Raw genomic sequence first — 562,303 nt, 5'->3', positions numbered from 1 at the left:
GCAGCCGATTAGCTTGCAGCTTGGCAAGCTTCTCTTCCCCCCTCCCAAAACAAGAAGCTTGCCGGGCCGCGAGCTAATCAGCCGCTTCGGCGGCCGATTTGCTAGCGGCATGGCGAGCTTCTCGCTTCGGGGGGGGGGGGAGAGGGAGCTTCGGCCTGGTGCCGGGCCGCGGCCCGCGGGTTGGGAACCACTGCCCTAGAGTCACCAATTCGCAGTTGGGAAATTCCTGCTGATTTGGGTGTGGAGCCTGGGCAGGTAACTTGGAAATCCATGGTCCACATTCGCCATTTCTTTCAGTGGACTTGATATCTGTGGCCTGACGATCAGTTGTCATTCTGAGAGAACAGATGTAGCTGCCTTCAACTCAGTCAGGGCCTTGGCCCAGCCAAGTCAGGAGTGTCTACTGTTAAGTGTGCGGGTTCAGTGAACACAGACACAGTAGTTCTCTAAAAACAGCTCTCTTTGTTAGTAGTAATAGCAATGAACTCCAACAATACGGAACAAGGAGCATGGGAGCACGTCCCAATTAGGTACGCTTTTAGACCATCTGCCAAGAGCCCTGATAGGCCCTTACTGGAGCCCACTGATAGGTCCATACGTTTCAGATATTGTCTGTTTTGTCTGTGGGCATTTGGCCACTGATGCAAATGAGGGCTTCTGCCAGCCAAGGAACTAAACAGTCAAAGGAACCTGATTGCTCTGCTTAGGGCCAATGGGATTGCTCTGCTTAGGGCCAATTGGATTGCTCCACTAGGACCAATCGGATTGCTCTGCTTAGAGCCAATCAGAGGCAGCAGCTGGCTGCCTGAAAGGTATAAAAGTGCATGAGTTTCCTGGTTTTCTCTGTTCAGTATTTGGAGTTTGTTGCTGGAGTTGCTAAATAAAAAGAGCTGTTCTGAAGAACTGGAGTCTGTGATCACTGAAGCTGCAGACTTAATATTGTCCCTGCGCATTGGTTTCTCAAGCCCTAGTTTCTCCATTAGCACTACTTCACCCACATCTGCTCAGACTGTGTGGTGAAATAATGGCTTCAGTTCTTGTTTCTATAAAACTTTGGTTCAGGCATTAGGCCTGTGGATTTTCTAGTAGGCCACAAAAGAAGATCTTTGTTTCTTGGTACAAGCTTGTGCTGGCCAATTATCTCCACCTTATCAAAAAGCGAATACTCTCAGAGCTACTCTGATAAGGTAACGAGTTGCTGAAGTTCCCAAGTAACTTGTTTTGAGAAATGGGCTTTGTTGTGTATGTAACACTTGGTGATCCTACAGAAGACCGAGTACATTGTCCGTGGTAGGATCGAGTAGACCTGGGCTGATTCTGCACTTTGTTTATTCCGTTGTGGATCCTGCTGAATTCAGATTGATTTGAACTCGGGTCTTCCTCTATTGCCCCCCTCTTGATTGAAACAGAAATGTGTTCTGCATGTGATTAGGGAAGCTCAGAAGAGGGAGAGGGGAGCCAAGTGCAGAAGGAATCTCTTTCTTTTCTTGAATGGGGGGGGGGGGGAGAGGATTGGAGACAGCAGAGAAGGGAGAATAAGTCCAAGAGGAAAATCTCTGCCGAGAGAAGTTAGGGCTTTTGGAGCTTCTGCTGAGAGGCTTCCCCTTTAAGGGAAGCCTTGCAACCTGGGAACGAGGAAGCCTTTGAATTGACGCCCTGGCCAATCAGGGCTTTTCTTCAGTGTTCTTCAGGCTCAAAGCAGCAAGTTAGTTTGGGAAAAGCAGAGAGCTGCACCTTTATTCATGCTGATTTTTCAAATATCGAGTGTTATATCCACTCCAGGATATCACAGGGAAAAGGTAGGGTCACTCCAGATCAATCATGCAGATGAAAAAATTTAAATCGCACAAAATCAAAATTGAAATTGCATTCAGTGGAGATGGCAGGGACTGAATCGACCTGGGATTGGAATAAAAGCTCCCTGCAGATTCAGCCCTGGACTCTAACTGTTGCAGCCACCGCGACAGCCAATCAGTTCAAACTAATCAAGGGGTCTGGGCCAATGGCTCGCCACCCTGACTGGCCCCATAGTCCTCACTCTGTATATATGTTGGGGTTTTTCGGGGGGTTAGTTAGTGAACTCTTGGTGCTGCTTCTCTCTGTCTCTCCTCCTTCCCTCTTCCCTCCCCTCTCTCTTTTTATTGTACTGAAGTGATAATATTTATGCCTGCTGTCAACAGACTCTGCATCCATTCTGGCCATATGAGGTTAGCTGGAGATTTACAAGAAGAACTTCTGCTTTGCAGCAGGAGACAAACAAAAAATTTGAAATGTGTTTCAGCTGGTTGACAAGGCAGGGACTGGGAATCAAGTGAGCTCAGTTTTCACGCAGAACAAGAACTAGTCAGTGCTCAAAAATTAAAGGCTGAAGGACGCGGACCAAAAAGACGCCATATGCCCATAAATTCCATTGTGTGTGTGTGGGGGGGAACTCCCTGCAATGCTGTTAAATAATTTGTCACGAATATGTTTAGTTAAAATATAAGGGTTTTGTCTGCTTCAAATGAAAATTCAGGGACCGCTCCCAAGCGAACAGCCGACGCAACAGACTGTAGTATTTCTCTCTGGCAATAGCCCATAAAACATTCATGCTTCTGTTGCAGTATTAGGGTCCTTATTCTTTGCAAAGTGAAGTTGCTATTTATTTAGTTTGATTTATGAAATGTGCCTAACCTACTCTTATCACAATACAGGGGAAAATATTTTTACACGAAACGCATTTAACCAAAATTACAAATGGGACCTGTCTAGGCCAATACAGTCTTTTCTGTTTATGGAGAGCATCAGACCTAGTCAAGGGCACACCTGGGGCTGTGAGAACATCGGTCTGGTCACAACGGCTTACAGCAGGAATAGCCAAACTGTGGCTCTCTGGATGTCCATGGACTACAATCCCCGTGAGCCCCTAGGGCTCACGGGAATTGTAGTCCAAAGACATCCGGAAAGCCACAGTATGGCCACCCTTGGCCTACAGAAAGAAGAAGAAAAGTTGGTTCTCATATGCCACTTTTCTCTGCCTGAAGGAGGCTCAAAGTGGCTTACAGTTGCCTTCCCTTTCTTCTCCCCACAACAGACACCCTGTGAGGTGGGTGAGGCTGAGAGAGCCCTGATATCACTGCCCGGTCAGAACAGCAAACTCAAGGTCACCCAGCTGGCTGCATGTGGGGGAGTGCAGAATCGAACCCAGCGTGCCAGATTAGAAGTCCGCCACTGCTTGAAGACCACCAGTGAGGGGGAGCTCACCACCTCCTTAAACAGCCTATTCCACTGCTGAACTACTCTGACTGTGAATTCCCCCCCACCCCTATATCTAGCCGGGAGTGTTCTAAAGGTAAAGGTAAAGGTATCCCCTGGGCAAGCACTGGGTCATGTCTGACCCTTGGGGTGAGGGGTGGTTTGCCAGTGCCTTCCCCAGTCATTACCGTTTACCCCCCATGAGGGAGTGTTCTACACGTAGTTTAAAGCCATTATTTGGGGGTCCTTTTCCTCTGCTGCCAACAGGAGCCACTCCCTGCCCTCCTCCAAGCGACAACCTTTCAAATACTTAACAGAGAGCAAATGATGATGATCCCTCTCCATCTCCTCTTCTCCAGGCCAAACATCCCCAAGAAATATATGATGAATGGTGTAATATATTGTTACTAAAATTGAAGCCCGTTGTAGCCCTGGCCCTGGTCAAGGCCAGTCGAGCTTCCCTGGGGCCAGGAATAACCAACAAATTAGTACCTTCAAGCCCTGTAGTGTAAGCCCTGCGGGAGGGGGGGGCATAGGGCGACAGGTTGGTCCCTCAGATATGTGGATCCCAGATTGCGAAGGGCCTTAAAGGTTAAAACCAAAACCTTAAACCGGATCCGGGCGGCAACCGGTAGCCAATGCAGCTGCCTCAGCAAAGGCTGGATAAGGGCCCACCTGTGAGGCAGCAGCTGCATTTTGCACCACCTGCAATTTCCGGATCAAGCCCAAGGGCAGGCCCGCGTAGAGCGAGTTACAGAAATCTCTATATAAGCTCCTTTACACAGGCAAGAACCTTAAGAGACATAAACAATGCATTTGGCCTCCCTACTTGACTGGAGGACACTAATGTGGACGCTGAAAGGGCAAACTGGGACAGGATTAATACTTTGACTGGAGCCTGTTGTTGAGAATTTAGAGGCCTCCATTTATTTTATCAGGCCCACTGGTCCACGTATGTGACGAACAGTCCACCCAGTGTCCGTTGTTTATGTCTGTTAAGGTTCTGTCTGTGTAAAGGAGCGAATATATTACAGAATTCATTGTACATTTCTTGGATGCTGCACTTCGATGTATGCCAGACCACTGATAAAAGGCGGCAACGCCGAAACAAGTTTTGTCAGTGGCACTGAGACGTTAGGATCGGGTTTTATCTGAGGCTATGCACAGGGCCTTTGGATGTTTCATTATTAATAGATGAAGATGTCAGCCATTCAGTTGTGCTCGACTCTTGGCACTCCTATGGCTCATCTGTCGCCATGTCTTTCCATCTTACACCGCTTTTTTTAGTTGTTTAATGCTCTGGGCCTATGTCCATTGTGATCATGTCTAACCACATGTTCTTTGCCGGCCTGGTTTCCTTTGACCACTGACCAGTCCTGGCCCAATTGCTCTCTCCATTGATCGGGCAACAGTAAGTGAGCCAGAGTTTTGTGATTTTGCCTTCTAATGATAGATCAGGCTTGATGTGCTCTTGTATTTCCTTGTTTGTGACTTTTGCTGGCCGTGCAATCTGCAGAAGCCTTCTCCAGCACTGGAGTTCAAACCCAGCCATGCACAAGCTGGTCTCAAGCCTGGATATATGGTCTGACTTAAGGAAAGATCTGGCAACCTACCTGGTATTTTAATAACTGATGATGATGTTATCCGTTCAGTCATGTCTGACCCTCGGCGATTCTATAGGAAAGTTTTCTCCATACGCCCCTGTCTTTGACTGCTTCTTTTAGTTGGTTCATGGTCATCCCTGTATCGGCTTTGATCGTGTCGAGCCAGCGGATCCTTTGGCGACCACGTTTCCTTTTGCCGCTGACCATGCCGAGCATTAATAATTTTTCTAGTGAGTCTGATCGCATGATGTGTCCAAAGTAAGTGAGCTTTAGCTGCAATATCTTGCCTTCTAATGACATAGTTGGTTTGCTCCTCTCTAAAACAGTCTTGTTGGTAATAACTACATTCTATTTTAATAACATCATGATGCCACCCCCACTAGGCCTACAGGCATTTCCATTTCTGTTGACCTTTTTTGGTTCCTGGACTCTTGTTTGGGTTAAGATTTTTCTCCCTTTTGTTGTGAAGGATCCTTCAGGACGCTCCCATGCGAGAGCTGAGGCCGGTAGAGTTACATTCTGGGTTACCCCCCACCCCTTCCAGATTCTCCCCTCACTTGGAATTCTTCTTAGTCACAAGGAACCCTTGTGAAGTTCATTCAAGGATGAAAGTTTTGTCATTGAACTAAATGGCGACATTCCATAGCCCATCTGCTTTAGCCCCCTTGGTGTGAGCAATAAATGCCAGCAGGGCACACCTAGGTGGGGGGCTGTATATATCAGTGGTTCCCAAATTTTTTCAGGCTGTCGCTCTCTTGGCTTCCAGGTCACATACCTAGTGCCTCCCCCCCACACACACACACATACAAACACACACTTCCTTCCTGTTGTTAGGTCTACTGTAAATCTAAAACTCACTATATTGCCTACATGTCTTTTTTTGTTGTTGTTGTTATGCAGCAGCCTTATTTTAGTCTGGGCAAAAAAATAAGTTCTTTGCAAAAGTAATTTGTAAAAGCCATTTTGCTTCCTTATAAGGGAAGAAAGACAGATGGGGAAAGAGAGAGAGAGAGAGAGAAGCAAGCAATGGAAAATCCCATGGCCAGGAACAAGCAGGAGAAGGCCTTCTCAGCCTCCTGAAGATGGAGATTTTTGGGGAAGGGTTGCCAACCCTGGGTTAAGAAATTCCTGGAGATCTGGGCTGGAGCCTGGGACAGAGCTCAGTAGGAATATGTTCTCATCCAGCCTACCCTCTGAAGCTGTCATTTTTTTTCAGGAAGCTAAGCAGGGTTGGCCCTGGTCAGCACTGGGATGGGAGACCACCAAGGATGTCCAGGGTCACTACTACCCACAGGAAGGCCAAGGCAAGGCACCTTGGAAGGTCTCTCGCTAGGAAAACACAGCCACAGCAGGAAGAGGAAATTCCCTTGGATCCTTCCACTGCCTACAGGGGGGGGGCATACCACCCTCTTTGCAAACCTCAAGTCTAAAGGAAGCCCAGGGCAAGACCCAGGGGCCCTTGAGAGACCCAGGCAAAGAGAGCAGCAATTTTGCTACTCACCCAACAATTCACACTCAACAATTGGACAGAAAAAGAGCTTGGGTGAGGGCCGAGTCAATTTCTGCACTTCAGACATCCCACCAATTGCCACAGGGAAACCGTTAGAAGTTCTTGGCTCTTTTGTAATGGGATCCACTTCTAGATGTCTTCTGCTTTTTAGGCTGCTTCTTAGTCTTTTTCTTGCTACTTCTGTCAACATAAAATGTGAGAATTTCATAGTCAACAGTAAACAAGGGCATTTCTGCACATAGAAAAAAATAGCGTTACACCAACGTATTACCCTAAAAATTATTGCACCTCCGGCCATTCCTCACCTTCTTTCTGTCTCAATTCCATCTGCCGCCTTTTTGCGCTTCCACGTGCCTGCTTGAAATGGCAGAAGAGAGCAAGGCACTTCACACGCAACTCTCTTCCGTCTGTCAATCAAGCCAGGCAACCAATCCCCTTTCTCAATGTTTTAAAGGGCCTGTGATGTCCGCTAATATTTTTTAATAAATTCAATCCTTCTCCATTGAAACGACTATACATCTTGTCATAGGTGCATAGTGCTTTTTGAAAACCACCCCTTATGGAATCACAAGTTTTGAATCTTTTAAAAATTAATCTAGTTCCCGATTTGCGGGGGGGGGGGGATTTCAGAGAGGCATGCTTTGTCTTTAAACTGTAGGGGAAAAATCTTGTTGGCTTTGCCTGCACGATTGTACTTCTATTCATTGCTCCAGGCAGTTTGCTCTAAAAAAAACCCCAAACCCATTTCCAGGAGAAGAGAGAGGAAGGCAGGTGCAAGGGCCGGACATTGGAGGTGGAGAAAGTGCTCTTCGCCTCCATACATTTCTTTAGCATGTGGTTTGGTGGTTGCTCTCCTGTAGCTTGCACTACATAGGTTGCAATTCCCCAGCTAGCGCTTTAAAATGGCGCATGTGGCATTAGATTTGCTGGTCAGATGCGGGAGGTTGACAATGTTGTGTAAAATGCCAAAAATGTAGCATCTTCATATGGTAAGGATAATGTTACATTAATGGGGTGTGGAATGGCCCCAGGTTTATTCTTGCTTTCATACAAGTTTCTATTTATTTGAACTGATGCCCTGGCCAATCAGGGAAGTCTACTTTGCTACGAGGCACGGAGCAGGAAGTTAATTTGCATAAAGGAGAAATCAACATAGTTACCGGTGGCGATTTTTTCAAATATTGATACTTATATCCACTCCTGGATATTGCTGGGGAAAGGTAGGGTTACTGCAGATCAATCATGCATGTTGTAGAGGAAAAATTTAAAGCATCCAAAATCAAGATGGAAATCAAATTTAGTGTAGATAGGAAGGATTTATTCGGATAGGGAGTAGATAAAAAGCCCCATGAAGACTCGTCCCTGGAGGTTAAAACAATCCACTGTGTATTTAAGACCAATAATATATTCCCAGATTCTACCATCAGTGCAGATTTATTTAAAAGGCATTAATTCATATTCAGTGCACAAATACACTCAACAGTACATGTGTAATTAAAAGAACAAGTGCAAATAACTATCCCAAAACCTTTTTCTTTTGCTGGCACAGTGTCTTAGAACCTGGCACCATGCCCAGCTTACAGTACATGGCTATCATAGTACTTTCAACTGCTTGACAATAGACTTGTAGAAATGTATTTTGCAAATGCTGGATATTAGACTTACAAATGCTTAACAGACATTATTAGACTTTCAAATGCTTGATAGACATGACAAGAATTCCGGATATTTCCCTGTTTCACTGATGCTTCTTCATATGTCCAAAAAAACATCACAATAATTTGATAAACAGTACAAATTCAGTGGCCAGCAAGCTTTCCTACTTTGCTATGCGCTTATATACATAGTGGATTTTCTTTTGTTTTTTTTTGTATCTTCACTGTGTACTGTTGTTGAGATAGTGAGCTAGCTGGAAGTCGGCAACCCCATATTGTGTGGTGAAAATGTGGCAGCTGACTGATGGCCATCCCTTAGTGTTTTCAAAGCAGTTTGTCGTTGCCTGTCTCTGTATTGCAACCCTCGACTTCTTGGTGGTTTCCCATCTAACTACTGACCAGGACCAACCTTGCTTTAGCTTCTGACATCTGACAAGATCAGGCTAGTCTGGGCTATCAATGGCAGGGCACCCTATGTATATGCATGTATTATTCAGGATGCATTGAGATGTACTTGAAAGCAGGAGCCATTGAGAATTTGCCTTTTGCCTAGAGTTCCCCTGAATGTGTAATGACAACAACAGATGTAGTTAGCTGAAATTTACAGTCCGATAAATGTGTGCCCCACCCACCTCAAGAGCCAGCTTGGTGTAGTGGTTAAGAGCAGTGCCTCTGATGTCGAGAACCGAATTTGATTCCTCACCCTTCCACATACAGCAAGCTGGCTGACCTTGGGCCACTCACTATTTTCCCAGAGCTTTCTTAGCCCCGCCTACCTCACAGGGTGTCTGTTGTGGGGAGAGGAAGGGAAGGTGATTATAAGTCACTTTGAGACTCATGAGGCCTGCTGGGGGACCCTGGGCCAGACAGTTCTCTCCGAACTCTCTCAGCCTCATCTACATTGCAGGGTGTCTGTTGTGGGAAGAGGGAGGGAAGGCGACTGCAAGCCACTTTCTTTGGGTAGTAAAGTAGGGAACCCCCCCCCCCCCAGCTCTTCTTTGTCTGCACAGCATTGTTTCCTAGATCTTGCTCTGCTGTTTTTTTCCTGATTTTTCTGTGATTTTTTTCTCCTGACGACCTTTGCATCAGTGTTTCTGGAAGGAACAAACCTGAAATATTTGTGTGTGTATACACAAATTTGGAGTCAGTACAGTTGACTGAACTTTTAAAAGTTCCTTCCTGCATCCAAACAGATTCAAATGGGTAGCCATGTTGGTCTGAAGCAGCAAAGCAAATTTAGAGTCTAGGGGCACATCTTTAAGACCAACGAAGTTTTATTCAAGGTATGAGCTTGAATGAGCCTCTTGTGGAACAGAGTGGTAAGGCAGGCAACATGCTGTCTGAAGCTCTGACCATGAGGCTGGGAGTTCGATCCCAGCAGCCAGCTCAAGGTTGATTCAGCCATCCATCCTTCCAAGGTCGGTAAACTGAGTACCCAGCTTGCTGGGGGGTAAACAGTAATGACCGGGGAAGGGAATGGCAAACCACCCCGTATTGAGTCTGCCAAGAAAACCCCAAGGGTCAGACATGACTTGGTGCTTGCCCAGGGGATACCTTTACCTTTACCTGTATGAGCTTGTATCTGAGGAAGTGCACATGCACACAAAAGCTCATACCTTGAATAAAACTTTGTTGGTCTTAAAGGTGCCCCTGGTCTTTTAATTATTTCAGAGATTATTATGGTGTTCTGCAAAGATTCCTTGGCCATGCTCCCATTCTGCAAACAGCTGGATTGGAGTCTAGTATATCTTATAGAACAACAAAATTTTGGGGGAGATATAAGATTCTGAGATTCAAACATCCCTTGGTTCTGCAAACATGGCTTATACCACACACAGGTGAGCTGTACCGATGTGCATTTCCCAAGTACAACACTAGATGCCGCAATAAGCTTTCCAAATTATGTTATAGTAGTATTTCAAATCTATGGACCAGAGGGATCTTTGCTGTACAGCAGCGGTGCCCAATCTTTTTATCACCAGGGACCGGTCAACACTTGACAATTTTACTGAGGCCCGGACAGGGGGTAGTCTTTTGCCGAGGGATGTCGCTGCAGCCTGAGTCCCTGCTCCACTTGCTTTCCCACCGTCCACTGGGGGGCGTTGCCTGCAGCAGCTGCGCAGTGCCACACCAAGGGGAAGCCCCAGCCATGATGACCGCCAGAGAGCACCAAAGGTGAGCTGGTGGCAGAGTGGCAGGGCAGGCCCCCAGCCAGCAGCCAGGAAGGAGGAAAAGGAGGAGTCGCGGATCGGCACCAACTGATCCTCGGACCGGCACCGGTCCCCAGACCAGGGGTTGGGGACCACTGCTGTACAGACTGCAATGATAGATTCAAGTGGGTAGCCATGTTGGTCTGAAGTAGCATGCCCTTGAAAGCTCACGTCTTGAATAAATCTTTGTTGGTCATAAAGGTTCCATTGGACGCAGACTGCAAAGAGAAATGTTCAGTGTTGATCTGCCAGCTTCTTCCTTTCCTAGGCTGGATGAAAGTTGCAAGCGGCATGGAAATAACATGCTGTTGCAGCAAGCAGTAACTTTGTGTGGTGGTCAGAGTGTCAAACTTTGATCTGGGAGACCCATGTTCAAATCCCACCTCTACCATGGAAATTTGCTGGGGTAGCCTTGGGCCATTCAATGAAGGAGAGGAGAATGATACAGTCCATTGTAGATCCCCAATGGGGAGAAAGGCGGAGTATCGATATATATAATTGTGTGCATGTACTACCCAATGATGTGCTAAGCCTCTGATTGGCCCTCACTGGGGGACATGCCCCCAGTAAGGAGAGGGCACTCCCTCACTGAGAACCAATCAGAGTCTCTTCCCCACCCGTCTTCCTCTTCTTCCTCCATGCTGCTTCCTGGCACTTAGCATGAGGAGGAAGAGTCGGCTGGAGGTAAGCTGGGAGAGTGGGGGAAGGTTGTCTGAGCATGGTCCGATGCAGGTGCACAATACTCCCAGACCACCGGAAGACCAGGGGAAGTCATCTAGGCCCCACTCCATCACGGTTATGCTTCCCTCTTGGGTCTCCTGCCTGATGGGGGAGGCTATTTGGTTGCCCTGTGCTGTGCCATGCTACCAGACCTCCTGGCTGTTAGAAGACTGGGAGAATCTGTCCGGGCCCACTCCACAGCGCCAACCTGGGCAGCCTGCCTCAGTGTCTGGACCGCCCTGCTACCCTCCCTCTGCCTTTCTACAGCCCATTTTGAAAACAGGCTTTCCACCTAGTCTTTAAGTAAATTGAGTCCATGCAGTTTCAGTTCTGTGTTGAACATTCTAAAGCCTCCAGAATGAGCCCTGCCCACCAGGAGGCTTTGGAACATTCTGCACATGGCAGAAGCAAGGATGGGAGTGAGTATTTAAAGGGACTGCGCCCCTGCATTACCTTATTTTTCTGAAGGTGGGGAGGGGGAGGGGAGGGGGCAGCAGCAGCCTCACAGAGAAAAATAAATCCAAGTGGCAAATCTCTGCTGAGAGAAGTGTGGGCTTCTGGAGCACAGTCACTTTAAAACAGATCCCAAAATGAGGGCAAAAATAAGCTTTGTAAGGGAAGTCTTCCAACAGGGAACCAGGCAGTCTTTGAATTGATGCTCTGACCAATCAGCACCAGACTGGTTGGAGGCAAAGGGCAGGAAGTTAATCTGGCAAAATGCAGAAGATCTTTACTTAATACTGGGGGTTCTCAGTGGGTTCCTCAAATATAGCGACTTATATCCACTCCTGGGTATCACGGGGGAAAGGGAGGGTCACCACGGATCAATCATGGATGTTGTAGAGGGAAAATTTAAAGCACCCCAAATCAAAATGGAAATTGAATACAATGCAAAGGGGAGCAATCTATTCGGGCTGGGAGAGGATAAAAAGCCCCGTGCAGACTTGACTTGGGTCTCAAAGTCAACAGCAGAACAGGGAGATCTCAATGTGAATCGTGCTTGTGAGAAGAATCTTCTTTTCCTCCAAAGAACTGCGCATGCACAGAAAAGCTTATACCTGAAATAAAACGTTGTTGGTCTTAAAGGTGCCATGGCTCCAACTTTGTTCTCCCTCTTTCCTTCCCACTCTCTTCCTTCCCAAAGGAGAAGGGGGGGAGACCTCAGCCAATGGAGAGAAGGGAGACTTAGCTTTGCATCTCTCCCATGGAATTGATGAAGTCTCGCAAAAGCAAGCTGCAACATTGCTGAGAAGTAATCAGGAGAGAGTGGGTGAATGAGTGGGCAGGAAGGGATGGGCCCGTGTTTGTCTCTTGTGGCCCTTCCTTGCATACGCAGGGAATTGCTAATTGCCACTGAGGGTAGGTGAATTTCTTCCAGGCCAGGCTGGATTCTGGAGATTTTTGGTGGAGGGATCACTTGGGCATGAACTTGGGGTCACCGTGGGTGGGCAGGTAGTTGTGAGTGTCCTACATTGTGCAGAGGCTTGAACAGAGGTTACTGTGCATGGAAAAGAAGGTGAGGCCTGGTCACCTACTTCTGCCTCAAACTGCCTCCTTTCTCTCCCCCCCCCCTCAGTCCTTCTTGAGCGTGGCCAGCTGTCATCACTTCCGGCCCGGTTCCCAGACTCCTTGAACCTGAAAATCTGTCAGGAGGTCCTCAGCCGTCAAAAGGTTGAAAACAGCTTGTCTTCAGTGAATCTATGGGAAACCATCCAGTTGTGGAAGCAGCCTTGGTGTGTGAGTCTCATAATTCATCCTCCCTTTTTATGTCTTCCCTCGCAAAATCTGACATTTGCTTTTATGATAGTTTTATACCCATTTAATTACAGCAAATCTAGCTCTGAGCCTTCAGTCCATTTGGGAAGAAAATCCATATTCTTGAAACAAACTGGAAATTTCTGAATACAGCAAACAAAAGTTGGGAATCAAACCAGTTTTTAAATTCCGTAACATTGCAAAGTTCAGAGACCTTGCTTTTCTGCATAGCTTACAGAAATTTAATTATTTCATGTTTTCACAAAGACGTTTCCTACTCAGCATTCTTTGGTTAAGGGTGTTGCTTGGATGTTTGGTGGTTACCATGACCTTAATTGAATGGCATGTCCCACTTGTCACATAGACTTCCCTGAGGCCATCTGCACCTGTACGTGGTCGACTGGCACGTCTTCAGGCGTTAAAGATGAACACACCGAAGTTATTGTGAAAAGGTCAAGGAATAACTGAGCATGAATCACACACTTGTCTAGAGAGACGTGGAGATTTTTAATGTTACAAGGCAATTTTTAATACTATGAGTGTCAAAGATTTGTATGCCACTCATCCAACTTGTATGGTCAAAGCCTTAGCAACATCTCTTGGTTAAAAGGGAGCCAGCTCCAGGTTTGGAAATACCTGTAGATTTTGGAGGTGGAACCAACAGAAGACAGGGTTTAGGGAAGGGAGAGTCCATCTTCCAAACTGGCCATTTTCTCCAGGTGAATTGATCTCTGTAATTCCAGATCTTCAGTCAAAATCATTTTTAAACATTATGGTCATTGACCAGCAATAAAAAAGAACAAGTGAAATAATACTAAGAATAACCGTTAGGTTTCAAAGTTAGTTAAAATGAGCTTTTAACAATTAATTAAAAATTCATTAATACTTCATGAGATGTTCGACCGGGTTTTTCTAATTCTAGTAGCTACCCAAGCATAGTTGGCGATCTTACTTGTTAGCTCACGGTTAGTTTTAGATTATATTTTCTCTGGACATTCAGTGAGAATTTAAGCTTATGGTCCTACTCGAATGTCAGCGTACAGCTTACACTCGAATACTACACATTCAGTTGACTCTGTTCGACCTTCATTACAAATACAGTTACGCTCTTTTGTTAAGGATCTATTATAGTTTGCTTTCAGGTGTACAGAGGGGTAAAGCATTATAGCGAAGCAAGGTGAAAGGGGAATTGTAATCCCAGAAGATCTCCAGTCGCCACCTGGAGGTTGGCAACCCTACTTTGCTAAGCTAATTCATGTTTGGGAACAATCTGTCATTGAATGCCAGCTGCTGGGAGTAAAGAGTGCAGAGAGCTGGTGCTGTCATGTCTTATTTGGACTTCCCAGAGGCCTCAGGCCTACCTCTGTTTGGGACAGGATGAATCATAGAATCATAGAGTTGGAAGGGGCCACACAGGCCATCTAGTCCAACCCCCTGCTCAACACAGGATCAGCCCTAAGCATCCTAAAGCATCCAAGAATAGTGTGTATTCAACCTTTGCTTGAAGACTGCCAGTGAGGGGGAGCTCACCACCTCCTTAGGCAGCCTATTCCACTGTTGAACTACTCTGACTGTGAAAATTTTTTTCCTGATATCTAGCCTATATCGTTGTACTTGGAGTTTAAACCCATTACTGCGTGTCCTCTCCTCTGCAGCCAACAGAAACAGCATCCTGCCCTCCTCCAAGTGACAACCTTTCAAATACTTAAAGAATACTTAAAATGAGGGGGAGAAAAGTTTACCTCAGGTCTGCCACTGTTTGGGACAGGATAAGGGGCAGATGCATCCATCTTGGCAGCGTCTGTGGTCCGACCAGCTTGGGGGCTGTTGTAAACCACCCCCGGACAGTGAGTCCGAGGGGGGAGGTAGAGAAATCAAATTATGAATAAATATAAATAAATAAGTAGTGGTTAAGAGCCGCAGATTCTAATCTGGATAACTGAGTTTGCTTCCCCACTCCTCCACATGCAGCCAGCTGGGTGACCTTTGGTCAGTCCCAGTTCTCTTAGGGCTCTCTCAGCCCTACCTGCCTCACAGGGTATCTGTTGTGGGGAGGGAAAGGGAAGGCAATTGTAGGGTTACCTACAAAGGGAAGGCACTTAGAGATTTTATGATGCTTGCTGGGTGGCCTTGAGCCGCCATAGTTCTCTCCAAGCTCTCTCAGCATCACCGGCCTCACCGGGTGTCTGTTGAGGGAGAGGAAGGGGAGGTGATTAAAGCCACTTAGAGACTCCTTCAGGGAGTGAAAAGCGAGGTTTAAAAAAAACAAACAGCTCTTCCTTTTCTATTGCTAATCTTATGCTCTTGGCCAGGGGTAGTCAAACTGCGGCCCTCCAGATGTCTATGGACTACAATTCCCAGAAGCCCCTGCCAGCGAATGCTGGCAGGGGCTTCTGGGAATTGTAGTCCATGGACATCTGGAGGGCCACAGTTTGACTACCCCTGCTCTTGGCACTGAAGATGGCTTTTAGTTTAAAAACCTGCACAGGACACAAATTATTCTAACACGGATTTTTTTCAGAGTTACCTATTATTCCCTTTTTGTCCAGCCTTCCCCTGTGAGACTGGCTACTTCTGTGATGACATTTCAGGGAGAGGAGCTGTGAGGATCACTTGCCCAGGACCCTGCAATGGAAGAAGGCCCTGAAATTCAAGCTCCAGTGCTTTACTCACTGGGCCTCAATGAGTCTCCAACCATAGTGCTTCCAAACAATCAGAGAACAATTTTGGACACCGATCTCGGAATAAAACAGACTCGATGACTGAACTGCCCCGATGACTTCCCCTGTGTGAATATTGCAAAATTCTGCATTCGGCAGTACAACATTCCAGGAAACCTGACATTTAGCTCTGAATGAGACTAGGCCTTGGGGCACATTCCTTTGAAAGGGACAGTGCAGGTTGTGTCCTGGGTTGGATCCCGGGGTTGATTTCGGTTCTCAGGACTCCCTCGCCTCCTTTGTCCTGCTGTAGCCTGAGATGCTGCCTGAAATGCCCCTCCGAGGACAGGGGGCCCCTAAGGACATCATGCTGGGTGAATCCAGGGTCATGCAGCAGGGGAAGGGGGAGAAATGACTAAACCTGCCTCCCACTTATATGAGTGAGTCAGGATCCCCTTCCCCCTCTGGGCCACCAGCAGCCGCACATCCCCTTGGCTCAGAGGCACCTGCCTTTCCCCTGCCCCCCTTCCATCTTCCAGGGTAGGGCACAGGGAGAAAACACAGCAGTCAGTCTATGGGAGATCCCAGTTGGCTGCCAAGTTCTCCCCCCCCCCACCCCTCCTGGAAGTGCTTAACCTCCTTCAGCTCTGAGCCAGGCAGCCTGGATCCTCCTTCCCGTCTCTCCTCCTCACCAGACACATAGGGGCAGGACAGTGGCAGAGCTGCCCTCCCCATGGCGGCAGGTGTCAGAACCCGGAGTAATGCCCTGATGACTCCATCTTTGCTCAAGTTAATTTAAGTTACATTCTTTGCCTTGTTTTAGTTATGCTGTTGCCTAGTTTGTTATGCTCTTTGTCTTCTTTTATTTATGCTGCTACCTAGTTATGCCCCTTGTCTTTTTTTAGTTATGCTGTTGCCTAGTTTAAGTTATGCTCAGTTATGTTCTTTGTCTTCTTTTAGTTATGCTGTTGCCTAGTTTAAGTTACGCTCTTTGTCTTCTTTTTGTTATGCTGTTGCCTAGTTTAAATTGTTCTTTGTCTTCTTTTAGTTATGCTGTTGCCTAGTTTAAGTTATGCTCAGTTATGTTCTTTGTCTTCTTTTAGTTATGCTGTTGCCTAGTTTAAGTTATGCTCTTTGTCTTCTTTTTGTTATGCTGTTGCCTAGTTTAAGTTATGCTCTTTGTCTTCTTTTTGTTATGCTGTTGCCTAGTTTAAATTGTTCTTTGTCTTCTTTTAGTTATGCTGTTGCCTAGTTTAAGTTACGCTCTTTGTCTTCTTTTTGTTATGCTGTTGCCTAGTTTAAGTTACGCTCTTTGTCTTCTTTTTGTTATGCTGTTGCCTAGTTTAAATTGTTCTTTGTCTTCTTTTAGTTATGCTGTTGCCTAGTTTAAGTTATGCTCAGTTATGTTCTTTGTCTTCTTTTAGTTATGCTGTTGCCTAGTTTAAGTTATGCTCTTTGTCTTCTTTTTGTTATGCTGTTGCCTAGTTTAAGTTACGCTCTTTGTCTTCTTTTTGTTATGCTGTTGCCTAGTTTAAGTTACACTCTTTGTCTTCTTTTTGTTATGCTGTTGCCTAGTTTAAGTTATGCTCTTTGTCTTCTTTTTGTTATGCTGTTGCCTAGTTTAAGTTACGCTCTTTGTCTTCTTTTTGTTATGCTGTTGCCTAGTTTAAGTTACGCTCTTTGTCTTCTTTTTGTTATGCTGTTGCCTAGTTTAAGTTATGCTCTTTGTCTAGCCAAGCTCTGATGTGTGCATGTGCATGTGTATGTGTGTGTGTCTGTCTCGGCACTTGGCGGATTAGAGTTTAGACTTGATTCTGCTTAAATAACATAGATTATTAAATCTCTCCTCTTAAATTAACCCAGATATTTCTTGTACCTTACTTACCTGTGCGTGGCTACCCCTTGGGATCCTAGTGGATGAACTGATGTACCTGTGGGGCCTAAAATCTGGGAGAGGTTTGCCATAGAGTGTGGACTTCTCTCCTGGTGGTATAGTCCTCCCAAGTGTTTGACCAACAGTACTTGGTGCCCTGTCTGTGTCTTGCCCACCACTGAGGTCCACATGGCAGGGACCTGTCAGCATTCTGTGCTGCTTGTCCTATCTCTGGAATTGTGGGGTGACCTCCTAGAACCATTTTAGGGCAGTATGGGCTGTCATTGGGTGCCAGAGAGGGGCGAGGCGAGTGTGTGTGTGTCAGTTCTGATTGGGTCCACACTTGGTCAGTATCCTGAGCTGCTTGGGTTCCAAAGGACGTAGCCACAGCTGGGGGGCAGGGTCAAAGACAAGGGTAGGCCCACGTAAAGCGAGTTACAGAAGTCTAACCTGGAAGTGACCATTGCATGGATCACTGTGGCCAAGTGATCCGAGGACAGGTAGGGCGCTAGTAGCTGCGGTTTGCGCAGATGAAAAAATACCATCAGGGCCACCTTCATGATCTGAGCCCCTATAGAAAGAGAGGCATCAAAGTTCACCCACAAATTCCTAGCTGTTGGTGCAGGTGTTAAATGCACCTCAGGCATAGTAAATATGCTGCCTGATCCTAGTTGCACCAGCAAAGGGGGCAGTTGGCTCTCTATTCAGATGTGGGACCCCTCTGCAGGATTGCTCGGTAAAAGATCCTTGAAATCTGTTTCTTGAACTCTGGTCTCCTTATTAGGAATTTGGCTGAATGACGAGGCTAGTTAGTCATCCAGGGGTTATGGCTCCTCCACAAAAGAAGGAAGCAGTTAGAGGAGGACTGACAGGTGAAGGTCATTCTCCCAGCCCAACATCTGGGTGGTTTCTTCATCTTGCTACTGTAAATTTCTTGGTGTTTCACTTCCGTCTACCGTTTGGAACAGATGTGGATTGGCCTTGATAAACGATGTGGATTGGCCTTGATCTTACATCACACTTTCTGCCTGGCAGAGACATTCTTCGCAAATTACTGTGAGGGAAGGTGGTAAAATCATAAGATAAATGGAAAGTAGAATTCCAAACATCTAGATGTTTGGTTTAGTCGCTTATCTCTCTCCATCTATCATAACAACGTTGTTTATCTTTTAATTTGTCATAATGACATTGTCTAGACCAGGCTTTCTCAACAAGGGTTTTGTGAAACCCTGCGGTTTCTTGATGGCCCTGGGAAGATTTCTTGAATGGGGAGGAGTTGATTAATTAGTAATCTATTTTAAAAATTAGTTAAACATTCATTATGTGATAGTATTATTAATTAATTAATTAATTTAATTTGTATATTGCCCTCCTTTGCAGGCTCACATATGGTCATGTTGACCCTTCCCCTCCCCCGAAATGGCCAATGATGTTCCTGGAAGGGGTTGGGAGGGGTACCCAGTGTGCATGTACACAGTTGGCCTTCCCAACCATATTCTGCACAATCGCACCACTTCTGGGGTTTCTCAAAGCCTGAAGAATGTTTCAGGGGCTTCTCAATGGTAAAAAAGTTGAGAAAGGCTGGTCTAGACCAGTGATCTGCAACCCTTTTCAGGCTGCGGACTGGCGGTGGCGGGGAGGGCGATTGCCCGGCCGCGCATGCTGTGCATGTGCGGCCAGGTCGTGCATGCGCATGCCGTGCATGCGCGGACGCAAATGCGCATGCGCGGCACTCCCGCAAAGGAGACAATATGCAAATTAAATTAATTAATTAATAATACTATCACATAATGAACGTATAACTAATCTTTAAACAGCCCGGCGGCGAAGCCGTTCCGGTGGCCGGGAGAAGCCGCCAATCGCCGCCTCCCCATCCGCCCGCATGTTGAGGGACCTTGCCGCCTCCCCCCGCCAGGGCGGGGCACGATGCGCCGGAAGCCACTGCCCAGCCTGGCCCGCCTCCTCCGTTACCAGCCGCAACTTCCAGCCACTGCGCCGCGCCCACTCTCCTTCGCCCCGCCAACTGCGCCCCATGCCCATCAATGGCTCGGGGGCGGCCGCGGCCAGCACTAGCCCACCCGCTTTCCCGCCATTGCAGACCAGCCCCCGGGCTGCAGCCCCCGGGCTGCAGCATCGTCGCCGGCGCCGCTTCCAGCAGCAGCTTCTTACTTCAGCCCTTGGCCCCTGCCTGCGTGGCCAGCAACAGGCCGCCCTGCCACCTGCAGCCGCCAGCAACCCTACCTACACTGTCACCGCTGCCCGACCCGGATGCACCCACCAACCTGGTAAGCCTCCCCACCACACTGCGTGCCCCAGCTAGAGCCCGCAGCGAGCTTATTTTCTAGTTTTTAAAATAGATTACTAATTAATTAACTCCTCCCCATTCAGGAAATCTTCCCAGGGCCATCAAGAAACTGCAGGGTTTCACAAAACCCTTGTTGAGAAAGCCTGGTCTAGATAAACAACGTTGTTTGGAATTTTACTTTCCATTTGTCTTATGACCAACTTCCCTCATGGTGCAAATGCGCATGTGTGGCCCAGTGCGGCCTGGTGGAGGCAAGGAGCCGTAGCCCGGTGCCAGGGCTTTCGCAGCCTAGCACCGGGCCGCGGCCCGGTGGTTGGGGACCACTGGTCTAGACAATTAGGGCCACTTTGGGCTAGTTTTTGTTATGGTGCTCCACCCCCAACCCCACAACAGACACCCTCTGAGGTGGGTGAGGCTGAGAGAGCCCTGATATTCCTGCTCGGTCAGAACAGCTTTATCAGCGCTGTGGCAAGCCCAAAGTCACCCAGCTGGCTGCATGTGGAGGAGGAGCAGAGAATCGAACCCGGCTCGCCAGATTAGAAGTCCGCACTCCTAACCACTACACCAAGCCGGCTCTCAAGAAGAACAAGAGGAACTTGCTGCAATGTTAGCTGGATGACTGGTTAACCACACAAATTGATTATATCAGGCAGATTCTCCCTCATCAAACGCTGAGACCCAGCTTGGTGTCGTGGTTAAGAGCAGCGGCCTCTAATCTGGAGAACCCAGTTTGATTTCCCACACTCCTCCTCCATGTGTAGCCAGCTTGGTGACCCTTGGGTATCTCAGCCTTACCTACCTCATAGGGTGTCTGTTGCGGGGAGAGGAAGGGTAGGTGATTATAAGCCACTTTGACTCATTTTTGTAGCAAAAAGCGAGGTACAAAAAAACCCACTCTTCTTTTTCCTGCAAGTTCTATCCAACTTCTGTTCACCTGCTGTTAAAATAAAAGCTGTAAATTACTTATTGGCAACATTAATTAAGATGACTTACTTAACATTTGGGAGTAAGCTCCCTTGAATATAACAGGAATGGTTTCTGAGTAGCCATGCGCAGGGTTCTCTCTGAAACTCAAGATGGCAGGTGGGACGGCCATTGGTATTCTTGGCTTCTTTTGTGTTGGCATTTGTGCCTAGTAGAAGGTACTCACAGGTGGCTATAGGTAGAGTTGCCCACTCTGGTTGGGGAAATTCCTGCATGCTTGTTGCTTACTACAACTTTCACTCATGCTGAGATCTCGATAAAGAACTGTTCGTAGACCCAGTAGCCTGGTTTTCTTCCATGAACCTACAAATTTAACAGATCCTGGGGAAGGCAGGAAGACATAACATCTCAGCAGGGTGTAATGCCACAAAGTTCATCTTCCAAAGCAGCCATTTCCAAGGGAACCCGACTCCTTAGTCTTAAAGATCAGTTGTAATTCCAGGAGATCTCCAAGCCCCACCAAGAGGTTGTCAGCCTTAACAATAGGTCATTAACTCTTGTTCAGGAAGGCCTGCTCTGGTTATGGCTAAATGTTGACGTCATGAATTAGAACTTTTAAGTATCATTTCGATGTTTGAATGTTTAGTTTGATTTAAAAGTACAACAGCATAAAAGTTGCCAATTTCTTCTCTCCCCCCATTTTTTCTCATGAAACATGTCCCACAGAAAAATAATCCCATGTCAACCTAGGAATTATTTAAAGCACGCTATAATTAAGGTTTTGCAACAATGTTAATAATTTCTGGAATCCTCTAACTTTCTTACCCACACCCTTAAAATTCTTAAACTCAAGAGAGACGTGTTTTTATGGGAAAATGGCACACAGTGTTACCTGCTGCTGTCATTTCAGTCTATGAAATATTAGTGTAGTAATGAGCTTGTACTCTGGGCTGAATACTCCGACTTGCAAGATCTTGTAAGATGTCAGAAGTTAAGCAAGGTCAGCTTTTGCTAGCAGTTGGATGGGAGACCTCTAAGGGATGTTAGGGTCATGATGCAGAAATGGGCAATGGTAGACCACCGCTGAACGTCTCTTGCCTTGAAAACCTTGGAGTGGATTTTATTAGCACTACTTTCAGGAAAAGCGGGTTATTGTTTTTCCTTTAAAGGGCATAGAGGGGGCTCTAGATAGAAATAAAACCCAGAACCGTGCTAGCCTGTTACAATCCTTCTCGACTTTTTTACTGTTGGAAAACCCCTGAAACATTTTTCAGCCTCCGAGAAACTCCAGAAGTGGCGTGATCGAGCGGAATATGGTTGGGAAGTAGAGCTGTGGACAAGCCCACCCGGGGCCCCTCCCCTCCCCCCCTCAAGCCCATCATTGTCCATTGTGAGGGAGTAGAGGTCAACATGACCATATCACCCAATAAATGTTTAACACATTTTAAAAAAAATAATTAACTCCCACCCATTCAGGAAACCCTTCTAGTACCGCCCAGAAACTCCACTACATATTAGACAAACAAGCAAGAAAAAAGTTCTCTCTTCCTCAAAAATCTTCAGTTAGTATAACTGTCTATTTTACCATTATCTTTTGCCACTGTATTATTATTTTCATCATTTTCATAATCTTAACACAGCCTAAATAAAGCTGTAAGGGCTTAGTGGGAGGAGTTAGGGCGGGACAGACCATCGGAGCGCGACTGCCGGGGGCTCCCTTGCCTAGCGCCCACTGTATTTTAATTACAGCGGGCTTGATTACTAGTTATTATATATGCCATGTTACATAACACATCAGATATTAACTGTGGTAATATATAAAAATAAATTAAGAAAACCCATAAGGTGTTTCATATTTAAAAAGCAAATTAAAAATCAAGGATATTGTTTGATTTTTAATTCTTTATACATTTAGGTTCAAATTTTATTCTTATTCTGCTTTAACAGAGTACTACATTTATTATAGAATTATATATACTATTTAAAATTTTTATTTGATCATTGTTATAACTTTATCTCCTGCTTTCATAGTAAACTTTCCTTTTTTCCTCAAATTTCTAATCTATTTTTCAAAAATGAGGGTAACTTTGCTATTATACTCAGCCAGCTTATTATTCCATTATTCTAAATTTGGCCAGACCTCAAATTTAAGGTGACCAGATTGTCCCACTTTTGGAAGGACATCTGGGGGCACCAGGCAAATTGTACTTATGTTGAAATTAAAAAAATATGCATTACAATACTATTTTTGCGTTCTATGAAAAAAATTTTTTGCTCCATACACATCAAATTTTTAATCAAGAGCCCCTCCCCCCCTGTCAATGGTGTCCCTCTTTACCAATGTTACAATCTGGTCACCTTAATCAAATTTCTGTTGTGCTGTGTAAATATTTCTAGCAGTGTCATCATATATTCATGTATCTCTAAAAACGTTTGGTAGTTTATTAGGCAATATTCCTTATAACATATTCTTGGCTTCCATATGGAATTTATCTTCTAATATATTCTGCATTTTCCCATGCATTTCCTTCCAATTTTTTTTCCAAGTCCACCAAATATGATTTTAAAAGTTCCATCTATTTCTTGGCATTTCCGACATTTCCATTTATAATTTTAATCTATTTTCTCAATATCCCTTGGGTTAATGCGCTATCTAAGAAAACCTTTTATACCAATTTTCTTTTAATGTCTGGCTGGCTGTGAATTGGATTCCCCCCCCCCCTTAATCATTCCCATTGGTATATTGATATTTGCTTTATAAAATTCTGCATCCATTTAATCATAGATTTTTTTACTTGTTCTTCCATTTCCAAGTGAAACAGTAACTTATACTTCCATTATAATAAATGATATTTTGTTTTTAAATTATCTTTTCAAACTTGGTCTTCTCTCTTGGACCATTTTCCTTTTAAATTATTTTCCTTAATCTTGATATTGATTGATAATATATTAGCCCATTTATATTGATTCCTTCATTGTTTATATCTTGCCAAGATTTAAACTTGCTCTGAGCATTTAACATAATATTATAGTTTTAAAAGACAGTTTTCCTTCCTAATGTTTTTATTGTGATACTAGGGGTCAAGTCCGTTGCATTAAGGAATACAGTGGGTGCTAGATTTGGGGTGGGTGGGGTGGAAGTACTCTGCAACTACAATAATAATATTTATTTATTTATTTATTTATTTAGATTTATATACCGCCCTCCCCGAAGGCTCAAAAATAATTCAAAAATAGCAAAAAGAAAAAAAATCATATTAACATGAGTAAAATCAGTATATTATTTTAAATTATGTTAAAGATAAAAAGGAAAAAGAGAAAGAGAAAGAAACCAGTATGTATGTAACTAACTATGGTTGCCAGCTCCAGATTGGGGGAAAACAGGAGACTTTGGGGGTGGAGCCTGCAAAGGATAGAGTTTGTGGAGGGGAGGGACCAACAGGGCATAATGCCACAGTCCCCCGTGACTTCTTTGGGTAGTTCCCCTTCCAAACAGCCATTTTCTCCTGGGGAACTGAACTGTCTTGTCTGGAGATGAGCTGTAATTCTGGGGGGCATTTCCACACATCAGCTTAAAAAGTGTTATGCCAGCTGAATGGCAAATCGCTATCTCCCCCCCCCCCCCCACTTCCGAGCCTCTCCTCACCTTTTCTTCTGTCTCACCTTCGGCTGCACCTTTTCGCATGTCTCACCCTTCACAACTGCTGTTGGAAATGGCGGAAGAGAACAATCCGCCTTATATGCATTGTGCTTCCACCTGTCATTCAATGCAGGGAACCAATCCCCTGTCTCCATATTTTAACGGTCCCGTAATGCCCGCTAATTTTTTTAAAAAATGCATACTTCTCCGTTGAAACGCCTGTGCCTAGAATCATAGATGTATAGTGCTTTTTGAACGCCACCCTTTATGGGATCATGAGTCCTTTGAGACATTTAAAAGTTAATATCGTTCCTAATTTTTTTTTGGGGGGGAAGAAAACTTTTGAGAGGCATACTTTGTGTTACAACTTTGAAAAAAAAAATATTTTATTTCTGGCATCGGCTGCATGCTTGTCCGCCAATTTGTTGCTCCAGGAAGTTAACCATTAAAAAAAAAAGAAATTCCCATTCCTGGGTAACAAGGGAGAGGGAGGTGGGTGTGAGGTTGGGACTAGGCAGGCGTGGTTGAGCCTCCATACCTTTTCTCTGCTGGTTGCTCTCCTGTAGCTACCGCTAAATAAGTTGATAACTCCATTTTATGTGATTCCGCAACTAGTGCTTTAAAATGGAGGATGTAATCAGCTGATTACGCTGGATGTTGGGGACGTTATGTGGAGGGGCCGGAATGTAATGACTACATCAGGTAAGCATTTCACTACATTTAATGGGTCCGGAAATGCCCTGGGGATTCTCCAGGTCCCCCTGGAGGATGGCATCCCTGTGAACTTTGAAGTGCAGCTCAATCTCCTGGATCCTTACTTACTAAAAACCTTCAAATTCAAGGGGCCCTACTCCCAAGTAAGTGGGCTCTAGGTCAATGCAGCTAGCAACTCAATGTACACTTTGTTCCCATCCATGTACACAGAGATGAGGCAGACTGAATGTTCTCCGGGCTCCACCCAGTGGTTCCAGCACTGTGCCTGGTGAGCAGCTTGTCAAACTGGATCCCAAATCCAAGAGCTCTTCTTCAGACATGGCAGGAAAAGCCAGGTTACAGCCTTGGGAGGATGATTGCCTTCTGAGCAAAGAAAGGGTTAAGTGCTTGGAAGTGGGCCCAGGAGCAGAAGGCATCAGGCAAGCAGGCATTGCCGGTCTGCCTGAAGAGAACATCTGGAAGGCATCCATCACAACTGGCTCGTTGGTCTAGGGGTATGATTCTCGCTTAGGGTGCGAGAGGTCCCGGGTTCAAATCCCGGACGAGCCCTACTTTTTGTCCGGCAGCAGAGAAAGAAGCAGAATTAAGTCAGATCCTTGCATTCTAGTTTCTCAACCAAACTGTACCAACCAGTTTCTCTCTGCAGGCCAGGCATGTCAAAGGGCTCTGGGGGAATTTAGTCATTTTGCAGATTAATTCTCCCTCACTTAAGGTCTCTTTAGGCGTGCAGTTTTACACCTATGCTGCCACTGAGGGAATCTGCGGGAGTTACTTGGGAGTGAATATTTTCTTTCTTTAATTCATTTGTACCCAAATCAGTTGACAGTATTCTGCCTTCTACTATTTTCATCCTGCGAGGTGGGCTCGGCTGAGAGAACTCAATTGGCCCAGGATCACCCAGCAATCTTCCACGACAAGAATTTGGATTTGTACTCGGGTCTCGGAGACAATAATATGATACTTTCAGCCACCAGCTCCTCTGTGTCTGTTGTTATTTATTTGTAAAGCTCCTGCAGGCTGAAATGTGAGATTAGGGAGGCAAAAGAAGGGAAGAAGTCAATATTCATTGCAGTTTGGGGGCAGGAAAGAATTTTCCTCCAGGTCAGATTGGCCCAGGGATCCTTCTCTTGGCATCAGTCAGGGTCCCTGGGGGCGGGAGAGGTAATTGTGAATGTCCTGCATTGTGCAGGGGATTGGACTCGATGACCCCTGGAGGTTCCTTCCAGCTCTGTACTTCTATGTTTCCTGTACTTTTGCCTCAGGATGAATGGAGAAAGATGAGCCAAAAAGCCATTGAAAGGCCTGGTTCTCAGGATGCACAAACAGCTTCAGGAAATACATGTGGCAAATTTGAAAAATTGTACCAGAAGTTTTTTCTGTCTCCACAAGTACACATTTACTTGATGGATGATCTCTGGGCAATGCCAGCATGTAAAACATCTGGCAAACCACTGCTGCAGCTGGCTTGTTGGTCTAGGGGTATGATTCTTGCTTAGAGTGTGAGAAGTCCTGGGTTCAAATCCTAGATAAATCCTGTTTTTTGCCTAAAGAGATAAGCTTCACAGTTCTTCACCAATGGCATGCACACAGCACTGGCAAAATATGCCAGTGATACAAACAGATGTTTTAATTCATTGGGTGCCAGCTCTAAAGAAACTAAATTTATTTTTTATTTTATTATTATATACTGCTCCCGCCTGAGGCTCAGGATGGTTTACATGGAACTGGAGGGGGGAAGAACAGTACAAATAACATGATAAGTTGAACAATAGCAATACAGCCATAACAAGAGAACAATAACATAATGGAACAAACATGGTAAGAACGTCCATTTTAATTGTAACATACTGGCAGTCCCGTGGGATGGACATATCGGTGGTGGTTTTCATGGGAGGGGAGGCTCAGGGGCCAATGGGAAGTGGTTGAATTCAGGTCGACCTCAACCAAAAGCCTGGCGGAAGTGCTCCCTTTTGCAGGTCCTGCGGAATTGTTCAAGTTCTGTCAGGGCTCTGATCTCCTCTGAGAGCTCATTCCACCAGGTGGGGGCCAGGATGGAAAAAGCTCTGGCCCTGGTTGAGGACAAGCGAGCTTCTTTGGGGCCAGGGATCACTAGGCAGTTGGTAGTAGCAAAGCGTAAGGCTCTTTGAGGGGTGTAGGCTAACAATATTGATTGGCTAACCAATGTGCCCTTGTTGCAGAAAAGTGGTCAGTGCCTCTAGACCACAGGAGGACACATCACCTGAGATTTTACAGAGTTAATCTGTTATCCAAAATAGTACTCTCAAGGGGAATTATGGGGAATTATAGATAACAAGAATTTAAGCCTGCTGTAAGCTTAACACAGTGGACACTAGCGGGGGGCACAGGATCAGCCTAGCTGCGTCCGCAACATGGCAAAGTTGTTCCCGAGGCCAGGAGAAGGCCGCCGCCCACCCACCCACCCAGAAGCGACCTGGTGCCTTCTCACGGCCCTAGGAGCAGCCTCGCCGTGTCCCTGCTCCTTTCCCAAGGGCGAGGGGAAGCCGGCCGGCGGACTTACCGTCGGGGAAGGCTTCTTCCTCTGAGTGGTGAGTCTCCGGCTGGCCCAGGCCAGGCCAGGCCAAGCAAAAGTGCGGCTCCCCATTGGCTGCTTGGCCCTGGATGAACACTCGGAGGGCCCAATCAGGATTGGGCCCTCCGAGTTTTTATCCCAGACAGGGCCCGCCCTTTCTCCTCCCACATTGCCCTTACTCAATTATTACTACCTGCAGAGCGGTTACAGATTGAGGCCAGGTAACTGCAGGGTCTTTTAACCAGCATTTATGGGGTCCTTTTCTCAGGTAGAAATCCTTTTAGATAAAGAATAAACTTAGCTTTCACTCAAGGATATTTGGGAAGATGTTGGGAGTACACCAGGCCATCTTGAGTTGTGTGAAATCCTGGGATTTCTTGGGGGCCTTGGAAGGGTTTCCTGAATGGGTAGTTAATGAATTTTTAATATGTGGTCATGTTGACCCCCCCCCCCAAATGGCCACTGATAGGACTGGAAACGGTTGGAAGGGCCTTGGGGGTGGGCATGTACACAGCTCTGCTTCCCAACCATATTTTGCACAATTGTGCCACTTCTGGGGTTTCTTGAAGTCTGAGGAATGTTTCATGGGTTTTTGCTTGGTAAAAAAGTTGAGCAAGGCTGGGGTACACACTCAAAACACACAAGAACAAATATACAAATTCTTAAGAAATGAAATGAAGGAAAATTGGTAGATTCAGAGTAGGGTTGGGTGATATTTACTTATTCCAGAAGAATTGACAATAAGAGGGGATTGACCAGCAGCATGACAGTGGAGGCTGAAGTCAGGAGATAGCAAGAAGACAGGTGAATGGATCACTGGGCACACCATAAGGGGCTGACAGCCAAATCTTATTGCCCGAGGCTAAGATCTACATGACGGAAACCCAAACAATAGCTGATGGGTTTGTTCCTGAGTACTGGAAGTTTCCCAAGAAAAGGCTAACTGTCGAGTATCGGCAAATATATGAGATGGTTTGACCAAATGTTTGCCTAGGCTGATAGACCCAAGTTATTCAAAAGGAGGATGAGGGAAATCAATAACAGGAAGGAGCGTCAATATGGGGATGCTAGTAATACCAAAGGCCGATAGATATGCTATATCAGGAGTAGTCAACCTGTGGTCCTCCAGATGTTCATGGACTACAATTCCCATGAGCGCCTGGCATGAGCTCATGGGAATTGTAGTCCATGAACATCTGGAGGACCACAGGTTGACTACCCCTGCGCTATATTATTCAATAGAGGTTGAATTTCACAATTTGGATATTCATGATATTTACATTCAAAGGACAACCATTGAGGAAAATTTCCATTTGAAAACAGGACATATCTAGAAACCGTTCTGGTTGGATCCTATACGACAGTGGTCCCCAACCTTTATGAGGCTGGGGACCGGCAGGGCATTGGTCCGCGCCCGTGGGCCATGCCCGCGCATCGGTCCGCGCCCGTGGGCCACGCCTGGTGATGCGCGGCCCGGCCCTGATTCCTCCTCCCCACCCTCCCACAGTAAGAAGCTTCCCGGGCCGCAAGCTTGTGGCCTGGGAAGTTTTTTACTGGGGGGGGGCGGGGAGAGGGAGCCACGGCCCGGCGCCATGGCCTTCACGGCCCGCGCCATGGCCTTCACGGCCCGGCACCGGGCTGTGGCCCGCAGGTTGGGGACCACTGCTATACGAGAATAAACAAATAAGAACAAAGAACCCTTTACTCCATTTATTCTGTAATAATTTTAGTAACGTGTTTGGGATGGGTTTTTTCTTCCTCTTATTGTATTCACTACAAACTGCCCCACTTTGTCTATATTTGCTTGTACAGCAAAGATTAATCAACACAAATGCTTGGGCAACATAACACGAGCCTTGAACTTGAAAACAAATTTTTTTCAACAAATAAATGATAGTGCATACAGATTAGAATGAGGCCTCCAGGCAACTGCATGTGCCCTTGCATTATGACAGCCCCGATTATACCCTCCTCTGGTCCCTTGCCTCCCCAAACCTCACATCTCTGAAATCTGCGGGTACTTCTAAACCAGAGCTGGCAACTCTAGAATCATAGAGTTGGAAGGGACCTCCTGGGTCATCTAGTCCAACCCCCTGCACTATGCAGGACACTCACAACCCTATCGCTCATCCACTGTAACCTGCCACCCCCTTGAACCTTCACAGAATCAGCCTCTCTGTCAGATGGCTATCCTGCCTCTGTTTAAAAATCTCCAAAGATGGAGAACCCACCACCTCCCGAGGAAGCCTGTTCCACTGAGGAACCCCTCTAACTGTCAGGAACTTCTTCCGGATGTTTAGATGGAATTTCTTTTGAATTAATTTTATCCCATTGGTTCTGGCCCATCCCTCCGGGGCAAGAGAGAACAACTCTGCTCCATCCTTGATGCGGCAGCCTTTTATGGCAGCCTCTACTTGGGATTTTTAAAACGTAAATGTGACCAAGTGGGTTGTTTGGGAGGTGAAAACTTTTCTAGGTAGCAGGGGTGTCTCTTATGCTTTGCTTCTTTGCACACCTTTGCATGAATGTTATGTGCCCGTTTGGGCTGCCATCTTGGAAGTCCATTTCATTGACAAACAAATCCCCTGTCTACGTTCTTTGCGTCATTCCGACTGGTACCGGGAAGCACCAACGGTTATCTTTATAGAAGGTTATCAATGTGAAAGTAATTTGGGAAACCCATTTGCGTCACTCTGAGCAGTGTGTCCTGATGGGTGTAAAGCTAATAAAGCCGAGCTTTTGGCCCCTTGTTGTTCACAACTATGGGAAATAAATAAACGATGCTGCCAGACGGGAATCTTCTTTATCACGTCAGATATTAAACGTAGATTTTTCTTCCTAATTATGATGTCCATCTGGGCTGCCAGAGCACCAAATGAAGCATTAAAGGATTACTTCTCTTTAGGCTGCGAGAGTGTTTGGTGAGGCGCATTTCCTAGTATTATCATATATTATTCATTGAGAAATCAAATGCACAAGGTGCTTTTCAAACAAATTACTTTAGGTTGCATATTCTTCACCCTGGATGATGTACAGGCTGTGGTGGTGTTTCTCATAGCATTCAACCCCAGGGTTGTGAACTTGATAGCCTCTAAAATTCCCTGAAGTGGAAAAAAAAAAGCTCTTTGTTTTCTTTATTTCAGCTCCTGTGCCAAGAAACAGGCTGTAATCCATGCACATTTATGTTGGGATAAAATTAGTCTTCTTGCAGTCATTTGGGGCCATTTTGCAACTTCATTTCTGAAAGAAAGAGCACCTTGGGGAGTGAATATATCTCTTTTCTTGTCATCTACTTCCTTAAGCTGCTTTCCTTGGGAGAGAAAATAATGGGTACCCGTATCTAACCCTCCCCCCCAGAATCATATATGCGCAAGGGTAGAATTATAGAATCATAGAGTTGGAAGGGGCCATACAGACCATCTAGTCCAACCCCCAGCTCAACGCAGGATTAGCCCTAAGCATCCTAAAGCATCCAAGAAAAGTGTGTATCCAACCTTTGCTTGAAGACTTCCAGTGGGGGGGAGCTCACCACCTCCTTAGGCAGCCTATTCCACTGCTGAACTACTCTGTGAAAAACTTTTTCCTGATATCTAGCCTATATCGTTGTACTTGAAGTTTAAACCCATTACTGCATGTCCTCTCCTCTGCAGCCAGCAGAAACAGCATCCTGCCCTCCTCCAAGTGACAACCTTTCAAATACTTAAAGAGGGCTTTCATGTCCCCTCTCAACCTCCTTTTCTCCAGGCTGAACATTCCCAAGTCCCTCAACTTATCTTCATAGGGCTTGGTCCCTTGGCCCCAGATCATCTTCATCGCTCTCCTCTGTGCCCTTTCAATTTTATCGACGTCCTTCTTGAAGTGAGGCCTCCAGAACTGCACACAGTACTCCAGGTGTGGTCTGACCAGTGCCGTATACAATGGGACTATGACATCTTGTGATTTTGATGTGATGCCTGTTGATACAGCCCAAAATGGCATTTGCCTTTCTTACCGCTGCATCACACTGCCTGCTCATGTTTAGTTTACAATCCACAAGTACCCCAAGGTCTCGTTCACACACAGTGCTACCTAGAAGTGTATCCCCCATCCAGTAGGCATGCTTTTCATTTTTCTGACCCAGATGCAGAACTTTACACTTATCTTTATTGAATTGCATCTTGTTCTCATTTGCCCATTTTTCCATTGTGTTCAGATCTCGTTGAACTCTGTCTCTATCTTCCGGAGTATTTGTCAGTCCTCCCAATTTGGTGTCATCTGCAAACTTGATGAGTAGTCCCTCCACCCCCTCATCTAGATCATTAATAAATATATTAAAAAGTACCGAGCCGAGCACCAAGCCCTGAGGTACACCGCTACTCACCTCTCTCCAGTCTGATGAAACACCATTGACAACAACTCTTTGAGTGCGGTTCTCTAACCAATACCCTATCCACCTAACTATCTGAAAATCCAGATTGCAGTCCTTCAACTTATCCATCAGAACATCATGGGGAACCTTGCTTTACTAAAATCCAAGTAAATGACATCAACCGAATTTCCCCGATCCAGCAAACCTGTTACTTGGTCAAAAAAGGAAACTAGGGGGGGTGTGGCTAAAGATGTCGTCCTGAGAGGGTGGCAGGGCATCTGCTCTGCTATCTCTGAAGCCTGACAGGGGTCAATTGTGCAAGCAATTGGCAGAAAAGAGGAGGGGTACGCAAACCTCACCTCACCTTTCTACCCAGGAAGTTCTTGGGGCCGTCTCCAATCCTTTAGGGAGTATATCTCCCTGGATTATAGGCTGTCAGCGTTCCAGGTCCAGAGGACGACTGCCATTTTCTACCTCGGACTTTCTTTTCTTTCTTTAATCTTAAAGTATCTGCTTCAACCCTACATGATGATTTACCACAAATGAACGCTTTGAACTGAGGGGAGGACTTCGGCTGAGTTCCAAAACATCATTTACTGCAAGTATCTCTCGCTTTTTTTTTCTCCGTCTCTCTTCCTGCATCAAAGCCCTTTGTTTCCCCCCTCCTCTTACTCTGCTCTGCCTGAAGCCACCTCGTTAAGAGGCAGGCTAATTCTCCTAACTAAGCAGAAGAAGGATTCAAATCAACTCGAATTAATTGGCAAAAGCTCTTATTGTAATTGTTTTGGTTTTCGGAGATAGAGATAAGAGCAGTGAATGTGAAAATCTCACGAGAACTTTGTGCCAGTACGAGAATCCCTGCCTTAACCGGCTTCAATACGTCACATGCCTGTGCCGGAACATTAGAGGATAAAACAGAGGACCTCTACTGGCCACTTGTAAAATTGTTTGGGGCCGGGTTTTTTTAAAGTCAAAATCATGTCTATGTTAAAAAGATTGGCTCATCTAATAGAGATACAAACCCAAGATTACAAAGTATTCTTAGATGGATTGATCAAAAATATCTCCAAGGAGATCCAAGATGGCAAGGAAGAAGTCTTCAATAGGAATGATGGATCAATAACAGTGACTGATGACAGCTTTAAACAAGGTGGAAAACCAACAGCAGAAGAGAAATCTGAAATTCATATCTTCAAGGAGATCCAAGATGCCAAGGAAGACGTCTTTAACAGGAATAATGGATCAATAACAGTGGCTGATGACAGCTCTAAACAAGGTGGAAAACCAACAGTAGAAGAGAAATCTGAAATTCTGGAGACGGAAAATGGGATGCCGGAGTTCTGCAGCCCAGATAAGGACACCCTTTTTAAAAAGACATACAGCCATCTCAAAGCAAGAGTGTACAAAAATCAATCAAAAGAAATATGGATCTGCAGTGAAAGTAACCGATTTAAAGGATCTCTCTGGGGAAAAAATTGTATTGATACTGGAGTCCAGGAGGTGCAACGGCCTCAAGATTTATCGATGCATATTTTGCGGGAAAGAGTACAACTGCACTTTCTACGCCAAAGGCCAATGGGACAGAATATAATTTTACGGGAACGACAAGATGTAGCAAGCCTCGAGATGAGACCCCCTTAAGAAGACCGAAAGCTCATATTGTTTTATGTTTAATGTTATACCGTATTCTATATTTCCATTTTTATGAAAAAGGGGAAGCAGTGTCTCTTTCGCTCTTGTTTTTTTTTTTTTGTCTCTTTTCTTTTATAGGCATATAGGTAATATAATCATTAGTGCTGAAAATGTAAAATGGGGTTCTCCCCCCTTATTTTTTCTTTCTTCTATTAGTGAATTGTCCTAGGACTAAAGCCTACACTGGATGGTTCTTAGAATGGGTCAAGCAAAAATTGTTTTGTAGATGTATTAGAACCAAGGATAAGGAGAAGCTATAGAAGACTGAAAGCTTATATTGTTCTATGTTTAATGTTAAGCATTTAATCTAAACCTGGAAATCTTATTATTCTCTGTATTAACAACATATACTGTATCCTATATTGCTATTTTTATGAAAAAGGGGAAGCAGTGCCTTTTTTCTCTCTTGTTTCTTTTTCTTAGTAGGCATATAGGTAATATAATCGTTAGCGTTGGAAATATAAAATGGGGCTTTCCCCTCTTATTATTTTTTTTATTGGTGTATTGTTATAGGGCCAAAGCTCATATTGATCTGTAGAAAATGCAAAGCTCTCAACTTATACCTGTCAGGATGGCTCTTAGAATGGGCCAAGTATAAATGGTTTGTAGATGTATCTGTATTAAGGATAAGGAGAAATTATGAAATCCTTTTGTAATTTTTTTTCTTTGTACATCTTTAAGGCAAAGCCCTACTTTCCTCTCCCTTTATCAGGGTATTGATACAGGGCCAAAACTAATACTGTGCTATAAGAAATGTTTAATGTTAAGCATCTAACTCAAACCTAGAAATATCTGCTAGGATAGCTCTCAGATTGTATCAAGCAGTTAATGTGAGGTCTACGATCTCTCAAGTAAGTTGATTAATAATAACTTTTCTTTTGTATATCTAAACAGGCTTTTTTTTTTTTTAATGTAGTGGAAATGTGGATGGCTCTTAGACTCATGGCTCTTAGAGTTTTGGGCAAAAGTTTATATCACTGTGGAGTCAATGTGGGGTCGTATATTCTCAAATGATGACTATATTTCTATCTTTATGAAAATAAAAAAAAATCATTATTAAAAAAAAAAAAAAAAAAAAAAAAAAAGGAAACTAGGTTGGTCTGGCAGGACCTGTTGGAGACAAATCCATGCTGACTTCCTTGGATCACCAAATTGTCCTCCAGATGCTTGCAGATCGCTCCCTTTAATATCTGCTCCATTATCTTCCCCACAACAGAGGTCAGACTCACTGGTCTGTAGTTTCCTGGGTCATCCTTCCTCCCTTTTTTGAAGATCGGAATAACGTTTACTCTTTTCCAGTCCTCCGGGACATCTCCAGTCCTTAAAGAGGTTCCGAAGATGATGGACAGGGTCTGTGCAAGTTCTCTGGAAAGTTCTTTGAGTACTCTCGGGTGCATTTCATCTGGACCAGGGGATTTGAACTCATCCAGTGCAGCTAAATGCCTCTCGACAACCTCTCTATCCATGTTAACCTGCCACCCAGACACTATCCTTTGGCTACGGCCATCTCTAGATGTGCCTAAACACTTTGACCTGTGGGAAAAAACAGATGTAAAATAGGCACTAAGCCTTTCTGCTTTCTCTGCATCTTTCGTTAGAGTTTGTCCATCCGCACCCAACAGTGGGCCTATTGCCTCCTTTACTTTACGTTTGCTCCTCACATAACTGAAAAATCTTTTCTTGTTACAATGGGCTTCCCTGGCCAATCTTAGCTCACTCTCAGCTTTGGCCTTTCTGATGATTGATCTACAGTGCCTAGTAACCTGTAGGTACTCTTCTTTAGAGCTCTGTCCTTCCCTCCATTTCCTGAACATTTTCCTTTTCTTTCTTAGTTCCTCTTGAAGTTCTCTGTTCATCCAAATAGGCTTCTTAGAGCTCCTGCAGTGTTTTCGTCTTTCTGGGATAGCCATTGGGTAGACTTATGGTATCTGTTAAATCCGTGGGTTCAGAGGTGGACGCAGACGCTGGTAGTGATTTGAGCTCTTTATTGTGCCCCCTGCATGGTACAGGAAGAACGGAAACTGTCCCACCCCCTACCCCATAAATACCCCAACTTATATGCATGCACAGATGATAGGATCTTCCTGCCAGTGCACGGTATTGGCCAGTTTCGCTTTAAACCGACAGGATCCTGCAGACGGGATCTAGCCATGCTTTGGCTAACTGCAGTGCAGACCACGACCCTGCCTCAAACCTCAAGCTCGGTCCGCAGCAGGTCGACCAACACAACAGCATCATTCTTGGTTGCAATTTTTTTTTTCATTTGCAAAATTTCAGAGAAGCCAGATGTGTATATCTATTTCATACAATAGGTTTCAGCAGCAAATTATCATTTTGCCTTGACCTGAGTTTACACGGGCATGAACTACATATACTCAGAAGAGTAAAGAATAGAATTTAAACATGATTTTTTAAAAAGAAGGTGGATATTGGCAAGGGGTTGAGTTTCACCACAGAGCACAGCCGGAAGTGTGGGAGTACCTGGTGTTCTGGGAGGAAAGCGTTCACATGGGACAAACTGCAAGTACGGAAAATAAACGGCAGGCTATTGGCTGGCTGCTTTCCATGTTCAGGACTAGCTGGCTTGTCCCTTGTGGTGTAACAGGGACAGAAACTACCAGATGCCTGGCTGCTCAGTCAAGACTGCCACATCGATCTCTGTCCCTGCCCCCCATCAACATAGAACCTGGCTGGTTTCTAACTCCCAAATGTATCAGAGAGCATTTACTGCTTAGTTGCATGTTTACATTTTTTTAGAAATAGGAAACACCTTTTTTTTGTTTTTGTTTTTTTTGCATTTTAATAAGATCAGTTCATGATTCATCGGTCCCAGGGAAATTGCGGTTCTTATCAGTTGCTAACGAGGAAAGTGTAAAACTGTGACAGATAGGGGTGGGCACGAACCAGCTCATGAATGCAAGTTGGTGAAGAATTTGTGGTTAGCTAATGGAATTTCATGGCAGGTCAACTAGCACAAACTTTCCAGAAACCTTGAAACAGTTTGTGAAGGTTTGTACATTTCTTCACAGACTGTCTCCACTTAAACAAAACCTTTACCAAGCTTCAAAGCAACCGGGGCTGGGGGTGGAATTTGCCAGCCCTGGAAACATTATTATCAGTTTCAAACTATTCATGTCAGTTTAAAGAAAGTCTCTCCTCCCCTTTACAGGCGTTCCTTTGTGTTCACTTCCCATTTTCTTGCAAATTCCCTTCCTGCTCGTATTTGTGACTTTGTGCCTTGAGATTACTCCTTTTAAGCTTACAGTGCCAGTGGCATCGGGTCTGCTGGGTGATCTGTGGCTGCATTAGTCCTGCTGGGCACAATGAACATTGTACTGGTTCCGCTGGGCTTGCAAGAACAGCCCCTCTTGCTAGGATTGTGATTGAGTTTGAGTTGGCACTGGGTTCAGCTGGGCATTAGTGTATTGCACTAGTTCTGCTGTGCTCCCACCCACCCCTGCTTGGATTGTGATTCTTTGTTTGACTTCAGTCCTGCTGAACTGGAATTGCCACATTGCCACTGGGTTTCATTGGCTACTCTGTGAATGCACTGGTATTTCTGGGTTCTCTGTACATTACACTGGTTCTGCAGGGCTTGCAAAAAATTCCCCCTCTTGCTTGGATTGTGATTGAGCTGGCATTGCCACATTGGCACTGGGTTCTGTTGGGCACTAATACATTGCACTGGTTCTGCTCAGAAACCAAGCATGCCACGAATCTAGAACTAAAATTAGCTGTATTTACCTAGTTCACACCCGTCCCTGCCAAGAAGCCCAGAAGAGACAGTGTGGCAGGTAGGCAGATGAACTGAAGTATTAGTATACAAGCTGGGAGAATGCAACATTAAGCAGCATCGCACCCTTCTAAGCCCATTGACTCCAATGAATTTAAAATAGCTCTTTTTAGGTTGGCACAGTTGAGTGTTGCTTTTTTTGCTTTCTCTCTGATGTATGTGTGTGTTGTGTTCATGTCTGTATGCTGGGCAGCACTGATGAATTTATGCACAGTACAAGCAAAATGCAAAACAAGTTTGGTGTAGGGAGGCAGAGACAGAATTAGCAAAATGTCCAGGGTAGCTGGACTACGGATGGCCTGCTCCCCAGCCTAATGAAACCCAAGGGTGCCAGCAATACTGGAATGTGCACCATAGTGATGCCAGCCTCCAGTTGGGACCTGGGGATCCCTTGGTATTACAACTCATCTCCAGACTACATAGATCAATTCCCTGGGAAAATTGTTCCCATAGATCAATTCCCTGGGATGCTTTGGAGGGTGGACTCTGTAGCATTGTAGCCCACTGAGGTCTCTGTCCTCCCCAGACTCCATCCTCAAATCTCCAGCTTGGATCTGGCAGCCCAAGCCCCCATCCCCCACTGGTGGCCAGGGGGACCTGACAACTCTAGTGAGACCCCACCCTAGATGTGCCAGCTTTGGGCTGGGAAATACTTAAATATTTTGGGGGTAGAGCTGAAGGAATGTGGGGTTTGTGACATAATGTCATAGTTCAGCTTTCAAATAGGCCATTATCTCCAGGTGAACAGATCTTCGTTACCTGGAAATCAGTTATAGTAGTGGGAGATCTTCAGCCACCACTTGGAGGTTGGGAATCCTACATCATCCATAATTTAACTTTAATGCTAGGAAACCTCAAAACTTCTGATCCAACCCTAAATATGATAACCCTTAATTCCCAAGTGGCATTTGCAGTCTGGTAACCATATTTCATTTTAAAACTTGAATAAGATTATTTAATTTTAAATATATATAATCCTGAACAATCATCTCAGAGCGCATGGATAAATAATCTTACACAGTGGGGCCATATACAAACCGGGTGTATTTTTATGCAAGCCTGGGAGAAACCACAGGTTTGCAGAACAATATGAAAAAAAATTTAAAACACAAGAGTGTTTAAATATTTTTAAAGCAAAGATCTGCTTCTTTAATAAAAGGATGTCACCAAGGTCCCACAAGATGGGAGTTGTGAGATGCTGGCAGCAATCTGAGGGATTGCTGGACATTGCTGAGCCTTGTCATGTCAATGGTGCAGGAGAGATAAAGTTAAGAAGGTAAAAGACAGGAGAAAGGGAAGACAAAGCAAGGAAGGTGGAAGAACAGGAGAGGTTAAAAGAGAAAGCTGAAGACGGGGTGGAGGGAAACAGAATGGTAGCTAGGAGGGGAGAGGTTGCAGATCTTTCTGAGGAGAAGCAAAGAGGAGCACCGATAGAGAGGGTGGGAATGAGGGACTAAGATTCCCCCACCCTCACAGGTCCCCCACTTGTCCAAATTAAACTAGTTGTTTTAGGAAATACATTTCTGACTGTAACTTCATACACACATAGAATTGGGAAGACGTTCTCATCTCAATGGTGATTCAAGATCGATACTCTTGATTCAAAGATTCCCTCTTCCCAAGTTTTGAGTGGGTAGGAGAAATTTGGACCCAGAGCTACATGGAATCAGAATTACTTCCTAGAGCCAGTGAGATAGTGAAAGAATTAAGGAAAGGTGGCAGCTGGATTAGCTGCCATGACCCCCGCCCTCAATTGCTCATGCTCAATCAATTGAGCAGTGGGAGAAAAAAATGGGGCAGGGGTGATGTCAAGGATGCTGTGCTTTCAACCCCAGCGGTGATATCACGGTATCTACAACAGTCTAGCAATTTCCCCCCCGATCCCTATGGTCTTTACCATAGCGATTGGGGAAATTCTTAGAATGTGAATCATTTCTTGTGATCACCCAGAAGTGATGTCACAGTGCCTGTGATGCTCCTCCTTCCCAGACTCCACTCTCTAAAATCTCCCAGCATATACCAGGCTGGCCACCCTAGTGGAAATACCAATGTATATCAAGTATAAACCAGATTAATAGCATTGGGTGGAGTGGGGGAGGCCCACTCTTAATAAATTTGAGTAAAGTCAGCATTGACTGGGATGATGAAAAAGTCAACCGTTCATCACCTAAAAAACCAAAACGTTTCGAATTAATTCAGTTGTATCATTTTTTAATTTCCTGCGCAAACCAAAAAAAAAAAGGTTTGACCATCCCTAATTCCAATTTATTGCTTCCAAAGTGTTCAATTTTTCAAATATAGCCACCCTCAGGAGACCTAGCTGGAATCCTAGGAGCACGCAGATTTCCTCACAAACGGATGACCTCACAAACAGAAGACCTCACAAACGGATGGCTAACAGATTTCCTCACAAACCAAATCCCAGTAGATTGAGTGAGTGGTGAGTGTCATGAGCCAAAATGTTAACCTGCTTGTTCCCTTCAGGTGAGTGTGTAGATATTTTTTTAAGCTGTAAAGGATGTTGACTGGTCAATGGAAACTGCTCCTGAGACATTAATTCCAACACAAAGGACATGTGGATGGTCCACAGAGTTGCAGTTCCATGTTGGGTGCTCAGGTCCCAGGTACTTGGAAGCTAAATTCAGATTGGGATTCTGTGAGGCTTTCAGTGAGGGACTGCCGACCTGAATACTCTATGCTCTGCCAACGCCAACTGGCAAATGATCCCTGGCCCTAAAGAAGTACGCTTGACTTCAACCAGATCCAGGGCCTTCTCAGCTCTGGCTCCCACCTGCTGGAATGAGCTCTCTGAGGAGATCAGGGCCCTGATGAAGCTTACTAAATTCCGCCGGGACTGCAAGATGGAGCTCTTCTGCTGGGCTTTTGGTTAAGACCAGTCATGACATTCTCCAAAAGAACTGATTGGACTTCTCTTCCTCTTCTCCTCAGTCTCCCACCACCTACTTGCCTTTCTAACTTTGACAGGCCAGTAATTTTCCCTCACTGGTGCTGAGAATCTGCATTTTATTTACAATCTTTAAAATTTTACATAGTTCTATTGTGTTGCTTTATTGTTTTTACTACCTAATCTATAATGTAATATGGTTTTTGAATCTGCTGTTAACCGCCCTGAGATGGTGAGTCCAAGAGGGGCAATATAAAAATAAAATACTAATTCTAAGAGTTGGTTTTTATATCCTGTTTTTCTCTACCCGAAGGAGTCTCAAAGTGGCTTACAATTGCCTTCCCTTTCCTCTCCCCACAACAGACACCCTGTGAGGGAGGTGGGGCTGAGAGAGAACAGGTCTATCAGGGCTGTGATAGCCAAGTTCCCCTAGCTGGCTGCATGTGGAGGAGCGGGGAATCAAACCCAGCTCGCCAGATTAAAAGCTGCCGCCCTTAACCATTTCACCAAAGTGGCACCACTACACCAAGATTATGCCACGCAGGAGAAGGCCTAGAATGTAGTAGAAGAAGAGTTGGGATTTATACTCCACTTTTCTCTATTTCAAGGAATCTCAAAGTGGCTTTCAATTGCCTTCCCTTCCTTGTGAGGCAGGTGGAACTGAGAGAGTTCTGAGAGGCTGGCCCCAGGTCACCCAGCAGGCTTAATGTGAAGGAGTGGGGAATCAAACCCGGTTCTCCAAATTTGAGTCTGCTGCTCTGAACTGCTACATCACACTGAAGTAACTCTGAGTAGGAAAGCACTCTTATTCCTAAAGTGTAAGCTCCAATGAGCTCAATAGGACTTACTTCTGAGCCCATGTGCTTTGGGTTGCATTTTGAGTTGCCAACTCTAGGATAGAAAATACCTGATGGCGGCAGCCACACATCTTATAATGTGCTGGCAGGGGGCTCATGGGTATTGTAGTCCGTGAACATCTGGAGAGCTGCATTTTGGCTTTAGTGGTGGAGCCGGGAGTGGGTGGATTTTTTTGGGGGGGGGGGTTCTTTAGCTCAGTTTTGGTTCTCTGTACCTTTGAGCTGAGGTCTTTAAAGAGCTGAAATGAACTGCCAGTGTCCTCGTCTGAACCCACTGATATAACAGGGACTGGCTAATAATGATAATAATAATAATAATAATAATAATAAAGGCAATAAAGGTAATACATTTATTTATTATTATTATTATTATTATTATTATTATTATTATTATTATTATTATTATTATTACATTTATTCCCCGCTAATCCCAGCTCGTGGCGGGTTACAGATGTCCCATAAAAACCCATTAAAGCGCCCATTAAAAGGACACAAAAACTCAAAAGATCAGTCACAATAAAAATGAAAAACATGGCAGAATATTCCTCCACCCAACCCTGCCTCTAGAGGTGGGAGGAAGGAAGGTTAAGATGACTCAGTTGTTGCTTAACACGGAGGGGGGGGGGCTCCATTCTCCAAAGCAGACCACCCTCCAAAGCAGCCGTTTTCTTCAGGGGAACTGATCTCTTCCATCTGGAGATGAGCTATAATTCCAGGGATCCCCGTGTTTTCCAAAGCAAAGCAATGAGAATTGTGTACGGATCTGGCCCTGGTTCAGATACCAAACAATGACAAGAGATGATGTTCTCGCCAAGAGTTCCTTTAATCATAGGATCGTAGAATCATAGAGTTGGAAGGGGCCATACAGGCCATCTAGTCCAACCCCCTGCTCAACGCAGGATCAGCCCTAAGCATCCTAAAGCATCCAAGAAAAGTGTGTATCCAACCTTTGCTTGAAGACTGCCACTGAGGGGGAGCTCACCACCTCCTTAGGCAGCCTATTCCACTGCTGAACTACTCTGACTGTGAAAAACTTTTTCCTGATATCTAGCCTATATCGTTGTAGTTTAAACCCATTACTGCGTGTCCTCTCCTCTGCAGCCAACAGAAAAAGCATCCTGCCCTCCTTTCAAATACTTAAAGAGGGCTATCATGTCCCCTCAACCTCCTTTTCTCCAGGCTGAACATTCCCAAGTCCCTCAACCTATCTTCATAGGACTTGGTCCCTTGGCCCCAGATCATCCTCGTTGCTCTCCTCTGTACCCTTTCAATTTTATCGACGTCCTTCTTGAAGTGAGGCCTCCAGAACTGCACACAGTACTCCAGGTGTGGTCTGACCAGTGCCGTATACAATGGGACTATGACATCTTGGGATTTTGATGTGATGCCCCTGTTGATACAGCCCAAAATGGCATTTGCGTTTTTTACCGCTGCATCACACTGCCTGCTCATGTTTAGTTTACAATCCACAAGTACCCCAAGGTCTCGTTCACACACAGTGTTACCTAGAAGCGTATCCCCCATCCAGTAGGTGTGCTTTTCATTTTTCTGACCCAGATGCAGGACTTTACACTTATCTTCATTAAATTGCATCTTGTTCTCATTTGCCCATTTTTCCATTGTGTTCAGATCTCGTTGAACTCTGTCTCTATCTTCCGGAGTATTTGCCAGTCCTCCCAGTGCCAAAGCCCAGAAGAGAAAGGGGCCAGTTCTGAAGCCTTTGAAGAGAACAGATCTGCAGGCAGGTGGCAGGAACAGTCTGTGATGATGTAACTGAGGGGAAAAAGGTCTGGCTCAAAATGTCTGAACATAAATGATGTTTTGGGTTGGGACGATGCCGAGAGGGGAGGGGACTCGTGAATCATGTTGCAGGTAAAAGTCCTGGGCAGAAGCTGCTTAAACCCACACTGAGCGTTTGCTTGGAGGAAAGGGGGAAATCTCTACTCACAGAGAACACGTGTGGAGGAGAAGTCCTGATCAGACGACTGAGAATTCCCTGCGTCCGAACAAAGACCGAAGGTGACTGAGCTCAGTCTGCAGGGCCTGAAGTAGGCTATCGGTTGCAGCAGAACAAAGGCAGGCGGTGAGTTAATTGGGCTTTTGTTGGCGGAGTCCACTTGTAGGTCCTGACTGAGCAGCTGGATGGTTCCCTCAGCCTTCCATCTGAGTTCTTGCCTGCAATGCTGGCCAATGGGCTGACCGGTCCGGTAGAGAGATGGCCGATCTGTGGGAAAGATGAGCTGAATGTACTCGTACTTCCCCCAGCCCCTTTCCCTGAAGCGTTTGGCTTCGAGCAAGACATGCCATGGCAGCAGCTCAGAGGGAAGCTGACGCCGGTAGTGATTTTTCATTGCCTGACGGAGGGAAATGCACAAGAGAGGAGGAACCGGCGTCATGGGAGGGTGGTTGTGGTGGAGAGAAAAGAAAAGGAGAAAGGGAAGGAAGAATTCAGTCGTGCTATTGCTGTCTGACCTGGATGGGCCAGGCTAGCTTGATCTCATCAGATCTCAGAAGCTAAGCAGGGCTGGCCCTGGCTTATATTTGGATCTCTGACGTGCATAGTCTAGGCAAACCCGACCTCATCAGATCTCGGTAGCTAAGCAGGGCTGGAAGTTCTCCATGGACTGCTAGGGTCAGGACACAGAGGCGGGCAATGGCAAACCACTCCAAAATGTATCTTGTCTGGCCGAAAGACAATCATAGGATCTCTTGGTTATGCTACACATGCTTTACAATAAATAATAATAGTATACTTGGATGGGAGACCACCAAGGAAGTCCAGAGTCTCAACACAGAGACGAGCAATGGCAAACCACCTCTGAACGTCTCTTGACTTGTGTGTTTTGCCATAAGCCAGCTGTGATTCGACGGCACTTTCCACGTTGCCATCTGTCTGAGGTCTCCTAGTCTCCAAAAACATTCCGGGGTTGAGCTTTGGTCTCTTAGGGCTGCTGTTCAGGGTATCTGCTGGGGTATCTACCAAGGGAGGCCTGTGGAACATCAAAACATTTGGCCTCCACCAGGTGATTCAGGACAAAGCCGTCACCTTGTTGTTTATACGGAGTGTTGGCTAGATGAGTCTAGGCCAGTCTGTCTGGGCTTTCCTGTCCCTTGCTGCAAGTCTGCATGGCTTGCTAAGAACACAAGGGGGATGAAGCAGGAAAGAGAATTGGCTCAGGCACAGCTGGCCGATGACTCAAGCCAAAGCCAGCTGGACTAGATCACTTTTCAAGACTGGCACGTGGTCCTGCAATGCTGCTTCGTGGGATGAATAGCCTGGCTGTCTCCTGCCAAGCCTAAGGATGACACTGACCTCTGTCCTCCTTGCATGACCTCTCCTGGCCTCCTCATGCCTCTGTCAAAAAGAGTGGGCGACTGAAACTTGGCAAATCCTGTAGGGCAACTTCTATGAGGTGGAGTCGCAATCATCTCCTGCGTCCTCCCCAGCCAGTGGAACCACCACCTCTGGGTGGTACATCCAACGCCCATCCCTAATGGGTATAGCAAAAGGTCAACGGTACTGAGCTTTGCCAGAGGTCTTTCCCAGAAGAGCTAAGGGCCCTGTCGAAACTAACTCAGTTCTGCAGGACCTGTAAGACGGAGCTCTTCTGCCAGGCATTTGGTTGAGGCTAGGCTGACAGAAGAACTTGCCCCTCCTCTGGTGCCTCCTAATAGTAATATCGTCCCTGGAGACTGGCAAATTGGGGGAAGTAGGGCGGAGTTTTTTGGCTAGCTTAATGGGGTTGGTGAATTGCATGGTTTCATGTACCGTATTTTATCTGAACTGGCCTAGAAGAAGAAGAAGAAGAAGAACTTCTTCTTCTTCTTCTTCTTCTTCTTCTTCTTCTTCTTCTTCTTCTTCTTCTTCTTCTTCTTCTTCTTGGGAAGGTTTCTTTTTGTACTGTACTGCCATATTGATGATGTTTAGATTTTAACTGTGGGTTTGGAAAGAGCCTCTTTTTGTAAGAGCCTCTTGTGGCGCAGAGTGGTAAGGCAGCAGTCATGTAGTCTGAAAGCTCTGCCCATGAGGCTGGGAGTTCAATCCCAGCAGCCGGCTCAAGGTTGACTCAGCCTTCCATCCTTCTTACCAAGTCGGTAAAATTACCCAGCTTGCTGGGGGTAAATGGTAACGACAGGGGAAGGCACTGGCAAACCACCCCGTATTGAGTCTGCCATGAAAACACTAGAGGGCGTCACCCCAAGGGTCAGACATGACTTGGTGCTTGCACAGGGGATACCTTTACCTTTACCTTGGAATATGTTTAAACTATTGAAATGTGTCAGAATGTCATTTTATCATTTTATTGCGAGCCGCCTCGAGTCAGCTATTGTTGGGAGAGGCAGGAGATAAATTCAAAAATAAATAAATAAAAATATTGAGGGGTTTGGAGACAATGTCATATGAAGAAAGGTTGAGGGAGCTTGGTGTGTTTAGCCTCGAGAGAAGACAACTAAGAGGTGATATGATAACCATCTTCAAGTACTTGAATGGTTGTAATAAGGAAGATGGAGCAGAGTTGTTGATGTGGAAACACATCTCCTGGTGTGCTCCCTGAAAGGGAAATGACTATGGATGTGATGTCTGCTTGTCCTGCCCCAGGGAACATTGCAGTAAATGCAAAGGAAGCAGCGGGGCAGGTGGCTGAGGCAGCTGCGGATGCTGTAAAATATGGCCAACATGGCCGCAAACCCAACTGAGATCCCAGTGGCACTTGAAAGACTAACAGTCAACGTTGCCTTTGGAGTTGGTTTCATTGGCTAGCAACATCAGTGCGCTCACACCCTACTTCTCCCCACCTGTGAGGCTAGCTGAAGCACCAGAGAGAAGGAAGGCATGCTTCCTGCTTCCATGCTTTCCGCCAGCTTCCCTCCACCGCTCCTGGTACCCCCCCCCACGAGCGGCATTTGCATGGTCACGATCAGCGCCTCCCCACCCCTGTGAGGCCAGCTGAAGCACCAGAGAGGAGAAAAGTGCCATGTCCATGTCCATGCCTCCTGCCACCTTCCCTTCGCTGTCCCTGGTGCCTGCCCCCGGCCCCTTGTTCCCAGGAGGGTCCAGCATGCTCTCTGTGAACCCAGGAGACCCAAAGCACATATGGTTTTGCCGGGACAGTAAAGGAGGCCACCTGGGCCTAGGGAGAGAGGACCATGGGAAAGGAGCGAGCAAGGTGAGTGGAGCAGCCAGAGCTGCTGCGGGGATCAAAGAGGATGAGGGTCCCCTGGAGTGGTGTGGATGGATGGGTTGGTTAAGGCAGCCATTGTCAGGAAAGGGCAGGACTGATGGGCTAAAGGGCAGAGCTTTAGGAGAGCAGGGAGGCACTTGTACTTTGGAAATGTTATCCCCCCTCTGTCCTTTTCTAGGCTTGTAGACAAATGGGGTTGGCAAGATATAGCTAGGTCACTTCCAGGTCCATCTAATCGGTTTCCTGTTTCTGACATTGGTCAGCTTCTGGGAACTGCAGAGGTGTGCGAGTAAAGGCAGCCGCATTCACAGCTTACAACTTTCGCTGGAGCAAGTATGTATTTCCACATAACCTATGATAATCAGATTCTCACTATTGTTTTTTCCTGTTGCCCCAGAGGGTCATAGCAGATCCAATGGGATGAGATTAATTCAAAAGAAATTCCATCTAAACATCCAGAAGGAGTTCCTGACAGTCAGAGCAGTTTCTCAGTGGAACAGGCTTCCTTGGGAGGTGGTGGGTTCTCCATCTTTGGAAGTTTGCAAGGCAGAGGCTGACAGAAATGCTGTTCCGTGAACATTTCTTTTTCAATATCCCGTTTTCAAAGTTGTTTTCCTCCTCAGTGGTTATTATCATATTAGTAGTCCTTCAGGCTCAGTGTTTCATGGAGGTTTCTTTACTGCTCCTTGGCTATGCAAACCTCCTGCCAAGCAAACAACAGTAAGTCTGCCTTCCACACAGTATTAATATGTAGTGTCTGCAGAGAGGTATTGTGGTTCTAAAGTTACTAAAGGTCTTTGGAGTTAGAATCATAGAACCATAGAGTTGGAAGGGACCTCATGGGTCATCTAGTCCATCCCTCTGCACTATGAAGGACACTCACAACCCTATCGCTCATCCTCTGTTACCTGCCAACCCCTTAAGGCTTCACAGAATCAGCCTCTCTGTCAGATGGCTCTCCAGCCTCTGTATAAAAATTTCCAAAGATGGAGAACCCACCACCTCCTGAGGAAGCCTGTTCCACTGAGAAACCGCTCTAACTGTCAGGAACTCCTTCCTGATGTTTAGACAGAATTTCTTTTGAATTAATTTCATCCCCTTGGTTCTGGTCCATCCCTCCGGGGCAAGAGAGAACAATTCTTCTCAATCCTCTACATGGCAGCCTTTTAAATACTTGATGGTTATCAGATCCCCCTTCAGTCGTTTCCTCTCCAGGCTAAACAGACCAAGCTCTCCCAACCTTTCTTCTCCAAACCTCTTACCATCTTTGTTGCCCTCCTCTGGACACGTTACAGTTCGTCTACATCCCTCTTCAACTGGGGTGCCTTGGAGTTGGGGAGCAAAAGCCTATTCAACTTTAAAAAGGCAACCACAGCAGCATTAAGGTTTCCCAATCGGAAATAAATGTCTGCACACACTATACACACTGTTGTAAAGTATCACTTGATGCGTGACCTAACTTAGAAAGGCATAAAAGGAGTACTGTTCAACCGAAGAGGGTGGTGTCCAACATCTTGAACAACTCACTATTGAGACAGATTGGGAAAACTGTGAGATAATTGGATGTCGTAACTCTTCAGGCAAAAGAAGATTTGGGAGGGAAAGGGTTAAGAAAAGTCACTCACCCAGGTACAATTGGTAGTTGACCCTACCCTTTCATTGGTTAGATCAGCCTTTCTCAATGTTTTTACTGTTGAGAAATCCTTGAAACATTCTTCAGTCTTCAAGAAACCCCAGAAGTGGCGTGATCATGCAGAATATGGTTGGGAAGCAGAGCTGTGCACATGCCCACCCGGGCCCCTCCCCTTCCCACCCCCTCGAGGCCCATCATTGCCCATTTTGGGAGAGGGGTGGGCGGACAGACATGACCATATATGGTCCTATCACCTGATAAAGGTTTAACACATTTTAAAATATATATAAATAATTAACTCCTGTCCATTTGTAAAACCCTTTTAGGGCTGTCAAGAATCCCCAAGTTTTCATGAAACTCTGGTGGAGATAGCCTTGGTTAGAGGTTGAACCTTTTTGTTCATTACTTGCCTTATCTTATGTAGGACCTCTCTTCTTCTCTAGCTTACCGGGGCTTGGAACTGTAGCAAGTTAAATTTTTTGAAGGTAATCTGTTTGCAGTGAGTTAAATGTGCTTACACGAATAAGTCATGGCAGGTATGTTTCTATTTTTGGAAGTACAATTGCTGTCTCTTGTTACTGTTGGGGGTCAATTTTTGGAATATTTTCCCTTAACGGAGAAATGTGGAGGATCAGGCATACTATGTAAAGCTGCTGTGCTTCCAAGGCACTTTTTTTGTTTTTAAATGTTTAATCCAATACATCGTTCCACTTTGGAGCACAAAAGGTGATGAGTTGGATAGCACAGAACAGTCCTACATCGGGAGAAGGCTAACTGATTGTATTCTTCATGCTCAGATGAACTCAATCCTATGTTACTTCAAAGACTGAAACCAAGAGGCACGTCTCCTTCCAGAAAAGTCAACGAAACTACTTTAAACTATAGCAAATTCCCCCTGGTATTCCAAACAACAATACCTCCTGGGCATGACTCAATGGCCTACACAAGTCCACCCCTTGCTTTGAAGCTTTTTTGTACAACATGGAGGGCAACAATACAGTTTAATTGATGCCTTGACAAGAGCTATCACGGCTGGCTTTGTAGTTCACACATTTTTACTGAATTTTAGGGATTGGGTAGGTGGTAAACACTGGCAACCATAGGCTGCTGCAGTCTCATGTGAATAGACTGGTTGAAGCATAAACTTCAATGAATCTGTTAATCTTTAAACTGCTATGAACGTCTTGTGTTAGCAGTCAACAAAGGTGTATTGGCATGTATGAGAAAGTTAATGTTGGATGATGCAGGCACCTGCAAAGCTTTGGTCACCTGATCCACTGAATGTTAACTGCACATATGAAGAATCGCATTTTACATTCTGAGACGTTTTCGTTGACTTATGCTCAATCTACAGTGTGCATGATTGAACAGAATATAAAAAATGTCCTGGAGGGGGCATCAGAAAAGATGTGTATTTAGCATAGTTAGTGCAGGAACTTCCTGATACTTTTCAAATTACCTCTCTGGTGTTCGGATTGACTCAAAGGGAAATGTCCTCCTCCTCTGAGCTTCAACAAGATCAAAGCAATTGTCATAATAGATGTAGGATCTGTCTCACTTCACATGATCTTTATCCAATGTTGCTTGTCTGTACAAAGGAGAAATGATGGTTGGCTAGTGAGGATGACCAGTTAGAGCAGTTATTTAGGTCTCTCCCTTTGTTCTACAAAAAGTTGTTTCTTTTCTTTTTCTTTTCAATAAAACTATTTTATTCCTTTAAGCAGCCTGGTGCTCTGTTCCTTTGCATATTCAACCTGCCAACAGTTTTGAAGGAAATGATTGGTTTATAATGCAACTGAGCATTGTGAATTTGACACATTTGTATTCCCAACCAGATAATGACATCTTTGGTGACATTAGTAATTTAAGATGCATTGTGCAGATGTTGCATGTATCTGCACAATGCATCTTAAATTACAATGCATCTTAAATGTACGTACCCTGAGTTTACAGGGTTTCATGCAGCATATACTGAAGCTGAAAATCCACATGTAGAATCATAGAATAGAATCGTTGAGTTGGAAGGGGCCATACAGGCCATCTAGACCAACCCCCTGCTCAATGCAAGATCAGCCTAAAGCATCCAGGATAAGTATCTGTTCAGCCACTGCTTAAAGATTGCCAATGGTGGGGAGCTCATCATCTCCTTAGGCAGCCTATTCCGCTGCTGAACTATGACTATGAAATTTCCCCTCCTGATATCTGGCCAATATCATTCTACACATAGTTTAAACCCATTACTCTTGCAGTATGATGACTTCACATACCAGGAAGATGTAACTCTATTAGCTAGGTTTCTGCTCAGCATGAACCAAAATGTTCAAAGGACGTACGTGAACCATGCCTCTAGGATGTTTATCATTAAAAAAGCTTATGACTCAAAACAAGGGTTAGGCTAAGGTTAGCATTTTGTTCAGCAGCAGTGACCAGTCCGGAAAGATATAACTCCGGCACAAACACACACAATCCCAGATGGGTAACTCTGTTAGTCCGTAGACAAAGCAGAAGTCCGGAGATGCCTTGGTGGTGGTGGAACGTGCTATTAAGTCTGATTTATGGTGACCTAGCAAGGTTTCAAGGCAAGAGACAGAACAGAGATGACTTCCTTGGTGACTAACCCAGGTCAACTCTGTTTAGTTCCCAAGATCTAAATGAGACTAGGCTAACCTGGACCATCCAGATCAGTGCTGGGCCACCTTGCAGATGAGCAAAGTTTATTCCCACGCAAGTTCTCAAGAGTCAGAGCTCTCTCCATCAGGCACATGTGATGGACCATCCATAAGGCAGATATGTTATGCAACGGTGGCAGCTAAACTTATAGACGCATCAAAATGGAAGCACCAAGGGCTACCTACTCATGGCTGGAGAAGACTAGAGAGTTTGCTGTAATGACAAAGTTGACTTAGTCAACAGAAGGCCATCCGAAGAATTTAATGAGTTCTGGGACTTTTGTCCCTAGAGTTTGTGGATAAATAAAATCATTATACAATGTCCTGTACTCGCTGGAGAGGAATATCTTGCCCAGTGGTTTTATAGAATCTGGAATGAATGGCAGGCGGGGGACAGATGTAACAAAGGGAAGGTGGTCTCAACTCATTTTAATCTGTCTGCATTGGGTTCTCTTTGTATTGTCTTCCTACTCGAGAATGTGGATGAGGCAATGGTACGGGGGGGGGGAGGGGGGGTTAAGCATGTTAGGCATTGGGATGCTTTTGGGAACAAGCAAGACCGATACAAAAGAGACGGCCTCTGCTTCTCATGAAGCGGAACCAGGGTGTCTGCGGTGGGGAGAGGAAGGGAAGGCAATTGTAAGCTACTTTTGGACTCCTTTGGGTAGTGAAAAGCGGGGTATAAAAGTCGCCTTCATCCCTTGATAAGGAGAGCTCTGGCTCACATAAGGTTAGGCTGGAGACCCTGGTCTCCTGTTTTGTTTCTACCACACACAACCGAGCTCGTTGTCATAAACGGTTGCACTTCCTCCAAATGCTCAGACTGAAATATTTCTGTTTTATTTCACAGATCACTGATAAGGGAACCGTCACAGCCAGCGGCGAAACACGCTTCACAAATGTGCTGCTGTCATCCCCCCTCCGTCAGCGTGTGGCTTTTTCTTCTGTTTCAAGGGTAGGTTGAAATATAGGAGGCTCCCTGTGGTGGAGCTAAACCATTTATGGAAGACAAATGAGCCTTGTTGGTTATCTCAACCAAGGGCTGAGTGTAAAAGCACTCAAGGGCAGTTTTCTGGGGCTGTGACCGGACTGTGGGAAGATTCTGGGCAAGGTTTTTGAAGAGCTTTGAGAGATATAAAGATGGGATTGCAGATGAGTTCAAGAATAAGACAATGTGGGGGAAGCTGGGGGTTTTCTCATGGGTATAGTTGTTTTTTCCCATTAGGTAGCTTGGTGTAGTGGTTAAGAGTGGCGGTTTCTAATGTGGTGAGCTGAGCTTGATTCCCCGCTCCTCCACATGTAGCCAGCTGGGTGACCTTGGGCTAATCACAACCCTGAAAATGCTGTTCTGACCGAGCAGTCCTGTCAGGGCTCTCTCAGCCCCATCTACCTCACAGGGTGTCTGTTGTGGGAAAAAGAAAGGAGAACGATTGAGACTTCTTTAGGGAGTGAAAAACAGCATATAAGAACCAACTCTTCTTCTTCTTCTTCATTATTTTCATTCTTCTAAGCTTGGACAAATATCTAATTTCCATTTTGCTGCATAGATCAATCCAACTGCTGTCATCATATATTTAATTTTTTTGTAATTTATCGGGCCAGTTATCCAATAGCATGTTCTTATCTCCCATAGGGAATTTTAATTTTAATATGTTCTGCATTTTCTCATGTATTTCCTTCCAGTATTTTTTTCTTTTTTACATGTTCACCACTTTTGGTAAAAGGTTCCATCTATGACTTGACATTTCCAGCATTTTCCCTTGTAGTTTGGTCTACTTTCTCAATATCCTTTAGAGTTGTAAACCATATAAAAAAACATTTGGTACCAGTTTTCTCTTAATACCTGGCTGGCTGTAAACTAAATTTCTTCCCCCCTTAATCAGTCCCATTGGTGCATAGGTATCTGTTCTTTAAAATTCTGCATCCATTTAATGATACATTTTTCACTTGATCATATGTTTCTAACTAAAATAACCTGTATATAATTAGCCGTTTGAACTCAGTCACCTCTCTTAGAGTTGATATATATTAATTCCTTCATCTCTAATATCTTCCCAGGACTTGATTTCCCCCTGAGCATTTACCATACTGTAATATATAAAAACCCCACTTTTATTTCTTGTGTTCTTATCACAATAAGCTTCTGCTGGGGACATGACTGGAGAATTTGGGGGCCTCAATAAAATTCTGAAAAATCCATCTCTAATTATATGACTCCATTTATTTTTATTTTATTTATTTGTATTATCTTGTGTTATGATCATTTTAATTGATTTCTTAATTCATAAATAATTATGAAAGCCTTCTGTTTAATCCAATCCACAATCCAAACCAAGCCTGCCGCTTGGTAATATAATTTTATATTTGGAACTGCTAACCCTACTAAATTTTTTCTCATCTTGTAATATTTTAAAGCTTACTGTTGGTTTCTTGCTATTCCAACTAAAATTTTTATCTATCTTGGACGCTCTATCAATATTCTTTCTTTTATATGCATAAGTAGCATTTGGAATTTAAAAAAATGGTTTTGGCAGTACATTCATACTGATTGCAGAAATTCTCCTCAGCCATGAGATTTTAAAACTTTTTTCCATATGGAGAAATCTGCTTGTATCAATTGCCAGGTCTTCTGGTCATTGTTTTTTAAAAGATTACAGCTTTGCCCAGTCATGGTGCATCTCAGTGTTAACAATCAACAGGTGAGAACTCAGAAATTAGAAACTAAAGTGCGAAGAGTTCAGAGTTTGCCTCATACCTGAAGTTCTTTAGTTGTTTCATTATTATTATTATTATTATTATTATTATTATTATCATCATCATTCGATTTATTTCCCGCCTCTCCCTGCAGGCTCGACGCAGGTGACAATAATATCAACCCCATTAAACCCCATTAAAACCCATTAAAACCCCCATTAAAACTATAAGATACTAACATGACGGCAGAAAATCCCCATCGCTCCCCATACTAATATCGGAGATAATGGAGGAGTGCGATGTACACTTCCTAACTCCCGGGGGGGGGGTGATGTCCCTAGTTCGCTGGCCCCAGCCTCAACCATAAACCTGGTGGAAGAGCTCCGTTTTGCAGGCCCTGCGGAAAGCTGACAAATCCCGCAGGGCCCACAGCTCACCCGGGAGCTCATTCTACCAGGTAGGAGCCAGGACCGAAAAGGCCCTGGCTCTGGTCGAGGCTAGGCGCGCTTCCTTAGGGCCGGGAATGATTAATAGGTTCTTACCCCCAGAGCGTAAAGCCCTGCAGGGAGCATAGACTTACAGCTGAGTTATTTGAATTTATGAGATTTGGGATTGAATTACACACCCAAGATATTATAGAGACTAAGTTATGTTCAACAATCAAAAAACATTATTAGAGGATTGAGTTTTTACAATATTGAGATTTAGAATTCACTGATGAAGAAATCGAAAACGGACATATATCTGGGAATCCGTTTTGAAATTTTGAATATTGTGAATTTGGTTTGAACATTAAATCACTTCGCCATCACCCGCTTGAGACTTTTTTCTTCTACAGTAATGCTTCAGGAGACAGGAATCTCAGAGTTCAAAACAATTAAAAACAGCAATAATTCACTCTGAAGCACTTCTTGCAGGCAAAAAGGAAGTTTGAAGTAGTCTGTGAACTGGATTCAAACCGTTTATTCACCACCAGAGGAATAAAGAAAACTTATTGAAAGCAAGGGGAAAGGAGGTTACCATCAAGCGCCTGCTCAGTTGGTCTGATGCATTCAGAAGAAATGCCTATAGCTTCTTTGAGAGCTTTATGGCACAAAAATGTGGAAGATCCTGTTAAATCTGTGGCTTCAGAGATCAGGGCTGATTCTGCACTTACTTTTTTTTTCTGTTGCGGATACTGCTGAATTCAGATCTCGGGTTTTCCTCTACCCCTCCTCCCCAATTGAAACAGAAAGTGTTCTGCACTCAGTTGGGAAAGCTCAGAGCGGGAAGAGGGCCCAAGCTCAGCAGGAGTCTCTTTCTTTTTTTGAATGAAGGGGGGGGGGAAGTATTGGAGACAGCAGAGGAGGGTGGAATAAACCCAAGAAGCAAACCTCTGTTGAGAGAAGTTACGGCTTCTGGAGCGCAGTCACTTTAAGACAAGCCTTGCAACTGAGAACCAGGAAGACTTTGAACTCATGCCCTGGCCAATCAGGGAAGTCTGCTTTGTTACAGTGTTGGAGGCACAAGGCATTAGGCAGAGTTAATTCGCAAAAAAAAAAGAGAGCTGCTCATTTATTGATGCCGATTTTTCAAATATCGAGGCTTATATCCACTTCTGGATATCATGGGGGAAAGGTAGGGTCACCACGAATCAATCATGGATGTTGCAGAGGGAATATTTAAAGCACCCCAAATCAAAATGCAAATCGAATTCAGACGGGAGGGATTAGTTCGAACTGGGACTGGGGGAAAAGCTCTGTGCAGACTACACCCAGGACACTGGGAGTTCATTTCAGCTCTTTACAGTGACCCCTACATGATCATTCAAGTAACAGGAGAACAAAACTAAACTAGAGAAACGAGAGAAACCCACCGCAAACCCACACAGAAACAAAGATATTCTCACCAGTGCACACTGCTGGTCAGTTTCAGTTTGAACTGACTGGATCTGGCAGATGAGATCTGACCATGCACTGGCCAATCACTTTCCCAAAATTACGATCCTGTTTTGGACCACAAACTCAGTCTTCGGCAGTGCTACAGACAACAGGTACTATTTTATAAATTGCCTCAAAATAATACAGATTGCCACCTAATTTGACCCAAGATTTCAGCAGAGTGTTCTACTGTGGTGAAAGGGCAACTTTTGATGTATTTATCTCAGCCGCAGTGGGCAAGAATTTGACAAAATTATGTTGATCTTTCTAGCTTTCTTGTAAGTGCACATACAGTTACAGCCACAGTAACCTTCAAGTGTTGTCTTCCATGCTTCCAGGAAACCCATGAGCTGATCTTCCGAGCATTTGAAAGAGAATTCTTGCACAGATATTACACACAGGCTGACTGTGTCTCTGCTGGGTTTCCTGAATAAGTGGGAGTTAATTAATTTTAATGTATTTTTTAAATTGGTTAAACATCAGGTGATATGACCATTTATGGTCATGTAGACCCTCCCTTCCAAAATGGCCAGCGATGGACTTGCAGGGGCTGGGAAGGGGAGGGCCCCCAGGTTGCCATGTACACAGCTATGCTCCGCAACCATATTCTATACGATCATGCCACTTCTGGGGTTTCTTGAACCCTGAAGAATTTTCAGGGCTTTCTCAATGGTGATAAAGTCGAGAAAGGCTGCCCCAAAAGGTTGGCTTCAGTGTTCGAGGGTGGACAAATGCTATGCAAAATAGAGGTTGCTATGAAGAGGCGGAATTGGACAAGATCGCCCCCTGCTGGGGGAGGCAGCTTGGAGGAGTAAGCAGCAGAATCACCTGGGAGCTCAGCTCTGGAAGGAAAGATATGGCCAGTTCTTACCAAGGCGTACTGCTTTTTTGGGATCTGTGGTAGCATATTTAGGATGGGTTTAAGGATGGGTTTACACTGGAAAGTAAGGTCACATTCCAACACACAGTATTAGCTGTCCCTTACACTAAGCATCCTTGCACAATTGTCCGAGTCCCAAGCATGGTAGGAATGCTGCTCTGACCTCACTGGTCCTCCAGCGCAGAGTTTGTCATCGAGGAATAACCTCGAGCAGCAACAAAAACAGATGTGGATCTTCCCCCTGCCAGAGTGTTGAAGTTTTAATAAAAAATTATCCCTCCTCCATGGGATTTGTGCCATGAGCTCTGACACTAGAAGCCAGGCAGAGAGGCCAAAGATTTATGGAGGGGACAGAGACAGGGAGGAGTTCTTTGGCAGATGTTTACCACATTGTTTCATACTTACTGTCCTAGAATGTTGGCACCAGCCTCAGTGATTATGCCGTTCTCTGCTGCACAGTAAATCTCCACAAAAGGGGATCGTTGGGAATTCAGATAGGGCGAGAAACCCAGTCTGTTGCCCTTTGTGTCGTGATGTCCTGGTTAAGAGCAGTGCACTCTCATCTGGAGAACTGGGTTCTCGTCTGTTCCATGGTTGGGGTGGTGGTGTTTGAGGTAGAGGCACCAAATTTGCAGCATTGCTGTGGGAGCCTCTCCTCAAAAGAACCCTCAAGTCCCCAAAAGATTGGACCAAGGGGTCAAGTTCTACAGGCACCCAAAGAGGGTTCTCCCATCTGACCTCCATTGTTGGCTCCTCCTCCATATGCAGCCAGCTGACTGACCTTGGGCCCCTGGGGCTCATTCTAATTGTTGTCCATGGACCCCTGGAGAGCCACAGTTTGGTCACCCCTAATCTATCCTATGAGTAGTTATCTCCTTCCTGTTCTTTCTCTGACCATCAAATTCTGCCTGTGCAATTGGGCAGAATTCTAACTTAAGAGAAGGGAGGCCCCCCCATAGATATGGGCCTACCTCTATCATAAGAACATAAACAGAGCCCTGCTGGATCTAACCGGTTGTCCATTCGCAAAGCAGCCAAACATTAGCATTGGGAATTCCACAAAGAGGCATAGAGGCCAAGGCCTTCCCCAGATGTTGCCTCCTAGCACTGGGTTTCAGAGGTTTATTGTCTACATATATGGAGGTTCTCATTGCTCTCCATGGCTCATACCCATTGATGGATCTCTCCTCCATGAATTTCTACCCCCCCCTTCAAAGTAATCTATGCTTGTCACCCACAATTTCATTATGCATCGAATAAAGAATCATTTCCTTTCGTCTGTCCTATATCTATTGCCCATCAATTTAACTATGTCCCTGAATTCTAGCGTTATGGGAGAAAAAGAAAAAAAAACTTCTTCGATCCATTTCTCCCACCCCAGGCATAATTTGATAAATGTATGTCATGTTCCTCTTCACTGGAATATTCTTGTTATTTTGATGGACTGTGTTTCTGTGGCCTCAGAGACGTTCAAATATTTCATGCAGTGAAAGAGCTAGTGTGGTGTAGTGGTTAAGAGCGGCGTCTTCTAATCTGGCAAGTCAGGTTTGATTCCCCGCTCCTCCGCATGCAGCAATCTGGGTGACCTTGGGCTTGTCACAGCACTGATAAAGCTGTTCTGACTGAGCAGTAATATCAGGGCTCTCTCAGCCTCACCTCCCTCACAGGGTGTCTATTGTGGGGAGAGGAAAGGGAAGGCGATTGTAAGCTGCTTTGAGACTCCTTCAGGTAGTGAAAAGTGGGGTATAGAAACCAATTCTTCCTCCTCCTCCTCCTCTTCCTCCTCCTCTTCTTTTCCTGTTGTTATTGTTGTTGTTATTATTGTTATTTTATTTCCCGCTGCTCCCGGCAAGCCATCTTGTGGCAGGTTACAGGATGAAACCCCACAATAAAATCTGTATCCCCATTAAAACTAGATATAACCAGTCAGCAAAATATTTCCCACCCACCCCTAGCCACTAACAGCTATCTCTCAGTGCACCATAGGGCTACGGTGCTGGCGATCCACCAGTGGCCATGGTCTGGCCAGGTGGTGCTTTATCTAGGGGGCCCACGAGATCTTCCATGCCTCAACCATAAACCTGGCGGAAGAGCTCCATTTTGCAAGCCCTGCGGAATGCTGGAACTTCCCGCAGGGCCCTTAGCATTCTCTAGAGGTGCTAGAAAGTTCCAGATAGTCACCGCTGACTTATGATGACCCTATAGGGCAGGGATTCCAAACCAGGGCTCCCTAGAACCCTGTGACAGTTCCCTAGGGGGTCCCCAGCCTTTCCCCTATATTCTGCCATAATGGCCACAAGCTATTCCCAGCATTGCTGTGAAAGCAGGGAACTGGCCGCTTCCATTGACCTGTAGGTGACGTTCTCACAGGGTTATGATGCTTGGGACAGGGGGTGGAGCCTGGACTCCTGCCTAAAACCGCTTCCTTTCTCTCCCTCCCCCAGTCTTGCTCAGACATGGCAGGGAGGCGGGGTTAGATGACATCACTTCTGGCCTGGTTCCAGATCTCCTTGAAGTCTGAAAAATATTTCAGGGACTCCTTTACAGTCAAAAGGTTGAAAACGGCTGCGGTAGAGTGTCCATGGCTTTGCATACTGACTCTGAACTTCCTTGGGGGTCTCCCATCCAAGTACTAACCAGGGCTGACCCTGCATAGCTTCCAAGCTCTGAGGGGACCAGGGCCAATTCTGCACACATTGGATAATGCACTTTCAAAGTGCTTTTCGAAGTAGATTATCTGTTCTGCATGGGGAAATCCAGCTGCAAAAGCTCTTTGAAAGTGCATTATCCAATGTGTGCAGAATAGGCCCTGGCTAGACTGAGCTATCCAGGTTAGGGGGGACACTTCTCTATTCCCACCACAGCTAAATTTCACTCCCAAGTGTGCCTCTGTGACTGGCCAGAGCCATTTTGTTCTATTTTCTCCTTCCTCTGTTCCTCACAAGGTCTAGATGTATCCGTGAACGGAGGCACAGAGGAAGCACAGGGCACAAGCACTCTCAAGCTGTCAGAAAGCTCCTTCTGCTGGTAGAAAATTGAAATGCTGGAACATGTAGGAAATCGGCTCTGTCTTCCAACCCAATGTGTGTTTCTGGGAAAGAATTTAGCACTAATAGGTACTTCTGGAGTTCAGATTCTAGGTGTTTCTGCCCATGTGGATCTCTAATATCAGATCACTGATCCTCTAACTCAGGGTTGTCTCCTCTGTCTAGAAATTGTTCTCCTTTCAAGTCCTGGTACCTAAGATCTTTGCGTTAACTGTGGGTGTCAGAGCCTGCATTCTATACTGTAGTACTGACTTATGGCCTGTGCTCAGCATGATCCCGCTATCACAACTAAATGTATTGTTTTGTCTGTAAAGGGAAAGTATACATGTCACGTTAATTGTATTAAAAGATAGAAGCAAAGGCAAAACGTTTTTGAGATTTTTCAGATTTGCTCCTGGAATCTGAAACTCTGCATCATACGTTTCGATATGCAGTCAGTTTTTCTGTAAATCTTCCCTCTCTCCCATATTCTGTTCTGTTCTACTCTGTGAATATCACAATTTGTGTGGTTCTTAATCATAGATGAGAAGAAGAGCTGGGTTTTTTTAATACCCTGCTTTTCACTGCCCACAGCAGCTTACAAACACCTTTCCCTTCCTCCCCCCCACAACAGACACCATGTGAGGTAGGTGGGGCTGAGAGAACACTAAGAGAACTGCTCTGTGAGAACAGCTCTAAGAGAACTGGTGAGACTCAAATCTAGTTCACCAGATTAGAGTCTGCTGCTCTTAACAACACCACGCTGGCTCACATACATATGTGTCCTTCTTAGATCTACCAATTGCTAATTGGACACAACGCACCTTTCTCTACAACTACAAGCAGCATAAAAACGGTTGTTTGCTCAGGTTACAAAATGGTGCCTCAATGTTGCATGAAGATTCTGTTTAGTTAGCGTATAAGAGAAAGGATGCAGCTGTACAACAGATGGGCTGGGTATCTGCTGCCACATATAATAATTCTCTTTCCCCCCCAGAAAGTGCATCCTGGGTCACAGCGCTGACAGCACTGCGGAGTATCGGATTGCATCGTCCCTCCCTGGCTTTGGGAATCTCACCCAGGGATACAACAAATATCTCAGGCCGAACTTTGGTGGTAGGTCATCTTTTGCAGCCATGTAGGACTCATGAAACAGGCCGTCATCCTTTGGAAGGAGGAAGCCGTTTCTTGGCCTTCATGATTTATAGTTTGTGTATCTGCCCGTTTGAGATCAGCTTCAGTTTAGGAGTCGGCCCTGGTTCAAAACTTGTTCTTTCTTTTCTTTTAAATGACAAAGGTCTTTCACATCTCCACTGTCTGGTCCTTTTACCTGGAAATGCCAAGGACTGAACCTGGGACTTTATCACTGAGCCACAGCCCCTCCTGGGTCATGCTGTTGCACAAAATCCCTTTCCGCTAGGTTGCTAACTCTAGGTTAGGATGGAAAGTACACAGTTTACAGAAGGGAGGAAATCCCCTCTCCAAAGCAGCCATGTTCTCTGTAGTCTGGAGATCTGTTGTAATTCTCAAAGATCTCCAAGGGCCCTGATTCCCAAAGATCTGCAGGTAGACAGCCTCACTTTGGGCATAGAACTGGAAGGGATGTCATGGAGTCAGGGTGACCCTGTGAGGATCACCCAAAACTTAAGAATGTAGTCCCTGAAAATGACATTCTGTTTGATTTTGTTCCAGATGTGGTTGGGAGATCTTCATATGGATCTCCCAATTTATGGAACTTTGTGTTTAGTTTGCCCCCAACCTCCCTAAAGTCAGTGACTGATTTTGGAAGCACATAGGGATAATCTGATAGCGTCTGCCTGGGCATAGTAAAAAGGTAAAGGTAAAGGTATCCCCTGTGCAAGCACCGGGTCATGTCTGACCCTTGGGGTGACACCCTCTAGCGTTTTCATGGCAGACTCAATACGGGGTGGTTTGCCAGTGCCTTCCCCAGTCATTACCGTTTACCCCCCAGCAAGCTGGGTACTCGTTTTACCAACCTCAGAAGGATGAAAGGCCGAGTCAACCTTGAGCCGGCTGCTGGGATTGAACTCCCAGCCTCATGGGCAGAGCTTCAGACCGCATGTCGCTGCCTTACCACTCTGCGTCACAAGAGGCTCTTTGGGCATGGTAGATAAATACAGAATAGCTCTGTCTCTATATCCATGTAACACACAGCTTTTGCTTCCTGTAAATCAGACTTCATTTTAACTTCTGCAGGAAAGCCTGTGATGATAGCCATGAGCGTGAACATTGCAAGTATTTCCAGCATTTCGGAAACTGATATGGTAAGCACAAAGAGCACCCCATGTCACAGCCTGGCACTGTGCCTTTTCTTTTGATAATACTGCCTTGCTCAGGTTCTTGTTTTCCTCAGAGTGACTTTTCCTGATAAATAATTTTTAGGTGGTCTACTGGGTGAATTTAAACGGTTTTAGAATACAAGTTTCTGATTCACGTTCAGGATTCCCACGTCCATTTTCCCAACGGGACTTCCTGAGCAGGATCAGAATTAAAACAGCCCTGAAAGCAAAGCAAGGCTATATCTGTGGTCATCTTGCCACAGATTCTGTTCAAACTGACTGCCCACCTGCAGTCCTCTGCAGTTTGGATATGACAGTTACCTCTGCACCCTTCCCCACACTGAGGTAAATTTTCCCTCCAAAAATAAGTGGTGTTTCAGAGACCTCTGGGCCCATTCTGCACACATAGGATAATGCACTTTCAATGTGCTTTGGCAGCTGGATTTTCCTGTGCAGAACAGGAAAATCTACTTCTAAAGTGCATTAAAAGTGCATTATCTGTTGTGTGCAGAATAGGCCCAAGTTAGCCTCATAGCATGATTTCCTTTGTTAACAAGTGAAGCTCCCTATCCCACGTCACTGTTAGAGCTTCTCAGCTTGATTTACACCTGGAACTTTCTGGAAAGGTGTAGAGCCACCTATTCTTAACAGATCCTTTCTCACAATGGCACTGAGGCATTTTTAATAACAAAAAATTTATTTTGGGAGAGAGAAAGGGACATTAGAAGGAGGGATCAAATTTCTTTATACAAATCAATTAATTACTGGCTTTTCAGTTGTCCGCAGGCTGTTCTGTCAGATGTTACGGTTTCTTTACACTGAGAGGTTTTTGTACTGTGTTGGGGATCTTATAGTTTTAATGGGAATTTTAACGGGGTTAACGATGTCTGTTACCCACCACGAGCCTTTTAGGGAGTGGCAGGAAATAAATCCAATAATAATAACAACAACAACAACAATAATAGTAATCCCACAACATGTTCATTTTTCTTTGTATTCTGGAGTTCAGAAGAACTCCCTGGTTCTTAGAAAGTGGACCCTCTCAGCTGGTGACACAACTTTTTACCTTCCTGGATGAACCAGTCGTCCACTACCTTCTGAGGTGACTAAAGCTCTACCTCACACAAATGTATCTTAGGAAATACACCCTTGATGTCCCCTTACAACTAGGCAGCATCCTCCCTCTCTCCCTTAGATGGATTCTCCTACCAACTTGGCTTAATTTGGAAATAAACACCTGACTACTCAAATTCTCTCTGCCAAATTACTACATGAGTTGACCAGACACTCTACTCTCCCACTAGAGTTTCTCCTCAGGGAAGTTTGTCAGCTAAGAATCAAACCTCTCAGACTAAACTCTCCTCAGATTGGCCTCTCCAGCCCACAGCCAGTGTAACTCTGCTGTAGCTAGCCAGTTACAAGGCTCAGAGCAGCCTGTAGCCCTGGATCTTTCAGTCTAGTGAAGATTTTAAACCCCTCAGAGACTGTTGCTGTTGTTTCATAAGAGGGACCGCTTGTCTCCTTATGTTCCCAGCAGGTGTCTTCACTCTGCAGATACTAATCTGCTAGAGGTCCCTGACCCCAGGGAGGTGCGCCTGGCCTCAACCTCAGCCAGGGCCTTTTTGGTCCTGGCCCTGACCTGGTGGAATGAGCTCGCAGAAAAGCTGAGGGCCCTGTTGCAGGGCCTGCAAGACAGAGGTCTTCCACCAGGTCTTTGGGTGAGGCCAGGGTGCCAGCTTAAGATCAGCTGGGCCCCTCCATGGGATCAGGCCGCCACACTTACACCTGTGCATCCCCTCAAGGGGTGGCTTGGCGAGGGGGTGAGAGACTTGTTCTATAACAATCTTGCTGCTGCTTTTAGGGGGTACAGTTATTAGGGGTTTTATGGGGTTTTATGGTTTTATCTTGTAACCTGCCATGAGTCTTTTTGAGAAGTGCCAGGATAGAAATCCAATCATAATAAATAAATCACTTGAAGCCTTGTATTTCTAAGTGCGGTCCATCACACAGGGCTTCACCGGAAACTCTCCTTGTACGCTAAAGAGCTAGTCTTCAGCTGCCCCCCCCCCAAGCTACTGGTGAGCTCAAGGGACCCTCAAGAAAGGTGTATGATATGCACAGTGGGCTTCAAATGGATACATTACACTTGCCTTTGTGCAAGCTCTCGTTCCCTTTGTGTAGCATCCTGAACCAGCAGGAGTCGATTTTTGCCAAATCCCCCTTCACTGTATACTGCTCCCCCAAGGGACTCTTCAGAGCCCACGAATGAACACTTTTCTGTACTATTCATGGTCCACAGAATTCAAACAATAGATCAGAGAGATCCAAAGTGTTGGACTGCGCCTGTACAATGCCATACCCCTTTCCTGTTCATCCATGTCTACAGAAGACTGAAGCCCTGCCAACACATAGGAAATCTTCAGCAAGTTGACGCAACCTCTCATGAAGCTAACTTCCCAAGTATCCGAAAGCTATTAATCAACAAATCTTTCCTCGGACTAGAATGTTCTCATCCCTGTACCACTTACATTGTTTTCTTTTCCCCAAGTCTCACACAGAACATTATAGAGATGTACTCTCTCTGGCTCGATAAATAATTGAAGTACAAATGACCCAGGGGTGTTCACCTTCATTGCTGGGATGAATAATTCACTGCTTTGAAATACATAATGGTGCATCGTCTCAATCGTTTAGGTGAGGAAGTTTCCCCTCCCTAACAGCAGGAGAATAAAATCTGAAGGGGAATGATGATATACATGGAGTCTCTGGCTTTTGCTGCTGGTATTTAACACCCTTTGTCCAAAAGCTCCTTAACATTCTCCGCACTGTTTATCCAGAATTTGCAGTGGAGTGGACATTTGCCGTTGGACATTTCACCGCCGTAATCATTTGCCCCCTGAATTTTCATAGAATCATAGAGTTGGAAGGGGCCATACAGGCCATCTAGTCCAACCCCCTGCTCAACGCAGGATCAGCCCTAAGCATCCTAAAGCATCCAAGAAAAGTGTGCATCCAACCTTTGCTTGAAAACTGCCAGTGAGGGGGAGCTCACCACCTCCTTAGGCAGCCTATTCCACTGCTGAACTACTCTGAATGTGAAAATTTTTTTCCTGTCCATCGAATAGCACAATAGTATGTGGAACAGGCAAGGCCACTCCGGTTTATCCAACTGAGGACAAGGCTGTGAATATTATTTTATTTTATTCATTTGCACCTTACCTTTCTCCCTAACGGGAACCCAAAACAACTTACGTATTTCTCCTCTTGTCCACTTTTTCCTCACAACCCTGTGAGGTACCTTAGGCTGAAAGAGTGTGACAGGCCCAAAGTCACCCAGCAAGCCTCCATGGCATGTCAGGATTTGAAACTAGGGCTGAATCTGCACGGAGCTTTTATTCCAATCCCAGGTCAATTCATTCCCTGCCACCTACACTGAATGCAATTTCCATTTTGATTTTTGCCGATTTAAATTTTCCCTCTGCAACAACGTGTTTGATCCAGAGGGACCCTACCTTTCCCTTGCAATATCCTGGAGTGAATATTTGAAAAATCAGCATGAGTAAAGGTGCAGCTCTCTGCTTTTCCTGAACTAACTTGCTGCCTGGAACCTCCAATGCTGTAGAAGAGCCCTGATTGGCCATGGCATCGGTTCAAAGGCTTCCTCATTCCCAGGTTGCAAGGCTTCCCTTAAAGGGGAAGCCCCAACTTCTCTCATCAGAAGCTCCAGAAGCCCTAACTTTTCTCAGCAGAGATTTTCCTCTTGGATTTATTCCCCCTCCTCTGTTGTCTATATCCTCTTCTCCCCCCACCCCCCTTCAAGAAAAGAAAGAAAGAGGTTCCTGCTGCACTTAGCTCCCCCCCCCCACTTCTGAACTTTCTTTGGGGCTGCCCTGCATTTTCAGATTTGAGAGCTGAACTGGTTTTTCCTTTATCTTAGACTCTACCTCTCTAGAAGCTAAATGTTCTTGGTTATTAAGAGATTAAGATTTACAAGTAACTTTGTGTGTGGCTAAATTTCTGGTGGCTGTAGTAAAATCACATTGTGATTCAGGTAGTAATCCTTAGGCTTCCTTAACTAAGTCTGAGTCCAGGGGCACGATATCAGCCTTTGGGTGCATGCACACTTTTTCACATGAAAACTTACACCTTGAATGAAACATTTCTGGTCTTCAAGGAGCCCCCTGCTCTCCAACTTTGTTCTGCTGCTTCAGACCAACATAGCCACACACCGGAATCCATCCTAGGCTTGCTTGTCACCATGTGATGACTTGTTTTTATGACTTTTGTCATGAAAACAGTAGTTAAGGAGAAGAAGAGAGGCTGTTTTTTTTTAATTCATTTCCCACCCTACATTTCTATGATCAGAGCGCATACAAACAGAATTACCTTTCATTAATACTTGTGGTGATGGTATAGGAAAATGCGATCATCATGGCTGACTTATGGGAACCCTGCAGGATTTTCTTTCTTTTTTATCTCCTATTTTTAAATCATTTTAGCACAGAGGACAGAAAAAGGAAGAAAAAAAAAAGCAAACGAATAAAAAACCAAGAACGGACATCTGACATCACTTACATTACATTATAACATTAGGTTATAGTTATTGTTGATTTTTTGGCTTCTCCCTCCCACCATATTTAAATCATAAATTATTTTTGGTTATTTTTTGGCTTCTCCCTCCTACCATATTATAAATCATAAATCATAAACTATACATTCCATTCTGAATATGCCATACATATATTTCTTCATATTCAATTAATAAGCAAGTCTACATTTAGTTTCTTTAATCTTCAGAGTTACAGGTTATCCAATCATCTTTTTCTCTTTCCTGCAAGAAGTCTGCAAAAGGGTTCCATTGCATCATAAAGGAAGTAGTTGTTTTCTTTATGACCAGTGCCGTGACTTTGGCCATGTCAGCTCATTCTAGAAGTTTAACAACCCAGCCTTCTACTGTAGGCAAATTTGTAGTTTTCCAGTTCTGAGCATATAAGAGTCTCCCAGGTATTACCGTGCGCCTAAACAAGGTACCGTGTTTAATTTCCAGATCATTGTCAAGCAAGCCCAATAGAAATGCTTCTGGTGTCTCAGGAGGTTTTTCAAGATAAGGTTGTTTGCCATTGTTTGCCTCTATGTTGCAACTCTGGTATTACTTGATGGTCTCCCTTCCAAGTCCTAACCAGGGTCGAGTCTGCACTTTGCTTTTTATCCTCTCCCAGCTTGAATAAATCCCTTCCCTGATTGGCTAGGGTGTCAGTTCAAAGACTTCCTGGTTCACAGTTGCAAGGCTTCCCTCCCAAGACTTAGGGCCTTTTCGCACAGGGATCTTTGTTGCAAATTGTTTGCAGAATGAAAAATCGCCATTTAAAATAGTGGAATTCGTCGTTATGCATACCTGCCTTTGTAGTGGAATCAGTTGCGTTTTTTAGCGTTTCCCACAGGCTTCCGGTCTCGGCAGAAATCGCTAGAAAGGAAGCGCTATTGCCAAGCTCGTCCCGCCCCTGGCCGTCAAGCAGCCAATGGGCAGCCGTTAGCATGCTCCCAAACAGCCCCTTTCCCTTTAAGAAAGGTTTTTTAAAAAAAAAAAAACGACCCATAGCAATGAATCTAGGTAGATTCGTTGCTACGGAGAGACCCATCCAGCTGCCTAATGTGAGCTGTCGTTTGATTGTATGATCATTTGCACGCTGCCTCGAGTGATAAAAAAAAAAATCCCCCCCCCCCTCTCACGGGCACGATTTTCGGCTGAATTTATTTGTAAAAAATAAAGGGACTTTATTTCAGCAAACGGGCTTTTCAGTTGTTTGTGCTTAGTGACTAAAGGTGAAGGACTGAAGCCAGGGAAGCCTCTAAACAGAAAGAGGCTCGCCGGTGCGTTTATCCCCGCTCGCTCGGAGAAAAAAAAATGGCGATCGCTTCGCCGGAAGTTTGGAGGAGAGAGCCAGGGGGAGGGACTTTGAAGAACCAGCAACAATGGTAACGCACAGGTCTTTAGCGCTACTGTTGCAGATTGGTTGCAGGAGTGTATCGCTATCCGGAGGGTGAATCCACTTTTCTGGATTCCCCTGAAAGCGCCACAACGAAGCGCTTTTTGCTGATTGGTTTCAGGATTGTTGCAGATTGTCTACGACGTCGTGGGTTATGTCAAATTAGTAGCGTTTCCAAATAGCAACCATTCTGCTACTTTGAAGCCATGCGAAATGGCCCTTATTTTTGCCCTCACTTTGGGATCTCCAGAAGCCCACACTTCTCTCAGCAGAGATTTGCCTCTTGGATTTATTTCCTCCTGTGAGGCTGCTGTCTCCAATCCTCTCTCCCCCCCCCCCCGCCGCTTCAGGAAAAGAAAGGCTCCCCTCCCCATTCTGAGCTTTTCCAACCAAGTGCAGAGCACTTTCTGTTTCAATTGGGGGGAGGAAGACCTGGGTTCAATTCGATCTGAATTCAGCAGGATCGACAATGGAAAAAACAAAGTAAGTGCAGAATCAGCCTAGGAATCAGCCTCTATTTAGCATCTGAATCCAGACAGATTGAACTAGCTTGGGCCATCCATACCAGGGCTTTCAATAATACTTAGCCGCTTAGAAACATGTCTTTGGGAGAGGCTTCAGCAGTCCAGATCCAGGCATGGACCGAAGCCAGTCCTCCGACGTTATTTCTAGCTTGTAAAGAAGAATACAGTAGAAAAACAGACCGACTTTTCATGTACTAGCTTAGAACTCCATATTCAAGATGCCCTGAACAGGAACCATATCTATGGGAATTCATAGATCGTTCAGTAAACATATGCTCAGATGACGTTAGCAGAAAACAGAAGCATCCTTAGAGGAAACGACATTCCACAGGTCTACAGACAGCAATCTTAAGTAAATACATTCTCATGATTTTCTTTCTTTGTCTAGGACTACACAGCTACAATATATTTGCGGCAGTGCTGGACAGATCCCCGCCTGGTTTTTAAAGGGAACAAAAGCTTTACTCTGGATGCCCGGCTGGTGAAATACCTGTGGGTACCCGACACATATATTGTGGACTCTAAAAGGTCTTTCTTGCATGAGGTCACCGTAGAGAATCGACTCATACGGCTGTTCTCCAATGGTACCGTCTTGTATGCTTTACGGTAAGTCTTGTGGTGTTGTGGCTCTAATCTGGCGAGCCAGGTTTGATTCCCCGTTCCTCCAGATGCAGCCAGCTGGGTGACCTTGGGCTCATCACAGTGCTGGTAGAGCAGTTTCTCTCAGAGCTCTCTCAGACTCACCTCCCTCACAGGGTGTCTGTTGTGGGGAGAGGGAGGGAAGGCAATTGTAAGCCGCTTTGAGCCTCCTTTGGGCAGTAAACGCGGGGTATAAAAAACAACTCTTCTTCTTGTGTGTACCTATTATTTATTTGGTGTGCGTTGTGTAGCCAGGAGATCTGAGGATTGCCTGTCAGGCAGGCAAGGGATGTTCAGAGGTGGTTGACCCCCGAGCGTTCCTTGGAAAAACTCCATCCAAATCCACTCTAGGAGCGGAGAGCAGAAAATGAAGTGGAGGGCAAGAATTTGGGATACGATAGACATCGTGTCCAGATTATTCCCGCCCACCTCATTCCATCACTCAATTTTATGCTCGTAGCTTTAGTTTCTTGAGAGAGTGTGTGTGAAAAAGTATACACCAAGCAGTGTGTCGCTCAATGTACAGCGGTTAGAGTGCCTGACTAGAACTCGGGTGACCTGGGCAGAGTCTGCACTTACTTTGTTTATTCCATTGTCAATCCTGTTGAATTCAGATCGCTTTGAATTCGGGTCTTCCTCTCCCCCCCCCCCCCGTTGAAACAGAAAAGTCTTCTGCACGTGGTTAGGGAGGCTCATAAGGGGGGGGGGGAGCCAAGCCTCTTTCTTTCTTTTCTTGAAGGGGGTGGGGGGAGAAGATAGAAAAAGGCAGGGGAGGGAGGAAAAATCCAGGACCGACAGAAGTTGAGAGAAATTAGGGGCTTCTCCTTTAAGGCAAGCGTGTCACATGACCAAGTGTAGCCTATCAGAGGTTCTCTACCACGGAGCTTTCTTTCCCAATGGATATTGAGCATTAAAAGCACTTCAAGATATCGCACAATAAAGGTAGGGTCACTCCGGATCAATCCTTCTTGCTGCAGAAGGAAAATTTAAATCGCCCAAAATCCAAACGGAAATCGCATTCTGTGTAGAGGGCAGGGACTGAATCGACCTGGGATTGGAATAAAAGCTCCGTGCAGTTTACACCCTGGGTTAGAATTCCTATGCTGCCATGAATCTCCTTGGATTACCTTGTCTCAGCCTAACTTGCCTCACAGAGTGATCGTGAGAATAAAATGAAGGATCTTCTAGAACAACGGTTCTCAACTGCGGCAGGGGAGGCGTGCGCATGCGTGCAGGCGAATGCGCAGGCGCTCAACCATCTGGAGGCGGCATGGAGGTGGCCAGTACCATGGCGCCACTGCCGCCCGCCACCAACCTGTCCTGGCAACCCCATTGGAGGGGCCAGGTGACCCCACTTGGGGTCGGGACCCCAGGGTTTGAGAACCAGTGTTCTAGAAAGAAGGATGGCTTAAAGAGAAACGTTCAGATAAAACTGGCCAATTCATTTATCTCTACAGTCATGGATCAGAATATAAAATTAGATATAGTAAAACATTAGGATTGTAAAACATGCTGGAGGGGGTGTAGAAAATTTGTCCTTGTAAAAAATGTTAAAGGTGTTTTGTTTGTCTCTGGCGGCCATGAATTGCACAAGCCCAAAATGTTACTGTCTGGGAAGTCCAGATAGTTTAGGACTCACCCAGCTGAATGGTTCTGCAATCGTACAAGCCAACACTGCAGGGCCACTTAGCCCTCACCAGCAGTGCCAGCTACGTTCACCTGTTGCCGCCTCCTACAAAGCTGTGGTAGAACAGGAGGAAACTAGCAAGTTGACACTGATCATTGTCAAGCAGCCCCTGTGGTCCTGGAAGATCTATTGGGGTGAAGTTGTTTTTGTCCTGGCTATCAGGAGCCTTCTAGGACTGCCCTACCGATGCCCTACCAATGAGTTTCCCGTTAAGTTAAGAGACCAGTCCATCTATGATTACAAAGCATTACATCAGCTACATATGCTATTATTTTTTTTCTAAATGGGGTTATCCAGAGCGACAGTGGCCAAGATATCAACTGAAGGCTCAGACAGCAATTCCTAAAAGCTTTAACGGTGTTCGTTCTTGGACTCCTATGGAAAGTGCAGTTGCTTTTTTTTACAATGTTCTCTCCTCCGCAGTTTTTCAGGGTAAAGGTAAAGGTAAGGGTATCCCCTGTGCAAGCACCGGGTCATGCCTGACCCTTGGGGTGACGCCCTCTAGCGTTTTCATGGCAGACTCAATACGGGGTGGTTTGCCAGTGCCTTCCCCAGTCATTACCGTTTACCCCCCAGCAAGCTGGGTACTCATTTTACCGACCTCGGAAGGATGGAAGGCTGAGTCAACCTTGAGCTGGCTGCTGGGATCGAACTCCCAGCCTCATGGGCAGAGCTTTCAGACGGCTGCCTTACCACAAGAGGCTCTAGGGTAGATTCTCCCAAATCCCTGTGCAGTCATGGCATTGTCTCTGCTCGATAAACGCAATAGAGACAATCGCTCACATTTTATTCTACTGCTACCAATATGTTGACCTCTCCTCCTCCTCATACCCCATCATCATACTCTTGAGCTGTAGCAAAGTTCTGTCATATAGTTCTGTCATATAATGATCTGAAAACGCGAACAATGTAACTTTTACCACCAGGTTTCTATTTTATATTTACGCTTACTTCACTGCTTAGAAGATATTTCATCATATGCATAGCTGATCAGACTGCACCATTTTTTAAGGTGTGTTTTATCAGAGAATGTGTACTTGTATAAAACTTACACAGCCAAATAGTCTAATGTGTTTTCTTATTGGTATGTTGGAAGTCTGCTGGCCGATGACCGTATTAAACTGATTGATTGCTGTGTTTTCTCTTTCCACAGAATTACTACAACTGTTGCCTGTAACATGGACCTGTCAAAATATCCTCTGGATATGCAGACGTGCCGATTGCAGCTGGAAAGCTGTAAGTATTACATTCTGCAGGAAGATGGAAATATTTCCCGAGCTGGGCTGGAACGTGGTGATTCATATTTATCTGACCTGCTCAAATCTCTCTTTTGTCTCTTTGACGTCCTAAAACGTTGGCTGGCCCTTCTAAAATACGAGGAAAACGGCAGCCCCTCATCTCCTTGCATATATGGATGCTGTTCTGTATTTTTTAGTTCTGCCGACTCCTTGAGAAGGTTTTAAATAGGTAGACAGGGAAACTAGCAATATAATGTCCAAAACAAGTGTGAAAAAATATCCGTGGCAACCCTGCCCCCCCCTTCTTATCCATTTTTGTGAGCTTTGCTGTTGGCTTTCTAAGATCACTGCAGACATAGTTATCGCTATTTGACAACTCACTGGAGACGTAGAGGTTTGTATGGTTTTGATACAAGTCACATGGAGTTGTGAAGCTGTCTTATGCCAACAGGCCTGTGAGCTTGTCTACTCTGTTAGTAACTCTCTGGAATCTCAGGCAGTGATGGGTCTTTGGTAACAGGCAGCAGGAGTTAGGATCATTCAACCAGATCAAGACCTGGGATCTTCTTCATACCACCAGCATGTTCTCCTGCCACTGAACCATGCCCCTCTCCAAAATGGTTTCTTCTAGGCATGCTAGCTCCAGGAGATTTTGGGGGTGGAGCCTGAAGAGGATAGGGCTTGGGAAGGGGAGGGACTTCAATGGGGTATATTGCCAGAGAGCCCGCCTTCCAAGGAAGCCATTGTCTCCAGGCGATCTGATCTCTATCTCCTGGAAATCAATTGTGACCCCAGGGGATCTCCAGCCAGTCTCTAACTCAGCCTTTCTCAACTGAGAAACCCTTGAAATATTTCTCAGGCTTCGAGAAACCCTAGGCATGGCTTGATGGTGCAGAATATGGTTGGGAAGCATAATTGTGTACATGCCCACTCGGGGGCCTCCCCTTCCCACCCCCTCCAGGCCCATCATTGGCCATTTTGGGACAGGTGGGTGGGATGACATTGACGTTCTATGGTCATATCACCTGATAAATGTTTAACCAATTAAAATATATTAAAATTAATTAACTCCTACTGATTCGGGAAATCCTTCCAGGGCCATCAAGAAACCAAGAGGGATCCTCTGTAAATCCCAAAACTCTGTGTTTCTTATAAGGAAATGCCTCTAAATTGCAACCAACTCTGCAGATATTTCTTTAGCAATCAGCACGATCTCCACTGAGATCTCACACACCTACAATATGGGGTGGTTTACTAAGGTGAAAAGGAAGATTGACAGACATTCTCACGTGCGATGGGGATGGTCCCAGCATTCATTTGCTGCACTTTGTGGCCTTTGCATCCCAAAGATGCTCAAAGGACTTCTTTGAATGGGCATCACTGTAGACATAGTTTGGGGAACGCTTATGTAAAAGTTGTGCAAATCTCATTGCCAGCTTGGTGTAGTGGTTCAAAGTGGTGGCTTCTAATCTGGAAAGTCGAGTTTAATTCCCTGCTCCTCCACATGCTGCCAGCTGGGTGACCTTGGGCTAATCACAGTCCTGATAGTGCTGTTCTCACGGAGCAGTCTCTCACAGCCTCACCTACCTCACAGGGTGTCTGTTGTGGGGAGAGGAAAAGAAGGGGATTATAAGCTGCTTTGAGATTCCTTCGGGTAGTGAAAAGTGGGGTATAAAAACCAGCTCTTCTTCTTCTCCTCCTCCTCCCTCCTCCCTCCCCCTCCTCCTCCTCCTGGTACAGGATCCTTTGTTTTAAACACACGCACACACTGCATGTTAAGTCAACAAGGCAAATTTGCTCTAAACCATGACTACATAAATCACAAATACCTTTCCATTTAGTTCTGTGTTTTGTTAACCAACTGAGCCATTTCAGGAAGGAAGCTTTAATGTGTTTGCCAGCTGGACGAGTATCCACCCTGCATACATGAGCAATACATTTTCATTTACAATAACCGCTCCCATTTTAATTACACAAATAGGCTTGTTGGTTTGCATCTAAACAGCTGCAGGCCTATGCATACATTGGCACCAAATTCATTTCAGCAGTTAGGTGTGTGTGTGTGTGTATTTGTGTGTGAATGTTTGCATACCTTAAATCAGAAAATGTCAGATCTGGGAGCAGGCTTCTGAAGTCTGTCCGGAACTGTGCATAAAGCTAGTGCAGACTGAGACATATGCAGGGCAAGCTTTTCTACGTCTGCCTTGCAGAATAGACACTCCTTGTTTCCGGAACCCTCATTGCATGGATCTCGTTGTCAGTCACGATAGCTGGTTAACTTAAAAAACAACAGCCCATAAATCAGAGTTCAGCGCATTGCAAGAACATCCCAATGAACCTGTGTGAAAGGTAAAAAAAAAAACACTCTAGGGAACATGCTGGTTTGACATGCCTGTTATGGTAATCCAAAGCACCTGATTTGACCTAGCCTGGGTTTTCTAAATATGCTGACAGGCAATATGATTTCCATATGATTTCCTCTTTTAAACAATACAAGAAGATATATTCAGGCACCACTGCCGGAGTTCGGAGTTTCCCAAAACATCTGCTAACCGTGGACTGGCTTATTTTTTTTAGAGCTAAAGTTAGATGCAGCCATTGTGAATGAGTTTAGAAACAGTTGTGTTCATAGAATGATCATGACTAGCCAGGACTGGCCATGCAGATGGCACAGGAAGTACTTAAATAGGCTAAATGTATTATTATTATTCGTGATTTTATGGAATTTTTTAATACTAGTAAGCTGCCTTGAGAGACAGTATATAAATTCCTGTAAATAAATAGGTTGCTTTTTACTGATATGTCACTGAACCCGTTTCACTACAAAGCACGGCAATATTGCATTCAGCATGCAATTCTCGATTGGCTGGGATCGCTTGAACGGGGGGAAAGGACACTGAAACAACAACAGAAGGAATATACTATACCAGCATGGTTCCCATGAAGCCTGCTGGGTGACCTTGAACCAGTCACAATTCTCTTAAAACTCCTTCAGCCCCACCTGGCTCACCAAATGGCTGTTGTGGGGAGAGAAGGAGGAGAGGGTTTTTTTTTGTGTGCCCTGCTTTTTGTCGCCTTTGCATGTAGCCAACTGGGTGACCTTGGGCTAGTCACAGTCCTCATCGTTCTGTTCTCACAGAGCTGTCCTGTCAGATCTCTCTTAGCCCCATCTACCTCGCAGGATTGTGGGGCTGTTGTGGGGAGAGGAAAGGAAGCTGATTAAACTGCTTTGAGATTCCTTTGGGTAGTGGAAAGCAGGGTATAAAATCCAACTCTTCTCCTTCTACTACTTCTTGGAGTCTCAACGTGGCTTACAGTCACCTGCCCTTCCTCTCCCCACAACAGATACCCAGTAAGACCATTTATGCACTGGGAACTTCACTGCCCCAGCTGTCATGCAGGAGTACAAATTGAGGGCCGATGAGGTGCACCGGGCCAAATGCTCCCCTGTGTAGGTGCAGGAAGAAGTGGGGCAACCTGCCATGACTAAAACTCCAGCCTGCAACCCAGGCATGAAACCTCCAGTGCATAAACGGTCTAAGGGAGGTGAGGCTGAGAGAGCTCTGAGAAAGCTGTGGCTGGCCCAAGTTCACCCAGCTGGTTGCATGTGGAGGAGGAGTGGGTAATCAAAGCTGGTTCTCCAGGTTAGAGGCTGCTGTTCTTCACCACCACATCACACTAGGTCTTGAGGGAAGGAAATAGGAAGCCATTCTGAGACTCCTTAAGGCAGGAGTGGGCAAACTGTGGCCCTCCAGATGTCCATGAACTACAATTCCCATGAGCCCCAGGGGCTCATGGGAATTGTAGTCCATGGACATCTGGAGGGCCACAGGTTGCCCACCCCTGCCTTAATGTATAGAAAAATAAAGTCTAAACCCCACTCCTCTTCGTCTACTATGGGGAAAGAATGTCTGTGAACAGTTGTGAGCAACTGTAAAGGGTTCGAATCAAGGTGTTTTCCTTTTTCCCCTACCCATTGCTATTTTTCATGCAAAAATTGAACTTGGATAGCGAGCTGATTTGTTACCATAGGAAATTCCTCAAGAGATGCTTTTTAGTTTGATTTATAGGATAAAAGCAGGAGGAACCGGTTTGCAGTCTAGAGAGACACCTGGCCACACGTGAAGACTGATAATCTTGAGGACCGGTTTCTTGGGGTTTTTTTGTTTTCAATTCAAGTAATGTCTGAAATCTCATTATGTTAAGACCAGGCTCTGACTTGCCAGCTCCTCGGATGGTTCCTAGGAAAGGGCCTATTATTTTCACATTAAAATCATATTAGTTTACCGTGATTAACTTGATTACAACAAGCAGCAACTGAAATAATAATGATTAGCCCCTTATTTTAAAATGTAGCTTGGTTTAGCCTTTTCTGAGGATGTAATTGGGCTCTGCGTCAAGCTCCCATGGCATTTTTCTTATGGAATTACATGCCCATTGCCAGGCGGAGATGTCATTAGGATAAATGCCTGGAATCAATGCTATTTAAATAATATGTGATACGAATTAACAGCAGTCAGTCATTTATTTCCAAGTTCCGCCAAGTAGCCACAAATATCATTCTTACAACCTGGGAAGAAGCTTTGCAAAAAGAAATATTGGGATGATTTATACCTGGGGAATTGACATATCCTATATTAGATGCAAGATTTAGTCATTTGTGTTAAATGGGAAACACAGTTTGGGGCTATTCATTTTGCCAGTCAACCACTGAATCTCAGTCTTACCAATTTTGTTGAAAGCTAGATCATTTAATTAAAATGTTACTGGTTTGTTTTTTCAAGTAATATGGAGAATTATAAAACTGTTTGCATTTGAAATACCTTTCGTTCATTCGTTCGTTCGTTCGTTCGTTCGTTCGTTCGTTCGTTCGTTCATTCATTCATTCATTCATTCAATTTATATACCGCCCTCCCCGAAGGCTCAGGGCAGTTTACACGTAACAGAAACAATACAGATAATTCCTGTACAATACATTCCGGAACAATACATTTATGGAAGAAAACCATGTTGAAATGGCAAACTTTACGTACAGGGGTTATAAATCTTTGTGCTATGGGTAGAGAGTTGCAAGTCATTACAGCACCCCTAAAACAAGGGAATCTCCAGGACTCAACAGGGATATTGGTTTGTTATCTGACTCCATATTCTAATAATCCCCCCCCCCAAAGGGCCATAAATCCTCTTCATTTTTTTTTTGAGATAATAGATTTGAATAGTGATTGTAATAGACTTAAATGCACTGTAAATTAAAATGGGAGACTGAAATTTAATTCTCAGGTCTGGGGACAGAACTCTCCATGCTAGGATAGAGATGGATTAAACATATTGACAGGTTCTCATTTAATTACCCCCAGGCTTCACACAAGGTATCTGTCCATTAATTTTGAATCTTGACATTTTTATTCCCTTAAAATGTTTCTTTCAACCTTAGTTGAACCCAGATGAAATGAACCTAGTTTGTTATTCCTGTTAGGCCTGTGGATCTGGTAAACATCTTCATTATGCTGTGTACCAGTCTATGACCAACTATCTCCTTATATATGTGGCCTGGTTATTTCTGCTTAATTTTCTGAGGAAGTGTTCTGTGCACACAAAAGCTTACAACTTGAATAAAACGTTGTTGTGCTGAATTACATAAAAGGTAGACATGTTGGAGAGGTGTTAACTGCAGCTTTAGAGTCAAGGACTATGAGTAATGGGTTTAAATTGCAAGAAAGGAGGTTCCACAAATATAAAAAAGCGTTTTCTGATGGTGAGGGCTGTTCATAGATGGAATATGCTGCCTCGGAGAATGCAGATTTCTAAATCTGGTTAGCCAGGTTTGATTCCACGCTCCCTCACATGCAACCAGCTGGGTGACCTTGGGCTGCCCACAGCACTGATAAAGCTGTTCTGACTGAGCAGTAATATCAGGGCTCTCTCAGCCTCACCTCCCTCACAGGGTGTCTGTTATGGGAGAGGAAACGGAAGGTGACTATAAGCCGCTTTGAGCATCCTTCAGGTAGAGAAAAGTGGCATTCAAGAACCAACTTCTTCTTCAGTAATATCTGGGCTCTTCAGCCTCACCTCCCTCACAGAGTGTCTGTTGTGGGGAGAGGAAAGGGAAGGTGAATGTAAGCCGCTTTGAGACTCCTTCATATAGAGCAAAATGGCATATAAAAACCAACTCCTCCTCCCTCCTCCTCTCCTCCTCCTCCTGTTGCTACATACAGAAACTGATTTTATTTTCATAACCAAGTAAATCAGATCATATTGAACAAAAAGTGAGTTTTTGGATGCCTTTTATTTTTTTTTTTTTTCAATTAGTTTTGTAATTACCCCAAACAGGGGTGGAAAACTATAACAAAATGTATCCACCATGGTGGTGGGCCTACAATGGGTGTAAGATATCTGTCTTCATAAGAAAAGATTTCGTGTTTGGAAACAAGAACTGCCGGATCAACGTGGTATCCCTTAAAACAAAGAATAGCGCTTTTATTCAGAGATCTTTTAAAATATGCAACACAGACAAAAAAAGGGGGGGGGGTTTACAAACAGAAAAAAAAAGAAATAAAAAGAGACATAATAAAGAGGCCTCCGATCTTATCTGTGACTTTTATAAATCAAATTATTATCGGTTTCACTTTGCTAATATAAAAACAAAAATCTAAAAAACTCTTTTTTTTGATATGTTCTTATTTCCCCCCTTAGTCCTCAAAACCACAAACCATTTCATTCAATCACTGTGTAAACCCTTAAGCAGGAGTCCTTGAGTGCACAGGAAGGGGCTTGGGAAATGTGCAGCAACTTATCGACGAATATCATGCTACTTTTCTTCGTTATCTCTAGGGGGATATGATGAGAATGATGTCTTGTTCACATGGCAGAAGGGAAACGATTCCATACGTGGCCTTGAGAACTTGCGTCTCTCTCAGTACACTGTAGAGCGCTACTACACCTTTGAAACCAGATCCCAGCACGAAACAGGTAATGGATGACAACAGAGGAGGAGAAAAATCAGTTCTAAAGCTTTCGATTGGTCCAGATCCAGATGATAGACCTAGTAAAATTCATGTACATGGTGGCCAAAAAGCTATCAACCAGTCACAGTGACTGAACCTAACCAAGCTGAGATACCAGTGTCTGAGATACTGATGATAGTACCATGTTGTCAAGTCATGTGATGTCAAATTACCCTTCATTATGTTGCCTTGAAAATCCAGCAGAATGGCCATAAGTTACAGCTTGGCAAAAAAAGAGAAAAAGCCTCCAAAGGCAAATGGGGAAATACCCCATAGTTCATGGGGAAATGCCCCATAGTACATGAGCCAGGTTGGTGTAGTGGTTAGGAGTGCGGACTTCTAATCTGGCATGCCGGGTTCGATTCTGCACTCCCCCACATGCAGCCAGCTGGGTGACCCTGGGCTTGCCATGGGGCTGATAAAACTGTTCTGACCGAGCAGGAATATCAGGGCCCTTTCAGCCTCACCCACCCCACAGGGTGTCTGTTGTGGGGAGAAGAATGGGAAGGCGACTGTAAGCCGCTTTGAGCCTCCTTCGGGTAGGGAAAAGCGGCATATAAGAACCAACTCTTCTTCTTCTTCTCTGTGGACATCCAGCAGTTGTGAGGAACAGTTCCTTAGGCACTACTTCTGAACCACGTGAAAAGTCCATCTCTGTCTATCGCCTCCACAACAGTGGACCTCTTGCTCATTTCTGTGTCCTGAAGGATGTCCCACCTTTCTATTCACTGTCACCAAGCATACCCTCTTTCCAGTTATAAGATGACGAACTTCAGTGATTCCAAAATTTGAAGAAATAACTATTGTTGGGAGCCAATGGGTCCTTCTGTATTAATTTCAACGTGTCTCCTTTCTTTTCCATTGTGTCTTTTTTTTTTCTCTACCTAGGCAATTACCCGAGACTGATAGTGCAGTTTGAGCTCAAGAGAAATATCCTTTATTTCCTTCTGGAGACTTATGTGCCATCGACTCTGCTGGTCGTTTTGTCCTGGGTTTCTTTTTGGATCACCTTGGATTCCGTTCCTGCAAGGACATGTATTGGTGAGGACATCCATGGAGTATAATAATAATATAATAATAAGCATGTTGAGGGGGAAAGCAGAAATGTTGTTTAGGAAGAGGTTAGGTTTGGATATATCCAGCTTTTGCATTGTTGAAAAAGGGAGCAGGATGTTCCCTTTAACCATGAAAAGGCTATGCCAGGAATCATGCAACTTGCATGGAGTAAAGCAGTGGTTCCCAACCTGCGGCCCGCGGCCCAGTGCAGGGCCGTGAAGGCCATGGCACCAGGCCGCGGCTCCCTCTCCCCGCCCCCCCCCCCGCAGTAAAAAACTTCCCAGGCCGCAAGCTTGCGGCCCGGGAAGCTTCTTACTGCGGGAGGGCAGGGAGAGGGAATCAGGGCCGGGCCGTGTGGCCCGTGGGCGCGGCCCGATGCACGGGCGCGGCCCGATGCACGGGCATGGCCCGCGGGGGCGCGGCCCGATGCCCTGCCGGTCCCCAGCCTCAGAAAGGTTGGGGACCACTGGAGTAAAGGTAAAGGTATATGGGACAGAGTTTATCATAAGGAGGATTCAACTGGGTAGCCTTGTAGGTCTGAAGTAGCGCAACAAAATTTGAGGCCAACGACACCTTTAAGACCAACAAAGATTTATTCAAGATAGGAGCTTTCATGTGCATACACACTTCCTCAGACAATTGAACAGGGATCATAAGAATGCAGCTATAAGGAGAAAGTAAATTAGTAGCAAAATTAGTAAACAGCATCACAATATCCAAAATATGCAGTATGATAATTCCTTGCTAAAAAAGCAAATCAGTCCTTTGGGTTCAATTGTCATTCACAAAAACACTGGGGGAATAAAAATGTTAAGGTCAGTGATTAATGGCAGATACTTTCCCAGTTGTGAAAAGAAGTAATTAAAAGAGACTTGTTGCTAGCCCCATGCATCTCCATTGAGTAGTACAGGCAACTGAGCATGGAAGGCTTGCAAGTAGAAGAAGGAGACATGGGCAGGTGGGTGATTTACTGGTGTGGGGTTGGAAAGAAAGGTCTGGGAGGCCTGGTAGTGAGCAGATCGGGTCCCACGGGCCCCAACATGTCCTGATTCTGATGCACTAGATAGGCAACCATGCTTCCTATTTGATTCTGCAAGCCACTTCCAAGGAGGTCAAAGGTGAAAGGTCAGAAGGGGGAAGTCTTGTTTGTCTAAACACAGACTATTTTTTCACTTGGAACCCTAGCCTCCTATCTTAACTTGAGTTGCCTGCAATCTCTTAGCCTTCCTGATTAGTCTTTAATTTTTTTAATTTTTGAGATTGTGGGAGTGTTTAGTTTGTGGGTGGGGTCATTTTATATATATTTAAATTTAGTTATATATAATTTTGTTTTGTCTCAAAGTCTATCAGCTATATAGGCACACCTGTTAATATGAGGCTTGGATTAGTTTATCCATTAATTTTAGGCAATGCAAATCAAAAAGTTGGGGACCCTGAGCCTTGTGGGGCCCCCCACAATAGGGTTGCGAACTCTGGGTTGGGAGGAGGGCAGGGTTTGAAGATGGGAGGAATTTCAATGGGATATAATTCCATAGGGTCATTATACCTCCGAAGCAGCCATCAGCTGTGATCCTGGAAGATCTCTGATCCCCACACAAATCCTTTCCTGGGGTCATTTACCCACTTCTATCCCATTTTATCCTCAATGGCAGAATGGATTCCTGAGATCCCGTCAATTTTGATGGCAGTGTAGAGAAATCATGATTTGTTTTGTGTCTTAGGGACTGTAGGGGAACGATCGGATTTTGTTTTTGTTTTTTTGCTACCCCAGTTAAGAATGTGGATGAAGCCTTCCCACTGCAAAGCCCCCCACAAAACACTCTTCTAGTAAATGTGTTTCCAATTTTACCTTTCTAGGGGTGACGACGGTTCTATCAATGACCACCTTGATGATGGGCTCGCGGAACTCCGTTACGAAAACAAACGGTTTCATCAAGGCCATTGACATTTACCTCGGCATCTGCTTCAGTTTCATATTTGGAGCTTTAGTGGAGTACGCCTTTGCTCATTATATCCTGTCTCAGAAAAGCACAGCGAAAAATCCACCAAAGGTAACAGTCGGAAAAATTTCTGAGGAACGTGTGTTCAGTTGGATCTTTCTATACATGCAACAAGAAGTTAGAATCCCCTGAAGCCTTGTGTTCCAATTTCTCATGCACAGGTCTAATACTCTTTCTTGTACAGTTCTGGTAGCAAAGAGGCCGAGACAAATTAAAATTGCATCAGTCCCATTTATATATGAGGTGAGCATATTTATATATGAGGTGGAATAGGCTGCCTAAGGAGGTGGTGAGCTCCCCCTCACTGGCAGTCTTCAAGCAAAGGTTGGATACACACTTTTCTTGGATGCTTTAGGATGCTTTGGGCTGATCCTGCATTGAGCAGGGGGCTGGACTAGATGGCCTGTATGGCCCCTTCCAACTCTATGATTCTATGATTCTATGATTCTATGAGGAGCTGAAATGTTAAAGGGATAGCAAACATGGAAACTTGCTGGGTCATTATGAGACAGAAACAAAAAAGAAAGATATTACACAAAGTCAAAGCATTGAGGCCTTTCGGAGATAATGTGGCTAATATAAAAATCCAAAAGGCCTCTGTCTGAAACAATGACTTGTCAATAATATGAGACTGATAAGGCATAGATTGAATTTTTTTCAGTATCAAATTATTTATTATTTATAAATGACTTGTATGAAGGAATAGAGGGACTGCTCATTAAATTTACATTTGATACTACAATGGGCGGGGTAGCAAACACAGCAGAAGACAGAATCAGGATACAGGATGATCTTGACAGGCTAAAATGAATGAAATGAATTTCAGTAGTGATAAATGTAAAGTTCTGCATGTAGGCAGGAAAAATCAGATGCATTGTTATAAAATGAGGGAGACTTGTCTTGTGCAAAGAGGATCTAGGGGTGTTAGCAGACCATAAACTGAACATGACTCAGCAATGTGACTTGGTGGCAAAAAGGCAAATGCAATTTTGGGTCATATCAAAAGAAGTATACTTCCTGGATCACACAAGGTACTGCTTTTCTTTGCTCTGGTTAGACCTCACTTAGAGTACTGTGTTCTGTTTTGGGTACCACAATTGAAGAAGGATGTAAACAAACTGTAGCATGTCCAGAGGAGGGCAACAAAAGTGGTGAGAGGTTTGGCGACCAAGACATATGAGGAAAGATTGAGAGAACTTGGTCTGTTTAGCCTAGAGAGAAGACTAAATTATGATAGCCTTGTGAAGTGGTGGATTCCTTGTGAAGTTTATAAGCAAAGGCTAGATAGCCACCTCACAGAAATGCTGATTCTGTGAACTTAGGCAGATTGTGAGTGCATGGGCAGAAGGGATTGTGTCAGTGCTTGGCACTTGTGGCCCTCTCTTGCATGACCAGGGAAATGCTAATTGCTACTTTTTGATCAGGAAGTGAATTTCTTCCAGGCCAGACTGGCCAGGGTTTCTAGTTGGGGGGGGGGGTTATCTGGGCATGGAATTGGGGCCACTGAGGGTGGGCAGGTAGTTGTGAATTTCCTGCATTCTTCAGTGGGTTGGACTAGATGAGCATGGAGCTCCTTTTCAACACTATGATGCTATGCATTAAAAAAAACAACAACACCCGTGTGTTGATGTTTGTCACCAAAGTGTGTCACCAAAGGATCTTCCCAACTGAGATTCCTAATTTTTCTGCGATGTTCGGGCAGTCTGTTTTTCAAAGTATGGTTTTGTTGCTCCCACATCCAAAAGATCACATGGACCTATTAAAACAGCAACAACTCAAGAGGATGGACACTTGGAAAAGATGATTTGTAGGGAAAACTTTTTTGCTGAGTGGATGTGTAAAACTTTTGATCTCAGCTGCCTGGACATAGTTAATTCATTCATTGCCTTTGAAGTATGACGCATATAGAGTAGCAAGGAGATTCAAGGATTGTCTGGCAGCCAGGCAGGGGGCCTTTCAAAATAGGCAGTGCCTCCACTGTCTTCAAATCAGCATGTACCGGTAAGTCCTTAATGAATTGTGACTAATTAAAACCAATGATAGGTTGTGTTTCACAGGATGGTAATATAATTTAGAAGATGTCTATGTCTAAGCATTAGGCTCTCCATCCATAAAGCGAGTGGGGAATTTTCACTGGAAAAAATCTCTGCACCTTCCTTATTTGGCTTCAAATGAACAAACAATTTCTTCCTTGGTTTGTATCAGTTTGGATCAAAGTGGATGTCACCCCTTGTCACCCATGCTGTTAACATTTCTGAACCTAGGTCTCAGTTTCAGCAGAGCAGACTGAAGGAAAGGCAGTGTTGCGGTTAATGCATAAAAAGAACTGAAAGGAAGGTTCCTGATCAGCCATAATGGATGAAAACTGGAATAATGCAAAAATGAATTTTTATCTGTAGGCTTCATGAAAGGTTGAACACATAAATTGCTTTTATAAACTAATATGTCCCAAAAAGAAATCTGAGTGAAGTCATAAGAAAACTTAATAGTGAGATGTAGGCTATTCAACCACTTCACAAAATTTTACATCCTCATTGAAAGTAATGAAAATGTCATCAATATATCTGTAATAAACTTTCAGATGATTCAATAAGGAGGAAGAAAATTGAAAAATAAATTGTCCTTCAAAATTGGAGATCAATAAATTGCCCATAGTAGACTTCCCATAGCAACTTCCCTTAATTTGAAATTAAAATTGATCTTGAAAACAAAAATAATTTTTCTGTAGTATATTTTTAAGGATTCATATAAAAAAGATGTAAATGTAAAGAAGAATTGATGCTTCCCAAGCAATTTTATTTGCTTTATTTGTCCCTGTTATCTCACAGAATTAAAATGAACTCCCCCTGCCCCCCGCCCTTACAGCTAACTGAGGTAGGTTCAGAGGATTTAAATTCTATTTCAGATGTAGGAAGTAATTTCAGCTCCTGTACTGGAAACTCAAAGCTGTTACCTGACCTCAGAACAATACACATTCCAGTTGTAGAAGAGTTCATGATAAAAATATAATCGGACTTTAAAGAACAGAACCATTCACTCATTCAGTGAAAATGCATTCTTTGGATAGAGTTTATGACAATATGATTCTGGCTGAAAGCAAAAATGATTGGGTCAGTAGAAGTTGATAGATTTTTTTAAATCGATCGGGTTGTTTTGCATAGTTTATGAGATTTCAATGGCATGAGAAAAGCACATTTTCAAAACTCACTGACGTAAGGCATAGGTCCACTTAACAACCCTTCAGTTACGTTATTATAATCTGGGTTTAGCACTCCCCAAGGAGAGGCGTACCACTTGAATGTACCGCTTCAGACTGCAGCTAAAATATACTTTCATGGTGGGGAGGAGGAATCATCTTCATTAAACATAATAAAGCTCAAGCTCACAACTAACTCCCTATATGATTGGCCCTCCCTGGGGGTATGGTGCCAATAGTGAGAGAGCAATCTCCCAATAAGGGCAATCAGTTCAAATTGCATGCAAGCAACTCAATCCCTACCTGGTGGGTCCTCCCTTGGGGGTGTGGCGCCAATAGAGAGAGAGCACTTTTCCAACGAGGGCCAGTTGTGGGGTTTATCTGCCCTCCTCTTCTTCCTGTTGCTTGCTGGGGGGAAGAGGTGCCAGCCTCTCTGAAAGCCCCTCCTGCTGGTAAGTTGCCCCATCCTCAGCCTATTCCTTCCCTCCATTTCCCTCAGCCAAGGGGGTGGGGGGAAGCTAGTTGCTTCCTTGGCCTCCTGTGTTGGTCTCAGGTTTTAGCTCTCTGCTGGAGGGAAACACAGATGAGCTTACAAGAAGGCAGAGAAAATCAGTATTTCATCAGCAGAATGCTAAGGGAACAGACAGAATGCAATGAATGTCTTAACTCAGCCCAGTGAAGGGTTCATTTAGGGTTCGTTCAGGCAGTCCAAGAGCATCAGCAGAAAGTGCGGGTCACAGGTATCCAGAACCCAGGACTCCCAATATAGGCTGTCAGTAGCCTGTCTGTCCTCGCTCTGTGATGACTCACTTGGCTCTGCTTACTTCCAGCCATCCCTATGGCAATGGGCCACTAGTAATTTCACCAGTAAGTTAAAGGGCCGATCCAACCCGTTCCCTTGTGGGGCCTGACTACTGCCTACTTCTGTGCCTGGAAACATAATGGACTTGGCCTTTTAGGCATTTACATTCTCAGGAATGAGAATGCTGCAGTCTCAGAGACCAAAACGGAAGCCACCAAACTGATAGTAATTTAAGCAGATTTAATCTGCTTCAGTCTCCTCTAAGTGGACATACTGTCCATCTAGTCCAACCCCTTCTCGATGCAGGATCAGCCTAAAACATCCATGAGAAGTATCTGTCCAGCTGCTGCTTGAAGACTGCCAGTGAGAGGGAGCTCACCACCTCCTTGGCAGCCGATTCCACAGTTGTACTACTCTGACAGTGAATTTTTTTCTAGATACCTAGCCAGTACTTTTCTGCTTGTAGTTTAAAGCAGGGGTAGTCAACCTGTGGTCCTCCAGATGTTCATGGACTACAATTCCCATGAGCCCCTGCCAGCATTTGCTGGCAGGGGCTTGTGGGAATTGTAGTCCATGAACATCTGGAGGACCACAGGTTAACTACCCCTGTTTTAAAGCCATGGCTGTGCGTCCGATCCTCTGCTGCCAACAGGAACCACTCCCTGCCCTCCTTCAAGTGATAACTTTTCAGATACTTCAAGAGAGCAATTGTGTTTCCTCTCGGCCTCCTCTTCTTCAGGCTGAACATTCTCAAGTCCCTCAGCCTTCCCACAAAGACTTGGTCCCCAGGCCCCGGATCATTCTTGTCGCTCTCTTCTGAACCTTCTCAATTTTGTCCACATCTTATTTGAAGTGAAGCCTTCAGAACTGCACACAGTTCTCTAGGTGGGGTCTGACCAATGTGGTATACAGGAGGATTTTGTGATTTTGATGTGATGCCTCTCTTGATACAGCCTAAGACTGCATTTACCTTCTTTATTGCCGTATCACATTGTTTGCTCATAGCTTACAGTCCACAAGTTCCCCAAAATCTTGTTCATGCACATGGCAGCTCAGAAGTGTACCTCCCATCCAGTATACATGCTTCTCCTTTTTGTGACCCAGATGTAGAACTCTGCCTTCTCCTTATTGTATTGCATCTTGTTCTCATTTACCCACTTTTCCAGCATGTTCAGATCCCATTGAACTCTGTCTTCCCTTTAGTTAGGGTTAGGAGCTTCCATGTTCCTACCTCCACCGTCAAATAGGGCAGACCATCCAAGGCTATGAGTATTAGGACAGGATATTCAGTTCTGGCCCCTTGGGCTTTGGTATTTGGCTTGTTCTACAACTTGCAGGGATGTTTTTAATCCTAAAATAACAGTATTTTGGCAAGAACACCCCAACCTGCCTCTCTGGTTGGTGGTGTTTTGGTGGACTGTCTATTGAGTGGTAATTCCATATGACCAAATCATCCATCATTGCAACTTTGTCTTATTTTAGGATTCTACAAATGACATCTCAAGGGAAACAGGAGAGATCAGCATTGTTGACATCCTGAACACTTCCGTCGCCAGCTACAGTAAAAAACTGAACTTTCCCGCCCTTGATAACAGCTTAACCCTGAACCCAAAGGACAAAATTCGGTTCATCTTGAAGAACAAAATACGCAAAGCCAGCAACTATTTCACTATCCACAATCCAAGCAACATCGATCACTATTCAAAGCTGCTATTTCCTTTGTTTTTCATAGTGGTCAATTTCCTTTACTGGGCCTATTACTTGTGTTTTTAGAAAAGTGGGACGTGAGTCATTTCAACGCCGTCATGGCGCGTTCTGGAGTTCACTCTCAGCTGGTGTGGATGATCTCGTGGACATTGAGTGGCTGGGAAAGTTCCTTTTCACTGGCAACTGAAGGCCTCTTCATATGACTTTTGTAGCAGGTGGTGTTTTTTTGGGGGGGAAATCTTGCCTAAGTGGGGCTCCCAGCTATGGCAAGCATGTCAACAGGTGCTCTCACCTGGTGCATTTGTCGAAAACTCAGTGTTGTCAGTGACATACTAGACTGTGCACTTGTGTTCGATTCAATCCCCTGGGGTTGAAGTGACTTGGAGCCAACTAGAATAAGCTGTTTCCTATGGCTGCTGTATGCTGGAACAAAGATCCCTTGCGGCCTTCTGTTTCAAGGCTATGTCACCAGCTTGCCATTTTTGTCACAGGCATTTTGCATTCGGGTAAACATGATGGCTTTCAGCCTGTGGCTGCTGATTGCTTTCTGCTGGTCTTGGATAATCGGAATCAGCGTGGCCTGCAAGAAGCGCTTTCCCCCTTCTTTATCCATGGCAAGCCTGGCATTGGGAACTGATAATGAGCCTCTTGTGGCGCAGAGTGGTAAGGCAGCCGCCTGAAAGCTTTGCCCATGAGGTTGGGAGTTCGATCCCAGCAGCCGGCTCAAGGTTGACTCAGCCTTCCATCCTTCCGAGGTCGGTAAAATGAGTACCCAGCTTGCTGCTGGGGGGTAAATGGTCATGACTGGGGAAGGCACTGGCAAACCACCCCGTATTGAGTCTGCCAAGAAAACGCTAGAGGGCATCACCCCAAGGGTCAGACATGACTCGGTGCTTGCACAGGGGATACCTTTACCTTTACCTTTTTAAACATGATGGCTTTCAGCCTGTGGCTGCTGATTGCTTTCTGCTGGTCTTGGATAATCGGAATCAGCGTGGCCTGCAAGAAGCGCTTTCCCCCTTCTTTATCCATGGCAAGCCTGGCATTGGGAACTGATGATACATTTCCTATTAAATGTCTATCGGAATCAGTGCTTCACGATCTCCCTTAGAAATGGTTTGCTCAGAGACAGCGTGATGGAATGGTTATGAGGGGCGGCTTCTAATCTGGTGAGCTGGATTTGATTCCCTGCCCCTTCACCTGCAACCAGCTGGGTGACCTTGGGCTAGTCACAGTCCTGTTAGAGCTATTCTATCCAAGCAGTCCTGTCAGAGCTCTCTCAGCCTCACTCACCTCACAGGGTGTCTGTGGTGGGGAGATGAAGGGGAGGTGATTGTAAGCCGCTTTGAGACTCCTTTGGACAGTGAAAAGCAAGGTATAAAAAACAACTCTTCTAATTCTGTTGGGGAGGGATGCAAGCTTCCAGGTGGGATCTGAAGAGTCTGGCTCACATAGGGACAGCAGGGAGGTTTTGGTCCCTTTCCTCCTCCTCCTTTTTTTTTTGGGGGGGGGTTGCAGAATCTAACCCTCCCTGCTTTTTAATTTTTCTGGAAACCTGTCCCCCCCCCAAGTCTGGCCCCATTCTCTGTGTTTTTCTTTCCCTAAGAAGGCCAGGTTCAGAATTAGATACATGAAAATACACACTAGAGTAAAATAACAGATTGTGTTGCTTGAATTTACATAGATTCTCAGAGAGAATTCCCCTTTCTTTGGCCGTATGGCTTCCCCATTCAGGGAAAGAAGGTTTCAACTTGCCTTAGCAGTTTTGAGCTGATGTTAGAGCATGGCCTGTTTAGTTAGCAAGTGTGATTGATCAAAGTCACTCAAGCCTCCTGCTCTACGGCACAAGGACCACATACGAAACATTATGGATTTGTATTTAATAACTTTTTTATCGAACCATTTTCCCGTTGTACTTTGTGAAGGACCAAAACCATCTATTCATAAATCACACATTTTTCAAAGTGCAGCTCTTCAGCAAAAAAGAAAAGAAAAGAAAGAGACTTGAATAACAATGAATAGTGAATAAGCACTAGTAATTCAAGGTGGGCTTGGCATTTTAATCTATATAAAATGTAATAAAGTGAACAGGTATTTTAAAAGCCTGAGACAAAAAGGAACTGTTTGCATAATTTTTTGAAGTCTCACTAAGTGAAATCACATTGCTCCATTCTTGCAACATTAGAGCCCCCAAAGAAACTTCTTTCAGAAAAGAGGTCATTCCTTGCATTTAATTTTGTATTGATCTTCTTTTGTTTGCTCCACTTACATTCGTGAGTGGCTCAACAAACTGTGCCAAAGAAGAGGGACAGCAGCTAATATTGAACGTGGCAGACAGATTCATGACCATCTACACCAGTGGTTCTCAACCTTCCTAATGCCACGACCCTTGAATCCAGTTCCTCGTGTTGTGGTGACCCCCAACCATAACTTTATGCAAGTGTTCTTTCACAGAAATTAAACCGAAACTGACCAATGGCGTGAAGATCCATTGTTCATGACTGTATATAAATTGTTTTTTTCTCCGGGGTTTCTCAGTTCAGTTCTGCCTCTTGTCCCACCATGCTGATCTTGCTCTTTTCTGCTGCTCCAGACAGACAAACACTCTGTCTTGATCTACCCCGCAAGGCTGCTGTGTGGATGGCGCCCCCCCCCCGGCCAAGCTGCTTGCCTTGCCACGACCCCCATGAAAGGGTCATTCAACCCCCAAAGGGGTCCCAACTCCCAGGTTGAGAACCACTGATCTACATAATGCCTGCTTCTGAAATACAATCAATCCATCAATCAATCTGATAGCTGAGCTCAGTGATGGAGGGAATCAGGACATTTCAGAAAGTCTTTGGGCAGAGTCAAGTAATTTTCCAACTAAACTCCTCCTGTGTCCTCTGATTGGCTGAACTGAAGACTTCCTGCTCCCTTGAGCGCACTTCTTCCTGTTTGCCTTCAGATGAAGAAGAACAGTTAGCCAGCTAGGACTTGGGATGGATGATTCGGCTCGAATAAGCCTGAAAATATTCAAATCAATGCCGATTCAAATTCTTTTCAGGCATATCGGAGCTGAATTGCACATCCCATCAGTTTAAAGAAGCTGGACCAGAGAAGCCCGAATCAATCTGGGTTTGATTCCGCTGATTGAGAACGACCACTGAAACAAACTTTTGCAGGGGTTGAATGGAAGCTGAGCTCCATGGGAAGCTGATGGGCACAAAGACCCTGCTGCCTATATGAGGCAGTTTGTGACACCCAGACGAAAGGTGATCTGAACTTATGGCTGAGCAGAAAGTAAGGCAAGCTGCTCAGTATAAGAAGTCATCCAAAGACCTTCCTAAGCTGCAGGGCACGCGGGGACAATTAAGCTTGGATACAACCTGTAGAGCAGGGGTAGTCAAACTGTGGCCCTCCAGATGTCCATGGACTACAATTCCCAGGAGCCCCTGCAAGGGAAAGCTGGCAGGGGCTCCTGGGAATTGTAGTCCATGGGCATCTGGAGGGCTGCAGTTTGACTACCCCTGCTGTAGAGCAATACAACAGGGAATGGAAAGGAGCTGAAGGTCAGTGCCAAATATCCGTATGATCGTTTGAAGTGCAGAGGCCAGAGGGGCAAATTTTGAGAAGACACCTGTAAAGCCACAGGAAACCGATACTTTTTGTATTTTGTTTATTGTTGCTAAAAGGAAAGATGTAACAATATATATGTGGAACTGCGTGGCTCAGGAAAGGATGGGGACTACTCCAGGGGAAGAGAAAGCGCAAGGGAACCATTACAGGAAGTGACTCTGCAGGAGGAAGAAGTGGAAATTAGCAGGGAGAGCTAAGGAGGCACAAGCAGTTTTGTTAATGACCTTCAATGTCATTATGGTCTGACTCTCAACTATATATGGCCTCCCATGAAACTGGGCAATTCTGTTTTCACAAAAACGAATACAAGCCAGGCTGCTTGTGTATGCGTGTGTTTGAGTGGGGAGAGGGTTGAGGGGTGTCTCATGAATAAAACCCGGGGGGGCAGCTTACCCCTGAGGCCTGTGCAACTGTGCTAATCATAATAATGATGATAATAATTATTTTTAAAGCTCGCTCTTCTCACTAGCCTTGAGCCAGGTGACATCTTTAAACCTCCCCCCGCTCCAGAGGAGCGGGAGGAATAAAGGAGTAAGGGCAAGTGGGGAGGAGTTAGGGCGGGCCCTGTCCGTGATAAAAACTCGGAGGGCCCAATCAGGAGCCGCAAAGCGGCTCCTGATTGGGCCCTCCGAGTGTCACTCGGGGGCCAAGCAGCCAGCCTCGCCTGGCCCGGCCAGAGAGTCACCGCTCAGAGGAAGAAGGCTTCCCCAGTGGTAAGTCCTCCGGCCGGCTTCCCCTTGCCCACAGAGCCTTCTGCCAGGCCCTGGGGCAGGCTCGCCTGCCCTTGGCCCCGCCAGAAGGCCACAAAGCCCACTCCCACCATCTTAAGCCTTCTGCCAGGCCCTGGGGCAGCTGAGACTGCTCCTTGGCCCGGCAGTAGGCCTCAAAGCCTGCTGCCACCTTCCCGAGCCTTCTGCTGTGCCCTGGAGCAGCCAAACCTGCCCCTGGCCCCAGCAGGAGGTCCCAAGGCCATCTACCTTCCTCTGTTCCTCCTTTCCTCCCAGCATTCCCTTTGTCCTTCCCTTCCTCCCAGCATTCCCTTTGTTTTTCCCTTCCTCCCTTCCTCCCTCTCTTCCATCTGCCTCTTTCTGGCTACCTGTTTCTCTCCCTCTTCTTCTGTCTCTATCTTCCTCCCTTTCTTTCTGTCTTTCTGTCTCTCTTTCTCCTCTTCCTCCTTCCTTCGCCCCATCCCTCCACCCACCCATCATGCTAGGGCCCGCTGTATTTTGCCCACAGCGGGCTTAATATCTAGTCAATAAAATAATAGCAGAGTACAGTAGTAGAGAATACTATTTAATTAAATAATCAAATAATTAAAGAATTGGATTTAAAAATAATTAAAGACATTTTTTAAGCAACCTAATTTATAGTTTTGACTACTGAGGGGTAATTAATGTTTTGATTGTTGGAGGCGAGGTGGGTGCTTGAGCAGGGAGGCAGGGTTCTTCAGGATGTCCTTTCCTGGCCTCAGCCCTGGCAGAACAGCTCTGTCTTACAGGCCCTCTGGAACCATTTAAGGTCCCAGAGGGCCCTTAGGGATGCCAGACTCCAGGTGAGATTTTGAGATCCCCTGGATTTTCAGCTCATCTCCAAGTAACCGAGATCAGTTCCCCTGGAGAAAATGGCTGCTTGGGAGGGTGGACACCATAGCATTATACTCCACTGAGATCTCAAATCCCGCCCACTCCCCGTTCCACCCCCAAAGTCTCCAGGTATTTCCCAACCCAGAGGTGGCAACCCTAGCCCTGATCTCACTAGGGAGAGCGTTCCACCATGGATTGGTTTCCATACGATGACTGGGTTGGGCCTGGTTGGTTGAGGGGTGAGGCCCAGAGGGAAATCTATGATGGGGAGGGGGGGCACAATGGTGGCTCTCAACAGCCTTGACAGAAACACAGATGCCAAGCTGACTAAGTTTATGCTTTGGAGCTTAGAGTAAACAATGCCTTCAAAGAACAGCTATTTAGATATTTATTAACTTGTGTGGAGACTTCTACTGAAGCCAAGGATTTCCCTAGTCCCATCCCCCCCTCGCCTCAAGCATGCAGTTGAAAAAAGCAGCCCCAACTGCTGAATATTCAGACATGGTAATTATCGCCTGCTGCATTCGTACAGATTTACTCATGTGTTATTCCTTGTGCTCGGCGCAAGAAACAATCGCTTTCCTTAAAGTAGCGTGTGACCAGACAGAAACAAAACAAAGCTAATAGAAATGCCTCCTACAGTTGACATACAAGTAGTAGCCTGAGTTTGGGGGGGGACAGGTAACCCCAAAGATTTCAAATTGCATTGGAAATTTTCTCAGAACTTGTTATATGCTTATTTGCTATATATTTGCCCCACTTTTCTTCCCAAAATGGCTTACAGTGTTGCTCTCCCATCCTTTGTTTCAATTCTCAAAGCAAGAAGAAGAGTTGGTTCTTATATGCCGCTTTCCTCTAACCAAAGGAGTCTCAAAGCGGCTTACAATCACCTTCCCTTTCCCCTCCCCACAACAGACACCCTGTGAGGCTGAGAGAACCCTGATATTACTGCTCGGTCAGAACAGCTTCATCAGTGCTGTGGTGAGCCCAAGCTGGCTGCATGTGAGGAGGAGTGGGGAATCAAACCCGACTTGCCAGATCAGAAGCTGCTGATCTTCACCACTGGCAACAACCCTGTGAGGTAGTTCAGACTGAGAGAGAGAGAGAGAGAGAGAGCAACTGGCCCAGGGTCGGCCACCAAGTTTTCATGGCAAAGTAGAGATCTGAACCTGGTTCTCCCAGATCCTTCTCTGACACCCTATGCTCTATACCAGGGGTAGTCAACCTGTGGTCCTCCAGATGTCCGTGGACTACGATTTCCATGAGCCCCTGCCAGCGTTCGCTGGCAGGGGCTCATGGGAATTGTAGTCCACGGACATCTGGAGGACCACAGGTTGACTACCCCTGCTCTATACCACACTGCAGTTAATAGATCAAACAGGCTGCCCTGTTCTAGGTAAAATATCCTGAAGTTATGGAATCCCAATAATAGAGTTTTTGCACTACTACGGACTAGAAGCTGGCTTGGTTTAGTGATTAAGAAGGATGGCCTCAAATCTGGAGGTTTGATTCTCTGTTCTTCCACATGCAGCCGGCTGGGTTCCTTTGGGCCAGATACAGTTCTCTCAGAGATCCCTCAGTCCCACCTACCTCACAGGGTTGTTGTGGGGAGAGGAAGGGAAGGTGATTGTAAGCCACTTTGAGACTCCTTTGGGCAGTAAAAAGTGGGGTACAAAAACCTTAACTCTCATCTTTTCTAGAATATTACTTGAAACTTTTAATGCATATCTTGATGACGTAGGTATTTTGTATATGAATCAGACGTGACTAAAGATCCCAGTAAGTAAAATCAGGGCTGCTAATGAGAACTCCTTTATGAGCAGGGCCTGCAAATTCTCACATCTGCCATTTGTCATGGATGTAATGTTTTTTATGATTGAATTCTGCCCACATTTTAAAATGTACACAGTCCTAGGCTTTGATCTCATGTCATATGTTTCCCAGTCAAAGTCTGCCCCCTCCCCCACTGTTGTACACCCATCTAGGTAAAACAATCACTGTATTCTTGTCCGGTGGGGTGAGGCATTCTGTTCTCCACCCAATGCCCCAAAGCCACCAACTGCATAATAAAGTTGGCACCTTTGAGCAATCAAAGCTTTCTTCTTACAGAGCACATGTGCTCCCTTTGGGCATGCAGACAGGTTGATTTGGATCAGGGGTAGTCAAACTGCGGCCCTCCAGATGTCCATGGACTACAATTCCCAGGAGCCCCTGCCAGCATTCGCTGGCAGGGGCTCCTGGGAATTGTAGTCCATGGACATCTGGAGGGCCGCAGTTTGACTACCCCTGATTTGGATGGTATGTGCAAGAGCCAGAAAGAGAGAAGCTAAGGGTGAAATTGAGTTGATGCTCTCCAGCTAGTGGCTAGAGATCTCTCGGGATTAGAACGATCTCCAAGTGACAGAGATCAATTCACCTGGAGAAAACTGGCTGCTTTGAAAGGTAGACTGTAAGGCTGGGATGGCCAAACTGGGTCTCCAGATGTCCATGGACTACAATTAACATGAGCTGGAAATCTATGGACATTTGGAGAGTCACAGTTTGGCCACCCCTGTTCTAAGGCATTATACTCCCTTCCCTGCCCAAACTTCCCCCTTCCCCAGGCTCCTCCCCAATCTCCAAGTATTTCCCAACCTGGGTGTAGTCTGCACGGGGCTTTTTACCCGCTGCCAGCTTGAACAAATACCTGCCATCCTCACTGAATTTGATTTCCACTTTGATTTCAGACACTTTAAATTTTCCCTCTGCAACATGCCTGATTGATCTGGAGTGACCCTATCTTTCCCCTGTAATATCCAGAAATGGATATAACCCTTGGTTATATAGATCTGCAGGGCCATTCAGAGAGGCCGGCACCTCTTTCATCCGGACAAACACCAGGAAGAAGAGGAAGAGGAAGAAGAAGAAGAGCAGTAGCAGCAGCAGCAGCAGCTTCTTATATGCCGCTTTTCCCTACCCGAAGGAGGCTTAAAGTGGCTTACAACAGGGTGGGTGAGTCGGGTGGGTGAGGCTGAGAGAGCCCTGATATCACTGCTCAGTCAGAACAGCTTTATCAGGGCCATGGCGAGCCCAAGGTCACCCAGCTGGTTGCATGTGGGGGAGCGCAGAATTGAACCCGGCATGCCAGATTAGAAGTCCGCACTCCTCCCACTACACCAAACTGACTCTCTATACTACATCACTACACCAAACTGGAAGAGGAAGAGAGGACAGATAAGCCCCAAAATTGGCCCTAATTGGAAGAGTACTCTCTCCCTGTTAGCAACACACCACCATGGAGGGCCAATCAGGTATGGAGTGAGTTGTCTGCCTGCAACTTGAGCTTTATTATGTTTATTACTAGAAAATAAGCCCGCTGTAATCCAAATACAGCGGGCTCTAGGGAGGCTGTGGAGGTAGAGGTGCCAGCGGGGCCAGAGCACCGAGGACAGGTGTTGGCCATCTGGGGAGGCGGCAGCGAGTAATCCTGGCCCGCCCCCCGGCCCGTGGCTTACCGGAGTGCGTGTGCAAGGCAGGAAGCGGAGGCAGCCGGGCTGGAGGCAGGAGAGAGCTGGTTACTGGAGTCTGGAGACGCTCAGCCCGTTGTTGGTGGCGGCCGCGCCCGCGCATCGAGCCGCACCCGGCTCGGATCGGGCCGCGCCCGGAAGCCACGCCCGCGGATCGGGCCGCGCCCGGAAGCCACGCCCGCGGATCGGGCCGCGCCCGGAAGCCACGCCCGCGGATCGGGCCGCGCCCGGAAGCCACGCCCGCGGATCGGGCCGCGCCCGGAAGCCACGCCCGCGGATCGGGCCGCGCCCGCGAGCCACGCCCACGGATCGGGCCGCGCCCGCGAGCCACGCCCACGGATCGGGCCGCGCCCGCGAGCCGCGCCTGCGGATCGGGCCGCGCGGGCGCGGCCTGCACGGGCACAGCCCGGCCCTGATTCCCTCTCCCCGCCCTCTCGCAGTAAGTAGCTTCCCGGGCCGCAAGCTTGCGGCCTGGGAAGTTTTTTACTGCGGGGGGGGGGGGGCGGGGAGAGGGAGCTGCGGCCCGGCGCCATGGCCTTCGCGACCCGGCGCCAGGCCGCAGCCCGCAGGTTGGGGACCACTGCATAGACGGCGAGCCAGGTAATGTTGCTTTTCGGGTTTTTTTTTTTTTTTTTTTTTTATGTCGGTGTCTCCCCGGAGGTTTCCATTGCGGCCATGCGGGCTGGGAGCCCCCTGGCCGGCTGCTTAATGCGAGGCTCGCCAGGGAATGGTGCGTTTGTTTTTGGTTTTTTTTGTATGTCTGTTTCTCCTCGGAAGTTTCCTTAGCGGCCATGTGGGCTGGGAGCCCCCAGGCCGGCGGCTTAATGCGAGGCGCGCTAAGGAATGGGGCTTTTCGTCTGGTTTTTTTTTTTTATGTTGGTGTTTCCCCGGAGGTTTCTGTTGGGGCCATGCGGGCTGGGCTCTCGGGGCGTCAGTCCGGGGGCTCCCTAGCGGCCGGGTTTTTTTTTTTTTTATGTTGGTGTTTCCCAGGAGGTCTCCTTAGCGGCCATGTGGGCTGGGAGCCCCCAGGCCGGCTGCTTAATGCGAGGCGCGCCAGGGAATGGCGCTTTTCGTCTGTTTATTTTTCTTTTTATGTTGGTGTTTACCCGGAGGTTTCTGTTGGGGCCATGCGGGCTGGGCTCTCGGGGCGTCAGTCCGGGGGCTCCCTAGCGGCCGGGTTTTTTTTTTTTTTATGTTGGTGTTTCCCAGGAGGTCTCCTTAGCGGCCATGTGGGCTGGGAGCCCCCAGGCCGGCTGCTTAATGCGAGGCGCGCCAGGGAATGTTTCTGTTTCTGTTGGGGCCATGCGGGCTGGCCTCTCGGGGCGTCAGGCCGGCGGCAAAGAAGCAACTGCGAGCCGCGCTGCGCGCGGCTCGCAATTGCTCGGGGCTGGGAATCGGAGGGACCAATCGGCAGGCGCGATTGGTCCCTCCGATTGTCTGTCCAGAGGAAGGGTCCAATCTGGACCCTTCCTCATCCCGGACACATCCCGCCTCAGAACGCCTTACCGTTTTATTTAGTCCGTGGCGCCCGTGGCGCCACGGGCGGTGTTAAGATGTTTAGTGATGGTTAAATTGTGGGATTTCCTGCTAGTGGGCATGGTAATCCCTACGTGCATAGATGGCTCTGTGTATTCTGGTGGTACTACACCAGGCTGTTCCCTTTCACAGATGGAAGTGGTGCTGGGAGACAATTGCTGTTGATTCTGGAACTGTCAAAAAGGGTGCTTCAGAGGCTACTTTTTGCATCAACATTTTCTAAACAAATTTTTATTTAATAGAGAAGATGAAAAACAAAACCTTACCCAAGTTAAAATATTGGGAATTTATATACAATGTTCTTAAAAATGTAAACAATGAATTGAAAGCCACCACACACATGCATAAAAATGCATAAGTGTTGCTAGTTAACGTGAAATGTTATTAGTACTGTTAACCTGATCTTATTAGTGACCAAATTAATTCACCCAACATTCTAACAGGCGATAATATTTATTTACTTGTTTATATGCTGCCTCTCTGAAGTACACCTCAAGGCAATTCACAATTAACAACACTGTTAAACCATTTTAAAAGAATAAATTCACAATATAGAACAAAACAAGCCATTTTTTTAAAAAAAAAGCTTTTAAAACATATTGTATGACACATCACAAAACCACTTTTGTGAAGCCTTTTTTAAAAAATCCATAAAACAGACTGCAGACCAGAAGCATTTGAAAAGATAAAACCTCTTAATTAAAAGCCTGGGATGTAAAGAGAAATGTTTTGGCCTGGCACCTAAAAGACATCATGGCAGGCACCAGGTATAACTTAAGGCAGGCAAACACTGTCAGGGGCTCATGGGAATTTGTAGTCCATGGACATCTGGAGAGAGACCACAGGTTGACTACCCCTGCCTTGAGGCATTTCAACTGTGAGGTGCCACCACTGAAAAAGCCCAGTCACTATGTGCCACCCATCTCAGCTTTGAAGACCAGGGCTTGGAAGGTAGATCCTAACTAGGAGGCTGGACGCTGTGAACAGGCCAATTGTACAACAGTAGACTGGACAGACAGTGGTGGTTTCCACACAGGGACAGGTTTGTGTGGTTCCCTTTTGCTGGTGCAGTTGCTGATATAATCCAGTGGCAACAGGCATTTCGCATGGCAAGTTTTTCTACCCTGGCCCCTAGCAGCAACTAGATACCGTCCCCAGGCTATCCTTCATTTTTAGAAATGGGCGGTTGATAGCAGCATGTTGATATACCAATATAACAATATGTACAACAGTTTCTGTGAATTTCCAGCCTTCATTCTTTGAAAAGGTAAGTCTCTCGTGCCTTCTGCTGCAGATATATCCCTTTTCCTTTTATATCTCTGCAATGGAAGGAGATAGAGGCTTACTTTATAGGACTCCTCGGCAGAAATACAAACACAACACCGTGGACCATCCAAAACAGTGGTCCCCAACCCCCGATCCGGAGACCGGTGCCGGTCCGTAGATCAGTCGGTACCGGGCCACAGCTCCTCCTCATCCTCCTCCCCAGCTGCTGCCTCAGCGGCTGCCCTGCCACTCTGCTCACTTTTGGTGCTCGCCAGCGGCCACCATGGCTGGGGCTCCCGCTCAGCGTGGCACTGTGCGGCTGCTGCTGGCAGGGTCGCCCGCAGGAAAACAAGTGGAACAGGGGCTCAGGCGGTGGCAGTGACGTCCCTTGGCAAAAGACTACCCCCCCCGGGCCTCAGTAAAATTGTCAAGTGTTGACCGGTCCCCAGTGATAAAAAGGTTGGGGACCACTGATCCAAAAGACACACAAGGGGTTTCTAGATGAAATCAAGCCTGAACTCTCCCTAGACAGACTTGATGATCAAGTGGGCTCAATGGACCATTTAGAAAGGGAAAGGTCAGTCACAAGGACTGCGGCAAGAGCGGCTTTTAAGCTTCGTGCATAACAGCACTTATTCTTGGGTTAGTGATCTTTTCCACACTCTCATTTTCCTTGCTTGTTGCTTTGGGTTGGGGGTGAGGTCTCTGATTCACATGTGTTTTGTTCCCTCTAGTGGCTGATTTGATATTGGATCACTTTCTACCCAGCATCAAAACCTGGGGGCTTTTTGCACGCCTTCAAAATAGCACAATGGTTGCCAATTGAAAACGCTACTGATTTGCTGTTTTGCACAACGTCGTCGACAATCTGCCACACACCTGAAACCAATCTGCAAAAAGCGCTTCCTTGTAGCGCTTTCAGGGAAATCCCCAAAAGTGGATTCACCCTCCGGAAAGCGATACACTCCTGCAACCAATCTGCAACACTAGCGAAAAAGACCTGTGCGTTAACATTGTTGCGGTTTCTACAAAGTCCCTCCCCCTGGTTCTCTTCTCTGATCTTCCGGCGAAGCGATTGCCATTTTTTTTTCTCCGAGCGAGCGGGGATAAACGCACCAGTGAGCCTCTTTCAGTTTAGAGGCTTCCCCGGCTTCAGTCCCTCCCCTTCAGTCACTAAGCACACAGAACAGAGAAGGACGTTTGCTCATGTATTTTCCCTTTATTTTTTACACATTCATTCAGCCGAAAATCGGGCCTGTGAGAGGGGGGGGGGGATTTTTTTTTTTCACTCGGAGGAAGCGTGGCAACGATCAAACGATCAAACGACAGCTCAAACACACTAGGCAGCTGGATGGGTCTCTCCGTTGCAACGAATCTACACAGATTCATTGCTATGGGTCTGTTTTTTTTTTTTTTTAAACCTTTCTTAAAGGGAAAGGGGCTGTTTGGGAGCATGCTAACGGCTGCCCATTGGCTGCTTGACGGCCAGGGGCGGGACGAGCTTGGCAATAGCGCTTCCTTTCTAGCGATTTCTGCCGAGACCGGAAGCCTGTGGGAAACGCTACAAAACGCAACTGATTCCACTACAAAGGCAGGTATGCATAACGACGAATTCCACTATTTTAAATGGCGATTTTTCATTCAGCAACCAATTTGCTACAAAGATCCCGGTGCGTTAAGCCCCCTGTAATCTATACAAGGAATAACATGATGTAATATTGAATTGACCACTAGAGGGAGCAAAACGTATGCAGAGCAGACACTCCCTTCACCAAAACAAAGAATCTCAGAATGCAGAAAAGCCCATAGTTGATGCATAGAGCCCCATCCACTTACAAGGGATATTAAAGGCGATTCTTGGTATGTGCAGTCTTTCTTGAGCAGAGACCGTTTCTGCATTAGGAAACATACCTTGTTTTAGCCTTGCTTTTGATTTCCTTTGGATGCTGTGATGCTAGCACTTCCACATTTGGGTTTTCTTCCCCTTATTTCCCAGGCTGAAATTTGTGACATGCTTTCTGCACTGAGTCTGACTGAGGCAGCCTCCCATGATGCTTTGCTCCTTTCTAAAAAACAATGTTTCTTGCAAAATGATGCCTGCTTCCACCTTTGTTTTTGCTGTGCCCCTTAATCCCACCATTCTGCACCCTTGATTGCCTCCCTCCTTCCCCCCAAAGTGTCCTGAATGTAATTTAAAAAAAACACCTGGGTTATGACATTATAACATTTTAACACTGCTGTGGAAGACTGCAAGACTGTTTTTTTAAACTTAGAAACAGCAATGTAACTTGATCACCCTTTTAAAAAAGCAGATTTTTCAGAATGGTGTGAGGGAGGGAGGATGAAGGTGAAGAAAGGGGCATTCCCAAATAACTCAAAATCGTGGCCGTGGGGAAAAACCAAATTGCACACATTTCCTCATCGGGCATATCAAATTTGGCCCCACTTGAAAAGCTGATTGTGGCGCAGGGTGGTAAGGCAGCCGACATGCTGTCTGAAGCTCTGTCCATGAGGCTGGGAGTTCGGTCCCAGCTGCCGGCTCAAGGTTGACTCAGCCTTCCATCCTTCCGAGGTTGGTAAAATGAGTACTCAGCTTGCTGGGGAGTAAAATGGTAATGACTGGGGAAGGCACTGGCAAACCACCCCGTATTGAATCTGCCAAGAAAACGCTAGAGGGCGTCACCCCAAGGGTCAGACATGACTCGGTGCTTGCACAGGGCATACCTTTACCTTTACCTGTAAAGCTGAAATCTGATTTTCTGGGGTTTCCTTTGCTGCAGGGGAAGTGATGGGGCAATTTGGGACTGCACCCGAAGAAGCAAATTTTAGTGCAGAAACATAACAAAAAAATCAACCCTTTAAAAATGCAAATCTGAACAGTATCGCTAGTGCAGAGGTAGTCAGAATTACCCCCTTCTGTATTATTTGGAGTCAGTGGGCTTGGAAGGGTATAATTTAGGATTGAACTGCCAGCTGCCTGAGTATTATTGAGCTCACAGTTGGAATCTATCTAAATAACACCCCCCTTCCCAATACTCCAGATAAAAAGGCACTTAATGTTGTCATCAGTAACAGGAATGCTTCCCCTTTATGCCATTATCAAAGCCATATTCCTCGGGGACAGTTGTGCCTTTGAGCGAATTGTTTAGGAAATTGCATTTTTATTCATTTCCTGCCTTTTTGCCATGCTTTGATTCCTGTGGCATCGTTCAACATTGCAGGGTAACGCGTGGCATATGGGTAAGGCCCCTGTGTTTTGCCAGGAACGTTTTTTTTGGAAGTCTAAATCAGAGCCGGGTGCTGCTGATTACAGATCAGACCAAGAATCTCCACTGAAGTCAGCAAGACTGTGCAAGGGCTGAATTTGAATCAGGGTCTAGATAAGCATTAAATACGCAATCTTTTCATGCCTTTCTAGACCAGAACAAGCCTGAACTCCCTAGAAGCTAAAATGATTAACTGTGGCTATCGTACTTTGGTCGCATCATGAGAATGGCAGACTCACTGGAAAAGACAATTGTAGTCCGTGGACATCTGGAAAGCCACAGTTTGGCTACCCCTCTAATGCAACATTTTGGCATTCAGGATAAGATCGCCAGCTCTGGCCTGAGAAATACCTGGAGAATTTGGGGGTAGAGCTAAGAGCAGGCAGGATTTGTGGTAAGGAGGGACCTTAGTGAAGTATAAAACTATTGCCATGGATCAGCTAGCCTCAGCAGAGTCAAGTGAAGAAGAGGACTCTGCAGAGGAAGGGGTTGCTAGTGGACTGGACCCAATCCCGCAGCCAGAGACAGGGATGCTGCAGGAGGAGGCAGTCTCTGAGGACCCAGACATGGCTCCACAACCATGTCCCTGTACAATGGCCTTGCAGCCCCACAGCCCTGAGTTAGCAGCTGGGAGTCATCTGTCACCAGAGCCTCAGGAACAACAAAGGAGAAAGATAAGAGGGGAGCTGCAGGACAGGAGGTCAGTGCTAAATTGGCTGCGCAGCACTGGCTCCCTATCAGCAATGAGGATAAGTGGTTGCAGGAGCAGGACTGAGATGGCTGGCAGCCAGCAAAGGAGTAGCTGTGTGGAAGCAATGTGTCTATTTGTCTACAGACTTTGCAGCCTGTATCTTGAACCGATTCTCCCATATTGGATTAAAGGCCTGTGTTTTGGCACCCTGCCTATCAGAATACTAGACTTGTAGACAAAAAAGTGTGTATTTTTGAAAGTTTGGTGTAGTGTTAGGAGTGCAGACTTCTAATCTGGCGAGCCGGGTTTGATTCCCCACTCCTTTCCCATATGCAACCAGCTGGGTGACCTTGGGTTAGTCACAACACTGATTAAGCTGTTCTGACTGAGCAGTGATGTCAGGGCTCTCTCAGCCTCACCTCCCTCACAAGGTGTCTGTTGTGGGGAGAGGAAAGGGAAGGCAGATGTAAGCCCCTTTGAGACTCCTTTGGGTAGAGAAGAGGCATATAAAAACCAACTCTTCTTCTTCTTCTTTCTTCCTTTATTCTCAAGCAAAAGCATCCAACAAGCAAATAGGCAGAACTAAAGATACACACAGGGATCCACATATATAAAACACAGGAACATCCCCTTCCCTCCCTCCCATGGGAAGGGGATGACTCAGGTTTCAAAAGGAGACCAAACATTCTTCTAATCAGGGTACCAGGTGCAGGAGGGCAAACTAAGTCAAAGGGAGTGTAGATCTCAGCACAGCATTGTTGTGGGAAGCAGAGGCCAAAAAGCACAAGCTAGGGAATGCAGCCTTGAAGTGTGATGGGAACCAGCACTGGGGAACATCACAGGTCAGGCAAAGCAGACAGCTCCAACCATCAATCACAGAAATCAATTAGAACCACATGGCAGAATATCCAGGATTGTGACTGTTATGTCTGTGGGCATTTGGTCACTGGTGCAAATTAGGGCTTCTGCCAGCCAAGGAACTATCCAATTAAAGGAACCTGTTAAGGTCCAACCAGACCGCTCTGCTTAGAGCCAATTGGATTGCTCTGCTCAGGGCCAACCGGATTGCTCTGCTTAGAGCCAATCGGATTGCTCTGCTTTAGGCCAATCAGAGGCAGCAGCTGGCTGCTTGAAAGGTATAAAAGGGCATGAGTTTGCCTGTTTTTCTCTGTTCGGTATTTGGAGTTTGTTGCTGGAGTCGCTAAATAAAAAGAGATGCTCTGAAGAATTGGAGTCCGTGTTCACTGAGCCCGCAGACTTAATACTGATACTGCCTTTGGGTCTCCCCTTGGATTTGCTGCCGTGAGTTTGGACTAACTGGTATTTGGACTTTGGACTGGCATTCTGACAAACTCTGATGGCAAATCCTTGGTCTATGTGCTGTGCAGGACAGCTATGGAGCCCACCCTGCAAAGCAGCCGTTTTCTCCAGAGGAACTGTCTGGAGATGAGCTCTAATTCCAGGGGATCTCCATGTCCCACCTGGAGGCTGGCTTCCCTGATTGAGGATCAGATTAAGCATGCTCCTTTTGGAAGCTTCTGGCACAAGGAAGCAGAAAAGCTGTGAAGATATTCAGGTATTCACGGCCCTCTTGGATCACAGTTCATTTCAGTGTGTCGTAGCTTGCATTTTGTGTAGTCGGGAAAATAGCTTTTGGGCAGTGGGTCATATGAGGCCTAAAGAGGAACTAGGGCATTTCTTAAAAATAATAAATAAGAAAAATATTTTATTTTCTTCCCCCAATAGCCAATCTTTTCAGCTTTCCCCCAAATTTCCATCCTTCTCGACAGCCTTCCTTCCCATCTTTCCTGCCATTTCCCCTTCTTCCCTCCCTTCCTTTTTGTCATGCTCCTTCTTTCCCTTTTCTGCCGTTGTTGCTTCTGGCCTCTCCTCCGTCGTTTTCTTTCTATCCTTCCTTCCCACCTATTCTGCCATTTTTATTGGCTTCCTGTCTTCTTTCTAATAGCCTCCCTTCTTGTCTTTTGTCCCCTTCCTCCCTCTGACAACCTCCCAATCTTTCTCCCTGCCTCCCTCAACCTCCCATTTTGTTGACCATCCTCTGTCCTATTCTGCCATTCCGATGGATGCTTATGCAGGAAGGGGGGGAGGGGAGTTCAGAGCAAGCAAGCTTCTGGCACAAGGAAACAGCAAGCTCTGAACTGAACCCAGCGTCACAAAAAACAAACCAGTCCCTGCACGAGCGGTTCCCTAAACCACCTGCCATTTGTCAGAGAGAGCTTGCTCATTCCTGTCTGCCCCCTTCAAAACACTGCCATTTGAATTGCGACTGGGACTTCGTTAAACCAAAATATCTGTCCCAGAGAGGAATATGATTAATACAAGAACATGGCAAGTTGATTGCATTTTTTAAAGTGACAAATGAACATTCAATTGAATGAATGCTCATGTTACAGTTGAACAGTTTTTTCCAAAGTCTGATAAACTACTGGAAACACAGAGGAGAGAGGGGCTTGTTTCCAAGTGGTTCTGGAGCTCTCCTGGTATCAACTGTTGTCAGGGTTTAAATATGCAAAGGAGCAAAGCACCAAAATGCTTAAAAACTAAAGGTATCCCCTGTGCAAGCACCGAGTCATGTCTGACCTTTGGGGTGATGCCCTCTAGCGTTTTCTTGGCAGACTCAATACAGGGTGGTTTGCCATTCCCTTCCCCAGTCATTACCGTTCCCCCCCCGTTCCCCCCCCCAGCAAGCTGGATACTCATTTTACCAACCTCGGAAGGATGAAAGGATGAATTGACTTTGAGCCAGCTGCTGGAATTGGCCTCCCAGCCTCATGGTCAGAGCTTCAGACTGCATGTCGGCTGCCTTACCATCCTGCGCCACAAGAGGCTCATGCTTAAAGACTAAAATAGTTTTATTAAGAAGAGAAACAACTATGGAAGGGCGTAGGGGGAGTCCTAGCATGCTAGCTGATTAACTTTGATCTTCGAGAGGCGGTCAGGGAGGAAGTGTGCTGAACGGAGCAGGAAGTCTCCAGATCAGCCAATCAGGAGGAGATTGCTTGAAAAATAATAGGAAGTACTTATCTAAATATGCTCATTACATGTCTCCCTCAATACCCCCTGTAGGATATTCTTCATATCCTTTTGAATCAGGTATACTACAGATCTTGCATATTCCAACACCCCTTCTCAAGATCTAGTGTGCATTGTCCTATAAGTTCATCTTCTGGGACTCTTCTTAAAAAATAAGCCAGATAATTGGAAGATTGGTTTCTTCCAGAGGCTGCCAAAAATTCCAGTGGTGTGTTCAATTGTTACTGCGTGTATTACATGGGTTATTTTACAGCTTGGTGCAGTGGTTTGGAGTGCGGACTTCTAAACTGGCAAGCCGGGTTTCATTCCATGCTCCGCACGGTGGGGAGAGGAAGGGAAGGTGGTTGTAAGTCCCTTTGAGAGTCCTTCCTATAGAGTTGCAAATCTTCAGGAGGGTCCTAGAGACAACTCTCCCCCAAATTACACGTGATCTCCAGAGATCAGTTCCCCCTGGAGCTTTGAAAGGTGGACCTTGCAGTGTATGTGGACATTCTGCTCAGAACAGCAGTATGCAAATGAAGGATCCAAATCCAGCCAATGAGAGACTTGTCTCAGGACTTGTTTATGGACCAATCAGATAGTGCCGTTAAGGGCCAATCAGATTCCTTGGCGGGGCAGCTCAAGTGTATCTAAATCCCATGAATGCTTGAGTTGACTGTCTGGTATAACTTGTTGGAGTTAGTGTTTAATAAAGAGCTGGTTGCTTTGAAGAAACCTGCATCTGTGTGTACCGAACCCACAGACTTAACAGGTTATATAGCATCATACTCCCTTTAAATTCTTTCCCCAGGCTCCGGACCCTAATCTCCAGAATATTCCCAACTCAGGGTTGGCAAAATTACTCTGCTGTGGAAGCTCCTTGGGTGATCTGTCTGTCTGTCTGTCTCTCTCTGAGCCTTAAATAAAGAGTAAATCCACATCACTGAATTGAAACTTGATTGGTACAGGGCAAAAGTTTCTTTTTGACTGTGCCCAGGAAGACCATCTATAGTTCAGCTTGCAAGCCAGTAATTGCCGCCTAGTACTAGAAGGAGGAGAAATGGTAAACGAGTGGTGAGGATAAATGAGAGCGGAATCAAAAGTGATTGGATACCCATTAAACGTTCTCGGAGGAGCTGCTTTATTTACAAGCGGCTTTTTCATGCCAATTTGACTTTGAAGGAACATAAATTTTATAATTCTCATCATTAGTGCTATAAGCACGGCAAAGTATAAGTTAATTCTACAGTAATGTGATTATTAAAACCATTAGTCAAAGCCAAGGGATCCATAATTAACTTATTCTCCTGCATCAAGTAAATGATTCTACTGTGTGCTTTAAGGAAGCGATTGTTCACTGTTATGCAAAATACACCAGAGCTATTAGATCATAAAACCCTGCAATCTTATAATTAAATTATAAATTTTACATATTTTAATAATGCAACCTATATATTTTAATTGTTTTCTACATAATATTAAAAAGAGCTAACTACCCTTTGGCTTCCACAGTACATCCTGGACATTCCGGTGTATCACTGCAATGGGTACCTGCCCACCAAAATTGATAACTGACAGTTGTCTCAGTGGGGTTCTGTTCTTGAGGGAACCAGCTTGGTTAGGAGTGCAAACTTCTAATCTGCCGAGCCAGGTTTGATTCTGTGCTCCCCGACATGCAGCCAGCTGGGTGACCTTGGGCTCACCACAGCACTGATAAAGCTGTTCTGACCGAGCAGTAATATCAAAGTTCTCTCAGCCTCACCTCCCTCACAGGGTGTCTGTTGTGGGGAGAGGAAAGGGAAGGCGAATGTAAACCGCTTTGAGACTCTTTCGGGTAGAAAAAAGCTGAAGAACCAACTCTTCTTCTTTCTTCTTTCTTCTTTCTTCTTTCTTCTTTCTTCTTTCTTCTTTCTTCTTTCTTCTTTCTTCTTTCTTCTTTCTACTTCTTCAGTAACATCAGGGCTCTCTCAGCCTCACCTCCCTCACAAGGAGTCTGTTGTGGGGAGAGGAAAGGGAAGGCGAATGTAAGCCATTTTGAGACTCCTTCAGGTATAGAAAAGCGGCACATAAGAACCAAATCTTCTTCTTGAGAGGACTGAAATGTGAATAGAGAGCAAATGCTTGTTCAGAGCAGGATTAGATTACTCTGGATCAACAAGGTCTTTTCCTGAATTGGAATGATAAATACAATCTCCACACAAAGAATTTTTTGTGTCACAGCCCCCTAATGTTGTCAGCTTACTGAACATCGACAACATTCGGAGGCTGTTTTGCAAGGTGGCCATTTTTAAAGTGCAATGTGGTAAATACAGGGAAGTGGATTGATCACCTTATATTGTGTGTCCCAGGGGTGAGCCAGCAGCCAGGGATAGAAACATATGGAAGAGGAAACGTGCTACGGTCTGTTGAGTGCTGTGCCATCCTCTCTGCTTGCTGACCATTTCCTTTTGAGCCGCCATCTTTATCTGAGTAACTGCCACCGCTATGTCCATCTCACTGCCCAAGCTGTCAAACCCTCGCCCCTTCTGCTTCTCTTCTCACCCCCGCCCTACCCCGCTGGTCCATGCGCCTGCCCCACTTGCCTTTTCCTCTTCCTCCACACTTCTGAAGTGTGGCCACTGCTGCCACCGCCCCCCCCCCCCCGGCACATGCACACTCCCTTCTCTATGAGGCCTGGCCGCCTTTTCTGCCACCCTCTCCCTTGCACACGTACACGCTTCCCTGCAAGATATGTCTGTGTGTGGGGGGGGGGGAGGTGGTGGCGGTGAGGCCTCGTGGGGAAATGTCTGCACATGTGGCAGAGGTGGTGGCAGCGGCAGCAGCAATGAGGCCTCACGGGGAAGCATGTGTGTGTGTGCGTGTGTGGGGGAGGGAGGCGGGGTCTGCAGCGTCCATGCTTCAGAAGTGTTCGTGGAGGAAGAGGACCAAGGCAAATAGGGAAGCTGAATGGTAGGCACGCGGACCAGCAGGGTGGGCTGGGTTGGGGGGTGAGAAGAATAGCAGAGGGGACAGGAGCTTGACAGCTTGGGTGGCGAGACAGAGACGGTTATTTAGATAAAGATGGTGGTTGAACTACTGCAGGAGTGGGAATCTGCCACTCTCGCCCTCCTGTATTTTTTTGTGTGTGCTTTGTCTTGTGTGGCAATGCATGTTGGTTGACATGCCCAGCTATCAATTTTTTTTTTAATTTGGGGGAACCCAAAGCTCTGGCTGATTGCCTCTGTTGATTGACAGGCTGAGGAGCAGTGACTAAAAGAGCACGTTGATCTCGCCAGTGGCTTTTCCACAGTTGGTGAGAAGGGGGAAATGTGAGATGCCATGGCAGACTGTGGAAGAAAGAAATGGCTGAATTTATTATCATGTCTTTGTAGGTAGGAGACATCACAGAATTTCCCCCTGTGTCTAGCCAATCTTGAGACTTGGAGGGGGTTCCTTAGAAGAGAGGCTCCTGAAGATAACTCTGAAAGTTTGGAACATCTAACCCAAACCTCCACTTCTGCAGGCCATAGAGAAGACAGAAAAGTGAAAATTGCTATTGATTTTAATGGTGCCATTGACTTTAATGGCTGAAACATTTTGGCTGGCCCCAAATCTGAAATAGTTGTTTTGGATGGGGTTTAAATAGGCTGAAATATGTTTCTCCAAACCTGAAACAAGCCATTTTTTTCTCTGCACATTCCTACTCTCAATCTCTATTGCCTGCACATGATTGATCAATCAGCTGGAGGAAAAATGGCAGGTGGATGTCAGTAGGCCACTCTAGGATCTCTCCCTAATCTCTGTGCTCTTTACCATAGAGACTGGGGAAAACCCTAGAGTGTTGGAGGGGGTTGGGACTTTGGTAAGCTCCTCCCTCATTAGGCTCCACCCCTCAATGTTCCTGGAATGTGTAGGCAGACGCTGGTAACTCTATGTGTTACAAGATGACATCATATGGCAGCAAAACAGAGGGCCATTCTGCACCCGATTTAAAAATTGATAGTCTTACTGTTTGCAAACACCGTATTTTTGGTGTTTTGCATGACATCCAGTGTTACAGCAGGAAACCGTCAGCTATATCCTCCATTTTAAAGCGCTTTCAGGGGAATGCACAAAACTGGATTAGCCCTGCCATGTAGTGCTAGCAGGATGAGAGCAGCCAGCAAGACACTCGTACAAGAGTGGCTGAAGTAGCGAGATCTCCAGCTCCAGTGCCCACCCTTGAGTCCACCTCCCTCTCTCTTCACCCAGAACAAGACTTTCTAAAAAAAAAAACCCTGCCTGGACCAACAAATAGACACAATCGGCCAGGCAGAACACAAAATAAACTTTTCCCCACCAGTTTGCCCATAAAGCAGGCCTCTTCCCCACCAAAATAAAAAGCAAATCATACCCCCCCATTTTTTTAAGCTTCAAGACTCCAGATTGCAAGAGGAATTGCAGTAAAAGGAGCCCTATACATCCATGAATAAACGCATATGCGTTTAAACAAATAAGTTTCATTAAAAAAAAGCACAGGCATTGTGATCCCTTTAAAAGAGCGAGAAAGCTGATTGGCCACCTGTCTTGATTGACAGGTGGAAGAGAGGAGCGTGTCTAATGTGTTCCCTTCTTCCGCCTTTTCAAGAAGGCATGAGAAATGGCAGGAAGTGCTGGATGGCAGCAGAGGAAGCCAGCGCTGAGGAATTCCGGGAGGCATGGTTTTTTTTAGCGTTACGCCATTGCACTGGCGTAAGGCTTTTTTTTCTGTGCGGAATGGCCTCGAGAACTGGCAGCCAATCTGGCAAAGATTGCTATAGTTTCAAAGGGGGGCACTGAAAATATATATTCTGAAGACTGGTTCTAGTATAATGGGAATAGTCAAGACACATCTAGGGAATTTTTCTTTGATTTCCTTTTGACAGTGTTTCCTGCTGTTACTTGGAAGGACTGGCTATATGCTGTTAACTGTTGCTGTCTTTGTGACTTCTGTCTTTGCTACAGAATGTTTCATTTTTCAAATTGTGTTTCGTTTGGCAATCAAAAACAGCAGAGTGCTCTTTAAAAAGCGCATCAGAAGACACTGCAGAAAACTGGATTTTCTTTGCCAAAAAAGTAGCAGCCGAGAGACTCATGAGCCCCTCCCCTTGGAGCCCCTCCCCTTTATTCTTGACTGAGGCAGTGGGAAAGCTGGAATCTGGTGCTAATTTCTCTTTAAAAGGCGGTGTCTGTGTTTGTAGGTTCATATTCCAAAATCCAACCAGAGATGTGACATGCTTTCCCCTTCTCCCTCTCTCTTCCCCTCCTGGCTCCCCTCCAAAGGTCTTTTCTCAAGATGAAACCTCTGCTGGTTCCAGCTGTTTTGGTCATGCTGATGCAACTTTCTCAGAGTTTTCCCTTCTGGTACCACAGAGGCTGGCTGCGACTGCTCAGAGAAGGGGACAGCTGTGGCCAATGTGAGCCGGAACAGTGCGCTGCGCCGACAAACTGCCGTGCCGGGACGGTGTTAGACTCTTGTGGGTGCTGTCCTGAGTGTGCAAACTCAGAAGGGCAGATCTGCGACTTGGATGCGAGGAGCAATTTCTACGGCCGCTGCGGAGACAACCTGGAGTGCCAGCTGGATGCGGAGGACATTAAATTTGGAGAGATCCCTGAGCCGCAGTGTGTGTGCAGATCCCAGGAAAGTGTTTGCGGACCTGAAGGGAAGACCTATGAGAACATCTGCCAGTTCCAGGAAGCTTATGCAGAGGAGGGGACCAATGGGAGCATAAAGCACAAGGGACCCTGTGCATCAGGTAAGGAAATGCCAACGCAGAACTTGGGAAGTACAAAGGAAGGAAGCTTTGTGATGGTGCTTGAACGGTCCTTTTGCATGCTCAGGGAAATGCCGATTACCACTTTGGGGTCGGGAGGCCAATGTCTTCCAGGCCAGGGATTCTGGTTTTTCTGGGAGGGCAACATCTGGGCATGGAATTGGGGTCACTGTGGGTGGACCGGTAGTTGTGAATTTCCTGCATTGTGCAGGGGGTTGGATTAGATGACCCTGGAGGTCCCTTTCAACTCTCTGATTCTATTACGTTTCCTACTGTGGCTGATTAGCATTACACCAGTTGAAGACTCACTGATTTCAGCGGGCTTAGACTGGAGTAACTCAAGGTAGGATTGCCCTGCAAGTCTAGCCTATGGGTTGTAGTGATCGGTGTGTTGAAATAAAATTGGGGAGACCTGGACTCAGATGTCTCTTGGCCATGAATAAATACCCCCTGGGTGACCTTGGGTGGGTCACACTTCTATAGCATAACTCACCTCACAGGGTTGTTGTGAGGATAAAATGAGGGGAAAAAGGAATTGTGTACACTTCTTAGTTTATTTGGAACATGCTTCCACAATATGCTGGCAGGGGCTCATGGGAATTGTAGTCCATGAATATTTGAAGAGCCAAAGTTTGGCCACCCGTGTCTTAGCTCTTTGGAGGAAGTGTGGGGTAAAGCTGAAGCAGATAGCCCCAACAGGAGCACTGCAATCCACCTCTGAGAGCTGAGTAGTTGGGGAAGTCATATAAAAATCTGTTGCTTGGTAGATTGACCTATTGAGAGTCAGTTTGGTGTAGTGGTTAGGAGTGCGGACTTCTAATCTGGCATGCCGGGTTCGATTCTGCACTCCCCCACATGCAACCAGCTGGGTGACCTTGGGCTCGCCACGGCACTGATAAAGCTGTTCTGACCGGGCAGTGATATCAGGGCTCTCTCAGCCTCACCCACCTCACAGGGTGTCTGTTGTGGGGAGAGGAATGGGAAGGCGACTGTAAGCTGCTTTGAGCCTCCTTCGGGTAGGGAAAAGCGGCATATAAGAACCAACTCTTCTTCTTCTTCTTCTTCTTCTTCTTCTTCTTCTTCTTCTATCTCAATGACATAGGCGTGCGGGTTATTTTTTTTCCTTGGGGTGAATAGGTGTCCCTCAGCCCCATTTTGGTTTCTATGACCACCATTTCGTCAGGCAGTCTTTCCCATCGGCAGCAGTCAGAAGTTCCTTTGTTAGTGTCTGATGTGCCATTTGTTGTCAGAGTTTGACGATGCAGAGAGCAAAGCAACAGGCTGCTTAAAAAATAACGTGGTTTTTTATTCAGAAGAGAAGAAACTATGTATGGAAAGCGAGAGAAAGAAATCTGACTAGCTAGTTGCAGCCATTCTTCTGTTGTTCAACAACCGTTCTAGAGGCAAACAGGGGGAAGTACACTCAAAAGAGCATAAAGTCTCTGTTGAGTCAATCAAGACACTGGAGGGGGATAATTTGAAAACCATCAAAAAGTTCCTACTCTAACTGTGCTAAATACACATCTCCTCCTATGCCCCCTGCAGGACATTCTGCTCAGTCACGCACACTGCAGATCTCGCATATTCCAGCAGCATTAAACCATCAGAAGCCAAAATCCAAAAACTCCTATGAATGGTTGCGAGCTTACACCCACCCCCACATAAGCAGCTTAAAGAAAGCCATGATCAATATCAAGGTTCTGATGGTGTGGCATACCAGTTCCTTGCAAACCCGTGTACTAATTCACAGCAGAACTGGAATCACTCCCATCCATGATGAGTGGCAGGATCAAAGGATGACAGAGCGTCATCAAGAAAGGCAATGTGGAATTCGAGTTCAGTAGCACCCTTGAAAGCCTGGGGAAATTGTTGGGCTTGATGATGCTGTGGACTGGAAACTTGGCCTCTGACTGCAGACCACTAGAAACTCTTCATGAAAGGCGAGGCAGGGAAAGTTCATTAATTATTTGCTTGGGCAGATCTTTAGCAAGGTTTCCCGAATCCTCTATTTTCTACAACAGTGGTTCTCAACCTTCCTTATGCCGCGACCCTTTAATACAGTTCTTCATGTTGTGGTGACCCCCAGCCATAAAATCATGCAAGTGTTCCTTCACAGAAATTAAGCTGAAACTGAAGAATGGCGTGAAGATCCATTGTTCATGATTGTATATAAATTGGTTTTTTTCCTGGGGTTTCTCAGTTCAGTTCTGCCTCTTCTCCCACATGCCGATCTCGCTCTTTTCCGCTGCTCCAGACAGACGAACGCTCTATCTCCATCTACCCCGCAAGGCTGTTGCATGGATGGCGCCCCCCCCCCAAGCTGCTTGCCCTGCCATGACCCTGTGAAAGGTTGAGAAGCACTGGTCTACGAAGACAATTTTAAGAGTGCTTGTGTAATTATTATTATTATTATTATTATTATTATTATTATTATTATTATTATTATTATTATTATTATTATTAGATTTATAGCCCGCCACTCCCTTGCGGCTCGTGGCGGGTAACAATATCGCAATTCCCCATTAAAACCCCATAAAACAATAATAACATTGCCAATATTGCCGGCATGGCAAGAATGGCAGCTCAACTCCCCCCCCCTCCCTCCCACTACTAGCGGGTGGAGAGGAGGTCCTGATGATGTTTTGCTTCGGGTCCAGAACCCGAGTCCCCGGGGGAGGCATAGATCTATTATTATTAATGTTCCTATCTTCATACAAATGAAAGATTCCAAGGGCTCCAGGGAGTGCCTGCAAACTTGAGATTTTCAAGCTGCAACCATTTTTTAAAAAATCTACATGATGATGCATATTGTATTTGAAATGTTTGGCCTGCAAGATCTCATGCAGCCTTCTGAGGCTCAGTTCAGCTGAGCTGCCGTGTTGGTCTGAAGCAGCAGAACAAAGTTTAAGGACAACATGGTTTTATTCAGGGTATGAACCGATGAAGCGTGCATGCACACAAAAACGTATACCTTGAATAAAACTTTGTTGGTCTTAAAAGTGCAACTTCCCTGCATGTGGGGTAAGAAAAGCCCAGCCAACAATGACAATAGAATGGGAGCATCAGCATTTAGCCCAATGAAAGCTGGAGAGCATGATGTGCAAATGATTCATTCCTCTGTAGTTAGCATGATCAGTTCACACGTTTCCCACTGATTTAACCCAGCCCTTGGGGTGAGATCCAAACAGCATATTGTTCTGAAGCCAGGCATGTGAGAGACAGAAGGGATGCACATAAAAAGCATACCCATGCTATTGGCAGAGGGCTCCAGTGGGGTGGGACAGTCTTTCTGTGCAGTTCAGGGAGAATCTCACATTATTAGCATTTCAAAAGCCGTGTAAGACTAAGATTGCCAACTGGACAGGGGGGAAATGTTCAGTCCCCTCAAGAGAGGTTTAATATGAAGAAGAGTTGGTTCTTATATGCCACTTTTCTCTACCCGAAGGAGTCTCAGAGAGGCTTACAATCACCTTCCCTTTCCTCTCCCCACAACAGACACCCTGTGAGGGAGGTGAGGCTGAGAGAGCCCTGTATCAGAGCTGTGCAAGGCCAAGGTCACCCAGCTGTCTGCATGTGGTGGAGGAGCAGGGAATCAACCCCAGTTCACCAGATTAGAAGTCTGCACTCCTAACCACTCCTAACCACTACTCCAAGCTGTCAAAGTAGATGTTTTTCTGGTACAAAATGAAAGAGCAACTCTTGAAAATGGCCAATCAAATTGATATTACAGGGACAGCTAAAGGGACCATTTTGAAAGCTGAACAAAGTTTGAGTCCAGCGTCTCCTTTTAAAACCAGCAACATTTTATTCATGATATAGGCTTTAAATATTTGGGGCCATTCCGCACCAGGATCTATGTAGCAAATTGGATGCAGAACGATAAAATGCCATTTTAAATAGTGGAATTTGTCGTTATGCATACCTGCCTTTGTAGTGGAATCCAGTTGTGTTTCTATTGTTTCTCACAGGTTTCCGGTCTCGGCAAAAATCGCTAGCCAGGAAGCGATATTGCCGAGCTTTGTCCTGCCCCTGGCCGTCAATCAAATGAGCAGCCACTGGGCAGCCGTTATCATGCTCCCGAAAAGCCCCTTTCCCTTTAAGGAAGTTTTTTTTAAAAAAACACGTTGCAATGAATCTGCGTTGATTCGTTGCAACAGAGAGACCCATCTAGCTAGCAGGTGGTGTTTGAGCTGCCGTTTCATCATTGCCACGCTCCCCCCAAGTGAAAAAAAAATACCCTCCCCCCCCGTACGGGCGCGATTTTTGGCTGAAAATAAAGGGAAAAATAAAGGGAAAATAAACCGGCAAACGGGGCTGTGTGTTGCTTGGTGCTTGGTGACTTTAAACAGCTCTGGGGAGGGACTGCAGCTGGGGAAGCCTTGCTGGGTAAACGAAGGCTCGCCGGTGCATTGATCTCTGCTCGCTCCGAGAGAAAAAAATGGTGATCACTTCGCCGGAAGATCAGAGGAGAGAGCCAGGGGGAGGGACTTTGCAGAAACCGCAACAGTGGTAATGCACAGAACTTTCCCGCTAGTGTTGCAGATTGTTTGCAACAGTGTAGCGCTTTCCGGAGGGTGAATCCACTTTTTGGGATTTCCCTGAAAGCGCTACAACGAAGCGCTTTTTGCGGATCGGTTTCAGGAGTGTTGCAGATTGTCAACGACGTTGTGCATAACAGCAAATCGGTAGCGATTTCAATTTGCAACCATTGTGCAATTTTGAACAAGTGCGGAATGGCTCTTGATATATGAAGGTGTTAGGGCAACCAAACCCTGGGTGAGAAAGCCTGATTTGTCCATCTATCGTCACCTCCAGATTTTCTCCAGTCATTTGAAATCGTTTTAATTTGTGTTAGGAAATCACTGGGATTTGCCTCTAAGCCAGGGGTAGTCAACCTGTGGTCCTCCAGATGTCCATGGACTACAATTCCCATGAGCCCCTGCCAGCGTTTGCTGGCAGAGGCTCATGGGAATTGTAGTCCATAGACATCTGGAGGGCCACAGGTTGACTACCCCTGCTCTAAGCCCTTTTCATAAGGAAATGAAGCTGACAGCAGGCCGGGAGGTGGGAATTTGCCACTAAAACTTTTCCCAGCATGGAGGTAAACAGCATCACCTGGTAAATGACTTCCCTCTCCAGCTCTATTGAAGGACAAGACGTTTCACAGGCAGTTGGCAAGTTGGCAATCTGTGCGCTAAAATATGTTCTAAATCAAGTAGGGCTTCTAACTCTGGGTTGTGAAATTCCCAGAGATGGGGGGCGGGGCGGGTTGGAGCGCAAGGAGGGCCTCAGTAATAAGAATCGACCTCTGTTGTCCAGAGATCACTTCTGGGAGATTTCCAGGCCTCTCTTGTAAGTTAGCAATCCTAACGAAAACAGTATCAATACTGCGGTGAAACTCTTGATGCTTCTTTACCAGCTGGGACGATGGAAAACTGGCGACCAGAATGTCTCCATCTAAGTGTGTATGGGGGGAACAATTTAGGACAAAATTATATTGATAGAATCCTAGGCTCATTCCGCACACATAGGATAATGCACTTTCAATGTGCTTTGGCAGCTGGATTTTCCTATGCAGAACAGGAAAATCTACTTCTAAAGTGCATTGAAAATGCATTATCTATTGTGTGCAGAATAGGCCCTACTGTCTTATCTATGGAAACACAATCCTAGAAGCAAAGCGGCTTACAGTCACCTTCCCTTCCTCTCCTCACAACAGACACCCTGTGAGGGTAGGTGGGGCTGAGAGAGCTCTGACAGCTCTGAGACTGGCCCAAGGTCACCCAGCTGGTTGCATGTGGATGTGTGGGGAATCAAACCTGGTTCTCCAGATTAAGGGTCACCGCTCATAGCTACTACACCAAGTTGGTTCTCACGAAGCTGTCGTGCATAGATTATCCCAATATGTGTGACTGCCAGGTTGTGTGAACAAGGGCACTGTGTATCTACTGTGGATGTACACACAGTATACACATAGAATACTAGAGTTGGTAGGGACCACCTGGGTCATCCAACCCCCTGCACTATGCAGGACAACCCTATCGCTCAGACACTGTAACCTGTAACATTGTGACTACACAGAAGCTCATGCCTTGAATAAATCTTTGTTGGCATTAAAGGTGCCACAGGACTCTGATTTTGTTTTGTTCTTGGGACACAGTGAACCAGAATTTCCCCAACCATTACATGTAGGTAAAGGTAAAGGTAAAGGTATCCCCTGTGCAAGCACCAAGTCATGTCTGACCCTTGGGGTGACGCCCTCTAGCGTTTTCATGGCAGACTCAATACGGGGTGGTTTGCCAGTGCCTTCCCCAGTCATTACATGTAGAGCCCTTTTCAACTTTTTGACTGCCGAGAAACCCCTGAAACATTTTTCAAGCTTTGAGAAACCCAGAAGTGGTGCAATTATGCAGAATATGGTTGGGAAGCATAGCTGGACCTCTCTCCTTCTCACCCCCTTCTGGCCCATCATTGGCCATTTTGGTGGAGGGAGGCCGGGTCAACATTACCATCGATGGTCATATTACCTGATAAATGTTTGACAAATTTCAAAAAATATAAAGCATTCATTATTAAGAAAATATATAAAATTAATCTACCATTAAGGAAACCCTTCAAAGACCATCAAGAATCATAGAATCTCAGAAGTGACCTCCAGGGTCATCTAGTCCAGCCCCCTGCACTATGCAGGGCACTCACAACTACCTGCCTACCCACAGTGACCCCTGTTTCAAGCCTAAATGATCCCCCCCTCCCAAAAAAGAATCTCCCGGATTACATAAAACCCTTGTTGAGAAAGCCTGGCATGTAGGAAGGATGGATTAGTTGCCAGGGAAGGCTAAATAGAGTCAAGGTGAATAAGGAACTCAGCAATTATAATTGAGATTGGATTAAGACCTGTGAGTGGCAACAAATTAGCATAAAGATCCAAGACTTAACAAACAGATGTGAGAAGGAAGTTTGAGTTGAGTGGTATCTCCAAGATCAACAAAGTTCAATTCCGGGGATAAGTATATATGACAGTGGTTCTCAACCTTCCTAATGCTGCGACCCTTTAATACGGTTCCGCATGTTGTGGTGACCCCCAACCATAAAACTATGCAAGGGTTCTTTCACAGAAATTAAACTGAAACTGACCAATGGCGTGAAGATCATGATGATTGTATATAAATTGGTTATAAATTGGTTATAAATTGGCGAGCGCCTTCAGGAGGAGTGGGAACAGTGGTTGTGCCCCCCTGGCCAAGCTGCTCGCCCTGCCAAGACCCCTGTGAAAGGGTCGTTCGACCCTCAAAGGGGTCCCGACCCCAGGTTGAGAACCACTGATAAATGAGGACTGAGAGACATCGCATGTGTAGATCCAACCCCCTGTAGATACATTGAAACTGATTTCCTCAAATGTTACATATAGATGGACGGGAGGTTAGTTGCCAGGTAGGGCTAATTAGAGTCAAGTTGGGTAATTAACTGAGCAATAAATCTACCGTTCCAAATTATATCCAGCCCACTTGAAGCAAAAAGCAGGGAATGGGCTAGTGCGGTTAACAAATACTGTGTGTGGGCTGTTTGTGTGCGGGTGGTTAATAGAAAAGGAACCTGCCCAGAAAGGAATGGCTCACAGCCACAACAATTGTGTTTTTTCATTCTCTGAATCGCTGCCTCTTCCCGACTGTTATCGGTCAACAGTTTATTTCATGGGCTCGGAGAACGAGAGTGACTCCCTCTAGTGGCCAGATTAAAAAACGTACACATTAAAAAAGAAAATCCTCTTGTAGATTTGTCTTTTCTCTGTACTGTAATTGCGATCATTCTAGTTCAGGGGTAGTCAAACTGCGGCCCTCCAGATGTCCATGGACTACAATTCCCACGAGCCCCTGCCAGCGAACGCCGGCAGGGGCTCATGGGAATTGTAGTCCACGGACATCTGGAGAGCTGCAGTTTGACTACCCCTGTTCTAGTTAGTCCGATAGTTACAGATTTAATCTGAATGTGGCCTGGAGAACCGCACTGAAACTACATTAAAATATGCTTTCCCCCGCCTGAAAGAAACTTAATGACTTTGATCTCAAAGAAAGTTATAAAATAGAACTTCGCACCCAACATAAATGGCAGCAAATCACACCGTTTGCAGTTGAATTGCCGTTCATGCTGGGTTCAGAGTTAACAGCTACGATGCAGAAAGAGGAAAGAAAGACCTGAGCATAAACAGTTGGGAAGTTCTGTCTCGTGGGGCACGGCAGGGGTAAAAGAACAAAGATGGACTTTAAAAATATATATATATCTAAAACATGGTATATGTGGATGCTGAGGCTCCCATTCTGCATACCGTGCCTGCTGAAATTCCACTGAGGGCTAAGAGGGTTCCAGTAGCTATGCTGTTGGACTAAGAGAGGATTGACCAGTCCCCCTTGGCCAGTGGTGGCACTGAGTGTGTGTGGGGGGGTACGGTTGCCGGATCCAGATTGAAAAATTCCTGTAGGTTTCAGTGGAGCCTGAGGAGGACAGGGACTTCAGTAGGACACCATGCCATAGAGCAGGGGTGGCCAAACTATGGCTCCCCAGATGTCCATGGACTACAATTACCATGAGCCCCTGACAACATGTTGGCAGGGGCTCGTGGTAATTGTAGTCCATGGACATCTGACACCATTGCTATTATTATTACTGTTACCTTTATTCGATATAGCCACAGAGTTCACTGTATTGTTCTTTGTTTATGTTCCATGCGAACCACCCTGAATCTTATTTATTTGATTTATTCATTTATTATATTTATATACCGCCCTCCCTGGAGGCTCAGTGGAAGGGGGAATATAAATGTATTAAGGAAGAAAGGAAGACAGCTCACCCTCCGTCCATTTTCTCTGCAGTGTGGAGATGAGCTGTAATTATAGTCTGAGCGGTTCAGCTTCAGTACCTGATGTAACTGAAAGGATAGTTAAGATGACCATGTGCCATGATAGAGATCTGCTGAACCAGATCAAGGCAGGTGTGAAAAGACATCCCACCAGAATTTTACAGGGTTTTACAGCACAGGGTTGCCAAAGGCAACCATTGTTACCTGTCCTCGCAGTCACTACCATAGGTCACTTGCAACTTGACAACCCTTTCTGCTACCTGCCTTCAAAAGGCCATTTTATCCTGTTGCTACTTTTCTCCGTACCCCTCTCCAAGGCTATCCTGTTCTGGATCCCTGGCCTGCCTTTTTAACATGTTTGACAGAGAAACCAGTGGCCAGCTCTGATCATGACCTGCAGAAGCATCCTACTCCGTGATCTTTTTGTGAATACAAACTCCTGGTTAGATTTTTAAAAATGTAGCGAGGTTGATTCAACTCAGATAGATTTGGGTAAACCCGAATCACGTGTATAGCTGACTCAGTATAATGATTCAAATTCAGGCCCAAATCGATTTGGCCATTAAAGTCTAAGGGAAATTTACCCTGTCTGTTTAGTGGCTGGGGTGTCTGTGTGTGTTGAGTTAGAGGCACCAAATTTGCAGGATAACTACCGGAACCTCTCCTCTAAAGCAGGTGTAGTTAACCTGTGGTCCTCCAGATGTTCATGGACTACAATTCCGATGAGCCCTTGCCAGCGTTTGCTGGCAGGGGCTCATGGGAATTGTAGTCTATGAACATCTGGAGGACCACAGGTTAACTACCCCTGCTCTAAAGAACCCCAAGTTTCAACGAGATTAAATAAGGGAATCCATTTCTATGAGCACACAAAGAGTGATTTGGGCATGAAGTTCTATTTGATAACTCTCGTCACGATTAAAGTCATTGTTCTTCTTTCGGGCGGGGGAAAGTATATTTCACTGTAATCTCAGTGCGGTTCTCTAGTCCACATTCAGATTAAATTTGTAACTATCGGACTAACTAGAACGATCCCAATCATGTCCCCTTCCTTCCTTTCTTATTATATTTATATACCACCCTCCCCTAAGGTTCACGGTAGTTCCAACCATTGTTTCCTATGGTTGGGGGGGGGGGGGAAAGCAAGGCAATAGAAGCCCAGCAGAATGTACCAGAGAATCCCTACAGTGAAAGTGAAGGGGGGGGGGTCTGCAAATCCCAGACGCAGGAGCAGTGCAGCATTGCCCAGCAGAACCCCAGTACCAACGTGGCAGTGCCAACCCAAAATGACTAAGTGCACATTCGAGTATCAGAGAAAATTGAAAGTAGAAACTGAGTTTGGGGAGGGGACACTGGGATCTGCTCTGTGCCCATTGATTGCAGTGGTTCTGCTGTCCCTGAAGAAATGACCCTCCCCCTCCTTTTCTATTTCAGAGATTCTTGTGTTTCAGTGATTCAGGTACTGCATTCCTATGGGATGTGTGATTCAGCTTAGGGGGAACCCGAAACCTCCCAAATAAGCCTTGATTTGTTGATCAATCAGTGGATAATTTGACAAATGTTTTGGGCAGTTCAAAAACGGTGTCTATTGGCTGAGGGCTGGCAGGTACTTATAGGTATGAGCAACTTGTGATCACTGGGCTTTTAAAAATGTACTTTGGTATGATAAAAACTAGCAAGAGCCAGTTTGGTGTAGGGGTTAGGAGTGCGGACTTCTAATCTGGCATGCCAGGTTCGATTCTGCACTTCCCCACATGCAGCCACCTGGGTGACCTTGGGCTCGCCACGGCACTGATAAAACTGTTCTGACTAGGCAGTGATATCAGCGCTCTCTCAGCCTCACCCACCTCACAGGGTGTCTGTTGTGGGGAGAGGAAAGGGAAGGCGACTGTAAGCTGCTTTGAGCCTCCTTCGGGTACAGAAAAGCGGCATACAAGAATTCTTCTTCTTCAAGGATGAAGTAACGTAGGATATATTTGCATGTAGATAACTTTATACGGTATTTGAAGTTTTCAGGTAATTATTTAGCCAAAAATGTGTGCCCTTATCAGGTGGGACAGCAAGCTATTGTTAGACTCGAAGAAATGTTCTCTTTGAATCATCTGTGCAGAAATAATGGATTGTATTATTTTGCTGCAAATTAGTCAATGATGCAATCCGTTATGTCGAAATAGGAGGATAAAATGGAAGCAAAGATTCTGTCATAGAATTCCTTGTGCATGATAACCCCCCCCCCCTTCTCTCAGGAACGAAAAACCTTGCTGAGATTACTTCTTGCCAGGAGGTTAGCGATCTGATATAGAAAAATTAACTAGACCGCACACATCTATGAGTGAATCAGGGCTAAGCAGAGTCATCCAGTGGTTGGTCACGATGATAACAATGGATTGAAATATCTGCATGAACTCATTTGTTTTATTCCTAAAGCCAACTATGGGTAGCTGCCTGGCTTGGGACAAAATAAGCCCTCATTATGTCTTGGAGCACGGAGTTCCCTAAATTAAAATAAGAACTTTAAAAATCAAATTGTGAGAAGATGCAAGAAGCTGAAATCTGCTATGCAAAGTCCCAGGATTGCAGATTGCTGTGCCCGTTTCTTGGTGAATTGCTCTAATTGCTTTCTCCCCAGCAGGAAGTGCTTGTAAATTGTATGCCTAGGAGATGCTTTTTGAACCCCATCCCTCTTGAGCTCAGCTGCTTAATACGGTATGGAGTACGCAAGCTGTGTCTATGGTCCCCATCTGCTATCTTGTGTAACGTGAGTTGCACGTAGGGATGGGCATGAACTGGGAAAATGCAGTTTGTGATGGTTCATGGTCTTGTGGTGGACCAATGAACTGTCACAAACGAAAATGGCTTTATATGAGCCAAACTGGTTATATGCTAGAGATTCCCCATGGTGGTACCAACATCCGTGACCATATAGCCATGGGTGATGTTTCTGTTGCCTAACCACTCCCTCAGGTTATTTTGGATTGTGGCAGTGATGTTTGCTGCGTGTGGTTTGCCTTCATCCCCTACATGTGGTTCAGAATCAACTTGTAGTCAGGTGACAGGATTGTCCCCCTCCTGGGGCCTAGGCGTGACAGTCCAGACAGAGAGGTCCTCAGGTTGCCACTGGTGGGCAATGTGGGAGAGATAGCCATGTTGCCGAGTCCTCCAAAGATCTCTCATGAAGTGGACAATCCAGGCTTGTGCCCTGGACAGCTGCACCTTGACCATCACTACTGTGGAGCAGTGCAGGGTAGACCAGATTTACTGGCTCAGGATCCTCTTTGAGGGAATGGAGTACCAGCGACCCAGGTGTTCAACAGCCAGCAAAAGCCTATGTCCTCCATGAGGGAGAAGGGTTGGCCATCCATGGTAATCATCAATTAGATTAGTACTTCCTCAAGACTTTCACTTACCTTTGGGGTTGGCATATTTGGTGTCCCTGAGGGTCTGACCTCTTGGAGGGGGTTCCTAACCATGGGTTCCTAACCATGTTGCTCAGCATGTGAGGAGCATTTCTTTGAGATGCCCATGTCCAGAGGGGCATGAACACCCAACACCTGCCCTCCACCATTCTCCAGAAGCACCTGTCAAGGGTGCTCGCTAGTTTGTCACTGGCAGATAATGGACTGGTGGCCAGTGGGAGGTGAAAGAGGCCCAGCAGGGATAAATGGGGGGGGTGGGGGTGGAGGGATGACATAAAGCCCCTCAAAGAAATGCTCCATGAACTGCTGGACAGGGTTCTTCATGAACTGTTGTTCATGAGCTGCTTCATGCCCACCTCTAGCTGCGGGTTCTCTTCCATTGCTGCATATGTAGTCCCTGATTCAGTTTATCACTGTAATCTGTGTGGAGGTCTGTAGTGGAAATGGTTTGGCCTGTTGAGGAAGCCCATGTGTAGACTCATGGATTTCCCAATTCTGGCAAATGGGGCCATTTCAGCTTGGAGGAGACCGAAACCCCTTCATGCAGAACACAGTCTATATCTGAATTGAGGACCATGCACAGGGGAACTGACATCAGGCCATTACGTAGGGCACAAGGTGGGCACCTTGGACCCAACCAGTATGATGTGTCCATGTGTGTTAAACCCATTCCCATTGAGCCAATGTACCTGTGTGTGTTGAGCCATCAAGGAGAGGACCTGTTGTGCGACACACCTGACTATATGAACCTTCTGTAATATATTGTGTTTAATACTTTGGAGCACTGAAATCAATATAGTTACCTGGTTATAATAGAATCCAGTTGGTTTATCATTCAAAGCTTCTGATTTGTACATAGCTGGTAATAAAGAGGTTCTTTTTTATTGTCTTCAGAATGACAGAAACCAAAATAAAAACCCATGGGTTATACATTTGTTCAAGAAGACTCTCAAATTTATCTTTCCAGCTCCTGTTATTTCTTTGCCTCCTCAAGATACCCAGAATTTCATAGGAAATGATGTCATGTTTGGTTGTGAGGTCTCTGCCTACCCCATGCCACACCTTGAATGGAAGAAGAAAGGATATAACATGTTTTTGCCAGGAGATGATGCTCATATTTCCATCCAGGTATATAGTGTAAAGTGGGTAAGGCAATGGGACCTATTTTTGGATGGGTAGCTATCAAGATACATGAGCCTTGGTCTAGATGAGCCTTTCTCAACTTCTGTACCATTGAAACATTCTTCAGGCTTTAAGAGACCCTGGAAATGCTGTGATCATGCAGAATATGTTTGGGAAACATAGCTGTGTACCCACCCAGCTGGGCCCCTTCCCCTTCCCACTCCATCCAGACCCATCATTTGCCCCATCCAGACCCATCATTTTGGAAGGGGTGGGTGGGTCAACATCACCATATATGGTCATATCAGCTGATAATGGTTTAACAGATATTTATAATAAATTAAAAAGTTATTAACTCCCACCCATTTGAGAAACCCTTCCAGGGCTGCCAAGAAACCTCAGGGTTTCAAGAAATCCTGGCAGAGAAAGCCTGGCCTAGATTAAATGAAGTCCCACTGATTTCACTGAGAAATTTCAATGCGTGCTTCAGACTCACCCACTGAGATTTAACTTTGACTGTGTCATGTTGATTCACAAAATATCCCGTACCTTAGGTACATGCCTTCACACTGGGCAAGGATTTTCTTTGCTCTCTGCATGTTATCATTTATTTATTTATCCTAGGAAGTGTTATAATATAGCCAGGAGATCCTAAGATTATCTGGCTGGCAAGCAAGAGGTGTTCCAAACCGAAATCACACAGAGCTGGAAGAGACCACAAAGGGGCATTCCCCCTTCTTGGGAACTTAAAAATCACACACCCCTGACAGGTGTTCATCCAATCTCCTCCTAAAAGCTTCCAGTGAACTAGGCACTACCACCCTCCGAGGCAGCATATTCCATCCACGAACAGCCATCACCATCAGAAAATGCTTTCTGATTTGGAAGTGGTTTGCCATTGTCTACCTCCGTGTCACGACTCTGTTGATCCTTGGCAGTTGCCCTTCCGAGTGCTAGCCAGGACCAACCCATTCTTAGCTTCCAAGATCTGATGGGATTGGAACTGCCTGGGCTATCCAGGTCAAATGTATGTGGAAGCAATTTACTTATTTCACCATTTTAAGCTTTCTTAATCGGATACTTTATGGCAGAGATTCAGTGCAGTGTCTTAATTAGAATGTTGGGCTAGATTCAGAAGACCCAGATTTGAATCTCCTTTTTGCTACTTAAGGTTGCTGGGTGACCTTGGGCTAGTCCAGCTCTCTCAGACCGTTTCTGCATTAGGAGATATATCCTCTTTTAGCCTCGCTTTGGATTTCCTTTGGGTGCTGCAAGTTGACTCTAGCGTTTCCGCATTTGAGCTTTCCTCCCCTGCCTTGTTTCCTAGGCTGAAATTCGCAACATGCTTTCTGCATTGAGTCCAATAAATGCCAGCCTCCCATCGTGCTTTACTCCCTTCCCCTTTTTTAAAAATGTGCTTTTTGCAAAATGGTGCCAGTTTGCACCTATGCTTTCATTGTTCCCCACCATTCTGTGCCCTTGATTGCCCCCCGCCTTTCCCCCAAAGTGTCCCAAATGTATTTAAAAACAAAACCATGAGTTATAACATTATAACACCATAACACTGCGGCTTAAGATTGCAAGGCTGCTTTATTTAAAAACTTAGAAACAGCGTTTTAACATGATCACCCCCTAAAAAAAAAGGCAGATTTTTTGGAATGGGGGGGGGGGAGGGAGGATGGCAGTGAGGAAAGGGGCAACTCAAAATGGTGGGCACAGGGGAACAACCCAATTGCACACATTTCTGCATTTGGCAGCCCCAAATTATACACTGTTAGTAGTCCCCATTAAAAAAAATGAAAGCTGGTTTTCTGGGGATTCCTTTACTGCAGGGCAAGTAAGGGGGCAATTCAGGTCTCTGTGTGAAGAGGTGAATTTCAGTGCGGAAACAAACAAAAAGTGTGACCCTTTAAAAATGCAAATCCAAACAATATCCCTAGTGCACAAACAGTTTCAGCCAAGTGTACATCACAGAGGTGTTGTGAAGATAAAATGGAGGAGAGGAGCGTGAGGGAAGTGACTTTGGATCTCTGCCAAGGATATAGGCAGAATACAAATGAAAGAAATAATAATTAAAATAAATCTGATCGTGCCTATTATAGACTAGCTTAATTGCTAGTCTATAATTGCTTTAATTCAAATGGGTAGCCATGTTGGTCTGAAGCAGCACAACAAAATCAGAGTCCAGTAGCTCCTTTAAGGCCAACAAAGATTTATTCAGGGCGTGAGCTTTCGAGTGCAAGCACTCTAGTCTGAGGAAGAGTGCTTGCACTCGAAAGCTCACGCCTTGAATAAATCTTTGTTGGTCTCAAAGGTGCTACGGCAGGGGTAGTCAAACTGCGGCCCTCCAGATGTCCATGGACTACAATTCCCAGGAGCCCCCTGCCAGCAAATGCTACGGACTCTGATACAATTGCTCTAAACCAGGGGTAGTCAAACTGCGGCCCTCCAGATGTCCATGGACCACAATTCCCAGAAGCCCCTGCCAGCGAATGCTGGCAGGGGCTTCTGGGAATTGTAGTCCATGGACATCTGGAGGGCTGCAGTTTGACTACCCCTGTTCTAAACAGTCTAAATAACAGAATCCTGAACTTTGAACGGCTCTAATTCAAGTCTGTTTGTGTATATGTGTACTAAAATAATTTCTGAGACACCTTCACAATATCTCCCCTAGAGCTGCCCACCTCCAGGCGAACGTATACCAAGAAAAAAATTATACTGTGTAAAGTACAATAAAGAGTAAAAATTAAATTTCTGTAGCCTTTTGGAACTAGGAACGCAATCGCGCAGAGAGGCGCTGTAAGCTTTTCAGCTCCCATTTCCCTCTCTCCATTTTGACGTGATTGGCTTTTTGCCAGCATGTATAACTCTCACATAGAGTTATTGAAATAGAGCCCAGTGTCTTTTTTACACACAAGGACTCACCATTAGTCCTTCTTGCAGAGCTTTATTGAATTACTTGATTTGAACTGAGGAAGGTTTTTCCCGAAACGTTGTCAAATATATTCTAACAAGCAGTTTCATTTTGAAAATAAATATTTCATTGACAAAGAAAAATACTTCAGTCAAGGTTTATTTGTTCGTACTCTTTATTGGACTTTACACAGTATATATATATTTTTTCTTTGTATAAGCGTTCTACACTGCATATTCCTACTTGTTTTATTATCTTACCTCCAGGTTGGGCCCAGAGATCTCCCAGAATTACCATTTATCTGCAGTTTACATAGATCATTTGCCCTGAAGCAAGCTTTGGAGGGTGGTCCTCTCCTGAGGTACCTCCCACCCCCAAACCCCACCTTCTCCCAGTTACATTCCCAAAACTTTGAATTGGCAGTCCACTCATCCCAAAAGATAGCATTAGGACTGGTATTGGGATCTCAGAATTGTTCCTGATAAACAGGGCGAGTTGGAGGAGATGTACTCATGCTCCAATATCTCCCATACTATTATGCCATAGTCACAAGCATGTCCAGGGTCTCAGAGGCCTGGGTTTGAAGCCTTCCTCTGCCATGATGCTTGCTGGGTAATCCTGGGCTCGTCATGCTTATTTCTCAGCCTGTTGTGAAGATAGAATTAGGAAGAGAGAGCCAACTATGGCCCCCTGAACTGCCTTGGGGGAATCATAGAATAATAGAGTTGGAAGTGATCTCCTGGGTCATCTAGTCCAACCTCCTGCACAAAGCAGGACACTCACAACCCTATCGCTCATCCACAGAATCGGCCTCTCTGTCAGATGGCTATCCAGCCTCTGTTTAAAAATTTCCAAAAATGGAGAACCCACCACCTCCTGAGGAAGCCTGTTCCACTGAGAAACCGCTCTGACTGTCAGGAACTTCTTCTGGATGTTTAGACGGAATTTATTTTGAATTAATTTCATCTCATTGGTTCTGGTCCCGTCCCTCTGGGGCAAGAAAGAAGAACTCTGCTCCATCCTCTATATGGTACCCTTTTAAATACTTGAAGGTGGTTATCTGATCCCCTCTCAGTCGTCTCCTCTCTAGGCTAAGCAGACCAAGCTCCCCCAATCTTTCTTCATATGTCTTGGTCTCCAAACCCCTCACCATCTTCATTGCCCTTGTCTGGACACACTCCAGTTTGTCTACATCCCTCTTCAACTGGGGTGCCCAAAACTGAACACAGTACTCCAAGTGAGGCCGAACCAGAGAAAAGTGATACCATCACCTCCCATGATCTGGACACGATACTCTGCTTGATACAGCCCAAAATCCCATTTGCCTTTTTAGCCACTGAGTCACACTGCTGACTCATGTTCAATGTATGGTCTACTAAGACTCCAAGATCCTTTTCGCACATGCTACTGCCAAGTCTCCCCTATCCTATATTGGTGTAAATGGTTTTTCCTACCCAAATGCAGAACTTTACATTTTGTCCCTATTGAATTTCATTTTATTCAGTTTAGCCCACTTCTCGAGGAAGGATAGGATAAAAGCGTACGACCCAGAAGAAATCAGCAAATGATACATGGTGAGGATTTCATTCTGGATATTTACTGTTTGTCTTTCTTTTTCTCAGGCAAGAGGTGGCCCTCAAAAATACAGTGTAACTGGATGGTTACAAATCCAAGGAATCAAGAAGTCAGACGAAGGCATCTACATTTGCCAAACAAAAAACAAATATGGGTTTGCCTATTCCTCAGCAAGGCTGGAAGTTATTGATGGTAAATTACTGCATTTATAGGTCATGCTTTGAAGCCTTCAAGCATGGTGGCCTCGTGTGAATATTCTCCTGCTACTGCTGCTCCTAGTGTGCACGTATAGGAATTAACCCCAAAGGGAATTAAAATCAAGGCAGCAAAATATGCTTAGGGTCCCCAGCTCCAAGGAAATCAGACTGGCTTGCACTAGAACCAGGGCCTTTTTGGCGCTGACCCCAGCCTTGTGGAACGCTCTCCCAAAGGAGATCAGAGCCCTGCGGGACCTTGAATAGTTCCACATGGCTTATAAAGCTGTTCCGCCAGGCCTATGGCTGAGGCCTATAACATGAGGTGAGCTGGACTCCCTATCAAAGCCCCAATTGTTCCGCCAGGCCTATGGCTGAGGCCTATAACATGAGGTGAGCTGGACTCCCTGTCAAAGCCCCAATTGTTCCGCCAGGCCTATGGCTGAGGCCTATAACATGAGGCGAGCTGGACTCCCTATCAAAACCCCAATTGTTCCGCCAGGCCTATGGCTGAGGCCTATAACATGAGGCGAGCTGGACTCCCTATCAAAGCCCCAGTTGTTCCGCCAGGCCTATGGCTGAGGCCTATAACATGAGGTGAGCTGGACTCCCTATCAAAGCCCCAATTGTTCCGCCAGGCCTATGGCTGAGGCCTATAACATGAGGCGAGCTGGACTCCCTATCAAAGCCCCAATTGTTCCGCCAGGCCTAAGGGTGAGGCCTATAACATGAGGTGAGCTGGACTCCCTATCAAAGCCCTCTCTTCTTCCTTGCCACTGAAAGTTGGAAAGGCAATTATGAATCAAATTGTTTTTAGACTTTTATTTATTTTATATGTATCTATATATTGTATTATTCTGGATTTTTTTATTATGATATACCCACCTGAGTCCAAATATAAATATAAATATAAATATAAATATAAATATAAATATAAATATAAATATAAATATAAATATAAATATAAATATAAATATAAATATAAATATAAATATAAATCACAACACCGCCCGCGGCGCCGCGGGCACCGCGGACTAAATAATTCAGTAAGGGGTTCTGGGGCGGGATGTGTCCGGGATGAGGAAGGGTCCGGATTGGACCCTTCCTCCAGACAGACAATCGGAGGGACCAATGGGCAGGCGCAAAGCGCCTGCCGATTGGTCCCTCTGAGTCCCAGCCCCAGCAACTGCGAGCCTCCGACGCGTCAGGCCGCCTGCAAGGGAGCCCCCGGCAGCCTGACGTGGCGAGAGGCCCGGCAGCCTGACGTGGCGAGAGGCCCTGCGAGAGGCCTCTAGCCGCATCAGGCCGCTGCCCGAGGGAGCTGCCGCCGAAAGACCGCCGCCCGGGAGAGGCCCCGCCATCCAAGGGAGCCCCCGCCGATAGCCCGCCTCCACGGAGCACCCGCAAGACTGTAAGTACCTAGCGCCCGCTGTATTAGTCATACAGCGGGCTTGATTACTAGTATAAATATAATCCGGAACCGATCGGTGAGCGGTATCATATTTGATTAAAAGGTAAGTGGGTGGAGAGTGGGCGGGGCTGGTCCAGGTGCAGGGCCAATCGGTTTGTGTCCAGCCCTTCCTATTGGCCCTTCACCAGGACAGACAAGAGCTCTAGCCAGTTGGATAATGGGCCAATCGGAAGGCGCGAAGCTGGCTAGAGTTCGGACCCTTGGGGACTCTTAACAGCTGCAGCAGGGGGGGGACCCTTTCAAAGTCCGTTCTGATGAACGTGCTTTGAATCTAGTAAATAATAAAAAGATACGGTGAGGCTGAGGGCATGAGGGGGGCCTACCATTCAGCGTCCTAAGGATCTTGGTGGCAGGAAAGGGGGGGGGGAATTGCGACAATAGGTTTGTTGCATAAGATGAACATGAAAACATCAGACATTAAAACTCCATATTCTTTGAACTTTTTCTGTAAAAAAATTTCTAATCTTTATGTCAAATTATTTTTGTGTCAAATATAAAGTTCTCAGTGAGATGAAAGTTTTTAAATCATCCAAAAATAACAGAGAAACCACGATGCAACATTGGAGCATTATATTTGCTACCCGCAGCCGTACCATATGGAGTGTGGCTCACTGGTGAAGCATGTACCTCATGCCTGGACTCCTGGATGTGCTAGTCCTTAAATTTTTGCCAGTTGACGATGACTTCCGTAGAGGATTTCCATTGCATTTGTTGTTGCACATCTTAAAGATTTTCTCTGTGGGTGCCACATGAGATTTTTAGACATCGAAAAAATAGTGAGTGGGAATCTGCTTTCCTTAGAGAGAGAGTTGTGATTGGTGATGTTGCTGCATCACTGCTACAGAGGTCACACTTCAGGGTTGTTGTCGCCTTTCGACAATGGAGATCGTATACTTTAATTAAAAGGATGGGTTATTTTTTCCAAGTCTTCTCTGAGGTGGGATTACTGTTTTTGGGGAGGTATGCAACTGTTTTTGCCCCTGCCTCCTTCCTCTCCTGAGCATGTAACAACTCCATTGGCTGCCAGTTTGCTTCTGAGTTCATTTTGAGGTAAAGCCTAGAGATCCACATAACTGAAGGACCGTCTCCTTCCATATGTTCCTGTGCACTAGCAGTGGTCCTCAGGCGGCCACCTGCTGGTTGCTCCCATGTCTTAGAAGTTGGTTCTTATATGCCGCTTTTCTCTACCTGAAGGAGTCTCAAAGCGGCTTTCATTAGCCTTCCCTTTCCTCTCCTCACAATAGACACCCTGCGAGGGAGGTGAGACTGGAAGAGCCCTGATATTAAATCAGTTTCTGTATGTAGCAACAGGAGGAGGAGGAGAGGAGGAGTTGGTTCTTATATACCGCTTTTCTCTACCTGAAGGAGTCTCAAAGCGGCTTATAGTCGCCTTCCCTTTCCTCTTGCCACAGCAGACATCCTATGAGGTGAATGAGGCTGAGAGAGCCCTGATATTACTGCTCGGTCAGAACAGCTTTATCAGGTCAGTGGCAAGCCCAAGGTCACCCAGCTGGCTGCATGTGGGGGAGCAGTGACCTGCCTGGCATTGACCAGAGACTGGGCCTTTTCCATAGTGACTCTGTGGAATGGGCTCCCTGGACAGGTGAGGGGAGCCTCCTCAATAGAGATCTTCAGGAGTCACTGCATGTCTTACCTGTTTGCCAGGGCTTTTATTGGAGGATGAGCAGCAGGCATGGTTTTTGTGTGTGTTTGACTCTATTTGTTTCTAATTTGTAATGCCTTTAGGGTTGCCAACTCTGAGTTGTTGGACTGCACACTCCCAGTTGGGAAATACCTGGAGATTTTGGTGGAGGTGCCTGAGGAGGGAGGAGTTTGGGAGAAGAGAGAAACTTTAATGGACAGAATGCCATAGAGTTTACCTTCCAGAGCAGCCATTTTCTCCCTGTTAACTGATCTATGTTACCTGGAGACCAGTTGTAATTGCAGGAGATCTCCAGCTACCACCTGGAGGTTATGGAACAGGTGAAGACCCGTCAGCTGTGATACAAGCAAAAGAAATGAGTTTCAAGCTAGCAACTGAGAGTAGTGGTTAGGAGTGTGTACTTCTAATCTCGCAAGCCAGGTTCGACTCTACACTCCCCCCACATGCAGCCAGCTGGGTGATCTTTGGCTCGCCACAGCACTGAGAAAACTGCTCTGACTGAGCAGTGATATCAGGGCTCCCTCAGCCTCATCCACCTCACAGGATGTCTGTTGTGGGGAAAGAAAAGGGAAGGCGAATGGAAACCGCTTGGAGACTCCAGGTAGAGAAAAGCGGCATAGAAGAACCAACTCTTCTTCTTCAAGTCTTCTTCTTCAATGGCAAATAACAGTTTATTCCAATGGAAAACAATTTCTCAAACTTTCCAAATCATCTAAATGAACTCCTAGGTACATTCCGGTTTGGGTGACTTCATCAGTGATATGTAATACTCTTAATATTGTTTATAAATGAATCCTCTTTCAATGAATTCTTTCCAATGATGAAAATGTGTCAGGATAATATTAACTTAATCTTATGGTGACATATTGATGTATATAGTTCACTCTCCAAATGGTTCTACAGTATCCAGTATAAAGTGGTCTACAAGTATTGACAGCACAATGTGTAAATGCTCTTCAGTAGTGATCCCACTGGCCAATCGAGCCCAGTATGGTCTGCTGTGACCTCAAATGGGTCTCTAGATTGGCAGAGGCCTTACCCATCTCAGCAACATGAGATCTTTGTTAACTGGAACTGAACTGGAACACTTGCATGTGGAAGGGTCCTGTCCCTGAGCTCCAGCCACTCCATCGCTGATAAGTTTTATTCATGTATTTATTTTAATTTTGAGACGAGTTTTTCTTACTCTGCAGATTCACCTCCAGCATTTCAGAAATCTCTGGGAAGCCAGATGACCATCGGTAGTACAGATTATGGAGACTATTTTGATCCTTTGGAGCATGAGGAGGAAGCAGAATATGAATCTGGAGACTATGCAAGATGAAGAAAGTTCCTACTGTGTCCAGCCCTCAAACAGATCCTCTTTTTTCAATTTTTAATTTTAATTTTTAATTTGCTCAAGCTCATAAATCACAGCAAACGTTTCTCTCGCATTCCAGAACTCAGTTTATAAGTTTGATTTATAAGTTTTGTGATAAATAACATTTGTCTCTCAGTTACCACAGGAAAGCCAGGAAAACTGTATTGGTGCCAGTTGCTAGTTCTATCAATGGTCAGTTCTGTTGTTTATCTTGTATTCGGTGTACTAATTAGGATACCATCTTCTGGATTGCATATTATATAAATGAAATGCCTTGCCACTAAGTCTAGATTAAATGTAAAATGTGTCATCCCGACCTTTTCCCATAAGAAAACAAAGGCAAAGTAATGAGATGCTACCTCTTTTGATATTCTAAAACAGGGGTAGTCAAACTGCAGCCCTCCAGATGTCCATGGACCACAATTCCCAGAAGCCTTCTGGGAATTGTAGTACATGGACATCTGGAGGGCCGCAGTTTGACTACCCATTCTAAAATCTCAAGGACTGAATCAGAAGAAAAACAAAAATTGAGTCCAATAGCACCATGCACTCAAAAGCTCACATCTTGACTAAATCTTTGTTCGCCTTAAAGGTGCTATCGGACTCATTTTTTTGTTTTGCTGCTTCAGACCAACATGGCTACCCACTTGAATCTAGAAGAAGAAGAGTTTGTTTTATTCCCTGCTTTTCACTACCAGGAATCTCAAAACAGCTGACAATCTCCTTCCCTTCTTCTCCCCACAACAGACACCCTGTGAGGTGGGTGAGGCTGAGAGAGCTCTGACAGGACTGCTTGGCCAGAACAGCTTTATCAGTGCTCTGGCGAGCCCAAGGTCACCCAGCTTGGCTGCATGTAGGGGGGCGGAGCGGGGAATCAAACCCGGCTCACCAGGTTACAAGCCGCCTCTCTTAACCACTACCCCAAGGATGACAAAAGAAGGATAATTCAGAGCCAGGCATGCTGTTTTAGGAGATGGATCTGTATGCTTTCAAAGTTGTACATACATACAAGGCCAAACTGGAACTAGCATGTCAGACCATGTGCCTAGCTTCAGTGAGAGGCTTCAAGAGAATAAAGGGCATATGGACACACTGACCATCCCCTCAATATTTTGCCATGAACTGTCTTGTTGACAATAGAATTATTGGCTTGTTTTGTAATCCTTTGGATTCCCACTATGCCCTATAGCTCTTCTCATTTTGTTCTCTGTCTGCTTTGTTCCCTTTATTTCCTCCCCCCCCCCATCTATTTCATTAGGTCTCTTTTCTTCATTATAAGAGCCTCTCCTAAATTCCTGTTTTTGTCTGCGAAGCCCCGGCTTCATTGTATTCCTGACCCGACCTGGGTAGCCCGATTCCATCAGATCTCAGAAGCCAAGTAGGGTCCTCCCTGGCTAGCACTTGGAAGGGCAGCCTTGAAGGGATTCCAGGGTCATGACACAGAGGCAGGCTATGACAAACCACCTCTGAAAATCTCTTCCCTGGCAGTCAATCTTAGGATCTCCTGGCTAGGTTACACAAGTGTCATACGATAAATAACTTAAAAAATATAATGTCTCTGATAAGAAATCATCCCAACAAGATTCCTTTTTAGGAATCTCTTAAAAGGTAAAGGTATCCCCTGTGCAAGCACCGGGTCATGTCTGACCCTTGGGGTGACGCCCTCTAGTATTTTCATGGCAGACTCAATACGGGGTGGTTTGCCAGTGCCTTCCCCAGTCATTACCGTTTTACCCCCCAGCAAGCTGGGTACTCATTTTACGGACCTCGGAAGGATGGAAGGCTGAGTCAACCTTGAGCCAGCTGCTGGGATTGAACTCCCAGCCTCACGGGCAGAGCTTTCAGACTGCATTTCTGCTGCCTTACCACTCTGCGCCACAAGAGGCTCAGGAATCTCTTAGAATTTCCTTAATATGTTCAAAGCTGCTGCTGTAGTGGTAGGGCTGCTGTAGTGGTAGGGATGAACTGGATGGGTGAAGTGGCCGTGGCAGTCCATGTTTCAGTGGCTTCCTTCTCCCAGTTGTTATTGTGCTGCTGAGGAAGATGTAGACATGTCAAATGGCAGTAAGTTTCTTCCGATCCATGGTGACCTTATGAATTAATTATTTCCAGGATGTCCTGTTAACGGCCTTGCTCAGGCCTTGCAAACGGAGGACTTCCTTGACTCCATCTCATCGTCGAGATGTCCTCTTTTCCTGCTGCCTTCAACTATTCCTAACATTATATTCCTTTCCAGCGAGCCTTGTCATCTCGTAATGTGACCAAGTATGAGAGCCTTGGTTTAGTCACCTTAGCTTCCACGCTTTATTTGACCTAGAATCCACTTATTTGTCTTTTGGGTGGCCTAAAGCAGTGGTCCCCAACCTTTTTTATCACCGGGGACCACTCAACGCTTGAGAATTTTACTGAGGCCCACTGCCCTAACGCTCTCTGACTCTGGTCGCTATGGTAATGTTTAAACATCCCTTCAAAATAAGATACAGACACGGCACAACAATGAACATAAGGAACATTTTATTTTCATGGAAATTTTAACTCATGACAATGACAAATCAATGGGAACCCTGAGCTTGTTTCTCTGCAACGAGATAGTCCCATGTGCACCTGCCGGATCGTGGATGAAGTAAAGGGCCGGGGGGGGGGAGAAGGTGTCCTTCGCGGCCCACCTCCAGTTAGTCGACGGACCACATGTGGTCCGTGGCCCACAGGTTGGGGATCGCTAGCCTAAAGTATCTGTAGAACTCTCCTCCAACGCCGCATTTCAAAGGAATCTTTCTTCCTGCCGGCTTTCTTCCTTGTCCAACTTTCACTCCCAAACATAGTAACGTGGGATTTGAGGCCTGAGGCCTGATTGTAAGCCTGCACTGTAATAGATCCTGTCTGCTGGGTGCACTGGCGGGAAGCTCTATAGTGGGGCTTCTGTATATAAGTTGGGTTCAGTTTTTGCCTCTTTGCACCATGATGAATGAAATGAACTTTAAACTGTAGAGGGGATCTTGTGTACATCGGCTCATTGCAGTGCAGACGTTTGATTCCGTCTTGAACCTCAAGCTGGGTCCTTGGCAGGACTTACAGACTCAGCAGCCACCATCTTAAATATTGCTCAGAAATAAATGGGCAGCCAATTGGGCTCCTCAGGAACTGCGGCAATTGGGTTCTGCTAGGGACCCATCCATGGCACATTCAGCCCTATTTCCCCACTCCCTTTATATCTGCCAAGAGAGACCAACCAACCCTTCGCCCCTTTGCCAAAGTCTATGCAAGTGCTCACCCCGCAATCCAGCTGCAAACTGGACCGATCCCAAGGTGCTCCATTTCTACTTGCTCTTTCTAGATTCAAGTGTTGATCTGAAGTGGCACAACAAAAACTGAGTCCAATAGCATCTTTAACACCAACAAAAATTTATTCAAGGCGTGAGCTTTCGTGCGCATACAAAATGGAAGAATCAAGACCACACAGAGATATAGAAAAGGTAAATTAGTGGCAAACTAGTAAACTGTGTCATAGTATCCAAATTATGCCATATAATAATATATGTGAACTAGAAGAAAATATATGTTAAATAACTGGAATGTATTGCCACTAAGTCTAGATTAAATGTAAAACGCATCTTAAGAGTCATCCCGATCTGATCTCACGTTCCAGAACTCATTAACAGTTTATAAGTTTGACTTTGTTTTGTCAACGTTCGGTTCGGTTCTTTATCTTGTATTCGGTGTACTAATTAGGATGCCATTTCTTCTGGATCGCATATTATATAAATGATGATGCAATGCCTTGCCACGTGCAAAACGTGTTGTCCCGACCTTTCCCCCTAAGAAAACAAAGACAAAGGAATGAGACACTACCTCTTTCGATATTCTAAACAAACAAACAAACAAACAAGTCAAGGACTGAACTGGAAGAAGACGAACCAAAATTGAATCCGATCGCACCATGCTATCGGATTGAGTCTAATACCACCTTCAAATTGAGTCCAACAGCGCTTTCAAAGCCAGCCAAGATGCCTTGCAGAAATCTTGGATGGCTTTCAAGGTGCTATTAGACTCAATTTCCCAGTTCTTCGCGGGGGTGGTGTCGGTGGTGGGGAGAGGCGAAGAAGGAAAGACCCTGCAACACACACGATCATGACAATATAAAAAAAGCGGGAACGCAGGAGGAGGAGGAGGGAAGCGTCCGCGGCGGCCACCCGCCTTCGCAGAGCCCGCGCCGCCGCCGCCCCGCCCCCTCGCTGCCATTGGGGCGGCCGCTTCCTCCTGCCGCCGGGCCTGCCTTGGCCCCGCCCCGCAGCAGCCCCTCTCGCCGGGCACCGCCGCCTCGCCTAAGGTCGCCGTCGCCAGCCGGCTGCGGAAGATGGCGCTGGGCGGCCGGGTCAGTCTGCCCACCCGGGGCCGTTGGGCGCCGCCCGGCCGGGGCGGGAAGGGGAGGAGAGGAGAGGGCAGCGCCGCCTGAGGGGAGGCGATGGGGCGGGCGGCCGTGGGGATGGTCCCCTCGGGAAGGCAGCGCTTGGACACCGGCCGGTGTGGGGGGACGGGACGGGACGGGACGTGCATGCTGTGGCGTGGGCATGGCTTGCCCGTCGTGGCTGCCCCCCGTGTTGTGGCCGAACGGCGGCTCTCCAGAGGCCCATGGACTACAGTGACCATGAGCCCCTGCACAGTGATCAGCCCCCCGGGGCTCATGGTCATTGTAGTCCATGGGCCTCTGGAGAGCCGCCGTTTGGCCCCCTCTGGACGGCAGGGTTTGGGCTCGTGGGGCGAGTTCAGGGGTGGGAGCCTGCTGAAAAACGGGGGGCAAGGAGCAGAGTTTTGTGTGTGGGGTGGAGGGGGGGGCACAATACAGCACAAGGGCCTGAACTGCCAAACGGGGGGGGGGGGTCAGGATGTTGGGGGGAATTCTGCAGCAGGATGGGGTTCATGGAGGGGTGGTGGTTTTAAGGAAAGGGCTGTGCACAGTGTGGGCTGTTTGGGATGGTGGGGAACCTCGCTTGTAGGGTTGGTATAGTGAAGGATTGTCTTGTGGGTCTGCCTGGGACACCAACCATGGAATTTGGCAGCGGGTGTGGGAGGTGGGTGGGCATGTGGCAAATCCGGGTTGGGAAACTTCTGGGGATGGACCTCAGTGAGGTATAGTGCCATCAAGTATAGAGCCTTCGGGGGAGGGTGGTATATAAATATAAATAAATAAACAAGTCCCCTTCCAAAGTAATTATTTTCTCCAAGGGAGCTGCTCTCTGGAGTCTGGAGATGAGCTCTGATTCCAGGGGATCCCCAGGCCCCACCTGAAGGTTCACCATCTGTTAGGTGTAGCCCCAACAAATACTGGTATAAAGTTTTGTTTTTTTTTCTGACACACGTGGGATGCACTCTCTGTGCAGAGTATAACAGTAGCTGAGAGTGGGTTCCTAGATATCATATATCTTAGAAGTTGTGGCCCCAAAAAGAAACACCATCCCAGTATTTGTTGGGGCTCCACCTAACAGATTTCCGTTCACCACCCAGCTATACTCCATAATTGGTTTTAGATAAGAGTGCACTATTCAATAATATTGACCACTGAGGAAGACCCAGTAAGGTCAAAATGTGTTTGGTCTGTTTGTGTGCAGTTAGATGTGTATAGTTTTTAATACAGTTTTTACTTTGTTTTTAACCTAATATTGGTGCACTTTAATAAATAATTGTTTAAATTTTATATTGTTTTATAGCTCAACTTTTGAGTTTCTGGTCCTTTTCATTAAACAACCTTGAAGAGCCATCTGGGTGTAGGAGTTAAGTTGCACTGACTTCTAATCTGGCAAATTGGGTTTGATTCCCTGCTTCCACACATCTAGCCAGTTGGGTGAACTTGTTTATAAAACTGAATCGATTGGTTCAGTGTTGTATGCAGTGCCACAGCACTGATAAAGCTGTTCTGACCAAGCAGTAATATCAGGGCTCTCTCAGCCTCACCTACCTCACAGGGTGTCTGTTGTGGGGAGAGGAAAGGGAAGGCAAATGTAAGCTGCTTTGAGCCTCCAGGTAGAGAAAAGCAGCATATAAGTACTACTACTACTTCTTCACCCAGCTGGCTGCATGTGGGGGAGCAGGGAATCAAACACGGCTAATCAGATTAGAAGCCCACACTCCTAACCACTACACCAAGCTGGCTCCCCAAGCTACAACCATTTCTGGCTAACTAGGATCTGGCAGTTGTGGAACTTGCTCCAGTGGTTGTCATGTGCTCAGTGTCTGGACCACTCAGGAAGGTTCAACTGATTCAGAAAGTGGTAACCCATTTGTAAGAAGCATGTGACATTGAACTTAGAATTCTCCATCTTCCATTTTATTTTTGGGCCAAATCTGAGGGGCTAGTTTCAATCTTCAAATCCCTAGGCAAGATGTCTCCGGGGTATAATTCCATATCTACCTGCTTCCTATTGAGAAATGGGATCTAGGCCCTCATAGGGATTCCATTACCAAGAAAGGCTGTGTTGATTTCTGTTAGATACAGTGCCTTCTTGCTGGTGGCAACTCTTGTTTTTTGAAACTAAGGAAAACATCCTGATCTCTATTCCAACCATCTACAAGAATAACAAGAGTGTATTTATTCTGCTAAGTTTTTTAAGCTGTGAGTCTGAAAACATTTCGTTTACTATTCTTTTCTGCTGTTTATTGCTGGTGGTGCTGTTTATAAAGCTGAATTGATTGGTTCAGTCTTGTATGCAGCTTTAAGAAAGCCCAAGTTGGAAAGTAGGTTATTAATAATACTCATTTTCCAAATCTGGCTAAATGACCATCAGTCCATATGTACATTGTGACTTTTGATGACTGGCAGTCACTGGAGAAGAATAAGAGTTGGTTCTTATTTGCTGCTTTTCTCTATTGTAATAAGAACATGCACCTGGAATATTAGCTGTTATTTTAATGGGCTAAGGAAGGATTGCACTCATAGTCAGTTTAATGATTATTATGTGGATTAGGGAGTATATTAAGAAAGGACTGGGTTGGTGCTTTTTTGCTTGGACTGTATGTTGGTTAAAAGATTAAGAAGACATGTAAAAGAAACAAATTAAAATATATTTGATAAATGTATGTCTTTGAAATAATACTCAAATATATTTTAGCAAGGTCCAGTGGAAGAATTTGATATCCTACCGTTGTCTATCTGAAAAAAATAAGCCCTGTCTTGGAGAATTAGACCAAAAGTTCATCTAGCTCACCAGGTGCCTCTGATACTCATAGCCAGGGACTGCAGATGATGGAAGTGCTTGACCACAACATGTGGGTTCAGTTTGGCTGTTATGGCCAGTAGCTGTTGGTAGCTCTCTTCTCTGTGAATCTATTTAACCTCCAGTTCAGATGATCCAAGCCAGCCTTTCTCAACCTTTTGACCATTGAGAAACGCCTGAAAGATTTTTCAGGGTTCAAGAAATCCCAGAAGTGATGCAATCATGCAGAATATGGTTGGGAAGCATAGCTGTACACATGCTCAACTGGGGCACCTTCCCAGGCCCATCATTAGCCATTTTGGGAGGGGTGGTGGATCGACATGAGCATATATGGTCGTATCACCTAAGAAATGTTTAATATTTTTTTTTTAAAAAATAAAGAATTAATTAACTCCCACCCATTTGGGAAACCCTTCCAGGGCCATCAAAAACCCCCGGGGTTTCATGAAACCCTGGTTGAGAAAGACTGATCTAAGCTAACATCATTGCATGACTTATTCTTCATTTCACAGTTAAGGGAAGCATGAACTAATATCTCTGTTGAGCTGCCTTGCTTTTGTTGCCAAACTAGTTTCATTAGGTGATTCCCAGCTCTGGTGTCATTAAGAGAAAGGTCTCTGTGTCCATTTCCCCCCCATATTGTTGAAGTGCCGTTCTAATTGTTCCAGTTGATATGTTGTTATTGTTATACTGTTATATTGATTTTGATAGTGTTCTATGTGAATGTTGAAAAATGTTCTATGTAAACCGCCCAGAGCCATAGGGAAGGGTGGTATAAAAATATAAATAAATAAATAAATAAATATTATCCTTAATTTTATAACTTTTAGTTCCCAAGCAACAGCCACCATCCCCTTTAGCCGAACTGCAGGACAGTGGTTCACAGTGGTAAAAGGCCAACTGTCTTCTGCATTAGAATGTAATTCTTTTGTGCCTTTTAAAGCTTACTGAATTGAATCTTGCCATAGAGGTTCCCCCTCGGAAGTTGCTCTAATGCAATTTACTGATAAGCTTTGGCGCTTATTTTAATTTTTTACTATTTTTTTTCTTTTTGAGGTGTATGTTGTAAAAGTCACCCAAAAGTTCTCTGTGGTCTTTCTGGCTGACTTTCTTGTCTTCTTGCTATCCATTATTATGGTCATGTGCTAATGTAAAATGATCTAAGTCGGTGGTCCCCAACATTTTATCACCGGGGACCGTTCAACACTTGACAATTTTACTTAGGCCAGGGGGGTAGTCTTTTGCCGAGGGACGTCGCCTGAGCCCCTGCTCCGCTTGTTTTCCCACCGGCGCCCCTGACTTCCCGTTGCCCGCTGGGGGGCGCTGCCAGCAGCAGCTGTGCAGTACCACACCGAGGGGGAGCCCCAGCCATGGCGGTCGTTGGAGAGCACCAAAGGTGAGCCGGCAGCAGAGTGGCAGCAGCCGGGGAGGAGGACGAGGAGGAGCCGTGGCCCGTTACCGAATGATCCATGGACCGGTCCCAGTCCCTGGACCGGGGGTTGGGGACCACTGATCTAAGTGATCTTTCCTAAATATTTTGCTACTTTTTTGATCACCCCTCACTCTTGTGTTGCTCTAAGGACAATATATTATCTTGCTTTCTTCTCTCAGACACCCCTAAACAAAAAGGTAGTGTCCAAGGCCTTTCAGCTCCATGGCAGAGAAGGGATTTTGCCCAGATTGATGGTCTCATCTGTGTGTGCATTTATCAGAACCAAGGGCTAAGACGACTTGCACCACTTCAGACAGCTGCCGAAGGAAACGTGTTTTTGAATTCTCTCTTACATGAAAAAGTCTCTGGGAGTACAAAATTAGCCATCAAAGGAGTACGCTGAATTAAAAATAATAACAATAAACTTCTGGAGTCTTTTTAAAACATAAGGCAGCAATCGAAAATACTTGGTGCTTGGATCTTGAAGTGTGCATTATATCCAGTCTGTTGCCTGTGTGAGCCAGGCTTTGTTTAGTGGTTCAGAGGAGAAGAAGAGTTGGTTCTTATATGCCACTTTTCTCTACCCGATGGAGTCTCAAAGCAGCTTACATTCGCCTTCCCTTTCCTCTCCCCTCAACAGACACCCTGTGAGGGAGGTGAGGCTGAGAGAGCCCTGATATTACTGAGGAAGAAGAAGAATTGGTTCTTATATGCCGCTTTTCTCTACCCGAAGGAGGCTCAAAGCGGCTTACAGTCCTCTCCCCACAACAGACACCCTGTGAGGCAGGTGAGGCTGAGAGAGCCCTGATATTACTGCTAGGTCAGAACAGCTTTATCAGAGCTGTGGTGAGCCCAAGGTCACCCAGCTGGCTGCATGTGCGGGGGGAGGCGCAGATTTAAACCCGGCTCGCCAGATTATAACTCTGCCCTCCTAACCGCTACACCGAGCTGGCTCTATCTGGAGAACCAGGTAAGATTCCCCACTTCTCCATATACAACTGGCTGGGTGATTTTGGGTCAGTCACAGTTCTCTTAAAGCTTTCTCAGCCCCACCAACCTCACAGGGTGTCTGTTGCAGGGAGAGGAAGGGTAGATTGAGACATCTTTGGATAGTAAAAAGGGTACAAAACCCCTCTCCTCTCCCCATGTAGGCACTAACACAATGTGAAGATGGTAGAGATGTTTCTATCCATACACTTTACATGTATGGATAGAAAAGTGTTTAATAAATTTTCACCCGAATTTCGCATGTTTCACGTCGAGTTTCCAAATAGCTGCCGTGAACCCACTGCATTGTTCACAACATACCGCAGACATTCGCCCAGGAACGTTGGCTAATTGTGTGAACATGCAGATAGCCTTCAGACATTTAGGGGAAATGCCTTGGACCTGCTTTTAGTAGACGTGTGTTCTGTTGCATTTGGCCGCTTCTTTTGGAAGAGCGCAAATGAAGTTGAGTAGCCACATTAACTTTTTCTTGGGGGACTTCGTTGTCTTCACGAAGGGAAGCAGTGAAGTATTCGGCTTATCCTGGGCTAGAGGCGGCTCAGCAGACATTTCTTGTCACTTGAATTGTCAGCGGGATTTCTTCAGTGTCTCAGCGGGCCGCGTGAGACTCACGGGAGACAGAACCCGAATATATTTCGTCGTGTGAAGACGTTTTCTCGGTGCACGTGAGCATCGTTCTTCTCCTTGTTGCCCTGTGCGCCTAAGCTGGGGGAACAAAAACAAGACCAGCCTAGTACTGGTGTTTGGCCAAACAGTCACCTAAGTTTTGTCCCTGCCTGGCTAGCCAGGTTTATCCTGGTAGTATGCTCTCAAAAAAGAAGGCCAAGTGGAAAACCAAATCCCCATCCTCTCTTGGCAAAGGTGAACTAAATTTCAGGGATCGAATGCAACACTGAAACGATTGATTCTTGTCGTTAGCTTAGCTTTATCCCCCTTTCTTGTTTGTTGTGCAGAAAAAGAAAAGAACTACTGATTTTGGTTGTCAAGGACATTTAATCACTGGGCAGCGTCTTAGAGCCTCTGTTCCTAGGGTGTGTGTCACTTCAGCGCCAGGGGGCTTCTCCAGCGTGATATGTGCATTACTTTTGGTTGGGAATGACCCTCACCCGGCAATAGCCCGGGAAGAGTTCATTACGTTGTCTGTATGTTTGGTGTTGGTAACTAGTACTATCTACTCATGTTTTCTGAGTGTGGTGCAGTTGTTGGAGCAGACTTTCTCGATTAGAAACCACTGAAGCATTTTTCAGGTTTCGAAAAACCCCATAAGTGGTGTGATTGTGCAGAATATTGTTGGGAAGCCAAAGCAGTAGACATGCCCACCCAGGGCCCCTCCTCTCCCCACCCCCTCCAGGCCAATCGGTGGCCATTTTGGGAGGGGGTGGATGATTCGCCATGACCGTATACAGTCATGTCACATTATTATTTATTATTATTATTTATTAAATTTGTATGATTGCTGCTCTTGGAAACAGGCTTACAGGGGTTCACAGTATTTCAATACAAATCAATACATGAAAAACCATTACAATTCCCTATTAAAAACCCCATAAACAGTGACTCACTCACAATGATGGCGATTGAATAAAACTATTCCCACACAGGCCCACTGGATGGGCAGAAGGGAGCGGATGGATAATTGGGTATAGGCAAACAGATTTTAAATGTGTAAAAACTATATTAACAGTTAATTAACTCCCAGCCATTCCGGAAATCCTTCTGGGTCGTCAAGGAACCCCAGGGTTTTCGTCTGTGAAATAATACTCAAATATATTTTGAGAAAGCCTGGGTTAGTGTGTCAGACTACGATCTGGGAGGCCTGGGTTCAGATCTCCACTCTGCCAAGGGATTTCGCAGGGTGACCTTGGGAAACTCGAGACACACTCAGTCTAGCCTACCTCGCCGGGATTTTTGTGAGGATAAAATGGAGGAGAGAATGATCTAAGCTGTTTTGGGTTGAGAGCCAGCATAGTGCAGTGGTTAAGAATGGTGAACTCTAATCTGGAGAACCGGGTTTGATTCCCTACTCCCCCACATGCAGCCAGCCAGGTGACCGTGGACTTGGCTTGGAAGCTACTTTGGGACCCTTTGGGTAGTAGAAAGCAGGGTATAAAAAACAACTCTTTTTCTTCTGGTTTTTCTTGAAGCCTGAAGAATGATTCGGGGGTTTCTCGAATGTAAAAAACAAGTTGAGAAAGGCTGTTATAGAGCTTTGCATCCAGAAGGCCTTGGGATCAACCTGTGCTGCCAACAGCTAAAGGGACTCTGGTTACAGGTGTTAGGAAATGCTTTCTCTTCCATGAATTCCTGGTGAACAGGGGCCACGCCGAAAAGGCAATGCTGAGCTAGAGGGACCAGTGTTCTGACTCACACTGTTTTGTTTCTGTTACCTTCAGGTACGCTTTGATTTACCAGGGGACTGTTGATTTTTGTTGAAAACCTCACGCAGTGTCGGAATATTGAAGGGGGGGCATAAATTGTTCTTGACTTCCGGTGTTTTCCTCCCCTCGGCAGAGTCTGGCCGAGCTGGAAGTTTTCTGTAAGCAGCTTTACGAGGAGACCGACTTAAGTCAGCGACTACAAGCCGAGAAGGGGCTCCTGGAGCTCATTAATAGCCCTGAATGTCTCAGCCAGTGCCAGCGGTTACTGGAGCAAGGGACGGTAAGTGCTTGCAAACTTGGCAGTAGAATATGCTTTATGCTTGGTAGCGAAAGCCCCCATGTCAGAAGCTCAGGTCTGCCTATATGTTTATATGTTCTTCATCTTTTCAAAAGCAGCGGTGTTAGGTTTAAAAGCCAGGTGGGACAGAGCATTTCCCAAGGCTGGGAAAAAGATGCCCTGAAAATCAAGAAGAAGTAGAGAAAGAAGAGTTGGTTCTTCTATGCCGCTTTTTCTCTACCCAAAGGAGTCCCAAAGCGGCTTACAAGTCGCCTTCCCTTTCCTCTCCCCACAACAGACACCCTGTGAGGTGGGTGGGGCTGAGAGAGCCCTGATATTACTTCTCAGTCAGAACAGTTTTATCAGTGCTGTGGCGAGCCCAAGGTCACCCAGCTGGCTGCATGTGGGGGAGCGTGGAATCAAACCCAGTTTGCCAGATTAGAAGTCTGCGCTCCTAACCACTACACCAAGTGGTGCCTAAAACCAGGAGAAGGACTGCTTTTTCTTTCAGCTCTGTTTATTTCTGTATTTGCATCCGTCTTCGTTCGCCTTTTTCACCAAGACCAGAGGTAGATCGGACCGTGCAAATCAATACAAAGAACAGAGTGGGGCATCCAATGAACAGCGCAACACGATTTAGATTGTGGAGATCCAAAAAAACATCTGAAACAAAGTGTGAGCATTAGTGTGACCCATCAAGGGATGCAGGAATTACATAGGAAGGTCATACTTATAGCAACAAGCAGTATGAACTATATACTGTATATACTGTAATCCACAGTCTCTGTCATTTTGGCAAAATACCTTTGTAATCTATTTAATTCTTTTTTATCTAGAACTTTGAGTGAAGTATGTGAGATATAAGCCTATCAGGGTAAAAATGAACCCAGTCATTAATACTTGGGAAGAACATTAATGTGAGAGCTGTTTGACTGGTTTCCTGTTGGCAAAATGTGGTTTGGTTAGATGCAGGGGGTCCCAAAGTGGGTTGTATTCCCCCCTCTGGGAGTGGTGGAAGAGTCCAGGGACACGTTTAGGAATTTTGGAGCAGCCGGGGGCCAGCAGTCTGACTCTTCCTGCTGTGACTGTGATTTCCTAGCGAGAGACGTTCCAAGGTGGCTTGCCATGGCCTGCCTCTGGGTAGTGGTGGCCCAGGACTTCCTTGGAGGTCTCCCATTCCATTGCTGACCAGGATCAGCCCTGCTCAGGATAGGGCTGCCGTATAGAGGATGGAGCAGAGTTGTTCTCTCTTGCCTCGGAGGGACGGACCAGAACCACTGGTGGTTTTCAAGCAGCAGCTGGACACATACTTATCCTGGATGCTTGAGGATAATCCTGCATTGAGCAACGGGTTGGACTAGATGGCCTGTCTGGCCCCTTCCCACTGTATGATTCTGTGTTATCATAAAGGACTAAGCCTAGAGAGAGGAGCAGACTGGGAATTGAAAAGGACCCTTTAGCAATTGGAGCAGCCCTTGCTGTGCTGCAAGCCCTGCTGGAGCTGACAGTAGGCACTAGCAACATCACCCACCCAAACTGGAAACTGCAGGAGGAGGTTGTTGCTGGTGAGGGGTCTGAGGTCAGTGGCCTCTAAGACTCAGGTGGAATGGCTGGGACTTGGGTCTGCTTGCTTCTGGTCACTAGTGGTCCTCTACGGCTGTGGCCCACCAGAAAGTTTCCTCTTACATCAGGGATGAGTAAACTGAGGACCTCCAGATGTCCATGGACTACAATTCCCTTGAGCCCCTGCCAGCAAATGCCATAGTTTGTCCACCCCTGTCCTACATAAATAGCCAGTCAGCCCCTGCCCAGAAAGCTGCGAAAACTGGGAAGAGCCGTTAAGTCAAATCTAACGCTGAAGAGGATCAAAATTAGTTGTTGCAGACAGTTCCACCGGAAAGTGTGTCCTTGTTACCTGAGCAGCCAAAGTACGGTTTTTAGTGCATCTCTCACCAGCTTTTTGTTTGTAAGAATCAATTAAGGGCTTAAATGATTCCATATGTTTTGATCTCTTGTTGGTCCACATTGACAATCAGTAACATGGCTCAGTCTTTCTTCGAGTATAAATTAGATGCAGTTGACGATCTAGGGTTGCATTTATTTGTCTGATCAACTGTAACGTCATTTGTGATCATACAGTATTCCCTCAGGCTAAAGCTGATGCCCTGTGCAGAAACTGGAGCAGGGCATGGGGCTTTTGGAGGCTTCAGCTTTACAGTGCAATGAGGACGTTTCCCTGTGTTTCTACTGCTCAGGATCAGGATGAAAGTGAGGAGCAGGGAAACCTGAACCCTTCCTTATCACCAAGATATTGAATGTTGTATTCCTAAAGTATTATTATTTATTATCGTATTATTTATTATGTGTGGCAGAGTTATACACAGGAAGCCTGTAATAATATAAAATATATAGCCAAGTAGTTATGATGGTTATGCAGAAAGATTGTGCAATCCTCTTAAATATCTTTAACAGCGTTTGCTGTTAAAATAACTTGCTAAGGACTAAGTGGGCGGAGAATGGGCCCTGCCTCGGACATGCCGTACCCATTCCCGCCCACCCAGCCAGCTAGGGGCTCTCTGCTGGCATTGCCAGCAATTTGCCCCTGGATGCTCCCCAGCACACATGTAAGTGCCCTGGGGGTGGGGGCTTCCATTCCCGTTGGCCCGGGAAGCCCTCGTGCCGCCTTGCAGATACAATGTGATGGAATGGAAGTAATCAGTTCAAACTTATAGGTAGAGTGTGAGAGTAAACTAGCACATATTCTCACACTCTACCTATGAATTTGGACTGATTATTTCCATTCCATGACATTGTGGCTGAGGAAGTGTTCATGCAGATGAAAGCTCATACCTTGAACAAAACTTTGTTGGTCTTAAAGGGGGCTCTGGACTTTAAATTAGTTCTTTTGCTTAAAAACTCCATAAAACAGTAGTATACATAAAATCAAAACCAGATTAAAATGATATCAACCACAATTTAACACTGTTGCATCCATTTAGTTATTAGAATCATTGTAGCAATGGCAGAAAGCAAAGAGGAATTAAAGAGCCTTTTGATGCGGGTGAAGGAGGAGAGTGCAAAAGTTGGCTTGAAACTCAATATCAAGAAAACAAAGATCATGGCATCCGGCCCTCTCAATTCCTGGCAAATAGATGGGGAAGAAATGGAGGTAGTGACAGATTTTATTTTCCTGGGCTCCAAGATCACTGCAGAAAAGAAATTAAAAGACGCTTGCTCCTGGGGAGAAAAGCTATGTCAAATCTAGACAGCATCCTAAAAAGCAGAGACATCACCCTGCCAACAAAAGTGCATTTAGTCAAGGCTATAGTATTCCCAGTTGCAATGTATGGCTGTGAAAGTTGGACAATAAGGAAAGCTGAGTGTCAAAGAATTGAGGCTTTTGAACTCTGGTGCTAGAGAAGACTCTTGCGAGTCCCTTGGACTGCAAGGCAAACAAACCAGTCAGTCCTAGAGGAGATCAGCCCTGACTGCTCCTTAGAAGGCCAGATCCTGAAGATGAAACTCAAATACTTTGGCCATCTCATGAGAAGGAAGGACTCCCCGGAGAAGAGCCTAATGCTGGGAGCGATTGAGGGCAAAAGAAGAAGGGGACGACAGAGAATGAGGTGGCTGGATGGAGTCACTGAAGCAGTAGGTGCAAGCTTAAATGGATTCCGGGGAATGCTAGAGGACAGGAAGGCCTGGAGGATCATTGTCCATGGGGTCGCGATAGGTCAGACACGACTTCGCACCTAACAACAATAACAAGCCAGCAAATATTAACATACAGGGAAGACAAAGTGGGGGAGAAGAAGGAGGGCAGAGGGGGCAGGAGGGAGGCCCGACTTTGCTATAACTGTTGTCTAGCCATTTATCTATTGAGCTGACCTCAACCATAGGCCATGATGGATGCTTGGAGTGGTGGACTCCATTGTACCCCCACTGAGGTTCCCTATGCTGCCCAGGCTCTATCCCCAAGTCTCCAGGAGTTTCCCAACCTGGATCCGGCAGCCCTACCCCCCCCCATCCCCCACTGATGGCCAGGTGGGGACTTAGTAACCTTAGCAATTGCAGCACTGTGACACAAGCGCCACGTGGCTGGCACAGCATCACAGCTGTTCTTTGTGACATCATACTGTGCTGATAGGGAAAGCTGTGGATGCTCAGCCTAAGCACTGAGGAGAAATAGGAGGTAAGCAGTTCAACCCTCTCTTCATCATCTACTATAATTTCACTTTCTTGTCCTCACAGTGGTCCTGTGGTGTCCCTATTCTTTTTCTTGCTTGGAATATAACTAAAGAAGCCTTTTTTGTTATGTTTAGCATTTTGTGCTAGCCCAAGCTCATATTGAGCGTTAGCTTTTCTAACACTTCCTCTACAATTATTGGTTATTTGTTTATACTCATCCTTGATAATAAGGCCTTCCTTCCATTTCCTAAATGACTCTTTTTTATTCCTCAAATCATTTGACAGCTGCTTATGGAGCCAACTTGGCTTCCATAGGCTCCTTCCATCTTTTCTTCTCAAGGGAATTGTTTGTGATTGAACCTTCAGTATTTCACTTTTAAGAAACTCCCAGCCCTCTTGGACTCCCATCTCTTTAAGTCTTTCTGACCATGGGACTCTACGCAACATACCTTTAAGTTTGTGAAAATCAGCTTTCCTGAAATCCAGTCTATACGTATGACTATGTAAAGGTTTTCTGTTTCCCACAATTGAAAATTCCAAAAGCACACGGTCACTGCTACCAAGTGTGCCCACTACTTCCACTTCATCTACCAGTTCTTCCCTATTGATGAGAATCAAGTCTAAAATAGCATAGCCTCTCTACTCAGTGGGGGTTCTCCTCTCTACTTTCTGGGAAATGGGATTGTCCACTTTCTTCTTGCAGCACTAAAGGCAGAAAGTTAACTTCTGTAGTGAAATAAGAATCCTGTGTCCCTCACAACCTTGAGAGGTAAGTCAGGCTGAGAGTATGAGTGGCCCAAGGCTACCCAGCAAGCTTCCATGGTAGAGTGGAGATTTGAATCTGGGTCTTCCACATCTAGGGAAGCCAGCCTCTATGCGGGACCTAGAGATGTCCTGGAATTACAGCCTACCTCCAGATTACAGTGATCAGTTCCTCTGCAGAAAATTGATTTCATTCATTCATTCATTCATTCATTCATTCATTCATTCATTCATTCATTCATTCATTCATTCATTCATTCATTCATTGTTTTCTATATCACCCCTCTCGGTTGCCCATTTTCATTTACATAAAATCAAAACCAGATTAAAATGATATCAACCACAATTCAAAACTGTTGCATCCATTTACTTATTAGAATCAAGTTGCAGCCAGCAAGTATTAACATACAGGGAAGATAAAGTGGGGGAGAAGAGGGAGGGCAGAAGGGGCAGGAGGGAGGCCCGATTTTGTTAAAACTGTTGTCTAGCTATTTATCTATTGAGCTGACCTCAACCATAGGCTATGATGGGTGCTTGGTGGACTCCGTTGTACCCCACTGAGGTTCCCTATGCTGCCCAGGCTCCATCCCCAAATCTCCAGGAGTTTCCCAACCTGGATCGGCAGCCCTACCCCCACATCCCCCACTGATGGCCAGGTGGGGACTTAGTAACCTTAGCAATTGCAGCACTGTGACACAAGCACCGTGTGGCTGGCACAGCATCACAGCTAGTCTTTGTGACATCATACTGTGCTGGTAGGGAAAGCTGTGGATGCTCAGCCTAAGCGCTGTATGGGCTTGCACTGTAAGTCTCAAGATTAGGCTGGCTCTTCCGTCAAAATGTCTGAATCCAACCCAATGCAGATAACAGGAAAGTTGTTCTTGTTGCGATGATGGTGTAAGTGGATGATATCTAATGACTTAGACTGATTTATAGAAGTGTTTTTCTCACTGTTATTGGTACCAGCATGCTGTAGTGGTGTAGCCCGCTTGGTGTAGTGGTTAAGAGCAGCTGTTTCTGATCTGTCGAGATGGGTTTGATTTCCTGCTCCTTTAAGCGCAGCCAGCTGGGTGACCTTGGGTTCATCACAGTCCGGATAGTGCTGTTCTCACAGAGCAGTCCTGTCAGGGCTCTCTCAGCCCCACCTACCTCACAGGGTCTGTGTTGTGGAGAGAGGAGGGGAAGGTGATTTGTAAGCTGCTTTGAGACTCCTTTGGGCAGTAAAAAACGGGGTATAAAACCAACTCCTCTTTACCTTTGCATTTGGTACTTGGGCTGGGTATATAACCTTATCTACATTTGTAGCGTTAAGATCCAGGGTGGTGGAATAGACTGCAATGCTGTCCTGTTTGTAAAAACGTCAAACACAGCAGTATTATTAATTGCTGTCTTGTTGTCTCGGAAGTCTTTTACTGCTGTTCCTTGATCGTTATTTTGTTTATTTAGATAATATGTTTTTGATTAGACATTTATACCCCACTTACCTCCTCCCAGGCGGGGAAGGGAGGGGGCAAAAACAGCTTCCACCCATCTCCTCTCTTCCATTTTACCCTCACAGCAGTTCTGTGAGGTAGGTTAGGCTGAGACTATAGTCAGTCCAGCTTTGCGGTGGTCATACACCAGCACAAATCTTACCAGATTCAATGAGAACATTACATAAATCAGTCCCGTGTATAAGATAAAACTTCAGTGAGAAGCACGTGTTCAGAGGGACTACGTCTTAACTGTAGATTAAAAAGAAACCATTAAAATACTACATTGTGTCAATATACCCAAGTGTGACTGGCGAATTTTAAAAGCTGCCATGCCAGCTTTGCAGTAGAATTCCATCTATGTAGCAAAATGTGGATATGTTGAGTCTGATTGCTCAGGGTGCCCACTAAGAGAGGAGAGAATAAGCGTGGCTCTTGGTATTGAGGGGCAATGGAGAAGAACATGTTCCGTAGTGTCTATCTCCCCTCATCCACAGGGATATGTGGCCCGTCTCCCTTGGGAATCTTTTTGTAACGGCCAAAGGGAGTCCTTGACATCTAGCCTATGAAAAAACCCTCCCATGACTAAAAATCTCCGGCTGGGAGAGAGATGCAGCTGGAGAACCTAGATTTCTCTGTAGCCAGGAAAGCTGGTGTCCTTTCTCACCTGCCTGCCACTCAATACCGATCGCACTTTGCTTTAAGACTTCCTTTGCCTCCTTGTATCCTGTTTTCAAAAGGGAATGAGAGGAAAATCCCAAGCATTCCAGCGTGGTCCTTACAGTGAATTGGTAACTATGTCCAAGGGTCAGTTAATATTTGTGAACTGAGATTGAGTATAATCCAAAGGTTAATGGAGGTAAGGAGTATGTGATTGGCCCAAGGTTACCCAGTGAGTTTCCGTGGCAGAGTGAAGATTCAGATCTGGATATTCTAGTTCTTAGTCTGACCCTTGAACCCAGCTTTATACAACCTTTTGACCATGGCGGTACCGCTGAAATACTTTGCAGGCTTCGGGGTTCCAGGAAGTTATGTCAGCTGGCCATGCTTCCCTGCCACACCCCTTGGAAGTAAGAGGAGCTTCAGTTGGCAAAGGTTTTAATGGTCAGAGTCCCTCCCCTTCCCATCCATGCAGGCCTGTTATTGGCCACTTTGGAAGAGGGCAGGAGAACCTGCCCAAATAAGGGTAGAATTTTTTTTTAATTAAAAAGCTTTTTCTTTCCTCTTTATTCAGGGCCAGAAATAACTGGCACAGGGTGGGAGGGCTCTCCTTAGCTGCCGTTTTGAACCACCCCCCCACGCCACAGTACCATTATGGGGCCACTACAGTCCCGTGGTTGGGAAACCTTGCTTTAACCCTTTCACCACACTGTGGCTCTCTGTGGTTGCTGTTGTGTTGCTGCTGTCTGCTGTTTTAGATTGTTCTTTAAGGTGATGTATGAAAAAACGTGCTTCTGTTCAATTCGGATTATTTGCTTGTTTGTTTTGGTATTTTGGTTATGTAAGCTGCCTTGATTACCCAGTGGTTTTCTCATGGGGGCAGGCTTGGCTGCTTTTTCCCATGCAAGGCTTCCACATGGCAGGTATCCTTGTTGTTTCATGTTCACAACCCCTCAAGCACCTTGAGATGCTCGGACATTTTTTTTTAACCAGACTCTAACACATTGTTCTATTAACATAAAGTTAAACGAAGATATGTAGCAGGTTTTCTGAATTCCCAGCTTTCATTAAAAAAAAAAGTAAGCTTTAGCCCCTCCCATTGAAGATATATGTTTTTCTCCGTATATCTCCGCAACAGAAGAGGCTGTTGACTTACTTTGTAAAAGCAAAAGCTGTGACTTCAAGGAAGAAGTTGTTTCTTATACCGCAAAAGAGTCTCAAAGCGGCTTACAATCGCCTTCCCTTCCTCTCCTCACAACAGACACCCTGTGAGGTAGGTGGGGCTGAGAGAGCTCTGATAGGACTACTCCCTGAGAGCAGTACTATCAGGACTGTGACTAGCCCAAGGTCCCTCAGCTGGCTGCATGTAGAGGAGCGAGGAATCCAACTCAGCTCGCCAGATTAGAAGCTGACGCTCTTAACCACAACACGAAGCTGGAACCTGATATTTTTTTAATGTCATCTTGATATAACATTTTATTATTTTTTTAGAAAGCTTCTCCTCCCCCCCCCCCGGAGGAAATGGCTGCTTCAGTGACAGAGTTTGGGGAAATGGCTGCTGTGTCAGCAGGAAAGTCCGAATTGTCCCACCCACAGCATCTGTGTAGGCTTTAGTGCAATGTTTCCCAAAAGTTTGGAGCAGACCTTTGAGAAGCCAGGGAAACCCCATGAGCTGCTGAGATGCTCCACAATGCATTTTCCAAATGCATTGGCCACAGGGCAGATAACCTGTGTGGACGTAAAGTTAGTCACAATAGAAAGGAGAAATATAAATTTACTGAATAAATAATAATGCTTGTGTATTTTTCTCCCTAGACATCTTATGCTCAACTTTTAGCAGCAACATGCCTCTCCAAACTTGTATGCAAAACACCTCCCTTGCCTGTTCAGCAAAGAATGGACATCAGTAAGTATTGCTTATTCTTTACCATAAAGAAATTGCAAGTGACTGCTCATCCCACATCTCATGTCTCAGGTGACTTGTACCTTCTCTTTCCAAAACAGTTTGTCAGAGAATGATTTGAGATGAACCCCAAGGTCGGGACCCCAAGGTTGAGAACCACTGTTCTGGAGGTAGCTGTGTTAGTCTGTTGCTGAAAAGATAAATAGGAGTAGAATTTAAAGACTGACAACAGTGTCCAGAGGAGGGCAACGAAAATGGTGAGGGGTTTGGAGACCAAGATTTATGAGGAAAGGTTGAGGGAGCTTGGTCTGTTTAGCCTGGAGAGAAGACAACTAAGAGGTACTTGGAGGGCTGTCACATGGAGGATGGAGCAGAGTTTTTTTCTGATGCCCCAGAGGGTCGGACCAGAACCAGTGAGATGAAATTAATTCAAAAGTACCAGGTCATATCTGACCCTTGGGGTGATGCCCTCTAGTGTTTTCTTTTGGTAAAGTATTTTACTATCTGATATATAGTTACTTCATATCCATATGAAAACAAACTGAAATGTTAACCAAAAAGGGTTCTGGATAAATGTAAATGTTTCAGTTCCACTCTTTGTCAGTGTTGTTTTTTTAAATATATAACATGTCTTTATTTTCATCAGCTGTTTAAGGTACAAAGTACCTGTAGGCTCAAAGTTTAACAGAAGTTTCATAACTGCTCATAGGTCATTTCCTGCATTCTGCAGGGGGCTGGACTGGATGACCCCGGAGATTACTTCCAACTCTGTGATTCTAACATTTTATTTTAGCATACATTTTTGTGAATTAGAGCCAGCTTCTTTAAATGCAGTGAATGTTTCTTAAATCTAGAAATGTTGCTTCTATTACTTAGGGGGGAAGTTACCCCCAATGTAATTTTTTTTTAAATTTTGGATGTTTCTACAAACTTGGGGCTTTATCAGGTTTGTAAAAAGATCTATTTTGTCTATTCATGACTCAAGTCTCCAGATTTAAGAATCCACCCATTTTACCATGATGAGAATCAGTTACGTTGATAAAATGTAAAAACAAAACCCAGTATGAACACAGCTCACCTAGTGGCCATCCAGTCAATCAAAAACATTTTTGTTAGAATTTTGCATGAGACAAAGGATGATTGATCCTACCTGGCAATCAGCAAAGAACAACTAAAAGTGAAATCTTTTAAGTTTCTCATAATGGCTCTTCTGTATGAAGGCCTGAATAGAACAGATCTGGAATGGGTAGAATTCAGAGGTGCTCTTCAATTGACAGAAGATTCATCTGAGATAAGAAGTGCATGTTTGGATCCAACCCAGTTCCAGAGATTAAAAGATGATCAAAGCTGTGACCTGGATTGGTTTCTATTTGGCTGTGGCTCCGGTACTATAATGGCAGTGCTGTGGTTTAGAAAAAAAATGGAATTAATATACAGAACAGCATCTTTTGATGCATCTCTGTCAAAATAGGCTAAAAGGTAAGTGCTTTGGAAGTCTATATCAGAAAAAAAATCAGTTGGCAGGCTTGTTGAGATTTTTATTTTGGAGCCATCATACAACAAAATAGCTGTATTAGCGTTTGTTACAGATTAGTAATAAAGCATCATTACACGTTTTGGAGCTCTTGAGGCTTAGGACTTTTACATGGGCAGCATAAAACAAATAAGTGAATGCATTTAGCATGAAATAATTTTGAATTAACGTTTGGTATTTTTGTACAGGAAACTACATATTGAACTATGTCGCATCACGACCGAAGCTGGCCCTTTTTGTGATCCAAGCTCTCGTGCAAGTCATTGCCAAGATCACAAAGTTGGGCTGGTTTGATGTTCAGAAAGAACAGCTCATCTTTAGAGACATTATTGCGGATGTAAAAAAGTTTCTACAGGTAAGATCAGTGGACAACAGCTTCCCTTTAAACACATGCTGAAGTTAAATGTTGCCATGATGTTGCTTGACTGCTGTATAGGTAAAGGTAAAGGTATCCCCTGTGCAAGCACCGAGTCATGTCTGACCCTTGGGGTGACGCCCTCTAGCATTTTCTAGGCAGACTCAATACAGGGTGGTTTGCCATTCCCTTCCCCAGTCATTACCGTTTTACCCCCCAGCAAGCTGGGTACTCATTTTACCGACCTCGGAAGGATGGAAGGCTGAATCAACCTTGAGCCGGCTGCTGGGATCGAACTCCAAGCCTCATGGTCAGAGCTTCAGACAGCATGCTTGCTGCCTTACCACCCTGCGCCACAAGAGGCTCTTGACTGCTGTATAGGAGAGCCTAAAGGGATTTAGAATGGGGCAAAAACAGTTATGCAAGTTGTGCAATTAAGGAGCTTTTGCAATTGATTCAAGAACTGATTGTACACCAGTCTTTAAAACTGAATTAGATGTATCTTTATCAATAAATGTGGCAATCGTGAACTAGGAAATGAAGTGCATCTGCATAAAAATGCTTATTACATGCAAATATATACAGTACATTGACATAAGGTACATTTCATGAGGGATGGGCATGAACCAGTTCATGAGTCAAAATTTGGCCTGATGTATAGATATAAAGGTAAAGGTATCCCCGGTGCAAGCACCGAGTCATGTCTGACCCTTGGGGTGACACCCTCCAGCGTTTTCATGGCAGACTCAATACAGGGTGGCTTTGCCAGTGCCTTCCCCAGTCATTACCGTTTATCCCCCAGCAAGCTGGGTACTCATTTTACCGACCTCAGAAGGATGGAAGGCTGAGTCAGCCTTGAGCCGGCTGCTGGGATTGAACTCCCAGCCTCATGGGCAGACAGCTTCAGACAGCATTTCTGCTGCCTTAACACCCTGCGCCACAAGAGGCTCTGATGTATAGATATAGATCACCTTTAATGGCATAACATTGAAATAAATGCAGATAACCACAACACAAATGGGCGTAGGTGATATGCACTGAAACCTGATGTGCAGACTAGCATTTTTGCACATCCAAAAGACGGACTGTTAACATAGGACAAAATATGATTCTTCTTGTCAAGCAGAGCTTTAAGAATTTGCTGTTCATTCCTGCAATTCAGCCAAGCTTGGTTATATAGTCTTGAATCAGGATGTGTTGGGTGCAAAGAGCTGGGCAGACCAAGATGATGTGGGAGAGGGTGTTGGGGACACCACAACCATGGAGGCAAAGTCTCTCAGATTCAGTAATATGTTCTGTCATAGGCTATTTTCGAGGGGCAGACATTTAATCTCAATAGGAGTAGTGCTTTCCTTGCCTAAAGGGAGTCCAAGGAATAAAATAAGAGGGCAGAGTTGTGTAGGAAACCAGGATGCCCCAAAAACTGGGAGACCAAGGGCTACAGGGAACTGTGTAATTTGGTATGAATTTAGCCCATTTGGTATCCCCCATACCAATGTTTGGGGAAGTGTCTACCCCAAACATTTACCAGGCTTTTGTCTGACTTGGCTGTTCAGGCCGTTTAAACCTAACAGCTGATCAGGGCAGGTCTGTCCATCAGCTGTTTGGTTTAATTGGCTGTGAGCCATTTAACCCAACCTCCCCGGTCCCAGTCACCCCGAGACTAAGTAGGGCCAGGGTTGGAGACTGGAGGGACTTCCAGTGCCATAGACTTCACCTTGAAGGGACCACTTTCTCCAGGTGAACTGATCTTTGGACCACCTGGACATTGGCATTGCATTGCACTGCTGTCTTGCCTTCAGTTCAATGCAGACATTTTAAAAGAATTATCGTATAAAAAAAGGGAGAGTATTTCGATATCAAGTTGTGAAAAAATGGGAATTAAAGGGAAACTGCAGGAATTATCTGTCTTTCTGGCAGAGTGTGCTTTTATTGACTAGTAGGAATATGCAGTGGTCCCCAATCCCCGGTCCGGAGACTGGTACTGGTCCGTGGATCAGTCGGTACCGGGCCGTGGCTCCTCATTGTCCTCTCCCCAGCTGCTGCCTCGGGGGCTGCCCTGCCACTCTGCTGCTGGCTCACCTTTGGTGCTCTCCAGAGGCTGCCATGGCTGGGGCTCCCCCTCGGTGTGGCACTGTGCAGCTGCTGCAGGCAGCGCCCCCCAGCGGGCTGCAGGAAGACAGGGGTACCATGGGAAAGCAAGTGGAGCAGGGGCTTAGGTGGCGGCAGCAACGTCCTTTGGCAAAAGACTACTCCCCCCCCCGGGCCTCAGTAAAATTGTCAAGCGTTGACCGGTCCCTGGTTTTAAAAAGGTTGGGGACCACTTGGAATATGTATGTATCGTCAGAGCTTATATTTAGTCACTTTTTGTAAGGAAGTAGTAGTACTGTGGAACTTTGTTTTCATGTAACTAATAGAGACAGCTAATCAGTTTGTGCCAAAGTGATGTGCTGAGTTTTTCCCGGCTGCTCTGACTCCTGCCATCTACAATACTTCACTGTTTTTGTCTTTCCAAACTGTGACGTCAGTGGAATAAATAATTGTGCAGTGAAGTGAGCACATAATGGTAATCTTGACAGGCCCACCATTAGGGAGTTTAGGTTCATTTTCAACCCTGGCAGGAAAAAAATCCAATTATCCACAATGCAGGCCGGATAATTCTTTCAAGAAGGGTGACACTGTGACTCATGTCCAAAATCCGTACCCCTGAGGTGCCCCGGACACAGATTTCAATACATTCAGAATTATACGCCCGGATTAGGTCATAATCTGATCAACTACTCTGTACATCTGCTTGATAAAAATCATCGGGTTAGCTCAAGACCTATTAGCATCCTCGTTCTGTTTAGGGTTTCCCCCCTGTATGAGGGTCACTGCGGCACATCTATAGTCTGTACGAAGTTCACTCACCATTTCTCTAATGGCAGGATGCTCTAAAAGAGGGAAAACCAGTGATGGTCAACTCCATCAGTCTTGTAACTAAAAATTTACCGCCGCCTCCCTCGCCCCATCGGTAGCATGCCACCGGAGGGGGCCGGGGTGTGTGTACCTGTCAAAGCCCGTTCTTATGAACAGGCTTTGAAACCTAGTTGACCATATTCTTTTTAAATATTTTCTCATGGACAAACAGCTTCAGGAACGGTGAAGATCCTCATGCAGCAATGGCAGCGACCGCCAAAGCGGCTTTAAAAAACTCTGCACAGCCAATGAGATCACCAGTGGCTGAGCAGAAGCCCCGATAGATAGAAGCCTTACCTGGCCTCACCCACTTTCTAGAAACATAGGTGGGCAGCACCTTGAGAACCCCTGCCCTACCCGCACCCTCGCCACTTGACCCAACCCTTGCTTTGCATCAATGGAATTGTCCGCCATTACATGTCGTCAAACGTTCTGTTTTTGCAGAATGGGGAAGACTAGGGCAGAGTTTGCACTTACTTTGTTTATTCCATTGTCAATCCTGTTGAATTCAGATCGCTTTGAACTTGGGTCTTCCTCTCCCCCCCCCCATTGAAACAGGAAAGTCTTCTGCACGTGGTTAGGGTAGTTCAGAAGGTGGGGGGAGCCAAGCCTCTTTCTTTCTTTTCTTGAAGGGGTGGGGGAGAGAAGCCAAGCAGGGAGCCTCTTTCTTTTCTTGGAGGGGTGGGGAGAAGATCAAAAAAGGCAGAGGAGGGAGGAAAAATCCAGGACGACAAAAGTTGAGAGAAATTAGGGGCTTCTCCTTTAAGGCAAACGTGTCACATGACCAGGTGTAGCCCATCAGAGGTTCTCTACCACGGAGCTTTCTTTCCCAAATGAATATTCAGGATTAACAGCACTCTGAGATATCGTACGATAAAGGTAGGGTCACTCCGGATCAATCCTTCTTGCTGCAGAAGGAAAATTTAAATCGCTCCAAATCCAAACAGAAATCGCATTTTGTGTAGAGGGCAGGGACTGAATCGATCTGGGGTTAGAATAAAAGCTCAGTGCAGTTTACACCAAGGTCTAACGCTGTGTTACGGTTACTGCACTTTAAAATCATTAGAAAAAGACAGTAGGAAAAGCCTTTCTGTTTATTAAAAACAAATGCGGGGAAAGTACCGTGGCTTTTTTACCGTTACTTTTATTAATGTAATTTGATTTTACATTTATTATTTAAACGCTTGCCGTGTGATTTTGCAGTCGCTGATTCATTAATAATGGATGTTCACGCTCAAAACTTTGCCGCCTTAAGTGTCATCCTGCGCAGATTTAAAATTCCTGCAGGAAAGATGCAAAGCCATATTTCTCATACTGGGCTGACGATTAAAATAGGAACCAGTTTGGTTTGTAGTAGATATCAGTCTTGGGCTCGGACGCGTGGATTTTCAGCAAATTAAAAAAATGTCCGTTTTGAAATAAGTAGATTTGCATGCCTTCCCTAAGCGTACCAATGACTGCTGGGGATGCCTGGGGGAGGGTTGTCGGCATCTGTGGAATAGTTTGGAGAACTACTGCCTATCGTAGTAGTCAGTGCTAGGCTAGGTGGAGCAGTGGTCTGAATGAATATGAGGCAGCTTTCCCTTTCCTTCCATGTGCAGATGTGGCCCGCTCTGATCCCTTCAACCCACGTATGCTCACAGATTTCCATTCACAAAAGCAGGGATGGATGATCCAGCCAAAGCTTTGGGTGTTAAACAACTTTATCAGAAGATCCTCCTGTCTTCCAACAGGGATCATGTCCAGCCAAAATACGAACTGGGAGTGACATTTGTTAATTGTTCCCCATTAACGGCTGCGGCTGCGGTAATGCTGTCACCGCCCTCTTCTATGCCTGGCCCCTGGCCCCTTTGTTCTGGCATGAAACCAGAAGAAGACCGGTGCCCTCGGCTTCAACGGAAGCCAGGGCAGCTGGAAGACGAATCCCCATTCGCGCCACCACTGCCCGTCTTCCACGCTTAGCCCTGCCCCCATGGCAGACTTCTCCATCCTGGCTTGAAGGCTGGAGGAGAGCCATGTGCTCGTGGCAGCATAGTGAGCGGGGGTGGGGGCGGGACAAATGGACATTGTATCTGTTATCATTTCCGTTACTGGGAGCGCACCAGTAGATGTGTTTCCACATCAAAAATATATTAAAAATTAATTAATCCATCTGTTCAGGAAACCCTTCCAGGGCCATCAAGAAACCCCAGGCCATCAAGAAACCCCAGGGTTTCTGACAACCCTGGTTGAGAACTCCTGTTATAGAGGTTCAGTATTTGCTGTACTGGTATCTGAGAGAAGATCACCTGACAAAATAAGATGTTGTTGAGGAAATCCCTGCATATGCAGAAATCTTCCAGAAGTGGAGCTGGCATCAAGGAGCAGTCCCCATCAAAACTGTATTTTCTAAGGATATAGATTATTGCTCCTGGGAGTCCCAGCTAGATCCTTCCTGCCATTGTCGTCCTCATCCTTATCCTCACCATCTTTTATTTATAGCCTTCCAGTCCTCTAGGACTCAGTGCAGGGAACAAAGTTTTAAACAATATTTCAATAAAATGTAACATTAAAATCTACCAAAGATCCCTTAATTAATCCCATAACCACTGCTGCCTTATGGCAGGAGGGTTGATACAGGTCTGGATTTCAGATTCTGACGTAAATTTGGCTGCTGTTTTGAACAGGGAGGCCAGGATTTCGACACTGTTTAAGGCAGGCTTCCTCAACTAGGATTTCATGCAACTCTGGGGTTTCTTGAGAGCCCTGGAAGGGTTTCCCCAATGGGTGGGAGTTAATTAGTTTCTAAAACATTTATTGGGTGATATGACCATATATGATCATGTCAACCATCCCCCCCCTCAAAATGGCCAGTGATGGGTCTGGAGTGGGTGAGAAGGGGAGTGCCCCCCAGTAGGCATATACACAGCTGTGTTTCCCAACAATTTTGCATGATCTCACAATTTCTGGAGTTTCTCGGAGTCTGAAGAATGTTTCAGACTTGGTTTCAGACAATGGTCAAAAAGTTGAGAAAAGCTGGTTTAAGGCCTCTGCCTTGCAGGCCCTGTGGAACTGTCCAAAGTCCTGTAACACCCTGATCTGTCCAGGGAGAGCATTTCACCAGGCTGGGGCCAGGGCTAAAAAGAACCTGGCCCTGACTGAGGCCTGTTTAATATGTTTGGAGCCAGGGATCTTGAGGAAATTTTGCTCCTTAGATCTTAAGTTCTTTGGGCGAGAGCATATGGGAAGAGGCAGTGCCTTAGGGACAAGGGTCCCAGACTGTTAAGCACTTTTAAGGTCATGACCAAAGCACTGAATTTGATCATTAGAACATTAAATGTTTTGCCCATGGTCGATCTTTATGGCACCCTTCTGTAGCCCACAAATTTTGAGTCAGGATCATACTTTAGTTCCGCACATCCCCAGAGAAGCATACTTATAAGCTAAGCGAACTTGAATAGGAATGCATTCTCCTTAATTCTGAATGAATGGGAAAAAAAGATTTTCAGCCTTGGCGTGTCAGACAAGGGATTGCAGGCAGCTCAAGAATCTGGCAGTTATAACGTCTGCTTATCACAAACTGAGATGTCCAAACTGAGCGTTAGCGAGGCCTCTCAGGACTTGGTTTCATTTCTGTGTACTACTGCAGCTGTCACTGATGGTATCCCTTGTTATGCAGCGAGAATCGAGTTTATTTTGTAAGCAATGCAATTTTCTGTTTATCAGAGACGGAGTGGCCATAAGGGTATTGTAGCAATTTCTTGTGGAAGGGACAGTTGCGCATTTTTGTACTTCCCCCCTTGTTACAAAGCTGTCCTGCTGTATCACATGCAGAATGCCAGATAATCATTTCTGAATTTTCTTAAAGGATTAGGCGTCTTTTTGTCCAAACTTTTAAAGTACCTAGAACAAGATTAGAAGACTGCACTCCTAACCACTACACCAACCTGGCTCTTGTGGTTGTGGTTGTGTAGTGAGGTTGTTTGTGAACATAGTCTGATGAGCTGTTCACAGGAATGTATACTGCTAGAATAGTTCTTGAGACGATTCATATCTGAGCCATATGGGAGGGTGGTATAAAAATCAAATAAATAAAAGTAAATATCTCATTATCCATCCCAGCCAGGGCCATCAGGGTGACTCACAAAAACAGAGCAGTACAAAAACACATACTGAAACATAACAAGAGAAATATCAATTGAAAATGATGGACGGGAAGGAGTAGGAATACTGGACGAAACAAAGAAAGAAAATAAGGCTTCACCAGAAGATGGGAGTTCCGCAGTCTTTGTGCTACAACCCAAAAGACCCTGTCAGAAGATGGAAACACCCAAAGGAGAACCTGAGTAGATGATCATAGTGGCCAGATAGGTTCATATGGGAGTAGGCAGTCCTTAAATGATGCTGGCCCCAGACCATATTGTACCACTCTACTCTTTCTAAGAATAGATTGGACCGGTGGTTATACTTTGATTCTCATTATCTCAAAATGGTGCAGCTCCCTCCCCCCCAACATTGTTCAGAATGGTTAACAATTGAGACTGGCTTTGGATACGGAAAGTGTCACATCTGCCATCTTTGTTACAGGCATGCGCGGGGTAGCTCTGGCTTGAGTATTCACTGGCACCACCAATGAAGTTGAAGAAACGTCTGTGTTTAGTTGTTAAAACCTTCAGAGGCTGTTTTGAGGAAAGCTGGCCAATCTAGTATGTTCTCAATATGGGAGCAGCTATATGTGGTATGGAAGGCTAAAAGGTCGAAACTGTTTTGAAGAAATACAATTTTTTAAAAAAATTATATACATCTAGGCTGAGGTCTGGGAAAGAAATCTCTTTGATACAAAGTTAGATAGCCACCTAAAACTTGCTCATTGGCACACAAACCCTTCTGTTTATATCTGCTTTAGGGGACTGTGGACCACTGCATAATGGGAGTGATGATTCTTTCAGAACTGACTCAGGAAATGAACTTTGTAAGTATTGTTTTGGGGATTCTGCCTGAGAGTTGCTGGAGTGCCCATCGGTACAGGAGAAGGGCCGAGTTGGGAGTCTGCTTTGCAAAAAGGTCTAATAATGGTTTAAGAAAAAGCATTTTGGTGTTGAATGCTTAGAAATGGATCATATCAATTACAGCTGAGCGAGGAAAATGAGAACTGAGCCATATTTTCTAGAACTAGTTCTACTCTGGAAAATAGGACAGATTATTTTGCATCAGTGTATTGCTTGTTATTTTTGCAGTGCTCTGGGATAATTTACTTCTATCTGAATTATTACATGCACTAGGGGCAAAGCCCGTTGTATCCAAGAATACAATGGGCGTTAGAGCTTGGCAGTGGGAAGAGGAAGGGGAGGAATTGAATGTGTGTGTTATGTGGGAGGTTGTGGTGGCGTGGTGGCAAATGAGGGCATGGGTGTGGAGATATGGGTGTCAAGAACCTGTGGTGTGGAATGTCCGTTGAGTGTGGGAGAGGACTGACCTTTGGGAATTGTGGCATAGTGATTACATATGAGCTTTCCAGAGCTATGTCTTCAGATATCTGAAGGGAAAATCATACTGGAGACTCTTCTTAGGGGAAGATTACATGGCAACCAATTCTTCCCAGTTCTGCGTCATTTCCTTTCTTGTGTGAATTAGGCCACAGACACCGAAATGTCCCCCTGTCCTAATACACATGGGGTAGTCACAGTATACAGGTGTCCACCCTGTTCCTTCTGACTCCATTTTTTCACTGTTGATAAAATGGTATGTGTCCACATGCTTCTTTCATGGTTGCTCCTTAGAAGAAGAACTGGACTTTTGTACCTTGTTGTTTACTACCCAAAGGAGTCTCAAAGCAGTTTATAAACACCTTTTCCCAGCAGGCCTCAGGTGTCTCAAAGCATTTCCCAATCGTCTTCCCTTCCTCTCCCCAAAGCAGACTCTCCATGAGGGAGGTGGGGTAGAGTGCCTCACATGGAAGCTGGCAACCATAAGAGGAAGTCTCTCTTTGCACAGCAGTCTTGACCTTAGTAAGGTTTTTTATACTTTGGCTTCGTCAGAACTTTGGCTTCGCGCCTTCTGACTGGCTGGAACTCTGGTCTGTCCTGGTGAGTTTCCAATCGGAAGGCACTTTGCACCTTCCAGTTAGGCCCTGACCTGGACTGGTCCTGCCCACTCTCCGCCCACTTAGGCCTTAGCCTTTTATGTTTATACAGCAATTTGGAACTCTGTTGCCCCGTCTAATTTCAGAGAACTTACCTTCAAAGTCATTCAATTAGAACAATTACTTACTGCTAGAATCACAACAACAATTCAAAGTCATTCCAGACAATCGTACGTGTCACATGGATGCTACCCTGTACCCTGTATTCACAGGTCTATGGTCAGTTTGGCACAACGATGAACAGGGTGGAGGGAAATGATAGTTCAAACATAGACTAAAATAAATACTCGTGCTGCGGAAAAAGTTTCATAAAAATGCTGTGTGTGTGAGTCTGTATGGCCGTTTACGCACTGGGAACTTCATTGCCCTAGCACAAATCGGGGGTGGATGAAGAGCAACGGGCCAAATGCTCCCCCGTGTGGGTGCAGGGAGAGGTGGGGCAACCTGCCATGACTAACTCCAGGCTGCAGCTCAGCATGAAACCTCCAGTGCGTAAACAGTCTATGTGTGTGTGAAGTAACAGCCAATTTATGGCAACCCCACAAGGTTTTCAAGGCAAGAGACTAAAAGTGGTCATCTGCCATTGTCCTCTCTACACAGTATCCCTGGACTTTCTTGGTGGTCTCCCATCCAAATACCGACCAGGGCTGACCCTGCTTAACGTCCTTGATCTGATGAGATTGGGCTAGCCTAGGCCATCCGGGTTTGCACATAAAAATGTTGTCACGCTATAATATATGTCTGCTAGCTTACATGCTAGCAATATGTTGTAACAAGCCCGAACAAAGATGTATTGGTTCTTCAGCAATAATATTTCCACCCCCCCAGGTTGATTATTCTAGACCTTCGTCAAAGCATCGAAAAATAGCTACCTCATTCCGGGACACCACATTAAAAGACATTTTGATGCTGGCGTGCTCTCTGCTGAAAGAGGTAGGCCCAGATGCTAATCAGTATAATAAAGAAGGACGTGGATAAAATTGAAAGGGTACAGAGGAGAGCGACGAGGATGATCTGGGGCCAAGGGACCAAGCCCTATGAAGATAGGTTGAGGGACTTGGGAGTGTTCAGCCTTGAGAAAAGGAGGTTGAGAGGGGGACATGATAGCCCTCTTTAAGTATTTGAAAGGTTGTCATTTGGAGGAGGGCAGGATGCTGTTTCCATTGGCTGCAGAGGAAAGGATGCTCAGTAATGGGTTTAAGCTACAAGTACAACGATATAGGCTAGATATCAGGAAAAGAATTTCACAGTCGGAGTAGTTCAGCAGTGGAATAGGCTGCCTAAGGAGGTGGTGACCCCTCACTGGCAGTCTTCAAGCAAAGGTTGGATACACACTTTTCTTGGATGCTTTAGGAAGCTTTGGGCTGATCCTGCGTTGAGCAGGAGGTTGGACTAGATGGCCTGTATGGCCCCTTCCAACTCTATGATTCTATCATTCTATGATTCTAAAGGTATGGTATGTCAGCACAGATTCCCTGGGCGGTGTACTGTGTAAGAGGCTCATGCGCTGTGGCCGTTGAGCGAGATTAGCTTGCGTCTAGCAAGGCTATTGTGCTTTTGATCGAGTAAGTTTGCTGACCCAGTGTCACGAGGAATAGGCAGTCAGGTTTACAGGGGCATTTGGGAGTGGCGGTTTGGCAGAGCTGCTGAAGCTGGCATAGTTAGATACAGGAAGCAAACGTCTCTCCCTGCGTGGTTCCACTAGGTTCACTGATGTGCTGTCTTCCTGGAAGTGAATAGGAGAGGGACTCCGCACTTGCTCGCTCCTGCCTAGTCTACACAGTCCCCCAGCTCATTTAACTGGCTGTGGCGATTGGTTCCTGCTAAAGAAACCAAATTACTTTTGCTGCCAGTGATTCGTTTCTTTGGGGAGTCCAGAACCTGGTAGGTTAGCTGCTGCATCAACGTTGTGATCCTTCACACTCTATGAACAGAGCAGACAAGGCAGTCTCTGCCTGGCTTGGAGGGAAGCCGGGAACAGTCTGCCTGCCCAGCCTTGGCATGTGCCCTCAGCAGGTTCCGATGTTGTGTTTGCGACCAGAATGGGCATGTGCTGCCAGCCATAGTCCCCAAATGGGCTTCGATGGGGAAGTGACAAGCTGCCACTATTTCCTTCATCCCCACCTGACCTAACAAGGGCACAGAAGGCATTTGATGGCTGCAAGATGGGGAAGCCATGTTCAGCTCTAGGCCAAGGAGCCCATTGGATGGCCATGAAAAAGTCTCAGCCAACCAACTCGCAGGGTTTTTGTGAGGACCAAAGAAGACCGTGTTTCTGTTCGGAGATTTTCAAGGGAAGGGGGGGATGGAAATATGATAGATAAAAGAACAGAGCTCCTTAGTTGATTATTTGCACAATTACATCAATAGTCCCGAGCGATCTGAAGCTGTTTTTGACGTGTTAGAACATCGGTGGATAATGGGTGGGAGGAAGCATGCCTGTTGTACAGGGCCGTGCTTCAAAATGAGCATTGTGGTGTAAAGGAGGGGTCTGAAAAGAACCAACTGCCTACCCTCTTCCCTGCAGTATTGCTCCTGTTCTCTGCTGCCGGTTCATAATGGGGGCAGTGATTCTTGCCCTCACATTGAATAGGTAGCCATTTAAGCCTGTTTATGCCCCTCTAATTGCTAAAAAGGGGGGTTGTTTTTGGCAAGTCCAAAGCTTTTCCAGAAATTATCCTCCCCCCATTTTGGCTGAGGTCTAATCCAGCAGGTCTCTGCCAAAGATACCACTCAGTGACTGAGCTCTTCACCCTAAACTTTGACATGGTTAGCTGTAGTGTCATTAAAAAGCTAGTGGTTTGCCTGTGACTTTCAGGCTACTTGACCCCCTTGCTCTTGGCTCGAACAAATGCAGTGTGAATACGGTGTCCAAAATGTATGGCATAGGGCGTCAGTATTTAGGGGTGAGCACAACTTTGTATGGCTCTTACATGCAGGTCAGCTGGCTCACTCAGTCCCTATTTATGCACGATTGATTTAATTGGTTTTTATTCATAAAGATGGGTTGGGGAGGTGCTGGGCTTGTTTTCTGCACAGCGAGAGAAGAACCAAGTTGCGGCCGGTTGACCAACAGGCAATGAGACCGATGCTCTTTTGCGTTTCTTTCGGCGTAGATGCTGGCAAAGCCGCTAAATCTCCAGGACCAACAGCAGCAGAGTCTAGCGATGCACCTTTTGAAACTCGTCCTCAGTTGTCTTAACTTTGACTTCATCGGCAGTTCGGCAGACGAGTCCGCGGACGATCTATGCACTGTACAGATCCCAACCAACTGGAGATCAAGTAAGTACGAGCAAGGCTAATGGCCTAAAGCTGTGATTCTCCGACTCTGGGCTGGGCTCCCAAAGAGGCTGTGATGCTCTTGCAAGTGGGGTTCGAGGCCAGGGGAGGGGAGGAGGAATAGGGTGAGCTGGAAGGGGAGGCTTGGCAGCAGATTGACTTGGCCTTGAAATTGCTGTGAAATACAGCTTGCTGGTCAGCAGAAAAGAAAACCTGGTCAGTACTAAGCAAAGCCAGCGTGGTACAGTGGTTAAGAGTGCTGGAGTAGTATCCGAGAGACCCGGGTTTGAATCCCCACTTGTGCCATTGAAACTTGCCGGGTGACCTCGGACCAGTCACGCTCTCTCAGCCTAACCTACCTCGCAGGGTTGTTAGGATAAAATGAAGGGGAGAAGCTGGATGTAAGCCACTTTGGGTTCCCTTCGGGGAGAAAGGTTGAAATGAATGTTTAAAACAAACAAAGCATGAAAGCAAAAAGATAGAGACTTGTTCCGAGTTGTCAGGCGTGAGATTCCCACGTTTTATGTTGGGGAGAGGCAGAGTAATGTTGGGCATTACTATGCACGTGGATCCCTCAAAGTACTGTAAGTCCAGCAGTGGGTTCCATTTCAGAAGCTTTCAGAAATGCTGGCCAGAAGTATTCATTCATTCATTCATTCATTCATTCATTCATTCATTCATTCATTCATTCATTCATTCATTCATCCATTCATCCATTCATCCATTCATCCATTCATCCACCCACCCACCCACCCACCCACCACCTTCCCCTGAGGCTCAGGGCTGTTTACATGGAACTGGAGAAAAACAGTACAAATAACAGTATTGTTATAACAATATTGTTATAACATTTAGTACGCTGAGTTTATGATGCGTCATTGTAAAACCAGCATCCGTTTCCAGAGTTTTTGAGGGGATTATGTAAGCACAAAATCTCAGTTTGGCATAGGGAGATTTTGAAAGGTAACAGGGAGAAATCAGAATTGGGCTTTGTTTAACTGACCCAGAATAGGATGGTCAGAACAGCAGCATCAGCTTTGGATTACACACGACTGATGTTAGTTGAATCCATGCCCTTAATATTAAAGAGAGGAGACCATAATTTTCTTTCTCATGTATGAGACTTCAGGTTGTGAAGCTTCTTGGGAGTTTTAAATCTCCCTTTTGATGTAATCTGTCAGATTTTTATCCCACTATTTCTGAATTTTATCATCACAGCATCCTCTGAGATAAGGTAAACTGAATGTGTCAAAATTGACCCAAATCTCCCAGTGAGCTTCAGGGCAGCGTGGGGGCTTAGACGAACCTTTCTCAACCTTTCTACCATTCAAACATTCCTCAGGCTTTGAGAAACTCCAGAAGTGGCCCAATTGTGCAGAATATTGTTGGGAAGCATTGCTGTGTACACACCCGCCAAGGGCCTCTCCCCTTCCAGTTTGGTGTAGTGGTTAGGAGTGCGGACTTCTAATCTGGTGTGCCGGGTTCGATTCTGCACTCCCCACATGCAGCCAGCTGGGTGACCTTGGGCTCAACACAGCACTGATAAAGCTGTTCTGACCGCTTAGTGATATCAGGGCTCTCTCAGCCTCACCTCCCTCACAGGGTGTCTGTTGTGGGGAGAGGAAAGGGAAGGTGAATGCAAGCCACTTTGAGCCTCCTTTGGGTAGAGAAAAGCGGCATATAAGAACCAACTCTTCTTCTTCAATAATATCAGAGCTCTCTCAGCCTCACCCACCTCACAGGGTGTCTGTTGTGGGGAGAGGAAGGGAAGGCGAATGCAAGCTGCTTTGAGCCTCCTTCGGGTAGAGAAAAGCAGCATATAAGAACCAACTCTTCTTCTTCTTCCTACCCCCTCCAGCCAGGCCCATCATTGGCCATTTTTTGGAGGGGAGGTTGACATGACCATATATAGTTATATCACCCAATAAATCTTTAACAAATTTCAAATATATATATAAAATTAATTAACTCCCACCCATTCGGGAAGCCCTTCCATGGCCGTCAAGAACCCCCCAGGGTTTCACGAAACCCTGGTTGAGAAAGTCTGGCTTAGACCCACCTCTCATAGTACAGTACTCTACTCACCTCACTGGTTCTTCATCTGTAGGCTGATATATATATATATTTTTGGGGGATTTAGAAGCATTCCTTCTGCTAACTATTCATCAATTCCCGTAGCTGAGTAACAACGCACCAACCAGAAACAGAAATCCAAACCTTTATCTGCTGTCCAATATATCCTGTGGCAGCACTATAATTCTCCCGCAATGTCCTCTGTCACTGGAGTCATCTCCCTTTGATGTATTAGGAGTTCTGTGTTATAGGTGATGCCTTTTCCTTCTTGGGGAAAGAAATAAAGCGTAAACGGTTCAGTGAATTTCCCCCCAAAGAGTGCTCCGCTGCGTGCGGAAGAACTTCATAAAAACATCATCACGCACTTGGAAGAGACCGTAGCCAAGATGAAGGCGATCATCTTTCTGTCACGGATGTGTCTTCTGCATCCTTTGACTCCTGCCGTCAATGAGAGTGAATTGCTGGTATTGTGTCTTATAGCAAATGAGGATGGAAAATTTCCCCCCCTCAAAAAAAAAAAGTAATCAGCAGGAAGGGACTCAGCAAGTAAGGCTGGGAATTAGGGCTGCCAGGGTCCAGGTGGGACCTGGGCATCTCTTGGAATTACAGTTCTTTTCCATATTAGAGATCAGTTCCCCTGGAGAAAATGCCTGCTTTGGAAGATGGACTCTCCAGGATTATACCCCACTGAAGTCCCTCCTCTCCCTAGAATCTGCACCCCCCCTTCTCCAGAAATTTCCCAACCCGGAGTTGGCAATGCTACTAGGGATGGACAGTTTAATACGGAAGAAGTAATTAATGCTGGCATTTCAGAAGCTGGTATGTAGATTTCGCCTCGAACTTATAGGCCATGCAGAGTTCTTTAAGAGCCAAAAGCTGCCGATACTTGGATTTTGCACAGTCATTGTGTGTTGAATGAAACTAAACCAAATTGAACATCAGGGCACCCAGTTCGAGCCTGAAGCCTTAATGGAGTCTACATTGAGCAAGTAATTCACATTCTTAGCAGATTTGAGAGTTCTGACCCAGTGATGCTTGCTATGGACTGTTGGGTACATTTAGAAGCGCTCATTGGGCTACCTACCTGTTGGCTGCATGCTTTATGGCGGGGGTCGTCAACCCCCGGGCTGTGAAGGCCTCAGTACCGGGCCGCCAGCAGCTGCGCCTGCCTCTTCCCCCCCCCCCCCCCCAAGCCATACAAAAAAATATGGGTGTAGGTGGATTGGCAACTGAATTTCACTTTTAATTTGCGTTTATGTATGATGTAGTATAAGTAAATTAATCTTAAATGTGTTTACATTGGGAGCATGGGTGGTTGTAGTAGTCTTGTGTGTTTGTGTAATAGTCCTGCATCGAGATCTCACTAATAAGGTAATAGCATCCAGTTTGGAAAGTGTCTTTTTCAAAGGGAAGCTCCATATTACCCATTGCGTGAGAACGTTCAAGTATTAATTGATTGCTTAATTAATTATTCAATTTCTATGCCTGCCCCTCTTGGCATATCCATCTCGGGGCACTTAAACAATTCAATAAAACAAATATATTCAATAAACAATAAAAACCATAAAACAATTTATATTTTAAAAAATGCTTAAATCCTTAAAAATGAATCTGCAGTCTGAATTGTCTTTGAGATAGCCAGATCTGATCTGGTTAGTTTCATGGCGTTATGAGGTCAACATATTCACAGTGGAATCTCTGATTGTATACTACAGGGTTTCTTGACGGCCCTGGAAGGGATTCCTGAGTGGCTGGGAGTTAACATATAAATAAAACTGGAAGGGGGTGGTGGGAGGAGCTGAGACTCATTGCCTCATTGACAAGAATACTTAGAAATACCCCCCTCCCGCTGGAATGGCCCCCAGTTTGTATAAAGATCACAGAGGTTATGAAAGTTCCTAGAATGCCATGAACAGTCACCTGGAAGTGACATCACAGCATCTGCAACTTTGTTCTGTTTTTTTTTTTTTTTTACTTTTATCCTACTGCTCAGTCAAACAAGGATGAGCAATGGCATGCGGGGACTTAAATATTATTTGCAGCACTGTTAGAATTTGCATGAATTCATGAGCTGAGGATAAAGCTATAGCTTAATTAAAGGTAAAGGTATCCCCTGTGCAAGCACTGGGTCATGTCTGACCCTTGGGGTGACGCCCTCTAGCATTTTCACGGCAGACTCAATACGGGGTGGTTTGCCATTCCCTTCCCCAGTCATTACCATTTACCCCCCCCAGCAAGCTGGGTACTCATTTTACCGACCTCGGAAGGATGGAAGGCTGAGTCGACCTTGAGCCGGCTGCTGGGATTGAACTCCCAGCCTCATGGGCAAAGCTTTCAGACTGCATCTCTGCTGCCTTACCACTCTGCGCCACAAGAGGCTCTTACAGCTTAATTAGACGTCCTTTATTATCATCAGGGTCAGTTTATGTTTTGTCCATGATTTATTTGTAGCTTGCGGACTGCTATCTTGCCTGTGTTAATTAAACTTTAAAATGGTTAATTCTCCCCCCTGCCCTGCCCTTTTAAATAAATGTGGCTGTGCCAGTGAAACTTGCTGTACCCAGTACATTTTCTGATGAAATGAAGTAAACAAATCCCTCTTTCACTTAGTCTTCCTGGAGCCGGAGACTTTGGACCTCTTCTTTGATCTGTATCATTCCCTCCCATCGATGCTGTCGCAGTTAGTAAGTATGTCTTTGAGAACCGTGAAATGATAAAAGAAGGCAATGCTTTCTGAAAAGTTATCATCCTTTTTGGCACACATTTACTGAACAATTGAAGCCCAAAAAATGCACAACACATCTGAAAATTCACTCCCGTGGTCATGGATTCGCTGACACAGTGTGGAGAAATCTGAGCGCATCTAATTCATCTTGAAATCAGTGGGGCTTCGGTGCTGGGCGGCTCTATCTTTGGATGATGGAGTGGTCTCTCTGTGCCTGACTTGGTCATGACTTAGCACAGTGGTTCTCAACCTCCCTAATGCCCGCGACCCTTTAATACAGTTCCTGATGTTGTGGTGACCCCCAACCATAAAATTAGGCAAGTGTTCTTTCACAGAAATCAAACCGAAACTGACTAATGGCGTGAAGATCTGTGGTTCATGATTGTATATAAATTGGTTTTTTTTCCCCCAGGGTTTCTCAGTTCAGTTCTGCCTCTTGTCCCACCATGCCGATCTCGCTCTTTTCCGCTGCTCCAGACAGACGAACGCTCTATCTCGATCTACCCTGCAAGGCTGTTGTGTAGATGGTGCCTCCTGCCCAAGCTTCTTGCCCTGCCACAACCCCTGTGAAAGGGTCATTCAACCCCCAAAGGTGTCCCGACCCCCAGGTTGAGAGCCACTGACTTAGCAGCATGTTAATATGACAGACAGCACAAAGTTCACAATGGGGACAACTGCTCCCTCAGAGTCTGTAGTAACTGAGAGAGCCTTCTTGTAGTCCCACCTCTTTTACAGGCACAGCAGGTAGTGCTAGAGCCTTCTCTGTGGTGACCCCCAGACTTTGGAACAGCCTCCCACTGGTGAGTCCCCCTGTGGCTGTGTGAAAAGACAGCTTTTGACATCTAGTTTTATCTATATGTTGTCCCATCAAGTCAGGAAGGAGGCAGCGAAGGGTGCAGGTGCGGGATATAAGTCCACATCTAACAAAAATTGTGCAGTCCTTTCCCCAAAGCATATCTGGTTTGCAAAACATATCTGGCAGACAGTTCCCCTAACAAATATATGCTGAAAGTACCAGAACAGGCATTCCATTTTCCCCCCTCATGGTAAGAAATTCGACAGCCGTGTTTATCAAGAAAGTCAACCAATGTGACATCATAAGGTGGTAGAGTAAATAGTGTCATTTCTGCTCCAGGAAGGGGGTTAATTTTCTAAAGCTTCCTTCCCCACATGAGAAAAATCCCAGGTTAAAAGCAAAACAACCCATCAGAGAGAGAGAGAGAGAGCTTTGCCAGCTTTGTACTTGTACCAAGTTGCTTTCTGTAGGGCAGGGGTGGGAACTCTCAGAAATGTGAGCTTTTGCCTGTCATCTGAAGCAATGATCCCAATGCAAATGTTGAGCAAATCTTAGGCCCAAAACAGGTTACAAGTAACACCTAATTCCAACAGGAACATTCAACGGGATGTCAGCAAGATGTGGCAACTCAAGAAATACAGCAGGGGCCTGATTCTGGTTTGGACTGTGGTGCGGGGTGGGAGGGGAGCTCCTCTTCCCCCCCCCCCCCAATACCACTTCAATGCACGTGCAGCCCTCTGATGGGAATAATACTGCCTTTCTGGGGTCCTTTTGAGTTGGAAAAACAGCATTCGGCGGGGGGGGGGGGGGGCAGGATGTTTCAACATTAAGTTGCCACGGGAAACTTACTGCAGTCGAATGGCTGTAAGACTCCATGGCGATCACATACAAAATGTGATGCTGAGCTTTGGGGCATAGATGAGCAACTTCCCAGTCGCCCACGTATGATTTTCCCCTCTCCCGATCCTAATAAATAACCTTGTGGACGCTGTTTAACTCCAAAGGGGGCCGTAGTCCTTTCAAACAGGGGTAGTCAACCTGTGGTCCTCCAGAGGTTCATGGACTACATGCAAATGCTGGCAGGGGCTCATGGGAATTGTAGTCCATGGACATCTGGAGGACCGCAGGATGACTACCCCTGCTTTAAAAGACTCTAGCAGTCTGGACTGGGATATGAGGAAGAGTGTTAGGGTCTGCCGGTGTTTGTCCCAATGATTTCCCCAGCTCTCCTTTCCATGATAACAAAAGCTTCAAGCTTGTCAGGCCCCCTTGTCCTCGCCTCAACGTTTTGTGACTCCTGGAGGGCAGAGTGCTCACTTGATGTGCATACAAGTATTTTGCCTCCCCCTGCATAGCTCAGGAGTCTCCTGAGGGTCCATAACCCCCTGCTTTTTGTGTGAATGCCCCATTTCGCTGTCCTATCGCTAGGTGCGGAACCATCTACTTTGCCTTATATGCGATAACTCTGGCCATTGTTTCAAACGAATGTAGAGGGTCTTCTAAACTAACAGCTAGAATTAGTACGGTAGCAATGCGTTTGTTGCTTCCGGTGCGTTTGATTTCTCCCATGCTTGTTTTCTTTCCAGGCACTTTCTTGTTTAGTTCAATTTGCTTCTACCCGGAGATCCTTATTTAGCAATCCAGAACGCGCCAAGTACCTCGGTAACCTGATCAAGGGAGTGAAAAGAATACTAGGAAATCCTCAGGTACAGATTTTTAATTTGCGTCACCAGTTCCAGATACCATTTCCACATTCCTTAAGACATCTCAGATTTTGTCTCAGCTAATGAGTCCCCACAAGGAAGTCTATTCTCAAGACTGAAAACGAGCTTTCAGAGTCTTGTCCTTCCCACCCCCATCTGTAAATCGTGCAGATTTTACAGGAAGGGGAAGGCATTGCCAGGAAATGGGAGGAATCCTGTGCAGTGTCTGGCTAAACATCTCCTATACCAGCGTTGCCAAATTGTGGCTCTCTAGATGTTCATGAACAGAGCCTCGTGTGGCGCAGAGTGGTAAGGCAGCAGAAATGTTGTCTGAAAGCTCTGCCCATGAGGTTGGGAGTTCGATCCCAGCAGCCAGCTCCAGGTTGACTCAGCCTTCCATCCTTCCGAGGTCGGTAAAATGAGTACCCAGCTTGCTTCTGGGGGATAAATGGGGAAGGGAATGGCAAACCACCCCGTATTGAGTCTGCCGTGAAAACGCTAGAGGGCGTCACCCCAAAGGTCAGACATGACCCAGTGCTTGCACAGAGGATACCTTTACCTTTTAGATGTTCATGAAAGGTGCCATGAAAACGCTAGAGGGTGTCGCCCCAAGGGTCAGACATGACCCGGTGCTTGCACAGGGGATACCTTTACCTTTACCTTTTTAGATGTTCATGAAGATCTGGAGAGCCACAGTTTGGCCACACTGTCCTATACTTTTTGTATTAAAAGGAAGCCTTAAAGAATGGTTGCGAGTTCGCTAAACAGCCATACATTGAAAGCTTTGGCAGTCCTCAAGGAGCGTCTGGACAGATACTGATTATGGATGCTTTGGGCTGATCCTGTATTGAGCAGGGGGTTGGGCTAGATGGCTTGTATGGCCCCTCCCAACTCTGTTATCCTATGATTCTAGGTATTAGCCTCACCTGTCTCGCTGGGTGTCTGTTGTGGGGAGAGGAAGTGTAGGTGATTGTAAACCTCTGGGTAGTAAAAAGCGGGATACAAAAACCCCCTCTTATTTTCTAAATATGTTGCACGTTTGTTCTTGTTCTTCTTTTCTGTCTCTTGTCTTGAATCACCTCTGTAATCTTTTCCCGGATCCCATTAAGGACATGCAGATAATTTGGGGGAGAGACAGCTATTTTAAATAGCATGCCACACCTGTTGAGAAGAATATGTATCTGTGACAACTAAACAATTACTCTTACAACAGTCCTCTTTTTGGCTTTGGTACGTAGGGCTTGTCTGACCCCGGAAATTACCACGAATTCTGCCGATTCCTGGCTCGATTGAAAACAAATTACCAGTTGGGCGAGCTAATCGTCGTGAAAGATTACCCAGAAGTTATTAGACTGATAGCCAGCTTCACCATTACTAGCTTGCAGGTAGGAAAGTGACAGAAATATTCTGCTATCTTTCAAATAAAATACGGGGGCAGGAGGAGGGGGAGGGTCGTAGCTCCTTGGATAAAGGTGGTTTTATTGAAAGTCAAGTGTCGTCTTAACGTGTGCCGCTCACATCGTTTTACGAGATCATCAACTTGATGGGCCGTATCGCTCTTTGCCGTTTTACATAACATCATGGGGTTTTGGTTCTAATTTTGAGACTTGGAAACAAATAATAAATAACAGTGGTAGCAAGCATTACGTTGTTTGTAATTGCTCACATTGGGCTAAAACATACTCTAATGAAAATCTTATTTGTTTCTTTGCAGCACTGGGAGTTTGCACCAAACAGCGTTCATTATTTGCTAACTCTTTGGCAGAGAATGGTTGCCTCAGTGCCTTTTGTGAAATCATCAGAACCCCATCTCTTAGATATGTATGCACCTGAGATCACAAAGGCGTATATTACTTCTAGACTGGAATCTGTCCCTGTGGTTATAAGGTAATATGAAGTAATCTTCTTGAGTACAACTGTACTGTTTCAGATGTAATAGAATACTATATTCATTTATGGGGTGGTTGTTTTTTTTGGGGGGTTTTTTGTTTGTTTTTTTTGCATTAGGCTAACTGCATTGATTTCACTCATGAGGAGGAAAATGCCTCCAAAAATCAGTCCGCTCCAGTCCGAGATTGGGCTGCTTCCCGTGCCTCGCTAAGAATGAAAGTAGTTCACCAGGTGTCCATTGTTAGGTTCTGTCAATAGTTTCACTTTTGCCATTGGAGCATAGGTTTTAGAAGGAAACTGAGAGACAAGATTCGGGTGTGATTCCCGTTAGCGGCTGACTTCAAAATCTAAGCCGGAATGTTTACGTTTATGCCCCTGCCAAATCCAGTTACGTAGCGTGTTTTACGTTTCCTCACTATTCTATCGTTGTATATGTTGCAGAGATGGCTTAGAAGATCCCTTAGACGATACGGCCACTGTATTTCAGCAGTTGGAGCAGCTGTGTACCGTTAGCAGATGTGAATATGAAAAGACCTGTGCTCTTCTTGTTCAGCTGTTTGATCAAAATGCGCAAAACTATCAGAAGCTCTTGCAGTCTTCGAGTAGAAATCCGATGGCACTCTCAGTTCAGGAAGGTTAGTATGTGTAGATTTCCAGTTTTTCCATATATCTGCCTGCTTGTGACCTTTTCCGCACCAGGAGTTTGGCTTGGCACACTGCTTGTCCGGTCACGGGGCTAATTTCCGCTTTCGGACGACGTCAGCAAAGGTCCGGGGCAGTCCCAGGCCTGGTGTCATGCAGGGCCTCAGTTGTCCTGTGGCAAGGGAATGCAAATGAGGCCTGTGTCACGCCAGGCCTGGGACCGCTGCGGAACAGCGTCATTGTCCAGAAGCGGAAGTTAGCCCCATGACTGGACAAGCCCTGTGCCGGGCCGGATTTCTCGTACAGAAAATGCCCTTGCTTGATGTATCTACCATCTCCACCTGATCAGTTTTGCTGGTAGAAGCAGGAAAGTTCTCATTGGAAAAAAAAGTGCAGAAGGTCCATGCATGGTGAAATGTTACCTTGTCTAGTTGTACACACTTTTAATGGCTTTTAATGTCTGGGGGAGAATGCCTCTTCTTTTTTTGTTGTAAGTTTTTAAATTGAAAATGTCTAGTTTTGACAGTTTTTAAAAGTTCGCTTTTTGTCTTTCCAGTCCAAATTCAACTCTTTCTGTTAATTTCTTAGAATCATAGAATAATAGAGTTGGAAGGGGCCATACAGGCCATCTAGTCCAACCCCCTGCTCAACGCAGGATCAGCCCTAAGCATCCTAAAGCATCCTAAGGCAGTAATCTTCTTTGCTGCTTTGTTCATTAATTGTCAGGGGTTTAATACTAGGCCTATTTATAATCTTGGCTGCTTTTAAAACGGTTCTTCTATCTAGAGCAGGGATTCCCAACTGGGGGTCTGTAGACCCCTGGGTGTCCACAGGAGGTCCAGAGGGGGTCCGCGACCTTTTCCCTCCTACCTTAATGGACTTAGCCACAAGCTAAAGAACTGGCTGCCGCCTCCCAGAGGGCTCAGTGGGTATAAAAATCAAAGGGGGGGGGGGAGAGTTGGTTGTGCATTATCCAGGGGTCTGGGCTGGCTTCTGGCAGGCTGATAGACTAGCAACAAAACTTCTGGATTAATAGAAAGCCTTTATTGCATAGCAGTTCAGATACCTAGTCAAATCTGATCAGTACTTGAAATACATACCCTTTTACAGGTTCAATCTCCCCGCCCAAAACCGGACAATTTCCCAGAGGCTGAAAGCCCCCACCTGCAGGTGCCATCCTGGGCCTCCCGCCCAAGATGATAACAGGCCCGTCTTCAGCCTCAGGTGTTTCACATCTACTTGAAGCTACTATTCCCAGCTACCATTCTCAGAGATAACACAGTCTGGAATAGTTGTTACAGTTACCAAATCACTACACAAGCATTTCAGGGTTACACAGCAAAGGAGACATGAACACACAGATACAAGATGGAACCGCTCAGGTCAAACATAAATCATGGCAGTAATCATGTGATTCTGACAGCTTCTCAGCTCCTGCCATTCTTTCCAGCTTACATGAGGCAGGGCTGCTGTAGTAGTAGTAAAGGCGGGACAAGGGAGTAAAAGAAGGGTGCAGGTGGTGATGTCACTTCCGGCTAGCTTCTCGCTTCGGGGGGGGGGGGAGAGGCAGGCGTGGCCACTGGCATGCGTGGAAGCTCTGTGCATGCGTGTTTGCGTGGAGCTGCCACGCATGCGTGTTTGCGCCCTCCAGTGGGGCGCAAATGTGCATACAGGGTGCTGCAGAGCTTGTGTGTTTGTGCCCTGCTGGCGGGCGGAAACGCACATGTGCGGCGCCCGGGCCACCGGCTCTCTCCCACCACTGGAAGCGCTCCTCAACCAGGAAAAGGTTGGGTACCGCTGCCCTACAGGATCACCATAAGACAGCTGCATGCTGATAGCCAAACAAACTGGGGATTCGGCAGCCCCCCAGTGGAATTTGTTGCCCTTTTCTCCTACTGATTTACCTTTAGTAGGTTTGGTTGCTTTTGTCAGTGCAGCGCGAGGGTCTAACAAAATCAAGGAGAGTCATAGCAATGACTAGCTGAGCTGCTGTGTTGTTTTATTTTTATTTATTTATTCTTTCGATTTTTATCCCACCACTCTCCAGGGACTCTTGGGAGGTACAATATAACCCCCCCCCCAAAAAAAAAACATGATAAAACCCCATCCCATAACAAAACAGCAAGACATAGATAAAAGAGGATAAAACAAGATTGGCGGTATAATCCCTCCCCCCATCCCTGCAGGCGTCCACTCCCTAGGGTGGGATACACTGGATATTATTGCATAACCTGAGGAGGGCCCCCCGTTGTTCCTGGCTGTGACCTCAACCAAAGACCTGGCGGAAGAGCTCCAGAACATTGTGGAATGTTCATGTTCAAAACATATACTAGCTGTATTTTAGAGCAGCCTTTTCCAACCTTTTGACCAAGGAGGAGCCCCTGAAATAAAGTTTCAGGCTTTGAAGGCCCCCAGAAGTGAGGTCAGCTGGCCATACCTCCCTGCCACGCCCCTTGAGACTGACATGTTACCGAAAATGACATCACCACCTACACACTTCTTTCACTCCCTCCTTCTGCTTCGAGGACTCCCAGAAGTGATGTCAGCTGGCCACACCTCCCTGCCATGGCCCCTGGAAGTAGTATCATCTGCACCCTGTACCCTTCTTTCACTCCCTCCTCTCACCTTCAATACTACTACGGTAGCTTTGACCCATGTAGGCTGAAAGAAGGGCAGGAGCCGAGAAGACAGCCTGGAACCCCCATACCATGCCACAACCTACTCCCCCCCCCCTTTTGATTTTCACGCCCATAGCCTACCTTCTGGCTGGAGGGAGCCAGCACTGTAGTTTGTGGCCAAGTCCATTTAGGCAGAAGGGGAAAGGCCATAGACCCCCTCTGGAGCTCCCACAGACTGCGGGGGTCCATGGACCCCTGGTTGGGAATCCCTGTTTTAAAGGTAAAGGTAAAGGTATCCCCTGTGCAAGCACTGGGTCATGCCTGATCCTTGGGGTGACGCCCTCTAGTATTTTCATGGCAGACTCAATACGGGGTGGTTTGCCAGTGCCTTCCCCAGTCATTACCGTTTACCCCCCAGCAAGCTGGGTACTCATTTTACCGACCTCGGAAGGATGGAAGGCTGAGTCAACCTTGAACCAGCTGCTGGGACTGAACTCCCAGCCTCATGGGCAGAGCTTTCTGACTGCATGTCTGCTGCTTTACCACTCTGCGCCACAAGAGGCTCTTCAGGAATCCCTGTTTTAGAGAGAGGCTAATGTAGTTATGGTTATAGAGGCTAACCTAGTTCCATGGTCACTAGATGTCTTGCTGATCTTTTAAAAGGAGTGGGAAACTTCCCCAGGAAATATAATTTCCTGTTTTGGCAGCATTGAAGTCCTGATATGGGTATGCTGATGAACCACCCAGTGAACTCCCTAGGTAGCATCTGGTATCCTTTCTCTTACCCTCACTTCCCTATCTGGAATAGTAATATCCTCACCTTCAGGTTGCTGAGATAATGTTGAGAAAAGTGCATTAAGGACTTGATAGAAATTATTACTGAAATTAGAGTCCCACCTTTTGAAGGGGACAGCAGTTCATGGCCTTCAGAAAACGAAGTCCTTCAGATACTTAGTGTCCCAATCTGTTGTGCCAGTACATGTGAACAATGGGATATCTAGAGTACTCGGATCAACTTTTGCCATCCAGTAATTTTGACGCTTTCCTGCCCTGAATATCGGCAGTACTTTGTGCTCTTTACATAATATTCAATTTCTTTCCTGCAAACTAAACACTTCTGTTAGCACAGAACAATAAATGTTACCTCCCTTAGTTGTACACACTTTAATTTAGATGTTTAATGGCTTTTAATGTTGCAAAATAAGTTAATATAATATTAAGACCTCATTTTATTATATTGTCTTGCTCTCTGTATCGATTATGATGCAGTCATGGTTTACTAAAACAATAATCCCCAAGAAATGGGTCATTAACAGTAGTTAACGATTACTTGTGATCTATGTTAATGACTGATTTCTTTGGGATTATTGCTGTTATAAAACATAATTACAGATTATTACAGCAATAATTATTTTTGGTAAAGAAAAAAAATATTCTCTTTAAGCAGCTGGAAAAACAACAGAGCTGAATGTTTTTAAGTAGCGGAAGTAAGCGCAGAGTATTATGGTGGAAAATGAATTCTGTTTTCTGTGAATAGGGACCAAGTCAAGATCATTACCAGAATACCCCATGTGCTGACTGAATTGCTTTTGAGTTTAAACTCAAATTTTGCAGAGTATATTAATCTGTGTTACAGTTTATAAGCAGCAGTTTTGCCAGTATTGGAGCATTCAGATATGGTGATTCTGGCTGTGAAACTATACTTAATTGGGAAATACTGAGTTTTAGAAATGAGCACTTGGTTTACAGAATCAGGTCTGAGAAGAGCAGCCAATATTCAATATGCAGGGACTAGGAAGTGAGGTGACTTGGTCCAATAATGACAGAACATTGGTTATGCTTTGGGAAGGTCATGGTTAAGGATGGGCATGAACCACATTTTTGTGGTTCGTTGCTGAACCAAGAACGTGTACGAACCAGGAGGTTGGCTTGTGAACCAAACTGCTGAATACAGGTCTCTGACCCCTGCTTTCCATTCTCTGCCACTTTTCATGAGGAGCAGAAAGGAGGGGTTCAAATATGGTTTCAATGGTCCAGGGCTGAACCCAAGAAAGCCCTTTTAAATAGCTGAGCATGGGAGCAATTTGCTGTGCACTGCTTAGCTGTTTAAAGGAGCTTTCTTGGACTGACTGCCCAAGAAAAACACCTTTAAACAGCTGAGCCACACAGAGCAGTTTAAACCACATGGCTCAGCTGTTTAGAACCTGAAACAGCTGAGCAGCAGGAACAGCCCCTGCCACTCAGCTGTTTCTGATCTAAACAGCTGAGTAGCCTGCTCACACAGCTGAGCTGTTTTTATGGATTTTGCTCTGCATAAACCAACAAACCTCCATGAACAGAAAGGGACTTCCAGGGTCATATAGTCTAACCCCCTGCACAATGCAGGAACTCACAACTCCCTACTCACCCACAGTGAAACCAATTTCATGCCCAAATTTCCCCCCCACCAATAATCTCCAGAATCCAGCCTGGCCTGGAGGGAATTCACCTACCACCCCACAGTGGCAATTAGCAATTCCTTGGGCATGCAAGGAAAGACTACAAGAGACAATCACTGTCACATCCCTTCCTCACCACCCTCTCGTAATCTGCCTAAGTTAATAAAATCCGCTGCACGAAAAAAATGGACGTTTCCAAATCAGCATTTCTGTTAGATGTCTATCTAGCCTCTTGCTTAAAAACTTCCGAAGAAGGAGAACTCACTACTTCCCAAGTAAGCCTGTTGCACTGAGGAACTGCTCTGTCAGGAACTTCTTCTGGATGTTTAGCCGAAATTTCTTTTGAAATAATCTCAACCCACTGATTGTGGTCCGCCCTTCTGGGGCAACAGAAAATAACTCTGCTCCATCTTCTATATGACAGCCCTTCAAGTATGTGAAGATTGTTATCATATCACCTCTTAATTGTCTGCTCTCCAGGCTAAAAAGACCAAGCTTCCTCAGCCTTTTCTCATACGACTTGGTCTCCAAATCCCTCACCATCTTTCGTATTCCTCCCCTGGACATGCTCCAGTTTGTCTACATCTTTCTTCAGTGGTGGTGCCCAAAACTGAACACAGAAGTGAGGTCTAAACAGAGTGCAGAAAAGTGGTAACATCGCCTCACATGATCTGGACACTGTACTTTTTAAAATACCAACCAAAATCTGGTTTGCCTTTTTAGCCACCGAGTCACACTGCTTACTCATGTTCAGTGTCCGGTCTACTAAGACTCCCAGATCTTTTTCACAAATACTACTACTAAGACAAGTTTCACCCATCTTATGCATTTGATTTTCCTACTTAAATGAAGAACTTTACATTTATCATTATTAAAATTCATTTTAGCCCAGTTTTCTAGCCTGATTCTGTCTTCTGGTGTGTTTGCTACCCCTCCCAGTTTAGTATCACCTGCAGATTTAATATGCACCCCCTCTGTTCCAACTAAATCATTTATGAATATGTTGAACAACACAGAGCCCAGGACAGATCCCTGAGGCACTCCGCTCGTTACCCTCTCCAAGAAGATGACGAACCATAAACAAGCACCCTTTGGGTGCGATCTGTCAACTGGTTCTCAGTCCACCTAACAGTAATTTTGGGTAGAGAAAAGCGGCATATAAGAACCAACTCTTCTTCTTCTTACCTTGGCCTGGATCCAAGTGGCTAGGTCAGGTGAGCCAAGGTAGGGACCATCTTCCAGGCTTAACCAAGTTGGAAGAAAGCATATTTTGCAGCTGCATTAACGAGGAGTCCTTGCACTCGAAAGCTCATGCCCCGAATAAATATTTGTTGGTCTTAAAGGTGCTACAGGTTTTTATTAACCTACACTGAGTCCAGTGTAAACCTTAAGCTCTTGGCTGAGTCAGCAAGCATCAACTGAACCTCAAAGGTGGAAAGTACGATGTCTTTTAACTTTTCAGCCTTCCCAACTAGCATCGCTTACGTCTTACCGGAATTCAGAATCATTTTGTAACTCTTTGCTATTTAACCCCAATTGTCAGACAGTGGTTCAAGGCCTCTACGACATCTCTAGGAGATTTAGACAGAAACAGGGGTGGGTGTCAGAATATCGACGACAGCCAATTCCAAAGCTATGTATGATTTCTCCTAAGGGCTTTACCTAGAGATTGAATATAAAGGAGGATAAAACTGAATCCTGTGGAACCCCACAAGGCACGTCCCACTCTGAAGACAACTGGGTTTTAGCTAGCAGGGCTTTGAGGTTGGGCTGTAAAAACGCAATTTAAAACACCGATCCTTGCTTCTGCCTCCAGATATCTCAATAGGATGGCATAATTCACTGGGATGGGTATACCCAAAGCAAGGTTTGTAACAAAAAGCAAATTTCATTCATAGCCCTGGAAATTCAGCCTCAACTGATTGGGTATGTGGGAGTCAATAACCTTCACCGAGTTTCTGCTATTTGTGCGTTTGCATTAGTGTTTCTGGACAATAATAAAGACAATCCAGTTGCATTTTTATTAAGGTTCTTTTTTTAAAAAATCGTAGAACATGAGCTTAGTGAGCATTGACATTTGGCAGTAATTCTTCACATTTCAGAACGCCAGTAAAAATGGCAAAGGATATTGATATTTTATTCTGGCATCTGAGACCAATGGAGCATTTCTGGCAGAATACCAGCTTTCATCTTCATATCCTCTCTCACTGCGAGTAACCATGTTGCAGGTGTGAACAATGAAAAGAAGCCTTGCATCAGATGTCTCCAATGTTTACCAGTCTGTTCCAAGAAGGACCAAGCGCTTTCAAGAAATGATCATTTCCATTATGACATCAATATTAGCAGTTGCCAACACAGACGAGAAAATGTCTAGGACAGGCTTTCTCAGCCAGGGTTTCATGAAAGCCTGGGGTTTCTTGATGCCTCCGGAAGGAGCTTTCGGTGTTCCGTAGGGCCTGCAAAACGGAGCTCTTCCACCAGGTCTATGGTTGAGGCCGGTGCGGCTAGGAAGATCTGCTTGGCCTCCCCTTCCAGGACAGAGCGGTATGAGAGGCGGTTTGCAAGTTCCATCTGTGCCCATCCTCCCACCCCTCCCCTCCAGGAGATGTTTATTGGAGCAGTGGTCCCCAACCTTTCTGAGGCTGGGGACCGGCAGGGCATCGGGCCGCGCCCACGCGGACTATGCCCACGGGTCGCGCCCGCACTGGCCACGCCCGCACTGGCCACGCCCACGCAGCGGGCCGCACCCGCAGGCCACGCCCACACGGGCCGCGCATGCGCGATGCGCAGCCTGGCCCTGATTCCCTCTCCCCGCCCTCCCGCAGTAAGAAGCTTCCCGGGCCGCAAGCTTGCGGCCTGGGAAGTTTTTTACTGCGGGGGGGCGGGGAGAGGGAGCAGCGGCCCGGCGCCATGGCCTTTGCGGCCCCACACTGGGCCGTGGCCCACAGGTTGGGGACCACTGTATTGGAGGAATGAGAATAGTTGAATGAGTTTTTCCGCCGTATTTTCATCTTCTTGATTAATGAATTGTGTTGTTTTTATGTCTGTAGTTTTAATGGGGTTTTTATGGGAGGAGGTTTATTCAGACACATGTAACCCGCCATGAGCCATCCGGGAGTGGCAGGTAATCAAAATAATAATAATAATAATAATAATAATAATAATAATAATAATAATAATAATAATAATAATAATAATAATAGTAATGGTTTCCTGAATGGGTGGGAATTAATTGTTTCTTTTACATGCATATTTTTAAACATTTGTTAAACATTTATCGGGTGATATGAACTATGTGTATGGTCATGTCAACCCATCCACCTCTCCCAAAATCGCCAATGATTGTCTTGAAGGTGGTGGGAAAGGGGTGGGCGTGTCCACAGCTATACTCCCCAACCATATTCTGCATGATTGTGCTACTTCTGGTGCTTCTCGAAGCCTGAAGTAAGTTTCAGAGGTTTCTCAGTGGTAAAAAAAATTGAGAAAGGCTGGTCTAGGACTATGAAGAAATGAATGACATATTTCATGAAATCTTAAACCAACCCCCCCCTTTTTTTTTGTTCTTCCACTATCAGGACGCTTGGCATGGCTTGTATATCTTGTTGGAACTGTTGTGGGAGGAAGGTTAACTTACACTAGCACTGATGAACATGACGCGATGGATGGTGAATTGTCCTGTCGGTAAGTGTCCTGTTACTCTGTACACATGAAAAAAGGTGGGTTTACGAGTTTCAGACTGCTGTGGCCCAGTGTGTTTTGTTTTGGGGAGGAGCAGTGTGAATGCACAATCGTTTTAGCGAGGCCTCATTTTTTAGCCTGCAGGAACCCATGCAGGGGAAGGATCCTTAAGCTATTTCAGTGGCACAATAAAATCAGAGTCCAGCAGCACCTTTAAGACCAACAAAGATTTAATCAAGGCGTGAGCTTTCGAGTGCAAGCACCCTTGCACTCGAAAGCTCACGCCTTGAATAAATCTTTGTTGGTCTTAAAGGTGCTGCTGGACTCTGATTTTATTGTGCTACTTCAGACCGACGCAGCTACTCATTTGAATCTATTTCAGTGGGACATTGATTGGCAGACCTCAAGGCAAAGGGCAGGCTGTTTAGCTGCTGTTGAGCAAATTAATTGGCTGCTTTGGACAGGTAGCTCCGGCTGCCATTTGAGAAACTAAGAACTGCCTCTTTGAATCAGGCTGTGCCAATCTGAGGAAGCTTACCAAGAAGGAATGCTGTACTAGTTTCACCCTGTTTGTTCCAAGAATCCATCAGCAAGAAGTTCACTGCTTCTCAACATGGAGGTTCTTGTGCAATTTCTTATGAAGTATATCAATTTAAAAGTGTTATCCTATAAAAAGGTAATATTGAAATTAGTGATACCTGCAGTATGTTTTGTTAATGAAGTTAAAGGTTGCAGCGGCCTTTTTCAGTCTGTTGATCATGGAGGAGCCCCTGAAATGCTTTTCAGCCTTCAAGGAGCTCTCTGGAACTGGACTGGAAGTGCCAAATCCGTTAAGGCAGGATAGAGGGGAAAGGCCAGGGAGCTAATGGGGCTTACAGGGTCAGTAACAGACGCTATAAGACGCTGCAGCTGACAGTTCTTTAATATTATAACTGCAGTTCACTTTTCGGTATCTGTGTTGTTTAGTACATTTCTAGGTTGCCTTTCCACCCAACTCAGGACCTCCAAGTGGTGAACATTTAAAATATTGAAATAGGATTTAAAATACACAGCTTGGTGTAGTGGTTAGGATTTTCAATACGCATGGTGTAGTGGCTGGCCGCTGGACCGACAGGCAAGCCGGTTGGAGGAGGAGGCACTCAGGGGTGGGACAGCCGCCCTGAGTGGGTGCTAAGCACTGAGTGGCACTTAAGCCATGAGACCAGCTCCTCAAAGACCTTGCCAGAAATTTATTATGTGGAACAGATAATAACAACAACAGCAATAACATAGTTATTGGAATGGCCGGCATTTGAATGGTCACATTAACTGTAGTTAAATTTTGAGTCCAATGGCACTGTTAAGACCAGCAAAGCTTTATTCAAGATGTAAGCTTTTGTGTCCTCAGCACACTTCCATCACACAACGAAATGGAAATGACCAGACCACATATATAAGGAGAAAGTCAGTCATGGATTACTATCTAGCAGGGGTAGTCAACCTGTGGTCCTCCAGATGTCCATGGACTACAATTCCCATGAGCCCTTGCCAGCAAATGCTGCCAGGGGCTCATGGGAATTGTAGTCCATGGACATCTGGAGGACCACAGGGTAACTACCCCTGCTATACAGCATAATGAAGTTGTTTACCAGATCCACAGTGGTTGAATTAAACATGGTTTTGAGTGGTGTCTGAACCAAGCCAGTAATTCCTTTCAGACTATGTGAAGATACGTGGCTGTTACAATGGCTTCTTCACCTCTGAATTTCTGGAGTAGGCTTAGCTGTGAATGTTGAAGAGAAAATAACTTTCTCATTTCAGAGTCTTTCAGCTGATTTCTTTGATGGACGTCCAGTTGCCCCGGTCTAGTAATGAGAAAGTAGAACTTGCAATACTCTGGTTTTTGGATCAGTTCCGTAAAACGTATGTGGGAGACCAGCTCCAAAGGACTTCAAAGGTAGGTACATTTCCAAAGTGGTTTGCCCAACTTCCTTAGCCTGGTGTGTGGAAGGAGTTGAACAGAGGTCACCTTTGCTCACTGAAATGCAGCTGGAAGCTCTTTGGACAAGAAGCTCCATAACCACATGGGATCTGCTGGGTTGTTGTTATAGGGCAGGGATGGCCAAACTGTGGCTCTCTAGATATCCATGGACTACAGTCCCCATAACCCCTGGCCAGCAGGGGGTCATGGGAATTGTAGTCCATGGACATCTGGAGAGCCTTAGTTTGGCCACCTCTAGTGTGATTAGCCAGTAGGTGGGTATTCTTCTGAGAGTGGTAGTCATCTGTTCCTTAGCATCTTTCATCTGTTTGCAGTCAACATCCTGTCTGCATGCCATATGCAAGGACTTCATATTTTCAACCGTTATATTCATTAAACAGTTTGAGATTACGCTGCGTTGTCTTCTATTTCAAACATTTAACAGAGTTCTGCTATATTGTATTATATTTCACAGCTTGGTATGCAAGATTTATTCTTTTAATAGTTCTGGCCTTTTGACAGATACTCATTTACGCAATTTCTACTGTATTTCTCCCATTGTGCTCGGCTTTGCCCCCCTGCATTTTAAATAGAGAAGAGGGAGACGTAAGAAACATTCTTGAAGAAAAAGTAGTTAATTTACCCTAACTTTAGGGTACAATCATAACACAGAAATTATAAAGAGCTCCTCAGTTAGATGAGATACGTTGATCTTGAGAAAGATTGAGATAATTTTGTTTCACCCCTAAGCAAATCTTTTGTAAGATGGCAGTGACTAAAGCTTTTGTTTTTAACTTACGTATTGTAGTACAGTTATTGTGCTTTTTATAAGCTAAGCAGTCGCTGTCCCCTCCCCTCTCCATTGGGGTTACTCCATCTTTTGGGGGCTATTTAATGTCTTCTTACTTTAACCAGTAAGAAACAGTGAAGTTTTATGGACTAAGCAGATCTTTCTCCCCCACCTTCTTTCATGCAGTCGGAGATTTTAATTGTTGTAAATACCTTTTCAGTTTTGAACTGTAAAACTCATAGAATCATAGAATAACAGAGTTGGAAGGAACCTCATGGGCCATCTAGTCCAACCCCCTGCACTATGATGGACACTCACATCCCTATCGCTCATCCACTGTAACCTGCCACTCCCCTAAAGCCTTCACAGAATCAGCCTCTCCGTCAGATGGCTATCCAGCCTCTGTTTAAAAATTTCCAGAGATGGAGAACCCACCACTGTCATCCTGTGTAAATTGATGGTATTATTGATGAGCAGCAGTTGGTGACAGCTAAGCTGTAATCTGGCTGTGTGGTGTTTCAAAGACTTCTGGGACCCCCTTTTGTCTGTAGCTTCCTTTTGGTTTTTTGGGGGACCCCCCTAATGGAAATGCATAGAAATGGATAGAGGGCCTCACTTGATAACAAAGCTAATTCAGACCATTTAGTCTGCCTCATCCTGCACTGCCCACCGTGTTTGTGTCGGGTCTCTTACACTGCATTCCCAAGGCAAAGCATGTGGTTCAAATGCTCAGTTTGTCTAAAGCAGGGGTAGTCAACCTGTGGTCCTCCAGATGTTCATGGACTACAATTCCCATGAGCCTTTGGGCTCATGGGAATTGTAGTCCATGAACATCTGGAGGACCACAGGTTGACTACTCCTGGTCTAAAGGAAGCTTTCTTAGGTAATGGCTAATACGCGCACCTGAGATTTGGTAACCTTTTTTTTTTAGAATCAAACATTTTTAAGACTGCTCGTAGAAATAAAACGCTTTAATGATCTGTGGACCTAAAAGTGTGTTTTTTGCTTATCTTGCTGGGCAGACTGGCTGCAAAACTTATTTAATGTTAAAATAAGGTGCTAATGGGTGTTTTGGGGGGGATCAGTCCATTGAACAAATAAAGTCTCTAGGTAGTTAGCAGAGCAGTGATGGTGAATTAGCAGGCTTTGTGTAATCTATATTGAAGCAGATTATCTAGGCCTTTGAAAAGCCACTCGAGTGAAAATAATTGAATTGCAGGTATTCTGGTAGACTCTGTGTCTTTCCCCTCCCCCTTTATTCTGATGAAAGAAATGTCCCATGTCTAAATCATGTGACCATGAAGACTTTTCTGATATAGCTATTCCTGCCTGTTTAAAGGTATATTTGGTAATAGACTGATTGGGGTTCTCTTCCCTCTCCCCCTGAGATCAATTTTATGATATATAAAGACAGAATTGATGCCAGCTATTTTTTTAAAAATGTGGAGCGCATGTATTTGCTTATCTCCCCCTTCCTCCCCAAACCTTCCGTGGAAATAGAGCACTTTCTTCTTGTAGCCCTATCAGATCTGGGAAGTTGGCTGCAGCAAGGTGGGAAGACAGAAGAAAAAGTTTAGGCAAGTCCTTCACACCTTTTACATTTTAAATGTGTGAAGTACATTCCTTCACTGAGCTGATAAATTTTTTAAAAAGACATTTCGGCATTGCGACGGGAAAAACTCAAGAGCGGAATTTTGTAGGTGTGGGTATGGCATGCGGAGATGAGACTGGGGCCTTTGAAAATGGTGCCTAGACCAATTCTTGGAGGCAGCCTGATTTTCAATTTCTAGGGAGTCTGAAGAACTGCGTCAAACTGAGATGACGAGAGCTGAATTCTAGGCCTGTTGGGGAAGTTAGACACCAATAAGTCTCTAGGTCCGGATGGCATATACTAATTTAATAGAATTTACTTTTGCTTTATATTCCCACTGTCATGATGGTCAGTTTATAGTCTGAAGAAGAGTGCTTGCACTCGAAAGCTCACGTCTTGAATAAATCTTAGTTGGTCTTAAAGGTGCTACTAGACTCTGATTTTGTTGTTCTCATAGAACTGTTCTCACATAGCAGTTTTCTTAGAGCAGGGGTAGTTAACCTGTGGTCCTCCAGATGTTCATGGACTACAATGAGGAATTGTAGTCCATGAACATCTGGAGGACTACAGGTTGACTACCCCTGTCTTAGAGCACTCACAGCCTCCTTCACCTCACGGGGGATATGATGTGGGGAGAGGAAAGGAAGTGTGTTTGTAAGCTGCATTGAGACTCCTTTGGGTAGTGAAAAGCTGGGTATCAAAAATCAGCTTCTATTTTCTCTTTGTCATTTGCTGGACAAGTGGGTGGGATCAGTGCTAAGAAATGCTGGGGCTTTAATATGTACGGGTGACAGGCCATCAGCTGTAAAGCTTCTTAATTCTATGGTGGTGTCAGCTGCTGGAGATTTTGGGCATGAAGCCTGAGGAGGGTGGTGCCATTTGTTCCAGGTGAACTGAACTCATTTACCTGGAGATAAATTGTAATAGCAAGAGATCTCCAGGCACTGCTTTGAGGTTGTCATCCCTAGTAGTACAGGAAGGTAACGCTGTCTTTGTGCTATTTTTGATGTTCTTATTGCCGATTCCTTGATGTAAAAAAACCCAAACAAAACAGAAACAAGAATCCTCAGAACATTGTTTGAAAACCCTTGCATTGTGTCAGCTGGTGTTGGGTCCTTTATACCAGGGTAGTCAACCTGTGGTCCTCCAGATGTTCATGGATTACAATTCCCATGAGCCCCTGCCTGCGTTTGCTGGCAGGGGCTCATGGGAATTGTAGTCCATCGACATCTGGAGGACCATAGGTTGACTACCCTTGCTTTATACAGTCCAGTTCAGCATAGATTCTCTATGTTGAGCACAGTCTCGCAGGGCCTGCAAAACGGAGCTCTTCCTCCAAACCTTTGGTTGGGTCCAGTAAGTGGATAACACCCAGGGGGTCCTCCAAAACACCCTGCTACCTGCTATGCCCACTGGACACATCACAGGGCAATCCTCAGGCAACCAACCGTTGGGTTATGGTCAAACATTACGTTAAATGGCCATTACATGATTAATGGTTAAATGTTGAGTTTGTGTTGGGTTACAGTTCAGTGCTAAATGGTTAATGGTTATGTATTTAATGATGTTGAGACAATTCACTGAATCAGATTCTGGAATATATTGTACTGTGTCCTACCGGAGCATGTATACAATACGAATCTATGTTGTAAACCGCTCTGTGCCATATGGAAGGGTGGTATAAAAATGCAATAAATAAATAAGTTAAATAGGAAAATAATAATTTTGTGATTCAAGTCTAGCAGATGAAAGAGTCAATGATATGAAATGGGCATGGGTGCGAAGTGTGTTTTATGTGGGAGTGTAGAAGATTGGACGAAATAAACTTGAGATCTTTTCTGTTAATTTTTTCTTTACTCTGTCTCTTAATGGGTTAGGGTTTTTTTTGTTTATAAATAGCATCCGTCATGATTTTGCAACTTGCGTGTCTCCTTCAGCCTTTCTCAACTTTTATTTTAATGTTGATAAACACCTGAAAAATCTTTCAGGCTTCAAGAAACCCCAGAAGTGGTGTGATGGTACAGAATAGAGCTAAGAAGCATAGCTGTGTACACACCCAACCGGGGCCCCTCCCCTTAGCCTCTAGTCTCATCTTAGGCCATTTTTCAAAATTCATTCATTCGTACGTACGTACCTACATACATACATACTTATTATTCAACTACTATCCCGCCACTCCCCTGAAACCGGCTTGGGTTATGGTAAAGGTAAAGGTAAAGGTATCCCCTGTGCAAGCAGGGGACGACAGAGAAAGGGTCATGTCTGACCCTTGGGGTGATGCCCTCCAGCGTTTTCATGGCAGACTCAATATGGGGGTGGTTTGCCAGTGTCTTCCCCAGTCATTACCGTTTACCCCCCAGCAAGCTGAGTACTCATTTTACCGACCTCGGTAAAGGATGAAAGGCTGAGTCAACCTTGAGCCAGTTGCTGGGATTGAACTCCCAGCCCCATGGGCACAGCTTCAGACAGCATGTCAGCTGTCTTACCAGTCTGCGCCACAAGAGGCTCATTGGGGTATGTTAAACCCACCATAAAACCCCTTACATCTACAATACAACCAAGTCTAGACAGCAGTGGCCAGCCTTCCCCCCCTCAGCTCATACAAACAGATGACACCTTATGGGTATTAAGGAGAGCCACGCTGATCTAATTTGCTCAAGGAGGGGAGCGACATGGGCATGTATGGTCATATGTTCCAATAAAGGTTTACTAAGTTTTTAAAATATATAATAAAGTAATTAACTCTCACCCATTCTGATGATCCTTCCAGGGCTGTCAAGAAACCCCAGGGCTTCAAGAAACTCTGCTTGAGAAACCCTGGTCTACGTGTTTCTCAGACATAATAAAAGTTGAGCATTCTTTCACCGGGAAGACCCGGTTGTCCGTTTGCCTCTTCCCCTGCTATAGCAGCAGATGGCATTATATCCCCGCAGTAAATCCTCTGCTACGTATTGCCTGCCCAGATGCACCCGTATCGATCAGAAGGATTCATGTTTGGAAACACAAATACCGAGCGGATGTAAAAATGGATCTCGTTAACATGACAACCGTTTAGCTGGCTATTGAAGGTAGTTTAAATTAACCAAAAGGTCTGTTTATAAATGTGATAGCCTTCAGCCACAAGGCACTGTTGGGAAATCCTTTTTATAAGCGCATGCCAACAGATTTTCGTTCGGTGCCTGTTCGTGGCAATTGACAAGGGCTAGGAAAGTCTGTCTGGTTCAGCCGATGAAACGACTCCTCTCTCATGATTGCTGCGGCACAGCAGAGATTTCTTTAGCGTGCTCGAGAGCCAGAGGATATTAACCAGGGTCCTAGTCGGCAGCTAGGAATACTTCAGAGAGCAATCCTACCCGGTTCTGGTCAGAATTTTTATTTGGCTCTATTCCATGGGACTGACTCCCAGTAAAGCACGGTGAGGATTTGTGCTCTAATGCAGGGGTAGTCAACCTGTGGTCCTCCAGATGTTCACGGACTACAATTCCCATGAACCCCTGCCTGCAAACGTGCAGTATTGCACCATTATTTGCAATGGTGAAAACGCGGGCAGGGGCTCATGCGAATTGTAGTCCATGAACATCTGGAGGGCCACAGGTTGACTGCCCCTGCTCTAATGCCCTACTGGATGGCCCCTCATTTTGCTAAATCTTGAATGACAAACGTTTGGGAATGTACCTTGCCGTACCTTTCAATTCGGTACTTAGCAGTACCTTTTAACGGCAGGTTTCTGCTTCGCCATGGGATTTATGCAGCCATCTTGTTGGGAAAGCATGCTGCTTGCCTTCTACGTTCCGTCAGGGCTTCCCTCTGCAAGTCGATCTCTAACTAGTTAACCTTTAGCGATGTTCTCCGCCAAGGAAATTATGCTTTAAAAATGTTATTGTGGTTACTTCATTCTATTCAGGAAATAGAAGCAATCGGGAACCATCAGAAGCCCAACTGGGAAATGTCTCCCTCTGTTCTATGTATTGCACATTTTGTATCGTTATGGTTTTTAATGATATTTACGAGCTTGCGTTTCGGCGTAATGTGCTCCCCAAGTAGCTCTCGGTGATGGGGAGAGGGGCGAAATCGAGAAATTGCATTGGCTGTGGGGTTCCCCCCTCCCACTTCAGGACACCAGGTCTGTCCTTTCATTTAACTGCTTTATGCGGGAAATGACTGGTGGAAGAAATTTTTTTCTAAATGATTGACAGAGCAGGAAGAATACTAAACATGTTTTCCTTTGATAGTTAGTGGACTTTGGAGGCTATGGTGACAGACAGCCACAAGCACTTGCAATCCTTCTCAGATTTAAATGGATAGCCATGTTGGTCTGAAGTAGCACAATAAAATCAGAGTCCAGTAGCACCTTTAAGCTCTGAATAAATCTTTGTTGGTCTTAAAGGTGCTACTGGACTCTGATTTTATTGTAATCCTTCTCAGAGCACTTCAGTCTATAAATGTAGCTCTGCACTCCTGTTCTTAGGTAGCATGTATCTTTCTCTGACATTGCAGTCCTGCCTCACTGGAGAAGAGTGACAGACCTTGCAGTAAAGCCTTGGAGTTCTCATGTTCTATGGTAGATCATATTTTAATTAAGTAAGCGGATGAGGTCATAATCATCCTCTAGCTGAGGTTCATGGCGGTCTCTCTGGAAAATACTGTGCTACAACTTCTGGATTGTACTGAGGGTGCTTCTAGCCCAGCCTTTCTCACCTTTTTTACCATTGAGAAACCCTTGTAACTTTCCTCAGGCTTCGAGAAACCCCAAAAGTGGCGCTATCATGCGGAATACGGTTGGGAAGCATCGCTGCATACGGACCCACCTGGGGGACCCTCCCCTTCCCACTCCCTCCAGGCCCATCGTTGGCCATTTTGGGAGGGTGAGGCAGTTTGACACGACCATATATGGTGCTGTCACCAGATAAATGTTTAACAAATGTAAAAAAATATATTAAAAATTAATTAACTCCCACCTATTCAAAGAAACCCTTCCAGGGCCATTGAGAAACCACAGGGTTTCACAAAACCCTGGTTGAGAAAGCCTGCCCTGACATTTGGTGTATTGATCTCCAGTGCTGATGGGGCTCCTGCAAAACTGTTCTGTGTGCTGTTTCCACCCTCTGATGCATTTCCAGTTTTCCTAGCCTTAGTTTTTTGATGTAGCTGTTGTGGTTTGACCTCTGTTGCTCAGGTATATTGTTTGAAGGATGGGCGGAGCCAGAATTCTATTACGTCAAGCCTTGAAGTCAGGCCGTTTCATCCCCTATCCCTTGCTGCTGTCATTACTCCCGTCAGCCTGTGCCATCCTGGTTACCAAAGTGTGGGTATAAAACCTCTGGCAGCATTGCTGAACCATACATGAACCAATCTGCGCTAATAATCATACAATAATATTAACAACAGTGGTTGTAACAGCACGACAATACGATATAACAGCACAACAATGCAACAGTGCAATGACACAGCAGGTCCAGAGCGCTCCGGTGGAGTGGGAGCGCTCTGGGGTGGGGGGAGCATGTGAACCATGTATGAGGACTATGTTTTGGTCTTCCCGGAAAGGATCAAGAGAACAAACAAGAACAGTTAACTTCTTATGAGGATTTATTACTGAATATGCCAGAATACCACATACCAGATAAAGGTCACTTGACCAGAAAAGGAAGGAGAGTAGGTCCTCGGTCAAGAAAATTTGGGCCACCCTAAAGTGGTGCCATAATCAGACAAGGGGTGGGAGTGACCGAAAATCTAAGCTCTGTTCTACTATAAATCTTGTTGGATGAACTTAAACAATGTGCTGTTTCTCTGCCTAGCTTGTCTCACAGGATGGTTATGGCAATAAAGCATGTGTGGGTATGTATGTGCTCATGTGCGCATGTATACACATGCATGCTGGGATTTGGGCTTCCTTGCCCTGATTGTAGGCTTTCGGGGGGGGGGGGTTGGTTGACCATTGTGTGAAACAGAATGTTGAGCTATGGATCACTGAGCTGATCCCTCATGGTATAATGCAATGGTCCCCAACCTTTTTATCACTGGGGACCGGTCAACGCTTGACAATTTTACTAAGGCCCGGGGTTGGGGGTAGTCTTGCCAAGGGATGCCGCGGCCGCTTGAGCCCCTGCTCCACTTGCTTTCCCGCTGGCACCACTGACTTCCCACTGCCTGCTGGGGGCTGCTGCCAGCAGAAGCTGCGCGGTGCCACGCTGAGGGGGAGCCCCAGCCATGGTGGCCACTGGAGATCACCAAAGGTGAGCCGGCAGCAGAGTGGCAGGGCAGCCCCCAAGGCAGCAGCTGGGGAGGAGGACGAGGAGCCGCGGCCCGGTACGACTGATCTACGGACCGGTACCAGTCCCCGGACCGAGGGTTGGGGACCACTGGTGTAGTGGTTAAGAGAGGTGGCCTCTGATCTGGAGAACTGGGTTGGATTCCCCCCATCCCTTCACATGCAGCCAGCTGGGTATCCTTGAGACTATCTCAGTTCTCTCAGAACACTCTCAGCCCCACCTACCTCACAAAATTCCTGTTATAAGGAGCGGAAGGGAAGGGAATTGTAAACTGTTTTGAGACTCCTTAGGGCAGTGGTCCCCAACCTTTTTATCACCAGGGACCACTCACCGGGGACCACTCAACGCCTTTTACTGAGGCCCGGTGGGGGGGGTAGTTTACTCCTCTACTCTCAACCACTGCCCTAGCGCTCTCTGATCGCTATGGTAATGTTTAAACATCCCTTCAAAATAAGATACAGACACGCCACAACAATGAAGTGTGTTGTAAAGGGCTGGGGGAGATGAAGTAAAGGGCCGGGGAGGGGGGAGAAGGCGTCCTTCGGGGCCCACCTCCAATTAGTTGAAGGACCACATGTGGTCCGTTGCCCACAGGTTCGGGATCGCTACCTTAGGGGAGAGAAAAGTGAGTATAAAAATCTGCTTGAGATAGAGTATTAGAATCTCAGGTCTTGGAAGGAAGGGTGGGAAAAAGTTTCCTAGATAGGAGCTTTGTCTAATTAACACTAATTAGCAAACATATTTTTTTTCCAACTAAGATGCTAAACACAAAGAATAGTACCTAGAGTATATAAGCTCCAAACATTTTTGTACCTGTGCATCCAGTTCGAATTTTGATTTAGCTCCCTGCTTAAAAAGAGAAACTATTTGAACATCTAGGATTGATGCAGGCCTTTACGAAATTCATTTGACTTTCAGAGCCAACCCCAAAATTTAGAAGCCAGACTTATTTTTTCAATCTTTCGGGTTTCTTTTTAATGATCATACTTTCTAATTATTATTACAAAAGTCTCCTGTAATTTATTGCAGGTATGATAAAAGTGTTGTAGGGTACAAATAAATACAGTGGTAATCCTCTATCTACAACAAAATACAAACCCTAGCCTCACTTCTCCCCAGTTTCTCATTATTGCATTATTGCTTTAATCTATTTTAATTCCCCAAATTCCTAAATTTATACCCTTAGCATTATTGGTTTATAATCTGGAATTGGATTCTTTGTAGATTCAGCATGTTGGTTTTAAATATAAATTAAGGATGGTGGAGAATTGGATGAAGGAAGGAATAAAGTTATAAAGAAGTATCAGATAGGATAGAAGAGCACTGGGCACGCCTATTTCAGTATTTTCAGTTAAGGTAAAAAAAACCAATTGAATTTGTGTCATTGTTAAAAACATCAGTGTAGGAAGAATGGATTGGAGGAATATGTAATATATTGTTTAATCTGCTGAATAAACCAGAAGGATTTAAGACATGTTACAATAAAATCATTGCTGAAATTACTAGGCACCACAATGAAATTTATAGACAGCATGGCAATCAAGCATCTGGGATCTATCAAACCCTGGGTTGGTGATTGGTGCAAGAGTGAAGATTTCATGTAGCTGCAAGTGAGAGCTGGTAACAATAATTAAGGAATGCACCCTGTGATAGAGTTTGGCCTTTACTGTCCATCATGTAACACTTCTTATATCGAATTGGAGGCTTGTTCAAGAATTTGCCCCTAATTAGTTATGGGGAATCAGTATGGCCAATTCCGCATGGGTGGAAAAGGTCGAGAAGATGGTCATATGGAAGTGGGGCAAATCCCCGTTTCCACATGATGCTGCCACTGGGCAGGCCCCTTCCCGGGCCTAACGGGGATCAGGCCCTCAGTTGACCCGGGCTAAGGGAACGTGGGAAAATCCACGTTCCTTTAGTCACTGTGGAGACCAACAGGGCCTTTCCTGCAGCAGGCCCCTACAGTAGCCCAGAGCAGGAAAATAATGCCCTGGTCAGCTTCATGGTGCTTTCCCACACCACAGGGTGGACCGGGGCATTCATTTGTGTTTTGCAGGAAGGAATACAATCCCACCCTCCTGCAAAATAAAAAGCCCCCTGCGGCCTCCCCTTGCACAGTGGAACTATTCTGCCACTGCTTTGTTTCCTGGGGGGTACACATTTCAGCGCCAAATTGGATCCGGCGCTGAAATGTATCCCCCATGGGACACAGTAAACTGCGGAGCTTTTTGCTCTGCAGCAGCACAACAGCAGAGGTCTGGTGCAGCTGCTGACACGCGGAATGAGCCTAAACTAAATATGAGCAACACTAAAAATACTAAAAATATGAAACATGAGCAACACTAAGAAGAAATAGCTTCCGCAACTCCAGTTTACCCATTTTTAACTAAATTCAGCACTGATGCCAACTTAGTTTCTCATTAAAGTATGGTTCTTATCTTGTGACGCAGAATTGTGTGTTGACAGTTTTGAGTCCCAGAAAGGAGGGCCATTTAAAGAAGTTGATATTCTTTGACTTGAATATTATATTGTCAAGCATTCCTAGATTCCTCTTGGTGTTCTCTGCCTGGCTTCTGCTTAACAATCAAGGGATAAGAGAGAGGATTTTATCATGAAATAAAAGATACAGAGAAACAAGAACGTAGTATGTTACGAATACAAAAGTCTTGATAAAATTTGGCTTTTCACATTGCACGCAATACTGGTGGGTATCTCTGCCAATCACATTAGCTTCTGAATCTGTGTGATCATACAGGCTGACTCACAACAGTTCCTGGTGAAATAAATTTTGACTTTTACAGTGCCACTAGATTCTTGTTTTATGTTAATTACTTAAAATTCCTGAGCCTCTTGTGGTGCAGAGTGGTAAGGCAGCAGACATGCAGTCTGAAGCTCTCCCCATGAGGCTGGGAGTTCGATCCCAGCAGCCGGCTTAAGGTCGACTCAGCCTTCCATCCTTCCGAGGTCGGTAAAATGAGTACCCAGCTTGCTGGAAGGTAAACAGTAATGACTGGGGAAGGGAATGGCAAACCACCCCGTATTGAGTCTGCCATGAAAACTCTAGAGGGCATCACCCCAAGGGTCAGACATGACCCAGTGCTTGCACAGGGGATATCTTTACCTTTTATCTCTTTACGGTGGTCATTCCGTGCAGTGTCTCTTCTGTGGGTCAGGAAATGTTTCAGCTTACTGATTTCATCTTTACAAGAACAGGGAAATGGCTTTACCCCAACACATCTTCTGCAGTCCATTTCGCATGACCTGCGTGGAGTACGTGAAAATACAACATTGTCCGCTGCTGGGCTTCAGAATTGGGGCTCCACGCTAATAACTGAACTGCCCACACACCAAGTTACCTCATTTCATTACCGGGAAGCACAGGATTGTCATTCTGACGGGTGGCGGAAATTAGCAGGCGCTTTTTTTTTTTTTTTTGGCAACTTGTGTGAGAGAGGCCAAGAATTGGATCTCATTTCAATTCATCTCTTCCCAACTAGTAAATGAGGTTAATGCCATACATATTCAGCTGATATGGATGAAGAAATTGATATAAAGTAGATCAGCCTAGCTAGAGGGCTGCTTTAATTTATAGGTAAAGAGGCAGTGATGAATGGGAGTAATGTTAGCAGTGGTCACTAAACTCCTTAGCCATCAGGGCCTAGATAGTGTTAGTTGCTCATTAAAGGTATCGCCCGGGTGCAGCGAGCAGAAATGTGAAAAGGAATAGCCAACTAACCCTTAATTATCAAAATACAGAAAATACTAATTATGTCTTAATTAGTTTTTCCCTTAATGTACTGAAATTGTTACTTTTTGTGTAGCACAAATGGATAGTTATATCAACAATAAATAGGTTGTTTTAATAACTTTCTTTTACCTCCTGGGAAAACTGAATTCCAATTTTTAATATGCAATAATGTTTCTCTCTAGCCTGTAGGAGATGGAAATTATTAAGTAGCTTTATTTTTTTTTTTTTTTTGCTCCTGAAGATTTTTACAGCAGCTTTGGGAAGAATTATTTCACCATGCATCAATTATTTTTAATTGAACTGAATATTTTTCAGATTGCATTAAATGCCTCTCATTTAACTTTAACATTTAGAGTTGAAGGAAGAGGTTTGAAGAAGAAATGGACGCAGTCGTGCCCCAGAATGTTTTTGGGGTGGGATGATAAGATGGCTGAACGGGTTTAAATCAGGAGTTGTACGTCCATTGTCAAAACTAGGTAAAATGCAGCCAAGTTATATGGTAATGGTCAAAGATATATTATAATCTTCTCCAGTTTAATAAAGTGCGTATTGGGGACCTAGGGACTTCCATATATAGTCTGTTGTTCCGGGTTAAGAGTGCACAATGGAGATGGAAATACCCTTCTCTCCTACACAAACTAGTAAATACATCCTGTATCCTGCAAATATAGGCATGTTTCTGGCTTCCATTGGAGATTTCCCTTCCCCTAATCAACAGTTGCTTCCAGTCTGTGAAGATCTAGCATGCTATAGCATTCTGTTGCATACCTGGCTTAGCTTGCTGTTTGATGGACCACTGGCTCTTCTTATCAGGTAAAAGGCCACATACTGAGACACGAAAAATTAGCCATTTCCAGTTATATGTAAGTAATTGAGACACTTGGCCAGCTTTCATTGTATTGGTGGAATTATTGGTGGAATTATTGTGGCCATTTTGAAACCATTCATTCATTCATTCATTCATTCATTCATGCACAAAACTCCAGTGAAAGCGCATTTGCGCCCCAACGGGCGCATGTGCGTCAACTGCACATGCGTGTTTGCGCCTGCCGGCATGCCAGAGGCTCCACTGCCCTCTTCTCCCTCCTCCCACAGCGAGAAGCTTGCCAGGCCATGAGTTAATTGGCCGCTATGCTCGTGCCCTGGCGAGCTTCTCGCTGCGGGGGGTGGCAAGGAGAAGGAGGCATGGCCCCCGCTGCCCGCTGTCGAGGCTTTCGCGGCCCGGGGGTTGATGACTCCTGCCTTAGAGGAACCTGCCACCCAAATCCTTGGAGGTCTCCCATCCAAGCACTAGCCAGGGTCAGCCCTACTTAGCTTCTGAGATCTGATGGGGTGGGGCTTGCCTGGCTAACGAGGTCAGGGCAAAGCACTGGTTATCCTGTATGGAGCCCTTGTATCTTCAGGACTGCATCTCTTATTGTGCTCTGCGGAACCCACTGAACAAAACCTTCTGAAAGTGCCACCTTGCAAAAACAACTGCCCCGGCAACTCTATGGTGGCTCCTTCCTCATGGAAGGGTGTGCTTGAGGAGGTAAAGGAAGTCTCTCACATTCCTCAGAATATCCAAAACAGAAATTTTTTATGAAGCAAGTAGGACTGTAATATAATGAAATGGTTCCGGAGGGCACTTTTTAAAAGGGACTAGGACTGTAATCTGTTGCAACTGTTTTATTAGTTGTACGAAAGTATTATCTTTTTTTTTTTTTTTTTGCTGTCTCTGCTTTTGTTGTCCATTTGCTGCATTTTTATGGCCTATCCCGTGTTCGATATATGAACACACAAAGCTGCCTTCTACTGAATCAGACCATTGGTCCATCAAGGCCAGTAACTGTCTACTCTGACTGGCAGCAGCTCTCCCAAGTCCCGAGTTGGCCTCTTTCACATCATCTTCTACCTGTCTTTTTAACGGAAGACGCTGGGGATTGAACCTGGATCTTGCTGCAGGCCAAGCAGAAGCTCTACCGCCAAGCCCTGTCCAGATGGTCTGCATTCTCTTCTAGTTTTGCCATCCTGGTTCCATTGCATTGTCCACTTGGGTGTCTTAACGCTGTCTGATTGCAGTGTCTTTGTGATCTACCTTGAGCCTCAGCAAGAAAGGTGGGCAGAAAATGAAGAAGAAGAAGAAGAAGAAGAAGAGTTGGTTCTTCTATGCCGCTTTTCCCTACCCGAAGGAGACTCAAAGCGGCTTACAGTCGCCTTCCCATTCCTCTCCCCACAACAGACACCCTGTGGGGTGGGTGAGGCTGAGAGAGCCCTGATATCACTGCTCGGTCAGAACAGCTTTATCAGTGCCGTGGTGAGCCCAAGGTCACCCAGCTGGTTGCATGTGGGGGAGCGCAGAATCGAACCTGGCATGCCAGATTAGAAGTCCGTACTCCTAACCACTACACCAAATTGGCTCTTTGAAGTCAACAAAGAAGGTAAAGGCGCTATGACCAGAGCTCAAGACAACTCCGGCCCGCAAAGCGGAAGTAACAGAACAGATTTTTGCTTATTGCAGGGCTGCTGTTAAAACCGGAGCTGTACAAATCCTCGACAGTCATGACAGGATTGACCTGTAATGATAACCTTGCCATATCGTCTTTTCCTGCTAACTTCATTCTCCTCTTCATCTGAGCCTTTAATTTATTCATAGTTCCTGCCACCTATATGAACGCTGGTTCTAATTTGTAATTGTGCCCTTGTAAGGAAAGTTCTGGTTTCCAGCCGCACTGAGCGGGGCTAGGCTTTTTAATAAAACGCACTATATCTATCTTTAAAATGCTTAGCTAAGTTCGGTTCTCGCTTAGCTTTATTTTTTTTGCAGCAGCAGCTAATAAAGGCATATTATCTTGTTCAGGCATTGTAATTATTGAAATGTGTGTGTCCATTAACTGCAACATTAGGCTGTGGGTATAATTACTGTCTAGAGCCAAGATCTTTGCAGAGCGGCATCCGCGATGCCACGCAGCCATAAGCAACGTTTGTTAAAAAATAATAATATTGAAATGATTCAGAATTATATCTTGCAGACTGGAATGCAACGCGGCTCGCATCGCAATGACTGCCTCGATAAGTCGGTCATTAGCCACTCCTGTTATCGGGTTATCCGTATATTACGATGTTTTATTTAAGGAGGAAGTTGCCCTTTCCCCGAAATGGAATGATAAGTCTGCAGGTAGGAGCCTCGATGCTGAAAACAAAGTGTGGATAAATCACTAAGGTGGCTTTAGAGGTAGTTAACAGCAGCTTTGTTACAGCAGTGATTGTCGGGTGGCACCGGCAGGCTTTTCAAATTTAGAACGCCTCGCGTTTTTGAAAACACAGACTCGAATCCACGGTTGTTTGTGGTTTAGAGAGGAGTGCTCCCAAAACATGCCTCTTTGGGAGCAGTCTCCATGAAGTGGCATTTCCTAGGAATTCAGAGGATGTTATATCCCCTCCCCCTCCCCGAATTATATTTGAAAGTGTGCATCACTCAGCACTCCTCTTCCTGGCAACAGTGGGCAAGTCCCTTATATTATTAAGATCCGCTTGGAAATTTTACCTGATTCAGCATACAGCTTCCAGGATGCTGACGGGCGTAGACAGGAAGGATCATATTTTTAAAATCTTCCCGGCTTCCCATTTGTTTCTGGGTATGATTCAAAGAGCTGTTTTTGAGTTCTAAAAGCCCTGAACCGTTTCAGATCCAGGGTGTCCGGAAGCATTGTCTGCCCCATGTGGGCCTTCCCAGCAGTTGACCTCGAGGTTCATCTATGGGCACAGCTACTTTCTGAGCAGAGGCCTTTATAGCAGTGGTCCCCAACCTTTTTATCACCGGGGACCAGTCAACACTTGACAGTTTTACTGAGGCCCGGGGGGGGGGGGTTAGTCTTTTGCTGAGGGATGTCGCCGCTGCCTGAGCCCCTGCTCCACTTGCTTTCCTGCTGGCGCCCCTGACTTCCCTCCACCCACTGGGGGGCGCTGCCAACAGCAGCTGCGCAGTGCCACGCCAAGGGGGAGTCACAGCCATGGCGGCTGCTGGAGAGCACCAAAGGTGAGCTGGTGGCAGAGTGGCAGGGCAGCCCCCGAGGCAGCAGCCGGGGAGGAGAAGGAGGAGGAGCTGTGGCCCAGTACCGACTTATCTACGGACCAGTACCGGTCCCCGGACCGGGGGTTGGGGACCACTGCTTTATAGTACTTAGAGTTGCCAGCTTTAAGTAGGGAAATACCTGGAGATTTGAGGGGATGGACCCTGGGAAGGCAGGGTTTGGGGAGGGGAAGGGCCTTCGCAAGATACGACTTTGTAGAATTCATCCTCCAAAGCAGCCATTTTCTCCAGGGGAACTGATCTTGGGCATCTGGAGATCAGTTGTAATAGCAGGAACGAGGCTGGCAACCCTAATTTGTGGAATTTCTTCTCTATGCCTGTTTGCCAGCATCAGCTTTGGTTAATTGTTTAATGCGGTGTTTACTCAAGTCTTTGGTAGAATTCAATTAGATATTCCAGTCGTTTCTCATCTGCTGCTATTTGTGCTTTGCACTTAGTGAGCATTGGCATTGGGCTTTTATTCTCCTGTATGATTTTTCATATTTTGTAAGTGTCCTTGAATTCCAGCCATTAGTAGGTGGGATAACAGTGCTTAAAATAAACATTTTAAAATCCTAGCAGCCATTCTCTTTTCCTTGCCCAGTCAGAATTCGGGAGTAGCTCCGTATTTTTGGGGCACTAATGATGTTTTGGAGATCTACTTGTATATATTCAGTGTTGTCTAGAACCATGGAGAAGAATAATACTCGGTTTTCTCACTCTCCCCCTTGTCCTTACCCCGGGGAGCATAGAGTGAATATTGATAATACTATTTTCATGCCTTTCATACCTGCAGAGCAAAGTGCCCTACCGGGGTGGGGGGGGGAAGGGACATAAGGAGATATGCGGTCCTGCAGATAGGTTGGGCCCAAGCCGCGTATAGCTTTAAAGGTTAGAACTAATACCTTGAACTTGATCCGGAAACAGACTGGCAACCAGTGAAGATGACAAAGTACCGACTGAATATAGGCCCTCCAAGACGTCATGGTGAGGATCTTTGCAGCTGCCTATGTGCCTATACATATATCTATGTATGTATACAGCATATGCTTGGAGCTCAGCTCACGCTGACCTGCACCCACACAGTGATCCACATGCAGCCAGCTGGGTGACCTTGGGCTTCCCATGGCTCTGATAAAACTGTTCTGACCGAGCAGGAATATCAGGGCTTTCTCAGCCTCACCCACCTCACAGGGTGTTTGTTGTGGGGAGAGGAAAGGGAAGGCGACTGTAAGCTGGTAAGGCGACTAAACTCCTTCGGGTAGAGAAAAGTGGCATATAAGAACCAACTCTTCTTCTTCTTCTAAAACTGATTTTATGGATGAGCTGGAAAATATGAAGTAAACCATTAGGCTTCAATACTAAGTTCACTCCATTATAGGAAAAGTACCCTGTGAAATCATCTTCTCTTGCTTTGATACCTTCAAGCATATGATTGGGAGACATGTTTGTTTACGTGCTCTGTTGAGGGGCATCAAGAGGGCTTGATCTTTAGTTTAAAGTGTGGCTGGATGTTTTATCTTCTGCTGCCGAAAGCGACAAAAGATTCCCCACAGGGTGTATTCTCTCCTGCTTGTTTATTGAAACACCCTTTGCAAACACTCAGAATAATGCCCAGGTACACTTGTCAGAGCAGCATGGAAATAGCTGGTAGTCTATTCATTTTTCCACTGCTAGAAGAAATCACCAGGATTACTGATTGAACGTAGTAATCAGTAAGGCATGTATTAAACATTCATGAGCAATATCTGCAGATTTTAGCAAATTCCTTTCGTTTTTTTTTTTTTAAAGGAAATCATTATTGCTTTTTTTTTACTAAGTAATTTTCTCTGCTGGCGGCAGTGTATGTGGATGTATGGATGAGCCTGTTGAGAAAAAAAGCGGCAGTCATTATTTTCAGATATTGCAATCAACTGATACGATGAAATTGGATATAACACATGACAAAATAACGGGCCACTCTCCTGTATGGCTGTTATGTCTCATTGAGCGTTTTTTTTGTCATCCAAGCTCAGAATTGTACGGCAAACTTCTGCAGTCTTGTTCCATATCACTATTACCCCTTTTTGTTTCATCGCAAACTTACTCCCACCCTCTATTTTATGATTATCATTTTAATTAAATGCAGCTGGTTGAATTCACTTTTCCGTAGGATTTAAAGGTCTTCAAAATCTCTTGGAAGAGCCTCTTGTGGCGCAGAGTGGTAAGGCAGCAGACATGCAGTCTGAAGCTGTCTGCCCATGAGGCTGGGAGTTCGATCCCAGCAGCCGGCTCAAGGTTGACTCAGCCTTCCATCCTTCCGAGGTCGGTAAAATGAGTACCCAGCATGCTTGCTGGGGGGTAAATGGTAATGACTGGGGAAGGAAATGGCAAACCACCCCGTATTGAGTCTGCCATGAAAACACTAGAGGGTATCACCCCAAGGGTCAGATATGACCCAGTGCTTGCACAGGGGATACCTTTAAAATCTTTTGGAAAGAGAAAGCTTGAATAAAACACCTGTGTTCTTGTTTGCACCACTGTGAATGTCGCACAACAGCATCACACGGTCACATATGGGTTGCAGCCGGGAGCTCTCTTCAAGCCATGGTGGTGTAAAGATCCTCTTCTGTTGGTGACAAGTTCAGTTGAGCACTAGCACTGGATTAGATTTCTATGTCTTGTGATGACCCTGGAAGTAGCATTTTAGGCCCATGGTTGTCTTGTTAATGTCCATCAACAGTATATAGTCACTGAGCAGTAAGATTCCATGCATGAATAGGTCCATCCATTGGGATTACATCTCCCCTGTCTTTGCACAGTAAGGCTTCCCAACGGTGGATTTCTTTGCCACGAGCATCCACACCAGGATCTTTTTTTGTTTGTTTTTGTTTTGCTCAAGAGCAAGTCTAGATCTACTCTCTCTGTGGGATGCCTTTCAGCCGATTTGGAATCAGGCCTGACTTTATGCCTTCCTTCCAATCCATTGGATAGGGAGAGTGGTGGCCGCAGTAGTCAGTGACAACTCCCACCATATCATAGGCACCAGGCTTATGCAAAAAAATAAATCACTATTTCCTAATTATCTCCAAATTCCAATTTTGACATAGTATTGGGATTTGCTAAATATTCGGGAATATTTTTGTCTCCCCCGGCATTTAAAGGGACCGAGATCCCTTTAAATGCTCACCAAATGATTGATCCTGCGGAGAGAGGTCTCTCCACGGGATCGACTTAGGACGGAACCCTCACAGGCCAGCTGATCGCATGAAGAGAGATCATATGGGTAGAGGGGGGGGAGTTTGATTGCCAGGAAGGGCTGACTAGATTGAAGTTGCACAAGAGACAGCACAATCACTGAACCTAACACAATCAAGAATCACAAAAATGAGAAACCTGTAGGAGAACATTTCAACCTCCCAGGGCACTCAGTGGGGGGATCTCAAAGTAGCTGTTGTATTGCAAAGGAATTTCAGAGACTGGAACAGGAGATGTGGCAGTGCTTATATTTTGCAGTGCTTATATTTTGCTTATATTTTAGCTGTGGCAGTGCTTATATTTTTCTTAAGATAAGTAGTATTTGCCTAGAGCATCAATAATGTGGCACTTGATCAGTAATATTAATGGCATTGTTCTGTTTTTTCTGATTTCTGTAGTTGTCAAGTTTCCCAGGATATATTGATTTGACTTCATTTAGAACCCACTTTACTCCCCAATGGGAGCCCAAGAGTGGCTTAAAACATTCTCCCTTTTTTGATTTTATCTTTACAACAATCCCGTAAAGTAGGTTAGGCTCTTGCTGGTTGAAGGCCACCCATAAGCTGCCATGGCTGAGTGGGGAGTTTTATTCAGGATCTCCTAGTTCAGGGGTAGCCAAACTGGGGCTCTCTAGATGTCCATGGACTACAGTTCCCATGAACCCCTGGGGCTCATGGGAACTGTAGTCCTTGGACATCTGGGGAGCCCCAGTCTGGCTACCCCTGAACTAGTTCAACACACTAAGCACTACACCACACTGGTTGTCTATTATAGATGTACGTGTAACCAAATGTTACTTTGTCTAATGATTTCAAGAGAAAACTTAACTTTTCTGGTCCACCCCAAGACCTATTCCAGGATGCTCCAAATTCCGTTTCATCAACAGACCTGTTCCCCTAGTTTGTGGATTTGATTAACCATTTAACATGTAGTGTACAGGCAACACCTGATGTCTTTCAGCACATCAGAAGCAGCCTGCTGGGAGAAAGTGGAATTGTACACCAGGGGATCGGTCACAAGGGTCAGTTCCACCGATGGAGCAAATGTGCAAAGTGTATCAAGCAAGAGCAGAGACAGGTCCCTCCTCTCAAGGATTTATGCTCAGAACTGTAGTCTGGTCTTCACTGGGATTACATTAATACACACACACACACACACACACACAAATACATTTGTTTGCATTTCTAACTCACCACTCCTGGCAATGCCGGCTCGTGGCAGCTTAAAATGACAATATAAGACAACGTTGAAACCTTAAAATAACCCAATACTATAGTACTATAAAATGTATCTCAAAGAATGATTAATCAAGTGTTCAATCGTTGCTGCTGCTGTTATTGTTGACTGACGCAGTTACTGAACTTACGCTGCATCTGGCTTATGGTTTCCATTTTCCCTGTCAACCGCCCTGAGCCGCAAGGGATGAGAAGGAAAGATCTAGAATAGGAGAGTCTCGACCATCACTTTGGGTGACGAGGTTGGCACTCGGGATCCCTCTGAGATCGGATGATAGCTAGCGCTATGGGATTTGGAATTATCGCCGGCATAGGGTTTTTTTAACGGGTGTTTTAATGGGATAATATTGTATGTTTTATTTGGGCTTTTAAATAAATGAATGAACAAATGAACGAACGAGCAGCATTAATAACAGTCTGCAACCAGGTCGGTGTTCTCTGTAGCAGCAGAGGGAATTTTGATCTAGAAGTTTCAAGGAGGGGCCCAGGATAACACTGGGTCGCTATCCTGGCCTCAACCAAATGCCTGGTGGAAGGGCTTCGTCTTACAGGCCCTGTGGAACTGAGTCAGCTCCATCATAGACCTGAGATCCTCCAGGAGCTCATTCCACCCAGCAGACGCCAGGCCCGAAAAGGCCCTGGCCCTGATTTGAGGCAGGTGGACTTCCCTCAAGCCCGGGACTACCAACCTGTTGGTGTTTGAAAGCAAAGTGCTCTCCGGGGGATGTTGGCAGACAAGCAATCCCTCAGCTATGTCAGACTGTGGATAGCCTTAAAGGCTATACCAACAGAGAACAATACATTGAATTGTGATAATTTCTAATGTCTTTTATTCCTGCCAAAATATTTGAGATTTGTTTGTTCAATAGATTGCCAAAAAAAGGAAAAAAGAATCAAAATACCGAAGTAAACCCATCTATTCCTGTGTTGTAAGTGGCCATACTTAGGGATGAGTGAGCAGGGTGGCTGCAGGGGGCACTGGGCTGGACTTCAGGGGCTCCCGGATTCCAGGCTGAGCTGCAGGGGGGCAATTCGCAGGGTGGCTAGCAATGTACCATGTCTAAATGACAAGTAACAATTAATTTGCGCGTCTTCATAACCCGCCAGAGTGATTGGGAAATCTGGTAACTTTTAACCCTGTTTTCATCTACATTTTAAAGTTTATACAATGGAAGAGTCTAAAATGAAGAATGCTTGCCAAAAAAAAGGAAAAAAGAATCAAAATACAGAAGTAAACCCATCTATTCCTGTGTTGTAAATGGCTTTTCAAACTTTTTGTTAAAAAGTGGTGTATAAATATGATAGTTCCATTGTTAGATGCGTCACGAATTGGGATTAATAATTGCAGGGAGAAATATCAACAACCTCAGATATGCAGATGATACCACTTAATGGCAGAAAGTGAAGAGGAACTAAAGAGCCTCTTAATGCGGGTGAAGTTACAAGAATGTATTTAAAACCTTGATTTGATGTGCCAAATTCTTAGAGCTCTGCTACCTAGATATGGACTTACTACTTGTATATGAAGGTGCTGTCCCCAGTCAGACTGTTTTTTCAGGTAGCTTGTTGATCTGTTTCTATTGGTGGTGGCTGACTGTGGCCTTGGAGAGAGGTTTGCAATTTGTACTCGATCACCTGCCCTTTTTTACCCATAAACTAATTAAATTTAAATTTGCCTGTTATAAAAAGTGCCTCGGTGAAGATGACTTTCTGCCCTACAGAAATGGCTGAGATATAGTAGCGAAGGTCATTACTAGGTCATCGTCGAAAGGCCGTGTTAGTTTCTTCCTCAGTCCTTATCTCAGCAATGTACTACAACCAGACCGGTCATCCAAATGAACCATTAAACTTTGTCTCTGCTGATTTATTGACTGGAGTGGTCCTGGTGATTGTCCCAATTAAAGCTGGCAGCTGACATAGATGCATAACATGTCTGTATTTTTTTTAAGTCCAGTGAAAGGAGTGTACATCTACTACTACTATGTTTTCTTTCTATCTTTGTTTCTGTTTCATTGCACAGAAGACTGGCCATCTTTCTGTGAAGACTTGTAGCTAACCTGTCCACTACTCTTGAAGAGTTTGGTTCACCTTTTGGTCCAGAGGACAGATGGGGCTAGTCTGTCTTCCAGGGTGTTTTCCGGCCTGGCAAGGTAAGACAGCAAGGAGACTGACTAGCTGTGGAGCAGTAAGAGTTCACTGCCTACATGCCATGGGGCTGTATACCACTGAGTATAATTAGCGACCAGAACCAGGATACAATCTCTTTGTGTTATGGAATCAGTTCATTTCTTCCTCGTAAAATATTTCCTTGGTGTATGTCAAAATCTCTAGAGCACATGCTAAGCTGCTATTGTATGCATTGTAACCTGTTTGGGAAAAAAATAGGCTAGAAGAAGAAGAGTTGGTTGAGAGCCACCTTGGTGTAGTGGTTAGGAGTGCGGACTTCTAATTTGGCGAGCCACGTTTGATTCCCCACTCTTACTCCATGTGCAGCCAGCTGGGTGACCTTGGGCTCGCCACAGCTCTGATAGTACTGTTCTGACCAAGCAGTAATATCAGGGATCTCTCAGCCCCACCTACCTCACAGGGTGCCTGCTGTGGAGAGAGGAAAGGGAAGGTGATTGTAAACCGCTTTGAGACTCTTGGTAGAGAAAAGCGGCATATAAGAATCAACTCTTCTTCAACTTCTTCTGATGTAGGAACAATTGTGTGAGAGAAGTAGGTAGAACCATCTTGTGGTGTGACTCTTTAGTGCCCAATTCTCTTCCCCTTCTTCCAGTACCCATGAATCCTTGAGTCAACCATTTCTTGATCCACCTAACAATAATAGGATCCATACCACATTTTACCAACTTGCCAATAAGAATATCATGCAGAACCTTACCAAAAGCCTTACTGAAATTAAGGTAAACAATGTCCACAGCATCCCTATGATGTAGCAAGGTAGTAACTTTCTCAAAAAAAGAGAGAGAGAGAGATAAGGTTAGTCAGACATGACTTGTTCTTGAGAAACAAAAATAATGAACTGGGAGGGGTGGGTCAGTGAATCAGAGAAATATAGATGCACTGGGGAACCAATATGGCAAATAAAATATCCAAAATGGACTTCTATAGAGTCTTTTATATCTTTAATAATTCTTTATCCTTTATAATTTCACACAAGTCCCAACGCGTTTCGCCTTATAGCTTTTTCAAGGGACAATGGTTTTCATATTTTAGGACCAACTTCAACTTTACAAAAGAATCTCTTGACAGAGGATAAGGTCATACTAACAATAGCTAAACTTGGCTTATGGCGCTCCAAACCTTTTGCAAGTTTTCTGTGCTGCATAATACATCCTGGCTGATGTTCCTGTTGGCAGATTCCAGAGACCAGTTATTGAGGCATTGCTTCCTAGTTTTCGAGACTTGTCAGAGTATGGGACTCCTGGTGAATTGGGAGAAGTCTTGTTTAGTACTGTCCCAGAGGTACAATTTCTAGGTTGGATTTCATAGCAGGAAAAAGTCTCTTGATCCTTGACAGACTACATTTCCGTTTTAGTTAGGCAGTTTAGATGAAACCAGTTCCAACTGGTTTGGAAAATTCTTTGTCTCTTAGGCTGCATTGCCTCTACAACAACAGTTCTGCCCCTTGTTAGACTGCAGATGTGGCCTCTACTGCTCTGGTTCTGTCCTGTTATAGAGCGAGTTTACACTACTCATCAAGTTTGCAGATGACACCAAATTGGGAGGACTGGCAAATACTCCAGAAGATAGAGACAGAGTTCAACGAGATCTGAACACAATGGAAAAATGGGCAAATGAGAACAAGATGCAATTTAATAAGGATAAGTGTAAAGTTCTGCATCTGGGTCAGAAAAAAGGAGGCTGAGAGAGGACATGATAGCCCTCTTTAAGTATTTGAAAGGTTGTCATTTGGAGGAGGGCAGGATGCTGTTCCCATTGGCTGCAGAGGAAAGGACATGCAGTAATGGGTTTAAACTACAACGATATAGGCTAGATATCAGGAAAAAATTTTCCACAGAGTAGTTCAGCAGTGGAATAGGCTGCCTAAGGAGGTGGTGAGCTCCCCCTCACTGGCAGTCTTCAAGCAAAGGTTGGATACACACTTTTCTTCGATGCTTTAGGATGCTTTGGGCTGATCCTGCGTAGAGCAGGGGGCTGGACTAGCTGGCCTATATGGCCCCTTCCAACTCTACGGTTCTATGATTCTATGATTCTACATGTTAAATTGCATAGATTTCCTATTTCCAGACATGTCCATTCCTTGTTATTGTGGCTCTCTCATGACAATTTGTCCTAAGGCATATGCTTTGTTGTTTCGGAACATGAACTTATCCTTACTATAGATGCTTTACTCTTGTGTTGGGATTCCCACTGTGAGGGATTCTCAGCTCAGGGATTCTCTTCTTAAGAAGATGAAAGGCAATTCCATATTAATCTGTTAGTGTTGCAGGCAGTTTGTAATGTCCTTGGCTGTTTCTCAGATACCCTGTGGACTCACTCCATACTGGTCCAAATCGACAATAGGTTTACAGTAATTTATTTAAACAAGCAAGGGAGCACAAAGTCCAGGAGGCCATGCCGTGAGGCTACCCTGACCTGGTATGTGGTGTTGAAGTTTATTCAAGCCTAGAAACCTAAACATGGAGGCTAGATTAAGCAGAGCAGGGATGCTTTCTCATGAATGGTCTATAAAGACCATATAGCTGGAACTACTTTTCACCCTCTGAAGACGATGTATCTGGAACCAGTTTTCCCCTAGAGGTTGATATTTTTACAATGAGAGAAAATGCAAAGGCTGCGAAATTCTGCTCTTGAGCAGGGAAAGGCATAGGTTTCCTAGGGCAGGAGTAGTCAACCTGTGGTCCTCCAGATATTCATGGACTGTAATTCCCATGAGCCCTGGCCAGCAAACGCTGGCAGGGGCTCATGGGAATTGTAGTCCATGGACACCTGGAGGACCACAGGTTGACTACCCCTGCCCTAGGGGATGCATTCCAAGCTTTGTTGGGAGGGGCTTCTTTTTTATGCATTCCCACCATTTTTGCTACTGATCAGGGTGATAGAAAAGGGCAGGAGAGAAAGAGTGAATATCACTTAGATGGCTCCATTTTGATCTTGTCACATCTGGTTTCCCATCTTTATGGAGGTCTCCTGGGGCCAGTACTTCTCTTTGCCCAAACAGTGAGACATAATTAGTACCAATCAGGTATTTCACCAGGATTTAGACCATCTCAAGCTGATGGCTTGGAGGCCTGGAACAGAGGCTTAATATTTTCACAAGAAGTTAATAATGTATTCCTCAATTCACGCAAACCCAGTACTAGAAGGTCCTATTGCTATAAATGGAGGCAGTTTTTTCTCTTGTTGCAAATCATATTTAAAAATCTGTTGCACCTGAGAAATAAAGGTTTTCTTCTTTAAAAGTTCACCTGGCTTCCATCTCTTGTTACACAGGAGAGTTGATGGGTCTTGGGGAGGAAAGTCAGTTTTCTCTTATCACTTGTCCTAAAGATTTCTTAAGCAATTGTGTAGCCTTGGCTTGCCCCAATGGTCTCTTTTACGGGTTTTGTCACCATTGATGCATAAGCCCTTTGAATCCCTTGCCACATGTCTGTTGGCTTAAATCCCCATGAAAGTCTGCTTCTTAGTGGCTAAAGAGTGAGTTAGCAGTAGAGATGGGCAATCTGGCTCGGATAAGCCTGAAAATACATGACTCAAGGATGATTCAAGTACTTTTTGGACTTACCTGAATCACACATCCCATCAGTTTAAACCAGCTGAATCAGAGAAGCCAAATCAAAAAGATTTTAAATGTGTTCCCTGCTGACTTTGCAGCTTTGAGGGTATGTGGGGGAAATATTAAAAGGGGGTCTGTGGGGAGACATTTAAAGACTTTGCCAAACGATCCTCAGAATCAGCTGTTTGGTGGGATCTTATTCCCCTAGCCTGTTGGAGCCAGCTGGAGACTGGGATGAGGGGTGCAAAGTTAATGTCAGCTCCACACTCAGTCTCCCCAACCTTCTGGGGCTGAATTAGAATACCCCTAGCCTGTCTGCTGCCCTCCCTGCACAACCTGTACTGTGCAGGAAAGACTGGTTGGAGGCATATAAAGGGGCCTAGATTCCTATAAATGCCTCCAGAGCCACCAAACAGCTGATCACCATAAAAGCTGGATCAGCTGTCTGGCAGCTGATTCAGCTGAATCAGTTCAGGTTTCCCAAATTGGCCAAACTTGAATCAATAGACCTAATCAGTGATTTGGTTGATTTGAGTTGTACTGAATCAGGAAAACTTGAATCCAAAAAATACCAAATTTTCCCTGGAGCATATCCCTAACTAGCAGTGCTTCAGATTGAACCCCCATTTTTAAAGATTTTTCTGGATAGGATAAACCTTTGAGGTTTCCCTAAAGTATTCTTCAGGTTTCACTTACGTTGTATCTGCAAACAAGGTGACAAGCTCAAGTGGGAAAAGGCAGTATCGCATTCCCTGTTCAAGTGTGGAGAGTATGCCCCAATACCTGGTGAATAGAATCACCATGTGGGACTGGACAGAAGAGTCAGGATGAAAACGAAGTTGCCCTTACCTATAGTTCATTGAGCTTCTTCTGTACAGGCACACATACCCTCCCTCCTGCTCCACTGCATGCTCTGTTCCAGCGATGCTTCAGCGTACTGAGGGTGGAGGTGCTGCTGCATAGGAGCATGTGGTCCCTGGGTGGGAAACAAGCTTACTAGCTCTGGTACACAGTGCCGCCTCGAGGCTTTTATGTGTAAAAAAAAAGCGCTCTGATAGCAGGCCTGTTCATGCACATTTCCAAAGTGAGTCTACACGGAAGACACTCAATGAACTATAGATACAGGTAAGTGCAACTTTGTTTTCTTTTTCTCAGTGTTGCAGCCCTGATTCACACTGGGACATCCTCCCTGCAGTTTTAGTGCCAAATTATGTTGGACTCCCAAACAGAATTCCAGGAACATACTGTTTGAACTTCATTTGCTTTCAGTGGACTAAGTGTAATTCTTTTTGGGTTGTACTACTAGTTATTCTGGAGTGAGCTGAAGTGACTGAGTGCAGGTACTGATGTGTGTGTGTGCATACATACTAGGGCTATGAATTAATTAAATCTTAATTAAATGTAATCTTTATATATATGAAAAAGGCATTAAAAAGCATACTCTGTTTTTGGTACTGTCTTCAGAAGGGACGTTTCCTCAAGTGTGTGGTCAGAGCAAGGGAAGCCATGATAGAAATTGCTACCTCTATTTGTAGTTTGAATAAGGACCAATATTGAAAACAGTTGCATTTTTAAAAAACAAACATTGCTGCCCAGTGAATAGTGAGAGCCTTCAAATTTGTTTGATCACGTTACTGGTCGCCTAATAGCGCCATACTAAGCAGACCCTTTTAATTGAAATCTGCAGTCTTAGAAGGTGTACCTAAGTTCATTGGAGCCCTAATGCTAGTGAATGTGTACATGGTATTTCTTTAGATCAGGCTTTCTCAACCATGGTTTGATGAAATCCTGGAATTTCTTGATGGTCCTGGAATGGTTATATATATATATATATATGGTTATATATATATAAATTTGTTAAACATTTATTGGGTGATATGACCTTATATGGAAATGTCGACCCACCTGCCCCCTCCCAAAATGGCCAGTGATGGGCCTGGAAGGGGGTGGGAAGGGAAGGGACCCGGGGTGGACCTCAACCATATTCTTCATGATTATGCTACTTTGGGGGTTTCTGGAAGACTGAAGATGGTTTCAGGGGTTTCTCAATGGCAAAAAGGCTGAGAAAGACTGATCTAGATGGTGAAATATCACAGTTACGTGAATTATTATGGGTCACACTAAGGGGCAATCTGTCTTCTGTACTGTACACTGAGAAAATTGAGAGAAACTTCTGAGATTCTTCTCCATAGAGAAGCCATGGTCTGTTATCTGGCATATGTTTTATTTTTAATGTGCAACTTCTGTATGATATAAAGACATTTTTTCTACATGAAAAAATTGTATTGAGAGAATAGGCAATGTTAATCAATCCTAATGTATGTTCAATGCATTATACCCTAAATCAGCCTTTCTCAACTTTTTTTTCTGTTGAGAAAGCCCTGAAACATTCTTCAGGCCTTGAGAAACCCCATAAGTGGCATGATCATGCAGAATATTGTTGCGAAGCAAAGCTGAGAACACACCCACCCCGGACCCCTCCCCTCCCCTTCCTACCCCCTCCAGGCCCATCATTAGCCATTGGGGGGGCAATGACCATATATGGTAAAACTACCTGATCAGTGTTTAACACATTTGAAAAATATATTAAAAATGAATTAACTCCCACCTATTCAGGAAATCCTTCCAGGGCTGTCAAGAAACACCAGGGTTTCATGAAACCCTGGTTGAGAAAGCCTGCCTTAAACCTATGGATGTCAGCAGTCTAGAAAGGCATTACTCTCCTTAAGGTTCCACTGTTAATTGTTTAAATAAGCCTCTTACTGGAGTCCAGTGACTCCAGTAAGTGCCAAGTGACTCCAGTAAGTGCCAAAAATAGGCACTTGCTAATTATTGCAAAGGCAGTTGTGTCAAAGTGTGTGGGGGTGTGTTTATCTCACTTTTCTTAGCTAATGGTGATTTGTCAGGCCGTCTCACGGCTGTAGTCTTAGCCTGGATAGTGGCATTCCATGTAAGTAAAGGTAAAGGTATCCCCCTGTGCAAGCACTGGGTCATGTCTGACCCTTGGGATGACGCCCTCTAGTGTTTTCATGGCAGACTCAATACGGTGTGGTTTGCCAGTGCCTTGCCCAGTCATTACCGTTTACCCCCCAGCAAGCTGGGTACTCATTTTACCGACTTCGGAAGGATGGAAGGCTGAGTCAACCTTGAGCCGGCTGCTGGGATCGAACTCCCAGCCTCATGGGCAGAGCTTTCAGACTGCATTTCTGCTGTCTTACCACTCTGCGCCACAAGAGGCTCAGTGGCATTCCATGTACATATTATTAAACTAAGGAAGAGCAGAAAAAAGATGATAAGGCTTCTTACGTTAGGGACAGTCTAGGAGTTGGATGTCTTACAGGTTCCTTGGCAGAGCTGCATGCAGTGCTCATAGGGATCTTTGAGTGAAATAGAATTTCTTTTCCCACCGCACCCCACTGTTGTTTTTCTGTTTCCTTTTCTTTCTGAATGCCGCATTGGTGTGGTCCTCTTCTCCCGCATCCCGACATGCTGTCGAACAATACGGTGGCCTGCTTATTTAGCCTGCGTCATCGGAGGCCATCGACCTCATATCGCAGGTATCCTCTGAAAAGTAATATGCCGCTCCAGAGCAAGACCTTGCGATTTTTACTTTTGATTGTGGATCTGTTATGTCTCGCAGACCTTTCTGCAAACTACTAATGGGATGAACACAATATATCACTTTTATAATAGCGAGCTATTAAAGGCAAACATAAAGCAGTCTGAAGGCCATAAGTGCTGCCAACAGCTCCTGCTTTAATGAATTCCCTTTTAGATGTCCATTAAATGCTCATGGCAAATGTACTCATAATGGAAATGGCAAATCTAAATGGGTAGATATGAATAATCCATGGAGTTTAAATTCTGTTTATGATCATCTTCACATTTAGTTTTCAAGACAGCGCAGTTTAGTTTTCATTACAGTTCGGAATAAAGAGGACAGGGAGTAATTGATTGCTTCAAGCAGATTAAAATCAATGGTCTCCTTTCCAAAGAACGAGTTCAGCGCAATAATTCCAACTTTAAATATTGATTTAGGGAATCCAGCACAATGTTTTGTGCTGGGTGAATTTTATATAAAGACAAATATTAATTTTTATGTCTTCTATGTATGTGCACGGGAACATGGCGAGGCCGTTAGCCGTATATGCATGAGTTAATAGTGATCTATATTAAGTCATTTTGATATTATTGCAGTCATAATGAATCAATGATATTCCCGTCATCGTTGTAATACTGTTTGTAACCCATTAGCACGGAGAAATTACAACCCATCATACCTCATTACAGTGATTGAGGGTTTATTACCATATTCTCAAATTGCTTGCTTGCGATAAAACTAAATAGGCACCAGACAACTGTAGGTAGACCATAGACTACGCCTTATCATACGAGGATAATGAAGGATTGTTATGGCAGAATCGGACAAAATCTATGCAGAAAATAAACTAGCCAGTAGGAAAAGAACCGGAGAGGGCTTTTTTTTTTTTTTTTTTAATGCTTGTCATTGTATTAAAGGTCGGGCATTTGTTTTCATCAGGCTGTTAGCAAATTTCTGAAGTCACGTCGCGTTCATATTTGAATAGGTGCAGCGCCAGAACCTTTTAAAGGCCCTTATCTCTCATACTGTAACATGCACGTCATAAATAAACCGACAAGCTCCATGGAGGTAAAGAACATCAGAGTTAATACGCCCATCTTGTTTGCAGAAACGAGGCTAAATACCGCCTCCCGGTGATTTATGTATATTTTCTGGCGTGAAACGGGGAGACTTATGAACCTCGTCTGAAATAAAGACAAATGCCTCGTGTGGCGTCGTCGGCAGTTTAAGTGGGCTTCACAATATTTTGGTCCTCGGCGCTGGAAATTTTATGTTGGGTTTGCTGAGGGATGGGAAGTTGGAAAGCCCCCTTTTGGGCCGGCTATTTTCCTGTACGCGATTGATGAGATTTGCAAAGATTGGCTGTTCTAGGATCAGTTTTATTTCTGTGTTTGATATTATTATAAGTGATAATTTATAATGCCTTTCCCCTCCCTCAGATAGCTTTTTAATTTTGTGTGTCTGTTCAATCCTAGTGGTGAATGCATTGTGATGGATCCAAGGTTGGCATAGGCTGCATTAGATCTTTGGGACATACCTGGTTTTTTTCTTAACCCATTCAGCCTGCTGGTAACTTTGTGCAACAGATTGGAGTGAATTTTCCAGGGAAGAAGCCTTGGTGGTCCAAATGCCATCTTATGTTGTCCACCTCCAGGAATGAGTGTTGAGCTTTACATGTATTTTGTGGGTCTTAAGTAATGTGGAAGTGTAAATTCCAGGGGTTCTTATGTACCGACTGGTTTGTCGCCCTATGTTTGGCCTTATCTGAAGGGAGCCATGTAAAGATTGCATTCTGAAACTGTTGTAATAATTGTGGGGCCCTTTCTAGTATTATAAATGGCAGCTTTGGAGCTTTTAACATTCAGACTGTGAGAGATGCCATAAATGAATATTCTTTAGCTAAGTTTAATAAATGATTTTGGCTCAGAAGTAAAGGAATAATTCAGAGGACTTAATAGTTTTACATTATTGACAACATTAATCTACTTGAGCCTGAATAGCCCCTGGAAACCTCAGTCAGGATTGTGCCCTGTTGCATTGTGGATATGATGCATGATCCAAACCCAGGGCCATACTTAGGGATGAGTGAGCAGGGTGGCTGCAGGGGGCACTGGGCTGGACTTCAGGGGCTCCCGGATTCCAGGCTGAGCTGCAGGGGGGCAATTCGGAGGGTGACTAGCAATGTACCATGTCTAAATGACAAGTAACAATTAATTTGCGCATCTTCATAACCTGCCAGAGTGATTGGGAAATCTGGTAACTTTTAACCCTGTTTTCATCTACATTTTAAAGTTTATGCAATGGAGAGTCTAAAATGAAGAATGCTTGCCAAAAAAAAGGAAAAAAGAATCAAAATACAGAAGTAAACCCATCTATTCCTGTGTTGTAAATAGCTTTTGAAACTTTTTATTAAAAAGCGGTGTATAAATATGATAGTTCCATTGTTAGATGAGTCACAAATTGGGATTAAGATTGTAGGGAGAAATATCAACAACCTCAGATATGCAGACGATACCACTCTAATGGCAGAAAGTGAAGAGGAACTAAAGAGCCTCTTGATGCGGGTGAAGGAGGAGAGTGAAGCAAAAGTTGGCTTGAAACTCAACATCCGGCCCTCTCAATTGCTGGCAAATAGATGGGGAAGAAATGGAGGTAGTGACAGATTTTATTTTCCTGGGCACTGCAGATGGGGACTGCAGCAAAGAAATTAAAAGACACTTGCTCCTGGGGAGGAAAGCTATGTCAAATTTAGACAGCATCCTAAAAAGGAGATACATCACCCTGCCAATGAAAGTGGGTCTAGTCAAGTCTATGGTCTTCCCAGTTGAAATGTATGGCTGTGAAAGTTGGACCATAAGGAATGCCGAGCGTCAAAGAATTGAGGCTTTTGAACTCTGGTGCTGGAGAAGACTCTTGAGAGTCCCTTGGACTGCAAGGCGAACAAACTGGTCAGTCCTAGAGGAGATCAGCCCTGACTTCTCTTTAGAAGACCAGATCCTGAAGATGAAACTCAAATACTTTGGCCACCTCATGAGAAGGAAGGACTCCCTGGAGAAGAGCCTAATGCTGGGAGGGCTTGAGGGCAAAAGAAGAAGGGGACGAAAGAGAATGAGGTGGCTGGATGGAGTCACTGAAGCAGTCAGTGCAAGCTTAAATGGACTCTGGGGAATGGTGGAGGACAGGAAGGCCTAGAGGATCATTGTCCATGGGGTCGCAATGGGTTGGACACGACTTCGCAACTAACAACAAAGTTCCATTGTGTTGTCTCGCCTGTTGCCAGTTCTCAGAATGGGGCTTTTTATATTCATTCATTCATTCATTCATTCATTCATTCATTCATTCATTCATTCATATATTTTCCATCCTTGAAGCTCAAGGTGGTTTACAGAGAACATGGATTGTGTAACCTTGAACGTGCCACATTTGTTTATTTATTAGTTGGATTTGCAGGCTGCCATTTTTGGCCCAGCCAACTCACTGTGGCTAACAACATAAAAATAATCCAATGTTTAAAATATTTAAAACTTAACAGTAATAAAATAACCAATCAAGTTTGCAGCCAGTTTGTGCAAAGACCTGATTTGGTTGGGCTTGGAATCCCAGCAGCTACCAGCATCAAATCATTAAGCATTAAAAAAGAATCAAAGGTACATGTAATCACTGACCTGATCTGTCCTTTGGTTCATCTGTAAACTCTGAGAGCTTTCACTCACGCAAGTGTGATGTTGCCTGTTGTGTATGCTTGGCGTTGTCAAGAACAAAAACCAAAAGGAGGCAAAGTACCTAGAACTGGAACCATAAAAACCCAAATGTTGACAGGATCTGCAAAGGTTGAATGTCTATATTAATGTTAAAATTATATAACTTTTATTGTTATGCACAATTTAAAAACCTTTAGGAATTAAAAATATATATACAGCCCATAGGCTATTGCAAAACAGTGTGCTATGCACTATATGACCAAGAGACCAACGCGTTTCGGCCCTTATAGCTTTTGGCCCTTATATTAGCTCTTCCAGAGGCTGCCAAAAATTTCAATGGTGTGTTCTCTTATTAGTGCATCCGATGAGTGAAGTCCTCTGGAAGAGAGCTAGTGACTCATAAAAAGACATAAATAGACTGGTCAATGCTTGACAGTTTTACTGAGGCCTGGGGGGAGTAGTGTTTTGCTGAGGGACGTCCCCGCTGCCTCAGCCCCTACTCCACTTGCTTTCCCGCCGGCGCCCCTGACTTCCCATCGCCTGCTGGGGGGCGCTGCCAGCAACAGCTGCGCAGTGCCACGCCGAGGGGGAGCCCCAGCCATGGCAGCTGCTGGAGAGCACCAAAGGTGAGTTGGTGGCAGGGCAGCTGCCGAGGCAGCAGCCAGGGAGGAGGACAAGGAGGAGCTGCGGCCCAGTACCAACTGATCCATGGACCGGTATTGGTTAATGGACCGGGGTTTGGAGACCACTGCTTTACAGTTCTTACTTTGGAGCTTTTATTGGCTGCTCTACATATATGTAATGAACTGGGGTGTGTTAAATCCAGACCTCTGACGAAGGCCGGAATGCGTTGGTCTTTTGGTTCATATAGTGCGTAGCACATTGTTTTGCAATAGCCTATGGGCTGTATATATGTTTGTAATTCCTAAAGGTTTTTAAATTGTGCACAATAATAAAAGTTATATAATTTTCACATTAATACAGACATTCAACCTTTGAAGGTCCTAGATGTCATCAATTGGGTTTTTATGGTTCCAGTGCTACTTATCACAGGCCAGGAAAGGAACCAAGCGCTTAACTCCAAGTAAGGTGGGTAGTCATGGTCTATCAGAGCAAAGATATTATTTGTGTCACCTGCTGCTTGCTAGAACCCTGGCGGGTTATATTCGTATAAGAACATGCAGGGTTGTGCTAGCAGGATAATAATAGCTGTAATTAATCTGAATGTTTTTAGATCTTTGTTCTTTTAACATGGAATTCTTTCTCTCTCTTGCAAATGTTTTTTTGTCACACGTTGCCTGTTCTGTCCTGCATGGAGGACCGTATACGAGAAAGGAACTAAGTAGCTTCTGCGTTGTAAAAATCTCCCCACCCCTGGATTTATTTTTTTACTAGTTCATATAAAATAGTTTGCATTTCTTTGTTGTTTGCTCTGAAATACTGAGGCAATTTTGTGGAGTGTGATTTTTGTGTGTTGTGGGGACAGCTCAAAAGACACAACTTGGATGACTTAACAGGTGCTGGAATATAGTGGAAAGTAGTAATAGGATGCACCATAGTAGTAATAGACATGCCATAAAATAGGAAGCAGGGGATTAGCCAGGGTTAATGCTGGGATAGAAGGGTTTGATACAAGGGCTGTGCTGGATGCATGAAAAGCAGTCTTCTAGTTGCAAAAGCTGAACTAAAACTTGCTGATCATTTTAGAGGAGTCTCAGTTTCTGGATGCGATTTCATTGGGTCATCCAGCCTTTTGAAATCTTAATGAATAGATGGGAGAAGAAAGAGAGAGAGAGAGAGAGAGAGAGAGAATAAACTACATATGTAAAATGCAACATGCTTTGACGACATGACCATCAGTGTCCCTGTGATATGGAGGTACTATAATATATCTCCTGAACTCTCATCGGCTAAGAAGAGCATTTTAGGCCTACACCAATAGGGGTGTACCTTTGAAAGGTACGGCACAGAAGGTCTTCCTGTCCTAGGGGAGGGAAATGACGATACTCGCCAGAGTGTTACCTCTCACAGAGTGGAAGCTGAGTTGCAACTACTCTTCAAAGAGCAGTACTCGGATGACGATCCTTACGTAAGTTGGCATTTTCTTTTTGGTGAGAATCCCCAGAGCCATGCGGTCATTTCTCAGCCATACTGGTTTTCAAGACCTGCCTGGGCTTTGATCTTTACTAAGTGCTCCAAGACCGATATACATTTTTCTTGGAAACCCTTAAAACAGCCCTCTAAGGGTAGGCCTGTATTTACATGGTAAGCGTCTCCATTTTAAGGGCACGTTTCTCTGTAAAGCGCCATGAACAACAATGTGTTATAAATGATCATACGGCAGATAGTTTCTTGCCTAAAGCCATAAAGCGAGAGGATGGCCGAAGTGATATTTGAACTGAGACTTCCTGGCCCATAGTTCATTCTCTTAACTGCTCTGCTATACTCTCCTCCATAGGATTTGTGGGTACAATAGCATTGCGTATATAGCTTTTACTGTTTCTGCAGAAATACTGCCTTTTGAATCTCGAGAAATTGAATGCGGTCTTGTTCAATTTAGGCTCGCCTCGATTCAGCGCCAGGTTCTCTTCAGGCTTTCATTTTAAGAATGTCGGTAGTCAAATGTCACGCTTTTCTGAAGTGGTGCCAAATATGAATAAATCATTATTCATATGAAGAGCTCCTGAGAGCCCAGCTAGTACTTAATGGATGACATTTGGAAATACTGCTGTAGCTGGTGGTGGTGGTGGTGGTGGTGGTGGTGGGGGAACCTGCAAAATGAAGACGTTTGTGATGTGGAGACCTACAAGACTTGAAAAAGGTTGTCGTACAGGTTGATATTGTAGGGCAGTGGTTCCCAACCTGGGGGTCGGGGCCCCTTTGGGGGTCCTTTCACAGGGGTCGTGGCAGGATGAGCAGCTTGGGCGGGGTGGTTGGGGAGGGAACCGCCACTGTTGACGCTCCTCCTGAAGGCACCCGCCAATTTATATAGAATTTCTATACAATCATGACCAATGGATCTTCACATCATTGGTCAGTTTCGGTTTAATTTCTGTGAAAGAACACCTGCATAATTTAATGGTTGGGGGTCACCAACTATATTAAAGGGTCGTGGCATTAGGAAGGTTGAGAACCACTGTTGTAGGGGAAGAGTGAGCAGGGAGAGAGACTAATTTCCTTAGGTGTAAGGAAGGCTTCAGACCAGGTCACTTAAGATTCATTCGTCACAGAAATAGGCATTGAGAGACAAGAGCCAGCAATTATAGGAGCATGACTTGTAAGGGCCAGACCTGATGCCTTTAGAACAGGATTTCTCAACCAAGGTTTTGGGAAGTCCTGGGGTTTCTTGACAGCACTGGAAGGGTTTGCCAAATGGGTGGGAGTTAATTTTTAATATATATTTTAATTAAAAATAATTTATGGGTGATATGGCCAGTGATAGGCTTGGAGGAGGTGGGAAGTGGCGGGGCCCCAAGTGAATATGTCCACAGCTATGCTTCCCAATCATATTCTGTGCGATAGCACCACTCCTGGGATTTCTCAAAGCCTGAAGAATGTTTCGGGGCTTTTTCAATGGTAAAAAAGCTGAGAAAGGGTGCTTTAGAACAGGGGTAGTCAACCTGTGGTCCTCCAGATGTTCATGAACTGCAATTCCCATGAGCCCCTGCCAGCAAATGTAAGGGTTCAGTTCAAATGTAAGGATACAATTCCAAACTATATCCTTACTGATCTCCTAGGAGAGAAGCATTTTTTAGAATGCAGCTAATTACATGCTGTACTTCTCTTTGACGTTCATATTACATGCAAAAGATCATGTCTTGGGGGTGGCACTTTCTGTTTTAACAGATAACCCTTACCTCCTAGGAGCAGAGACCTGCTGTTCCCTAAGGTTGTGTTAGATATAATTGTGTGTGAAAATCATAATTAACTGAAATATGTACGTCTCAAGTGACATAACACCACTTGAAAAGCTTCATATCTGGGGGGGGGGGGTCCCAGCTCTGAATGCAACCTTTTATGAATCTGACAAAGTGGTCTCTGGCTCACACATCAATTCACAAGTGCCGGAATAAATTCGTTCAATTGAAGGTACCACAAGACTCTTTGTTACTGTGTTCAAACAGTCCCTTTTGTCGATTTGTTCATTGGGGCCCAGTTTGCCTTTTCACTTTCATTTATGTCACCTTGGATATGTAACAAATATGGAAGAATTTTAAACCTGGCTCATATAATATCATGAACTCAGTTTTGAGACAGTGTGCTGCAGTGGGTAGACTGTCAGAATGGGACCTGGGAGACCCAGGTTCAAATCCCCTTCTGCCTGGAAGCTTATGCAGTTACTCCTCCTTACAGGAAGGAGGGAGGTTCATATATGCTGCCTTCTTGGAAGAAGGATGGTATTTTTAAAAATGTTCCAGATTAGGGGTGTGTATTCGGTTCTACTCGACCTGAAAAAGACCCTACTGGTATCCAAAATGTATCTGGGTTTTTCTCAGCAAAACCAATTGAAACATTCCTGGAAAGAATCCAAGATATGTTTGGGAATTACCATGTAGATCCAAAAAAAAACCACCCCAGCTTCTGCTTCTCAACTGTTTGTCAGGCTTCTACCGAAGTCCCTTTAAAGTTTAAAGGGACTGCAAAAGCAAGTCTAAGGATTAGCTCTGCCAGTGAAGAGCAGACAGTTCCCACCGGCTTGGCTTGGGGCTGGCTTGTCATGCAGCCCAAGTTAAACCGGGCTGCAGAAGAAGGCAGCCTCGGGATCTGTTTAGTCGCCAGGAGTAGATTGCTTCCCACAGGTGGCCTTCTGCCCAGCTTCTCCTGTAGCCCAGTTTAAACAGGAGTGCAGAAGAAAGAATCCCAGCCAGGATCTCCTGTGCTGCACAGAACAAACTGGCCTGCAGAAGAAGCCAGCACAGCTGGGATTGGCTGAACCCACAGGGAGCAGATTGTTCCTCACAAGATCAGATTTGTGCTGGGTTTTTTTCATTATTGGCATTTTTCTTTGCAGGGCTATTGGATTTGACAAATTCAGGATTTCTGAAAAATCCCAGGTCCCAATATGGTACTGGTATTAGGATCCGGGATTTTCCAGAAATCCCAAAATGTTCAAACCAAAAAATGCCAACTAAAAATAAATCATAGATTGCTAAGATTAGCTGAGATGTGTGTGAGTGTGTGTGTGGGGGGAATAGCTTTGGACTATTCAGATCTGCAATACAGTCATCTTTAATCAGGAGTGCTATAGTGGCTAAAGCAAAAATTCATAAGTTATGTGCCTTTCGAGTGTGGCTTTTAAATTGCTTTCTTTCTAAACTTTGCTTCCTTTCTGCGATGACTTGGGGTAGGTCTGAAAGAAAGGAACTGATCTGAACAAAGTGTGTAGCAGAGAGCCTTTTGTTGTGCGATAAGACAATTAGAAAATGAGAGATTCCTGTGAGCCCCAAAGTGTTCATCCTCAGTGGAAGCTGTTGTTCATCTCTACATGACTGATTTTCTCTGGGCCAGCTATTCCCAGTGAGGAAACAATCCTAGAACAGTGATGAAGTCAGAAACATAGGAGATAGGCTCCACTGAGGGTAAAGGTAAAGGTATCCCCTGTGCAAGCACTGGGTCATGTCTCACCCTTGGGGTGACACCCTCTAGCGTTTTCATGGCAGACTCAATACGGGGTGGTTTGCCAGTGCCTTCCCCAGTCATTACCATTTACACCCCAGCAAGCTGGGTACTCATTTTACCGACCTCGGAAGGATGGAAGGCTGAGTCAACCTTGAGCTGGCTGCTGGGATTGAACTCCCAGCCTCATGGGAAGAGCTTTCAGACTGCATGTCTGCTGCACCACAAGAGGCTCTTCCACTGAGGTTAGATAGTCTTTATTTCAACACACTCTAAGCATTTTTGAATGCAAGACGGGAATCGTGTCTTGAAGGTACTGTTTCCCAAACTTCAGATCACTGAGGAGCAGTCTTAGTATCCTGAGGAACAGTCTTAGTATCCGGATTCAAATTCCCACTCATTGGGTGGTCTCGGCCAAGACCATCATCTTAGGGTCAGTGTCCCCACTGTTAATATGAAACGCTTCTTTTCAGAAGAAGCAATCGGGAGAGCAGTAGAGGACAAACGTATGACCTGTCGTCTTCTGAAAGCGAGCCTCTATTTTGATGTTGTAAAACATAATGCATCTGTAAAGCTTCAAGTTGCAATACCTCATTCCACGGCTCTGTTTTCAATTCCCGCAGGAGCTTTCCTCGCACTTTCTGTATAAACTGGTTCTCGGATAGCTGTTCTGAATAGTGATAGGAGGAGCGGTTTCCCATCAGTCCAATCCTATATAGTCACGGATACCCCCCTGTTCCGTTTGTTCCGCTTCTGGTCTATGATTTGTGATATGTTAGTTATCAGGGGCCCCAAGGGAAGTTTTTGGCTTAATGATTTGGGGGGGGGGGTGCTTTCCGTAATCTGATCATGTGTGGATTTCTGTCCATATGGATTCATTTGCCACATTGCCTAGTCCAGGTTTTCGCAACCAGAGTTTCGTGAAACTCTGGAGTTTCTTGACGGCCCTGGAAGGATTTCTTGAATGGGTAGAAGTTAGTTGTTAATATGACCATATTAACATATATGGTCATATCGACTCCTTCCTCCAAAATGGGCAATGATAGGCCTTGAGGGGGTGGGAAGGGGAAGGGCCTGAGGCGGGCGTGTCCACAGCTCTGCTTCCCAACCGTAATCAGCACGATCGCACCTCTTCTGGGGTTTCTTGAAGCCTGGAGAATGTTTCAGTGGTTTCTTACTGGTAAGAAAGTTGAGAAAGGCTGGCCTAGTTAATACAAGAGGAACCCACAAAGAGTCAGGAGGAGGGATAGTTCTTTCCCTCAACCAATTCTGACCTTTCTCCCTCTTTCTTCTTTTCTTGTATCATTTCTTTCCGCCGTACTTTACGCTTTCTTTCCAGCCTACTTTACTCTTGGGAAATTGGTTCTTAGCAGTGGTCCCCAACTTTTTTATCACCAGGGATCGATCAACGCTTGACAATTTTACTGAGGCCCGGGGGGGGGGGGGTAGTCTTTTGCCGAGGGATGTGGCCGCCGCCTGAGCCCCTGCTCCACTTGCTTTCCTGCTGGTGCCCCTGACTTCCTGCCACCCGCTGGGGGGCGCTGTCAGCAGCAGCTGCACAGTGCCATACCAAGGGGGAGTCCCAGCCATGGCGGCCGCTGGAGAGCGCCAAAGGTGAGCCGGTGGCAGAGTGGCAGGGCAGCCCCCGAGGCAGCAGCCGGGGAGGAGGACGAGGAGGAGCTACAGCCTGGTACTGACTGATCCATGGACCGGTCCCAGTCTCCAGACCGGGGGTTGGGGACGGCTGCTTTACAGGACTTTCTTGTGACAGTACTCGCCAGTACTGAGGTATGCCTGAGGGTGCCTGTTGTGGGGAGAGGAAAGAGAAGGCGAATGTAAGCCCCTTTGAGACTTCTTCGGGTAGAGAAAAGCGGCAGGTAAGAACCAACTCTTCTTCTTTAGTAATATCAGGGCTGTCTCAGCCTCACCTCCCTCACAGGGTGTCTGCTGTGGAGAGAGGAAAGGGAAGGCGAATGTAAGCAGCTTTGAGACTCCTTTGGGTAGAGAAAAACAGCATGTAAGAACCAAGTCCTTCTTCTTCCATCTCCCTCATTGGCTGTTTGTTGTGGGGAGAGGAAGGGAAGCTGCTTTGAGACTCATGAGGCCTTCTGGGTGGCCTTAGGCCAGCCACAGTTCTCTCAGAAACCTCTCAGCCTCACTTACCTCACAGAGTTTCTGTTGTGGGGAGAGGAAAGGGAAGGTGATTGTAAACTGTTTTTCTGGTTTTCTACTCGGCCAGAGGAAGAGGGAATGGACTCCTAGGAACGTTCTAGTGAGGATCTGCAGATGGAGCAGAAAAATAGTGAAAATTGACATAACCATTTTTTTCTCTCCCCCATCCCGCTTTTCTTGCTTTACAAAAAAAAAGCACTGGGTTCTGTTAGATTTTCTGAATGGCAGTATAGTTTTCTCTGTTGGTTTGTAATAGATCTGTGTATAAAAGATATATTTACCTGAAAGAAAGACTATCCCCCCCACACACAAACACACATTCAGTTAACATAGAAGTGTCACTTACATACAAGTGACAGAGTTACACAAAGTAACAAAAACTGCATCACCATTTATTAGTGGGGTTGGCTAACATTCAGGGTCATCTTCCTAGCATGTAAATACGGTACCTGACCCACCGCCAACTGGCAGCTACTGGTGATGAATAGGCATAGGCTTTGGTCAGACGCCACACAAAATCATAGATTAATTAAATTAACTTGCTATTGGTATGATAGTCTGAAAGTGGGTATTTCCACCAATTGTCGTGGCACATCAAATGCCAGAATCTGATATGATTTCAAGTTGTTCTGTTGTCCTCGCTCTCGTCCAGGGGTAGTCAAACTGCGGCCCTCCTGATGTCCATGGACTACAATTCCCATGAGCCCCTGTCAACGGTTGCTGGCATGGGCTCATGGGAATTGTAGTCCATGGACATCTGGAAGGCCGCAGTTTGCCTAACCCTGGTCCTGATGGTGTTTTTTTGGGGCATGGTGTAAGACTGCTGATATCATAGCTTGTTACCTCCCTCACCGTGATGCAGAGTGGGATGGATTTCTGGGGGGTGGAGGCATAAAGCTGATGCAACCAGCATCGGCTGAGGGGAGACAAGATCTGAACTGTCATCGGAGAGCTTAATCCTGATTTCAAGAACAAGCCACTATTTAAAAGAAGTCATAGCTTCACAGTGTGTGCAAACATAGCCACAGTGAACTCAGGAATTACTTTTGTTCATGGTTTCGGAAGATGTTGCCTTCGGCTTTTGGAAAGAGTCTATAAATGAGATTTTTATTTAGGCTTTGTTTAATTATTTGACTCCTGGCTGTTAGCTGCTGTGCCCTTTGGGGAAAGGCAAACTATAAATACTCTGTATAAATACCCTAAAAGGGCCAGCTGCAGATGGACCTTAGTATTGAGAGCAACTTTCCACATATGTGGCTCTGGGCTCTTACCACGATAGCCCAGGCCAGCCTGACCTTGTTAGATCTTAGAACAGGGGTAGTCAAACTGCGGCCCTCCAGATGTCCATGGACTACAATTCCCAGGAGCCCCCTGTCAGCGTTTGCTGGCAGGGGGTTCCTGGGAATTGTAGTCCATGGACATCTGGAGGGCCGCAGTTTGACTACCCCTGTCTTAGAAATTTAACAGGGTCAGCCCTGGTTCGTATTTAGATGAGTGACCTCCAAAGAATACTGGAGTTGTGACGTGGGGAGCAGGCAATGGCAACCCACCTCTGAACATCTCTTGCTTTGAAAACCCTATAGCAGACTTTCCCAACGGCCGTGTTTCTTGACGGCCCTGGAAGGGGTTTCTGAATGAGTGGGAGTGAATGAATGTTTAGTATATCTTTAAAATGTGTTAAACATTTATCAGGCGATATGACGATATATGGTCACGTCAACTTGTTCCCCCCTCCCAGTGGCCAGTGATGGGCCTGGAGAGGTGGAAAGGCGATGGGCTCCTGGTGGTATGTGAATAGCTCTGCTTCCCAACCATATTCTGCACAATCATGACACTAATAGGGTTTCTCAAAGCATGAAGGATGTTTCAGGGGGTTCTTAACAGTAAAAAAGTTGACAAAGGCTGGATTAGAAAAACACAACACTAGGCCCCAATATTTCCATTTCCACTGTCATGCCAATGAAGAATATTTCAGGGGTTTCTCAAGGGTAGAAAAGTTGAGAAAGACTGCCCTATATATAGGGTCATGATAAGTAATAAAGCTGTGAATATATCACCAAGTGGCTGTGTTCCCAGCATAACCAGTAGGAAAACCTTTTGCATGCCCCCAAGGACTGTGAGTGCCTTCATGGTTATAGATCCCATGCCAGTGAGCCTGCTCTATCACCCCACTGAGCAAACTTTGAAACATTCCTCCAGCTTGAGTAGTTCTTCCATTGGAGGGTGAGCTTCTTATGTTGGAGGAAGAATCCTTAGGCTGGAAGAAGGTTCCTTGGAAGATGGCTAGATCTCTTTCAATTAATTTCAATGACGCTGTGTTTCATGTTGTATCACATCTGTGGCCAGTTGTCAACAGACACACCGGATTAGGCCCAGGGGCACCACCCATTTCATTTTTCTGAAAAATGTATCAAGTAATGGCTTAATTTCTATGCCTTCCACACCTAGCCTTGTAGCAATAATTTTTTTGCTGGGGGTGGCCGATTTTTTTAAAAAGGCAGGCTGCATGCTCAGCTGCTAGCCGCCAGCCCTGCCTCACCCGAGCGCACTCCTCCTCCTCCAGGGTACAAGGCCCCTTTCCCCCAAAAGGGCGTGTGAGTCCTGCTGCCAGTTTCCATCAGAGGTTGGCAAACAGCTATCACACCATACCCTACCTGCCTGGCCTCGCCAGCAACTCCTGCAGATACCGCTTACTTACTGCTGCCGCAACTACAAGGCTAGTGGGCGGGCATTGAGCAAACAGTGCAAATTTTAGGAGGGGCACCTCCCCTGCAAACCCCTCCCAGGGCTTTGAGTCTGTCCCATCCCTGTTTCCTCATAGAAATTGTGAAGCTTAATGTTTTTGTTCAAGAAAAGAATGAATTTTTATTTTATTTTAGGTCACAGTTGTGCTTACTTTGCTCCTAAGTTGGGGGAAATTCTGTATTTGCTCATAATAAAAGTATTAGAAAAACTGTCAATAAATTTTCTGTTATAATTTAATCATCGGATATCTAAATTGTTGATAATATGATCTCCTTGTTAAGCAAAAGTGTCTGGAGAAAATGATGGATTAATTGACTGATGGCTAAGGTTTCTCTCAAATATAATGGCTTACCCAATTTGATTTGATTTGTGTAAAATAACTTTCTCTAATAAACAATTTGCTCAGAGGCAATAGAAGAAATGAATGGTTATCAAACCAAACTTAATTAGTCTATCCTAGATTGATATTACTTGGGGAGTCTTCATTTTAATTGTGAAGGGCTGGATACAAAGAGTTTGGTTCATTATATTTTTTCCTGTATAAACACTATTGTGTAACTACCTATGGAATAATAACATGTGAATTCATTTTAATAAATGCTTGTAAAGTGAATTAGCTAATCATGCCACACTAAACACGATTCCTTTAATTATTTTCAATATTTAACTGGTACCTCAGTGTTGTTGTAGTTAGACTGTAAAAGTGATTTGTATTAGATCTGCCAAACTAATTATAACATATAAAGCACACAGCTTAAAACCGTTTTGCAATACTCTTAATGATCTCTTCCATACCAACCAACACATTTAGATTAGGGGGACAAACACATAGGAAGAGCAAGATATTAACATTCTCATGAGGGAAACCAGAAAGCATAGTGCAATTTTGTTTCTCTCAAGGTTTCAGCTCTTAGAACATTCGCAACCTTTTCAGGGATGAGTGTGTGATAGTGCATTTTGGAACGACCTCCATAAGCGTCAAACAAAGGTTTTTGAAGAAGTATATTACACACGCACACGCACACACACACACACCTGCAACACAGTCTTGGTCCTTGATAGCCCAGGGTAGCCCTATCATGAAAAGCGAAGCGGGGTCAGCCCTGATTAGTACTTCGGTGGGAGGCCATGAATGTCTAGGGTTGTTGCATAGAGGCAGACTATGGCAAGCAACCTCTGAATGTTTCTTGGCTGGAAAACCAGGGGTGGCCAAACTGTGCCTCTCCACTTGACTTGATGGCAAAATAATCTAGGCTTATTGGTAGTGCATTTTGATTTTACTTGAAATTGTCATTTTCCTGTTTGTCATTTTGACACTAGGTGCCAATATTTCCATTTCCACTGTCATGGAATTACAACTAATCACCAGAGATCCATTTCGCCGGAGACAGTGGCGGCTTCAGAGGGTGAACTCTGTGGCATCAGTCCCCTGACGTGTTCTCTCCTGAAACTCCATCCCCTTTCCCAAGCCTTCAGGAATGTCCCCACTCAGATTTGACAGCCCCACCTCTGAGATTGGATAAGCAGTTATTGGCCCAAGGTCACCTAGTAAGCATCCATGACAATGTGGGAATTTGAATCTGGGTATCCCAGATGCTAGTCCAGGATTTCTAAACCAGGTTTCATGAAATCCTGGGGTTTCTCGTCGGCCCTGAAAGGGTTTCCTGAATGGGTGGCTGTTAATTAATTTGTTTAGTATTTTTTAAATGTGTTAAACATTTATTGATACGACCTCATATGATCATTTCAACCTGCCCCCCCTCCCAAAATGGCCAGTGTTGGGCCTGGAGGGAATAGGAAGGGGAGGGGCCCCGGATAGGCATGTCCACAGCTATACTTCCCAACCATATTCTGCATGATCCTGCCACTTTTGGGGTATCTCAAAGCCTGAAGAATTTTTCAGGGGTTTCTCAATGGCAAAAATGTTGAGAAAGGCTGTCCCAGTCTGACATGCTTAACCCACTACCGTACCTTGAATCCCTCCATGATGAGTTGGGAAACTGGTTTTGGTGAAATGATTAAAAAGTGATATGGACATTATTTAATTAATATGCGCTCTCTCCCAGTATAGTCAAGACTGCTTGGAATCCCAAGTGCGTGAAATCCAAAAGTCTTGTCTCAACCATCTCAAACCTAGTGTGGCTGGTTTCATAACCTACCCGTTCTCGATGGTCTGACTAAAATATGTTTCGAATGCAATAGGTCGAAATTCCTTGAAAAACATTAAAATTCATAATAAAAGGAGAACAGATAAAGGGGTCTTCAAACCAAAAGGCAGAGAATGACGGATATGTTCACTGTGATTTTTGCTATAATTGGTTTATTCCAGGGGTAGTCAAACTGCGGCCCTCCAGATGTCCATGGACTACAATTCCCAGAAGCTGGCAGGGGCTCCTGGGAATTGTAGTCCATGGACATCTGGAGGGCCGCAGTTTGACTACCCCTGGTTTATTCCATCGCAAGGGTGGATCGTAAAGAACTCTTGCTTACTGGGCATTTACAGTATTTGCTGGCGTATAAGACTACTTTTACCCCCTGAAAAACATGGCTCCAAGTGTGGGGGGGGGGGGGTCGTCCTATACGCCGGGTGCACTTCAGTTGGGATAGACATAGCTGCCCATAGTGGCCCATAGTACTGTAATGTAATGTAACAAACTCTATATTTTGAGTGGAAATGTTGGGGGGTCGTCTTATACGCCCAGTCGTCTTATACGCCGGCAAATACGGTAATTACTGTGATGCACGTCCTCTGTTCAGATGAAGTAATTTACTCTGGCAATAGTTTACTCAGTAATTTACTCTTGTTTGAGAAAATAGGTGTGTTTGAATATTTTATCTCCTCCCAAGCCCCGCTGCGTGTGTCCCATTTGTGGAATTGAGATCGTGGCAGCCAGAGACAGGGCTTTCTCGGAGGTGGCCCCTCGCTTCTAGAATGCTCTTTCCTTGGCAGTGTACCGGTTGGTTGGTTTTCTGGCCTTTAGGTGCCAAGTATGTACTCATAATGCATGACCATCTTTTACTTTTATTGCTTGACTCCTAAAGTTGTTTAAAGGCCTATATAGTATTTTCGTATTGCTTCTTTTTGCCTGCCTTGTCTTAGAAGAAGAAGAAGAAGAAGAAGAAGAAGAAGAGTTGGTTCTTATATGCCGCTTTTCCCTATCCGAAGGAGGCTCAAAGCGGCTTACAGTCGCCTTCCCATTCCTCCCCCCACAACAGACACCCTGTGGGGTGGGTGAGGCTGAGAGAGCCCTGATATCACTGCCCGGTCAGAACAGTTTTATCAGTGCCGTGGCGAGCCCAAGGTCACCCAGCTGGTTGCATGTGGGGGAGCGCAGAATCGAACCTGGCATGCCAGATTACAAGTCCACACTCCTAACCACTACACCAAACTGTCTTATAGTTTTATGCTGATTTTGGTCAGGTTTCCATTTTGCCATTCATGGGCAGGCAGGGCTCTTTGGTTATGAATTCATTAACTTCAGCTTGTATGTTGTTTCTGTCACTGCTTTCTAATTTGTTGTGATTATAGCCCGGTTCAGTTGCTTTTAATTGGTGATTGATTGCTTTATATTGTTTTTGGAATTGACAACAACCACAAGCCTTTAATAGCATATAGCATGCTTTTAGAATTGTTAATTGCATATAGCATGTTTTTTGGAATTGCTTCTGGGCCGGCTTCTGGCAGTCTTTTCTGGAGAGGTGGCAACAAAAGAGAATAGATATGGATATCATCTTTAAAATTCTGATTGTCCTGCAAGCAAAAAAGGACCTCCTATGGTCCTTTCTGAGCCTCTTGTGGTGCAGACTGGTAAAGCAGCAGACATGCAGTCTGAAGCTCTGCCCATGAAGCTGGGAGTTCGATCCCAGCAGCCGGCTCAAGGTTGACTCAGCCTTCCATCCTTCCGAGGTCAGTAAAATGAGTACCCAGCTTGCTGGGGAGTAAATGGTAATGACTAGGGAAGGGAATGGCAAACCACCCCGTATTGAGTCTGCCATGAAAATGCTAAGAGGGCGTCACCCCAAGGGTCAGACATGATCCAGTGCTTGCACAGGGGATACCTTTACCTTTTATGGTCCTTTCTATTGATGATGTAGAGGGGTTTGGGAGGACATATTGTTTGTTTTGTCTCTTTGGGGGACATTAAGTGTGTCAGTTCATCTCCTGTGATAGCTGTCGTTAAGCCGTAGTTCTGGCCAAACTGCTGATGGGGAGTTCAGTGCCCCCCCCCAAAAAAAAATTAAGAAAAGCTATTATACTACACAAGAAGTTTGAGGAGCTGTCATGTGCCTGTTGCTTGCCAGTCTGCAGAACAGACAGCCGTGTTTCCTGGTACCAATGTTTTAACAGTGTACTATCCAACAGTGAACGTCCCCTATCTCTGGACTGCCCTGGAAGGGTTTCCCAAATGGACCAAGCCCTATGAAGATAGAATCATAGAATCATAGAATCATAGAGTTGGAAGGGGCCATACAGGCCATCTAGTCCAACCCCCTGCTCAACGCAGGATTAGCCCTAAGCATCCTAAAGCATCCAAGAAAAGTGTGTATCCAACCTTTGCTTGAAGACTTCCAGTGAGGGGGCGCTCACCACCTCCTTAGGCAGCCTATTCCACTGCTGAACTACTCTGACTGTGAAAAACTTTTTCCTGATATCTAGCCTATATCATTGTACTTGAAGTTTAAACCCATTACTGCGTGTCCTCTCCTCTGCAGCCAGCAGAAACAGCATCCTGCCCTCCTCCAAGTGACAACCTTTCAAATACTTAAAGAGGGCTATCATGTCCCCTCTCAACCTCCTTTTCTCCAGGCTGAACATTCCCAAGTCCCTCAACCTATCTTCATAGGGCTTGGTCCCTTGGCCCCAGATCATCTTCGTCGCTCTCCTCTGTACCCTTTCAATTTTATCTATGTCCTTCTTGAAGTGAGGCCTCCAGAACTGCACACAGTACTCCAGGTGTGGTCTGACCAGTGCCGTATACAATGGGACTATGACATCTTGTGATTTTGATGTGATGCCTCTGTTGATACAGCCCAAAATGGCATTTGCCTTTTTTTACCGCTGCATCACACTGCCTGCTCATGTTTAGTTTACAATCCACAAGTACCCCAAGGTCTCGTTCACACACAGTGCTACCTAGAAGTGTATCCCCCATCCAGTAGGCATGCTTTTCATTTTTCTGACCCAGATGCAGAACTTTACACTTATCTTTATTAAATTGCATCTTGTTCTCATTTGCCCATTTTTCCATTGTGTTCAGATCTCGTTGAACTCTGTCTCTATCTTCCGGAGTATTTGCCAGTCCTCCCAATTTGGTGTCATCTGCAAACTTGATGAGTAGTCCCTCCACCCTCTCATCTAGATGGGTTGAGGGACTTGGGAATGTTCAGCCTGGAGAAAAGGAGGTTGAGAGGGGACATGATAGCCCTCTTTAAGTATTTGAAAGGTTGTCACTTGGAGGAGGGCAGGATGTTGTTTCTGTTGGCTGCAGAGGAGAGGACACATAGAAATGGGTTTAAACTACTAGTACAACGATATAGGATAGATATCAGGAAAAAAATTTCACAGTCATAGTAATTCAGCAGTGGAATAGGCTGCCTAAGGAGGTGGTGAGCCCCCCCTCACTGGCAGTCTTCAAGCACGGTTGGATACACACTTTTCTTGGATGCTCTGGGCTGATCCTGCGTTGAGCAGGGGGTTGGACTAGATGGCCTGTATGGCCCCTTCCACGATGAGTGGGAGTTAATTTTATATATATTTATATTTAAAATATGTCACACATGTATCAGGTGATACGACCATAATTGCCAGATATGGGCCTGGAGGGAATAGGAAGGGGAGGTGCCCTGGGTGGGCAGGTACATAGCTATGCTTCCTAACCATATTATACACGATTGTGCCGCTTCTGGGGTTTCGTGAAAGCTTGAAGAACGTTCCAGAGGTTTCTTAATGGTAAAAAAAATTAAGGAAGTCTGCTCTGTGTAAATGAGAATGCACCTTAGGCAGTGAGATTGCGGTGAGAGGACAAAACGAAACAGCCTCCTGTTTTCTCCTTGAAGCCTCCAAAGTTTTACCTTTGTTATCAGATAGCCTGCATAGGAGGTTAAGGCATATTGCACCATGCAGGCACACATGTGCATTTTGAATGTCAATGACTCGAAAAGATGACCGTGGCTATTGCAGTGGGCTATGGCAGGGGTAGTCAACCTGTGGTCCTCCAGATTTTCATGGACTACATCAGTGGTCCCCAACCTTTATTAGGCTGGGGACCGGCAGGGCATCGGGCCGCGCCCGCAGGGACCGCACGGGGCACGCCCACGCTTCGGGCCGCGCCCGCGGGCCATGCCCGCGAGCCGCAGCCGGCCGCGCCCGCGGGCCACACCCGCGGATCGGGCCGCACACCGGCCGCGCCCGCGGGCCGCGCCCGCGGGCCGCGGATCGGGCCGCCCTCCTGCAGTAAGTAGCTTCCCAGGCTGCAAGCTTGCGGCCTGGGAAGTTTTTTACTGCGGGGGGGGGGCGGGGAGAGGGAGCTGCGGCCCGGTGCCATGGCCTTTGCGGCCCGGCGCCGGGCCGCGGCCCGCAGGTTGGGGAACACTGGACTACATGAACGTTTGCTGGCAGGGGCTCATGGGAATTGTAGTCTATAAACATCTGGAGGACCACAGGTTGACTACCCCTGGGCCATGGGACTCCTTGACAGTGGCCAGGGCTGTCAGAATTATTATTACTATTGTGTGTTTTTTTTAATATCACCATCATCATCTTCTTTTATAATAACCTCCCCGGCGGATGCTGGCGGGTGGGGTGGGGAGAGTGCTTCAACTAACCAGGCACAACATTGCCTGCAGGTCTCTAGTTACTAATGAATAATGTACCCATTACCATGTGACTTTGGTTCAGCACATGTATTAAATAGCTTCATAATAGCCACTAATGGCCAGCGTTTGACATTAGCTTACACTAATACTCCATCAAAGATGTCTAGACTAAACGGTGTTAAAACTGAAACTGTATTTAAGGTTGTACCAACTTTTATCCAATTAAGGGGGCATTTTAGAAGGAAGGGATCTTGCTTTTCCTGCATGCGTTTTGTCGCAGACAGTCAAAAGTCATTTTTGTTTTGCAGCTTATAGTGTATGGAAAAGGAGATCGCATATGTGGCGGTCAAGGAGTTCTAGCCTGGACTCCCTTGGTTCTCAGAGCCTGCAAACAAACAGACTGATCCCCCCTGGATTCCCGGAGCAGGTGCATGCATGCAAGCAAACAGACTCTTGCAAAAATAGCTCATTTGCTAAAGGAAATGTATCAATATATATCAGTCACAGCACAAGTCTCTAAAACAAGCACTGCAGAAAACAATAATTGGGTATTTACTAGCAGCTTGTAGAGCCAGCATGGTGTCATGGTTAAGAGCAGCAGCCTCTAATCTGGAGAACCAGGCTTGATTCCCCACTCCTCCATACGCAGCCAGCTGGGTGACCTTGGCCCAGTCATAATTCTCTTAGGGCTTTTCTGTTCTGTTAGAGCTCTCTCAACCCTACCTACCTCACAGGATGTCTGTTGTGGGGAGAAAAAGGGAAGGTGTTTGTAAACCGCTTTGAGACTGTAAAACTGAGAGCAAGTTTGGTGTAGTGGTTAGGAGTGCGGACTTCTAATTTGGCGAGCCAGATTAGATTCTGCACTCCCCCACATGCAGCCAGCTGGGTGACCTTGGGCTTGCCACGGTACTGATAAAGCTGTTTTGACCAAGCAGGAATATCAGGGTTCTCAGCCTCACCCACCTCACAGGGTATCTGTTGTGGGGAGAGGAAAGGGAAGGCGACTGTAAGCCCCTTTGAGACTCCTTCAAGTAGAGGCAAGCGGCATATAAGAACCAACTCTTCTTCTTCTTCAGTAATATCAGGGCTCTCCTAGCCTCACCTCCCTCACAGGGTGTCTGTTGTGGGGAGAGGAAGGGAAGGCGACTGTAAGCTACTTTGAGCCTCCTGGTAGAGAAAATCGGCATATAAGAACCAACTCTTCTTCTTCTTCTTTTTCTTCTTCTTCTTCTTAGTCATCTTCTTCTTCTTCTATTTTGGGTAATGAAAAGCAGGATATAAAACCAGCCCTTCTCTCACACATTGAAGAAGGTGGCTGAGTCTTACTTTTCACAATTGCAGGCCTCTGCTCAAGCACACTTTCTATGACACTCACAGCAATTCAACAATTGTAACCTGCCCTGAAGCCCACGGATGGGACAGATACTGAATGTGTCAGTAACAACAGCAAAAATAATAATAGTAACAACAACAATTAACAGGTGCAGGCCTTCAAAATCCCAGCTAGCCAACTCTCTCTCTAATTCACGGACCCGTTACAGATTGTAGTCTCCTTGAATCAGGTGATGACCATGAACCAGAGGGAACACGCTTACATTAGAACTCTCTGGAAAAGGATCTTAGCACTCTCATTTTATTATTATTATTATTATTATTATTATTATTATTATTATTATTATTATTATTATTATTATTATTATTATTAAATTCTCACCATCCCATCCTGTAGCTCCTTGGTTCTTATGTGAAGTCAAATCTCATTCCACGCTTCCATCTTTATTATTATTGTTATTGTTATTAATATAAATATAATATATAATAATAATTTTATTTGTTAACTGCCACTCCTGGTTAAGCCATTGAGAGGCCCATGGCGTTGAAGAGGTTAAGAGGCCCATGGGCTGCTAGGCCCAATTAGGAACACCTGCAAGATGGAACCTTCTTAACATTTATTTATATATTTGCTTGCTTGCTTGTTCATTTATTTATAACCGCCACTCAAAGCAAGCTGCCTCACGGCGGGTTACAACATTAAACCCCCACAATCAGATATAAACCATTCCCATTTTAAAAACCACCCTGCATCTGATGACAGAATAAACCCTACCTCTACCCCCATGTGTTTGTCAACTCCCCTGTCCCGCGCCCCAGGGGAAATCATGTAAGAAGAGGAGAGCCTGATGTGCTGGCCAAACTGAAGAGGGGTCCGCAATCTTACTGCCACCTGGCCTCAATCAAATGCCCGGTAGAAGAACTGCATCTTGCAGGCCCTGTGGAACTGTGCAAACTCCATCAGGGATCTTAGCACTTCTGGGAGCTCATTCCACCAGATTGGGGCCAGGGCTTCTTGTGGGCCAGGGACCACCAGCAGATTCATATCTGCGGAGCTAAAGGCCCTGCAGGAGGCATAAAATGATAGGCAGTCCCTCAGATATGTGGGGCCCAGACCACAGATGGCATTGAAGGTTAGCACCAAGACCTTGAACCTGATCCAGAATGCAACTGGCAGACAGTGCAGCTGCCTCAGCACCAGCTGGATGTGGGCCTTCTAAGGTGTTCCAGTGAGGACCCTACCAGTTGCATTCTACACCAGCTACAATTTCTGGATCTAGCACAAGGGTAGGCCCATGTAGACTGAGTTACAGAAGTCAAGCCTAGAGGTGACCGTTGCATGGATCACTGTGGCCAGGTGCTTGGAGGACAGATAGGGCGCTAGTAGCCTTGTTTGGGGTAGATGGACAAACGCCTGTCACGCTACTTTCCTGACCTGCGCCTCCATCAATAGGGAGGCATCCAAGATCACTCCCAAATTCTGGGCGGACAGAAAATGTTAAATTATACCCCAGCCAGGCTGGGTAGTCGCTTCCTCGTCTGCCCCCCTCCTGCCAACCACAGGACCTCCATCTGGGAGGGGCTGAATTTCAGGTGGCTCAATGCCAACCATCCAGCATTTATTGCATTTATATTATGCCCTTCCCTGTCAACTCAGGGGGGCTTACAAAGTTAAAATATGCACAATATAATGGATAATATAAAATATTAAAATATAGCGTATTTAAAAAATCTAAGTAGCACCAGTTTACCAAAGTTATTTATTTCCAGGGGACAGGAAATGGCAACTCATGAGCTTCATCTTCAGTAGATGGATGTTATCTTCAGGCCTCAATGATAGGTCTGATGAAACCAATTGGAATCCCCAGAAACCAGTGAGTTAGTCCTACTGAACCCACCATTTGTTCACTTCTCAGTAAAGAGGTGATCAGGCTTCTCTTCTTTCAGATAAAATTATACACAGTCACTTATACTCTTTATAATATCGCACACATGCATCATAGCATCATCAGTAGGGGAGGTGGAAGCTATCAAAGGAACTCCGCATTAGTAAAGTAAGGCATCTTTATTGAAAATAAAGAACAACTCTTCCATTCTAATATAGCACTTAGTCTATCTTGATGTCAATTTATTCTCCTACCCTTTTCCATTATTTCTCACCGCAGTAGCATTTTAATTCAGTTTGGAAGCAAGAACAGCATTATATAAATCCAAATATAATAAATAATAAATAAAAAAGAGCCTCTTGTGGCGCAGGGTGGTAAGGCAGCGGGCATGCTGTCTAAAGCTCTGACCGTGAGGCTGGGAGTTCAATCCCAGCAGCCGACTGAAGGTTGACTCAGCCTTCCATCCTTCCGAGGGCGGTAAAATGAGGACCCAGCTTACTGGGGGGTAAACGGTAATGACTGGGGAAGGCACTGGCAAACCACCCCATATTGAGTCTGCCATGAAAACGCTAGAGGGCGTCACCCCAAGGGTCAGACATGACTTGGTGCTTGCACAGGGGATACCTTTACATTTAAAGAAGATGAAGGGTGGGGAGAAGAGAATCGCTGCCCTGTTTTGATGTTCCTACTGCCCAACATCCATAGCAATCATCTTCCTATACCAAATGAGTGCCAAGTCTGCAGCAATACCCTATTGCAGGGATTCCCAATCAGGGGTCCACAGGAGCTCCAGAGTGGGACTGCGGCCTTTCCCCTCATGTCTTAATTGACTTGGCCACCAACTAGGGAACTAGTCACCACTGCCAAGAGAGCTCAGTGGGCAGGCAAAGAGAGTCTCTTTGATATAAAGAGGAGGGATAGAGGAAAGAGATCATTCGCCAAAGGGTTCAGAAGAACGGGGAAGGGGAGGAACAGTTGTTGATCATGTTACAAAACCGATAGAAAGAAACTATTATTATTGTGTAGGTTTAATAGTACATACTCTACTCACATTACTGGCACAATGCCTTCTTATAAAAAATAATTGCTACTTCATTCTTCAGTATTACCCAGGGAGCGTGGTAGGACATCACGGGAAATGGAGGGGTCTATGCTTACCTCCCAGCATCTGAAGCTCCCAGCATCTAAACCTGAGTAGTTTATAGGGATAATGGGATGGGAGTATATCTGCATGGTTGTGTTTAGGGGGTATGAAAGGAGGACCAGCCAGGGTTTGACACGCATATAGAAATACACAAGGAATAGATGGGTTAAAATGTTTTGGTGTATCCAACATCAGTGTACACGCTTGAGAATCCCTGTGTTCTTTTTTACAAATGTGCAGGGAATGTGCATTAGAGGAAGAGAAAACCACATTAATTTTCATATGTGTATAAAATATTTGGGGGAGTGAATATAAGTAAGGCACTGCTCTCTTTGCTTTTACAGAGAATTGGCCCGGTGCTTCTTTGTCTCCATAATAGTGTATCCTTTACCGACTCTGATAAATGCAATGTCTCCGGGAATAATGCCGGAGAACGGCAGGTTGATTTTTTGATGGTTCAAAACTCTGAATAAAATAAGAACAAACCATTTTGGTTTGGAGAGCCAGTAAACAGGCTCAAAATAAATATGGGCGACGGCTTCCGACATGAATTCCAGAAACACTTTTTCAAAAAAAAAAAGGCTCCGTGTCTGCCATTTCACAATAACTCTGAAACGAGGAAGGGCTGCAGGAGCGTAAGAGTGAAAGGTTAAGCTGTTGCTTGTTGCCAAGTGTATGTTCCACATATGCATTAGCCGCTTTTTTTTGGGTAATGGTCAGTATTATCCTTATTGTGTACTGTTTACATGTTTGAGTTCTTGTTTGGATTTTACTTGGTGATTTGATATTAATTTTTAATGCGAAAGCACTTAGCATTAGGAGTTTGACATTTTGTCTGACCTTAATCATCAGGAGGATCGTGAGAGGTTTATTCAGTGGGAAGAGAACTGTTACAGCACGGACAAAAATGATGGGAAATAAGTAAACAGCCTTTTAAATCTTCTCCAGAAATCAATAGGGTTTAAAGATGATGGACGCTGGAGGTTGTTGTTGTGTGTGTGTGTGTTTTTTTTTGGTGGGTTTTTTTTTTTTAATGCTGCTTAAGGACTTCAACCTTTTACGGGAAATGTCTTCTCGAAGTGTCAGCAATTTTTTTTTCCTGAGCGCAATGAATCATTGCTTCAAATAGAACATTCTGCATAGAACACTTCATCATTTATTACTGCGATGATGTTGCATGAGACTTATTATGATAAAGCAGTCGATGTTTGGCAATTTAGTGCTTCCCGCCACCACCGAAAAAATATGAGGTTAGCTTTCATAAACTCTAATTGTTGTATCAGCAGTCACTTTCTTTGTAAAATATAAATGGAGAAATGGGTAGTTTTCATTTGCATTCCTTGGGCGAAATGCATTCCTCCCCTCCCCCCGGGTACCGTCTCCTCTGGTTTTAAGTCAGGCTTTCTTAAGGTCAGTGAGGACTTTACAAAAGTGACAGTTGTCAGCGTCATTTAATAACCGGAGGTAATAGTTCGGGAGTAATTGAATTGGCAGTCTTTTTTAAAAGGTACAGATTTTGAATTGGCAAATAACATATATGTTTCATGAATGATTTATTAGGCACTAAGCGGATACTGAATTTTGTAATCTATCCACAAACAACTGCGTTCAGACCTGACCCCTCATTTGCGTTGTTGTCAATTGTTTATTCTGACATTTATACATTAGCCAATACTGAATTCATTTTTGAAACGGCTTAGTCCATAATTATTTGAGATGAAGCATGAATCTGATGAAACAGCGATGGAGAACCTCCAAGATTTCAAGCTTGTATCCATTTACAGCCGCCTTTCTCCGGGGTTTCTTAATGGCCCCGGAAGGGTTTCCCAAATGGGTAGGCGTTAATTAATTTTAATATATTTTAAAAAAAAATTGAACATATATCGGGTGACATGGCCAATGATTGACCTGGAGGGGGTGGGGAAGGGGAGGGGCCTCAGGGTGGGCATGTATACAGCTATGCTTCCCAACCGTATTCTGCACGATCATGCCATTCCTGGTATTTCTCGAAGCCTGAAGAATGTTTCATGGGTTTCTCAATGGTAAAAATTTATTTATTTTATTCATTTGATTTCTGTATCGCCCTTCTGTATGGCTCAGGGCGGTTTACATACAATATGGGGGATACATGGATAAAAGTTGAGAAAGGCTGGTTTACAGTACTATATCCTATGATGCTGTGGATACATTGCTGGAAGCAGAGTGCTGTGTGTAAACAGAGGTCGAGGAGGCAATTATTAATACAGTTCTAATGGCCATGTGGTCACAGCATCTCCATTGCTTATGTATGAGTGACCTACACAGACTAGAGGAGGCATCAAGCATCTGCTGACCACCTCTGTCAGCCTTCCATGATGGAGTGACCTGGGAAGCACCTATGGGTCACCTTCTGGATTTAGGCTTTCTCTAGGGAGAGCTGCAGCAACCTTCTCCATTGATCCTGCTGCTTCCTGGGCTTTTTGGGTCTTTCAGAGACCTATGATGTAGGTGAGAGGTTGCCAAGCCCAACCACATTAGTGCTACACTGCTTCCTGGCCCGCCTCCCATCCACATCAGGGGTTCTGTAAAAAGAAATGAGAACAGTAGGACCAATGGAGAAGGTTACCATGGATTCGATGTGGCATGTGACCTGGAAAGGCTTCCTGGGACTACCCTACAATGATAGCCTAATAGAGCCTCCTTCCCCCTGATAAATAGTACTGTGAGAAAATAGCAATGCAAAGCATTGTTGTATAAGGTTTCCTCTTCTTTGAATAACTGGATAACAATACACATAGGTAAAATGGGTAAGAAATTGGTGAGGTGACCCATTGCACTGGGAGCCATGACTGGATTGTGCGCTCTGCTTACACGGCACAGGAAACTGTAATAATAGTAGTAGTAGTAGTAGTAGTAGTAGTAATAAACAATGATAAACAATGTTATTTTTCTAACCAGCCCTCCCCATGAGGATCAAAGAGGGTGCCATCAAATAATAAAACACAACCCTAACCAACGTTAAAACATATTAAGTTAGTTCATCAGGATGTCTTCCCATGTTATGTAGCTTTTGAAATTGTCATTGGCATATCATGTTATACTCATGTCTCCACAGACTCTAGTTTACTGGCTCATGCCTCAAAACTCCCACAGGGACACGTTGTGGATCTCCAGCCAGTCAGGGCTGCTAGACACAGGATCCTTACAGATTATTAAAAGTGTGGGTGCATTGGGAACTCTAATTCCCAGGAATGCCATTGCATCAGTGTTCTCGTGTATGGTGGAGATCTAGTATAGCTTCCCCCATCACCAGGTAAGTTTGTATGGGAAAACCAAAGGAAATGGCAATAGGAGTAGCAAATGGGGCCAGTGAGCATTTTCTAATATAGGCCTGATTTGTAAGGGACTGGGGGCACACACAATATATAAACTCATATTCTAAGCTTTGCATTTGAAAACCATCACTAATACTACACACAGACCCTATGCATTGTACATGTTTTTGGGAAAGGGTGTATTTCTGTGCTGGATGTGTGGCAGGAAGCCCCTGGCCCACAATGCTGTTTGAGAGAGAAATGTTGCTTCATCATCAATCTTCTGTGCAGACCCACATAGAGACTGCAGATGAACAGGCTTGCTATTGGAGATGTTTTACAGCTAAAAGCCTCCAGGGGGAGCTATGGACCAGAGCCAGAACTTGTGCTGGCCCAGGGACCGTGTATTCCCACACAACAGTGCCCCCACCCTCAGTTTTTTGCCACCAAAGGAGAGGGTTGTTCTTTTAGAGCCTCCACTTTCTCTTTGGTGAGGAGCTATTACCGGCTTGCTGGGATTGTTGGTTGCAAACTTCAAGATGGTTCCGAAAGCCTTGTTTAAGAAGTGCTCCCTGTTGCAGAGCTAAAATTACCAGATGGATGAATTTGACCTGTGTTTGCTCCCACATGTCCCTACATGTAAGGCCTGAAGAATTTCATTTCTGAGACTAGGGGAGACAGAGCTTCCAAGCTGAAGGCAGCATTGTGGGAGAAAGCTTTAAAAGCCTTGAAACCCTTGTCGAAGTTGGGTCTGAAAAAACTGTCCATCGTGGTGTCCATGGAATCTATTTTACCGTGCCTGAGAAGAGTTTATGTCCAATGAGTGGGTGTTAGCCATAGTTAAATTAGGATATAGGCTAAGATTTATTATTATTGTTGTTGTTGTTGTTGTTGTTGCTGCTGCTGCTGCTCCTCCTTCTCCTCCTCCTCCTCCTCCTCCTCCTCCTCCTCCTACTACTACTACTACTACTACTACTACTACTACTACTACTACTACTACTACTATTTAACCGCCATTCCTGGTGCAGCCAGCTTGTGGCAGTTTTCATCCATTTAAAACCCCACATAAAACAATACCCAGCCAAGTTTTTAAAAGTCCCAGATGGCGGGAAAACACTATTTATAGGATACTCCTTTTCCCACCCACCCCACCCCAATGCACGACCGTCTGCCCTCCAGGCGGTAGCTTCCAGGAGTATCCGGGCTAACAGCTTTTCCATAGGCCCGTGCGGAGAGGGAGCCAATCTTCCTGTCCTGGCCTCAACCAAATGCCTGGCAGAATAGCTCCGTTTTACAGGCCCTGTGGATGTTGACAATTCTTTCAGAGCCCTTAGCTCTTCCAGGAGCTCATTCCACCATGTTGGGGCCAGGACCAAGAAGGCACTGGCCCTAGTCAAGGTCAGTCGTGCCTCCTGGGGGCTGGGGACAACCAGCAGATTCCTACCCACAGAGCAAAGGGCCCTGCAGGGGCATAAAAAAACAAGCATTCCCTCAGATAAATGGGACCCAAGCCGTGAAAGGCCCTAAAGGTAAGAACCAAAACCTTGAACCTGATCTGGAAGCTGATTGGCAAGCAGTGCAGCTGCTTCAGCATAGGGTGGACATGAGCCCTCCAAGATGACTTTGTGAGGACTCCGGCAGCCGCATTTTGCACCAGCTGTAATTTCCGGGTCAGAGCCAAGGAAGGCCAGCGTAGAGTGAGTTACAGAAGTCTAATCTGGAAGTGACCATTGCTTGGATCACCGTGGCCAGGTGGTCCAATGAATTTAGTTCTGTTCTCCCATGTCCAGTTTCCAATCAGACAGTAGCTGACCTGTTTCAAGCGTTAGAGGCATTAATTGAGAAGGGATCACGATCTCCTCCAGTCTAAAAGGCCTTTGAGCTACCAGCCAAGAGAACAAAGAAGACCAAAGACAAACAGAAGCACAAATCTGCTTTTCAACAACAGGCCCCTCTGCACACTCTGGAGCCTTCAACGCTACAGAAGAAACCTACAATCCTATCTGCCGGGCTGAGATCTCCCTGGTATCCCTCTCAGAACGGAAGGTGGAACCAGATCATCCTGTGAGTCTAATTCTACATAACTCTGATTTGAAACAGATAGCAACGGTTCCATGATCAGAACCTTAACCACGTATGTGTTGGCCTTTGCATCATTACTTGATGTCCCCAGGCTATTTCGAAGATTGGGATGGTCATTTCATCTGAACTAGGAATGTTTGCACTTATCCTTATTGGTCTGTTTCTTACCTGCCCTCAGCAATAGTTTCCTGCTGACTTTGTTCCCCTGTACCATTGATGAGGGGAGAAGACACAGCACTCAAGTTGGATGGATCCAATACGTCTTCGGATCCGATTCTGGAAGAGAAAGTAGGAGAGCTATCCTCAGCATCTCCTACAGAGGATTTCTGCATGTATGGGGAACAAATGATATATAGGGCGCAACCATTGGCAATTGAAGCCATTACTTCAGAGCACAAGCTGAAAGACAAAATTTTAAGCTATTCAGATTCCCCTGACATTATTACCTTTTCCATACTGGAAGGTTTGGATAATGTTACACAAGAGTTGTGGCAAAAGCTGGCATTGCTGCAACTGACATCCAGAAGGGTGGAACACTTTCACAAGATTAAGAAAGAATCATGTAATTATCTAATGACTCATCCTCCACTGTCATCATTAATTACAGTATAAATGCAATCTAGAGACTGTCAATTGTATCATTCTGTCCCAATGGACAGAGAAGGCTGAAAATTAGGTATTTTAGGAAGAAAACTTTATTCCTCTGCTGCACTGGGCTTCAAATTGGGCTCCAGCTCATCACTAGTTACCAAATCTTTCTGAAGGAGAGATTCTTTCCTTTCCTGTAACTCCTACCCGAGGACAGACAACCCCTGGCTAAGGTGCTACATGTTGAGGCTATCAGGCTCTCAAAACAGTAAATCAGTGCTGGTAGATATTCCGTGGACTCCACAGTGCGGGCCACGACAAACTCCATTGTCCTCAGGTACCACACCTAGTCAACTGTCCTATCTAGTGAAACCATGAAGAAAGTTGAAGAAGTAGGGTGCTACTTCTTTCTCATCCAAGATGGATGAGACAATGTCTTTGATTAAGAAGAAAAAGCAAACTGCAAAATCACTGATCCATCCCACCCAGTTCAAAGAAAAGCCTTTTCTGTGGCAATCCTGGCACCCTTACCAGAGAGAGAGTTGTTGTTCTTGTTGTCCAACTCTTGACGACCGCAAGGCACAGCCATCACTATGATCCCTGATCCCATACTGCCTCCCTCAGCCATGCAGTGTTCTGGCCGGTGTCTATCTCAATCGCGCCCAACCACCATGCAATAATTTCCTTTTTCCATTGACCAATCCTAGCATAATTGCTTTCTCCATTGAGTTGGATCGCTTCATATGGCCAAAGTAAGTGAGCCGAAGTTTTGTGATTTTGCCTACCAATGATATATTAGACTTTATGCGCTGTAGTATTTCCTTGTTTGTTTTGTTTGTTTTCACAACCATAAGTGGCTATTAGAAATATGATAGATCTAATCTACATTTGGTAGTCAGGCTTATGTCCTTGCTTTTCCATGTTCGGTTCAAGCTTATCATTGCTGAGTGACCCAGAGCAATTTGACTTTTTATTCCCATACTGCAATCATCCAAGGGTCTCAGTATTCTGTTTCAAAGCCCTTCAGTCATCAGAAAGGGTATCAGAAACTGAAGGGCCCTAGTCGACCCAGATTGACACATCAACCAGCTACTTCAAAAGAGTCATCTTCAACAGAAAAGTCCTTTTTCTGACTAGAGCTGATAGGTGCCCCAATGAAATTTGGCAACGAGTTTTACGAGATTACTTCTGATGAGTGGATGCTAGCTATGGCTAAATTAGGATATAGGGTAGAATTTAGTTCTATTCCCCCATGTTCACTGTCTTCAAAAGTATCTAGTCAGGCAGCACCTGAAGTATTTAGATTAGATGATAGAAGAGCTCTATTATTTTATCTCAAAAGAACATTAGAATTTTGCAGGGTTTGTATGGTTTGCTGGACATAATGAATGAGGAAAGATCCAAATGGATTGCAGCTACTGTTAGACAGTGTTAAGTATTGGCTAGACTTCCCTGCCCTCTAAAAATCCATGCCCACTCTACAAGAACCATAGCCTCTTCAGCATTCTTCAACAACATGTCTCTAGGGGAGATTTGCCAGACTGTTACATGGTCATCAGTAGAAACATTTGTATGTCATTATGTGTTGGATCTATAAGCAAAGCAAGAAGCCCAGGTGGAAAAGGTAGTTCTGCACTCCCTGTTCATTGTCTGTTTAGTAACTTGTTAGAACCCCCAGGAGGGACTGCACAGAAGATCAATTATGAAAACAGGGTTGCACCTTCCTGTAACTGTTGTTCACTGAGTAATTTCTGTGCAGGCACACATACCCTCCCTCCTGCCCCACTTCATGCTCTGCTTTGGTGATGCAAGAGGTACTGAGGATAGGGACACTGCTGTGCGGGAGCACATGGTCCCTAGGTGGGAACAAGTTCTGGCTCTGGTGCCCAGCAACTCCTGGGAGCTTTTAACCTTAAAACATTTCTGTTGGCAGGCCTATTCATGCATAGTCCCCATGTGTTCCTGCACAGAAGATACTCAATAAACAACAGTTACAGGTAAGTGCAACCCTGTAATCTTCACTAGGAATGACTCCCTAGTTTTTGTCGATGGTTCTAGTTCTTTTAATACAGGGGATAATTACAACAAAAAAAGCCTTTGAGTAAGGCCAGTTAAAATAAACAGTATGAGACGTGCTATTGGTGGTAAGCCAGAATAAAAAATGGTATATTAAGAAAGCTTCACCAAGGGTACTTATTTTGCCCTTTTATCCAAATACCTCTATGATCATCTTATCACCTTTCACTGTGGTGTGACCAGTGAATGAGTCATCATTGGAAGATGAAACCAGCTGTGCTTTTATACTTCTGCACACAGGCAAATTATTTGGGTTTCTCTGTCTTCACCATCTCCGTAATCTGTCTGTTTCTAGGTGAAGCCGGACAATGCATTTTTGGCTTGAAATGGCATTCTTGGTCCACCAATTTAACGAAATGAAAACCGGGGCATTTACAGCAGTTTTATATATCTTCAGAATTAAAGAGAGCTGACAGTTTTACTGGCAGAGCAAAATGTTAATGCCTGTTCCATTGACGTTGGAGGGCCCGATCATTTGTCAGCGTGCTGTAATGCATGCAGTACGTCTTCATTTTATAGGCATATAGAAATTGGCTTGGTGTTTCCCAGATAAACCGGTGATCAAGTCGTAATTAACCTTTTGAACCTTGCTTTGTAATAGAATAGCCAATTAGTGTGCATTATCAATTGCAATAGCAGTCAGTTCATTGTTGCTCTAACAGAGCTTTTGTGAAGAGATGTGGAGATGGCAACTTATTAATTTTCACAAAAAGGAACATTAAATCCCTTTGGACGAGGCCCGCGGAGAGCGAATTCTCTATTGTGTCAGCTCTAGCATCCTATCACATGCTCTTTTTCCAAACTCATTGGTGGTCTTTCTTAAGAAAGGTGTTGTTGGCTTTCTGTGGTTTAATAGTTAAGAACTCATTATCTTGAAGCGTATGTGCATGTTTGGTAACCGAAAGAAGAAAGCCGGCCCTTGTTCTGGGTTTTCCTATATGTGCAAGGTAGTTTTCGGATGAAGCAATGATAAATAATTTCACATCCCCTCCAGGGAGTCTACCTGGCGACACCGTGTAACTTGGCAACTGTTCCGACTTCATTCTTCTGCAATAAAGTTCTTCCTAAGAGAGGCCAATCTGTCCTTTAAACTATATTTTATTAAAACATGTACTAATTCATTGTGTACAAAATTGAAACCGAAGCTGGAAGTGATTCGTTGCAATTAAGAAGCTTTATTAATGTGTTTGTCTCATATTCATCCCTTCTTTTTTCCAAGGAGCTCAATGCCACATACGTGGGTCTCTCTTCCTCTGTCTGGACATATCTAAACAGACAAAGCTGCTGTCTTCTGAGTCAGACGGGTCTACATGGACAAATACTGGCCTCACTGACTGTGTTAGGGGCTTTCTCGGGCAGAGGTCTTTTCCAGCCTTGTTGTCTCAGAACTTTTTCATTGGAGATCAGATCAGAACACAGGCTCTTCTGCATGCGTGCAAAACATCTACTCTACTACTGAGTCCCAGATGGCTTCTGTCAGGATAAGCAAATGATTAGTTAAGGAGTCATAGGCTGCGATGTTGCTTCCCAATACCTGACTACTAATCTACTAGCTGGCAGTAGGCTTGAAAATGCTCCTAGGTTCTCAACTATGTTTCTTGGTGTGAGTGTGCTATAGTGGTGAAGAGCGGCAGCCTCTAATCTGGGGGAAATGGGTTAGGTTTCCCACTCGTCCACATGCAACCAGCTGGGCGACATTGGGCTCTTCACAGTCCTGTTGAGCCGTTCTCACAGAGCAGTAATGTCAGGGTTCTCTCAGCCACACCCACCTCACAAGGTGTGTGTTGTGGGGCGATTGTAAGCTGCTTTAAGACTCCATCGGGTAGTGAAAAGCGGGTTATAAAACCAATTCTTCTTCCCCTTCTTCTTCTTCTCCTCCTTCTCCTTCTTCACCTGGGGAAGCATTTGTACCTTATCTCCTCCATCAAGGTTGTACCATGAGGTCTTCCTCCATGAGCTCTCCCTAGTGTCTCCTTGGCAGAGATCCTCACTGCTCTTCTCATCCACGTGCACTCCGCACCACTTGCTCTTTCGGGTAATGCTTTCTGACTAGTGACTTGTACTCACACTCCTTGTCAACGCAATCTAGCACCGGGGTCGCTCTGATTACACAATCACCACCGCATCGCACCGGGAGCGCATCCCCGTCATCCTGACACGGACACTTCATCATGCGTCGTGGCGCGCTCGCTTCCTGACGTGCCGTCCTCCCCGCCTATGATTTCCAACAACCTCCGCTCTGATAAATAATCGTTTCAGAGACAAGCTTAATACGCCATTATTTTTTGCCAGGCTGGCTGCCTGTGACAGGGCAATCTGCTGTTTCTGCATCAGTATGGCTTTTGCATGTTGAAGTAAAGGACTGTGAGCGTTAATAAGACATTTAAATTCATTACAATGGGCAGTGTGTGTGTGTGGGGGGGGGATGGGGGTCTTCATTGAAAAGCAAAGATTGTATATAACGTCTGCCAGAGCAAAAACGTCTCCTGGAAAGGGGAAAAAAACACACACACACATTCCTTTCATATAGGATTGGAAGAGTGCTGGGAAGCATGTATAAAGATAGCCACAGTAATGAGCAGTACCAGTCGAGAGAGGTGATTTATGATCCCTCTTTCTGACAGCTTATAGTGCCGAGATTCCCAGGGTGCGCGATCACTGTGTTAGCATTCTGACAGCTCAGCATTTAGAACATTATGGAAATTTATGCAGCAGACGCTGTCACCTGCACTGTCAGAGTTTCTCTTTAATGATGGTGTAACTATTTTGTTTGTTTGATTCTGCATTCTTTTCATTTGGCTAATGCCTTCTCATTAGATTCAGCCCGGAAAATGAGAGTAATTAAGTGCTTCCTATAGCTCGGATGCCATGATTAAGTTGCCGAGCTGCCGCTGGTTATGTCTCGTCGTTTATCTCTATTAATCTGAGAATAATCGAGATGATAAACACATGTAATTTTTGCTAATGTTCAATAGATGGAATTTATCGTTTCTTAATCGAACCCGAGGAGCGGAAGCGTTGGGCTCAGGTTTTTGCCATGTTGCGTGAAGATTGTTTGTTGGGTTAGTGCAGGGGGTGGTCAAACTGCGGCCCTCCAGGTGTCCATGGACTACAATTCCCATGAGCCCCTGCCAGCATTTGCTGGCAGGGGCTCATGGGAATTGTAGTCCATGGACATCTGGAGGGCCGCAGTTTGACTACCCCTGGGTTATTGTCTTAAGCAAACATCCAATTAGCCCTATCGTTAGTCATGGCGGCTGCAGAGTGCAGTAGAGGAGTTCAGCACTTTCCGAGAGCTTCCTCCTTATTGGAATCTGATATTAATAAATAAATAAGTGTGCGTGTGTCTGTCGCATCCTCTGGGGAGTCTGCAAAGTACGCTGAGGTTTGGCGGTGATTGTTCAGAAATAAAGCATGTTTTTAGATCTCTAAGTCCCCCCCCCTTTCTTCTAATGTTCTCTGCTGTCCTGCATTTCTCCAATGAAAACAGAATCTTGTAATTAAAGAACAAAAAGATGTATATTGATAGTCTGTTGCATGTACATGTGTGTGTGTGTGTGTGTGTGTAATAACTCGATATTTTTAAGTCACACACAAAAAAAGGCTTTTAATGCCTTTTGGCATTATAAACCTTTGTCTGCTTGTCATGCCAGGAACTGAGGCTCTGTTGAGCTTTGTTCTCTTCCCACATTAATGGTGATGGAGGAGCAACTTCGCACGTCAGCTAGCTGTGGGGGAGAGCCCATGTGCAAAAGGAGGTCTCTTTCTGCATGGCATGTATGGGGGGGGGGTTTGAGAAGGAATGCAGGGGGAGGTATTTCACTGTTTCAGCATCCAGAGCTTGAGCTTTCTTTCCTAATGTTAGGCCTTCCGCGTGAAAACGGGGAAGGTATTTTTCTATTTTTGCTGTCAAGTCATTGCTGACTTCCAGCATCCGCTTGGAGTTTTCAGGGCAAGGGACATTCACGACCCTGGTGCTCTTGAGTGTCTCCCTTCCAAATACTGACGAAGGCCAACCCTGGTCAGATCAGATGAAATCAGGCTCGCCTGGACCATACAGGTCAGGGCAAGGTAATACACACCTGAGAAACCACTGCCTTCAAAGTTTTAGCATGATTGTCAGGGACTAAAGAGACCCCTGAAACATTCCTCAGGCTTCTAGAATCCTAAGAGGTGTGATTGTGACGAACATGCTTGGGAAGCAGGGCTGTGTACATGCCCATTCAGGGCCCCTCCCCTTCCGACCCCCTCCAGGTTCTTCATTGGCCATTTTGGGAGGGGTGAGTGGTGAGATCACCCGATATGTGTTTAATGATGTTTTTTAAATATAAAAAAATAAAAAAATCAACTCCCATCTATTTTGGAAACCCTTCCAGGGCCATCAAGAAACTCCAGGGTTTCACAAAACCCTGGTTGAGAGAGCCAGTCTTGACGCGGCCTTACAGTATATCACATGATGCTTTTGAAATTCCCAGCAATTTCAAAATAATGCATACCAACTTTAGGTTTTATGTATTAGTTATTGTTTTGTTTTATTAATTTAATTTACAGCCCACCTTTCTCGCTGAGACTAAAGGTGGGTTACAGAACAAAACCAGTGTACTCATGGTAGCTAATGAACGATGCCATAATCCAGAATACGGGTGTGCAAAACAAACAGAAAATTGATATTCTTTGGTTCAGGTCTGTTCGACCTGAAAATGTTTTGGTATGTCTGAAAAGTCCCAGATACCGATACACAGATGCACTTTGGAGATCTCAGCTCTCTCTGCCTGGGCCGAACCTGGACTGGCTCCTCTTGTAGCATGGTAAACTGAGCTGCCAAATGAGCCAGGCACAGCCAAGGCAGCATCAGGGCTCTCCGTCCTTGCTTCCCCAGCTGCTCTTTGGTATATCTATAACCTAATGAGAGCCCACCAAATCAGGTTTTGTTCAGTCTCAGCTATACTGGTATCCAATGAGATTCTCTGATCTGTGTCTTAAATAATACCCCCCCCAATACCAGTACATTGTTTTCTGTTTATTTTTTCAGATTGGTTTATGCCGAATGCACACCTCTAGATCAGAATTAAAAGACAATGCGAACAACAGTGTAGACTGTAACTAGAACAGCAAGTGCGATTGCAAAGGTAGAAGTCAGTGCAGCATAAGCAGGATAAAACATAGGAAAATCATTGCAGTAGTCTTCATTCCTATTCCATGAAGAAACACAGGGCCAAACCTCCCTTAGGCCCCTCAGAATCAGCCACATGTTTCTTAGGATCCAGACCCATATAGGGATACTCTTGTGGTCACAAGTATCTGTTTCCTTGTTCACAGAATCATAGAGTTGGAAGGGGCCATACAGGCCATCTAGTCCAACCCCCTGCTCAACGCAGGATCAGCCCAAAGCATCCTAAAGCATCCAAGAAAAGTGTGTATCCAACCTTTGCTTGAAGACTGCCAGTGAGGGGGAGCTCACCACCTCCTTAGGCAGCCTATTCCAGCCTATTGTTGAAATGCCGAGCGAGACGTACGGGCTAAGATCCACAGGCCTGCTCAGCTGGAGTTCATCCAAGGTGGCTTTAGGCTTGTGTTTTGTTTTGTTTTCAAATGTAGCTATTGCTAATACTGCATAGAGTTTTAACAGTCATTTATGTGGCCTACTGTGAGAACTATATATGCACATGTCTTCGGTAATGCTTCTAGCTCTTTGCATTCTGTCCATGACCTCCAGTGTCTTTAATCAGGTACTTGGATTTGGATCATTTTTTTTAAGGTGTATTTCTGTCATTCTTGAGAGAGTGCATTTCATTACTTCACCAGCGAGCGCTTACAAGATGACATTTGGCAGCATTTATTTGTCTGTTTGTCTGTTCCCATGTAAATATGGCTCAAAACTCTCAACCTAAGAGTTATAATGGGCTCCACAATGTAATATTTTCACTGTAAACAGTGGCTACGAAAATTGATAATTAAAAAAAAATCTGATTACTTTAAATTTGTTTTTGTTTTTTTGAAAGATTACTTGCTTTAAAATAACATCTTAACTCAGTCTGTAGTCAAAAGCCTTGTTGGCTGCCTGACCAGAGGTACTGGGAGATGCTCTTAGATAGGTACAAATGTGTTGGTTGAATCCAACCAGCTCTTATCTGCTGAACAGAAAAGAGTGGAGGGTTCTCTTCTCTGGCCTTTTTCATGATGAGAATCATGGACCCTACATGGATTAAAAGCCATGTCGAATAGGGACTGTAGTCAGGTAGGGTGAGGCTGAATGAAAAACCTGGCTGGATCCAACTCTGTGTTATAATTATTATGGCAACCAGTTGGTAAATATGTTTGATGAGAACTACATCAATGGAAAACTTAGTTTAGATCAGTAGTTTAAATCAGTGGTCCCCAGCCCCCGGTCTGGGGACCGGTACCGGTCCGTTGATCAGTCGGTACTGGGCCGCGGCTCCTCCTCATCCTCCTCCCCAGCTGTTGCCCCAGGGGCTGCCCTGCCACTCTGCTGCTAGCTCACCTTTGGTGCTCTCTAGCAGCCGCCATGGCTAGGGCTCCCCCTCAGCATGGCACTGCGCAGCTGCTGCTGGTAGCGCCCCCCAGCAGGTGGCGGGAAGTCAGGGGCGCTGGCGGGAAAGCAAGTGGAGCAGGGGCTCAGACAGCAGCAGCATCCCTCGACAAAAGACTACCCCCCCCCGGGCCTCAGTAAAATTGTCAAGCATTGACCGGTCCCCGGTGATAAAAAGGTTGGTGACCACTGCTTTAAATAATCCTCTGTGTGTGTGTATGTGTGTGTGTGTGTGCAATTTAAATCAATCTACTTTGTCTCTAGCACTTTATACCCTGTTTGTTTTTAAACGTCAGATTATTAATAAAGTGGAGCATAGGTGAGAATTGCCTGAGTAGGCTGTGGTACAGGTGATTTTTTTTCTATCGAGGGGTGTGTTGTATAATTTGCGCAGGTATTTTTAAAGCAAAATCAGCAGAAGTAGATGCAACAAAGTGCAAAAATAAAACTAATCAGTGCACTGGGTAAATAATTCTGGAATCCTACATTCAGGTTCTTCTTCTGCTAGAGTGTTAATTCTTGTATCCTCGAACAAGCTGTTCTCCCTTGTAAGGCAGTTCACATATTACAGAGGACTGATTCGGCCTGGGATCCCCACTCACTGTCAGATGTAACAGTTGGATGTGCCTTGCAGGTTCTTAAGAGATCCAGCTTGCTGTAGTGGTTAAGAGGGGCGGCCTCTAATCTGGAGAACCGGGTTTGTGCCCCCACTCCTACCTGACCCTGCTGGGTGGCCTTGAGCTGGTCACAGTTCTCACAGAGCTCTCTCAGCCCCACCTACCTGACAAGGTGTCTGTTGTGGGAAGAGGAAGGGTAGGCTACTGCAAGCTGCTTTAAGATTCCTTCAGGTAACAAAAAGCAGGGCACAACAAACCATCTCTTCTTAATTCTTGCATGTGTACAGTACAACATTGGTCCAGGACCATGTTGTATATAGTAAAAGAGACTTCAGCCTCCCCTCCTTCAACAGTTTTCTATCCTAAAACAGCCTCGGGGATACTGTATGAGGAAATCCAAGCATTCCTCAGAATACTCATGGGATTTCTTTATCAGGCAAATAGCACAAACCTGGGATCACTGTAAGTTAAAAAAACAGTGCTGGGTGGAAGTTGATTGACACACTGAAGCCCTTTCTTAATCTGCACCTTGGTCCTGGCCTGATTTAAGCACCATAAATGTAGGAATGAGGGAGATCAGTAACTCAGGTTTGCCTGTGATGTCTGATATAAGGCATGGATCTGGTGCAGGTGCCTGCACTGATTTTGCTTACCACCATGCTCCTGCCACAGGCCTGAGTTCCTCTGAAATTCTGTTGCTGGGAGCCTGGGCAACATTGGGTAAGAGACTGCAGCAGAAGCGAGAGATGAGAATGTCACACACTGTAATCGGAAGGCCACCTTGCAGAAACTTTGCTCTGGATCCAAGCCAAGGTGAAGACTCCAGATCAACTTAAGTATCCTTAATGTGTGAATCAGCCATTAAATTGGCTTATTTATAAGACTGAGGTAATATTGGTTGCAGGTTATGTACTTTAATAGTAGTACCAGATAATCCAGGGTTTCCTGAATGGGTGGGAGTTAGTTAGTATAGTTAGCTTAGTTTAGCTTAGCTTAGCTTAGGTTGGTTGGTTGGTTGGTTGGTTGGTTGGTTGGTTGGTTGGTTGGTTGGTTGATTGTGTGTATAGTTTGTTAAACATTTATCAGATGATATTATCTTATATGGTCATGTCGATCTGCTCTCCCCTTCCAGTATGGTCAATGATGGGCATGAAGGGGGTGGTAAGGAGTGGTGCCCCAGGTGGGGAAAAGATAAACAGTTGTCATCAGTATCATTTTGGCACTGTGACTTAGTCATCTCAGATGAACCGTTCACATCCATAACCATTCTGCTGTCCCTTGTCAAAATATAAAGAATTTTTAAAAATCAGGTAGTCTCATATCTTTAATGTAAAGAAATGAATTCAAAAGGAATTAAAATGGAGCCTTGGTGATGGGAGGACTGTCTTGGGTTTAGTCATCTGTGGGATGATGTGATAAACCTGCAGGCTTTTCCATGGAACAAGGCCCCCCAGGAATTATTGGGAAGTTTTAAAGGGAAAGTCAGTAGCTTAGGCTTAATATATTTGCCATATTTTTAAGTAAAAAAAAAAGAACTTTTAAGCTCAACTTTATTGTATGACTTTACATTAGTCTGCTTCGGATCATAGCTGTAATGCGGCCTTTCTCAACTTTTTTACGGCTGAAACATCCTTCAGGTTTCCGGAGACCCCAGGAGTGGTGTGATTGTGCAGAATATGGTTGGGAAGCAAAGCTGTGTAAACGCCCACATGGAGCCCCTCCCCTTCCCACCCTCTCCAGGCCCATCATTGGCCATTTGGGAAGAGGAGTAAACATGATCATACACGGTCATATTGTCCCATAAATGTTTAACAAATTTAAAATATATATAACCAATTAAGTAACTCCCACCTATTCAGAAAACCCTTCCAGGGGCATCAAGAAACCCCAGGGTTTCACGAAACTCTGGTTGAGGAAGCCTGCTGTATGGGGTTAGAGCTGCCCAAAAGGGCCTAACCGCTCCTGTTTTGCAGATCACTTCCCATTAAAACGGAATATTTAATCCAAATTTCTGGCATGGGTCTGTTCCATCCAAAGGGTAAGTATGTTAGTGCTGTATTTAGCGACAGCATTAAGGAGTAATTACCGCTTGTGCAAGCCAGCTTCGAAACAGTCCTCGAAAACAGCATAAATTGTTGGATCATTTCTCCCCGAAACAAAAAAATAAAAAGCTCAAGAGTGGCCAGCGATGGCTGCTGGGCTTTCATTTTTCTGCGACTCGTAAATGAAACGCATGCAGCGGCACCAAACTACATGACTAATGACAACCTCTAGTGGCTTCTGCAATCAAAGATTAATTTGCTTTATCAAGTTTAAAGAATAGTAGGTGATAAATCATGTCAAAAACAAATAATCAGTGGCAGGCTGATGTTCTTTTGCACAGCGGAGGACAGGTGCAGGGGAGGATTTGTCTCCCATAGACAGTTAATTTTGTTCCTCTGCTCCGGCGCTAAGTCCTTAATTTTTATTTTGTTGATTCCCCCCCCCCCCCAAAAAAAAAGCCAGACAACATCCTTTGTCAAATCAACTAATTTTTGTAAAAGATATTGACTCAACTGCGTTTAAAAAGTGTCATACGTTCTGGATAACGCAAATGTTTGGCGATTGAAAATGGTCGGGGGATGTATTTCGGGTAGAACGAATCTCCTTTCGGATAGAAAACGTGTAAATATATGTTAGAGCGTCTTGACAAATGTGTATCTCAAGATTGTGTTTGACAAATAATTAGTTTTGGTTTCCATCTGACTTACATGTGAATATAATTTGAGCCCCCTTTGTATTGTATAGTTAAAATTCATCTGCCAAGTATTTATTCATTACAGTAAGTAGCAGTTAACTATAAAAACTGGAGCCATTAGCCTTGATCCCAGTTATCATGAATGGAGTGCTGCTTGTGGAAGGAGGCTGACTTTTTCCCTTTCTGCTGCTACCGCTTGGACCCTGCCAAGAGCTGCCCTGGGGGGTTAGAACAGTGGTTCTCAACCTTGCTAATGCCGTGACCCTTTAATCCAGTTCCTCATGTTGTGATGACCCCAAACCATAAAATTATGCAAGTGCACTTTCACAGAAATTAAACTGGAACCGACCAACAACGTGAAGATCCATGGTTCATGATTGTATATAAATGGGTTTTTTCCCCGGGGTTTCTCAGTTCAGTTCTGCGTCTTGCCTGCTGCCCCAGACAGACGAATGCTCTATCTCGATCTACCGTGCAAGGCTGTTGTGTGGATGCCCCCCCCCCGGCCAAGCTGTTTGCCCTGCCACGACCCCTGTGAAAGTGTCGTTCGACCTCCAAAGGGGTCCCGACCCCTAGGTTGAGAACCACTGGTATAGAACATGGAAATGTAGCAGAAAGGGGGAGGCATTGCCCAAAATGAGGCCTCCTCGTTTACTTAAACAGATGTTCTTTTGATGCTTGGTAAAATCATCTGGGTATATGTTCCATTGAACACCTCCTTACAGTTTTATAGGTGTAAGGCTGGCCTATCAAAAGCCATATAATAGATAACCAGAAATGTAGGAATCTGTATTTTTGTTTTCTTTTAATTTTCAAGACAATAATTTGTCTTGACTGTTGGACAAATTTCCCATTGTCATTTCTTTTACTCTGTTCAGATCCAGTGGGTGCAAAAGCAGATTTCATTTTTAGCTGCTCTGTTCTCATCAGTTCTCATTAATGTGGCCATGGAAAAAATGCTTACAGTTTTGGTATAAATACCTACAGTAAAAGAAACTAAAACTTTTCAGTTAAACCTGAGTTGTCATGATATTCAGTAACATCCCAACTGATGGCCCTAATAATCCATTCTGTTTTATTATTAAATGAGTGAATGTGTGTTTATGTGTTGGGTGACCTAAACAGTGCAGAGGTGACCATCAACAGCAAGCATCTTCTGAAAATTTCTCATTTGACATATTGGGATTCCTTGTTCGTTGTTTGGACTGCAGTTGTTGTTACTCATGTTCAGTTAGCAAACAGTCAAGATAGGAATGCCAGTCCATAGGGGGGACCTGGGGATCTCCCAGTTTTACAGCTCATCTCCAGGCAATAGAGATCGGTTACCCTGGAAAAATGGCTACCTTGGAGGGTAGACCCCATAGCATTATACTTCCATTGATTTCCCTCCCCACCTCAAATCCCGTATTCTCCTGGCTCGATCCCCAAAGTCTCCAGGTCTTTCCCAACCTAGAGCTGACGCCCATAAGTCAAGCCAATACTAGTGTTGAATCGTTGGGAACAAAAGTGTAGTGCTGGGCACATGAAGGGATTGATGTGGCAATAAGAGAAGCATGTTTGAACTAGAAGAGCGTTCTCCTCTTTGTTACCTTAACATTTCTGTGTACTGGTATGCTTTTCTGACCAGCTTACCTCTACTGGGTAGGGTTTTGTAATCAATAAATCTATGTACTCAGGAGCTGTAGAACAATGGTCCCCAAGCTTTTTATCACTGGGGACCGGTCAACGTTTGACAATTTTACTGAGGCCCGGGGGGATGGTCTTTTGCCGAGGGCCTCCGCCTGAGCCTCTGCTTTCCCACCAGCGTCCCTGACTTTCTGCCGCCCGTTGGGGGGCGCTGCCAGCAGCAGCTGCGCAGTGCCACACCGAGGGGGAGCCCCAGCCATGGCAGCCGCTGGAGAGCACCAAAGAATGGCAGGGCAGCCCCCAAGGCAGCAGCTGGTGAGGACGACGAGGAGGAGCCGCAGCCCAGTACTGACTGATCTACGGACCGGTACTGGTCTCCGGACTGGGGGTTGGAGACCACTGCTGTAGAACACAACTTCTTTTTAGGTACTCAATTCCAACTAACATAGGTACTGAAAGCTAAGGAAAAAGAACAAATTCAGGGGGTGGAGTTTTCCCTCCACTCCTAATCAGGTTAACTCTTTGCTCTCCAGTGTACTACGTAGGGTTTATTGTTAAGTTCTGAACATGTAAATGATGTGGCTGCCTTAGTGCGTGCATGCATATATGGGTGTGATGAATGCTATAAATTTTCCTTTCAGAATAATATAGTGCTCAATGGAGATGTAACAACCTTCCTAATTCCGGACAGTTCCTTTAAATATTACCTTTATTTTTTAGAAAAAAGCTGACTAATGCATTAGTATGGCATACGTGTCTTTTGTCTGTGGAAGTGAATGACAATCTCATATAGATACATGTCGACATTTTTTGTTTTGCTTTTTGCATCCTTACGCTTATTAGGTCTGTAGAGTGCAGAGAACTATCTGGTCGCACCTCTATGACATAATTAAAAATATATATTTTAAAGTAGCGATCCCCAACCTGTGGGCTGCGGACGCCTTCTCCCCCCCCCCCCCCGGGCCCTTTACAACACACTTCGGGTGTCATTGTCTCCCATCACTCCCAGATGGGCCTATCTCGTTGCAGAGAAACAAGCTCAGGGTTCCCATTGATTTGTCATTGTCATGAGTTAAAATGTCCATGAAAATAAAATGTTCCTTATGTTCATTGTTGTGGCGTGTCTGTAACTTATTTTGAAGGGATGTTTAAACATTACCATACCGATCAGAGTCAGAGAGCGTTAGGGCAGTGGTTGAGAGTAGAGGAGTAAACTACCCCCCCCAACCGGGCCTCAGTAAAATTGTCAAGCATTGAGTGGTCTCCGGTGATAAAAAGGTTGGGGATCACTGTTTTAAAGCCTTTACATATACTGTATGTGGAGGATATTTCTACTCCAAGCCTATTTCCAATATAGGGTAGAGAAATTCCCACAAGAATGTTTGTGGCAGCAGGCATTGTATTTCACAGTTCTAGAACGTCCAGAGCTTGAAAAAATTATTCGGCATGATAATGGTAATAATATTTTTATAGCCCACCCTTCCCAGTAGACTTAGGGCGGGTAACAGCAAGGCATATACGAATAATTAATTTGCATGTATAGATATTAACCATTCATTCATGTCCAACTCTTGGTGATCCGATGGCTCAGCTGTCGTAACGTCTTTCGATCTTGCACCACTTCCCTTAGTTGTATTATTCTCTGGCCGGTGTCCACTTTGTTTATGTCTAACCACCGTGTTCTTTGTCAGCCTGGTTTCCTTTTGCCACTGACTAGTCCTGGCATAATTGCTCTCTCCACTGAGTTGGATCAAATGATTTAAATGAAAAGACATTAATTAAATTATATCACTAAACCGCCTCCTTAAAAACCTTATAAGGGGGAACCCATTTCTGTTGAGGAGTTTTGTGGAAGGTGCGTTGCTGTTTTGTGAGCAGGGAGGCCAGCCAGTGTTTCCTCTGGATTAGTTGCCTGGCCTCAACCACAGGCCTGAGGAAACAGCTGTCTTGCAGGCCCTCCAGAACTGTTGTGCGACATGTGTATGATGTAGGTTGTTTCTTTAGCATAGCCCTTTTCTGTACTAAATAACTAGCTCTAGTATGGTTCCTTTCCAAAGTTAGTATCTGTTTTATTTATATGGAATTTCAGCTTTATTGCCATTAAATTAGAGAAGTATAAGAACTGTTATTTTCTGCTCCCCTCCCCCAAGTGTTTTAAGTTTCTTTTGTAGGAGGTCTCAAGACCTTTTTACTCCCATGGAGAACTGAGAAGATTTTATGCTTGTAATCTTAGTTCTGTTGTATCGTTCCTTGGCTTCTTTTACGTTTTCTGATTGCACATTTTTTATGTTTTGTAATCTGCCCTTGTACTGACCTGGATGGCCGAGGCTAGAATCATAGAATCGAAGAGTTGGAAGGGACCTCCTGGGTCATCTAATCCAACCTCCTGCACCATGCAGGACACCCACAACCCTATCACACCTCCAATGTAACCTGCCACCCTCTTGAATCTTCACAGAATCAGCCTCTCCGTCAGATGGCTATCCAACTTCTGTTTAAAAATTTCCAAAGATGGAGAACCCACCACTTCCTGAGGTAGCCTGTTCCACTGAAAAACTCCTCTTAACTGTCAGGAACTTCCTCTGGAGGTTTAGACAGAAGTTTTTTAGAATTAATTTCATCCTATTGGTTCTGGTCCGTCCCTCCAGGACAAGAAAGAACAACTCTGCTCCATCCTGTATATCACACCCTTTTAAATACTTGAAGATGTTATCAGATCCCCTCTCAGTTGTCTCCTCTCCAGGCTAAACAGACCAGAAGCTAAGCAGGGTCAGCTCTGGTTAGTACTTGGATGGGAGATCACCAAGGAAGCTCAGGGTTACTACACAGAGACCCATTATGCACGGACCGGAACGCCCATGCTGGTGGCATCAGGGAAGATCCCCAATTCTGCATGACACTGTTGCCAGCATTGGCATGGCCTGCCCCAGGACCACAGAAGGCCCGCGTTACAGAAGCGTGGGATCTTCCATCGTTCCTGGGATACTGTGGGCGGGGGCGGGTCAGCGCTGTGTGTAACTGACAGCACCGGGCCTTTTGGGCAGGCCCCACCCCAACCTATGGTGTTCCTGCAGGGACACCGCATGCCCCTGCAAGCTTTGCGGAGCCAGCCGGGGCGTCCCCCTGCCCCCGTCGTGGTGGGAGGGTAGCATGCCGCTCTCTGCCAGCATGCGGTGGGAGCCCGGCCCCTCCCCACTCCCCCACAGCCGCTCCCACCACCGGGCAGTGTCCCAGGCTTCCCACCCTGGCGCAAAATGTCTGTGTGCGCACTACGCCAGGGCATCTGTATATGTCGGGGGAGTCCCTCCCCCGGGCATACACAGGAAATGGCAGGGCATCCTGTCCTGCCACAACAGCACGGTGGCCGCCCGGTGTAGCAGCTGCCATGCAGCCGGTCAGAGGCAGGCAATGGCAACACCTCTGAATTCCTGTTGCATTGAAAATCTGATGGGATCTCTGTAAATGGGCGGCAATTTCATGGTGCTTTCCACCACCACTCCCAGTTTGGCTTGATTCTCAGTGGGCAAGATGGGCATAGTGCAGATATGGCCAAACTGTGGCTCTCTCGATGTCCATGGACTACAATTAACATGAGCCCTGCTGGCCACCCTTGGCATAGTGGATAAGGTGTCAGACTAGATTCCTGGGAGACTTGGGTTTGAATTCCCGCTTCTACGATGGAAGCTTGCTGGGTGACCTTGGGATTGTAAAGAAGGCTAACGGCAGGCCTGTGTCTTAGACTAAACCCCATTTAGTAGACTTGAGTAGGATTATGAGTAGACCTGTTTAAGATGACATTTTATCTCTATTCCGTCTAAAAAGGCTACTGAAACAACCACAGTCTTGAGCGAAAAGTGTATTCCCTCTCTGAGAAATGACTGAAAGAAGTGTGTTCTGTGTGTGTTTTCTTCCTAAGTAGAACCATTGTGCTTGCTGTACAGGAATCTGAAGATTCTAGATTAAGGCCAACACCAAAAATACTCTATTAACAAACGTGACCCTGTCAGATTCAAGTCTAGTACTACCTTATAATATAAACCAAGGATGATCAAACTGTGCCTCTCCAGATGTCCATGGACTACAATTCCCATGAACCCCTGTAGTCCATGGATGTTTGGGGAGCCACAGTTTGGCCACCCCTGATAAACCAACAAGATTTCAGGGGTATAAGCTTTCAACAATCAAAGCTTCTTATTTCAGATATGTCATACCCCTGTCTAACAAAGGGAGCTTTAACTCTTGAAAGCTATGCAGTTGACTCAAGTTGTTCTACTGTGGACCAATGTGCCTAACCTCTGAAACTGAGCCTGACACTAGAATTGAAACTCCCGCTACATTAGCTTTCTTTTTGCCTGGGGTACCTTCTGTTTAGCAGGCAAACATTGCAAAATTCTTGAATCTTGCCATTGCTGGATTCTTCTGACTGGTGATAATGGTTTTGGGAAGCTTCACCTACCTTTGCGCTGCTTGAAACGCACAGTGTAAACCCAACAGTCGATGACCGTGATTAAAGACATCGCCCATAGCAGCGCAAGCCGTTCTTCTACCCTCGGGCCGTTTTAATTTCCTATGCACTTTACCGGAGACTAATACAGACAGTGTCTTGATTCATATGATCCCAACTCTTTACAGCAGTGGTCCCCAACCTTTTTATCACCGGGGACCGGTCAACACTTGACAATTTTACTGAGGCCCTGGGGGGGGGGATAGCCTTTTGCCGAGGGACGTCGCTGCCACCGCCTGAGCCCCTGCTCCGCTTGCTTTCCCGCCAGTGCCCCTGACTTCCCGCCGTCCACTGGGAGGCGCTGCCAGCAGCAGCTGCGCAATGCCACTCCTAGCAGGAGACCCAGCCATGGCAACCTCTGGAGAGCACCAAAGATGAGCCAGCAGCAGAGTGGCAGGGCAGCCCCCGAGGCAGCAGCTGGGGAGGAGGAGGAGTCGCGGCCCGGTACCAACTGATCTACGGACTGTTACCAGTCCCCAGACTGGGGGTTGGGGATCGCTGCTTTACAGTACAAGAATTAGCACAGTGATACTAGTTCCTGGTAAGTACCAGCGAAATGACGAGTGTAATGCTGGGCTTCTAATTATTAGTATATACATTTGAGATTAGACAATGCAGGTATCTGTATCTGTCTGAGCATAGATGTTAGAGTGACATATTGAAGCAAGCCCAAGCCGTTACAATCTTCAGTGGACTTTTTTTTGTTTGTTTTTTTTTGTTACTGCCCCTTCAGAGGTTCCTCTGTTTAGCGACATATTCAGCCCCCTTTTCCATGAGGAATTGTTCCGCCACCTGCTCATTTACAGCAAATGACCCGTCTAATAATTCAGTAAGATATTAAGAAAATTATTCTGCATGCTGTTTCTCTTTCAACTTTATGATCGCCTTTGGCTGAACAATAACATCTGAACGGATGAATGATTTTGGTTCAAATGAGGAGTTATGAACTACTTGGGATGGATGCTAATGACTTATAATTTTCATATCCGTCTCAAAGTTTTAAATAGGCAGCTAGCTTGGCCTTGCGGAAATAGGAGCCAGCACTTGCCCTCTGCTTGCTTGGCTGTCTCTTTCCCTGCCCCTCACCTGTTCTCATCCATCTTTAAGGTTTCCAGCCCCTGAAGATGGGGAGGAAAGCTGTATCAGCATTGTGCCCTCCCCCTTCCCTGTAAGCCACCAATAGCATGACTCTGTTCTGGCCTCCTGAGTTTGATTGGCTCCAAGTCTGGATGGGAGAAAGTGTGTACCTGCGTGGAACCTCCAGTGTACCCTTAAGAGACTGGGCAAAGTAGAAATTCCTGCTGTGCCTAACCCAGTGGCTTTTAAAAGTCTGGAATAGCTCATGTCCAAATAATAACTCAATTAATGTAAAATATCTTTTAAAAATTCTGCATTGGATCCAGCAATCCATGGCCATAAGGATCCTGGATCTTCCCCTTCTTCAGCAGTCTTTTCCTGTCCTGGGAAGTTTGTCTATGCATTTGTGTGCGTCTGTGTGTGTGTAAAGGGGTGGGTGGAATAAATATTAAGCATGATGTATTTCTGGCATGGTAACTTCTGTTTAAATAGCCTCTTGTGGCGCAGGGTGGTTAGGCAGCCGACATGCTGTCTGAAGCTCTGACCATGAGGCTGGGAGTTCGATCCCAAGCAGCCAGCTCAAGGTTGACTCAGCCTTCCATCCTTCCGAGGTTGGTAAAATGAGTAACCAGCTTGCTGGGGGGTAAACAGTAATGACTGGGGAAGGCACTGGCAAACCACCCCGTATTGAGTCTGCCAAGAAAACGCTAGAGGGCGTCACCCCAAGGGTCAGACATGTCCCGGTGCTTGCACAGGGGATACCTTTACCTTTACCTTCTGTTTAAACAATGCATGTATGTTGTTAGAATTTCTATTTTAAAATAATCAGTTCTAGCTAGTGCTCTTCCTGTCCCTCCATATAAAGCTTCAACTTGACCCATTTTTCCTATCCAGTTCTTCCTAACAAAGGTTGGACCAGGCTTCATGTGCATTTTTCTAGTTCCTCATCACCATTATCAAATCTCAAGGAATCCTCAGTTTCCCTTATGTTACTGTGACCGTTAGCCTGGCTGGCAATTGGAGGAGCAGGGATGGATAATTTAAGAAAATTCATTAAGTATGCTGTTCAGTGTATATAGGTGAAAGTTTCTGAATGAAAACCATGTCCGGCTTACATATTTCTAAGAGTATCAGGCTGTAAACATTAAAATACGTTGATGAACTTTGACCTTAGGGTTATAAACATTTCTGTTGACTGTGAAAAACAATCACTGATTCCTTAGTAACTGAGAAATAATTACGGCTTTTCCTTAGCCAAGTCTATTAGGGCAGTCAACAGCTCTGCCAGACACCCTCTGGTTCCTGCAAGAAGTTGCACAACAATAATGGATGATGATATCCATTCACTCATGTCCAACCCTTGACGATTCTATAAGAAAGTCTTTGCCATACATCCCTGTCTCTGACTACTTCATTTAGTTGGTTCATGGTCATCCCTGTGTCGGCTTTGATCGAGTCGAGCCAGCAGATCCATTGGCGGCCACGTTTCCTTTTGCCGCTGACCATGCTGAGCATTAATGATTTCTCACATGATGTGTCCAAAGTAAGTGAGCTTTAGCCATAATATCTTGCCTTCTAATGACATAGTTGGTTTGCTCCTCTCTAAAACTATCTTGTTGGTAACTTTAGTGTCCAATAATGGGCACTTCTGTAATTTGGGGAATGGGAAAGTTTGGGCTTACATATCGAAGCAGTGCAACATCATGCATTGTTAAACTAATTGCATGCCGAGCTGAAGTTCAGTGTTATCAAAGCAAGTTGTCCCTCATATCCATGCGTACTGTGGCTATGTGGCTGAGGGGCAACTTGAACAATTTCCAGTTTAACCTCCTTGAATGAAAGAGAACTTCACAAATTGAAACTGGTTGGGTAACCGCCTGGGTTTTGGTGGACACATATACCAGGCTTTATAGAATTGATTTCTGTGTGTGCTCTGTGTTTTGTTTCTAGAGCTGGTGCATGGAATGCTTGCTCTTTGACATGCTAGAGCTGATTGTCCTCCAGTGTCTAAGTGCAAGAAAGGAAGGTCAGTTTGTTTGTGTTCATTTGTGTTCTCAAAGGCAGGAAAGGAATAGCAGTATCTTCCATTTCCTACCCTTCGTTGTGCAGGGGGTTGGACTAGATAACCCTGGAGGTTCCTTCCAGCCCTAAGATTATATGATTCTAAGGATTTTGAGGGCCAAACTAGATGCAAGTCTATGAGTAGTGTTAAATGAGATTCCAAGGAAGTATGCTGCAACCTTCAACATGAGTAGCAGGATGCAAGAGTATCGTACCTGGCATTCTTCCATCTTCGCCAGGCAAAGCTACTGGCACCCTATCTGACCCCAGAGCACTTGGCCACAGTGATCCATGTGACAGTCACCCCTAGGATTGACTTCTGTAACTCACTCTACACAGGCCTTCCCTTGTCCTCGACCCGGAAATTGCAGCTGGTGCAAAATACAGCTGCTAGAGCAGGGGTAATCAAACTGCGACCCTCCAGATGTTCATGGACTACAATTCCCAGTGAATGCTGGCAGGGGCTCATGGGAATTGTAGTCCATGGACATCTGGAGGGCCGCAGTTTGACTACCCCTGTGCTAGAGTCTTCACGGGCACACCTTGGAAGGGCCCACATCCAGCTGGTGTTGAGGCAGCTGCATCGGTAACCAGTTTCAGCCCAGATCAAGTTCCTTTTAAACTGCCCAGAGTTGTAAAGCAGGGGTCCTCAACCCCCGGTCCGCGGCCCGCTATCGGGCCGCAAAGGCCATGGTACCAGGCCGCCAGCGGCTGCGCCTTCCTCCCCCCCCCCCCGCAGCGAGAAGGGGGGAAGAAGCAGGCACGGCCGCCGGCACGCCAGCAATGCAAACACGCACGCGTGGAGCTGCCGCGCATGCGTGTTTGCGCCCCCTGCTGGCGAAAACACGCACACGTGGCAGCTCTGCGCATGCACATTAGCGCCACCTAGTGGCGAAAACACGCATGCGTGACAACTGCGCGTTTGCGAGCGGCGGCGGCCGGGCCACCGGCTCTCTCCAACCCTCGGAGGCGGACCCCAACTACTAGAAGGTTGGGGACTGCTGTCGTAAAGAATGGCTGGTATAAAAATCAGATCAGAACGATAGTTGGCACCCCTGGAAATCTATGCCCCGAGGCATTGAGAGAGTGAAGGTTGATTAGAGGGGCGAGGGGGGGATACAGGATGAGTTTGATTTTTTCACTGCCAGAGTTTATCATTTTGTTGATATTAATGTTTTTACTTGCTGTGGAGTTTTATTCTGTAAACCATCATAAGACGTTTTAGGAGAGTGGCGGGTAATACATTTTATTTATTCATTCATTCATTCATTCATTCATTCATTCATTCATTTATTTATTTATATTTTTATACTGCCCATTCTTTACAGCTCTGGGCAGTTTACATTATGTAATTTTACACAGAACATTATAATAATCTATAACATACAAGTTTCAATACAACATCACAACAACCAAGTAACAATTTATGATACAACATAAAAAACAACAACACTGGGGAGATCAAATTTGTTCAGTCATGGAAGGGCGCCTGACGGGGGGGCCAGCAGATGAGGGGGGGCTCAGCAGATTATTATTACTGTAGTAGTAGTAGTAGTAGTAGTAGTAGTAGTAGTAGTTGTTGTTGTTGTTGTTGTTGTTGTTGTTATAACCAGGAGAACTTACCTTGCTTGAACTTTCTAGATTACATGCAAGGTAAGCTCCTGATCCAATTGCTTCAGTGTTCACTGGTAAAGATCATCCCAAACATAGCACTAGACTGAGCAACTCTGTACCTACTACAGAGCCAGGTCATTACACCTTGTGGCTGCTTCTGCCCTGCCAGGGAAGGATGCATATTAGCCTCCCAGTATATACTGGTCACTAAATTAACCGATTACATAAACACAGATTAGTTTGCTGTCTCTTCCTAGGCTGTGCCTATGCAGTTAGATGCATCCTTTAAAATGACCAGGGTTGAATAGATTGCATTACCTGCTACTTGGCTGTGATAAGAAAATGGTACCTGGTGGCAGGATTAGTTGAGTTCATGGGCAGACACCAAAGGCACACAGAGGCACCTAAGCAGTAAGTCTCATCAGGATTTGTTTTTTAACTATGGAGTGTGAGGGGCTGTGACTGAAACACAGAAGTGTAATCATGTGAGAAAACACTGTAATCAAGCTACATATATTTATTTCCCTTCAAGTCAGTATGATGTTGATATGCCTATTAGCTGTCCTACTCTAGTGTTGTTAGACAACGATAGACAACTTGGGGGATGTTTTTGGTTAATCCTACAGGGCCATTATTACAATGGATTGCTGTCCTGAATTTGATAATAGAATTTTATTATTTATTATTATATGATTATTATTTTTACTACCCGTCACTCCCAGAACTTGTGGCAGGTTACAGATAGTCCACAATATAAAACCCCATTAAAATCGACATAAAATTACAACAAAAAAGCAAGAACATGGCGGTATAAATCACTACTCAACCCTCCCATAACCACAGTAGAGGAAATGGCAAGAGGGAGCCATAATCCAATGCCGTAGATGGCCCTGGCGTACTGCTGCTTAGCACTGAGGCGGGGGGGGGGCAATCTGATCTTCCTCTTGCCCTCAGCCTCAACCATAAATTGAAATGTCTATCTCGTTTAAATGCAGATCGAACCTCTCATTGTTTGTAGTTACACATCCCTATAATCTTTTCCACAGAACTAGTCATGGTCAAGGCATCAGCACAACAGCGATTAATTAAGTAGCAGAAATGCTGACTTTCCTGCCATGATGCAAGCTTATTGCCCATTTTAGGATTAGAGCAGCTACATTCTGCTCAAGATGTGAACGGCTCTGCTCAGGAGGAGAAAAATGAGAGGGAACATTGCTCAAAGGATTTGGCATTCAGTTAGCTAGCATTTTCAAACATCATATGTAGTGTATGTTTAGAAGACTGTCATGGAAAAAGATATATGCTCACGTCTGAGTTATATTGTTTTATACAATGTGATGATCAAGAAAGCAGAATTGTGTATGATTTCTCTTTACCAGAATTGAAATGGAAAAAAGGAGTGGTTAAAGAAAAGATAGAATTGAAGGGGAGGAGCCGATTAGAAGGGGTGTGGCCAAAGAAGAAAAGGGCTATATTAAAGGGAAAAAGGGGCCCTTTATAGTTGTTTGCCTGGGGTGCATAAAAATCTGTAACTACCCCTGCTTGCTCTTTCCCTTCTGTTCCACCACTATACTCTTTTTCTCCTTCCGTCTAGATCAGTCTTTCTCAACCAGGGTTTTTTGAAACCCTGGAGTTTCTTGATGGCCCTGGAAGGGTTTCCTAAAGGAGGGGGGGACTTTTAATATATTTTTTAAATTTGTTAAACATTTATCGGGTGATATGACCATATATGGCCATGTCTACCCACTCACCCCTCCATTGATGGGTCTGGAGGGGGTGGGGAGGGGTGGGGCCCCACGTAGGCATGTACAAAGCTCTGCTTCCCAACCACATTCTGCATGACCGTCCCACTTCTGGGGATTCCCACAGCCTGAAGGGGTTTCTCAACGGTAAAAAAGTTGAGAAATGCTGCCCTTTCCAATACTTGGTGTATTTCCCTCGTCGTTTCTCTCCTCTCCTTTCTACCCCCATATACATGTATTGGACAAAAGCCTACCCCCCCCCCAAGTGTTTATTCTCTCATTCGGTCACTTGATTTGTTTTTTTCTTCACAAACTCCTTAAGAAGTAGATTGCTTTTATATTTCATTTCCCCTACAGGATGCCCCATGGGAAACTTGGGGTGACTGGGAGAGGAGGGCTCACTGTTGCTTTAGCATATTTCAGAGCCACCACCGCAGTCCTGCTACATCTTTCAATGTACTGTTAAAAAGTATTACGGAGGAATAGGCTAGAGAAGAAGTCCTCCTAACAGAATGGGAGTGAATGAATGAGTTAAATTCCTGGAATTGGTATACTGGTGCCAAATTGTGTAACCACCCCGTATTGAGTCTGCCATGAAAACGCTAGAGGGCATCACCCCAAGGTTCAGACATGACTCAGTGCTTGCACAGGGGATACCTTTACCTTTACCTTTACCTTTTATGGTTTTAATGTTGCTTGTAAGGTGAGAGTTACAGCATGCTTAGCTAAAAGGACAGAGCCAATCAAATATTAAGGAATTGTCATGTGTAAATATTTTGGCACAGAAAATCTCACATAAGGAAATGCGTGGAATAGACCCTGCAAATTACAATGCTTCTGAGTATCCATAGGGTTTCAGCAGGGAGCAGTGTACTATAATAGATACATACTTGAGTTATTTTATTTGGCTTTAGAAATAGCACCATAAGGCTGTATTTCAACCCCACGGTATTTTCTTACAGAATTGTAAATGTGTCTAATTAAAAACAGGTGTAATGTTTGGCCTCCATATGATGGAAATGCATATTTCAATTATTCTCAAGACACTTTGGAAACAGGCTGTTATCTATAGTATGACATGGCATTATGGGGAATATAACTGAAAAATCAATGTGTATTTTATTTTATTTTTTTTGGTCCAAGATAGGTTGAAGAAGAACATCTTTGGTTTACAGAAAGAAACCACCCTGGTGAATCTCGATAAATAAATTAATATAAAAATATTGGGTCAGGATTAAATAATTTTGTAATGTTTTTTGAATAGCCAAAAGAGAAACATTTAACAGTTTATACACACGTGTGTATGGTTTACTCTTAGATATAACCTTGGGTTTGCCTTCGGCAGCCAAAAAGGGGGTCAGGTTTTAGTAAAGTGGGTAATCGGACATAAATATAGACATTTCACATGATGTACCATGTAAATGTAAACCTTTGTAGTTACAAGTTTTTCTAGCTAGAGAATTGTTTTAAAAGGCATGTAATTTATTAGCTTTTGGTAGCTGCTTTATTGCCTTGCCGCACTGCAGTGATAAATAAAAGAAAGTGAACTGATTTTACAAATGGCACACAAGGTGCACATTTTGTGAAAAAAGTCTTCTTTTTTTTAAGAATTGGCATTAAATCCTTTTTTTGTGATGACAAAGAGGCTAAGAGTGCAAACTGTATTTTCTGTTTATCGAAAACCGAGTCTTTTTTTCTCGAGGGCATTTTTCCCTATGATCATCAAGGGATTTCAAAAGCAATAAAGTGTGGAATCGTTGTTCGACTTGAACAGTATTAAAACTTAGGTTTTAATTTCAGTGAAGTAATAAGATTTGAACCTGTCTCACGTTACAGCACTGTAAGGCATTTAGCAATTGTATTTTAAAGGAGGTTTTTAAAATGCATCTCACTTGTAAGCCAACAGTCTGTCTAATAATTAATAGTTTCTCCTTGGTACGAGCTGTGTTTTTGGTATGAGCGGTCTGGTTTTGTTAATAACAGATTATAATCATTATAAGGCTGTTTGTTCTTAATTAGCTTAAGCCCACAGCCACCTTTTCCTTTTTTTATTTTTTTGTTTGTTTGCCCTGCTCTCCAGTTGCTGTTTTTCGGTGATACATCTAACTTAACTTTTGGGAAATGTATTGTTCCCGATAAGCGCCTAAATGGATTTGGATGAGTAGAATGAACGGTGCATCTTATTTGCACATGACTAGCAAATAACTAAATACTTCATTATTCAGCCAAGCTCGGTGACATAAGGCGCATGATTTCCTCGCATGTCAGAAGCACGGCGCTCCGGTTCCTGGACGGCTTTGTAAAAGAGCCCTAAAGATCTGAAATGTAAATCTCCGTACAATATTTTTCCCCCCCCTACCATGGTTCGCTCGCCCCGAAATGATTAGTGCTTTTTATTATTGTAATTGAACACGTTCCAAATGGTGAGGCGTGTTTTATCTTTGGAGCGTTCAAGCTCTGGTCTTCCAGGACAGTGTCAAATAGTGGCTGCCTCTCTTAGCCATAAGGTTGGTTTCTTTATTTTAGTAGATGGCTCAGACTGTAAATATTAGAGGGTATGAAATAAATCAACATATTATCCTAAGGATACAAAATGTAAGAGCTATTTGTGGTTGGGAACCTTTGACAGATAGTTTGGATGAGGCAGATGATTGCCCGCCTTTTGTATCTGTCCTCCATTACTATGCCTGGAGGCAGTTTAGTGTTATAGTTGTATACTGATGTCAGGATTACTACTGAGTGGCTAGCAATGACAGATGTCTATAATTACAGGCGATGCTTCCAGTAGTTCAAAAGAGCCAGCCTATGTTGAACAATTATCTTATTTCTGGCCTGCCAAAGAGTAGTGTTCAAATTGCCGGTATTAGCTGCGGTGTATCTTCCACCTTCCCCTAAGGCTCTGATATAAATGTACAAAAAGCATTCTGATATATATATATATATATAAATATAAACTTAAAACACCGAGGCCCCGATCCCGAGATCTCACAAGCAGACGCAGCCTTCGTGTTTGTTGTCTGTGCATGAAGGCCTCCCTGCCGAGCGGATGATCACTGAGGAAGATATTGCCTGTAATCACAAGCATGCGCATGGCCGCACAGTGAGCTCTGCTAAATGGACAGTTACGACTGCCTGTTAGGCAGCGCGTTCAAGGTACGGAAACACTAAGCGTGCCAGGTGTTACCTGCTGGAGTATTTCCTGCTGAGTCCTTTCTGTGCGTATGAGAGCGACAGCATCAGATATTCAGCCTGTACAGAATCTTCTGGATGTAGGTCAGCCTTGATGGCTAGGATAAGCGATCTGCTAGGCTTCCTGTATGGAGAGGACACCTGCACGATGGATTTCCTGAGCATTCCACCAGCCAGGATTAAAGCCATTTTCTTTTTTATATGCTGGTTACTTTTTTGCAACTCCCAACAAGTCTGTCCCTGCTTTGCTGATGATGACATGTGGAGAAATGTTCATTTTGAACAAAACGTAAACGTTTTAGGGGTAATGTGGAGGTCAGCACAAGGGTGAAAGCCAGGTTAGTGTAGTGGTTAAGAGTGGCGGCCTCTAATCTGGGGAACCGGGTTTGATTCCCCACCCCTTGTCCATGCACAGCCAGCTGGGCGAACTTGGGCCAGTGACAGTTCTCTCAGAGTCCTCTCAGCCCCACCTACCTCACAGGGTGTCTTTTGTGGGGAGAGGAAGGGTGGGTGATTGTAAGCCGATTAGACCCATTATGCACGACAGCAGCCATACCAGTTTGTTGCCGGGCATTGCCCCGGCACTTCCCGTGTACTCACGAAGGAGGGAATCCTGCGGAGTATGTGGGCTGCTCTGGCGCATCGAGTGGGAGTAGGTGGAATGGGCCCCCCACTGCACAATGACGGGGAACAGCATGCCGCTCTCCCACCAAGGTAGGGGTGGGGGGACTCCCCAGCCTGCTCCGCAGAGCTGACAGGGATTTTCAGTGTCCTTGCAGGGACACCGTAGGTCGGGGGAAGGGCCGGGCCAAAAGGCCTGGCTCTGCCGATTATGCACGGCGCTGGCCCGACCCAGGCCCTGCTTGCACCCGCAGCATCCCTGGGAACGTTGAAAATTCCACGTTCCTTTGGCATGCATTTTCCGGGGCGCTGCATCAGGCCAGGGCTGGGATGGCGGCAGCGTCATGCACAGTCGGGGCTGCTCTGCTGCCACCATCCTGGATTTCCTGCCCTGTGCATAATCGGTCTTGGAGACAGTTCAGTTAGTAAGCAGGGTACAAAAAAACAGTTCTTCTTTGAAACAGGTAAGAATGGAATGGCTGTTATGGAAAGGTTGGTGTAGATGGTACTTGTGGTTAAATGTAAACCACCCAAGTGCAAGTAGGGAGGAAGTGAGGCCAGAGTTTTTATCCTGTTCATTCCATGGACCCCGTTTTCCGTGAAGCTAGCCTGTGCTCTCTGTTCACAGCTTTTGCAGCCAGGGTTTTGTGAAACCCTAGGGTTTCTTGACAGCCCTGGGAGGTTTTCTTGAATGAGTGGGAGTTAATTTTTTAAATATATTTTTTAAATTTGTTAAACATTTATTGGGTGATATGGTCATGTTGACCCCCCCCCCCGCATCCCATAGCCAATGATGGGCCTGGAGGGGGTGAGAAGGGGAGGGACCCCGGATGAGCATGCACATAGCTTTGCTTCCCAACCATATTCTGCACAATCATGCCACTTCTGGGGTTTCTCGAAGCCTGGAGAATGTTTCAGGGATTTCTCAGTGGTAAAAAAAGAAGAAATGGTTGGGTAGAAAGTGTGTGGGGCTCTCTGAATTTAAGGCGTGCCTTGACAGCACAGCCATTTGAAGAAGGCCGCCCTCCTTGTGCTCAGCTTTTGACGCTACAAGCAAGTCGTGGCTTTCAGCGATCATTCTCTCCCTGCAGAGGTGGCTCTTGGCCATGCTGATATGCAGAAGTGTGACATTTCAAGAATACAAATGAGCTATCAAATTTGGGTGGAAGTGGCCAGAGATGGAAAGTTTATGTCTTTCCCCCAAAATTGTTCTTCTGTCCCCTCCCCCTTCCAGACCCTAATTCAATGAAGACAGAATCCTGACCGAAGTTTCATTTGCAATTAGTGAACCCAAACCAAAAGGAAATCTGTAGGCTAAATAAATTTTCTAACATATTGTTTCTTCGTTGTTATGATTTCACAATTTCATTCAGCAGGGTCCCAAGAGTTCTATTTTTTATAGTTGCCATTTCTTCAATGTGATCAGCAATCAAAACGGTATTCTGCCCATTTTCCTGCACCTTCGTCAGTGATAGTTAATCTTAATATTCAATTTTATTGGATATCACATCGGCTTCTGCTCATAGATTCCTGCCTGTAAGCATAAACTGCAATCAAGATAGGAAATCTTCTCAGTGAACCCAGCTTCTCTTCTGTGTCTTTGGTGCATAGGGCATCAGAAAAACCTTCCTCCAATCCCTATAATGCCATTGTTGCTGGCAGTTTGACGTTAGGCAGATGTCCAGTGTTTTGTTCCGTTTTTATTTTCATATGAGCAAACAGCAACCAGTTCAAGAGAGAAAATATTGGCACACACTCAAGGGAGTTGAGAGCTAAACTGCCCCTGCTGGTCCAAGTCTTCATAGCAAGCAGTTTGTGTGTTCTTTTAACTGTCTCAGTGGGGGAGGGGGCTGTTTGCCCCATACCACTCAAGGATATTTGGGGAGGACTGACTCGCGCTACTTGGCGTACCCATGACCCTTCTTCTGCATGCCTTCCTGGGCATGTTCTGCACACAATAGATAATACACTTTCAACGCACTTTAGAAGTAGATATTCCTGTTCTGCCAAGGCATATTGAAAGTGCATTATCGTATGTGGGCAGAATGAGTGCAGCTCTGCTAGCTTGACATTTGGGTGGGACTCAACTGTTAAAAAGTTGAGCCACTATATATAAACTGTTATTAAGGTATGAGACGGAAATTGAACGGGTTAAGCCATGTAGGATTAAATGGATGCAAAATATTGAGACAAATGTGACAATAGAACAATGGGAACTAGCATGGTCTTGAATCCCTATAGTCAAATACTTAAAGAAAACTGGTATAAAATGCTTTACAGGTGGTATGTGACACCAAAAGTGATTGCCAAAATTGCTAAAAACCGTGATAACAAATGCTGGAAATGTGGTGACAAAGTAGGTTCTTTCTTCCATATGTGGTGGAAATGTGAAAAAGTTTATAAGTTCCGGGCAAAAATACACACCATTGTGCAGAAAATGTGGGGTCTTAGATTTCCTATGAAAGCTGAATCTATGCTATTAAGTATACCTCTGCAGTGCCTCCCAGCTCATACCCAAAGTCTATTCTTCTATGTGACAACAGCAGCAAGACTAGTTCTGGCCAAGAAATGGAAAACGCAAGAACTACCTTCGATAGAAGGTTGAACAAACTAGCGGATTTTGCATAGATGGCCAAACTGACACTGATAGTTAATGGAAAAACAGAAGAGGTGTTCCAAGAACAATGGGGCCCTTATCTGAATTACTTAAGAAAATAAACTAAAAGGGGACATGAAATGGGGAATTAAGTATAACAAATGAAGAGCATAACCTATCTTTCCTTGTATTAACAATTTATAATATTTGTTCTGTTCTATTTTTATCTTTATGAAAATTAAAATATATATCAGGGGAAAAAGAAAAAAAAAATTGAGCCACTTAGGCATTTCCCTCTTTTGGTTGTACATCGCTCTTTCCAGTACAGGTTAGCCAATTTAATCCATGCCCGTGGCAGCCGTTCTCAAAGTTGGCATAGTTGAAGCAGCGAATAAGGTAAAGGTAAAGGTATCCCCTGTGCAAGAACCGAGTCATGTCTGACCCTTGGGGTGACGCCCTCTAGCGTTTTCATGGCAGACTCAATACGGGGTGGTTTGCCAGTGCCTCCCCCAGTCATTACCGTTTACCCCCCAGCAAGCTGGGTACTCATTTTACCGACCTCGGAAGGATGGAAGGCTGAGTCAACCTTGAGCCGGCTGCTGGGATTGAACTCCCAGCCTCATGGGCAAAGCTTTCAGATGGCTGCCTTACCACTCTGCGCCACAAGAGGCTCTTTGAAGCAGCTAATAGTCCTCACTTAATTCTGTTTTCAAACAGCTGCTGCCATTCATTAACATTGGTTGAGCATTTATGGGGTCTAGGATTTGGAGTTTTTCATATGAAGTTCAGGATGCAGTGACAAAAGGCTGGTTTTATACTTTTCAGTTTCTCCTTTGTCGACCCGTTTTACTTAAATGCTCAAGCCACAGATCTTGCATACATGCTTCAGTTGCTAGGGGTTCCCCTCCCCCCTTGGAGAAATGTGTGAATCAAGGACCCAAATCTTTTGCTGGAAGAGGCAGCAGTCTGCACATGTGTGTGACAAGTTCTCCTCGTGCGAAGTGTGTGTGTATTTTGTACACATGAAAACAAATGTGGCAAGGAAAGCATTAAGAATAACACTACGTAACATAAACTAGCACAGCCTTTTCCAACCTTTTGACCATGGAGGAGCCCCCCAAATAATTTCTCAGACTTCGAGGAGCCCCGGAGTGACATCACACCATCAGGAGTGACATCACTACCCACAACCTTAGCCCTCCGGTTGCTCCCTCAACCCGTCTTTACTACTACTATAGTGGCTCTGCCTCATGTAGGCCAGAAAGAAGAGTAGGAGCTGAGAAGACAGTCCAGACCCCCCCCCCACACACACACACACACCAATACCACACCACTTCAGAGCTCCAACAGACCCCTCTCAAAGCTCTCACAGTCCCCCAGGGGTCCACGGACCCCTTGTTGGGAATCCCTGAACTAGTGTGTTTTCCATACCGCCTCTTGTGCATGGTAACGTGTTTCAGGCCCACCGTTCCAGTTTGTCTAGAGTAAATCTTTGGTTACGTTAAGTTGTTAGATGACAAAATGCTTTAATGTCATGTCTGCATTAGTGCTGATTTTCTTCAGCAAAGCCTTGAAGAAAGTTCAAGAAGTTGTAAGATCTTAAACATTTATGCCTGGCCTCCGGGCAATAACTTCACCAGAACAGAATGAAGCTTTGCCACCCCAAATCTTAATTCATTACTGCAACATCGACGAAGCACAGAAAAGCAACGTTTTCTGGTATTTTCTTATTTGCACAGTGTGAAAGATTCATTGTTCTGGTTTAATTTACTCATGCAGTGAGTCTGAGTGCATTCCATACAGAGCTGTTATTGAATTTCTGTGGCTGTCATTATATATCCATACAACCTTTAGGAACCCTCATTCTCAGTTTCTCAGTTTTATAATATGGATCACATTTTAAGGATTGACGCAATTAGCTTCTGTCTCTAAACTAAACGTATCTGGGGGCAAAGGTTTATATGAACAATGTAATGGTGAAACTTTAATTTCTATAATGGTCATAACATGTTTTCTTGACCCATAATTAAATTGGAATACACCGTTTTGTTTTTTTTACAGTTTTGTCTCTGAAGCTGTATGTACATCTCTGTTTCTTTTTTTTTTCTTCATGTGGTAGCAAATAACCTTTTGATTACTTCCGCAATAAGAATAGATTGTTCTCTTTCCCCAAGCCCCCGTAATCTAAAAGTAATCAGAGGAACTGGGTGGAAAAGAGTAGATGCAAAAATAACTTTTAGAAAGGAATATGTTAGTCTATAGGTTTATTTTTTAAAATATGTTCAGTAGCATAGCACTGGAAAAGGAAGACGAGGTAGATGCTTCCTTGAAGCAGCTGTCAGAGTCCTTTGCTACCCACCAATTATGTATTAAATTGATTAGGGTAACATCATCCCCAACTTTTTCCTATGTTTGAAGTCCCATCTGTGCAGGAGAACTGTGTGTATAGATGCCAAATTGATGACCTGTATCTTCCTTGTTGTAGCAGGCCGGTTGAATTCAAGATCAAGTTTGAAGTCTTAATCTTCAAGGCCACGTGTGGTCTGGGCCGTGCATATCTATGGGACCGCCTATCCCAGTGTGCAGAAGAATTTTAAGATCTTCAAATGCCAGCATGATGGTGGTCCTGGTCCAAAGGAAGTATATCTGGTCTCAACCAGGGCCAGAGCCTTTTTGGCCTTGGCCCCAACCTGGTGGAACTAGCTGCCAATTGAGACCCAGGCCCTGGCAGAACTACCTAACTTCCACAGGACCTGCAAAATGGTGTTCTTCCACCAGGCCTTTGGTTGAGGATGGAACAAGCTACCTAGTTAATGTAGCAAATAAAATCTACGGGCCTCCCTCCATTCATCTCCGGGTTATTCCCTCCACTAAAGTAGAAACTGAATAATGATATTATCTTTTGTCTGTAAAATGGGCTAGGACACGGATAGACTAACTAATGAGCAGGAACAACAGAGCGGTACAAGTTTTAAAAAACATTTCTATTTTATTGATGTGAAATGTGTGTTGTGAACTGCCTCGAGCCTGCTTGCAGGGAGGGGCAGGCTATGAAACCAATAAATAAATACAATAATGGCCTAGGCTACCCAATCTTGTCAGATCTTGGAAGCTAGGCTGGGTCGACAATTCTGGGTCGGCAATTCTGGGTCAGCTCCTGCTCTCGCCCTGGACTTTTGGGGAGGGGTAAGAATAGCCTGCAGCTTCCTGTGCTTGCTGCTAAGGGCTGCCCCAAACCCACAAGAGTATATTCACAGACTACTAAGGAAGATTGGGGTGCTATGCAGTGGAAGGCACTAGCAAACCGTACCTGTCCATCTCTTGCCTTGTAAATCCCATGAGGTAGAACTTCATGAGGTCACCATCAGTTAGTTGTGACTGGACACACCCTTTATCATCCATGTTTCCAGGATAGCTTCTGTGTGTTAGGGTTTATGACTATAATAGACCCTTGTGTAGATAGGAATTGTGGGGAGTTGGGCTGGAATGAGTTGTGGAACAAGCAGGTAAATTCTCAGTACCATACTTCACATCTGTATGTGCAATAACAACTGTACAGGGTTCAGTGTATATTTTGAATATGGTAGGACACGGGTGGACAAACTGGCAGGAGCGGTTTATCAGGCTTCGTCGGGAAGTGGTGGGTTCTCCATCTTTGGAAATTTGTAAACAAAGGCTGGATAGCCATCTGAGAGGCTGATTCTGTGAAGGCTTAAGGGGGTGGCAGATTACAGTGGATGAGTGATAGGGTTGTGAGTGTCCTGCATAGTGCAGGGGGTTGGACTAGATGACCCATGTGGTCCCCTCCAACTCTATTATTCTATGAATGATTCTATAATTCTAAGACCTCATGGTAATTGTGATCGATGGACATCTGGAGACCCACAGTTTGGCCACCCCTGGTATAGGAGAATCAGACAGTTCTAAAAACGTCTTGTGCAGAATGGAACAAGATTTAGAACATTCCAAGCTTTCTCTGTCTTCCTTAGCTGTTTTAATTGGAAGGGCCTTTACCTTGCGCGCGGCAGAGTCCTGCCATCACGATCTCCACATACAGCTACTTAAAATGACTCTGTCACATGCTAAAACAAATCAGATTGTTGCCGTTAATGAGCTTTTCAATTTACTTATTCAGTGATTCAGATAAGTAGATTTAAGAGGTAATGATCCTGTTTAGCACTCAAGCGTGGCTGTCAGATTGTAGCAGTTGAGGGGAATCTCCCGGGACAAGTGTTGACACAGATCTTGATGGGATAATAGGAATCAAAGCTAATGCATGATAAAAGGAGTAGTAAGAGCGATGAGGAGAACTGTGGATTAAAGGAATGCTCTTTAAGCGTGACGGCTCTCCTGGTGTTTTTATTTGTTAAACCCTGCCATTTGGCAGTAGGGCAAAATGCTAGTATAGTACATTTTCTCTTGTTCTTTTTTTTTCTTCATCTATTTTTTTGTATTGCTCGTGGACAATGATGTGTGTTATGCAAAAACTGAAAAAGGGACTGTAATTTTAGGAGACAGGATTGTATACAGTGGCAATCTAGTGGAAGCTGATGCTGCGGAATCCATCACAAAAAAGAAGTATTAAACAGTTAAGGTGAAATCCTTTTTTTAAGGTCATAGTTTGGTACTAGAAAACTTTTGGGGGATAGGATCTGAGCGAGACAGAAGCCTAATGGAGAAGGAGTGTCCAATCTCTCTCTCTCTCTCTCTCTCTCTCTCTCTCTCTCTCTCTCTCTCTCTCTCTCTCTCTCTCTCTCTCTCTCTCTCTCACTTTGTATTACCTTTTAACATTTGGCAGAGGTAAACCAGAACCTTTCTTCTTGTTCAAATTATTATCCCTTCCTTCCCTCCTTCCTTCAAGGAGTACATGAAGGATTATGTGGCCTCTCCCTCTCCTATCCTCACAATAACCTTGTGAGGTAGGCTAGGCTGATAGAGTAACTGCCTCCTCCATTGCTCCTGCTCTTGCCCTGGACTTTTGGGGAGGGGTAAGAATAGCCTGCAGATTCCTGTGCTTGCTGCTAAGGGCTGCCCCAAACCCACAAGAGTATATTCACAGCAGGCCTGAAGGGAAGGGGGGCAATGGAATCCAGAACGAGCTGTAATTGGCCCTGAGTGAGGATTATTCTACCAATAGGAAAAAGGCAATCTGGTTTTGGTAGCAGTTGCTGGACAGATACTTTTTCTTTTGGGTGGAATATCCCTCACTCGGGGGGGGAATCACCTTCTTTAAGAAGTGAGTTGTCATTACCACGGCCCGGGGGTTGTGGAACAGTGGTTTATGGTGTTCACATTGGGAGGGGTGTTGGGAGAGGACAAGGAAGATAGCACGATCAAAGGAAACTGGGCATTTGGGTTAGAGAACATGCAGTTCACATACTCCCCCCCATCGTGAGCTATGGGGGCAGGTTGCCATTAAGGATGTAATCCTGGGAGCAAATCATATTGAACTGATATAGATTTAAATGCATGCATGCATTTGTAGTTTTCTTCCAGTCATTTCATCTTGCTTGTCATCATTATATGCTGCTGGGAAGAGACCAATAGGCCTTCTCCGTGCTGAAGCCGAAGTCCCGTCTTAAAACTAACAACTTTATTCCAGCATGACCTTTCGGAGCCGAGTCATGACTGCTCATTCTTGAATGGAAGCTGTTAGTCTTTAAGGTGCAATTGGGCTTCGGCTTTATTTTGCTGTAACAGACCGTAATGGCTACCTGCCTGGAACTTCTTCAATTATGTCCATTGATAGATAGATTTTTCACTGAACTCGCTGTGTAAACTATCAGCCCATGGTTCTCTCCCGTCCCACTGGGCCATCAGTACACATTGACTTATTGTCCTCCCCAGTGTTCTATCATTCCATGATGTTGCTATTGTTAGTATTGTATTATTATAAACGGAGTTATTTTTATAGCATTCCTGCTTGATATAAACCCCCCTGAGCCTTCGGGGAGGGTGGTATATAAATATAAATAAATAAATGTAATGTGTATTTAGTATAAACAGGAGAACTGTATGATAAGAGCAGAGGGGAAAAAAATCCCAGTGTGCTTTTTTGGGTTGCCAACCTTTAGGTGGGGCCAGGATACCACCTGTAATCAACTGATCTCCAGGCTGCAGAGATAAGTTCCCTGGAGAACATGGTTGCTCTCGAGGATGGATTTTATGGCATTATAACCTGTTGAGGTCACCTCCCCAAGCCCTACCATTCCCAGGCTCCCCCCTCCAAATCTCCAGGGATATCCCTATATTGGCTGGCTTGTTGGCTTCTGGTGTCAGGTTACAGCCTGGCTCTCTACTTTCCAAGGACAACAAGGCTAGAGGAGGCTTCAGAGGTCCAATGTCATTCGGTCAGTGGTCAGGTTTCCAAGAATAAATCAAGTGTCTGATATACACATCGCAATCCATATCGAAAAGTGTTCATGAATACAGCCAGCTTCTCAGAAACAATCCTGCAAAATTTGTCTCTATGATCATCATGGAGTTGGTGTGGTGTGCACTTCTCTGCCTAGCCTGTAAATCTGTTCTTATCCTCCTCCTACAGCAGCATTCGAAAGGTGCAGGTGATCCCAAAGAGCTGGGGGTGGGCAGCTGACTTTTGCCTGCTGAATTAGAGCTGGAGGGTAGAAGGAATTCTGAACCAGCCCTTGACAGCAAGTTTGGCCCTGCACCTCTTTTTCCTGCTGGTTGGTTTCTGTGGACCCCGGGTTGGCTAGACAGGGCCCCTGCTCCTCTGGGGAGTCCTCAGTGTTGCTGAGCCCTGGCTGGTCCATAACATTCCTAATCTGAAGTTGGCAAATGGATTGCTTATACTTTGTTTTGTGTATAGAATAATAAATGTTATGATAATTGTTGCAAGCAATTAAGATACCTTTGTTTGTTTGTTTATTTTAGGTTTATGCCCGAATGTCTGAAGTTTTAGGTATAACGGATGACAACCAAGTTCTGGAAACATTTATGACAAAAATGTGAGTTTTTATGTCGGACCTTCCTTCTGTTGTGGCTTGTGTGTGTCTTCCAAGTTAAATTTAAACACTGGGTGTAAATTAAATGGTGCTGATGATCTCTTGATTTTTAAAGCGTTTTGATATGTATTTTACAGCTAATGTTCCATATCAATAATAGCAGGGTTCTGTAAGCCTCTCCTACCTTACAGGGTGTCTGTTTGTGGGGAGAGGAAAGGGAAGGCGACTGTAAGCTGCTTGGAGACTCCTTTGGGTAGAGAAAAGGGGCATATAAGAACCAACTCTTCTTCTTCTTCAGTGATATCAGGGCTCTCTCAGCCTCACCTGCCTCACAGGGTGTCTGTTGTGGAGAGAGGAAGGGAAGGTGAATGTTTTGAGACTCCTTTGGGTAGAGAAAAGCGGCATATAAGAACCAACTCTTCTTCTTCTTCAGTGATATCAGGGCTCTCTCAGCCTCACCTGCCTCACAGGGTGTCTGCTGCGGGGAGAAAAAAGGGAAGGTGAATGTAAGCCGCTATGAGACTCCTTTGGGTAGAGAAAAGCGGCATATAAGAACCATATCAGGGCTCTCTCAGCCTCACCTCCCTCCCAGGGTGTCTGATGTGGGGAGAGGAAAGGGAAGGCGAACGTAAGCTGCTTTGAGACTCCTTCAGGTAGAGAAAAGGGGCATATAAGAACCAACTCTTCTTCTAATCTGGAGTTTTGCTGGCATAAGGGCAATTTACCCTGGTGCAGGGCAAAAGTAGCTCTGCGCTGGTGAGTACCACTGATGCCGGTATGCTGAAGCTGCTGGTGTGGAAGTGGGTGTTCCATACAGTGGGGGGGGGGCAGCTAAGTGGCTTCCAGTGTGTTTTAAGTGTTGGCCCAATCCCACCCCTCCCTGAAGTAGTTGCGAAGCCGCACCAGCAAAAATGGCACTGTAGTCCATTGACAGTCACACCAGAGAGGTCAGTGCTCACTTAAAGACGAGTGGAATGGGGTGGGTGATGTGCAGTTGACTGACTTCAGTGGAATTGAATGTGCATCACTCTGTGGAAAGCCAATCTGGAAATGTAACAACGGTGCGTGAACAAGCGTACAACTTAAATCATAAAAAAGATCAGCCCTATCCAACAATTTAAAATATTTCTAGATTAAACAAAGACCTATTTAAACTCTCGTTCTTTCATGGGCTTTGCAGTGGTGTGCCAGCCAAAGGACCTGATTCATTTCAGGTGCTCCCAAGGTCTCGTGTTACACCTGCAACAAAAAAATGCTCTCTAGCTGCTTTGCTTCGCAAAACCTAACTATCTTGATGTGTCAGTGGCCAGAAATAAAAGCTGACTTTTCCAGAATATAAAGTTTACCTGCCTTGCCCATTGGAGGCAAGTCTTCTTACAGGTGACTATTAGTTCTTATAAATCTGAGCTAAAGTGTGATTTGTGTGAAAACAGCTTTGCTAAGGCTGTGTGAGCCTTCATGTCTTTGGTGTAGGTTTAATATAGGTGTACACCAGAGCAGCAGAAGGATAAGATCTGGGTCACTATTGTGACCATTTTCTCACTGGAGGCTTTGCGCCAGCCTGCACTCTGGAGTTTAAGCCTGGGCATACTGCTCTGCCTCTTCCTGCTTCTTCATGGGGAGCATTTGGCTCGGTGCACCTCGTCCACCCTGGATTTGTGTTCCCGCACGGGAGCCGGGACACCAAAGTTCCCAGTGTGGAAATGGTCAACTGTGTCACACAATGCACTTGAGAAGCTTGGATGTGGTGAGAAGCAGAACAAGCCAAGCGAGTGGCTTCAGGAGTAAATCACATTCATACTTCAGCAGCCAACAGTGTGAGAAGCATTTGTTACCACTAAGCTTGGAAAACATTTTCTTACATATTTCTGAACAAAGTGTGAGTCCCGTGGCACCTTTACAACCAACAAAATTTTATCCAAGTTCTAAGCTTTCGTCTGCATACACCTTCAGATACAAAGTGTGTATGCCTGAGATCTTGGAACACTGCTGCCAGTGCAGTGTTCCCTGCAAACTTGCCTTGTAGTTCATTCTGAAAGTTTTACAAGGTTATCACAATAATCCTAAAAAACTAAGTTACACAATAGTCAAATGTGGGCTCAGCCACAACTTTAAAGCTAGTGGATCTTTTGGATCATGAGGTAGAATTTTTGCTTACAGCATTCTGCAGCTTAGATCAGCCTTTCTCAGTTTTTTGACCATTGAGATACCCCTGAAATATTTTTCTGGCTTTGTGAAACCCCAGAAGTGGTGCAATTGTACATAATATGGTTGGGAAGCATAGCTGTGTATACACCCATCCAGGGCCCTTTCCCTCCCCACCCCCTCCACGTAGGCCAGTGGTCCCCAACCTTTCTGAGGCTGGGGACCGGCAGGGCAATGGGCCGCGCCCGCACGGACTACGCCCGCGCATCGGGCCGCGCCCACACTGGCCGCGCATGCGCGATGCGCGGCCCGGCCCTGATTCCCTCTCCCCGCCCTCCCGCAGTAAGAAGCTTCCCGGGCCGCAAGCTTGCGGCCTGGGAAGTTTTTTACTGCGGGCGAGGGGCGGGGAGAGGCAGCCGCGGCCCGGCAGCAGGCCGCAGCCCGCAGGTTGGGGACCACTGATGTAGGCCATGGAAAGGGCAGGTTGACATGACCATATATGGTCATATCACTCAATAAATATTTAACATATGTAAATATATATATTAGAAGTCATTAACTCCCACCCATTCAGGAAACTCTTCCAGGGTTATCAGGAAACCCCAGGGTTTAACAAATCCCTTGTTGAGAAAGCCTGGCTTAGAGGGAACAGGTTTGGTACCCTCTGCTGCATGACCACCCTCCATTCCCAGCATATTAACCTAGGTGCTATCCTTTGCCCTTTGGCCAGACAGCCAACAAGTGATTGAGGTCAGATGCAGCAAGGATCTGGGCATCATGGACGAGGGCTGTACAGATGTCCTGATGGTCACTGGGGGGTCTGAACATTCAGGCTATACAAATGAAAATGTTGGGAATGTCAAGATATAGATGGTGGACTTGTAAAAAAGCTAAAAGCTAGTGGAAGAAAATGCATGGAAAAATACAGAATATATTAAAATCTAAATTCCCAATGAAAGCTAAGAATATGCTATTACGAATATTGCCTAACAAATTACCAAAAGTTTTGGAAGAGTTATTTAAATATGGTGACAGCGGCTAGAATCATCTACACAGGAAAATGTAAATCAAACATTTATCCAAACCTAGAAGAATGGGAAAAATAAACTTGCTGATTATGCAGTAATGGCAAAACAAACAACTTATTTGAGAAACAGATCAGTTTTCTAATTAGAAGAGAGATGGATTGTTTGTTATGTAAGCAGGGAACAAGCTTAGGATGAAAAACAGTTAAAAAACTGTAAATAAATGCATTGCAATGCACCTAAACTAAATGTATTATAATGTTGAAGCAGAATGAGAGCAAGTTTTCAATATAAATGTAATAAGGAAGTGGATTTTAAACAAAAATATCATTTATTTTTATGGTGACATATATAAAAGACTTTCTTTTAAACTTTGGTATATTAAAATTATAGCTAATATGTAGACTTGATGAAATATTTAACATAGAATATGTGGTAATGATGAAATTAATAATATAGTTGCAAAATAGATGAGTTATGAAATTTGAAATTTAAAATGTTTGAAGTAAGGACTATTTTATTCAATTAAAAAGTCTTTAAATTATAATGAAGGAGATGTTGTGGATAGATATTTTCTGTTCCATATACCTGTAATGTATAATAACATATAATATATATAATCCCTTTTCTATATCCCTTTTATAACATTATCTTGTTTTCTAACATTATATATAAAGAAACCCCTCCCCCAAAAAACAACAACAATGAGGCTGTAGAAATGGTGGAAATTACGGTACTCTTATGGCTTATCCCAAGAACATCCAGAAAACTCTGTAGGCTGGGGCTAGCTGAGGACTGTGACACCTAGAACCCCTGGAAAGGAAGGGCTGTCATAAATGATTTGCAACTTGTCAGCAAAATAATAATAATAATAATAATAATGAAATAATAATAATAATAATAATAATAATAAGTAGTAGTAGTAGTAGTAGTAGTAGTAGTAGTAGTAACATGTGCAGACTAGCTTTAGGAACTCCAGTTTCTCTATAGAAGCTTAATGGTCACTAAGTGAAATTTAATAATTTGCTTTTTAACCTGTTCTTACAGTCATCCATTTTTTTTCATTAATTCCACTTAAGCTTGTGTGTTACCAAAGTCCTCAGTATACGTGTATTTTTGAAATACTGGAAATGATGACTTGGGTATATCAATAATAATTATTATAATAGTAATAGCAATGATATAGCTCACTTAGCTTTAGTAATGGCCTCAACAAGAGCCAGGGCCTTTTTGACCATGGCCTCAACTTGGTGGAATGAGCTCCCCAATGAGATCAAGGCCCTAATGGAACTTACGCAGTTCTGTAGGGCCTGCAACATGGAGCTCTTCCACCAGACTTTTTGCTGAAGACCAGTGATGGGAGGCCTCCCTGCAACCTAGAACCATCCCTGTCAAGCAACTGTACCATCCCATTGTCCCCAAGCTCATGGCCTTTTCCTCTCTTAATTGTCAGTGTTCAATACATCTAAGTTATTTTGAAGTTGACTTATAAATGTTATGATCTGTTTCTTACTCTTAAAATAGTTTGATGTATGTTCTGTTTTACTGATTTGTGTATACTGCCCTGAGATGTCACAGTGAGGGGTGGCATATGAATGAATGAATGAATGAATGAATGAATGAATGAATGAATGAATGAATGAATGAATGAATGAATGCTAGCATTGAACTGAAAGACCATTTAAAGATTTTTATTTTTATTTTTATTATAATACTAGGCACTATTTAATAAGTCCAGGTTATATCCAGATCTCCCCCACTTTCCCCTTTTTCCAGCATCCTCTTTTGATCCCCTCACTAGCTAATGCTAAAAGTTATGATACAACTAGTAATCAAGCCCGCTGTACTTAAAATACAGCGGGCGCTAGGCAAGGGAGCCCCCGGCAGTCGCACGGAGCGCGGCTGCCGGGGGCTCCCTTGGTCGGCGGCCTGACGCGGCGAGAGGCACTTCGCTCCGCACGGCTCGCAGTTGCTTCCTTGTCAGCAGGGCAGGAATCGGCCAGGCCAATCGGCAGGCACTTTACGCCTGCCGATTGGCCCGGCCGATGGTCTGTCCGGAGGAAGGGGCCAATCGGCACCCTTCCTCATCCCGGACCGAGCCCGCCCTAACTCCTCCCACTAAGCCTTTACGGCTTTATTTAGTCCGCGGCGCCCATGGCGCGTGGGCTGTGTTAAGATGTGGGCAAAAAAATGCCATATAGGTCAGGGAAGCTGCAGTGAGAAGGAAGAATTGGGTCAAAATGCTGCATTCTCTGTCTTCTACTTATTTAGTTTCAGTGTTGTTGTTTTTTAATGTTTTGCATACCCTGTTATGATTGTTCAGCAGCATCAAAAAAGCCTCAAAATAAGTTTAATCTTTCCAATTAAGACTTGTTTGTTATTTTTAAGTTGATTTGGTCTTTCAGCGGTAGCATCTTAATAAAATTAATAAATTAAAAGAAGAATTTTCTCCCCATAAATGTTTCTTTTTAATCCAGAAGGATAAAAATGCAGATAATGTCATCCTATGAAAGTAAAACTGTTATTCTCAAAGGATGAAAAAAATGCACTCATGGAGGAATATAGGCAATGATAGCTGTACAAAAATTTTGTATCACTAATCATTGCAGAACCGCATGTCCATATGTAGATTCTTTTAGGAGTGAATTCCATGCTTTTAAAGCCAGTTTGGTGTAGTGGTTAGGAGTGTGGACTTCTAATCTGGCATGCCGGGTTCGATTCTGTGCTCCCCCACATGCAGCCAGCTGGGTGACCTTGGGTTTGCCACGGCACTGATAAAACTGTTCTGACCAGGCAGTGATATCAGGGCTCTCTCAGCCTCACCCACCCCACAGGGTGTCTGTTGTGGGGAGAGGAATGGGAAGGCGACTGTAAGCCGCTTTGAGCCTCCTTCGGGTAGGGAAAAGCGGCATATAAGAACCAACTCTTCTTCTTCTTCTTCTTCTTCTTCTTCTTCTTCTTCTTCTTCTTCTTTATTTACTAATTCTGCTTACTAATACATTTTAGCTGAACTGTAGCCAATCAAACTATGATTTTTCAAAGCTGTTTTAAATCTACATATCTGATCAAATTAATTAATTAATTAATATTTATATACTGCCCTCCCTTATGGCTCAGGGCAGTTTACAATGAAAATCCATGGTACAGTACAAGGAAACATCATGGTTGTGAACATATAATGTTTTTAACAGCAGAACTTGTAACAGTAGAACACTTAATAGTTTTAACATTTTAACAAATTTACCAAACCCAGTAATACAGCCCACTTGCTAGGGCTGATGGAGGAAATCGACTATTGAATAAAAATTCTCTAGATAGTGGCCTAACATTTTCAATGCCATGGTATTATCTGAACTTTAAGCTGATCTTGGGGAATGAACCTGGATTAACAACACGTTGAATGCTGACCATATGTCCTTTCATGAGACTGCGGTAAACATGGTTTCTGAGAAGTCAGGCATTTGAGAAGAAAACAGAAAATAAAGCAAACCAGGACTGGCCAGTCTGGAAAATTGTGTGCATTTTGTGTCCTGCAATAAACTCTTTTAAAGCTTTTAATAATTAATGTTCATCGTTGCTATGATGAAATAGTAATGCCCTCCTACTCACTGCCTCAAGAAAGGGTAAAGCAAGATTAAAGCAGAAAGAAATGTGTCCCATTTCATATTTGAGCCTTTGAATGGTTTTAGCAAAACTATAGTCTTCCTTTGTGCATGCATGATTTTCAGCAACTGCTAATCTTTGAAGTGACTTCCTGCTGTTTATCAGTTAGATTTGCAAAGTAATACTCAGTGAAGATCACTGAGTAGGGGTGTGCAAAAAAAAATTCGAATTTTCCAGGTTTGCGTATATAGAACCCCAACATATTGATATTTCCCAATATTTCCAAATCCCAGTACTGGTATGGTATTCAGATTTTTTATTAATGTTTATTTTTTCCAGCTCCATTATACCCTTTGGGGACCATTATAGTCAGTTATCACCATCACTAATCACTAAACATTATAAAGTTGAACTTGCGTGCAGACAACTAACTCCTTACCTGATTGACCCTCCCTGGGGTTGTGCCGCCAATAGAGAGAGAGCACTCTTCCAATGAGGGCCAATCATAGGGCTTATCTGTCCTCTTCTTCCTCTTCCTGCTGCTTGCTGGGTGGAAGAGGCACTGGCCTCTCTGAAAGACCCTGCTACTGGTAAGTTGCCCCATCCTCAGCCTCCTCCTACCCTCTATCTCCCTCATGCAAGGGAGGGAAGCCAGTTGGTTTCAGGTTTCTGCTCCCTGCTGGAAGAAAGCACAGACAAGCTGCCAGGAATTCAAAGAGAATCAGTATTTCAAAAACTGACTGCCAAGGGACAGACAGAATGCAATGAATGTCTTAGGTCAGTCCAGTGAGTCAAGGGTTTGTTGAGGCAGTCCAAGGGCATCAACAGAACAAGCCATTCCACAACCCAGGCCTCCCAGTTTAGGCTGTCAGCAGTCTCTCAGTCCTTACTCTGTGATGACTCATGTTCTTCTGCAGTCAGCAACTGTCTTGGTGTAATGCCTTTTAGACTAGAGCTCTTTCAGCACATGACTGGCACCGTTTAACTGGTTCAGGTGAGCTGACATGAAAGGGAGCTGCAGCTGGGGGCTGGGCAGAGGAATGAGGAGATCCTGCAACAACTTAGGAATCTAATCCCTGGTTTGTCTGCAGCTCCATTCCATCCTTCTGGTCAGGGTTCTCTGGCTAGGCTAAGCTCTTATCCAGCTGAGGCGAAGTTGGGAGCTCCTAGCAAGGCTTTTCCTCTAGTAGTCCTCCCTAACAGGAGCAACTCATCCTCAGCCTTTACCCACTCTTCATCGCCCCCAGGAAAGGAAGGGAAACCAGCTGCTTCCTTCGACTCCTGTCTTGGTCTCAGGTTTTAGCTTTCTGCTGAAAAGCAGCACAGACAAGCTGCCAGGAAGACAGAGAGGGTTTGTTCAGGCAATCCAAGGGCATCAGCAGAAGGAGCAATTCCACAACCCAGGCCTCCCAGCCTTGTTGATATAGGCTGTCAGCAGCCTCGTAGTAGTAGTAGTAGTAGTAGAGGAAGAGGAAGAGGAAGAGGAATTGGTTCTTATGTGCCGCTTTTCTCTACCCGAAAGAGTCTCAAAGCAGCTTACAGTCGCTTTCCCTTTCCTGTCCCCACAACAGACACCCTGTGAGGTGGGTGAGAGAGCCCTAATATCACTGCTTGGTCAGAACAGCTTTATCAGTGCTGTGGTGAGCCCAAGGTCACCCAGCTGGTTGAATCTGAGGGACTGCAGAATCAAACCCGGCTCACCAAATTAGACGTCTGCACTCCTAACCACTACACCAAACTGTCTCTCTCTCTGTGATGACTTACAGTCTTCTGCAGTCAGCAACTGTCTTGATAACATGGTGTGGTTTCAATAGAGAGGGAAAAGGTGTCTTTAAATGGATTCTCCAAGCTGTGAGTAAACTCTAAATGTATTTAAAGGGTTTGCAGTAAGTTTGCCTGGGAAGCATTTAAAGGGACTGCAATCCCTTAAATGCCCTTTAACTTGTGGTCCTAAAAATCTCAAATATTTTTGGGATATGGGGGGTTTGGCCATTTCATATGGACAAAAGAATACTCAAATCTATATCAGGCTGAAAGAACGGCAGAAAAATACTGATATTTTTCAGATTTCATTATGGTTTAGATATAGCTGAATGCACACCCTCACCACTGAAACCATAGGAAAGATTTACTTGCTTGACTTTTTTTTTATGAACTGCTATGAGTTTGATTTCATGGGAAAAAACAATGTATATATATATTTTAAATAAATAGCTTTGAATTTAATTTAACATTTGCCAAGCCAAACTAATAGTGCCCTACTTGTTCCTGGAACACCTATCCACATTGATCCATGCAATGGTCAACCCTAGGCTAGACTTCTGCAACTCACTCTATGCAGACCTACCCTTAACTTTGATCCGGAAACTACAGCTGGTCCAGAACACATTGGCCAGTGTCCTCACACCAACACCATGGAGGTCCCACATCCAGCCTGTTCTACAACAGCTGCGCTGGTTTCCAGTTGAATTCCAAACCAGTCTTAAGGTTTTGGTAATTACCTTCAAGGCCATATGCAGTCTGGGCCCAGTGTACCTGAGGGACCGCCTCTGTGCCTACACCCCTCAAGGAGCTCTGTACTCTGCCACCTCCAACCAGCTAGTAATCCCTGACCCCAAGGAAGTCCACTTGACCACAACAAGGGTCAGGGCCTTCTCTATCCTGGCCCCCACCTGATGGAATGAACTCCCAGAAGATATCAGGGCCCTGACAGAACTAAAACAGTTCTGCAGGGCCTGCAAAAGGGAGCTCCTCCATCAGGCATTTGGTTGAGGCTGATTGAAACTAAACACCATCTACTGGACCCCCTGAACGTCCCTCCTCTGAACACGTACTATGGATCTGACCGATCATAGGTCTGTTTTCTCTGTCAGAATGTTATTTTATCTGTTGCTGTTATTGTTACTGTTATTTTTCATTCGTTATAATCACTGGGTTCTTGTTCACGTTCTATATGAACCACCCTGAGCCTTAGGGGAGGGCGATATACAAATGTAATAATAAATAAACAAATGCACACACACCCAAACTTGTTGCTCCACTTAAGAGACATCATATATAGTTTTTATGTTGGTAAACCCTGATTTCTGGAAAACGTTGAGGAAACCTGGGAACATGCTGGTACAGTGGAATAGCAAAAAGAAAAAGAAAAAAGAAAAACCCTATTCCTTACTTAAGTGTTGGGTTGGTTTACAAATTCTGTGCAATTGTAGTTACTGATTCATAAAACTTTTCTTTAAAATTCTAGTGTCACCAATCTTAAATACTGGGGACGATGCGAGCCTGTGATTTCAAGGACTCTTCAGTTTCTAAATGATCTTTCTGTTGGATATCCTTTTAATTCTGTATCTTACTCATGGGATAATTTAGAAGAAAGTAGAAAGTATGAGTCGCTTTGTTTCCTTTTTTTCATGTTAAACCATGTTAATACCTTTGGGAATATTTAATATTTAAATATTAATTTGACTTGACCTTTTGTGCTCACAGTGCAATTTCAAAATGTTGTCTTGCTGCCCCCCCTTCCTCCCCCCCCCCCCAGAGCTTTCATCTCAAATTAATCTAAACGTTTCTGGTTGCAGTTGCATTAAATTTGGAGTTGGTGAAACGTGGGGAGCAAGTGGAAGCATTTGGGCTCGACTCAGAAGTACTTTAGACATATGCCGAGATGTCAATCATCCTCTTGATTTGATTGGGCTCGGTTTTGCCTAAAGTATAACATAACCAAAGACTGAGTAGCAGGACTGTTAAGCAGCTGGGTTCTGTCAAGGTATAATATTATCATCCTGTTTTTTTCCTCTTTCAATTTCCCATCATAATTGATAGAAAACCAATATCTGTTCTGACATCTGCAGACATTTGTGGAAATAGACAAATGAAAATGATTGTCACTTCCAAATGGAAACTTAATATTCGGAACTAAGGGTTTGATCCAGTCTACCACAGGCACGCCCCCTGCGAATCATGAACTTCTCATGAGGCATAATTGAGATCTGTTGTCCTCTCTCCTGCAGTGTTCAGGTCCAGACATTTAGTATGTGCTGGTCATTATGGAAAACTGAAGATTTCTCTGTGCCTGTCCTGTGCTTCTCTTGGTCAAGGAATACATACTTGATGCTTGCAGGTTTTGACCAGTGGGGAAATGCGAATGCTCACTGGTGGAATTTGGGGGAGAGGCTGCTAAGGTTCCTTCCTGTCTCTCTGACTGTTCTTTGGGGAGGTAAAACTCAGAGACCAACACAGTCGCTTAGTCTATCTTGCCAACTCCAAAACATCAGGAAAGTAGTAGGCAATTTTTAAAGAATATATACTTTTGCCTGGCAGAGTATTACCAGACATTCATAAGCCATCTCCCTGACAACAAAAATACAATAGCACCAAGTGTCCGTACCCCACTCCAAGAGGGAACACCATCATCCCTGAACAACGTTGTTTGCTGAAATGAAATCTCCACACGCTTGATAAGATTAAAAAAGAGGAAACAGCGCTGTCGGAGGAGGGCGAGGAATCCAGATACTCCTGAGAGATCAACTGTTCACAGGTTCCACAGTTCCTCTGTAAGTCATTCTGGATAATGGTGTGCATTGGGGGCCAAGGCTTACAACAGTGGTTTTCAACCATGGGGTCGCGACCCCATTTGGGGTCGCATTGCCCCTTATCTGGGGTCCCCAGGTTGCTTGCCACCACCGCCACTGTGGCGGCAAGCAGCTGTGGTAGGCGGCGGGCAGAAGTGGCAGCGGGGAAAAACTGTACCAGGCAGCTGCAGGCAGCAGCGGCGAAGAGCCAGCAGTGGAGGAGCCTTGCTGCCGCTGCTGCTGCCATCGCCCACTGCCGCTTCCAGACGCTGTCACCTTTCCCTGAAGGTATAGGCTAGGCCCGCCCTGTTGAAATGTTCTTACCATCCTGTAGTCATGCCACACACATACATTGGGATCACCCTCCTCACATAGGGGCACACACACCTTATAAGTCCTCTTTGCCACTTCCCCTCTTCTCCTTGTGTCTGTACACCAGCCAAGGACTGAGCTCTGAGGCAAGATCAGAAGTCTACACTGCCATTGGCCAATGCCCGGCTAGATCCCGTCTGCAGGATCCAGGTAGCTTGAAGTGAAACTGATCAATACCATGCACTGGTGGGAAGATCCTTTTGTCTGTGCATGTTGCGTTTTCGGGGCAATTTTTGGTTTAGTTATGACTCGTACCATCATGCTGGGGTCACAACAAAGAGCAGATTGAACTCCCAGTGCCTTGGTCTCTGAACCCACAGATCTGACACCCCTGTTCTACTTTGATGGTGCAAGAGCAGATCCATCTAGCAGTATTGGTTGAGACCACTGGAATCCTTGATTCTGGATGCATCTGAATATTTAAACGCTTCCTGTCCCTGAGATCTAAGCATGAGCTTAGATTTGGGCTGCTGGGATTTCTAGCACCCCTTCCCAGCAGCGTCCCGACATCCTTCACTGTGCACCTAAGGGGGCAAGCCCAGCTTGATCATTCAACAGGTAGAGCTTGTGCCTACTTCTGATTGAACGGATGAATCACATGAGATGATGGTAAATGTATGGTGAGGCGCTTCTGCTTTTGCCATCAGAGACAATCTGTATAGGTTGGGAAAGCCGCGTTAACCTATGTGACAAGGATGGAAGAGAATAGGTTATTGGGTTGCATCACTAAAATGTTAAAAGGGTAAAAATGATTTTTTTTCTTGGTATTTTCTTGCACAGTAGAGTTCAATAAAGTAAAGGTCAACCAGAAATTTTATTTTAAAGAGCTTTGTTAAGATAACCTGTTTTCTTCCCGTAAAGGTAGAGAGCGTGTCATTGATAGTTCTGTTATATGGAGATGCCAGTTTTGTCGGGGGGAGGGCTTATCTGATTTTTCCTGAGTATAGCTTGGCAGCATCTCAATGGCTGACAAACTTCTAGGTTGAGAGACCGTGGTACTGAAATTTCAGGAGCTTCTCTAAATGAGCGTGTTGTATTCATTGTGTACACTAGTAGTAGAACAAAGAGATTACATTCAGCCAAAAGGTGGTGAACCCAATGTGACAGTGATAGCCTGTTTAGGTCCAGGTTACACTGAACATTATACCGCAACACATATTTTAGCAACACTAGTTGTAGTCTTTTTATGTTTGTTTCTGCTTAGTGTTGCCCTCCATTAGTGCACAAGTCATAAACATCCTGTTTTTCTCCTGTTAAAAGCTCTATTTTTAAAAAAACCTGGTGGTGGTAGGTAGTATTGATGGTAGTCTTCTACCATCAATAGTAGGTGGTAGGTGGTAGGTAGTCTTCTTAATGTGTCCTACAGCAGGGGTAGTCAACCTGTGGTCCTCCAGATGTCCATGGACTACAATTCCCATGAGCCCCTGCCAGCGTTTGCTGGCAGGGGCTCATGGGGATTGGTGTCCATGAACATCTGGAGGACCACAGGTTGACTACCCCTGTCCTATAGAGCAGGGGTAGTCAACCTCTTGCTGTACAGTCTTTATCAGTTAACCCAGGGGTAGTCAACCTGTGGTCCTCCAGATGCCAGCAAATACTGGCAGGGGCTCATGGGAATTGTAGTCCATGGACATCTGAAGGACCACAGGTTGACTACCCCAGCTATAGAGAAGATATGCCTTGTATTTGTATGAAAGGAGATGCTCCCCTCTGGGCCCCCGCATTTGGGCTTTCCTCCCCTTTTTACCAGACTGAAATCCACAATGTGCTTTTTGCACTGAGTCTGACGGAGGCAGCCTCCCATCATGCTTTGCTCCATTCCCCTTTAAAAAAAAACTGTGTTTCTTGAAAAATGGTGCCTACTTGCACCTTTGTTTTCATTGCACCCCTTAATCCCACCATTTCACACAATTGATCACCTCCTCCCTTTCCCTCCAGTGCCCTGAAAGTATTTTTTTAAGCCAGTTTTAACAGTATAATATTATAACAATGCTTTGTAAGACTGCACGAAAACTTAGAAACAGTGTTTTAATACTATCACCCACTTTTTAAGGCAGATTTCTCAGAACACGGGGAGGGGGGACAGTGATGGAAAGGGACGGGCCCAAACAACTCAAAATGGCAGGCGCAGGGAAAAACCCGATTGCATCCATTTCCTCATTGGGCAGCCCCAAATTAGACCCCGTTAGACCTGCTTGAAAAGCTGAAATCTGGTTTTCTGGGTATTCCTTTGCTGTGGGGCAAGTGGGGGGGGGGGGAATTCGGGACTGGACCTGAAGAAGCAAATGTTAGCATGGAAACAGACGGGAAAAGACGACCCTTTAAGAATGCAACTCCGAACGATATCGCCAGTGCGGAAACAGTCTTAGTAGCTTTTTCACAGTGTTGCTGATGCCAATGACATTGAGATTTATTTTGAAAAATTATTTGAGGGTCAGCTTACGGCAATGGCCCAGCACTGTCCCTACATTACTGCTCTTTTAATTAGCATTTAACAAGCCTTTGAAGAGCTCTCTCAGTGTAGTTGACTGGAATAGGACAGCAATGACCTTCCAGCCATTAGCAGTACCAAGGATTGAAGTCTAGCATTAGTCTGATGTAGCACTATGCTAATACATTTTTTTTAAGCGTAGCATTGCTAGGCACGCACCCCAAAAAACTGTGGGCAGAGCATTGTGTCAGAGGCATTACGGCAGCATAGCGGGAGACGTAGTCTGAACCTGGTATGAGAGGGAAATAATTGCAATAATGGATTTTCCTGTGCCGTGTGGAATATTTGTTGCAAGTGCAAACTGAGCAACACTCACAATTGCAACATGACCACCATGGGGGGGAGACCCTTTGTGTAGAATCTGCCCAGGTTTAGGGAGCAGAATAAAAGGTACCCCCTGTGCAAGCACCGAGTCATGTCTGACCCTTGGGGTGATGCCCTCTAGCGTTTTCATGGCAGACTCAATACGGAGTGGTTTGCCAGTGCCTTCCCCAGTCATTACCGTTTACCCCCCAGCAAGCTGGGTACTCATTTTACTGACCTCGGAAAGATGGAAGGCTGAGTCAACCTTGACCCGGGTGCTGGGATTGAACTCCCAGCCTCATGGGCAGAGCTTTCAGACGGCTGCCTTACCACTCTGCGCCACAAGAGGCTCTAGGGAGCAGAATATGGAGGTGTATATTGCTCTCCATCACCCATTGCATGAAGATCCAGCCTTGATATGGATCCTCAGTTCCGGTTAAAAGAAAACCATGTATATTCCTAAGCTGAATTTGAGAAATCTTCCTCACATTCCTATGGCTACTTTCATTAAACTTGGTTTAAAACAAAACAAAAAAAGTGACACCATTAGTTGCACGCTCATTTTAAGGTTAGGTAAATCTTGTCCTAAGGAGTTCGCAATTAGGGCGGCGAGAACATAATCGCACCTATTTCATGTTGGTTTCAGTTGGGGAATCAGGACTAAGGGCTCAAAAAGACATCATGGAAGAACGCAACTTTTCAGAATGATATTATTTTCAAAGGAAGCCGGAGATTCTCAAGATGCTGAGTTGGATGTCCACTTCCGTGACCACGGTCAGTTAGGCAAAATATTCACAGCTCTTGCTGCTCACATCTAAAGATTTTCCCCAGCTAAGCACTTTAATTAAACATCTTTGGTTTTGATCCTCTTTCTTTTCTCCCCCCCCCCATAGGATCCCCAATAATTCCATAATTAGATTGCCACTCCCTCTCTCTCTCCTGGAATGTTTTCTGTCTTCAGATTCTTTAGCATTCTCTGTAGCTGGTGCAGATTGGAACTCCCTTGTCGCCTGCATTTCTATAAGGAAGGCCTTCTTTCTGTATATCACACCTTTCACACCTGGATTCCATTTCTCCTGAATATTAAGTATATGAATGGCTCAGAGTTCCACACTGGCACCACAAAACTGGAGTCCCACCCAGAGTGAGGCCTGCCATATAACACTTTTAATTAGGTTTTGCTGTCAAGTAACTGTTTTACTCTTCACCAAGCTTTTACTGGCATTTAAACCTGTTAAGTTTTTTATTTTTATTTAATATTATTATATTTATTAACTGCACACGCTCAGCCGTCTGACTCGTTCAGTGTACAACAATAAGATCAGTAAAAGCGATACATGCCCCTTTCACCACATTAGTCCCCTGTAACCCAGCTCCTCCAGAGGGTAAGTAGAGATGGAAGAGAAAGAGGAGGGGCCCCAAGATCATCCTTGGCCAGGCTTCAACTAAATGCCTGGCGGAAGAGCTTCGTCTTAGAGGCCCTGTGGAACTGAGACAGTTCCAATAGAGCCCTTAGCTCTTCTAGGAGCTCATTCTACCCGGTAGGGGCCAGGACTGAAAAGGCCCTGGTTGAGGCTAGGCATAGTTCAAATAGGTAGAATTTCTCAATTTTTAGCAGCTTTTAGCAGCTTTGGCTCCTTCTCTTTTGTCAAGGCTGAACTGTTATCTGTTTGTTTATTCTCCATCCCTTGGTGGCATATAGTGAACTGGACGATAATCTCTGAGGAAAGCCTTAAGGGCAGAGTTAGAACCATCACCACCCTACTTGGTAGAGTGCATGCTTTGCAGATGGCAGGCTCATGGTCAGTCCTCGGATCTTGTGAGCAAGACTGGAAAGACCTCTGCTTGGGACCTTATACCCTTGATCAAGGGTGGCCAAACTGTGGCTCTCCAGGTGCCCATGGACTACAAATCCCATGAGCCCCTGTCAGTGCTGTCAGGGGCTCATAGCAATTGTAGTCCATGGACATCTGGAAAGCCACAGTATGCCTACCCCTGCCCTTTGCCAACTACAAGAAAATTGGTTTTCCCTTAGTCCTGGAGCTGGGTGTAAGGATGCATCTGCCAGTTAGCATAGTCCTGGGCTAGATTAACAGGCTGGTTTGCTTCTTTAGGGCCGTTTCATTTGACTCTATATTCTGGGTAACACCTCCCCCCCCCCCCCAGCTGTCTTATGGGAATTGCTATTCCATTCATCCTGATTCTATGTGCAGGCATGCTCACAGAGCTATGCTTCCCTCTTTCCCTCTTCCATCCAGAATAAGCTATGTAAGTCATTTTCAAGTTGACAGGTAACTTAACTATGTTATAGAAAGGACCGCGATGTGAACAAAACTCCCAATTTGTATGCAAAACTGGCATTAGCTTTGCCAATGAGATGATTTGGGGAGGGGAGCGTCTTTGAAGCAAACAACACTTTGAATAAATAAAATTCAGTTACTTTATTCAATGTATTTTGACCCCCCCCCCTCCAGTACTGCATCCTTTTTTTTTTCTTTCCTAGTTTAGATAGCGTAGCCTTCTGGAGCTAGCCGAAATACCATTTCACTTGACTCTCATGTGTTAGTATTAGTTAAGTTTAAAATTGTGTTCTTCTGGCAAATGAAAAAAGAATTCAGAAGTATTAAGACACCCACTTTTGTGCTGGAATTTAATATGCAACTTTTTATTGGAAAATAATCGTCCTTGTCTGGCAAAATCCTCCATGCAATATTTCTGTTAGTAGGCATAATGTAATAAAGGCAGGGAGGGCTATTTATCACAACAAATTTTGAGGATTTCAGGATTCTTTTTATTATTTTAATATATTTCTTTGGTATTAAATCAGAAAAATGATAAATTACACCTGTCGAGGCTGTTTTTCTTTCTTTCTTTTGTTGGAAAATGATGTACAACCCAATTTTGCTGGTCATTTTGGCTTTTAACAATGCGTATTTCTCCTCTTCCCCCCCCCCTCCCCTTCCCCATTTTAAAAGCTCAGCCAATAGATTTTTTTTTTTAAAGGAGAAAACTGAAGTACTTCTTATTTCTTCCATATGAAGTCTTTTATAAATACTTCCTGGTATTGCGGACTTTGATCTTTTAAACACGATGTTGTTTTTTGAAAGCAGCTCGGTGGTGGTTCAGCTAACTGCGCAAAGCCCTTCTGATAAGAACGGTGCCACTGTGGTAGACTCGCACATGAGCTTTTCGTTACGTCTTGGAAGTGTTGTGTTTAGAGACCACGTCCGGGGGGCCCATTTTCAGCACACAGGGTACATTAAATTGTGATTAATTTGAAAGGCTAAAAATAATTAGTTTAATTTAAATGCCTGCCCATTGCTTAATTCACTCATATGCATATAATTTCCTTTCCAGACTCAAGCGCCACACGTGCCTTGAAATGGGTACTTATCTTTTATTATGCAGAAGAGTTATTTTATTTCTGCAGACATTCTGTAAGTTGAAAAAAAAATAATCATAATTTTAGGAAAGATTAGACAAAAGAGCAAAAACTGGAGAGGGGGGCCCCCACCGGAAAAGATAAAAGGCAACTAGTGATTTGTGTGGCTGTCTTTGTTTTTGCATTATTTTAACAATTATTCGAGGCTTGCATATTTAGAAATATATTAGCCCAATTTGATTTTAAGGCTGAGTTATTTGAATTATAAATCATTATGTCCCTTCTAGCTGATCAGTCATGGAGTAGCTTTGAATTCATTTACATAATAGAATGTGTTAGTGTTCCCTTTATGTCAACACAGTAATGGTGCTCCCTCTTGCATCCTTGGTTGTTTCTAGTAATTAACTTTATCATGACATTTCCTGCAAAATAATAATAATAATATTCAGTTGCATCAGTGTAAAGCACGTGACCACAAAGTCTTTCCACAGTTCTGGCAGTTCTGCTTTCTAATTTATTTATGTTCGTCATTGTAAAGGCTTTCTTTAGATTTAAGAGGAATGTAGTATAAGGGACAAATGTTCACAGTATATAACATAATCATTTCAACTGATACTCAAATTGGGCCTGCAATAATATTGAGTTGTATACAGATCTACGAGAGCCTCTTGTGGCACAGAGTGGTAGGGCAGCAGAAATGCAGTATGAAGCTCTGCCCATGAGGCTGGGAGTTCAATCCCAGCAGCTAGCTAGAGGTTGACTCACCCTTCCATTTTTCCGAGGTCGGTAAAATGAGTACCCAGCTTGCTGGGAGGTAAACGGTAATGACTGGGGAAGGCACTGGCAAACCACCCCATATTGAGTCTGCCATGAAAACGCTAGAAGGTGTCACCCCAAGGGTCAGATATGACCCGGTGCTTGTACAGGAGATACCTTTACCTTTATACAGATCTACATGAGCTATACAGGAGTTTCTACAAATTGTTTTGAAAAAAAGAGATGTGAGCATGTAGAGGAGAAGAGTTTGGGTGTGTGAGGAGGATCAGCCTTTCTCAACCTTTCTTCTATTGAGAAACCCCTGAAACATTCTTCTGGCTTTGTGAAACCCTAGAAGAGATGTCAGCAGAGCATACCTCCAAATCACACCTTCGGAAGTCACATGTTACTAGAAGTGGCATCGTCCAGACACTCCCACTGGATGTGACATCACACCGGGCCATGCATCCTCCACTCTGTCACCCCCTGCCACCACCACCCCAATGCAATTAAGTTAAAATGAGAGTACTTATCTCTCCAGACTCCAGTTGCTACAATGCATGGCAAGCCTTGGCCTGCAATTATTTTTATGACCAGGACCTCTCCCCTTTCCAGCCCCTCCAGGCCCATCATTTTCCATTTTGAGAGGGGGAGGTCAACACAACCATGTATGGTCATATCACCTGATAATTTTTTTAAAAAATTAAAAATGTATAAAAATCAATTAACTTCAAACCCAACTGGAGAAACCCTTCCGGGCCCATCGGGGAACTCCAGGGTTTTATGAACCCCTGTTGAGAAAGCCTGATCTAGAAGAATTATTTAGATAGATAATGGTAAAAATAACAGCCACAATCCAAGCTAGACAAATACTTGGTCCTGAACTATAACCAAGATACAAGGAAAAGATTTGATTAGTAATTGGTTACAGGTTGATACAGGATGTTTCTTGCATCTGGGAAGTTAAAGTCCACTGATATTAAAAGTACCTTGAAAACCCATCCCAAGTTTAAATTAATTCCAGTTTGCAATGTGAAATCTCTCAGCTGAGACCAGTTTGTCCATACCATCCGAACTCTTCATATATTCCCCACCCACTTTTCAACATTTATATTTTATCCACAAAGATTGATTTTTATGACATACTTCAGTGTATCCGCTGTCATCGATAACACAGAGTTAAGTGCTTCATACTACATAATATGTAATTTGAGACAGGATCCTTTGCTTTATTCTGTATCTTCCTTGATGTAATAAACATCAAGGTAGGGGTCAATGTCAGGACTATGGCAGTTCCTTTCTTTCTGCCATAACAAATGAGGAAGTGACTATTTAGGTAAAGTGTGAAGGGGGAGATGGGATGAAGATAAGTTAAAGGCTCTGGTCATTGAGGCCCAGAGACCCCTGCAAGCTTCCTGTCCCTTTGCACCTGAAGACCTTCCCCACACCCACACATAATCAGGATATCAACTCTGCTGGGATGGTGGCAGGTCAAGAGTGCCTAAATGTTGTTGGTCCCTCCTCTCCCTTCTCTACCAGAAATGACAGGAGTGCATGTGACAGGCAGGTTGTTGATGTGTGGGATAGTTAGGGTGTGGCCCGACATGTGCATGGCTGAGCGTGGCTGGATTACACCCTCAGGTGTCCTTGCTGGAGAGTGCCTTTAATACCTCTAGGCATGTGTGGGCCAGAATGGGTTTGAAGAAGAGGGGGAAGTAAGGTCTGTGGGAGGGACTAATTAGTGGGAGGACTTTAAAGGTGGCAACTAGGCACATCTATGGATGTTGCTGCTAGAGGACTGGATACCCAGTAACCAGGATGAGTGAATAAGACTCCATTGTTGAGTTGCCTGTAAATCTGTGAGAATCATTCGATTTGAGTCTAATTGGGCAACCCGTGGAGTGACGACCTCTGCCCATCTAACTACGGGTGGTGACCCCGTAGGTGAGTGGGGACCTCACAAGACACTGGTAGATGTTTCCCATGAGATTCTTAAAACTCTTTATAATGCCTGGTATTTATTGTACATTTATATAGCTTCCATTTCTGTAAATTGATCTCTATCATAGAAGCTCGTGTATAATTAGCTAGACGTTCTTGTTAGTTTATTGTAACCTTACTTTCAGCTTTTGGAGAGTGGCCATCTAGTCTTTCCCTGTTTCTATCAATATTTTCTAAAAATTTAAAATATGTCCTCTTCTCTCTTCCCTTCTATGTAGAATATTAAGAATATTAGATACTTGTATTGTTATATTCCGCAAAGCATTTCTGGCCAGTATATTTTTAAGCTCTTTAAAAATGGTATCCTTTAATATACTGCAGTTTTACCGTCTCTGAGGACTGTAAGAATAAAATTACGTGTGTGATAATATTCAGACTATCGGCTAATGTTATTTCCCTTAACCTCAAGTACTTATATCCTCCTTAAAAAGCTTGTGAAAATAGATGCTGTGAAGTTCATGCTGCAGAATCATACGGTAGGTCTTATGGGTTTCATTTTTTTCCAGTATTCAAAATTCACTAAAAGTTTTAAGTGATTTTGACTTTTGTCTCCTTTATTCCACCAGAGTAAACACTTTCCTTTCTTGGGTGCCACTGATAATTACTGTCTGAGTGACCTTCGGTGTCGAACAACATTCTATACTGCACTTACACGCCTCCTCATGGTAGATCTAGGTAAGGGCTTGTTTAGAGCGTTCCTCCATCTCTTCCTGAAACGAGAAGATCCCTCAAGATTGTTAAATAGTAAGTAATTCCTGACAGCATTGATATTTGTTCATAAATCAAAATAATGCTATGCCCAGCAGTACTTAAAATATATTTATGGCGGCATTTGAGGTCTTTGGTCCATTGAAGCTGTAATTTAGCTACTGGCTTCGGATTCAAAACTAAATGCTCTTATTAGGAAGTCAGTCTAATTGAACTCAGGGGAACTGACTTCTAAGTAAGCATGTTTAGGATCAGGCGGTGGAGTTATAAAAGCATGAGCTTCGGACACAAGATCAATTCTGTTTTCACTGAAGAACCCACATTCTGGTCAAGTGTGCTGTGCCAAGAATGAAGAGTTAGATTTAGAACGTCCTGCATTTGTTTTCATTGATTATAGGTTGCACTGACGACCTCTGACACTTCAGAATTTCAATGTAAATGTGCTCTATTAAATATCAAAACGTAGAAGCTTACTCAGCAAACTACGGAATCTAGCAGCCCCCTTATCATAGAAGAACAAGAAAAGGCACAGTATGATCTCTAAACTTCCCATATAACCCTTTATATTTTTATTTTATTTTATTTTATTTTATTTTATTTTATTTTATTTTATTTTATTTTATTTTATTTTATTTTATTTTATTTTATTTTATTTTATTTTATTTTATTTTATTTTATTTTATTTTATTTATTGTGCTTTAATTTATACCCCGCCAGTCATGATAATGTCGCCTTTTAGCGGCTTACAATGCAAAATACGATCACAAATCCCCATAAAACCCATTAAAACATTAACATCCCTGAAATACAATATCAGTACCAAAACTCGATGATGTGCGCAATATCCCAATGGCGGTGAAACTTTAATGGCCCAGAAACCCAACTCAGCTGTATCCAGCCTGGCCGGTAGCATGGCCTCACCGATGTAACACCAATATAAACCTGCCAGTTTGACATAGGGCAGCATAGGGCGGGACCCACTGATCTTAATCCCAGTCATTCCCCCCCCCCCCGGCCTCAACCATATGCCTGGCAGAAAGGCCCCGTCGTACAGGCCCTATGGAACCTGGATAGTTCCATCAGGGCCTATAGCTCTTCCAGGAGCTCATTCTACCTTTGTCGAGGCCAGGCAGATGTCCCATAGGCCCAGGACCACCAGCAAATTCATACCCGCAGAGCAAAGAGCCCCTTATGAAGCCTGGGCACCTTAGGAAGAATCATATAAAACATATTAACAATTATCTGCTTGCACATGAAAGCTTACCCCCAGATTAAAACTTTGTTGGTCTTAAAGATGCCACTGGACTCAAATATTGTTCTGCAATTTCAGACTAACACAGCTACCCACCTGATTCTATAAAAGTATATTGTGACTGTTTTAAAAACATTGAAAATATACAAAAACAAATGTGAAATAATATTAGTTTATCATCTCTTCTGATCTGTATGTATCTGGTTGTAACAGTCACAATATTGCAGTTCTATTATGTTCCCACTGGATTGTGCCATTTATTTTGTTGATATACTGGGGGGTTTGTATTCCTGCACAGACCTCCCAAATTTTGTTTTGTTTTAAAATTAAAATTCTACTGTTCTGTTTTAATGTTGTACACTGTCATGAGAAGGCTTGCCTGGAGGGTTATATATAAATCAAATAAATAATAATAATAAAATCTGTCCTACAAGCCAATTTAGAAATGATGGAGGTCAACTTCATATATAACAGGGGAGGGATTTGATTTTTATGTCAAAAGATGGGTGATATGAAAGGCCATTCATTGCCCAAATTCTTTTTTGTTTCCCCATTGGGCTCCAATATAGGAAGCGAGCCAGACTGTGAGATAAATGTCCTGAATTGACAGAACATGAGGTGTTAAGGTTAACAAGGAGATCAGGGTTCAGTTTCCCTCTCTCAGTGTACCCACTTGTGGCAAAAATTGGACCTTGTAGCCTGTGACCCACCACTGGAACCTTTGTCACGTCTTGTTTGGCCCTAAATTACCCTGATACAAGAGATGTGAAGCAGCTGGTAATTGGAGGGAGGTCATCTACTAGATTACAAGAAGACACTAAAGTGCCTTCTTGAAAGGAAGCTGGCATTTATTTTAACTCAGTGAGACTCTAATAATGTCCTCTCACAGTAGGTCTTAATAAGCCAAGATGGCCAAGGATCTAGACTATTTGTCTACATTATCCATGGCAATGTGTCAGCTTCTCAGAAGGAAACAAGCTGATAGGTATCCAGACAACTGTGGTTCACTCTCCGTTCCAAACACAAAGAAAATCGACCAGAAATTGTACCACTACTTTTTAAAATATGCCACAGGAAGCTGCATATAATTCTGGTTTTTGCTGATTGGAACAAGGGCTCAACAGACACCATAACTCTGCTCATATTCTGTGGGAACCAAGAAGACACTGTCCTCTGTCACTTTCTACATGTGTCCCTTTAATATGAGAACACTGGTGTAATCAGTCACATTAGCCGCAAATTCTCTTATTGCCCATGATGCCTCAAATGGTTCATTTATCCATTAACCAATAAGAACTATATCTTGGAGGACAAGGAAAAAGATGGCTAAGAAGTATTGTCTCATTAGCCAAGCTGCTCTTTTATTCCAGAGCCTACTTTACTGTCAACAAGCAACCATAGAAATGAGTGACTAAAGTCCACAGAGGCTGTAAATCCAGTAGTTATGTGAATGTCCAAGGATCCTCGCCCACTCCGAGGATCTGTTCCATGAAAATGCACACTTTCCTAATGATCTGATCCTAAGCGTAACAACTGTGTCCAGCTTCAGTGTGAAATCTCTTTAAAAGCTATGTTGGAGTAAAGCTTGATTAACATGCCAGATGTCAGAGGCATAGGAGTCATTCCTTTAATTGTAGAGGCAAGATGAAAGTCATTCCATTAATTCTAGAGACAAGTCATTTCATGGGCAGGAATGCTGGAAGACAAAGCAAATGAAGGATGAGCTCTCCTAAAACAAGAGCTCTTGCAAGCTCAAGCTATTACTATTCCAAAAAGAAACATGGCAGGAGATCCCATGTGGATGAACAGAGAATTCCATGGAAAGGGAAGTGCTCAAGAAATTAGAGAGAAGGATATATCTCTAAAGAAGGATATGTGAGGATTGCTAGGTTAGCCATTAGAAAGGCTAAAACTCAGAGTGAGCTGAGGTTGGCCAAGGAGGCTTGCTACGACAAGCAAAACTTCTTCAACTATGTGAGGAGCAAACACAAAGTAAAAGAAGCAGTAGGTCACTGTTGGGTGGAAATGGAGAAACTTGGACAGAGGATTGAGAGAAAACACAAAGGCTCAAAGCCTATTCTGCCTCAGTTTTTTTTTCCATGAAAAGAACAGACTTATTTAGAGATGCTAATAGTCAAGAAACGATATCTGGGCTGCTGATTGACATGGACAGAGCGGTTGTTTATTAGCATCTGACTGCATTGAATGAGTACAGATCTTCCAGGCCAGATGGTGTGCACCTAAGAGTGCTCAAAGAACTCTTAGGTGCACACCATCAGGCAAGACCTAGAGTACTCTGTGCAGTTCTGGGGGGGGGGGGCTCACTTTCAAAAAGGATGCAGAGAGAATCGAGTGGATGCAGAAGAGAATGATGAGGATGATCCAGGGCCTGGGGAACAAGCTCTACGAGGAAATGCTTGGGAGACTTGGAAATGTTCAGTCTGGAGAGGAAGAGGCTGAGGAGAGACACGATTGCTCTATTTAAGTATTTCAAAGGCTGTCCCTTAGACAAGAGCAGCTGTTCCTGTTGTCAGCAGAAGCAATAATGGATTTGAATTATGGGTGGAAAGGTACCAGCTGGATATTAGGGGGGTGGGGCTATTTGTTTTTTTTTTTATAGTCAAAGTAGCTCAGCGGTGGAAGTGGCTGCCTCGGGAGGTGGTGAGCTCTCCCCCACTGGCAGTCTTCAAGCAACAGGTGGATGAACACTTTCATGGCTGCTTCAGACTGATCCTGCATTGAGCAGGGGGTTGAACTAGATGGCCTGTATGCCTCCTTCCAACTCTGTGATTCTGTATCACCTTGTGATAGGTTGAGGGACTTGGGAATGTTCAGCCTGGAGAAAAGGAGGTTGAGAGGGGACATGATAGCCCTCTTTAAGTATTTGAAAGGTTGTCACTTGGAGGAGGGCAGGATGCTGTTCCCATTGGCTGCAGAGGAGAGGACTCACAGTAATGGGTTTAAACTACAAGTACAACGATATAGGCTAGATATCAGGAAAAAAATGTTTCACAGTCAGAGTAGTTCAGCAGTGGAATAGGCTGCCTAAGTAGGTGGTTAACTCCCCCTCACTGGCTGTCTTCAAGCAAAGGTTGAATACACACTTTTCTTGGATGTTTTAGGATGCTTAGGGCTGATCCTGCGTTGAGCAGGGGGTTGGACTAGATGGCCTGTATGGCCCCTTCCAACTCTATAATTCTTGTGATATAGCCAGGGAGTTTGTTAGGAACTGGTAGAGGTGAGGGGCTATGGCTCAGTGGAAAAGCCTCTGCCTTGAATGCAAAAAGTCCAGGTTCAATCTCAGCATCTCCAGTTAAAAAGAACTCAGCTGCAGGTGATGTGAAAGCCTCCATCTGAGACTCTGGAGAGCTGCTGCCAAGCTGAGCTAGGTGGACCAAACACCTCTATCAGTATAAGGTGTCTTCGTATCCTTGATGGAGTGATAGTGGCTAAAGGAGGTCCACAGTCCTGACTGAAATGACCTAAAATAGTGGAGTGCCATGCAAACAGAATGCAATACAGCCATAGAGAGAAGGAACTATTTTTTTCATGGCGCCATAATGAAATAGAAATTATCTTTTGGCTCTTACCCAGAAACAAGGCTGCGTGAGACCTTGGAGATTAAACTGTTGTCTTTTCTCCTGACATGCAAACATACTAGGTGCTGACCCGCGTTGGCTGTAGTTTTAATCTTCAAAGGAATATCTGGCATTTTTTAAGGAAAGCAAATAAATACAGGCAGCCATAGGAAATGGTTACAACATCAGTAGAAGAAGAAAAAAAACCCTGGCACGGCTGGCAAAACCAACCCAAAAATTCCAAAGTCCATTTAAATGTTGGATATATTATTCTGCATACACGCAACAAGGTTCCAGTACTGAATACCTTGCTTCACCTCCCCTTTGTCATGGCATATTTCATCGAATAAGAGAAGAAATATGGAAAATACAAAAAATGCAGAGTCATCACAGTATCTAAAAGCACAGTTATCCTATGCTGCAGTGTCTTTTTCTTCCACTGATTTTTTTTAAGGAAAGGCAAATGCTAATTCCTGCCCCTTGACTATAAACAGTTGTCCACTTGTCGTGTTGTCGTTTTCCTGCCGCTCATGCGTAACATTGATACATGGCAAAGATGCTTCTTCCTGGAAGTTTAGGAATCCAAGTCACACCACTCATGCCAAGTCAGATCCCTGGCTTATCTAGCTCAGGCCTCTCTGCTTTGACTAAGAGCGTTAGACCCTAAGGCGTTAGACACAGAAATGTGTTTCCTTAACATCTTAAAAATACAAGTATTAAGCGTAAAAAACAAGATTTAATCAAACAGTAAAATAGTACCATACAAATGTCCTCTAGGGCGGTGGTCCCCAACCACTGGGCCGCGGAGGCCCTAGCACCGGGCCATGGCTTCCTCTCCCCGCCCCCGCCCCCCGCAGTAAGAAACTTCCCAGGCCGCAAGCTTGCGGCCCGGCAAGCTTCTTACTGTGGAGGGGGGGAGAGGGAAACAGGGCCGCGCACGCGCAATGCGCATGCACGGCCGGGCTGCACATGCGCAATGCGCGGCCGAAAACGCGCATGCGTGGCAGTCGCCCTTCCTGCTGCCGCCGGTCCGCAACCTGTAAAAGGTTGTGGACCACTGCTCTAAGGTAACAAAAATCTGAAAGGGGGGGGGAATCTGAAAAGCTCAAGGGAAACAAAGAACTTAATCCAACTAAGGAGATCTGAATTTGCTGGACAGAGGGTGCCGATAAAAGATGTAAGCATGGATCTTTCTTCAGGGTCAAGCAGTTCTTTAAGTATATGAATCCCCGGTTCTGAAGAACGCTATATGTCCCAACCCGCCATTTGGGGAGGGGGGAGTTGGTCTACATAATCACATATGGTCATATGTAGTAAACGTTTAACAAATATATATAATTCATTAACTCTCACCCATTCAGGAAACCCATCCAACGCTATAAAGAAACGCCAGGATTTCACAAAACCCTTATTGAGAAAGCCTGGTATACAATAAGGAAAGCATTTCCTTATTGCTAGAAAACACTAATAGGAAAATTAGTAATAACTGCATGAGTTATTAGCTAGACAAATGCCATCAGATTGAAACCATTATACTCAGGAGGAAACATAAAAGGAACCAGCCTGAGATCCTTGAAACAAGTTTTAAGCGGGTAGCCATGTCGGTCTGAAGCAGCAGAAAAACTTTTGAGTCCAGGAACACCTTTAAGACCAACAAAGTTTTATTCAAGGTATGAGCATACTGTGACATTGTATCTGAGGAAGTGTGCATGCACACAGAAGTTCATACCTTGAATAAAACCTTGTTGGTCTTAGAGGTGGCACTGGGCTCTAAATTTCTTCTCCTTTAAACAAGGTTTGCTTGACCCATAAACGACTAACCCAACTGGTTCATTGGAGCTCAAACGGGTTCGGTTTGTGGTTCGGCTACAAATGTCGCCTCATTTTTGCAGTTCATGCCCATCCCTAATAATGATCTTGACGTTTCTGTGGGTTTGTTTGTGCTTGTGCCCCAGGGGCAATTGACTGCTTCGTCAGTCTCTTAATATGATTCTACTTTGTCCTTGTCTTTTTTCCCCATAGGAGAAGATGAGGATGAGTTTGAAAACTTCATGCTTCCCCTGACGGTTTCGTTTGCAACCTTAGCTCAGATATTCAACAATAGCTTTAAACAAGATGAAGCAAAGGTGGGCTGCACTGAACTATGGGGGGTTGGGAAATTTACTGGCTGCAGACTAATAGCGGGAGTATTTAAATAACACAATGGGCACTAGTTAAATAAATGGAAGTCACTTCAGTAGAAGACTGTTCAGCATGGCTGGGTCACTGCCTCATTTCCACCTTTGCCCTTAGATGTGCTCTCTTCATAATATAAAGATCCTTGCATTGAAGCTACTTGGGGTATGCTGCTTGTCCCATGTGGAGAGGGTAAGGCATTGAATCTCCACTGCATGTGAGAAAAAAGGAAAACGTGCAAGTGAGTAAGGAGAATGGGGTAGCAAGAGTACCCTACCTTTATTTCATCTACTTGATACATCGGTCACCTCCCTGCCATTGTGCTGGATGCATTTTGCATTTCCAAACGACGGCCTGCAATATAATGCGGTCCAAAAGGGGACAGTCAAGGGGGAGAAAAGCAAATAAATACAGGTATTTATCCTTGGATCCTGACCAAAAGGAACAACCACTGCCTAAGACTGTTCTTGGGAGGGGAGGAGCCAAATGGCATTTGGCCCCAGGCAAGCCAATAAAGAGCTGTCTCACCTCTAACCTCTGATGCAGCCAGATACTTCGCCCTGCCCTCCACACACACTTTCCGAAAGTCCTGCTCCGAATCCTAATCCACATGACTGGTGAGTGATTCTGGGTCCTTCACGTGTGGATTTTTATGTGCACGCACCCTAAAGTTCTGGGTGCTCAAGGGGAAAAACTGAATATTATAGATCGCCATGCTGGAGAGAGAGCGTTACCGCAGCCTTGCCTTTAATTTGAGAATCTTGCGAGTAAAGCCTGGGACAAAATGTGGTAGAAACCACTCTACTCCACAGCCAGCCCCCTCTTCTCCACCTGTGACGATTTCGTGAGATGTGATGTCATCATACCATGTACGTATCAGACCTGCCTCTGGTGGAAGTCAGCATGTAGCAGGAATGGAGGCATAACGTCATGTCCCCTATTTCGCTTATTAAATGTTAAAGTGGGGAGAAATGGGAATTGGACATGTGGGGCTTCCGTATTTTGCGACAAGCAGCAGTCCCGGCCTCTGATCACTGTCTTTTGATTGAGACTGAAGGCAAAAGGTCAGGGTCTTCTCCTTGGGAAGGCTTGGTCAGTTGTCTATTAAATACTTGAGTCTTCCGCGGACGTTTCTTTTCTGTTTATTTTGCCGGGGCAGGGGGGGGAGGGGGCGGGGTATGGATTTGCAGTGATGCTGAAATATAGTAGATAAAACGCCGCATGCTTAGAACATCCCTTTCCAAACCAGAATTTAATATATAAATCAGGAGTTTATTAAATGGCTGGGCATATATGTATAAATAGGAACTAGTCTTGAAGTATTGCGTTTTTAAACCGAACAAAGTGATTAGGATAACTGATAGCTAAATAAGGTTTTTATGTGCCTGTGGGAGCCATATTAGAATTGATTTGACAAGTCAGTTCAGCTGTGGCAACAGTCATATTATCTCGCACAGCATTATGTTTTATTAGTAAAATCCTTAAGTGTAGCAAGCTGTTTGTGTCAAAACAACAGTATATTTTAGGGAGGAGAAGCTTCGCTAAGTGGAAGCTGCATCATCAGGAACGGAACGCATTAGCATAGTATTACATTAAATAGATTGCCTTCCACGATTATGAGCAAGCGGTTAACTGTGCACTCTAGAGTGGCTATTTCAGATCACGTTGTGTAATATTCCTAGCAGCTCTATCAATATATTTCCCCCCCCTTTAATGTTCTAAAATGTGATGGGGAAACTTAGTAATGTCACCGTTGATTTCTCTCTCTCTCTCTCTCTCTCTCTCTCTCTCTCTCTCTCTCTCTCTCCCTCTCCCCTCGCCCACCCCCACTGTGGTGTCACTTCCTGAAGGCCCAGGCTAGGATCCAGAGCTGCATGTTTATCTTCTTGTGTGCAGAGAGCGCTTGGTGCCATGTGTGTGTTTGTGTGCGTCCACCAAGGGTTGTGATGCAGTTCAGGGAGATGACGTGGTGGAGACAGGGAGCCAAAAGCCCCATGGCTTGGTTGGACACAGGCCCTTGTCTGCCGCTGAAAGGACTCGCAGGAATGTAAGACCACAAATGGATACATTTGCTAACTATCGCTTCTAACGTAACTCCCGTGGGGAAACGAACTTGCTGCTTTCTGAGAAATGAAAGTTTATTATATTTATATACCGCCCTCCCTGAGGGCTCAGGGCGGTTTACAGAAAACAGGAGGAGATTCTGGCGTATCGATACACAGTAGACTTTAGAAGGTTATTTATTTATTTATATTCTGATTTGTATGCCGCCTCTCTCCAACAGCCTTGGGGCAGCTCACAGCAGTAAAATTTTAAAAAACATACTAATATAAATCTGAAAATACGTGAAAACATATCTCTGGTGCTCATAGCCTGGCAAATTAAATTGCGGCCAGGCGCAAAAGCAGGACAATGGGGATTTGGCGGACGGGGGCGGGCACTAGATGCTAATAGACCTCAACCAGGTGCCATCTTACATGCCCTTCGGAACTTTGGGAGCTCCACTTAAGCTATTAATATCCGGTTTTGCTTCAGAAGTAACATTGTCTAATTCTATATTTGTGTATGCAACTAATTTTATTTACTCATTCAGCTTCTATACCCCCCTCACTGTGACGTCTCACAGTGGGGTACACAGTACAGAGAGAACAAGGAAATGCATTAAGCATTTGCAACCCTTTGAAACAAAGAAATAGAACACTCATAGATAATGAATGGCGTATAACAAATGAACAGCATATAACAGATCAATAGAGACCTATTGAGCGTCGGTGTTGAAGTTTCCTGGCGATTGGGTCAATTATGGGGGGTCCTCGTCGCTGCCCTTTAGAAAAATGTGTCCTGTTATTTTGTAAGCAAAGACCATTGTTCCAGGCGTCAGTCTGAAGCCAAAAAACAAGCACCCAAGGTGGGTTTAAAATAACCTGGACAAAAAGGCTGTGGGCTTTCTGTCGTCGGAGGATTTTACCAGCACCCAAAGTCTCTTGCCCATCCCGCCCTCTCGTTTGCTCGCCACCTTCTTACTGGGGAAATTTTAATGGAGTTCCAGCGAGATATCCCTAAACTAGCAAGTTCTTAATGACCCTGGAAAGTGATTGCTTTGATTACACTTTAACGGTATTTGCAAATAAAATCACAAGTAATTAAGGGGAAATCTCCAGGCTTTTGAGCAACTTTGATGCATGGTTAACTGCCTGATTCAGCTCCATCTAGAGTAATGCTGTGCAGACAAGAGCTGCTGAGATCAATAGCAACATAATGATAGTGGCAGAATTAAGTGAGTAACCTGAGAACTGTGCCTCCAGAATGCATGCAGCTGCCACGAGGCCGGGCCACACCAGTGCACTCCTTGCTTCCGTCCTAAATGTTCATCAAAAGACGCCCTGCAGGAAAATGGAGTTAGATGCTCTTTATTGCTGATCGTGTCTCTTGCCACATTTATCAGGGAAATTGGATTAGCAGTTGGCAGCTGCAGGTAGACAAGGTTCTGCCGTGATTAAATATGCAGCTTGGCTGCATTTGTTGTGACAGACCTTTAGTAAATTCTACTGTAAGCACCATCTGTCTAATTTGTATAAAGGAAACTTCACGCTCCGAGCCACCGTGAAAGGACTAAATTTGTTGCTTTATCTTTAAAGTAAACTTTTCCCACTAAAATCTTTTAAACGTAATTTATTAGGTTAAAGGCAGGGCTTTTGTTTTGTTTTGGTTTTTTTGTTTTCTTAATCGCGATGAATAAATAATACGTGGGGAAAGTGCTTTCAGGTACTCCGTCGTGCAAGTACGGAAAATAAAAAACAATCCGCCCTCTTCTCCAATAAAAATGTTTAGCGTTTCTGTCTGCGGGGAGGTGACAGTGTTAAAATATCTCTTGGAAAATGGCCGGGGACCTCCAAACCCGTTTTAATTTGCGGCTTCGACGAGGAATTTTCTAATTGGCTTTGCATACGTCTGAAATATATAGTTGGGGGGGGGATAATAACGGCAGCGGGGTATCTTCCCCTCGTTGAAATGCATCTGCGGTTGACAAATCCTATGCATCAAGCGTATGCTCAGGTTTATTTTCCAGGAAGTGCTAACCAAAGACACAAGGATGTTTTCTTGCATGCCCATTAACTAGGGAAGTGGGGGGGGTAGTTTCTATAGAAGACAACGGCCAATTTTCTCACCCCCCCCCTCTTTAAAAGAAACTCCTGGATTGGCCCTGGAAATTTCGGCTCGATAATATATCGACTTTCTATACTTAACCTCAGTGGTACTTGGAAAGTATTTATGACATGATTGGTTTGATAGGGACGAAGGAAGCCGCGCCTCTGAGGAAGAGGAGCGCTTAAGTCGCGTCGCCCGTGCTATCTATAGCCGGTTCACAGAAACTCAGAGCTCGTGAATTATTTAAAATCCTTGATTTTCAGCTTGCACACATTAAAAGTTTTCACACTAAGTGCCAAATGTTGCAAACAGCACTTTAACAGAATGATTTTGCTTTGATCCCTGTAGCAGTTCCTGAATAATTTATCACAGGTTATTGCCTTAATTCTGGAGAGGGATAGCGCAATAAAGGCAGATGAAAACACTCCAGTTGAAACACCTTGGGGCCTGCTCATTCCTCTGACATGGCTCTTTTGTTGGAACTATTTAGAGGTTATTAAGACGTGTCTGTAGAATTAAGAGTATGCTGTAAGGATGAAGACAGCCATCTTAATTCTAAAGACAAAGCACTCTGACCCCTCACCTTTTTCTTGGCTGTTATTATATCGCAGAATTATGAGGGTAATATTATAGCTGCACCCAGAAGTGCAACTATAGTTAAAGGTCTGTCAGACTTCCCACTATAAAATTCTGTTTTGGGGTGTTTGAATGGTGTCTGGTCGGGCTCCAGTGGAAACACGTTGGGAAATGTGCCCCCCCCCACCTTGATACCATCAGGGTACCCTTTCCATTTAGATTTTGCTCCACTTGGTTACTTTTGGGAAAGCTGTGAGGCATTCGTTTTGAGAATTTAGGCAGCGGTCAGCAGCAGGAAGGGGGGGGGAGAAAAAAACCTGACAAAGTGAATTTTAAAGCAGCCTGTTGTCCTTTTATTTGTAGTTATGAGATATACAGCAGTTATTTCAGAATGAAAATGTGCTCATAAGTCTCAGCTACCAAACTTCCCCCCGTGCATTTTTCACATCCGGTCTTCTTCAAGCCACCATGTTGGGCTGCTTAGCGTTGACCGTGGTTGTTACGCTTTCCAGAAATGGACGTCTGATATTTCAATGGCTCAGGTGAAGCGACCCCCCCCCCCACGCTTGTATTCCTCAGGCAAGGCGGAAGATGTTTTCAGGTTCCCCTTGAGGGCTTGACGAAAAGTTACTGTTGCTTTATTTGAGGCAGGGGGGAGTAGCGCAATCCATTTTGCCAAATGTGAAAGCGTGAAAACGTATCAGGTCACCTACCTGTGGCATCTGATGGCCATCAGCCTAAAAAAAACAATAATGGTTAGTAGTTGAGCGTCCCTAAACTCAAGGCTATGCCTATTCTGGGCTAAAAGTCAACGTGAAAACTCTTTGTTCCAAGAGTTTGGGTTTTTTGATAAATTTGTATGCATTATGTAAAAGTATTACATTGGCATACTTTCCATTACTTTTGTCATGTAATGGTGAAAGGCCGAGATCTGTGTCTAGCACTAAAGACCTGCCCCTAGTAATGAATTTTGTTTTTGTTCAGCTGGAGACTTTGAAGCTGTGAGGCTTACGGGTTGGATCCAACCAGATTTTCTACTAGTGTAAAAGGGAAGGAGAAGATCCCTTTGACCCCTGAAAAGGCTATGCTAGGGAGCATGGGAACAAAAGTAATGTGGGACAGGGACTGTAGTAAGGACAGCGGGTTAGGTGAGAGAATGGAAAAGCTGGCCGGATCCAGCCTTAAGTTAGGGGGTAGGGGGAGGGAACTGGGGTTCTCAGGTTGCTGGTTTATATACCCAGCATCAAATTATGTACCCTCTCTGTGTTGATGCAGTTAAAGAGGAGACAGGCCCCTAGGAATGACAGTAATATGTCTGATTTAGTTTTCACTTAATTAGGTATTGTATCCCATCAGGTTCCATTTGCGCTCATTTCTCTTTGGTGACGTGTGGATCTACTGCATTGGTTTGATATTAAACAGGAATCTTAATCTCTCCCATGGTTGGAATCTTATATTGTGCTCTCACTCAACTGCAGTTGTATTCCCATCCTGCTTTTGTTGCAGTTGTGGACATCCTGCATGCTATCAGTCAGAGAACTTGTGCCCCTGGCAAACCAAGGAACAAGGAAAATGAAACCAGGATCTACAGTCCTTTAATGTTTTTAAATTTCTTATCAGAGCCACGATTGGAAGTGAATATGTATTCTTATAGCTCTTTGTCTTTCAAGTGGTTGTTGTTGTTTTTTGTTTAATGTTCAAGCTTTAAAAGGGGGACTTCATCTTTCTCTTTGAGCACCGCATAATTTTGGGCCTTCACGGGTGATGCATGCTGGGTACATTCTAAAATCAGAGTCCAGTAGCACCTTTAAGACCAACAAAGATTTATTCAAGGCGTGAGCTTTCGAGTGCAAGCAAATTAGAAAGCTCACGCCTTGAATAAATCTTTGTTGGTCTTAAAGGTGCTACTGGACTCTGATTTTATTGTGCTACTTCAGATCAACACGGCTACCCATTCGAATCTATCCTTATGGGTATACTCTGTGTCGGAAAATCCAGTCGGACGGTGATATGTAAGAAATGCCACTGAGTTGCACTGACCTGTAGTGATCACTTATGTGGTCACTCGGTCTGATTTCACCTTTAGACAAGACCCTTCTTGTTCAAGGCAGTCCAGTGACCATTTTGATATTAAGGCTGACCACCATACGGACGGTGATGGCAAATGTTCCGATGGTTTAACTTACAAGTACCGCTAGCGACTGCGCTCCTTAAGGCCTTTTAGGTGTCCTTAAACATTATCGTTACCATCAAGTATATTATTACATATATAATTTTGGCAGATTATAAAAACAACCAGTGTGTCAAAACAGAACCAGCTTCCTGTGAGAGATTAATATCCATGCGCTCCATAAGTTTATGGCAAAGATGCCCATGTGTCACTCGCAGCAACTACTTCTGAATGGTTTGAGTAGCACTTGTTCAGATTATTTGCGAGCGACGATCAAGTTGTAAAAGTGACAGCCCTGAAAAATCCCTACCACCACCCTACTTTCAAAAAAAAGAGAGAGAGAGAGAGAGATAGTAAAAATTGCTTGCTCTTAAATTACCCTCCTGGTGAATGCAGACCTTTAATTTATTACATCATCCCCCCGTCTCCTATTTAAAGTTAAATTAATGCTGCCGTTATTGATAGCCTTGCAGTGTATTAGTCAACATTTTGTTAATATTATTAGCATTTAAGTTGGAGACTTAAAAAAAAAACTGGAGTGTTCTTTAGGGGTGGGGTGGGAGGGGGGAGAAGGCACGCTAATGAATTAAAATCAGATATTGTGCTCATTATTGGCTGGTCATTACTCCATCTGCTCCGTGCTAACGTGAAAATCAATTACTGTGTCTCTTTCCCGCCGACAGCGTATGTTGATCGGACTGGCACGAGATCTTCGAGGGATTGCCTTTGCCCTGAACACAAAGACCAGCTACACCATGCTGTTTGACTGGATGTATCCTTATTACACAATGACAATGCTAGCTCTGTGCACAGGGAGACGCCAGGTCCCTTGCATTAGTTTAATAGCGCGGCACAGTAGGGAAGAGGAAACAAAGCTAAATGAACTAATGTGCAATCAGCTGAAATTACAGTAGAGTTTGCAGCCGTGCCGTTAACCGGGAGGGCCGCATTTGAAGAAAGACCACAAAGAGGTCAGGTTTTGGGATTTGTTTTTGGTACCGCTCCCAAAGTGTTCTCGCGAAATGGATCCATAGCCTTCCAGTTTGGAACATGACGTATCTCTCTTGGTTAAAATGAATATTAGAGGGTTTTTTTGCTCTGGCTTTGCAATTAGAGGCTAATTGTAAAGTCGTCTTTTTGCATCTTAGCAGATCTCTGTGTTGTTTTGTGCCATGAGATCTCTCCTCACTTAAGGCTGGCAAAATCCCCAGTACATGAATTCTCTGCAATCCTTTTACTTACTAGAAGGATGTCTGGCTTTCTATTCCAATGTTGGGAGAATCACTTGCGATTTGGGGCTGAAACCCTTAGATTAATGCATGATTCTCGAGAGTAAGCAAGATGCCCACCCAGGTTCTTTCAAGCTACCCACCTTATTTAATTCAACAGCGTTTGTATTAGGGAACACCTGAGATGCAAATTGGTAATATCTAAAGTTTATCATTTCAAGGAATAGAATTAGTGTCTGATGTTGTGAGCTGTTCTGCTCAGGGAGGATTTAGACTTGCTTGAAATCCCCTTAAGACACTTTGGGCTTTAGACTTTTGAAGGCATATTGGCTGCAAACAATAAGCGTTTTTTTTTTAAGCAACTGTTGGGCTGGTTTGTTGGGCTTTTACCTTAGTTTGTGGATTGGATTTTTAAAAATTGCACCGTGACTACAATTTATCTCACTAATAAGTTGTAAACACTGCCTTGTTGGCTTGAAAAATAATAGCCAAAGCAGTATACAAATGTAAACTAAAATGTGCAAGTCATTTAACAGCAAGTAGACCAAGAGGAGAAATCTGCAGCTCAAGGAGTGATTATCCGATGCTGCAAGAATTGCATTCAGCTTTTAAAATGGCCAACGTCCTTAAAAAAAAAAATTAGACAAGTGATGCCAGACGAAACGTTCTCTTAGGGTTTCTTGGGATCACATTCACAGGCTGTCTTTTTCTATTTGAAGAAACAGTTCTGAATGTAGTTTCCGTCCACTAGATGGCAAGGACGAGCAGAATTCGTAATCTCTTTGATTTGGTCTTTGACCTGGGAATCATGATCATCCTCATATATTTTATATATATTCTAACAGAAACGTTTTGAGTTGCAAATATAGCCAAGTAGGCAGAATAGTAATGTTATCCTGCAAAAGAGGATTGTTTGTAGCAGGCTCGCTTATACTAATTGGGTTTCCGTAACAAATCAGACTCCATGGAAAAAGGCCAAAGGCTTTTCATAATTGTATTGACAAGAAAATGAATATGATAAATGGTGTTCATTCAGTTGAGAAAAGATTTATAGTTTTTCCCTCTGGGCAGGGGATGAAGAGCAAATATGTGTAATAATAAAAAAAAAAAACCTGTTACGGAGTTGTTATTTGATCTCTCATAAGGCAATATTAAAATCTCCAAATATTTTAAAGCTATTTCGGGTTGTAAGGTATAAGGCTGTTCTTGGACAATTCTACCTAAGGAAAGGTGAAAGATACGGTACTAAAAATTTCATGAATATGAAAGTCATTCATTCTTCTTGAAATATTGGCATGTCAAGCTGTCAGTGATTCAGACGTTACATTTCGGAAAGCTGATTTGGCTTATACATTCAGAAATGGTGTTTTCGGGTTTTGCACGGCAGTCTCAGTGTAAATCCCAAATTACGTGCAATCCTATTTATGGAGATTTCTTAGGAATCGAGTGATTTTGATAATTATCCCCCAAAGAGTATATGTCTGTGGAGCGTGCTACAGGGTCCGATTAGCTTTGTTTGTTTTAATTATTTTGACGTGGGCCCTGCCTCAAAGTATGATACCTCTCAAAGCTAATTGTAATGTAATATCTATCTGATCTGTATTATCTGGATGCTTGTAGACTAAGGGTTGGATCCAGACTAAATTGGCAGCTTCCAATGAGTCCTGCTTCCCAGGACACACTCTGCTCATGTTTCTCCTAGGAATTCCCTGTCTGCCGGGATTAGCATTTTGTGGAGATCAGTGGGCTGAGGTGGAAGGCAAGAAATGTCTAGTGTGCTGCTGGAAAATTTAATCTGGATCCAACCCTAAGGGTTTCTTAATCCTTCCCCCCCCCAAAAAAAAAACCCTCTCAACTTAGTTTGTAATAAACTCATTCTGTTTATGGTTTCCAGAAACCTATCTCACATTCAGTCTGGTGGCCCAAGGACTTCCAAGATACAAGAGTCAGATGTGGCTTCTTGATGCATTTCTAAACAAAGGCAATGCTCCTTTGAAGAATGCTATTAGAAAATCTGGATGAAAGTGAGTAGGTGTGTGATGAGCATATTGTTTAAAGAGCCAGGAGCAGAGGCTCCGCCATTAGGTGATAGGCACGGACTTGAATAGTCTTGACTTGGAATCAGAACAAAGGTAAGGAAGGCCTTGTAGAATAAGGAACATCAAGTGATCCTAAACATGTGGCAAGACTGGTTGCAAATGGGGCTTGGGTCCAGCACAAGAGCAGCATTGAATATATTGAGATGAGGGGTCTGTCTTGTTACACTTCTGGGACCAGTAGGTACCTTAAAAATGTGGGCACTTGGCAGAGGCTGCCTGCCCAGATTGACGGTTTTGATACTTTGAAAGCTCTGGTGGAGCATCCCTTTGACTCTATGTCTTAGGCCAATGGTTGTCAACCTTTGATACCTTACGTCTAACCCAGTGGTTCTCATCTTGGGGGTCGGGACCCCTTTGGGGGTCGAACGACCCTTTGACAGGGGTCGCGTCAGGGCAAGTAGCTTGGCCGGGGGGCACCATCCACAACAGCCTTGTGGGGTAGATTGATATAGAGCGTTCATCTGTCTGGAGCACTGGAAAAGAGCGAGATAAGCATGGTGGTACAAGAGGCAGAACTGAACTGAGAAATTCTGGAAAAAAACAAATATATATACAATCATGAACAATGGATCTTCATGCCATTGGTCAGTTTCGGTTTAATTTCTTTGAAAGAACACTTGCATGATTTTATGGTTGGGGTTCACCACAACATGAGGAACTGTATTAAAGGGTCTCAGCATTAGGAAAGTTGAGAACCACTGGTCTAACCGATCATTCTGTCAAAGAACCCGGCTCCCACCATGTCAGAGATTAAAAGCCCACTTTCCCCAGATAGTCCATTTATATGTTCACATATGTTCTGTTATTATGTTGATCCATTTACAGTCAGTATTAAGGATGTAACAACTGACAGAAGCTCAATAGGTAATCCCTGGCAGTTTGGGTCAGCAGGAAGTGGTGCATCAAAGCCACTGGCTTTGGGAAGGGCAGATGAGGCCTTGGGACAGCCTTTCTCAACATTTTTACCATTGAGGAACTTTTTTACCCTGAAACATTCTTCAGACTTTGAAAAAACCCAGAAGTAGTGTGATGGTGCAGGTTCTAGTTGGGAAGCAGAATTGTGGACATGCCCACCTGGAGCCCCTCTCCTTCCCACCCCCACCAGGACCATCATTGTCCATTTTGGGAGGGGTGGGGGCAGGTCGACATGACCCCAATACATGTTTAGCACATTTTTAATAATATATGTATAAGTAATTAAATTCCACCTACTCAGGAAACCCTTCCGGGGCTGTCAAGAAGCCCTACGGCTTCATGAAACCCTGGTTCAGATAGTCTGCATTAGGAGAAGCATGAAGTGTCCAAGGTTGCTGTGAACATTCCAGAAGGACACAGGTAGATAATCTGACAGTTAAGAACAACTGAAGACACTTCCAGGGAAAGAGTGAATTCTTAGCACTAACTATGAAAATCCTGCATCCCACCTAGACCACAGCTGCATCCTGCTGGCAGTACACACAATACTGGTTGAGAACCACTGCTGTAGGAAATGGGACCAGAATCTCAGTTTCAAGACTGTCTTCCTGATACTCATTATTTATTATTTTCATGCCACCTTTCCACAAGGTGGCGAACATAAAAATATCATATCTTCAAGTTCTTGAGGACTTTCACATAGAGGATGGAGCACAGTTGTTTCATGCTGCCCCAGAGGGTCAGACCAGAACCAATGGTTTGAAATTAATTAGGAAAAAATTAAGCATCCGTCAGAAGCTCCTGACAGAGTGGGTCTTCAGAAGAGACTGGAGGAAGATGGAGGCAGGAGGGGCTAAGAAGGAGCATGGGCACATCAATAAACGATATTCTTTCTCTGTTGGGGTGTAATGTCTGAATACAGCCCAGGCCTGCATTTTCAAGTTGGCCCGGGGACTGTATTATCTTGGCATACAGGACTTGGGGAAACCACCATGGCAGGGGATTATGTGTTTCTTTCAAGAAGCTACGTCCTCTATGGCGTTTTGTTTAGGTTTGCTGGATGAGATGTGCAGAGCTGGGCGTTGTCGGGAAGGCTTTGTCCCTGCCACTGAAACTCAGAGAATGCAGGATGCAATTGTCCTCAAGGATAGAGTTCTGCGCGTATGCGTAGAGGAGCAGAGAACACGATGGCTTGCTTCCAGACAAGGTTTGTTGCATATTGGTTTAAGTACTCCAGCATACTCACTGACTCCTACAGCTTTCTTGGCACAATTCAAGGTGCTGAGTTTATCTTAATGCCCTTAATGAAAGTTGATTCATACCCGATGCTTCAAATAAGAGTACCAATACCGGAATAAATAATCGTGATGTGCTACATCAATTCCACAAGGAGCAGTATAATGTGCATGCCTGTGATGTTGTTCCTTGTCAAATTAAGTATATTAGGACCCTGATATCTCGATTCTGACTCGTATCTCATGTAGTGAGGTTTGACTTGGAAAACTTACTCTGCGAAAGTCTTCACTCTAAGTTGAAAGAGGCTCAGTTAGTGCAAGACAAACCTAGAGTTGTTGGCAGCTGTTGCATTAGCCGTTTCAAAATGCATATCACCAGGTCTGAAAGATTTCCAAAATATTGCTTCATCGCGCTAAAATCTTTTTTAATATGTAGGGACAGTGTCGATGTTATTCATTATAATTTGGGTATTTCCTTGAGCAGTAACAAAAATGCTAATATCTCAAGGGATGTTTTCCTCTGGAAGTGGATACTTCTACCTTCCACAGCTAAACTGTAAATTCAGCAGGTTTGCTGCATGAGAGAACATCTAATGGAGAATTGTACAGCCACTCCCATGGCAGCGACAACCTATCTGTCTTTCAGTGTTATTTTATCAAGTATCATTTAACTGAATGTCGCATCCTGGATCTCCCCCAGTCCCTTTTCATTGGATTTTGTGAGTCTGGGCAGGGATACTGTGTGCCCTCCACTTGGAAGGAAATTTGTTGGAGATTTGAACCATGGATTATGTAACTAGGGATATTAACCAGGAAAAAAACAGTACTTTTTGGATTTGAGATTTGCTGATTCGGTACAATTCAAATCAATTGAATCTCTGATTCAGTATATCGATTCAAGTCTAGCCAATTCAGGAAACTCGAACCGATTTAGTGGAAATAGCCACCAAGCAGACGATCCTGTTGTGGAGAGAAGCCTCTCTGGAGATCAGCTGTTTGGCATCTCTGGAGGCATTGAAGGGAATCAAGGATCAACTGTTTGGCAGAGTCTTTAAATGTCTCCCCACATCCTTCTTAGGCTGCGGAGAGCAGATTCTGCACAGTCTGGGAGGAGATGGGGGGACATTTAAAGAGCCTGCTAAACATCTAATCTTGAGGCTCAACTCTTTGGTGGGCTCTTCCCCCCCCCCGACCCTTCCGGGAGGCATCTGGGGGGGAGGCATTTAAAGACCTTGCCAAACAGTTTGTCCTCAGGATAGCCAAATCTCAAATCAGCCAAATCAAGCCTGCATCGATTCAGGCTTCTCGGATTCAGTTGATTCAAACTGATTCATCTTGGATAAGCCTAAAAAGTATTCAAATTATCATTGAGTCAATTGTTTTTGTATTTATCCAAGTTGAATCACCCATCCCTAAGTATAAATGCTTCCAATTGTTCTACTGGGAAATGAGCCTATGCTTAGGGAGTATAGAAAAAACAATTTAGACTTTCTGGCATTAATTCCTTAGTGATGTCCTTTCTAACCCATTTGAGGAAGCCAAGCATCTTTGAGCATTTCCTCTAGGTTATGCTAAAGGAACTATCAGAAATGGGAATCATGCGGGAGAGATCTGTCCTGGCCCTCCGGGGTGGAGCGCCACATTCCTGCAAAAGCCAAAATCTCAACATTATGAGAAATGGAAAAATTGTATATATATATCTGTGAACTTCCCTCTCCTGCTATGAATAGACCCACATTATATTATGAAGTTTCAAAAACCTTGTACTTCTCCGCCCCTGTTGACATTTCAGATGGGACCCAAATTTGAGCCATGATATCTAATATTGGGGTTCCCAGGTCCTTAAGGAGGAAACATTCTCCCTTTCTGTTTTTCTTTAATATGCATTGGTTAGGTATAAGAATGGTAACTATCAAATGCATTTAATTTCTTGCTTTGTAATTTTCCATTTACTAGGAATTCTGAAAAGTAATTTATAAGGATTTTGAAAAGTAACAATGGGGTTGCCTTTTGCTTTTAGTTTTGTCGTTTTGCAGCTAGAGATGTTTTGTTATCTCATGCTGCTGATCTTTAAGCGTTCATAACTGCTGCTGTCGTTTTGGTCCGTAGGCTTTTCATACATTTTCTGACCATTGAGATTTTTGACCGGGAGCCTTTGGTCACCTTTGGTATTCCGACCCAGGGTGGTGGATGTGACCACAGAAAGCAGAGCCAACCACAAAATGACCAACATAGGAGGCAGAGACAACCACAGACATTCACATACAGTACAAATTCAGGGAACAAATGGAGTGATTTTTTTAAAAATTCACTGGGTATGATTAGTGAGGGACAAAAGAAACCCAACACAATGGTTGCAGCTGCTGCGTAAACAGTGTTAATTGAATATCTGCAGAGCTAATCAGACCTCCAGTGGCCAGTGGGAAGCCCTGCTGAGAAAGAGCCCCCATCAGGCTATGCCCACTTTCTGAAAACACTTGGTGGGCAGCAGAGCACTCCCGGGCACCATGTTGGGGACCCCCGTTTTAGACTGTCCAGTGATGGCGCAGCTTTATAGAACAAGATTACTGGCACGTAATTAATCTCTGTTAAAGCCATTTGGCTCCACATCAATGTCAACATTTTACAGCGGACGAAAGAACAGGCTCGAGAGGCTATTTGTAGCCTTAGTCGTACAACTGAACCATACATGACGTTAATTCTTTTTGCTTTGAACTTCTTTAACTTCCCTTCCCAAAAGATACCCGTCATATCTCACTATTCTTCAGACAGCTATTGAGCTGTGGTATCGTGAACCGGCATGTACGACTCCGATCTTGAAGCTCCTGGCCGAGCTGATGCAAAACAGGTATAGTTCACCCTCCTGTTGATTTATCCGTCCTGGTGGTTTTGTTATGGAACGCTATACTGCGATTGACTATGGGAAAAGAGAACTCATTGTCATTGATATTTGGGATTGCTTCAAAACAAGCTTTGGATTTCCTGAAACCATTCTTGATTGCAGTTTTGAAGCCACTATTATAGTTTATATAGTGTGTGTGTGCTGAAGCTGAATCTCATGGCAGGAGCTCATGGTCATTGTAGTCCATGGACTGTTTGGCAGAGTCTTTAAATAGTTTTGCGACCCCTGCAATCTAGTTCCTGAGTTCCAGTTTTCGTAGTTACTTTGGACTTAACAAAGACAGTTTGAGCCCTTTCAGGTCACACTGAGGGAGGAGTGAAAACCTGTTCTTTAAAGATGAGTAACAATTCTTATGATTCTTCTAGAAGGTCTATATCCCAGGAGTACCTCTGCTTACCTCTATTATTATTACAATCACGATGACGATGATGATGATGATCAGTGGTCCCCAACCTTTTTATCACCGGGGACCACTCAACACCGGGGACCACTCACCGGGGACCACTCAACGCCTTTTACTGAGGCCCGGTGTGGGGGGGGGGTAGTTTACTCCTCTACTCTCAACCACTGCCCTAGCACTCTCTGATCGCTATGGTAATGTTTAAACATCCCTTCAAAATAAGATACAGACACGCCACAACAATGAAGTGTGATGTAAAGGGCTGGGGAGGATGAAGGGCCGGGGGGGGGAGAAGGCGTCCTTCGGGGCCCACCTCCAATTAGTCAAAGGACCACATGTGGTCCACCGCCCACAGGTTGGGGATCGCTAATGATGATGATGATGATTATTATTATTCCCCGCAACTCCTGGAACCAGCTCGTGGAACCATTAATTTAAAAAAAACAATAAACTCCATTAAAAATTAAAAACAGGACATAAAAATTATATGTGAGTAGAAAACATAAAAATTACAACGTATGAGTAGTATGGCAAGTGGCACCTCAGGAAACGCAGCCGAGGACTGCTGTGGGATTCTAACTATTACTTCAGACCTCTCTTCCCATACTTGGGGAATGGGACCAGATATCAAATGGCTTCCCAACTCCAGGATTTCTTGGATTATAAAGATTATCTACTTCCATACTAGTCTGGATTCTATGATGGGTTAATCCTGACAAGACAGAAGTAACTGGGTAATACAGCCCGGTACCGAAGGCCTCGGTACCGGGCTGCCGGCGGCTGCACCTACCTCTCCCCCCCCCCCCCCACAGTGAGAACCTCGCCAGGCCGTGAGCAAAGCGGCCGCCCCCTCCAAGTGCTCGACTTCCCTGCAGGCCTCAGAGCAGGGCCACCGCGTCCCCGATACGGTGGGCCTGCTCCGAGGCCCGCAGGGAAGCTGCTCCACGCCGAACTCTAGCCAGTCGAGTGACGGGTCAGTCGGAAGGCTCTTCGCACCTTCTGATTGGCCCCTCACCCAACTGGCTAGAGCTCTTGTCTATCCGGGTGAGGGGCCAATCGGAAGGCGCGAAGCCAATCGGAAGGCCCCTCACCCGCACTGGCCCTGCCCACTCTCTGCTCACCTACCCCTTAATCAGTTATGAAGACACAGCGGCACGCTATGTCATGATGATGTCTTACTGTTTTTTGGATTCTTGGCTGTTGACAGTTGTTATGATTACACTGTATCCTTTTGTAGACCATTCTGTAAGCCACTGTGGGAGTCCTTGAAGATTGGAATATGGAATTTCCTCTAATGAGTTGCATAATGGTGATTCCCCCCCCCCCCCTGTTTTCCACCTGGCAGAGAGTGCAATGTATTCCACATCTTAAAAGCATGCCGACAATGCACATCTTAAAAGCAGTACAAACAGGTTTCTGTAGGAATTATTTGAGAACCTAGTCCTTATGAATATTTTAATGTTTTTTTTTTCCTGAAGGGAATGTTGATCCCTCTTAGCATGAACCTCTGTTTTTCTCTTGTACTAACAGGTGTGAAAAAGTGAAGTTTGAGATGATGTCATGGATTCTGAACACAGAATAGGGGATAGAAATTTGAGGAGAATTATTGTAATAATAACATGGTTGCTGGGCATATCCATCAGATTGCATAGTTAAGATACTGATGCAGAAATTTCGTCCACTTTTGGAATTTTGAATCTATTTGCTCTTTACTGGAAAGCACCATTTTTAAAAAAACATAAAATGCTTTTGACTTTGGTGTTAATTAGCCACAGATATCACCAATCTGAAATTTGGCTTCCAAGCAAAAGCATATATTTTTTCAGTTGAAATCAATCTAATATTTATAATCTAAGATCTGCATTTTGATGTCTTAGTTGCAGCTTTGCATGGATGGATTTACTGTTTGAGACATACTAATTGTCCCTCCCGCAATACTTAGAGTGTCCAAAATTTATAATGCTCCAAAAGACTTCTTTTTGATGGTGATAAATCTTCAAAGGAGAGAATTTAAGGAAGCACCACCAGTGGTAAACAGAAACAAAGAGGAACAATTAGAGCAAATCTCCAAAGAGGAGGGAGTTCATGCAACTGCTTAGCATATTCATTGTATTCATTTACCTATTGATATGCAGAAAATCTCTATTGTTCCCTTTAGGAAACGTCATCAGGGATGGGTTTGCTTTTTCTCGAGTTGTTATCACATTAGGTTTTACAGGTTAAAATGCATAATACAATACACTTTGACATGGTTAAAATATGTTACACAGTGTCAAATTGTGCTTGATGATAAACAGAGGTTTTGCTTTCCTTTTTGCCATCTGCCAGATCTTTGCGTGGTTATATAATGCTGAATTGTAGAGCGTTTCAGTGGTGTACTGAAATACCTACAGAAAACAAGCCCAAGAGCCTGTTATGGCAAGCTCACAATAGCCAGAAGATAAACTTGGTAAAGGATACAAAGTGCTGTTTCTCTGGAACAATTAGAATCTTAGGAGATTTGTTCAAGAGTAGATTTTCCCACATGATTCAACTTAATTTGCCCTTCAAATTAGCTACAGTGGTACATTCTTTGGGGGGGGGGGAGAATGTGTCCCATAGTGTAGATTCATAGTTGAATATAGTTAAATTAAATACTCAGCAATTATCAAGCAAATCCTGGAAAAACCCTGACTATGTTTCTGGAATTCACAAGGCTTTTGTCCATTTGGCTAAATGGTGCCCTTTCTCACCATTCACTCATACGTAACAAGGGAAATGATCTCCAATAGTAAGTAACATGGCATATACCCTCCGCTCCCTTCATTGACTTTTGAGATAACTGGATTTTTTCACCTTCCTGGTAAATAGTCCAGTTTAAGTCCATTTGTCAAGGGGTACATATGATTACACCAGTATAACTATGTTGTCCCTGGCATTGACAATTGACCGGTCCACAGATTGATGGATTGATTGATTGGTGGATTGATTGACTGAAGGATTATTAAATTTATTGACCACTGCTCTTGGGCCAGCAAGATCGCAGTGGTTTACGACAAGTTCATAAAATCATAATAACATCACAAGGCAATCAATAAAACCGGACCTACCCACCCCCACTGGGCTTCACCAAATTGACCGGGCTCCAGCCTTAGGGTGGGTATAGATGTTAAATGTTTTCTAGATGTTGAAAAATTAAAACACTTGGCAAAGGAGCCATATAGATCTTCCTTGCCCTGGACTCAACTGAACTAGTGTAAGAGCTCCATTTTGCAGGCCCTGCAGAACTGTGATAGCTCCGATAGGGTCTCATCGGCGTGCCGGTGGGTGCACACATGCAGGCACAGAGCTCTGCGCCTGCGTGTGTGCACCCACCGAGGCCTGCGCCTCCCCTCCCCCCTCAACACCGCAGTGCTGGCTGCATCAGGCACGAACAGCTGCTTCGGATGCTGAAGCGCCCAACCCTATCCATCACTGGGGGACACTAAGACAGACCCTGCTTCAGTCTCTCTTGCTAGAAGTTTTGACTGTATGCAGAGCAACTATTGCATGTGGCTTGATCCCTTGAAATTGAGGTTTCCTGTGCTCTCTTACCTGCCACTGATCCAGTAGTCTAAGTCGTGGACACCAGATCTGCGGCCCATGACAGATGGGCCGGTGGAAATCATTGTGGGTTCGTGGCTAAAACCTGCTTTGATTCCACTATGCCAGAAGGATCGAGAACCTTTACAGAACAAAGCAAGAAGGCTTTGCTTTCCTGTTTAACATGTTACAGCTAGCACCATCATTATAGATTCCATCCAAGGGAGAAATAAGGGCATCATTCAGCACCCCTTGATAAGGAAGGCTGAAAGCTAGATGTTGTAGGCAGGAAGGTCAATGCTTCCTTGGCTTGGGCCTTCCAGATGATCAGGCCATTACAGCAAGTTATTAATTTTTCCTCTGGGAAAAGATTGTCCTTTATTTAGACCTCATATCTGAAGAAAACCATAGACTTGCTAAGCTGCCCAGATCCAAGAACTTTTACTGAGCTTGAAGAAACACTATAGCTCTCTTGCTGTTTTAAGTGGGAAAGATTTGCTCTATGGGGTGGCAAGAAAGGTTTAATCTCGTTACCTGTCCCCCCCCCCCCCCGGTGATGTTCTTAAATACCTTTTTTCCATGGCCCTACAGGTCCTTGATGAAGCCTCTCCCTTCCTCTGTCCCAATTGATGTCTAAACCTTTCAAAATGTCTATGTGCTGTTTATTACTGCAATGGTCATTTTCCCCGTACATATAATATCTGTCAAATTAGTGAACTACAAACATTTAGGTGTGAATCCCCATTCCTTAAGATAAGATTTATTTTTACTCCAGGGTGATTTTTTGAGCCAGAGTTGTGGCTCCAGGATATATCCGTGCCTGTTTTCTTTCCTCGTCTTGTGTATTCAAGGGAATGTTCTCTTCATCCTCTAGACCAGGGGTAGTCAAACTGCGGCCCTCCAGATGTCCATGGACTACAATTCCCAGGAGCCCCCTGCCAGCGAATGCTGGCAGGGGGCTCCTGGGAATTGTAGTCCATGGACATCTGGAGGGCCGCAGTTTGACTACCCCTGCTCTAGACCAACTTTTTTGCTATTGAGAAATTACGGAAACATTCTTCAGGCATCGAGAAACCCCAAAAGTGGCATGATCATGCAGAATATGGTTGGGAAGCATAGCTCCACTTCCCAACCCCTCCAGGCCCATCATTGGCCATCGTCTACGACAGTGGTCCTCAACCCCCGGTCCGGGGACCGGGACCGGTCCAGGGATCAGTCAGTACCGGGCTGCGGCTCCTCTTCGTCCTCCTCCCTGGCTGTTGCCTCGGGGGCTGTTGCTGACAGCACCCCACAACGGGCGGCAGGAAGTCAGGGGGACTGGCGGGAAAGCAAGCAGAGCAGGGGCTCAAGCGGCGGCAACGTCCCTCAGCAAAAGACTATCCCCCCCCCCCCCCCGAGCCTCAGTAAAATTGTCAAGTGTTGACGGGTCCCCAGGGATAAAAAGGTTAGGGACCACTGGTCTACGAAGTATGTGCCGTCGGCACTGGGCCCCAACAGCAGCCTGTGCCGCCGGCACCACGCAGGATGCGGTGGCGGCAGGACATTCTCCGCAGAGCTGCTGACACCGCCTGCAATGTCATTGACCACTTGTCCCGGGGCCCACCCAGGGCCCACCCAATGCCACCTTTGGCAGGGGAGGCCCACCAGCTGGTAGATCCTGCCCCCAAAACTCCCCATACTTCACCAGGCTGTCACCTAGGATGACATAGAGTTGGTCAGCACTCGCCTTTGCCTTCCTTCACGCAAAGGGTGGGAAATCTCCTGCAGTCCATGTTTGTTTGTTTATTTACTTATTAGATTTTTATACTGCCCTCCCATACGGCTCAGGGCGGTTCACAGAAAACATTGCAGGAGTAATACATAGAACAGTCTGAACGCACAACACCGTCATAGATAACATCTCAACAATAAACTAACAGAGGCTTCAAGTAGAACGACAACTCATATAGAACAAGAACCCCCTAGGAGGTCAGGCTGCTTCAGGACATGGAGGGGGTGTCTGGGGGGAACGCACCAGCAGATGTTATTGGGTCAGTTGGACTCAAGCGAATACCTGGTGGAGGAGCTCTCTTTTGCAGACCCTGGGAAATTGTGTGAGTTTAGGCAGTTCTGGTCCCTTAGGTACGTCTCAACCATGTTTGTATCTGTGGAAGCAAGAGACAAATTTAAAATGAGAAATATTATTTTATTCTTTCTGTATTTTCCTTATATCATATAGTTTTGTGTGTGTTTGTGTATATATACCGAGAGAGAGAGAGAGAGAGAGAGAGAAGATTAGGCAACTTTATGGATAACAGGTCAATTAGCAGTCTTTATTTGCGGTCGCTAAATGGAACCTCTGTGATCACAAGCAGTATGTCTTTGAGAAGGGGAGAGCTGTGCCTACCAGTGAGCTTCCCACAGGCATTTGGATGAAGAACTGGACACTGATGTTATCCCTCCGGACAGTTCTATATTAATTCCTAAATTAGTAAATGTAAAACTGTGTTTCATTGGACCATGTGAATGTATGTGTGTGTGTGTGTACGCGTCCATATATCTGCTCAATTTTTCCTCCCCAGATCACAGCGTTTAAATTTCGATGTGTCATCCCCTAATGGAATTCTCCTCTTCAGGGAGGCGAGTAAGATGATTTGCACTTACAGTGAGTATCTGTTGATGTTTTATCTCTTGGACCCTTTAGGAAGTAAAGGCATGCTTCTTTTTAATTAAAAAGGATCTGGCTTCCAGAGATGTTGATCTTCACAGCTCCCACTGTGATGGCTTTAGAATACCTCTGGAAAGCAGATCGCTTGCGTAAATTGCCGGTTAATGTAGGGTTTTTAAAATGTTTGCGTTGCTATTAGATGTAGCTCTTCTAAACCTGCTTTGAATTTCTCAGAGGAAAGTTCTTATAAGATTTTAAGTTCTTAGGGATAAGGCTCAGGTGAAGTAACTCTTTAATTAGAGAGCATCAGGTTGGATCCAGTGATACATCAGTGGAGGACATGATAGTCACATATCTTCCCTGCTTCCCAACCCTAGTTGCAACCCGCCAAATCTTCCCAACCCTAGTTGCAACCCGCCTTTGAATCATGATTTGGTGATTTGGGTGGTTTAAACTTGAAAGGGAAAGGGGGAGAACATGCCAAACTATTTATCCCAGTGATCAGCTGCTTGGCAGGCCCTTTCTAGGCTGAGGAGGAAGAAGAGTTGCCAAACAGCTGATCTGTCAAAATCAGCTGCTTGGTGGCTCTTTAAATGCCTCCCAAGCCTCGAGTCTACCCAAGCAGCAGAGAATTGGATTTTCACTACCTGGATAGACTTGGGAGGGGGGGGGCACTCAAACAGGTGATCTGTTAGGACCACCTCTTTATCAGCTTTTGAGATGCCTCTTTCTACCTGCCCCAGCCTTAACAGACAGGAAAGAACTGGCTCTTTTTGCTGCCCAGGAAGGGAGAGAACCGCCCCACACACACACAGTTTATTCATCAGGATCCCGTTTGCGTTAGCTCTTTAAATGCTTCCTTCCCCTTCCCCAGCCTTCCCAGTCAGGATAGAGCTGACTCTATTAGCTGCCTAGAAGGGGGGGGGGGAGCCTCCAAACAATTGATCCTTCAGTATCACCTTTTTGTCAGATCTCTAAATACCTCCTTCCTTGACCCAACCATCCTAGGCAGGAAAGAGCTGGTTCTTTTTCTGCCTGGGAAGGCTTGCGGGGGCGGGGGGGGGGGCACTATGCAAGTGATATATTGGGATTACCCATTTGTCTGCTCTATAATGTCACACCCTTTCAAGGCAGCGATGAGCTGTCTTTTCTCTGCTTGGGAAGGCTGTAAGGGGGGGGGAGCTGCCAATCCGGTGATCATGATGGATCAGCATTTAAAGGGTCCCCAGAGATCAGTTGCCTTGCAGCTGTGTCCCCCGAATCATTCAAATCAATTCAGTGTTCCCAAATCAGCTAAATTTGAATCAATATACTGAATCAGTGATTCGATTGATTCGACGTACCAAATCAGGAAACCCCGAATCCAAAAAGTACCGAATTTTTCCCCATGTACATGCCTAGAAATCAATTTCACGCTAGGCCAGAAAGGCTATTGGTTGGCTTTGACTCTAGTCTTTTTCTATATGTAAGATTCAAAATCCAGAGCATCTATGTGTTAGTGGAAGGAACTTCTTGATTAATTTTATTTAAAACATTTTTATGCCACCTTTCCACCCAATCTTGCAGGTTCCTTTGCTTTTTTTCAGGTTTCCTCTTTTCTCGGATTGAGGCAAAATCTTCAGAGTTACGCTTTCCAAATGTTGTCCTCTTGTCAGACAAGCTGAGTGGGGTTATCCCCTCAAGATTCTCTTGCTAGAGCCGAGTTCTTGGGAGAAATATCCCGATGCAAATTGCCCCACAGTCTGTGAACAGAGATTGATTTCACAAATGAATGAAATTTCCCTTCATAGTAACCAAAACAGCATTTTATCTAACTTGCATTTGGTATGCTGAGGTAAATTTATCTGTATTTAAAATAGCCAAATAAATATAACATTTAGACAACGGAGGCTGCGTTCCCAAGATGTAATCTCCCCTCCTGGCTTTTCCCACAGCCTCATAAGCCCTTTAAATAAATCTGGTTTGTCATTCTTCATGTCTTCCTGTTCCCATCACTTTTTTTCAGTAGCATCTTTATGGTTCTGCTGTTGCTGGTACCGCCTCTTCTTCTTGTCTCTGCGGTATCACCTTTCTGCCTCTCCAAGAAGAGGATGCAAAAGCGTCAAGAAGTCACTGGCAGCTTTAGTAACCTGGATCCCTCCCCTCCCATTTTGACCATTTTGTTTTTCAGCTCTTGCTGCCAAAGGAGGCTTGGAAGTGTCACCACATTCCCCTGAATGAGTTTTGTTTGCCTTCTAAGAATATCATTTTCTTGCCTGGCTGGGTGTATGTGACCAGTCCATGGAATATTTGGCTTCTGGTGGGGACTGTCTCAGCTGGCGTTGAAAGTCCCAGCAATGAATCAAGAGGAACTGAGCAGGAAAATACATAAGACTTGATCTAGCGATATGTCAGAAAGGACGGTGTGGGTTTGTTCCATGCGAGTTTGAGAGGATATGGGTGTCTGTCTATATTACTAAACATTATATTTTCGAAGCTGCAAAAGGAAAACCCACCCGTTACCTAGTTTGCGTACCCTGGAAGTATTCCTCCAATAGGAGATGGCCCTCAGCCAGGAATGGCTAGAGCACTGGCAGAAGAAGCTGTGGCAGGAGGATGGTGCAAGTCTTTTGACTCGCTCATTGACTATTATGGGATTCTTTCCCTTTAAATTTGGAAATTTGGGCCAATGGCTTCTCAGAGCAATCCAAGGAGGGAGTCACTCAGGTATTTCCTACATGGAGAGGTGATTGTGTGGTTAATAAAGTTTGCAATTTGAGAAGGGAGGAATGCTTCTCTCTCTCGATGGATGGATGGATGGATGGATGGATGGATGGATGGATGGATGGATGGATGGATGGATGGATGGATGGAGAGGGGAGTGCCACATAGCCCCCGCCCCCGCTCCTAAGCAGCCCATTCCTCCAGGGGAACTGATCTCTGCCATCTGGAGAGGACCTTTCATTCCACCGGATCCCCAGGTCCCATGGTACTGATTGTAGCTGAGAGAGCACATAGATCAAGCTTTCTCTATCAGGTTTTTGTGAAACCCTGGAGTTTCTTGATGGCCCTAGAAGGGTTTCCTGAATGAGTGGGAGTTAATTATTTTTAATATATAATTTGCTATAAATTTATTGGGTGATATGACTATTTACATATTGACCTGCCCCCACCCAATGGACAATGATGGGCCTGTAGCGGGAGTAGGAAGAGGAGAGGCCCCAGGTGGGCATGTACACTGCTATGCTTTCCAACCGTACTCTCCATGATTGTGCCACTTCTGGGTTTTCTCAAAACCAGAAGAAAATTTTGGTTTCTCAATGGTAAAAAAGTTGAGAAAAGCTGATATTGAGGGAGTAATTCAGAAATCCAGTGTAAGTTCATTTTTTCAACAACTGTTTTTGATTCACTTTGAGACTGAACTGAACTGCAGAACCTAAAGGTTTTTAGTTCTTCAAGCAAATTTTGCTGTCAATTTAATATTTTCATTGAAGGAAGAAACTGTGACAAGTTTATGAATTATTTCATGTTTACCTCCAATTCCAGGAGATTCCCAGACCATACCTGGAAGTTGGTGACCCCTGGGTTAGGAATGTTACTAGGTTTGGAGGCAGGGTCTCAAGAATCTGGTGGAGCAGGAGAAGAAGTAAAGGCTGCCTGCCAGCACCATGGGACCCAGCATAGACTTTCCTTCCTTCCTTCCTTCCTTCCTTCCTTCCTTCCTTCCTTCCTTCCTTCCTTCCTTCCTTCCTTCCTTCCTTCCTTCCTTCCTTCCTTCCTTCCATGATTTACCCTTTCCCCATATAGCCACCACCCAGGAAGGCCACAGTGCAGGTGTACATCCTAGCACCAGTTGTCTCCCTGGATGCAATGGGCTTTGCCTCTAATACAGATCGTGCCAACACAGATTCCGATATGCTGAAAGAAGTACAAGAGGAGGTGAGAGCGATTTGTTCTAGACCCTAAAATGGGTCCCGTTCTAGCGTACGTGAGGGGTTGTGGGGTTTTTTAGTAGCCCTTCTCCTTCACTGTTCTGGAAGACTGACAGGAGAATAATATTTTCAATATGCTCTTTTTTATTTATCTACATTCTGTCATGATATACTTTGATGTAAGTTTTTAATTTTGTTGCAGCTTTCAGCTGTTCTAGCAGTTACCGTTCAGGGTCAGCATCAAGGTTAGCCACAGTAGCACAGAACAATTTCCTGCTCTCATAGCCCAGGTAACATTTGGATGAGGATTACGCCTTACCCCGTTTTCCAATAGCCAGGGACATTATTTCTAATGAGCTTTAAATTGCTTCTAGAACATCTATGGCGCAAAGCTTAGTGTTGTCATCCATTCCAACCCCAGCAACTTAATAAAATCTTTTAAAGTCTTTTTTTCTTTTAGTTAAATTGTTCTTCACTGGGTAATAAGTATGATTAATTTTTAATAAATTGCCAATTTTAATAATGGGATGGATTTTTTGCGGCTCATTCTTATCCCTTGCTCCTCCGTACAGAATCCTTGCAGTGTGGATGTTCTGCAGGTCTGCAATCTGGCGGGTCCAAAAGTTGATGAATGCCACCCCAAAACCTGCTACTCTTTTTGTTTACTTTTTAATGATCTGGCCGGTGATATCAATAAGTCAGCTGCCCTGTGAACAATTTGATTTGGATGCTTTGAGAGCCCTTATTCAGGGTTAGTGCAACCGACGGGTGATTGCAGCAGGCTTATGGTTCAAGGAAATAACTTTCATTCCCTACAAGGCCGTCATTCCTACTTCTTAGCGCATTGTGGATTTCTGTGCTGTGCATTGAGGCTATAACACTTGTACTGAGATGCAAGGTGTCACGGCTGTTTGTGCCAGCTACCCTGTTAATAGGAACTCATCCAGGTAACATATGGGATCCATGATGCCTCTATAATCCTGTGTGCCTTTCAAGACAGAGGCGAAACATCTCAGAGGGAGCACTGACATGACATTATCAAAAGTGAAAGACCTGAAGATTAAAAACTCCAGGTTAAACAGAGAGGAGTGAGCTTTTTATGTCACTCTTTACCGCTGGAAGTCCTGAAGCCCAAGCTTTTACCAGCTGTATTGGCGAGTCAGAGGCAGCATCATAGAATCATAGAATCATAGAGTTGGAAGGGGCCATCTAGTCCAACCCCCTGCTCAACGCAGGATCAGCCCTAACCATCCTAAAGCATCCAAGAAAAGTGTGTATCCAACCTTTGCTTGAAGACTGCCAGTGATGGATCATGGAACAGAATTATAGGGGATGGCATTGTTTATCGTAGAGTCTCTAAGAAAGGGCATATGACATATTAGGCTTCACTTTTGGAAATACTATTTTGTTGGGAGTGGGCGGCACATGGAAGGTGACCCAATATTTTTCTTCTGCCTGCTTGTCTTCTGTCTTCCGAAACAGCCCTTCCTTTCTGCCCTTGGACGCTTAGAGACATTTTCTCCCTGATTTCTTCTGCTTCCTTAACAAGGTAGTTGGCTAATTCATCTTATTGGCTGCTTTGATAATTTTGGACAGATCCAGGGGTTTGAATAGGTTCCACCAGCTCGGTGATGTGACATTCTTTAAGTTGTCTGCGGGAACATTTCTTGAACGAGTGGCATCTAGTCCTGAGATTTGTTTATTTATTATATATTTCTAATCTGGCGCTCCCAGCATTGCTAGCTCACAACAGTTCACAATAAAACACATCATAAAACATACAGATCAACATCTTAAAAACATAATATCCTAAAATTCACAACCCCCAAAATACCTAACAATTAAGAATGGCTGTTGCTATACATAAACTCCTTCCCCAACGCCTTTCTTTAACACTTGCCTCTTTAATTTATTGTTTATTAGATTTAGAAACTGCCCCTTCCTATATAGTCTTGAGGAATTATTTTCCTCAATATAGCATTTAAGTTTTTAAAACATGTCTATGCCAACAGCAGTTTGCCAGCTGTCTTCTTCTACCAGGCTATAGAAGTAGGTTTCAGCATAACCAGCACCTCTTCTGGCTTTTATGAAATGTAATGCTGAGGACTTTGGACAATCACTGACTAGTTCTTTGAACTTTTTTGCAAACTAGAGGCAAAGCCCATTGCACCCAGGGAAACACCTGCACTGAGGCCTTCCTGGGGGCTGCGTACATGGCAGAAGTGTAAATCAAGGGAGGGAGGGGAGGAGGGAGGGGAGGGAGAAATGAAGAAACGAACGAATGAATGAACGAACCAACACGGCTTGTGATGGGTCCCATGGTGCTGGCAGGCAGCCTTTACTCCTTCTCCTGCCCTCTTGAGGCCCCACCTCCAAACCTCAAGAAAATCTCCCTCCTCCAAACCTTGAGAGGGGAAACTCTGTGGTACGGATTCCCAGAGAGGTTGAGGGATGGCAAGCTCCAGGTGGGACCTGGGGATTTGCTGGAGTTGCAGGCCATTTCCAAGCAACAGAGATTGATCCGCCTGGAGAAAAGGGCTGCTTGGGAGGGGGGACTCTCTGGCTTTGGATCTCATAGGCCCATTATGCACAGCCGCCGAAACGGCGATTTCGGGTCACATGGAAAACGCGGAAGGGGAAGATGCGAAGCACACCGGTTATGCACGGGAGGGGGCGCGATGGCGGCAAAACCCAGAGTAACCGATTATGCACGCGGCGATCCCGGCGCCGCTTCTGGTTGCACCCCGGTCACCCGGAAGCTGCACTTTCCACCACGTTTCGCTGATGCGGCTTTTTCGGAGGCATGCACCGAAGCTGCAGCCGGTTGCAGCCGGTTCCGTGCGTTATCGGTGATTTTAGTCGCCGCCATTCCACCCCAAATGTGCGTTATTCCCCCCATGCATAATGGGTCATAGAGATGCAGGGATGCCAGGCTCCAGGTGGGAAACAAAGAATTTACTGCTGTGTGGCAGTAAATCTTAATAACAATAAATGAAAATATTTAATTGATAGCAAAATTTGCTTGAAGAACTGAAAACCTTTCAGTCTGTATGTTCTGCAGTTCAGTTCATTATCAATGTAAATAAAAAAACAGTTATATGTTAAAATCAAACATGAAAACGTTGCTTGGCAACAAACTTACATTGGGTTTCTGAATTACTGCCTCTGTGTCAGCCGTTCTTAGCTTTGTTACTACTGAGAAACCCCTAAAATATTCTTCAGGCCTTGAGAAACCCCAGAAGTGGCACAGTCGTGGAGAATACAGTTGGGAAACATAGTAGTATACATGGCTGCCTGTGGCCCCTCCCCTTTCTTATCCCCTAAAGGCCCTCTCCTTTCTCATCCCCTAACTTGGGGCATGCTTGGTGCTTCATATTCCTGGTGCTTCATATTCCTGTCTGTTTCTCATGTATGAACAGGAGCACGGACATATCCATGGATGCATTTGCCCAAACACCATAGGAAGGAAGCTCCTTTTTTCTTTCTGTCTTGCCTCAAGCAATGCTGTGTTATTTAGCAGTAGCACTAAGGGCTCTGCAGAAGAAGGGGGCGTTGACTGGTTTATTTGGGGAATTTCCTGCCTTCTTGATGTGGGCCAGTGAAATTCCTGGGCATCTTCTTTCTTCTCTCACAGTGGCATCATTGAATGTAGGCCACCCAACAGGAAACTGCTTTCTGGCTGCCCGAGGCTGCCCTCTTCGTTCATGTCCATCCTCATCCCTCCTTAGGTGCCTACAAAAAAGAAGGTCCCACCACAGAAGTGTATCGGAGGTAGCTGCAGCCCCCTTCTCGTCTTCTTTGCACAACCTGCAGTAATGCTCCTCTCGTGTCTGTTTTGCATATCCTGAGGTTGAGGTCTGCAGATCCCTTTAAGAAACACTGGAATAGAATATTCATGGACTTTTGAACATCACCTTCACAAGTGGAACATTTAAAGCTTTCTCTCCCAGCATTACCTAAAGGAAATTTGGTTTTTTAAGTGCTCGATGTCCATCACCATGAAATGGGTTTTGTGCCTGCCACCATTAAAAAGATCCAATTTTTTTTTGTGAGCTCCAAGTAGGCATCACCCCCTACTAGGAACGCATTACACCACTGTTTCAGAAGAGCACAGAAGTTCTAAAAGAGAAATGTGCTTTTTTGTAGCCTGGCACAAGAGTTGGACCTTGCAAAGGAAGCATTTGTCTTGAGAATATGTGTGTATAGTAATCCTCTGAAGTGACCCAGTGCTCTTCCCTAGCATAGGCGATGTTTGCAAGGCCCGGCATATAGAGCCAAACTCAGAGTTGGTGATCTTGCCTTCTAGTTTGAGCATGCAACTTCTGTTGAAACCTGTTTATGTGATTCCTTTCTAATGTTGTTACAAGTATTCCATAATATGAAATTCAAAGTGCAGCTGATCAATAACGGGGAAAATGCATGCAAAATGAAAATGTTAAGTGACAAGAGTTTCCGGGATTTTCAGTTAACTTACATCAGTTTCCTTTTTCTCTCCTTCCCCCCCCCCTTGCAAACAGGTAATCAGATCCTGTCCCTCGGGACGCTGTCAAAAGATCAAGTTTATCCACTGAAACTCAAGGGTATTTCCATCTGTTATTCTGCACTCAAATCTGCCTTGTGTGGAAATTATGTCAGCTTTGGAGTCTTCAAGTTGTATGGGGACAACCACTTTGACAATGCACTCCAGGCCTTTGTCAAAATGCTTCTCTCGGTATCCCACAGTGACTTGCTAGTAAGCAATTACTCATCTTGGGAGTCTTTATGCAAAATATTTAGTCACCACCAAAGGCTTAAAACCAGGAGTGGGGGGGGGGGGGGGGGGAAGGAGTCTAGAACAGCTTGAATGCATTTTTTTTTTTTTTTTTAGTCTTGATTACCCGGATTTATTTCCGTTCCTACAATAGAGAAAAAAATCACATGATCATATCAAGGGATAGGGGTTTACTTCAGAATATTTAAAATGACAGGAGAAGACGAGAGTTGGCGGAGTTATTTTGCGTTTCTGCATCAGCCCTCCCAAGCGGCAGTGGGATTGCCTCGCTGCTTAGTGAAGCATAAATCAAGCCTCACGGCCTTGTTTGCTGGGGTCTAGTTGGGTTCACAGCCATATTGCGGCTTTTGTGATGAACAAGTAAGCGCATTGAGAATCAAACTAGGCATGGGTCTAAAAGGAGGAGTTCAGCTTTCTTTTTTTTTTTTTTGCTTTAAGGAGCCCATAAGTATGGGGAGTTAAAATATGCCCCTTCCTCCACCTTAACCTCATATCCATGTTTTGTTCTGGGGTGGGGGGGAGTTTAAACAGTTCTCTTGTGTATGAACTTATAAGTAGGTATAAGTAAGGTAGGTATATAATTACATGTGGCGATCCCCCACCCATGTGTCTAATTTGGCAATCCTTTAACAAAGGGACATCTTCACTAAATTGATAGGAAGGAGATAGGGAGAAAGCTGTTATGCTCTCCTGCCAGCATTGAATAAGATCGAGTCACCTGGTTATTAACACCTGGTATTTTGGGGGTTCAAGTATGTTGAACCCCAAAACTACCAGTATTTCCTGATATTCCCAAATCCCTATTCCAGTAAAGTATTTTGAGTTGGTAAATATTCGGGAATCCTGAATTTTTTCAGTTGCATTATACTTCGTAAGGACCATCCTTCTGCAGGGCCTGCAAAACGGAGCTCTTCCGCCAGGCCTATGGTTGAGGCCGGCGCCCCCCCCCCCCCTTTTAGATCGGGCCTCCCCTTTACATCTACATCCGCAGTGACCCCTGGTTTTTTTGATAGTTCCGCCGCCATCAGGTAGGGTGAGTTGGGTGGGTTGGGGATTGTTTTAGGTGTTTTTGTACTAGGGGTTTTATGCGGGTTTTACATGTTGTTACCCACCGTGAGCCTCAGGGGAGCGGCAGGCTAGAAATATAATAATAATAATAATAATAATAATAATAATAGTCAGTGGCTCCCATAGAGTATAATGGAGATCTGGGGGTATCTAAGACTCTGGAGAGACCTTTTTAAAGGTAGAGGCATTGAATTTGAGCATATCTGCTGGTGCCTGTCCTCAAAAAAACCCGTCATGTTTCTTAAAGATTAGACCAGGGGATCCATTTCTTTGGAGGTGCCCCCATCCTCCATTGCTTTCAGTGAGGGAAGGGAATATGTTTAAAGGGGATTATGATCCTTTTAAATGCTTTCTCCAAACCACAACTGAACTCTGAAGGTGTTTAAAGGGCTCACAATACCTTTAAACTCCTTCAGGCAGTGAGTTCACCTGCAAAGTATTTAAAGGGACTATAACCCCTTTAAATGCTCCTTAACTTTAGAATTTTTCAGTCTAAAGGAACAGCTGGAAATACAGATATTGTATTTTTCATATTTTAGGTCATATTCAGCTGAACACAACCCCTCATACAAATTACTATGATTTGTATTTTTGTTCATACTTGGGTTGTGATTCTGGGAAACTGAGGAGGAGCATATTATTTAAGCCACAGCAAAAAAAAAAATGCTGCAACCTGTTACAGAATAGAAGAGTGTTTCCTCTCTTCTGCAGATACTGTCTTCTGCTGTGTTAGCAGAGGTTCAGAAGCAGATGTCCTGCAAACCACTTCCTTGGCAAAAAATGTAGGAAGACCCACCAAAACACTATGTAGAGTGAAATTGCTGGGAATCCTCCCTGCAAATAAAGTTTACATGCATACTGTAGAAATACCAAATTGGAGAGGATGGTCCTTCAGTTTGAAAAGGAGGAAGTAGGTGACCTGCCACCTTCCCCTCCCTTCAATAATTGTTGGGTCTCCAGCCAACATTAACCACTTCCTACAAATCTGACCTTGCAGAAATCACCCGCCCAGTCTAGGACTTTCTTTAGCCAGTTAAGTAGCCAGTAGCAATAAGTGCTATGACTGCTCCAGGGGCCCCTAAACTGTGGCACAGGGACTTGGTATAATCAGGAAGAAGAGGAAAGGAAAGAGGATCTCTCAATCTGTCTAGCTTTAATGAATAAAATAACGTATTAAATATTTATTATATGGTGTGCACATATAAAATTAAAAACGTTAGTGAATCACAGACTGCATGATTTACAACCATTCCTAGTGGATGAGTATGTTCTATGGACCATGGAGTTTCCAATAGCTCTGGATGTGTGTAGACAGAGTCGAATACCAGATTGAAGTTGTGTGAGTCCAGGCATCTGGAAGAGCCTTACATATAAAAAATGCATCTGTGTTTGGCAAGTGATCATGCTTTAACTGGATGTCCTTTGGGGTTATTGGCTAGCCCCAAGAGGATGGTGGTATAGCTATCTCTTGGGAATCTCCAGAATTTTTGTCATTACCTATGAATGGGGAAATGGTTAGGAAAGGATAAGTAGTTTTTTTTCCTAAAATAGGACAGAATGACACTGATAGGAGAGTGCTTAAGCCTTTCCTCCAACACTTCTCATGCAGCTTCAAGCAAGGATGGATGTTCCACTCCTCTTCATCATCATAGTGTGACCCTTGGCCACTCCCCTTCCCTCCCACCCCTGAACCATCATTGGTCATGGGGGGGGAGGGGCAAGTCGCCATGACCATGTATGGTCATATCACCCAATAAATGTTTAACAGTTTTTAAAATATATACTAAAAATTAACTTCTACCCCTTCAGGAAACCCTTCCAGGGCCATAAAGAAACCCTAGGGTTTCATGAAACACTGGCTGAGAAAGCCTGTTCTATGTGATCGTGCCACTTGAAGCCTGAAGAATGTTTCGGAGGTTTCTCAATGGTAAAAGAGTTGAGAAAGGCTGGCCTAGAGTAAGAAGGAAAAGATAACATCTAAAAGATCCACCAGTGCTGTAAATCACAAAGGCTTGTATATTCTATGGCAGTAAAGGTAAAAGGTTTTGCATGTGGGCTGAAAATTCCTAGCTCCCAGCGCCTGTCAGTAATCCACCCCGTGCAAACAAAACAAAGTATGAACCAAAAAAAAAAAAATCATACAATTTCTCACCTATTCTCCCCCGTCTCTCTCTCTCTCTTACTCACAGCAATATCGAAAACTAAGCCAGTCCTATTACCCACTCTTGGAATGTCTTACCCAGGACCACATGAATTTCATTACCAGTCTAGAGCCACACATATTGATGTACATATTCACTTCGATATCAGAAGGACTTGCCGCATTGGGTAAGTATTCTGCAGAACTGAGCCGTGCAAGAGCAACTGTGCTGCAACGTGATATCCATTTTCTATCCCTGCGCTATCTCGAGAATAACACCAGCTTATTCACAAAGGCAAGTTCCTCTTTGTGAATGCTTTTAAAACACTCATTAATTAGTGTCTCCCTGCGTTGAGAAGGGAGCTGGCTGGAAGGAACAGTAGGAGGGGTAGTCTTCAGCTTGCCAGTTTCATGCTAAAATCCCATGTAGATTTAGCAGAGCTTGAATCTAGAAGAAGAAGAAGAGTTGGTTCTTATATGCCACTTTTCTCTACCCGAAGGAGTGTCAAGCGGCTTACATTTGCCTTCCCTTTCCTCTCCCCACAACAGACACCCTGTGAGGGAGGAGAGGCTGAAAGAGCCCTGATATTACTGAAGAAGAAGAGTTGGCTCTTATATGCCACTTTTCTCTACCCGAAGGAGGCTCAAAGCGGCTTACAGTCGCCTTCTACAACCCAGTATAGCCACAGCCTGGAGTAAAGCTGGAATCCTGTGGATCTGAAAGCTAAGCTGTTTTTAATTTGAGCACTATGGATCAGTTACTCTGTGGATCAGGCTGCAAGCAATTGAATGACATTTTATTTACTTAATTTGCACCCTGCCTTTCTCCCCACTGGGAACCTGAAGCAGCTATTCTTCTTTCCTCCATTATCCCTACCACAACCCTGTGAGATAGGTTAAGCTAAGAGTGCATGTGACAAGCCCAAGGTTACCCAACTAGCTTCCATGGCAGAATGAAGATTTGAACCTGGATTTCCCAGATCCTGATCCATCCCTCTAACTCAGGGGTGGCCAAACGGTGGCTCTCCAGAGGTCCATGGACTACAATTGCCACGGGCCCCTTCTCACGGTCATGCTGGCAGGGGCTCATGGTAATTGTAGCCCACGGACTTCTGGAAAGACACTGTTTGGTCAACCCTGCTCTAACTTGCTACTCAACGCTGGCTGTCATTTGCACCCGTTGGGTTTCCCTTTATCAGGGGTGGCCAAATCACATTGGCTCAGCTGGGGCTTTCTCCTCTTCCTTACAGCTCAGTAAACAGGAGCAAACTGGCCATTGAAATTAAAGGGTATGTTTCTGGTGGGCCATGGCCCTCGAGGGCTGCTGGCACTTAGGATCAAGCACAGCCAAACCCTAGTTTGGCACTGCCAGAACTACCTGTTTCAAATGTGGTCAGCAGTAGATACCAGCACACCAGTTACCTCCATCAGTACAGGAGTCAACAGACGATCTGTCCCTATGGATATTTCCACCAGCTAGGTATGAGCCATGTGTTCCTTATGGCATTGATTTGTAGTGTCACCGGGGCCGCTCATTCTGGCTTGCTTCTGGGTCATTTTAACCATCCCAGTCTAGAACCAATAGTAAACCTCTGACTACCAGGGCTGGGAAACCGTCTCAGCTGGGAATGTCTCAGCTTCATTGGTCATTGGCCTCCCAGGGCAGCTGTTTGATCACTGTGTGAAGCAGGATGTTAGAATTGATGAGTTTTTCTCAATTTTTTTACCGTTGAGGAACCCATGAAACATTTTTCAGGCTTTGAGAAAGCCCAGGGATGATGTAATAAAGCCACACCTTCCTGCCACGCCCTCAGAAGGAACATGTCACCAGAAGTGACTTGCTGCTCCTCCTCCCCTCTCCCCTCCCGATGGTGCAGTTAAGTTACAATGAGACTACTTACCTCTCTGGACTGCAGTCACTACCCCATGCAACAAGTCTTGGACAGCAAGGATTTGTGTGGCCAGGGCCCTGCCCTATTCCCACCCTCTCCAGGTCCATCGTTGGCCATTGTGGGAGGGGAGTCAACATGACCATGTATGGTCATATCACTCGATCGTTTTTTTTAAATTAAAACTATATTTAAAGTTAATTAACTCCCGCCCAATCAGCAAAACCCCTTCTGAGGCCGTCGTGGTTGAGAAAGTCTGCACTGCGCTGATCCAGCCAGGCTCTTCCTCTCCGTCAAGTGGCAATCATAATTTTACCATGCCGGAACAGTTGGCAAATACAATTCGGCAATTATGTATAATGCTCTCAGATGCGCTAACACTGAAAGCATTAAGTGCGCAAGCTATTTCCTGTACTTAGTAAACCAAAATGTGAGGTTGTGGCAGCAAGGCAGTCAACATTTGTAATTTTTGAAATTTATTATCTGAGAGATTTATTTCTCTTGTTTTTTTAAACTTTGTTTTATACTTCCTCCCCCCCCCCCTCCAATCTTTGGTCATTGAAAAGTTTGGTGAATGAATATAATGCTTTGGAATAAACAACAGAACAAAAGCTCTGAAAACCCCGCATCTCAACGCTGTTAGTTGTAATTTTTTTACCCCCACAAAATCTGAATAGATACACTGAGAGTCTGTAGTTTGTACTCTGTACAGTGCAGTAATGTTTATTCCTTTGGAGTACGCTGGTTGTAAATCATGTGTAATGGTAGCCCTCCTCTCAGCTTCATAGTAAACACTTCAACAGTCCTTTCACAAAGTGTTTACCTGGCTTTTTCACGGCTGACTCAGTGAATTGAAACCTTCTAATGCTTCCTGTTGGCCACGTTCCCACTCATCGCCACGTGGAAACCTTTCTCATTTCCTGTGATTGATAGCCTGTTGCTATTCGTTAACCAAAATGTTCCCTTTTCTGTTCAGCCTTCTTTTTATATACACACTAGGGGCAAAGCCCGTTGCATTCAGGAATACAATGGGTCCTAGATTTGGGGGGAGGAGGTGTGGAAGAACTCTGTGGATGGCCTCCCCCTCCCCCCAGGACCTGGAAAGGGTGCAGGAAGCTGTTAGGGAACTCACCAGCAGGGACAGCTCTTACGCAGCAGGGATCTGCAGCCTCAGAGGAGAAAGGAGTGGTCAGGGGTGGTGGATGGAAGGCAATTGGCTGGCCGCTGGACAGACAGGCAAGCCAGTTGAAGGAGGAAGCACTTGGGGGCGAGACAGCTGCCCAGAGTGGGTGTTAAGAGCTGAGTGGTACTTAAGCCATGAGACCAGCTCCTCCTCCTAGGCCTTAACAGTAATATTAATTAGAACATATATCTATTACAGTGGTCCCCAACCTTTTTATCACCGGGGACCGGTCAACGCTTGCCAATTTTACTGAGGCCCAGGAGGGGGGGTAGTCTTTTGCTGAGGGACGTCGCTGTTGCCGCCTGAGCTCCTGCTCCACTTGCTTTCCCGCTGCCGCCCCTGACTTCCAACCGCCCGCTGGGGGGCACTGCTAGCAGCAGCTGTGCAGTGCAACGCTGAGGGGGAGCCCCAGCCATGGTGGCTGCTGGAGAGCACCAAAAGTGAGCCGGCGGCAGAGTGGCAGGGCAGCCCCTGGGGCAGCAGCCGGGGAGGAGGAGCCGCAGCCCGGTACCGGTACCGACTTATCGACAGACCGATACCGGTCTCCGGACTGGGGGTTGAGGACCACTGATCTAATATGTATTGGCTGATCAAGGCCCTAATGGGTTTACCTTTCAAGCTGACTCGCTGTCAAGGTGATCATTCCTGGGCTGTGTTAAAGGAGACAGAATCGCACTGAAACCTCTTCCTCTTATTTTCATCTTAAATAGAGAAATACACTTAATTGACGGCGCGCTCGGCAGCGCTTCGACAATGGCAATCTTTCCTCCTTCCCATTTCTGTTTGTTCATAGATTGTACTGTCCTTGGGCCCATTCAGATATTTCTAAACGGCCGCCCCCTTCGCGGCCCTTAGGCAAAGGAGAGTCAACTTGGATACCAATCCTCCATCCTTTTTATCTCATCCTCCGGAATGCCAGTCAGATTTTCCCAGGCCGCACCGCTGTAGACATTTCCCCCTCTTATTTACCAGAGCAACAATTGTCATTTTCCCCCCTTAACTTGTTTGTTATTTGTTGTTTGTCTGTCTCAGCCTTGAGTAAAATGTGATAAGGGCTCCATTCGGCTTCAACAAATGACCCTGCTTGTCCATTAAAATCAGCATGGGGGTCCTGCATAGCGTTCTCCTCCGTTACGTCCTTGCAAGAGGAAGAAAAATGAGTGCCACAAGCATCCTTGATATACAGTTATGGGAAAATATAAGTAGCTCTTAATACTTAAATTGCATCCTCGTGAGCCGATGAGAGAGTAGGCTTCTCCACTGTGCTGCTAAGATCACTTACAGAAGAATATAAAATATCTACTTGTACCGTATCAGCATGTTTAGAGCAGCTACTGGTTTCCTAAATGGACGCTGGTGATTTACTTTGTGTTATTCAATTTTAAAACAAATAGAGTCAAAGCGCTGGTTTAAAAGTACTGCAGAGTCCGCTTATGAAATATGCATTTCCCAAATACATTCCGTGAAGCTGATCGTGTTCATTACTTTCGTGTGCCGTTTACAGGATAGGAAACTTTTAGCAGAGGAGCCATAAAGGGCACGGTCCTCCAGCCACATAAACTGTCTTCACAACGCCCGCCCTCCACCCAGTTATTCTGCAGCAGTTTCTAAATACTTAGGACTCAATCCGTGTTCGGTTCTTAACATTACATAGAGGAAACCTAAACATGGGAGCTAAAAAAACCCTAACATACTCGCAAAATCCCCCCCGCCCCGGAGCTTGGTACAAATATTGAATGGAAACAATGTATTTTCTGCTGTCAATCGTTATTTTGAATTGTATTACGTCTCTCAATTAAGCAGTTCCTAAGTGAGTCTTGGGTGGGGGGAGAGGAGTTCTTAGGGAAGACCATCCTGGTTTGGATATGGGGGTCTCCACTCTCCTCCATGTCATACCTATGGAAAGGGGAAAAGATTGCCCCTTGCCACATTGGATCCCTTACCATTTGAACAGGATATATGTACATACATCCCAAGGCTCATAAACCTAAATAAGCAGGGCAGTAGATCTCCCGGATAGACAAAGCAATCCTAAGTAGGTCTACTCAAAAGCCTACTGAACATGGCTGTTCCCTGGAGTTGACTTTCAAGAAAGTGTCCTTAGGCTTGTGAAAATCCAAGAAAACCAGGACCTGTGGCCACCAGGTGTTCATCACTGCTAGAATGGTATGTCCATGCATGGATGTGTAGAGACTTCAAGTTTATCCGAAGGGGCAGGAAGGGCAGGCACGCCACCCGAGAGAGGTCAAGGGGTTGGCATTTTTGTGAACGTTATTGGAGAATATCACATCAAGCAAGGGCCATTGTAATGACCATTCAAAGATTAAATTTGCTGTTTCTCATATACCACCGAGCCACAGTAGTCTGGATCAGCTGGAAATACTTAAATATTTAGAGACATTCATTGACCCCCCCCCCAAAAAAAAAACCACAAGCTTCCAATTAAGGACGGAATTAAGGCATACCATTCACAGAAATGCCAAAAGGCCAGGGAATGAAACAGGAAGCGATTCCTTCCTTCCCCTGGTGGCCAGTTACAGTAGTTTTAGCTCTGTGCTTTAAAACAACTACAAAGTACTAAAAGCAAGCCCTAAGACACCTGGCTGACTGCATCTCCTGGTCTCCTGCAGCAGCTTCTCTTCCGAAATGGATCGTTATGATATTTATTTGGCATTAGGTTATTTAAGACGGCCATCGTTGTACCCAGCATGTACCACAAAAACCCAGCTGGAAACGGCCAGGACCTTAAAAGGTTGAGTGCCTGTATAACATCAGTTAATTACAAAATGATACGGCTTTTATGGTGCACAACTTAAAAGCTTTAGAAATTAAAAACATACATACACAGGCTATGGCAAGAACAGCGTAACATGCACTATATAAATCAGCTGTAGACCTAACGCGTTTCGGCCCATGGAGGGCCTTCTACAGAGGTCTGATTATGACACACATTTATTCATGAAACAGAAGATATGTACAGCAGCCACTAAACGAACCAAAATAAGAGCTGTAAAATAACACAGTCCATCAATGGAAGATGCCTATTTATCAGTTGTAATTTCTCAAGGGCTGCTCAGAATTTCAATGGTGTGTACAATTGTTAATGCATGTATTGCGATGAGCCTGAAGAACGTTTCAGGGGTTTCTCAACAGTAAAACAGTCGAAAAGGGCTGAACTGGATGGCCTGCACAGCCCCTTGCCGTTCTCTGATCCTGTACACATTTTGCTCTTTTCCAGCATGGAGGGCGCCTTGCGTTAGAACAAATGTCATGTAGGCTAGCGATCCCCAACCTGTGGGCCACGGACCACATGTGGTCCTTCGACTAATTGGAGGTGGGCCCCGAAGGACGCCTCCCCCCCCCCGACTCTTTACTTCATCCCCCCCCAGCCCTTTACAACACACTTCATTGTTGTGGCGTGTCTGTATCTTATTTTGAAGGGATGTCTAAACATTGCCATAGCAATCAGAGAGCGTTAGGGCAGTGGTTGAGAGTAGAGGAGTAAACTACCCCCCCCCCACACCGGGCCTCAGTAAAAGGCGTTGAGTGGTCCCCGGTGAGTGGTCCCTGGCGTTGAGTGGTCCCCAGTGATAAAAAGGTTGGGGACCACTGATGTAGGCAACAACCCTGAGTTTGTTTCATGGCCTCAGAGTGCGAGATAGAGGTCAATCTGCCTTGCTCAATTCCCTTCTTTCTGGAATTCAAAATACCTTCCACTTAAGCTGTTTAAAGTCAGTACTTAATGGAATGAATTCTGTGTGGCAACAGCGCTCCGTTGAGGGTGAGGCTAGTGGCAGAGCATTGGCTTTGCAGGACCGATCCCCAGCATCTCCAGGTCAAGGGATGTGGTACGAGGTGACATGAAGGACCTATGCCTGCGACCATGGAAAGATCCAACCAGGGTGAGCAACCTCGATGGACCAGAGTAAAGCAGCTTTATGTGTTCATATGAAGAGCAATGAGGTCGCCCGTGCGGAATTCAATACCTCCTAGGTGGTTGTCAGGGAAGAATAGAAGAAGAAGAAGAAGACTTCGTTCTTACATGCCAAATATATAGAACAGCTCTGCCTGCCTCCCTGAGCAACATGTTAGAAAGACGGGATATTAATGTGATGGCAGAACAACAAATGAATAGGTTGAGCAGACCGAGATTCTGCAGAGTGAGCCTCCCCAGGGAAGAGTTGTGAACGTTCGCCGCCATTTTAAGCCAGTCAAACGTTCCTAGGAATGCGCTATCCTTGGTAAGATTAAGAGAGTCTCGAGACTAATTGTAGCTATATTGTCTGCAGAAATCCTTCCAAAGACCTCAGGAGAACTTAGCTTAGGAGGGAAAAAAATGGATTGCAGTGATATTCAAATACAAGTAAACTTCAAAACAACGTTTATGAAGCAGAACTGGCACAGCTCAACGTTCGGGCGTCCAGAGGGAAGTTCTCATATGCTCGCTTCAATATTGGCAAGCTTCCACGTAGCACAGTTTAGGGGGGGATACACTTAATTGAGTCTATCATAGGCTTTTCTCTTTTTCTCCTGCAAATGAATATTTTAACAGATTAACACTCGCTCAGGCACGGGCTCATCCAAAAGCAAATCTGTGATCTCCGAAAGCCTCACCCTTTTCAAGCCCATTTAAGCACAAGGGGTAACTTGCTAAACAGCCTGTAGAATTCCTAAATCTTGGCAATCTCCCGTGGACATGATGCGTTGCTTGTCATACGGGTATCATTTCCAAGATCCCCCTTCTCTAGCAAATAAAGGGGGAAAAAATGATTTCCAGTAGCATTTTTTTTAAAGACAAATTATGACCGATGCTGGAATCATAAAAGCCAGTTGCACTTGGGCACCGAGAGACACGAGAGGAATCTTTGGAATGAGAGAGACAACTGCGAGATCCAGTGAGGAAAAAGGGGACGAGATTAGCCAAATTCCACATGCTGATGCATATTAACAAACGTCGGAGTAAGATAATAGAATGTGATGAAAGCGTTAGGAGGTTTTTAGAAGTATAGGATGGGGGGAAAGGGGGGGTTCTTGTTACCCTAGCAAGAGCCTCCATAATAGAAGGTAGTCTTCAAGAAGACACCTTTGTATGCCTGGCACATATCTGGCACTGTGCAGTGTGCTACACACAGAGATCAGACTGATAGTTGCTTGATATGGAAAGTCATTGGATTCATTTCTTGGACTAGGATCTCCATCTTGACTGGAGTTGCTAGAACAAGATAGAAGAAGTCCTTTCTCCATTTCTTCTAGGCCATTCCTACCGATGTAAGCCTAAATGGGCAGTTATGGGGAGCACAATAGGGCCATTGCCCCTCTTAACCAGAACCATCATACTGTCCAGGGAACAGATCTAACCACACTTCCTTTTATTCTCTTTGACTGTTTCCACACTGGGAACTTCACTGCCCCAGCTCCCATTCAGGAGCAAAAATTGGGGGTGGGTGAGGCTCACTGGGCCAAATGCTCCCCCAGGGGGGGCAGGAAGAGGAGGGGCAACCTGCTATGACTAAAACTCCAGGCTGCAGCCCGGCATGAAACCTCCAGTGCGTAAACGGTCTTTGTGTCGTATCTTCTCACCCAAACTGTCCATTTGTTCAGTGCGATTTCTGTCTAGCAGCATCTCTCTTACTGTATAATCTTTATCAGTTAACCCAGTGGTCCCCAACCACCGGTCCGGGGACCGGTGCCGGTCCGTGGATCAGTCAGTACCGGGCTGCTTCTCCCCCTTGTCCTCCTCCCCAGCTGCTGCCTCGGAAGCTGCCCTGCCGCTCTGCTGCCATCTCACCTTTGATGCTCTCCAGTGGCCACCACGGCTGGGGTTCCCCCTCGGCGTGGCACTGTGCAGCTGCTGCTGGCAATAGCCCCTCAGTGGGCAGCAGGAAGTCAGGGGTGCCGGCAGGAAAGCAAGTGGAGCAGGGGCTCAGGCGGCGGTGGCAACGTCCCTTGGCAAAAGACTACCCCCCTGGGCCTCAGTAAAATTGTCAAGCGTTGACCGGTCCCCAGTGATAAAAAGGTTGGGGACCACTGAGTTAACTCATCTGAGCCATTGAGTAGACAAAGGGGAGAGCTAATCCCATCAGCCTCCATCCAGGTATTGTCCATCTTTGAGACATGCTTCACCTGACTGTGAGTCATACTCCAGACAGCTCACTTCAATTACATCACACTTCAACTCATCTCTCAGGTTCACCTAGGGCTCCTAGCCAATCACCATTGACTTGTATCACATCATACCCCCCTGTGGGCAGTTTCTGGGCTAGCCTGGGAATTTCAAACCCTTTATCTGTCAGGACCTGAGCTCTGCTCTGTGTTTGTGTGTTGACCTCTCTACACCCAAAATCACTTTCCAAACTTGATGTCATCAACCCCGTCTCTTTCCTTCCTTGGACTTACTCGGGTGCACTATATGTTCTATTTCCCTATTTAACCTTTCCCCGCTATAAAACATAGTGTGTGTGTGTGTGTATGTTTTTTTCTTTGTGTTTCTTAATGAGATACAAAATCCTTGTTGGAACTAAATTAGGTCTGCTTATTTCAGGGTTTCTCCTAGGAGAAGAACCCCATAAAAATTGATAGGAAGATCTTCCTCTTGCAATATTTATAATTCCCCATAAATTCCTTTAAGGGATCCATTTCGGGTAACCTTCTAGCTAATGCAAATACCATATCTGTTCTCCAACCAATGACTAAATTGATTGAAGGGAGTAGCACGTAAATCCTGTTGACTATTCAGAATTCACGAAGGTGTGGAAGTCTTCCGATGACCACACAACCCTACTTTTTGATGGGAAAGGCAATCTGATACCTAGGAGGCACATGCAAGATTTTGGGCGGTTCGGGTGTATCAATACAGCAATATTTGGGAATACTAAATATTCAACAAAAAAGGACTGAGGCCCTTGGCTTCCCCCTCCCCCACCTCCACTCCACTACCACCCCCCAATCCCAAAGAACACTAACAATAAAGAAGAAAAGAGGAAAACTTTTGGGAAAATGTTCTTCACACCAACCCAAGCCTTCTCCAGTGTTGATCAGAAGTCCACAGCAGAGTCTCTCAAGCCACTCAGTACAGCAGGAGTTATGCTCAGAGCAGCAGTGAGCTAAAGCTACAGCCACACATTCTCCAAACCAGTCTCAAACAGCAATGAAGCCTAGCTCAGTCAGATCCTTGCTTTTATGCTCCCTGGCCATGCACAGAAGAATTTCAAAAAAGAGCTAATATGTGATTGGCTAAAGAACAGTTTCTCCCCTCATTTAAAATCCTATTTGCCAAATCCTACCCCTCTTCCCTCTTGTTACCTGAGAAGCAGGTAGGGAAAGCAAAGTTATTATGCTGGAATTTCATGTCTGAAGCCAGCAACAAGCTTACAACTTGCAAACCAAGATTTCGGTGCCATTTGCAAAAGGATTGCAAGGATTGGCTAAGCTCCCTCTAAAGGCCTTTTGCCACAAGTCTAAAAAGATGGATCTTTCCCCTCCATCCTGTTTCCCTGGAAACCAGAGCAAAAGGTGAGAAAGTCCCATAGTGAACTTCGTAACTTTCTATCCCTTTAAAAATCTCTCCAATAGCAAGCAGCACCTGTTCTGTTTGGCTGGATAATGCCAACTAAAACCCAAAATATTTTGGGATTTTGTGCAGCATGAACTCGTTTCTGAAACAGATTCTCTGATCTGTATTCAGCATAGAAAATATTTTTTTAAATTCCTCGTAAGTGTATTTTTTGGTAGTTTTTTTCGGTATGTGAGTGCACATACCTGATGATCATGTTAGCCATTCAGTCCAGTCTGACCCTTGGCAATCCTATTGATCTTGCACCGCTTCTTTTAGAATCATAGAATCACAGAATCATAGAGTTGGAAGGGGCCATACAGGCCATCTAGTCCAACCCCCTGCTCAACGCAGGATCAGCCTTAAGCATCCAAGAAAAGTGTGTATCCAACCTTTGCTTGAAGACTGCCAGTGAGGGGGAGCTCACCACCTCCTTAGGCAGCCTATTCCACTGCTGAACTACTCTGACTGTGAAAAAAATTTTTCCTGCTATCTAGCCTATATCGTTGTACTTGTAGTTTAAACCCATTACCCATTTTAGTTGTATACTGTGCTGGCCAGTGCCCGCTTTGATTGTATCTAACCACCGCATTCCTTGTCAGCCTGGTTTCCTATCACCACTGACCAATCCTAGCATAATTGCTTTCTCCATTGAGTTGGAGCACATGATATGGCCATAGTAAGTGAGCCAGAGTTTTGTGATTTTGCCTACCAGTGATTTAGCAGGCTTGATGTGCTGTAGTTTTATTTCCTTGTTTGTGACTTGTGCTGGCCATAGGATCCGTAGAAGCCTTCTCCAACACCAGAGTTCAAACAAATCAGCTCTCCTCTTTTCCATTTTCTTCATCGTCCAACTTTCACAGCCATAAGCGGCTACTGGAAATATGATAGATTGAACTAATCTACATTCAGTAATCAGGCCTATGTCCGAACCATGTTCAGTTCAAGCTTGTTATTGCCAAGTGACCCAGAGCAACTCGGCCTAGTGGCTGCCTTTATACCAGTAAGCAGCAAAGTAACGTATGAAACATCCGAAAGACACACCAACGTTGCATCGAATGCAGATAGGCTTTTGTCCTGTAATGAATTTCCTTTGCTTCAGGTTCTGTTGGTAATGATGTAACATGATCTCTCTGCTCTAGTTACTTGCAACATAATTCAGAAATACTCATGGAGATTGCATCATATTCAGATAATAAAAGGAAACTCATTAAGTAGCCAACTAGAAATATCTGCCCTCACTTTTTTGCCTCTTTACCGCACTTCCCATCTATATAGTGCCTAAAGTTTTTGCGAGTAAGGCTTATACGGTAGGAAACTAGAATGCTGGATTAACATTTCCTCTTCCCCCACTGCCTTGAAGTCTTCAGCGATTTTGGAGGGGTAACAAAAGATCCCCAAGGTAGACAGGCTATGTCCCTGTGGATCAGGGGAGATAGAAACTATGGCACATGTTCTTCTCCGTTCCCCTTTTCCCAAGAACCTCATACCAAGATTGTTCTTCCATCTATCAGCAGGTACCCTGGATGACCACCAGACCCAGTTTAGGCAAATTTCCGCTATACTCCCCAAAGAGCACTAGGATCCAGTGACCAGCACTGCCTCACGATCCCTGGCCCCAACCAGAGCCAGGGCTTTTTGGGTCCTGGATCCAACGTGGTGGAACGTGATGAGATCAGGGTCTTCTGAGGCCTTCATCATTTCCAGAGGCCCTGTGAGACTGATGTGTTCCACCAGGCCTATGGCTGAGATCAGGAAATTAACACCATGAAAACGCTGTCCTCCCTCCTCACAAAGCCAATAATGCTCCATCCTCAAACCAACCACCCAGCAGAAATGAAGTTCCCCTTTCACCTAACAGATGGGGCTTAACGTTAATAATATAAATTAATATAATTTAATGAATGATTCAATCTGGAAAGTTAAATGGTTATCAGTGTCACTTTATTACATGTACATGCTGTCGTTACCCGCCCTGAGCCAACCGGGAAGGACAGGCTATTAAAATTAAGTTATTGCTATTGTTAAAATTGCCACTTAGAGATGGAAATTCGTAGGTTATCAGCACTTAGTGCAAAGCTTTCTCCAACTGTTTAGAGAATTCACCAGTTACTGGTGTTTTAAGTGTATACATTGTAGTATCTTAATGTTCTTTTATTTATTGTTGAACTGTATTCCCTTCTGAACATGTACCTCCCACTAAAATTTATGCATAGGACTAATTTATATCATACGATGGATTGGAATATGGTAACATTTATGCTTGTCTATTGCGGTAATAGTAAAGATTGGCGTGGCCTTGAAGCTTGCTTTGTGACTTGGGGCCAGTCACACTCTTGCACCCTACCTCGCAGGGTTGTGAGCGGAAGGGAGAGGGATGTGTGTTGTGCTGAGCTCTTCAGAGGAGGAAGAGCAGGATAGAAATGTAGATAGACACTAGACGAATAAAAGTGTCGGTCACCCTTTTCAATGCCCAGTTAATGTAATCGGATTCACATCTGTTCAACCTATGTTTTTTATTACATTTGGGTTTTTGATTGGGAGAGGTAGCGCGTGCCAATTTTTAAAGCGAGGAAGCAAAAAAAAAAAAAAAAAAACATGGTTTATTCTCCAAGCACAAACTCCTCAGAATTCATAATTTCCTAGCAATAAGGAAACAGCTGGAATCCTGCGATTTGTAATACACAGCAGGAGAGCTTGCAACCAAGCAGGCTATCAGTGGGGTACAGCAGGCGCCCCCCCTTCCCTCACTCCCCCCCCCCCATGCTGTGTAGAGTGCGATAGAGGGTCTGGAGCAGGAATGTACTTTGGAAAGTAGGAAACCTGCAGAACAAGAGCAGTCATGGGGTAAAAAGGACCATCCAGCTATCCGATCCCATTGCGAGCTTGCGATTTTCCTTTTGACTTCAGCACAGAACGTTTGCTAATAGATAAAAATTTTCGGAAATAATGACGTTTCCTTTCATTGTGTGTGCACAGATACAATTGTCTCCTCCAGCTGTTGTGCTAGTTTAGACTACATTGTCACCTACCTCTTCAAGCACATATCAAAAGAAGGCAAGAAGCCCCTCAGATGTAGAGAGATTTCCCAAGATGGGCAAAGGTTACTGCTCTTTATGCAACAGAACTCAGAAGTGCTGCAGCAGGTAAACTGAGGAGCTGTTCTGTTTTGATTTTATTTATTTTTCTTTCTCTCTCTCTCAGCTCTTGTTTTCCTCATTGTAAACAAGTTCACAGTGTATGGAACTCTACATGATTATAATGTTGCTGGAAAAATGGGAGCCCCTTTTCCCCATCCAAACTGTATTTGGACAGGGAAAGTAATTTTTTTTTACTGGGCAGTTGTTGAGAATATCCTGTGTGCCTGGTGGGACACCATGTAAAGGACCCTCCTATCCACTCACATCAGGAGTTCCAAAACCAGAAGAGGCAGTGGTTCCACATCTGCTCTGATACCTGTTGCTAGCGCCATGGGAAAGAGCAAAATGGAAGTGAGCATCCAAGGATGCAGGAATTACATCCAGGGAGGCCCTAGTCATCACCTGCCTTCCCCTGCCCACTTCGGTTTCAAGATGGGCTTGTATATCTTCTCAGCCCTTGGTCTTTCAGTGAAGGTGGTAGCAGCCCCAGATTTCACGTTTCGCCATTATAAGACAAGTGATCTAACAAGGTGCGGAAGAGAAAGTGAACACTGAAAACTCGTGTTGCATTGACCTATGCAACCCTGCTCCTCTTTCTATACAGCCCTTCCCTATCCATCACACTAATGGTTACCGAGGCAGTTCAGCTGGTAGATGTTTAGCATGATCTTACATGTTGTACATGTATTCTGATTTATCTTTTGTCCGAAATGCAACCATTAACAATAATTTCATGATCTGGAGAAGGCCCAAGGTCATGGGAGCAGGCTGAGCTCATGTTCCGGTTTTGGGTAGAGGTGAGCCTCTTGTGGCGCAGGGTGGTAAGGCAGCTGACATCTGAAGCTCTGACCATGAGGCTGGGAGGTCGATCCCAGCAGCCGGCTCAAGGTTGACTCAGTCTTCCATCCTTCCGGGGTTGGTAAAATGAGTACCCAGCTTGCTGGGGAGTAAACAGTAATGACTGGGGAAGACACTGGCAAACCACCCCGTATTGAGTCTGCCATGAAAACGCTGGAGGGTGTCACTCCAAGGGTCAGACATGACTCGGTGCTTGCACAGGGGATACCTTTATCCTTTAACCACTTTTCAGTGAGTCTTCCTTCAGCCTAAGGAGACTTTCTTAAGTGGTTCCACCCCCAAAGTACAAGCTACTTAAGCTGAAAGAAGCCTTCAGACTTTGCTCAGTGGAGTCTGGGGGGGGGGGGGAGGAATCAGGGTACAATCAACCCCATTCCCACAAAGGCTGAAAGTGTTGGTGCACAGATTCTGATTTCCCCATGATAGATCGGTGGGTGTGTTAAGACTAGACCGTTAACTAAACCCCCTGATTAAATCTCTGTTTGGTTTTATAGGTGTCATTTGGGTTTACATTGGCTTTATAGGTGTAATCAAACTTGCTAAGACTAATAGAAGAGGTAGCAAATACTTCATTGAGCCAGAGCTTGCCTTGGTCACAGGAACGGTGGCTTCCATTTCAAACTCACCCAAGGTTTTATCGCCGTTATTTACTGTTCCAATTACTTGAGGCGATCTTCATTGCTTCCCAATAAAGCCAAGTAGAAACTGGCACGCAGCATATCATTTAGGGATGTATCTGACGGGCCTCCTCAGCAGCGTGTGACGTGTCAACGTTCTCGCGGCCGCTCCAGAGCATAAATCGGCAAACCAATCAGAATTCTCCCATTGCTGAATACTCTCCTCAGTGCTCTCTGAGCACACCGATCTGACCTGCATGAACGGCAGGCCAGCAGGCCCAGAGCTTGGATTTCCAGGCGTCTGCCTGCCTCACGACCCGAACGTCCTGTTTTGTGTTAATGACGCTTGGCAATCCCCGAAATTTACGGCGTACGGACGCGCCGCGATCCGTCTTTATTAGCTTCGCAATCTGCGGAATACATTATATTTAGTTTGAATGCAGGCTTTCAGGTCCTCTTTTAAATATTAATGACCGGCCTCCCGTAGTCAGCATAAATATGATTTGCATTAGCGCGAGTCATGCCGTATCGAGTGCCTCTGATGTCAGCCGCCCGGCGTGCTCGTATCTGACATCACCTCCCGAGGTCACTGCCAACGCTGACCTTTCTCCTCGCTCCCCGTTTCTCGAGCCTCGGAAGCTCTTTTGAATTGATTCGGGATTTTGACTCTTCCCTTTTATGAGGCAGTAAAATTGATAATTATTCAGATGGGAACTGAGTGCTGAGTGAAAAATCAATCCCGACCCGCTCTCTGCTGCGGATAAAATTACTTCTGACTCTGCCGGTCTGAACGGATGGCCGGGGTAAAAGCAGCAGGCAGGGGGCGGCGGGAAGAAGGAGCTGGACGCAGCTAATAGCCTGGAGGGATGGCTTTGGGAGAGGAGGGAGGGAGGGGAGCCAGTTGGGGGTGGTTATCAGCCATGATGGGCTCATTGATTATATGTTTACATCAGGTTTCCATTGGGTTATAAATCAGCCCTGAATAGAAACAGAACCCAAGGCCTTGCCTCTGACCGGCGGGACCATGAATTAGATTATTCTCATTTTCACACTCAGATGAAAAGTGAGCCATTGATTATTCATCGGCAGGCCATTAAACCCCCCCGGCTCAAGAGCCGATTTGACTATCAGGGATGCTAATGAACAAGGCTCTTGCTTCCCAACTGGAGGTTTCAGTTTTCCAGGCAGCTGTGCCTTGTAAGTAATGCCTAACCCTATTAAAAGGGAAAAGGGTTATTACAAATTGCTTAACAGCGCTAGAGAACGGCACCCTAATGACTAATTGTGCCGGGAGCTTAAAGAGGGGTTGTCAGTTCTTTAAGATGATGCGATTGAGCCAAATATTCCACCACGACCCAGGCCGCCCCGACCTGATTCGGTGTGCTTCACCAGAAGCCTTATTTGTGCTGTGTTTCTTCTGAAATGTAAAGGGAGTGGCTCGAAGTATTTGCATGTGACCTTTAAAAGCCTGGAGAGAGATTTGGCTTAACCAGCCAGAACGCAATCGAGGTGAGAACATCTTCCGACAAGACATTGCGCAGATTCGACCTATGCCGTTGAAGGCACAATTTATAGAAAGGTTTGGCTGTCTCTAGGCCAGACTTTTTCAACCTTTTGACCCTAGAGGAGCCCCTGAAATAATTTGTCAGATTTCGTGGAACCCCGGAAATGATGTCAGCTGGCCACGCCCCCACCACACCCCCAGAACTGACATCACCCCCTGCATCCTTAGCCCTTCTTTTGCTCCCTCCCCCCGCCTTTACTTCTACTATGGTGGCTCTGCCTCATGTAGGCTGGAAAGAAGAGTAGGAGCTGAGAAGACAGCCCGCCCCTCCATATACCCTGCCATTTCAGAGCTCCTGCAGACACCCCCCCCCCCAGACCTGTAGACCTGGTTGAGAATCCCTGCTCTAGGCAAATTGCACCAACCCTTCTTCCTGGCCCGATTTTCCGAACTATGTTGGCTGTACTGCCTTTTACTGCCACCCCCATGCTTGTTTCTAACCATCAGAAGAGCCCCGTGCAGCTGGGAATAATAGCAGCACAATACCTAGGACAGCTGGGGAAAATGATCGTGCAGCATGAGAACAACCTGTGTGGGGTTGTTCTCAGGGTTCAGTAACTGTTGATGCCAGCTACACTTCAGCTCCAATGGGAGGATGGATATAACTCTTTTAAGATAAAATAAGGGCTCAAGGAGAAGAGAGCCTTTTAAGATAAAATAAGGGCTCAAGGAGAAGAGAGCCTTGTCCTTGAAAACCAGGTGGGCCTGGTTTTAACTGTCCCACTAGAGCAGGCTTTCTCAACCAGGGTTTCTTGACAGGCCTGGAAGGGTTTCCTGAATGGGTGGGAATTAATTTGTATAGAATCATAAGGGTTGGAAGGGATCTCCAGGATCATCTGGTCCAACCCGCTGCAGAATGCAGGAAATTCACAACTATCTGCCCACCCCCAGTGACCCCAATTCCATGTTCAGATGATGCCCCCCCCAAAAAAATAACATAGAATCCTAGGCCAATCTGGCCTGGAGAAAATTCGCCTCCCAACCCCAAAGTGGCGATGATAATCTCCCTGGGCATGCAAGACAGGGCCAAAAGAGCCCAAGCATAGACACAATGACTTCTGCTCACCCACTTACAGTCTGCCTACGTTCACAGAATCATCATTTCTGTGAGGTGGCTATCTAGCCTCTGCTTAAAAACTTCCAAGGAAGTTTTTTTTTAATTTGATAAGCCTTTATTGGGTGATATGACTATATATGGTCATGTTGACCTGTGCGCTCCCCTCCCCAATGGTCAGTGATGGGCCTGGAGAGGGTGGGAAGGTGAGGCATGTACACAGCTATGCTTCCCAACCATATTCTACACGATCACACCACTTTTGAGGCTTCTCAAAGTCTGAAGAATGGTTCAGGAGCTTCTCAATGGTAAGAAAGTTGAGAAAGGCTGCAGTGATTAACTCTTCTGCTAGGATATTGCGGAGGTGATAGATAAGGAGAAGTTGTTCCATGAGAGGGAAGGAGGGGGTCAATGGAAAACCAGATAAGATTTTGTAAAAATTTAATCATCAGGCACACAGAAACCCCTGATCAGGGCTGGAAGGGGGGAGCAGGTTAAGTCTTCTACCCATTCCATTTTCCTGACCTGAAAATGGACCTCTGGATCTAAGGCGGCGAATAGCATTTCCTTGGGCCTTTTCAGGTTGGATAAAGGCTGCAGGGGGAAGGCTTATAGACACACATCTCCCCTGCTGCTGTACTAATCAGAACTGGAAGAAACTGGTATCTCCAGTCATGGAGCTCCCAGTGTTATATCCAGTTTGTCCCTGGGCAACCATTGTAAAATTAGTCCATAATAGTGCTTGTAACATAATAAATCATATATTTAGACTAGAGTATGTACTTCCAACGTGGTGTAGTGGTTAAAGCATCAGACTATGTTCTGACCGATCCATGTTTGAATTCCCACTCTTCCAAAGAAGCTCATTAGGTGTTCTTGGGCCACAGGATGGCAGTCCTGAGGGAGGAAAAAGGAAAGTTGTGAAGTTGTGAGACACTTTGGGTCCTCATTGGTAAGAAATGCAAATAAATATGTTTTGCATGCACAGTGGTATATTCAGGGTTGAAATACTCCTTGGTCCTGTGAAATAGGATGCCTTCTAACTTCAGAACGGTCATCTCTGTGGTGCAGATTTTCCCACGCTCTTGATTGGTTAGAACAGGCTTTCTCAATCAGAGTTTCTTGACAGCCCTGGATGGGTTTCCAGAATGGGTGAGAGTGAATTAATTTTTATATATGATCTTTCTATTGTCTGATATTGATGCCTACGTTACCAATAGAGTTGCACTGTTTGCTCTCGCCACTAGGAAAATTAGGTCCAAGTGGTGCAATCAGGATGAAAACCCTAATCATTATGGTTCCTTTTTATCTGTGTAACTTTTTATTACCAGGTAGGAACTCAGTTGACAACTTTTAAACTCCTCGTGATCTTATCAGTTTGATGTCTTAATTTTTAACTGATTTTGTATAGAACAGTCAATTTGTTTGAAATGGCCAACAGCTGACCAATAAACTGAATCTGAATATATATTTTTAATGTGTTAAACATCTGTTAAGTTTGTTAAACAACCCGCCCTCCCCCTCCCAAAATGACCAATGATGGGCCTGAAGGGCGTGGGAAGAGGCGGGGCCTCGGATGGACAGGTACACAGCTCTGCTTTACCAACCAAAATCTGCACAATCGTGCCACTTCTGGGGTTTCCTGAAGCCTGAAGAATGTTTCAGGGGGTTCTCAATGGTAAGGAAGTTGACGGAGGCTGGGGTAGAATGACTGGAATTAACACCTCTTTAGTTAACATCTCTAAGGATTAGGAATCAGGAGACTGCCACTATGGTCTAGGATGCTGAAACCACATAATAGATTAGAGGGTCAGCGGAGGGCATTTATTCCATTACATCTTGGGGAGGAAGCCACTTCTGAGACGGTGTACAAAGTGGTTGAGAATGAGTTTTCAGGGGATTTTCTTTCTTTTAGTTGGCTAGTCCATTCTACTGAAGCACTAAAACAAATTGGTCCTGGACGCAGTTGGTGCTGCCCTCACTGGCAAAGAGGAACTGTTCTAGAAAGTATTTTCCACGTGTCTGGAATGAAAGATGCCCTGTTGTGCGTTGTTTCTGATTTGATTATACGGTCGGTTTTTGTTTAGCTTCCCCGGCCAGCTTCTCTTTTAAGAGCTAATGCAAGCTGGGGCGGGATTGCCAAAGGCCGCCTCCTTGAAACCAATATCTTTGTGGTTTTGTTTGCCTTTTCCTTTATGGCAAATTACAAGTACAAAAAAAACCTGCCGTTCAGTTCCTGCAAAGGGCTAAACAAAGCCCACGTCTTTGGTTTCGACTGTTCTTTTGAAGAGGCAAGGGGGAAAGAATCCTTGAGTTGAAGGCATGATGCAGTCACTTTTATAAGTTGCTGTGGTGTCAATAGAACCTTTGTGAATCCAATTAAAAAGTCTAGGAAAGTAGCTTTTCTGGGATGCCATTTCTGCCTGGCATCTCAGAGTTCACCGTAGCCCCGCAAAGGAATCAGCGGTGCTTCCTCTTGCTGAACGTATACAGTATTTTGACATAGGCTTTGGTCCTTCCTTCATAACTAAATGTCCAATTGCTGGGGTTTTTGTTCTGCTAGTAAGCAGTGGGGAAAGCAGCAGCATGTCTTGCAAAGGCTAGCTTACAAAAAGGTTTAAAATTAGCCTGCCTCATGGTCGGGCAGGGTGTGTGTGTGTGTGTGTGTTAAAATTTGTTATTAATAGAATGCTTTAATGTTTATTGTGTTTTTCATACTAGCAAAACCGTGATCATGTCTGTTTGCATTTCATTTAATGTCCTTTGCACTGCATGGCGTGTTATCTTTTCGTCCCCTACACCCAGCAGTAAAAACCTTTTGAGCTCATGTCACAAACGGTCTTGTTGAGTGTTAGTTTGTCACGCAGACAAGTAGGTGAGATGGATCTAGTGGTCCATCAGAGGAATGCACAGATCTTTCCCCTCCTCTCCATCAGCCTTGGAAAAATGTGCTTCTGGGGTCACAGGTCCTGTGTGGACTGATAGCCATACGCACCAGGAAGGGCAGGAATGAAATTTCTTCCTCCTACCACTTCCATCAGCTGTCTTTTGCTCTGAATCCAACTGGATGGCTTCCCTCTGTGATGTCTTCAGTTCAGTAGAATCAGGCAGGAGGATGAGAGACAGGACAGTACACAACAATATATATTTGTATATTTTGCCTATATTTGTGTGGTATTTATTGCATTTCCGATCAGCCCAGCAGTTGCTGTTGGCATGTCGACAGGTGACAAGAGCCAAGGCATCACCCTTTTCCCTCCCTCGCATGCAGGATTTTCCCTTTTTTGTCTTCTTTCTTGCTGAGCAGGGTTTAAGTCTGTTTTCGTCTCATTTGTACATCTGTGGCTGTCCCACCTTCTTGCAGTAATATAAATATTTTAATATTCCCCCAGCCCAGGGAACTGAGGAAAGAGACAAAATCACGTTCCTATATTTTGATATGGAAAACAAAAGGCATTTTTAAAGTTCAAAATAAACAAAATGCTTTATTCAATTTAGAGGAGAAAAGGTCAGGTGAAATCAGCAGTAGGGCATTTGAGGGGAACCGATAAAACCGATAAGAAAACCAATAATAAAACTTTGTAATCATGTTAACTCCAGATAATTTGTTGCCAACAAATAAGTGTTTCTTCTATTCAAAAAGGTCTTTTAAACTTTTGAGGTGAGAAGCTTTCTTTTCAGTTTCAGCTTAAACAGTGCAGCTTACGTTTCTGACTTTCACTAACTCTTAAAATCTAGAAGGCAAAAACATACAGCCCAGAGAGCCAGCTTGGTGTAGTAGCTAAAAGCAGCGGCTTCTAATCTGGCGATCCGGGTTGGATTCCCCACTCCTCCACATGCAGCCAGCTGAGTGACCTTGGGCTAGTCACAGCACTGATAAAGCTGTTCTGACTGAGCAGTAATATCAGGGCTCTCTCAGCCTCACCTCCCTCACAGGGTGTCTGTTGTGAGGAGATGAAAGAGAAGGCGATTGTAAGGCATTTTGAGACTCCTTCGGGGAGAAAAAAGTGGCATATAAGAACCAACTCTTCTTCTTCAAGTTCCCAGAATCTTTCTATACAAACAGGCCAGGGAGCACTCCTCTTTTAAGATTTATCTCCCTTTTCACTGGGCAAGGATGACTTCTCTTAACGAGAAAGCCACTTCTCTTCTTGGTTTGAATGGAGATCCTCTCTGATCCTCTCACCCTTTCCCAGTCCACAGTCAGTGCTTAACTGTCTCTTCTTCAACTGTCAGTTTCAAACTGTCGTTTCTTAACCACCTCCCTCAGCAGAATTCCATTTAAACTGCCTGTCACTCAGAGGTTCTCAGATTCTGTTAGGCATTAACTTGTAACAGTCTGTCACAACCCGTTCTCGGTATTTTCCTATGACAGGCGCAGCTTTTGTGTGCTGCCTTCCCCAAAGCTGATCTTCCAAAAATTCTCAGGCTAAACTCTTGAGGAGGGCTTTGGTCAGTGATCAACTGGCAAAGCTGCAGGTGTGGTAACGTTCTGCATGAGCAACATTTGGTTGTTGTTTTATGGCAGGGGTAGTCAGACTGCGGCCCTCCAGATGTCCATGGACTACAATTCCCATGAACCCCTATGAGCGTTCGCTGGCAGGGCCTCATGGGAATTGTAGTCCATGGACATCTGGAGGGCCGCAGTTTGACTACCCCTGTTCTATGGTATATTTCTGTGTATGACTGTTTGAGAAGCTGCCTTGGGGCCCTCCTTGGCAAGGGAAGGTGGGATCAAACCTTTTAAGAATAAATGAGTTCGGAAGAAACAGGTTAAAATGTAAATTAAATATGCACATGTGATATTGGGCCTAGAAATCAGAACTGTATCGATCAGTTAAGGTAGAAATGGACTAACCACCACACTAAACTGGCTTTGCTTCCTGTGCAGAGTCACCGTGTAATCCTATGCAGAGTGCTCTGAATTCACTAAAACCAGTGGGATTTACAGTGGACAAGACTGCACTAAGAGGTGGAAATCCCAGCTGCTTAAGGCCCACCATGATGCTAACCTAGTTCAGTTACAACCCACCCACCCCTCCCAACGGATGCTGGATTGAGGGGGTGGAGTGGAAGAGCTCTGCAGATTACCACCCCCCCCCCGGACCTGGAAAGTCTGCAGGCAGCTGTTAGGGAACTCACCAGGAGAGTCAGCTTTCACGGGTCAGGGATCTGCAGCCTACGAACCTCAGAGGAAAGTGGAAGGAGGAGGGGGTGGTCAGGGATGGGGGACGGAAGGCAATTGGCTGTCCACTGGACAGACAGGCAAGCTGGTTGGAGGAGGAGGCACTGAGGGGCCAGACAGCCGCCCTGAATGGTTGTTAAGCACCGAGTGGCATTTAAGCTATGAGACACGCTCCTCCCCCAAGACCTTACCAGAAATATATAGTGGAACATATAATGAAACATATTGATCACAGGAGTGTTTCAGGCTATCCCTCCCCAACAAATACTGAAAATTGCTTAATAATTCTGTCTTTCCGCAAACTCTAGGAACAAGTCTGAGCGCTCATGGAATTCTTCTGGTGGTCTTCTGTTGACTAAGTCAGCTTCGCCATTACTGCAAATTCTCTAGTCTTCTCCGACCAGAAGTCCATGTCAGGAAGTTGGCCTTTTTCAATAACAATACGAAGAGCTTCTACCAGAACATGGGTGCTTTCAGTTTTCAAGTTAACAGCCCAAGGCTTTTAGCAGTATGGCCCTTTAGTCAATTCTGTGGATCACGAGGCCAGATAAAACAATCTGAGGTCTCTAATATTTCAAAAACAGGCCCTGGTCAAGGCAATCATTTTCAGTGTCCATTAAGTGTCTTGTAATCAGGAGTCAACCTTCATCAAGATTATCCTGAATGTCTCTTTGTTTAAAAGCAGCCAAGTGGCTATAACAATTATTGTATTTATTTATTGAATATTTTACATTTGTTGTTGTTAGGTGCGAAGTCGTGTCCGACCCATCGTGACCCCATGGACAATGATCCTCCAGGCCTTCCTGTCCTCTACCATTTCCCGGAGTCCATTTAAGTTTGCACTGACTGCTTCAGTGACTCCATCCAGCCACCTCATTCTCTGTTGCCCCCTTCTTCTTTTGCCCTCAATCACTCCCAACATAAGGCTCTTCTCCAGGGAGTCCTTCCTTCTCATGAGGTGGCCAAAGTGAGTTTCATCTTCAGGATCTGGCCTTCTAAAGAGCAGTCAGGGCTGATCTCCTCTAGGACTGACCGGTTTGTTCGCCTTGCAGTCCAAGGGACTCGCAAGAGTCTTCTCCAGTACCAGAGTTCAAAAGCCTCAGTTCTTTGACACTCGGCCTTCCTTATGGTCCAACTTTCACAGCCATACATATATTTTACATATGCTGGTTTTATTTTATGCCTATTGATAAAGGTGGTTACTCCGAATTGTATCTGGTCATTGGAGGCATTAGTATGCATGTCTATCTTGATTTTATTGAGGCTATGCTAAAAGCCTTGAGTTTTTCACTTGATTAATAAACACTGTTACTATATTTTTAAAATTGTCTCCCACCCCATAGAGGCTTACGTTCCTTTCCTTTGCGTTGACCTTTTTAGGTTCTTGACTTTTGTTTGGTTGAGGATATTTCCTGCTTTCAGTTTGCTACGCACAGTTACAAAATAACACCATATCCTTCGGGGTCTTAGTTCACTGTCTGGGACAACTTTCAGAGCCCGTTAATTGATTTTGTGCAGCAATCTCTCTGTGTGTCCGAGCCTGGGTCTGTTTGCGTGCATTTGCGAGCGTGCATTTTGTGGCTGCACTTTATAAAAAGTGAGGCATCTTTCCCTGGCCTTCGAGATTCCTTATGCAGTTCACGCGAGTCGTTTTTCAGGGTCAGGTGGAAGCTTGGCTTCGAAAAGCAGCACCTATTCATGAATGGAAACAAAACAAAACAGAACAAAACAACCCTGCTGTTTGGCTTTCAGGGAAGAGGTGGGGAGAAATGGTTAGAAGGTGTCAATGGGAGAGGAGTACCCTAAGGCTAGGCAGCTGGGGTATGTGTGTGCGTGTGTGTGTGTGTGTGTATATATATATATATATATCTGCTTTTGTTTATCAGTTTCTGGTTTATGTACCCTGTAGGCCAGCAGATGAAACAATTGCTCCGACAGGGTCAGCTGCTGGTCAGAAGCAAAGGAAGAAAGGACTTTGCACGGAGACCCGTCAGCCATCATTTTCGCCCAGCTGGCACCTGCTACTGGTACCCGGCAGGAGGGTGAAAGGTCAAAGAGGCAGTTGTTCTAAACTCGGCGATGGCTTAAAGGGACTTGTAGATTAATCTGCTTTATTAACTTCCGTATATTAGATAACTATTGCGGTGAATGAAAGCATGTCTTCCCGAATAAGTACCGTCACCTCTTTCTCGTTTAAATTGGCTTCTGAGTAATGAATATTAAATAGAAAGCGTTTTCCGGGGTAATTAAATGAAAACATTAGGATGCCGGGGTTTGCATCTTATTTGTAACTTTGCTGCATATTTATAACACGTCGTTTCCCTTATAGAGTGTTTAGAGGAGAAACAAACGGCCGCGGTGTTTTAAATGAACGGATAAAAGGCCAGCCCGCGCTAATTCGACGTATTTCTTTGCGACCCTTTTCAAGATGGGAAGGCAGAGGAGTCGGAATTTCAGTGTGCAAAGAGGATGCGGTCTTTGGGGATGGGGGAGTGTTTTGGTTTTGAAATTAAATGGATATTGCCAGACGGCAAGATTTCGTCGAAGGCTTGCTCAGCCATCTGCCCCTCGTCCCTTACACAGGCCCTGTTCGTGAGCCGTTGACCTTTTCCTTCTTTAAGTTTAAGTTTAAACTTTAAGTTTAAAGTTTTTCTTTCTAAAACTTTTAAACTTATTTTTAAAACTTTTTAAAGCCTTTCTTCCACCGGTCTCAAAGAATCTCTCCCCCCCCCCTCATATTATCCTCACAGCAACCCTATGAGGTAGGCTAGATTGAGAGGGTGTGACTGGCCCGAGGTCACGCCACAAGCGTCATGGCAGAGTGGGAAGTCAGAGCTACGCCACCACCCCCACTATGCCCCAGATCGCAGCTTACTTCTTTGATCGTGCTGCTTCTCATGAACATATTGAGTGTGTTTGTCCCATTATTTAAAAAAACAAGCAGGGAAAATATTTTGTATTATGCTAAACTGATCCTGGGTGAGAGGATAGGGATGCCAGCCTCCAAGGGCTGCTTCGGAGGGGGGACTTAGGGATGCCAGGCTCCAGGTGGGACCTGGGGACCCCCTGGAATTATAGTTTACCTCCAGACTAAAGAGATCAGTTCCTCTGGAGGAAATGGCTGCTTTGGGGGGGCGGTGGAGTCCATAGTCCATACAACACTGACGATCCTCCCTGCACTATAATCCAACACATTCCCAGCTCCACACCCACCCAAGTATTCTAGTATTTCCCAACCCAGAGCTGGCAACTCTATGGGAGGGACATTTCTTGTTCAGAGATGTGCACCTCTCAATGCCAGTCGCTTGCAGCTGGATGCTAGGCTATATGGTTTGGACCAGCAGAGTCAAATGGCATGATCTGGGTGGCTGCCCCCAGGTTGGAACTTACAAGACTCACTTCCCACCCCAACCACCCTGAGTCCGGTCCTGGACCGGAATCAATACGTTTGAACGGGATGTGTTGAGGGACATTCCGGGATGACTTTGCTGTTTGCAGAATGTGAATATATATTAATCCTTGGGGACGTTGATGGCGTGACTGCCAGATCACCTCCTGCAATGTCGAGAAAGGCAAAAACGAAGGACGACTGATCAGTTTGGCCTATGAAAAGGTCGTCCTCCAGGGTTATAACATGCAGTCAGTTAGACCTTCACAGCTTGAACATGTAATGTTAACAGGGTCGGAGCCGAGTTAAGCAAACCTGCAGCTGGTCTATAACATCTATACTGGATCTGAGAAAGTGAAGATGTCACAACCCTGGGGTGCAGATCCAAAAGTCCCCTTAGGACAAGCACAAAGGTGTCCCTGGCGTTGGGAAACCAAAGGCCTTTGAGGCCAAGGCAGCAATTACAGGAGATCAACGTCAACAGATAGGCATTGTCAAAGACGAGGAACAAAAGACAACCAGACTAGTTATACGCTTAACTCAACGTCAGGCGGGAAGTCCGCTTTCCCACCGTAACCATGCTTGATCTATCGAAGTATCAAAATAAGAGACCCTTCACCTATCTCACAGCCAAGTGCGAGATCCGCAGCTGGACTGTGATACATACCAAAAGGGAATACAGATAAGATCCTTCAGAGCCTGTCAAAAGTGTAGAGCAAAGGGGGGGGGTGCTGCTTCAAAGGGCCTAGGGAAGTGCAGTCCAACTCCAGAGTGAGAGGAACGGAAGGAAGTTGGCATGGGCCAGGCATGGCACATGACAGAAGGTCTCATTGGCATTACCAAAAGTCAGTTTTCACTGCTTTTAAGAGGGTCAGAGTTCCCTATTAAAAGAATGAATAACGTACGCCAAGTTAGTTAGTGTGTTTGGTTGCCATAAGAGAGACACAATCATGACTCCCTCCTGCAGAGTTCGACCTGATCTCCTGCAGCAATGCAGCATGGGCCCAGGACACGATGGGCGTTGCCTTCCGCACCACCAACGGCCAGGAACAATCCAAACCCTGGTCATCCCCAAGTGTGCTGTTGGAGTTGGTATGTTCAGCCAAGAATTGAGAGGGACAAGTTTGTCTCCACTCAGTCGTGAAGCTCATCCAGTTACCTCGATCCAGTTGCATTCTCTCTCAGCCTGGCCTTCTTAACCGAAGGGGAAATGTTACGCAGATGTCCTGCACCTTGTCCGCCTTCAAAGCATCCGTGTTTCCTAGGCTTGAAACAAAAGACTGAATAGCCCAGACCAGGCCAAGCTTTGTCAGAGCTTGGAAGCAAAGCAAAACCAGTCGTTTCAGTCCCTGCAACCTTCTGTGCAGCCGGAGAACTTTAAAAACGCACAAAACCTGGCACGAATAACTATACTTCCACTTCATCTGAAGATGCTTAGACACTCAAGGCTTGGCTTTTCCATCAATTTGTTTATTCATTTCATTCATTGATGCCCTGCTTTAGAATCATAGAGTTGGAAGTCACCTCCAGGGTCATCTAGACCAGGGGTAGTCAACCTGTGGTCCTCCAGATGCCCATGGACTACAATTCCCATGAGCCCCTGCCAGCATTTGCTGGCAGGGGCTCATGGGAGTTGTAGTCCACGGACATCTGGAGGACCACAGGTTGACTACTCCTGGTTTATGAGATACTACCAAGAAAGACTGGGGCTACTATGCAGACCTGTGCAGGTTAGTAGTTAAGAGCAGCAGCTTCTCATGTGGCAAGCCGGGTTTGATTGCCCTCTCCTCCACATGTAGCCAGCCGGGAGACCATGGGCTGGTGACAGTCCTGACAGCGCTGTTGAGACCAAGCAAAAGTTCTGTCAACCTCACCTCCCTCACAAGGTGTCTGTTATGGAGAGAGAAAAGGAAGACGATTGTAAGCCCCTTTGAGACACCTTCAGGCAGTGAAAAACGGGGCATAAAAATCAACTCTTCTTGGGCGGGAGGCAATGACAGACCACCTCTGCTCATTCCTCGCCTTGAAAAACCCCACAAGGGGTCTTCAGGTGTTGGTTGTGACTTGACAGCACTTAGATTGTCATGAAACAGTGGCAAAAATATTGTTCAGATGTTCGGTGCTCCTTCAACTGCAATATTTAGATGTAGCCAAGCTTTTCTTTCTTGACATTATAAAAACAGAACATAATCCAAATAGCCTCCCTTTTTTCCCCATCTCTTCTTTGGACGTTGAGGGTGTGGTCTCAGCATCTTGAGGATGAGGAATCTTTCCCAGGATATCCACACAGAAGATGAGGGGAGAACGCTTGCAGTGGCCAGACTCTGAAAAGGCCCAGCTCCATATCCACATGATGCAAGTCAGGGATCCTCTGAAAATCCCAGCAGCCCTTTAGATCCAGATGTGAAGAGGCTGAGGGTCTCAAAGCTTCCTCCACAATAAGAGAGCCTCTGCCAAGGCCATGGCCACAGGAAGTGTATGACAAAGCCATTAAGGGGATTAGGCCGTGTGCACCTTTCTTCTCTCAAGAGGCACTTGTAATGGATGCTATTCTTCTTCCCCTCCCCGCTACTAATCATGTGATAGCGTTTAGAGAAGAGCTCCTGCTCGCACAGTCCCTGCAGTGGACGTTCAGTGCAAATACAGTACGGTGCAGAAAGTCTCCTCCTGTCGGCGTCTTCAGAAGGAGAGATACGTTTCGCCAGATAGTTTAAAAGAGCTCCTCGTCATTTCCAAGTGGACCAAACTGCAGTGCGATGTACTCTTTTAAGTAGAGAAGTGACTTATCTCTCGGTTTACAGCTCGGATGTCAAACGTCACCCGAGAAAGCAACTCCGGGATCGTCTTCTCTTTTTTTCCTCTCTTTTTTTTCTTTGTGAGCAATAAGTTATTCCAGCCCCGAGGAAGAACAGTCTGCAAATTGGAAGGCACAGATGGGGAAGGCACGCGGATGCTTAAGTTTGAAAACATCTGTCAGCTGTATCGCATGGCCAAACGCAAAGCAGGCTGGAAGGATGCATCGCTCAGTGAACGGCAGACATGGAATTCAGTGCAGAGAAGTGGGAGAGGTGCCCTTCTGATTAGCCTAATGAAACCTCCTCCATATGTTTCCACTCATTGCCGAGGATTTGGTGGTGTCAATCACACCTCACTTACTTACCCTTCAGGAAAATTAAGGCGACGCAATACCACACAACCCGATGTTGTCCTGGAGCTCCTGCTCCATTTGTTTACTTGAAGTATTTATATCCCACTTCTGTGTCTAAATATATCGTAGGCCGCTTACAGAAATCAATAGCAGAATACGGGAACATAGTACAAACAAGTTTAAAATGTCAGCAACAAAACAGGATAAAGCCTTAAATAGCCTATAGTTTTAAAAAAAATTAACATAGCCTAAAGTCACCAGTAGAGCCTCTTGTGGCGCAGAGTGGTAAGACAGCAGACATGCTGTTGGAAGCTCTGACCATGGGGCTGGGAATTCGATCCCAGCAGCCGGCTCAAAGTCGACTCAGCCTTCCATCCTTCCGAGGTCGGTAAAATGAGTACCCAGCTTGCTGGGGGGTAAACGGTAATGACTGGGGAAGGCCCTGGCAAACCACCCCGTATTGAGTCTGCCATGAAAACACTAGAGGGCGCCACCCCAAGGGTCAGACATGACTCGGTGCTTGCACAGGGGATACCTTTACCTTTACCTTTTAAAGTCACCAGTAGCAAGATGAGTGGCCCAGATTTGGATAGCTCAGGTCACCAAGTCTCATCTGATCAGGCATGTCTGCTTGACTTATGGGTTTGGCCTGTGGTCGTCCACACGGGTCCATGGGGGTTTCCGTCACGGCATGGCTTACTGTGGTGCAGGCTTTCTCAGCCAGGGTTTCACGAAACCCTCAGGTTTCTTGATGGCCCTGGGGTTTCTTGATGGCTCTGGAAGGGTTTCCCAAATGGGTGGGAGTTAATTAATTTTAATACATTTTTTAAATTTGTCGGGTGGTATGACCATGTACGGTCATGGTGACCCACCCACCCTCCCAAAATGGCCAATTATGGGCGTGGAGGGGTGTGAGAAGGGGAGGGGCCCCGGGTGGGCATGCCCACAGCTACGCTTCCCCATCATATTCTGCTCAATTGAACCACTACTGGGGGTTTCTTGAAGCCTGAAAAATGTTTCTCAGTGGTTAAAAAAAAAAAAAGGACTGGTGTAGTGACTTTTAGATTTCCCAGACTCCCAGAAGGCCTCATGCCTAGGTTGCAGGATTGTCTTTATTTTTTTTCCTTGTCTTGTCTTTTTATTTTTCCTGGGTCCCAGGAGAAGTGCCGGGTGTATTGTAATATCGCTTCAACATTTTGTCTGGGCTCCAGGCCTGGTGTTAATGCCTTTGTTTTAGCAGCCTTGCCACAAGCAGGATCGGCCCTGTCTCGTATTTGGATGGGGGACCTCCGAGGGGTCCTGATGAGAGGCCAGGCAATGGCAAACCACCTCTGAATGGCTGTTGCGTGAAAACCCTACGGCAGGGGTAGTCCACCTGTGGTCCTCCAGATGTTCATAGACTACAATTCCCATGAGCATTTGCTGGCAGGGGCTCATGGGAATTGTAGTCCATGGACATCTGGAGGACCACAGGTTGACTACCCCTGCCCTACGGGGTCACCGTGAGCCAGCTGTTCAACGTCATTTTCTACCACCAACGGGATGAGTTAGCTGCAAGAAAACTAAAAGAATTGAGAGAATAAAAAGTTGTTTGGCTGGTGACTGAGAGAATGTAGGTTGGGTGTCAGGCAAGCTTCTGCAAAGAGCAAATCACCCCGACTAAGAAGGCCTTGCCTGTTCCCCTCACAGCAGGCCTCAGAATGTGGGGGTCTCCTTTGGGTGGGTAGGCATGTGCAGGAGGGAACATTCCTTAAAGCAGACTTACTCAACTTCCTTCAAGAAGCCCCAGAAGTGGGACGATCATGCAGAATATGGTTGGGAAGCAGAGCTGTGCACATGCCCACCCGGGCCCCTCCCCTTCCCACCCCCTCAAGGCCCATCATTTGCCAATTTGGGAGGGGGGGAGAGCCAGTCAACATGACCATAGATGGTCATGTCACACAGCAAATCTATTAGAAATGAATTAATTCCCACCCATTCGAGAACCCCTCCCAGGGCTGTCGAGAAACCCCAGGGTTTCGTTGAGAAAGCTTGCCTTAAAGTATCTTGGTCCTAAGCCATTTAAAAGTTTATAGGTCTGTACCAGCCTTAGAATTGTGCCTGGAAGTTAACCAGCAGCCCCTGTAAAGCTTTTAAACCAATGAAATACGGCCTGCTAGCATCCTGCATGCCACTTTTCCAACAATGTTTCCACGACATCTGTCTAGGCAACCTCACATGGAGCTCACTGGAGGAGTTGGAGCGGAATATATTATCAGCGCATGGTGGATGGCTAATTCCCACTTCTCAAGCTAAGATTACAGCTCGTAAACCAATCAAAGTTTATTAAAAGCATTATATAGCACAGAGCAGATGGAAAACCCAGGTCAAAAGCATCTTCCAATTCTGCACCTGCTTGTTAAGGAGGCATGCAACCTTTTCCCAAGGTAATTAGACTCCCCAAGCTTCAATTGGTATTGTAGATCCTTGGCCCACTCATTGGTTACTGTATTCAGGCGTCCACCATCCCATCTTCATAACTCAGTTGAAAAGGAGTAGAGCTGAGTGGTCCAATGATGATGTCTCAGTCAAACATCCAGACAGTTTCTTCCAACAGTTTCATGTAAATGTTTTAAAAATGGGGGGGGGGACACCAGTACAATTCTGGGGGGAACCAACAGATCAAGTCATTGTCCCCATCATCACCTGCTGGGATGAGACCCACCAGAGCCTCGGATACCCACCTCCTCTTATCAGTCCTGAAAGATACCAAAAGCCACAAAAGGGAGAATAAGGACTTTTTTCTCCGAGCCAAGGTCATCAGCCAAGGCAACCAGAGCAGTTTCCATTTCAAAACTAGACCTGAAACTCATTGAAATAGCTACATGCAATTTGTTGCCAAAAGACCCTGGAATTGTACAGCCATTTAGTCCCCAAAGTGGGGTATTTGCTACTGATAAGCAGCTGTTTAAATCTTCAGGGTTTAAGGAGGACTTCTTAGAGAGTCTTTTCATTCTTGCCGCCTTCCATGATAGTTGGAATTACTTTCCTTGTGAAGCGGTACCCACCTTTGTGGGCCAACCAGGCAGTCCGTTCTGTCTGGGTGCTGTAAGAAAAGAGGAGTAAGAAGTAGGGCACACTCCCCAAAGCAAGTGGACCACATTCTTGGACTGTGACAACTTCAATGTATCCATGAACTCATCTGAAGACGTTCTAAGGATGATTTGATACAAGAAGAAGAAGAAGACGACGACGACGACGACGACGACAGTTGGTTCTTATATGCCGCTTTTCTCTGCCCGAAGTTGTCTCAAAGTGGCTTACACTCGCCTTCCCTTTCCTCTCCCCACAACAGACACCCTGTGAGGTGGGTGAGGCTGAGAGAGCCCTGATATTCCTGCTCGGTCAAAACAGTGTTATCACTGCTGTGGCAAGCCCAAGGTCACCCAGCTGGTTGCATGTGGGGGAGCGTGGATTCAAACCCGGCTCGCCAGATTAGAAGTCCGCACTCGTAACCACTACACCAAGCTGGCTCTCAAGCCACAAAAGCATCCAGGAGAATAAGGACTTATTTCTCTGGGCCAAGATCATCAGCCAAGTTCAGTGTATCATCAGGGGCTAATCCCAAAAGATCCCTTGCTGCTCAGAAAGTTCCGTGAGTTGATTGTATGCACAGCCAGTGCTAACAGGGAAGTAAGAATGCTCCACTGCCAATATCAGCACAAACTAGGCATGGACATATTCTCCTGTGTTGGGTTGTATTTGGTGAGAGTTTCTTGACATCGACCAACGCGCTTTCGAAGAAGAGCTGTTTTTTTTTTAGTCCTGCTTTTCTCTACCCAAAGCAGTCTCAAAGAGGCTTACTATCGCCTTTCCTTCTTCTCCCTACCACAGACACCCTGTGAAGTAGGCTAGGCTAAAAGAGGTGTGAGAGAACTGTGGCTAGCCTAAGGTCACCCAGCTGTCTGCGTATAGAGGAGTGGGAAATCAAACCCGATTCTCCAGATTACAAGCCGGATACTCTTAACCCCTACACTCTCTTAGCACCCCAAAGTTCATCCGTCAAAGCGTTTCAGGGACCTAGCGGAAAGGCAAAAGGGCCTCTGCAAGAATTCTCCTCGGCCGTCTTGGTCATTCTCCCAGTTCCATGAACCGAAAAGGGCATGGCCAGAAGCACAGACGATGCCAGATGGAAAATGCACAAGGGGTTCTTCCAGATGCATCTACCTGCAGGGACGGACCTAGTTGTAAGCTCTTTCTCTCAAGAGTTGAGATCCCACTAGAAGAGACGCTGGTCGAGCTGTTATCTGATCTCAAATCTGTATAAGAAGTAGACAAATCCAGTTCAGATTGTGGCTGCACAGGGAGAAGAAAATGCAGATTTTAACTTTCCTTTCCATGCAGTTTCTCTGAGGAAAACATTTACAAGTGGACCATCTTCCCAACAGCAGAATAAGGTTTCGATGAGCAAAACCAAACAAGGGGGCAGAAACTTAACGCAGCACCCTCCCTTATCTAAATTGGGCTCTTTGCACATTTTCGGCTAGCAGTTAAACATATTCAAAGGCTCAGATCCCAAATTTCCCTGCTTTCCCCCCCTTATTGCCCTGTGCAAGCCCCACTGCCTTAGGTAGCTGCACCAGCCCATCCAACACGAGCCTGTCTTTTACTGGTCATAAGACAACATCCAAATTTGAGGGATTAGAGGTGCTTCAGCAGCAGTTTGCGGGGGGGTACATCGCAGGGCCGGGGGAAGACGTGTAGCTCCCGTCACCCTTTTAATGTTAGAATTAGGCTCTCCATCTCATGGGTGGCCGGAATAAAGGTGAGCTGTGACTGCCACTCTTAAATCTTGCCGAGCCCAAAGTCAGATACACGTAGTTCTTCCACAACGCTGGCCTTTGACGGTATTGATCTCAGCCTATCGGAAAGGCGCGAAGGAAACGGAAAACGCTTCCGTTGGCATTTTGCGAGGACGTTGTTGCCCGGGTTTCTCTCCCTTTCCCTCTCAGGCGGCCGCTTGCAGTCTTCCCCGTTTCTCTTTGCCTTCACTTTCAACTCCGACATAGACGTCGGCTTTATGATCTTGTCAGCAGTTTGAAAGGCAGCCTGCCCCGAGCGCCCAGGGATAAAATACGAGAGATGATGCATTAGCTTTTAATCAGTCCGAGGAGAAGTCCTTACGTCATGCTGTCATAACAGAAAGTAACAAAGAGCTGTCACTGATTCTGAACTCTCCTTCTAAACGTATCTTCGCCTGAAAATGCGTAGGCCAGAGCTGTGGTCCACTTGGGTTCAACAGGCCTCCTTAAGTCAAGGCAGGCTTTCCCCACCAGGGTTTCGTGAAACTCTGGGGTTTCTTGACGGCCCTGGAAGGGTTTCCTGAATGGGTGGAAGTTAATTAAGTTTTATACATATATTTCAATGTGTTAAATGTTTACTGGGTGATATGAGCATATATGGTCATGTCAACCTGCCCTCCCCTAAAATGGCCAATGATGGGCCTGGAGAGGGTGGGAAGGGGAGGGGCCTCATGTGGGCGTGTACACAGCTGTCCTTCCCAACCATATTCTGCACAATTGCAACACTTCTAGGGTTTTCAGAGCCTGAAGAATGTTTCAGGGGTTTCTCAACAGTAAACGAAGAAGTTGGTTCTTCTATTCCGACCCTGTGAGGTGAGTGAGGCTGAGAGAGCCCTGATATTACTGAAGAATTGGCTCTTATATGCCGCTTTTCTCTACCAGAAGGAGTCTCAAAGCAGCTTACAATCGCCTTTCCTCTCCTCGCAACAGACACCCTGTAAGGTGGGTGAGGCTGAGAGAGCCCTGACATAACAGCTCAGTCCGAACAGCTTTCTCAGAGCTCTTGTGAGCCCAAGGTCACCCAGCTGCATGTGGGGGAGGAGCAGGGAATCAAACCTGGCTCGCCATATCAGAAGTCTGCATTCCTAACCACTACACCAAACTGGCTGTAGAGTTGAGAAAGGCTGAGTCAAGGTAAAGAAATGTTCCAAGTTAAAACTAGGGTCACACCATGCTAAATGGATCAGTTTCCCGGGAGAAAATGGCTGCTTTGGAGAGTGGACTCCATAGCGTCATACTCCCCCGAGGTCCCTCCCCGCCCCAAATCCTGCCCACTCCTGGCTCCTCCCCCAAAATCTCCAGGTATTCCCCAACCCAGAACTAGCAACCATAGCTAAAACTAATCTAACTAGTTAAAAACTGATCTAAGTGGCTTTTCTTGTTGGGGAGGAAAGGAAGGCCAGGAGCCGTTGGTTCATATGCAAAAGATGGTTAGGGAATGTAGCAAGGAAGGGGACTGGGTGAGATTGAATGGAAAAGCTGGCTGGAACCAACCCAGTCTATTGCGTCTGATGCTTTTATCCAGCTCGGTACTAAGCTTTTGTGAACATCTTGATCTAAGACACTGCCACCCTCCACAGAATGCGCAGCATATGCTCTTCCAATATAATATTTATGAATATGAGGTGTGACTAATTGAAACCATTAGGAGTACTGTCTGAAAACTCAGCTAGCACTGGTCGCTCCCAAGGACTGGAAGATGCGAGGTTTACAGTGCAGCCCTAAGCAGACCCCCACCTTCCCCCAACTCCACCCCCCAAATCTCCAGGTATCTCCCCACTAAGAGCTGGAAACCCTATTTACACTCTTCTGCGTTCCTTGAAGTCAATGGGCTTAGAAGGGAATAACTCCATTTAGGACTTCACTGTTCAGTATTGGCTGAGATTAGAAGGAGAGGGGAGCTATGTGGATTCACATTTCAAGCTGGTTCATGAATATCAAATCATTGAGGCCTAATTCACACTGCAGCGATCATTGGTAACAGCCTGTGGGATGTCTTGGACCCCCCCCCCCGCCCCATCCCATCTCCAGTCATAAAATCATAGAGTTGGAAAGGGCCATACCGGCCATCTAGTCCAACCTCCTCAATGGGAGATCAGCCTAAAGCAACCATGAGAAGTATCTATGCAGCCACTGCTTAAGACATCCAGTGTGGGGGGGGGGGGGGGAGCTCACCACCTCCTTAGGTAGCCGATTCCACTGCTGAACTACTCTGACTGTGACATTTTTTTTTCATGATATTCCGCCGGTACCATTCTACACATTGTTTGAACCCATTATTCTGGGTCCTATCCTTTGCATGCCATTTCCACCACTTGAACTCTTTCCCTTGGCATCTTCCACCCAGGTTATCGGTGGCAGTGGATGATGGGAGGAAGGCTGATTGCGAGAGGTGGGGCAGGTTGGACACCTCACAAAGACGTGGTCAGTGCTGTATCTGATAATGCGAAAGGGGCTAAGTATGGATGGAGGGCAGAGCTGTTGAACTCTTGAAGGTGTCCGAAACAATGGGTCCTTTGGTCTCTGTGTCCACGCTTGGACACAGTCTCCTAAGGTCTTTCCTAGCTCTGTGCATGGAGATCCTTTTAGCTGGTGACGAAACTTGGGACATTCTTCGTCCAAACTGAGGGCTATTCAACCAAGCCAACAGCTCTTCTTTGGCTTGCAGAACTGGCACATGGAAACCCTCTACAAAGCACCTCATTGTCCACAAATCTATGACACTGGCCACACCGTTTCTCTTTGAGCCCATGCCACAGCCTGCCGGACCACAAATTAGCATCTGCATAGTTTCTGCGTCCCCTTGGTTCTGTTGGTGTTAACCTGACGTACTGAACTTCCAGGCAGTTGGACAGCTGGCATTTTAGGAGGTTTCGCATACATGTTAGATGGTTGTTGTTGTTAGGTGCGAAGTCGTGTCCGATCCATTGCGACCCCATGGACAATGATCCTCCAGGCCTTCCTGTCTTCTACCATTCCTCGAAGTCCATTTAAGTTTGCACCAACTGCTAGATGTTAGATGGTATGGAATTGCAAAGAACGCAACTAGATGTTTATATTCAGTGCCGTGCAAACCTCGATTAGAAGGGTGGGAAACCCAGTAAAGTATTCAGTGACATTAACCGGAAATAATTGTACCGTAATTGTAACTTAAAACATAAGGTTAGCAGGCTGCAAGAGAAGCCCTATCTGAATTCTGTTTATTTGGCTGCAGGTTGGAAGGAATTGCTGTTTTTTCTTCTTGCAGAGTCAATGTTTTCCTGCTCATGACTTCTAGCTGTAGTGTGACGGTATTAGAGTGCTTACTTGACTAGAGAAATGAGAGGGACATGACCAAGGCCCCTAATTACCCTTCTGAGAGTGAAGAATCAAATCACCAATTCCTGCAACCTCCGAGGCCAAGGATGTGCAGTAGAACTTGTCTTTCCCTTCCAGCTTTTCCCACACTCACTTCTTCTTCGCAAGTGAAGCTCTTTCACCCACAGCACTGGACTCAGGGCAAGGTTTGCTGCTCCACTGGCTGCGTCCTTGGTAGCCTGCCACGAGCCAAGCAGTCAAAAGTGCCTCGGCAAGAACTTCCAAAATAGAGACTGCTTCAGCCTACGTGCCAGGGCAAACCACTAGCTTGGCATCATGGTTAGAGTGTTGGAATAGCATCTGGGAGACCAGGGTTCACAGCCCCCAACAGCTGTGAGGCTCACCAGGTGGAAGGGAATCTCTCCGTTCTGTTTGTTGTATGCCAACCTGAGCTCCTCAAATAAGGGTGGGATGAAAATGTACATATAGAATAGAGAAGCTGATCCTGGGAAATTGCTTTCCTTGTTTTGTCTCCCAGAGTATTTGGGGGTCCAGGGGGTGTTGACAGGACTGAGCGCACAATGGGCCAGGGGTTCTCCACTTTAACAGTCTACATATAAATGAAGAGAGTTGAGATCTAGTTATCGGAATCTACTTAGAATCCCTGGTCCTAAGGAAGTCAAATTAGGCAGGGCATTCTTGGACCTGGCCCCAGACGGGTGGAATGGCCTGCCACAAGAAATCAGGGCCCTGCAGGACCTTAGACAGTTCCGCCAGGCCTGTAAATCAAGCTTTTCCGCTGGGCCTGTGGTTGAGGCCTACACTAAAATCTAGCTGCTGACTACTCTGCCTGTAGCCACCAGGCTGTATTCCTCAGTGAGGGGTGCATTAAGTGAAGACCCTCTCCCTTTCCATATAAGAACACTATTAAAAGCTGTGCAATTTTAAAACGTTTTAACTATTTAATTTGAAATGTTATTTTTGTATATTTTTAAGTTTAGGTATTTCATTGCTCTTGCCATCCATTCTGCGTGGGGGTTTTTTAGAGCCGGCGGAAGTGAAAACATAATAAACAAATAAATCAATCTTTGAAGAGCCACATCCCACTGTCTGAGGGGAGGCGGGGAGGAGTTGCTATAGCATTCCTTAGCATTAGCCTTCTGCCTATCTGCCTGCCTGCTAATGACATTATTTATTTATTTTATTTATTTAGATTTCTATACCGCCCATTTCTTTGCAGCTCTGGGCGGTTTACATTGAACATTATATAACGTACACGGAACGATACGTAGACTGTAACATCAACAACTTTCAAATAAGGCATCAAAAATCACAAAACCACATTTATAATATATAAATAACAATTAACAGTAACATTGGGAGGTTAATTCTTTCCGTCATGGGGGGGAGGTGTCTGGGGGCCCAGCAGGTGTTCTAAGTCGGTCGGCCTCAAGCGAATGCCTGGTGGAAGAGCACAAGGCATCCTGTCTTCTGCTGTGACCTCACAGCCACCTTACAAAATGGGCCGGTCTTCAAGAAGGGCCACCTCACAGCCGGCCAGAAAGTATCGGGGTTGTGTGAGCATTTGAACCCAGATCCTACACTGTTAAGCGCCATAACACACTCCTCCATTCCTCCATCTTGCTAAGCGCCATAACACACTCCTCCATTCCTCCATCTTGCTAAGCGCCATTAACACTGCTCCATTTCTCCATCTTGCTAAGCACCATTAACACACTCCTCCATTCCTCCATCTTGCTAAGCGCCATTAACACACTCCTCCATTCCTCCATCTTGCTAAGCGCCATTAACACACTCCTCCATTCCTCCATTGTTGGACTCACTGATGACAAGAGCCTTAGATGGCACTGCTCGCAGATTTCTTTGCCGGCAGCCATGCAGGGGGGTCTTAATTTTTCCAAATCTTTTGAGGACGAGATTGACTACCCCTTCCTGCGATTTCATGTTTTACTTGTACGCTTGAATACCACTTTCCACATTTCCTCACAAACGGGGAAATCTGCCTGCACTCGATGGCGCACTTTTAATGTTGAAGCTTCGGGTAATTTGGAGGCAATTTCCTTGTTCCGAGTGATTTGCAGGGCTAGGATTATCGTTTTCATTTAGCGAAACATGTTGTTTGACTCGTTCCCAGGCAGTTATTACAGTCCGGCTTGCGGTGGGTGTCAGTTCTCTGGGGACTCGGCTCCCGGCTCCTCATTGGCCTCGAAAAAGTAATTGAATTATTTTTCCACATCTGCTCTGTCTTTGATATTAGGGTGGGGATTTTTCTTTAACCGCTGTGCATTACATTTTTCATGGGAACATCTTGTAAATAGTAGCACTCAAATGCACTTGGATATCATTTGGATTTGGGGCTTAGGACCATGTAACTTTGGAGGTCCTGTTTTCTAACAGGATCAGATCCTAAGCTTGTCTTCTGCCAATGGACTTTTCCACCAGCCGAAGGGAACGTTCTGTCTCTCTCCTTCTGCCAAAACCACCGAACTCCCAAAAATGTTGCTCCTGGGGGGCAGGGAACCATGAGAAGTCAGGTGGAGATCTGCAATGAAAAAGGAGAATACTGTCCCACTGCCCAGTGGTAGAAAATGACCTTTGAATGAGACCCAGTGGGGTGGAGCTTACCCCATTCTTTCATGCCATCGATCCAAGTTTGGGGCCTTACTCCAGCCTCTCCAAGCTATGGACCTATTCCTTCAAGAGGAATAGAGCCCTATCCAGAACAAGTGGCACAAATCCATGGTCAGACCTTTTGCTCTCTAACTTCTGGGGGTTAAGGTTCAGTTTATTAGCTTGCATCCATTCCAAAACTGCCTCCTGGTACTAGTTCAGGGATTCTGCAGGCTCCCTGGGGTCACCTAGAAGTGCGACTATGGCCCATTATGCACGGCCGCCGAAACGGCGATTTCGGGTACAATGGAAAACGCGGAGGGGGGAGAAGCGAAGCAAACCACTTATGCACGGGACGGGACGCAACAACGGCAAAACCCAGAGTAACCAATTATGCACGCGGCGACCCCAGCGCCGCTTCTGGTTGCGCCCCGGTCACCCGGAAGCTGCACTTTCTTCTGCGTTTTGCTAACGTGGCTTTTTTGGCGGCATGCACCGAATCTGCGGCCAGTTGCAGCTGGCTCCATGCATTATTGGTGATTTTAGTCACCGCCATTCCACCCCGAATGTGCGCTATCCCCCCCGTACATAATGGGCCATAGAGGTGTCATCCACGTATTGGTGACAACCTGGCCTAGATCTCAAAATGACCTCCCCTAGTAGTCTCATGAAGATACAAAGGAGCATAAGGGACAAGGTGGCTGAACAGGCCAAGGGCTGAACAGGCCCAGTATCATCTTCCAAAACCTACCTGCAAGTTACAATCAGAACCTCTGCAAAATTGTGTCTCCCGATCCCAACTTGGAAGGATAGTCTGAGGGGGGTACTGAAAGCCGCTGAGAGGTCCAGAGGAATCAACCGAGCCATGCCCCATCAGTCCGTCTCTTGGAGCAGGTCACCCACCAGTGTCGGCAGTCAGATCCCACCCTTGGCTTAAGTAGTCATTAATCAACACGAAGTCTGTTCCCCTTCTTCAATTCCCCTTCCCATCTGGTACTTGTGGGGGCGTCAAGCCTCTTCCACCCCTTTGCCTACCTCCAGGAGAATCATCAAGTCATTGTTTTCCGGTTTCCGGCAGTGTGTCAGCCCATCTTATGGCACATTTTGCAAACCGAAACAGGCTGGGAAACAAACCAGGCTCAAGCCTGACTGGACATTGCAATGGTTCCAAGGCGAACCTGTTTGTTAGAATTCTTTTGCAAAGCAGATGCCGGCATAATCCCAACTTTGTTTCTATAATAGGTTACGGTAACGGGGAAGGGGTGTGTGTGCATTATGGAAGCCTGAATGCACCCTTGTTTTAACTTTTAGGTCTGCTTTAGCACCATAAGCTGCAGCTAGCTCGGTTTCAAAGGGCCTGCAAGACAGAGATCTTCCACCAGGCATTTGGTTGGGGCCAGTAACCAGTAACATCTGTGCTAGCCCCCGTCCTGAGACAACTCTCCCCTGGAACGAGGAATACTGATTGGCAACTGTTTTGATCGGTTTTATGGTTTAGTTAATAATTGTGGTACTTGTCTTAAAGTGTTAAAGCCTACATAACTTGAGATGATGCTGTTAACTGCCCTGAGCCAGCTTGCCGGGAAGGGTGGCATATAAATCTAATGAAGAAATAAAATTTGGAAAGAAATAAATTTGGAAGTCCAAAGAAATGATAAGGGCGGAATATCTATAGGCCAGAGATGCATTGGCTTTAGGACAAGTGATCTTGTTGGAATCCTTGAGCTCTGTTGAGAGTAGCTTCCAGAATACCTTGCAGAACCGGGGGAGGTGGTTGTTTTGTATTGATGAGGAACAAATACCAGGCAAAATATATCAGCATTGGACTGTCAGACCTTTCCTTTCTCTTTCAGATGATGTCAATCCTTATGAATACCATAATTTTTGAAGACTGCCGAAACCAGTGGTCAGTGTCCAGACCTCTCTTGGGCCTCATACTCCTCAACGAGAAAGTAAGTGCTCAGGGATAATAATGCTAGGTTTCAGGTAGTCATAAGGAAGCCCCTCCCTTCAGAAGGTTTTTAAACGTAAGGCGAGAGGGCCTTTGATGCATTTTAATTAATATTTAAAACCTATTTGATTTGTTTAATTAAGGTTTTCATGGTTATTTATGTATTGAAATTGCATTGAAACGCTTGGTGGTTTGTTACCTGCCCTGAGCCTACCCGGGAAGGGCAGGCTATAAGATTCAAGTTTATGAGTATTATTTATCGTGATTGAAGTCTAAGAGACAAGCAGGCCAGGCTAGCTCATCTCGTCAGGTCTTCAAAGCTAAGCAGGTTTGACCCTGGTTAGTCCTTGGATGGGAGACTGCCAAGGAAGTCCAAGCAATGCCCAACCGCCTCTGCTCATCTCTTGCCTTTTTTCCTAGACGTCTCCTCTTCTGCAAGAGGTCTTACTCTTGGTATAGTGGTTAGGAGTGTGGACTTCTAATCTGGCATGCCGGGTTCGATTCTGCACTCCCCCACATGCAACCAGCTGGGTGACCTTGGGCTCGCCACAGCACTGATAAAGCTGTTCTGACCGGGCAGTGATATCAGGGCTCTCTCAGCCTCACCCACCCCACAGGGTGTCTGCTGTGGGGAGAGGAATGGGAAGGCGACTGTAAGCCGCTTTGAGCCTCCTTTGGGTAGAGAAAAGCGGCATATAAGAACCAACTCTTCTTCTTCTTCTTCTTCTTCTTCTTCTTCTTCTGGAGGAGGGGGGGGCGTTGGTTTTTATACCCTAATTTTCACTGCCCAAAGGAGTCTCAATCGCCTTCCCTTCTTCTCTCCCCAACAGGCACCCTGTGAGGTAGGTGGGGGCTAACAGAGTCCTGGTATTACTGCTCGGTCAGAACAGAGTCTCTGTGAGACTAGCCCCAGTTCATCCAGCCGGCTGCATGTGGAGGCACAGGGAATCAAACCCAGCTTGCCAGATTAGAAGTCACTGCACTTAACCACTATACCACACTGGCTTTATCCTCAACACACACACACAAAGCACCTCTCTGCTCTAGCCTGGGTCAACCATGACAGCCGCAGTCTTGCTTTAGGATCAGCTCCTTTAAACACGGGGCTTAGTTCTTACCTTGTGTTGAACCATTGGTTGAAGGACTGTGGTTAGTGTGATCATTGCAGATGGCTCTACTACTATTAATGATGGAGGGGGGAGTGTGACGCCATGAGGTCACAGCCAACTTACAGTGCCCCCCGTACAGTTTTCAAGGTAAGAGACTAACAGAGGTGGTTTGCTATCGCTTGCCTCTGCGTAGTGACCCTGGACGTTCCAGGATGGAGAAGCAGCCACAAATCAGCCAAGCAACCCCACATGGAAAAGTGAGCAGATGCAAAGGAGTTGGCTTCATTCGCCTGTAACTAGAGGAGTTCGAAAGTCAACAATTAAAGGAGCTGGAAAGTGTCGTTAAAAGTTTCATGAAAGGCCCGAGCAAACACGACTGAACCACAAGACTTAAGCTTTGCAAAGCTATTGAGAAGCCATTCAAACCTTGAGGCTATCCGTCATTTCAAGAGGCGTTCTTATAATGGTAATAATATCCGCGAGAGGTCTGAGGGAATGAATGGCCGTCAGGAGCGGCCTCAAAGAGGAACAAAGTGGCTGTCGGGCCTTGTCCACATTTCCTGCCGCAGGTCATTTCCCGTTTCCATCTCACCCGGCCAATTATCCTTCCCGCCTTCCTCTTGGCGATTGATTTGCAGACCAACCCAGGGCAAACATTACATATATTCAATGGCAGGAGAACCTTCTTGGTGTGGAGAGCCAGCTTGGTGTAGTGGTTAGGAGCACAACTTCTGATCTGGCGAGCCGGGTTTGATTCCCCGCTCCTCCCCCACATGCAGCCCACTGAGTGACCTTGACCTTGTCACAGTCCTTAGGGTTGGGCGATTCGGCCGCCAAAACAGCCGTTCCTGCCCATAGCAGCCAGCATCGCGGCACGGGCAGGGGAGGAGGGGCGGGCAGTGGCACACTGGTTGACGCAAACACGAAGGCGCAGACTTCCGCGCCTGCGTGTGTGTGCCCACTGCTGCACTACTGCCCGCACCTCCCCTCTTGCGCCGCGGTGCTGGCTGCTACAGGCGGGAATGGCTGCTTTGGCGGCCGAATCGCCCAACCCTAGGATAGTGCAGTTTTGACCAAGCAGTTCTCTTACAGCCCCACCTAACTCACGAGGTGTCTGTTGTAGGGAAGGGAAGGCGACTGTAAGCCCCTTTAAGACAAAAAAGCGGCATATAAGAACCAACTCTTCTCCTTCTCCTTCCGTACAAAGAGAGGACCGTTTCCATGCCTGTCCACTGTAACTGGAATTAAGAGAGTGGCCTCCTGCTGCCTTTTCCGTCCTCGTGGCAGGTACCAGCAACATAAATTTGTTGTGGGCTGCCTGAAGGACATGAGTATCTGCAGCTGGAACATCCTGCCTCTTGGTCATCCCACAAAAGTCACAAAGAGGCCAACTGGCTTGAGCCCATAAGTTTGTAAGCCACTATGCTGTAGACCAGGGGTAGTCAACCTGTGGTCCTCCAGATGTCCAGGGACTACAATTCCCATGAGCCCCTGCCAGCAAACGCTGGCAGGGGCTCATGGGAATTGTAGTCCATGGACATGGAAGACCACAGGTAGACCTTCGGACTTCACATCATGTCAGAATTCATCTGGCAACATCAGGCAGCATTTTCCCCAAGACCTTGTTGCCTACATCTACGTAAGGGAACTCATTCAGTTCCCGAATAGGGGACTGTGAAAAAGAACAGGAAGCCCTGCTCATCACTCCTCTTCCCTAGCATCTCTACCTCAGGGTTGCTTTGTGTTTGCCATCTTTATGACAGCTGGGGGAACAAAAAAAGGCACTGCCACTGACTTCAGCACGGAGCAGCATAACAGCAATTGAGTGAAGGGCCCAAAGCCCTCCCACCTGCATTCGAACTTCCCAGAATGTTTCATGGTATTGACCTCTACAGGCACTGTCCTGACCTGGGCGGTCCTCCAGGCTAGACTGATCTTATCAGATCTCATAAGCTAAATCACATGCAGCCAGTTGGGTGACCATGGGCCAGTCACCGTTCTCTCAGAGCTCCTCTCAGTCTCTGTTGGATCTCTGTTGTGTGGAGAGGAACGGCAGGCAATTGTAAACCACTTTGAGACTCATGAGGCCTTCTGGGTGACCTTGAGCCAGCCACGGCTCTCTCAGAGCTCTCTCAGCCTCACCTCCCTCACAGGCTATCTGTTGTGGGGTAGAGGAAGAGAAGGCGATTATAAATTGCTTTGAGACTCCTTTGCGTAGTAAAAAGCAGCATACAAAAAAAGCAACCCTTCTTCTTCTCTTACCAAAACCTTACAGTAGCCTTTTTCAACCTTCTGACCATGGAGAAAACCCTGAAATATTTTTCAGGCTTCAGGAAACCCCGGAGGTGGTGTTACGCCTATAGCGCAACAGGGGAAGTGGGCTCCAGTGACATGTAATGATTTCAGCAGCCATATGAACATATGAGCCTCTTGTGGCGCAGAGTGGTAAGGCAGCAGATATGCTGTCTGAAGCTGTCTGCCCATGAGGTTGGGAGTTCGATCCCAGCAGCCGGCTCAAGGTTGACTCAGCCTTCCATCCTTCCGAGGTCAGTAAAATGAGTACCCAGATTGCTGGGGGGGTAAACGGTCATGACTGGGGAAGGCACTGGCAAACCACCCTGTATTGAGTCTGCCATGAAAACGCTAGAGGGCATCACCCCAAGGGTCAGACATGACCTGGTGCTTGCACAGGGGATACCTTTACCTTTACCTTTATGAACTGAGAAAGGCCACAGAACTCCTGGGGAGCTCCCACATAACCCCAGGGTTCCCCAGAACCCCAGTTGGGAACCCTTGCCCGACAGAGTTGCCATAGATCAACTGGGTGACATAGGTTTTTGTGACCTCACAGGCATTGGCCAATAGATAAGCTGTGCTTTGATGATGCTCCGCCTCCCCCCCCCCCCCATAATCATAGTTCCAAAAGTGGGGCTGCTCTCAGACTCTAATTCAGGGCTAGTCAAACTGCGGCCCTCCAGATATCCATGGACTACAATTCCCATGAGCCCGTGGGAATTGTAGTCCATGGACATCTGGAGAGTCGCAGTTTGACTTCCCCTGCTCTAATGCCTTCAGGTTCCTGAAGAATCCTCCCTTCCCCTTCCCACCCCCATCACTGGCCATTTTGAGAGGGGAAAGGAGTCAGCATGATCCCACCCGTTCAGGAAACCCTTCCGGGGCTGTCGCGTAACCCCAGGGTTTCATGAAGCCCTGGTGGAGAAAAGCCTGATCGGCAAGCTGGCTGCGGCTGTGAAGGGATTGTCCCTGCAGATATTGACCGGCAGCGTCCTCCCGGCTTCAGCGACGAGCCCTAACTTTATTCCCAATCCGTTTATCTCCTGGGCAGCGCACAAGTGGCAGTGCATTACCGCTTTGGAGAATGAATTGTCTATACAATAAGATGGTGCCGGGGAAAGGAAAGAAGACACCGAGATTAGCAGCCAGCCGCATGCATTAAAATTCAAACCGAAATCCCAGCCCTGGTAGGAAACTAATAGAAGGAGAAAATATATCAAGTAGAGAAGCGCCGTCTCATCATTCACCTGTGCTGAAGGATCCAATTTTAACTATATCCAATAGCACTGTCATTCATCTTCTCGGTGTATTATTGTGATTTAAATCCAAGCTCCATACGAGGAGCAGTTCTTTTAAAATGATTGAGAGGGAATAAGGGCAAATTCAGTGTTTAGAAAAAGTTTATGACATCATGATATTATCCTTTACAGATGGAAGCAATATTTCCTACTTTGGGAGGGGGGGGGAAACTAATCATTTTCTATCTGCCCTGAGTCACTGCATCATTATCAAAGGCAGAAATAAGTGGCCCCGTGCATTCCCAATCTTGTTCTCAGCCACGTTTTTGTTTAGCCAATGTCTCTGATTTATAGGATTAAATATTAGCCTGACTCCATATTAATTATGTGGTTTTGATCTTAGCAGCTTTAGTGTAAGGAGGAATTAAATATTTCACAAGGAGCTATAGCCGTGCAATCATGAATAGCAAGAAATATGAGAAGAGCACAATTTTCTCTCTTCCGGAACGATGCTGCATTCTAATGATTATGGCGCTCGGTTAGTATAGACTGTGCATATACCCCATTATTTATCAGCAGGTCCTCTATGGACCCAGTCACTTTAGACTTATATGAATTAAGGAAGCTGCACGGGGTATCTGTGTGGTTTTTGTTAATCTGTTTATTGGGGGGGAAGCATTTTGATATACAAGATAACAACAAATATTCTGTACGCTTCAAGTACCCATAACATTAGATTCTGCCACTTTGGAATAGCAGGCCATACGTGGACGAGATAAAGGTGTGTTCCGGGTTCTCGGATCCAGCACCAATTTAGAAGCAACCTGGAGATGGCTTGTCATTTGTAGGGCTGCTGCAACCCATTGGATAAACAGCTGCATACATTATTCTATGATTCTATGAGTCAATACTAGTAAAAGGTGTTCGTAACTTCACAGGCATTGGCCAATGCACCGTATTTTGCAATACCGTGCAAGCCTATCAAACATGTTAGTACTGGAAACTCATTATAAATTTTAGTAATTTAATTTTTTCTCTTAAACCAGTGGTCCGCAACCTTTTTAAGGCTGCGGACCGGCGGCAGTGGGGAGGGCGATCGCCCGGCCACCCATGCCGCACATGCGTGGCCGCGAATGCACAATGCGCGAAACTGCTGCGCATGCACGTTTGCGGCCATGCGTGGCGCAAACACGCATGCGCGGTCCTGCTTCCCTTTCTCCCCCCCCCCCCCCCCCACAAAAAGAAGCTTGCTGGGCCGCAAGCTAATCGGCCAATTTTCCCTGGGAAGTTTCTTACTGGGGGGGGGGCGGGGAGAGGGAGCCTGGTGCCAGGGCGTGCCGGGCCGCGGCCCAGTGGTTGGGGACCACCGTCTTAAACTATCCCTCTAATATTATTTTAAATTCCCTATTTTTACGAGAACTTACTGGATTATAATATTTTGTGATATATATATATGTTTTGGATTTTTAAGTGCCTTTGTATTTGGCTCGGAGCTGTACATCAATAAATCTGAATCAGGGCAGGTCTAAATGGCCTCTCCTACCATTTCCATAATGTAGTGTTTCCTATCTTTATTTATTCTTGAGATCACCCCTTCCTGCAAGGAGACTTGAGGCAGTTTACGGTAATAGAATACCATAATCAAACACAGTTTAAACCTAAGTTTTTATATAGAAAGAACCCAGAACAGCCAGAAAAGGTCCCCCCTCATGACTGCGTAAGGGTGGAAGTCGGTGGACAGTGAAGAAAGTGTATCCCTCTCAATCGTAGCGTTGGAGGAGAGTTGTACAAATACCGCGGACTTGCCAAAAAGGACAAATCAGTGGGTTCTAGATCAAACCAAGCTTGACCTCTCCCTGGAAGCGAAAATGACTCTCCCTGGAAGCGAAAATGACTTAACTGAGGCTTTCGTACTTTGGTCACATTACAAGAAGACTAGACTCAATGGTCCCCATGTTAGTTTGTCCCTAGAGTAAGGTGACCAGATGGTAAAGTGGGACACCATTGACCAGTGGGGCTCTTGATTAAAAATGTGGTCTATATCAGTGGTCCCCAACCTTTTTATCACCGGGGACCACTCACCGGGGACCACTCAACGCCTTTTACTGAGGCCCGGTGGGGGGGGGTAGTTTACTCCTCTTCTCTCAACCACTGCCCTAGCGCTCTCTGATCGCTATGGTAATGTTTAAACATCCCTTCAAAATAAGATACAGACACGCCGCAACAATGAAGTGTGTTGTAAAGGGCTGGGGGGATGAAGTAAAGGGCCGGGGGGGGGAGAGAAGGCGTCCTTCGGGGCCCACCTCCAATTAGTCGAAGGACCACATGTGGTCCGCGGCCCACAGGTTGGGGATCGCTAGTCTATATGGAGCAACAAAAAGTTTCATAGAATGCATAGAACACAAAAATAGTATTGTCATAGATATTTTTTTTAATTTCAACATAAGTACAATTTGTCAGGTACCCCCAGATGTCCCTCCAAAAGTGGGACAATCTGGTCACCTTACCCTAGAGACCATCTGAGCATATCCTGTGCAGTGAGTTGTCTGGAGCTTTCATAAGTTCAGACGAACAATAATCGATCTTGGGAAAATTGCGACGTTCCGAGTTTTCCGAGAGCCTTTTCGTTGTGAAGTAATGGCAAGGAGCGGGTTCATCAGGTCATTCTAGGTGGCAAATAGCGCCGGCCACTTTTCAACAGTGTCTTATTACTGATCGTGATTTGTGTGATGCCCAGAGTTGTTGCGTTAATGGGCCTGGCTTTCCAGAAGCAGAACCAGGTCACCATGTCTCTGATTTCACTGTCTCCATCTAGTGCCTCTTGACTCTTTGACCTCAGTGCAGAGACCATTAAGGTCAAACTAGATGTGACTGCGTCCGTTGCAGCTGTGGAATCAGAGCTGCACAAGATGGGGGTAAATTAGATTTCCACCCCTTGTTGATCTGAACTTGGGAGTCCCACACTGTTGTTAGACATTTTAAAAGGGGGGGGGGGAGAGTATCTTCCATCTTTTTCTTTAAAACAGTATAATAGCACAGGGCACCCAATTTTAATTTGGTCAACTGTACCTGGGTTGTATACCCCCCTCTCCCCTCCCTGTGCCCCTCCTCCACCATCCAAATTGGGCTCCCGCCTCATTGTAATAGCTCTTAAGTGGATGTTGGGAAGATCAGATTGCAAACCCCTAAGCATCTCGCAGGTTAGGGCTGTCAGTCACACTTAAGTTCTATTCAACAGGATTATTAGCTTGTTCCGGTGACTCTTCAAAATGCAGCTAAATTTGTATCTAGCCTTCTGTTTCGTTAATCTCCTCTCCTGTGGTCTTGAAGTTTAGCAACCTGTTAGGAATAATTTGAAAAGTCTCAATGTGTCAAGTTGCATTGTGGAAACTCACAAACTGGGCTCAGGGGGAAGGGGCGTCGATGAGTATATTTTACCGGGGGCCTCTATCCTGGGGAAAGGAGGTGGATCAGCACGGGTGGAAAGCCCAACACAATCCTCTGGTGTGTTTATTTCAGTTCAGAACGATACGTGAGAGGGTATGTATGGGACGGGGAGGACCCAACAGTGTACATAGGAAATGATGCTGGATCCCGGTCTTAAAATAAGATTGTCCTAAACTGCAAGTTTATGAGCCTCTTGTGGCGTAGCGTGGTAAGGCAGCAGAAATGCAGTCTGAAGCTCTGCCCATGAGGCTGGGAGTTCAATCCCAGCAGCCGGCTCAAGGTTGACTCAGCCTTCCATCCTTCCGAGGTTGGTAAAATGAGTACCCAGCTTGCTTGCTGGGGGGTAAACGGTAATGACTGGGGAAGGCACTGGCAAACCACCCCATATTGAGTCTGCCATGAAAACGCTGGAGGGCGTCACCCCAAGGGTCAGACATGACTCAGTGCTTGCACAGGGGATACCTTTACCTTTAAGCTGCAAGTTTACGAAATAGGCATTCCTGGATATTTCAACCTCAGCATCTGCCAAGATGGAACATTTTTATCCCAGATGTTGTTCTTTTCCCCCCCTTGTTATCATTTCAGTACTTCGGTGAATTAAGAGCAAGCTTAATAAACACACAGCCTGCTAATAAGCAAGAAGTCCTCCAGCAGTGCTTTCAGAACCTCATGGAAGGCGTGGAACAGAACCTTCTGGTGAAGAACCGAGACAGGTGGGTCCAGGGCAGAAGAAGTAGGCCAGGGGACAGATAAAATGTCACCATCGATAAAATGGATGTGAAGGACAGGCCTGTGCAGAAGGCAATTCTGCACCCAGTGGGTTTAAGCCTACAGGTTCATGTCTTTAGAGCAGGCTTTCTCAACCAGGGTTTTGTGAAACCCCGTCGTTTCTTGATAGCTCTGGAAAGGTTCCCTAAATGGGTGGGAGTTAATAAATTTTTAATATATTTTCAAAACATTATTAAACATTTATCAGGTGATATGACTGTATATGGTCACGTCCTACTCCCCAAATGACCAGCGATGGCCCTGGAGGGGCTGGGAAGGAGATGGGCCCCCGGAAGGAGGTGGGCATGTACACAGCTATGCTTCCCAACCGTATTCTGCCAATTTTGGGGTTTCTCAAAACCTGGAGAATTTCAGGTGTTTCTCAACAATGAAAAAGTTGAGAAATGCTGCTCTAGAACAGGGATTCCCAACCAGGGGTCTATGGACCCCCAAGGGTCTGCAGGAGCTCCAAAGGTGGTCTGCAGCCTTTCCCCCCTTGCCAATGGACTTTCCCGTTTGGGGGGAGTTACTTAATTGTTAATATATCTTTAAAATGTGTTGAACATTTATCGGGTGATATGACAATATGTGGTCATGTTGACTCGTTTCCCCCCACACACACACACACAAAGGCCGCAGCTATGCCTCCCAACCCTATTCTGCACGATCACGCCACGTCTGCGTTTCTCGAATGTCAGGAATGCTTCAGGGGTTTCTCAATGGTAAAAAAAGTTGAGCAAGGCTGGGCTAGAGCCCAAATGCATAATTCACTGGGCAATTATAACTGAGAGAGGACTGATTACACACGAAAACTTATACCTGGAATAAAACTTAAAGTCCCAAACTTTGTTCTGCTGCTTGAGACCAACACAGCTGCCCACCTGAATCTCTCCCTTTATTCAGTCTGAGATAAGTTTTTTGCTTGGAGCTGGTTCCAGTGTCAGATTCTCTACCAATGGGGGAATGTTTATAGAAAACATGGTAGAGAGAAGAAAAGACATTTGACATCATTCTGACCTCAGTTTCTCCACTGAAATAACCTCAGAGACACCACATAGGGCACCTTACATTACAAAAGTCTCAGTTTCTACATACTCTCATCACTCTTGGAGTTCACACCTGAAGCATATGGTTACTTCCCTTGCAGCCCTGTAGCATAAGCTTCAAAGGTGGCAGGGATCTCCATCTTCCCTGCAGTCCCTCCGGGTGTTTTTCCTAGACGTCTCCTCTTCTGCAAGAGGTCTTGCTCTTGGTGTAGTGGTTAGGAGTGCAGGCTTCTAATCTGGCAGGCCAGGTTCGATTCTGCTACTCCCCCACATGCAGCCAGCTGGGTGATCTTGGGCTCGCCACAGCACTGATAAAGCTGTTCTGACCAGGCAGAAATATCAAGACTCTCTCAGCCTCACCTCCCTCACAGGGTATCTGTTGTGGGGAGAGGAAAGGGAAGCCGCTTTGAGATACCTTTGGGTAGAGAAAAGCAGCATATAAGAGCCAACTCTTATTATTATTATTATTATTATTATTATTATTATTATTATTATTATTATTACTCTCCACTGCCACCATGGAAGAAAGAGATAAGGAGCCTTTGGGGGGAAGCAACAGGCCAGAAAATTGTCAGGTGGGGCTCCACTGCTAGAAAAAAAGGCGGTCCAGTACACCAAATGGGCATCAATTTTATGTTGTGGCTGCCCCAGGTTTCCTTGTGGTTCCTGCAAGGTGGAAAATCGAATAGTGCACCAATTCCAACAGGGGTCTCCAACTTTTTTGAGCCCATGGGCATATTTGAGTTGCTGACCTGGCATGGTGGGTGCAGCAACAAAATGGCCGCCACTGGAGGCGGACCCAGCCGCACGGTGATTGCCACAACTTAACTTTGGTAACGCATTGTAGATCCATTATGCGTTGGTGGGGGTCGAACAACCCTTTCACAGGGGTTGCAGCAGAGCAAGCAACTTGGCTGGGGGGGCGTCATCCACACAACAGCCTTGCAGGATAGATTGAGATAGAGCGTTCGTCTGTCTAGAGCAGCGAAAAACAGCGAGATCGGCAAGGTGGGACAAGAGGCAGAGGAACCCAGGGAAAAAACCAATTTATATACATTCATGAACAATGGATCTTCATGCCATTGGTCAGCTTCAGTTTAATTCCGATGAAAGAACACTTGCGTAACTTTATGGTTCAGGGTCAACACAACATGAGGAACTGGATTAAAGGGTCACACCATTAGGAAGGTTGAGAACCACTGCTTTAGACCCACCCTCCGCAGTTGGTCTCGGCTACGTCCACCTGTGTTTGCTGCTTTTAGTAACTTTAGGCTGTGGTTTCAGAAGTTCTTTTAATGATGTTCTCGTAATATTTTAAGGTCTCACCCTCATGTGACCTGATACGTTTTATCGCTGCCACTTCATCACCATTTTATTGCTTTTGTGACGTAAGCGGCCTTCAAAGCAGATAGCTGGGGTATAAATATTTTAAGCAAATAGAGTGGATTGATGAACCCTTGGCACGGTTCTCCTCGTGTCAGCACGGCTGTCTGAAACCGATCTCCTCCTCCTGAAAACAAAAGGCCCCGAAATCACAGCCCTGTGGTAATCTGCTTCATTTGAACACCTTGCTTCACCGTAATGGCCTCCACGTGGAGCAATTTGCATTGCATAGTTTAAATACGTGTGATTAATAAAGCTTAATTATTTTTGACCATAGGCTATAATAACTTAATGGCTCACGCCTAGCAACATCCTGTGCGGGGTTCCATAAGTCACAGACGTCTGAAAAGGGGCACCCTCAAAATTAAACGTAGATTAAGCAAGAAGAAGAACTGCAGCATACAATTAATAGAGCTGGCGTGTCATTTTTTCCTGTGCATTGAAAGCTTGGCTGCTGTCAATGAGCACACGTTTATGTCAGATTCTTTTTTCCTGAGGGAAAGTCTTGACATTTGAAATTCCAAGAAACCCCAAAAATAAAGCCTGGGAAAGGGAATGACAAACCACCCCATATTGAGTCTGCCATGAAAACGCTAGAGGGTGTCACCCCAAGGGTCAGACATGACCCGGTGCTTGCACAGGGGATACCTTTACCTTTACCTTTAGCTGTGTACATGCCCGCTGGGGGCTCCTCCCCTTCCTGCCCCATCCCAAGCCCATCATTGGCCAATTGGGGGGGGCAGGTCGACATGACCATATATGGTCCTATCACCCAATAAATATTTAATAGTTTTTAAAATATATATCAAAATTAAATTCCCACCCATCCAGGAAACCCATCCCGGGCCGTCAAGAAACCCCAGGATTTCATGAAAACCTGGTTGAGAAAGCCTGCCCTAGCCCATCACTCTAGCCACTGGGCCCCCCCAGCGCTCTGGCTTTACTGGTTCTTTGTAAAGTCTTTTTGACCAGAGGTAACAAGGCAAGTAAATATCAATATGCCCCATGGGAAGTGGCGCTAAAGAACCTCCATTTGTCTTAAGGGACTTATGGGTTGAGGAGTGGAGAAGATCAGAATTGGGCTGGCGGATAGGATCAGAGTTTGGAGCTGTGTCTCATTCTCTCCCAGCCAATTTTCATACTCCCCTTTCCTATTTTCTTTTATTAGAGGAAAATATTCTTAAGAGGTTGGGGCCCTAACCGACCTGGTAGATTTGGGTGGGTGGTGTGCACATGCAGCTGATCCAGGAGAGAAGAACCCCCTGGTCATACTCGTTTTCGCAAATTAAAGCCAGTCTACGCAAACTCGTATGAATTTTTGTTTTTAATTTCAAAATTCATATCCTGCCCTTCACTGAGGGTTCGGGACGGCTTACGACACATTGTGAGATAAAACGATGATTTAAACATTTTTAAGCTACCAGATTGATATTAAAACGATCCAGGAACTCAACTGCCTTCTCACCGGTAAGAAGGAGGGGGAGATGAAGCGCTTTGGTGTTCAGTGCTGAGTGGGCGTACAGTTGTGTGTCGTTTGTGTAGGGAGGCCATCTTGGTGGTGGTATTTGTTGGCCTCAACCGTAGGCCTGGTGGGACAGTTCTATCTTACACACCTCGTGGAATTGTTTCAACTCCCGCAGGACCCTGATCTCCCTGGGGAGGGCATTCCACCAGGCCGAGAAAACCCTGACTCTTGAGGCCAATTTGAGGTCTCTAGGGCCAGGGATCTTGATCAAGTTTTATGTGCTCAATCGTCTCCCCCCCACCCCACCCCCTCTTATTTTGTTCATAATAGCTGTGCAGGGAGCCCGGTTCCAGGGGACAAAACTAAGGGGGTGGGGGAATGGTTCCATGCTCTCTCCTCTCACCCTGAAGCCCAGATTGCCCACACATTTTACCTTTCCCAAACTGCCCGGCAAAGATCCACTTTGGCCATTAGTCTTGAATAACCCAACCACAACAAATGAGCCATCCTAATTCTGAAAAAGCTCTTTGAGGGATGGTAAAAGGAAATTCCCAGCGCAACATGTCCCGGAACGAGGATGCGATTTCATATTTGAGAAGAGTACCTTTTCCTTTTATAACTTCGTTTCCTTGCTGGCTTCGGGCCTCCTTTTTTCATTGTTTAGAATTCGAGCCGCTTCGGTATGTCAGAGAATACAGAAGTTTCTTTGTACGCGCTCCTTGTGGCGCAGGGTGGTAAGGCAGCAGAAATGCAGTCTGAAAGCTCTGCCCATGAGGCTGGGAGTTCGATCCCAGCAGCCGGCTCACGGTTGACTCAGCCTTCCATCCTTCCGAGGTCGGTAAAATGAGTACCCAGCTTGCTCGGTGCTTGCACAGGGGATACCTTTACCTTTACCTTGACTCGGTGCTTGCACAGGGGATACCTTTACCTTAACTGAATGGACGCCTCCCTTGTTTCGGGGTCTCGATTGCAGGTTCACCCAGAACGTGTCTGCCTTCCGCCGAGATATGGGCGAAACGCTGCGCTGCGAAGGAACCTCGGAAGCGAGCCACTTAGAAATGATGAGTTGATGCATGCCCCGAGATTCCCTGGATGATGGCAAAGAGACCTCGAAGATCGGCTCACCACGCCAAGCTGTTAGATAAGGAGTTTGACTTTCACAGGCAATATTTTTTTAAGACGACTTGAGCCTTTTTTACGGGTTGGGCATAAATGTAAGACTTTGTAACCGCGGGAGCAATGTAACAAACCAACCAACCAACAAAACATGACCTAAAGAACCGTTTTGAATTTCCAAAGTCAAATCTCTCTTCTCTTTTCTCAGTGCTGAAAATAGTACTTAACCAAAGAGTCAAAGAAAACATGTATTTTTAACCTGAAATTGTTGGGCGGTGGGGTGGGATTCTTTTCCTCTTCTGCAATCAGACGAATAAAAATTTATCCGATTGTTTAAAAAAAAAAATGATGATCCCTGATTGTTTCTAAAATATCTGCTTGATACTCAGACCCTCTGCATGAACAGGAGGCTCAATTTTTTATAAAACATGGCAGCATGTCACAGTTTTAAAAGTCTTTCGTCTTAAGTGGAAGCAGAAACACCCATGTTCCACGTGGCCCAAGCAATGCCCAGTAAGTATGGTACATTCTCAATACTTGATAAATATATACTGAAGACTCAGAGGACTTGTCACTGATGAAAGAATCTCGCTGAAAACGGATAGTACCTGGATTCCGTTTTGACAGAAGTCCTACAGAATAAAAAAATAAGGAAAACTACAAAAAAAGGACACTTTTCTTTATTTTATGACTATATGTATTGTATTGCCAGTGGATAGGTCTGTTTCTCTCTGTTTGATATATTCTGTGCCAGGGCCCTTCCCTTCTCTACCCCTCAAACAGGGTTTAAAAAATCCCAGGTTACAAGGAATTTTGTCAAGGCTCAGAAACCTGCAGGCACTTGACACTGGAACAAGTTTCTGAATGCTTAATCTTGCTGCAAGCAAGAGGGAACCAAGAAGCAAGGCTGTTAGGCAAGCAAAGAAACAGGCCCGGCTCACACAGGCAAACGGGCTGATTTAGAACTCCTTGTGACACCTGAATGCAGCCCAACTCTCCTGGTTATGTAACAGGAGAAATATGCAGAAAGTTGTATGCTAGAGACCTTTTATACTCATACTTTTGTATGAAGTATGAATCAACCTTCACGCCCACGCAGCTTGAACGTTTCATTCAAGGCCAACATAGCAGCTGAACAAGTTGTTGGAATATACAAGATCTGCACTGTGCATAATGGAGCAGAATATCAAGGTTGCCCTGCAGGGGGCACTGGAGAACATGCATATTTAGCATAGCTAGAATAGGAACTTCCCTGTGGTGGTGGTGGTGGTGGTGAGGCTGAGAGAGTCCTGATATTACTGAAGAAGAGTTGGTTCTTATATGCTGCTTTTCTCTACCCGAAGGAGTCTCAAAACGGCTTACAGTTGCCTTTCCTTTCCTCTCCCCACAACAGATGCCCCATGAGGTGGGTGAGGCTAAGAGAGCCCTGATATTACCTCTCAGTCAGAACAGTTTTCTCAGTGCTGTGGCAAGCCCAAGGTCACCCAGCTGGTTACATGTTGGGAAGCGCAGATTAGAAGTCCACACTCCTAACCACTCCACCAAGCTGGTCATTTCATCCAATAATGTTTTTTTATAATTTTGAAAATATATAAAGACTTAATTAACTCCCACTCATTCGGGAAAGCCTTCCAGGGCTGTCTAAACTCCCCCCCCCCCCGGCCCTGGTTAAGAGAGCCTGGCCTAACTGATGTGCCCTCCTACGGTAATATCTAGTTGGAAACTTAATGAGGCTTCACAGTTGTAACAACACAAATCAAGATGTGTCCTAAAGGCCACTTCACGCATTATAATTTTTGTACTTCTAACATTTATTTAAGATACTGGTGTGCCCCCACTCCATCCATACCAGCCTTCAAGGGCAACTTACAAACCAAATTTTGGACCAGTTAAAATATACAATACAAAAATGGAAAGCTCTCAAGTCTGTACATAAAGAACCTCAGGGGCTGTTGAAGCTGTCCAATTTCACTTAATTTCATTCAGAGGTCTTCTGTAGTAAGGAATTCTTTAGATTGTACCGGGAGGTTTCTAAGCAGGGCACTTATCTCACCTTCTCTGAGAAAGGATTTTGTATGTGGGGTCAATGGCTACCAAAGCTATCCTGCCAGGGTCAGCAACTCTGACTTGGAAAATTTCTGGATATTTGAGGAAGGTGGAATTTGGGGAGGGCTCCAAGGCTGCCCTTTATTCCAAGGGAAGAGATCATTGGAATCTGGTAACCCTACTCCTGTGGAACCCAGCCAGTCAGAAAGACAACATAAATAACTTCAGAATTTGGGCAAGTTAGTGTGGATGTAGTTTTGAGTTATGGTGTACTCTTAAACTATGAAAAAGGTGAAGTAGAATGGCATTTCCGCACATTGGTAAAAATAGTGTTACACCAGCTGAATATTGTAGCGCTAAATGTTATATGGCCACTCCTCACCTTTTTGCTGTCTCGCTCTTGTCTGCCACCTTTTCACGCTTCTCACCCTCCACAACCGCTGCTGGAAATGGTTGAAGAGAGCAACGCCGTTTATATGTGATTCTCTTCTGCCTGTCAATCAAGCCAGGAGGCCAAAACCCTTTGCATGTTTTAAAGGTCCCATGATGCCCGCTATTTTTTTTAATGAATATTCAGTTTAAATGCCTATGCATCTAATGATAGATGCATAGTGCTTCTTGAACACCACCCCTTCTAGAATCACGATACTTCTAAAAATTAATCTCGTTCCTGATTTGGGGGGGCATTTAGAGAGGCATGCTTTGTGTGACAACTTCGGGGGGAAATTATTTTTGGCTTTGCCTGCATGCTTGTCCACCTATTCATTGCTCCAAGCAGTTTACCTTAAAAAAAGAAAGAAATTCCCGTCCCCGGAAGAAGGGAGAGGGAGGGAGGTGCGAGGATGGAACATTGGAGGCGGAGATAGTGCTTCTTCACGTCCATACGTTTCTTTGGGCGGTGGCCTATTGGTTGTTCGCTAGGGGATAGTGCTTTTTAGATTGGTGAATCCCAAAATGGTAGATATAGTGAGCAGTTTGCTGGCCAGACACGGGAGGTTGGTGACGTCATGTGGAGAGTCCCGAAATATAGCGTCTTCAAAGGGTAAGTTGTTGTTAGGTGCGAAGTCGTGTCCGACCCATCATGAACCCACGGACAATGATCCTCCAGGCCTTCCTATCCCCTACCATTCCCCAGAGTCCATTTAAGTAAGGGTAAGTATGACACTAAAATTAAGATGTGCAGAAAAGCCTGAAGAAAAGAAGAAGAGTTGGCTTTTTAATATGCACGGAGGGGAAGGTCCGCATTCGGGGTGGAATGGTGTCGCCTAAAATCACCCATAATGCATGGCGCCGGCTGCAACCGGCCTCAGATTCGGTGCAGGCTGCCGAAAAAGCCGCGAAATGCGGAAGAAAGCGAAGCTTCCGGGCGATCGGGGCGCAACCAGAAGTGTCGCCGGAGTCGCCTTGTGCATAATCGGTTACTCTGGGTTTTGCCGCCATTGCGTCCCGTCCCGTGTGTAAGCAGTTTGTTTTGCTTCTTCCCTCTCCGCATTTTCCATGTGAAACGAAATCGCCGTTTCGGCGGCCGTGCATAATAGGCCAAAGCGGCTTGCAATCGCCTTTCCTTCGTCTCCCCACAACAGACACCCTGTAAGGGAGGTGCGGCTGAAAGAGCCCTGACATTGCTGCTTTGTGAGAACAGCATTATCAGGGCTGTGATAATCCCAAGGTCACCCAGCTGGCTGCACATGAAGGAGCCGGGTTCACCTGATTAGAAGCTGCCAATCTTAGCTACGGTACCATGCTGGCTCTTCAATGTCAAAGCTAGCACCTTGGGTGAAATCTGGACAGTTGTTGGTATTCGGCTCAACCCAAGAGGCACAGCTTTTGCCAAAATTGTTACATTTTGCATCAACTGTAGTCTCTGGACCATCTTCAAGTCAGGCCAACATCTAGAGAACATGGCAATAATCATGGAAATTAGGCATATTCATCATGGGTTCAAGACTGACTGTATTTTGAGGATACACTTAAATGCTTGACTGCTGAGTGTATTGTGAGTGTATTGAATCATTTTTAATTCATTTTTAATACTGGCTTCTTGGAACACTTTCTTTTTTGCAGGACAGAAATCTAAAAATAAATATTATTTGCCACATTAATCTGTCATATACCAGCTTGCCTGAAGGACATACAGAGTTTAAATAGCCTGACGTGCTGCACGTAAGAGAGTTGAAGGGAAGGGTTCACAACAAGGCCATACCCACTCAATGTTGAATTCTGCTGTTAACATGAGGACAAAAACACTTTTGCGTCTGTGAGGACAGTTTTTTCCTGCCCTGCGTCCCAGCTCATAGGACTGGGTCGCTATTCTAAACCTTGAAAAGCACACAGATTTGGGAGTTTTGGACTAGTCTCAGTCCTAGGTCCCTCTAGAAAAACAGAGCTGCAGACTAACAGCATTTTGAAAGTATGCAGTTATTTGTTACCTTCGTGGATGAGGCACAGATCCAGACTCACAGTTCTTTGAGATTTAAAAGAGAGACTCTTTCCTGCATGGTTATTTGCAGAAAATATATCTTATTCATCTGCTTTATTCTCTTTATATTGAAGCAGAGTACAAAAGCGTAAAGAGTAGTTACAAAAGCAGCACATTGCAAGCCTCTTGTGACTCGGCTGCAGGCAGACTACATGGCTACACATCAGCACAGAGCCTAATGAAGTCTGCTCCTTGCTTGCTTCTGCAAAAGATAGAGGCAGTGAGTGGAGGTCCATCTTAAAGGAATCACCAGAACAAAATTTGAGTCCAGTCTCCAGGACATGTTTTGGGGGGATTTCCATTGCAATCTCACCTGTGACCACTTGATGCACTAGTAAGCATACAGGTATAGCTCAGCTGCTTAAACAGCTTAACAACCGCCCTTCAATGCTGACTTCACCAAATGACTTGCTGATTGCAATTCCAACACATATCCACCATGGTTTTAAACCTCCTAATTTAAAAGTGTCAAATGTTGCAATCCAACTACTCTTAATGAAGCAGAAGGTAGGAGTTTAAGTTTGTCTCCAACTTGCAGGGAAAGGATTTTGTCTTTCCTTACCTCTGACAAGTTCTGGCTGCACAGCAAAATCATTTCTGTGATCTGGGAGATCTGTCCTTTTGTACTGAAGGACTGAGAAGAAAACGTAAGACGCGACTCCATTTGTCGTGCTATGTGGGGAGACAGCTGTTTCTTGCCGGTCTTCCGCCTGCGTTGGCGTTGTTACAGTAGCTTCTCTCTTGCAAGCCAAAGTTTGGCATATTGAAAAAGCCTCATAACTCAGCACTTTGGATTTAGGGCCATTTCCTCATCTAAGGCTACTGGCTCCCTGGTGCATTGAAATCCATCTTCGAGAATCACTTCAACACCTCTTATAACTTCCAGATAAACAAAGGCACTACCTGGCTTGTTCAACTCAAAACATATATTCTGAATGGCTTCTCAACCTCTGTTTTGAGTTGGAATATTTGTCCGGGCCCACGTAAATATCCCCAGCCTTTCAGAGCTCTGGGTCTGCATTGATAGCTCCAGAGTCCAGGCTCTGCTTCCACCACCATCCCTTATGCGCCAGCATGAGAAAACTCCGTCTGTCTCCTTCCCTCCTCCCCAAAGCATTTCAGTTCCCTAAGGCTTTGTTCCTGTGCCTTATTTTCTTCTCTAGCTATGGGTCAGGCATGAACATAATGAAGAGAAAATAATTGGAAAAGGGACTATTCTAAAAGCGAAGCAGAAGGAGGCCAGGGTCCATGCTTTTTGAAGGGGTATCTGAGATATTAGCTGTGCAGCCCCAAACAGAGTTACAGCTTTCTAAACTCAATTGACATGGGTGGACATAGAGGGGTGTGACTCCACTTAGGACTGCACTGGACATGAAGACTGTGAATTGAAGAAATTAAGATATCCCATCGGAGAACAGAAGCGAGCCTCCCCACACATTTGTCTTCTCGCCAGGAACTGAAATCGGAAATCCGCTGGGTCGTCACACGGAGAAATATCGTCTTATTCATTGATTGAATCTTTCCTTTTGTAGGCTAATCACCCAGAATATTCAACCCAGAGCCAAAGGTTTGGGAGCTTATTCCTGATAGGGAGGAGAAGGAGGAAGAAGAATGTTTTAGACCCCACTTTTTTCTACCATAAGGCGTTTCAAAGTGCCCTACAATCTCCCCACAACAGACAATTTAAGAGGTAGAAGTAGGGAAACGTTCTGAGAGAGCTGTGATTGGTACACAATCACCCAGCAGGGTGGAGGAGGAGAAGAAGGAGAAGGAGAAGGAAAAGAAGAAGAAGAAGAGGAAGAAGAAGAGCTGTTTGTTTTATACCCCGCTTTTCACTATCTGAAGGAGACTCAAAGTGACTGAGAGAACCCTGACAGAACTGCTCTGTAAGGTACAAAATGTTCTATAGGTGGTAAAGGTAAAGGCAAGCACTGGGTCATGTCTGACCCTTGGGGTGACGCCCTCTAGCGTTTCATGGCAGACTCAATACGGGGTGGTTTGCCAGTGCCTTCCCCAGTCATTACCGTTTACCCCCCAGCAAGCTGGGTACTCATTTTACCGACCTCAGAAGGATGGAAGGCTGAGTCAACCTTGAGTCAGCTGCTGGGATCGAACTCCCAGCCTCATGGACAGAGCTTCAGACTGCATGCCTGCTGCCTTACCACTCTGGGCCACAATAGGCTCATTCTATAGGTGGTACATCACCCCAAAGGTTATTGCAAAAATTTCAGCAGGGTTTGATAATAAATGCTGGAAATGTAATAAAGTAACTGGTTCTTTTTATCATATGTGGTGGAATTGTGAAAAAGCGAAAACTTACTGGGCCAAAATACATATGGTATTACTAGAAATATTGAAAATGCAGTTCCCACTTAATCCTAAATCTATGTTGTTAAGCTCAGGGGTAGTCAACCTGTGGTCCTCCAGAGGTCCATGGACTACAATTCCCATGAGCCCCTGCCAGCGTTTGCTGGCAGGGGCTCATGGGAATTGTAGTCCATGGACCTCTGGAGGACCACAGGTTGACTACCCCTGGTTAAGCTTTCATCCAAGCATTTTACCGAGTTCTTCCAGAATCTTCTTCTTTCATGCAACTACAGCTGTGTGCTTGTTGTGGGCGACACACTGGAAAGAGACAGAGACTCCAACTACTTCTCTATGGCTAGACAAATTAGCAGACCTGGCAAAAATGGCAAGACTTACTAACACGGTTAACAAGAAACCACTTGAAGAGTACGACGAACAACTGTGTTATTACTTGGACTTTCTTAAGAAAGATAGCAAGTATTAATTTTTAGGTTAGGACCAAGTATAATTGATAATGTGACGGCGATTGACCATACTGTTTCCTAAGATAGTACTACATTCTTCTTCTGTTATGTAACAATGTTTGCTTTGCTAGCTGGTTTTTCATTTCTTCTCTTCAACTTTTTTGTAAACGCTTTATATTTCATGTATGTTCCATGTATTGTTTATATGTTTAATGTAAACCGCCATGAGCCTCCGGGGGGGACGGTATAGAAATATAATAATTAATAAATAAATAAATATATTAAAAGAATTTAAAAAAATAATAATAAAAAAACTTCTCTGCAAGGACAGCTCTGTTACTGGCCCAAGGTCACCCAGCTGGCTGCCTGTGGGGGAGCGGGGTATCAAACCCAGTTCTCCAGAGTAGAAGCCTCTGCTCTTAACCACTACACCAGGGCTCAGATGTCTGTAGTCAGCTGATTCCTCAGTCTAGTTGACCGCAGCCCAGTAAATCCTGTGTGGCTGAGGTTTTTAAGAAGAGGGAGGAAGGAGAAGAACAAGGATCGAGGCCGATCTGTTTTGGAAAAACATTCTGCGGGATCTCCGATTTCCTGCTTGAACAAGAGCGCTTCCAAGGAATGTCAGCCGCTTCCAGCAGCTATGCGTTTCACGGAAAAAAAATAATTCCTCCGACTTTTTAATGTTTTATCGTGCTGTGTGTTTACGGCGACGGCAAACCTTTCAAACTGTAGCAAAACACCCCGCTTCCTCGCCGTATTAAAAAATAATGGAGGTGTAGATTTTATGGACCTTATTTTCGACAGCTGTTAAGAGGGCTTCTTTCTGACAACGATCTCTCTCTCTCGCTCTCTCTCTCTTTTTTTGAGGTTTTACAGAAAAGCGTAATAAAATATGTAAGTTACATTTCGACAAACAAAAGCCCCATAACATAAGATATTTATAAGCGTGAGATCTAAACAGTATCACGATAAATAAACTCTAATGGAAACCTGCACCATCCGCCCTAATGTGATTTGCCCGACAAAACTGTTGGAACAAAGTTATATTTAGTAGGGACAAAAATCTGGAAAGGACTGAGCAATGTTGTAGAAAACGCAACCCAGTGGACGGGAGCGGAGAAGGGAGGCCACGCGCTTCACTGACTAACCCGCACTCCCAGAAACAGGGGCAACGTCACTTAAAGGAAACACTGGCTTGGCTTCCAACCCTTGCGGAGACTGGAAAACATCTTTTCTAAAGGGGAAGGACACCCAGATCTCTTCAGTGGGTGCTAAGAAAGCAAAGGCCACATAAAAGGGGGGGGTCCCTTATAGGGCTCATCAGATCTGCTTCTGCCTTGAGGCCTCTCTGTTTGGTGGAATGCCTCAGCATGATGTAGTGGTCGAAGAGCGGCAGACTCTAATCTGGGTTTGATTCCCCACTCCTCCTCCACGTGCAGCCAGCTGGGTGACCTTGGGCCAATCGCCATTCTCTCAGAGCTGTTCTCAAAAAGCAGTTCTCGCAGAGCTTTCTCAGCTCCACCTATTTCACGGGGTGCCTCTTGTGGGGAGAGGAAGGAAAAGTGATTGCAAGCCGCTTTGAGACTCCTTCAGGTAGAGAAAAGCAGAGTATTAAAAAAACAAAAGCTCTTCTGCTGTGCCCAACCTATCTTCTTTGTGAGTCAGCGTGGTGTAGTGGTTAACAGGGGCAGCCTCTAATCTGGAGAGCAGGATTTGATTTCCCCGGCCTTCCACATGCAGCCAGCTGGATGACCTTGAGCCAGGCACAGTTCTCTCAGGGCTCTCTCAGCCCCACCTTCCTCACAGGGCGTCTGTTGTGGGGAGAGGAAGGGAAAGGGGTTTGTAAGACACTCTGGGACTCCTTCGGGAAACGAAAAGTACAATATAAAAACAAACTTTTCTTCTTCTTCCAAAAGCTCGCAAAAATTCCCTCAGAAAATGCAGAAAAACATCAAGTTCTGGGGAAGGTTAAAAGCCTCCCCTCCTTGACTTGCTAGCTTTCTAGGCGGAGGGGGTTTTGTGTGAGGAAATAAATGATTACTATTTGCCTGTCTGTGTTAAGAGGTGGTGGTGAAAGTGTCAGACTCGAATCTGGAGATCCAGGTTTGCTTCCACACTCCTCCCTATGCTGCCAACTGGGTGACCTTGGACCAGTCCCAGTTCTCTCAGGACTCTCTCAATCCTACCTGCCTCACAAGGTGCCTGTGCTGGGGAGAGGAATGGAAGGTGACTGTAAGCCAATTCGAGTCTCATGAGACCTGTTGGGTGAGTCTGAGCCAGTCACAGTTCTTTCTGAGCTCTCTTGGCCCCAGCTGCCTCACAGGGTGCCTGTTATGGGGGTGGGGGGAGATGTTTTAAGTCACTCTGAGACTCCTGAGGACAGAGAAAAGCCAGGTATAAAGCCAACTGTCTTCTTCTTAGCAATACAGCTCAGACACGGGTTGACCCCACCTCCCACCCTCCTTCATAAGAACTTGGCTCTCATTCCTTACTCCCTGCTCGTGCAACTTTCTGGGAGATGCTTCATCCCAGAAGCCCAGCGCAATCTAGTTCTCTTCCATAACGGCTGCGTCCACAAAGAGAGTTTGCTGCAATTTCACTTTTAAACTGGAATGGATTGCTTTTTCTTCCCTTTCTTTTTTTTAAGCATCCGTACAGCACTGTCCACTAATGAACCACTTCCTGTATTTTCCCCTGGATGTGCTTCGGTCCCCCCCTTACAGGGAGAAATACATTGTCATTGGGCAGTAGAGAAATCTTTGCCTTTAGCCTTAAGAGAGCCAGCTTGGTGTAGTGGTTAGGAGTGTGGACTTCTAACCTGGCGAGCCGGGTTTATTCTGCACTCCCCCACATGCAGCCAGCTGGGTGACCTTGGGCTCGCCATGGCACTGATAAAACTGTTCTGACCGAGCAGTGATATCAGGGCTCTCTCAGCCTCGCCCACCCCACAGGGTGTCTGTTGTGGGGAGAGGAAAGGGAAGGCGACTGTAAGCCGCTTTGAGCCTCCTTCGGGTAGGGAAAAGCGGCATATAAGAACCATCCCATGAGCCCCTGCCCTAGAAGACTTTCCCAGCTGGGGAGCAGGAGATTGAAAGGATCAGCCACCCAGCTTTAAAGGCTCTCTGAGAAACAAGGCATTAGCTTTGCTCTTCCACCAGCCACTGAGTTCAATTTTCGGAATCTCTTTATTTTGGGAGCTGTACGAATGAAGCGAACTACTCGTGCATAGCAGCAAAATAAGTTTCCCCTGGATTGTTCAGCTGCTACGTTTTCAATGGCTCCTGAGCCAGCAAATAGTCCCTGCTTAGCTCACTTCCTTGTTCCGGCCAGAAGAATAACTTCGGGTAGCTGGTGAGAAGATGTGCTCTCTAAGATGGTCCAGGCTGCCTGCTGGAGCTTGACTTCTTCCCTTCTTCCTCTTAGTCCTAGTTGGGATTGATTGAGTCTGCTCAAAACTGTAGGGGGGATGGGAGGGAGGCAGGGAGAAGGAAAGGGGGAAATAAAAGGAGAAATAAAAGGAAGGAAGGGAGGGAGGGAGGGAGGGAGGGAGGGAGGAAGGAAGGATTCTACCAAGTTAGGGAGGGAGGGAGGCAGGGGGAAGGGAAGGGGAAAGGAAAGGAGAAATAAAAGGAAGGAGGAAGGGAGGGAGGGAAGAGGGAGGGGTGTTGTATGGTGGCTATTGGCCATGATTGTTTATTGGTGGTTGTTATTTTCCGGATGCTTTTCACATTTTTTTCCCTCTAGCAGGGAATCGGTCCCTGTGTGGCTTTGCTTTTAGAAAGTTGCCATGGAGGCTTTTGGCCCAAGGGGTGTATTGCTGGTATATGTTCCTCCATCTGCATTTTGGCTCAGGTGGCCAGCAGGATCTCTAGACAAACTAGCAGCCTGTCATCCCCACCCCCCTTCCCCCTTACTGTAACCCCAATAGTGTGTTTTGAAAAGTCACAACAAAATCCCCTTTCTCCCAGGAGTTGACCATAAAAGATTTCACCTGGTCAGGAAGCTTTCACATGGAGAAGGGAGGTTAGGAAGTCACCTGTTCCTTGGGCAAGGGACTCTTCCCTTGGTCAGATCTGCCCTTCAGCCCCTCAGATCTGCCCTTCAGCCTACTCACTTCAGGGCTTCTGGGAAGAGTAAAGGAGCTAAGGCAGGGGTAGTCAAACTGCGGTCCTCCAGATGTCCATGGACTACAATTCCCATGAGCCCCTGCCAGCGAATGCTGGCAGGGGCTCATGGGAATTGTAGTCCATGGACATCTGGAGGACCGCAGTTTGACTACCCCTGATCTAAGGTATGGGCTCTTCCCGGCAGGCAACCCAATCAGGGCAACCTGGCAAAAAGATCAGTCCTTGGAATGGCAGTTCCTGTGTCGGAGTTGGGAAAGCAGGACCCCAGATTCGACTTGGGGGCGGGGTTCTTTAGGCCTTTGACTCTGCTTGGACTTGCCGCTGCATTTCGAATTTGGCCAGGAGGATGCCAAGGGGCAGGGCTAGCCGGCCTGTCACAGGGGTCCACATACCCGCAGCTTCCTAACACGATTTTGAGGCTTCACAGGGCAGCAAAGGCCTTTGGTGGGCAGGGGCTGCATGCCCATAGCAACCCACCCACCCCTCACACCTGGCATTTCCTCTCCAGGTGTGCAGGGGCAGACTCCTGCCCTCCTCTCTCCCTCCCTCGGTTTCCTGCCTCCCTCCCCTGCAGAAGTCAGGCTGATCTTCCAAGGGGTTCGGCCCGGACAGGATGGGGAGGGGGGGCTCCGTCTGCAGCTGCCTTCCTTCTCCTGATTGGGGGGGGCAACCACCAGTCCTACCCCCAGGCAGCAGGCAGGATGTCAAGGGAGTGAAGTTGACCAGAGATCTGGTCACTTTCACCCTCCAATTTTCCAATGGGGGAGTAGGGGAAGGATTTGGCCAGAGCATCCCGATCCGTTGGTAGCCAGAAACGAGTCCTGCTTGCTCCTGTCTTCTTCCTGTTTGCAAATAGCAAATAATACCGGGAATGGGAGGGGGAGGAGCCTCCTCCAGGGCGGGGAGCACCATTCCACCCCCGGATCTGGAAACAACCAAAAACAAAGAACCGCCTGGGAAGGGGGTGGTGGGTGCGTAGAGTTTCCACCCCCAGGTCGTCTTTTCCCACGCCTGCGTCACCTTTCTTTGCCCCCACCACCCAATCAAAAGGATTAACTGCTAGCCCCCAAAAATAAAAATAAAAATCATCAAACAGGCTAGTGGGGAGAGGGGGGGACGCCAATAAAATTAATTCTAATTTACCGTAGTGAATAAAATAGATGAAACGACGAGTTTACCGTAATGGCTCAAATATATCGCTCTCCCCTTTTCTTCCTTCCCTTTTAAAGATGAAATAAACAGTTCGGTGCATAAATCGCACGCCAATGAACGAATTCCCACCCCCAACCCCGCCCCCTCAAAAAAAAAAAAAAGAGGCCAACTTTTCATTAGTTTTTAATAGGCCAATAAAAGTGGGATACGGCTCGCACGATTCCATGTGTGTTTTATGGGAGGGCCGGTTCTCTGTGACCCGGGCCTGCTCGAAGCAAGGCGAGGGGAGACAAATCCGTGGGGGGGGGGGATCACCACCACCTGACGGCAAGCAAGAGGGCCGAATCGAGGCATCTGCTTTACAGGAGTCCCCGATAAATCTCCCTTCAGACTTCCATGATTCTTAAAAAAATAATAAACATATAGATACAATATTTCAACAGCTCAGACCTGGGCGTGGCAAAGGACTCCGCCGGACCTCCTAAACGGCTAACGAGCCCCTATAATTAAAGTGAAAACGACCGAACGTCCACATATTAAACTTAAACGCGCCTATTAAAACCGGGTAAATATTTAATCAGGCGGCCTTCCACGCCTGGGCGTGAGCTCGTTCGTCTCTATGAGTTAACTGGGTGAAAACCAGGAGAGGGGAGGAGGAGGAGGAGGAGAAGAAGAAGAAGGGGGGGGGGAGGAAGGAAGAGAGAGAATCCCTTAAAGGAAAAAAATGTATTGTTTATATGATTATCAAAGACTCCGTGATATATTATCCCTTTCACCCAAATAATATAGATATCCTTTAAAAAAAAAAAAAAAGGTAATAAAAACATCCTGGCGCCTTTTAAAAGGCCCTATTACTTACCGCCCCTTTTCATATTGTACTATCAGAGACACTTTGGAATGGGTTTCAACGCGCGTCATTCATTATTCAACGCTCATCTTTTGCATATTATCCCCGCGCAAGTCTGCCGGGCTGCCGAGGAAATCGCTCGCGAAATTGATAGCAGCAGACAGACCCCGCGCAATCAAGAGACCGCCTTGGGCGGGCCGGCCGGCCTGCCATTATGCAGATGAAGCCAAGCTCTCCCGCCGCACCCTCACCACCCACCCACCCAGATTGCCAGATCGGGCTTGGGTTATTTAGGGGGGGAGGGGGTCCTCTGGATGGGGCTCCCCGCCCACCCACCCGCCCACCCCGCAGGGCTGGCCGGCCCGGGAGTGGAGAGGGCGGCCTGGGAAGCGGGCCGAGCAGCTTGCGGGTCTCCTGGAAATCCAATTAGCTCCGCTCGGTCGGAAAACGCGAGCTAATGATCGGGCCGCCGCGCCGGCGAGGGGAGCGAATCCAATTAGCCCGGCCTCCCAGACGGCAGCCGCTTCGCCCCCGGGCCAGGCGCACGCAGGCGCGGCTGGAGCACGGGCAGGCCTCGACGGCAGAGCAGGCAGCCAGGCAGCCAGGCAGCAGCCGGCGGGGGTCCCGGCCAGCCGGCGGGCACCAGCTCGGCCTGCGCGCCCACCTGGGGAGGGGGATGGAGACCCCCCCCCCTCTCTCTCTTGGCCACAGGCTCCGTCTCTAGATGCCCGCGTGGTAGAGGGGACCCCCCTGCCAGGGTGAAGGTTGCCAGCCGGCCGGGAGAGAACGGGAGGGAGGGAGGGAGGGAGGGAGGCTCTCGGCCCTGGTTGGGAGGAAAGGCCATTTAGCAGGCGAGCTCGATTTACCTCCCCGCCATGACAAAGACCGGAGCCGGTCCGCCTCCCCACCGTAAAGGGACGGGACACGAGGGTTGGCTTGTTCGTCTGTTTTCCATCTTAGGCCTGTTGGCGGCCCGGAGAGACCTGCGCAGGCAGCTACTGAGAAAATCAGCACCAGATAAATCTTTTTTTGTTTTTATTATTTATTTGCAATAATACTACATAATTATATATATTAAGAATAATTATCATAAGAAACAGCGCAGTCAGATGCATCTTAAAGGCGCTGCTTTGCGCCTTTGTCGCTGGTACGACTCCATTGGTGTTTCGATTCTGAATTTTGGGACCGGATGGGTTATAAACCGCCTTGGTCTATTTTTACTTGTAAAGTCCTTTGCCCGAACAAGCCTGTGGCCAGAAGCACCCAGTACAGATAGGAATGAAGAAGCGTTGGTTTTTGTCCCCCTGATTTTCACTACTCTGAGGAGTCTCAAAGCGGCTTACAGTCGCTTGCCCTTCCTCTCTCCACTAAACAGGCGCACTGTGAGGGAGGTGGGGCTGAGAGAGCCCTGAGAGAACTGCCCTGTGAGGACAGCTCTAACAGGACTGTGACTGGCTCAAAGACACCCAGCTGGTTGCATGTGGAGGAGGAGTGGAGAATCAAACCAGGCTGGCCAAATTAAAGGGCAACAAGTTGCCAGCCAGTCCCGCCTCTCGGGATCTAGAGATGGGAGCAGGGCCAGAGACAGGGCGAAGAAGCCCCCAGGAGCAGCCAAGGCGCCCGCCGCCGCCGTCCAACTCCTGGAAACCTCCGTGGTGCTTTGCGGGGCCCGGAGGGGTCGGGGGAGGCATGCCCGGCGAGAGCTCCACGTGCACCTCTTTCCCGCCTCCTCGTCGCTTTAGCGGGGAAAGGAATCGCCCCGCACGGCCCAGAAACGCCCGCCTGGAAAGCTGCGGCGCCTGGAAGGAAGAGCCGCTCTCCGTAGCAGCCCCACCGCCTGGCTAGAGCAGGGGAGCAAAATCTCCAATCCCGCCCTTCCTCTTCCTCTTCCTCCCGCCCTCTTGCTTGCTGTGTCTCCCCCTTCCTCCCTTCCATTCTCTTCCTTCCTTCCTATCTCCCTCCTATTCCTTCCTTCCTTCCTTCTATTCATTTCCTCCCTCCCTTCTTCCTTCCTGCTCTTCCTCCTTCCTTCTATTCTTGCCCCCTCCCTCTCTTCCTTCTTCCTCCCTTCTTCCCTCCCTTCCTTGCCAAGCGAAGCCCCCCCCGCAAGGCCCCGGGGCCCTGGCCGAATAGGGGCCTGCTGCCCCCAGCCCCGCCGCGCTCCCTCTCCACCCGGCGCCGATCCCTTCGACGTCCGCTCCGAGCGCTTCTTCCGAGGGCAGGCAGCGCGAGGCGCCCTTGCTGTCGCCTGGGGTCGGGGGGGGGGCACTTCTTCTCCGCCCTTCGCCCAGCTCCTCTTGAGTCTGGGGTCCGCCCTTGCATGCAGCGCCGGGTCCCTGTGCCGAGAGGGGGAGGGGATGTGTCTGCCCCCGAACTCGCCGAGCAGGTGTTCCTACCCCTCGATCCGAAGCGAGGCTGTCCCCGCCTTTCCCTCCTCTGGACGAGGCGGCGCTTCTCGTGTCCTCTCCAGTCTGGGGTCGTCAGCAATTTTAAGTTGTATTCAATTGTAATTGTATTATTATTATTATTATTATTATTATTATTATTATTATTATTATTATTATTATTATTATTATTATTATTGAGTTTATTTAATGCCTTTTATGTCTGCGAACCGCCCTGAGCCCATACGGGGAGGGGCGGCATACAAATGTATAGCTGCGGTTGTTATTAAGATTTCCGCCTCTCTTGTGAGCGACGCGTGAAAGGGAAAGTGGTCCGTGGGTGTGAAACACTTTCGCCCCTGAGCTGGGCGTCCCTGCGCGCCTCGCCTGGCCAGTCTCCTGGCGCCCGCAGCCGAGTCGCCCTAGGGATGGGGGGTTGGGTGGGGGCCACAGGCTGTCTTGCCAAGGCTCCGGCTGGACTGCTCCCAGGACCGCGGCCTGCTTACCAACGCCGGCGCGTGGGAAAGAGGACGGAGGCGGATCCCTCTGGCGGACTCGCCTATGGCTGCTGACCGTGATCACAGCGCCGGCTGGAGAGTCTCGGGATCGCAGAGCCGTTCGGGCCTTTCCCAAACAATCTCAGTCGCCAGTCCTGGGAAGGAAGGAAGGAAGGAAGGAAGGAAGGAAGGAAGGAAGGAAGGAAGGAAGGAAGGAAGGAAGAAAGAAAGAAAGAAAGAAAGAAAGAAAGAAAGAAAGAAAGAAAGAAAGAAAGAAAGAAAGAAAGAAAGAAAGAAAGAAAGAAAGAAAGAAAGAAAGAAAGAAAGAAAGAAAGAAAGAAAGAAAGAAAGAAAGAAAGAAAGAAAGATCCCTTCTGGGGGTTGAAGAGTCACTAACTCAACCTCGCCAACCGACTGCTTGCCATGAAAGCGGCGGCACAATTCGGGTCCGGCAGCCGGGAAATGTCTCCAGGCTCTCCCGAAACCGGTCTCCAGGCCACTCCTGCGACCCCTGGCCCTTCTGGCCGTGGGGAGAAGCCCTCGGGGGGGAATCCCCCCCAGCGCAACACTTCGACCAGACAGGGCAAACCTGGTGTGTGCGTGTGTGTGTGTTTCTTTTGTTTTGGGAGGGGGGATCCCTGGGAAATACCTGGGCGAGAAGGGCGGGGGGGGGGGAATAAAAATAGGTTGAGGAAAGGGAACCTCCCTTTAAAAAATATTTTTAAACATGCTTTGATATTCGACAGAACTGTAATCTTAATGGGAGGGAGGGAGACACACACACACACACACACACACACATATATATATATATATATATATATATATATATATATACATCTACATATATAGAAGGACTGGGGAGGGGGGTTTGGCCTACAGTTCTCCCTCCCGGCGGTGCCGTCAGCCCAATAAAACTCTAACAGGTCTGTTTGCATTTACTGTTGCCCTTTAAATTATTCAGCGCCTTGCGGGTAATTGAATCCTAAGCTTTTTTTAAAAAAAAGAAAGTGGGCAGAAGCGCCCCTCCCCCTCCCTGCCCCCCCCCTCCCGCTTCCCGAAATCACGGGCCCAGCCCTCACAGGTGCCGATCAAAGACTATTACATTCTATTAAAAGGAAAATTCTATTCCCTGTTTTCATTTCCCTTTATAAAGGGGAAAGTAAGTAAATGCATTTGGAGACGTTATTTAATTTTTAACGCTTTTAGGCCAATTTGGACGTTAGGGAGCGTCGCCAAACTCCGCGCGCCAGGCAGTGCGGCAAGAAGTCTGGTTGACATCAATTAATCTTTATTTTATTTTCTTTTTTAAGGCGTTCCCCCCCCCGCCTTCCCTTTCACCCCCTCAAAACCCTCCTGCCGGGGAGGGGCCGAATGGGTTTGTTCCGAAACCCCAGAACGGGAAACCCGGGAACGAAGACCAACGAACCCGGAGAAATGGCTCCGCACCGGAGCGAATTCGGTTTAATGCCCGCGAAGGCACGCCAGCGCACGCTCCTTACAATAAATAACAACGCGGACGTCAAGCGGAAAGGACGGCCGGTCTTTAGACCCTGAAATATGGGTCTCGTTCCCATCTAAACCGGGACCACAGGGATTCATCCGACGGCCGCTTCTCAGCCAAGGAGGACCCCTGGAATTGGGGCAGGGGATGTGTGACTCGGCCAGGGGGAGGGGACACACCGACGTAGCTCGTTTGGAGGGGGTCGTCCCCGCGTCTTTTCCTCCGTTGGCCTTTCCTTGGGAATCACCCAGCGGAGACGGGACCCCTCCGTCGACTAGAAGCGCCTTCCCGGGCTATGGGGAGAGTCTCCCGCCGCGGCTCCCGGATTGACCCCGGAGGAAGCCAGGCAGAGGACGGCGGGACGTGGCTCCCCTAGCCGGTGGGCGGCCTGGCAGGCCGACACGGGAGCCGATCCCACTCTGCTCCGGGGCTGACAGTCGCCTGCGGGATTGGGGCCTTGGAGGGGGCCCCCAAAATAAGAGAGGAGGAGGAGGAGGAATCTGGGCCTCAAAAAACAGATCGGCCCCGGGGGGGTGCCTTTTCCACCCCCTGGGCCCAGCAGCTCCCCCCAAGGGCCATGGGGGCTGTCCGGGTCGCCGCGGCGGCCTGCCTTACCTGCCCGACGGTGTTTATAAACAAAGACCTTTGGGGAGGGAGGCACCGATCCCAAACGAAGCCCACCGACGGGGAGGAGGGAAAGGGAGGGAGGGAGGGAGGCGCTCCGGTTTGAGCCCAGCAGAGATTCGCCTTCCAACTCGCATCTTGGTTGGCAAGGGGGGGGAGAAGACCCGCCTCGGTGATTGCAGAGGGGGGGGGGGCTTGTTCCCTTTCAACGGCCCCAATTTCCAAAGTCACCCCCTCTTTCCCTTCGATTTCCCTTTCTCTCTCTCCCCCCCCCCCCCCTCCTTTTGCTGAGGCTGGCAAATCTCCGCCCCGGCTGCGCTCGAGCGCTAATAAATTTGACCTATTGTTCGTTCGCTCAAATGATGTCACCACCGAAACCGTCCCTAAGCTCCGATTCCCGATGAATTAGGCCTTGACGGAGAGCCGCGAGCCAATGGGAGGCGAGAGGCTGCGGCGGGGCGGCCAATGGCAGCGGCGGGAGAGAAATTAGAAGGCGAAACTCCCGGTTTCGGTTCAAAAAAGATGACACACCGCCTGTCGGCCCGCACCACTCTTGGCAAAGTTTCAGAGCGGCGTCCCGGCGAAGCACGACCGGCCATGGATCTACCGCTGTAAGGGGGGCGGGGGGGCGCCGAGGGGGGACCGGGGCTCTCGTGGACCGGGGCGCCTGGCCTTGGGGGCCCCCCCTCCTCCTCCTCCTCCTCCGCCTCCTCCGTCCTCCGCCCAGCCCTTCTCCCCGTCGAGGATGGATGCGCCCGCGGGCGCCCAGACGCCGCACCCGCACGAGCCCATCAGCTTCGGCATCGACCAGATCCTCAACACCTCCGACCCGGAGCCCCCCGCCCCGCCCGCTCCCCCGAGGGCCGCCGCCTCCGACGGCGCGGCCGGCGCCTACCTGGGCGGCAGCCGGCCCAGCGCTCCCTACGTGCCGCTGCCGGCGCCCTTCGCCGGCCTGGCCGGGCCGCCCTTCGAGGAGTCTTCCGGCGGCGGCGGGGGCGCCTACAGCAGCGTCAACCTGAGCCTGGCCCCGTCGGGGGTGATCCGCGTGCCGGCCCACCGGCCCATCCCCGGCGCCGTCCCGCCGCCCATCCCCAGCGCCATCCCGGCCCTGCCCGCCGTGCCCGGCCTGGGCGGCCTCAACTTCCCCTGGATGGAGAGCAGCCGCCGCTTCGTCAAGGACCGCTTCACAGGTGAGCCCCGACGGACGGCCGCCCGGAGCCACAGCCGAACGCCGGCGCCCGCCGAGGGGGAGAGGGACCGGCCGGGAGGGGGGAGGCCGCTTGGGAAACTGCATTCCCCCTCCCCCCGTGCCCTGTATGGACCCCCCCCCCCCCCCAGTCCTTCCAAAGCACGAATTCCTCCAATATTTCCCCCAGGATCGTTCCTAGACACTTTTTAAAAAGCAGAAATTCTTCGTATATTTCCTCTAGAATCCTTCCTAGACACTCTTTCAAAAGCAGAAATTCTTCGTATATTTTCCTAGAATTCTTTCTAGACACTTTTTCAAAAGTAGAAATTCTTTGTATATTTCTCCTAGAATTCTTCCTAGACACTTTTTCAAAAGCAGAAATTCTTCGTATATTTCTCCTAGAATCCTTCCTAGACACTTTTTCAAAAGCAGAAATTTTTCCTATATTTCCTCCAGAATCCTTCCTAGAAATAATTTCAAAAGCAGTAATTCTTCCTATATTTCCCCTAGTATCCTTCCTAGACAGTATTTCGAAAGCAGGAATTCTTTCTATATTTATCATTGAATCCTTCCAAGACAGTCTTTTATAAACAGAAATTCTTGCTATATTTTCCCTATAATCCTTCCTAGAAACTCTTTCGGAAGCACGAATTCTTGCTATATTTCCCCTAGAAACCTTCCTGAAAACTGTTTTAAAAGCATGAATTCTTTTTATATTTCGCCCTATAATTCTTTCTAACAACTCTTTCGAAAGCAGAAATTATTCCTGTATTTCCGCTAGAATCCTTCCTAGTCACTCTTTTAAAAGCACAAATTTTTGCTCCCTTTTTCCTAGAATCCTTCCTAAAAAACTCTTTTAAAAGTGTGAATTATTTTTATATTTCCCCTATAATTCTTTCTTTCTTTCTTTCTTTCTTTTTTTTCTTTCTTTCTTCTTCTTTCTTTCTTTCTTTCTTTCTTTCTTTCTTTCTTTCTTTCTTTCTTTCTTGCGGTTGGGAGCTAGCCCGCATTTCCTTCCTCCTAGCAATCGCTGGGCAAAAAAAAATTATTTCGGGTGTGTGTGGGGGGGTCTTAACGGGGACCCGAAACGAGGACCGTCCCTCTGGCCAGGCCTTCTTCCCGTAATCCCTGCCCCACACTCTCCCAAACAGAGGGCGCTTCCTTGAAAACCCGTTTCAAGGGGTGGGCATTTATTCCTCTCTGTGTTTTTTTTTGGGGGGTGGGGTTGGGGAGGTCTCGGGAGGTCTCAGGAAAACAAGGCAAGGACACGGCGTGGCAGCCTCCGCACGAAGTCACCCCGAATCCTGGCGACGCCGAGGAGGAGGAGGACAAGGCAAGGGTCGTGCCAAGAATCGCCCTGCAGGGCCCTCGGCGGTCAGGCGGCCTCTGCGGCGCCTGGGAGGCGGACAGCTGCTGCCTGCGGCGCTTCCCGGGCCAGGGCAGCTGTTGCCCCCCAATATCGGGCCCTCCACGGGGGAGCCTTGAGCCCCACCAGGTCCCGGAGGCGCTCCGGAGCGCCATGTCAACGCAGCTCTTTCTTCCACACTCGCGCTGCACCACTTTCCGTGCCCCAGACTGAGTCGTGACTTGCAAAGGGGTCACTGAACTGGATTGAGACCGCATTATCGGGTGGGTGTGGTGGAAACCGGCCGGGCCGGGGCTCGTCGCGCTGCTTCTACCGCGCAGCCCGGAGGCTTAGGCCAAGCTCGACCTTGATGGATGCAGAGTCACTTCGATTCGAATGTCTAGCGAACGGGGGGGGGACTCCCCATGCCTCCCACCGAAGGGGTGGGGAGATGGTGGCTCAACCTCCCTACTCATTGCCTCCCCCCCCACACTCTGGCCTGGCTGGCAGCGGCAGGCTGGGCCGAGACAGGGAGGGGTCTCTTGGGGTTAGCCCCTCCTGCCCCAGGAAGCCCAGCCGAGAGAAGCTCTTGTCCAGCTGCAATGAATAGACCCCCCTGAGCTTGCAGGGGTCCTAAGGGGCGAGGGGGGGCTCCCTTCTGCCCCAGCCAGATGTTCCTCCCTGGCCAGGGGTCCCTGTGATTATTCCCCACACACACACACACAAATCCGTTTGGGGACCTTTCTTTCTCCCCATCTCAGGGCTCTGTCTGTCTCTCTGTCTGAGACCAGGAGCACCTTTGAAGACCAACAAAGATTTATTCAAGGCGTGAGCTTTCGAGTGCAAGCACTCTTCCTCAGACTAGACTGAGAACTCGAAAGCTCACGCCCTGAATAAATCTTGGAGCCCAGGAGAATAAAATCTGCCACTACCTCCATTTCTTCCCCCTCTGTTTGCCAGGAATGGACAGGGCCAGATGCCATGATCTTAGTTGTCTTGATGTTATTCTGCTACTTCAGACCAACACCGTGATACGCATTTGAATCTGTCTCTCTATCTGTCTGCATTTCTGTGTGTGTGTGTGCGGTTGCAGCGGCGGCGGCGCTCACCCCCTTCACGGTGACGCGGCGGATCGGGCACCCTTACCAGAACCGCACTCCGCCCAAGCGCAAGAAGCCACGCACGTCCTTCTCACGGGTGCAGATCTGCGAGCTGGAGAAGCGCTTCCACCGGCAGAAGTACCTGGCCTCGGCCGAGAGGGCGGCGCTCGCCAAGTCGCTCAAGATGACTGACGCCCAAGTCAAGACCTGGTTCCAGAACCGGAGGACCAAGTGGCGGTGAGTCCCCGGGAGCCCGGACCGTGGGGAGGGGGAAGGGGGAGTCCTGCCCTCTGGCCCCTCCCCCCAACCCCCCCCATGTGTCCTGGGAGTTTGGGAAACTCGAGGGGGTCGGTGTTTCGGCGCAGAAGCGGCTGTTTTCCGAAGAGGGGGGGAACTCTGCACACGCTCAGGGTCACAGCCCGAGGAAGGCGCGCGCAGAGACCCCCTCAATCCATCCTTCGTTGCTGAGCAACGTTTGTTTGCCGATTTTGTATCCGTTGTGCGGATCTTGCATTGTTCGCTTGTCGCGGTGTGTGTTGGTTTGTTGTTTTTGTTTTTCGATATTAATGACTTGCCCGGGCCATTCCGCCCAGCGGGTATGGAGGTCCCCGGCCGGCTCTCGCAAAGGTGAAAGGCGCTAGCAATCCTCTCGCAAAGGCGATAGGAACCCTGCTGCGGAAATAGCAAACCAGAAACGCCCAACCCAACCGGCTAAGCGGCCTCCAAAGGAACCCTTCACTGCCATGCATTTTCGGCGTCTCCCCCAATCTGAGATCCCCTGAAATACTCCCACCCTGCCCCAAAGACACGGAGGCTGCCCAGCCCAGCCCCCCCCCCCCCCGGCTGGCTGGCCAGCTTCCCAAGAAGGGCGCTACTTCTGGGTGGGGACGCGGGACCGTCGGAAGCGCCGCACCCGCATCGGAGCCCCGCAGGCCGATGGAGAGCACTCAAGGGGAGACCTCCCTATGTGACCCCATCCTCCAGCGCCCTAGGAGGAGACGGCTAGGAGGAGCAGTCTGTTCAGGGCCGCTGCCTGCGCCGCCGAGAAGTTCCTGGGAGCGCACCCGCTCTCCCACCCGCCCCTCCGGCCTCCCACAATCCGGCGGCCGCCCTGGGCCTTCTCCGGCCCGCTCGGCACCCTCAGGTCCCTCGGAGACGACGGAGGTCACTGGAGCCAGCTGCCCCGCGTGGAGGCAGTCTCTTTCATGGCCTTGGGGCCACAAAAGCCACCAAAACAGGTGTCCCCCACCCTAGAGCCAGACTGAGGGCTGCTGTCGCGGGAGTGGGGACACCGAGGCCGGACTGGGAGGCTGGCAAAGGTGACCCATTGCCGCCCGGCCTGGGCTGGAAAGGAAATCCCATGACGGGGCGCCGGCCACAGAGGCGTCGGGGCAACCGGGGCATCGCCGGCCCCTGGGTGCGAGGTGGGCATCCCCCTTCCCTGCGGCCCTGGCACAGCGGGGCGACCCCCAGGAAATGAAGACAGGCCAGCTCTCGCCCCCTCTCTCCCACCCCCACCGACCCCACCCCGATGGTCCGTGTGACTTGGTGGGAGACCCCGGCCCAGACGCCCCAAGGGAGGCTGCCGCAAACCCCAGGCCGGGCCGAGCGACTCTGGCGGCCACATTGGGGGCTGGCCAGGCTGCTCTCCCCCTCCCCCACGATCCGGCAGCTGCACGTCGCGCCGATCCGGACCCTGCGGCGGGCAAAGGCTGCGCTCCCGGCGCATTTCGGGGTGGAACCGTTTCCAGCTGCCCTGCAGGAGGCGGGAAGCGGAAGGCCGGCCTTGCAGCCGATCCTGGCGGGACAGCAGCGCTTCCAATAACAGTTCTAAATAATGCTGACAACCTGCTAATAATAATAATAATAATAATAATAATAATAATAATAATAATAATAATAATAATAATAATGATGATGATGATGATGATAATGATAATAATGATAATGATAATAAAAAATCTGCAATGCCCAAGAACGTGGCTAGAATTTCGGAACGCCCCTTAGCAGCCCAATATCTGACTGTAACAATTCACAAGGAATTATAATGTATTGTTACTGTGATTAATAACAAGGATTTGTTACCATTACGAGAGCGCGGCAGATTCTTCTCCGTTCCAGCCGTTTCAATCCCAGGTCATAAATTGCTGCCGTTTTGGAGATTTAGGACGGGAGGCCACCCTACGTCTCCTGGGAAAATGTATTTCCTCCAAAAATGTATTTGCAAGGTGTGGACACATATCCAGGTGAATATATATATTGGCCACAATCCGATGCTCGGGACGGGGCGTTCCTTAAACCCGGGGAGTTTTGTTTGGCGACCAGATTTTTAAAAAGGTCTCATTGGAGGCGTTTCTGGCACAGAAATTTTGACCGCGGGCTTCGGTCCTCATTTGTCCCGTTTCCGATTTTCTTGGTTTCTGTTCAAGGGGGATCCTTCCCGGCCGCTCAAACCCACCCTGTTTCCCCCCCTCATCTTTCCATGATGGCAAACAAAAGAAATAAGCCCCCCCCCCAGTTTTACTAGGAAAAATAGCTTGAATGAAGCCTTTGGCCGCGTTTTTTCTTAGCTGGAAATATAAATACGCTTTCATTTTGATATAAATAGGAGCAGCGGGGGGGGGGGATGCTAGGCTTGCTCATGCCGGACATTGCCCCCTTTCTCTCCCCGCCCCCCGGGATATTGTAGCCAGAACACAGTCGATGGTCGTGCCCGTCGTTGAGAAACGCGAGGAGGGAGAAGAGACTTTTCTGCCGCTTGTTCCGGAGAAGGGAGCCAGCGACTGCTTTGTCGGTCCCTGCCAGGTGCGTGGGAAGGGCGAGGGCCAAGGGGCGCCCCCCCCAATTCCCGGGACGCACCTTCTCCTTCGGAAGCCTCGTTTTCTCTTTACCCCGATGCCCGAAGGCGAACAGACCTCCGAGTTGGGCGGCGGGTTCGAGAGGCCGCGCCTTTTTAGAGGGTGGGGGATAAAAATCAAGGGGGCAAGAGCCAAACGTCTTCCCCCACCCCCAAGGCGGAGGGGCCTGCGTCGTGTTTGGCTTTTGGAGCGGCTGTGAGGCAGAGCGGGGCATCTGGGGGGGGGGAGCCTTGAGAACGGAGCCAGGAGGGGCTGGGTCGGGCCTCCGCTTGGCTTGGGGGGGTTAACAAGGAGCCATCGAGGCAGCCCCATTTTGGTGCCGAACTGCTGCGCACCCTGGAAACCCGGCTGGGCGTCGGCTTGGGTCCCCGGTGGGGCAGGCCGGTCCTCGAACCCGGCAGGCAGATTATTATTATCATCTTTAGATTTATTTGATTTATTAAATTTATTACAGACGTCTAAATAAAACCCCATGAAGCCCAAGCGCAAACCGGCGGGGGTCCCGTGGTTCCGACCCATTTCCCCACTTGCGATCCCCGCCCTCGGCCCTTTCCTTCAAAGCAACGGTGGGAAACTCTAGGCACGGTCGTGAGAGTGCGCGGCCGCGCCGCCCTGCGCCTGATCCAACGCCGGTGCGTCGGGTCCCTTCGCCTTCTCCGCCGCCGGAGTCAGGATAGGTGGCAGCGATGCGCCCTTGAGGGGCCACACACCGCACCCGGCAACCGGCTCCGCGCCGTCTCTTCGCTCTCCTCGGCAGAGCCGCGGTTTCGCCCGGGGCCGCCCCAAGGCCAAGCTCTGCGGCACCCGCGGCCTGGGCCCCGGCGCCTCGCTTTCCCCTCCGAAATCCTCCTGCCCCACGGATCCGCATAGCCGTGCGCGGCGGGGGCCTTTTGGGGAGGGGGACCGGAGAATCCGCAGCCTCGGCCTGGGGGAGAAGGCGGCAGGGGCTGGCGGGGGGGGGTCGGGGACGGACGAGGCCCCTCTCCGCTGCTCTGCCCAGGAGGGGAGGCTGGGGGGGTCTCTGAGTCCCGGGGGAACCCGCCACCCCTTCGTGGGCCGCGTCGTTTGGAGGGCTCAGATACAGGCCGGCCAGGCCTCTCTTCCGACGGCGGTGCGGCGCCGTCTGGACGCGCTTCCAGGCTCTTGAGGCCGGCTCGCCCTTCCCTCGGCACCCTCTCCAGATGAGGATCTCGACCTGGCCCCAGGTTCAAGTCCTCACCCCTTCGGCCCAGCGCTCCGGCCTTCGCCTTCCCAGGCCTCCACGGGCACTTCGTGGCCCACTTGGGAGCATCCACTTTCAGGGCTCCTGGAGGGAAATGCACTTTCACTGAGGGAAATCCAGCAGGTGGAAGGGGCAGCTGCAAACGTGCAATGCAAATGTAGGATCCAAGGCCTGTAGAATGGGCAGCTGCAAAAGCGCAATGCAAGTGTAGGATCCAAGGCCCGTGGAATAGGCAGCTGCAAACGTGCAATGCAAATGTAGGATCCAAGGCCTGTAGAATGGGCAGCTGCAAAAGCGCAATGCAAGTGTATATGATCCAAAGCCTGGGGAATGGGCAGCTGCGAGCGCGCATTACAAGTGCTGGGGTCCAGGTGCGCCGGATTTGGCCAGGCTGCGTTGAAAGGGGGGGGGGGTCGGGAGGCGGGTGGCGCGGCTCCCGGGAGGGCTGTCGGGGGCGCCGGGGCGGAGCTGACGGGCCGTGTGCTTTGCGCCCGCAGGAGACAGACGGCGGAGGAGCGGGAGGCCGAGCGGCAGCAGGCGAGCCGCCTGATGTTGCAGCTGCAGCACGACGCCTTCCAGAAGTCGCTCAACGACTCCATCCAGCCGGACCCGCTGTGCCTGCACAACTCGTCGCTCTTCGCCCTGCAGAACCTGCAGCCCTGGGAGGAGGAGGGCGCCAAGATCCCGCCCGTCACCTCGCTCGTGTGAGCCGCCGCAGCCGCCCCGCCGCCACCACACGGGCGGCACTCCGGCGCCGCGCCCCCGGGGGAGGGGCCCCCGCACTTGTCGCCTCCCCCTCCGCAGGAAAGGACCCCGCCCGCCACGTCTCCCAGCGCCTCCGCCTACCTTTGGCCAGGGAGGTCGAGAGGGCGCCTGCCAAGGACCGGATCCCCCGACGGGCTTGGGAAACTCTTGGGGGGGGGGGGTTGGAGCCAGGGGCGGGGCGGGACGTCAGCAGGGTATAATGCCACAGAGCCCGTCCCTCCAAAGCAGCTCTTTCCTCCAGGGGAACTGGAGAGCCATTCCGGGAGATCTCCAGGCCCCACCTGGAGGTTGGCAAGCCCGCCTCACCGAACTTTCATAGGTGGGGAGTGCCGCGAACTTTGGGGGGCCGCGGAAAAGACTCTCGAGGGGGATGCCACACTCCCCCCTCCCCCACACTGCCCTTCTCGACGGGGTGGGCTGCCTCCCCCCCTTCCCCAGCACCCAAGGGCGGGGAGGAGAAGAACCTCAGGCGCCCACAGCCGCTGGACGAAGCCCGGCCGGCGAGATGGAAGAGGCCGTCGGGGAAGGGGAGCCTGGCCGCGCCCTCGCTCGCTGGGCCCAGGGAAGGGGAGGGGGGAGCCAGCGAAAGAAACGGAGTCACTTTTGTAATGTAAGAAATGTGAATACTGTAATTTATTGCCGCACCGCGTTGCCCGGCCCTGTGGACGGGGAAGGAGAGCGAGCGGGGGGGGGGGACGGAGGGCGGCTGCTTCTTGCGACGGGAAGGGCCGCCCATCCTTTCGGGTCGGGGCTCCGGGAAAGCCAAAGGGCCACCAGTCCAGCTCTGGATGGCCGACCCCCATCCCCCCCCCTCACACCTTGCAGGAGAAAAGACACCGGGGCTCCTACGCACGCCCGCCCCCGCCCCCGCCCCCCCACTCCGAAGGTCTTCGCCGTGGCCAGAAGGGCGTCCTATCCAGACGACACCTCGCATCTTGCCCCTCTGCCGCCCCTCCTGGCCGGGCAGGAAGAGAGAGGGGGCAGGTGGGGGCGGGGATAGGCCAGGCCCCTCCCCTCGAGCAGCCCCCCCCCCTGCTGGGGAGCGGCGAGGAAGCGCTTCGGCCGTCCCGTCGGGCAAGGCGAAAGACGAGGCCTGAGCGGGAGGTGGATCCGGAGCGTGGAGAGGAGCCCCTTTGTCCTGGGCCGGACGGCGTCACAATAAAGCCCTGTTTTCTCTACGCCCGGCTCCGGCTGGTCTGAGCGCCGTCCACTCGCCGCCTTCCTTCCGCGGCGCCGCCCAAGGAGACCGAAAGCTGCCGCCGTCACCCCCCCCCCGCCTCCCCTGCCCCTTTGCCTTGTGACCGACTGCCAGCCTGGGCCTAGGGGTCGCCAAACTGCTGCTCTCCGGAAGGCCATGGACTACAATTACTATGAGCCGCTGCCAGCACGTGCTCATGGTTATTGTAGTACCTGAAAATCTGGAGATCCAGAGTTTGGCTCCTCCTGCATGCGACTGGCATGGCAGGTACCCCCCACTCCCCAAGATGTCTTGCCTGCCATTCTGAAGAGGGGACTTTTCTGGGGGGAGGCATAAGGTTGCCAACCAACCTGGAGAGAGACATCCCTTCACTTCCAGCTTCCTGGGGGTTATTTGCCAGGGAATAGTCTTTCCCTCCTGGCCAGGAAATGCTTCAGCTGCCCATTATGACTCTCTGGAAAGGGACAAGCTTTCCCTCTGGGTATCATTTCACACACCTTGGATAATGTACTTTCAGGAAGCTTTTGCAGCTAGCTGGATCTTCCTGAAGTGCATGGGAAGTGCATTCTCCAATGTGTGCAGAAGGAGTGGGCAGCCCTTATGGAGGTCTCTTCCGCTTGCACTTTTAGGACGCTTTTCCCCAGGGAATCCTGTGAGCTGACTTACCTAGGAGGGTCTCTTTCCCAGGAGGCAACCCAGCCTGGATAACCCAGGCAAACTGATCCTGTCAGAGCTTGGAATCAAGTATTTGGAGGGGAGACCTTTAAGGATTTAGGGGGTCGTTCCTCCAAGGAACACCAGGGGTCATGATGCGGATGCAGGCAACGGCAAACTACCTCCGAATGTCCCTTGTCTGCTTGCCAGCCAACCCCCGGATCTCCTGGCTACATGACACACACGCAATATGATAAATAAATACATAATGATAAATAACCCCAGGAGGCTGGTGGTTTGTCATAGCCCTGTGGTGTCAGCGGTGGGAAGGGATGTCACATCACTTGTGACTTCTGGCAATCCTTTGGGTTTGCAAGGCAAGAGATGAACAGAAGTGTCCTTTATCACAGCCGCCCTTGGCTATTTTGGAGGTTGCAAAATCTGTGAACTAAATAAGCTTTGGTCCCCCCAGTTTTATTTCTCTGGATGGTGTGATGAAAGAGATCCTGATACGAATCCTGACACTTGGCCTTTTGGAGAAGCATGTCTTCTGATCCTCCCCTGTCCCCACCAGGACAATCATCTGAAAGAGAATCCCTTAAGGCAATCTGGAGAGTTTTAAAAGCCTGGGTGAGAATCCAGCCGAAGGGTACGTGTAGGAGGGCTGCAAGGGAGTCCACTGATATAAAACAGAGAGGAGGAGAAAAAGCGAGAGAAAGACAGAAAGTGCTGGGATGCATCTGAAGGGGGAAGGGGTATGCTGAAGGAAGGGCATGCAAATGGATGTGTGACCTTGGGCCAGTGACAGTTCTCTCAGAGCTCTTGTAGCTCCGCCTACTTCACAGGGTGTCTGTTGTGGGAAGAGGAAGAGTAGGCAATTGTAAGCTGTTCTGAGATTCATGAGGCCAGCTGGGTGACCTTGGGCCAGTGACAGGTCTCTCAGAGCTCTCAGCCTCACTTATCTCACAAGCTGCTTTGAGACTCCTTCAGGTAGTAAAAAGCAGGGTATAAAACCAGCTCTAAGTAAAATCAGGGCCCTCTTAATTGACTTTGTTGATTGTCTGCCTTTCTTCCTGGGTCGCGAGGTCAGCATTAAAGGTGAGCCAATATGCTGAAGTGGTTTAAGCATCTTGGAGCCTCCAGGATCAAACCCCCCCCATGGCTCGGTCTCTTAGCCTAACCTGCCTTGTAGGGCTGTTGTGAGGATGAAACAAAGAAACATCCAGAGCTAATGGAAGGACAAAAATGTGCATCTGGACAGGAGGCGTGAATCCCCAGGCATGAATGGTTCCACTGTCATTGCTGCGATTTCTCTTTCTACCACCAGGGGCAGATATCCTGCAGATGCCTAAAACAAGTGGTACGGGAAAATGCCACACCTGCTGGATGTCTGCCTGTTACAGACCAGGAAGCTGAGAAGACATCAGCTGTACCTTCCTGTTTTGAAAAATCAACTCAACCTTCCTGATTAAAAAAATTAACTCATGCAGTGGGAGCATCTAGGTCTTTCCCCAGACTCTTTTTTACAAAGTTACAGACTCAAGGAATGGAAATTAAGGGAGCCTCCGGTACAGAGATTTCGAGAAGAAGAGCTGGTTCTTTTTTTAACCCCACTTTTATGAGGTCGGTGGGGCTGAGAGAGTTCTGAGAGAACTGGCTCAAGGTCACCCAGCAGGCTTAATGAGTCTTGAAATGGCTTACAATTGCCTACCCTTCCTCTCCTCACAACAGACACCCTGTGAGGTAGGTTGGGCGGAGAGAGCTTTAAGAGAACCGCTCTGCAAGAACCACTCTAAAAGAACTGTGACTAGCCCAAGGTCACCCAGCTTGCCTACTGTGGAGGAGCGGGGAATCAAACCCGGTTCTCCAGATTGCAGGCCACAGCTCGTAACTATGGGAGAGGTTCTTAACCACGTCCCCTTATCCCCACGGGAGAGGAAGTGTCCTTAAAAGGGGATCTGGCTTCTCCATTTTGTGGTCATGTGAACCTTCTCTCCCCCCCTTGCTTGAACTCCGGGCCTCTTGCGATAAACTGCATTTATTCGGCTTCATCGATCGCTGGAGCTCTGCCATCTGCTCCATCTCAGGCAGGATGTGCTTCTAACCTGAGACCTCTCTGAGTGCCTTTAAAACCAGGGATTAAAAAACAAAAAAGGAGATCACCACGGACACGCCTCCTATTGCGTGCATCCAAGGCTATAGAATGGATGGACCCTGTCTGAAATATAGAACAAAACTGACCCGATAGAAAGCATATCTACTCCTTTGCAGGAAAGGGGCATAATCGTTATCCTGTCTCCTTTGGGGACTCCAGAGCTCGGACGGAGGTGGTTCTGTGTGTTGCCAAAGGACAGTCCCCAAGATTAGGGCTCCCAGCTGCCCCCTGGCCACTGGCAGGGGATTGGGGGGTAGGGTTGCCAGATCCGGTTTGGGAATTCCTAGAGATTTGGGAATGGGGCCTGAGCCTACTGGGAGTGCAATGCTACTAAATCCACCTTCCAAAGTGTCCATTTTCTTCAGGGGAATTGATCTCTGTAAATCTGCGTTGAGATATAATCCCTGTGGCTCCCCAGGTGCCACCTGGAGGCCAGAAATAACGGTGCAAATCAGCCTTGCATGATAAACTCGAAATAATTTTATTTTATTTTTTGCAGACAATGCATGTAAATTTTACAAAATTGCTGCTTTCCTTCTGAAAAGCACTGAAGTAAGAAAGCAACTGTAAGTTTGTAAAATTTACGTGCATTGTTTCTAAACTGTTGAATATTCTATTTTTTGTAAAAAAAAAAAAAGAGTTTTGATTTTGAGTGTATCATCTGAGTCTTTCTGTTCTGTTGTGTCGTATCCCAATGTTGTGCAAACCCCTTGTTGGTTCTTTGCTCCCACCTGGAGGCTGCACCCAGAATTCCTTGGGGGAAGCCATAATAGTTTGAAGAAATCTGTAGGACAGGTATGACCATGGAGGGGTCTATATTGCGTAGCCAAGTGCAGAGAGGATTTTTACTAGATTCATGAATTTCCAGGTTTCAGTTCTGCTCTGCTCTCCAAGCAATCATTACTCCAGCATCAACCAAGTCTCGAGATGGGTAACAAATCATTTCTGATTTCATCTTTAGCATCTTGCTTGCCAGTAATCTGGAGAAGAAACGTCCCGCCCCTCATAACAGAGGCTTAATGTGTAGAAACGAACGGCTGAAAGTTCTCCTGGCATGGAGGGAAACAACATTCATTAGAAAATTATGATGTTAGCCATTCAGTCGAGTCCGACTCTTGGTGCTCCTATGGTTCAACGGTCGCCATGTTTTTCAATCTTACACTGCTTCTTTTAGAGAGCCAGTTTGGTGTGGTGGTTAGGAGTGTGGACTTCTAATCTGGCATGCCGGGTTTGATTCTGCACTCCCCCACATGCAGCCAGCTGGGTGACCTTGGGCTGGCCACAGAACTGATGAAACTGTTCTGACCGGGCAGTAATATCAGGGCTCTCTCAGCCTCACCTCCCTCACAGGGTGTCTGTTGTGGGGAGAGGAAGGGGAAGGTGAATGTAAGCCGCTTTGAGCCTCTTTCGGGTAGGGAAAAGTGGCATATAAGAACCAACTCTTCTTCTTCTTCTTCTAGTTGTATAATATTCTGGCCAGTGTGCATTTTGATCGTGCCTAACCACCATGTTCTTTCTCGGCCTTTCGTCTTTTTCGCACTGACCAATCCGAGCACAATTGCTTTCTCCAATTGAGTTGGATCACATGATATGGCCAAAGTAAGTGAGCCGGAGTTTTGTGATTTTGCCTACTAGTGATAGATCAGGCTTGATGCGCTCTGGTAGGTTCTTGTTTGTGACTTTTGCAAATCATTTGCAAATAAGGTCCTAATAAGTCTGTGTTCCCCCACTGCAATAGCCCAGGTTGGCTTGATCTCATCAGGTTGCAGAAGCTAAGCAGGGTCAGCTTTGGCCAGTACTTGGATGGGAGACCACCAAGGAAGATCAGGGTTGTGACACAGAGGCAGGCAATGGCAAACCACATCTGACTTTCTCTTGCCTTGCTAACCCTCCAGGATCCACATAAGCCCGCTGTGACTTGATGCCACTTTCCCCAGGGCTGATTCTGCACTTATTTTGTTTTTTCCCATTGTCGATCCTGCTGAATTCAGATTGGTTTGAACCTGAGTCTTCCTCCTTCCTGTCCGCCAGATTGAAACAGAAAGGATTCCGCACTTGATTGGGGAAGCTCTAAACGGAGAGGGGAGCAGTGGTTGGGAAGCTGCTTATTTTTCTTTTCCTGAATGAGGGGGGTAGGGATTTATTTTTGCCCTCATTTTGGCCTCTGTTTTCAAGTGACTGCGCTCTAGAAGCCCACACCTCTCAGCAGAGATTTGCCTCTTGGATTTATTTTTCCAATAAATCCAAGAGGCAAATCTCTGCTGAGAGGTGTGGGCTTCTGGAGCGCAGTCACTTGAAAACAGAGCCCAAAATGAGGGCAAAAATAAGTCTTGCAAGGAAAGTCTTGCAACTGGGAACTGGGAAGTCTTTGAACTGATGCTCTGACCAATCAGGGACAGACTACTTCACTACGTCAGCTTTGGAGGCGTGGGGGAGGAAGTTAATCCGCAAAACACAAAACATCTACACATACTGGGGGGACTTTAAAAGCTGGGTCTTCAAACATAACAACATATATCAGCTCCTGGATATTGCGGGGAAAGGTAGGGTCACTGTGGATCAATCATGGATGTTGCAGAGGGAAAATTTAAAGTGCCCAAAAGCAAAATGGAAATTGAATACACTGCAGAGGGGAGGGGTTTATTTGTGTTGGGAAAGGATAAAAAGCAAAGTGCAGACTCGACCCAGGTCTCTATTAAAGGGGCAGGACTTTTTTTCTCCAGTTTCACATCTTCAAAACAGTCCTGAAGTGATTGCCAGGGTATATACAGCTGAAAACAGTGCAATACTTAAAGTACATTAAGGTGTCCGTCTTCGCAGAAGATCTTGGGTGTGATCTGGAGAGTTTTAGTTTCTGGGGGTCTCTCCTAGCAAGGGGCATCAATGATTTACTGAGTTGAAAGATGAAATGTTGCCAAGCCTTAAAATTTTTTCTCCTACTCCAGGGCACAAACTGGGTGGCCAGAACAGAGAAAGAAACTACTACTGTAATCGCTCAATAATAAGACCACGATGACAGATGGCTGAGTTGCCAACACGTTCAGAGAAAAAGCACCCTGTCTCTTTAATAGCTGCTAAATAGAAACCTACTGGGTAATGTTATTGACACCCAGCTATGAAAAAGAGAGCCATGATGGTGTAGTGGTTAAGAGCAGCAGCAGCCTTGGGCAGCTGGGTTTGATTCCCCGCTCCTTTGCATGCAGCCAGCTGGGTGACCTTGGACCAGTCACAGTCCTGTTAGAGCTGTTCTCACAGAGCAGTTCTGTCAGAGCTCTCTCAGCCTCACAGGGTGTCTGTTGTGAGAAGAGGAAGGGAAGGGGATTGTTACCCATTTTGAGACTCAGGTAGAAAAGGACATCTTCAGAAGGTGGACTGGATGGGAACTCCTTCCCCTCCTCAGTCTCTGTCCTTCCAAGGCTCCAGCCCAGATCTCCAGGAATTTCTTAATCCAGGGTTGGCAACCCTTCCCCCAAAGTCTCCATCTTTGGGAGTCTGGGAAAGCCTTCTTCTGCTTGCTTCTAGCCATGGGATTTTCCATTGCTTCCTTTATGTCCCCCCACCTCTTTCTTTCCCCATCTATCTTTCTCCCCAATGAGGACTCAAAGTGAATTTTATGAATGATTCTACAAAGAATAATTCTATATGTTTTTAGGCCGCTGCACAACAACCCAAAAAGAAGTGTGGGCAAAATAGGGCGTTTTGAATTTGCAACAGATCTAATACCAGGAAAGAGCTGTGTGTTCGTACGCTGGGGCCTGGGGACCACTGGTCTAGAATCATGGTCATGTAACATTTGGGCAAGTCCACAAACGACAAAGTCCCTTAACATTCTAAAATGTAAGGGAAAGTCCGCAGACTGTAAATTCCTTTGCTACAAAAACCACCGGCTATTTTTTCCCTTTCATATATATATATTTAATTTTTTTTTATTTTTCAAGATAATATATCGACATACAGAAAAAAGAAAAAGGAGATGATACATATAATTTAGGGACCATTATGCATTAGAATATTAAAGATCTAAATTATCTCCTTCTCGTCCTCTTCAAATCATTCCTTCCTTAGATTTAGTGATAAATAGTTAAAAAGAGGTGCTTTGAAGGCAACAAGTGCCAGCCATTAAAAAATGAATACATTCCTCATCCGAGCTGGAAAAATTTGCAAGAAACGGATTCAGCGGTTTGTCTTGAAGGGACCCGTAGGAGGAGCAATGTAGAACAGGGTGACCAGAATCATCCGCCTGATGCAGAGCTCAGAGTGGCTCACATGCTCTCTTCCATGTTATCATCACAACCACCCTGCGAGATAGATCAGGCAGAGAGAAACAGCTAGCAGCTGCTCGAGTGAACTTGATAGCCGAGGCTAGTCCAACGTTCTGACCATTATGCTATTTTTTGAACCTTTTTTGAACCTACTTTGAAGCATTCCAAATTAAAGCCTGCCAGGAAAGGGACCTGAGAGCTGGAGGGAAATGACTTTCTATCCGCCCAACAAAAGACTCTCTGTCTATGAAAAGAGTGGTATAGTAATTGTGGAGTTGTACTAGGATCTGGGAAGCCCAAGTTCGAATCTCCCTTGTGCCGTGGAAGCTCAGTGGGAGATCTGGGACAAACTGCACACTCTTGGCCTAACCTACTGCACAGGGTTGTTGTGGAGATAAAATGGGGGAGAGGAGAATGACGTATGCCACTTTGAATCCCTGTTGAAATGAAAGGCAAGATATAAATCAGGGGTAGCCAAAATTTTGCTCTCCAGATTTCCGTGCTCTACAATTAGTGGTTGTAATCCATGGACATCTGGAGAGCCCCAGTTTGGGCCCCCCTGGTATAAATGAACTAAAATAAATTAAATAAATAAGTGAAATATAAGTGAAAGAAATGTTCCCCATAGCCACTAAGTAAGATGACTTAATTTGGTTTATGCAGATTCTGCGCCCAGTGATTCATCCTAAAACGAATCCTCTGTTCTGCTGATATAAAGATTACCTTGGCTTTTGAAAGGAAAACACCTTCTGCTCAGGGCTGCTCCTGGTTTGTGCTGGGGGGGCAGATCCAGATGGCAGCTGTCCTTGGTATTTTCAAAAGGCGAATGATCATCGCGGCTTCACCCCTGCAACTTTCTGTGCAGCCGGAGAACTTTAAAAACACACAGAAAGCGCCATGAATAACTATACTTCTACTTCATCTGAAGATGCTTAGACACTCAAGGCTTGGCTTTTCCATCGATTTCATTCATTGATGCCCTGCTTTTGAATCATAGAGTTGGAAGGCACCTCCAAGATCATCTAGACCAGGGGTAGTCCACATGTGGGGTAGTCCACATGCGTTTGCTGGCAGGGGCTGATGGGGATTGTAGTCCATGAACATCTGGAGGACCACGGGTGGACTACCCCTGATCTAGACCAATACCCTTCAGAATGCAGGAAATTCACAACTACCTGCCCACCCACAGTGACTCCAATGCCATGCCCAGATGATGCCCCCCCCAAAAAACCCCTCCCCAAAATCTCTGGACAGTCTGGCCTGGAGGAAATTCACCTCCCGATCCCAAAGTGGAGATTGGCCTTTCCCTGGGCATGCAAGAAAGGGCCACAAGAGCCAAGCACGGACATAACCCCATTCCCCTACCCATTCACAATCTGCCTCAATTCACAGAATCAGCATTACTGTCAGATGACTATCTACCCTCTGCTTAAAGACTTCCAAAGAAGGAGAACCTCCCACCTCCCAAAGAAGCCTATTCCACCGAGGAACCCCAGTGGAGACCCCTGTATTCTAGCCAGAATTGCACGCGCAGCTTCCCCTCCCGTTCAGCCTGCATCCACAACCCTGTAAAATGGATTAAACTGAAAGTAAGTGCTGGCAGAGCAAGAATATGAACTACATGGAGACTGTAAACCTGAATCTGTGCTAGAAGAAGAAGAAGAAGAAGAGTTGGTTCTTATATGCCGCTTTTCCCTACCCATAGGGGGCTCAAAGCGGCTTACAGTCACCTTTCCTCTCCCCACAACAGACACCCTGTGAGGGAGGTGAGGCTGAGAGAGCCCTGATATTACTGAAGAAGAAGAGTTGGTTCTTATATGCCACTTTTCTCTACCAGGGGTCTGAAAGTGGCTTACAATCGCCTTCCCTTTCCTCTCCCCACAACAGACGCCCTGTGAGGGAGGTGAGGCTGAAAGAGCCCTGATATTACTGAAGAAGAACTGTTGGTTCTTATATGCCGCTTTTCCCTACCCGAAGGAGGCTCAAAGCGGCTTACAGTCGCCTTCCCATTCCTCTCCCCACAACAGACACCCTGGGGGGTGGGTGAGGCTGAGAGAGCCCTGATATCACTGCCCAGTCAAAACAGCTTTATCAGGGCCGTGGCGAGCCCAAGGTCACCCAGCTGGCTGCATGTGGGGGAGCGCAGAATCAAACCCGGCACGCCAGATTAGAAGTCCGCACTCCTAACCACTGCACCAAACTGGCTGCCAGACCCAGCAGAATAATTTTCTCTGCCCTGACTTTACATTAAAACAAAAACAAAAACATCCAACCGCAAAAGGACTCCTGGCAAACTCATAAGCACTGTGATCAAGCCCATGGTGTTCATAAAAATATTAAATTGATGGTTGTTGGTGGGGGGGGGGGCAGTACAAGTGCATAGGATTGTAAAAGAGGGGTGCAGAACCATTCGCTCAAAGTTCTCCAGGGACAGACTGGAGATGTGATGTTTGTTCAGTGGAGTTCTGTCGCCAAAGTCAAAGGGCCTTTGGGATCCTGATGTTTTGAAACAGCCCTCTGAGTAAGACGTTAGTATCGTAGTGGTGGGTTAGCGTTTGGGACTAGGAGTTGGGCAGGCCCAGATTCTAATCCTTACTCTCTGAAGAAGGCATTTGGGAAACCCTGGGTCAGTCACTCTTTCTCAGCCCGTCCGCCTCTCAGGGTTGTTGTGGGAATGCGACGGAAAGGCCACCTATGACGCTCTGAAGGCCAAACTGCACAGCACGAGTTGTAACACATCATTTCTGGGTTTTCCTGACCTGACTTTGACCCGGACATTCAGACAGCAGGGAGAACTGTTTTCCAAGTGGGGTCATGGAAAACAGACCCCTTGATAGTCTCCCTTCTGAATAATAACTAAGGCCAACCCTGCTTAGCTTCCGAGAGCTGACAGGACAGAAAGGGGTCCATGAACTACAGGAATTGACTGGTTGACACAATTCCTCATGCTAATTTGTTCTGAACAAAACTCTCCTGTATTTACCAACTTGGTCGATTCTGGGTTGGCTGCAGAATCTCACCCTCTGCCTGCTTCCGGGGTCATGAAGAGCTATAAAGTTTCTTCGGAGCTTCTGTCAGGCCAACATTTTTTGCCTCCTGTCTTTTAGCCTTACTCTCTGCATACTGATTCACTTTGGTCACTTGTTCTTATTTACTGCATTTGGGATCACTTATTTGTTTAGAGCAGGGGTAGTCAACCTGTGGTCCTCCAGATGTCCATGGACCACATCTGGAGCACCACAGGTTCACTACCCCTGGTTTAGAGTTTTAAACCACCCTCCCGGCAAACTGGCTGAGGGCGGCGGACAAAAATTATATAAAACATTAAAATAGTTAAAATTTAAATTTAAAATGAATTTAAAGAAATAACAGCAGATTAAAACAGCAACGATACTTCCGTAGAGTACCTGTTATAATTGTTGGAATTCTCCCAAGAGTTCAGGTCTGGTCTGGAAGTGAATCAGTGTATAAATAGAGGGACAGGTAGGTAGGTGGGGCCATAAGTAGGTAGGTTGCCTTCTCTGTCACCTGCCACCCCTTGAGCCTTCACAGAATCAGCCTCTCCGTCAGATGGCTATCCAGCCTCTGTTTAACTATCTCCAAAGATGGAGAACCCACCACCTCCCGAGGAAGCCTGTTCCACTGAGAAACCACTCTGTCAGGAACTTTTTCCGGATGTTTAGACGGAATTTTGTTCCCTTGCCTCTGGGATCCCTGTCCTAGCTTTCTCTAAAAACTCAGCACTCTTCCCAAATTTTCAGTTTGCCCAAATGTGAAATTGCAATCCCAACCAAACCGACAACTTCCTTTTCCCTCCCAGAAGATGGACTGCAAACTGCTTTGCTCCTTCTGAATTTCAGTGGCCGCCAACACGGTTCCTGAAGTCTGTGCTATTGCTCCTGAATTTAGAAGCTATTTGGAATTCACAAGGTAGTCCTTGGTTTTGAGGTGCCCAGTTGTTTATTTCTCTGGGACTGTTTCTGGGAAATCCCAACTGGCCGTCTTCTATTGCCTCCTTTTGCTTTCCGTCCAGTAGGCACGCAAGGACTGCTGGATTATATCATGTGGAAATTTGATTTGAGGAGCTCTCATTACACTGATTAATCCAGCTGCATCTTTCTTTCACGTCTGGTCTTAGTCTTCCAGAGTCAAGTCAGATGTGGCCTGGGGGAGAATATCCATCTTCCTCATTGTGGTAAAAATGGAATAATAAATGAAATCACGGACAATATTCTGCCCTGGAGTGGGATCCCAGGTTTAACCATGATTCTGCCACATGGTTTAGATGGAATGAAGTTAATTTGAGATTTGACTGTCAACAATTAGGAGTGGTAACGCCTCCGTCCTGGAGTAGTCCGGAGGGGGGGGGGATATAAAGGATGCTACTTAAACGGGGTGAAATCGCCCCCTGAATTACTCAGAGCCAAAGCTGGGGAGACAGTCTAGGGCAGAGGTGTCAAACTCATTTGTTACGACAGCTGGATCTGATATAAATGTTACTTTGTTAGGTGTACCATAAAATGCGATGCCACATGCTGGAGATGTACAACTTGGTGTAGAGGTTAGGAGTGCAGACTTCTAATCTGGCAACCGGGTTTGGTTCTGCTCTTTCCCACATGTAGCCATCTGGGTGACCTTGGGCTCCCCACAGCACTGATAAAGCTGTTCTGACCGAGCAGTGATATCAGGGCTCCCTCAGCCTCACCCCACCTCACAGGGTGTCTCTTGTGGGGAGAGGAAACAGAAGGCGACTGTAAGCCCCTTTGAGACTCCTTTGGGTAGAGAAAAGCGGCATATAAGAACCAACTCTTCTTCTTCAGTAATATCAGGGCTCTCTCAGCCTCACCCACCTTACAGGGTGTCTGTTGTGTGGAGAGGAAAGGGAAGGCGAATATAAGCCGCTTTGAGACTCCATTGGGTAGAGAAAAGTGGCATATAAAAACCAACTCTTCTTCTTCTTCAGTAATATCAGGGCTCTCTCAGCCTCACCTCCCTCACAGGGTGTCTGTTGTGGGGAGAGGAAAGGGAAGGCGACTGTAAGCCACTTTGAAACTCCTTTGGGAAGAGAAAAGCGGCATATAAGAACCAACTCTTCTTCTTCCTCAGTAATATCAGGGCTCTCTCAGCCTCACCTCCCTCACAGGGTGTCTGTTGATGGGAGAGGGAAGGGAAGGCCACAATTTGGCCAGCCCTGCACTACACCAATCTGGCTTTCAGGAGTTGGCTATAGCAAGTGCTTTTTAGGAATCTGATGTAGATTAATTAGCAACAGTGCTCTTTCCACTCTGCTCTGACTGCACATTTGCATAAAAGAAAATTTCGCAAGGGGACTGTAAGTCTCCCATGTTCTCTCCATCCACAGGAAACCAAGCGCTGCAGTGCTGCCTCTGGAACTTGTCACAGAAGAACAGAAGCCATTTGGGGACAGATGCACCGAGGCTTTAAGAGCGATTGCCGGTTATGCATTATTAGTCCAGAATTCTGAGAAGGGGGGGGGGGATCCTGTTCTTTTAATTGAGGCTTGGTGCAGTGAAAAAGACTGGGGAAGCTTTTCATGGCATGCAGGTAAATAACATCACCTGCTGAATACAATCCCATTATGCCTCCAGGTTGTTGGCACCCACAGCAGGACCCAGAAACCCTTCTCAAGAGCTAGTTTGGTGTAGTGCAGGGGTGGCCAAACTGTGGCTCTCTTGATGTCCATAGACTACAATTCCCATGAGCCCCTGCCAGCATCATGGGAACTGTAGTCCATGGCTATCTGGAAAGCCACACTTTGGCCACCTCTGGTGTAGTGGTTAAGAGTGGCGGCCTCTAATCTACAGGACCAGGTTTGATTCCCCGCTCCTCCACATGCAGCCAGCTGGGTGACATCATTCTGGCAGGGGCTCATGGGAATTGTAGTCCATGGACATCTGGAGAGCGACATGCAGCCATCTGGGTAACCTCAGGCCAGCTACCATTTTCTCAGAGCTCTCTCACCCTCACCTCCCTCACCAGGCATCTGTTGTGGGGAGAGGAATTTTGGATATTGAGTGGGTCTGCAATATCCAGAAAAGTTAGCAGAGTGCTTTATTAAGCTAGTGTGCACAGCACAGCATTGTTGGCTACTGAGTACATGTAGGCCAAAAAGAACAGGCCAGGAAAGCATAGAAAGCATACATATATATGATGTGAGAAAAGACAAGGCCTGTCACTAAACTCCTCGTCACAATATCTTCTGCATCATTACCCATACATATGACTCTCCAGAGGTCTATGGAATACAGTTCCCATGAGCCTCTTCCAGATGCTGGCAGGGGGTCATGGGCATTGTAGTCCATGGACATATGGAGAGCCACACTTTGGCCAGCCCTGCCCTAATATAATCTAGTTAGTTGGATGGGGAGAGATGCCGGAGGCACCTCTAAGCCCATCATACAGCAGGCAGGAGCAAAGGGCAGAAGTTTCAGAATAAGAAGCAGAAAACAGGAAGTTGTCCTACAGAGACTCAGAGCCATTCCGCACCCGATAAAAAAAGTGAAATTCTTACCTTTTGTAAACGCATATTTTTGATGTTTTGGACAATGTCGTGAACATCCAGCGTTCCAGCAGCAAACCAGCAGATACATCCTCCACTTTAAAGTGCTTGCAAGGGAATAGCATAAACTGGATTCCCCATGCCCTGTAGCACAACCAGGAGGAGAGCAGCCAACAAGCCACTCGCAAAAGACACATGTGTTACCAAAGTGGCCAAAATAGTGAGATCTCCAGCTCCAGGGCCTGTCCTTGAGCTCGCCTCCCTCTCTCTTCACCCAGAATGGGGCTTTTTTGTGTGTGTGAAAAAAACTGCCTGAAGCAACGAGTAGGCACACAATCGCCCAGGCAGAGCACAAAATAAACTTTTCCCCACCAGTTTGCCCATAAAGCATGCCTCTTCCCCACCAAAAAAAAAACAAAACAAAAAACCCCCCACCAAATCGCCCCCCACCAAAAAAATTTTTTTTAAGCTTCAAGGTTCTGGATTGCAAGAGGGCTTGCAGTAAAAGGAGCCCTATGCATCTTTGAGTACACGTTTAAACGAATAAGTCTCATTAAAAAAAAAAAGCTTGCATCGCAGTCCCTTTAAAAGAGGGAGAAAGGTGATTGGCTGTCTGTCTTCACTGACAGGTAGAAGAGAGGAGCATGTCTAGCATGTTCCTCTCTTCTGCCATTTCAAGCAGGTGTACGAAATGGCAGGAAGTGCAAGACGGCAGCAGAGGAGCCAGCAGGTGAGGAATTCCCGTAGGCACAGGGTTTTTTTAGCTGGCATAACGCTAATTTTTTTACTGTGCGGAAATTCTCTCAGTCTAACCTTAAAGTGACAATGTCAGAGAGATCTGCAAGGTAAGCAGTCAGTGTCCACGCTTATCTCACTGGCTTTATTGTAGGAATCTTCTCCTCCTGCAGGCTGAGGCAAGAGACATCACAAGTCACATTGTCCAACAAGGAAGGGTAGGGGATTGTAAGCCACTCTGAGATTCTTCTTCTTCTTCTTCTTCTTCTTCTTCTTCTTCTTCTTCTTCTTCTTCTTCTTCTTCTTCTTCTTCTTCTTCTCCTCCTCCTCCTCCTCCTTCACGTGTGCCACAAAGCATCTGCATCTGCTTCAAGGCAGGGGAGTTATAGAAAGCCGCAGACAACATGCCGCAGCCCTCCTAGCAGGTGTGAATCCAGCCTTCCGTTTCATTGCTCCAGTCCACCTTCATTCAGCAGCACACTTTGTTGTGCTTAAACTTTAATCATGTGCTGAAAAGGTGATAAAATACCTCCTGAGTAGAAGTAGATGTAAACAGGTTTGAAAGTGCCTTGCCAAGCTGGACTCGTAATTTGTAGGCTGCACCTGCGCACATGACACAAAGTCCTCAGTTACGGTTCTCAAAGAGCTTCGCGGACTGTAAACCGAAGTGACGTACGCATGTAAGTCATCCACTGGGTGCAGACAAGGAAGTCAGAAAAGGTTCCTTTGCCACCAACACCTTAAATTTAATCTGCAGCAATTTAGGGAGGAGCCGATTAAATAGGCTTGTGGCTGCCAACAGACATGGAGGGGGGGGGAACATCCTGTACCTTTCGTAGAAGTTTAAAAAGATGTAATTTACCAAGTGATATTATTTGGAAATAAAACGTCAGATTGCTCTGGGTCACTCAGCAATGATGGCCTGAGCATAGAAAAGCAAGGACAGAAACCAGTTTACCAAGTGTAGATTAGGCCAATCTGTCATATTTCCAGTAGCCAGGTGTGGCTGTGAAAGTTGGACGATGAAGAAATCGGATAGGAGGAGAATTGACTCATTTTTCCGCCGCTTCAGGTCATCTTGTGGATTGTATTTTATAATTTATGGAGTAGTTCTGGTTTTTAGGGGGATTTTTTGGGGTTTTATTATATTTTTTATACATTTTGTAACCCGCCATGAGCCACTGGGAGTGGCAAGCTAGAAATCTAAATATAACAACAACAACAACAACAATTTGAACTCTGGTGCTGGAGAAGGCTTCTGCAGCTTCCAGCAAAAGTCACAAGGAAATACTACAGCACATCCAAGATATATCCCTGGAAGGCAAAATCACAAAAGTCTGTCTCACGTACTTTGGCCATATCGTGCGATCCAACTCAGTGGAGAGAGCAATTTTGTACTAGGATTGGTCAGTGGTAACAGGAAACCAGGCCGACAAAGAACACGGTGGTTAGATATAATCAAAATGGACACTGGCTTCAGCACCAGCCAGTGCTGAGGCAGCTGCACTGGTTGCCAGTTGCGACCCGGATCCGCTTCATGGTTTTGGTATTGACCTTTAAGGCCTTACGTGGGTTGGGACACGAATACCTGGGGACCGCCTATCGCCCTATGCCCCACGCAGGGCTTTATGCTCTGCGGGTGAGAATTTACTGGTCGTTCCCGGCACCAGAGAGGCATGCCTGGCCTCGACCAGGGCCAGGGCCTTTTTGTTCCTGGCCCCCACCTGGTGGAATGAGCTCCTGGGTGAGCTGCGGGCCCTGCGGGACCTTTCAGTCTTCCGCAGGGCCTGTAAAATGGAGCTCTTCCACCAGGCCTATGGTTGAGGCCGGGATAGTGTAGGAAGAGCCATTGGGGTCCCCCTGATAAATGATAAATGCCATCTTTGATTCTGTCTCTCTTTTCTCCTCCTCCCTCTGGTAGAATAGAAGGGGGGATTTTTGAAGGTTTCTGCCATGCTGCTGTTGTTGTATCATGATGCTGTGATTGTCCATTTTAATGGGTTTTAATGCGTTTTAGTCGGACTTTTTGTAAACCGCCATGAGCCTCTTGGGAGTGGCCAATAACAATAACAATAACAATAACAACAACAACAACAATAACAAAAAGAAGCGGTGCAAGATTGAAAAATGTGGAGACAGCTGAGCCATAGGAGCACCAGTAGTCAGACCGGACTGGACTGAATGGGGCTTACTCCCCACTCTACTCATGACTGAAGTATGACGAGGAGGTATTCTGTATGGAGCCAAATAAAACAGTAAAAAACAGCCAGTCTAGATCGCTTTACTATATTACAATCGTTGTTCTGCATTGAATATAGTCTGTTGAAAAACTACGTTGCAATGCTCTCTGCATGAAACAATTCATAGCCCTGCCCCCTGTAGTTTTGCCAACTCTGCTTTGTTCTCGAATGCAGTCACTAATGCATAACTAAAGAGCTTCTCTGCATGGCTAATAGTGTGTCTCAGGCAGTCAGGAGAGAAATGAATCGGTGAAAAGCATCTTTCATAAACAACGCTTAAAGCACCGAAGAGGCAGTTCACCATGCAGAGCAAAATCAGTTTTGCGGAGTAAATTAACTCTTCTGTGCAGAGATCAGAAAAACAACGGTGTATTTAGTGAGTTTTCATCAGCTTTTCCATCATGCAGAAGAGGCCCAGGATTTACTCAAGATGAGAAGCATCAAGAATGGTCTGAGAGTGGATTGGCCAGAGTGCCATTCGGGACAGTATGAGGCAGAACCGAGGGCTGGTAATGGATTCAGATACTTCTGCACGGGTTGCAGAACTAGTTTGCTTGTTCTTAATTAGTCTTTTAAATTATATCTTTTAAAGCTACACTAATCTGTTTGCAATTCTGAAAGCCCTGGCAAAAGCCGGTTTGCTGAGCACACAGAATGCAAATGCAGCAATTAGAACCAATTTGTTTGTGAGCTTTATTTAGGCTTAAAAAAATCCAGAGAATGTGCAAATGTTCATTTGATACCGAGAGGCTGATGCATTAAGGCTGAGACCGTAAGTACATTCACTAAAGATGTCCCATTAAATTTCGCAAAACATGGCTGAGTAAACAGGGTGATAGCTCTGCATAGACGTGGGCAGTGTGCTAGTCTGCTGCCTCTGGCAAAGCGGGGTCTGGTTACAGTAGCTGCCGGCCAGAGTTTCGTGAGTTGCTGGTCAAGTAGAGAACATAGTCAGGGGGAGCAGGGTGGTAGGTGAAGAGTTTCAAGTAAGCAAGTGAAATCCAGAAAACTTAGTCCAAAAATCCAGTCCAAGGTCAAGGCTTCCATCAGGAGATGGGCAGGAATCAGGCACGGCGGGTGAAAACATTAGAGCCATATGCACAGTTCCTTATATGCTGTTATGTCTCCCATCCGTGCTTAAATAGGGGTTCTTCTGGCTCAGTCATCATCCTGAGGAGTCTCATCTTCTTGCAGCAACCAGCAATAGTCTAGCAGCCATACACTGGGTCTTCTAGTTGTCAGATCCCCCAGAACAGTGGTCCCCAACCCTTTTATCACCGGGGACCGGTCAACATTTGACAATTTTACTGAGGCCCGGGGGGGGGGTAGTCTTTTGCTGACGGCCACCTGAGCCCCTGCTCTACTTGCTTTCCCGCCGGCGCCCCTGACTTCCCGCCGCCCACTGAGGGGCGCTGCCAGCAGCAGCTGCGCAGTGCCACACCAAGGGTAAGCCCCAGCCATGGCGGCCACCGGAGAGCACCAAAGGTGAGCCGGTGGCAGAGTGGCAGGGAAGCCTACGAGGCAGCAGCCGAGGAGGAGGACGAGGAGGAGCCGCGGCCTGGTACCGACTGATGGATGGACTGGTACCAGTCTCCGAACCGGGGGTTGGGGACCACGACCCCAGAAGATGCTGCCTGTGATGACCTGCAGCTATCTCAGGGGAGCTGTCATCCTGATGAGGTACAGCTGGTCTGGGTGGGGTGTGAGCTCTGAGGCGTTTCTACAGGCAATCCTACCTCGGGGTTCTGAGCAGCCTGCTCTTTGGCTGGGCAGCCAGGGCAAGCTGTTGGGCTGTGGTATTTCGCCTGAGAGTCAAAGCTGCCCGTTCTCCCATCTCCTCCTGTGAGCTCTGCTTGTCTCATATCCCCACAGTTCAGTTCACCCTCTGAGGAGTCTCCACGGGTCGGAGGCTGGCTCATGGTAGGAAGAGTGCTTTCAACAGAATGTGAGTTTAGGGTATGGAAACTGAGGGCCTTTCCACATGCCATAAATTTAGCATCACACTTACCTTGTGAAGACGCGATATTCCGGGCACTCCGCATGATGTGGCTCCATCCCATGTCTCTCCAGCAAATGCTGGCTACAGCCTCCATTTTAAAGTGCTAGTTGGGGAATTGTGTAAAATGGATTCCCCAACCTATTTAGCGCTAGCTAAGGGAGAGCAACCAGCAGGCCACTAGCCAGAGAAATGTGTGGCGGTGAAGAAGCGCTACCTCCACCTCCAATGTCCCGCCCTCGCAACCGCCTCCCTTTCCTTTCTTCCAGGGGACGGGAAACGCTTTTTAAAAATTAAGAACAGCCTGGAGAATAGGTGGACAAGTGTGCAGGTGATGTCAGAAATAACTTTCTCCCAAAGTTGTTACACAAAGCATGCCTCTCTAAAGTCTCCCCCAATCAGGAACGAGATTAATTTTTTAAAGTATCAAAACTCGTGATTCCAAAAAACACTGTGCATCCGTGATTAGATGCACAAGCGCTTAAACAGAGAAGTATTACTTAAAAAAATTAGTGAGCATTGCAGGACCTTCAAAACACGGAGAAAGGGGATTGGCTGCCTGGCCTGATTGACAGGTGGAACAGAGTTGTGTATAAACCATGTTGCTCTCTTCCACCATTTCCAGCAGCACTTGTGGAGGGTAAGAAGCGTGAAAAAGCAGCAGGCTGGAATGAGACTGCAAAAAGGCGCAGAGTGGCTGGGAGGCGTGATAATATTTAGCTCCATGCCATTCAGCTGGCGTAACGCTATTTTAAACTATGTGTGGAAATGCCCTGAGAATACTAAAAGTTTAAGTGATGGGTGTTTCTACAGCAGTAAACTTTGTTCCAGGAGAAGCCCTAGGTGAGAGGCAGAACACATGTGCTGCATAGTGGTAAAGCTTCAATCCCTGATTTCATCTCCTAAAAAAAAAAGGAAAAAAAAAGGTTTCCAATTGTTCGAAAATGCAAGATCTGTAGTGTGCATGATTCAAAAGCACATAAAGAATATCCAGCAGGGGGCATCTGAGGAGATACATATTTATCTTAGTTAGAATAGGAACTTCCTGATTTGTCAAATAATCTCGTGCATCCTGATCGATTTAAATAGAGACTCCCTTCTCCTTTGAGCTCCCTCCCTCCCTGCTTGTCTCTAGAAGACAATGAATTAAAAAACCGTAGACAGTTAGTTATGACATTTATACAAATGTTGTTTCTCTTCACAATAAAACTGTTTTATTCCTTTAAGCTGTTTGGTGCTCTGCTCTCTTTGCATAATTGAACTCTACCAGCTTAAACCATTTCCTTCTCCTCCATTTTATCACTACAGTAACCCTGGGAGCGTGTGATTGGCTGAAGGTCATTCAGCAAGACACCATGGTGGGAGGGGATTCGAATGTGGGTCTCCCATACACATTGACAGCCTCACAGTGTCTGAGGCTGAATCTGCACTTACTTTGTTTATTTCATTATGGATCCTGCTGAATCCAGATCGATTTGAACTTGGGTCTTCCTCCCCCCCCCATTGAAACAAAAAAGTGTTCTGCATGTGGTTAGGGAAGCATAGAAGGTGGGGGGGGGGGAGCCAAGTGCAGCAGGAGCCTCTTTCATTCTTTTCTTGATGGTGGGGGGGGGAGAGAGGATTGGAGACAGCAGAGGAGGGAGAGAAAAAACAAGAGGAAAATCTTGGCTTCTGGAGCTTCTGGCAAGAGAAGTTAGGGCTTCCCCTTTAAGGTAAGATTGCAACCTGGGAACCAGGAACTGACGCCCTGGCCAATCAGGTCTTCTCTACCACAGAGGCTCAACAGCAAGTTCAGAACAGGCAGAGCTCTGCATGCTTTCTCATGTCGATTTTTCAAATATTGATATCCACTCTAGGATATCACGGGAAAAAGGTAGGGTCACTCCGGATCAATCATGCTTGTTGCAGAGGGAAAATTTAAATCGGACAAAATCAAAATGGAAATCACATTCAGTGTAGACGGCAGGGACTGAATCGACCTGGGATTGGGTTTGGTTCCCACTCCTCCACATGCAGTCAATTGGGTGCCCTTGGGGCAGTCACCGTTCTCTCAGATCTCTCTCAGCCCTACCTGCCTCACAAGGCTTCTGCTGTGGGGAGAAGAAGGGAAGGTGATTGTAAGTGGGATATAAAAACCAACTCTTCTTCTTCTGGACAAATGAGTGTGTTCAAGATCCAATCAAGCCTGAACTCTCCCTAGAAGTTAAAATGACCAAACTGAGGCTAAACTGAGCCTATTGTAACTTTATGAGAAGCCAAGAGTCACTGGAAAAGACAATATTTTTTAGGAAAAGTTGAAGCTAGCAGGAAAAGAGGAAGACCCAGCATGAGACGGATTGACTCAATCAAGGAAGCTTATGACCCTCAGTTTGCAAGACCTGACCAACGCTGCCAAGAATAGGACATTTTGGAGGTCATTAATTCATAGAGTCACTATAAGTTTGAAACAACTAGATGGCACTTAACACACACACACACACAAACACAAACTTTATCATTATTTCCTAAGTGTATGCCCAGGAGGGAGATTGATTATTTATTTAACTTGAAACTAAAAAAGGGGCTCAAGGCAGCTTGCAATAAAAATGCATAGACATATAATAAACAGGTCACCCCATGAATATTTGCCACAGATATAAGTCACATGAATACACAATTCATCCACTCTTCAGTGAAATTCACCGGTATTTCAACAATCCTGTGAAGTTGGGAGTCTGTTGGAACAGCCGGGGGGTGGGGGGTGGGATGGGAATAATGACAACCATTGTTGTTTTTTATACCCTGCTTTTCACTGCCCAAAGGAGTCTGCCTTCCTCTCCCCACAACAAATACCCTGTGAGGAAGGTGGAGCTGTGAGAGCTCTGACAGGACTGCTCTGTGAGAACAGCACTATTGGGCTGTGACTAGCTCATCACCCAGCTGGCTGCATGTGGAGGCGCAGGGGATCAAAACCAGTTTACCAGATTAGAAGCTGCTGTTCTTCATCACTACATCACACTAGCCCGATGAGCTTACCGAGAGCAGAAGGGAAGAAGCAGGAAATCAGCACAACACGCCTATGTCACCTGGAAGTGATGTGGGAACGTTGGGGGTGATGTTCTGGTTTGTGGGCAAAACCTCTATGGTAGAATTAGCATCTTACCATAGAGTTTTGGCTCCAAACCAGACTCCTCCCTATGTCACCAATGTGCACGTCACTTCTTGGTGATGTAGGCATGTCATATTTATTTTCAATTTCTTGTCAGAAACCTGGGGAATGGTGGCTGGACCAGGGGATCTGGCAGTTGTACTGTGTGGTAATTTAGGCTGAGACTTTGTGATGTCCAAGGTCACCCAGCCATGGTAGAATGGGGGGAGGGGGAAAGGGGGCTGGCCAAATGGAATAATCCAAACTATAAAAATTCAACCAATTGGCAAGTACAATTTTATTTTGTTTTATAATTATTCTATAGATATTGCCTTCCTATCTATGATGTACAAGCATAAACCAAAATGGGCTCAGGATAAACATTTTCTTTTTCAATACCCTGTTTTCAAAGTTGTTTTTTTCCTCAGTGGTAATTTAGGCTGAGACTTTGTGATGTCCAAGGTCACCCAGCCATGGTAGAATGGGAGCTGGAACTCGGTTTCCCAAATCTTGTCTGACACATTAAGAGCTACACCTGGTGAACCAACACTTTGAGTTGGTATATGGTTAAATTCATCTTGTATTCAGCTTTTTTCCAGAAGTAAACATTAAAGATGAAATCTTGTACAAACATTTGGTTGTTCTTTTGAACCGGAGCGCTTTGCTTCTGTGTAGACATTTAGAGCCCCACTACATGGACCTGTTCCACAGCTTGTTAAGGGTAATGGGAGGATTCCCAAAAGTTGGACTGTATGTTCAGTTGGTTCAGCATATCTAATTCTGAACCATAACCTTGGAGTGTGGATCAAAACAACCAAAACTATGCTTGAGCCTAAGACAGTGTACACTTTCAAGAATTTTAAAGGAAAACATCTACAATTCATTCTAATGTTTTAATATCTTGAGGGTCTATGTTCTCTTCATGAACTCTTGGGTTTCCTTTACACCAGTAGGAAAGCAGATAGATTTCTAGGATAGTATTGTAACTGTTGGGTTTTAAAAAAATTTATAGAAAACATGCTCAGAATGGTAATTGGCTGTGTTTTGGAGACAGTTCATTGCTATAAAGATGACATCCGAAGAAGAAAATGTTCTAGAGCAACTTTTCAGTGTATTACCCCGAAGGAAATAGTACCCTATATCCTCACGTATAAGCCTAGTTTTTCAGCACCTTTTTTCACACTGAAAAAGCCCTCCTCGGCTTATACAAGGATATATACGATAATTGATATACGATAATTGAAATAAAAGCCTGCTCCAGCCAGCCAATCGTTGCTCTGGCAGTTTGTAGGACATCAACGGTTTGACTGAGGGACTCTGGTCCTTTTCTTCCTTTTGCCTTCACTTCTTCCTCTTCTTAATCACTTCTTCCAAACTATTCTTTTGGTTTCTGTGCGTAAAAAGCGGGGTACAAAAACCAGCAGCTGCTCATCCTCTTGACTTTTCTGTATTTGTTGGGGGGGGGGGAGGCTGGATGGGAGAGCCTGTGATGATGGAGCATTTCCCATCCTCAGCTTATATGCAAGTCAATAAATTTGCCCAGATTTTGTGATAAAATTGGGTGCCTGGGCTTATATGTGGGTCAGCTTATATGCAAGTGAGGTGTAACCAGAGCAGAGTAAAGTAGTAACATCACCTTGCATGATCTGTGCACTATACTTCTTTTAAAACAGCCTGAAATCCCACTTGCCTTTTTAGCTACCAAGTCACACTGCTGATTCATGTTCAGTATCTGGTCTACTAAGACCCCCAGATCCCTTTCACACATACTACAGCCAGGACAAGCCTCGCCCATCCTATAGTGATGCATTTGAATTTTCCAACCTAAATACAGAACTTGACATTTTTTTGCAATGAAAATTCATTTTTATTCATTTTAGACCAGTTTTCCAGCCTGTCAAGATATATGGTCATATATTTGTCCTGGTTGGGATTAGCTGAGTTGGTTTGGAGAATTTGTCATGTTATACCACCATCTTTAGAACTATAGAATAATATTTGTAATGATTTAATGGTTTTTTATAGGTAATCTTATTTTATGGTTTTATTCTGTAATCTGTCTCGAGGTGACATTTGTCAAGAGGCAGGGTATAAATTTAAAATAATAATAATATCTCTCAATAAATGTTTAATAAATTAAAACATATATTTAAAATTAATTAACTCCCACCCATTCAGGAAATCCTTCCAGGACCATCAGATATTCCAGGGTTCTACAAAACCCTGGTTGAGAAAGCCTGTCTTAATAGATGCCACCGTTTTTCTTTAAAAACTTCCTTTTCAGATTCTTCAGTCCTAGAAGTAAGTTCTTAAAACAATAACAATCAAAAACTACAACTTTTGGAGAATATCTCTCCCCCCCCCACCCCTGAATCAGATTACGTGACTGTTGTTATCCATGCAAATAAAACTTTAAATTACTTTAGGTATCTTGAATCAATAGACATGTCTGCAGTAAAATGTTATTTTTTAAAAAAAAGAAAATTGGATAGTCTGCGGTTTGAGGAAAGAGAATGCTGAACTACTATTCTTTAGAACCCTCAAGGAAGTCATAATGATGGACTCTTTCCAGATTTATAGTGCAGATGAGATGTCTCTGTTGACTCCCCTATTCAGGACTGAAGAATAAGAATACGAATAAGAAGAAGAAGAAGAAGAAGAAGAAGAAGAAGAGTTCGTTCTTATATGCCGCTTTTCCCTACCCGAAGGAGGCTCAAAGCGGCTTACAGTCGCCTTCCCTTTCCTCTCCCCACAACAGACACTCTGTGGGGTGGGTGAGGCTGAGAGAGCCCTGTTATCACTGCCTGGTCAGAACAGTTTTATCAGTAGGCCGTAGCAAGCCCAAGGTCACCCAGCTGGTTGCATATGGGGGAGCGCAGAATTGAACCTGGTATGCCAGATTAGAAGACCGCACTCCTAACCACTACACCAAACTGGTTCTTATGTTCTGCTTCACACAACAGCAGCTAAAAACACAGGCACTGCTCAAAAGTACGCAACAGACACACATGTGCATCAGTTTCCCTGACTGGACATCTGGTGGGGACCTGCCACCAATTTCTCTTCCCACACAGGTCTCATTTTGTAGACCACAAATTGGGTTGCCTCCAGGGATGTGATAGCCAGCCATGAATTTGTCTCCTGTGAACCAGAATTTCCCTATATTGTGATTTGTCTGATGGGCACCTGTTCTTATGCGAGACATATAACATGTCTCAATATCTTCGAATTGGAGGGGACCAGCTAGTCTCAGGTAGCCCAGCTAATAGAAGAAAACAAATAGAAGAAAACAATAGAATGGGGAGGACCAGAGATCTTTTCAAGAAAATTGGAGATATGAAGAGAACGTTTCATGCAAAGTTGGGTATGATAAGGGACCAAAATGGTAGGGACCTCACAGAAGCAGAAGAGATTAAACAAAGGTGGCAAAATTATACAGAACAACTATACAAGAGCGAGCTTAACATCCCTGATGACCACAGTGGGGTAGTTACTGACCTGGAGCCAAACATCCTGGAATGTGAAGTCAAATGGGCCTTAGGAAGTCTGAGCAACAATAAGGCTAGTGGTGGTGACAGCATTCCAGTTGAACTATTCAAAATCTTAAAGGACGATGCAGTAAAAGTGCTAAACTCAATATGCCAGCAAATTTGGAAAACTCAACAATGGCCACAGGATTGGAAAAGGTCAGTTTACATTCCAATCCCAAAGAAGGGCAATGCCAAAGAATGTTCAAACTACTGCACCATTGCACTAATTTCTCATGCTAGCAAAGTTATGCTCAAAATCCTACAAGCTAGGCTCCAGCAATATGTGGACCGAGAACTTCCAGAAGTACAGGCAGGATTTCGAAGAGGCAGAGGAACTAAAGATCAAATTGCCAACATACGCTGGATCATGGAGAAAGCTAGGGAGTACCAGAAGAACGTCTACTTCTGCTTCATTGACTATGCTAAAGCCTTTGATTGTGTGGAGCACAACAAATTGTGGCAAGTTCTTAAAGAGATGGGAATACCAGAGCATCTTATTTGTCTATTGAGAAATTTATATATAGGTCAAGAAGCAACAGTGAGAACTGAACATGGAATCACTGACTGGTTCAAAATTGAGAAAGGAGTTTGGCAAGGCTGTATACTGTCGCCTTGCCTATTTAACTTGTATGCAGAGCACATCATGAGAAATGCGGGATTAGAGGAGTCACAAATTGGGATCAAGATTGCAGGGAGAAATATCAACAACCTCAGATATGCAGATGATACCACTCTAATGGCAGAAAGTGAAGAGGAACTAAAGAGCCTGTTGATGCGGGTGAAGGAGGAGAGTGCAAAGGTTGGCTTGAAACTCAACATCAAGAAAACAAAGATCATGGCATCCGGCCCTCTCAATTCCTGGCAAATAGATGGGGAAGAAATGGAGATAGTGACAGATTTTATTTTCCTGGGCTCCAAGATCACTGCAGATGGGGACTGCAGCAAAGAAATTAAAAGACGCTTGCTCCTGGGGAGGAAAGCTATGGCAAATCTAGACAGCATCCTAAAAAGCAGAGACATCACCCTGCCAACAAAAGTGAGTTTAGTCAAGGCTATGGTATTCCCAGTTGCAATGTATGGCTGTGAAAGTTGGACCATAAGGAAGGCCGAGCGTCAAAGAATTGAGGCTTTTGAACTCTGGTGCTGGAGAAGACTCTTGAGAGTCCCTTGGACTGCAAGGCGAACAAACCGGTCAGTCCTAGAGGAGATCAACCCTGACTGCTCTTTAGAAGGCCAGATCCTGAAGATGAAACTCAAATACTTTGGCCACCTCATGAGAAGGAAGGACTCCTTGGAGAAGAGCCTAATGCTGGGAGCGATCGAGGGCAAAAGAAGAAGGGGACGACAGAGAATGAGGTGGCTGGATGGAGTCACTGAAGCAGTAGGTGCAAACTTAAATGGACTCCGGGGAATGGTAGAGGACAGGAAGGCCTGGAGGATCATTGTCCATGGGGTCGCGATGGGTTTTTATGGATGGACGACTTCGCACATAACAACAACAAAGCTAGTCTCACCTCTTGCTCAGTGCAAGAAACCAACATCTAGATACATCCCAACCTATGGTGTCCTCTTCTCTTTGAAGACCTCCAGTGAGGGAGAGCCTACCATTCTCTTAGGTAACTGATTCCATTGTCGAATCATTGAGAGCTGCTCTTAACATTAAACCAAAACCTACCCTCCTGTAATTTAAGTTCATTAGATCTAGTCTTACCTTCTGGAGCAGCAGAGAAAGACGTCTTTGCCTTCTTCAATGGGACAACCATTCAGGTGTCCAAAAAATGAGGCCATGACTTGAATCCATTGGAACTTTTTATGGATGGAAGGAATGTTCATCTAAAGAGTGTGATTTTTCTCATCCCCCCCTTGTGCTGTAGCCCCAAATGAAACTGTTCTTGGGAAGGGACAAGGAATCTTCAGGCGCATCCTGATGGGGGTATTGGGGGTCTGTAGTTGGAGGAAGTGAACTGACCTGGGTAGCTCAGGCTAGCCTGATCAAGTCAGATATCAAAAGCTTAGCCATGTCAGTCCTGGTTAGTAGCTGGATGGAAGACTACCAAGGAATTCCAGGGATTTTACACAGAAGCAGGCAATGGCATGCCACCTTTGGATGTCCCTTGCCTTGAAAACCCCATGGGGGCTGCTAAAAGTCAACTGTGACATGAGGACCCCCCCAAAAAAAAGGTGGGAGGAGGTAATTGTTGAATATCATACCCCTCCTGTGAAAATCTTCTGTGGGATCCAACCCCATCCCAACTTCTATTCTCCAGGCTACACATAATATCTTGTATCCAACCAGCTTCTCCAGTAGTGAAAGTGTGAGGAAGTGGTCCACTCCACTGTGATCACCCAAAGGTGAGTCATTGGACCAGCATGGGCAAGACCGCCATGAGTCTTTGAGAGCAGTGGTATATAAGTCTAAAAATAAATAAATAAATAAATTCCTTCTGGTGCCAAGAATGAAAAATCAGGCTGGATCCAACCCTCTCAATTCCTTCAACCTTTTCTCAATGGACTTGTTTTACATATTCAGTGTCAGTAAGTGTAATGGGACACACATTTGGAAAAAGAAAAACCCAACTTCAAGTACAGACCAGTGGGGTTTGAACTTGCTGAGACCGAGACCGTTTCCACACAAGAGCAAACCCCCCCCCCACATCAGCATTTTTTTAAATATCGAAGGATTCAAAAATTTCCACACAAAATTTTTATCTCTTCAGGAGTAGATCTGAATTTTGTGCCCCCTTGCCCATGTTTTCTGAATCCTCCCTTACAGCAATTTCCCTCCCTTCAGAGTTTCACTCACACTTTCCAAGTGAGGAATTCCTGAATTCACATTTTAGTCAGTCAAATTTTATTACAGTCGTTCATACCAGGGGTGGTTATGCACTCACAGATTTCCATTGAAGTCAGATCACTGCCCCTTTGTAATTTGCCCCTTTTTAAAACATGAGGGTTTTTTTTTTTGCATACCATGGTAGAGTGAAGCATTTACGAGAGTCTTCCTCAAGTGGGAGGGTACTTCATCCATTGTACTAGGACAGGGGTAGTCAAACTGCGGCCCTCCAGACGTCCACGGACTACAATTCCCAGGAGCCCCTGCCAGCGAATGCTGGCAGGAGCTTCTGGGAATTGTAGTCCATGGACATCTGGAGGGCCGCAGTTTGACTACCCCTGTACTAGGAGCTGATTGGTAGGCTGTGGTCAACAGCAATGTCGCCTGACTGACACATGCTACTGGCAGAGCCTCATGGGAATCATAGTTCATGGGCTTTCTGTTCAGCCATTGGTGTAAGACCCCTTGGGGGAGGAGTCAGAAAAGACAGTAACATTTACGCATGCCATAAAAAGCGTCCCTTACCGGAAAAAATAGTAGCAAGGCAAATTTGCAATACTGCAAGGAAACAATGCAGAAAATGCCATGGGGGTGAGTGCCACGCATAAGCAAAAATACTCCAATGGGCTTTCCATGGCGAAACCACTGCCACATGCAGAATCAAAAAGGCAAACGTCTTTTTTTGCAGACTTGTGAGTTTTCCTGTTGTGCAGAACTGACCCAAGTTATGTCTAAAAAGAATCATAAGAGAACAAAAACAGTATGTAGTGCCAATTAAAACAGATCCTAAAAGAAAACTTAAAACTTACATATATTCCTTTGGAGCATGAGATTTCTATGTTGGTGGTGCAAAACTTAGAAAGCTGAATTGCCACTTGGGGGGGGGGGTCTCATTGCTTAGTCGCCTCTTTGCTCAATCTGTGTCCTGATGTTCTGGAGACCTCTTGAGGAGTTCAATCAAATTGCCACAGATGTCTGCATAAGCAGGGCAGTGAAGCAGTATCTGCTCCCTTGTTTGCATTTCTCCACTCCCACAATAACACTGTCTCGGTGGTAGGGGGATGTTCCTATAGCGACCCTCTACTAGGGCTGAGGGCAAGACTGAGCATCTTTCAAGGGGTAAATGGCCTTCTTTGTTTATTTTTTAATACACTAAGACAGATAAGTGGCAGGAGCGTGAATTCAAATTTGTTTTCCAGTCATGGGGCCATTTTTTGTTGGCATTTGTTGTTGTCAATGTCTTGAGCTAACCCCCCCCTACTGCCTTCCCTTCCCCACCAAGGTTGTCACAGATCTATCTATCTATCTATCTATCTATCTATCTATCTATCTATCTATCTATCTATCTATCTATCTATCTATCTATCTATCTATCTATCTATCTATCTATCTATCTATCTATCTATCTATCTATCCATCCATCCATCCATCCATCCATCCATCCATCCATCCATCCATCCATCCATCCATCCATCCATCCATCCATCCATCCATCCACCCACCCATCCATCCATCCATACTCCGTGTGGCTTACAGAGTGAAACATACGCTCTTTATTTAAGATCCCACCAGAGGACTAAACTTCTTATGTTCTTATCCCCAGCCATCTTCTTTGAACCTATTCCAGTTTGTCTACGTCTTAAAATGAAGTGCCCGGAAACAGGACAGTACTTCAAATGACGTCCGGGTAGAATGCGCAACTATTATTTGTTGCGACTTCGAGATGCGGCTTTTACGAACGCCTCCTAAAACCACATCTGCTTTTCATGGTTGCCTACAGAAAGCCCTTCTAAACAAGTTTCCTATTCCCAGCGATGCCTGTCCAGAGATTTGGGCAGGATGGTATTATAAAGCCGGGCAGGAGACATACCTTGTCTCCATGTTGTTCCATGTAGGGGCATTTAGGAAGTGAATGGAAGATCAATCTCCATCGCCTGTGCCAGGAATGTGTCAGTGTTGCCAATTAAAGGCCAAGGTAAGCCATGTAATTCCTTTTATGGGGCCAGCTCAAGCCCCTGAAATGGGGCCAGGCCCCAACCTCTGCCAGCCGGGCTGCACAGCCATTAGCCAAGTTCGAGGGAAAGATCCTTAGGTCTTCCAGGGATGTCAAACTCCTTTTGATTGATCCCATTCATTTCTCAGCCCCTGTATACTGGCATGTGCCAGGTTCAATCCATTAGCTGCGGTGCATTCAAATGCACTTAAGTTTTTATTGCTTCTAGTTCTGTGTCATCAGCAAAGAAAGGTAAAGTTGATCTTCGTCTAAATCACTGTCACGGATTATTGCGATTGATTACAACGAGCAAAGAGGAGCGTTTTTTCCCCAAGTTTAAAAGTTATGCTCCTTTTTATTTCCCCAAGTAGTAATCGGCGCTGTTTAAGTTATTGCACTAGGACGGCGTTTGAAAATACCGTGTATATTACATTCCTTGTTCAAAACATCTTTTAGTGTTCCTTTCTCCCCCCCTCCCTACCCCACCGCTGTATATTCAGCTTTTATTTCCTTCTTTTGTCCTGTAAGTGATCCGGAAAACCCCTTTTGAAGGCTTTCTGGACCACTAAATTAGAAGCGAAGCAATAAGACAAAAAAAGCAACATTTTCTAAAACAGCGCTGAGTAAGCTCGGCAAAGTTGCTCATATCAACTGTCTTTAGGAAGATGGGCTTGTGTCTCTTTTTAGGTGTTACCTGCTAGTTTTGCCAGGCCTTCCTGAAAAGTGTGCCATGTTTACAGGAGGGTGGTGACTTCCTCAAGAAGTTTTTAGATCCGCGAGGTGGGAATCACTGAGAGCCAGCTTGGTGTAGCAGCATGAAATGGCATGATCTTCACCCCACCCGTCTGCTTCACCCACTTCCCCTGCTGCTCCACCCACAGCAGTGCTAAGAGCCAGTTTGGTGTAGTGGTTAGGAGTGCGGACTTCTAATCTGGCATGCCGGGTTTGATCCCCCACTCCCCCACATGCAGCCAGCTGGGTGACATTGGGCTTGCCATGGCGCTGATAAAACTGTTCTGACCGGGCAGTGATATCAGGGCTCTCTCAGCCTCACCCACCTCACAGGGTGTCTGTTGTGGGGAGAGGAAAGGGAAGGCGACTGTAAGCCACTTTGAGACTCCTTCGGTTAGAGAAAAGCGGCATATAAGAACCAACTACTACTACTACTACGACTACTACGACTACGACTACTACTTCTTCTTCTTCTATTCTTTTCTTTGAATTGTTGAAGGCTTTCAGGACAAAGTCACCTGGTTGTTGTGGGCTTTTTGTCACACAGAGCCAAATAATGGCCACCACCTCTGTTCATCTCATGCCCCAGACAACCTATGCCAGCCTTTTTCACCTTTTCGCCTGAAAAAAAATGTCTTTGAGGCGAACCAGGAGTAATGTCAGCTGGCCACACCTCCCTGCCACGCCCACAGAAATAGTAATTGATAGCATGAATTATTAGCACAAAAGCAACAACTGTACAGAAACGTACCAATACAATGCTACAAACTATGTATTTGCTTAAAGAAGAAGAGTTGGTTCTTATATGCTGCTTTTCTCTACCCGAAAGAGTCTCAAAGCGGCTTACAGTTGCCTTCCCTTTCCTCTGCCCACAACAGACACCTTGTGAGGGAGGTGACGCTGAGTGAGCCCTTATATTCCTGCTTGGTCAGGACAGCTTTATCAGTGCTGTGACTAGCCCAAGGTCACCCAGTTGGTTGCATGTGGGGAGCATGAAATCAAACCCGGCTCTCCAGATTAGAAGTCCACACTCCTAACCATTACACCAAGATCATACACTATTATTATTATTATTATTATTATTATTATTATTATTATTATTATTATTATTATTATTATTATTATTATATTCCCAAACAGTGGTATCTTGTTTGCTAAATTACAAATGTCAACACTGAATGAAAGTACATAGGTACGCCACAGGTTAATGCTGTGCTTTGAGGTATTTATTTATTTATATTTCAATTTATAGGCTGCCCCTCTCCTCGCATTCTTGAGGTGGCTTACACAATGTTCTTCATCTGTGGTAGTCCAAAAACACACAAAAACCATTAACATACGCATTGTACAGTTTAACAAAACACCAACCCCTCACTCATACTTACAAATTTCTAGATGCAAAATATAGAGTTCTCCGCAGTCAAAAACCTTAATTGGCTTCAGTGTTCATTATATAACCCTTGAACTCTCTTGAAACCAGGTATCTGTAATATCGCTTACTGTAAATCACTGAGACTAAACTTGCCTGGCTTGACCTAAAGTGTACAGATGCTAGGCTGCAGCAGGCCCCCATTCCACCCCTAAGCTATGGAACTTGCTAGGGGCCTTCTGCAGCCTAATGCCCAGCTGCGGCCTGAACTGGACCCGTGGCCAGCTGGACCCGTGGGTGTCTGAGTATCTCCAATTACAGCTTTTTAATAGTGGAAGTGGGGAATGTTTCAATATTGATTGTTAAATCAGTGGGTTCAGAGAGCAGGACACTGGGAGTTCATTTCAGCTCTTTATTGACCCAAGGAAAGCACTGAACTGAGTTCCCCAAAATAAAATCAGAGACAAGTAGCACCTTTAAGACCAACAAAGATTTATTCAGGGCGTGAGCACTCGAAAGCTCATGCCCTGAATAAATCTTTGTTGGTCTTAAAGTTGCTACTGGACTTGGATTTTATTGTGCTACTTCAGACCAACATGGCTACCCATTTGAATCCATCCTTAAAGAATTCCCCAAAATCACCCTATATATACAGATCCTGAACAAAAAGATGTCTCCGTCTAGTAACGTCATTAGTCCTTAGTGGAGACCTCTCACTGGACAGTAACTCTGCCATTTGATTGATTATAGAACAACTGTAATCCTTGTTTCCCATTGGCTGTTTTCTACTATCTTGGCTGGGATCTTGAGCTCCCAATTGGGTGCTTTAGCATCCCAGTTCAGATTTCAAGCTCTGGTCCCCCAGAAATTGGGCTTCGAGGGAGCTGGTGTGGCTGGCAGATGGTTCCCCAGTCACTTTCTCTTTTGAGATTGAGGTGCTTTTCCCTGCCTTGGAGGTCCTTGTGTTCTAAAGTGAGCAAAGCAAAGCAAACGGTTAATAATTAAAGAGCCCGCAGGCCTTTTATTTGGATGGAGGTGGGGGCTGGGAGAGACGATTCTATTTTTGAAGTGGCCATATAATGTTGTTGGGAGTGATATTATCCTGTAGGGCTTTGAACTCACATTTTACTAGATATGTGGCAGGAAGACAAAAGGGAGGGTGCATGATGACAAATAAAGAGGCCCATATTGCTGAGATGCCACGTTCTTGGATGGCTACAAATAGCCTACAAATATCCTACAAATATCCTTCACCTATTCTAAACAGACCAAGTCACCTTATCCTGTCATATCTTTCCTCACCCTTTCCCACTGAGAAGCCCCTGAAACATTCTACAGGCCACGAGACACCAATCGTGCAATAAAGATGGGAAGCATAGCTGTGGACATGCCCACCTGAGGCCACTCTCCTTTTCACCCCCTCCAGCCCCATCATTGACCATTTTGGGAGGGTACGGGTGGGTCAGCATGACCATAGATGGTCATATCACTCGATAAATGTTTAACAAATTTAAATAATATATAAAAAATTAATTAACTCCCATCCAGTTGGGAAACCCTTCCAGGGGAAACCCAGGGCCCATTCCGCACACATAGGATAATGCAGTTTCGATGTGCTTTGGCAGCTGGATTTTCTTGTGCGGAATAAGAAAATCTACTTTTAAAGTACATTGAAAGTGCATTATCTATTGTGTGCAGAATAGGTCCTGGTTGAGAAAGTCAGCTTTAAGTGAAGAATGGGAGACATTCACAAGAGCAGCAGAAGGGATTTGGACATTCGTTTGTTGCACTCACAAGACATTTTGTTTGCCGGACAGAGTTGAAAGTGTGCCGTTCCAAAGAACAATGATGTAGTTCAAGATGCCAAAGCTTCTAAGTGCTGCTCATGTCTCAGATCTTTGATTTATATATTTCTATAGACATTATTTGTAGCCTGCCCTTCTCACTTGGACTCAAGACAGATAATACAGAGGGAGTCAATATAATCAGTGTGATGGGACATTCAATGAACAACGCAACAAAATTAGGGCTGTAGAACCAATCAGGAGTCTAAAGGCAGAGCTGGTGTTAAGTATTAACACAGTTAAAGTTAAGTATTAACACAACCCATTAAATGAAGCAAAAATTACACAGTAGGCACCTAGTTTTGACAGGATAGACACAGCAATATAGGCCACAGACCCTAATAATTTATCTGAGTAGCTTTGCGAATCACCCAGGACAGGGTCACATAGAAAAACCTTCTTTAATCATTCAGTTCTACTTAGTTTGTGGCTAGTTTGTGGGAGTCTTCATGCCTTCCTCACAGGACATTCCATAAGTTGAGGAGCCACAACAGAGAAGGCCAGGTGCGGGCAGTTGAGGAGCTAGCAAATTTATTTATTAGTGTGAAACATCTAGTGGTGCACTCCCTCAAATGAAAGTCTATGGACATGACACCCGTAGTCCCACCCCTAGGGACTGTGCCAGTAGATGGACCATGGCAGTGGCGCCAGAGCACTGAGGCACACTCATTGCTCTGACGTCATTGCCAGTCTTCTGAGGCCACTTCCGCCCTCTGGAGAGCAGGGCCAGACTCGGAAGACCGGCAGGGGCGGAGCCAGCCCAGCGTGACACACCAGCAGGTAAGGAGGAGGGGGGAGGAAGGGGGGCATGAAACAAAGATTCTCGCCCCTTCTGTGGATGTTCCTCTGCACCAGTTGGGCAAGAGGGCACTTAAAGATGTTAAATAAGATTGGAGATAGCACTGCTCCTTGTAGAACTCCACAAGGGAGTTTGCAATGGTTTGACTGCCTCTTTCCAGTTGCTCTTTCCAGGCATATGGCGGAGACCAGGGCAGTTCCCTGTTAGTCCATCGGAGGATCCCCTCCAACATCGAGATCATTATATCAGAAGCCAGTGCTCTTAACCATGACACCAAGACCGAAAGATAACACAGCATGAAATGGCATGGTCTTCACCCCACCTGTCTGCTTCACCCACTTTCCCTGCTGCTTCACCCACAGCAGTGCTAAGAGCCGGTTTGGTGTAGTGGTTAGGAGTGCGGACTTCTAATCTGGCATGCCGGGTTCGATTCTGCACTCCCCCACATGCAACCAGCTGGGTGACCTTGGGCTTGCCACAGCACTGATAAAGCTATTCTGACTGAGCAGTGATATCAGGGCTCTCTCAGCCTCACCCATCTCACAGGGTGTCTGTTGTGGGGAGAGGAATGGGAAGGCGACTGTAAGCCGCTTTGAGCCTCCTTCGGGTAGGGAAAAGCGGCATATAAGAACCAACTCTTCTTCTTCTCTTCTTCTAAACTCATTCCCTGTCAAACGCATGTTCCAGTGAAGTGGGGACTTCCGACCCTCCCACGGTTCCTTTGCTAAGTCAAGCGACGCTCCCGCATGGGCAGCAGAGATGGGCTAGTCCTGGCCTGGAGGCTGCCAAACAGACATCTGCCGCGGGTGATTGTAGCATAACCTGACAATTTAATTGCACGTTTGGCACTTGGCAGCACCCGGAGAGACCCGGAGGACAACCTTGTGCTTTCCAGCTGGTACGCCTGTCCGTCAGGGTCATGTTGCAAGAAGCCGATGATGCTTCATTAAACTGTGCGCCTGCAGGAGAAGGAACAGGGCGGGGAGTGCCAACTGGCAAGCAACCAGTGGCTGAATTCCTGAAGGACTTGTGGACAGGAGGATCGGAAGAGGTGACTTCATAGTCTATGTGTGCGGATTTGAATGAAGCACGAATAGATGCTTTTGAATTCTGGTGTTGGAGACGACTGCTGTGAATACCATGGACAGCCAAAGTTACCAACAAGATAGTTTTAGAGAGGAGTAAACCAACTATGTCATTAGAAGGCTAAAGCTCACTTACGGCTCACTTACGGCTAAAGCTCACTTACTTTGGATGCATCATGCGATCAGACTCGCTAGAAAAATCATTAATGCTCGGCATGGTCAGCAGCAAAAGGAAACGTGGTCGCCAAAGGATCTGCTGGCTCGACACGATCAAAGCCGACACAGGGATGACCATGAATCAACTGAAAGAAGTGGTCATTGATAGAGACGAATGGAGAAAACTTTCCTATAGAGTTGCTGAGGGTCAGACGCGACTGATTGGATAACATCATCATCATCATCACGAACTGTCAAGTGCTCCCCACTCCCAACACCCAGCAATAAGATCGGCACGAATCCTGCAATCGCAAAATTTCGATCAAGGGAATGAAGGGTTGCAAACACAGGTGAAGGCAGTATGACTTGATAGCCATAAACCGGATAAACACCAATGAGAGGCTTGCGGGATTTGACCTGTAAAGTATAGAAGATGGCATAGTACAGAATACGAACAGGTGTAGGAAGTTGTTTAGATCTGTTGTTTAAATGGGACAAAATACCAGGTCCTGAATTCGAGTGAAGCCCGCCAAGCCATTTTCCATCTGACATGGGAACGTGAACGCCATCTTTTCCAGGGGGATGTGCATTCCCCCCCCCCGTTGGTGCACCCATGTGGATGAGGGTGAAATAGGTGGACAACAAAACTCCACAGGGGAAACGGAATAAGACTCTGCCCAGCTGCAACTGAGAGGACTGAAAACATAGATTATTAGTATTTACGGGGATTGACCCATCTGGCTGCATAACTGTCGTATCTACTTGGCGACACATTTTGTATTGTCGAATGTTTCCTATGTGGAGCTCTGCCATACGAATAATAAATATAAATAAATAGATATACAAAAGGAAGAAGAGTTGTTTTTTATATCCCGCTTTTCACTGCCCGAAGGAGTCTCCAAGCGGCTTACAATGGCCTTCGCTTCCTCTCCCCACAACAGGCAGCTCGTGAGGGGAGGGGAGGAGAGGCAGAAAGAGCCCTTAGATTACTGAAGAAGAAGAGTTGGTTCTTATATGCTGCTTTTCTTTACCCAAAGGAGTCTCAAAGCGAGTTACAGTCGCCTTCCCTTTCCTCTCCCCACAACAGACACCCTGTGAGGGAGGTGAGGTACAGAGCGCTTCTAAGTTCTAACAGGACTGGCCTCCATTATGGACCAATCGAGTGGCTTGGAGGGAGTTCCGAACATGTCTATAAGTTCCTCTGTTTTGTTTCTCTTGTTCAGTATTTCTGGTTTCAGTAAAGCTGTTGGTTGTTGGAGCTGAGGGACCCTGTCTTAACTACAACCACAGGTTTCGTAGTATCTTCTCCTAGAATGGTTGGCGCAGCAGCAGTTAGGTCAAAGAGTTTTTGTGCAGTAAGTCCTGTCCACTGAAAGTGTGTAGGAGGCCTTCAGAGGCTGCATTCAGGAAGCACACGGCTGGTAGCTTGATAAAAGATGCTTTTATTTCATAGAAAGGAAATTATTTTTGGCAAACCTACTTTCATTTTTAACTTGTTTTTATGTTGTTACCAGGGGCAAGGCCCGTTGTACCTGTGGCTTTCCTGGGTGCTGACCCTCCCCCTCCCCATTCCCCACTTGATCTTGAGATCCAGCATGTTGGAGGTGATTAAACAGTAGGAGACTCTACTCTCAAGAGCCCAGATTGACCCCCCACTCTGCCTCCATCTGCAGCTAGCAGGGTTGCCAACCTGTAGGTGGGGGCTTGAAGATCTTCAGGAATAACACTGATCTCCAGGCACCAGTTCTTCTGGAGAAAACAGCTGGAGAGAGGAGGGGAGGGAGCGCAGAAGTCCCACTGGGCCCCATGGGGCTGGTGGGCAGCCTTTACCCTTTCCATCCCTCCCCCTGACTCTTGAGGTCCCACCTCCAAACTTCTAAGAACATTCCTAACCCAGAGGTCAACAATATCCAGGTGCGGCCTGGAGATCTCCTGGAACTGGAGTTCACCTGCAGACTATAGAGATCAGATTCCCAGGGGAAAACAATTGTTTTGAAGGGGGAATTTTGCTGTGACAGCTCATCTCCAGACAACAGAGATCAGTCCCCCTGGAAAAAAGGACTGCTTGGAAGGAGGACTCTGTGGCCTTGTGCCCCATAGTGATCCAGGGATGCCAGCCTCTAGGGGGCACCTGGGGACCCCCCAGAATGACAGCCTCAGACTGCAGAAATCAGTTCCACTGGAGAAAAGGGCTGGTTGGGGGCAACTCACTGGGGCTGGCTCTGCTCCCCCCAGTTCTACAACAGGGCAACTCAGCGGGGCTGGCTCTGTTCATCCCCCCCCCCCCAACTTCTACACCAGGGCAACTCAGTGGGGCTGGCTCTGCTTCTCCTCCCTCTTCCACACCTGAGCTACTCACTGGGACCAGCTCCACTTCCGCCCAGCAAGTTCTGAGGGCGGCACAAAGTTGGGGGCGGAGAGCTGGCTCCTTATCAGCCCTTCCTCCCAGAGGGCTCCCTTCCAATAGGGGCTAAGCTACAAGGGAGGGCCATTCTTGGATGAGGGCCAATCAGGCAGTAAGTGACCTTACTGTCATTTTGGAAAATATATGTTTTATTGATGTTTTTGTGTCCTTTCAGCTTTGCGTTGCCTTGTTAGCTGCATTGATCTTAAAGAAATTAAGGTGGAAAATAAAGTAAATGGAGTTGTGTAGGCTCTGAGGCAGGGGTAGTCAAACTGCGGCCCTCCAGATGTCCAAGGACTACAATTCCCATGGGACTACAAATTCATGGGAATTGTCGTCCATGGATATCTGAAGGGCCACAGTTTGCCCACCCCTGTATCTGAGGTCACTGACTTAGGGTCTTTTTTGTTGTTATTTTTTTGCATTGGTTGTTTTCTGAATCCTCATAGTACATTTCTGGTCAAGTGACCCAGGGAGTTGGCCACAGCTGCATAGCCCCTTTGTTCCAGCAACTGCCTTTGCCTGTACCCATGAAACTGACCCAGGGCTAATTCCACACATGTAGGATAATGCACTTTCAGTGTGCTTTTGCAGCTGGATTTTCACGTGCAGAACATGAAAATCTGCTTCTACAGTGCATTGAAAGTACATCAACCATTGTGTGCAGAACGGACCCAGGAAGCTATCGAGGTCTGGCACGCATCACGATCCCAGGTCTGCATGTTCTGTTGTTGCTCCTGGGCCACTCTTTTGTTTGGTAGGGGCAAGGGGGCATGTGTTTGACTGTTCTCTCCCAGTTCTTGCAACCCACAGCAGTGGCAGCAACAACTGCAGCCTCAGCAAGTCACCGGCAACTGTGTGGGTGCAGTTCAATTTTATGATCAACACAAACTTAGATATGGGCTTTCCTCTTTCCTTGCTTGTGAGAAACAGAGCAGGTACAAAAAAGCAAAAGGTTTTGCAGGGGGGCTCATTGGTTTTCATTGGGATCGATCCAAGAGTAGCATTCAGCTTACAGTAATACTAGACTTTTCCCAATATTGCTAAAAATGATAGAAAGGAAATTGAGTTTCTACATGAATCAAGGGGGGAGAGGCATGATGATTTCACTGCTCACTAAAATTGCTCCCCAACAGTTCATACAGAAGAATCTTAATGCCTAGCATGAAACTAATAGGGACGTTAAGACGAAACATGATTTATTTATTTATACATTTATACCCCACCCTTTCCCAGAGGCTCAGGGCAGCTGGGGGAAAAATCAGTATTGCAACAGTATGGTTTCTCTCATTAGTGGAAACTAGAAAAAATGGGGAAAAAATAAAAGCACAGAGTAAACACACAGCAATCAAATTAAAACCATACCAACCCAAATTCAGTGAAAATCGAGAATCAATTGTGTGTGCAGAAAAGGCCTTCATCTACTTGTAAGCAGCTGTTTATGGACTTGGTTTGCAGATCATGTGTTCAAATCATGACAATCCCTGAACTGAGAGCAAATGGTGTATTATGGTTTATTTCTAAACTGTGCTTTCTTTAAAAATTTTTTTACAACTTTAACTGTCAGGATTGCTTTACAAGAGAGGAGAGCTGTGTGGGGAGAAAGGGAAATGTTAGCTGTTTCTGCCTGTGCATATTTTAGTTGGGGGGGGGAAACCCCTATCCCTGAACTGCTTTTATTATGCCTTGCTGAAGAATGTCTTCATAGGCAGGAACTGGACATGTATGTAAGAGATCTTCATCAAACCCAATGGTCATTGTTTGTAACAGGCCTCCCCACCAAATGTTTTGCTGGACAGGCAAAATGGAGGATAGGTGATTACAATCTCCATAGGATTGACCGACATATCACACAATCCTTTGTCGGGTACGGAGTGGGGAAGACACAATACAGAAGACAAGACTTGGGAAGTAATTTGCACAGCTACCTGTTATTGGGAATTACCATCAGGTGATCAGATCAGGGAAGACTATGAGTCAGTTTGGTGTAGTGGTTAAGAATGGCGGCTTCTAATCTGGAGAACCGGGTTTGATTCCTCATTTTCCCACATGCAGCCAACTGAGTGACCTTGGGCCAGTCACAGTTCTCTCTCAGCTCCACCTACCTGTGATGGGGGAGAGGAAGGGAAGGGGATTGTAAGACACTTTGAGTTGCCTCAGAGCAGTGAAAAGTAGAATAGAAAAAACCTCTTCTTCTTCTTCTTCTTCTTCTTCTTCTTCTTCTTCTTCTTCTTCCTCTTCCTCTTCCTCTTCCTCTTCCTCTTCCTCTTCCTCTTCCTCTTCCTCTTCCTCTTCTTCTTCTTCTTCGTGATCTTTCCTAATGATGTCTCCCACGCATGCAGACATGTGACTTATTTGAACAGGCTCTGTCTCTTTCAATCCCCAGCAAGAGGAGAAAATATCATTCCAATATTTCTTGTTGCATTCTCAACCTGCCTATACAATTTCGCGCGATTCTTTTTTTGCTTGGGGTTTATAAAAGGAGGCTTTATTTGTGATTTGAGACACAATTCCACCAATGCATCACAGAAATAGGTCTTGATGGAAGAGGCTCCAGGCTTGTGCCTTGTGGAGACCAAAAACAGGGAACCAAGCCCCTTTGCCATTGGCTACGCACACCGTTATCTTTGTTGGATCAAGTCCCTGCGTGCACCTGCAAAACAGTTGGACGGCATGGCTAGCGTCCTCGGCCATGGTGACAGCACTGATCAGAACTGACAGTCCGGCCGTCTGTTCAGCAGGTGTGCGCGCACAGATCCTCCCATGCACTAATGCACACACGGCCCACAGACGAATGCCATGTGAGAAGCTGTGGATCAAGGCCAATGGCGGTACGCTAGGCTGTGCTGACAAACCAGGAGAGTTGGCAACCTTTTATGTCAGCTCCTCTTTCTGTTCCACTGACCAGTCAAGCCTCTCTCCCACTTTGGTACTGTGGGTACTAGTGGTGTTATAGGCACAATAACCCCAAGAGGAGTTCCGCCATTGTGTCTGGTAAGAAAAAAAAGATATTTAACTCGTTGGCTTAAGTCTTGACTCTGATAGGCTAGCGAACAATGTTTTTTTAAAAGGATAATACCGTGTTTGAAGGCTCCTGGGGAAATATTACTTTTCTGTGACGTTGGGTGACACCTCGAAAACAAATGAACCAACTTACTTTACATCGACCCGCTCCCTCCCTCCTCCCCAAATACGTATCCTTGAAAAGAACTTTATTCCTGCTAAATGATCATTCAGTTGCCTGCAGACCATATCTTTGGGTAGATTTATTGCTGGCTTTTGAAGAGAAAGAAAGAGAGAGAAAAAAAGAAGACGACGACAAACCCAACTCCAAACAAATGCATTTTGCATATTAACACGTAATTCTTGTTCCTGTCTGCCCAGTTTGGAAAATGGTTTGAATGCTTTTATAAAGAAAAAGATGGCTAATAAAATTGGCTGCAGCTCCATTGCTTTGCAATTCTTATGAACAGTAAAGTGCTACTTACAGTCATTGATGTTAAAAGCTATTTCTAAATTATGGTACCATTTATTATCTCTAGCTTCCAAAGTAAGTTTAAATGATGCTGATAATTCATGTTTTACCAAATTTCCTTTCCCCCCCGAGGATACCCCTGATTAACTTATGTGCATTTAAGCGCTTTTTAAATTCCTCTTTTATTGCCATTATGCTCTGAGAATCTCAGCGATTCTCAAAAATGGGTAATAAACTTGAGATAAAATGCTACAGTTTTAGATCAATGCTGACATATTGCTCGGGTGATTTCTTCAGAGCCAAAGTGATGATGCTTCATATTTACAAAATATATACTGCGTTATTACCGCCGGATTACCATTTGGTTCTAAGATGAAATGAGTAATTTACCAATTTATTAAACAGTTACATTTAAGTATTGCTTAGGACATTACTAGACCAATCTGTTTACTTAGCACGAGGAGTTATCATTAAGGAAAAAGAAAAAAAGCCCAGTTTACTTAGGTAAAATTTGTAATCATCATTCCTTCCATTAAGAGACTTATTTTTTTTCCCTGCAAACCTAATTGCCTGGAAATGAGCTTTTTCTTATTTACTGTGGTAAATTCTGCTAAGCCAGCTAAAAATGTCACCCAAGCACAAAGTGCTGCCCAAATTAATAATGCATACAGAAGGCAGTTTTAATTAGTATAATACCAAACGTTAATAAAAGATTTATAGGGCTACGGCTGCAAACGCTGCGTGCGGAGTTACTTGGGAGTAAGCTACGTGGAACTCTGCGGAACTTACTGCTGAGTAAATTGAGAGGGATCAGAGGAGAGCAAGGAGCAGGATCCCGGGCCTGGGGACCAAGCCGTGTGAGGAAAAGCTGAGGGACTTGGGACTGTTCAGCCTGGAGAAAAGGAGGCGGGGAGGGGTCATAATTGTCTCTTTATGTATTGGAAAGATTGTTACTTGGAGGAGGGCAGGGAACAGTTCCTGTGTACAAGCAAATGCTGATTGCCCTCTACCAACGCAATGTCCATTTCACGTGCAAAGAATTTACATGTCTTGGAAGTATCTGGAGGTAGGCGTCCTCCTTCTGGTCAGAAATGTAAACCCTGGTCAGCCATTTTGATTTGGGTGATGACTTCAAAAAGGATGTGGACAAAATTGAGAGGATGCAGAGGAGAGTGATGAGGCTGATCTGGGGCATGGGGACCAAGCCCTATGAGGAAAGGCTGAGGGACTTGGGAAGGTTCAGCCTGGAGAAGAGGAGGTTGAGAGGGGATATGATGGCTCTCTTGAAGTATTTGAAAGACTGTCACTCAGAGGAGGGGAGGGAGACGTTCCTGTTGACAGCAGAGGACGGGACCCACACTAATGGGCTTACAGTACACGTAGAATGATACCAGCTAGATATCAGGAACATACTTTTCACAGTCAGAGTAGCTCAGCAGTGCAATCAGCTGCCTGAGGAGGTATTAAGCTTCCCCTTGCTGGTTGTCTTCAAGCAGCCGCTGGAAGATACTTATCATGGATGTTTTAGGCTGATCCTGCATTAAGCAGGGGGTTGTACTAGATGGACAGTATGGTCCATTCCAACTCTCTATGATTCTATAGAATGGGCCCAGGGGCCTCATGGAGAACTGTAATCTGATACGCACATACTCGAGTATACTTTCTATTGAACTGAACGGGGCATTTCTCTCTCAGCACACTTATTTTGACTGGGCGCTACATTGTAGAATATGGCCACAAGGAGAAGAAGAAGATTTGGTTTTTAAAAATTGCTTTCCATTGCCTAAAGAAGTCTCAAAGCAGCTTACAATTGCCTTCCCTTTCCTCTCCCCACAACAGACACCCTGTGAGGGACGTGAGGCTGAGAGAGCCCTGATATTACTGAAGAAGAAGAAGAGTTGGTTCTTATATGCCGCTTTTCTCTACCCGAAGGAGTCTCAAAGCGGCTTACAGTCGTCTTCCCTTTCCTCTCCCCACAACAGACACCCTGTGAGGGGGGTGAGGCTGAGGGAGCCCTGATATTACTGAAGAAGAAGAAGAGTTGGTTCTTATATGCCACTTTTTCTACCCAAAGGAGTCTCAAAGCAGCTTACGTTTGCCTTCCCTTTCCTCTCCCCACAACAGACACCCTGTGAGGGAGGTGAGGCTGAGAGAGCCCTGATATTACTGCTCCGAAAGAACAGCTGTATCAGGGCTGTGACTAGCCGAAGGTCACCCAGCTGGCTGCATGTGGGGGAACACAGAATCAAACCTGGCTCACCAGGTCAGGAGTTGCCTCTCTTAAACACTACACCATGCTGGTAGCCAAGTATTTATTATAATTTCAATATTTATACCCCATCATCTCCCCAATTGGGACCATGCTTGTGACATCCTCCTTCCTTTGTTTTATCCTCAAAATAACAACCTTGTGAGGTAGCTGAGGCAGAGAGTGACTCACTCACCCAATGAACTGCCATGGCCAAATGGATATTTGGGACCCGTATCTCCAAGTCTGGAGTTCTAACCACTGCACCGTGCCACCTAATAAATGATCTGCTGGGCAGATTTCAGCCTACCCTGTTCCAGGCTGGCAGTTTTGAACTTGCCTCCAAGCCCTGGGCTAGCAACCAGTTGGAGCATGGGGGGGAGAGAGCAGTGACTGTGGAAAATGGCAGAGCATAATGCTGTGACCTCACTTCCGGTTGTGTTCCTGGAAGTGACATCACAGCACCATGTCACACTTTAGGGATCTCCCAATCTCCTTGAGTTTTACCATATATGCAGAAAGCAGTTTTAATTAGTGCAACACCACATGCTAATAAAAGATTTCGTTCTTCTCACACTGAGATTCCACAGAGGCTGTGTGGGGTTACAAAACCTCCAGGCTCGGTCTGGAGATCTCTAGGGCACACTTAGAGGTTGGCAATCTAGAATCCACCTTCCAAGGCAGTGATTTCACCAGGGGAATTTATCTCAGTGGTGATTTCGGGAGCTCTCCAGGCTTCACTTGGCAACTCCAGAATGGACAGTCTTTTTGCTGGCTGTGTAGTATTAGAGCAGGGATAGTCAAACTGCGGCCCTCCAGATGTCCATGGACTACAATTCCCAGGAGCCCTTGCCAGCATTCGCTGGCGAATGCTGGCAAGGGCTCCTGGGAATTGTAGTCCATGGACATCTGGAGGGCCACAGTTTGACTACCCCTGTATTAGAGGGTAGAGTTTTACCTATATCAAATCTGGAATAGCCTCTGGTTTGTTGAATGTCCTTGTTCGGTGGGGTTGGCAACTTCTGGATGGAGTCTAGAGCTCTTCTGCTATTACAACTGACCTCCAGACAATAGAGATCAGTTCCCCTAGGAAATGGCTACTTTAAAGGGTGGAGTCTATGATTGAGGTCTCCACTCCCCAAAATCTCCAGGTATTGATGTGGAACATCTACTGGCACGGTCTCTCCAACCGAAGTCTACAGACATGACATCTGTAGTCCCAGCCCCAGGGACTGTGCCAGTAGATGGGCCGCTCCCCAGAGAGCGGGGGCAGCCTTGGGGGACTGTTGGGGGTGGGGCCAACACAGCAACGTACAGTACTGTGTCATGCTGGGCTGGCCCTGCCCCCGCCAGCAGACATGCCAGCAGGTAAGGAGGGGATTGGGGGGGAGGAGGGAGGGAGCAAGGATTCTCGCCCCTTATGTGGATGTTCCAATTGGTAACAGTTACAATGTAAAGGAACAGTGATTAGTCACCCTAGGACAGTGGTTCCCAAACTTTTTCAAGCTGCTGACCCCTTGGCTCACAGGCCATATTCCTAGTGCCCCCTATACAGACATATTAAAACACACCTCTTTCCTGGGGTAGGGTCTTAGGAGGAAGTCAGGCTATAAATTTAATTATCAATAACAATAATCAGTTCCACTTAATATTTCTGGTAAGGCCTTGGAGGAGGAACGTGTTTCATGGCTTAAGTGCCACTCAGGGCCATTTCCCACGGCTTAAAAATAGCACAATGGTTGCTAATTGAAAACGCTACTAATTTGGCATTACCCACGACGTCGTAGACAATCTGCAACACTCCTGAAACCGATCAGCAATAAGCGCTTCGTTTTAGCGCTTTCAGGGGAATCCAGAAAAGTGGATTCACCCTCCGGATAGCGATACACTCCTGCAACCAATCTGCAACACTAGCGCTAAAGACCTGTGCGTTACCATTGTTGCTGGTTCTTCAAAGTCCCTCCCCCTGGCTCTCTCCTCCAAACTTCCGGCGAAGCAATCGCCATTTTTTTTTCTCGGAGCGAGCGGGGATAAACGCACCGGCGAGCCTCTTTCTGTTTAGAGGCTTCCCTGGCTTCATTCCTTCACCTTTAGTCACTAAGCACAAACCACTTAAAAGCCCGTTTGCTGAAATAAAGTCCCTTTATTTTTTACACATAAATTCAGCCGAAAATCGAGCCCGTGAGAAGGGGGGGGGGGAATTTTTTTTTATCACTCGAGGCAGCGTGCAAACGATCATACAATCAAACGACAGCTCACATTAGGCAGCTGGATGGGTCTCTCCGTAGCAACGAATCTACACAGATTCGTTGCTATGGGTCTGTTTTTTTTTTAAAAAAACCTTTCTTAAAGGGAAAGGGGCTGTTTGGGAGCATGCTAACGGCTGCCCATTGGCTGCTTGACGGCCAGGGGCGGGACGAGCTTGGCAATAGCGCTTCCTTTCTAGCGATTTCTGCCGAGACCGGAAGCCTGTGGGAAACGCTAAAAAACGCAACTGATTCCACTACAAAGCCAGGTGTGCAAAACGACGAATTCCACTATTTTAAATGGCGATTTTTCATTCCGCAAACAATTTGCAACAAAGATCCCTGTGCGAAAAGGCCCTCAGAGTTTAACACCCAATCAGGGCATCTGTCCCACCCCTGGATGCCTTCTCCTCCAATCGGCTTGCTCATCTGTCCAGTGGCCAGACAATCGCTTTCAGTCCCCCACCCCTGACCACTCCTCCTCCTTCCACTTCCCCCTGAGGCTCGGAGGCTGCAGATCCCTACTGCGTGGGACCTGCCCCTGCTAGTGAGTTCCCTAACAGCTCCCTGCAGACTTTCCTGGTCCTGGGGGGAGGGAGTCAGTCTACTGAGTTCTTCCACTCCACCCCCCTAATCCAGCGCCCATGTATTCCTGAATGCAATGGGCCTGGCCCCTAGTAATAGTAATAAAATGTAGCTGCAGCAGGAAGAGCCTGCTGCCCCCTACCAGATTCCTCACTGCCCCCCTATAGCCCCCAAATTCCTCACCCTCCCTGCTTGGATCCTTCCCTCACCCCCAGGGGAGTGTACCGCCCACTTTGGGAACCCTACCCTAGAACCTAATGGGTTCTTTTGTATTACTGCTACTGGATTCCATGAGGCATGTCGTGTCCGTACTGGGTCAGTTTGCCCACAATGGCACCTCCTGACTTTCCAGGTGAACTTTGTAACTTCAGTCAGCCTGGGCCAGAATATATCCTGGTTATGATTCAGCTTAACCGCTATATAAAACAGTGACAATTAGTATTCTTACAAACTTTGGATTTCATAGGAATGATAACTGCCACTAACTGGAAAAATGCAGATAATAGCTCATTAATTAATTGGAGAAAGAAAATTAGGCAATTTATGATGTTGGAAAAATATTAAAGTAATTCAAGGGGAGAAAAAGATTGAAGATTTCAATACAATTTGGCTCGATTTGGCAAATTACTTAAGGAAATTTTCAGACTGTAAGGTATGTGAACTAGTGCTGTAATCTGAAACTTGGAATGATGATTAGCAGATGAAATGTAATAGATGAAACAGACATTATTTACAGGATTTAAAAGATTGATGACACGACAGAGTTGTGTTGGGGTAAATGTTTTTTGGTGGGGCACTTCTGTCGATTGCTTTTCCCGAGAATCCTCTCCCAGGCCTGTCACCCTGAAACAGACTGCAGACAGGCCAGCGAGAATGAGATCATCTCGAAACCACTGGGCAGCATTAGGTAATGGAGTTGAAAAACATAGCTGCCGATCTTGAAATTGCCATTCCCAGCTTGGTAGTATCAGAAAATCACTATGACAGTCTTATAACCTGTACATTGCGAAGAACAAAGAAAATTTCCTCCCAGCTGGCACAGAGGGATAGTCATCTCTACAGGCTATTCCTGAGAGCCGTCAAAAACATATAAAAATCGATTTCTGCTGGCCCATGTTAGAGAGGAGCCTTGTTGAACTCGACAGGATACTCACCTCAAACGCTAATTCGCGCTTTGGACTTCGGGAGGACCTCGGAAAGGAAGGAACATAGGACAACGAAGTCATTCCATTAGCAAAACTGGAGAGTACCGTCTAGGAGGCTTATTACTAAAGAAGATATTGTGTTCAGCTATTTGTGTTGGCTAGACTGGAACAGAAAAATAGAAGGCAAGGATGTCCCATCAAAGCCCTCCAGACCTGTGATAGTGCTCAAGGCTTCAGACCAGTATTTATTATATTTATTATTTGATTTACAGGCTGTCCCCCTCCGCAAGGAGGATTAAAACGTTCCAACAGTAGGGGATAATATCATCCAGTTTGGCTACAATTCCCTCTGTAACTCACGTGCCTCCAAAATTAAGTTCCCATTTGGCTGTTACAAAAAGAGCAATAGGTGTTGTGAAAATGAATTTTGGGCACGGTTTGTGATGTCAACCGATACAGCTTCCAACTGCGTCTTTGCAAGCGGAAGGGGGCACGAGGTTTACGCCTCTGTGCAGGCATATGAACACAAGGGAGGAGACACTGACAGAGAGAAACAGACCAATTCTGCACAGAGGCAGAAAACTCGAGCTGCCTTCTGCTTGCAAACGCGCAGTTGGAAGCGGCGCATTTGCAAACTTCCTGATGGAAGGCCCCTCCCACTTTTTCCTGTTGCCTTGTTGCAGCTTTTTGCCTTCCTACAAGGCGACAAAGGAAATCAACGTGAACTTCCCCCTGCGTCTTGGCTTGTCAACCACCACAAGCCACCAATCCCAGCACAGTGGTTGTGTTGGAGAGTCAAACTTCCTTCCCCACTTCTCCCCAGCCCCAAAATTATTATTTTTTTTAAAAGTGCCTTTTGGCTTTGCTATGGGGAAACACCACAACAGTAAAACATTTTTTTAAAAAACTAACACTTCCATGTTGCTATGGAGAAATGCCTCAACAAAGAAACATTCCCTCCTCTTTTTGGGATTCTTCATATAATGGTCTCTATTTATGTTCAGGTAGATGTAATAGGCTGGCCATGGTAACTGGACCCTGATGAGTGATTCCGTGTTCATAAGCCACCACCAGAAAGTGTAAATGGTTCTTGTATGAAGAAGAGTTGGTTCTTATATGCTGCTTTTCTCTACCCAAATAAGTCTCAAAGCAGCTTACAGTCACCTTCCCTTTCCTCTCCCCACAACAGACACCCTGTGATGTGGATGAGGCTGAGAGAGCCCTGATATCACTGCTTGGTCAGAACAGCTTGATCAGTGCTGTAGTGAGCCCAAGGTCACCCAGCTGGCTGCATGTGGAGAGGCACAAAATTAAACCCTGCTCGTCAGATTAGAAGTCCGTACTCCTAACCATTACACCAAACTGGCTAACCACTACACACAAACTGGGAATGTAGTTTGCCTATCCAGTCTCAAAATGACCATGCACAGTGAGAAGAATGTTTTATTTTTAAATGGGGGACATAGCTTTGCGGTACTGCAGCAATACGGACCATGGCATTTTTTATATTTAAAAATTCATGATTAGGAAATGGAGAGGGGAGGACGAATATGAGGGCAGGTGCAAGAGCAGGCAAAATGCTGCCCAGACTGTCACTCATTTCTCCCTCCACACAGGCTTGCCTCTGTTTGCTCCCTGGATCGCTGTGCAGAAAGAAGTGGCAAACCGAGTTTTGCCGATTTCCCTCACTATGGAACAAATTTGACTAAAACTCATGCCAGCTATTTGAGAGCTCTGGATTGTTGCTAAAGTCATGTAGAAGAAGCACTAAAACCCAGGAGCAGTGAAAGGCTGTTCTGGGGGCAAATTCCTTGTGCGGAATTGGTCCCAGTTAACTGGCAAAACCTGAAAGAAATAGAATCACAGCAAAAATTGTCCCATTATGGAACACTCCTCCCTCCAATATGAAGAGTGCAGGTATGCAAGAATGTAAAACCTCCAAACAGGAGACTTCCCTGCTTCCCGGTGGGTTTTGAGGTTCAAATAGGAATAGACAAGCAGACATGGCTTACTGTTGGTGTTTATACTTCCGTGGAGAACACACACTTTTCATTCACTGATCTCTTCTCAGAAAATCAGATGGGCCCCCCTAAGAAAGATCCATCACCATATTGAACAACAATGGTGACCAGCGGATATTGTCTCCCTTGACGCCCGGCTGTCAGTCGGCCATTGTGGGATAAGGGCTGTTTTTTACCACCATGTACCTAACAATAACACTACATTATAAATTGTTGTATGTTGTTTTACTGGGATTTTATTGGGGGGTTTATTGTAATTGGGGATCAATCTTGTAACCCACCATGAGCTGTTTGTCGGGAGTGGTGGAGAAAAAAATCAAGAAATAAATAAAGTAAATAAATAAAACCCTTGTATAAGTTGAAACCGCAACAACATAGCCAATTTGTGACCTAATCAGCTTCCACACATTGCATATCCATTTTGCAGACAACTAAACACTCCCTCAGCCATTAACCTCGGGACAGCAGAATAGTTTTGTGTTACATAAAAGCTTGCGCTGTGGATTTTGAAAGATTCCAGTGAAAGGCTGTTCCTTGCCTATTCAGTGTTTCTGAAGAGAATTCAAAATTGTTTAGTCGTCCCCCTTTGTTGGAACATTAGAGTGATTTGGTGTTTTTAACAGGGATACACAACCAGAGATTTCAGCTTACAGGTTGATTGGGTTTGAACTAGGGTTGCCAAACTCCAGGTGGCACCTGGACATCTTCTGTGATTACAATTGATCACTGGATGACCAAAATCAATTGCTTTTGGAGAAAATGACTGCCTTGGAGAGTCCTCCCATCACCAAACCTTGCCGTCCCCAGTCCCAAAATCTCCAGGTATTTCCCAACCCAACTGGCAACAGTCTGATTTCATAAAATTGATCATAGGATGAGAAGACCTGACTAAAAAGTTTAATTTATTTACTCTGTTCCCCCCCTGGACTCCCCCCCCCCACACAGAGAGATAGGAAAGTTGGAGGAGCAATGAAGAAAAACTCCTATTTAATGTTTTTTTTCCCTTTTGGAAAGAGTGAAATGTTTTAACAACAATTTAATTCACTCAGAATGTGTAGTAGTGGAATTTTTATGTAAGACAATCTGCAGCATCAGAGAATGATAATTCCTATGTATCCTGCAGATGTGTGTAACGTTGATACTTTTAAATTTCATATATATGGCACAAAACACAATTTTATATGCTAAGATATAAAGGAATCGTTTTAGGTTAAAGCGATAAAATAAGTTTTGGCTTGATGAAAAGGTAAATATTGCATATATTTCAATCCCCGCCCCCAGATTTCCATTTCTATTTCTCTCAAGCAAAAAACCAAATCCAAAACAAAGAAATCCAGTTCCCCACATTACATCCAAATGTTTGGAAATCTTATATCTCTAATCAATCATGCAAAAAAAAATCACTGTGCACATATGACCACATATTATGGTTTTCACACCATCTTCCTCAATCCCTGTCCATTGGTGCAACTCTGTTTGCTGTTTACTGCATGCTGTAAATATACGAGAGATTAAACCTTCACAATCAGAACCTTACAGCTGTGAAGTATCTCTCCTTGTTCCTTCTTCCTGACTTACTCTTAGAGAGTGGCAAAGGCAAAATGAACTGTCCAGACTTGATTCAGGTGGGAAGCCATATTGTCACCTTTAAGACCAACCAAGTTTTATTCAAGGTGTGAGCTTTCGTGTGCACGTACACTTCCTCAGACAATGAACTAGAAATCTCTATATGTATTAAGGAAAGAGTAAATTAGTAGTAAATTAGTAAACAGCCTCATGAAAATTTCCAACAAATATGCAGTATAATGAAGATGTTTAGCAGATTTAAGAGTCTCGCTATAATATCAAGCTGAGTTTATCAGGTTACCAGGTTGTCAGTCCTTTGGGTTCAACTGCAGTTCAAAAACCATAGCAGAGGGAATAAAATTGTCAAGATAAATGACTAATGGCAGATGCATTCCCAGTTGTAATTTAAAAAGAACCTATTACTATAAGGTGACCAGATTTCAACATTGGTAAAGCGGGACACCATTGACCGGGGGGGGGGGGTTTCTTGATTAAAAATTTGGTCTATATGGAGCAACAAAAAGTTTCATAGAATGCATAGAACACAAAAATAGTATTGTAATATATATATTTTAATTTCAACATAAGTACAATTTGCCAGGTGCCCCCAGATGTCCCTCCAAAAGTGGGACAATCTGGTCACCTTATATTACTTGTCCCTAACTCTTGTGCTTAAAAGAGAAGACCTAACAGCATGGCCTGTAACTTTTGGGGATGCCTCCATGCTTGGGTGGAGACAGATGGGGCTAGTGACAGGTTTTTTTTAATTCAAATAATAAATAAATTGAATATCCCCCTATCTTTGTTTACTAAAGCATTACAGAGGAAAATGTTTTCAAAGCTTTAGGCTTACCACGCCACTCTTTCTCTCTCTCTCTCTCTCCATATCATGTCAATTTAATTCCATCCTGAAGATCTCCACCTTTATTTTGTTTGCATGCAACTCTGAAGTTTTTTTGTACTGGGGATGCTGCCACCTCTCTGATCCCTCTTTCAGGTCAATAGCAGCAGGGAACTAAATCTCACACAGCTCCTTTTACAACCCCCCCCCCCAATTCTTTTAAGTTTTTATTCAGCAATCTGAGACTATTGATAGTCTCACATTACTAGACACGTGTTACTTGCAAAAAGAATTAAAATTTAAAATGAGGGGGAAATGGAGCTTGTACACCATTGAAGGGAGAAGGATGGTGGAAGGTGCAGAAAGACCTCTATACAGGTGGAGGAATAACCTTCAAGGAGCAGCAAAAGGACAGAGGGGGAATCTATATGCTTTTGAACTACCTTCAGTTTGGAAGTGAAACAAAGGGAAAACTGATACAAAAGCACTCTCAGAAAACCTGTGGAAACAGGGACCGGAAAACAAACTGAGCACTGAAGGAAGGGAAATCAATGCAGAAAGATGGCAAGAGTCTGGTGGGGTGGGGACATGAAGTCATCACTGGCACAATGGCACAATGGCACAATAGTATTATGTTATTAGGCAGAAGTAACATCACTGTACTTGAGGAATTGCCATCCGGCAACAGGGGAGGTCAAACTGTGACTGTTCAGCTGTCTGTGGACTACATCTATGATCTATGATGATTTCTCGAACAGAATGATGTCACTTCTGGTTTTGTTTATGAATGTGGGGGATCCTCAGGGACAGTTTTTCTCTTCTTTGCAGCACTGAGAACATGGCTAACTGAACTGCCGACATGGTCTGTTCTTCAGTACAGCTTCAAAGATGCAAGGGCCCTGTCCACCTGAGCAAAGGTGTGCTGCTCGGATTGCCAGGTCCCCTGGTCCAGGCAGAAGTCTCCGATTTTCCAAATGCACTCCCTCCCAATTTCACCCCCCCCCAACTTATCCCAACTTCTAACATATCATGGTAAAAGGTGGCATGCTGGCATCACTTGGATGCCTTGGTCATTCAGGGGTGATACTCTGGTTTGAGGGGGAAACTATGGTTAGAAGTCAATTCTGCCATAGACTTTTGCCCTAAAGGTAAAGTGTCATCTCCCCAATGTCTCCAATGTGCCAACATCACTTCTGGATGATCCTGGAAAGCACCCCCTACTTCCGCCAGCAGTGCCAATGGTGGTCATCAGAAAAAAATTTTAAAGCCTTGGTCTGTTCCGTGAATTCAGCTCTCTGTAGTTTTTTCACATTTGCCTGTTCCACCACTCTGTATGCAACACAACAGCTTACCTGAAGATAAACGGCTGGCATCTTGGTTTTACATGTATCTACAAAGCTCCTTGTTACTGGGAGAGCTCTCAGCTGTGTCAGGCAAGGGGCATCCATTTTAATTACAGAGAGAGGCTTTTCTATCCATTATTTACTACCTGCAGAAAACAATAAAATCTCTATCAAAATGGAGGCGAACTCCAGAAGTATTTTTCACTCATCTTGTTAGCACAAATCACACAGAAGAGTAAAATTGGCACAAGAGAGATCCATGCCACAGGAATCAGGTTGGGCAAAAGAAATTCAGAGCAACTCTGGCCTCAAATGGCAGAAGGTAATGAATGGCCTGCATCTTGAACAGTGGTTCTGCATATATATATGTGTGTGTGTATGTGTGTGTGTATGTGTGTGTATGTGTGTGTGTGTGTGTGTGTGTATATATATATATATATATATATATATATATATATATATACATATATATATATACACATGTATACATGTGTATATATATACACATGTATACATGTATACATGTGTATATATATGCATGTAAATATGCATCTTTGTACATGTATATGTAACAGAAGGGACTCTGGAGTCTGGAGGTACCAGAGGGTCTTTTGTGTTGTAATATGCAAGATCTGTAGTGTGTATGATTCAACAGCCAAAAAAGAATATCCTGCTGGGGACATCAGAGATGTGTATTTAGCATAGAATAGGAACTTCCTGGAATTTTTCAAATACTTTCTTCCAGACCATTTCCTCATTAGGAGACATGCCTTGTTTGGATTTCAATTGGATGCTATGAAGTGACACTTTGCTTTCCACATTTGGGCTTTCCTCCCCTTGTTTTCCAGGCTGTAATTACCCATATGTTTTCCACATTGCCAGAAGGAGGCAGCCTCCATGTTGCTTTGCTGTCTTCCCATTTTCAAAAAGTTTTTTTTTTTTGCAAAGTGGTGCCTGTTTACACCTTTCTTTTAATTGTGCGCTTTCATTTCACCATGCTGTGCCCTTAATCACCTTCCCCTTTCCCCCAAGTGTTATTCTTTTAAAAAGAAAAAACATGATTATTGCGTTACAACGCTGCTGCTTTGTAATGAGAAAAACTGTTTTTTTAAATATTTGGAAACAGTGGGAACATCTGGGTTATGGCTTCTGCTGGTGGCAATTACAGCATCTCCCCGAGTGGCTGGCTGATCACCCTAGGCCAGTGGTCCCCAACCTTTTTATCACCGGGGACCACGCAACGCTTGACAATTTTACTGACGCCCAGTGGGGGGGGGGGGTAGTTTACTCCTCTACTCTCAACCACTGCCCTAACACTCTCTTCAGGTCGCTATGGTAATGTTTAAACATCCCTTCAAAATAAGATACAGACACGCCACAACAATGAACATAAGGAACAGTTTATTTTCATGGAAATTTTAACTCATGACAATGACAAATCAATGGGAACCCTGAGCTTGTTTCTCTCCAATGAGATAGTCCCATCTGGGAGTGATGGGAGACAATGACACCCGAATTGTGTTATAAAGGGCCAGGGGGGGGAAGGCGTCCTTCGCGGCCCACCTCCAATTAGTCGACGGACCACATGTGGTCCGCGGCCCACAGGTTGGGGATCGCTACCCTAGGCAATCAACAAGTTGCCTGCACTGCTGCCTCAAGACTCTACTCAACAAGGAAAGCCATGGTGCAGAGGAAGAGCTGTGGTAGGGCTGGAAGTAGGAGCGTAGGAGGAGACTGGCCCAAACAGTAAAGGCTTACACACACACACAAGTTTATTGATGCCACAAGGGTGAGTCAAAAGGTATTCCTGCAAAATTATAGGAACCTTTTATCAAACTAAAATATCAAAACGTGAAGCTTGAAACTGGCATGTTAAGAGTCAAGGCAAGGATCAGCCTCATGTCCCTATACCTGCAGCTCAAAATAAATCTCAGAGCTCAAGGGCTTCTTCCTCTGATCCTTCAGGACCCCTTCCAATCAAGTTGGCGTAAAACCACTGAGACCAAGCCTGCAAGCCTGGACTGCTCCCAAAATGATCTACTCAGAATGATGGAAGATCACACAAAGCGAGTTCTCAGGCAGAAAATACAAGATACTGAAAGACAAATGGACTTAGCAAATGCTCCAGCCTTTCTCTGATCACCATCTACGAGATACATATTAAAAACAGCTGCCTACCTCTCATCAATTGACATGAACAAATACAGGAGAGCTCTAACATTAGCAAGATGTTTGGCCATGCCCACAGCCCTTCTGGAGGGCAGATAAATAAGAATACTCAGAGAGATTATGCAACCATCCACTAATGGCAGTAGAATCTATGGAACACAACTCCTTGCATTGCCCCCCATATACCACAGCTTGTAAGAAGCTTATCCACCCCCTTTTGGAAGGGAGGTCACACCAAACAGAAACTGATTGGATCAAAGACTTTCTCATGAGTGACAAGCCTCAAGTTGCCTTACACGGAAACAGACCACTGGTCCATCACAATCTACTCAGTCTGGTAATAATTATTTGAATTTTAGGGCATTTCTGCACCCGTTAAATCAGTGGTTCTCAATTTTCCTAAGGCTGCGACACTTTAATAGAGTTCCTCATATTGTGATGACCCCCAACCATAAAATTATGCAAGTGTCCTTTCACAGAAATTAAACCGAAACTGACCAATGGTGTGAAGATCCATTGTTCATGATTGTATAGAAATTGTTTTTCCTCCCGGTGTTTCTCAGTTCAGTTCTGCCTCTTGTCCCACCATGCCTATCTTGCTGTTTTCTGCTGCTCTAGACTGACGAATGCTCTATCTCGATCTAACCCGCAAGGCTGCTTGCCCTGCCGCGACCTCTGTGAAAGGGTCATTCGACCCCCCAAAGGGATCCCGGCCCCCAGGTTGAGAACCATTGTGTTAAATGTAGCATCATGCCAGTCGATTGCAAGCTGAATATTCCGGCCCTTGACATAACGTCGCCCACATCCAGATTCACCAGCCTAAAAAGTGCTAGCAACCGGAGAGCAGGCAATCAGCAGAGGGAAGGTATGGAGTCTCAAATGCGCTAACATCACCTGCTTCATCCCGCCCTCATACTCAGCTCCCTCTCCCTTGTTCCTGGGGACAGGAATTTATTTTTTAAAATAGTGAACAGCCTGGAGCAACGAATAGGCGTACATGTGTGTAGGTGATGCCAGAAATAATTTTTTTTTCAAAGTTGTAGCACAAAGCGTGAATCTCAAAAAATTCCCCCCCCCCAAAAAAAAACAAATCAGGAACAATATTAATTTTTAGATCTATCTAAGGACTTGTGATTCCATAAGGGGTGGCATTCAAAAAGCACTATTTATTTATGATTCCATGCATAGCCATTGCAATGGAGAAGTATGAATTTAAAAAAATTAGCAAGCATCAGAGGCTATTTAAACTGCATCAAAATATAAGGAAAGGGGATTAGTTGCTTGAATTGATTGACAAATGGAAACGCGACACGTATAAGGCACGTTGCTTTCTTCTGCCATTTCCAGCAGCAGATATGGAGGGTGAGGCATGTGAAAAGGCGGCAGACAAAGGTGAGACAGCAAAAAGGTGAGGAGGGCCTGGAAAGCACGATAACATTTAGTGCTTTGCCATTCCACTGGCATAACACTATTTTTACTGCTGTGCAGAAATGGCCTTAATTTGCTATTTATAACATAAAGTCTAAATGGTCAAACATAAAGAGTCAACCAAAACGGGATCCTAGGTTAAGTGACCCGCTTTTCTGTTTTATCTTCATCAGTGGTTGCTCTTCCAATATACTGTCATAGTAGTAGTTGTAGTATCACATTGGCAAAATGCTCATAATCATCTGGGGATTTAATAAAGTGCACTGATGAAGATAAAACAGAAAGCGGGTCACTTAACCTAGGATCCCATTTTGGTTGACTCTTTATGTTTGACCATTTAGACTTTATGTTATAACCTTTTCACTTATAAACATAGAGAAGACCACTGTATCATTGTGCCTCGTGATTTCCTTTTTTCTTCTGAAACATTCTTCAGGCTTCAAGAAAGCCCAGAAGTGGCACAACTGGGGAAAATATGGTTGGGAAGCATAGCTGTATACAAGCCCATCCAAGGGCCCTTCCCCTTCCCCACTCTTCCATCTCCCCTTTAACATTTCAAGCCCACCTGGGGCCCTTCCCCTTCCCCACCCTTCCATCTCTCCTTTAACATTTCAAGGGCTCGAGTTACATGAATGCCAACATATCTGAATAAGATAATACTGTCTTTTTATAAAATCGGAGCAGCCGTATTCTACAAATAAGATAGATAAGCCAGTTGGTTAACAAAGGTGGTCACTTAAGGCCTTTTCAAATTTGGTTTTGTTGCTTTAGCTGGGCATAACAGGTACATGTCGTCTCGATACAGGTGATCCCCGTGTTGTGTGAAAAAGCATCACATGTGTGTTTTCCATATGTTGGTACGCTGTGCATGAGTGTGTACCTTGAAAAACTCTAACAATCTGTTAGAGTTTTTCCCATGGGGGGAAATAGTTGTCCTATTCAGCACCTTAGTCATACAGTCTGAGTCCTTGAGATGTTAATGAATGCAATTTTGTGTTTGCATGTTTGGTTGGGTCTGTGACATTTTGTGAGCACATCTTCCCAACATGATGTGGGAAAGTGCCATGAGGTCACAGCCAACTTTGGATGACCCTCATAGGGTTTTCAAGGCCAGAAGAACTGTTTTGTTTAAACCCTGCTTTTCACTACCTGAAGGACTTCAAGATGGATGTGGATAAAATTGAAAGGGTACAGAGGAGAGCGGCGAGAATGATCTGGGGCCAAGGGACCAAGCCCTATGAAGATAGGTTGAGGGACCTGGGAATGTTCAGCCTGGAGAAAAGGAGGTTGAGAGGGGACATGATAGCCCTCTTTAAGTATTTGAAAGGTTGTCACTTGGAGGAGGGCAGGATGCTGTTTCTGTTGGCAGCAGAGGAGAGGACACACAGTAATGGGTTTAAACTACAAGTATAATGATATAGGCTAGATATCAGGGGGAAAAATTCACAGTCAGAGTAGTTCAGCAGTGGAATAGGCTGCCTAAGGAGGTGGTGAGCTCCCCCTCACTGGCAGTCTTCAAGCAAAGGTTGGATACACACTTTTCTTGGATGCTTTAGGATGCTTAGGGCTGATCCTGCGTGGAGTAGGGGGTTGGACTAGATGGCCTGTGTGGCCCCTTCCAACTCTATGATTCTATGAAGGTGTTCCCAAGCATCTTTCGAACACTTTCCCCTTCCTCTCCCCACAGCAGACACCCTGCAAGGTAAGTGGGATTGAGAGAACAGCTCTAAGAGAACTGTGAGTAACCCAAGGTCACCCAGATCTGGAGGAATCTGGAGGAATCAAACCAAGTTCTCTGGATTAGAGTCCACAGCTCTTTAACCACTACACCACCCTGGCTCTGATGTTCAGAGACATTCACAAGTGGTTTGCTGCTCAGCAACTCTAGACTTTTCTGGTAGTCTCCCATCCGGATACTAACCAGGACTGTCCCTGCTTAGCTTCAGAGATCTCCCAAGAACAGGCTAGCCTGAGCCATCCAGGTCAGGGTTTTCTATATGTGGAACTCCAACTGACAGGCAGTTCCAGAAGAGGTCCAACCCAAGGATAGGAAATTAGTAGCAGGTGCTGAAAGAAGATTGATGGGCCGAGCAACGGCCAAGCTCTGTGGCCTGCTACAGACAACATTTCCGAGGTACCACAAAGAAAATGCGTTTTCATCTCAAAGGTGTTTATTGACAACAGGGAAAGACATGCACGGAATATATAGAGATGATTTTACTTATTTGTCCTTGGTGCCCGAACAGGATCTCCGCACTGCCGTCGACTAATGTAGGTTCTATTGATTATGACATAAAAGATATTTTACAGTCAGAGAGATTGAAACGTTGTGGACATCTGTAGCTATATATTTGCGTTGACTCCGCTGCATTACCTCTTCTTCATTATGGCAATATGGTTACGCAATAAAAATGCATAAACGATATTCCTTGGGAAGTAAGGAGCGAGCGGGTTTGCGGAGGAATTTAAAGAGACACAAGCGATTGTCTTGACTTTACTCAGCCTTGGCCGGTTGAGCCAGATGCAGGAATCTTTTATTGATGCAATAATTGTGCAAATCACAACAGGTTTCAGTGAACCGATCTATCACCTCCCTCCCTGACGGCCCCCTTGCATAGCTTGCATTATTAGGTTAATAGAGTGGTTGATGCTTCCTCCTCCTCCTCCTCCTCCTCCAATAACTGTTACAGTGCTTTAGGTTTTCTCTTCCATATCACATGTGGATACTGCACACACTGAGATCAATGTTATAGAGCAGGGGTAGTCAACCTGTGGTCCTCCAGATGTTCATGGACTGCAATTCCCATGAGCCCCTGCCAGCATTTGCTAGCAGGGGCTCGTGGGAATTGTAGTCCATGAACATCTGGAGGACCACAGGTTGACTACCCCTGTTATAGAGGGTGCGTACGTACAAGATGCTGACTGCCCTTTACCAACACAATGTCCATCTCAGGAATATGGAATCTACACATCTTGGAAGTGTCCCTCTCCTCAGAAATGTAAACCCTGTTCAGCCATTTTGTTCTGGGTGATGACTTCAAAAAGGACGTGGACAAAATTGCGAGTGTTCAGAAGAGAGTGATGAGGATGATCCAGGGCCTGGGGACCAAGCCCTGTGAGGAAAAGCTGAGGGATTTGGGAATGTTCAGCTTGGAGAAGAGGAGGTGGAGAGGGGTCATGATGGCTCTCTTGAAGTATTTGAAAGGTAGTTACTTGGAGGAGGGCAGGGAGCGGTTCTTGTTGGCCACAGAGGATAGGACCCACAGTAATGTCTTTAAACAAAGTGTAGAAAGGTTCTGGCTAGATATAAGGAAAAAATTTTCACAGTCAGAGCAGTTCAGCAGTGGAATTGGTTGCCTAAGGAGGTGGTGAGCTCCCCCTCACTGGAAGTCTTCAAGCAGCAGCTGGATGGATACTTCTCATGGATGCTTTAGGCTGATCCTTCATTGTGCATGGGGTTGGACTAGATGGCCTGTACGGTCCCTTCCAACTCCACGATTCTATCATCCAACTGAGTGATACAAATGCTTTCTATTTTGGGTGAATGGTATATTTCCCAGCTTTGGTATGCCCAGCCAAGAACACAGGTTTTCGACAGTATGCATTTGCATGTACGAAACCGGTAAATTATTAGTATTGCCCCGTTCACACAATATGGCAACCATGGCTATTGGGAAAATGGTGAGTGGCACATGTAGCATTGTACATAAAGTTCTAATATCTCATTCAGTCCTGGATTGTTGCTACTTGTTTTGGGGAAGGCAGTATCTGGAATATAGCTATTGATTTGTTGGCAGAGTTAAAACATCACAATAATCTAGCTGTATGTAAAGTTGAGAGAGAGGGAGTGAATGACTTAGCCGCATGGGGATTTGAACCCAGGTCTCACCAATCTATATCTAAAACACTGTTCACGCTACACCTTTTTAATGTCTCCATACATATCAGTAGCTGCCCCAAGTCATTTAGATACATCTGATATATTTGAGATTTTCTCCTATAAAACCTGTTCCTTGGAGAAATCACCCTATTTAGCTGAGCTGTCTATATTTTGTTTTGCTTTCTTAAAGGAAAGGTATATTGGCACTTTTTTCTTGGATCTCAAATGGATCCGAGCTCTCGTTGCAGGATGGAAATTAAACGTCAAATGGCTCTGGGTCTCTCAGCAACGATAAACTTGAACCGAACATGGAAAAGCAAGGACATAAGCCTGATTACTAAATGTAGATTAATTCAATCTATCATATTTCTAACATCAACTTATGACTGTGAAAGTTGGACGATGAAGAAATTGGACAGAAGGAGAGTTGATTTGTTTGAACAGGCTTCTGAAGGTTCCATGGACAGCAAAAGTCACAAACAAGGAAATACTAGTGGACATAAAGCCTGACCTATCACGAAAATCATGAAACTCCGTCTCACCTACTTTGGCCATATCATGCGATCCAGCTCAATGGAGAGAGCAGTTAGGCTAGGACTAGTCAGTGGTCAAAGGAAACCAGGCCGACAAAGACCACGGTGGTTAGACACAATCAAAATAGACACTGGCCAGAGCATTATACAACTAAAAGAAGTGGTGCAAGGTCAAAAAAAGTGGCAACAGTTCACCCATAGGGTCACCGAGAGTCAAACACGCCTCATCATTATATTGGTACGATACTTTTTTTGTCAGATATCTGCAGGAGAATGAAGAGTTTCTATTAACTCCATCCCTTCTTGTTCATTTCAAATTGAAATTTATAAAAGGGGTAGCTGCAACCCCCTGAAAAAGAACAGCAGCTCTGAAACGGGGGGTATGAGCCTAATGATCTATGGGCACATTGGGGAGAAGGCTGAAAAATAGATGGGGCTGCCCTCCTACTTAACTCCACACAGAAGCAAAATGTTTGTTATGTGTGAGCAGGCCCATAGATGTGGCCCAAGACACACCTTCCATCTCGATTAGTTTTCTTTGAATGGAAACAAACATCAACAAGCTTTGGGGGTCCATGGAAAAAGGATTAAATCAAAACGGTGGTCCTGGGGTTGCTAAAATGTAAGGACTGCTGGATTAACACATTTATGGTGTAATCTTTCTTTCTTTCTTTCTTTCTTTCTTTCTTTCTTTCTTTCTTTCTTTCTTTCTTTCTTTCTTTCTTTCTTTCTTTTACTGGCTAAAGCTTATTGTGCAATAAATGTGTTCAAGACTCCACAAGCCCTTCCGCTGGTTTTGCCCGGCACTACCCATCAGAAGACATTATACCCAAAATAAATAATCCTCTCTAACATCGATCAAGCAAAAACTCAAATGCCGTTGAAGGAAAAACAGAACAGCCTTATTTCGCTTCTTAAACATCTCTAAAGAGGAAAACCCTCCTCTTGAATAAAACCCTTCTCATACACTTATCAGGTTTTCTTACAGGGACGTTTCTCTGAGTGGTCTTTAGTGCCCTCTGCTGCTGTGTCTGAGGTAAAAAAATATGGAAGCAGAAATTTTTCTTCCCGAGAACAGGTACAAGAAGAAAACCCCGTGCATGTTGACAGATTGCAGGTCTCAAAAACACTACTCTAAAAAATGGAGGCCTGCTTAAAGCCTGTGTTGGCCTGTTTTGAATGACAATGCGGCCAAGTTTAAGGAATATTTAGCAGTTGCTGGCGGGGAATAACTGTAACTGCACATTTGGGGTGAACAGGACAGACAAATCTCAACCTGTCTCTTTATAAATGCTAGTTCTCATTGTTTTTCTGTCACAATTCAGAACTGGGGTTGGAACTGGAAGGGTTAGGAAGAGCTGGTGGTGGAGATCTCGCTACTTATTCCTGGGATCATGGAGTATGACATGTTTCCTGCCCTGCCCTGGGCTGATTCTGCACTTAGTTGTATTCTCCAGTGTGGATCCTGCTGAATTCAGATCGATTTGAACTCAGGTCTTCCTCTCCACCCCCAATTGAAACAGAAAGTGTTCTGCACTTGATTAGGGAAGCTCAGAGCGGGGAGGGGATCCAAGTGCAACAGGAGTCTCTTTATTTTCTTGAAGGAGGGGGGGGGAGAGGATTGGAGACAGCAGATGAGGGGGGAATAAATCCAAGAGGCAAATCTCTGCTGAGAGAAGTTAGGGCTTCTGGAGCGCAGTCACTTTAAGACAAGCCTTGCAACTGGGAACTGAGGTCCTGGACAATCAGGGAAGACTGCTTTGCTACAAGGCACAGAGAAGGGAGTTATTCAAAAAAAGCAAAAATCTGCAAAATATCAAGGGTTATATCCACTTCTGGATATCGTGGGGGAAAGGTAGGGTCACTCTGGATCAATCGTGCATGTTGCAGAGGGAAAATTTAAAGCGCCCCAAATCAAAATGGAAATCGAATTCAGTGTAGACAGGAGGGATTCATTCGAACTGGGAGTGGGTGAAAAGCCCCGTGCAGACTACAGTCTTGTAAAATCTCAGAATCTAAAGTCCTTGGATAGGAGACCATCAAGGAAGATCAGGGTTGCTACACAGAGGCAGGCAATGGCAGCCTTGAGGAGCCTCCTTGAGTTGGCTGTCACTTGACAACACTTTATGCACAGAGATATCTCCTACAGATCATAGTCCCGTTTCCTGTGCCATCTCATCGCAATATAAAAAATGGCCAGGCTTTTCACTCTGGTATTGGTGTCAGCTCGATCCCATCAGATCTCCGAAGCTAAGCAGGACTGACCCTGACTAGTATTTGGATGGGAGAGCTCCAAGAATTTGTGTGATAGTTCCTCCAAGGAACATTGGGGGTCACGACAAGGCGGCAGGCAATGGCAAACCACCTCCAAGGGTCCTTTGTCTGGCTATCAGACAATTCTTGGATCTCCTGGCTACACTACACACATCATGCAATAAATAATGATAAATGTCACCTTGGCTTGAATGTGTTCCAATGACTCTACACAAATTTAGCGCATTGCGTTCTTAGGAATCTTCAGGAAGACCCAAGGCATTCAGCATCATGCTTCTGAGTAAGGCCCTAGGTCAGCCTTTTTCAAACTTTTGACCATGGAAGAGCCACTGAAATAATTGTTCAGACTTTGAGGACCCTGGAAGTGATGCTAGCTGGCTGTGCCCCACACCACATCCCCAGAAGTGATATCACTACGCGCACTCCTTTTGCTCACTCCCCTCGCCTTTACTACTACTATGGCACCTGTCTCACGTAGGCTGGAAAGAAGAGTAGAAGCTGAGAAGACTGCCCAGACTCACCCACCCCCATACCATGCCACTTCAGAGCTCCTGTGACTTTGTATTCTCCCAACTGGCAGTGGCTCCTCAGGATCTCTGGATTGTTGTTGTTGTGGTGTGTGTGTGTGTGGGGGGGGAGATACTTCAACTCAAGTGAGTTCTTCTTTTACAACCTGAAATTGGCAATCAGATCACACCTTAATGCTTGAGCTAAATGTCATTACAAATGACATCAGTCCCCAGAGTACTTTAATACAGTGGTCCCCAACCTTTTTTCGGCTAGGGACCGGCAGGGCAATTGCCACGCCCGCGCAGCGCGCATGCGCGCCCGCGCCTGTGCATGCACACACACGCGCTGCGCGGCCGAAATGGCACATGCGCTGCACTTTCGCGCATGCGCGATTTCGGCCGCACATGCGCGATTTCGGCCACGCAGCGCACATGTGCGCATGTGCGGCGCGGCCCTGATTCCCTCTCCCCTCCCTCCCGCAGTAAGAAGCTTCCCGGGCCACAAGCTTGCGGCCTGGGAAGTTTTTTACTGCGGGGGGGGCGGGGAGAGGGAACCGCGGCCCGGCGCCCTGGCCTTCGCAGCCCGGCACCGGGCCGCAGACCGCAGGTTGGGGACCACTGCTTTAATATTTAAGCCCAGGATGCACAACTAAGGTTCCCAGGTGTTGGGACTTTTGGACTTGGTTTGGTCCCGAGTCCCTGCAGAGGAATAGAGCTTCAGAGTAACAAAATGTTTTAGAAGTATGCAGTTATCAGTTACCTTTTTGGATGAGTTACAAATCCAGACTCATGGTGCTTTGTGGTCTAAAAGAGAGAAATCTTTAATGGAAAAGATTTTTTACTTTTGGACTTGGTTTAGTCCTGAGTTCCTCCGGAATAATAGAGCTTCAGAGTAACAAAATGTTTTAGAAGTATGCAGTTATCAGTTACCTTTGTGGATGAGGCACAAATCCAGACTCATGGTACGTTGTGGTCTAAAAGAGAGAAATCTTTAATGGAAAAGATTTTTTTACAAATATATATCATATTCATCTGCTTCAGTCTCCTTACTGAAGAAGAGTACAAAAGCTTAAATAGTAGTTACAAAAGCAGCACATTACAAGCCTCTATGGCCAGTCTGCAAACAGGCTACATGCTCATGCATTGGCTGATGGAGAGAACAGAGAGCCTAATGGAATCTGCTCCTTGCTTGCTTCAAAGCACACATAGAAGAAAGAGGCAGTGGGTGGTGCCCACCTTGAACAAAGGAATCTCCAGAGCATGTCTCAGAATTCCCTGCAACCTCAGAACAACCATTAGGTGTCTCTAGGGAGCACATAGGTACGGCTCAGCTGCTTAAACAGCATAACAACAGCCTTGCAAGGATAACTACTTCAAATTACTTGCTGATTGCAATTCCAACACCAGGGAACCCTGGAGTTATGCAGGAGCTCCCCAGGGGTGGCGTAGCCTTTCCCAGAAGTTCAGATGGCTGCTGACATCCCTAGACATCACCGCAGTCCACTTCCCCTGTTGCAACAAGGCAGGCAGGCCTCGTTCCAGGTTTTGGAGGCCCCTGGGCTCAGTATGCCCAGGGCCCCCAGGCCTACTGCTAGGCCCTTCCTTCTTGCCTCCTTCCCTTCAAGTCTCCTGCCTGTGCAAATTTCCTCTACCTACTTGCATGCTCTCCCACCACCTGCTATCACAACTGTTCAGACTGCCTGCATATCTTTCCCCTAATGGTGCTAGATAGCAGGCACATCTGGGAGTGCTGCTGTCACAGCCACCAGGAATACGGATGCTTTGTATACCACCCACATGCCCTTCTCCAGCAGCACTAGGAAGCACATACAGATGGGAGCACAGGTAATGAAGCACTTGCAAGCAGGCCCTGGGAGTAGGGATGCCAGCCTCCAGAAGGTATGTCAAGCCCCGGTGGAACCTGGGGATCCCCTGGTTTTACAGCTCACCTCCAGGTAACAGGCACCAGTTCCCCTAGAGAAAATGTCTGGAGGGTGGACTCCATAGCATTATACTCCACTGAGGTCCCTCCCCATCCCAGATCCCACCCACTACCAGCTCTACCCCACCCTAGAGCTGACATCCCTTGTCTCCAGGTAGGACCTGGGGATCCTTTGAAATGACAGCGCATCTCCAGACTACAGAGTTCTGTTAAATCCATGGTTTTGGAGAGACCAGGGCCCATTCTGCACACATAGGATAATGCACTTTCAATGTGCTTTGGTAGCTGTATTTTCCTGTGCAGAACAGGAAGTGCTGATGGGGGCCCTGCAGCCAGGTCAAAGAGCAGCAGGAGGTCACACCTGAGAGCTGTTGAAATTCTTCATCCGTTTCCCCTGCTCTTGAAGTCCCCAACCCAAACCTTTCCCTTTCTACCCGAAATCAGCAGCTAAACACACACTTTATGTTGTAGGGAGCAGAGCAATGCTCCAAGGTAGCAATCCCCAACCTGTGGGCCGCGGACCACATGTGGTCCGTTGACTAATTGGAGGTGGGCCGCGAAGGATGCCTTCCCCCCCCTGGCCATTTACTTCATCCCCCCTGGCCCTTTACAACACACTTCGGGTGTCATTGTCTCCCATCACTCCCAGATGGGACTATCTCGTTGCAGAGAAACAAGCTCAGGGTTCCCATTGATTTGTCATTGTCATGAGTTAAAATTTCCATGAAAATAAAATGTTCCTTATGTTCATTGTTGTGGCGTGTCTGTCTCTTATTTTGAAGGGGTGTTTAAACATTACCATAGCGATCAGAGAGTGTTGGGCAGTGGTTGAGAGTAGAGGAGTAAACTACCCCCCCCACCGGGCCTCAGTAAAATTGTCAAGCGTTGAGTGGTCCCTGGTGATAAAAAGGTTGGGGACCACTGCTCCAAGGGACACCACGAAGGCAGGAGCTGATGCTGGGAATATGCCACATAGAACAATACTTAATAGCTATTGGAATGCCTTGATAGCCAAGGTTAGAAAATTCTTCTGACAGAAAGGTGCGTCATGAGCATGAGATTGTATTAACTTACAGTGGTTTTTCTACTCCAGGCTCTGGAAATAGTAAGACGTTCTCTTGACTTTCAGAGTATTTCCACAAATGCTGTGTGGATTTTGATCCAGTGGATGATGTTTTGGGAGCAGGTCCCAGTGGTATCAATGAGGTTGATTCCAAATCAGGTTTAAGGTTTTGGTTCTTACCTTCAAGGCCTACCACAGTCTGGGGCTTTCTGGGTAAGAGCACCACTGGAATAGCAAATTCAATCTAGACCCCTCTATATTTACCGAGGAAATTTTTATTTGCAAAATCTTACTTGAAAGATCCAGGGCAAAACTCATTGCAATTAAACAACAAATGTGTCTTTTATTTTAGCATGTCTTGGGGCCTGGCTCCCTCCTGATTCCCTAAAGTTAAAACAGCCACTGATTATTGCATGAAAGTAGTTTCTATTTTGCTGACTTGTAGCGTTGTAACGCTGCAGTAGAACTGCTTCAAGTCAGTAGCACTGGCCTTCTGCCATGATGTTTGTGGTGGATACAAGAGACAAAAAAAACCAGGATGGGTTAGGTAAGAGTTTGGGAGAGTTAACTTTAAAAACCTCCCAAAGTGCCCCAAGGCCCTTGCAGAACTTATGGCCCAAGGGAGAACGTTCATATTAACAAGATGATGAAAGGCATGTATGAACTCATCCCCTCAGATTCACATAGAAAAATCCCATTAATCCAATGTTTCGTTCAATTAAACTCCAAGGAGCAGAGAGCTAATTTGGGAGGAGCTAGCATACATTTAAGTGGAATGTTAATATTTACCATTTTAGGGCTTTTTGGATCTGCGAAGTGGGGTGAAGCTATTGGCTGGAGATTACAACTTCAATTAGGCAGTGTTAATAGGAGAGGCAAGGATGTCTCACTAAGGGAAATGGCTAGAATTGTACTTTAAGTATAGTCAATTAACTAGATTTTGACAAAGCAAAGCGAAGATGAAACAGGAGCCTTTGGAAAAAAAAATAATGAGAAAGAACATGTCTGTTTGGGGAATCCTAACATTTTGGTTGAAATCCATTAGCTGAAATTAAATACTATTTTAAACCAAAGCGCTAGAATATCTAATTAAGTTAGCAAAAGGCTCGGGGAAAGGAAGTTGCTAGGGGAATGATAAGAGTTGGTTTACAAGCACGTCAACCAAGATGGAGCCTCTAGAATGGTATATTAGAAACGGGCTCGAAAAGTCCCTTGATGGAGAAACTGAAAGTTACTGAAGATTTATTTAGGGTGGTGCTGTGATTTCGGGCCTTAGGAAAAAAGCTAACGATCTGTGTGTAGCTGAGTACAATGGAGGGCGGAAGGACGGGCTTCTCAGCGGGGAAGGGACGTAGGTCCATAGCAATGTCTTTGCATACAAACATCCCAGGTTCCACTCCTAAGCATTTTCAGAGAAAAGATCTCAAGTTGCAGGTGTTAAGAACCACTGAGAACCACCAATCAGAGTAGGCAATGCCAAGTGAAACAGACCAATAGGATGCCTAGTATGGTGGTGGAACGTCATGGCAAGTTGCAGCCGACTTATAGAGACTGCAGGGGTGGACAAAGTGTGGCTCTCCAGACGTTCAGGGACTACAATTCCCATGAACCTCTGCCAGCCTGCACAGTTGGCAGGGGCTTTTGGGAAGTGTAGCCCATGAATGTCTGGAGAGCCACAGTTTGGACACACCTGGTAGAGTTTACAGGGCAAGAGACGTTCAGCAGTGTTTTGCCATTACTTGACTCTGCATTATTTGACTTTGGGATGTCTTTGGTGCTCTCCCATCCAAATCCTGACCAGGGCTGGCCCTGCTTAGTTTGGAGATCTGATGATGCTGAGCTAGCCTGGGCTATCCACGTCAGGATACAGTAGTTGACATGTTCATTTTATGAATGAGATCTCCAGATGGTGCTTGAATAAGGAGAATCTGAGATTGTAGAGAGCCAGCTTGGTGGAGTGGTTAGGAGTGTGGACTTCTAATCTGGCGAGCCGGGTTTGATTCCACACGCCCCCACATGCAGCCAGCTGGGTGACCTTGGGCTCGCCACAGTGCTGATAAAGCTGTTCTAAGTGAGCAGTGATATCAGCGCTCTCTCAGCCTCCCCTCCCTCACTGGGTATCTGTTGTGGGGAGAGGAAAGGGAAGGTGACTGTAAGCCACTTTGAGCCTCCTTCGGGTAGAGAAAAGTGGCAAATAAGAACCAACTCTTCTTCTTCTTCTAGTGGAAAGGAGAATCCATGTCACAACGAGGATTCTGAAAAGTGCAACCAACACTTGAAATTACCTTGTACACAATGCTCAGTTTGTATGGATTCAAACATCTCATACTTCTACTTAGAGTACATATTCATAACGTTAAAAGGAACAGCATTTTGAGCACTTCTCTTGATGTTATAAAGAATCATAGAATCACAGAGTTGGAAGGGGCCATACAGACCATCTAGTCCAACCCCCTGCTCAACGCAGGATCAGCCCTAAGCATCCTAAAGCATCCAAGAAAAGTGTGTATCCAACCTTTTGCTTGAAGACTGCCAGTGAGGGGGAGCTCACCACCTCCTTAGGCAGCCTATCCCACTGCTGAACTACTCTGACTGTGAAATTTTTTTTCCTGATCTAGCCTATATCGTTGTACTTGTAGTTTAAACCCATTACTGCATGTCCTTTCCTCTGCAGCCAACAGAGTTCAGCAACTTTGTTTCTGGGGATATTCTATCCAAGATATAAGTTACCTTGTGGCCTTTCTATATAGTAACCTCCATCATGATAAGGACTATTCTGAAGAAAAAGGATGCGGCTGTTAAGAAAACCAGAGACTCCCTACATATTTTGATGGAATTGGCTAATATTGGCTACTCTACAATCTTAGGTTAGTCAACAAAAAATAAGCCTTAATTTTATCCAGTGGGACTTACTCCCAGAATCTTTTTAGGATTGCAGGCAAAAAGAAAAATTACTATAGATTCCATAACCAATTTTATGTTTAGGCTAGAGAAGTTGTTATGCCCCCCTCCCCCAGTTTGGCCAATCTTTGGAAGATAACCCTTTTGGATGAGACAACAATTTTTAACCTAACATCATACTTGCATATATAAAAGTAAAGGTATGCCCTGTGCAAGCACTGAGTCATGTCTGACCCTTGGGGTGACACCCTATAGCGTTTTCATGTCAGACTCAATACAGGGTGGTTTGCCAATGCCTTTAGTTTGCTACAACAGACCAATATGGTTAAAGGTAAAGGTATCCCCTATGCAAGCACCGGGTCATGTCTGACCCTTGGGGTGACACCCTATAGCGTTTTCATGTCAGACTCAATACGGGGTGGTTTGCCAATGCCTTTAGTTTGCTACAACAGACCAATATGGTTAAAGGTAAAGGTATCCCCTATGCAAGCACCGGGTCATGTCTGACCCTTGGGGTGACGCCCTCCAGCCTTTTCATGGCAGACTCAATACGGGGTGGTTTGCCAGTGCCTTCCCCAGTCATTACCGTTTACCCCCCAGCAAGCTGGGTACTCATTTTACCGACCTCGGAAGGATGGAAGGCTGAGTCAACCTTGATCCGGCTGCTGGGATCGAACTCCCAGCCTCATGGGCAGAGCTTTCAGACTGCATGTCTGCTGCCTCACCACTCTGCGCCACAAGAGGCTCATTTGCATATATATGATGGTACAAAAATGATATATGTAATGTTTTTGCTTGCTCATTTATTGTTTCTGTACTGGAGTCTTTGTGCCAGGCTGCAGGCTGAAGTTTGAGTCAGGGCAGGGTGCCCTACCTCTTCCTGGTCCCACATGCATTTGGCCTGGTGCACCTCGTCCAACCTGGATTTGGGCTCCTGCATGGGAAGAAGAAGAAGAAGAAGAAGAAGAAGAAGAAGAAGAAGAAGAAGAAGAAGAAGAAGAAGAAGAAGAAGAAGAAGAAGAAGAAGAAGAAGAAGAAGAAGAGTTGGTTCTTATATGCCACTTTCCTCTACCCAAAGGAGCCTCAAAGAACCTTACAGTCGCCTTCCCATTCCTCTCCCCACAACAGACACCCTGTGAGGGAGGTGAGGCTGAGAGAGCCCTGATATTCCTGCTTGATCAGAACAGCTTTCTCAGTGCTGTGGCGAGGCCAAGGTCACCCAGCTGGCTGCATGTGGGGGAGTGGGGAATCAAACCCGGCTCCTCAGATTAGAAGTCCTCACTCCTAACCACTACACCTAACTGGAACAGCAAAGTTCCCAGTGTGGAAACAGTAAGTTGGAATTTTTTAAATAGATTAATCTAGCTGGTGAGATTATTATGTTTTAATATCAATACCTTAAGGAGGCTCTTCCTTTTTTTAGTGTTTAGGGGTTTTTAGGGATAATAATGTATCACTTGTATCATATTAATCTGTGGATATCAGTTTATTTTTTAAAATAGTGATATCCTGTCATTCCTCATGGCTCATGATGGCTTGTTGTTTCACCGTTTCTTTCTCTGCAATTGAAGAGTGATTCATTGCATGGCCACTAGAGAAATTAATTATACCAATGGGGAATAGAACGTTTCATAGGTGCTGAGAGTAGGCAGGTGCGCTTCGGATGGCTCTGGTCAAAACATCTCTGAAGCAAGGCTGCTTTGGAGACAAATCGACCAATTACAGTCTGAATTGCAAAATCCTATAGGCCAGTGGTTCTCAACCTGGGAGTCGGGACCCCTTTGGGGGTCAAACAACCCTTTCACAGAGGTCACGGCAGGGCAAGCAGCTTGGCCGGGTGGAGCGCCATCTACACAACAGCCTTGCAGGGTAGATCGAGAGAGAACGTTTGTCTGTCTGAAGCAGGGGAAAAGAGCAAGATCGACATGGTGGGACAAGAGGCAGAACTGAACTGAGAAACCCCGGGGGGGAGGAAAAACAATTTATATACAGTTATGAACAATGGATCTTCACGTCATTGGTCAGTTTCGGTTTAATTTCTGTGAAAGAACCCTTGCATACTTTTATGGTTGGGGGTCACCACAACTTGAGGAACTGTATTAAAGGGTCACGGCATTAGGAAGGTTGAGAACCACTGCTATAGGGGAACAGAGTCAAAGTAGCCACCTCCTCCAGGCACTGCGGAGTAAGTGTGCCATTGAGGGGAGCATTCTGCCATCCTGATGGGCGCCGAGGTGCATCACCCTCTTGCCGAGGTGAGGCTGAGCCAGGGTGGGAGCTGCACCAGACCAGGAAGGCAGCTGCGCCAGAACACTCGCCCTGGAGGATGGGCTTCAAGGAGGGGGAGGTGGGCCCTTGCTTTCCCTGCTCCCCAAACCAAGTCCCACGCCCACCATGGCAGTGCAGCTTCAGCCTGCCTGGCGGAGCAGGAAACTGGGGTGAGATTTTAATGGCCAAAGTACTTCGGAGAAGTCCAAAGCGCTTCAGCCAAAGCTTCAGCCGAACCAGCTGCTTCAGCTGGGCTTCTCATGGTCCAAAGCAGATTCTTCCGAACGCAAAGCAGTCCGGATGTTTTCCTTAGCGCACATGCCTAGTTGAGAGTTAATTAACTTTGCAATGGGCATAAGAGGTGAAACTACATTGAACCAACCTTGATGAACAAGTTGCTTCACAATCATTCAGAAAAGCATTAAACAATTAGAGATCGCATGCCCGAGTCAGGGGTATGCCATCAGGACCCAGAGTCTTATTGGTAGGATGGGCACGAATGAAACTAGGAAGTAAAATTCATGGCAAATTTTGCCCGGTTGGTGATTTACAAGTGGGAATTCACCACAGATCTACTGTTACATAATTCCATGAACTTTTAAGACAGTTTGAAGCTGGAACAGAAAGTCACAAAACATCCGAGTGGCCGGGAGCATACCCCACCACTCAGCTGTTTCAGGTTTTCTTGTACAAGAATGCTGGGAAATGAGGAGCAGACTGCCTGGGGTCAGGGCAGAGTTCCACTTCAATAAAGGAAACCCCCATCTGACGCCCAACATATCAGGAGAACCTAGATGCTCACTCACCCTTCCCTTGTTGCCTGAGGATGCCCCCAGACCTCCCAGTGGGAATTCACCCAATAAACTTCTGGAGAAAAAGAGGCCAGTTGTAGAAGAAAGAGGCATTCAGCAGTAGTTGTTAGTGGCAACATGGAGGAGACACCTGCAGTGAGCCATGCAGGGACAGGAGGGACACAGAGGTGGGCTGTAGCGGCAGTACCACAGCTGGGCCCACCCCACGAGCCCAGAGGGGGGGCAGGGGAGGTGGCTTGCAATCACCTTCCCTTCCTCTCCCCACAACAAACAGCTGGTGAGGTAGCTTCCATGATCTGATGAGGTCAGGCTATACAGGTTAGGGCCTTGCCTCATTCCCCTTCCCCCCCCAACCTAATACTCAAAGCTGTGTTGGTTTAAGCAGCAAGTCATGTTTTTATTGTGACACTGTCACCACAAATCTGGTCTGTTTAGGGGCGAAAGGGCTGCATATATTCTTGCAGGACAAAAACTGGCCTAGCTGTGTTCAGCTTGTTTGTGTTATATGTTCTCTGGAAACATACAAAAATCCCAACATCACAGCCAGGTTAGCTTCCGTCCTGCTGAACTCCACAAGATTCATTTTTTATTTTATTTATTCCTGGATTTATATCCCGCCTCTCACAACTTCTGTCCCCTCGAGCTGGCTAACAATTAAAACAGGGGTAGTCAAACTGCGGCCCTCCAGATGTCCATGGACTACAATTCCCAGGAGCCCCTGCCAGCGAATGCTGGCAGGGGCTCCTGGGAATTGTAGTCCATGGACATCTGGAGGGCCGCAGTTTGACTACCCCTGAATTAAAACCATAACAATTACCCCATAAAAACCCCATTAAGAAAGTCCGCCCGTCAAAGGTAACATGATTCCTCCAAAGCAGTCTTTCTCAACTTTTTAACCATTGAGAAACCCCTGAAACATTCTTCAGGCTTAGAGAAAACCCAGGAGTGGTGGGATCGTGTAGAACAGCGGTCCGCAACCTTTTCCAGGTTGCAGATCACTGCCAAGGGGTGGGAGGAGAGGGCGACCCGGGGCCCGCGCATGCGTGCATGCGTGGACCTGCAGTGCATGTGCGTTTGTGCCCTGCAGGGGTGCAAACAAGCACACCCAATAGTTTTGTGCATGTGCATATGCACGGGGCTGCCATGCCTGCGCATTTGCGCTCATGGCGGGGCGCAAATGCACATGTCCGGTGGCTCTGTGCATGCGCAAAACTGCTGTGTGTGCACATTTGTGCCCCTATTGGGCACAAACGTGCATGCGCGGCACGTCCGCGCATGCGTGTTTGCATTACTAGTGTGCCGGCGGCCACGCTTCCCTCTCCCCCCCCCCTCCCACAGAAAGAAAATTGCCGGGCCGCAAGCTAATTGCTCGCTTTGGTGGCCGATTTGCCACACCCTGGCGAGCTTCTCACTGCAGGGTGGGTGGGGAGAGGGAGCCGCGGCCTGCTGCCAAAGCTCTCGTGGCCCGGCACCGGGCGGCGGACTGGAGGTTGGGGACCAATACTGTTGGGAAGCATAGCTGTGTACACGCCTACCCAGGACCCCTTCCCTTCCAACCCCCTCCAGGCCCACCGTTGGCAATTTAGAGATGTGGGAGCAGGTCAACATGCTCATATATGGTCATATCACCTGATAAACGTTTGACAAATTAAAAAAAAAAACAGATTGAAAAATTAATTCACTCCCACCCATTTGGGAAACCCTTCGCGGGTCTTCCAGAAATCCCAGGGTCCAGGCTCTATAGGCTTCTGCAGACAGGAGTTTAACAAATTGCACCTGGAACAGGAAGGCTTAAAAGCCCTTCTTAAAGAATTGACTAAGTATTCTGACCTCCATCATCATCCCGTTAAATTCATTTCATATCATAAGACAAGTTAGTGAAATATGCATGGATCGTTGCATTAAAGAGAAATGTACCTTTCAATTGGGCCCTGATTTGCACTTTGCAATAACTGCTGATAGTGTCTATCCAACCCCTAGACATGATTTGATGTTATTTTATTACCATTCTATTATTTGACTTACTAACATGAAGGCAGGTGGTGGTGGCTGCAGGTTTCTTTCCTTCTCTCTCTCTCTCTGTCTGTTGTTTTTTTTTTTGAGTGCTTACTGGGCAATATTTAACATGGGATGTTTTATTTATTAGCGTAAAGAGGCACAATGGATGGCTGGCGATGAAGGGAACGATACCGCTGCCATACTTGTCAAAAATATAGACTTAATTCAATAGAGAGGCGACAGTCAGTCTCAGCGTTGATCTATGCAGAAGCCAACTGCATCGGAAAGCAGCACAACGCCAGCTCTGGACGCTTAATTTTTAAACTCTGGGGCATAGAATAAAAAGGCCGAATCCTTACTAAGAGCCTATAATTGCATGCCTCCTGAAATGACAACACAAGCCCCGTTTTGAAAATGGGGAAGTGTTAAGCCTTTCCGCCCTGGCCCCTGTCCAAAATAAATAAGTAAACAAAGCAGTTTCTTCCGTGCTCTCTTTTTAAAGTGCATTAGTTCACAGAGGAAGGGAAGGGAGGTTGGCTTGAATGATAGATTGCCCCTTGGTTAATTCAGATGGGGGGTTCTGCTCGTCTGAAGCAGCAGGACAAAGTTTGGAGTCCAGCGGCCCCTTTAAGACCGACAAAGTTTTCTTCTGGGCGTAAGCTTTTGTTTACTGGCACACTTCTTCAGATGCAGTGAAACAGAAATCACCAAATGGAAATCAGAGTAGTTCAGCAGTGGAACAGGCTGCCTAAGGAGGTGGTGAGCTCCCCTTCACTGGCAGGCTTCAAGCAAAGGTTGGATACACACTTTTCTTGGATGCTTTAGGATGCTTAGGGCTGATCCTGCGTTGAGCAGGGGGTTGGACTAGATGGCCTGTATGGCCCCTTCCAACTCTAGGATTCTGTGATTCTATGATTCTACATGTAGGAAGAAGGTGAGCAGTAAATCAGCCCAATTTCCTGGCTAGCAGCCAGAGTGTGAAAACTCTCCCTGTACTTTCCCCTCCCTGTCCAAACTCCATTGTTAGGCTTTAGTTCAAGGGTAGTCAAACTGCGGCCCTCCAGATGTCCATGGACTACAATTCCCAGGAGCCCTTGCCAGCATTCGCCAGCGAATGCTGGCAAGGGCTCCTGGGAATTGTAGTCCATGGACATCTGGAGGGCCGCAGTTTGACTACCCTGTTTAGTTGTTCACAGCGGATGGAACCCGCACTCTTTCCCACCAGACAAGTCTGCACTGAATCAATGAGATGAACTCCAGCAACCATGTAAGTCTATTGCTCTGAGATGCCTAATAAATTTGATTTAAAATGAGTTTCATCTGTGTTGGACACTATCTGTGAAAGAGCCATCCTTCTTGGGCTCTGGGACAGAACAGTGGGAAAGAGATGCATTTTCTGCCTGTTGTGCATCAAAAACTACCTTAAAGCAGTTCCACCCTAGTGGAAAGTTATGCACTTTCTGTAGAACTTTTGCTTCTCCCATTTGCCACCACTGTAAACTGAGTTAACAGAAATCTCTGCACGCTCCTCACCTGGGTCTGCCTAAATCCAGCTTCAAAGGACTGATTTCTATCCAGGACGCATGGAAAAGAACTCTCCACCGGGTTTCCACAAAGCCACCTGGAGTTAAGGCAAACTAGCTTAAAGTCAAGCAAAACGCACAGGCAGCTCTGCAAAGCTGCGACTGAGCCCCCTCTAGTGGTGAGTGGTGAGAATGCACCTATCTTTAAAAAAAAGAGGAATTTGGCGTAAACCACTTGCAAGCTTTATCCAGTGGCCGTTTCAGCAGCTGCATTTCCATAAGAAAGTTAAAACGAAAGGCTACCAAGTCTCTCCGCCACGGCATATCTTAGCAGGTGTTAAGAACCCACCAGTGACCAACGATGGCAGAATCCTCAGACAACGTTGGACAACCCAATCTAGACTCAACCGAGGAGAATCTGCTAAGCACTGAGGTGAGGCCAGATGTACCCGCATAGGACCAAGGCCTGCAAAATGCATCAGTCCCATCAGTAGAGGGCGACGCAGAGCCAAAGTTAGCTCCCTGCTCCTTGGGGGACACCAGACGTCTTACAGCCACTCTGAGAAGGCACCTGCTGGAGGAGGTGTACAAGTTTGATGCACGCCATGAGTCGACATAGCCGATGCCAGAAAGCCTATCAAAGGAACCACTTCTGGCTCCCTGGATCTTGCCAAAGAGGAGTTAGAAGAGTGTTTCAAGAAGGGGAAGTTGCTGGAAGGGAAAATTCTTTCCATCTCATGGCGAATGAATTAAATTTGTGATGATGATTTCGCCTTTCTTGGTTTTATGATCACTCAAAGTGGTGGATGCAGCCGTGAAATCAGACAGCGAATAACACTGGGCTGGAACACAATGTCAGGCATGAACTGAATATGGAAAAGTAAGGATATCAGTCTTAATACAACGTGCCGGCATTGCCTTCCCCATAACAACCTGCGGATGTGAAATCTGGACCCTGAAGAAGGAAGACAAGAGGAGAATAGAAGCTTTCGAATTCTGGTGTGGGAGACAAATGCTGTGAATACCATGGACAACCAAAGTTACCAACACAACAGTTTTAGAGAGGAGCAAACCAACTATGTCATTAGAAGGCAAGATATTACAGCTAAAGCTCACTTACTCTGGACACATCATGTGATCAGACTTGGAGAAATCATGAATGCTCAGCATGGTCAGCGGCAAAAGGAAACGTGGTCGCCAAAGGATCCGCTGGCTTGACACAATCATAGCTGATGCAGGGGGACTTGCCAGTTAGGACAGCCTTGGGGCAAAAAGGGCTGGCGCAGCCTGTCCAAGTCTCTGTTCTTATCCTCCTTGGCAGCCCTACTGACCTCCTCTCCCGTTGGTGGTCAGGAGCAGACTGGCAGCCAGACTGGGCTGGGTGAATGGAATTTTGGTCTGTCCTGGTGAGGGGCCAATAGGAAGGTGCTTTGCGCACCTCCCCATTGGCTGCTTGGCCCTGGATGGACACTCAGAGGGCCCAATCAGGGCTGATTGGGCCCTCTGAGTTTTTATCCTGGACAGGGCCCGCCCTAACTCCTCCCCAGGTGGCCTTATCCTTTTATTTAATACCACAAGAGCGGTTAAAGATATGGTTACAACTATTATATATTATTATTGTAAGGTTATTCACATGTTTATAGACTGTTTTATGTATTGTTCTTTGTTCTTATGTAAACCGCCCTGAGCCTCCCGGGAGGGCGTTATATAAACATAATAAATAAATAAAATAATAAAATAAGAATATTGTAAATAAGTGGTTTTTTTGTACCCCGCTTTTTACTACCCAAAGGTGTCTCACAGCAGCTTACAATTGCCCCCGTACCTCTTCCCACAACAGACATCCTGTGTAGCAGGGGATCAAGAGAGAGCCCTGAGAAAACTGTGACTTGCTCAAGGTCACCCAGCTGGCTGCATGTAGAGGGGTGGGGTTCTCCAGATTAGAGGCTGCTGTAAACCACTACACCTATGAGAGAAGAGTCAAGGGAGGTTTTCTTTCCTTTTCTTCAGGAGCAGAGAAACAAGATTTTGAACTGGGAAAGGGAGAAAAATTGTAGACAGGAACGAGGTTGAGCTTCAGTTCCTACAAGCCCTCTTCAACAACAAAAAGAAGAAAGATGTGAACAAGAGTTGAGCACAGGGAAGCAAAGACGGAAGAAAATGAAAAGGAAGAGGGCCTGGTGTACAAACAGGGAATGTAGATGATGAAAAAAGTTGAGTTGGCTAAAGAAATATATTTGAAAAGGGAGAAAAAGTTAGACTGATCAGCAGAAGGAAAATAAAAGACGGGGAAAGCAGAGAACAGCGAATTGAGATTGAATCTTGTTTTCTGAATGAAACAGGAAGCTTGGCAGGGGAAGAAAAGCAGTAGGACAAAGACCGGTTCAGAAGAGAGCTGAAAACAAGGGAGAAAAGATATCAAGGAGCAGAGGGGAAATGTTTATGAGTCAATTAGAATAATAGAATCGTCTTAGAATTGGAAGGGGCCGTACAGGCCATCTAGTCCAACCCCCTGCTCAATGCAGATCAGCTTAAAGCATCCCTCATAAAGAATTTTGGATTTCCGTGAAGAGGACACAGAAACGCGTGGACCCTTCTTGATGATTCTTGGTGAGTTTCATTTCTTTTTAAAATACTCACAATAAGGCCCATGTCATAGGACTGTGGTCGGTAACTGGAGGCCCTTGGGCCAAATCTGTTCCTTGAGAGGCTCAGCTGCTTCCCCAGTGGTCAACCCCGAGAGGGAAATGGTATGGAGAAGGTGACCCCTGAAGCAAGAGGATTTTCTTAGCAGGCCATTTTGGGGGTCAGAAATGAAGAAGATGGTTTCACTCTCAAAATGTCTTCCCAAGCAGGTCCGCCCTAAACAATTTCCTGATGACCGCCCTCATACCACCCAAACCCAACCTTTAAAAAACAATTATTTCTTTCAGAAACAACAGAAACAAAGGGGGGTGGGGGCTCAAAATCCATCCAACAACTAATAAATTAGGAAATAAAAAAAATAAGGTAGAAACACAAATATTATAACTGTAGTAGAAGATCTGCAGGTAAGTTTCATAAAAACGTTCCAGATATCTAGAAATAAGTCCACACATGGTTATGGTCTATATGCTGTGCGTTCTAATACTTATAAACTTGTAAGGTCCTCCATCTACTGATTTACAAGAGATGGGCATTTATCTCTCCAACATTGTAATATGAGTCTTGTAGCTGTAGTAACTGTATGGAGGGTCCAATTTTGTGGACCATCAGCTAGACTCCAAGAGATGGGCGGATACTTTGGAACAGCCTTTCTCAACCTTTTTACCATTGAGAAACCCCTGAAATATTCTTCAGGCTTCAAGAACCTCCAGAAATGGTGCAATTGTGCAGAATATGACTGGAGAGCATAGCTGTGGACACGCCCACCCTTCCTACCCCCCTCCAGGCCATTTTGGGAGAGGGGGGGGAGACGCATGGATGAACATGATCATATATGGTCATATCACCCAACGCAATACATATCACCCATTCATTCAGGAAACCCTTCTGGGGCCATCATGAAACTCTAGTTGAGAAAGCCTGGTTTAGAAGTCCAGAAGAATCCTCAAAAACCAATGAACATTCTAATAGAAAATTGATAGGAGTAATAACTAAGGGACTGGACATATCTGGAGGAGGAGGAGGAGGAGGAGAAGAAGATGAGTTGGTTCTTATGTGCCGCTTTTCTCTGCCCAAAGTAGTCTCAAAGTGGCTTACAGTCGCCTTCCCTTTCCTTTCCCCACAACAGACACCCTGTGAGGGAGGTGAGGCTGAGAGAGCCCAGATATTACTGAAGAAGAAAAGTTGGTTCTTATATGCCACTTTTCTCTACCCGAAGGAGGCTCAAAGCGGCTTACAGTTGCCTTCCCTTTCCTCTCCCTACAGCAGAGGTGTGAGGTGGGTGAGGCTGAGAGAGCCCAGATATCACTGCTCAGTCAGAACAGCTGTATCAGTGCTGTGGTGAGCCTAAGGTCATCCAGCTGGCTGCATTTAGAGGAGCGTGGAATCACTTAATATATTGCTCTGGTCGGGGGTTAGACACAGCCAGCCATGTGTATTTCTTCTTTGCAACTCTCTGCAGATTTGCAACTCTCTGCACAGCGTTATTCTGCAGACGAAACTGATTCTTTTGTCTCCTGTTTCATCTGTACAACAACCCTGTGCAGTAGGCCTCAAGTCTTTCAATTCAACAACAACCTGTGCGGGAGGCTTTAAATGTTTTTTTCTTTACCACCACCCTGTCCAAAGTAGCCTTTTCTGCCTGGAGAGCTGATCTTTATACTCTGCAGATGACCTGTAATTCCAGGAGCTCTCCAGGCCCCACCTGGAGGTTGGCTACCCCTGGGTTGGAAATATTCCTGGAGGTTTGGAGGTGGGACTTCAGAATCGTACAATGCCTTAGAGTCCAGCCTTCAAAGGAGCCATTTTTGCCTGCAGTTGGGAGGGACTGGTGCAGGCGTGTCCCTCCTGGGCTATGGGCTATGGCCAGCCCTTACCAGCAACGGTTTGTATTCTGGGGTGAAGACAGACAGACCAGCATCAGCCCCGTGAGTCTGGAAAGTGCAGGGAGATCTAAATAAATATTTACAGCCTGAAACTGTATATAGTGAACAAGTAAATGGCTGGAGACACATGGGAACTGATTTGACTTTTTCCAACCTTGGCCTGGCAAATAAAAAAACAGTATAAAAAACCTTACTAAGGTCAAGACTGCTGTGCACAGAGAGACCTCCTCTTAGGGTTGCTAGCTTCCATGTGAGGCTATGGGGAGAGGAAGGGAAGACGATTTGGAAAGTGCTTTGAGACACCTGAGGCCTGCTGGGTCACTGTGACCCATTCTCAGTTCTCTCAGACCTCTCACATCCCCCTATCCCTCACAGGTTGTCTATTGTGGGGAGACGAAGGGAAAAGGTGTTTGTGAACCGCTTTGAGACTCCTTTGGGTAGTAAACAACAGGGTACAAAAATCCAGTTATTCTTCTAAGGAGCAAACATGAAAGAAGCATAAATAATAATTTATCAACAGTGAAAAAATGGAGACAGAAGGAACAAGGTGGACACCTGTGTATTAGGGAAGGGGGACATTTTGGTGTCTGTGGCCTAATTCACACAAGAAGGTAAATGATGCAGAACTGGGAGGAATTGGTTGCCATGTAATCTCCCCCTAAGAAGAGTCTCCAGTCTGATTTTCCCTTCACATATCTGAGGACATGGCTCTGGAAAGCTCATCTGTAACCACTATGCCACAATTCCCAAAGGTCAGTCCTCTCCCACAATCAACGAACATTCCACACCACAGGTTCTTGACACCCATATCTCCACACCCATGGCCTCATTTGTCACCACGCCACCACAACCTCCCACACAATACACACATTCCATGCCCTTACAGACTGGACAACTCCTCCCCTTCCTCTTCCCACTGCCAAGCTCTAGCGCGCATTGTATTCTTGGATAAAATGGGCTTTGCCCCTAGTCTGCTATAAATTGGCACGTCAGGGATTGAATTTCTCTTGACATATTTTCTATGGAGGAAATTATTTGTATGAAACATTCTTGAAGTTCCTGACAGCTAGAGTGATTCCTCAGTGGAACAGGCTTCCTCGGGAGGTAGTGTGTTCTCCTTTTTTGGGAGTTTTTAAGCAGAGGCTAGATAGTCATCTGACAGAAATGCTGATTTTATGAATTCAGGCAGATTGTGAGTTGGTGGGCAGGAAGGGATGTGCCCGTGTTTGTCTCTTGTGGCCCTTCCTTGCATACCCAGGAAATCGCTAATCACCACTGAGGGATGATAGGTGAATTTCCTCCAGGCAAGACTAGATTCTGGAGATTTTTGGTGTGTGTGGGGGAATCACTTGGGCATCAAATTCTGTTCACTGTGGGTGGGCAGGTAGTTGTGATTTCCTGTATTTTGCAGTGGGTTGGACTAGATGTCCCTGGAAGTCCCTTTCAACTCTATGGTTCTATGATTCATATAGACGACTCATCGTTTGACCACCAGGAAACATGATCCCAAGCTGTCTCTTCAAAATGTGACCTGTTTTTGTCGTTCCGGGGTAAATCATCTGCCAAGTTCCGAGAACAGACACCATTTCCCCCAGTGTCCTCGATCCAAATCAGGTTGCACTGCTTTTTTCTTCGGAGAAGACAGCCACAGAAATGTGAGATTAATCATTCGGTACACTGGACTGCTTCATTGGACAGGCAATAAATCAATAATATTGAATTGCAAAAGGTATTGTTCAAATGCTATTAGCTGCCTCTCCGATATTGAACTGGGAGTTTCGTCCCTGGTTTTAAAAAGTCTTCCACATTCCAGGCTCTGACCTAGAGAGAGGCGTGATATTTTATCTATTCTACCAATCTCTCTAGAGTGCCCCAGTATTTAATCTTGTATTTCCCGCTTGCATTTTATGTTTTCTGGCTTTGCCATTATTATCGGTCTTTTGCTTAAAATCTGACCTAAAAGGAAGCTAGTTGTTTTTTTAATAGATAAGGTTTATGCAAAGAATTGCTCGAGTCTCTCCTAGCAGTAAGCTTGGCCCACCCTAAACAAGGTAGGGGTTCCTGCATACTTCGTGGACTCCCCAGGTATACCAAAAAATACTAGCTTGTAAATTTAATGGTCTGATAAGGACTGAAAGTTATCACTATCCTCCGAGAGTAGCCTCGGTCTATTCCAGTGGTTCTCAACCTTCCGAATGCCATGACCCTTTAATACAGTTCCTCATAATGTGGTGACTCCCAATCATAACATTATGCAAGTGTTCTTTCACAGAAATTAAACCGAAACTGAACAATAGCGTGAAGATCCATTGTTCATGATTTTATATCAATTGGTTTTTTTCTGGGGTTTCTCACTTCGGTTCTGCCTCTTGTCCCACCATGCTGATCTCGCTCTTTTCCGCTGCTGCAGACAGACAAACGCTCTATCTCGATCTACCCTGCAAGACTGTTGTGTGGATGTCACACACACCCCGGCCAAGCTGCTTGCCCTGCCATGACCCCGGTGAAAGGGTCGTTTGCCCCCCAAAGGGGTCCTGACCCCCAGGTTGAGAACCACCGGTCTATTCCAAACAAAACAGCTGGCATGGATACAACCGTGATCTCTTGTCCTTGCTAGAATTGTAATCCCCAATCACTGGCAGATCAGCTAAGATATGGAAATATACGTATGTCTTCTGCATATCTGCATAAGAGAAAGAGAACCGAAATGGAATTCTTCTGTTAATAAAGGAAGGCCCTTTATTCATTTGCATAAAGTCACGCGTACTTTAAAACATTGCTTTAATATGTTAGGAAATAATAGGAACTGAAAGGGGAAGGAAACCTAAGTTGGAAAAAAAATGTTCTTTTGATTAAAAATGAGACGCTAATCCGTCAGTGGCACCACACGGTTTTGGCAGTGCCAGCATGGATTCGGTAATGAAGTTAAGAGAGCATCACTGTGCACAGTGACGACCCACGGCAGAGACTGTGGGAATTGCGCAACCTTGCCTACCACGGCGTCGTCCCCAGATGGGTCTGTCAAACTGGCCACATTGAACCCATGCCCCCGCGGCTGACCCCACCCCTGCTGAGCACTGCTGCAGGGTCAGCAACAAATGGTTTTCTCTCCGGAGCTGCCACACAACAAGGTCGGTGGGTGGCTTGGATTCCTGCAAATGTCGCAGAAGAACCGCATCTGAAGCCTGCTGCCTTGGTTGGCTTTTCAAAGGATTTTCCAAAAGGTGCTTATTCCACGAACCTTCTGCTGACCTCCATGTTGGAATAGAAGCAAGGAAATTCAAGCGTAAAGCCCCAGTTGCCGGGCGAATAACAGACTCTTAGCGACACTGTTCACGTGCCTGCCCCATACATGCAGAAGCACTATAGGAGGACAGGGAAACAATATAGCAAAGCAAAAGAGACAACAAATCGTGGGGCCGAATCTACGTCTCAGGAGCGCAAGGAAGAAAGGGTAAATGAAAAGTCTCTTTATTGTGTTTCCTTTAAACCAGGGGTGGCCAAACTGGGGATCTCCAGATGTTCATGGACTACAATTACCATGAGCCCCTGCCACCATGTGCTGGTCCGGCTAAATCCTTGTTTCCAGGAGATTTCCTCAGCAGCAAAGCCTATAAGGCATAAAAAACAGCTCTAAGAAGGAACCAAGCTCAAAATGGCTGTTTTAAGCTTTCCTTGCTTGAGCGATCAGTTTGAGGTAACTGCACCTGTCCTCACCTGTCCTCCGGATGATTCTTCTTAGAGCTATAAAATCAGAGTCCAGCAGCACCTTTAAGACCAACAAAGATTTATTCACTCGAAAGCTCACGTCCTTGTAAACAAGGATTTTCCGGGACCTTGTTCAGCTTTCAGCATCAACCTTCCTCATCATTTAAAACAGGGGTAGCCAACCTGTGGTCCTCCAGATGTGCATGGACTACAATTCCCATGAGCCCCTGCCAGCAAATGCAAGCACTGACAGGGGCTCATGGGAATTGTAGTCCACGGACATCTGGAGGACCACAGGTTGACTATCCCTGCTTTAAAGGAAACACAATCAAGAGACTTTTCATTTAGCCTTTCTTCATTGCGTTCCTAAGACATAGCTTCTGCCACATGATTGGTTGAGTCTTTTGCTTTGCCCCATACCGACCACAGGTCTCAAGATGAAGCTGTTTCTTTACACCCCACTTCTCACTATTCAAAGGAGTCCCAAAGCAGCTTACAAACACTTTTCCCTTCCTCTGCTCACAACAGATACCCTGAGAGAGGGGTGGGGCTGAGAAAACATCTCTGTGAGAACCGCTCTAAGAGAACCCAAAGTGACCCAGCTGGCTGCATGTGGAGGAGTGGGGAATCAAACCCAGTTCTCCAGATTAAAATCCTCCGTTCTTCTTCACTACACCATGCTGGCTCTGCAATTTTCTCAATCTGCAATTGTCCCAAGTAGCTGCAATTCGACCCATTAGGGAAATCTGCCTGCATTGATGAGCTGCATGTATATCGACGGGTTACACATAAGGTTCCACAGCAGGGCAAACAGTAGGACAGGGGTAGTCAAACTGTAGCCCTCCAGATGTCCATGGACTACAATTCCCAGGATCCCCTGCCAGCATTCGCTGGCAGGGGCTCCTGGGAATTGTAGTCCATGGACATCTGGAGGGCCGCAGTTTGACTACCCCTGCAGTAGGACTTCAGTGGAGTTTCAGGGAATGAAAATGGCTTTAGCCCCTCTTCCCCCATGCTACAATCCTGATCTGAAATACATTCCCCCAAGTCCAAGAATCTACATTTCAAAAGCCTTGGTGCATATCTGCTTTACAAGACCTGAGTTGGACCCAAGGTGGAATGCATTGTATACTCTGCGGGTTACCAGGTTGCTTGGCAGTCAAGTTAATACATGCCGTCGCATGCTAGCAAAGTCCTTCTACTGTCTACGGGGAACAGTCTCTGTGTGAGAGAATCAAACAACACCAATCAAACATAAGAAACCGCAGCATCCAGAAGCCGGTGGGAGAACACTTTAATTTCCCTGGATACTGTTGCAAAAAGTCATGGTTCTAATAATAATAATAATAAAAAAAACCCCACAACACACTTTAAAGTTAATATAGCATGCAAAACTGCTGAATTAGAACTCAAGATCCAGCTTTGTGTAGTGGCTAAGAGCGTTGGCTTCTAATCAGCTGAGCCAGGTTTGATTCCTCGCTCCTTCACATGCAGCCAGCTGGGTGACCTCAGGCTATTCACAGTCCTGCTAGTACTGTTCTCTCAGAGCAGTTCTCTCAGAGCTCTCTTGGCCCCACCTACCCAAAATGGATCCCTCAATGGGAATTACGAATATTGCAAGAGGCTGGAAGATCTTTCTGCCAATTTTTACAGGGTCCTTTCCCTAGGAGAAACCCTTCTCAAATACATTCAAGGAAATTTATTTCGGGAAAAATACTGGAATACATTCAAAAATCACAAACAGGCAAACACATACAGGTTCCTAAAAATAAAAGGAAACATTGAGGAGTATTGGGTGTATTGAGCCAGCTTGCTGTACTGGTTAGGAGTGCGGACTTCTAATCTGGTGAGCCGGGTTTGATTCTGCACTCCCCCACATGCAACCAGCTGGGTGACCTTGGGCTCACCAAAGCTGTTCTGACCAAGGAGTAATATCAGGGCTCTCTCAGCCTCACCCCCTTCACAGGGTGTCTGTTGTGGGGTGAGGAAAGGGAAGGCAACTGTAAGCCGCTTTGAGACTCCTTCGGGTAGAGAAAAGCAGCATATAAGAACCAACCCTTCTTCTTCTTCAGTAATATCTGGGCTCTCTCAGCCTCACCTCCCTCACAGGGTGTCTGTTGTGGGGAGAGGAAAGGGAAGGCGAATGTAAGCCGCTTTGAGACTCCTTCGGGTAGAGAAAAGCGGCAGATAAGAACCAACTCTTCTTCTTCCTCAGTAATATCTGGGCTCTCTCAGCCTCACCTCCCTCACAGGGTGTCTGTTATAGGGAGAGGAAAGGGAAGGCGAATGTAAGCCGCTTTGAGACTCCTTCGGGTAGAGAAAAGCAGCATATAAGAACCAACCCTTCTTCTTCTTCAGTAATATCTGGGCTCTCTCAGCCTCACCTCCCTCACAGGGTGTCTGTTGTGGGGAGAGGAAAGGGAAGGCGAATGTAAGCCGCTTTGAGACTCCTTCGGGTAGAGAAAAGCGGCAGATAAGAACCAACTCTTCTTCTTCCTCAGTAATATCTGGGCTCTCTCAGCCTCACCTCCCTCACAGGGTGTCTGTTGTGGGGAGAGGAAAGGGAAGGCTATTGTAAGCTGCTTTGAGACTCCTTCGGGTAGAGAAAAGCGGCAGATAAGAACCAACTCTTTTTTTCTTCTAATATAAAGTGACCAGATTGTCCCACTTTTGGAGGGACATCTTGGGGGCACCTGGCAAATTTTACTTATGTTGAAATTTAAAATATATATATATTACAATACTATTTTTGTGTTCTGTGCATTCTATGAAAATTTTCGTTGCTCCATATAGACCAAATTTTTAATCAAGAACCCCCCTCCCCCCCCGGTCAATAGTGTCCCGCTTTACCAATGTTGAAATCTGGTCACCTTATTCTAATATTAATATTTAATATTAAATATTTACCTGATCCTAAAGAGCAGCTGGGTGGGGGTGCAGGGGGGAGAGCAGCAGAATGGCAGCCTTTATTGCTGCAAACTGGGTTTCATCAAAGACAAGAACAAAAATGGTGGGTCCTGTCATAGTAAAGGTAAAGGTATCCCCTGTGCAAGCACCGAGTCATGTCTGACCCTTGGGGTGACGCCCTCTAGCGTTTTCATGGCAGACTCAATACAGGGTGGTTTGCCAGTGCCTTCCCCAGTCATGACCGTTTTACCCCCCAGCAAGCTGGGTACTCATTTTACAGACCTCGGAAGGATGGAAGGCTGAGTCAACCTTGAGCCGGCTGCTGGGATCGAACTCCCAGCCTCATGGGCAAAGCTTTCAGGCGGCTGCCTTACCACTCTGCGCCACAAGAGGCTCTTCCTGTCATAGTATTATAGCAAATTTGTACCTTGGAGCTACAGGAAGGGAGCTCTAACCCAAAGCCTTGATGTTATCAGGAAGGCAATGTCAAAGAATCAGAGGGTTGTTAATGGCTGGATCAGATTTTAACAATGAAACTCTAATGGGCCATTTAGGGATATCTGGTGTCCCTGGAAAGACTTTTGGTGAGCCCTTAGGAGGGGCTTCTTTGGCATTCTGGTTGGGACAGGCAGTCCAGGTGTTAATTGCCTTTGTTAATTGCCTTTGATGCATCGTTTATTAAAGGCAGTAGGAAGCTGCTAGAAGATTAGATTTTTACCAAGAAGAAACAATACAGAATAGCTAACTAGATCAGCCACCAGTCCGGGCGTGGTCTCCTCCTTTGTCTTGCTGATGCTCTGGTGATGAGAGTCCTGCCCTGCCCTTTGGTGTAAATGACTGCCTTACTTCTGTGTCTCTTGAGGAGACACAGTGATTTCACATGGCACACACAAAGCCTTGTGACTGGTTTGGCCCGAGTTTGCTTGTCACAAGCAAAGATGGAGGAGAGCAGTCGCTTTTCTTCCTTGCACATCCAAGGGCCTATCTGGGGTAGATCCACAGGGTGGGGAGAGGAAAGGGAAGGCAACTGTAAGCCGCTTTGAGACTCCTTCGGGTAGAGAAAAGCGGCATGTAAGAACTAACTCTTCTTCTTCAGTAATATCAGGGCTCTCTCAGCCTCACCCACCTCACAGGGTGTCTGTTGTGGGGAGAGGAAAGGGAAGGCGATTGTAAGCCGCTTTGAGACTCCTTCAGGTAGAGAAAAGTGGCATATAATGACAAACTCTTCTTCTCTAGTAATATCAGGGCTCTCTCTGATTTTAGGGAGAGGAAGGGAAAATGATTGTAAGCCTATTTGAGACTACATCAGGTAGTGAAATACAGGGCAGGAAAAAAAATCTTCTGAATGCTCCCTGTCATTCTGGCTTAAGCAGAGAACTGAGTTTCCTTATCCACTAACACCACTGCAGGTTCCATGTTACAAACATTTTGATTGGCTGTATTTAGCACTGTTTTACCAACTTATTACCCAGTATTTGTATCAATTAAATTGCATTTAAAATGTTCGCCTGTCATAGCTGTTAAAACCTATGTTCTTTCTCCTCCCTTCTTATTTGTGATTGCTGAGTCACACTTGGAAGGTTTATGATGAGAATCATACCTCCTTCCCACACGGTGGATCTACAATTAAGAGACTCGTGGGCAATTAATCCCGTGCCTTCATTTCTGTACCCACTTGTAACCTGCCCCGTAAAGCACGATTTTGAGATGGACTTCCAGACATATCTGATGAAGTGAGCACTAAAGTTCATATTGGAATACACACTGGTAGTCTTTAAGGGGCCACTGGACTTTTGCTTTAGTTTGCTACAACAGACCAATATGGTTAAAGGTAAAGGTATCCCCTATGCAAGCACCGGGGCATGTCTGACCCTTGGGGTGATGCCCTCCAGCCTTTTAATGGCAGACTCAATACGGGGTGGTTTGCCAGTGCCTTCCCCAGTCATGACCGTTTACCCCCCAGCAAGCTGGGTACTCATTTTACTGACCTCGGAAGGATGGAAGGCTGAGTCAACCTTGAGCCGGCTGCTGGATTCGAAATCCCAGCCTCATGGGCAGAGCTTCAGACTGCATGTCTGCTGCCTTATTACTTTGTGCCACACAATCACCTTGTGTCATATCCCGTCTCCTGGGTGGCTCAGAAGGTTGGCTTAGGGCGCAGTTGGGTCAGTTTGACCCCTGCTTCAACCCCCCCTCTCCACCTGTGCACTGTTGGTTCCATTTCATCTGTGGTTTACAGTAAGCTAACACATCTGACCATCCTCCCCCCCCCCACTGGGAAATCGGTCTTATCTATCAGTGTCCTTGGTTCGCAGAGAGGCAACAAAACAGCCAGCTGTGGGCCATCCAGCATCTGGGGAAGGAGACTAATGTCTCGAGATCATGACTAAAAGATCAAAGGCCTCCCCTGTGTGAACCCCTGTTCCGCATGAACCCCCAGACCTATATGTGTTCTGCTCTGCTCTGTGGATCCTCTTAATAAAGACCGTTTTCCTTAACACCCCATAGGGTTGTGTTGGATTTTCATCTGAGAGAGGGTCTCTTCCATCCTCCAGAATCTCCGGTTTGTGACACCTTGGCCAGAAACTGAATTAGATCCAGTGTGGTGAAGAGTGGTGGCTTCTAATCTTGCAAGTGAGACTTGATTCCCCGCTCCTCCACATGCAGCCAGCTGGGTGAGCTTGGGCTCGTCACAGTCCTGATAGTACCAAACAGTCTTGTAGGAACAGTTCTTTAGGAGCTCTCTCAGCCTCACCTACCTCACAAGGTGCCTGTTGTGAGGAGAGGAAGGGAAGGTGATTAAGCCGCTTTGAGACTCCTTCGGGCAGTGAAAAGCGGGGTATAAAAACAACCCCTCCATTTCTGTTAATTTCTGCTGAGTCTCCCTTCCCACTGTGCCATGACTTTATTCTAATCTCATCAGATCTTGGAAACAAAACAAGCTTGGCCCTGGTTAACATTTGAAAGGGATACCAGCAGAGCCAGGAGATGGCAACCCTCTTTGGAACATCCAGTAGCAAACCCTGCCCTCTCAGCATCTCTTGTCTTGAAAATTTGATTGGGTTACCATAAATTGGCTGTGACTTGTTGGTACTACCGCGTCTCTTGCTGTAGACAAGGGGTAGTCAAACTGTGGCCCTCCAGATGTCCATAGACTACAATCCCCATGAGCCCCTTCCAGCATCCGCTGGCAGGGGCTCATGGGAATTGTGGTCCATGAACATCTGAAGGGCCGCAGTTTGACTACCCCAGACTAACCACTCCATCCTCCAGGTTTTCTGAGGTTCGGTAGCAGCTGGAGATTGTGCACTCCCCCACATGCAACCAGCTGGGTGACCTTGAGCTCACCACAGCACTAATAAAGCTGTTCTGAGATAGCGCTCAGAAACTCTTGAGTTCATGGGAGAAAAGCTGGGATAATGAGGTCCCTTCCAACTCTATGATTCTATGATTGCAAGAGCTCAACTGAAAAGAAGTTGCTTCTGGGTAAAAATCAGTCCTTTGACTTGCACCAGGAGCCAGCTTGGTGTAGCAGTTAAGAGCAGCAGCTTCTTATTTGATGAACCGGTTTGATTCCCTGCTCCTCCTTCACATGCAGCCAGCTGTATGACCATGGGCTTGTCACAGAGCAGTAACATCAGGGCTCTTTCAGCCTCACCTACCTCACAGGGTTGTGGGGAGGAATGGAAGGAGATTGTCAGCTGTTCTGAAACTCCTTCTGGTAAAGTGGGATATAAAACCTAGTTGTCATCTTGGACTTCCATCCCATGAGCACCAATGTTCCCCTAGCACACTAATCGGCTTTTGTTTGACATAGCTGATGCCGAGACAGTCACCTGATAAATATAAGGATTGTAATGAATTCTGCATTTAAAAGGGCTGTAGAATGGGTATTTCCTGAAATCCACATTTGGTTTGTAAGCGAACAAAGCAAAAACCTTGGAGGGAAAGTGATAGATTTTCAGCGTGGTGTATTTTTAAAGAGCCGTGTCATATTTACGAGTCCGTATGGAAGAAGGGAACTCTGTTTTGATCAGAGGCGAAATGCACAGAGCTTTTGAAAATAAAACTTCATTGTATGTGTATTTGAAGGGATGCTTGAATTCACTTCCTGTGAATCTGCATAACTCACTGAATCCTATGTTGGTTATACTTTTCAAATCTGATGATCAGGTATAATTTCTTTTCCTTCGCGAAAGTCCTCACATCCCTAAAAAAGAGATTAATGCTAATAGGAAACTATAGTGCGACATCTTGTTATAAACTTAACAAGAATGCTTGAAGTTATGGGATTGAATATGAAAGTGGAGGAGATGATGAGAGATCAAAACAGGTATTATGGTTATTATGAATAATCTGGAAAAAAAACTGCCTGGTTAGCTATCTTGCAGCGCAATCCTAAACAGAGTTTAACCGTTCTAAATTTATTGAAGTATATATGAATAACTTGCGTACAAACTTGTATGGACTCGGAGGAATGGTGGAGGACAGGAAGGCCTGGAGGATCATTGTCCATGGGGTCGTGATGGGTCGGACACGACTTCGCACCTAACAACAACAATATGAATGTATATGAGCCTCTTGTGGCACAGAGTGGTAATGCAGCAGACATGCAGTCTGAAAGCTTTGCCCATGAGGCTGGGAGTTCAATCCCAGCAGCCGGCTCAAGGTTGACTCAGCCTTCCATCCTTCCGAGGTCGGTAAAATGAGTAACCAGCTTGCTGGGGGGTAAACAGTGATGACTGGGGAAGGCACTGGCAAACCACCCCGTATTGAGTCTGCCATGAAAACGCTAGAGGGCATCACCCCAAGGGTCAGACATGACTCAGTGCTTGTACGGGGGATACCTTTACCTTTATATGAATATAGGAGGGTGTAACTCCCCTGAAGGTGGGTGTGTAAGACATGTGTTTGTCCAAACCTCATTTGGAGTGCGGATGGCATTTCTTTATTCAAAGCTCCCTTCTGATTCAGGCATCTTGAGGGTGATCCCAAAACTTCCTGGCAGCAGAACTGGGTAACACATCTCTGCGGGCAGGGGACAGTCTCCTGAGTTTGGGTATGTGTCATTTGGGGTGGTCCGAAAATTATTTTGAGGTGCTGCCTGGCTCCAGTGTTCAGCTGTGCAATTGTCCTGGGGGCACCCCATTTTGGAGTGGGTGGTACAAGAACCGGGCTTTGGACAAGGAAACAGCACATGTCCTCTCACAGGGGGGAATCCCCTGAATGTCGGCGTGTATGTCATGTGGTGGTCCAAACCTTGTTTTGGGGGTCCTAGCTCTTTTAAATAGTGTTGGTTTAATGATTTCCCAAATAAGAACGAAAAAGGAATAGGGAATAAGGAATAAGTAACCAACTGCAGCCTCCTCAATATGGCAGAAATCCCAGAAAGGTACTAACCATGTCATTCTGTTGCAGGAAAATAATAAAAAAGAAACAAAATAATTGTAGTCAATGGTGTTTCATCAGACTGGTTGTTGTCAATAGTATTTCATCAGACTGGAGGGAGGAGAGTAGCGGGGTAACTCAGGGCTCGGTGCTCGGTCCGGTGCTTTTTAACATATTTATTAATGATCTAGGTGAGGGGGTGGAGGGACTACTTATCAAGTTTGCAGATGACACCAAATAGGGAGGACTGGCAAATACTCCAGAAGATAGAGACAGAGTTCAACGAGATCTGAACACAATGGAAAAATGGGCAAATGAGAAGAAGATGCAATTTAATAAAGGTAAGTGTAAAGTTCTGCATCTGGGTCAGAAAAATGAAAAGCATGCCTACTGGATGGGGGATATGCTTCTAGGTAACACTGTGTGTGAATGAGACCTTGGGGTACTTGTGGATTGTAAGCTAAACATGAGCAGGCAGTGTGATGCAGCGGTAAAAAAGGCGAATGCCATTTTGGGCTGAATCAACAGGGGCATCACATCAAAATCACAAGATGTCCCATTGTATATGGCACCTGTCAGACCACACCTGGAGTACTGTGTGCAGTTCTGGAGGCCTCACTTCAAAAAGCACATGGATAAAATTGAAAGGGTACAAAGCAGAGCGACGAGGATGATCTGGGGCCAAGGGACCAAGCCCTATGAAGATAGGTTGAGGGACTTGTGAATGTTCAGCCTGGAGAAAAGGAGGTTGAGAGGGGACATGATAGCCTTTTTTAAGTATTTGAATGGTTGTCACTTGGAGGAGGGCAGGATGCTGTTTCCGTTGGCTGCAGAGGAAAGGATGCACAGTAATGGGTTTAAACTATAAGTACAACAAGATAGGCTAGATATCAGGAAAAATTTTTTCACAATCAGAGTAGTCAGCAGTGGAATAGGCTGCCTAAGCAGGTGGTGAGCTCCCCCTCACTGGCAGTCTTCAAGCAAAGGTTGGATACACACTTTTCTTGGATGCTTTAGGATGCTTTGGGCTGATCCTGCGTTGAGCAGGGGGTTGGACTAGATGGCCTGTATGGCCCCTTCCAAATCTAGGATTCTGTGTTTTGTGAGTTTCTTTGACATCCCCCCAGAAAACAACACAAACGCATCCTGGAAATCCTTTCCTTCTGTGCTGGTATAATTTTTGGTGGTTTTTAGGGGGCTGGTGGTCTCTTGCTTTAATGTGTTAGACCGGTGGTCCCCAACCTTTTTATCACCGGGGACCACTCAACGCTTGACAATTTTACTGAGGCCCAGTGTGTGGGGGGGTAGTTTTCTCCTCTACTCTCAACCACTGCCCTAACGCTCTCTGATCGCTCTGGTAATGTTTAAACATCCCTTCAAAATAAGATACAGACATGCCACAACAATGAACATAAAGAACATTTTATTTTCATGGAAATTTTAACTCATGACAATGAGAAATCAATGGGAACCCTGAGCTTGTTTCTCTGCAACGAGATAGTCCCATCTGGGAGTGATGGGAGACAATGACACCCGAAGTATGTTGTAAAGGGCGGGGGGGGGAGAAGGCGTCCTTCGCAGCCCACCTCCAATAACTCAACGGACCACATGTGGTCCGTTGCCCACAGGTTGGGGATTGCTATGTTAAGACAACTCTTGTCAAAAAAGGCTTTTAGAATCTTTGGGTGGCATATATTTTAAAGACCATGATAAAGTATCAGGGTCACCAGCTTCCAAATAGGGCCAGCGTTTCAATTGATCTCCAGATCGCAGTGATCAGTTCCCCTGGAGAAAACGGCAGCTTTCGAGGGTGGACTCTGGTGCAAAAACCCACTCAGCTCCCTCCCTCAGATCCATCCGAAATCTCTGATTCCACCAACATGGCAACCTTAAATAGCTATATCACGCGAAGGGTTTGTGCTAGCGCAACACCATGCAGAGTGAATCTAAATTCATGAAAAACAATGGAGTTGTTTAATACAAAGGTGTCACGGGATTTTTTTTTTTTGAGGGGGTGGTGAATAACTTAAAATACAATGCCTGAGGAACCGCTCACGCCTAGAATAAATCTTTGTTGGTCTAAATGGTCCTACTGGACTCAGATTTTGTTGTGCTGCTTTCAGAGCAACACGGCGACCCGCTTGCCTGTCTGAGTAAGAAGACAAATTCAAGCAGTTCACCATGTCGGCCTGAAGCAACAGAATAAAGTTGGACACCCACAGAGATCGGCAAGGAAATACGCTTTCCTGCGCATGCGCCCACTAACACTTCTCCCTTGTCCGCAAGGCGAAAGACGCTGGCAACAAATCGCGCACGCGCTCCCCACCGCCTCCTCCGACTTCTAGATCTTTCAACTAGCCCGGAAAGTCGGAGAGCGCATGCTCACGGGCAAACAATCGAGCCCGTGGATCAAGCGCGCCCACCCCCCTTCGAACGCTCCGCGTGCGCCGCCGAGAAACCACGTCGAACAGCGCACGCGCCTTCGCCCAGGTTCGGAGCGGAGAGCGTGGGCGCCTCGGCGGTTCTCGCGCGACCGACCTACGTACCTTCGAACAAAGGCGGCCTGCGACTGAATCTCGCGAGACTTCGGCGCCAGAGGGAGAGGCGTCCCTCCCCGCTGGGGCAGTTCTCGCGAGACGTGCGAGTCGCCCGCTATATATAGGAGGGGGGCGGCGAGAGGCGCGGGCTCTTTCTCCCGGGGCGCCATTCCGTCCGTAGCGAGCGCGTCAGGCTCACGCGTCGCTTCCCGTCCCTCCCCGGCCCTTCTTCCGCCACTTTCGCTGTGCAGCCAAGAACAACGGTAACATGGAGGACAGCAACATGGACATGGAGAACATGGGCTCCCTGCGGCCGCAGACCTTCCTCTTCGGTAAGGGCGGCCCTCGACTCCCTCCTTCTTCACCCGGCTCGCCTTCTGCTCGCCCTGGGGGAAGAGACGGGACTGTTCGGCCCAGGGCCTAGGTGGGCCTTCCCACGTGGCGCGGGCGACACGCGTGTCGTCCTTGACCTTGCTAGCTCCGGTGGGCGGGGCCTTTGGGGGTGCTTTCCCCGCATCTGTGAGCATCAGAGCCTTTATGGGTGTCTGATCAGGCCTCGTCCGACACGTGTTCTGCCCTGGCGAGCGTGCTTTTTGCAAATAGGGTTGGAGTCAAACAATTGTTATTTTCTTGTAAGGGGGGAAGGGATGCCTAGTGGTGGTGGGGGCTTCTTTTGACCATCCCCGGAGAGGCCATTTTGGGGTATCGCCGGCTTTTTGCGGACAAAGGGCAATGCGGGAGGAGGCTGTAAGGAGGGAGGCTGAGCACAAAGGCGCGCAGGATCCAACCATCTGGTTTGGTCCACGTGTCTTTTGATTTTTTTGCATTTATTATTTTAGTATATTTATATTCCGCCTCTCCCTTGCGTCCCAAGGCGGCTAACGACATTATTGAAATGCAGAGCAAAATGTTGCTGGAACGGTATTGTGCCAAAGGTGCCGTGTCTTGGTTCCCTCCGTGAAAATCCGTTTACTAGCTCTATTTGTAGGGCTAGGGAGAGATGTACATGAACGTTTGCTCCAAATCTGTGTGTGCTCTTGCTTGTTTGTTTAAAAACCCTTAGATATTAGAAGCCCAGGCTACAAGGATAAACTTTTCTTTAGATTGTCCTTTGTTAAGATTGTTGCCTCTACAGGCATGCAAGATGTAATAATGTTATCTACTTAAAGAAAACAGGCAAGCAAAGGAAAGCAGTTTTACTCTGCTTGTTGATCTGCTATGATCTAGCATAGACCTGTTTTTTTGTATGGTAGTGTAACCCAAACCTAGCGTTGCCTACTTGAATAAAAACTAGGCCTAGAAGAGGAGGACTGTGTTAGTGGGGCTTAGTGTGAAATTGCTGTGAAGCTAACAGTTACAGAAGTGTGGGGAGGCCGTACAGAAATGAATGGGCGGCCATGTGCGTAAGAAAGTGGTTCATGCTACTCTTGTAAGCTGCAGATTACAGTATCTGGCAACTTCTTTGTGACCTACAGGCATTTAGTGAAATTACATCCTGTATGTCTGCCAACCCTGAAACAGGAGTCACATTCCCACTTGGCTTACAGTATGATGAACATTTGAGAGGGCTTTTAGGTGGAAATTGCACAGGCTAGTTGAAATTTGCTGAACTGGTGTCTGATGAGCTAGTTGTCAAATTGTGTTTGCAGAGTTTTGCACTAAGTTACATTCTAAGCATAATATAAAAGGCTTTAAAACTTTTAAAGAGGCATTTTGTACTATAGACAATGTGGAAACTAAGATAGGCATCTTGTTTTTGCCCTTGTAAGTGATTTAAAAATTACCATTGTTGTCCATTTTGCCTATGGAGTTAATATTGAATAGAGTTAATATTGAATAGACAACAGGTAACACAAAAATCTTTGCTTTTTGCAGGTTGTGAACTAAAGGCAGACAAGGACTATCACTTCAAGGTGAATGATGAAGAAAATGAACATCAGCTCTCATTAAGAACAGTAAGTTCTGTTTTCTGGAAAATCCTAAAGAAGCACTGTAGCATCTCCTGAAAAGCACAGGAGTAACAGGCATAAAAATTCATGTTGTGGAATGTGGATTATGCAGAATGTAGAACCCAGCTAGTAATTGATTTGGAGTGCAGTTGCCAAGGATCAGCTTTGTACTTATTCTGTGCTTTTATCTGATCTGAAGCCCGCATTAAAGAACATTGAGTACAACAAAATAGTACTTAGAGCTAGCTTTTTCAACCTGGGTTTTGTGAAACAGTGGGGTTTCTTTGTGGCCCAAATGGGTGGGAGTTAAATATGTATGTATGTATTGTGATAGGCCTTAAGTGGACATGTACACAGCTATGATTCCCAACCATATTCTGAACGATCGCACTACTTCCAGGGTTTCTTGAAGCCAAAACAGTGTTCCAGAGATTTCTCAATGGCAAGAAAGTTGAAAAAGACTGTCATGTAGCCTCAGGACAATTCACAAGTACTTTCACAAAATGAAAAGAAAAGCATGATTCCCAACCATATTCTGCAGGATTGTTCTACTTTTGGGGTTTCTTAAAGCCTGAAAAATGTTTTATGGGTTTCTCAATGCTAACAAAAGTTGAGAAAGATTCACATGGGTAGCCAGGTTGGTCTGAAGCAGCAAAACAAATTCAGAGTCCAGTGGCACCTTTAAGACGAACAAAGTTTTATTCAAAGTATGAGCTTACACGTGCATGCACACTTCCTCAGACACAATGTTCTGAGGAACAGTACATGCACACAAAAGATCATACCTTGAATAAAACTTTGCTGGTCTTCAAGGTGCCACTGGACTCTACAGTTGAGAAAGGCTAACTTAGGGTCTTGAACCATTGATGCACTTTTCCCAGTTGACTTTCTGGAGACCCACATGTGAGGCAATATTTCAGTTTGAAATTGAGGTGGTTCTGGGCTGGGTCACAGCAGTCGGTTTTGTAAATCTAGCTTGGATGTTACTTTGAATTACGATGTGAAATGCAAGTTTTTTTTTTTTTGTTTTTTTTTTGCTGAAGAATGCGTGCCGAAAACTTAACATTCCAAACTTCAATTGTTGTACAGGTCAGTTTAGGAGCTGGTGCTAAAGATGAGTTGCACGTGGTGGAAGCAGAAGCCCTGGACTACGAAGGCAACCAGATTACAGTCACACTGGCATCCTTGAAAATGTCGGTGCAGCCCACGGTAAGGATGCTTACTGGACAAAGATGGTGGGATGAGTAGGCAGAGATGTAGGAGATGTGGAGATTCTGAAGCCGCAGAGCCATAATTTTTTAGAAAATGTGAACCGAACATTTGTATGGCATTCTTAAGCAGACTTTAACGTTCTCCTAAGACCATTGAAGTCAACAGCTTTAGAAAGGTGCAGCTACTTAGGACTGCAATGTTACTTTCCAGTAACAAGTTACTGATTTCACTGTGTAAAATGCATTTCTAGCTTATAAAGGTAAAGGTATCCCCTGTGCAAGCACCGAGTCCTGTCTAACCCTTGGGGTGACGCCCTCTGGTGTTTTCTTGGCAGACTCAATACGTGGTGGTTTGTCATTCCCATTCTGCTTACCATTCTGCGCATCAAGAGCCTCTTTTAGTAAGCACACATAGTAATAAATGCATGGTATTTAAACAACGGCTTTGTTTTCTGTGAGTAACTGCCAGTATTCACTGTATTTGGCTGCTACATGCAGTGATACTGTAGCACACGTATCTTAATATCTGCTATCAGAGGTAGGAAAAAGCTGATGGCTGAAAACAATTTTTATTTTCATTATAATAAGTAAACAAATATTAAGACAGAGGCAATTACCTATTGTTCCAGTATGCAGGACTTTTTGCCCCTGAAAACATGGGACTGTATTAAGCTCGCTGTTGGCCGGTTAATTCACAAAAAATCTTATTCAGTTTTTAAGAAATTCATTATCTGAGTTAGCAGCTCACGTTTTTTTTGTCTCATGCATCATTTTCTATTCCATAATGGGGCTAGAAGCTCTATTGGGTATTACACTGCACCATTTTCACTGTCTCTCGGAAGTGGTTTGCCTTGAGAATTCAGCAGGTCATGATACTAGCTTTATTGACTTGGTGAAAATGTTCTGGCAAAATGCAATTATAGAGGTAGGCTGGCTGCTTCCTTAGATGGTTTTTCATGGGTCTTTGCCACTGAGCAGGCTGAAAATGCAGCAAATAACCAATCATTTTCACGCATTGATATCACAATAAGTGGCCTTGTGGAAGGAGACTGTTTTGTGCCAAGGTCCCAGGTACCTTGAGGGGTATTTGGGAGTCACTGAAGTAAATAAAGGGGTACATGCTGTCTGTCCTATGACAGATTATTTTGGGGGGGGGGGGGTCGATGACAATGCCTCAGCCAGGTAGGCCCAGCTGCTTGGCTGGAGTTGCCTGCAGAATTTTCCTCATTTTTCCCGTTGCTCAGGCAGTACTAACAGTGTGCTTTGAACTGTGTAGCACTATGCAAATTACAGCACTCATTCAGTAAAAGTTGTTCTCTCCCCTTTGTTGGACTTCTAAGGGAGAAAATATATATGCACACAATACTACACGGCATTTATAGTGTGGCCAGGATAGCTAGGGACAAACCAAGTAGGCCTCTTCCATGCTTAAATCTGTTGCGAGCTGCTTTGGCCAAATGCCAGACTGTGATAGAACTTTAACTTTTGTTCAGTTAAAGGCTTAATGATACGGTGACTGCACCAAAATGTACTCCCTCCACTTGAATGAATGTATATTTTATAACGAAGACTACAAGTTTACTACCATTTGATTTTTTTTTTTGTTTCATGTTTTGGTTTGCAAGTGCCGTTTTAAGTGTTTCAGGAGTGGGACTTAAAGAAGCTTTATATAAATTTTATATAATGCTAATAGGGCTATATTTGGCAGCCATGTCTTAGTTCTGAGGAACTGGGTGCCACATGGCCTTCTCCTGTGTCTGTAAATGGCAAAAGCTGTGTGGCTCACCTTGCATTCTTGGCTAATCATTGTGGAATTCTTATTGAACGAAAGCCAGCTTGGTGTGGTTAGGAGGGCGGACTTCTAATCTGGCGAGCTGGGTTTATTGCCCCGCTCCAGACCTTCCTCTTCGGTAAGGGTGACCTTGGGCTCACCAGCTTCAGACTGAGCAGGAATATCAGGGCTCTCTCAGCCTCACCTCCCTCACAGGGTGTCTGTTGTGGGGAAAGGAAAAGGAAGGTGATTGTAAGCCCCTCTGAGACTCCGTCAGGTAGAGAAAAGTGGCATCCAAGAACCAACTCTTCTTCTTTTGAGTTATGCAGGTAACAGTTGCTGTGCCCGGACTGCAGAGCATCCTTAAGGGCATTTTTAACCCAGTTTTGTTCCTTTTGTCTTCAGGTTTCATTAGGAGGCTTTGAAATCACACCACCGGTAATTCTGCGGTTGAAATGTGGCTCTGGGCCTGTCTATGTCAGTGGTCAACACCTTGTGGGTATGAAATTTAACTCTTTTATTTTTTTTTTTGGCTATATTACGTTGAACAGTTTGCTACTTTTTGCTGAGGGGTTGGTGCACTTCTGAGTCATAATCAATCCTATTTTGTATGTTCTTAGCATTAGAAGAAGAGCCCGAATCGGAAGATGAGGAAGAAGAGAAGGTTGTGAACACTTCAACAAAGAGGCCCTCCAATGTGGCACTGAGTAAAGTTCCACAGGTAAATGGCAAAAAGTCATGGAAATACGGTCTGCATTGCTTTGCAGTACATTTATTTATTTATTGTTACGTTATGGCACCGTGTGTCACACAGCCCAGAAATCTTAAGCTTGTCTGGCTGCCGGGCAAGAGGCATTCGGACGTGGTTTGCCGTTTTCTGCCCCCACTTCATAACCCTGGCATTCCTTGGAGGTTGTCCTTCCACATGCTAGCCAGGGCTGACCCTGCGTAGTGTCTGAGATTTGAAGGGATCGGGCTTGCCTGGGCTATCCAAGCCCAATCTTGTCACCCTGGGAATTTAAGTGGGGTCAACCCTGGTTCGAATTTGGATAGAAGACTTCCAAGGAAGACCAGGATCTTAATGCAAAGGCAGGCAATGACAAAACCACCTTTAAATGTCTCTTGCTTGGCTGCCAGACAGTTGAAGGATCTCCTGGCTATGCTACTCATATGCCATATGATAAATTTGCACTGGAAATTTTGCCCAAGTCAGCATTTGTAAACCGTGGGGATGGATCTTACCACTTCACTTAGCAAAATTTGACACCTTCCTCCAGCTTGAAAGTACTTTTGTCAAAGTTAGTTTTATTTATTAATGCTCTTAATAAGTATCACTTTCTTGCTGAGACTTACGGAGTAGGAAAGACAGGTCCCATTCAATAAGGATACGATTAGGGTATGAAATTTAAAACGAAGTAAACAATGCATAAGTATTAACATAGCATATTAAACTGTGCAGAAGCTACACACTGGGGTTTCCTGAAATCCTGGGGTTTCCTGAATGGGTGGGAGTTAATTTTTAGATATATTTTTAAAATGTGTTAAAATGTTTATTGTTAATATGACCATATATGGCCTTTTTGACCAGGCCCCTCCAAAAACGAAGAAATAGGGACTGACAGTTGCCATACAATAAAGTCTGTGTATAAATTATTGGTCCCCATTTCCTCGTTTTTGACTTCGTTGGACCGCCAGGAGTTCTTTGGGGGCTTTCTCCAGAAATGGCCCATGATGGGCCTGCAGCGAGTGGGGAGGGGCTAAGGGTGGGCATGTACACAGCTATGCTTCCCAATCATATTCTGCATGATTGTATGACTTCTGGGGTTTCTCGAAGCCTGAAGAATGCTTCAGAGGTTTCTCAATGGTGAGAAAGTTGAGAAAGGCAGATAATACATACAGCAGAAAATAGTACATACTATAGTATAGAGCTGAAGTGATGAACTCTCATCTGGAAAACTGGGTTTAATTCTTGCCTCCTCTGAGTATTTTCACGTATTTAAAAGGCTGCCATATAGGGGATGGAGCAGAGTTCTTCTCTCTTGCTCCGGAGGGACAGACCAGAACCAATGAAATTAATTCAAAAGAAATTCCGTCTAAACATCCGGAAGAAGTTCCTGACAGTCAGAGTGGTTTCTCAGTGGAACAGGCCTCCTCGGGAGGTGGTGGGTTCTCCATCTCTGGAAATTTTTAAACAGAGGCTGATGGAGAGGCTGATTCTGTGAAGGCTTAAGGGGGGGGTGGCAGGTTAGTGGATGAGCGATTGTGAGTGTCCTGCATAGTGCAGGGGGTTGGACTAGATGACCCATGAGGTCCCTATTTGGCTAGTTGTTTCACAATTCACCTGAAGCATGGTTGGGAATCCCCGCTTTAAGGAGCAGTCAGATAATTCAGTTGCCAAAAGAAACAGCCCTAAGTTTAAGATGGGCGTTGGGAGCTCATTAGCATCCAGGATGGGCTTAAAGGTCCAAGGCACAAGTGGCAGCCTTCACAGACCCCAGGATCCTGTTCACAGATAACACTGCTTTTTCCTCCAATAGAGGTAAAAGGTAAAGGTATCCCCTGTGCAAGCACCAAGTCATGTCTGACTCTTGGGGTGATGCCCTCCAGCGTTTTCATGGCAGACTCAATACGGGGTGGTTTGCCAGTGCCTTCCCCAGTCATTACCGTTTACCCCCCAGCAAGCTGGGTACTCATTTTACCGACCTCGGAAGGATGGAAGGCTGAGTCAACCTTGAGCCGGCTGCTGGGATTGAACTCCCAGCCTCATGGGCAGAGCTTTCACATGGCTGCCTTACCACTCTGCGCCACAAGAGGCTCTTCCTCCAATAGAAGAGGTGCTTAAATTAGAGGAAAGTCCTGTAGTGTATATACAGAACCTCAGGGATCTTGTTAGCAGCACAACAGCATATTGGTTTTAAATTATATTGGGACCGCTGTAAATCATCTTGGTCTACATGTTTCTCACAGAAAAAAGCAAAACTGTTGGAGGAAGTTGATGATGATGATGACGATGAAGAGGAGGATGATGATGATGATGATGAGTAAGTCATTTGAAATACAGACCATGCTGTAATGGTTCAGATGATTGGATAGCATTTTAATGTGCTTTGTGTTATTTCATATAACTTTTAACAATAACAGACAGGGTATGCTATAATGAATTTAAGCATTTTAAGGATAGTCTCAGTTGAGATTTGAGTAGTCCCCAGTGGTGGTAAGCCTGAATTTTAAGGATTGGCAGACATTGGCATCACAAAACAGCTGTCCGGGGGGGGCGGGGATTGTGGCTAGTCACAGAAAGCTGGCATGTTCCAAGCCTTCTCTTAATATTGGAGGCTGCTCTTTATTACATTTAGACTGCCCCTCTCTGTGGTCAGGTTCAAGGTAGTTTACCACATTAAATTTCTATATGTTCAGTGGTGGGATATTCCGGAGAGGTAAGGAGGGAGTCCCCCATGGCTTTATTTCTGGCCTCAAGCCTGGTGAAGTTAGTGCTGTTTTTACAGGCTCTGTGGAAGTTTAGTTCCATCAGGGCCCAGGTCTCTGCCAGCAACTGATTCCGCCAGGCTGGAGCCAAGACCAAAAAGGCCCTGGCTCTGGTTGAGGCCATGTTGGTATTAGAAGATCGTAGTATTCTTCTGGGGGCCTCCCAGGAAAGGTGATCCCTCAGGTGCACAGAGCCTAGGCAGCATAAGGCCTTAAAGGTTAGAACCAAGACCTTCAACTTGGTCCAGAATTCAAATGACAAACAATACAGTGGCTGGAGGACAGGTCCAATATGGGCCCTCCACAGTGTCCAGGGAAGGTCCCGTGAAGTTACATTTTGGATCAGTTGCAATTTCCGGTTCAAGGTTAAGGGCAGGCTTATGTAGAGTGAGTTAGGGTAGCGATCCCCAACCTGTGGGCTGCTGACTAATTGGAGGTGGGCCCTGAAGGACTCCTCCCCCCCCCCCGGCCCTTTACAACACGCTTCGGGTGTCACTGTCTCCCATCACTCCCAGATGGGACTATCTCGTTGCAGAGAAACAAGCTCAGGGTTCCCTTGATTGATTTATCATTGTCATGAGTTAAAATTTCCATGAAAATAAAAATGTTCCTTATGTTCATTGTTGTGGCGTGTCTGGATCTTATTTTGAAGGGATGTTTAAACGTTACCAAAGCGATCAGAGAGCGTCAGGGCAGTGGTTGAGAGTAGAGGAGTAAACTACCCCCCCCCCCGGGCCTCAGTAAAATTGTCAAGCGTTGAGTGGTCCCCGGTGATAAAAAGGTTGGGGACCACTGAGTTAGGGTATTCCTACCAAATGGCTGCTCCCTACAGACATGGGCCAGTCAGTGGCTGCAAACTGTAGGCTGGAAATCTTTTATTTAAATGTAAAGCTGAAGGGGGTGTGTTTGAATGTTCTTCAAATATTAGGATTATGCGAAAATGTATGCTGATTGTGATTTTGGTTGTAGTGATGATGAGGACGAGGAGGATGAAGAGGAAGTGAAGACTCCAGCGAAAAAAGTGAGTCACGTGTGTGTAGTGCCTTTGCTCCTCACCTTTGTATTGTCGATCCATTCAAATGAACCCCTGCTAAATTTGCATCATTTGATACGAGGCTGAATGCTTCCTTTGAGTATTGTGACCAAGTAACCATGCAGATAGCTTCAAAGAGTAGTCACATTATTCTGCGGCAGGACATCTAGATTTGAGTCCAGTGGTACTTTATAAGACACCAACAAGATTTTGGGAGAATACATTTTCAAGAGTCAAAGCTCCTCCTTTCAGATGTGACCAATGGAAGCTTCAATTCTTGAAAGATGTAAGATGCTACTGGAATTGAATCTCACACATAGGCATCCTTAACACTATTTCGCTCCCTTATATATTTGGGAAGCAGCCTCCTGGGAGGAGGCTGTCCGGGGCCCTGTGGGGGGTGGGGAACTTTACCTTTCTGTATCCTACAAGGATTTGAAAATGCAGGGACTGCTGTAGAAAAGAGATGGGAGACGAGCCAAATCCTTTACACACTCAAATCCTTTACACCAAGATTTCAGTCACCATCTTCAGTTTTTGTGTCCTTATCTGCTACAATTTCTATATCTTATCTGTTACAGTAGCTTCTTCCTAGGGAAAAGCGGTAACGTTTCTACTTTTCATGCTTAGTTGCTGGTTGTGTTGATCCAGGAGCAATTAATTTAACTCTTTGTGTAGGCAAGGTATAATGCAGAACTCCCATTGCTGCATGTGGCTGCTGTTTTCTCCCACGTGTTCTTCTCTGCAACTAGCAATAAAGCAGGGAGAATATTATTGAAGGCCAGTGTGGTTGCGCGTTTTAGAGCAGCTGCAATATCACGGACCCTTTTCTGATAGAAATGCCTTTCTGTAGTGGTCAAAAATGCACTCGCGTGAACAGGGACTTAATTGTTATGCCGAGATAGATGGCAGATGAGCACCTGTGAATTCGATTACAGGGCTATGCTGTGCCCTCAAGCAGCCATGGCAGTGCTGTTATCTTGGGACTCTTCCCTGGTACCGTGTTCCATTCCTTTCTCCCATCTGGTTACAGTCAGAGGAACCTTTGCAACATTTGGATGGTCTTTGCCTTTTATGAGTGGCTGTGTACCAGTAGAGGCCATTTTAAGCACCTTATAAAAAACTATAAAAAGAAGGAAAAAAACAATTTGTAGGCTAAATTTGAGCTTTACACAGGATGTTCTGAAGCTGATCTGTGCCTTTTTGTGCAAGTCTCTTAGGACTTTAAAAACAAGGCTTTGGTCATGTCACTTCCTGGGCAGAAAGTTTTGCCTCGTGATGCTTGACTGCAATGTTTTGGGGCTTACTGCACAATGTTTGTTTGCAGCCTTGACCCACTAGATGGTGCTGTGGATTTAAAGATTGAAAATGGACTAGCCATCTTCACAGTCCAGTGCCAAATTTCCATTAAGGATTTGTTTTATCTGAAACCAGTGCATGGGTTTTTTTTTTTTTTTTGGAAGCTGCTGCAATTGCTGATGGGAAAAGGTGCCATCTAGAGTGTGGGATTTAGACATCAGTCTCTTTACTGAACATAATTAAGGCTTTGCATGAACGGACTTTGGTGCAGTATGTTCCCATTGTGCTCCAGAATGGATATACCAATCAGCAACTAAGATAAAAAGCCGTGAAAAATGCTGCCCATGCTTGCATTGTCCCCATAGGTGCCGCTCTTTGTCCGAAGTTGCCCTTTGGTATTATAAATGCCTTATTTACCAGTGATGAGTGTTTTGTGGTGATTTGCCGCTTGCCGTTAATTGGCACAGAGTATATATATTGTGGAGAATTCATTTGCCTCGGCTCTGTATGTTCCATGTGGACAGGGGGAACCAAGGCGAGGTACAGTTTCTGCTCATCAGATAGGCATTTTGTCACAGCATGGGAGAGGCTGCTTGTCTGTTTAGGCAGCCACAGATAAAATGCAGGGCCATTTGCGGCTGCTTGGTTCTATGTACGTTGTTTTCACAGGGGACAGAAAAAGGATGCCACAGCCTTTCTCTTATACTGCTGGCATCTGTGAAATGAATTATTTGTCTGGATGTCATAAGGACACCGAGCACGCATTCTTACCTATGTACTGGTTAAATTACGTTTCACAGCACGTCGTTGAAAGGTTTTTGTGTTAATAAAACGTATTATCGTTCCAGCTGGCCCGCGATTCTTCTGCGAAAAACACACCCAAATCCAACCAGAATGGGAAAGATTCGAAGCCGGTGACCCCAGCTAAGTCGAAAGTGAGTGAGCACAAATCTGTATTTTATAATTTGATGATGTCCGAGAAGGATGAGAAAAGAGTTGAATGTGTGATCATTGCAACCTTTTGGATTTTGAAACAGTTCAGTGCTGTCTGAATGAAACAGGTACGCTTTATAACTGGGAACCAGACGTAGAGTTTACAGAACTCAGTGGTTCACAACCTGGGGGTCGGGGACCCCTTTGGGGGTCGAATGACCATTTCACAAGCAGTTTGGCCAGAGTAGATCAAGATAGAGCGTTTGTCTATCTGGAGCAGTGGAAAAGCATGGTGGGACAAGAGGCAGAACTGAACTGAGAAACCCCAGAAGGAAAACAATTTCTATACAATCATGAACCATGGATCTTCATGCCATTGGTCACTTTCAGTTTAATTTCTGTGAAGGAACATGTGCATAATTGTGTGGTTGGGGTCACCACAACACGAGGAATTGTATTAAAGGGTCACGGCATCAGGAAGGTTGAGAACCACTGACATAACTAGAGCCAGCTGAATAGGATCACCTGAGATTTGGCTGTGCACAGCAGATTATGTACCTGTATTTAAATCTGGAGTAAGAGCGTGTACTGAGGAGACAAGTTGGGGAGAGCGTGCAGCTAAATATCATTAAATGGCTTTTTGGGCACGTCATTGAAGAGAAACTCATACTAAGCTTGCTTGTGTTTCAGACTCCCGAGTCTCATAAGGAGAAGAAACCACAAACTCCAAAATCACCGAAACCCGTTACTCTAGAGGAGATGAAGGCAAAAATGCAGGCACAAGTACAAAAGGTAAATCAACAAGCCAAGTCGGGTCATGATGGCACTTTGCAGAGGAAGTAGCGATAAAGGGAGAGGGAACCCTTGAATTTTCTGCCACTTTTTAATAGGCTTGGATTTTAACAATGGTGGGAAGATCTTGTAGTTGATGTAAGAAATACGCCAGTGCACCTTTTTCTGATGAGAAGGCTGAGCAGGTGTAATCAGGCCAGGGATTCTGTTAGGCTGAACTGCTTTTGACTCGTCGGGCCTTCAAACAGTGCCCTTGGTGATCATCCAGTTCAACATTCCCTTACCTGCAATTGTGAACCAGGTGTTACACAGAGGGTAAACTTGCCCCTACTGGGAACCCTGAAGCAAGCGGCATTCCACCATTCAAAGCCTTTAATGACTCCTCCCTCTCCATAACTTTCTCTCATCCCTCCAGTCACTATCAGAGCATGTTTTCATTGATCAACACTTATATAAGAGGAGAAAAACCCCAACCAATGTTTGGAAGATACTGCATCCAGAGCTAACTGTGGACATGGTATCTTCCATGAGCCAGTTTGGTGTAGTGGTTAGGAGTGTGGAGTTCTAATCTGGCATGCCGGGTTCGATTCTGCACTCCCCCACATGCAACCAGCTAGGTGACCTTGGGCTCCCCACGGCACTGATAAAACTGTTCTGACCGAGCAGTGATATCAGGGCTCTCTCAGCCTCACCCACCCCACAGGGTGTCTGTTGTGGGGAGAGGAAAGGGAAGGCCAACTGTAAACCTCTTTGAGCCTCCTTCGGGTAGAGAAAAGCAGCATATAAGAACCAACTCTTTTCTTCAGTAATATCAGGGCTCTCTCAGCCTCACCCACCCCACAGGGTTTCTGTTGTGGGGAGAGGAAAGGGAAGGTGACTGTAAGCCGCTTTGAGCCTCCTTCGGGTAGAGGAAAGCGGCATATCAACTCTTCTTCTCCTCCATGCATTTGATGGTCTCCCCCTCCCCATCTCAAACTACAAAGAAGAGCAATGGAGAGGGGGCTGGCCTGCAGCCTGCTTTTGCATCCTCACTCACAGGCTGGGAAACACTGGGTATAGCTTGCAGTGGTTTCTGTGCCTTTTCGTGTATGACTTGGGCTGCAAATCTCTTGGCTTGGCTGATTCCCATTATTTCATGCTTGGTTATATCTTTCCATTTCCACAATAGGGAACTATTCTTCCTAAAGTGGAAGCCAAGTTTGTGAATTACATTAAGAATTGCTTCAGGACAGAGGATCAGAAGGTAAGGGCATCGGTTATGGTTTGATGAGATCTCTAGTACAGATCTTTCACTCCCACACCCCCTCTGTTATTTTGCACACTTGAACATGAAGGTTGCCAGATTGCAAATCAATACTTGGGGTTGAGCTGATTAAGTGGTGATTGTGTGAAAACTTCCATCGTCTGTAAGCTTTTTCACTAAACCCACTGGATTCTCCAGCACCATTTTAAGTGAATGGAGAAAGGGGGGGGGGAGTGCTGTGGTTTTCTGTGCTGAATTTGGCTAGCCTGCTGTTCAGCTTCCTTTCTGGGGAGAAGGGAACTACTGCGCTGGAGCCTCTGGCAGTCTGGAGGTTTTCCTTTCCCAAAATCAACCAAACATCTGCATGAGAGCAGGCCAGAAGGTGGTGGTGGTGGTATCAGGAAGCACGCTGTGTCGGGTTAGACCTTGTAAATCTTAAATTTCCCTATCAAAATTCCTGCAACAAAGACAGTTATGATTTTCTACTTCCCCCAAAGCAGATCAAAGCGGCTGGGCGGGTGAGGGAAGGGGGGAGAGATCGTGGCTGTCGCGGGGAGACTGCTTGAAAGCTGTTAGTTGAGCCACTGAAGTGGGTTTGGACAGAAGGCAGGCCAGGCAGAGTTCAGACAGTATTTGCCTAACTGGGACACACCCTTCCTTTTGCTTTCTTTAACTATACTTTATAGAGTGAGAGCAGCCTTAAAAGGCAAAAAAGGGGGGAAATCCACAGTAACTTTGCTTTATAAACGTACCAAGCAGTGCATGTGGGTTTTTTGGGGGAACGTTTTCCAAAATGGATGTAGGCTTGAATTTTTATGTACGCCCGGTCCTCTCACCCAGCTTGGCGTAGTGGTTGAGAGCGGCAGCCTCTTAATCTGGAGAACCGGGTTTGATTCCCCACTCGTCCACTTGGGTGACCTTGGGCCAGTCACAATCCTCTCAGCCCCACATATACCACACAGGGGAGAAGGAAGTATAGGTGATTTGAGAGGTTTTCCAGCCCCCTTTGGGTAGTAAAAAGACTGGGGTGTAGAAAACCAGCTCTTCTTACCCAGGTGGAGGAATGCCCTTCACTTACACTCATCACTGGAGAATGCCATTCTCCCATCGACAGCCAATGTGCACATAAGTAATTACCCCATCTAAACTGCGTTAAATTTTGGTCTGTATTTGAGAGAAAGGATGTCTAATCCGTCTGCTGCTTTCTTTTTTGCTTTCTCTAGATTATCCAAGCACTCTGGCAGTGGAGGCAGACTTTGTAAGCAAGAAGCTTAAAGTGATTCCTTCACCCCCGCCCGCCCCCCCCCCCCCCCGAGTTTCAGTCCTGTATGTTTAACCATTAATATCTGGCTGTCCTTTTTCTTTTTTTTTTCTTTTTTTTTGTAAATGCTAAAGCTTTCCCCGCAGAGTCTGATTAATGTTGTCCAGAACGTTTTGCCAAGAATGTGTTGCTCCAAAATGCCTGTTCGGTTTGTAAAGACAAGGTTTTTTCCCCGACCCTTTTGGTTCATTTCAAATATGTACGGAATGTTTTGATAATGCATAGTCAGTGGTGATCCGACTGATGGGAACGATGAGGCAACTAAATGTAAATGTGAAAATAAAATGCAGTTATTTTGAATACTTTAGCTGCCTTTTTTTTTGGGGGGGGGGGAGGTGTTAGTATCAACGTTTTGCTTCTGTCATGGACATTACCGGAGACCAATTGAGAAGATGGTGGCTACGTTTATTAAGAACTTGCGCTATGCAGTTCCTTGGCAAATTGCCCAGTTTAATTCCTGGCCAATTTCCCCTTATTTCTGATTGCTTGGTTCCATGTTATCCTGAAACCCTTCACCTTGGTACAGCTCCTATCTGTCCATTTTTGTGAGCTATAGCGTGATCGGGGACTCCTTTTCTGTCCCTTCCCACCCATTATGGCAGGGGTAGTCAACCTGTGGTCCTCCAGATGTTCATGGACTACAATTCCCATGAGCCCCTGCCAGCAAACACTGAAAACGCTGGCAGAAGCTCATGGGAATTGTAGTCCATGAACATCAGGAGGACCACAGGTTGTGACTACCCCTGCATTACGGTTCTCTTGACTGTCTGCTGGCTGATGGGTGTTCCGTTTACAGGGAAGGGAGGGAAATGGAAGGCCGGCTTATGGTCTCCCTTCATCTTGCTTTCCTGTGCTTCAAAAGTTAAAGGTATCCCCTGTGCAAGCACCGAGTCATGTCTGACCCTTGGGGTGACACCCTCTAGTGTTTTCTTGGCAGACTCAACACAGGGTGGTTTTGCCATTCCCTTCCCCAGTCATGGCTGTTTTTACCCCCCAGCAAGCTGGGTACACATTTTGCCGACCTCTGAGGGATGGAAGGCTGAGTCAACCTTGAGCCGGCTGCTGGGATCGAACACCCAGCCTCATGGGCAGAGCTTTCAGACACCTTTTGGCTGCTTACCACTCTGCGCCACCAGAGGCTCTTTTAGTAAGCACACATAGTAATAAATGCATGGTATTTAAACAGCGGCCTTGTTTTCTGTGAGCCAAATGCCAGTATTCTCTGTATTTGGGTGCTACATGCAGTGATACTGTAGCATACATATCTTAGTATCTGCTATCAGAGAGTCATGTCTGACCCTTGGGGGGGTGATCAAACTCCCATCCCCATGGGCAGCGCTTCTGACAGCATGTTGTCTGCCTTACCACCCTGCGCCACAAGAGGCTCCTGTGCTTTAGGAGCTCCTAAGCTTGAAGGTTTATTGCAGCATCCACACATCTGTGTTTGAAGGAGGGGCAGCATATTCTGTAGTGTTCACTTATGGGTCTAATAAAATCAGAGTCCAGTAGCACCTTTAAGACCAACAAAGATTTATTCAAGGCATGAGCTTTCGAATGCAAGCGCCCTTTGTCAGACAGTCTGTGGGTCTAGTCCGTGATATATCCCAAACACATTCTGCCTGGTCCCTGCTCATTCCTCCAGTTTAGCTGCTGTCATTTGCTCTGTGTATTCAAAGTGTTTTGAGCTGATTGTTGTGGGTTTTCTAGGCTGATCTTTTGCCAATCACTGGCTGGCATCTTTGGAGGTAGGGCCAGAGATCTCCATCTTGCTGTGACCTATTATTATCGCATGGGGTTTTAACCTCTGTTGAAAACCCCTTAAAACAGATTACTACCTAAAATCATAAACCCGTGGCAAACATGACCACAGACTAATAATATTCTGGTGGGAGGTGGGAGAGGGTACAGATCGAATTTGCTACAGCTGAGTCTGTAGGAGGGGCCCTGATCTACCTGGCCGCTGAGCCTCACCCATAGACTTGGCGGAAGAGCTCCATTTTGCAGGCCCTGCGGAAAGCTGAAAACTCCTGCAGGCCCCATAGCTCCTCCGGGAGCTCATTCCACCAGGTTGGAACTAGGACCGCAAAGGCCCGGGCTCTGGTTGAGGCCAGGCGCACTTTTCTGGGGCCGGGAATGACAAAAAGATTTGCAGCCACAGAGCATAAGGCCCTGCGGGGAGAGGGGGGGGCATAAGGCAGCAGGCGGTGCCTCAGATATACTGGGCCTAGACCGTGGATGATCTTGAACCAGATCTGGGACAGAACTGGCAGCCAGTGCAGCTGCCTCAGCACCAGCTGGATGTGGGCCCTCCAAGGTGTTTCAGTGAGGGCCCTAGCAGCTGCATTCTGAACCAGCTACAATTTCCAGGTCAAGCCTAAGGGAAGGCCAGCGTAGAGCGAGTTACAGAAATCTATTCTGGAGGTGACTTGCATGGATCAATGTGGCCAGGTGTTCAGCAGACAGGTAGGGCACTAGTGGCCGAGCTTGGTGAAGATGGTAAAATGCCTGGCTAGCTACTCTTTTGACCTGAGCCTCCAATGTTAGTCAATGGTTGCACCCAAATTCCTAGCGTGGGACATGGTCTTGAGTTGTGTCCCCACTAGGGTGGGGAGATGCGCTTCCTGGACTGCTCCCTTAACCTCCCAACCACAGGACCTCTGTTTTGGAGCCAATTAGCCTCTGCTTCCAAACATCTTGCAAATGGATCTGGGCGGGGGGGGGGGGGGGAAGAGGCCAGGTGGCCATCCATGAGGAGATAGAGCTGGGTATCATCAGCATACTGATGACATCCCAGCCAAAACACTGGGCCAGAGGGCGCATGAAGATGTTAAGAAGTTCTGGTGAAATGTCAGATCATGATCACACTGCCCAGAAAACAATCAGTTGACTCTGCCAATGAAAGCTTTTGACCATCAATATTTGGTTTCATGTTAAGTATAGACCAGTGGCTGCATTAGGGGATGAGAAAGAGCATGATCCACGGATGGTCTGGCTGATTATTGCTGAGCCCACGCATAGATGGGTCTCTATGAGAATATTTGTCGCAGGCCTCAGAACCAGAGTCCATGTGACTGATGGGAACAGCCTAGTGAGGCCTACACTCATCGACCATCGCAGAAAACAACACCACACAAATGTTCCTGTTGAGTTTTCAACATGGTTCTTTGTGGCCGGACATCTTTACTTTTAAAAAACCTTAGCTATTTTGTAGAGGGCCTAATCCAGGCTTCCTCAACTGGGATTTTCATAAAACCCTGGCAATTCTTGACAGAGTGGGAGTTAATTTTTAAATATATTTGTGTTAATTTGTCAAACATTTATTGGGTGATATGACCAGATTGACCCCCCCCCCTCCCGGCCAATGATGGGCCTGGGGGGTGGGGAGGGAGGTGGGCACATGCACAGCGATGCTTAACCATCAATATTTTGCACAATTGCACCACCTCTGGGGTCTCTCAAAGCCTGAGGAAAGTTTCAGGCTGTCAAGTTTCTGCGGACTGCCCAATACACCAATCCTTGTTGGAACTAAGGAACAATATAACAAGTTCAGCCTATAACCCCAGTTAGCCGCCCTCTGGTAATGGGCCTAAATAGGCCTAAATATCCCTGATAGTGATGCACTTCAAGGCCACCACCTCATGATATACACCAAGGGGGAAATGGGAGGGGAGACCAAAGGCCTGTCCCTGTAGAGGTCAGCTCTGCTGTTCAAGTTCAGTTGGCAGCTTTGGGTTGGAGATTTGGGGGTGGGCTTTGGGGAGGGGAGGGGGATCATTATGGGGTAGAATATCTTCCAGTTCCCACTAAGAAGCAGACATTTTTCTCTGTGGTCTGAAGATCAGTTGTCATCCCAAGAAGCCTCCAACTCGACATTCACGGGATCCATGAAGTTTCTGCTATGCTGCAAACTGGCTTTGCAGTGGAAACGGTATGTTGAAAAATGAGCTAGAATACAAAACGTGCGATAGCAGTTAAAACCCGCTTAGTATATTCAGTTTCGGTCCGGGGCCTGAACAAGACTTTTGAAGCTCAAGGTGTTCACAGTATATTCCTGCATTTCAGAATTTTGTCTCCTCTTTTCCTCTGATGTGCCTTTTTTAGGGTTGCCAATCTACAGGTGGCAGCTGGAGATTTCCTGCTATAACTGCTCATCCCCAGGCAGCAGAGATCGGTTCCCCTGGAGAAAATGGCTGCTTTGGAAGGTGGACTCCGGGACCTGATAGACCAATTAGGACTTGCTCCAAACCTCAGTTTCCCCAGGCTCCAACTCTAAAATCTCCAGATCCCAAAGACCTCTTTGTATCCCACCTTCTGTACCTTTCCTGATTTGCACCTCCTTAATCAGCATTTGATAGCATCCTTCTACTGGATTTTTGACCTTCCATCTCATCTGCTTCTTGCTCATTTCGGATACAATTGTTGTAGCTCCTCTTCAATTCAGATGTAAGAATAATATTGCTAAGAGGAGTCCTGAGCTTCATGGCTTCCAAGCTGACGTTTCAGCTTTATTGGGATGTCCTTCATGGTGGTTTGAGGAGAGAGTCTTATTGGGATGCAGCTCCTGCCATTAGTAACTGGTATGTTCTGATCTGTCCTGACCCAGGTAGCCTCAGCAAACCCAAACCCATCAGAAGCTAACCAAGGCCAATCCTGGCTAGTATTTGGATAGGAGACCTTCAAGGATTTTGGGCGGTAGATCCTCCAAGGAACACTAGGGTAATAATGTAGAGGCAAAAATGACAACCCATCACTGAAGGTTCCTTGCCTGGTTGCCAAACAATCTTCAGGTTTTCTGACTACAAAACATACATCCCATACAACAGTGGTCCCCAACCTGCGGGCTGTGGCCCGGTGCCGGGCTGCGGCTCCCTCTCCCCGCCCCCCCGCAGTAAAAAACTTCCCAGGCCGCAAGCTTGCTGCCCGGGAAGCTTCTTACTGCGGGAGGGCGGGGAGAGGGAATCAGGGCCGGGCCGCGGGCCGATGTGTGGGTGTGGCTGCGGCCCGATGCGCGGGCGCGGCCCGATGAGTGGGTGTGGCCCGCGCGCGGCTGCGGCCGATGTGTGGCCGTGGGCCTCGCGGCCCGATGCCCTGCCGGTCCCCAGCCTAAGAAAGGTTGGGGACCACTGCCATACAATAAATGTTCTCATCTCTGTGGCCAAAGGAAGCCACCACAGATGACCCTTCTTTTTCAACCCTAATGATGGAAATACAAAATAGTAGGTATAGTGTACTGTAAGCTGCATTGGAAATCATAAAAAGATCCCAAATTAATGTTTAGAAACCACATTTTAAAATAGATTCCCGAACATGGGAGATTCTGGTTGGATTCTGCCAGGTGTCAGTTAAGAAGGATAGCTTGTATTGCAATATTATCTCCTGAGAGCCCTAACAATTTCTGCAGGCTCCAGAAGTTTTAGATGGGAATACTTGGTAGTGTTTAAAACAGCCTTTCTCGACTCTTTTTATCATTGAGAAACTCCTGAAACATTCCTCAGGCTTCAAGAAACCCAGAAATGGTACGATCGTGCAGAATATGGCTGGGTAGCATAGCTGTGGACATGCCTACCTGGGGTCCCTTCCCAATCCCTTCAGGCCCATCATTGGCCATTTGAGGAGGGGGGTCTTAATATTTCTGGTAAGGCCTTGGAGGAGGAGCTGGTTTCCTAGCTTAAGTGTCACTCAGTGCTTAACACCCACCCCTGAGTGCCTCCTCCTCCAACTGGCTTGCCTGTCTGTCCAGCGGCCAGCCAATCACCTTCCATCCCCCACCCCTGACCACTCCCTCCTCCATCCATTTCCCTCTGAGGTTCGGAGGCTGCAGATCCCTGCCGCGTGAGAGCTACCCCTGCCGGTGAGTTCCCTAATAGCTACCTGCAGGTCCAGGGGGGAGGGGGAGGCTGAGTTCTTCCATCTCACCAAACCCCAATCTAGCACCTGTTGTATTCCTGTCTGCAACAGGCTTGGCCACTAGTCATCCAATAAATGTTTAACAAATGTTAAAAATGTATAAAACTTAATACCCACTCATTCCAGAAACACTTCCAAGGCTGTCAAGAAATCCCAGGTTTTCACAAAAGCCTGATTTAAGGGGTAGCATTTCTTTGGACCATGGATGTAGCATTCACCGAGCTCAGTACTGTTAGCAAATGGGTTATTCTGGAAAAGCCAAGGGAAATATAGAAAGGAGATGGAGGTTTTTCTAGAAAAAAAAAAAGTTGTGACTTCATTACTAAAATGGAAAGTGCCCTCCATTCATTAATTAAGTTCCCTGTTGAAGCGGTCTGTAATCTCATAAATCTGTTGGGGCCACTTAGGAAATTAATACTGTCTGAAAGACATGAATAGTCATTGAAGGCCATTGCGTTATGAGCTGAAGTTTAAAGGTCAGCCTTTTTCAAGGTCGAAACTACACAAGGGGAAGAAGTGGTGTTGATATCCAGGGGGGGAAAGAGCCAACTGTGTGTCTTCCACAGCAGAGTAGCTGTTCCCGGAAAGAACAACTTCCAGTGTTAATAGTGCAGTGAATTTGTCCCAAGACTGTGATCTCAGCTGTAAATATGATGCCCAAATGTTCTCTTCTTGTTCTGGGCACAGTACTCGAGAAGTTGGTGCTTTTGGACTAACAGTGAAACAGACCCACATTTGACAGTACTTTGCAGTTGATAGTTATTTCGCTTTTAACCCATGTGTATTTCAGTGACCGCCAGTCTACGAAAATACAGTGTTTTAAAAGAAAACCTGTATGCTGCTTTAATAATTTGGATTTAAATGTGGGTACCTATGAAAGAAATCCAGGGCAAGCAGTCAAATTTTGCTCTGGAGGTTAGAATGGATTTATGAAAATTACTTTTTAAATGTAGTTTTATTTTTGACTATTTTGGGGCAGCAGTAAATTATTCTTTTTAAAATCTCCCCTAACATTTTGCAGTCTCAGATTCTAGTATGGTGCCCACAGTCACAAAGACATGCATCCGATCTTACAGGTCCTCTGATGGAATGGTTTTTCCATTTGTCCCCTTTCTCAGCTGTTCCTGAGAGGCCCCCAGAATAAAAAGGGGGGAGGGTGTTCAGTATTCCCTGACTTCATGCCCTTCATTTGTGATTTCTTATGAGCAGGAGGTCAACAGAAATATACTCCACACTCTTCATCCTAATAATCCTATGAATGTTGTTTTCATTCTGGGAACTGCCGTCAATTGGAGAAGAAGAGCTGCTTTTTTGTACTCTGTTTTTTACTACCTGAAGAAGTCTCAAGGCGGCTTGCAGTCGCCTTCCCTTCCTCCCCCCGCAACACGCACCTTGTGAGGCAGGTGGGGCTGAGAGAGCTCTGAGAGAACTTTAAGTGACCCAAAGTCACCCAGCTGGCTGCATGTGGGGAAGCGGGGAATCAAACTGGTTTTCCAAATTAGAGGCCGCCACTCTTAACCACGACACCAAGCTGATTATCTGGACGAATGTATTCAGATATTGACTGGTACTGCACTCTTGAACTCTTGAGTTGGATTCAATCTAGTCTTTGTGGGATGGAAGCACCCTTAGTCGTGGAAGAGTGGCATCTGTGATTTACGTAGGTTTTCCTGTCCAGCTTCAACCTCCTGTGCCGTCTCATGGATATGGTGTTGCCTATATCTGAGAGACCTGGGTATCTGAGAGACCTGAGCTTTCTTGAGTCCTGAGATCAAGAAAAAAGGTTTTCTTTCATCTGTCTAAGCTTTAAAAATTCCCTCCTTTCCTCCAAGGAGCTCAGACTGGCTCTTCTTCTTCTTGTTCTTCTTCTTCTATCCATCTATCCATCTTTCCATCCACGGCAAGCTGTCTCGTGGCGGGTTACAAGATATAAGAGAACGAGATATCTCCATTAAAAATTCCCATTAAATGCAGTTCTCCCTCATTTTTATTCTTGCAACGATCCTGTGAGGTAGGATACAATACTTGTCACCCAGTGAGCCCAAAGTCATCCAGTGAGCTTCATGATTGTGTGAACATTTGAACTCAAGTCTCCCAGACTCTATTAAACCAGTCATTTTGTTTTATTTTTAAAAGAATGGAATCATTTTTTAAATTAAAAACTTAGCATTTCTTTTAAAGTAATGTTTTTTTTTCTAAAACGGACGCAGTTGGACATGCAAGCAGCCGCCTGTGGTGTTGAAAGACGTCAGGTACAAGAAGTGTGGATGAAGCTCCGTTCCCCTTGATCCTTCCCAGTCAAATTCCTACGTTCTGAGGTGACAGGAGCATCCCGTGAGAGAGAGGAGTCTGTTAATTCTTTGGGCCCAGTTGAATGCATTCCGTGCTATGTGAAAGCACTTCTTGCTCAAGTGGTGTGTTTGAAAAGGGATAGAAGGCAAACACAAAGGGATAGTGTGTTTGCTGGGGATAGAAGGTGGCGGTGTGTGTGTGAAATTCTTAAGAGCCAGATGGGGAACAGGGTCATACTGCCTGGTCTGTCGAGGAGGAGCAGCTATGCATGGTGGCAGCTATGCGAGGAGGAGCAGCTATGCATTTTGAATCTGTCGAGGAGGAGCAGCTATGCATGGTGGAGTGCTTAAGAGAGGTGACTTCTACTCTGACGATCAAGGTTTGATTCCCCATTTGCCCTCCCCATGTTGCCAGCTGGGTGACCTTGGACAGTCACAGTTCTCTCAGAGCTGTTCTCGCTGAATAGTTCTCTCAGAGCTCTCTCAGCCCCACCTCCCTCACAGGGGAGAGGAAGGGAAGGCGATTGTAAGCCGATTTGAGACTCCATCAGGCAGTGAAAAGTGGGGTCTAAAAACCAACTCTTCTTCTACACCACTTTGAATTTGGTGAGGAACAGTAACTAATCCAGTCTTCCTCCAGAGCTCCTTAGTATTTGATCAGACAATGTGGCAAAGTGAAGCATCCAGTTCCCTCGTTTCAAAGCAATGTCAAGAATAGCTTGTGGTTGAGTCCATTAAGGCAGGATATCAGGAAAAGGCCCTCACAGACCCATGGCTGGGTATCCCTGCTTTTTATATCTTTGTCACCCTACTGATCTGATCCTATCCAGTCTTTAGCCCATGGAGATCAATGGGGTAAGAATGAAATAACTTTCCCTAGAATTATGCCATTGTTGTTGTTAGGTGCGAAGTCGTGTCCAACCCATCGCGACCCCATGGACAGTGATCCTCCAGGCCTTCCTGTCCTCTACCATTCCCCGGAGTCCATTTAAGCTCGCACCGACTGCTTCAGTGACTCCATCCAGCCGCCTCATTCTCTGTCGTCCCCTTCTTCTTTTGCCCTCAATCGCTCCCAGCATTAGGCTCTTCTCCAGGGAGTCCTTCCTTCTCATGAGGTGGCCAAAGTATTTGAGTTTCATCTTCAGGAACCCCAAAGGTCTCAAGGAATAATAGCCAAAAAAGCTTGCGACTTCTCAAAAATATGGATTGCTGAACTCTAGAAAGAATTCTTCAGTCATTTGGATACGCAGCTTAATTTAGGCCATTTTAAATGAGACAACTTGTTACTAGGGGCACTTACAATTACTAGGCTAGTAAATAAAGGAGTAAGGGCAAGTTGGGAGGAGTTCGGGCGGGCTCTGTCCGGGATAAAAACTTGGAGGAGAGAGGCTTCTGATTCGCTCCTCCGAGTGGCATTCCAGGGCCAAGTCTGCCGAACACCGCGCCTCCAACTGTCCAGCCCTCCCGAGCCGCCATCCTTGCCGGATGGCCGCCAGGGAGGAGGCTTGCCCAACGCTGGTGGACTCAGGGGCAACTGCTTCCCCTCCGGCTGCCGCCTGCCCTTCGAGACCGATGCCGCTCCGACCTGCGCCGTCTCCCACGAAGCCGCCCATCCCCGCCCTTCCCCCCCGCAAACGCCCCTCGCAGCCCGCCAGGGCCGCGACCTTCCCACCCCCCACCACTTCCCACTCAACGCCTCTCCGGCCGACTCCCCATCACCGCCGCATCCAGCCCGCTTCCCCGGCTGCCCATCGCCACCGCCTGCACCTCCCGAGCTCCTGGGCCCGCTCCGTTTCGCCGCCAACGCCCTGCACTCGCGTCCCCAGCACCACACAACATGGCCGCCAACACAACGGGCCTGCCGCTGTCGCAGCCGCAGCATGACGCCCCTGCTAACTCCTGCCCTCGCCAGCCGCTGAGGAGCCATCACCGACGAGGACAGGTAGGCCGCTTCCCCCACATCCAGCCCTGCCGACGCCGAAGCCTTCCACAGTCCGGAGAGGGGAGGAGGGAAAAGGCTTCTGCGGCCTCACGGACGCCACGGCCAGCCTCGCTGACCCGCACCACGTCGTCCGCGGCTACGCAGAAGCCTTTGGGAGCCCCCTGCCCATCTAGCACCCATTTTATTTAAAAATAAAATGGGCTTTAGATCTAGTCAAAAGAATAAAATGCATCAGACTGACTTTGTGCTTATCTGTTCCACATAATATATTTTTGGTAAGGCCTTGGAGGAGGAGCTGGTCTCATGGCTTAAGTGCCACTCAGTGCTTACTAACCACTCAGGGTAGCTGTCCCGCCCCTGAGTGCCTGCTCCTCCAACCGGCTTGCCTGTTTGTCCAGCAGCCAGCCAATTGCCTTCCGTCCCTCACCCCTGACCACTCCCTCCTCCTTCCACTTCCCTCCAAGGCTCAGAGGCTGCAGATCCCTGCTGCGTGAGAGCTCACCCTGCCGGTGAGTTCCCTGACTCACCCACTTACTACCCGCTTACTAGGAGATACAATTATTTGCATTTTGTTTTCTTTGAGCTAACGACCTGTTAAGATCTTGTGTCCTTTCTGGTGGATGCCTCCATCAGCCCAGGATTGTTGGATACCATGATTCTTCTTGTGCCTAAGAAGGATCCTATGTTAATGCTTTGAATTGGTGTCTTGTTCATACAACGTTATTAGATTTTAAAAAAATTATAGTGGTCCTGCCTAACTGGCCTCTTGCTATTTTTGCACTCTACGTCAAACCAAATCCCTATTGAGTTAATTACCATTCTCCAATAAAGGTTTAATTTGCTCTAGGAGCTCCTGGAATTGCCTTAAAATCTCTTCAACAGAGATAGAATGTCAATTTGTTGTTATTAATGAGCGTTTCTTTAGAATAAAGTAACTGAGCCACTTCCTCCCTGATCTTACTAACCCATCGCCATGGCATCAGAGAAAATGGAGACTTGGAATCAGGGTTAAACTCCCCAGAGGCCTGGTTTACTTTAATGCCCAGCTGCCCAAAATGGTCGCCACAAGAGGCAGAGCTAGCCACAAAATGGCTGCTGCAGCTTATCTTCAGTCACACTATATGAAGTTCCCTGTGTGGCAGTCATTTCTGCCAAAGCAACTTTTAAACTTTTTCACAGCCAGTCAGAAGCCTGCTGGGCATAGGCCACACCAGGCCTCACCGATTTTCTCAAAGCCCTTGGGTACCACAAAAGGTATTGGTGAGCGCTGTGTTGAGGACCTCTGCCTTAGACACTTGAACCTTACTTCATTCAAAAATGAAGTAAATGAAGTTTGAACCCACAAACCACACATAATCAGTACATTAAATAGTAATATTATTCATATCATTCATAGCTTAAACAAAAAAAAATGTATGTATATCAAGTTTGTCTTCATGTCACACCTCTTTCTGGGCAGCTGGTCCATCTGGACCTTTTGGAATTGCAGCTTGGTAAGCAGGTAACCCACAAGGACTTGCAGGGTGCATCTCATTATCCTAAGGTGACCAAGACTTTAATATTGGTAAAGCGGGACACCATTGACCGGGGGGGGGGGGTGTTCTTGATTAAAATTTTGGTCTATATTGAGTAACAAAATTTTTCATAGAAAGCATAGAACACAAAAATAGTATTGTAATATATATATATTTAAAATTTCTACATAAGTATAATTTGCCAGGTGCCCCCAGATGTCCCTCCAAAAGTGGGACAATCCAGTCACCTTACATTTTCCCCTCCCCCATTATTTCTTTGTTCCCTTCCCTAAAAGCCTTCATCGCTTCTTGCCTTTGCCTGCTTTCATTTCTCCCCTCTCTCCCCTACAAACAAACCTATTTTATCATACTATCTTCAGCCTTCCCTCCTCTTGACAGACTCTTCCTGGGGAAGCCATGGCCCAGGTGTGCCAGGCCTAGTCCCATGGCAGAGACTTGCAGGTGATACCCTATATCCCCTTCCCTACACTATTCCCTCTCCCTTCTCCTGGCAACCCACTCATCCACCCACCTACCTTTCATCTGTCCACCTCATCTTCAGTTATATTTGCTTTAATTATACCTCATCTTTCTCCACAGTAGGGACCCAAAACATCTTACACAATTCTCCTCTCTTCCATTTTACCTTCACAATAATCCTGTGAGACAAATTACACAGAGTATGGCCCAAGGTCACCCTGTGAGCTTCTTTTGCAGAGTGAGGATTTCAACCCATGTATCCCATATCCAATCTGAAACTCTGATCACTACACCACATTGGCTTCTGCTGTTGAACAGTAGCAGCCCTGGATAAGTCATTCAAGTTGCATGGTAGCAAATGGCCTGGTGGTTGCTGCCAAGTCTGGTCCTGATGAGTCCTCCCTTATAGTTCAGGACAGTCCCGGAAAAGGCTGTGTCCACCCTCCTTGCCTATTACTGACAAAAACCAAGGCTTGAAGGCTGGCAATACTGTTGTGGTTGCCTAGCAATGGCCACTGGAGGAATTCATTTCTTAAAACTGAAAGCTCTGCTTTTATTGTTTTGAGTTTTCTTTTAAACAGTTACTATTATTATTTAAATTTCAGATTTTTCTGCAACCCTCAAGCCATTTTTCAGGTTTCTGTTCATGGCTCCAGTCTCTGGATTTAAGTATCCATGGTTTTGGCCATACTGATTAGATGTATCGATGATGCTGAATCATAAATATACCCTTCTAGATACAATTGATAAGTTCTAGCCAGCTTTTTCTTGTTTCAACAAATTACCTTCCTTATTATGAACATTGTTATGCATAGTGTTTATCCAGCTCCAGCCTAATCATCAAAGCTTCACCCGGTATTCCTCATCAGAAAACCTGGTTGGATCCAGTCCATTATTTGCATTCCAGAAGGAAGAAGCAATATCCATTTCTAAACATGCAGCCCTTTCCGTTGGAGGGACATTTTTCTGTAGCATTCAAAGGACATTTTGAATGTATCTCCTTCTTGTACTAGAGATGTTGGCTTCAGCTACCCTTTACAATGATCAGAGAGGACTTTTTGCATCCCATGAAATCTCCTGGGAGATCAGAACTTCCATGAATCTAGGATATTTGTACGCGTTTCAAGATGAATTCTGTATCTTATCAGAATAACCCTGGTACCATTTCCCTGTTGCCTAATTATTACTTTCTTTCCAATGAACTAGTTGGACTGATCTTGGATCTGGAGGAGACCATTAACTACCGATGCTCCACCCATGGAAGTTGGCTGCGGTTTTCTTATTGATGTCAACGGATGCCAGATTGACGTCAGTGGGTTCTGTCTGCTCTTCTGGCCAAGTCTGGATAATGTTATAACAATGCCAGCTATGCAGGGTGAGATCGGGGTAATCAAATCTCACCCTTCTAGATCAGTAGAAAGTAGGACTGCAGGTGATATAATTAATTCCTTCCATTTTGCATTTCCGCAGGGCCTTTCCATCACTGGGGTGATGTGTGGTGCAGGCCCTTGTTTTGCGTAGGCTCTTGCGTAGTCTTAGTTTCCTAGATCAACTATGAAATTATGTACTCTTGAGGGCCTTGGTGGAAATAATTGTATAAGCAGGAGTGTTACATGGGGAAGTTCACATGGGTGGCAAACAGTGAATGTAGAAAACAAGGGAGCTTGGACTGTTTAGCCTAGAAAAGAGACGACTGAGAGGGGATCTGACAACCATCTTCAAATATTTAAAAGGCTGCCATATAGAGGATGGAGCAGAGTTGTTCTCTCTTGCCCCAGAGGGATGGACCAGAACCAATGGGATGAAATTAATTCAAAAGAAATTCCGTCTCAACATCCGGAAGAAGTTCCTGACAGAGTGGTTCCTCAGTGGAACAAGCTTCCACGGGAGGTGGTGGGTTCTCCATCTTTGGAAATTTTTAAACGAGGTTGGATAGCCGTCTGACGGAGAGGCTGATCCTGTGAAGGCTCAAGGGTGTGGCAGGTGACAGGGGATGAGCGACAGGGTTGTGAGTGTCCTGCATAGTGCAGGGGGTTGGACTAGCTGACCCAGTCCTTTAAAGTTGGGATGCCAGTGTCTTCTCGAGGCAGGATCAAATCACACTGAGGCCCTAAACTATGTCAAGTTTAAGAGGCCCCATAGCATCACAAAAATAAATAAATGACAGTTTAATAATGCACAGGGGTTTTTTTTTAAGGGAGTAGAACCCCCTCAGAATCAGAGGCCCATAACTATCAGTTAGTTACTTCACGTGTACAAATCTAGTTCTGGAAGGACTCATCCACTAAGGTATGGTTCTTTCCCTATAATGGACTTTTACCACTGAGAAACTCCTGAAACAGTCTCCAGGCTTCAAGAAACCCCAGAAGTGGTGTGATAGTGCTGAATATGGTTGGGAAGCGTAGTAGTGGACACACCCACCCAGAGGCCCTCTTCTTCCCACTTCCTCCAGAGGTGTCATTGGCCATTTGGGGAGGGGGTGGGAGGGTTAACATATCACCTGATAAATATGTAATAAATTCTGGGGCCATTGAGAAACCTCAGGGCTTCATGAGTTGCCAGGTCGCTGGCCAGCAGTGGGGGATATGGAGAGGGGAAGGTTGTAGATCCAGGTTAGAAAATTCCTGGAGATTTGGGGATTGAGCTTGGGCAGGACTGGGACCTCAAAGAGGTACAATGCCATAGTTTCCACCCTCCAAAGCATCCATTTTCTCCGGGGGACCTGATTTCCACAGTCCAGAGGGAAGTTGTAATTCCGGGAGATTTGCAGATCCCAGCTAGAGGATGGCATCCCTATTCCTGTAGAAAGTATACACTGTGCAAAACAAGGTAGGTTTGGCTCCG

At 45.7% G+C, this 562,303-nt stretch overlaps 5 protein-coding genes and 1 non-coding gene across 10 annotated transcripts; all 6 read left to right on the top strand.

Annotated features, from left to right (window-relative positions):
- The first annotated feature begins 25,281 nt into the window (after positions 1 to 25,281).
- TRNAP-AGG (transfer RNA proline (anticodon AGG)) lies at positions 25,282 to 25,353 on the top strand. Its single transcript has one exon. It is a non-coding gene; the product is annotated as a tRNA-Pro (tRNA).
- A 14,146-nt stretch (positions 25,354 to 39,499) lies between these two features.
- Positions 39,500 to 88,181, top strand: GABRP (gamma-aminobutyric acid type A receptor subunit pi). Of its 3 annotated transcripts, none has more exons than XM_077312957.1 (11): positions 39,500 to 39,628; positions 42,580 to 43,033; positions 51,286 to 51,390; positions 59,952 to 60,070; positions 61,172 to 61,239; positions 68,154 to 68,371; positions 71,245 to 71,327; positions 78,161 to 78,298; positions 79,222 to 79,374; positions 81,247 to 81,440; positions 86,870 to 88,181. In XM_077312957.1, exons 3-11 carry the CDS (start codon positions 51,335 to 51,337, stop codon positions 87,158 to 87,160), a joined length of 1,320 nt encoding a protein of 439 aa, XP_077169072.1. In that variant the 5' UTR covers positions 39,500 to 39,628; positions 42,580 to 43,033; positions 51,286 to 51,334; the 3' UTR covers positions 87,161 to 88,181. The 3 variants fall into 3 exon arrangements, with proteins under 3 accessions (XP_077169072.1, XP_077169083.1, XP_077169063.1); XM_077312968.1 differs by lacking the exon at positions 39,500 to 39,628 and adding an exon at positions 39,633 to 39,672 and having other exon boundaries at positions 42,580 to 42,691; XM_077312948.1 differs by lacking the exon at positions 39,500 to 39,628 and adding an exon at positions 39,633 to 39,672.
- Positions 88,182 to 103,731: 15,550 nt separating this feature from the next.
- On the top strand, positions 103,732 to 133,997 carry LOC143825015 (kazal-type serine protease inhibitor domain-containing protein 1-like). Of its 2 annotated transcripts, none has more exons than XM_077312935.1 (5): positions 103,732 to 104,136; positions 110,874 to 111,346; positions 124,602 to 124,762; positions 129,293 to 129,437; positions 133,767 to 133,997. In XM_077312935.1, the coding sequence occupies exons 2-5, from the start codon at positions 110,887 to 110,889 to the stop codon at positions 133,895 to 133,897; spliced, it is 897 nt and encodes a 298-aa protein (XP_077169050.1). In that variant the 5' UTR covers positions 103,732 to 104,136; positions 110,874 to 110,886; the 3' UTR covers positions 133,898 to 133,997. The 2 variants fall into 2 exon arrangements, with proteins under 2 accessions (XP_077169050.1, XP_077169041.1); XM_077312926.1 differs by lacking the exon at positions 103,732 to 104,136 and adding an exon at positions 108,870 to 108,964.
- Positions 133,998 to 138,166: 4,169 nt separating this feature from the next.
- On the top strand, positions 138,167 to 408,565 carry RANBP17 (RAN binding protein 17). 2 transcript variants are annotated; one of them, XM_077312908.1, is made up of 28 exons: positions 138,167 to 138,305; positions 146,093 to 146,239; positions 155,134 to 155,224; positions 156,944 to 157,110; positions 164,954 to 165,019; positions 167,018 to 167,122; positions 169,306 to 169,471; positions 174,152 to 174,225; positions 176,649 to 176,768; positions 178,004 to 178,150; positions 178,480 to 178,652; positions 179,097 to 179,290; positions 187,929 to 188,034; positions 189,832 to 189,967; positions 289,536 to 289,609; positions 299,627 to 299,707; positions 310,668 to 310,731; positions 310,822 to 310,930; positions 317,816 to 317,919; positions 325,547 to 325,635; positions 333,082 to 333,189; positions 339,766 to 339,848; positions 348,280 to 348,494; positions 351,791 to 351,929; positions 365,345 to 365,511; positions 393,942 to 394,040; positions 402,714 to 402,841; positions 407,764 to 408,565. In XM_077312908.1, the coding sequence occupies exons 1-28, from the start codon at positions 138,288 to 138,290 to the stop codon at positions 407,858 to 407,860; spliced, it is 3,267 nt and encodes a 1,088-aa protein (XP_077169023.1). In that variant the 5' UTR covers positions 138,167 to 138,287; the 3' UTR covers positions 407,861 to 408,565. The 2 variants fall into 2 exon arrangements, 1 of the variants encoding a protein (XP_077169023.1); XR_013226934.1 differs by lacking the exons at positions 365,345 to 365,511; positions 407,764 to 408,565 and having other exon boundaries at positions 402,714 to 402,840.
- An 18,281-nt stretch (positions 408,566 to 426,846) lies between these two features.
- Positions 426,847 to 437,181, top strand: TLX3 (T cell leukemia homeobox 3). The gene is made up of 3 exons (XM_077312895.1): positions 426,847 to 427,527; positions 429,965 to 430,208; positions 434,549 to 437,181. The coding sequence occupies exons 1-3, from the start codon at positions 427,083 to 427,085 to the stop codon at positions 434,757 to 434,759; spliced, it is 900 nt and encodes a 299-aa protein (XP_077169010.1). The 5' UTR covers positions 426,847 to 427,082; the 3' UTR covers positions 434,760 to 437,181.
- Positions 437,182 to 532,412: 95,231 nt separating this feature from the next.
- Positions 532,413 to 547,625, top strand: NPM1 (nucleophosmin 1). Its single transcript, XM_077312882.1, has 11 exons — positions 532,413 to 532,619; positions 534,163 to 534,242; positions 535,326 to 535,445; positions 537,624 to 537,717; positions 537,839 to 537,939; positions 540,186 to 540,259; positions 541,674 to 541,725; positions 543,885 to 543,971; positions 544,660 to 544,761; positions 545,930 to 546,004; positions 547,228 to 547,625. Exons 1-11 carry the CDS (start codon positions 532,556 to 532,558, stop codon positions 547,264 to 547,266), a joined length of 888 nt encoding a protein of 295 aa, XP_077168997.1. The 5' UTR covers positions 532,413 to 532,555; the 3' UTR covers positions 547,267 to 547,625.
- Positions 547,626 to 562,303: the final 14,678 nt, after the last annotated feature.

Source organism: Paroedura picta, chromosome 1, assembly GCF_049243985.1.
Source record: "Paroedura picta isolate Pp20150507F chromosome 1, Ppicta_v3.0, whole genome shotgun sequence".
In the NCBI taxonomy this organism is placed as follows: domain Eukaryota; kingdom Metazoa; phylum Chordata; class Lepidosauria; order Squamata; family Gekkonidae; genus Paroedura; species Paroedura picta.
The sequence above is the reverse complement of the archived record's forward strand: the minus strand, read 5'-3'. Positions and strand labels throughout refer to the sequence as shown.

What these genes read in the sequence shown, in the direction of transcription:
- GABRP (XM_077312957.1), top strand. Translation starts at nt 51,335, where the DNA reads ATGTGCTGCTGTCATCCCCCCTCCGTCAGCGTGTGGCTTTTTCTTCTG. An exon ending in TCTCAGGCCGAACTTTGGTG is followed by an intron (nt 60,071 to 61,171) that starts GTAGGTCATCTT and finishes TAACTTCTGCAG; the next exon opens with GAAAGCCTGTGATGATAGCC. An exon ending in CAGCGAAAAATCCACCAAAG is followed by an intron (nt 81,441 to 86,869) that starts GTAACAGTCGGA and finishes GTCTTATTTTAG; the next exon opens with GATTCTACAAATGACATCTC.
- LOC143825015 (XM_077312926.1), top strand. Translation starts at nt 108,912, where the DNA reads ATGGCAGACTGTGGAAGAAAGAAATGGCTGAATTTATTATCATGTCTT. An exon ending in TTATTATCATGTCTTTGTAG is followed by an intron (nt 108,965 to 110,873) that starts GTAGGAGACATC and finishes TCCCCTCCAAAG; the next exon opens with GTCTTTTCTCAAGATGAAAC. An exon ending in ATGCTCATATTTCCATCCAG is followed by an intron (nt 124,763 to 129,292) that starts GTATATAGTGTA and finishes TCTTTTTCTCAG; the next exon opens with GCAAGAGGTGGCCCTCAAAA.
- RANBP17 (XM_077312908.1), top strand. An exon ending in GGTTACTGGAGCAAGGGACG is followed by an intron (nt 146,240 to 155,133) that starts GTAAGTGCTTGC and finishes TTTTCTCCCTAG; the next exon opens with ACATCTTATGCTCAACTTTT. An exon ending in CTGGTGAAGAACCGAGACAG is followed by an intron (nt 402,842 to 407,763) that starts GTGGGTCCAGGG and finishes TCTCGATTGCAG; the next exon opens with GTTCACCCAGAACGTGTCTG.
- TLX3 (XM_077312895.1), top strand. Translation starts at nt 427,083, where the DNA reads ATGGATGCGCCCGCGGGCGCCCAGACGCCGCACCCGCACGAGCCCATC. An exon ending in CGTCAAGGACCGCTTCACAG is followed by an intron (nt 427,528 to 429,964) that starts GTGAGCCCCGAC and finishes GTGCGGTTGCAG; the next exon opens with CGGCGGCGGCGCTCACCCCC. An exon ending in AACCGGAGGACCAAGTGGCG is followed by an intron (nt 430,209 to 434,548) that starts GTGAGTCCCCGG and finishes TTGCGCCCGCAG; the next exon opens with GAGACAGACGGCGGAGGAGC.
- NPM1 (XM_077312882.1), top strand. Translation starts at nt 532,556, where the DNA reads ATGGAGGACAGCAACATGGACATGGAGAACATGGGCTCCCTGCGGCCG. An exon ending in CACTGAGTAAAGTTCCACAG is followed by an intron (nt 537,940 to 540,185) that starts GTAAATGGCAAA and finishes TGTTTCTCACAG; the next exon opens with AAAAAAGCAAAACTGTTGGA. An exon ending in TCAGGACAGAGGATCAGAAG is followed by an intron (nt 546,005 to 547,227) that starts GTAAGGGCATCG and finishes TGCTTTCTCTAG; the next exon opens with ATTATCCAAGCACTCTGGCA.